General features: G+C 43.9%; 3 protein-coding genes across 5 annotated transcripts; 2 read left to right on the plus strand and 1 right to left on the minus strand.

Annotated features, from left to right (window-relative positions):
- Positions 1-106735: 106735 nt before the first annotated feature.
- Positions 106736-142284, plus strand: LOC120908951 (prosaposin). 2 transcript variants are annotated; one of them, XM_040320482.1, is made up of 15 exons: positions 106736-106868; positions 117569-117702; positions 120704-120778; positions 121109-121234; positions 122995-123195; positions 124920-125060; positions 125951-126007; positions 129155-129160; positions 132289-132402; positions 134002-134100; positions 134204-134384; positions 135681-135826; positions 138701-138781; positions 139206-139313; positions 141208-142284. In XM_040320482.1, exons 1-15 carry the CDS (start codon positions 106829-106831, stop codon positions 141241-141243), a joined length of 1545 nt encoding a protein of 514 aa, XP_040176416.1. In that variant the 5' UTR covers positions 106736-106828; the 3' UTR covers positions 141244-142284. The 2 variants fall into 2 exon arrangements, with proteins under 2 accessions (XP_040176416.1, XP_040176417.1); XM_040320483.1 differs by lacking the exon at positions 129155-129160.
- Positions 142285-176152: 33868 nt separating this feature from the next.
- On the minus strand, positions 176153-345427 carry LOC120908952 (cadherin-23-like). 2 transcript variants are annotated; one of them, XM_040320485.1, is made up of 32 exons: positions 345212-345427; positions 334164-334283; positions 332203-332383; positions 323700-323833; positions 304022-304231; positions 298579-298686; positions 297845-297947; positions 287856-287981; positions 285700-285903; positions 270673-271131; positions 269819-269935; positions 265316-265540; positions 265022-265191; positions 257606-257743; positions 249101-249220; positions 240580-240757; positions 228761-228972; positions 212543-212737; positions 210063-210176; positions 207696-207825; positions 205688-205951; positions 205422-205583; positions 203307-203563; positions 200065-200162; positions 199826-199946; positions 197790-197869; positions 194623-194663; positions 192617-192677; positions 191038-191167; positions 189144-189266; positions 188224-188337; positions 176153-177633 (listed from the first exon to the last, which is right to left on the minus strand). In XM_040320485.1, the coding sequence occupies exons 1-32, from the start codon at positions 345380-345382 to the stop codon at positions 177310-177312; spliced, it is 5190 nt and encodes a 1729-aa protein (XP_040176419.1). In that variant the 5' UTR covers positions 345383-345427; the 3' UTR covers positions 176153-177309. The 2 variants fall into 2 exon arrangements, with proteins under 2 accessions (XP_040176419.1, XP_040176418.1); XM_040320484.1 differs by lacking the exon at positions 188224-188337.
- A 9009-nt stretch (positions 345428-354436) lies between these two features.
- On the plus strand, positions 354437-449769 carry VSIR (V-set immunoregulatory receptor). Its single transcript, XM_040320486.1, has 7 exons — positions 354437-354612; positions 424816-425184; positions 433193-433246; positions 434340-434447; positions 436937-436964; positions 439836-440017; positions 448856-449769. Exons 1-7 carry the CDS (start codon positions 354525-354527, stop codon positions 448885-448887), a joined length of 861 nt encoding a protein of 286 aa, XP_040176420.1. The 5' UTR covers positions 354437-354524; the 3' UTR covers positions 448888-449769.
- The last annotated feature ends 19131 nt before the right edge of the window (positions 449770-468900 follow it).

A 468900-nucleotide genomic window follows, 5' to 3' on the forward strand; every position in this document is an offset into this window, starting at 1 on the left:
CGATGGTTTTCTTCCATGCTGATGTTTGTGGGTAGAGCGTTCCATAGCCGTGGTCCTTGGACTGTGAATCTTCGTTCTCCTTTAGATTTGTAGCGGGACTTGGGGATGTGGAGCAGGTTTTGGTTAGTTGATCTGAGGGCGCGATTAGTGGTGTAGTGTTTTATTTTCTTGCATAAGTATTGAGGCGCGTTTCCTTGTGTGCATTTGTGGGTGAGGCAGAGGGTCTTGAGTTTAACCCGATCCTTTACGGCTAGCCAATGGAGGTGATTGATTCCCAGTTTTTTTTCCCGTTACCAGTCTGGCTGCTGTGTTCTGGATGACTTGTAGACGAGAAATCTGGTATTTAAGTAGTCCTAGGTAGAGGGAGTTTGCGTAGTCGAGTCGGGAATTGATGATTGTTCCAACTACTACTGCTGTGTCCTCTTCCGGGAAGAAGGGGATGAGTCTAAGCAGCAAGCGGATAAGGTAGTGAGATCCGCTAACTACTGATCCGATTTGTGCCTCCATAGTCATGTCTGAGTCAAAGATGACTTCCGAGGCTTTTGACTTTGGTGCTTGGGGTTATGGTTTGTCCAAGGATGGTGGGTGGTGTCCATGTTGTCCTAGAGTTTGTCTTCCGGTTTGCGTGGAGCTGAACTCCCAGAGTGATGTGCCAGATCTCTGTATAGAGATGAGGAGCCAGGACAGCCAGAGCACCACCTCACTGTACCAACTAACCGACAGGGGTGGTGTGGGTGACCTGACCAACCTGTTAGCTGTGGGTGCACTGTTTGCAGTACTTCTCAAGCAGGTTAATGGCATTCCCAAGCAGGTGTTTTAGGAATTCGGCATTTTTAAAGTTTCCCTTTAGGCACTGATATAAGGGCTGCTCCCCTCTAAACAGTAAATGGCCCCCTAGGGCAGTGCTCAGTCCCCATGCTCTTTGTTTGACTATCCATTGCCTAAATGGCCTTTTCTGATTTCCAAGATTCAGCACCATTCATTTCAATGGGGTTCAGATTCAGTACCCAAACTTCTGTAAAGTTTGCTGAATATATCCTGAACCAACATTGGGTACATTCAGCTCATCACTATTTCAGAGACACTTTAAAAATATATTTTCAAAGATTGGCATCCAGAGTACATTGTCTGCTAGAAATTTGCCTGGGAAGCTACAATATACATGACGTGGTGGCACAGCTGCAGCTTGTTTACAGCAGAGAAAAATGATTCTTATCTGTCATTTGCAGATGAATCGACCCAAAGTGGATGAACATCTGTGAATTTCAATTTCATGTAAATGTCAATGAGCTGAGTGGTTTGTGTCTCAGTTTACAGGCAGCGTGAAATGTTTTACTTTGGACGAATTACCATCAGTAAAATAGGCAGAGTGGTTTCTAAGATAACTCATTTCAGAATATAGTAACAGTACAGTATTTCATGAAAAGGCAAACTGTTCTCAAACGTCATCATGTCCCAGCTACAGATATGTTCTAACTAACTAATCACTGCACCAATTAAACATAATAATACTCTACTAATTGCTGCTGCAATTAAAGCAGAACTAAACCCATTCATTTAACAGTTACATTCCTGGCATGTTGGGTATGCTGACATGTTTGTGCTCTCCACCAAACTGTCAAACCATCAAATGGCTGGAGACATAACTGTGCACCCCCATTGCAGTTGGAGATCAAACAGAAGCCTCAATGGCAACTTCCTTGGCTGAAAAAGATAGGTTTAGTTCTGCTTTAAAAAAAAATCTTATGGCTGGATTCAGATAGCTTTACGCCGACGTAACTCTGAATCTACGCCGTCCTAAATTTAAGCGTATTCTGGAAACCAGATACGCTTAAATTAGGCTAAGATACGAGCGGCGGAAGTCTCCTACGCCGTCGTATCTTAGGGTGCAATATTTACGCTGGCCGCTAGGTGGTGCTTCCGTTGAGTTTGGCGTAGAATATGCAAATGACTAGATACGCCGATTCAGAAACGTACGTGCGCCCGGCGCATTTTTTTTACGTCGTTTACATACGGCTTTTTCAGGCGTAAAGTTAGTCGAACAAATAGCTGGCCTAGTCAATGTTAAGTATGGCCGTCGTTCCCGCGTCGAAATTTGAAATTTTTACGTTGTTTGCGTAAGTCGTCAGTGAATGGGGCTGGACGTAATTTACGTTCACGTCGAAACCAATATGTCCTTCCGGCGTACTTTGAAGCAATGCACACTGGGATATGTACACGGACGGCGCATGCGCCGTTCGTAAAAACGTCAATCACGTCGGGTCACCAATCATTTACATAAAACACGCCCCCCTCATCCTCATTTGAATTAGGCGCGCTTACGCCGGCCCCATTTACGCTACGCCGCCGTAACTTAGGAGGCAAGTGCTTTGTGAATACAGCACTTGCCTCTCTGACTTACGGCGGCGTAGCGTAAATACGATACTCCGCCTGAAAGATGTGCCGCCCAAACTAAGTACAGCTATTAAAGTCCATTTTACTTACTTAAAGAGGAGGTCCAGCCAAAAAAAAAAAAAAGTAAAAGTCAGCAGCTACAAATACCCTAGCTGCTGACTTTTAATATTAGGGCACTTACCTGTCCAGGGATCTGTGATGTTTGCACCCCAGCCAATCTTCAGATCGACTCCTGGGTGCTGACGCTGCCATTCCTGGTAAGGGAACCAGGCAGTGAAGTCTATCGGCTTCACTGCTGGTTCCCTACTGCACATGCGCAAATCGCTTTCTAATTGGCCCAGCGGCAGGGGGAAGAAGGAGGAGCGCCCCATCTCCTGGAAGTGGGGAAGGGGACCTGTCATAAATGGGTCTCTGTTCCCCCCGTGAAAGGTGCAAAATGTGACATCGGAGGGGGAGGGGAGCATATAAGCAGAAACTCCACTTTTGGGTGGAGCTCCGCTTAAAAATCCATAGTCACAGACTTGTGGGGTCCCGAGTCTCTCACTGCAGAGTTGGAGGGGACTTTTACCATCGCTTTTGTCACTGTATGGGTGGACACATCCTATTGATTATACAGGGATAGGGTCCTATCATGTCTTGAGGACTGCAGTGGTGGTATGACATCATGATGAGGAAATCAGTTGGCAGCGAGTAAAAAACTGGTTTAGAAGCATTGTTTTTTTTTACATTGCTTATGAAGGGGCAAGGGAGATGGGTTGGGGTATTTTCCTGATTAATCTAACTTCAGTCCTACTAGTCCTGCATGCATTAGTCTTTTACACAATTATAAAAAAGCAATGCAAACCTTGTGCCAGTTTTGTTACAACTGTACAAATGCCATGGGGGCTGAGTATGGTTCTCATCTAGCTATTGTATGAAGGGGCTAGACTAGCAACAACAGAAGAAAAGAAAATAGCATGACAAATCTCACTTTACAGTTGGACTGTGCTTTATAAATCCCCCTTCCATGGCAGCTGTACCTTCCATTTGTTCCCCACCACCAGTAGCGAGAAGAAACTCCAAGTTGATCCTAGTTAGAGCTAACACAGTGCTAAGGGTCTTCACCCTGCCCCTTATTGGCAAGCAATTCCTTTGAGAATCTATAATTATTTAATTATTTTAAGAAAAGCTCAATGTTGTATACTGCAGGGCTCAACATTTCAAGGCCTGAGCTACTAGCCAGACCTTAGGGGTTACTCGCCGCCAGTTGCTCCACCCATCCCCTACATTGCCCCGCCCCTAAACACCTCCTCAAATATCTCATGAATATTAACAACAACTTTATCAGGGCTCATCAGTGCACAGGTATGCAGTCTATCAGTGCCCATCAGTGTGACCTCACCAGTGCTCATCAGAGTCTATCAGCTCGGCCTCATCAGCCAGGAAAATTTGGTTGTTTAGCCACTTGCCGACCGCGCACCGTCGATATACGTCCACAAGGTGGCTCTGCTGGGCGAGAGCACGTAATATGACGTCCTCTCTCCCAGCCGCCACTAGGGGCACGCGCGCGCGCGCTCGCCCCCGACTCCCGTGCGTGTGCCTGGGGGGCGCGATTGCCGCCGGGCACACGCGATCGCTCGGTACAGAGCAGGGAACGGGAGCTGTGTGTGTAAACACACAGCTCCCGGTCCTGTCAGCAGGGGAAATGCTGATCTTCGGTTCATACAATGTATGAACCGAGGATCAGTGTTTCCCCTAGTGAGGCCACCCCCCCCCCCACAGTAAGAACACACCCAGGCATACTTAACCCCTTCCCCGCCCCCTAGTGTTAACCCCTTCACTGCCAGTGGCATTTTTATAGTAATCCAATGCATTTTTATAGCACTGATCGCTATAAAAATGCCAATGGTCCCAAAAATGTGTTAAAAGTGTCCGAAGTGTCCGCCATAATGTCGCAGTACCGAAAAAAAAAATCGCTGATCGCCGCCATTACTAGTAAAAAAAATATAATAAAAATGACATAAAACTACCCCCTATTTTGTAAACGCTATAACTTTTGCGCAAACCAATCAATAAACGCTTATTGCGATTTTTTTTACGAAAAATATGTAGAAGAAAACGTATCGGCCTAAACTGAGGAAAAAAAAATGTTTTTTTAGACATTTTTGGGGGATATTTATTATAGCAAAATGTAAAAAATATTATTTTTTTTCAAAATTGTCGCTCTATTTTTGTTTATAGCGCAAAAACTAAAAACCGCAGAGGTGATCAAATACCACCAAAAGAAAGCTCTATTTGTGGGAAAAAAAGGACGCCAATTTTGTTTGGGAGCCACGTCGCACGACCGCGCAATTGTTTGTTAAAGCGACAGAGTCCCGAATCGCAAAAAGTACTCTGGTCTTTAGGCAGCAATATGGTCCGGGGGGTAAGTGGTTAGCAGGCTGGTTAGTAAGTTGAGAAAGTAATTTCTGTGGTTTTGTTTCTCCTCCCCCAGTACACATCTATCTCCAATACCTCCCCCAATACATCTCTACCTCCTATGCATCATCCCTCCCCTACCACACATCTACCTCTAATTCCTCCTCCAGCATATCTCTGCCTTCTTACACCCCCTCCCAGCACACCTGTGCTTTTAACGACCCCCCAGCACACATTGTATTTCAAACTTTCCTTCTCCAGCACACCTAGGCCTTCAATCCAGTGCATCTATGCTTTCAATTTCCCCCCCAATCCATCATACCTGTGCATTACATTCCACCCCCCTCCCCCCAATCCATCATACCTATGCATTAAATTCCACCCCCCTTCCCTCAATCCATCATACCTATGCAATAAATTCCATCCCTCCCCCCAATCCATCATACCTATGCCTCCATATTCACCCCCTTCCCCCAATCTATTTTACTGTATGATAGATTGGGGGGGAGGGGGGTGGAATTGGAGGCACATGTATGAACTGTACGGAACTGCGTCTGGTGTGAACTGGCCCTAAAGGAACAGGATCTTTTTTTTTTACTTTTGTTTAGGTTAACAAACACTTTTTAATCTAATCAGTGTGAATTATTCAACTTGTAGTTGACCCTTTGCTAATCTAATAATGTACCGTATTTATCGCGGTATAACGTGCTCCCGCGTATACCGCGCACCCCCAAAGTGACCCCCAATCCTGTGGAAAAAAAGTTATTTTTGTACTTACAGTTTTGGTGTCTTGCGCGGCGTCCATCGGCGGCCTCGTCGGGGCCGGCGTCCTTCTGCAGCTTCGGGTGTCCTCTTCGGCGGGTCCGGTGTCCTTCTGCGGCTTCGGGAGTCCTTCTGCGGCGGGTCCGGTGTCCTCTTCGGCGGGTCCGGCGTCTTCTTTGGCGGGTCCGGCGTCCTCGCGGCATCCTCACGTCCTCTCATTTCCCGCGCCGAGTTTTGAATACTGCGCCAGCATATACCGAGCGCAGTACACTCGGGCAGGCTCGGGCAGGCTCGGCAACTGTCGCGCTCACGTCCTGTACGTCCAGGACGTGACCGCGGAAGAAGCCGAGACTGGCCGACTATACCCGAGCGTACTGCGCTCGGTATATGTCGGCGCAGTATTCAAAACTCGGCGCGGGAATCGGCGTATATCGCGCACCCACGATTTTGCCCTGATTTTCAGGGCAAAAAAGTGCGTGATATACGCCGATAAATACGGTATGTACTTAGGATGTCCTCCATTGTGACAAGGAGTGGTTACTAGAACAATAGGCCTCTGATATTTGAATGTTTAAAAAACTGGCACATGGTCCAAGTCAGAAAAAGCAATAATGACATTCGACCACCCCCCAGCCTAGATCACTATTACATAGTGGGGCCAATGTTAGTTCCTACTGAGGAAAAAAAATCCAACTGTTTGGGATTATAACTGTAATATCTACAAAACAACTAAATAAACAAATTGCTTTCCAGCAAAACATAAAAAGTGCTAAACATGAATTCATTCTTGTATTTATGCAATTTAAATATGCATTGCTAGAGGACAGTAAAATATGTTGTAATTACAAATAAAATCCAAGCTGCAAATTAAGGCAGTTGAAAAACCATACTTTTTTTTTTTACCATGCCAAGCAGCACATTTAATAGATGCAATTTCTATCCAGTAAAGCTTGCGGTAACGGCGCCATCTGTAAATCATCCGGCATCTCTTTTCCCTTGTCTTCAGTATCACAAAAATAAACAAGGGATAATTTCCTTCTATCTGCTCCCCAACACAGAAAACATTTCAAATACAAATACGTTTCCTGTCCAACTTAACCAAAAGCCACGCTGTGACTGTTTAATTGTGTTTAGCTAATGACTGCGTACCCAATAAAGGAAAAGTCATAATTTTGACAATGATAATAGAAAACAGATTTTATTCTTGGAATTATAAATGGAAGTACGGTACGAAAAGGGGAAAATCAGAGCATTGTTGACCATAATAAGTATCCTGCAGTTTTAGAGTATACACATCTGTAGGCAGAAGAATGTTATAGCTATATGTGATATGTTGTCATTTTCTTCCCAAATGTATAGGATGAAAAAAAGTAACAACGAAAAGAGTCAGCATTCAGTTACAGATCCTTCAACAGTAATTTATTGTTGATGAAAAAACAGCCGAGCTACTATCTCACTGTAAAAAAACATTTCAAAAGTACTTGTGGGTTGCAGCTAGCCACTGATGTGTGGTCCCACACCCAAGTAAATTATAATAAATGCTATGGTATGGTAAATGGTGTATATCAGGGACCCTCAAACTTTTTAAACAGGGGGCCAGTTTACGGTCCCTCAGACTGTTGGGGGGCTGGACTATAGTATGAACCTATGCACACATCTTATTTAAAGTGCAAAAAAAACAGGAAAAACCAATACAATATTTAAAATAAAGAACCATTTTAATCAACATAAACTTCTTAGTATTTCACAGACTCCACTCATCACAAAACCCCTCCCCAACACAGACCCCCCTCATCACGGAACCCCCTCCATCACAGATTCCTCTCCATCACAGATCCCCCTATCAAAGTTTCCCACCATATTAAGCCCCCATCACAAAGCCCCCCTAACACAAACTTCTCTCCATCACAAAGCCCCCAATAACTGACCCCCATCACAAAGCCCCCCAATACAAACTCCTCTATATCACAAAGCGCCCAATAACAGACCCCCCACCACAAACTCCTCTCCATCAAAAAGCCCCTATAACAGATCCTCCCCATCATAAAGCCCCCCAACACAAACTTCTCTCCATCACAAAGCACAGAATAACAGACCCCCCCCCCCCATCACAGACCCCCATAACAGATCGCCCATCACAGACTCCTCTCCATCACAAATTCCCCCCCATCAAAAAGCCCCCATATCAGGTCCCCCCCATAGCAGATCCCCCATCACAGACTCCCCCATCACAAAGCCCACCCAACACAAACTCCTCTCCTCACATAGCCCCCCATAACAGACCCACCATCACACACTCCCCTTCACAGATCGCCCCCATCACAGATCCCCCCATCGATATTACACTGCCGCCCCTTCTATAACATCCCAGCACTCTGCCTCTCTGCTACCTCAATCACACAAGACGCAAAGCATGGCAGGTCCGGACAAAGCTCAGGACTTTGCTAGTGAAAGGCAGGTGTTTGATTGCTGAAACCGCCTCGCTGCTTAACTCAAAAGACTTTGTCCGGACCTGTCGTGTTTCTCTTCTTGTGTGATAAAAAGGTAGCAGAGTGGAGGGGGATTGCTGCGATATTAAAGGGGCAGTCCGCGGCAGGCCGTATCCGGGTTTCAGGACCCCTGGTGTATATGGTAAAGTGTAGTGGTACCCTCCCATCTTCACACCAATAAATAACAACTTGTGAATAATGGTGGAAACCTCCCCATCCTGTTATCGGTATTTTACATACAAAACAAAACAAAAAATACTGAAATATGCAAATCAACTACTTATCAATGAGGTTGGAAACACCCAAAATTAGATAACCAACTTCTTACATCAACATATGTTGCTAAATCATATCTCAAACATGTATACGCAAAAATATAATTGTATTACAATAAAACCATATAACTCCAAAAATTGGGATCCACTGAAATGAATGGTATATAACCATACAATCAAACAATGCAAAGTAAAAAGTATTTGTATAAATACATTTCTTCGCAGTGTCTTTGTGATCGTTTGACAATAATTGATAAATTACCACACGATAACCAGCCAAACAATTCATTCAGCTAAACATTTTAAACTAAATACAGATTGGGAAATCCTTTTGGGAAGAAAGATGGTCAAAAAGTTGGAGGGGCTTTTATACTAGGTATTGGGGGGTCAGAGGAAGCAACGGCTGTCAGTGAGCAAAGAACAGAGGGTAATAGTGGAGTCAGTAGTGGTAATACAGATGTAACTTCTAAACCTGGGGTAAATGCAAGGACAATTTGAAAACAAAGGACAAGGAAAACTAAGGGGAAGTTAATATGCACCCATACAATGCTGAGGGGAGTATACACAAATGCTAGGAGCCTAGCTAACAAAATTGAGGAACTGGAGTTGCTATTATATGAGGAGTACTTAGACTTTGTGGGAATAACCGAAACTTTGTTTGACAACTCACACGATTGGATGGCAAAAATCCAGAAGAGGGGGAGGGGTGTATCTTTATGTAAAAAATGATGTAAGGGTGGTAGAGAGGACTGACATTGCAAATGGGATGAGGGGGCAATCAGTATGGGTAGAACTTCAAAGAGAAGATGTAAGTGAGGAATTAATAGTTGGTGTATGTTATAGGCCACCCAACCTGAAGGAGGAGGAGGAGCAGGACCCTACTATTAGGCCCCGTACACACGACCGAGTTTCTCGGCAGAATTCAGCCAGAAACTCGATCGGAGCCGTATTCTGCCGAGAAACCCGGCCGTGTGTACACTTTCCGCCGAGGAAACCGACGAGGATCTCGTCGGGCCAAGTAGAGAACATGTTCTCTATTTCCTCGTTAGTCAACGGGGAAACTTGGCTCGCCGAGATCCTCGGGGGCTTCACAAGGAACTCGACGAGCAAAACGATGTGTTTCGCCCATCGAGTTTCTCGGACGTGTGTACGGGGCCTTACAGTTAGAAATGGCAGCAAGACAGGGAAATGTCATCATAATGGGGGGCTTCAATTATCCCGATATTTGGCTGAGTGCAGGGGACAGCTCACTCATCAAAGGCCCGTCATTTCATGAATGTCTTACAGGACAACTTCACGTCCCAATTGGTGGATTCCCTAACTAGGAAGAATGCCCTGCTAGATTTATTAATTTCGAACGATCCAAGTCTGATCTCAGATGTGGAAATATGGGATAACTTGGGATCTAGCTATCATAGGGTGATCACATTTAACGTAAAACATAGAAAAAGGAGTCACGAGGGAAGCACAAGAACACTAAACTTCAAACAAGCTAATTTTTCTGAACTGTGGTCATTACTACATGACATCAATTTGGACCAAATCCTAAATGCATTGAACACGGAAAAAAAATTGGAATGCTTTTGGAGCATATTAAACCAACGCATCACAAAGTGCATTCCAATGGGCAATAAATATAGATGGGGGAAGGTGAAACCTGGGTGGCTAAACCATAATGTAAAAAGCCTCATTAACCACTTCCCGCCTGCCATATGCAAAATGACGGCCGGGAAGTGTTTCTGTTATCCTGACTGGGTGTCATATGATGTCCAGCAGGATAACATGCCGGCGCGCCCCCGTGGGGGTGCGCAGTGCGGCAAACGCGAGTGCAGCATGTCAGTCTGACACGCCGCATCGCAGATCGTGATAAGAAGCCTCTGTTAGAGGCTTCTTACCACTTGATCAGCTGTGACCAATCACAGCTGATCATCGCGTGAACCAGGAAGTGCTAGTAAATGGCATTCCTCGGTTCACACTGACAGGGAGAGACGATCGGCAGCTCTCCCTGTCAGAGGGGGGTCTGTGCTGATAATCAGCACATTGACTATCAGTACAGCCTCCTCAGTTGTGCTAATCACCTGCCAATCAGAGCCCCAACAATAAAGTCTGCCAGTGCCCCCCACAGTGCCAATCAGAGCTCACCACAGTGCCAGAGCCGAGCAGTAACATCTGTTAGTAATCTATCAGTACCTCATCAGTGCCACCTGTCAGTGCCAATCAGTACTGCCCATCAGTGCCCATCGCAGCCACCTGTCAGTGCCACCTATCAGTGCCGCCTATTTGTGCCCATCAATTCTACATATCAGTGCCTCCTCATCAGTGCCAACTCATTAGTGCCCATCAGTGCCGCCTCATCAGTGCCTGTCAGTGAAGGGGAAAACAAAATTTTATGACAGAAACTAAGAAAAACAATTTTTTTCCCATTTTTTTGTTTTTTTAGCAAAAAATAAAAACCCCAGAGGTGATCAAATACCACCAAAAGAAAGCTCTATTAGTGGGAAGAAAATGATAAAAATGTTGTTTGGGTACAGTGTTGTATGACTGCACAAATGCCATGCAAAGTGTGACAGCACTGAAAGCTGAGAATTGTCCTGGGCAGGAGTGGCCGAAAGTGCCTGGTATTGGAGTGAAACATTATAAAAGGGGATGTGTCACTGTCAGCATTCCAACACTACAAGGATTGCAATAATAAGTGTAAGAACGCAATCAGGATGGGTGTAAGAATTTAACCACCTCAACCTAGGGATCATTTCTGAAAAAATAAGAACCGTCCCTGGGAATGAAAAATTAAACTTTAGCAGGTCATCCCTGATTGTGAATATTAAATAAAGGGTCTTCTGTTTCGTAACTCCCCTCAATGGATCCCCAAGTCGTTTTTTTTCTCACCTAAATCAACTTTTCTCCTCCTTTTTATGGGGCCCACGCCCTCCCCGCTTCAAGTTAACTACTCTCATGCGACCTTGTTCGCAGAGGGGACTAGCATTCCCGGGCTGCCACAAATATTTTCTTGTGACTCAATTAGTCACTGCATTCTGGTGACTTGTCCCAGATAAATCCAACCCGGCCTGGGCCACTGAGGCGGCGGTGTTGGGGTCTACGGAGGCCTTATCAAACCTCCTATTGTGGGGTCCGAAGGCTCCGTACAACCTGACTCTATGTGCACCACCCTTAGGGCCTGGAGGGAGGGCCTGGCCTGTGAGGCGTATCCCTCGACGGCAGTATCCCCGAACGCCCCACCATTTTCTTAACATCCCAGACCCGGTGGTGTGGACCAAGTACCATATTAAAATTCTCTCAGATATCACCTCTGACCTTTCGATTTTCTCTTTTGATCATATAATGGCTAAAAACAATGCTCCGCCCTCACATGCATTCAGATATCTTCAGTTGTCCCATGCTTTCAAGGCCCAGTTTCCACCAGGCGAGAAGCAGTTGGTGCAGTCTGACTTGGAGCGGATTTTACGCTTCGACTGTGCTAACAAACCTGCCTCTGTGTTGTATGCTCATCTCCTCCGGGTCTCTTCCCCTGAGTTGTCCAGGCTCTGTCAGCAGTGGGGCCGGGATGTCCCAGAGTTAGACTCTGAGGACTGGGTGGATATATGGGACTTCCCATTTAAAATACTGGTCTCCCTGAGAGATCGCCTCATTCAATACAAGATCGTCCATAGAGCATACCTCACTCCCGCCCGGGTGCACTGGATGAGGTCTTCCCTCTCCCCGGAGTGCTGGCGTTGTGACCATGCTCAAGAGGACTACATCCATATTTTCTGGTCCTGCCCGGTCATAACAGTCTTTTGGTCACAAATCGTTCTGGAGGTGAATGAATTGTTAAGCATCTCTATTGTTCCATCCCAACAAATATGACTGCTGGGGCTGGTGGAGGACCTGGTGCCCAGGGTGGCTGAGAGAACCCTATTGGGTCTCTTGCTGGTCTATGCCAGGAAGTCCATCGTCCTGTGCCGGAAGCGTAGGGCCCCTCCCTCATTGGATCTATGGAAAACACTGGTTAATAATGTGATTCCTTTATACAGAGATACCTATGCACACAGAGGTTGTCTGAAAAAATATGACAGAGTCTGGTCTAAATGGTTGGCTGAGCCCTCCACTGCGGCGGCAGATTAGGTGGCTCCTATGATTTCTGGTAGCGATGCTTGAGGCCTTGCTAAGCTGTCCCCTGTTGGCATAACGACTGAGGTGAACCTATCCACTAGCATCCTGCCGCTGGAGCATGAGCTGGACCGCCTTATTGATGTTGGTTTATTGTGGTGGTCACTAATTCGCTAATATGTCTTGGATCTATACTGCTACCTTTTGACCCCTGCGCTGGTCTTTGCTGGGTTTTATGCCTGATGTTGGCTGTGCTGTTGTACATTTTGTATGTCTATGTGTTGTTGCAAATAAAATAAAAAAGATTTAAAAAAAATAAAAAAATAAAGGGTCTTCACTTTCCCCAAGTCATTGCCTCCTAAATGCAAGATTAAAATATCGGGAGCGGGCCACTTTAAATATAAAATACCTAACTCACTAAATAAATCTGACCAAACCATTCCACACTTTCCATGCCATATTACTTTTTTTAATCTTTTTGGTCTAAACCCAAGTCTAAACCCAAGTTTTTATGCCCGCATACACACGATCATTTTTCGGCATGAAAAAAACGACGTTTTAAAAAAATGTAATTTAAAATGGTGGTGTGTGGGCTTCACATCATTTTTCGGGTTCTGAAAAACAACAAATTTTTTTTTGAACATGCTGCATTTTTTAACGACCTTTTCAATTATGTCGTTTTTCGGGTTGCAAAAAATGATCGTGTGTGGGCTAAAATGACAGTAAAAACCCGCGCATGCTCAGAAGCAAGTTATGAGACGGGAGCGCTCGTTCTGGTAAAACTACCATTCGTAATGGAGTAAGCACATTCATCACGCTGTAACAGACAGAAAAGCGCAAATCGTCTTTTACTAACACGGAATCAGCTAAAGCAGCCCCAAGGGTGCCATCATCCGCATGGACCTTCCCCTTTATAGTGCCGTCGTACGTGTTGTACGTCACCGCGCTTTGCTAGAGCATTTTTTTTAAACGATGGTGTGTGGGCAACGTCGTTTTAATGATGAAGTTGGAAAAAACTTCGTTTTTTTCATGCCGAAAAATGATCGTGTGTACGCGGCATTAGAGTATACTCTCTTATCCACTCTCTTGCTGGCCCAATGTATGAATGAATGTCCTATAATCTAGACTATTTTCTGGGGACCTGAAAGTATTTAAACTAAAGAGTTAGGATGCACATATAACAAGAAACTATCCGATTTCCATCTACCTAAACTCAACCCTTCACTGAGACCTAGTCTAGATGATTCTATGGCTGCTCCTATTCTAAAGGAATGGGATGTCAGATGGCCATTGTCCAGACCTAAAATATTGAAATTTGCTCAAAGGAGAGCCGTCATTGTGTAAACTGCCCTTTAACTGCTGGCCTATGTCTAACGTAATCCTATAACAATGCCACTGGGCAAAGCAGTGAATTGCTACAAACATGCAAAACTAACCAAGCTCCCTTACCTGTTTGATCTGTTTTTTATTGCCTAATACAGATTTTAACTGAAGCCCCACTTACCAAAACATCTTCCCATTGTAGTCCTCCTTTTTTATGCTTAGGTGTAGGGACCAACTCTGATATTCTCAGAGTAGCAACAAATGCTATAGAAAATACAGTTTTAAATAATGATACTTCAAACTCTGACCAGCAAACAATTTCTGCAGACTTACAAAGCCTACCCAGCACCTCCAAAAACCTGAACCAAACTAATTAGGGCTGTTACGGATTAAAATTTTCGTGTTCGATTAATCGTTTTTTTTTTTAATCGATTAATCGACTAATTTCGATTAATTATAACGCACATACAGATCCAACTACTTTTAGCTGATCTCCTTGCATTGCAACTCTGCATTAGTCAGTGGTAAATGTGGTATACACTATATACAATCACCCGACACTAGTTAGTTTCCACAATCCATGACTTAACTTCACAGTTCACACAAATATGTTTTAAATTCAAAATGTAGCACTGACGTAAGTATTTGTTTCTTATTAAACTTTAACAAAAATTTAGAAAGTTAGTGTAACTTTAATTATAAAACGTATCTAGTATATTGACTGTCAGTCACTTTATAGTAGGCAAGTAGGCATCACTTTAGCCAGTCACGCAGACATACCAGAGTATTCACATTTTATGGAAGCAGACGTGATCGCATTTTATTGACAATATACCCTGAAGAACTGAACAGTCTTTCGCACGGAACAGATGTTGCCGATACACAAAGAATTGTCTGCACAAAACTGCTTAGGACAGGAAAACAATGGTTATTTTTGCCCCCTTCCCCTGATGGAGCCTGATGCATCCTCCTGCTCAACAGATGCAAAGGTACCTCAATCCAATGGGTGCAGTTTGCTCGCATACAGCAGGGTAAGTCTCACTGTCCAGGCTGTCCGGTGACGTCAAGAATTTTGATCGATCAAAAGAATTTTGATCGATCAAAAAAATTAAAGATTAATCGAGGAATTAATCTTTAATTTCCCCAGCCCTAAAACTAATAAATCCTCCCATATGTCCTGTGATAATATTACATGAGCTGATGAGGACTTGAGACCGGCTATCACCATATAAAGCCTCTGGGAAAAAATCCTCTCCACAGGCATTATACGGGTGGCAAATGCCAATTGACCCAAGGGTGACTAAACCTCCTTAAAGCGGGAGTTCAACCATTTCTTTTTTTTTTTTCTTCCTTAGCTTCCTGCTCGTTCGGTCTAGGGGAATCGGCTATTTGTATTAAAATATGATCCGTACTTACCGGTTTTCGAGATGCATCTTCTTCCGTCGCTTCCGGGTATGGGTCTTCGGGAGCGGGCGTTCCTTCTTGATTGACAGTCTTCCGAGAGGCTTCCGACGGTCGCATCCATCGCGTCACTCGTAGCCGAAAGAAGCCGAATGTCGGTGCGGCTCTATACTGCGCCTGCGCACCGACGTTCGGCTTCTTTCGGAAAATCATGACGCGATGGATGCGGCCGTCGGAAGCCTCTCGGAAGACTGTCATAAACAAACCAAGCCGTACCTCTAAGATTATGTCCAAAAGCTGGAAAAGACCTGGGCTTTTTCTCCGAATGCCTTTCGCATAGCACGCTGGCGAATATTAAAAAAAAGCTTGTAACCAATTATTAAAAGTTTTGTTAATCAGGCGTCTTCTATCCTCTTCAGAGTTATCAACTTTTCCACCTGACCTCTGAAGAAACTCTTTTGACGAAGGGAGTAAATATAATAAATCCCTTCGCCAAATTTTCTCTTTGATACAAGTGGATGAATGAAAACCTAGAGGAGACAATATACAAGGCAATACTTCCTTCCTGCAAGTTTCAGGAACACTAGCTTGTTGTAAAGAAATAGTCTCAGCTGTAGAAGAAAGCTGAGAATTTGTTAATGAAAAAAACCTGAGAGTTAGCATTAATTCCACTAGATGGCGCCCAAACTAAGGCCACATTTCCTTCACTAGCAGAGGATATTGTAGCCAGAGGAGCAGTGTTATTCAACACAGTAGCAGGTAAAGATATCTCTAACAGCATTCAATTCTCTTATCCAGGCTTTTTTTTAGGAAAATCCGGCTGTGTGTAGCCTCCATCAGACCTTTTTTTTTGGAAGTCCGACGGACCTTAGATAGAGAACCTGTTCTCTTTCTTTCCGTCGGACTTCCGACAGACTGACAGCGGACTTTTGCGCGGTCAAAAGTCCAACCGTGTGTACAAGGCATAACAGTCCTAACTAAAACAGAGGAAATAAATCAAGTAATTGTGGAGCAAACTCACCAGTGCCAGGTACAGCAGCAGTGCCTGTCTGTTGCTCCAGTGTTGCCAACCTACCAACCTACCAGATTATAATTTACCGACACAACACCCAAAATGCACTGGCACCGCCAAGTTTTTACTGACAAATTACAGTTTTAAGTGCAATTTTCAGTATTTAGGCTACAAACAAGTTACAATATGCAATTAGCAAAGTGATTTACCACTTGCCGCCCGCCAATGACAAATTGACGTCGGCAAAGTGGTTGTAGAATCCTGACCGGATGTCATATGACGTCCTCAGGATTCTGAGCCGCTGCGCGCCCCCGGGGGCGGGCATCGCGGCGATCGTTGTTGCAGGGTGTCAGTCTGACACCCCGCAACACCGATCTCGGTAAAGAGTCTCTCACGGAGGCTCTTTACCACGTGATCAGCCGTGTCCAACCACGGCTGATCACGATGTAAACAGGAAGAGCCATTGACGGCTCTTCCTCACTCGCGTCTGACAGACGCGAGTAGAGGAGAGCCGATCGGCGGCTCTCCTGTCAGGGGGGGTTCGCGCTGATTGTTTATCATTTATGTCTAAAAAAAACCAAAACACAACCATTAAAAAATAAAAAAGGATGCCAATCAGTGCACACAAATGGGCACTGACTGGCAACATAGGAAAAATAAGTGCCGCCCCACAGTGTCCATCAGTGCCACCCCACAGTTTCCATCAGTGCCACCCCACAATGCCCATCCATGCCCAGTGCCCACCTATCAGTGCCCATCTGTGCCACCCATAAGTATCCATCAGTGCCACCCATAAGTGCCACCCATGAGTGCCCATCTGTGCCGCCTATGAGTGCCCATCAGTGCCGCCCATGTGTGCCCATCAGTGCCGCCTATGTGTGCCCATCAGTGCCGCCTATGTGTGCCCATCAGTGCTGCATACCAGCGCCGCCAATCAGTGCCACCTTATCTGTGCCCGTCAGTACTACCTCATCGATGTCCATCAGTGCCATCTCATCAGTGCCGCCATATCAGTGCCCGTAAGTGAAAGAGAAAACGTACTTATTTACAAAAAAATTAACAGAAAAAAATAAAAACGTTTTTTTTTCAACATTTTCAGTCTTTTTTTAGTTGTTGCGCAAAAAAAAAATCGCAGAGGTGATCAAATGTGAAAAATATAAACATATGCGCTAAAAACAACTAATTTATGTGATACCTTACTAAGATCAATCCAATTGTGATAATAATTCAAAACCCTGAATAGGGGATTAGTCGTGTTGCCACAGTGGGGTGAAGCACACAAAATATATATAGATGAGGAAAAAAATTAGTGTATCAAAATTAATAAATTAATACAAAGCTAATTAATTCAGAGCATCAAATAGTACTCAATCTCAGAATACCGTCCCTATAGAGTAGATGGTAAAATATAGGGTTAGACAATGGTGATTAGCAGCAGCGTGAGAGTGTCACTGGATACAACAGCTCTGTGAAACAGGTGCCTTATACTCAGCTTCAAATCACTTCAGTAGCTCCAACGACACAGCCTTGGTCATTAGTGATGGTGCAAAAAACAGGCTTCAGCCCCCCTCCTCAAAACACCACAGCAGGTGTGGAACATGTAAGAAAAGGGGAAACACAATAGTGTAATACAGCCAGACACGACAATACCGCTGCCAATGCTATGTGCCGATCCACTCACGCTCTCCCCGTCTTTGAAAACAAGCCACTCAGTACCGAAAAGTGTAGAGGTCCTCACTCGGGAACTTCCGACAGATCTCGTACAGCAGACTCCTCCCCCATGCGTTGCGTTACTTGCCACGTGACTTACTCATGGGTAATGTCCATAGAGCATTGCCGGCCAAACTTATAGTGCTCAGGACGGACATGTGACAGGGAGCAAGCGAATCGGGGAGAGCACACTAACATGTTACATCATTGCGGCATCGAAAACCAAAGAGGTGATCAAATACCACCAAAAGAAAGCTCTATTTGTGGGGAAAAAAGAACGCCAATTTTGTTTGGGTACAGTGTAGCATGACCGCACAATTGCCATTCAAAGTGCGACAGTGGTGAAAGCTGAAAATTGGCTTGGGCGGGAAGGTGCGTAAGTGCCCTGTATGGAAGTGGTTAAGGTAGATATTAAGGTAAAAATATATTTCTTTTTTTATTTTCAATATAGTAAATAGCCCAAGGACAGGAATCGAGAGGGCAAGACATTAGAATGCACACACACACGTGAAATTGACTCTCGCAGTGACACTGACAGTAGTGTGCAGCAGAACAGATGATGATGGCACCTCACCAACATGACCCCTCCTGGGTCACAGTGACCCTCTCTCTCTATGGCAGGTGGTCCCTTTAGTCCGTTATCGGCTTGCATTCCTCCTGTCCTGCAGACCTGCACATGAGGCTCCGGCTGCTCCATTCCCTTGCACCATGATTTTACGTGACACACTGCCGGCACAGTCCCAACACACTGTAGCAGGCACTCGGATGGTCTCGGGCCAAGCGTCACAGCCATATTTTTTACTGGCAACCTTTTCCTTTTACTGGCATTTACAGGCAGGAGAAAAGTGACCATTTTTTACTGGTTGCCAGTAAAAATACTGGCGTTTGGCAACACTGTGTTGCTCCCTTGGGAATGCTGACCGATCTCCAGAGGTGCTTCACACGCCGGCTGGGATCTGCTGTCTTCCAGCGCCCCTTGCGACACAGGCAGCGCTATCCTCACCGGGCTACTACTTTCTGCGTTGCACTCCCCAACCCTGCTTTCAGTCATGTTACCCTTACGCCAAGGGGGACCCCCGGTGCTGCGGGAAGAGACAGTGCGGGGTGGTGAGGGGCAGTAACACTGGCTCCTGTAGTGCCGTTACTTTGCCAGCCTCCTTACGGGAAGGGAAGTGCCGAGAGCAGCAGCCACGGAGTTGACCGTGTCGGCGGCAGTGATGGTGTCTGAGATTGCTTGCTTCTTCTCCGGCTCTTTCGATGAGGTGCCTCAGGAGGGACATTTTCTTCCACCTTAGTAGCGCTGTTTGCTCCGAGGAGAAACTTCCTGAACACCACAGCTGATCCTACTGAGGCGACAGAGCCTCTGAACCCCTCTTTTTTTAAAAAATTCTCTACAGAAAACCCTCTAAATTTCCCAGATGCAGTGGTGACCTGACCAGTTCAGAGCAGAAAGGGACCAATGGGAAGGCTTCCTGCACTTTTTCAAACTTGAGGAGGTTATACAATAATACACTAGCAACCCCTAATACTGCCCAGATACAGCCTGACCTTTTCCAGAGGCCAAGGGCCAATGAGAACTCTTCCTGCATATTTAACTCTGAGGGGAGACTAGAAACCCTGCTGCCGCAATCCCATGAGGCAAGGGAGGATTTAAAATGGTTTTCACCCTTGTTCCTTGCATTCCTTTGGCATCTTTTAACATTATAACTTTTTATAAAATAACACAAGCGATGTGCAAAGGACTGGAACATATACCATGATCCTCAGTAGTGTCCTGCCACCTGATAATGTATAACTACCATAAATCCTAAGTGACTGATACCAAACACAAATGGCTTGTGTTATCACACAGTACAAAGTACCAAATGAAAATGCACAACAACTCACCTATCTAACCCCCTCCTTCTTGCCAACAGTTTCCTGCTAACACACAAAAATGAAAGGGATACTACATATTTTATATATACTGTATAAAAGAAGAATCTAGAAAGTAATATGGAGTTTTAGCCTGAGATTGCAAGCTCAAAATAATGATGTACAAGGTTTAATTGGCAAGATGGGTTAATTATTGATGAAGCATGGTAATTAAAAAAAAGTTACCTGTAAAGTAAAAGAAATTGAGATTATATATTATAAAAAGTACTTCTTCTAGAAGCAGGTTTCCCTAATCTAAAACCTATAGGAATGGTGGCCTATTAGCTCCTAAATGGCAACATTCTGTGCCAATTCCTCTGCTGCTCGATCCCCCCTCATCCAGTCTCCAGTGTCACTTCTATGTGCAATGTTGGCAAAATCCTTCCCATGCACAGTGCTCCAGCCTGTGATGCCATTACCGTACATTTGCTTTAGAGGCATTACAAGTACTGCTGCATAGCTGAGCTCAGTGGTTCATTGCCGGCCTCCAGCTGCTGCTGTAGTAAATAGCAGAGGGGGAGGTAGTGGTGTGCTGGGTGAATTGTGAGTGATGAGGAGTTCACTTCCACATCTATTAGCAGCCTGTCCTCTATCACCCCCTACCCCATGCCAGCACTCACCCATACCTCCCAACTTTCTGAGAGGGGAACGAGGGACACCTATCAGCAATAGTATGCAGGTATAGGACACACTCCCTGCCATGCCCCCTTAAAGGAGAATTGTACAACAAAAAAAATTATTGGTTCAACCCTTAAAGTGGAGTTCCACCCAAAAGTGGAACTTCCGCTTAAACCACTCCTTGCCCCCTTACATGCCACATTTGGTACTGACTGGTAGAATTTCCCCTTATTGCCTGTGGGTGGCGTTACCACTTCAGGTCCATGTTGGAACGCAGGTGTACCATGGTGTATTGGGTGTCCCTCCTCGGCAGCGTTGACCCCACTGTGCATGCTGGGAGGGAATACTTAAGGGTCAGACGCCCCCTTTTTCGGTGCCCTCCTGGCATGAGGTGGGTGTGTGCGATTTCAGTCTCAGGACCAAGTTGGTCTGAGGCTGTGTTCCTGTCAAGTAGGCCCGGCTATCCTGGCTGGGGCCTACACTTTGAAGGTGATCCTGTGCTGTCTGTCCTGCGGGAAGAAGCCACTGATGAAGGAAGCTAGGGGAGGACCTGTCCCGGAAAGGACCGAGCGGAAAGCTGGTACTTTGGGAGAGGCCTGGTAACTTATTGAAGGATGCACCGTAACCTACAATACCTTACAGTCCGCCATATTGGCTTAAAGGCTCTTTGGCTGTAAGGCAGGACATTGGGGACTTTAAATTATGTGGCAGGGAATTCCTGAATATCCATTCTGTGTTCTCAGATGGTCTGTGGCAGAGACTCTAAACAGACACTTACCTGCTCCACGGTCCAGCGACGCGGCCGTCCGGAGCTCCGTTTCTATCCCCCCTCTTTGCCAAAGCCTCCATTCACTCTGTGGGCACCCGGCTGTGACAGCCTTCGGCTTCGCCAAGGCGGTCCCTGGGCGGAAGTAGGAAGTGGGACAGGAAGTCCCACTCCCTCCGAAGCCCCCACTCACCCCCCCCCAAAAAAAAAAATGACATGCCAAAGGAGTGCTTAAAGTGTAAGTTCCATTTTTGGGTGGAACTCTGTTTTAAGGTGAAAAAACATCTGACAGTTACCGGACCCCCAGCCCCCCATTTTACTTACCTGAGCCCTAGAAAGTCCTGCGTCGAAAACGCGCTTGATGTCTCCCCAGGGTTCTCGGCTCTTCATTGGATAGATTGATAGCAGTGCAGCCATTGGCTCTCGCTGCTGTCAATCAAATCCAATGACGCGAGCGCCGGGGGCGGGGCCGAGTCCTGCACTCGGCAACTATGGATGCTGAATGCAGGACTCAGGAACGCGGCCGCAAGGTAACCCCCTTGGGAGAGCGCTTCCCATAAGGGGTTATCTGAAGCAGGGAGGAGCCGAGAGAGCCGCTGGGGGGACCCCAGAATATGGCATTCGGGGCCACACTGTGCAAAACGAGCTGCACAGTGGAGATAAGTATGACATGTTTGTTATTTAAAAAAAACTAACCTATAGTATCACTTTAAGCCTTATGTCAGCTGTCACGTACACAGTTTTGTAAAGCTTTGCCAACTTGCTGTAGGCCTTGTTACTTATTTCTGTCTGCATATTCTTTGAATTTGACTTCCCAAAAGCAATGAAGATCTCTGTACTTGTCTATGTCAAAAACAAAGGGTTAAATCATAAACAAGGGTACATTTTTTTTCTTCGCACAACAGAAAAAAAAAAACATGCAAATACACATGTGGAGCGAACAGCGCTCAATCCTGAACAGAATACATAGGTCTGGTATACAGTACATTCAATATAAACAGAGAAACACAGAAGTCATTATTCCATTCCTCATAAGTGATATCAATCAGAGTTTAGGGGCATATTCCTGTACAATCTGTATTAGGGAATCCAGTTCCAGTCAAGGAGCAGGTGGCATGGTACGGTCAGAACTGACCCAAGAATACCAAATCTTAGAGAATGTCAACTTGTATAAGTGTATAACATGATTAATAAGGGTGAGCCAAAATGCAATAGTCGGTGTGGATTGAGATTTCCAGTGCATTGTTATTGCTTTTTTGCATAGAACAGCACAATACGTATAAAGGATTGTACATTTTTGGATATTCCTTCATCATCGATATGCCCCAACAAGCACTCTCAGGGATTGAAAATATTAGGTATCTGAGCTATAGAGCTGATAAAGGCCGTGATCTCCAACCAGAACTTTCTAACCGGAGTACACTCCCACATTAGATGAAAGAAGGTACCATCAGCCATGCTGCATCGAGTGCACACTGCAGAAGGCAATTTACCTAATCTGTATAGCAAGCATGGGGTGAAGAAGGATCTACCGTATTTGCCGGCATATAAGACGACTTTTTGGATGCAAAAAAATGCATCCAAAGTCGGGGGTCGTCTTAAACGCCGGATCTGTCTCCGTCAGGCTGCGGACATCCATGTTTCAGGCTGCGGGCATCCATGATTTAAAAGCCGCGCCTCCTCCTCAGACTGTTCCGTGATAGGCGGAACACTCATTTTCCCAGCAGGGCCTCTGTTTAGTGTTCCACCTATCAAGGATGCCTTCTCATCCTCGGACGAGAGGACGTCCGTAATAGGCGGAACACTGAACAGAGGCCCCACTGGGAAAATTAGTGTTCCGCCTATCACGGAAGAGTGTGAGGAGGAGGCGCGGCTTTTGAATCATGGATGACCACAGCCTGAAACATGGATGTCCGCAGCAAAAAAATAAGGTAGGGAGATCGTCTTGGCCGGCATAGTGGAGGCATGTGATGGACAGTGGAGGCATGTGATGGACAGTGGAGGCATGGAATGGCACAGTGGGGGCATGGAATGGCACAGTGGAGGCATGGAATGGCACAGTGGGGGCATGGAATGGCACAGTGGGTGCATGGAATGGTACAGTGGAGGCATGGAATGGCACAGTGGGGGCATGGAATGGCACAGTGGGGCATGTAATGGCACGGCACAGTGGGGCATGTAATGGCACGGCACAGTGGGGCATGTAATGGCACGGCACAGTGGGGCATGTAATGGAATGGCACAGTGGGGCATGTAATGGAATGGCACAGTGGGGCATGTAATGGAATGGCACAGTGAGGCATGTAATATGTAATGGCACAGTGAGATTTGAAAAATGCCTGTTTCTGTCAGTGGTGGTTCCTGTCAGCGGTTGTTCTGGCTACCCCTCAGCTTCCAGACAGACTAGTAGGAAGGGGGTAGTCTTATACGGCGAGTATATCCCAAAACCAACCTTTTTCCTGGAAAAATAGGGGGTCATCTTATACGCCCAGTTGTCTTATACGCCGGCAAATACGGTATATACCAATAGTATAAACAAAAACATATGAAATAGAGGATTTCCAAAATACATTCTTCAATGTGGAACAGCTGGTGGAACTATATAATTTATTAAACGTCCGCAAGTAAACAATTACAAAAATACAAATTGTATGAAAAACAACACCCACCTTCACCACATTAGTTAAAATTAGACATTAATCTAAATAAGGACACAGATGGCCAAATAACTATTCTGTCCCGTGACAATCAAGGAAGTCTTATAATATATGTGTGTTAGGCCTGAATCACACTATTGTGTTGCGTTTTGGAGCTCCGTTGTCTTTGCGAATTTCTCTATAAGGTGTTCTGCAGATCAACTGCGTTTTAGCTGCAGATCAGGTGCGAATTTGGAGACCTGGGAGAGGGCAGGGGGAGGGGGGAAGTGTATTGAACTGAATGAGACAAATACTGAAGAGAAATGAACACATCTGCAAATTCAGCTGCGTACCCATAGAAGATAATGGGACTGAATTCGCACCTGAGCCGCACCGCAAGACATAAAAACCGCACACGGTTTGGAGGCAATGCGCAGTGCGGATGCATCGCACATATGTGAACCAGCCTCATTTAAAACAATGTATTTTGAAATGTCCTGCGAATTAGATGCGGTTTAAGCCGCACTCAATTCGCATAGGTGTGAACCTGGCCTAAAGGTTTTCCTCCTTATTGGAACAGATAGGACTGGTCATGACAATGGGAGTTCATAGTTGGCTCCAAAATTACACCGTTCAGTTGTGGAAGTATATTCACATACAGCGGAGGGGCTCATAAGAGTACATGCTGGGCCAGATTCACGAATAATTACGGCGGCGTAACGTATCCCCTTTACGTTACGCCGCAGCAAGTTTTCGGCGTAAGTGCTTGATTCACAAAGCACTTGCCTGTAAACTTGCGGCGGCGTAGCGTAAAGCCGTCCGGCGCAAGCCCGCCTAATTCAAATGGGGCGTGTACGTGGGCCGAACGTTCTGCGCATGCTCCATTAGGCGCCCCGGCGTGTTTTTTGAACGGCGACGTGCGTAACGTACTTTCGTATTCCCGGACGTCTTACTCAAAAAAAAAAATATTGAAATTCGACGCGGGAACGACGGCCATACTTTAACATGGCTGGTCTAAATCTAAGCCATGAAATAGCAGGCTTAAGATTGCGACGGGAAAAACCGACTAGCGACGATGTAAGAGAATGCGACGAACGCGCGTACCTTCGTGGATCGCCGTAAACAGCTAATTTGCATACCCGACGCTGGAAAACGACGCAAACTCCACCCAGCAGCCGCCGGAGAATTACACCTACGATCCGAAGGCGTACGAAGCCGTACGCCTGTCGGATCTTAGCCAAAAGCCGTCGTATCTTTGTTTGTGAATTACAAATAAAGATACGACGCGGCAAATTTGAAAGTACGCCGGAGTATCAGCAGATACTCCGGCATACTTTTTATGTGAATCTGGCCCGCTGTTCACAAACACTACACCACTCGTTACTCAGTCTTTGGGGTTCTTGTCCCTGGTCCGTTTGGATACAGTTGGAAACAATGGGCCAGATTCAAGAAGCAATTGCGCCTGTGTAACCATAGGTTACACAGCGCAATTGCTTACTTGCTCCGGCGTAGCGAATGCTCCTGATTCAGGAACATCGCTACGCCGACTGCAGCCTAAAATCTGCGTGGCATAAGGCTCTTATGCCACGCAGATTTTAGGCTGCATTCTTGCGTTGGTCGCTAGGGGGCGCTCCCATTGTGATCTGTGTATAGTATGCAAATTGCATACTAACACCGATTCACAACGTTGCGCGAGCCCTGCGTACGCAAATTACGTAGTTTGCGTACGTCGGGTTTCGCGTAAGGTTACACATCCTAATAGCAGGCGCAGCCAATGCTATAGGATACCCACGTTCCCGCGTCGCGATATTTAAAATCTACGTTGTTTGCGTAAGTGAATCGTGAATGGCGCTGGACGCCATTCACGTTCACTTTGAAGCAAATGACGTCCTTGCGACGTCATTTGCCGCAATGCACGTCGGGAAAGTTTCCCGACGGAGCATGCGCTCTACGCTCGGCGCAGGAGCGCGCCTAATTTAAATGATTCCCGCCCCCGGCGGGATCATTTACATTGCGCGCGCTTACGCCGGGCAATTTTGCCGGCGCGCCCTCGCAATTTACGGAGCTACTGCTCCGTGAATCGAGGGCAGCGCAAAATATTTGCGGGGGCGCAGGGCAAAATCGTTGCCCTGTGCCTCCGCAAATAAAGCGCAAATGTACCTGAATCTGGGCCAATGTGGCTACTGAAAGAAACAGGCGGCTAGATGCAGGTATACATCCCCTCAATGCTTGTGGGGGTAAATACAGTTTACCGCTTGACGTCTTCTCTGCTCACAGCCCATTGTTTAAGTATCCAGTCCGTTTAGTCATTCAGATGAAAGGGCAGTTCCAAACCGGTCAATATATTTGCAGTGCTAGAGATATGCTGGTTTGTAGCTAGATCAGGAAGGTAATGTCCTTGCAGATCCGTATGGATGTTGCAGCTGTGTAGACCAACATGGTCTGCGGCGTCTTCCCAGCGCTGTGTGGAGGTGGAGCCGATAGGAGTGGAAGTAAGAGGATGGTTAGCTATATGGGTGTAACAACCATATCCTCACCACAGTAAGCGTGATGGACTGATGCTTACGCATTTCGCTTATTCCCAAGCTTCCTCAGAGCATGACATAACAATAGTAGTCTGGCTTACCTTGTCACGTGAGGAGATGACAGTGGGGACCTGGAGAGGAAGAACTTCCTGCCAAATATCCTCTGTAAGTTCAGGTATGTCAGCTCGCCATCTGTTGGCCGTGTTGCTAAGCCTATTTGTTGTGGAGTGTAGGAGAGTCCTGTAGTAAGTATAGACAAGCTTGGAATGAGAAGAATCAGTCAAGAGTCAATCTAGCGGACACAGCTGAACCACTAAGTTACAGAGACCGAACTGCCTTGCAGCGGTGTGTCGAATCTGCAAGTATAAGAAATAGGCCATCTGTGGGAGGTTATAAACTCTACGGAATCTACGAAAGGGCAGAACATATTTTCCGAAAATAGATGCATAATCATTTTTACTCCCCTATTAGATCAGAATCCCCCATCAGTTCTACTGGTTCCCCCATAGTGGAGTATTCGGTGAATATGTATTAAGCGTGGTGGACAGTAGCATCCTAGAGAGCCTGAAAATCTGTAGGGTCATCGCTAGGACGCTAGTACCCTCCCCCGTAGACATTCTGTGTATCAGGTTCTGGAGGGGCTCATAGGAGGTAAGGATTGCTGCCTCCAGAGCAGTGGTCGCATTGTTGGCTTCAGGGTAAAACCACCAATGCGCATGTGCTAATTGTGAAGCAATGTAATAGGTCTGTAGGCATGGTAAAGCAAGACCTCCCTCCACAACCGGTAGCTGCAGGGTATTCCTAGCAATCCAAACTGCCCCTCCCCTCCAAATAAAAGTGGTGAGGATAGATTGAGTCTATCTCCCAAAATTTGGCCTTAGTAACATAACATGGTGAATAAACAAACATATTTAGAGTAATTAAAAGTTTAGGGGCCAGATTCTTGTAGAATCTGCGGCGGCATCGGGTAAGCCATTTACACTACGCCGCCGCAACTTACTGGAGAAAGTGCCGTATTCTCCAAGCACTTGCTCCGTAATTTGCGTTGGCGTAGTGTAATTGGCCCGGCGTAAGGCCGCGTAATTCAAAGGGGGCGGCTTGTATTTAAATTAAGCGCGCCCCCGCGCCGATCGAACTGCGCAATGCGCCGGGCTTAAAATAGCCCAGTGCGCATGCTCCAGTTCTCGACGGAAAACGTCAATGACGCCGACATGGGCGTCATTGACGTAAAGTCGTATTCGCGGACGACTTAGGAAAACGACGTAACCGACGGAACAAGCCGACGCTGACCCGACGCCATACTTAACATGGCATACGACGGACCTACGTAAACTTTCCCCTCATATTAGCAGGGGCAAATTTACGCTTACGTAAACGTCGTAAATTCTCTGCGTCGTTCGCGCGTACGTTCGGGAATCGTCGTAAATTGCTTATTTACATAAGCGACGGGGAAAACGACGTCGGCGACACCTAGCGGCGGGAAAAAAAATGCATTTAAGATCTGACAGCGTAAGAGCCTTACGCTTGTCAGATCTAAGGGATATCTATGCGTAACTGATTCTAAGGCCCCGTACACACGACCAAACATGTATGCTGAAACTGGTCCGCGGACCAGTTTCAGCATACATGTTCGGTCGTGTGTAGGCGCGAGCGGGCCGAATTCCAGCAAACATTTGCCCGCCGGGCCTTTTCCCAGCAGACAAATATTCCTGGACGTGTTTTAAAACCGTCCGCTGGAATCCTGCCCGCTCGGACATGTACGGTCGTCAGTACAGACCTACCGTACATGTCCGAGCGCCCGCCGTCCCTCGCATGCGTCGAATGACTTTGACGCATGCGTGGAATCCTTTAAATGGCATGCCCGCCCACGTCGACGTGTCATCGCCGCGTCATCGTCGCGGCGACGACGCGGACACGCCCCGCGTATTGTTTACGCGCGGACTTCTGTACGATGGTTAGTACAGAAGCCCTCTGGCAGGCATGTACGGTGAAAACGGTCCGACGGACCGGTTTCATCGTACATGTTTGCCCGTGTGTACCGGGCCTAAGAATCAGTTGCATAGATAGGCCGGGCCAGATTAGGACTTACGACGGCGCAAATGGCTTTGCGCCGTCGTAACGCCTTTGAGAATCTGGCTCTAGGTTTATATGTATCTGTTTAAAACTACAGTTTTTTGTAGCTGAGATTCATTGTGGCAACAGTTACAATGTTTTTCTCTTGTTTACAATGTTCATTGTTACATGTATGCACTGTCACAGGAGCAAAATAAAAGCCTCTGCCCTGTGGTGTCATTGCAATTCTAGATTAGCAGACTATGGGACAGATCCACATAGAAATGGATCGGCGCAGCGTATCAGAGATACGCTACGCCGCCGTATCTTACCTGGCTTTAAGTCGAATCCAGGAAGATTTTGCGCCATAAGTTACGGCGGCGTAGTGTATTTCTGGCGGCGGAATTCAAATCGCCGATTAGGGGGCGTGATTCATTTAAATGAAGCGCGTCCCCGCGCCGATTGAACTGCGCATGCTCCGTTTCGAAATTTCCCGCCGTGCTTTGCGCGAAATGACGTTGCAACGACGTCATTTTTTTTAACTTAGACGTGACTTACGTCCATCCCTATTCACGGACGACTTACGCAAAAAAAAAAATTAAAATTTCGACACGGGAACGACGGCCATACTTTAACATGGCAAGTCTATCTATACGCCGCAAAATAGCAGCTTTAACTATACGCCGGAAAAAGCCGACTAGAGACGATGTAAGAGAATGCGACGGCCGCGCGTACGTTCGTGGATCGTCGGAAAAAGCTCATTTGCATACCCGACGCGGAAAACGACGCGAACTCCACCCAGCGGACGCCGAAGTATTGCATCTACGATCCGAAGGCGTACGAAGCCGTACGCCTGTCGGATCGAACCCAGATGCCGTCGTATCTTGGTTTGAGGATTCAAACTAAAGATACGACTCGGGTAATTTGAAAGTACGCCAGCGTATCAGTAGATAAGGTGGTGCACAGGCTGAATCAATGGTATAGTGTAGAAAAGTCCAAGGACCAGCTGTGCAAGAGGTGGGCTAATCTCAAACACCGAGCAGAGATCAGCTGTGTTAAATGTGTAAAATACTTCAAAAAAAGCGTGTGAGTCGCCCATTATGCCGTCAGGGCTGCCATCAGGGGGGTAGAGGGCAGTACACTTTTTTTAACCACTTCCCGCCCGGTCAATGGACAATTGACGTCCGGGAAGTGGTTGTGAAATCCTGACTGGACATCTATTGACGTCCTGCAGGATTTCATGCCGGCGCGTGTCCGTGGGGGTGTGCAGCGCGGCGATCGGTGATGCGGGGTGTCAGTCTGACACCCTGCATCTCCGAACTCGGTAAAGAGCCTCCAGCGGAGGCTCTTTACCACGTGATCAGCCATGTCCAATCACGGCTGATCACGATGTAAACAGGAAGAGCCGTTGATGGCTCTTCCTCACTCGCGTCTGACAGACACAAGTAGAGGAGAGCCGATCGGCAGCTCTCCTGACAGTGGGGGTTCGTGCTGATTGTTTATCAGCGCAGCCCCCCCTCGGATGCCCACACTGGACTACCAGGGAAGCCCACACTGGACCACCAGGGAAGGGCAGGAAAAAAAAGGGCAGGAAAAAAAAAAGAATAGATGCCAATCAGTGCCCACAAATGGGCACTGACTGACAACATGGATCCCTCAGTGTCCATCAGTGCCACCCCACAGTGTCCATCAGTGCCACCCCTCAGTGCCCATCCATGCCCAGTGCCCACCTATTTGTACCACCCATAAGTACCCATCAGTGCCACCCATAAGTGCCGCCCATGAGTGCCCATCTGTGCCGCCTATGAATGCCCAGTGCTGCCTATGAGTGCCCATCAGTGCTGCCTATGAGTGCCCATCAGTGCCGCCTATGAGTGCTCATCAGTGCCGCATACCAGCGCTGCCTATCAGTGCCCATCAGTGCCGCCTATTAGTGTCCAACAGTGCCGCCTCACCTGTGCCCATTCGTTTTGCCTCACCGGTGCCCATCAGTGCCACCTCATTGGTGCCCATCAGTGCCACCTCATCGGTGCCCGTAATCGAAGTAGAAAATGTACTTATTTACCAAAAAAATTAACATAAAAATAATTTTAAAAAGTCAATTTTGTCCAAAAAAAGTGCGCTTGTAAGACGGCTGCGCACATACGGTGTGACAAAAAGTATTGCAATGACCGCCATTTTATTCTCTAGGGTGTTAGAAAATATATATATATATATATATATATATATATATATATATATATAATGTTTGGGGGTTTTAAGTAATTTTCTAGCAAAAAAATACAGTTTTAGTCTTGTAAACGCCAAATCTGAAAAACAGCCAAGGTCCTTAAGTGGTTAAACTGGGCGCTCTGTATGTAGCTTCAGACAGGCTGTGCAAGAAGCTCCAAATTTCCAGTGATGGGGTATGACTCAGGCTACATACCCCCCATATTTGGGGTCTCTGTGACCCCAGGTCGCCGAGCTACGACCCTCAAAGCTTGTTGTTTTTTTTTTTTTTTTTTTTAATGTTCATGGCAGGTGAGGCATTGACTGTAGTAACACTTTTAACATTTTAAACCTTATCTAGAGTTTAATATTAAAGGGGTTGTAAAGGTAAAAAAAAAAAATCCCTAAATAGCTTCCTTTACCTTAGTGCAGTCCTTCTTCACTTACCTCATCCTTCCATTTTGCTTTTAAATGTCCTTATTTCTTCTGAGAAATCCTCACTTCCTGTTCTTCTGTCTGTAACTACACACAGTAATGCAAGGCTTTCTCCCTGGTGTGGAGAAAGGCTCTTGAGGTGGGAGGGGGCGAGCAGGAGTGTCAGGACTAGGGTTGCCACCCTTTCTTCAAGTCAAACCCGAACACCTTAGTGACGCACAGCAATTTTTTATTTATTTTATTACAGTATAAACTATACATATATTTTGCAATTAAATAACATTTCAAATCATATGAAGTTAATCACAAGAGTCCCTCTTTACATCAGAGTCCACAGAGTTCCCCTTTTACATCTGAATATGCAAAGTTCCCTTTCACTTTAAGGGGGGACTCTGCAGACTCTGATGTAAGGGAGAACTCTGGTAACCCTGATTTAAGGGGGGAACATTGAGAACGGAGAGGGCTCTGATATAAGGGGAACACTGTGGCCTCTGATGTAAAAGGGAACTGTAAAGTGAGGGGTGCTCTGAGAACCCTGATTTACCCATGTGTACTCTCTCAGAGACAGGAGAGAGAATGATTAATGATGAATGGTGAGCTCACTCGCCCCTTGGCAGTCAGCACCTCTCATTCAGATGTATGAGCCTGCTGACCTTCACATTTCTGGCCCTCACTTCCTTTTCTGAGGAGTGTGGGCAGACACAGAGGGGTAGGGGTGGAAGGAAGAGGAGCAGATCAAGCCCTCTCTCCTCTCCCATCTGTGTTGCCGGGGGGGGGGGGGGGCGTGGTTTGTTAGTGCTGGCTTTGGGAAGCGTGAAAGAGAGTGCAACACTCTCAGTTTAGACAACTGCAGCTAGCAACCCTACTGGTAAGTCGTAGTCCTTTACAGGGTCGGACTGACCATTTGGGCACTCGGGCACTGCCTGAGGGCCCCATGCCACTAGGGGGGCCCATCAGGGGTGCCAGCTTCAGTAAAACCAGGTACAGTATGTAAAAATCTTTTTTAATTCCCAAGACTATAGCTGCTCTGCCTCTCCAGTACCTGTGTGTATGTATACTGTGTGTGTAAATTTGTGTGTGTGTGTGTATGTATACTGTGTGGCCCCATAATCTATTGCCTGGGGGCCCCATAATCTCTTATTGCCTGGGGGCCCCATAATCTCTTATTGCCTGGGGGCCCCATGAGCTGCCCCTGGTCCTGTCTGAATAATGTGTCCGGGTTTCAGGTAGTCTGAAACCCAGGCGCATGATTCCAAACCCGAACTGTCCGGGTGAATCCTGGACAGGTGGCAACCCTAGTCAGGACGCCCACTAACACACAGCTCCTTTCTCTATCTGCAAAGTAGAGAGTGTCCTGACACTCCTGCTCGCCCCCTCCCCCTCAAGAGGCTTTCTCCACACCAGGGAGAACGCCTCGCATTACTGCGTGTAGTTACAGACAGAAGAACAGGAAGTGAGGATTTCTCAGAAGAAATAAGGACATTTAAAAGCAAAATGGAAGGATGAGGTAAGTGAAGGAGGACTGCACTAAGGTAAAGGAAGCTATTTAGGGGGGGAAATGACCTTTGCAACCCCTTTAAGTACAAGATAGGCATACATTTCCTGCTGGTGGTGAAAATCCTCTATAAACTAACAAATGAGATTGACCTCTATCTTCATTTTATTGCAACTAACATTAAACTGCTTTATACATGTTCTATGTAAACCTTAGCCCGCAAAGTCTCAGTTCCTCTTTCACTTCTCCGTTTGCACAATTTACTTCAACAATCACATGATCTTCACTTTCAACATTCATTTTGAGGAACTAGCTTTACTTCCTTTATTACAAGTTATTCATTTACTAATCGCCGTTATAGTGGATGGACAGGCTACAGTTATATTACAGCTTCTGTCACAATAAAGGAAAATGATTTGTGATAGCCAAATGGTAGAGGGATTCAAAGTTGGTGCTCTCTGAACTCTTTTGTTCCTTCAAAGCAGTGAACACAGGCCAGCCATGTCTGACCTGTGAAAAGTTTTGTGTATTTTTAGTGAGCACATATCTTGGTTCCAACTCGATTAGCTTGATATTTCTGTAGCATTGACCCCCAAAGTAGCGGCTGGATTTTTTGGGCTGGATATTCCTAGCCTTTCCACTACTCATCAGACTTTTAGCTGCAAACAAACACTCTCCGACCTAACAATGGCAACCAAAATGACAAACACCCTCCTACTCAATAGTACTGTAGTCAGTGGCGGCTGGTGCTCAACATTTTTGGGGGGGCGCAAACAAATTGAAAAAAAAAAAAACATCAATTGCAGCCTCATTGTGCCCATCAAACGCAGCCACTGTGCCCATCAATTGCCGCCAGTTTGCCCCATCAAATACAGCCAGTTTTCCCCCTCAAATACAGCCAGTTTGCCCCCTCAAATGCCGCCAGTTTTCCCCCTAAAATGCTGCTAGTTTGCCCCCTCAAATGCTGCCAGTTTGCCCCCTCAAATGCTGCCAGTTTGCCCCATCAAATGCCGCCAGTTTGCCCCATCAAATACAGCCAGTTTGCCCCCTCAAATGCCGCCAGTTTGCCCCCTCAAATACAGCCAGTTTGCCCCCTCAAATACAGCCAGTTTTCCCCCTCAAATACAGCCAGTTTGCCCCCTCAAATGCCGCCAGTTTTCCCCCTAAAATGCTGCTAGTTTGCCCCCTCAAATGCTGCCAGTTTGCCCCCTCAAATGCTGCCAGTTTGCCCCATCAAATGCCGCCAGTTTGCCCCATCAAATACAGCCAGTTTGCCCCCTCAAATGCCGCCAGTTTGCCCCCTCAAATACAGCCAGTTTGCCCCCTCAAATACAGCCAGTTTGCCCCCTCAAATACAGTCAGTTTGCCCCCTCAAATACAGCCAGTTTGCCCCATCAAATACAGCCAGTTTGCCCCCTTAAATACAGCCAGTTTGCCCCCTTAAATACAGCCAGTTTGCCCCCTTAAATACAGACAGTTTGCCCCCTCAAATACAGTCAGTTTGCCCCCTCAAATACCACCAGTTTTCCCCCTAAAATGCTGCCAGTTTGCCCCCTCAAATGCTGCCAGTTTGCCCCCTCAAATGCCGCCAGTTTGCCCCCTCAAATGCCGCCAGTTTGCCCCCTCAAATGCCGCTAGTTTGCACACTCAAATACCGCCAGTTTGCCCCATCAAATACAGACAATTTGCCCCCCAGCACTTACCTTTCTCGGGTCAGCCGTCCTCTTCCACTCTCCCTCGATGTCATCTCTGCTCGCCTGTCGCTTCAGCCAATCAGGTGACCGGTAACCAGACCCGGTGCACCTGATTGTTAAGGGTGTGTGGGTGACCAGATTACAGTGCAAGAGCACACAACTTCATCTAGCCCCAGTCATTGTGGTGGGTACTGTGCTATCTGGCCCTGGAATACTGCCTTTCTAGTAGGGTAGCTGTACTTAGCTTCCTGAATACATCACAGGACTAAGCCGAAGTACCCTTCTCAGGAGCCCTCAGCCCTGATGCAAGTAGTGGACTGCCTCTTGGGAGTAGGGTGCCCACATGTCTCGGATTGCCCAAGACTGTCAATTGGCATGTCTGTCCTGGATCCTGGGCACCTTCATTTAGGGACAATACAGTGTCCAAAAATGAAAGAGAGGACATAGCCACCCAACCAGCTACATTGCCAATCTGACCAGCCCCCATCTGGTGTCTAGAAACCAGTGTTGTCACACAGATGAAGAGTGAGGCTAAGCAAGGCCCAGGTCTAGTGCTGCTTGGCTCCAGGGTCCACTTACCTCCTCCTTCTCCAGTCAGAGTCCAGCGCCTGGCAGCATGCAGAGGGACGGAGTGACTTGCAGCAGGGACTGGCTGGTGTGATCGTCTTCACTGCTGCTGTACTGCTCAGATTGGCTGCCCATCTTCTCTCCTCCTTCAACCCGTCTGAGGGACCTCACCCACTGGTATAGCAATGAAGCAGGTGACACTCACCACCAAAGGGGAAAGTAATGAAGCAGGTGACACAGGGAACTGAGGGAATAGTAGTGAAGGTGACACAGGAAACAGGGGGGACAGTAATGAAGGTGACACAGGTGCTATCGTTAAATTTAGTGGGATGAGAGACTTACTTGCTCTTATCCATGTTGATTTATTCAAATTTGGCTGTCGCCAACCCTGAACCATTCTGTGGGTCATTCTGTGTTCAGAGAGGCCGTTTCATCTCTGGATGACAGGTGGCGCCAGAGGGGTCCAGGCGGAGCCTCCTCTTCCCAGCAGCCAATTAGAGGAGTTTTCCCTCGCAGAGCATGCTGGGGAGGGGTATTTCTGTGGCGGAGGCCATTACTCTGGGTTTTTCGCAGGTTCCTGGTTCCAGGTGCGGCACCCACCTTTAGGGTAGGGTTGTCCCGATACCACTTTTTTAGGACCGAGTACAAGTACAGATACTTTTTTTCAAGTACTCGCCGATACCGAATACCGATACATTTTTTTAATCTCATGTGACAGCAGCACATGTGTCAGTGTTTTTTTTTTTATCTTTAACAATTTGTTTTTAATTTTTTACAATATTTTTTATTTATAATGCTTTCTTTTTTTTAGGGGGGGGGGGGGTGGACCGTGTCATTGTGTTTTTTCTTTTTTATTATTATTATTTTCTACAATCATTTTTTGATTCTTTTTTTTTATTATTATTATTATTATTCTTTATTTCTTTTTCTTTTTTTGTAGCCCTGTTGGGGGGCTTTGGTGAGATATCAGGGGTCTTAACAGACCTTTGACATTAACCCTTTGAGACAGAGAAAGGGACTAGGGACACATGTTCCCCTGTCCCTTTCTCAGCAGCATCAGCTGCGCTGAAAATGAATGGAGTGAAGACAGCGTCTTCTTTTCATTCATAAACTGAAACATTGTAATCAGTTTACGATGTTTCAGTTATGTGAGCGGAGCAGTAAGGAGCTGGATTTACCGGCTCCTACCCTGCTCTCCATCCTGACAGTTCCAGGGGGTGGAGGAGGAGCACGGAAGGTGAGAGAAACACGGCGGGATACACGGAGGAATACACGGACGATTACACGGCGGGAATACACGGAGGAATACACGGAGGAATACACGGAGGAATACACGGCGGGAATACACAAAGGAATACACGTTGGAATACACTATATAGCGGTGATTGGTGCCTGTAGCTTCCCCATGCACTGATCACCCTTGACAGTACAAGTATTGGGTGAAGCATCGGGAGCACAAGTACAAGTACTCGGGCAAATGCTTGGTATCGGTCCCCGATACCGATACTTTAGGGTGTGCGCACATCACGGGCCCCGGCGATATGGCCTACCAGGCCGGGGTGCACGTGCTACACGGAGTTCCTGACTCTGGGCTCTCATGGCCCAGAGCAACTGATGCTCCAAGAAGATCTCAAGCGAGTTGTGCTGTTCGATGGGGAGTCGGTCTGAGGTGAACCCGGAGGCAGGTGATCCAACAGGGCGCAGACTAACCATTGGGGATCTGGGTGGCCGGCGACTGTCTACCTCAAGTTGACTGTTGGTCCTGTTGGACCAGAAATAAAGCATTGAAAACGTCAACCAACAGTCTGGACATTCTGTTACTGCTCTAATCACTATCCTACCCCTGGACACATCACGAAGCTAACTTAAATACGCCGATCCCAAATCTAATCAGCGGCTCCTTCAGGGGTAGCGCTACACAGGGAACTAAGGGAATAGTAATGAAACCTTCATTACTATTCCCTCAGTTCCCTTTGTCCCCTTCATTACTGTCCCCTCAGTTTCCTGTGTCACCTTTATTAATGTCCCCTTCATTATGAAGGTGACACAGGTAACTAGGGGACATTAATGAAGGTGACACGGGGAACTGAAGGGCAATTAATAAAGATGAGAGAACTGAGGGGGCACTAACAAAGGAGACACACAGAGAACTGAGGGGGACACTAAAGCATACTGATAATCAATTGCCCAGCCCCCTCCTCCTCTATCTGGCCTCTGGCAGCTTCATATTGCAGGGATGCCCCCCAGGGAGCTGTGCCCTCAGCCACATGTGTGCAGGGCTGCTGTTAGAAATTACAGGGCTCCCGTACAGCCTACCTGATGGGGGCCCCCCCTCCAAAAATATAAAATTATATTTTTCCTAAAATGCCATGGATGCGATACTATACTTTGTAGCCATAGCAGAAATCATATCATCATAGAACAAGACCCATTCAGGTGATTAGTGCTGCTCTGTGGTGCGCTAATGCAGGGCTAGCTCTTTGAAGAGCAATTTAATTTTTGACTGCTCTTCAGAAAGCACAGCACATTTAAATAAATCTTGATTTTTTTAAGTTGACTATGCGTCAGTGATAAATGGACATAGGAGCGATCACTCACTGTGTTTTTTCAGATAAGGAAGGGGTAAATAGAACATATTTACGCCCCCCACTCTTCATCCCGAAAAATCCCCTTGTGTGCTCGCAGCAGCTGCCAGTGGGAGAGGAGAGGAAGGAAGCTGGCAACACTCTCCCTGCTCCCTATCCCGAAACATCCCCTTGTGTGCCCTCAACAGCTGCCAGCGGGAGAGGAGAGAAGAGGAGGGAAGCTGGCAGCGCTCTCCCTGCTCTCCATCCCGAAACATTCCCTTGTGTGCCCGCAGCAGCTGCCAGCAGGAGAGAAGAGGAGGGAAGCTGACAGCTCTCTCCCTGCTCTTCATCCCAAAACAACCCCTTGTGTGCTGGCAGCTGCTGCGGGCACACAACCCCTTGTGTGCCCACAGCAGCTTCCAGTGGGAAAGGAGAGAAGGGAAGCTGGCAGCTTTCTCAATGCTCTCCATCCCAAAACAACCCCTTGTGTGCCCACAGCAGCTGCCAGCGGGAGAGGATAGAAGGGAAGCTGGCAGCGCTTTCCCCGCTCTCCATCCCAAAACAACCCCTTGTGTGGCCGCAGAAGATGCCAGCGGGAGAGGAGAGGAGGGAAGCTGGCAGTGCTCTCCCTACTCCCTGCTCTCCATCCCGAAATATCTCCTTGTGTGCCCGCAGCAGCTGCCAGCGGGGGGAGGAGGGGAGGGAAGCTGGCAACGCTCTCCCCGCTCCCTGCTCTCCATCTCAAAACATCCCCTTTTATGCCCGCAGCATCTGCCAGCAGGAGAGGAGGGAAGCTGATAGCGCTCTCCTCGCTCCCTGCTCTCCATCCCAAAACATCCCCTTTGTGTGCCTGCAGCAGCTGCCAGCGGAAAAGGAGATTAGGGGAGCTGGCAGCAGTGCAGGGGAGGGGGACACACAAACTAATACTGACCCCCCTGAAATGCAGCATGGTGGAGAAAAAAAGAGGAGAAGCCAGCAGCACTGCAAGGGGGAGGCACAAGAGTCTGCAATAAGGCAGTAAAGCTGGCCCTTCTGCTCGGCAGGTACCTGGGCCCACCTTTTGAACTGATGGGGCCCCAGTACAGGAGGGCTGGCTGTACTGCCTTATCAGCAGCCCTGCATGTGTGTGTGTGGGAACTCTGTGGCTGGAACGTTTGTCTAAAAATAAATGTGTGTCAGAGAGAGAGGTGAAAGCAGAACGTCCGCAGAGACCATCATCTGCATGCTACGCCCTGCATCACATGACTCCCAGGTGCTGCACATCATGATCCGGGGGTGTTGGCAGGGATGTGTCTCTGAATGGCACATATAGCAAATATTAAAATGTCTTGATGGGTAAATGTCAGTCGGGAGAAGGTGGTGGTCCCTATCAGAATGTATTTGCAAGCAGACTACCCTAGATAAAACTTACATGTGAGGCTAAAGCCTAGTACACACGGGCCGAATGTCAGGCAGCATCAGGCGTTCAATAAAAACTGGCCAACATTCGGCCCGTGTGTATGGCAGCCAGTCCGACAGAAGCCGGCATCTGTCGGACGAACATGCTGGAAAACCAGCAGCCGACCTGCTCCCGATCAGCACCCTCAGCCAATGTCTGAGAGCACTGACCGGAGTGTTTTGGTGCGGATGGGAAGGAGTGTCACCCTGTTAGAACACAGGGGAGATCGCTATACTGACATTGGGTTGTTAGTACAGCAGCTCCGACCAGAGCTGTCAGTATTTTTCGGGTTGAACAAAGAAAAAAATATACGTGGTGTGTACTAGGCTTTAGAACTGAAATCAAATTAATAAAGGGACATGCAAGGTATAGTAAGACTGGGGGGGGGGGGGGAGAGCAGTGAAGCAGACCTGAAATACAAAGGAGTAAAACTGCAAGCAAGTTCCAGTCTAAAACAGTAAACTGTCACATGTAAACTGAAACAAACACAGATTTGTCATACAGATCAACCAGGCCTATCCATATCTCTGTCTTGCAAAATTGCAACATCAGCCAACAGTTTTTTTATGGTTTGGGGTGGAGTGGAGAGGGGGAGAGGAGAGGGATTAGGACACCAGACAGGTTTTATTGCTGTCTGTGTCCCTGTTACGGGGATAACCCTCTCTAGGAGTTACCATCTCTATTTGTCCTGGTAGAGAAAGTAAAATAAAACCATACATTTTGAGTTGTCAGCAGAAAAGGAATATTAGGGAAATCTTCCAATGAAGGCAACAGTTCTGGTGACAACCAGGGATTTCCCCCACTTTGAAGGGATTTCCCCTCACATCCTGTTGTGTTTATGGAACAGGAAGTGAAGGAAAAACTCTGCAATGGGACGGTTGGCAAAAAAAATTACAAAAAAATTAACCCTCCCTTACTCCATCTTAAATAAAAGAAACATGTGTAGCAAGGTCCCAGGTCTCCTTTAGTCTAATGAGAATCTCCAGAGTTAGGGATAGATGACATCCTTCGGTGTAGAGTGGGTCACAGGGCATGGTGGGTGTAATGCAAAGTGGATTCATGGGAGCCAGACGCTTCTTGAACAGAACTGTAGGAGAGAGGGTTTAGGGCCAGGACACCCTTTAGTAGATGCAATGCTAATTAGCAGACTCCAAAACTTTAATAGTTAGACAGCCATGCAGGGAAAGGCACCAAGCCAGGCACCACACCTGCACATGTAGGCTCACTGTGTCCTATGGCAACATATATAACATATTATAACTAGGGTTGTCCCGATACCGATACTAGTATCGGTATCGGGACCGATACCAAGCATTTCCCTGAGTACTTGTACTTGGGGAAAATGCTCCGATACTTTACCGATACCTGACTCTCCCTCCATGCTCCTGTGTCCCCCCTCCGTGCCGCTGCCGTTCTGCTCTCCCCCTCCGTGCCGCTGCCGTCCTCTGTTCTCCCCCTCAGTGCCACTGCCATCCTCTGTTCTGCTCTCCCCCTCCGTGCCGCTGCCGTCCTCTGTTCTCCGCCTCAGTGCCACTGCCGTCCTCTGTTCTGCTCTCCCCCTCCGTGCCGCTGCTTCCCCCCTCCGTGATCTGTGTCCCCCCTCCGTGCCTCTGCTTCCCCCCTCCGTGTCCCCCTCCACCACCTCTGTCAGGATGGAGAGCGGCGGTAGGAGCCGCTAAACCCGGCTCTTACCCTTTTCTGAATGAACAGAGTGAGTGATCACTGACTCTGTCCATTCATTTGACTGAGCATTGTAAACTGTGTTTACGATGCTTCAGTTTATGAATGATAGGAGCCTCTGTCTCCTGTCCATTCATTTCCAGTGCAGCTGAGAAAGGGACTGGGGAATCTGTGTCCTTAGTCCCTTTCTCTGTCTCAAAGGTGAGATCAGGGGTCTGTTATGACCGCTGATATCTCACCAAAGCCCCCCAACAGGGCGAAGAAAAAAAAATGGCAATAAATAATAAAAATTAATTAATTGTAAAAAATAATACATATTAAATTAAAAAACACACAGACACATCCACCCCCCCCCCCCCCCAAGAAAGCATTGTAAAAAAACAACAAAAAAATTGTGAAATATTTAAATTGTAAAATAAAAAAAAATACTGACACATGACATAAAAAAAAAAGTATCGGTAATCGGTGTTGGCGAGTACTTGAAAAAAAGTATCGGTACTTGTACTCGGTCTTAAAAAAGTGGTATCGGGACAACCCTAATTATAAAATTTTCTAACACAAATTGTAATGAACTTATTTACTTCCTTTACATTCACTCCTTGTAGCTCTTCACTCCACTGAGCTCCCAGTCTCTCTCACTAGACTAACTGCTGATCCACTGCCACTGGATCTCCAGAGCTCTTCCAATCTTCACTCTCAGTATCTTCCTCAAGTGTCACCCACGCTTCCTTGCTGGGTCCCTAGCTTGGCACTCCAGATACTTCTTAAGCGTCACCCCACTGGTCTGCTTGGTCCTTGGCTTTGCACACAAAGCTGTTCTGCAAGAATTACCTCCGCTGGCTGGGTCCCTGGCTTGACAACTGCTGAAGTTTCCGAACTCTTCACCATCCCCGGTTGGTGAGAATACTGCTCCGGTACTTGCTTCAGCTACTCACTGTGGTCCCTGGTAATGAGGTGGATGTTCCCTTAGTGTCGACAGCTTCCCCTCCACCTCCGACCATGACGGGTTCTCCTGCCGGCAGAACCGTCACTTCTGCTTGGCCTGCAAGCTGCAATCCCAACCCTATGCTGCTCTCTTGCTTCTGGATAGGCCCTCAGACAGCCAAGTAGCCAGATGTCCCCGGGATTGGCTCAAACTCGCAGCCCGGTACAGTACAACACACGTCCACCCAGACAGCCGTCCAGGTGGAACACACACTAGATCACCTGACTCCACCCAAATATATACCGTATATACTCATGTATAAGCCAACTTTTTCTGCACATTTTTTATGCTGAAAAAGCCCCACTCGGCTTATACTCGAGTGAGGGTCTCCCGCTGTGTCATGCAATCGTAACTGTTCAGCGGCCTTCCACTGTAACAAAGCCCTGCCTTCTCCTCATCGGAACACTGACTGAACACTGAACACTGATACAATGCTGGGAAACCGAATCAGTGTTCCGTCTATCATGGACGAGGAGGAGGTGGGGCTTTGTTACAGTGGATGGCAGCCGAAAAGTTAAGACTGCAGTTGCATGACACAGCGGGAGACACCCGCTGTTTGTAATAAAAGGTACATGAGGCTGCAGATGGGCACAGGGAGGCTGAAAATGGGCACATTGAGGCTGCAGATGGGCACAGTGAGGCTGCAGATGGGCACAGTGAGGCTGCAGATGGGCATTGTTGACCCTCTTTTCCACTTACAGAGCTAGTTTACTGTTTTTCTTTGAAATAAATATTCAAAAACATTTAACCTACCGATGCCTCAATTAATGTAATTTTATTGGTGCCCATTTTTATTTTTGAAATTTACCAGTAGCTGCTGCATTTACCACCCTATGCTTATAATCTAGTCAATAAGCTTTCTCATTTTTTTGTGGTAAAATTAGGTGCCTCGGCTTATATTCGGGTAGGCTTATACTAGAGTATATACAGTAGGTTCTCCCAGCAGGCCAAGGCATTTAAGAGATTTAAGAAAACCCCTGCTCATTGGCAATCTGTCCTTGCTTTGCCCTTGTCTTATCTAGTTTCGCTACCCGGCCACCCAGTGGCAGAAGAGAGAAGTGCAGCAATTTCAAACTTAGGGCGAAATCAATTGATTCCTAGCAATTGGCCAAGGCAACTATACCTGGCAGGTAAATTTAGGAGCAACCCTGCCTAAACATCAGGGTGCAAACACATGTTTTGCCTTTAGTTTTACTTTAAGGAAAACACCACCTGTGTTATTTTCACTGCATCACTGTGCTTTTGGGGTGTATAAAAATAAATATATAACTCAGTACACTATATGACAGGAGTCTCCAAACTTGTCATATGTGCCAAGGAGAGTCCCTCTTACATCAATGTGTGCCCAGGAGAATCCCCCTTGATTCCATATGTGCCCAACAAAATTCCCCCTTACATCCATGTATGCCCAACAGAATCTCCCATAACCTCATTGACTGCACTAGAGACTAGGAGAGGGTCCCCTCTGGCTGGCAGTGGAAGCACCAGTCTCTGAATTATGATACACAGACTGGTGCATCAACTGCAAGTCAACCAGGGTATTTTCATGGATAAAATCTTGTAGCGGGTGGAGTTTGGGGCTACTGCTATAATACTAGATTAACTTTTTTCAGGCACTGACATGCAAAATCCATGTATAAAAAGGTAGTAAAACTTAAGGCCCGTACACACGGTCAGGCTTTCGTCCAACAAACTTCAAAATCTGCAAGTTTTCACATTTGTCCGACCAACTTTTTCGGGTTTCGTCAGACAAAAAGTTTGGTCTGCAAACGGACAAACTTTACGACAACAAAAGTCCGATGGTGCCTAGTCCGACCGTGTGTACAACAAATCCATCGGACCTTTGTCCGAAGTACAAACACGCATGCCCAGAACCAATGTTAAAATGAACCAACAATAGCAGAAGTTAACCAAAGGGTGGCGGTAAAGAGCAGAAAAGAGCAGAAAAACCACGTGATGTTGAGAAATTTTTAGAAAAGTTTGCAGAAAAGTCCGAGCGTGTGTATGCTATGGGTGTGACCGGACAAATCACTTTGGACAAAAATCCAAGGGAAAGTTTGTCGGATGTCCGACCGTGTGTACGAGGCTTTAGACAAAATAGGCACAAAAATGCATGCCATAATACAAAATGTGAATTTGGTCTTCAAAGGGCCGTACGTTCTGAACTTTGAAGAGATTCTTTGTAATTTAGCACTCACTTGGTCTGTTGCTCACAGTGGTTAGAAATACAATTCTTTGCCTTCTTGGGAATATAATGTGCTGCTGTGTATACCAGTCTGTAGAATACTTATGACCTGTGACTAGACCATGTTGCTAAATAAAACACATTGTATACATGCCAGGAAATCTATTTGCAAAAGCTGACAAATGCCTCTGTGATTCACCAGAGTTCATACTGTGCCCTCTATTATAGTGGTCAAAGCTTATCTGAATACTTAAAACAAGTGGAAGTTGTATCTATCACTGTTTTCTTTTTAAGGTTGAAAAGATTTTTTTAGTTCTCATGTGTTATAGCGTTTGTAATGATGGCATACTATATATTATTCAGCTTACGTCCTTGTTGTCAGGTGCTTGGCTAGAGGATAGGACACTGTGCTGTAGTTGCTCTCTGTCCTCCTGGGATCATCAGCCTGAATTGGTAACATTGCACCTCCACTAAGCAGGGGGAGCTGGTGAGTAAAGGAGCCTAAGAAACAGAGTCTAAATGCATTCTTAAGTTCAGGAGAGGGGTCGTATTCTGGGAGTCTATGGACCAGTGGTTACGTATATTATTATTTTATGCACGTAAAACCATTTTACTACACTGGAAGGACGTGACTCCTTTTTGGCCCACGCTTTTTTCCGCATTGTACCCCATGTACAATGCGGAAAAAAGCGTGGGCCAAAAGGGAGTCACGTCCTTCCAGTGTAGTAAAATGGTTTTACGTGCATAAAATATCCTATATCCTACCCAAATTCAAATTGATATATAAGAGCAGGACATGTCTAAGAAGTTCACCAAAATATGGCAACCATGGCTAGATGTCTCGGAAGATTTCTGGGGGGGGGGGGGGTGGTGTCCTCTCTTCACTGCTTGATAAATGTCAATATCAATGTTCCAAACCTCCCAACTTTTTGAGAAGAGAATGAGTGACACTAATCAGCAAAAGTATGCAGGCATAGGACCCCCAGCCATGCCCCCTTAAAGGAGAATTGTACAAAAAAACAAGATTGGTTAAACCCACAAGTGCTTTTTTACTGCTACTATTCCTTTATATTGGCTTTTGGACTTAATAAATGCAGCAATTTAGAAATCAGATGAAAGGTTTAGCAGTGGAAAACACTTTTTGATAGATAAAAGGTGCATTTTTTATACATCTATATAGATCAGAGCAAAATGAGGGACAAATGAGGAGAAATGAGGGACAGAGGGACATTGCTCCAAATCAGGGACAGTTGGGAGCTATGATGTTTAGAGATTGCCTTGTTTGAAACATCCAGTGTCTTTGGGGTTCCTGGATTTATACTGCTGATGTGAGGTCGTATGCTCTGTGAGTTTGAATGTGTGTGTAAATGGTGACATGTTTGTTGTTGGGGTACTTATATTTTTGGCAAGAATGCTCAATTGTTCCATTTTATATACCATCTGAATTGTGCTTCGATGTACACTTTACACACATGTAATGGTTGTTTGTCATGTTTTGTTTCTTCTCTGTTGTTAAAATAAATTAAAAATAAACACCTTTAAAAAAAATTATCTTTACCCTGGATGCCTGCATACTTAGATGTGCCTGTTTTGATCATTAACTATGTAAGTTTCTAAATGTTGTACCTTCAATAAATGTAACTGTATTGCTACACTTAGAGGAGCCAAACTTCTCTTTTATACTCTTTTATACTTTTATATAGTTGTGACATGACGCTACTTGAAGACATGACGTACATGAAGACACCACTCAGGGCTGATCCTAGGGTCACAGGTGCCTGGGTGCATAAATATTTCTGGCGCCCCCCACATGGGCGTGGTCATTTTACTAACTCCTCCCCTTTACAAATGTTTATATGGCAATGGCTCAACCGCAGAGATGCTCCACCACAAAATATTCATTACCTTGACATCCTTACATGATCTCTTAACAATAAACAAAATACAGGAAGAGAAGCAGAGTACTTTATTGGGACCTGGAGGGGGGCCTCTCTGATGGACACAGAGAGGGCTTCTGTTAGAGAGTCTGTTAGAAAGAGCCCCCATACATACTACAGACATGATACAGGAGATGGTCAGAGACGGCAGACATGATACAGGAGATGGTCAGAGACGGCAGACATGATACAGGAGATGGTCAGAGACCACAGACATAGTACAGGAGACAGTCAGAGACTGCAGACATGGTACAGGAGATGGTCAGAGACTGCAGACTTAGTACAGGAGATGGACAGAGACTGCCGACACAGTACAGTAGATGATCAGAGACTGCAGACATAGTACAGGAGATGGTCAGAGACTGCAGACATAGTACAGGAGATGGTCAGAGACTGCAGACATAGTACAGGAGATGGTCAGAAACTACAGACATAGTACAGGAGATGGTCAGAGACACATCAGTTCTGGACGGACACACACCTATGCTCAGAACACTAGTTCTGGACAGACACAAACAAGGAGAGAAGAAGGGAGGGGAGAACTCTGAGACTTCGGCGCCCCCACCTCTGCAAAGCACCCTGCCTAGGATCGGCCCTGACACCACTTGTATAGCAAGTGAAAATGTATTAAAAAATTTAGCTTGTCTTGCAAAACGCTCTCAAACCAAGTTACTCTCAAACCAAGGTTTTACTGTAGTAACTTCTATGTCTATACAATCATGTTTGACTAACACTGGCAAGGTTTGTATGTGCCAGAAAACCTGCTAGAATTTGCAGAGATATTTTGATCTTACCAAAAGAAAAAGGTGGGGTAAGGCTCCCGGACCCAGAGGGGTATTATGAGGCAATACACCTAGCAAGAGTATTGGATGGGTACACATGGAGCAAGCAATAGTGAAGGTAACCCTGGAAGGGGCAATCTGGCTAAAAAACACGACTATACCGCAAGCAGTGAAGCAACACCCGACAGTAGGAGCGACACTCAGTGTAGTCAAAAGGATACTAAGAAAAGTTGAGATATCAAATTTACTGAACCCAATGAAGGTGTCAATAGCAACTAGGTATCAAGAAGGAAGCTATAAGATTCTGAGCAGGTGGTATAGAACCCCAGAAGTATTAAATCGGATTTACCCACTGTGACGAGACCCTTTACTCGCTCGGTTCTGCTCTCCCGACACTCCTCTGCTTCTATTGAATCAGATTGCCGATTGCAACGTCTGATGGTCCAGTCATCCAAGGTTCCGGGATCCGAAGTACAGCTATGTGCCGTTCGGACCCATTAAGAACACACACCAGGCAGGCTGTATATATGTTCAAACAGGACTCTTTATTTTCAAGTACACAGCACACTTTTATACAGAATTTGGAACATCCCACCCCCAACAACCGCTTTCCTATTGGTCAATTGTAAAGTATATGCAGTCCTCACTCAGGTCCTCCTTAACCATGCAAATGATGACTTGGAATAGTCAACAGGGATTGGTCCAATAGCTTGGATAGAAAGACTGTTATGTGTATTGAGACAGAAGCCCCAGGGGGTAATCAATGTACACAATAGCCCGGTCTATTTAACAGGACTTAATTGCTACCTCTGAGAGGTCACATTCCTTTAGATAATAACATGCTAATTCAATACTCCTGACAGGAGACTTCTGACCTTTAGAACAATACAAAGTCTTTTAGCGTAAACACATACATCTTCAAACACACATAATAGATTCAATTAACCTTCAATCCACAATTTTAGACAGACGGACTGTCTCTGACAGAAGATATTTACACCTGATAATCAAAAGGCTTTAAAACACGGTTATCACATAATGGACAATGAAATGTCTCAGTATATCCTGTAATACATGAATTAGGATTTGAAGTCGAAACACTCCAGTACTCCAAGGTCCATGACACCCACAGACCTCGAATCTCTGCTGGCGGTGTCAAGAGACTGTGGGTACTATGATACACATTTTCTAGGAATGTGCAAAAATAAGACATTTCTGGCAAATGGTCTCAGAGACAATAGAAGAAATGATTGATGTGTCACTTGGAGATAATCCAGCAGCCTTCCTGCTCTTTGATTTTCCTTTGTCAGCAGAAAAATATAAAAATTCTTTACTGAGACATTTACTGTCAACGGCAAAAGCATGTATCCCAACTCTCTGGAAAAGCAATGTCTCTCCAAGTAAAGCACAATGGATGGCAAAAAATAACAGAAGTCCAAGTAATGGAAAACCTTACCATGAGTATGAAAGAGCAGGGAGACAAGTACCGGCAGATCTGGGCTCCCTACGTTTCATACAGGGAGCGGATGGGGTAGGAGAGAGAAGAGAGCGGAGGGAGGAGAGAGAGGGGAGGAGGAGGAAAGGAAATGGGAGTGGAGGTGGAGAGACTGTTTTTTTTTGTTTTAACTATTCTAAGATTAAACCGATACTCTCGGTTTATTTATTTCTTGGGGGGGAGGGAACGATGTAATGGAAGGGTTGGAAGGATAGCTAAATCATACGGATAGAATTAAGGATAGAATAACAAAAATATATATATATATATATATATATATATATATATATATATATATATATATATAAGTTTAAAGATAAAGTAGAAATAAGAGTTAGGAGAAACTAAATGTGCTGTAAGAGTAAAATAATGCAGAATGTATGCATAAGGCCTCATTCACACTATGGGCCGTTCGGGTCTGTCTGTCACGGACCTGAACGGCCGCTCCATGCATTGCTATGGAGCGTCGGATGTCAGTGGAGACATGTCCACTGACATCCGACCCGATCCAATCCGCTAAAAACAGACGTATGGGGGCCACGTCCCCATCCGTCCATGCGGATCGGATCGGGTAAGATCTGATGAAAACGGACATGCTGTCCGTTTTCATCAGATCGCTCCATAGGACACAGCGGTGCCCGACAAGCCCCTCCCCGCTCAGTGAGCAGAGAGAAGCTTGTCATCCATCGGCTCAGCGGAGATCTGTGGACTGATCTCCCGCTGAGCCGACGGGAGCAGGCGGACTCCGTAGCGAGATGTATTATGACTATCCTTGTGAAAAAACATTAAAAGAATTAGAAAAATCCAAAATATGAAAGGGGAAGTAAGTTGTCTACCGGAGAGTCAGGACGCCCAATAACACACAGCTCCTTTCTCTATCTCCTCTCTACTCATCTACTTTCTCTAGCTCCTTTCTCTACTAATTTTTAACCCACGGGTGCTGTTTTTTAGGAAGGGGAAACCTTTCAGATTCACCAGCTCAGAGGCAGAGAAAGAAGCCTTCTTCCTCTTATCACACCAGCTTCTCTCCCAGATTCTCCACCTCTGAGCTGGTGAATCTGGAAGGGAGATATTTTAGTGCAACGGCTGTGAGATCTTCAGATCTCAGTTTTTTAAACTGGCCGTTTGTGACAGAACGGTCATGTACTGTGATGAGTAGTGGAGAACATGTTCTCTGCTCCTTATCTCAGCTGCATAAAGAGGTACACCCCAGAGATCAACCGTGATCCTGAGGATCACAGCTGATCTCTGTTTCATAAATGGACACCTAGGTCAGGTGGGATAGTCACTGAGAGGATTTTTGACTTAGTGAAGTCGATTCAGAAATTGGTGAGACTACCGAATCGCTGTAATTCAGACATCAATATCAGCAGGGTAGTATTTGGTTGAGATATAAAAAAGTAGCCTGCTATAATGTTGAACCAAAAGAAAATTTAAGGAGGGGGTTGGGCAGCGATAGACACTGCATTTTAAAGACCAATGAAACATTTACAAAGATTTTATTTCAGAACACTAATTCTCTGTAAATTCCCATCTAACTGAGTTGTATAGGGGGCGGGGGGGGGGGTTTTAATCACTTTGCAAAAATTTCTTGAAATGTATACTTTGTCCGATATAGTACGTTAAAGATATTTTAAATAAATATTTTACCCAAAGGCAGGTGAAACCAGGAAATATTGTCTTCTGAAGCATGTACATTAGCAAGCTTCATGTGGGAAAGTCCCACATATTAGAGTTATCTGAGCTTACAAACCAAGTTATCTGGGTATCTGATGTTTTTACTGAAAAGTAACAATAGCAGTTTATTGATACTGTAACGGTCACCACCGTTTACGATATCCGAATCCATCAACCACGACAGCTTATCTGACACTCCAACCAACAGGACCCGATCCATCCCATTTCCCAGAATAACCGAGACACACAGCTCTGGGTTCTGGTTTCAAATGAAAGACATCTTTAATGGTACACTCTCAGGGTTTTATACAGTTCAAGCATGAAAGGAACAAAGAGACTCTCCACCCCCCTCATCACACACTGGGGCTTCATACAGATTTTAGAGAGACACTTTGGCACCGGTCTATAATTAACATGACCTAATTACTACACCTGAGAAGTCACATTCCTTTATCAATAGAATTCAAACAAAACACCATCACACAATGAGTTCCCCTCAATCCACATCTTTAGACAGACGGTCTGTCTCCGACAGAAAGGTATTCACACCTGATCATCAATAGGCTTTAAACAGTGTTATCACACAATGAAAGGTCTTTCAGGAGCCAGACTCATTTAACAACTCAATAGCCTGGGCTAAGCATTGAAAGAGTCATTCTATTGACCGGTACGGTCAGAATAAACCAACACTTGCAATATCTCAAGATCCTGCAATATGAACTATCAGTAATGTCCCATCTCATGTAATTTCTAATTAATATTTCTCAGTCACCCTATGCCCAAAAGGGACACAGGGTGACCCTAGACACAAGACTTATTAGTGATGCTGGCACAGGAGCACCCCTCATCCTTCCAAAGTCTCTGTTTGTCACGGGTCATTCCGTTACAGTATACTTTGTCCGATATAGTACGTTAAAGATATTTTAAATAAATATTTTACCCAAAGGCAGGTGAAACCAGGAAGTATTGTCTTCTGAAGCACGTACATTAGCAAGCTTAATGTGGGAAAGTCCCACATATTAGAGTTATCTGAGCTTACAAACCAAGTTATCTGGGTATCTGATGTTTTTACTGAAAAGTAACAATAGCAGTTTATTGATTTGTGTCTTGCTGGACACCATAATATGATGAATTACAGATAAAGCACATCTTGCTGCAGGGAGATGCAAGACAGAGCTTTAACAACTTTGTCCAAGCCTCTCTACTCAAAGAAAGTGACGTGATGTCACTACACCGCTAACATAAGCACAAAGCATTGTGTTTTGAGAGTTGTTCTACAAGAGCGTCTATGGAATGCAGTTTAGCAGGATCAGAACCTCCAGAAGTTGATCATTATAGGTTGTGGGCTCTGTGTTGGATTCCAGTTGTCACTGAAAGTCAGTGGTTCCAGTCTGCACCAGGACATAGATCTGAGTGACTGATTTTTAGCACCATTTAAAAAAAAATCTTGAAATAATTAGCTGCTATCTCGGTGCCAATTTTAAGCAACAACTGGGACTAAGGCTCCATTCACACCTAGGCGTTTTTACGCCTGTAGCGCGACGCGCACAAACGCCAGAGGGACGAAAAGTAATGAAAGGCAATGGGGATGGTTCACATCTGAACGCCTAAACGCCTGTAGCCTGTAGCCTGTAGCTCAAAAAAGTTCCGGACCCTTTTTTGTCGCTCCTAGCGCGCGATATGCGCGTTTTTTTTTACATTGAAGTCAATGTAAAACGCCTGATACGCGCGTATTGCGCGTAAACACGCGCTTGTACAAGCGTTTTGACGCCTGTGTTGCTGAAATCCCAGGAAGAGGAATAAAAAATTCCTAGGAGAGCAACAAGTGATGTCAGGGATGATCATTTTTCTTATTGGCTAATATGGAAAAAGACAAAGTACAAAAACGTCGAACGCCACTGTGCGAAAACGCGCGCATACGCGCATATACGCGCGACAAAAACGTCGGTAAAAATCGCCTGTAAAAACGCCTGTACGCCCTACGCCTAGGTGTGAATGGAGCCTAAAGTGGTTTAAAAATCAGAATTGAGTCAGTGGTGCACATTTACATTTAAACACATAGTGGTGGCTAGAGTTACATGCTCAGTTAACCTGCACCAGTCTGTTGGTGCTTATATTGTTGTCTTGCAGCAGGAAAATGTCTGCACAGACTGAGGCTAAGTATGTCACAATCTGGTCGCAGCAGTGGGAACTGAGAGTGTAAAAGTGACAAGGTATTTCTTGGACAGAGGTGATCATGTTAGAATTTAGGGTCTGGTATGAATATTAAGCGGAACCCCACGCCAAAATCTTAAAAAAATGGCTTTGGGGTCCCCCAAAATTAATTCCAGGCCCTTATTCAAACATGCAACCTGGCAGGCTGCAGGAAAAATGGGTGCCCTCCTGGACCGATGGAGACAAGGGCCTCTTCCCCACAACCCTTGCCCAGTGGTTGTGGGGGTCTGCGGATGGGGGGCTTATCAGAATCTGGAAGCCCCCATGTGAATGCGTATCGGGTACATTGTACCCCTACACATTCACCAAAAAATTTGTAAGAAAAAAGTAAAAATGAGACAGTTTTTGACAAGTCCTTTATTATAAAAAAAAAAAAAAAAAGTGTCCTTACATCTTCAATCACAGTGCCGATGGACTGAAAAAAAAAACGGAAAAACTCTGCCTCTATGGGAGGCAGACTACAGTCTTTTCACGATGACAGCCATTATATGGCTTAAGGCGGATGTGACGTCAGAGGGGGTGGTATCAGAGGAGCGGTATCAACCGTTTCTGTCACCCAGTGGCCCCGCCCTCAGCTATACAACAGCTGCCATCGCGAAAAGGCTGCAGTAATGGGAGGCAGAGTTTTTCCTTTTTTTTTCTGAATCGACAGATGCCTTGATTGAAGATGGATGGACAACGGAGGACACTTTTTTTTAATAAAGGAATTGTCCAATACTGTCTCCTGACCTAAAAGGCATGGTACAGATTTTAGGGGCAGGGTCCCCCTTAATATCTATACCAGACCTGAAGGGCCTGGTAATGGACTGGGGGGGACTCACAGCGTTTTTTTCAATGATTCTTATGTATATTGCATAAATATTTTAAATTCAATTTTTTCCTTTAGAAATTTCATTTTGCTGCTCTCATTCCTTACACTAAATATGGCCACTATGTAGGCAGCCTTACACAGTGTGGTGCGTGGACTTAGACCCCTGACTTAACGTTTGACTCGAACATCGGGCTCATCCCTATTAGCAATGTATGTTTATATGTAAGCGGTAAAGGCCAGACAGAAGTGGAAAAACCAAGCAGAGAAGCAGGTACAGAGAGTCCTGATGGTATTACTTCTTTATTTATTTTTTTCTGGTCTGCCAAAAAGATGCATCTAATTATGTTCCTTTATTCGTTTGTAAGTTCTGCTAATGAAAGCAGAACCAAACGTTCTCAATCAACATTAACTATTGTTAATTCCTTATGCTGCTAGCATTAGTAAATAGATATGAAGGTTTATTATATTTAATAGTTTTTTTAACTTTCTTTTTTTTTATTTCTTCAGTTTCTTCCTGGTTTCTTGCTTAGACCAAAATTATGTCATTGGCCTGGCTGGCTGTTACATGTGAGTGGACGTGTACTCGTGAGCTCCTGCATGAAATTCTGCTAAATTCTGTCACAGCGCACACTGCTGGTGTCAGACAAGGAGCCTTTGATTCCTGCACTCTCACAGAGCATTCCCCTGCCTGAATTACTAGGCTCCTTCCTGCCTTTTAACATGACCAAAGAGGGAGCGGGTATTGCTGAGCGCAGGGATAGAGCTGGGGAGGCAGACGCAGCGCACCGGGAGCCCTTTGCCCAAGCCTCTTAAGACCCCCAGAGTGCTCAGACTACACTTACTATGTACACAACATATCTGTGACCAAACTTGCAGCATTGTCAGGTGGAGGAGTAGAATGCCCGACCACTAGGATTGGTGAAACTGTTTTATACCATTATTTATACCATGTACCCCCAATGTCTAAGTTGGCAGTGTGTTCTTCAAGGGCAGACATTTCTTGTTTGCTTCTCTCAAGGACTTTTGCTGAATTGCTTTACATCCATGGTAGGTTGTGCTGAGATTGGAATACCTTTTATTTCTCTCTTGGCTAATCCATCTCCACTTAAACACTCCAGTAGATGAATCTACGTCTTCTCAAGGGGTTATGAGCTAACACTGACTGCCTGAAACTCATTCCCTACTGTTTTATCCTGCGAGGAGCCTGTTTTTCATTTGTCCTGGGCTCTTTTGGGCCATTGGAGGTTTCATGTGCATTCGGCCCATATGTGGTTTGTTCTTTTGTGCCTAAACAGTTTTATGGTTCTCTTTTTCTCTGGTTTCTTTTCTTTTGTTTGCCCAAACAGCTCCACAAGAGTCATCTTTCCATACACACCCCAACCTGGCCTCACATCACTACTCAACAGCATTTCTACATCTCCTGTCAACAAGATATCAGACTATTTCTCATGACCACCCAAATGGCTAGATGGTCTTGTTGAATATTAAGGGACTGAATGACTCCCTTAAATGTCAGTGCGTTTTGACCATGTATTGTCTCTTCATCCAGTTTTGATCTGTTTGCAGAAGACTTACAACACTTGAGAGGAGATTTATTCAAGCAGTGTATTACTCTCACTACTCATCATATGCTTGTGGCACCTCAGTGTTAGTTAATTGTGGTGCTGTATTCTCCTGTTTGCAGACCAAAACAGACATCAAGGGTAGATTTGTTTTCTTGCATTGTAGATTGTTTGACTTAGAGTGTGTAATAGCCAGCATTTACTTTCCCCCTCCTTATTCCGTAGAGGTCCTTCGTCTCCTGGCCTGTTTTATGTCTAATCTCCCTCTGCTCCCTGTGTTAGTAGTGGGGGATTTTACCATTACTTATGTAGCACTGTCCCTGTAGGGCTTTCTGAGTGTTGACTTCATAGGCACCTCTCTGGTTACCTGCAGCTGGTTGTCAATGGTTCCTACTTATTTGCTGAGGGTTTCCGCTTGGTTACTGAGGATTTACCATTTCCGATGCTAGGGGCTTCCACTGTCTCACCCTTACTCCTGCTTGCTCTTACTCAATGAGCAGTCCAGGGTATTTGGGTTTTTGTATTTTATTTAGAACTTGGATGGTAGAAGAAAATGTGTGGGATACTCCAACTGGAACTATTCACAATGGATGCGGACAACCCTCACTTGACCTCACCAGATTATCTGCGATAGCAGACACACTGCTTTAACCATACAGCCACATGATGGAGGAATTAAGTCTTCTTGATCTTACTAGCAGCAGACTGGATAAACTACTTTATCTTCAGTACACTCTCTAGTATCCCCTTTACTCACACCCATTCACTGACTCTTCTAGCTGAAGGGGGCAGCCCTCATTCGACAGGCCCAAAGACACAACTCTACACTCACAGTAGGCAGAATTGAAACCTTCCTGGCATCTCCCTTCCAGTCAGCTATGCAGGACCTCTGGGTTCAGCTTCTCTATCTCTCTAGGCCCATAGGTCGACCACCCAGGGCCACACGGCCTTCTCCGCGGAAGAGACGACAGCCACTTCACTCCCTCGAGGGCTCTGTTCCCTCGCTCAACCAGCTCTAAACATATGTACTCTGGCTTTTTATACAGTATCCCACCATGCAATGCAGCAATTTTCCTTGGCCAATTGCGAGGGCTGTAACAAAGCCTGTGCACTCATTTGTCAGGTCCCCTCCCACTGTGCAATTTCCCTCCTTATTGGACCAGTGGGGGATAGTCAGAACAGGCTGAGCTGCACCTAACCAGCAGACCTAACCAACAAACCCTGCTCCCTGACAGGCAGAGCACTCTAAATTTTACATGACCATCTTCCTGGTAAGCAGAAACATCAAAAACAATATTCTTTTTTTTAGCACCTACCTAGGAGGGTGCTACAACTACTTTGGTAAATTTTGCCTAGAAATGGGCTTGTATGATCTCTGGTGGCACATGCACCCTGCTGATACCCTGTGAATTCATATGCCACTCCAAAGCCCACAACTCCTTGTCTCACATAGATTGGTATATGTAAACTTCTCCCATATGTCCACTCTGTCACTATACAACCAAGGGAAATATCAGACCATTCTGCCCTAGTTGTTACGCTGGCCACTGTTAGGTCAGGGACCTGTTCTGTGTGGCAGTTTTGCATTTTATGGTTATCATTCTTCCAGTTCCACTCTCATATTAAATTAAATTTTGTCTACCTTTCCTGAAATGAATGCCATCGCTGCCCCCTGGAGTGTAGTATGGGACACAATGAAATCTTTCCTACGAGGCCTCCATATACAAAAAAAAAAAAGAGTTGGCTGGTAAGTTGGTGCTAGTATAGGAAACTAGGTACATTTGTGCTCCTATCCGCACAAATTTGTCAAGCTGGGTGGAGACACAATTTGCTCTGCAACAGTTACTCACTAAAAGAGCGACCAAAAAATAATTCTTTCAAAAACATCTCTCCTGGGTAGAGGGTGGGGGGCATGTTGACCACTAACTCTTATCAGTAGATCTCTGCCAACCTACTGCCCATAATAGTGCCATCCAAGATGGTACTAGGCAAATCCATATTCAATTTACTGAAATTAATACCAAATGTCATGCTTTTTATCGTGAATTATACAGAATGCTTCCAAAACCCAATATGGTTCTTCTGCTCTAGAGGCATTCCTAGGGCATATCTGTGCTCCAAATCCCAACAAATGCAGATAGATCCCTCCTAAACACTCCTCTTACCCTCCAGAAGTTGGAAATAGCAGTAGAAAGCTTTCCTACCTGTAAAGCTCCAGGAAAAGACAATCTCCCGATTGAAAATGACAAACAATATAAAGAAACTCTTCTCCCTGCACTCCTCAAACTTACGAAGTTGAGAGGTGATTGAAGGGCTCAAAGTGCATCTAGTTTTGTCCACAGCACCTGGTAAGAGGTCAAGGAATCCAGACATCTGTCTAAAGCATGGAGGTGCAGGTCACTAACAGCGAGAATGTCCTAGTCCGCCAAGGCAGACAGAAGACTGGCGTGGACCGCAGAGAAGTGATCCAAGGATCAAGAGAAGGCCTGGGGCTTCAAGAAGAACCTTAACTGATTCTGCAAGAGAACAATGGAGGACACCTGCAGTCTATGCCGTTTCAGTGAGGAATGCCTATCAGCCTCTAAAACATCACCAGACACAGCATTCGACAAAGGAAGCACAAGTCCAGTCACGCAAACCTCCTATTCCAGAGGTTTCCACCAAGCCTCCTGCCCAGTTGGTAGAGATTAGACCTAGGGGAGAGGTGCTGACTCCCAGGTCCATCCACCTCGTGATTTCAGGCATCCCCAGCCATTTGGGACATCAAGCCTGAAAGGTCCCAGGTGCATATCCAGACGCACCTGTACCGACGGTGTGAAGCATTCCAGTGTGAGGTGACCAGTCGGGTCACTAGAAGAGCCTGCCTGTTCCAAGACATTTGTTTGGGCATTGACCAGGATTGGGTCAGAGGGGTTTGCCCATTTGCAGGAAACAAGGACACTGCACACAGACAGAGTTAAAGCGGGGGTTCACCCTAAAAAAAAATCTAACATTACATTGAGCCGAGTTGTGAGAATGACATTATGCTGACCTTTTTTAGTTTCTTGCCGTACATACCGTTTTTATCTATATTTTTACCACGGCTTCCGGGTATGTAATCCTGTGGGACTGGGCGTTCCTATTCACATGCTAATTGATTGACATGCCTCCCACCGGCGCATACAGCGCCTCACGATTTCCCAAAAAAAGCCGAACGGCGGTGCGCAGGCGCCGTATAGCGCCGACTCGCCGTTCGGCTTCTTTCGGCAACTCGTGACGCTCCTTATGCGACGGGGGGAGGTAGTTTTTGTCATCACGTCAATCACCTGCTGGATAGGAACGCCCACTCCCGCGGGATTCACTACCCAGAAGCCAGGGAAGAAAATAGCTGTGCGAGGTATGTACAGCAAAAAAAAAAAAAAAAAAACGGCATACTGTCATTGTGGAGAGTCATGTCAATGTAATGTTAGAAAATAGTTTTTAGGGTGAACCCCCGCTTTAAATAGACACTGTATACAGACATCATTGCTGTTAGTCATCTTGCTGACACTTGTAGTGCCACAGGGCTAAAGAATAAGGCCATCCAGTCACAGAGACACTGTATACAGACATCATTGTCTTTTCACTTTGCTGAGGAAGATCCTGCATTCTTTACTCGATATTCTAGGCCAGTTGTGTTGTTTGGCCCTGCTATTCAGGAGTTTAGGTACACCGAGAGTGGCTAGCTGAAGAGACAAAGCCTCATCTTTCTTCTAAAGAGACTGAAGTTCTAGTGCCATACAGGCCCACACACATACTCTGGGCTCTGTATATGCAGTGGGTGTGTGGGACAGTTTATCTGGGAGGCCAAGCCATTAAATATTGATTTTAATACAGTATTTGTAGTTGGGCCTGTGGTGACAGAAGAGACAGAAGAGAGGTCTGTCATAAAGAGGGTCAAGTCTTCTGCTCTCATAGAGCCAGATTTGAGTAAAGGTAACCAATCTGCCATATTGTGATTTATTGTTATTGAAGCGTTTGCCTTTGCTATTGGGGTTATTTTTAGGTTTTGAATACCCTGAAAGCTGCCTAAATATAATTTTGAGCTATATTGTTCTTAATCTCAGTCATTGATCTCCAGGTGATTACTTTTATATATATATATATACGGTTACTGTTACTTTCCCACAGAAATATTGCAGTAAAGACAATTTCTGTGTTTTATCATAACGTATGTGTTTCTCATTGGTCCTTGCACCTTCAATATTGCCAGGTGTGCCAGAGGGGGCTGAGAGGCAGAGAACGAAACCAAACATACTTAAAGGAAATTACTGTTTATAGAGACATAATAGTTAACTGATTACTTTTAAAAATGATTAAAAATAGATAAAAATCAATCATATAATGTACCTGTAGTTTCAGTTTTGTTTATGCATCTAGTTTCATGCTTCTGTGAAGTACAGAGACACAGAGCCAATAGAGGGCAGTGATGGTTTGTAAAACGAAAGTGATTGGTTCTGAGGGGTTTAAGACACACAGTAATCACACCTTCTTGATTAGTGCCACAGAGAGAAAGCTCCCATGACTTTTTTCATCAGGAAACAGACTGTTCAGAACAGAGAAGGATTACAGCAACATCATAGCAAAAACGAACAAAGAGGACATGAAAACATGACTGCAGTAAGGTAAAGGAAGCTATTTAGCTAAAAAAAATTCCTTTAGTGACCCTTTAAGTGGCTCTGGGGGTAGCGCTACATAAAAAAAATGTACTACTCTTCTAGCACACTAGAGGGTGCTACACATTTATGTGTTCAAAAACAGGTGAGACACTAGTGCATAGCTTCTCAAAAGATGCCCTCACCACGTGAAGAATATTAGTAATTTCGCCATGCTAATGTGACCACTACCACATAGAAAGCCTCTCAATGGATCAATATTATCCCCAATATGTATTTTTGAACACATATATGTCACAATTGTCGGTGACACACAGATTAATAATTGTTTATTGATTTGTCTTATCTTCCTGATATTCTCTTCCTTCTCTCTGATGACAATCTGTGAATTTCAGCACTGTAAAAGCTTCTGTCAGCCTCCCTCTCTAGCTAAGCCAAGACATCTAATCAAGGCTGGAAATGTACATATTTTAATTGAAGAACGTGACAGTTTTTGAGACCAAGGAGAGGAGTCGTTTCCAATAAAGTAGTGACTGCTCTGGGCTTCAACAAAGTGGCAACCTCCATCAAAAAAACAAACAAAAAAAAAACAGAGCTATTTACAGCACACACAAATTTTGGTAGCATAATTACAGATGTGAAATGTATGTTCCTTTGTTAAAAAAAACATTAAATGTTATCAAACTGTTATGGATGACGTTCTAAGATTATGTAAATCACTTATTGTTCATAGTCTGGGTACAGGTGCACTTAATGTTGCAGATAAAACAATCTTTTATAGCAGATTCAGCAAGAACATTAAATTACTGTATTTATTGGCGTATAACACTCACTTTTTCACCCTGCAAATTGGTTGCAAATAGTGTGTGCATGTTGTACGCCGATACTGCCATTTAGCTTGCCTCGGAGAGAACGAGGAGGGGGGTGGGACGGGCACCGTCAGATTACATACAGCGAGAATCTCCTGTTTACTCAGCGGCCTCTGTAATAGGAAGTCCCATCTCCTGGGCCAGCATTGGACCAATGTTATGTCTATCATAGAAGCCGGTCCAGGAGGCGGGACTTTGTATTAAAGAGGCCGCCGAGTAAACAGGAGAATCTCGCTGTATGTAGTCTGACAGCGCTCATCCCGCCCCCCCTCCCTGAGATGTGCATTGATCAGGCTGCATTTATGGCAATGGGGAGGCTGTAGATGGGCGTTGATCAAGCTGCATTGATGGACAATTGTGAGGCTACAGATTTGCATTGATGGGCAATGGCGAGGTTGTGGATTGGCATTGATTAAGCTGCATTGATGGGCAATGGTGAAGCTGCAGATGAGCATTGATCAGGCTGCATTGATGTGCACTGACCCTTATTTTGCTTCAAAGTTCTTTATTTAAAATTTAAGGTTTTTCCTGAAACTTCCCTCTTAAAATGAAGATGCATGTTATACGACCGTGCGTGTTATAGGCCGATAAATACAGTGTTTATTTGTTTTTAGGATTAATTACCTAATATATATAAATATAGCAGTGTACAACAGCAGGCTATTTCTGTGAACGCCTCTGCCAGAAAAAAACAGGTTTGTTATGCTCTGTGCTATGACCCGTAGTATGCATGACTCTGTAATACCCATACTTGATTGTTTACTGTTACATTGCGACTCTGGAACTGGTTTTCCCAGTTTGTACACCACTGCTGGGAACTGTTCATAGTTCTTAAACTTGTCTGTATACCTGATACAGCTTTTACCTTGTTGCATCAAACTTTCAAAGTTTATAGCAGGGCACAACCAGTCCCAGGAGCCAGGTTGTCAAGGTGACAAGAAATTGCATACTGGTGCCTGGGCTGCGGCACAAATGCTTCCACACACCCTGTGCGAATCCCCCCGCTATGTATCCTGGGCTCTACTTGCCCATCTGTGGGCCCAGGACGGCATAGCATGTGCCACTGAGAAGAGGAGAGGGAGGAGAGTGGACACACATCTGCTCTCCTCTGTGTCAAGCCCTGGTTTAAAGAATGATCTTTTGTAGTCTTGATAGTTAAAGTGGATGTAAACTCATGCTCATCATTTCTAAATTACTTCCATAGTGCTGATCTATAAGGATATACATGCCTCCTACATGTATCTTTACCTGTCAAATATCTCCCCTTTAGCTGTTTTGAGCCCTGCAATACTCCAGATTCTGTGGGCAGGTCTGATGTCCAGGGCTCGGTGGGTGGAGTCGTGATTTCATTAGACTTCCCACCCACCTCTACACTCCCCTTAGCCAGGCATAAATATTTCTTACACTGAACTTCTGCTGGTCTCGTGGATTATGCCCCATGATCACTAACAACCAGTCAAAACCCAGGAAAGTCACCACAAGACTTCAGCATGCCCAATCATGCTGAGGTGTGGAGCAGCCAATCGTGGTAGAACTGGAAAAGAAAGGAGGAGGGAATGTGAAGTACAAGCAATGCCTCTCTCGTGCTGGTGCATGAGATAAGGAAATCACCTGTCAATCACAGCAAGGGGGAAAAACTGACACCTATTTCTCTGTGTGTTTGTTTTTATCATACTGAAGAAAGATTAGAGGATTGCTCAGAGCTATATTAACTCTTCGTGTCAATACTGGGCACAGATAAAATGACATCCTCTGCTGTAACAGATATAAATCTTAATAAAAATAAATAAATTGGATTTACATCCACTTTAAGAGAATTTTCCCCATCCTTTGTGAAATAACACCATTGTAGAATTTTGTAATTGGTGTGCTTTTACCATTATGTGTGCATCTTCCCCACTGAACAAAAAAAACATATACTTTACACTTGTTTCCAGAGATCTCATTCTCTTTTTAAAGTGTTAGTAAACCCAGAACCCTGCATTCACTATACCTGATCTCCCACAGTAAGAAAAAGAGACCGCCGCTCCAGGCAAATGCAATAAGCAATCAATGTCCTCCTCAAAGACCGTGGGTGCTGGCAATGCACATAGCAAAAATCAATGAAAATAATTCATGGACAGCCGCACACCAAAATAAACCTAAAAAGGTAGCCTATATTGGTGTAAAAAGGATAAAAAGCACTACAAAGCACAGCACAGCAAGCAGTGGGGTAAAAAAGTTGACACGTTTTGCACAAACAATCAGTGCTTAGTCATAGCTGGCTCCCACAGTACACAGAACACGGAAATGCAATTATTTTAGTACTGTAGATATCAACTGCTAAATAGCTTTTCTTATCAGCAGTATATAGCAGTCTTGTGATTCTTATCAGTTTCTAGTGAAGCTTGTAGGAGGAGTTTTCATACTGCACTGAGCTGTCCTATGAGACTGCAGCGCTCCTGACCCTCTGTCTGGACAGTGCTGATTGGCCCTGTGCTGATCACATGCACTCGCCTAAGAGAAGAAAAAAAAACAACTAGCAATACACACCAAACTGAGCATGTAACCCAGTAATTCTGTCTTATCCGGGCATGTTAGGGGTGACAGTGCAAGAAGAGGAGGATCTGTGCATACAAGATCAAACAGTCTTTTTACACAATATTAACCCCTTAGGTTCCACCGGGAGTTAATAAGCATGCTTTACTGCTTATACAGACCGATTTTACTGTTGTGGGTTTAGTAAGACTTTCAATCAAGCCATTTTTAAAGTCTAAACATCTGGTTGTATTTTCCAAATAGCGATACATGCATTAAAGCAAGGAATTACAATAACACCATTGTACAGTAGTGTGACGGTATCGGTATGATATCCCCGTCAAAGATTCCCTTCTTCCATAAGAACATCACCCCAATATTCCACTAGGAGGAATATTCCTGAGATCGCCCATTAAGCCACACATTAGTCCAGGCTTACTGCTAGAACAAGACAGAGTTTAATGTTATATCACACAGCTTATATGTCATTTCCAAAACTGTTACAATGACAAATCTCCGCCCCCCTCACACTGGGGCTTCCATACAGATGATTAGGCAGACACGACGGAGCAGATGCTGAAAACACATTTTCTTTAGACAATGACATCAAGGACGCTGATTACTAGTTGTACTGAATACATTAACTAGACCGCTCGACCCCGCATATAGAGAGATAATTACCACACTGGAGCAATCAGAATAATTAACACAAGCCACTTAAACACAGATCTCCTTCACACAACACAATAGATCAATTAACCTTTAGAAATAGTGAGGGGACATTAGCACGTCAATAACCTGTTAGCCGAGGACAGAATTACACAGGGCAAGCAGGGAGAATTAGACTGAGACATATAGGCAAATGTATCACAATGGCCCCCCTTTTTCTCCCTGCTCCGGCAAACCCGGTTGGACCTTCCCTGGTCCAGTAGGGTTGACGGGTTCAGAGCTTTTAGTCCGAGGTTAACTCCGTTTGGCGTGACTGACCTCCCTTGGCAACTGCTTCAGACTCAGGTATGCCACCGGGTCGTCAGATCACACGCCGGTCAGTCCCCAAGTCTTTGTGCGATCTGCAAAGTCACCAGAAGTCAGTGTGAAGACGGCGAATGGGTCTGTGCGCCGCCATCTAGGTGTCCCGCTATGGGAGGGGCAGGTTATGGCTCTGAAGTGACAGTCACAGGAGATTCATAAAAAGAAAAAGTTATATTTGTTGAAATGCTGTAGCACCGGTGCTCAGAGTTCGGGGGGGGGGGGGAATCAGGGCCCCATAAGGTCAGCCACCCCCTGCTCCCTCCGCAGCCGCCAGTTCTCCTCTTTGAGCTTCTCCAGCTCCATCTCCAGTTCATGGAGCCTGGGGGGGTCAGCCTGCTGTGACCTCAGGCGGTTGTTCTCCTCCTCCATGCGGCTTATGCACTCCTCCAGCTCTATGTACTCACGGATCAGATCCTGCTTGCTCATGTCCTGCAGGCTCTCCACGTGGTCCTTCATCATCAGGAACTGGGTGGTGGTGTAAGGGGCCACCGGTGGGCCCTTGGCGAACATCTCGGCCCGCATCTGGGACGCCCGCTGCGACTCCCTCTCCTCCAGTCGCTTCTTATCCTCCCAGGTCAGCTTGTTATACGGTTCCAGGACCTCTTCTTCTTGGGGGGTAGCCGGCGGTGCCTCTTTCTGCCCAGCTCCCTCCAGGGCCCCTCCGGCTCATGGCTGTCGCCCATGACCAGCTGACAATGGTGTTCCCTGTTGTCCGTAATAACAGATTGTACCATGAGGGCTTCGTAAGGGGTGCCCAATGGTTCTTCCTGACCCAGCTCCTGGAGATCCCAAGCCGAGTCTACACAATGGGCTGCTGCTGGAGGGCGGTACCCAGGTTGAGACCAATTTGACCTGGTGTTGTCATTCATGGGGCAATTCTGCTTGAAGTGACCCAGCTGTTTGCACCGGAAGCAGCGTTGTTCGTTGTCCTCCTGGCGTGGATAGCGAGGGCTAGATGTCATCGGTCTGTTAGGAGGTTGGTATCTAGCGGCTGGTGGGTGTGAGAGCACCGTTGGTCGTGGAGGTTGTACCCGTGGTGTGATCTGGTTCGTCTTGCGAGTATCCGCATATTCATCCGCCAACTTCGCGGCCTCTGGTAGAGTCATGGGCCTGCGATCTCTCACCCAATCTTTGACATCCGTCTGGATGTGATTGTAAAATTGCTCCAGAAGCATTAGTTGCAAAATGTCCTCAGCGGTGGTGGCCTGGCTGCTGTTAACCCAGTTAGAGGCCGACAGGGACAACTGGCATGCCCATTCCGCGTAAGAGTCTTTCGTGGTTTTGCGTGAGTCCCTGAACTTCTGTCGGTGGGACTCTGGGGTTACTGCATAACGAGCTAGGAGCACTTCTTTAACCCGGGCGTAGCTATGGATATCCTGATCTGGCACGGTCCGGAAAGCATCAGAAGCTTTGCCTGACAGTTTGCCTGACAATATTGCAACCCAGTCTCCTCTAGCTATTCGGTGCAGGTTACATTGTCGCTCAAAGTCTGCCAGGTAGTTATCAATCTCACAGTCCTTTTCATCAAAAGCTTTAAAAGCGCTAAACGGAATCTTCCTTGTGTCCGCTGTGCTGTACTCACTGTTTGGAGAATGTGCGGCTGCTTGTTGGACTGCTGCCAGTTTTAACTGTAGCTCTGCGTCTCTTATGTGTTTAGCCTCCTGTAGTTCTGCGTCTCTTATTTCTTTAGCCTTCTGTAGCTCTGCGTTTACTAACAGGTCCATCACTTTCAGCACCACATCCGGCGTTGGGTTCGGGCCGAACCATGCTAGCTTCTCTCTCATTAGCTTGTTGGCTGGCGATTCCTCCTCCTGAATCACTGGTGTCTCCATCTCTTGTACTGCTGGCGTTGCTGCAATCCCGTCCTCCTGGTCTATCTCCATTGATTCTGCTATGATGACCCGCTTGGTTTTGTTGCTAGCAATCCTTCCACGAACTTCCAGTAGTTCTTCCAGTGTCTGCTTGGAATCCGGGTGTGAAGGGGAATAGAAGGGAAAATCCCACTGCTACCAACCAATTGTGACGGTATCGGTATGATATCCCCGTCAAAGATTCCCTTCTTCCATAAGAACATCACCCCAATATTCCACTAGGAGGAATATTCCTGAGATCGCCCATTAAGCCACACATTAGTCCTGGCTTACTGCTAGAACAAGACAGAGTTTAATGTTATATCACACAGCTTATATGTCATTTCCAAAACTGTTACAATGACAAATCTCCGCCCCCCTCACACTGGGGCTTCCATACAGATGATTAGGCAGACACAACGGAGCCGATGCTGAAAACACATTTTCTTTAGACAATGACATCAAGGACGCTGATTACTAGTTGTACTGAATACATTAACTAGACCGCTCGACCCCGCATATAGAGAGATAATTACCACACTGGAGCAATCAGAATAATTAACACAAGCCACTTAAACACAGATCTCCTTCACACAACACAATAAATCAATTAACCTTTAGAAATAGTGAGGGGACATTAGCACGTCAATAACCTGTTAGCCGAGGACAGAATTACACAGGGCAAGCAGGGAGAATTAGACTGAGACATATAGGCAAATGTATCACAATTAGTAAATAACATGTTAATATCCGGTGTCAAATGCAACACATAGGAGCAAAAAAAAGATAGTAAAGATTATACAAAACTATGTGAAGCACTCCAGATTGATAATTATGTGCAATACAGAGGAGATTAGCCCAAAGGAGAGGAGGCATGGAGCAGGGGAACCATGACATTTAGCATCTGGCCAGGAATCTGTCATTTTTGATGGGAGAAGATCATCAAGGCACATTTTGTTGTCTTGTTTGGGCATCTTTCATCATGACAGTGTTGATTCTACCTCACTGAATGATATGATAGATGTTGGATTTATATCTGAAGGCCCCCTTATTCTAAAGAGTATATTCCCAATGTTGAGGGTATGTGGCCTGGTATAGTTCACTAGTGGGTGTGCTTGCTCGCTGCCCCTTCTCCTGGCCAACCAAGTGGATTTGGGTTGGGAACAAGCCTTTTTTTTCATTCGTGATGAACAAAGCACTGACGACATGATGACCTGCTGCTACCCCTGCCTCTTCTCTCACTGCTACTCATATTTACATAGTTAGTCTGGTTGAGAAAATACAAGTTCAACCAATAAAAGAGGGGGGGGGTCATACAATCCTATATACACAATCCTATACCCACAGTTGATCCAGAGGAAGGCAAAAAAAACAGCAAAGCATTATTCAGTTTGAACAAATTCCTTCCTGATCCCCTAAGAGGCAATTGGATTTTCCCTGGATCAACTTTTCCTATAAAATGTTAGTATCCAGTTATAGCACCCTCTAGTTAGGTAGGTGCTAGAGTGAGGATTTTTTTTATAGGTAGGAACATTTAGGCAGGCCTAGCTAGTGGCTAGGCCTGTTTGTTTTCATTCTGGGCTGGGAGTGGATCAGGGCAGGGCTGGGTGACTCACAGGTAGCATCACTGTCACCTCCATCTTCTTTCTAGAAGGTGCTAGAAAGAGAGGAGGAGAGGAGAAGTGGAGTTGCCTATGGTATTCTGAGGAGCCTTGACCAACCCCCAACTTGGATTGGCAGGTGGCAGGCCTCCTTAAATACCCAGGGTCAGCCCAGCTGAGGAGGAGTTGTCAGGTGGAAAAGCTGGAGTGAGAGTGTGTGGAGGCTGTCAGGGCCCACAGGAAGCTCCAGAGTCTGGGGGGGGGGGGTGACCTTGGGCTGGGGCTCGGGTGCATCCAGAAGAGAACAGATCTTGGGAAGAAGGCACATGAGGGAGCAAAGGAGGGGACAGTGGGAGAGAACACTACTAAGAGACTCCAGGAAGGACAACTGGTTGCAGCCTGGAGGGCTGCTGAGTGAAGCACAATCGGGAGGACTAGGGAGGAACGACTGAGAGAACTGGGAGTTTGTTTAAGATGGGTGCAGAACCGGAGGAGTGGAATGTGGGAAGGGTAGTGGAGAGAGGTCATTGCAGCCAGGCTGGCTGGTAAGGCCTGAAGAAAGCTATCTGGGATGAGTAGCTGGGAAGAGGACAGTTAGCACCAAGAACTTTCCATTTGCTACACCAGGGGTAGGCAACCTTAAAGAGGTGGAGATCTACCTGAACAACATGGGAGACGTGAAAGATCACCGGGCATAGTGTCGCCTCCCCATACCAGTTTTAAACCTGTAATTGCTCTACTACCATGTCACAATTGTGTGCAGGAAAGGGCAATCATGGGTTTAAATCAAGTGGTGAGGTGGCAACACACTCAGATCACTTTTTAGAGGAGCAGCAGTGTTTGCTGCACTTGCAAATGAGGCCTTATTTTCGATGAAAAAAGTCTGTCGGTGCTTAGAAATAGAACATGTTTTATTTTTTTCCGATGGAAAAAAACGGTAGGAAATTCCTGTTGTCTGTGTGCAACTCCAACGGAGAAAAAACCCATGCATGCTCAGAATCAAGTCGACGCATGCTCGGAAGCATTGAACTTAATTTTTCTCGGCTCGTCGTAGTTTTTTACGTCACCGCGTTTTGGACGGTCGGAATTTGGTCTGACAGTGTGTATGCAAGCCAGCTTGAACGGAATTCAGACAAAAAATTCCATCGGATTTTAGGCCATCGAAAATTCCGATCGTGTGTACAGGGCATTAGTTGCATTTGACAGCAGCACTCTTAGGGCTCGTTTACATGTAAAACCCTGCGGTTAAGTTGCGGTTTTACCACCCCAATCCCTACCCCCTTTAGCTGCTGAAGAAGCAGCCAAAGGGGTACACATGCCTCAGCAGGAATTAAGCCCCCTGTTGCGTTTTGGTGCATGCTACTGCCTGCCAATCACGACCCATTCAATTAAATGGGACCAGTCTGCATGGGACAGGAGCCAGCACAACAGAGGAGCCATTGGCTTATGCAACTCTTGCTCTCTACTACAGCTCCAACTTTACAAGTAGCTTACTGCATTGCACTTTGTTTAATGCTATGGAATAGCAGGTCATTAAGCCCAGACAGCAATCTACCAGTCCCCTAGATTGCGATCCAGAGGTTGCTGAACATTGTGCTACATTATAGGTGCCTGTGGTCCCTGTCTGCGAAGGGCTATTCACTGAGGCATAGCTGAGTTAGTGTCAGGCCTAACTATGTGGTGCTAGCTAGTCTGGAGGAGTAACAGTCTGCAGCAAGTGAAGTGCTGGAGGAGTAACGGTCTGCAGCAAGTAAAGTGCTGGAGGAGTGAAAGGAAAGAGGTCTTAAGCCCTGTACACACGACCGGGATTCCCGGCGGTATAAAGTCCAGACGGGAAAACAGAGAACCTGCTTGGTAACTTTCACTGTGTACATACGGCCGGGTTTCCTGTTGGGAAAACTGCGAGGAGAACTTTGGCCGGGAATCCGTTTTGGCCGTGTGTATTTTCCCTCGTTGTGTTTCACCATAGGAAAACTGCCAGGAATCTCGGCGGGAAAATAGAGAGCAGAGTCTCTATTTTCATGTCGGGAAAACTGCAAGGAAGCATACGCACGCCCGGTTTTCCCGGCCAAAAGCTCTCTTGGCAGTTTTCCTGGCAGGAAAACCGGTCGTGTGTACGAGGCTTTAAGCAAGAGTTGTGCTGGAGAGAAGACTGAAGTGTATATACAGGGATGCATATAGTAGTCCCATGCAAGTTTGCGCTGAATCTTTCTGGGCATCCTATAATTTCCCATCCAAGTTCAATCAACTCAATAAAATACAAAACAAAGCTTATGGACTGGTCTGTGTCTCTCAGTGGCTGAGAGATGAATTCAGGGATGGGTAGGGTGACAGGGTAACCACAATACTCAGCATCCCCTACGGGGGCATGGCTACACAGTTATATTATGTACAGTCATTAAAATGACAATATTCGATCAATGACGTCACCCAGGATCACTGACAGGTTTGTTGACAGTCAGCAGTCAACCAGGGAGCTGTTATTTGCAATGGGGTAGTGGTAGGAGAAGATTATCCTGGTGCGTGTCGGCAGGTTGTTCTGCTGAGTTGTTGGGAAGTCAGGGGACATTGTTTATCTATTTCTTTTTAACAAAGAACTTTTTCAAAAAGTATTTTATTGACTATCTTTTTTTGGGGGGCATGAGTAATAAGAGTCCTATGTACCCCTTATTAATAAACATAGATGGGAGGCCCGGATATCTGACGGCACCCTGTTTTAAAGGTGTCTTACAGATTCTGATAAGCCCTCCTGCAGACCCCCCACATCCACCGTCCAAGGAATGTGGGGACGAGGTCCCTGTCCCCAACAACACAATGTCTTTTAGGGGGGGTATTATAAAAAAAGAAGAGAGAGATGCGCCAATCTAAGTGCAGTAAATAGAAAATTTAATAGGGATGTATTTCACATACAGCCAAATGGCTACTCACAAAACATTAGAGGTACAGGGCATATAGGTGGTAGTGCCGGCCCGGTGTCACTACGGATGGTCAGAGATCCCTGGTCCCGATCCACAATCCTCGGCAGACAGGATAGCTGGATGAGATGGAAGTCCAGTGTTACTGGGAGCCACGGGGGAGCAGGATACCAGATGCGCCGATCGAGACGGCGTGCGTGTCAGTGCGGAGCGCAGCGTGCCGTCGTCGAACCGGAAGTGAAGTGGAACACGGAGCCAGGCAATTTAGGGGGGGGGGGTACTCTTCCAGTGTTGAAGGTTTGTGGCCTGGTATGGTTCTGGAAGGAGGGGAGGGGAAGCACCTCATCCTTATTTGCAGTCTCAGGTCATTTGCATAGGCAGGGGATTTCATCTAAAGAAATATTACAAGTACAGATATTATAGTTTAACCATTTGGTTGGCCCCAATGTTCCTCCATATGCAGCATAGTTCATCTATGTCCATTTTCCTGCAGCAAAGTGCCTGCATTTGGTTGCATGGAAATGCATTTTAAATAAACATCCCTTTACTAAGTTCTGCAGCTTAAAGCAACACCAGGGACATAACTTACCTCTAATGGGGTGTGGGCAAATTAATGACAGGTTCCGCCTCCTCCAATCACAGAACACTTTGCATTCCGGGAAATAATTTTACAAGTTATATGAATGGAAGAGGCAGGCGAGCTTGGCAATTCTTTCACACTCACAGTGGCTGATGTTAACCCGAGCAGAATTGGAACATACCGGTAAGCAGCAGTGGAGAGATTTCTATCCTATGTAGCAGCCAGCCAGACACACTTTATTAGGAGGTAGGTTATGTCTCGGGGTCATTTTTGACACCTTCATGACAATGGACGCACAAATAGGATCAGTAGTCAGCAAAGCGCACCATCTGTTGCGCCTACTACGCAGACTTATTCCATTTATCCCCAAAGAAGACGTAGCAGTCGTGGTGGGAACAATCGTGAATTCCAGACTGGACTATGCTAACGCCCTGTACCTCGGACTCCCAAAGTACCAAATCTCCCGTCTGCAAGTCGTTCAGAATACGGCCGCCAGACTGGTGACTGGGAAAAAAAAATGGGAATCAATCTCACCTTCGTTGAGAACCCTTCACTGGCTGCCAGTAAAAGACAGAATTGCATTTAAAGCACTCTGCCTGACACATAAGTGCATCCATGGGAAGGCTCCGCAATATCTTTGCAACAAGATAGAACCCCACAATTCGAATCGCGTTCTGCGATCCACCGACCAAAATCTGGTCAGAGTACCTAAAACTAAGTACAAATCCAAAGGAGAAAGAAGGTTTGCTTTCCAGGGTCCTAGACTATGGAACGCTTTACCAACCAGCATTCGGTTGGAGGAAGACCACCTGACTTTCAGAAGACGAATCAAAACTCTGCTCTTTTGAGGTCATGAGTCATAAACAACTAGCGCCCAGAAGCGATTCAGTTCGCATGTGCTGCGCTCTATAAATTTTTCATTCATTCATTCATTCATTCATGTCTGGTGCTGCATAGCAAAAAAATAATATGATGTTCAGTTTTAATGCCTTTTCAACAAAGGACACACTTGAGGTAATTGTAGCTAGGACCTTGAAGAAGGGGACATACCCCGAAAAGCTTGTCCTCAAAAATTGTATGTTAGTGCATAGAAAAATGTAACAAAGGACACAATAATGCATTAAGCTATGGGACACGCATTGCTTCATATGCATCAGTATGAAACAGCACATATCCTTTACTTTAATGAGTTGGTGCACATATATTTTGAACATGTAGCATCTGAAAGCAACCAATAAGGCCCCCGTACACACGGTCGGTTTGGTCCGATGAGAATGAACCAAAGTTAATTTTCATCGGACCAAACCGACCGTGTGTATAGGCTATCGGTCTGTTTCCCTTTGGTCCAAAATTTCTAAACATGCTTCAAAACGGAACCGATGGACCGCTGCCCCATCGGACCAAACCGATGGTTAGTACAGAAAAGCATCGGTTCAAAACCCACGCATGCTCAGAATCAAGTCGACACATGATTGGAAGCATTGAACTTTGTTTTATTCAGCACGTCGTGTGTTTTACGTCACGGCGTTCTGACCCGATCAGATTTTGAACTGATGGTGTGTACACACATCAGGCCGTCATGCCACTTCAGAGGTGAAGCGATGAAAACGTTCTGTCGGACCATTCTCATCGGTTTTGTCCGACCGTGTGTACGGGGCCTTAGATTATGGTTTGGAGCAGTCACCACAATGAAAGATGCTGACAGACTGGCTGCTATGAATCTCTGTTGTTTGGTCTTGAAAACTCACTTGCATTCAATTTTTTTGTTTTATTTATAAATGAGGGACTTCCCTGTACTTCAGTTTTATATTTACTTACATCCGTTTTCAATATAAATCATCTTTAAAGGGAAACTACAGAATATTGTTGTGTGTGCACACTTCAACTAGAATTGTGACATTTAGGTGTACACAGCCTATTGCATTAGGGTGTGCACCCCAAAGCTCAGACACATATGTGTGGGTTCATGTGTATGTCAGTAGAGCAGAGGACGGTGTCATTAGGGCAGAGATTGGTGTCGGTAGGGCAGTGGACGCTGTCAGTAGTTTTTATTTGTATTATTGTTTATTTATTTATTTACTCTTAATACTCTTTATTCTTAACAATTTTTATAGGAGCCCCATTAGGGGGTTTTGGTGAAATATCAGGGGTAATAAACGGGTAAACTGTGCCACACAGGGTGATTAGGGTGTGCCCAGGCCCACCTGGCACACTCTGTGGGCACACCTACAGTATGTTTACCTGAATGTATTGGACATGGCTCTCGCAGTTTTAAATGCTTTTTTAGACACATTTTCCTAGCCATATTTTATATGTAGATTTCTAGATTTGGCTTTTAGTGGCCATGTATCTGATAGTACAACCAGTTAACTATAAATGTGTTGATATCTCCCCAAGAAGGCTGGACTGGAAGGTATCTGTCTGTCACCTGTCTGACCAACAGGTTGTTAAATCTTCCTGTACAGACTTCAACTGTCTGAGGAGCTTGAAGGGAAGGAGGGAAGCCTGACAATCTACCCCTGGTTTACTAAAGTGCAGAGGAAGGCAGCAATCCAAGGCATATGGTTCACAGGGCAGGGATCACAGGGAGTCAGACACACATTGGTGGCTTTCGATAATCGCGGAGCGATCCATAGCAGGTGAAGGGTCAGAATGCACCGAAGTATCCTCAATAGGGTGACCACGTGTCCCGGATTGCCTGGGACAGTCCTGCATTTTGCAGGTCTGTCCCGGGTACCTGACACAACCAACCCCCGGCCGATCTGATGCCCCCAAAATAGGCTGCCACATCACCACTTTACTCACCGACAGTACTTGTCCTGGCCGGGAATGTCTGGAGGAGCACAATCCCCTCGCCCTGCTTGTGATTGGAGAAATCATAAATCCTGTCTCTTGTGTCCAATCACTGTGCTGTGATTCGTTACAACACAAGCTGATTTTTGGGAAGGAGGGTGTCCCTGAATGGTAGTTTGGAAATGTGGTCACCCTAATCCTCAATTCAGAGAAGCAGAGAGGGCAGGTCCTGTGCACCCAGCCACAGCTTGACAAACACAACAGACAGCGGGGCAGCATGAGGGGCAGAGGACAAAGAGCAGCAAAGGGCAAGAGTCTTGCCAGGGGAGGTTTCTGGGTCCAGGCAAAGGTTAAGGTCTGGGGTGACCTTGTCACAACATCAGGTTCACCAAGTAGCAGGGTAAAACAAAGCAGGGCAAAGAATGAGGAAAGCCACATGGTAACGGGAAAGATGCTCCTTGGTCAAGGCAGGCAGAGGGGAGGATTCTGGAGGACCAGCTGAAGAAAGTGTCTCCCACAGAAAAGGGTCTACAAAGTAAAGTCTACAAAGTAGGGGAAAGGGTTCCAATATCCAGAAAGCAACACAGACAATATGAAACTACAAGTCCTAGCAGTCCAGTGTCTAGAAAGCAAAGCACAGGTCATACAAAACTTTCTGTCTCAGCAGTTCTAATCATTTTCTAAGTAGACCTCCAGCTTTGAGCTCTTCTGTATCCATCACAGACGTAAACTCTGAATACTCTGACACTTTTCTCTGTTACATGTTGTCACATAGTAGTTTGAATTCAACCATGACCTCCCCCAAATTGTCTGTGCCAAGGTGTCTGGCTTTTTCCTGGTATAGGATACAATGAATTCTGTACTCCGCGCTGAGAAAGACTCCCTACTTCCAGACCCTGTGGGCACAGGAACTCACTAATTTATTATGCAGATCAGTTAAAGGTATTTTAAACCTTTGTGTTTTTTCACCTTAATGCATCCTTTACATTTTTGGGACCATTGACATTTATACAGCAATTAGTGCTAAAAAAAAATGCACTGATTACTGTAAAAATGTCACTGGCAAGGTAGGGGTTAACACTAGGGGGCGATCAAGGGGTTAAATGTGTTCCCTCAGTGTGTGTTCTAACTGTGGGGGGATGGGACTGACTGTGTGAGGATGCCGAACACTGTTCCTATACTAGGAACATAAAATCTGTCTCCTCTACCCTGACAGAATGTGGATTTGTGTGTTTACACACGCAAATCCCCGTTTTCGCTCTGTCAGGAGCAATCACGGGTGCTCAGCAGACATCTCGGCCGCCGGGCACGCGAATTGGCTCCTTAGTGACGCAGTGACCCCTATACTCCTTAAAGCGCCCACCGTACAGCTATGCCGATTTGCGCAGGAGTGCCATTTTATATATACATATATATACAGTATATACTGTACAGACCAAAAGTTTGGACACACCTTCTCATTCAAAGAGTTTTCTTTGTTTTCATGACTATGAAAATTGTAGATTCACACTGAAGGCATCAAAACTAAATATAAAAATAAATAAAATATATTTCATATTCTAGGTTCTTCAAAGTAGCCACCTTTTGCTTTGATTACTGCTTGGCACACTCTTGGCATTCTCTTGATGAGCTTCAAGAGGTAGTCACCTGGCGCAGCACCCCATCACTCTCCTTCTTGGTCAAATAGCCCTTACACAGCCTGGAGGTGTGTTTGGGGTCATTGTCCTGTTGAAAAATAAATGATGGTCCAACTAAACGCAAACCGGATGGAATAGCATGCCGCTGCAAGATGCTGTGGTAGCCATGCTGGTTCAGTATGCCTTCAATTTTTAATAAATCCCCAACAGTGTCACCAGCAAAGCACCCCCACACCATCACACCTCCTCCTCCATGCTTCACGGTGGGAACCAGGCATGTAGAGTCCATCTGTTCACCTTTTCTGCGTCGCACAAAGACACGGGGGTTGGAACCAAAGATCTCAAGTTTGGACTCATCAGACCAAAGCACAGATTTCCACTGGTCTAATGTCCATTCCTTGTGTTCTCTAGCCCAAACAAGTCTCTTCTGCTTGTTGCCTTTCTTTAGCAGTGGTTTCCTAGCAGATATTCTACCATGAAGGCCTGATTAACACAGTCTCCTCTTAACAGTTCTAGAGATGTGTCTGCTGCAAAAGGTGGCTACTTTGAAGAACCTAGAATATGAAATATATTTTTAGTTGTTTCACACTTTTTGTTATGTATAATTCCACATGTGTTAATTCATAAGCCCCATACACACCATCAGATTATCTGCAGATTTTTGTCTTCAGATTTACCAAAACCATGTAGTACAAGGGCCTGCCTGATTGCATACAAATTGAAACTCTTAAGGTTTGACCTCCTATTAGATGGTTTTGGTAAATCTGCAGAAAAAAATCTGCAGATAATCTGATGGTGTGTATGGGGCTATAGTTTTGATGCCTTCAGTGTGAATCTACAATTTTTATAGTCATGAAAATAAAGAAAACTCTTTGATTGAGAAGGTGTGTCCAAACTTTTGGTCTGTACTGTATATATATATACACATACATACATACACACAAACACACACACACAGTATTTACAATATATCTCTCTATATACATACATACATACACACACACACTCGCATGCACGTGTGTTTGAGCTTTGGGGTGCACATCCTAATGCAACAGGCTGCTCACACCTATGGCAAACATATATTTTAATTTCTGTTATCCACAAAATAGAATTATAGGAATCAAGTTAATTTCTTGCACAAGAAGTATGTGACTTTGTTGACTATTGTACATAGCTTCTGTTTTACAAGCTGTAAGAATGTAGTAGGCTAAAGGGTTAAACACTCTGGCCTGAATGTGACTGTGCAGTCACATGCTAACTGATACCATCAAATGAATGTAAATGAGTTCATCTTTAGGGACTCTTTTTTTTCCACAGATCAGTTGTAAGTATGCCTCATTCATAATGGTGCCTGGAGTATTTAAATGGCAATTAGCCTTTTAGTACCTCATTTATACATTAACTTTTATTCTGTTCTAATTGCAAAAGGTTAGTTCCAGCAAAACAAAAAAAAAAGACAAAGCTTATACAGTAAAACCTTGGTTTGAGAGCGTTTTGCAAGACAAGCAAAATGTTTGAATACATTTTGCCTTAATATAAATGCAATGTCTTGATATAAGAGTAGCGTCATGTCACAATCGAGTATAAAAAAAGTAGAGAGGAGCCTCTGTAGTAGCAATATGGTTACATTTAATGAAGGTACAACATTTAGCAACTTATTGCTACACTTAGAGGTACCTCTCTTCTCTTTTATACCCTGTAAAAAAAATGCTTTGATATACAAGTGCTTTGGATTACAAGCATGTGTTTGGAACGAATTATGCTCGCAAACCAAAGTTTTACTGTATAGGTTGGCTCTTGCTCTGTTTTATCAAGATTTACATTTCATATGCCACTTTGTGAGGGTTTTTAACATTTTATCTAAAACCCAGGACTTAAAGCAGTAGTAAACTCTCCTTCAATAGCTTTCCACATGTTAAGCAGTCCCAATTAACTTAAGTATTAGTGTCTTTCATAGCATCTCAACCTGCTCCCTCGAGCACCATCGATCGCTTGTGACAGAGCAGGAACCTGGATCTGTGTGTGTAAACACACAGATCCACATCCTGTCAGGGGAGAGGAGACAGATCGTGTGTTCCTAATATATAGTAACAACGATCAGTCTCCTCCCCTAGTCAGTCCCATCCCCCACAGTTAAAATCACTCTCTAGGTAACACTTTGATTGTCCCCTAGTGTTAAATCTTTCCCTGCCAGTGACATTTATACAGCGAACAGTGCATATTTATAGCACTGATCGCTGTATAAATGTCACTGGTCCCAAAATAGTGTCAAAAGTGTCCGATCTGTTCGCAATGTCACAGTCACGATAAGAATCGCAGATCGCCGCCATTACTATCAATAACCTATTTTGTAGGCGCTATAACTTTTGCGCAAACCAAACCAATCAATATACGTTAATTGCGGTTTTTTTACCAAAAATATGTAGAACAATTCATATCAGAAGAGGTACGGCGCAAAAACCTGTAAACAAATGTGAGACCCTGATGTTTGAACACAAGGTATAAAATAAATAAATGAATACACAAAATACATAAAAAGTGGCCTGAAGGGACAGGCAACAAAACCCGTATTGAAATGTGGATGGGTCTGAATGGATATTAGTGATAACAAAGTCCAAACATAATGGGTGAGAGAACAGTGAATATATTATAAGTCCAAAGGATAGATTCTCCAGTGTAAATCGGTGAATCACTAATGGTTAAACTCAAAATGTGACATCAAAGGAAATCCATATGATCTGTCCACCAAATAAAACACCCGAGTGACATAGTGTTGTAGTCTTCTTACCAGAACAAATGACCACAACAGTGGTCAATATGGACACAGGGTTTGTTTATAGTCTCCCAGCAAGACTTGGGGGGAATCCGGTTCCTGATTCCTGGATATGGCTTTCACATACGTCTCAGAAGGGAGAGAAAATAAAAGATCCCCATAGTGTAAAATTGCTAAAAAAAGGAATTTATTTAAAAGTAATGCACTTACAGAAGTGTCAGCATTGCATGCGTTGAAATGAACATCCGCCTGTATGTGCGAGTAATCTTGGTGTCTTCTCGTGTCCTCCCGCTGTCTCTGCTTGCCGTGTAGGAGACGTGATAGCATCGGGACGCAGGCCACACCTACGTGTTTCGTCACAAGATGGCGTCGTCTGGGATTGGCTGCTGCGTCACCGTCATCACGTCTGCCCTAAATACCGCTGTTTCTCCATTTTGGAAGTGGGAAAACGAGCGGAAGGGCTGCCCTTAAATGCCGCTGTTCTTCCATTTTGGAAGTGGGAAAACGAGCGGAAGGGCTATACAATGCTTGGTAAACTTTGCCCAAAGTAAACGAATACTGAGCAATAAGACAAGGGGACAAAACACTGCCATCAAGTGGCAGAGTTGGAGAAGACAAGAAAATAAAAAAGTTATTAAGCTCATGGTCAAACTGGCTGCGTAGGGAGAAGAGGAAAAACGCCAAGATGTACAATAATGACTATATTAAGTGCACATATACTAAGGGGCATTGTACCCATTATGAATATGAAACAGATGCTTCTTTAAAAAAGGAAAAGATGTTTGATATAACATTTGAATGGATCAAAAAACCTTAAAACTTAAAAAAGAAAATTACAAATAGAGTGAAATGAAGAGAAAAGAAAAGGTTGATTATAAATCAAACCTATGTTCTTAGGAGTTGTTTATAAAACTATTTACATCCCAGTCGACGTTGAGGCCGTGTGGTATGTAACATTTCATGTTAAAAATCCACTGGGTCTCAATTCTAGAGATGGAACGAACTTTGTTAATGCTTTGCCAGTGTGGTTGTAATTTAACGATTGGGATGAACAGGGTCCCCTCCAAGTTTTTATTATGATATTGGGCATAGTGCTTGGATAAGTTATGTTTGGGAAAACCCCGCCTAATGTTACCAACGTGCTCTTCAAGTCGCACGTGTACTTCTCTCTTGGTTCGTCCAATGTACTGTTTTGAACAGGGGCACTGGATAAGATAAATGACATGATCACTAGAGCATGTAATAAAGGAATCAATGGGATAGGATTTCAATGTTTGTGTGGATTGAAAGGACTCTATTTTACGTCCTTGAAACTAGTTTACCTTGCAGATGTTGCACTTCCTGCAGGGGAAGAAACCTTTCATGGTTTGGAAAAAAGACACGGTACAAGGGGCATTAATAACATTAGGTGCCAACTTATGGCGTAAAGACGGTGCTCCCCTAAACATGACCACAGGTTTATAGGGAATGGCAGGGCCAAGTACTCTATCATTCTTTAGGATGTTCCAATACTTATTGAAGATTTTCTTAACAGAAAAATATTGGTTAGAGAAACCCGTAATCATGGAACAGCCGAAACGGTTGTCAAGAGTACGATTGGTTCGTCCTTGATTGGTCAACATAGCCTTTCTGTCCATATTTCCAACCTTTTGGATGGTATCATCTATTTCAGATTCTCCATACCCCTTTTCCAGAAACCTAGACTTAAGGACCAGGGTCTGTTGGTGGTACTCAACAACATTAGTGCAGTTACGCCCAATCCTTTGAAATTGGCTTTTCGGAACAGCACTAAGCCAGGTCGGATGGTGACAACTGGTAAGGGGAATGAAACCATTTCTGTCGGTCTCCTTAAAGTGAGTGTTAGTAGAAAGAACTCCATCTTTTACACAGATGTTAAGGTCAAGAAAGGGAATTTCAGTATGACTAGCCTCGGATTTGAGATATATACCTCTGTTATTGGTGTTAAGCAGAGAGATGAAAGATTCTAACGATGGGAGGTCTCCCTCCCACAAAATCAAGACATCGTCTATATATCTCTTCCATAGGCGTAGTTCCTTTGGGGGGTTATAATCGATGACCTCCCTTTCCCAATAAGCCATAAATAAATTTGCCAGGCTTGGGGCAAATTTAACCCCCATGGCCACACCGCACTTTTGTAGGTAGAAGTTGCCGTCAAACCAAAAGTAGTTATGTGTGGTGGCAAAAATCATAAGATTGATAATAAAGTCCTTTTGTAGAATACCTAGGGAAGAATCACGTTGAAGATAAAAGCGTACAGCTTTAAGGCCTTGTTCATGTGAGATAATTGTGTAGAGTGAGTTAACATCGGCTGTAGCCATGATGTAACCCTCCCTCCAATTAGTATCAGCCAGGAGATTGAGTACCTGTGTGGTGTCCCTAAGGTAGGAGGGGGTATGAGTTACCAAAGTTTGAAGAAATTCATCAATGTATTTCCCAATTCTTGCTGTAATGGAGTCTATGCCGCTAATGATTGGGTGGCCAGGAGGATTTTGTATGCTTCCCCAGCATGCCCAGCGGGGAGACCACTCCCACTGGGCTGTTCCAGAGGAAAGACACACAATACACCATGACTTGCCTTAGTTCCAACATTGGCTTGTCGCAGGACCACCACCTACAGGCAAACAAAGGGAAATCCCTCCAGGCACAGCCATAGCCGGAACAGAGGTTTATTTAGCCCCAAGTCTGAGCTAAACTACCAGCTCAGACACTCTTTAAATTTGACATAGCACCTGGTCATTGGAAGCAGGGCGCTACAAAAGCAAGAAACATAGGCAGATGCCACCTGTCAGCGCCTCATGGATATCATTCTTAATGGGTGGCCTGGTTCCTTTCAGAAAATCCCACATGATATCCAACCATTCTACTCTATGAGAGATGAATTGACAGTGGATGATGGATTAATCCTGCGTGGTCAGAGATATGTAATCCCTCACTCTCTTCAAAAATACTACTTGACACACACAGCTCTATCAAGGTCATCCTGGCATGCATTCCACTAAGCGAAGGGCACGTGAAACCATGTTTTGGCTAGTGTTGAGCAGAATATGCCATATTCGATTTCGCGATATATCTCGAATATATATTCGAATATTCGAGATATATTCGCTAAATTCGAATATTCGTGATATTTTATCGAAATTAAATGATTGCGATTTTTCGCTATTGCGAATGCGAAAATAATTGCAAATTTTTAATAACTGCGGTAGGAGCACTCTGATTGGCTCATAATATTCTTGATATTTTGTCGAAATTTCGCAAAATGCAAATGCTATATTTATTGCGCAATTTCGAGAAATGCTGGAGGAGCGCTCTGATTGGCTCAGAATATTCGTGATATTTTGTCGAAATTTCGCAAAATGCGAATGCGATATTTATTGCGCAATTTCGAGAAATGCTGGAGGAGCGCTCTGATTGGCTCAGAATATTCGTGATATTTTATCGAAATTTCGCAAAATGCGAATGCGATATTTATTGCGCAATTTCGACAAATGCTGTAGGAGCACTCTGATTGGCTTAGAATATTCGTTATATTTTATCGAAATTTCGCAATATTGCGATTGCGATGATTATTGCGGAATTTCCCCAAATGCTGTAGGAGCGCTCTGATTGGCTCATTCTGAAATCGAATATTCGAGATATTTTAGCGCAATTTCACTAAATGCGAATGCGAAATTGTTTGCAGATATTTCGAAAACTGCTGTAGGAGCACTCTGAAATAGAATATTTGTGATATTTTAGCCAAAAAATATTGCGATTTTTCGATCGCGCATGCGCAATCGCGCGAACAACACGCGCCCAACACGCGACCATTTTCTGGACCCTTGCCAGTTTCCAACTTTATGATCGCATCGCAATCGAAGAGCAAGATGGTTGGAAGTAATTTCACACTCTCTGAGGAAAAGATGATGATTTGTGTAAGTATTTTGACCACTGTTATTTCATTATCTTCAACTGCATTTTAGTCTAGTTTAAAAGTTAGTATATATGAATATAATATGATCAGATATTAGTATTTCACAAACAATGTGTCTCCTGCTTTTACAAAACTACAAGTCCCAGCATGCCTGGACAGCTGCAGACACCCTGGTTGGTAAATGTGTATTTAGGCACTTTTCCTTGTTATTTAGCATAATGAATTTAACATTTTTTGGACATAGGACGTATGCGAACGTCCTGACTTCAGGGTCCTCAAGGCCCAAGGACGTTCGAATACATATTGCCCTTTAGATGTTGCAGAACTACAACTTCCAGCATGCCTGGGAATGCTGGCACTTCTAGTATTGTAAGTTCTGCAGGCCTACATTTTTCAGGCCTTTATGCACGGGTCTCTAAACTGTGGCACCCTAGATGCAGCAAAAGTAAAATTCTTAGCATGCACTGACAGACCGTGGCTGATGGGAGTAGTAGTTTTGCAACAGCTGGAGGTGGACTGGTCTTGAAACCCTGAGTTAGGTAACAAACCCGTAGTGTTTTGCAACCATTCTGCCTCCAGCTGTTTTTTTTCTGTTGAAAAGCCTGTGGCGTGCAAAACACAACCCAAAAACTCCACCCGGTGCAGGGAAAAATGTGCACACACCTAAAGAGTGACATCACAAAAAACTGCGACGGGTGCATACGTCAGTGGTCCTCCGAAAAGGTCCCGTCTCTGACCCACCGGGGCGTTAGGCTCCTGACAGGGAAACGAGTTACTGTGGTCCATACAGCCGAAGCCATATGGACCCATCTCGGTCCAAGCAGCCGAAGCCACAAGGACCCAACATCCTCGGAGGGACTGCCGAAACAGAACCCTCCTCGGTGAGGCTCCCCCTAAGGGAGACCCCATGAGAGCCGGTGAACCTAACCAGAAGGCTGAGTCTACCAACTCCCAAGACTTTCAGAGACCGGCCCGAGGACCAGCACCCTACTCGCCACACATAAAGTGCAAGCACCAAAACAAAAAGAGTGACAAACAAAACAGAACACGGGGAAAAATAATAAAAGAAAGTGGGGAAAAGGAAGATGGGAGAGTGAGGAAAGTGACCAATGTGAAATAATTCTGCCTCCAGCTGTTGCAAAACTACAACTCCCTGCATGCAACTGGCTGCAATTACCCCCCCCCCTCTCCCCCAATGTGAATTTACAGGGTACATTCACATGGGCTGTGGCTTACAGTGTGCTTCTAGCTGAAGCAAATTCGGCGCTGCAGCTCAAACCCTCAGCGGGAAACTACTGTGAACCCCATGCCTCCCCGTTATTACCGGACAGCCATTAACTGTCCAGGCATGCTGGGAGTTAAAGTATAATTGTTGTACAGCTGGTGACGGATGAGCTACATGGTGTATCAGAGCATGCTGGTAGTTGTAGTTGTTAAATAACATCAACTCCATTATTTATTCTAAATGAATTAATCAAAAAGTCAAAAGAAACAAACATATTCTTGTTCCTATATAAAGATAGGGATGAAAAAAAATAATCTATTGTACAGGCCCATTATCAGTGTCCCAAAAAAATTATAGCGGTCAGATGAATAGCAACGCATATCTCCCCTATACGTGTATCCTGTGTTGTTAATCATATATACATAATTATGCAAATCATAATGGCTGCTATATTTATGCAAAAAAGGTGGCGACCGAAATGGCAGGATATAAAATCTGTCATGTTACCCCTGTCATTGATTAATAAGGCGAGAATGCTTCCAATTGTTGAATACCATACATTTACGTCATATATCCATAAGGCTGTCAACAAAAGTATTACAATATACTTTGTTCTTCATCTTGCAGAAGTTCCTGGAAACAGGATAAGATGAGCTGCGGAGGCAGCAAGAAAAACAGGCAGTTGTAAGCTCCCTAATTGAGGAACTACGCGCCCAAAACGGCGAAGCACCCAGTCGCATGACGATCCTCAAAAAGTGGTCCGACCTGAAGAGGCGCCAGATGAACCGGGTCAGGCGTATCCGGAATAAATATCATCCTGGTAAGTTATTGGTCACAGTTATGTTTTTTTTTCCTAAAGTGTATTTTGTGCGTGTACTCGAGAGAGGAGCCGGACTGCAGGAGTTGGGAGTAGGCAGGCCTCCCCCAGAGGTAATCTGCCACCTTTCTCCATGCCCCGGGTGACAATGGCGGGTGTGAGGGGGTCCTCCCACACAGACCGTCCTACCTGCTCCGCTTCGAAGCCCAACGGGGCAGAGGGACTCCCTATAAGGGAGTGAGAGGATTTGCCCGCTCAACCAGCCCCGTTAGTCCTTCGCCTCTCTTTTTAGAGACCGCGTGGTCAGAGTGCGTGCATGTTAACCCAATTGCGAGTGCGTGTGTAAGTGTGGTGGTTTTTGTGGGAGGGAGGTGGGCGTACTAAGCGCAGGCTTACCTCGCATAGCACACCCACCGGGGGCCGGGCTGAGACCACCAAACTCAATTCACATGTAGCCGAGAGCGGGATCCGAACCCCTAGCTGCAGAGGTGAATGGCTTGTCAGCGCAGTGGCAATCGCGTTGAGCCAGCCTGGGTCCCTTGGGGACAGTTATGTAAGGTCATATGTAATTAATGTAAGGTCAGATGTTGTTAACCAAGACGCCATGTTGTTGTAACATATATCACCACCAGCCAAGGTATTCATAGTACTGTTGGAAAAAAACATGGGACAGCAGACAGGAACACAGAAGTTATGTGGGAACATACTTTTCCCATTGCTTTGCATGGGACTTTAAACAAAAAGCCCGACCCTCACCAATGGGGGTAGTTAAGGGATAAATTAACGATCCTATACTTTAAGTGGACGTATAGATAACATGTGACCAAGTGTTATCGAAATATCTACAGCTGTTATGAAGTAACATGTATTTCCCATAGAGTTGAATGGGACTTTAAAGAAAAACCCTGACCAAGGCAAATGGGGGTGGGTAAGGGTTAAACCACCTATCCTATGTTTGTGGCTGACATATAAGTAACCTGTGTGCCAAGTTTCATGTAAATATCTTTAGCCGTTTGGACGTGATGGTGGAACATACATACATACATGCACACACACGTTGAGTTTTATATATATAGATTCCCACTAAATTCCGGTGTTAGGCGTGGGGTTGTTATAGTAATCCCGTGTACTCCATCAAGCCCTTTTTTTAACATGAGATCGTCTGAACAAAACAAAGGAGACAAAAACAGCTCATTTTACCATGGTGGCAGCCCAGCTCACGCTCAGTCCCCTGTAGTGCCCACAAGACCCTTTAATATAACATTGTCCCATTGGTTAACTGTCATTGGTTAATTTGTATTCATATACAATACAGCAGAGTACACAGAATTTGCATACGTCATTAGAAAACATTTTTATAATATATGAACATTGTGTTATTATAGGAGCTCCGCTACCAACTGTGCGCCCCAAGCGCACAAGGCGACAGGCCGCAGAGGAGGAGCAGGAGGAGGATGTGGAAGAGGAGGAGAGGGATGAGGAGGAGCAGCCAGGGCCATCCACATCACCACCCCCAGCTCCTGTGGAGGAGCAAGAGGAGGAGCTGCACCCCCCCCCCGAAACTTCTGGTGGAGTAGTGGGTGACGAGGAAGAGGAGCAGGATGAGACGGTTAATTTTACCATCAATCAGGAGGGTAAATATGTGCACAGAGATTAATAAAATTTCAACAATAAAATGTAGCTCTAAAAATGGACAGCATTTAAAGCAGGGCTGTGGAGTCGGTAGATAAATTTTCCGACTCCGACTCCTCAGTTTTATGTACTTCAGACTCCGACTCCCCGACTCCCCGACTCCGACTCCTCTGTATTAATATGCGAATGTATTTTTATAGATTCCTTGAGGGAAAGAAACGCAACCTACCACAGGACTACTGGCTGGGAAGCCAACAGTCTACTGTATTGCACAGTTTAAGCAAAAGACAAACACAATGAAAACAATCAAGTGACTGGATAGTAGCAGCAGGCTTAAACATCAGGAACATGATCTTTACCAGTTCAAAAATACAGACCACATTATTTGGCTGTTTTAGAACAAAAACAAAGCTTATCTATAATGAACCAAAAAAAAATCTGAAAAACCTAGAAATGGTTTATATTAATCTTGAAATGTAGTTCTAGGCTTAGCAAATGCAAATAAATGCAATGTAGAGTTCTAAGGAAGAGAATTGCCTCTGCCAGATCCTCTTTCATAGAGTCTCTTAAGTCCGACTTTATTATTTTTAGGGCTGAAAATAATCTTTCGTAACGGTCTTTGAAATCCAAATGTTTTTTTCTTATATCCTAACAGTTATAAAAAAGATCAAGGGGAAACAAGCTGCCCTGAAAAATATGACGCAGAGAGTACTGGCAAATGAGCAGCAGATTCTTTTTTTTACGCGCCAAAATCAGCAGCTGGTGCAACAAATGGCGAAAACCATAGATGAGGTGGCAGAGCTTCAGAAGTTCATGTCTTAATTTTTTTTTTTTTTTATAAAAAATGTTATATTTTGCAAAGGTTTCATTTCTTATTGAAATTGTTAGTTTTTTAAACACATCTAACTTCACATCTAACACATCAACATCAACATCAACATCAACACATCTAGCTTAATAATAACCGAAAACATTTTATACTATTACTAGCTGAATGCCCGGTCTTCCTATCTTAACCTTTTGGGGAGGAAAATCATAGTAATATAAATATACCCATCTTTTATATAAGGGTGTTGGTAAGGGTTAATTTAACTGTTATATATTTTTATTTGGCATATAAGTAATATGTATAGCAGGTATTATTGAAATATCTCTAGGCGTACAGAAGTTATGTGGGAACATACATTTCCCATTGATTTGCATGGGACTTTAAAGAAAAACCCCGACCCTCACAAATGGGGGTAGTTAAGGGATAAATTAACTATCAGTGGTATCAGTGAGCAGCAGTGGTAATAGGAGTATATAGAGTGGGAATTAACTTTTTACATAGGTGTCTTGACTGAGCAGCAGCAGCAGCAGTAGTAGTAGTAGTAGATACAGAGTCATATCACTTGGGCAGGAGGTGCCATGATGAACAGCAGTGGTAATAGGAGTATATAGAGTGTGAAATAACTGCTGACATAGGTGTCTTGACTGAGCAGCAGCAGTAGTAGTATTAGCAGTAGTAGTTGATACAGAGTCATATCACTTGGGCAGGAGGTGCCATGATGAACAGCAGTGGTAATAGGAGTATATAGAGTGGGAAATTACTTTTGACATAGTTGTCTTGACTGAGCAGCAGCGGTAGTTGTATTAGCAGTAGTAGTTGATACAGAGTCATATCACTTGGGCAGGAGGTGCCATGATGAACAGCAGTGGTAATAGGAGTATATAGAGTGGGAAATAACTGCTGACATAGGTGTCTTGACTGAGCAGCAGCAGTAGTAGTATTAGCAGTAGTAGTTGATACAGAGTCATATCACTTGGGCAGGAGGTGCCATGATGAACAGCAGTGGTAATAGGAGTATATAGAGTGGGAAATTACTTTTGACATAGTTGTCTTGACTGAGCAGCAGCGGTAGTAGTATTAGCAGTAGTAGTTGATACAGAGTCATATCACTTGGGCAGGAGGTGCCATGATGAACAGCAGTGGTAATAGGAGTATATAGAGTGGGAAATAACTGCTGACATAGGTGTCTTGACTGAGCAGCAGCAGCAGCAGCAGTAGTAGTATTAGCAGTAGTAGTTGATACAGAGTCATATCACTTGGGCAGGAGGTGCCATGATGAACAGCAGTGGTAATAGGAGTATATAGAGTGTGAAATAACTGCTGACATAGGTGTCTTGACTGAGCAGCAGCAGTAGTAGTATTAGCAGTAGTAGTTGATACAGAGTCATATCACTTGGGCAGTAGGTGCCATGATGAACAGCAGTGGTAATAGGAGTATATAGAGTGGGAAATAACTGCTGACATAGGTGTCTTGACTGAGCAGCAGCAGCAGCAGCAGTAGTAGTATTAGCAGTAGTAGTTGATACAGAGTCATATCACTTGTGCAGGAGGTGCCATGATGAACAGCAGTGGTAATAGGAGTATATAGAGTGGGAAATTACTTTTGACATAGTAGTCTTGACTGATCCAGAGGAGTCATGGGAGAAAGTCATGTGGTCAGATGAGACCATAATATAACTTTTTGGTCATAATTTCACTAACCGTGTTCGGAGGAAGAATAATGATGATTATCATGCCAAGAACGCCATCCCTACTGTGAAGCATGGGGGTGGTAGCATCATGCTTTGGGGGTGTTTTTCTGCACATGGGACAGGGTGACTGCACTGTATTAAGGAGAGGATGACCGGGGCCATGTATTGCGAGATTTTGGGCAACAACCTCCTTCCCTGAGTTAGAGCTTTGAAGATGGGTCAAGGCTGGTTCTTCCAACATGACAATGACCCAAAGCACACAGCCAGGATAACCAAGGGGTGGCTCTGTAAGGAGCATATCAAGGTTCTGGCGTGGCCTAGCCAGTCTCCAGACCTAAACCCAATAGAGAATCTTTGGAGGGAGCTCAAACTCCATGTTTCTCAGCGAGAGCCCAGAAACCTGACTGATGTAGAGAAGATCTGTGTGGAGGAGTGGGCCAAAATCCCTCCTCCAGTGTGTGCAAAGCTGGTGTAAAACTACAAGAAAGGTTTGACCGCTGTAATTGCAAAGAAAGCCTACTGTACCAAATATTAACATTGATTTTCTCAGGTGTTAAAATAGTTATATTCAGCACTGTAAATACATCAGGTCCGGGGCTCCATCAGGGAATGCATGACAAGGGACCCTTCAGCGCCCTGAACCGACGACGGGTGCCAGAAAGTCACCGCCGATCCAGGACTCATTCATCTTTATGAATGTGAGTCTGTCCACGGAGTCTGTGGACAGACGGGTCCTCTTGTCCGTGACCACCCCACCTGCCGCGCTGAATGTCCGCTCAGATAGTACGCTGGAGGGGGGGCAAGACAATAACTCCAGCGCATACTGAGCGAGCTCGCGGCAGGTGTCCAATCTGGCAACCCAGTACTCCATGGGGTCGTCGGTGCTCATACTGTCAGAAGCACCGACGGACGCCATGTAGTCTGCCACCATGTGGGCCAGCCGCTGGTGGTGACTGCTGCTGCTGGTGCTGGTACTGGGTCGCTCGGTTTGGAAGAACATCCTCATCTTATCCATTAGGTCCCCTGCTCGGCTGCTGCTGGGTGCAGCCACCTGCTGGGTGAGATGAGGGGGGACAACTGGAGGCCGGGGAGTTGCCTGCTCCAACCGGCTGACAATGCCTGCCTGCAGTTCCTCCATCCGGTGCTGCCTCCGGCTGGCTGGGATGAACTGCTCCAGTTTCCCCTTGCACCTGGGATCCAAAAGGGTGGCCATCCAGAAATCATCCCTCGCCTTGATGGTCTTAACCCGGGGGTCCCTCCTGAGGCATCTCAGCATGTGGGCAGCCATGGGGAAGAGCACAGCCCGCTGTGACTCCTCACTGCTGCCCAGGTCAATGAGGTCCGACTCTTCATCCCTGAGGCGCTGCTGGTCACGCTCAGAGATGCCCAACCCCCGGACTATCGGTGCCCCCAACACCGGCTCTCCCTCCTGACCAGGCCCTGACTCCGGGATGACACCAGCAACCACCTCCTCCTCATCATCATCATCCTCCTCCTCCTCCTCGTCCTGGCCCTGGTCTCGGTGGAGCATTGCTGACTCCTCCTGCTCCACCAAGGCACTCTCCCCAGCTTCGAGCAGGCGATCTAGTGTCCTCTCCAGCATGAACACTATTGGCAGCACGTTATTGAGGCCGACATGCTCACTGCTGACCATCTTGGTCGCCTGCTCGAAGGAGGACAACACTTGGCAGACCTGGTGTATCTGCCCCCACTCCGCACAGGCTATGAAAGGGAGTTGTGGTGCAGCCCTCTCAGTGCGTAGGTCCATCAGGTACTCCCTCACCGCCCTTCGCTGCTCCCACAACCTCTTCAGCATGTGGAGGGTGGAGTTCCACCGCGTCACACTGTCCACAATCAGCCTGTGAAGGGGCAGCCTGTAGTTCCGCTGCAACTCGGACAGGGACGCGGTAGCGGTTGGGGAGCGCCTGAAGTGGCTGGCAATCCTACGCGCCTTTGGCACAATGTCACTCAACCCGGGATAAGTGCGCAGGAACTTCTGCACCACCAGGTTGAGGACATGTGCCAGACAGGGCACGTGGGTCAGACTGCCAGCACTGAGGGCGGCGAGTAGGTTGCTGCCGTTATCGCAGACAACCATACCTGCCTGGAGCCTTCGGGGTGTCAGCCACTTCTGGACCTGAGCCTGAAGTGCTTTCAGCACTTCTTCTCCAGTGTGTCTCCGGTCCCCTAAACTAACAAGCTGGAGCACGGCCTGACAGCGCACGTGCCCCACACTTGAGTAGCTACGGGGGCGCTTGCTGGGAGGCTCAGCAGCTGCGGAGACAGTGGCTTGAGGGAGACCAGCAGTTCTCCCCTGGACACCCCGGGGCGGCACCACAAGATCGGTTGCCGCCGATCCCTCACCGACGCCTCGGAGGGAAACCCAATGGGCCGTGAAGCTGATGTAGCGCCCCTGCCCATGCCTGCTGGTCCAGCCATCCATTGTCAGATGAACCCTGTCGCTGACAGCGTGATCCAGCGACAGGGTTACATTCTGCACAATGTGCTGGTGTAGGGCAGGGACACCAGTCCTGGCAAAGAAATGGCGGCTGGGGACACGCCATTGGGGTTGGGCCTGCTCCAAAATCTGCCTGAAGGGGTTGCTGTCAACTATGTTGAAGGGCAGCAGATGTTGGGCAATAACCCTTGCCAGGAGCCCATTGAGGGAACGCACACGTCGGTCTCCAGGGGGGAAGGGAGTGGTGCGGTCAAAGGCGTCTGAAATCGACGCCTGGCGCCGGACGGCAGTGCGGGACACAGACGCGGAGGGTGCTGTGGAAGTAGAGGTCTGGCTGCCGGTACCAGTACCTCTACTAGAGGGAGCGGGGGGGCATGACCTGCTGGAAAGAGATGAAGATGTGGCAGGGGCTGCTGTACCCTGCTCACTTGTGGTGGTGGTGCTGCTACCACCACCACGCTTCATCTCGTCAAACACCCCCCAGTGGTTTATCCTCAGGTGCTGGTTCAGGGCTGTGGTACCCACCCGAGCCAAACACTTCCCTCTCTTCACCCTCACTTTACAGATCCGGCAGATGGCCACGGTAGGGTTGTCTGCCACCAGGGTAAAGTAGTTCCAGACAGGTGACTTCAGCACCGCCCTCCTGTCAGATGGGGTGACGCTTACTTGCACCTGCTGGGACTCGGTGCGCACAGGTGGAGCTGCCTGCTGCTGCTGCTCCTCCTGACACCTCCTGCTGCCATCACCAGTGGAGACCCTGACGATGGTCTCCCTGGTGGTGACCTGGCGCACCGTTTCACCAGGGTGCCTACCTTCCCCGTCGTCACTGACGTAGTCAGCCGACGCGTCAGATGGCAACCATGATGGGTCACCCTCTTCGCCCCCAGAGATGTCAGACCAAGGGCTGAGATGTGTTGGTCTGAGGGAACCAACTGACATGGAGCCTCTAGCCTGGCTCCGCTGTCCCCTCACCCACGCCTGGGTCTGACTAGGTGCTGCTGTTTCCTGCACCAAAACAGCAGCACCAGTTTGAAGGGATGTCTCTGGGATACTGCCAGCAGGTATCCCATCCTCCTCATCCATCCCTTCAAAAAGGTCCTGACCATCAGGACAGAGCTGGAGGTCTGCTTGATGCATGGCCTCCCCCAAGATATCCCTCTCACTGTCGCTGTCGAACAGTAAGATGCTGGACTCTTGGGGGCTGGGGGGGGTACTACAGGCACCGGTGTAATGGTGGTACTACTGTGAGTCGGGACCGACGACTCAGTGGCACTGCTGTGCCCCATGTAGTCCACCACTACTTCAGCCTGAGATGGCAATATCGGGCGGCTGCCCGATGGGAAGAACTCCCGGATCAGGCGGACTCCCCTTGCACCCGATCCTCTACCACTAGTAGGGGCACGAGAGGTACCCCGTGCTGGCAGCGACCCAGCACTGGGAGTAACTCCCCTACCCCTGCTGCCACGGCCACGGATGCCGCTCATGATTGCTGATGTGTGTGGGGGGGGGGGTAAACTTTATTGGGGGGGGGAAATGTGAGGAAAATGTGTTTTTATGTGTTTTTTTTACAAGACAGGCACGCAGACAAAGACGTACACAGACAGCTACTAAACTATAATAAAAGTAGTACACCAAAGACAAGGACTACAAAATTTAAAAAAAAAAAATGCACTGAACAAACACTAACTAAAGTTTTTTTTTTTTTTTTTTTTTAACACAAAACACAGACACTAAACACACACTAAGCTAAGCTAGATGAAATAAATGTACACTAACAGTGTGTACACTTACTACACAGAAATCTAACTAAACTGAACAACACAAAACTTAGCTTTTAGAAAAGCTCTTTAAGAAAAACTAAGCAAAATGTGCACTGAAATCACTAGCAAATATCACTGAACAGCGAAGCTGCAAGATCAAACAGTAACACAAGATGAACAAAACTTAGCTTTGAAAAAAGCTCTTTTAGAAAGCTCAGCAAAATGTGCACTGAAATCTCTAGCAAATATCACTGAACAGCGAAGCTGCAAGATCAAACAGTAACACAAGATGAACAAAACAGCACAAAACAGCACAAAACGTAGCTTTGAAAAAAGCTCTTGGGTCTATTGCTTTGAAAAAAGCAGTTGATAAACTGGAAAAGATGCACTGGAATCACTAAATAGCAATGCAGCACTATGCTGATGATGATATCAATCAATCAGGAACAAAGACACAGGAACACAGAAACAGCCTCCACACTCTCTAGCCAGCTTCTGAATCTGCAATGAAATGGTGCTGGGAGTGACCTTATATAATGTCCGTGCAGGCAGGTTCCTATTGGTTGCTAACCTCTGACGAGTGTGGAAGGAGAACTCTGATTGGCTCTGATGCAAAAGGGCGGAGAAAATAATCGCGCAATATTCCTATTGCCGAATATTCGCATTGCGAATATTCGGCAATATAAAATGATCGCTTCAGCTATTCGGCCCAAGGTCTCTAATCATACCAGCAATGCTTTTAGACGTCTATTGAGATCACTAGGATGTGATCTGTTTTAAAAATTAAACTGTAAAAATCGCTCTGATGCGGAAGATAGGGGCGAAGAAAATAATCGCGCGATATTGCGATTGCCGAATAATCGCATTGCGATTTTTCGGCAAAATTCAATGAACGCTTCAGCTACTCGGCCCAGGGTCTCTAATCATACCAGCAATGCTTTTAGACGTCGATGGAGATATCTAGGATGTGATCTGTTCTAAAAAAAAAATTGTAAAAAATCGAATATTCGGAATTGCGAATATTCACCACGAAATTCGAAATATAGCGCGATTTCTCGAATATGCTATATTCGAGTCGAATATTCGCAATGCGAATATTCGTGAGCAACACTAGTTTTGGCCTACTATATACACTGACATTGAAATTGAAGTTTGCAGATCTGCCCCATGCAATGCTCTATGACAGCACCAGATGAGAGAACCTTTAACTCTTCACCAAATATCTGACAGACCATGGTCTATCACAGCAGCTGACAAATTTGTGTTCTCAAACAAGGATTACCTGGTCTTGGTAGACTTCTACTCTGGCTAGTGGGAATTTGATGTCCTCCCAAACGTTTCTAGTAACACAGTGATCAAGACCTTAAAGTGGATATTCGCCACACATGGAATTCCTTATAGATTGATGACTGACATTGCAACATCATTTTCAAGTAGAGAATTCAAGAACTTTGCTCACCATGAAGATAAGATACAGAAAAAAACTGAGTGCAGAGTTCAGGAGTGCGTTACATAAAAAATGAAGGGCTCAGGAGTGTGCTACATAAAGAATGAAGGGCTCAGGAGTGCACTACATAAAGAATGAATTGCTCAGGAGTGCGCTACATAAAGATGCTGCCATCAAACGCACCCGATAGGCTTTTTATTTTTTACACAGTGAATAAAGATGTATTCACCCAAGTCCCGCATCGAGACGCCTCACCTTCCCCATTTCTAGATGTGGGGATTGCTAATCTAGTGCTTAAAAACTGCGTGAGACTGACAATCCCCTACAGTCCCTGAGCGGACATCAGTCCTCTTCAGCATCCTGAGAGTTCCCTGATACTAGACAGCCTATAGGAAGTGTTCATGTCATGGAGGCAATGACAAGGACACCTGAAGAAAGACCTCCTGGAAGTAAACAGAAGAAGAGACGAAGAGTGTCTTGTCACGTGACCGCAGCTTTCGGTAAGACCCCTTTCACACTGGGGCGTGAGACCGCCAATCCCTTACAGTCCCTGAGCTGACATCAGTCCTCTTCAGCATCCTGAGAGTTCCCTGACACTAGACAGCCTATAGGAAGTGTTCATGTCATGGAGGCAATGACAAGGACACCTGAAGAAAGACCTCCTGGAAGTAAACAGAAGAAAAAAGGAAGAGTGTCTTGTCACGTGACCGCAGCTTTCAGTAAGACCCCTTTCACACTGGGGTGTTTTTCAGGCGCTTTTGGGCTAAAAATTGTGCCTGTAAAGTGCCTGAAAAATGGCCTCCCTGCAATTTCAGTGTGAAAGCCTGAGTGCTTTTACACTGAGGCGATGCGCTAGCAGGACGTTAAAAAAACTCCTGCAAGCAGCATCTTTGGAGCGGTGAAGGAGCTGTGTATACATCGCTCCTCCACCGATCCTGCCCATTGAAATGAATGGGCAGCACGGCTAAACCACCGGCAAAGCGCCGCTTCATCCGCGCTTTGCCGGTGGTTTTACCCCTTTTTCGGCTGCTAGCAGGGGTTAAAAGCTAGCGGGCGAAAACCTCTGCAAAAACAACGGTAAAGCGCCGCTATTTTTATCTGCGCTTTACTGCCACCCCAGTGTGAAAAGGGTCTAAGTAAAACTGACTTTTAGTTTTTTTTCCCCATGCAGTGGTCAGTTTGGGGGGGGGGGGGGGTTACTGTTATTCTGGAGAAGGCCTTCAAAGTATATTTGAACCCAAGCTGTATACACAACAGGAAGTGAAAGGTAACTTTGCTTCATAGTGAGGGAAATCTTCTTTTAGTTGTCCCCATTGGATCGCTTTTCCCTCACATTCAGCATTGAAGACAGTGGGCCAGATTCATGAAGCACTTACACCGTTTTTTTGGTAGATGCACGGCGTAAGTGCAGATTTGCGCCGGCGGATCGCTGCGCCTTACCCAGAGAACCAGATTACGCCTCCAAATAGACTTCATCGCCTCGTTGTAACCTTTCCACGCCGGCGCGGCGTTGGCGCAGATTTACGCTGGTCGGATCTGGCGCGGCCATGGTTTTTGTGTTTTAAATATGCAAATGAGGTTTTTGGGCCGATTCATCAACTTAAGCTTGACCGGCGCAGGCTACTCCCGGTGAGCGGAGCTGAAATTTCCGGTGCAAAGTTACACCTCATAAAAGCAGGGGTAACTTTGCACCAAACTTGCAGAGGTCAGCTGGAGAGCAGCTAAAGCAGCAGCGTTACAAACGAACTGAGCAACAACACTTGCTGGACAACACATAGAGGCGGTCCCCATGTTGGGAGAGGCCCTCAATAATTACAGCCCTCTCCTCTGGGCTGAAATTGGTCATCCGCCCACCTGAGGATTCCTCATCAGCCATAACTGCCCCACCACAATGCAAACGACCTAGCTTAGAAAAAAAAAAGCTTCAGTACATTTGCACCTGCAGGGCGGAAGTCTGGGCTGATTCATGGACTGGGCTTTGGTAGTGGGTCGGCGTAGCTCAGGGATCACGCCGGGGCGCAGTTCTGAGCATGTGCAGATTGGGGCATTTACCCCTGGATGTCACTGAGCATGTGCGGTCTAAGATGCGCCCCGGCGTGACCCCTGCACCACGGTCGGCACTTCATTAGCATAGGGTGACTCCCAGTTGGCCTTACCCCGCCTTACGCCGTCTAAAATCCGCCCCGCTGGGGCATCGTAGACAAAAAAAGTTTCTTGAATCACCTAACTGCCTCTCCGCGCTGGACCGGTGTAGTCTAAAAATGATGCACCACGCCGGTGCAAATCTGCACCATTGTTCATGAATCTGGCCCAGTGGGCGCTATTCAAAAAACAAAACAAAAAAAAGTGGTTTTAGATGCCCTTTATAGTGAAACTAAAGGAAGTCAAAAGATACATTTCCTCAAACGGTCCTGTCCCTTGCCAATGCCAACAACTTCTTTTTTTTTTCTAATAATAAATTGTGTTTATTAAAGGGTTATGAAAAAAAAAAAAAATCAAAACAGAGCTTCTGGGCATTCCCCAGCTCAACATAAACAAATGACAAAAATCCCCTTAACAGTAACGCAGGTATACCTCACAGTCAAGAGACATAGCTCCCAACTGTCCCCCATTTTATTAGGTAGACCTGTTCAATTGCTTGGTAACACAAATTAGTAATCGGCCAATCACATGGCAGTAACTCAATGCATTTAGGCATCTAGACAGGGTGAAGATAACTTGCTGAATTTCAAGCCGAGCATCAAAATGGGGAAGAAAGGGGATTTAAGTGACTTTGGCTGTGCCATGGTTGTTGGTGCCAGGCGGGCTGGTCTGAGCATTTCAAAAACTGCTGATCTACTGGGATTTTCACACACAACCATCTCTGGGGTTTACAGAGAATGACCCGAAAAAGAGAAAATATCCAGGGAGTGGCAGATGTGTGGATGAAAATTCCTTGTTGATGTCAGAGGTGAATGGGTAGACTGGTTTGAGATGATATAAAGACAACAGTAACTCAAATAACCACTTGTTACAACCAAGGTATGCAGAATACCATCTCTGAATGCACCAACACATCAAACCTTGAAGCAGATGGGCTACTGCAGCAGAAGATCACACCGGATGGCACTCCTGTCAGCTACCAACATGAAACTGAGGCTACAATTCAGACAGGCTCACAAAAATTGGACAATAGAATATTGGAAAAAGGTTCCCTGGTCTGATGAGTCTCAATTTTAGCTGCGACATTCAGATGGTGGGGTTAGAATTTGACGTAAACAACATGAAAGCATGGATCCATCCTGCCTTGTATCACGGGTTCAGGCTGGTGGTGGTGGTGTAATGGTGTGGAGGGATATTTTCTTGGCACACTTTGGGCCCCTTAGTACCAATTGAGCATTGAATAAATGCCACATCCTACCTAGTATAGTATAGTTACTGACCATGTCTATCCCTTTATGACTACAGTGTACCCATCTTCTGAAGGCGAAGTAGCCTTCAGAAGATGGGTACACTGTAGTCAATGCACCGTGTCACAAAGCTCAAATCATCTCACCACTGGACAATGAGGTCCCTGTACTCCAGTGCTTCTCAATTATTTTCTGTCATGCCCCCCTAGGAAGAAGAAAACATTTCGGCCCCCCCCCGCGTGACTGTAAATAGTATCTTTTGTCTATAAAATTGTTATAAGTACACCTCTGCATAACACCGTATCCTTATTAACGTATAACATCAACCCTCTGCCACCACCATCAACATCAACCCCCTGCCACCACCACCAACCCCCTGCCACCACCATCAACCCCCTTCCACCACCATCAACCCCCTACCACTACCACCATCAACCCCCTGCCATCACCACCATCAACCATCTGCTGCTGCCACCACCATCAACCCTCTGCTGCTGCCACCACCATCAACCCTCTGCTGCTGCCACCACCATCAACCCTCTGCTGCTGCCACCACCATCAACCTCAACCCCCTGCCACCATCAGACATATCGGGCTGCCTGTGCACTCACCACACCACCAGGCTCAGTCAGCCTCAGCAAGGCAGGGGTCCGTTAACTTGCAGCGGGGGGGGGGGGGGTGCGGTGCGGTCTGGTCCAAGCCCGTGCAGTGACTCCCACACATGCCAGCGTCTGCTGCTCTGTCCACTCCACGGTCTACTCTCCACCACGATGCTCCTCAAATCCGCCTGCTCAAACACATCATTGGTTGCGCGGCAGGTGGGCTGGGCTTAGCAGAGGTAGCAGGAAGGCTCGGCTTAGGAGGAGCCTGAGGATCGTACGTTCTCGCCGAATTCCGGAGCCAACACATGCTGGCGGCGGCGGCGATGCTCTTAATTGCCAGGTCACACGAGCCCCCCTTTACGGAGCCTGGGGGGCCGCGCCCCACTATTTGAGAAGCACTGCTGTACTCCAATGGCCTCCACACTCACCAGATCTCAATGCAATAGAGCACCTTTGGGATGTGGTGGAGATTCGCATTGGAGATGTGGGGCCCAACCTGGTACTAGCAAGGGGCAGGGATGGACTGGCCATTGGGACTACAGGAAGTTTCCCGGTGGGCCGATGGCTCAGTGGGCCGGCTTCAGTGACAGCAGACCGTCACCCCCCTCCGCTCCTCTGTCTCTCCCTTCCTGCAGCGCTCACCTCCTCTCCCTCCCCACAGTGCTCACCTGGGGGGAACAGAGAAGCAGGGGGAGGACCAGAGGAGCAGAGACGACGACAGAGGAGTATGGGGAAGGGGACAGACAGCTGACTCAACAGCTATGGCCTGGGATTTTCTCACTTCTGCCTAATCTTGTCCCATAAGGGGGGGCACCGAACTGATTATTTTCCCCGGGTGAAATATTGTCTAGCTTCCCCACTGGTACTGCCTATAAAAGTTCCAGTACCAGCCGCTCTACTCTAATAAAGCTAGTGAAGGGGGAGAGGGGGCTTGGGTGGCCAGGGGGGGGGGGGGTAGTTGTCCAGCCGCCATGGGAGAGACCTGTCAAAGTGGGCCAGTCTGGATGAACTCCAGGGCCAAATTTTTGTCCCAGTCCAGCCCTGGCAAGGGGTACCTAATAAAGTGGCCGGTGAGTGTAAATAGTTGTAGGTAAATATGCAATGTATGTGTAGCGCCTGGTTACTTTAAGTACCGGTGCTATTTAAATTCAGAGGGAGATCAGAGTGTAGTTAAACTCTGATCCAAATTGTTATGTTTAAAACAGGATCTCTGTCTCAGCTTGGCTGTGCTGTGGGCTCGTTCTGTTGTGCTGGGGCATCCTTCTCACCCCTGTGCAGTAGATGGCAGCAGTGAAGTCAAGGTTTGGGTGCTCTTCCCCAGCAGCCAATCAGGAGGGTTGAGCCTCACTGTGCATGCTGGGGAGGGTATTTATAGGGCAGACGCCATTGGTTCTGGGTTCTCCTTCGTCCAGTGTGGCACCCACCTTTAGGGTGGCCACATCACGGCGCCCGGGCGTTATGGCCTACCTGGCCAGGGCGTGCGTGCCACGTGGTGTTCCTGGTTCCGGGGCCATGTTGGCCTGGAACATTTGAGCAGCAACGGGGACCCAGTGAGCGACTGGGTTCACACCTTTGAGGATCCGAAGCGGTATTGCTGTTCGGTGGGGAGTCCGTCTGAGGAGCGCCAATGAGAGGCTGGCGATCCAAAAGGGCCTTGACAAACCACCAGGGATCAAGGTAACTGGACACTGAAGGATTGATCACCTGTCAGTCGGTACCTGGGCGACATAAAGAAGGAGATCCAGGCGTAATTCACCTAAGGAGGATTTCCTCGGTAACTACAATCAGAGAGGGCCTGTGGCAGAGGTGTCTCCCTGACTTCACCAAGGAGGGTCTGTGGCCGAGACTTTTCCTCAAGTTCAAGTTCACCAAAGAGGGTCTGTGCCAGGGACTTTTCCTCAAGTTCAAGTTCACTAAGGAGAGTCTGTGGCAGGGACTTTATCCTACAAATGTTCAAATGATACTCCGGCTGCCAGGTCAGTGAGAGAGGCCTGTCCGGGTACGCTAATTCCACTCAAGCAGGAGTGGCGCAGAGAAGCAGGGCTGTGGAGTCGGTAGATAAATGTTCCGACTCCGACTCCTCAGTTTTATGTACTTCCGACTCTGACTCCCCGACTCCTCTGTATTAATATGCGAATGTATTTTATACATTCCTTGAGGGAAAGAAACGCAACCTACCACAGGACTACTGGCTGGGAAGCCAACAGTCTACTGTATTGCACAGTTTAAGCAAAAGACAAACACAATGAAAACAATCAAGTGACTGGATAGTAGCAGCAGGCATAAACATCAGGAACAGGATCTTTACCAGTTCAAAAATACAAACCACATTATTTGGTTGTTTTAGAACAAAAACAAAGCTTATCTATAATGAACCAAAAACAAAATCTGCAAAACCTAGAAATGGTTTATATTAATCTTGAAAAGTAGTTCTAGGCTTAGCAAATGCAAATCAATTCAATGTAGAGTTCTAAGGAAGAGAATTGCCTCTGCCAGATCCTCTTTCATAGAGGCTCTTAAGTCAGACTTTATTATTTTTAGGGCTGAAAATAATCTTTCGACACTGACTTGGGTGGGTGGCATTGCAGTAACTATTCTGGCCACATCACTAACGATCTCTGGATAAACAAGGATGGCTTCTTCAACAGTAAGTTTTGATGAGCGATCATACTTTTCAACTTCTTTTAGTGCTTTATAAAACTCCTGTTGGAATTTTTTTATTTGGACACTTACTGGTTCTCTAACATGCGTTCCCTGTAAAAGCAGAACACAACACTATGGAAAGTATAAGTATTGCAGCTCCTAATTGTGCGTTGCGTGCCATATAGTGAAGCACATGAAAAGCATGCTTCTTCACGGTCACTTAACGTGTTCGTTTTGCGGTTACGTGAGGCACTGCATGCATTGGTCTTTATTCTTACAGTAGAGAAGTCATTAATTATAACTTTTTGTGAATTGGGACATTTAAACTTGCTTTTTTTTTTTTTAATTCCAATCTAGATTTATTAGGAGTCGGAGTCGGGGTTGGTGCATTGTTTGCCGACTCCGACTCCAGGTACCCAAAATTTCCCCCGACTCCGACTCCTCGACTCCGACTCCACAGCCCTGCAGAGAAGTGTTACATTTGGGAGCAGGACTGTTTCCCTATCATTACGCTTGAATTTGCTATTCTCCTTCCTTCCTTCAACTTTACTTTAAACACCACAAGTTTTATTGTTTTTAGCCGGCTGGGTAATAAAGAGCACAGCAAAGAGCACCTGTTGCGGACATTCCTTTACTTCTACTAAATGCATCATGCACCCCTAGGAATTCGGAAGAGCCACAAGGTAAATGTGCCACCCAAAACAACCAGCAGCTCCTCCGGGGGTAGTGCTACATATGTGTAGCGTTGAACTTGCGCACAAATTCAAAAGATCCTCATCGCCCTACTGTCTGACCATCCATTTATCCACTCTTGACAAAATGAAAAGTCACTTGCTTTACCTTGTGGTATTTTTATTGAAGGGTTAACTTGGGTAGAGTATAAAGGAATAGGAATGACATGGGATTAGGGTGACCACATTTCCAAACTGCCATTCAGGGACACACCCCCTCTCTCACCTTCCCCAAAAAAAGATCAGGGGGGGGTGTGCGGGGGCAAATGTAGTTTCGGGGGTTGATGGGGAATTTGGCGGCGGGTTATTTGTCAGGTGAATGTTCCACTTGCCACCAGATGCAGTGCCGCTTGCCACCCATAGCCTGCGACCGGATGCAGTGCTGCTGTCACTCCCTCTGCAGGAGCCACGTGTGTAGAAGGAAAGGAGTGGCGTCACTATCTGGAAAGTGAAGATCACACCAGTCCCTGCTGCTTGCCGCTGGGTGCCGGAGAAGGAGGAAGTGCCGAGATGGGTGGGGACAGCAGTGCTGCACTAGGCGCAGGCCTCGCTTCCGGTCTCACTGTCTAAGAGTAAATTGTCACTGGTTGCAAGATGCCAGGCCCTAGCAACCAGTTCCGGAAATGTAGTTATTAGTTAGTAGGGGTGGCTGTGTCCTCTATTTCATTCCGGGACATTGTATTGTCCCAGAATGAAGGTTCCCGGGACCCAGGACAGACATGTCAATTGCGTGACAGTCCCGGGAAATCCGGGACACCCTACATGGGATGCCCATAACACTTGACGTTTTAGGAGATTTCTATTTGAAGAATAAGGCACAGCAATGGTTACAGCTATTTGAACTGCATCACTGCAGACTATTGCTCCTTTAATGCTGCATTGACTCCTGCAGAATATCACCTCAAGATCCCTGAGTAAAGTCTTTGCTGCAAATTGTTCCTGAATTGATAGCTTTTATAGGCTTCATTTCCACTGACGTTTTTACAGCCACTTTTCTGAGCGTTTTTTACAGCTTAAAAACGCCTGTCCATGTTATTCTATGGCATCATGCCCACATAGGCGTTTTTGAGCTGCAAATGGCATAGGCGTTTTTGAGCTGTAAAAAAAACGCAGGACCAGGGCGTTCTGAAGCTCCAGAGTAGAGCTGTAAAAACGCCAGACGTTAAAAAACGCTCAAAAACGCTCGAAAACGCTCAAAAACGCTACCGCGGCATTTTTAAAGCTCCAGCTCACACAAAATTTTTTTTTTTTTTTTTTTTTACACAATAAACATCGACAGCCGTTTTTAAGCTGTAAAAAAGGCTAACACAAGTGGCTGTAAAAACGCCAGTGGAAATGAAGCCTTAGGCTTCATTCACACCTCCGTGACAGGATACGCCGCGTACGCGACGTATTTTGCCGCGAGTGTGTAACTTTTTTTTTTTTTTTTACAAAGCCTTGCCATTGCTTTGTATGGCCGAACGCCAATGCCGCCTGAAAAAAAGGGTCCGGGACTTTTTTTCAGGCGGCAGGCGTACGGCGTCTATGAGATGTGAACCATCTCCATAGACAGCAATGGGAATTCTCCCCTCTAGCGGCACAAGCGTCCGGCGTCGGGCGTTTTGTCGCCTAGATGTGAATGGGCTCTAACTGTGAAGAGTCACTCTGAATAACTCTACCACATGCTAACAGTTACTCCAGTGCTGGCACTGAGCCAGAGGTGTCGCCACACATCTGCCCCGCCGTCCCAGTACACATAATAGCATGAGGCAACTGGTGGACTACTAGGCCCAGATAGTCCAGTAATACAGAGGCTGAGTTCCCCAGCCACAGCCATCTGCGTTAAATTTAAAGTCTCTCCTTGCAATATCCTGCTGTGTAGGACTGACTGTAACTTCCTGCTTTTAATCTTGATTTCCTCCTATGTGGTGTTTGAAGAAAAGTGGTCCTCATCCAGGACTTTCTCCTTAGCACCAGGTAGGCCCCAGGCCCCAAGCCTAGGGCCTTCACACAGAAAACACTACTGCTCCATCTTCCTTCCTCTCACGGCTCCCCCCCAGTGGCATGTTACCTCAGCTTATATAGCAGGCCCGCCCCCTGCCAATCCTATAGAAGAAGATCCTGGACTGCCGCACTCCTTAAAAGGCGTCTCAAACTGGCGGCCCTCAAGCTGTTGCAAAACTACAAGTCCAATGAGGCATTGCAAGAATGACAGTTACCAGCATGACTCCCACAGGCAGAGGCATGATGGGACTTGTAGTTTTACAACAGCTGGAGGGCCACCAGTTTGAGACCCTTGCCTTAAAACGATGTCTTTATTGTACAAATAAAATCCAAAAAACAACCAAAGCGATGCAGTCAAAATGAAGTGAACAACAGAAAAAAGATGGCTGACATGTTTCACATCATGTGATGCTTACTCGTAGCTAGTGAACAATGACAAAAACTGTGTTTAAAAAGAGGAGGGGATAAAGGGGAACGGGGTGTTTCACCAAATAGCCCACAGGTGATCGTTAGTCAATAGAACACTTTGATGAACCCTGATGTGTCACACATGGAATACTATTGTGTATGGGATTAAATAAAAATCTCATACTGGTGATAAAAGATGATAAAAAATAAATAAAAAATCCCCATGTGTGAAACAAATATATATCATAACAAATATGGTGAAAATGTGATGTGTGTATACCATAAATTAACCTCTTTACCACCAAGGACGTCCCTGGGACGTCCTCCACTTTGAGCGGTGATATCTCAATGATGCCTGCAGCTACAGGCATCATTCAGATATCCCCGTCTTCAGCCACTGATTCTCTGCACCATAAGAACGATCAAAGCGGCGGTTCCGCCGCTTGATCGTTCTTATAGGCAGCGGGAGGGGACACGCCCCCCTCCCGCCGCCATCTGGTGCTTCTCCGGGCGGGCCCGGAGAGCGAATCGGTCGGCGTCCGCTGCAGAACCATAGAGATGACTGGTGACCAGACGGTCACAGTCATCTCTATTACCGTCGAAGGACCAGGCGCAACGTTATGACGTCACGTCCGGTACCCGGAAGTAAACAAAGCCGCAATCGCGGCTGTCGGCATGTGATCGGTGATTCTTTTTTCACCGATTTCATGCTTGTAAGCCTGGAGGAGAGATGTGGGGTCTTATTGACCCCATATCTCTCCATAAAGAGGACCTGTCACACTGATTCCTATTACAAGGGATGTTTACATTCCTTGTAATAGGAATAAAAAGGATCCAATTTTTTATTCTTTTTTTAAAGTGTAAAAATAAAAAGAATTAAGTAAAAAAAAAAAAAAAAAAAAAAAAAAATTTAAAAACGCCCCTGTCCTCGATATCTCGCGCGCAGAAGCGAACACGCATGCAGGTCCCGCCCACATATGTAAACACCGTTCAAACCCCACATGTGAGGTATCCTTGCGTGCGTTAGAGCGCGTGCAACAATTCTAGCACTAGACCTACTCTGAAACTCGAAAATAGTAACCTGTAAAAAATGTTAAAATGTCACCTATGGAGATTTTTATGTACCGAAGTTTGGCGCCATTCCATGAATGTGCGCAATTTTAAAGCATGACATGTTAGGTATCTATTTACTCGGCGTAACATAATCTTTCACATTATAAAAAAAAATTGGGCTAATTTTACTGTTTTGTTATTTTTTAATTCATGAAACCGTTTTTTCCCCAAAAAAAGGCGTTTGAAAAATGATTGTGCAAATACCGTGCGAGAAAAAAAGTTGCAATGACCGTCATTTTATTCCGTAGGGTGTCTGCTTAAAAAAAATATATAATGTTTGGGGGTTCTGATTAATTTTCTAGCAAAAAAATTGTGATGTTTACATGAAGGAGAGAAGTGCCAGAATTAACCCGGTGGGCAAGTGGTTAATAAAGTATTTGACAATACAATAATAAATAAATAAATGATTGAATGTGAATGTGAAGAAAGGAAAAAATTGTGTATCGGTATGTGTATAAACACACATGGACATATAAGATGTCACAAAATTCACACACAATATTTGTGTACTGTGATATAAAATGATGTGAAATGAACATATTTGGCTTAAGGTTGATGTAATAGGCTCATATAATGGTCTAAATGATCATTGGTGAATGATATCAAGTGTAGAGCTCATTAAAAAATCCTAGTTGGGGATTGGTTAGAGCTGCCATACAAGCTGCCTGTCACTTAGAGCTTCCAGAACATTCTTCCTGAAAGCAGGGGAGGAGTTCCAGAGCCTGAGCACAGGTGGCCACACCCATTGCTACTCTGACACTCCCAGTCCCAGATCAAACAACCAGGCCTAGCTTAATGCACAGGCCTGACTAGATTTGCCTGCACTGACAGTTAAAAAGTTTAAAAAACAATAAACCCCTATTTTTGCACATACCAAAAGGTAGTGGGTGCTACATATGTAAAGTGTTTCCCAGTGCTAGTCCTTTCATCCAAATTCTAAATTGCTGCATTTGTAAATTTTAAAGCCAATAATAAAAGAATTGTAGTGGTAAAAAAAAAGCACTTGTGGGTTTAAACTAATAATTAGTTTTTGTATAATTTTCCTTTAAGAGGGCGTGGCGAGGGTGTCCCTGGTTTCTAAGGTAAGGTGACCAGATTTTTTTAAAGAAATCTGGGGACATATTTTTTTTTTTTTTACTAGTAATGGTGGCAATCAGCGACTCTCTGCCCCTCGCCGCCACCCGCCTCACAGCCTGTCAAGTCTTACTCTCTGGGCCCCGGCTACTACTGGATGGGGTGCAGAGGAAGATCCCTCCACCAGGGAAGGCAAGGAGATAAACTATCAGGCGGCTGGTCGGGACTTGAGCCAAGGCAGAAGAACATGAGCGAAGCTGAATGGGCATGTGCCCGAAACTGAAGAAATATTCCCCCCACTCCGACCAGCACATGATCATCACAAAGGGCACAGATAATGGGGAAAAAAATACACCCCCCCCCCCCTAAGCTAGTAGGAGCGGCGGAGTAGAGGTGTGTAATTCAATTTTTTTTTTTAATTCTGCATTGAATGTCTTTGAAATTGCCCCAGCCCCTGTTCAAATCCAATCCGGGGACAAAACCAGGGACAGACTTGGTCCAGGCACAGTGTCCTCAATCCGGGACTGTCCCCTGAAACCGAAGATGTCTGGTCACCCTATCCTAAGGCCCCATTCACACGGACGGACCGTTCAGGTCACCTGTCAGTTTTGACGGCGGACCTGAACGGCCGCTCAATGCAGTTCTATGGAGCGTCGGATGTCAGCGGAGACATGTCCGCTGACATCCGACCCAATCCGATCCGCCAAAATCAGACGTATGGCGATATGTCCATATCCATCCATGATAGATCGGATCGGGTGAGATCTGATGAAAACGGACATGCTGTCCGTTTTCATCAGATCGCTCCATAGGAGACAGTGGTGCCCGACAAGCCCTTCCCCACTCAGTGAGCAGAGAGGAGCTTGCCATCCGTCGGCTCAGCGGAGATCTGCGGACAGATCTGCCGCTGAGCTGGCGGGAGCAGGAGGACTCCGTAGCGACGGAATCCGCCTTGTGTGAATGGGGCCTATCTCCAAAAATTGGTATATATGAGAGCGATATCACATGTAAGACAATATACATGGAGTAAGTATATCAGCTAAAACAATTGTCACAGTGAAACTGATCAAGCTATTATAGAGGCGCCAGCATGTTCTTCTGTGTACTGGTCTTCGGCTGTCTTCATTGGCTAATCCGGGATGATGTCACTCCTGTGTAGGAGGCTGTCATTCCAGGAAACAGAGCCTGGGCATGCGCTGTAAGCTGAGCCACGCATGCGCAGCTCAGTTTACATTGCTGGGGAAGGCAGCGAGATAGGGGCATTTTATTGCCGACATTGCATTCTCTTCTGCTATAAAAGCCTGCCCGCTCACTTTTTCTTACAGCGGAACTTCAGGTTTGCTTTATTAATAATAAAAAAAGTATTACTAAGCCTTCTAGGTCAGAGCCTGCATACATCGGTCATACACTCCCCAAGTAATAGAACACCTAAAGTCACATGCTTGGAAGCCATCCAAAGTCTACAACTTTCCCATGACGTCTATATATAATTTGCCCTTACTAAACATGGTTTTTCCCTCCCTCATCCAACAAGCTGCCCTAAAATAACATGGCCTCTCCTCCACTTCCTGTTTACCACCACCCCCTTTCCGCTTTCCTGTAGAAGCTGTTGAGTAATAATCAGCTGACTGGAGGCGTTCCTGGGCGTGGCGGCGCCTGCGAGGGGATCTCCGAGGTCAGCTGACTGTGGGCGTATCTGGGCGTGTCCGGAGTGCTGTTATCAGGACGTTGTGAGGTCGGTTGATTATTCTGGTGTTTGGCGTCTAGCAGGATTCACCATGAAGACGATATTAGTGTTGGTGTGTGCGCTCGCAGCTGGTAAGATTTATTGGGTCACATATTATAACGTAGCCGGAGACATGCGGGAGGTCTGATACACCTGTGTGCTGGATAGGAAGAAGTTTCTACCTGGGATAGTGAGGGGCGCCGCGCGCATGTCTATTGGCTCCGTCTTATCCCCACCTTTGTCCTGGCAGTGCCCGGTGTGGGCGCTCTTCCTGGGTGCCTCATTTTTCTGGGCACTTCCTGGTGTCCGGTCATTGCTGTGTGCATTGTTCTGGAGGGAAGTAAACAGGTGTGGGGGTGGGGTGACTTCCTCCTATGAGAGCTTATTGTTGTCAGGGCCCCTCTGACCCCCCATAGAGGGATTTGGGGGGCTTCCTGTGATCTCCTTCTCATGGTGTCACCCATGAGTCATCACATTCCCTTTAGTGTGCTCATACATGACCTCTGATGTGTAAACCTCTCTATGAAGGGCCAGCTACACTTTCCCTAGTCATCCTCTCCGTTCAGTGCTGGGGGGGTGTTCTGTGGGATAAGACTGGTCACCATGTCTGGAGTCAGTCTGGACTTTGGTCCAGCACGTCTGTGTCAGACAATGGACGCACCCGGTGGAAGGTTCAGGATCATCTCCCTGTTTAGGGCCTTGTTTACACTTGCAGCATTCATCGCTGCTCCCCGGAACAGCGATCTGTGGTTGCAATGCTATATAGAGGCACTTGGCAGGCAGCCTGGACTGTGGCTACGGAAATTTGGAATCAAAGGAACGTGCAATCGCTCATCAAATGTGAAAATGGACGTGGCTGTAGTCTCAGTCCCTTATCTGGGGGCCCTGGGCTAGGCCTTGATGTGTAGGGGGGGCTGTCACAGTGGCTGAGCAGTCCCAGGCAGAGCCTTCGCGGGGGCAGATCTTGGCGGTCTCATATAGCTGAAGGAGAACATTCTAGATCTGAAGTGGGGAAGGGCTCCATGTGATCAGCAGTTAAACATGGGTCTGCAGGTCGGCGAGCGCCATTTGGAAGAGACGGACGATGACCATGATGGTAGTTTGCTGCCTCTGGGATACCCTTCTAACCCTTGAAAGGCTGTAGTGCTGCAACCGCATGCATTGCACACCTTTGTTGGGCAGCTGGACCCTCATCCCCATTCACTTTGTAAAAAGAAAAGCACTATTACTTGTTTACAGGGCTTTTTTTCAGGGGAACCTGCTCACCACAATCACTTGTAAACAAGCTCATCCTTATTGCTGACCAGGCCTTTTCTGGCACTTTGTAAACAAGTTTAAATGCAGTATTTTTTGCTAAAAAAAAAACAAAAAAAAAAAACAATATATCGGACCCTAGAGCAGGGGTCTCAAACTGGTGGCCCTTCAGCTGTTGCGAAACTACAAGTCCCATGAGGCATTGCAAGGCTGACAGCTACAAACATGACTCCCACAGGTTGAGGTTTGATGTGACTTGTAGTTTTGCAACAGCTGGAGGGGCTGTCAGTTTGAGACCCCTGCCCTAAAGAATATCATTTTTGTCACACAGTATTTTCGCAGAGGTTTTTCAACTGCTTTGCTTTATCTTTTTAAATAACATTTTAATTTTTTTTGCATTTTTGATGCAAAAAATAGTACATAACCCAATAATTTTTGTAAAATCTAAGATGATATGCCGAGTAAATGGATACCAAACGTGTCACACTTTAAAACTGCGCACACTCGTGGAATAGCGACAGACTACTGTACCAAAAAAAATTAAAAATCTCCGTAGGTGACACTTTCAAAATGTTTACAGGTTACCAGTTTAGAGATACAAAGGAGATGTAGCACTAGCATTATTGCTCTCGCTCTAATGTTCGCAGCGATGCCTCACATGTGGTGCAAACACCATTTACATGTGTGCCTGACTTCCGCATGCGTTCGCTTCTTGTGCACGGAGGGATGGGGGCACTGTAAAAATATTATTTCATTTTTTACAATGTCCCTTTTTTATTTGATCACTTTTATTCTTCTTACAAAGAATGTAAACCTTCCTTGTTACAATAGAAATATGGATGACCGGTCCTCATGGAGATCTGAAGTCAAGACCCCAAATCTCTCCTCTAGCTTTTTAAGAGCAAAAAAAAAAACTTGTTTACTTCTGGCCTAGACCAAAAGTGATGTCATGATGTCCTCCCAGACCATAGAGGTAATCAGGGGCAACCTAGTCTCTGGTAACCTCTATGGCCAGCCGTGTGACCTGCTAAATCGTTTCTCGTGTGGTAAAATGGGTAAACTCTGAGAAACACTGGTGAAAGGGAGCAGAGGTGCGTCCCCTCCCGCTGCTTCTGAAAGAGATTGTGTGTGTGTGTGTGTATGTATAATATACAAACAATCTATCTCTCCCCTCTCCTCACTGTCAACTTCTGTGTGAGGAGAGCTGATTGCCTAGCAACCAGCTCTCTATTTATGTCACATGACGGCTGTGATTGGACATGGCCGTCATGTGATCAGGAGGGCCAATCGCAAAGCCCTCCTGCCAATTGGCAATGTGCAGTGTCCAGGTGACACGTGCGCATCAGGGCTCAACGTCCACTCAGGAGGGAGCACTCGGCCGTGTATATATGCAGTGGCCGGGTGGGATGTGGTTAAAGGTTCAGGTTTTAAAAATAAGTGTTAATCACCTGTTCTGTGTAATGGCTTTGCACAGAGCAGCCCTGATCCTCTTCTCGGGTCCCCGGTTGGCACCAGTGTCCTCAATGGCAAGCGGCTGCTTTGGGGGCACTGGTGCGTACTCTCTTGCCCTGCGCTTATCTAAGATACATAGAGCTGCGGCTTGGCCCTGCCAAATGGGCTTCAGATGCCCACAATTATGATGGAAACGGCCACAACAGGAGGGACAAAATTTCATGGCCAAGCCCTATGCACCCCCCCATATACTATCCACTATAGACGGAGCACAGAGGAGGGTTTCCTAGCTAATGAAGGTAATGACGGACTTTTCAGTGTTTGTTTTCTGATCTCAGACAGGACTACATTTGAAGAAAAGGAAACTTGCAGCACTTAACCAACATGCCATGGAGGGGTGTGGAGGGGCAGGGACACAAATGAGAAAATCCATTCTGGTCGATTGAATCTCCCCTAATGCGATGTGCGCTTAGATTTCAGCATTGTGCGCATCTTTGGCTGCTGAATCTAATCCCGGTCTGTGTGGGATCATAAATGTGTTTACGTTGCTTAAGGCTGCATTCACACCTGAGCGTTTTGTCGCCTGAAGCTCCAAAACGCTAGAGGGGAAAAAATACATTATTCTCAATGGAGATGGTTCACATCTCCACTCAAACGCCTGACGCCTAAAGCTCAAACAAGTTCTGGACCCTTTTTGTCACTCATATTGAGCGTATTTGGGCGTTTTTTCTGTTTTTAAGAGACCTAGACCTGTCCAAAATCGCGGTAAAAAACGCCACGACAAATCGTGGTAAAAAAACGTAGCATTTTGCGGCAAAACGCTACGCTCAGGTGTGAATGCAGCCTTAAGAATTCCAGGAACAGGTGTGTAAAAAATAAAATACGGGGGTACAAATCGTGTCAGGAAGTGTAGGTGATCGCTGCCCCTTACTTTCACTTCCAGCTTTCATTACATTTCCTGACAGAACGCCTGCTGGGTTTGTACTTCTATCAGGAGATGTTCCCCAACTTCCTTTCCTCTGCAAAAATGTTGCCAGACAGGAAGTGAGGCTCTACAAATACATCTGTCAGTGTTTACATTATTGCCTTTTTCTACTAAAAGAAAATTATTTTTATTCTGTGGCTGTTGGCGAGTTCCCCTCCCTTCTGTATGATGTCAACAGGACAGGAATGGAGGTTATATTTCTAATGAAGCATTAGATAACTATAAGGGCCTGAGGGGTTCCAACCCTTCTGCATTTTTCCAATGATAGAAAGTTTTTTGGCTTGACATCTACTTTTCTTTCCAGTCTGGGTAAATTCTGACATTCCTCTCCTACATCTAACAATTTTTTTTATTTTTTTTGCATGGTATTTGCGCAGCTGTTTTTCAAATCTAAAATTTTGGGGGGGAAAAAAATACACTTTTTAATGAATTTTAATGCACAAACAGAATACCCAGTTTGTTTTGCAAAAAAAAAATGTTGTGCTTAGTAAAAGGATACAGGGAACTTCTCAGGTTGCCGTTACAAAAGCCGGCGGCGGAAGTACCCGCCCCGGTTGTGATGACCAAATACCGCGCTTCTAGCCCTCTGCGCTGCCAGCTGACTCCTGGGAAATTATGTTGGGTGCCACAGAGACCAAGTGGTAGACTACAACTAGCAACAGCCCTGAACAGACAAGTAAAAACTATTTTTTTTTTCCCCCCCCAAATGTTGCTGATGGTTATTGCTCTTTAATACTGTAAAGTTCATTTTTATGGGTGGAACTCCAGATTTAAGCCTTTGCAGGTTACCAGTTTAGTTTTTCAGGAGGTCTGAAGCTAGAATTATTGCTCACTTTATATGTGCGAGGGACCGGCGCATATGAGGATTATTTTTACACTTTGGATAAACATTTTTGCTCACTTATTGCTATCACAAGAAATGTAAACCTCTTGTGATAAGTGACTCCTCCTCTTTACTGAGACATCTGGTGTGTAATAATATAAAATATTGGTCCCTGGATGTCTCCTCTTCCCTTGACGGCTTCAAATCAAACTCAAATGGCTTTTATTTGAAGCTTTCCTAAGCTGGCAATGGCCGGTACATGGACTGAAGCTAGAAGTGACTAAATCCTCGTCACACCCAGTTTCTGACATCTCAGTGGGGGGCATGACATCCATTCCACTGTCTCAGGAAGAGATGCCACCAGACACTTTCTTACCAGGATCTCCGATCGTATGGGAGACATAAGGTGGCCCTTTAGCTGCTCTGATTACCTTCACAAGACCCAATCACTGGTAAAGAAAATGTATGTCTTGGTCATCGCTGCAGCCATAACTGAGATATCACCCCTTCTATCCAGAAACATTCCAGTAAGTTGCTGGATGGGAAGCAGGTAAATGGCTCCCGCCAAAACCGTTTTACTTTTGTGACTTCAATGCGACTGAGTCCCACAGACTCTAATGTCTCATGAATCTCGCAAGCAATTCGCACTGGAAATTGCACAAAAATGGAAGTTCCCGCAGTGTGAACCGAGGTTTAAGCTGATTTAGACCGAAAAACGCAATTTTTTTATATATGCAGCTTAAAAGGTTTTAGATGCGGTGCCTGCACTAGTTTTCACCAGTGTGAAAGGATAAAATCTTGGTCTGGTTTAGGCTTCATGCACACTAGGCTCTTAATGCCTACTTTTCTCCTGTTGAGAAAAGCATTAATGTGCCTAAAATCAAGTTTTTTCCAATGTGTTTAGGTGCGTGACGGTTTTGGGTGTTTATGCATTTCATTGGCCAGAATTATTGAAATGAACGCTCAAATGCTAAACATGTGATTAGATGCATCAGGCATCTTTCCTGTCCAAAAGCTCCCCTCCTGTACGCAACTTTAGTGCATTCAGATTTCTGCCTGGGATTCTCCATTTATTAGGAGTTCGTTTTTCAAAAAAAAATCCAACATGCCCAATCACTCAAATTCAATGGCTGCAGGAAAATCCACCATTCTGGCCCACAAATGGTGTGAAATTCAAACAAAGGTTGTTGATTACAATTTTTTAAAGAATTTGCTTGGCATTTGACCTGTGTATGGCCATCCTTGCATAGTGGGGTATTTAGGGGCAGAACATCCCACCTGTCTGACAGCTGCAGTGTGAATGAGGCCTTTTGTTGACTGAACTATACCTTTACCTCCGTTTGGGGTGGCACACTGGTTTTGTTTGTATCATAACCTGCCATGGTGCTCTATGCTGGCATGTGCTATAATACAAGATGCTTGTACATCATTTTACTTTATTTGAGTACAGGTGTAGAGGAACAAGTACTCTTGTTGTTTGACACTTGGTACATTTGAAGAGAGGCTAGAGAAAGTTGATGGTACTTGGCAGTGGAGCCGTGGTAATGATTCAGAATTCACATGATGCAGAAAGTGCTTGTGGATTTATTTAATTTTTGTATCTAGTGTCCTGATAGGACAGGAGTCCAGCATTCTCCACACATGAAGTAAAGGTCTATAACGGAGGCAGAAGAATAAGACAATTCCCCTATACCGTACATAAGGCCATGATGTGCACAATTGGAGGACTGAATCCTTTTATAAATTGAGGTGCTGATTGTTTCGTGGCTTTTCCAGATGTAGTCTGTTGCCGTCATCGTCACACCTCACAGGCTCACTTTAAAGGAGTTGTAAAGGAAAAATGTTTCTTTTTTGCTAAAATGACTGTTTACGGGGTATAGTTAACTGATTCCTTTTAAAAATGTATATCAATCATATAATGTACCTGCAGTTTCTAGTTTCGTTTTTGCATGTTTCCTGCTTCTGTGATGTACAGAGCCAATACAGGGCAGTGATAGTTTGGAAAACGAAACTGATTGGTGTTGAGGGTATTTAGACACACAGTAATCACACCTCCTTGATTAGTGACCACAGAGAGAAAGCTCCCAGTACTGTGGAGATCAGAGAAGAATTACAGCAACTTGAGAGCAAAACCGAACAGTGAGTACATGAAAACGGCACTGCATTAAAGCGGGAGTTCACCCAAAAAACATTTTTTAACATTAGATTGAGGCTCATTTTGTCAAGGGGAATCGGGGTTTTTTTTTTATTTTTTTAATCAAAGCAGTACTTACCGTTTTTAGAGATCTTCTCCGCCGCTTCCGAGTATGGGCTGCGGGACTGGGCGTTCCTATTTGATTGACAGGCTTCCGACGGTCGTATACATCGCGTCGCGAGTAGCCGAAAGAAGCCAAACGTCGGTGCGGCTCTATACGGTGCCTGCGCACCGACGTTCGGCTACTTTCGGAAAATCGTGACGCGATGTATGCAACCGTCGGAAGCCTGTCAATCAAATAGGAACGCCCAGTCTCGCAGCCCATACCCGGAAGCGGCGGAGAAGATCTATCTCTAAAATGGTAAGTACTGCTTCGATTTAAAAAAAAAACACCCGATTCCCCTTGACAAAATGAGCCTCAATCTAATGTTAAAAATTAAGTTTTTGGGTGAACCTCCACTTTAAGGTAAAAGAAGCCAATAAGATATAAAAAATATTTCCTTTACAAACCCTTTAAGGTGCTGGCATGCCGAATTTAATGGAGCATGAGAAGTTGAGGTGGCAGCCCTTGTTAAACTCGTCCAAGTCAATAGGGTTGTGCCATGACTCGTGGGTGCAATACAATAGTCGCATTGAAAATTGCTGTTTGGCAAAATAATTTTAGGAGGTAGCAGGATCGCCTTTCTGAACAGTCTGGCAGTGGCTGCCTGGCCATACAATAAGTGACCCCCCTCAGATTGCTTTGCAGAGAATGGGCAAGTGTGAACTTAAAGGATAACCATTTGTAACATGTTACCCATATTCGGGTATAACATATTGCAAACTGCCATGCTCCACACCTCCCCTATCTGATGGCTAGCTGCAATCTTTCCCCTGCTGCCTACCACAATTTAAGAGTGGCTGAGCGGGGCACTGCTCACCCTGCCGCATCACTCGTTCAGTGTCCTGTGAATGGGAAAACTACAAGGTCCTGGTGTCTTTGCAGATGTCTGCTTGGAGTTTTCAATGAACTACTGCTGTGCTGTGGAGCGCCATGGTAGTTCATTCTCTCTTCCTGTCAGATTGTATCTGCTTGCCCGGGCACACTGACTGACAGATCTACAGGAGACCTACATGGCACCAGAGATCTGCTGCTTGCCTTACAGAAGCCCCAAAAAAAACACTTTTTTTTTTATTTATTTTTTAGTGAACTTGGGTTAAAAGGATAAGTGACAAAACAAGCCTCTGGCTGTGTCTTGTAGGACTTTGCTCATCCTTTAGGTAAATGCCAAGTGATTTGGGCTTGTGTTCTGATCTGTATGCAGGCGTTGCAATGTTCTCATGTATTGAGCTTACTGAAATAATGCCTTGTATACATTTCACTTTACCCTGAAGAGATTTCAGTAAAATTGAATTGTTGGTTTATTTCCTTGTTTGCCGTCTGCAGCATTTTCCCCTTTCTCATCACATGTCACTGTACAAAGGGCTGGCTTTATAGGAAGACAAATATTTGCCATGAAGAATGTTCACATGTAGAGAAGCTGCTTGCGTATTGCAGATTTTCTCTAACGCTGCGTTAAGACCTCAAAGTATAACAAAGGGCAAAACTTTTGTGACTGAATCCCATAGGCTCTAATGTCTCATGAATCTCGCAAGCAATTCACGCTGGAAATTGCACAAAAATGGAGGTCCCCGCAGTGTGAACCGAGGTTTAGCCCAGGTTCACACTGGGTACGATTTGGTACAATTTGAGATGCGATTTCACATGTCAAATCGCATCTCAAATCTCCGGCATTTGCTGGCAATTGTCGGCAATGGCACCGTCCTAATCGGTGCGATGCCGCTGCACCGATTTCAAAAAGTAGTTCCTGTACTACTGTTTGCGATTTCGGGCCGCGATTTACATTGAACCCTGCACAGATGTCTCTTAAATCGCGGTAAAATCACGACTTTGAATTCGCAGTAGTGTGAACCTAGCCTTAAAGGGTCACTAAAGGAATTTTTTTTTTTTTTTTTTTTTTTTTTTTTTTTTTTTTAGCTAAATAGCTTCCTTTACCTTACTGCAGTACTGGTTTCATGTCCTTATTGTTCGTTTTTGCTTTGAAGTAGCTGTAATTCTGCTGTAATCTCCACACTTCCTGGTTGCCTGTTTCCTTATAACCATCATACTGGGAGATTTTCACGGTGGTCTAAGCTGTCATTACTGTGTGTCTAAAACTCCTCCGAACCAATCAGATTCATTTTAAAAACAAAACACTGCCCTGGATTTGTTTGTTTTTGTTCTGTGAGTCTTCCCGACTCACCTCTCACCTGGAACTTCATGTATGTACCTTTAAAACAAAGTGAAACTAGAGGCACATTATATGATAGATTAAATTCAAATTTTAATCTTTTAAAAGGAATCGGTTAACTTTTATGTCTCTTATACCCAATAAACAGTCATTTCAGCAAAAAATTTGTTTTCCTTTAGTGACCCTTTAAGCTTATTTAAACCTAAAAACGCAATTTTTATATATGCAGCTTAATAGATTTTAGATGCGGTGCCTGCACTAGTTTTCTTTTAGGGGCTCAATCTTGTGGGGGCGGGAAAAGCAGGTGGTTGAGGAGCAGTTTTACCGCTTGAACATGGAGAAGCAGCTGCTCAGTGCTGTAAACGCGTTGCAATGCTTAGATTTGTGGCTGCAGGAAACATCTTATTCAGTAAGTGAGAATGCTTCAAAGCTGCAAGATTACATTTGGTTCTTGGAGCATTTGCAATTTTTGGATGGACTCCTCTGAAGCCAGGACATGGCACATGCCAGGATAGAACTGCTAGTTTTAGCTCAAAATCCAAACATGTATTTATAGCAAATGTAGCAATCATATACTTTGTTACCTTCTTATACTGGTCTCCTCACCAATCTGATGCCCAATGTACAAATCTTAGTTTACAAGGTTTATCTGTACAAAGCCCACCCACAACAAATTGCTGGGTGCCTTAATAGCCAAGCAAGGTGAGTGGTGTGCATGCTCAGCCCTATGTAGATAGACTGGCATTACTTGCATGGGATTTTGGGGAGTCCTAGCAATTATGCGGCTTAATCTCCTTTCTGTGCCTCTTAAAGTGTACAGCCAAGAGGCATTCTAATTGGTCAGCACTGTCACATGGACAGCGCTGACTAATCGGAATCTGTCTAGCCTGTCCGATCAATGCTGCAAGGAGAGAAGCCACCAGGAGGATTTAAAAATCCCTGGACCGGTGAAGTGATGTTCCTCCCTGACCACTGGACGACAGTACAGCAGGAGGGGGTCTGGTGTCAGGTCACCTTACAGGCTTTCCAAGATGAACATTATAAGATAACATGGCTGTGTGCATCCACATCTGTACAGAGATCAGCATTGATTGAACTTGGCTCTGCAGCTATTGCCTTGTCAGCAGATGTGTAATGTGTAGGTCCCCAGGTATATCTATAAGGTTTGGTTGCCATTTTGAGTTGACTTTAAATACTTCACGCTTGATTAAACCTAAAACGTTATATATTGCAGCTTACCAATTCTTGGCTGTAGTGGCTGCATTTGTTTTCTTAGACTTCTTCACTCTGTTTTCCTTTTTAATCTGTACAATACAAGTGGTGTGTTTCTGTTCAGACACCACTCTGGATGAAGGAGCACAGGGATTTGGACTGCCCCATTGTCAGGGTGATGGGGAATGTTAAGTACTAGCAGTTTTAAATACAGTAACAAACTGACAGCTAATACTATGAAATCTCATTAAATTTTTTTTTTTTTCCTTTTGGGATGAAGTTTTACATAAAAGCTGATCACTTTAAGCACACCTGTCAGTGTTGAATGGTCAATCTCATCCCTGTAACTGCCAGAAAGCTTTTCTGTTAAAACCCTTCCTGGCAGGGTCACCGGGTAATGATAGGAAAGCCTAAAAAAGGAAACGTAACCATCGTATCGAAGAACTGGTAGGCTGGATTTGGGTTTTATTACTGCTTTAAGATTCTAATGTGAAAGAACGCTATAGTAGTAGAACAATCTTTTGTAAATTGCTGCCTGACTTTGACAGCCTTACTTTAGAGCGATGCTTAATATATAACAATTTTTTTTTTATCTCTTACAGTAACGGCAACCCCCTTGTTCGGCACTGAGCAGTGTGCCAATGGCCCAGGCGTGTGGTGTGTGAATATCCGAACCGCTAAACAGTGCAGTGCAGTCACTCATTGCCAGCAAACTGTATGGAACAAACCAGTAATGGTAAGTTATTCAGGTTTGAACACTTTTATAAGAAATTCTTTGTTCTCATTCTGAAAATGCTAGTTGCCTGGTTATCCTGGACTTGGTTACTGGTTTAGAAAATCCATAGTAAGAGCCTGTGTCAATGGGCTTTAGTCTTGTGTGGATTCCATTAGTTTAAGACGCTTCTGAAATCATCCATTGACTGGTATACCTGACCTGCAGTTGACCACCTGACCTGAGTCTGTGCTGCTTTGAACAGATTTTGCATACCTGTAGCTTTGTATTGGATTTCAAAAACCATCTGAAGTGAATAAAAGCTCACCCACAAGATTTATTTTAACCCCTTAGAGCCAACTGCTGGCCCTTTAAGGGGTTAATGCCTGGGGGTGGGGCTTAAGGTCATGTCATTGAAAGCTTCAGTTCGCTGCTTGCAGCCAGTTAGCTGCCGGGAGGGTGCAGGGTGCGTGCTCTCAGCACAGCTATTGCCACTGTTGCACACATGCGGCCGCTTGGCACCAAAGCCCGGTCACTTATTTGCATGCGCTCGGTGCCTAGGGGCGAAGCTATTTGGCTAGCGATTGCAAGTACAATCTGTGCCTAATGCTTGGTGCATGTGCAGAGTTTTTAAAGTTAAAATCTTTATTGATCACATAGTTTAGACTACACCATGTTTTAAAAGTAGTTTTTAAGATTGGAGGAACTGCAGGCTGCGCACAATTTGGAATGGAAAAATCAATGCCATTCTGACACTTCCATCCAATCACTTCATACATACAGAAATCTCCCCCCACTCATTCTGCCATCCAATCACTTCATACATACAGAAATCTCCCCCCACTCAGTCTGTCTGCAGCCATTTTAACTGTGGGCAGCTAAAGCTGCTGTCTGGATTTAGAGGCACACCTCCAGCTCTGCAGCTTTTATTGGCCATCTGACTCCTCCCACCTCCCTTCCTGGCAAACTCTCACAAGAGAGCTGTGGATGTCATAAGCCTAGTCTTTTTACCAGACAAAACAGGAAGTGGACTGTAGAAGGTATTTACTGGCAGAAAAAGTTTTACTATCCAAAGTTAAAACAAGGGCAGAAGATTTAATAGATGAGAACATTACTGAAGGTCTGCTTTAATGCCTAGATGCAGCATAGATTCAATGCGGGGCGATAGCTCAGGCTCTTAGTGGTTCACTTAGAGGCTGAGCCGTGTGTTGGTCCAGGCACCTGGTGGATTCAGACTCCATTGTCGTGACTATGCGGTGCCTGGACAGACTTCTGTGCCTTCAGCAGAGGGAGGACTTCAGCCTGCTCTGCGCTGAAAACCGGTCACAGGCGTGCAAAACTAATTGCACTCCTGTGATCCATAGAAGTACAGCCAAACAAGCTTTGGCTATACTTGAGGTATTTCAATATACAGAAGACTGTTGGAATGATCTGCTCTGTGTGGGTTTGGCCTTTGATTACTGGTAGGGTTGCACTGATACTGATAGTATTCGGTGCCAAGCATTTGCATGAGTACTTGTACTCATTACCTGGACAGTCAGGGGTGATTGGTAAAACAGTGGGGGGGAAGCGGCTGTCGGATGCTTTTATTGAAGGCCACGCAGGAAGATTGGTGCTTGTAACTGCCGCACTGATCATTCCCGACTGTCTATTGTGTGGTCTTCCACCTGTGTCCTCGTTCACTCCCCCTCTGTCCCGAATCTGTCAGGGTGGAAGGAGCTCGTAAAATAATTTACCGGCTTCTTCCTTCTCTGAATGTGCAGTCGGTGATCACTGACTCTGTCCATTCATAACTGAGCATTGTAAACTTTATGATCCTCCAGTTTATGACTGATCAGGAGCCGCTGTCTCCTGTCCATTCATCTTCAGTGCAGCTGAGAGGGACTAGGGAATCTGTTTCCTCAGTCCCTTTCTCTGTCTCGGAGGAGATGGGGGCTGGGTTCGCACTACTGCAAATTCTTTTGCGAATTTGAGCTGTTGCGATCGCTCAAATTCACAAGTCATTAAAATTGTTTTCCATTAGTGCCATTCACATCGGTGCGGTGCGAATCTAAGCTGCAGGGGGGGGGGGGGGGGGGGGGGGGAGGGTCCTGTGCGAGTTTGATCCGTGTGCGATGTGAATTCAGTTCTATAGACTGGCATTCCCTGAAATTGCGGCTGTAAAATCACACAATTTTGAATTTGCAGCAGTGTGAACCTAGCCTAAACCTAAAAACGATTGCAGTCTGGAAGCCAATTAAACATTTTCTATTTTCCTAAACCACAAGGATCTATAACCGGGGTGTCCAAACATTTTTCAAAGAGGGTCAGATTTGATAAAGTGTGTGTGTGTGTGTGTGTGTGTGCCGACCATTTTGCCTGACATTCTTTGAACCATTAAAATGAAATGCAAATTAACAAATACACTGCCCAATAATTCTCTTGCTGCTGTGTGTGTGTGTGTGGTAAAATAAACTGTGGAGCAAAGTAAGGGTCACTGACCGAGTGCAGCCTCACCATTGCCGCCAGCGCAATCCGATTTTATACAGGAGGATCTCCTCTTCACCGCCTCCTTAATACAAAGTCACACCTCCTATGATAGACAGAACAGTCGTCCAATGGCAGCCCAGGAGACAGGACTTCCTATTACAAATACCGCCGAGTAAACAGGAGCTTCTCCTGTATGTAATCTGACTCGTCCAGCCCCCTCTGGGGCTGCCAGAACGATAAATATGGTATATCCCCAGCGGCGCTCGGATTAAATTTGGGGCCACAAAAGATATATATCCAAATTACCAGTGGGGCCGCATTAAACTGAAACGAGGGCCGCAATTTGCCCGTGGGCCAGAATTTGGACATGCCTGATCTATAACAACTCAAGATGCTCACTTTTGTCACAAACCTGGAGACTTCTGGGTGCTGTAAGATATTTTGTATAGCCTGGCCTTTTGGGTACACAGGAATCAACAGATTGTTCAATCGCTGTGTTCATACTAGGATTGAAAATTATTTATGCTTGCAAACCTATTTTGTATTTTTTTTCTAGAATTCTACCCCGTGTGAAATATGCAAGGAAGTTGTTACAGTAGTGGGAAACTTCTTAAAAGACAATATCACTCAGGTATGTATTCTGTGGATGGAAATCATCTTTGTCAAGAATAGAATGTTGTGCATCAAAATCTGACAGATGAAGTAAACACTTTTGTCAGATGTGATAAGTTTACTTCATAATGACAAGAATTGTCATTGGAATTACCCTGTCTAGGTAACTAAGAAAACCTTTTTGGTGGTTTCCACCATTAAAAAGGAATTTGGAGAAGCCAGGGAGGAGTGAGACTACGTAACCTCCAAAGCATGTTTGTAATGATCCAAGATGCTGCTCTTATTGTGGAATAAATCTGAAATGCACCTTGTAATAACTTAATAGACATGTATTTGATTCTCTTCACAGACTGAAACCCTGACACTCTTGAATAAAGCCTGTGAGATTCTTAGGGATCCTGCATTGGTTTCAGAATGCAAGCAGCTGATCGCAGAATACTACCCATTGGTTCTAAACATAATTGAGCAAGAATTTGTAAGTTGTGTGATTTTGTTTGTAACAAAGATTAAAAGCTTATTGGGAGTTTTTGTACACAATGCTGATTAGTATTCTAAAGAGAAGGGTTAAAACTATTGGTTTTTTTTTGGGGGGGGGGGGGGGGGGGTGGCCCCAAACTTCAGTACTATAAAATCTCCATAGGCGACGCTTGAATTTTTTTTACAGGTTACCATTTTTGAGTTGGAGGAGGTCTAGTGCTAGAATTGTTGCACACGCTCCAACGCACGCGACAATGCCTCACATGTGGGGGTTTGAACAGCGTTTAAATATGTGGGTGGGACTTGCAAGCATGTTCGCTTCTGAGCGCGAGCTGATGGGGGGGGGGGGGGGGGGGGGGGGGGGGGAATGGGCGTTTTTTTATATCTTTTTTTTGTCACTTTTATTCCTATTACAAGGAATGTAAACATCCCTTGTAATGGGAATCAGTGTGACAGGTCCTCTTTATAGAGAGATGTGGGCTCAATAAGACCTCACATCTCTCCTCCAGGCTGGAAAGCATGAGATCATGAAAAAAAAAATTAACCCCAAAAAAGTGGTTCCCCCGCACAGCTTATGCAAGTTTTGTAGTAAGAAAAATTGACAAATGGGGAGGTATCCTAGGGAAAATGCTACTTAATCGTACATCGCAAGACATGGAGCATCCTATAGTCATGCCCATTGGATGTACTAAACTGGATAGGTGAGCAGCAATAGCAAGCCAAAAACAGGGTAAAACTGTACTATAGAGCCACCTGAAAGACCTTCTGCCCAAAACTGGCGTTTAGAGGCATTTGGATTTCTTCCTACCTTGTAAAACTTGGTATACGTAAGCAAATGGCGGCCTTACAAGCTTGAACAATGGAAGCTTGAGGCTGAATTGCCCAGAACTGACACCCCTGGTGGAATAGGCCCTGACCAGAAAAGAAGTAACCTTTCCCTTAAAGAGGAAGTAAACCCTGATGGGTTTTACTTCCTCTTTTTGTTCCCTGCAAAGTAAAAGCATAACTGGCTAGTATGCATTGAATACTAGCCCATTATGTGGCACTTGCCTGCAAAACGAAGCCTGTGCTGTCCTTGCTGGAGGCCGCATCCATCTTCGCCCCTCTTCCTCCTGGGGCAGTGGACTCTGGCTCTGACTGGCGAGAGTCGCATGACGCTCTTCGCGGCGCACACACTGAGGACAGCGTAAATATTCTAAATTGCGCACGTTTAGGAGATATATACTTACCCAATAGGTACAGTAAATAAGGCTTGCCTATAGGTACGAATTGAAAATGGAGGTTTATGGCCAAAGGAGGTAAGGCCAGCTTCTGAGGCCAGAAGTGTACTTTTTTTTTTTTTTTTTCACAGTACATTACATCTATTTGAATAAAAGATTAGAAGGGCACATTTTTGTTTAAATATCCGGAAGCAACTGTTTGACTGACAAACCAATGTTTGCTGGCTGTTTAAGCATGTTTAAAAAAAAAATCTATTACTATGAAGTGTACTTAACATTTTTTAACAATGACTTTGCGTGAACTTGTTTCGGTTCAGGCATGTATAAAAACTGTTTACTCCATTGGATCATAAGTCAGAAAAAGTATGTTGGGGGCTGAGGTCAGAAATGGGACGCGTGTGTTTTGGGTTCTTAATGTTTTGTGCTTCATGCATGATTGACTTATACTATGTACCACCCCCCCCCCCCCTCTTCTTTGTTTCTGTGGCAGTTCATGCTTTCATCTAGACCCAGTTACATGCGCAATTTCTTTTTACAGAGCAACCCAAGTGTGCCTTGCTGTGCTCTTGGTCTGTGCAAATCTTTGCAGCAATACTTGGCAAGCCTGAAATCTGTTCAGATTACAACAAATGAGATTCCAGATGTGGATTTGTCTAAGATGGTGCCTCCATTTATGGCCAACCTCCCCAAGCTGCCCATTCTTTTTAAACACCAAGAGAAGATTGACCTAACACCTAAGGTAAAATATAAATATTAACAAAGCAGAACTCCTTTGTGCCATTTAACATACAAATATTTCTGGTTGTACGAAGGTGTGTGGTTAGTGCTGGTCCTGTTGGCACAAATGCCAGGAGCAATGTTGGATCCTAGACTCACAGCGATGGAGCCATTTAAGAGCTGTATATGTATGTATGTGTGTGTGTGTGTGTGTGTGTGTGTGTGTATATGTGTGTGTATATATATATATATATATATATATATATATATATATATATATATATATATATATATATATATATATATATATATATATATATATATATATATATATATATATATATATATATATATATATATATATATATATATATATATATATACCAAAAGTTTGGACACAGCTTCTCATTCAAAAAGTTTTCTTTATTTTCATGACTATGAAAGGCATCAAAACTATGAATTAACACATGTGGAAATTATACATAACAAAGTGTGAAACAACTGAAAATATATTTCATATTCTAGGTTCTTCAAAGTAGCCACCTTTTGCTTTGCTTACTGCTTGGCACACTCTTGGCATTCTCTTGATGAGCTTCAAGAGGTAGTCACCTGGCGCAGCACCCCATCACTCTCCTTCTTGGTCAAATAGCCCTTACACAGCCTGGAGGTGTGTTTGGGGTCATTGTCCTGTTAAAAAATAAATGATGGTCCAACTAAACGCAAACCGGATGGAATGGCATGCCGCTGCAAGATGCTGTGGTAGCCATGCTGGTTCAGTATGCTTTAAATTTTGAATAAATCCCCAACAGTGTCACCAGCAAAGCACCCCCCCACCATCACACCTCCTCCTCCATGCTTCACGGTGGGAACCAGGCATGTAGATTCCATCCGTTCACCTTTTCTGCGTCGCACAAAGACACGGGGGTTGGAACCAAAGATCTCAAGTTTGGACTCATCAGACCAAAGCACAGATTTCCACTGGTCTAATGTCCATTCCTTGTGTTCTTTAGCCCAAACAAGTCTCTTCTGCTTGTTGCCTTTCTTTAGCAGTGGTTTCCTAGCAGATATTCTACCATGAAGGCCTGATTCACACAGTCTCCTCCTAACAGTTGTAGAGATGTGTCTGCTGCAAAAGGTGGCTACTTTGAAGAACCTAGAATATCAAATATATTTTCAGTTGTTTCACACTTTTTTGTTATGTATAATTCCACATGTGTTATTTCATAGTTTTGATGCCTTCAGTGTGAATCTACAATTTTCATAGTCATGAAAATAAAGAAAACTCTTTGAATGAGAAGGTGTGTCCAAACTTTTGTGTGTGTGTGTGTGTATATATATATATATATATATATATATATATATATATATATATATTTTATATATACAAATTTTGTGTATGCATCAGTCTCATTCCCTGTTCTTGTTGCAGTAAACCTATGGCCCCAGTTATTTTTTTGAATATTCAGCTTTCTTGCATGTGTTATGAAATTTTTGTATCTAAACTGCAGTAAAATGTTTAAGTAAATGTTTAAGTAATTCTATTTCTAGTGTAGGGGGTAGACAATTAGAACAAGGGGTATTGTGGGAATCGCAGGAGACCGGGGATTATGAAGGAAGGGTATATGGTGAAGCCATGGTTTTCATGTGGGTTACCTTAACTTTGCCTTAGACTGCTATTGCATTGGGGGCTTTTGGTGTGTTTTCTGAATGTATGTTGTAAAGTAACGTGACTAAATTTCTTTTAAGAACAAGGATGTCTGCCAGGACTGTCTACAGCTTGTTGGTGATATTCAAGACCAACTGAAAAGCAACTCTTCTTTCTCTCAAATGTTGATTGAGAATTTACTGAAAGAATGTGACCAGCTTGGTGGTGGACTTTCTGAAATGGTAAAAAACTTTTTGTATCTAAAATACTGTTGGCATTCCTAAGTGTTGCATTCAACATTCCCTGAACTACTTCAGTTTGTAAGTGATGTAGGTTCCTCTGCTGTGGCACTTGGAAAATGTCAAAATGCAGCTCCCCATTCTATGGCCGTACAAGCCTTGGTCATAACTTTTCAAACCCGGTGGTCTGGCCATGGCAGTCTATAAAGTACACTGCTTCGATTTTAAAATGTGCGTGAGGCAACTAATTACAACTATTTTTATAATTAAATATTTTTTTTATATAAAAAAAATTATAAAATAACTCTTAAACTTGCAAAGTTCTTTGTGTATATATAATCTCCACTCTGCACCCCCACCCCCCCCCCCCCTCCCTTTTCACCTGTGGACTTTGGTATACCAGGGCGCCACTTACTATGTATGGCGCTAAACAAGTTTACAGCTTGTAAACTCCAAATGTATACCAAAATAATTGGGAGTACATTTTAGAATATTTTTTTTTCCTCCAATTTGGCCGACTCACACCAGAATGTGATGAGGATAATTTCCCACACTGCAGGCGCTGTCTTTGTGATCTGCATGTGGGTGCCAATGTATTATGGCACTCCAAAGACAGATCGCAAAAAGTGTTTGCAGACACCAAATTGCATGTTGCTGCATTACTATGTGGCTTGGTGTAGTGCGATCACTACTTTTCCTGAGGTACGGTGCATTTTGCAGCCCATTAAAATAAAGGAGCTGTTGCAAAGCACCAGACGGGCACACATTCCGCATTTCCAGTGTGAACTGAGCCTCAGTAGTTTACATTTCCAAAATACAATAGTCGGGTTATACATTTGTTTTCAAATGTACTATGTAGAAACTGTACTAATATATATGTGCTTTGTTTCTAGTGCAAGACCTACGTTAATCAATATGCAGAACTGGCTTTGCAAATGGCGATACAACTGGTAAGCCAAATTGTGTATGTTAATATGCATATTGCCATGAAATTCTCACTACAGGTGGTCTAAATTAAAATTTTTTTTTTTTTCTCTTCTCCTTGAATTTTTTTTTTTTTTTTTTAAATCCTAATAACCTTGTGTCCATATCTGTACTAATTAAAGATAAACTCTGGAAAAACTAAAATCTTCCCTTGCAGTCGGGCTACCCTTAAGCCTCAAGGTTAACTGCATCTGTTCCCTTAGTGGGACTGCTTTCAGTGTACTCATGTCTATTGCAGGACTATGGTCCCCATATTGGAGGATCTTCCTCCTCTCGAGTGCAGGGGCTGGTCTAGAAGCAGAGGATTGTGTAAACTATAATTTTAGGCATAAGCCAGTATTTAATTTCTGCAGTGCAGGCCCAGCCCCACTACAAGTGGAGACTGTATTCCCAGAGTCATGCTTTAACCACTCCACACTTGCAGTCTTTAATTTCCAAGCACAATACACTTCTAGTGACTGGTCGAGGGCCACCAAAATACACTTTGCTTCTGGCTTTCAGTCTAGCTGTCACTCTGTCCCCAAGAATATTGAAAAAAATCCCTGTTTCCGATCATGTAATTGCTGTTGCCAGTGACCTGCAGGATCACCTGCATCCTGGAGTCTTGGACCACAAACACTGAATCTCTTGTGTCGTGATCAGTGGCAGCTCTGCCTGTATAACTGACACTGAAGAGCCATGCTTCTCTGGTGCCTATGTTAAAGTGGAATGCAAGGCAGAAAATGTAAGTCCTGCTAGCCCATTTTGCAGGTAGAGCTATGTAAAAAAAAAATTGTGTCTATATAGTTTAAAATCCAGTAATACGCTCTTGCCTTGCTCTGCACATGCTCAGGTGCTCTGAGGACACAAAAAATGAGCTGGCAATCCTGATGTTTCAGGAATGTAACTATTAAATATACTGGTTTAGTCCTGCATTTTTTGATTTACTCATGGGCTCAGGGACTCTGGGCTTCAGCAAAATGTCAGCCTCCAGCAGGAAAAAACAGGAGCAATGCTGGAGGCAATTTACAGCACACTTATTTTGGTAAAATAATTATTGAATGTATGTTCCTTGCTAAAAAAAAAACATAATTGGTGTAGTTCTGTTTGAAGGACCAATGTTCTGGACGAATGTGTCCAGTCCTCTGCCCACTACATGCACATAACCTTTGTATGCCCAGATTTTTACTTTGTTTGCATGTATATCTTTTCCTGTTTGCTGTATATGACTTGAGGGTTGTCTGAGCCAGTGGCTGGCACAGGGCCATCCTAATGGCATCATGGGCCCCTGTGCAAAGTGATGCTCTGGGGCCCCTACAATGATGACAGCCCTGGGCACATGTGTCCACTGTTCTGTAATAGAACATTGTAAAACATGTCCACAACATAGGGTGGTGCTGTGGATTAGATGGGCAGGATGGGGTCAACTGCAAATTTTAGCCATCCAATGACCTTCAGTCACAAGAGTTGCTATGTAGCAACTTGGGTTTTTCAGTTGTCCGTGACAGTGTTGCAGCAAAATACAATATTTCTACCCAGTTGTACTAAACTAGAGATTGAAACATTTGGCAGGTGATCAGTGTGTGCCCCTTAAGGCTCAGCAGCTCCATCCTCTGAGATCATAACACAGTTCAGCAAGGAATTTTATTTCCTAACCTGAATTTAATGCCAGAGCTATAGTGCAGATACTAAAATGTGCAGTGTTATTCACCAATAATGTGATTGTGAAATATGAGGTAAATATTGCAGATTACAAAGGCTGACACTGCATTATAAAATGGCCTATACACTAAAGCGCGCCACCATGCATTCACTTCTGGAGCATTAGAGCGGTACTGCGTTTAAGTCTACATTACCTGGCGCGATGTGTTGCAAAATTGGCTATACAGTAAGGCTTGGCACTAAGACTTTTGGTTGGCTTGGTGGTTTCTTATGTTTCCGCTTCTATCTTTTTCTCCTAGTATGAGATACATATGCACTTGGTCTTTAAAGTGGATCTTGGCTGCATTTGAACACCACAAACCAAGGGCTCTAATTATTCAAAGCAAACGCCCTCATCTATCTATGTCTCCATGCTTCATTTTATTTAGAAATCGCTTTGAAAAACACCCCTAGTATTTCTGGCCTTGGACATCTTGGTTAAGGGCAAATGATTTATGAAGCATTTACTTCCTGGAATCATTTGCTCTTAACTCAAGCATGCAGGAGTGTGCTTATCCGAGAGTCCCTCCCTGAAGACTCCTGGGATGTACATTTGTTTAGGCATAGAAAGTAGCTGAAGAAATAATCAAAAGAAACAGGATTTACTAATGCTAGCAGCATGAGGATTAAAAATAATCTGATGGGGAGAGAAGTTCCACTTAGGCCCCGTTCATATTGGGTCGATGTGATGTCAAATTGCATGCCAAATTGGGTCGATGTGACATGCCAAATCGGAGCAGATTAGTGGCGCCATCCAAATCTGTGCAACGCCGACTTTACGGCACTGCACAGGATCTCAAATGGCTCCTGCACTACTTTTGGCAACTTTGTTAGCGATTTCCATATACATCTGTGCATGAACCCGCACAGATGCCTCTCAAATCGCCCCCACAGTAGGACTGAAATGTCACTTTGAAACCGTTTGCGTTCAGCTGATTTCATACCCGCATTCAGTGTGAACCTAGGCTTAAATACAGTATTTCTCAGCTCCATTGTGTAGTAACAAAATTCTTTACCAATGGACTTGGTCAGCCAGGGGCAGATTTTATATACATTGATAGATGTCCTTCAAATCTGACTTTAGATGTTGGAAAGAGGGATATGAATCTGTGAAATGTGTAGAATCGCACTCCAAATTCACCTCGGACACATTTGCAAAATGTGGCAAAAACTCACTGCATCCAGCTCATTCAGATTATCTGTAGCCAAATAAAGCAATCCCAATAGGCTGACACTGACAAATGCCTACAGCCCCAAAATGCAACAGAACTAACGCACTCATTCTGATTATGCTTTTGGCGAACGCACAGGACACTGTTTGCTTGGTGGCATTTTTGGTGATCTTAGATTTTGTAAAATGATCAATAATAATTCCTTGCCTTCTGAAATCCACCTCTTTCTCTTTGGTGCTACACCCCTTTGTCTCTGCTCAGCATCAGGTATGTGGCGTGATATATTTATTTTTTATTGCCGTGCAAATAATTTTTGCTTAAACTACTAATATCTGACTTGGAACTGTGCAGCCAAAAACTAGTATTCTCAGCCTGTGTAGGACTCGTGACTTCTGCATTGCAAATCTCAAGGCTACAATGATCAAGCATCTAGAGCCTTGCATATCCTAAGAATTTTATATATTGCCTATACCAGCTAAATGAAAATTCCTCCAGCCTTGCACTAAATTTCATTTACTTTTCAAATAAGGCAAAGTGGTTGTCCATTAAAGTAATTTTGCAAATGTATGATGGTATAGAGCTAGGTATACATTCTCCTGTTCCCACTCATGAGCTGAGATTAAGACATTCTTTAGTGCCAATTTGTTATAATTTGCCATTGATCATAACCGGTTTGCATGGTGTTTAACCCTTAGGCTAGGTTCACATCTGCAGGTGGTGCCGCTGCAGGACCTGCACACATAGTCACAACCCCCCACACAAATGTGGCACCATTAAACTTAACAGAACACCGCCCACCCTGGAAATGGTCCTCGTGCTAGGAACCTCTGTTCCTGTGCAGGCCGTGATTTCTAAAATGGTACAGGGACTTCTTTCATTCGGGGCATGGCAGCCCATTCAAATGGACTCTGTCTATGTAAAACGCACAGGCATGAACCTAGTCCAGTGTTTTTCAACTCAAGGCACACCAACAGGTCATGTTTTCAGGCTTTCCATTATTTTGCACAGGTGATTTGTTCAGTTTCACTGCCTTAGTAATCACCACAGCCGTTTCATCTAAAGGAAATCCTGAAAACATGACCTGTTGGTGTGCCTTGAGTACTGGAGTTGAAAAACACTGACCTAGTCAATGAGATGTGTCAGTGGGTACATGTCTGTGCGTGGGAAGAACTGTTTCCGAGCCTGGCAAAATCATAAGGCCGCCTAAATGGATATATGGAGTGTGTGTGTGTGTGTGTGTGTGTGTGTGTGTGTGTGTGTGTGTGTGTGTGTGTGTGTGTGTGTGTGTGTGTGTGTGTGTTATGGCTGCAGCACAGTGTATCAAACCAAAAATAGTAAAAAAAAGGGAGTAATGCTGCGCTGTATAGAGTGGAAAAGGACTAAGTGAATATAACTAGTATTAAGAAATAGTGATCAGTCAATCAAATGTAAAACCTGTTTTAACATAAGGCCATGTAGCTGTCCATCCTTCCTGCAGCCATCTTTATGGGCCAGAATTTGCTGCATGTATCCTAGAGCCCTTTCCATGGTGGGTCTCAAACTGGCCATACGTGGCTCAGATGTCAAATGATTCCTGCTGAATTGGCCAAAATTTCATGAGTGAACCTGCAAGAGCCACCTACAAATGTAGCTTTCCAAGCATCTGTGGGCAGCTGGTTGGGTATATTGGCAGTCAATGGATATTCCTTCATTCATGTTTGGCATGGATGGGGGAATCCTTTTTTTTTTATATTTTTTTTTTTTTTTGGCTAGCATTACGGCTTCTAAATGAGAATGTCAGAACATTGAGCAGGGATCATCTTAGATGGGTGTTTCAGCCTTTGTGCTTGTAGCGACAGATGTAGAAATTATGGGATGGGAGATTTACCTGCAAAGAATGAAATGCTGATCTCTCACACTCTGCCAAGCATCACTTCTTGGCCTCTCTGATCTGCAGTTACCATGGTGCTGCACATTGGGTTGGTTATGATACCAGCCAATGCGATGGTGTTGTGAGCAAAAGCAGTTTGGTTATCATTCATGACATGCCTTGTGGAAGATTAGTTTAAGGAAACAAAAAGCTGAATCTATGGGCTTGGTTCTGCTTTACATCATCACGGCCTAAGTACTCTCGTTCCTCAACCTTTCCTGCAAGTTTGGTCCCTTGATGCTATCCATGGGTACTACTTTAAAGTGAATGCATAAATACTATAAATTCTCTAACTTTATCTGCAAAACTCGTACACACCAAGAAAAATCGGGCAAACTTTTTCATCCAAAGAATTTTTGTAGTGTGTACACAACTTTTTTGGCAGCCGATTCAGGAATTTTTGCATGGCAAACTCCAAAACTTCTCATACGGGAACAGAAACTTTTTTTTTTTTTTTTAATACAAGAAAAACCAGAGAATGCGCATGATCAGAAACGATAAACAAAGCCTGTCGTACGGGAATATTTGTAAGACTTTTTATCTGTTCCCATTTACTGTAATTCTAAAAAATCAGACGAACGTTTGCAGACTGTCTTGGTGTGTACCCCACGTTTAGTAACAGTTGTGTTCTGTTGTGCCAGGATTTCAGAATATGCGCTCTCCCTAGTGGTTATGCGTGTGATTGTCAGTGGAAGCATTTTTTAAATGGCAAAAAAAATCCAACAAAGTAAATCTGTAAGGTTAAAAATATGGGAGCTGCTAATGTTTTGGCTTTTTAAAGGGGTAACCTGGAGCAGGTATGCAGCCAGTCAAGTCTGTAATCCTACCGCCACATCAGTCAATGACCTTAAAGGATAACTGACTACCCAATGGTGTGTGTGTTTGTATTGCCTTAATTGAATAGGTTTTGCCTAACGCCAGTGATTTTTAATTTAAAGGGATACAGAGCTCTATCATACAGCAGCAGTTCCTATACAGGATAATGCTCTAAAACATCTGGGGGTTCTGTTTTAAAAAGCGCTTTTTTTTTTCTTTTTTTTTTTCCTTGGGAGCTGCAGAGCATTGCACCCTCAATCAGCAGTTTTCTAGATGCAATGTCAAGCTGCAAACTTGTAGTACAGCTGTCTGCCTGTACCAGCAGACGGTTACTAAAGAGCAGGAAGAATGAACCAATAATGCTCACCAGTGCCTTCACAGTTTGAGAACTACAGGCAGTCTGCTGCAGTAGAAAATGGGACTTGTAGTTCATTCATATAGCTGTGAATTAATGACATGGCTGCACTGTTTTTAAATAGTGCTACCATGAGGGATCAGGGGTTGAACAGGGCTTCTGCTTTAGTAACTCAACACATGCTGACAAATGTATTAATATGCCCCTGTTTGAATGGAAATCCAGCTTCATGATTGCTTTCTAAAATAAAACCATTTTTATTTTTTATATATATATATATATTATTTTTTTACGTGGACTCTGTGCTTTTTTCAGACAGCAAATGAAATATGCAGTGGTGCTGGTCTGTGCACAAAGGCTTCCCCTCATCAGGATCTGATCCCCGCCAAAGTAATTGTTCCAGCAATGAAACTGCAGCCAGCAATAAAAGTAAGTTACCCTTTTGTGTGCTATAGCAGATTAAAGCGGAGGTTCACCCAAATAACATCTATATCAGACCAACTTCTTTATACTTCTAACATGTACAGTCTGCTTTTTTTTTTTTATTTTATTTTTTTTTTTTTTTACGCTGTACATACCGCATAATCTATTTGCAATCTGGCTTCTGGGTACTTCTCCCCGCGGGAGTAGGCGTTTCTATGCTGAGGAGGAATGTCCTCTGGGAGGTTGCCCAGATTGACGTCCTTTCAGAAAAAGTTCCCCCCCCGGCGGATTAGGCCCTGTATTGCGTAGGCGAGTCACAGCGTTTCCGAAAGAAGCCGAACATGCAGAGCTGTGAGTCTGCTCTATACGACACCTGCGCACCTACTAGAAGCCGCATAGAGCTTCTTCATGTTTGGCTTCTTTCGAAAACGATGTGACTTGTGATGCGCCTATGCAACATGGGGGGGCGGGGCCTTATCCGTCGGGGGGAACTTTTTCTGAAAGGACGTCAATCATCTGGGCGACCTCCCAGAGGACATTCTTCCTTGGCATAGAAACGCCTACTCCCGCGGGGAGAAGTACCCGGAAGCCAGACTGCAAATATAGATTATAAGGCATGTACAGCAAAAAAAAAAGTGCGCACTGTACATGTTAAAAGTATAAAGAAGTTGGTCTGATATAGATGTTTGGGTGAACCTCCGCTTTAAATAACCTATTCAGTCTTATTACTGTGTAGCCAAAATGGTTGTAGTCTTGGGATAGAGTAAGTGTTAAAACCCTGTCGGGGGGGGGGGGGGGTTGCGTACCTTTTTTTTTTTTTTTTTTTTTTTTTTTTTTTTTGGGATACTTTACATGTCTAGTGCTGTAGATGCAAAAGAGTTAAAATCCACTTTTCTGGGTGACAGCGGTCACCAGGACAAAGAATGGAATCCTCCCAAATTGTAATAAAATTAGAGAGGTTATAACTTTGTTGCTGTCATCTAAAACACATTTTGGCTGTACAGTGTTGCGTCGGACACTTTGACACATTTTTGGGACCATTTACAGAGCCATGAGTGCAATAAATATGCATGGATTACTATGTAAATGTCACTGTCAGGGAGGGGGTTAACACTAGGGGGCGATCAAGGGGTTGACTGTGTTCCCAATGGTGTGTTCTAACTGGGGGGGGGGGGGTCTCTCGCTATAGGAAATGAGACCCAATCTGACCTCTCAGACAGCACAGAGATGTGTTTACACACAAACGCCTGCTGGCCACATGCATCAGGTTCCCCGCTGTGCAGGTGGTGCGCCCTCTGGTGGCTCTCCTGGGTGAAGCCATATATGTATGGGATTTTGCCCAAGAGACATTCTGCCGCAGTATATCTGCATGAGCTGGTCGGGAACCAGTTAAGTGTTTTTTGCAGCTGCTCTTCTCCTGGCAGGAGAGGAGCATTTAGAAGAGCCCCAAAGTTTTGGATAGAGTAGAAAGTTGGTATAACGTTCCCAGTTTTTTGCTAGGTTTAAATTGCCTCAGACTGTAATAGGAATGTCGACACTGTAATATGGGATGATGACAAACATGGCCAGTCTTTTTGCGGGGGCACTAACTGATTTGTCTTTTAGGTTGCAGAGCGTGAAGACTCAGAAAATCTTCCTCTCTGTGAAATCTGTCAACTGGTTGTACAAAAAGTGGAAAAGTTTTTGGACAGTAACCGGTCACGGGTGTGTATAAAATGTATACGGGTATGAAAGGGTTTGTAAAACCTTGGGTCTTGTGTAGATCTGCTTAGTCTTGTATGTATTTATTTATTTTTTTTCCCAATAGGAACACATTAAAGAAGCTCTGGATAAAGTGTGTGATCTTTTGCCTCCCAAATATGCCAAAAAATGTGAAGATTTTGTTAATGTGTATGCTGATTTGATCATTTCAATAATGGAAGCAGAAGGTGATCCCAAAATAATTTGCATGGCCATGGGATGTTGCAGTTCAAAAAAACTACAAATTGGTAAGTGTTAAAAAACAAAACAAAAAACAACCGTTTTACAAACTAATGCACTTTATTCAATATGTCCTTTTGGTGGCTGATCTAGTCCATCATGATACTTGATTTTTCCTGCAATTCACTATCTGCCTATATGGGGTGGCGGCTATACTGAGATTCTGCAGGAACTTGACATTGCACCTTTGCACCTGCCATCAATGGATGACAGTGTGGAGCTTAACAGGCTGCAGTGCTGCAAAATATATGCCCCCCCCCCTGCAAAAAAATGTTTTATTCTTTTATTATGGACTCAAGATTACCTACCATATTAAGATGGATTTTGCTTTGAAGTGACACATGGACATGGCTGATTGTTTATGCATGAAGACAAGTTCCATATTTGAGGAATAGGTTGTTTGCTGTTTAGAAAGATTGAGGGGTGCCTAGTAAAGTTAGTCACCCAGTCTGGCCAAAAAAAGCAACTTGCGTTGTCTCTCTAGGCACTTTTTGGATGCTAAGATGCCCTTTTGGTCACATTTGACATTGCATGGGTTTGCCACTTTAAGATGTTGCAGCAATATTTATTTTGACGGGTTAATTCACCCTCACCTACACATTTAGATAAACCTTGTGTAGTTTTGACCAAAGTTAAACAGGGGCCTTTGCTACAGATGTAGGCTGTTTACTGAAAAATCCCAGAGATGTGGCATCCTGACGTGTTGCTAAGACACTCCCAGCTAAATCAAACCCTCGCATGCCTGTTCTAAACACCCCCCCCCCATGAACCTGTTTTTTAAATGTGAAAGGACCCTTTAAATGTTGACTACAAGTAATTTTACAAGCTTTTTTGTAACTATCGCAAAAAGTAGTGTTGGCATCTGGTAGGGTGGACAGGGGCAGTTAAAGTGGTGTTGGCAGAGAGTGCCAACTTTGGCTTTCACCCCCCCCCCCCCCCTTAAATTTCAAGCTGTTGGCCCCTTAATTGATCCAATCTTTTCTACTTGTTTTAAATAGTGTAAAAAATGATTTTGCTGTTCTATATAGATATGAGAGGAAATTCCCCGGTGACAATGCAAAATTTGGGATTTTTACGGGGCTTTAGAGACTAATGTCCATCTTAAATTAACAAATGCCAGCAGAAAACGGCTCCTGTCTATGGGTCAGGAGTCTCAGGGGAGCTCTGTATACAGTTAACTTTGTTCAAATGTTCACAAATTTTGAAAAATGATTGTAGGATCTTTACGTGAAACCTCCTAAAATCACTTTTATTTTGGTTTACAATGTCGGAGTTTCCTCACTGTAGTTGTGCTTTTTCAACAGTAAAACTCAATTCTGAAAGCTGTGAAGTCTGCAAGATGCTTATGACCTATTTGGATAGTATACTAGGACAAAATGCCACCAAGGAGAAAATTGAGGATGGGTTACAGAAGATCTGCAATTTCCTTCCATCAGCCATGCAAGATCAGGTATAACTTTTTGTACATTTTTATTTTTTTATAGATGAGCATTGTATATACAGCTGCGACCAAACCTTTTGAAAATTTACAAATTTTAAAATCTGCTGCCTCAGTTTTTATGATGGCAATTTGCATCGTCCCTTGCAATGTCCCTCTTTGCCATGAAAAAAAAACATACTCCCATAAAAAAAGAATTCCACTGCAGAAGCTTGTTAAAGGGGTGGTTCCCCTAAAAACTTTTGACATTGCATTTGCTACTTTAATTACAATTAGAATCGGCTGGTTGGATAGGCTCAGTGCATCCGACGCATCCATCGCGTCACGAGACGTTCGGCATCTCGTGACGCGATGGGTGCGTCGGTCGGATGCCTGTCCATCAATTAGGAACGCCCACCGCCAGAATCGTACCCGGAAGTGGCGGCGGGAACGAATATAGCAAACGCTACGTACGGAGGTATTTTTTAAATAAAACCAGCCGATTCTAATTGTAATTAATGTAGCAAATGCAATGTCAATAGTTTATTTTTAGGGGAACCACCCCTTTAAGTAGTAGCTGTGATTGCTGCCTCTCTGCCAATTCTTTCACTGGCTTCCACACGCCCAATGTATACAATTCTAAATCCTAACCACAACATAGAAAACATGCTCTTGGCACCTCCCACCGGCCTCCAGGACTTCTCCAGAGCCTCTCCCTTTCACTGGAACGCCTTAGTATGTCTGGTCAGCTTCTAGCCTGTCCGTGTTTAGGCAAACTCAAACTAATTTATTCACTGAAGCCTATCCCACCTCCAATTAAGAACTGTACTTGAGTCTTGGCCTGAAGGAACAGTACAGGTATGACGTTCAGAGCGCATGCCCCAGTGATGTTACCACCGGCTGCTGCTTGCTAGAATATGTCGTAAATGGTGCACGTTTAGGAGATATTATTTTTACCTACAGGTTAGATTATAATAAAGCTACCACTAAGGAGTATTTGAAGTTTGAAGAGCTAGGCCAACACAGATTTTGCTGCAGTGTCCTTATGCACTGAGCCTAAGAAAGTTTAGAATATAGGAAGCTGCATTCATTTACTGCCAGTGATTTATAAATACGGTAAAACCTTGGTCTGAGTTTTGCAAGACGAGCACATATTTTTAATTTGGCCTTTTTTATGCAAGCAATGCCTTGATATAAGGGTAGCGTCAAGTCGCAACTGAGTATAGAAAAAATGAGAGGTGCCTCTAAGTGTAGCAATATGGTTACATTTGATGAAGGTACAACATTTAATAACTCGCATGGTTAAAATATGCACATCTAAGTTTGCAGGCCTCTGGGGTAAAGCTGTCCACATAGACCGTCCTCCGTATGGCCATCTAGGTCATCCCTTTCACGCTGTGCTCCACAAGCCCTTCAAGTCTAGTTTTTCAGATCGCTCTACTGCAGGGTAGTCTTCCCAGTCACAAATGCAGACCAACAGTGGTAAGAGCCGGCGGTGCGGAGAATGGTCTATGTGGACAAATTTACCCTGGACACTTGGATGTGCCTCTTTTTAATCATCAACCATGCGAATTGCTTAAAGTGGAGGTTCACCCAAACCTTTTTTGAACATTAGATTGAGGCTATTTAAGGGGAGCAGAAACTGGTATGTTTTTTTTTTTTTAAATCTATGCCGTACTTACCGTTTTCGAGAGGTTCTCTCGCCACTTCCGGGTATGGGCTGCGGGACTGGGCGTTCCTATTTGATTGCCTTCCGACCGTCGCATACAGCGCGTCACGAGTTTCCAAAAGTAGCCGAACGTCGGTGCGCAGGCGCCGTATAGAGCCGCACCGACTTTCGGCAACTGGTGACGCGCTGTATGCGACCGTCGGAAGGCTGTCAATCAAATGGGAACGCCCAGTCCCGAAGATCATACCCGGAAGCGGCGGGAGAACATCCATCTCAAACGGTAAGTACGGCATTGATTTAAAAAAAAAATACCAGTTTCTGCTCCCCTTAATTGGCCTCAAACTAATGTTAAAAAAATAAATAAATAAATTTGGATGAACTCCCGCTTTAATGCAGCACCTTCATTAAATGTAACCAGATTAATACACTTGGAGGCGCCTTTCTTCTTTTTATACTATGTAGCTACTGATGGATTTGGCTTCTAACCCTCTTGTGGAGGCAGCCATTTGTGGATGGACATGTTATGGTTACACAACTTATCGCATTGCAATAATCATTTTATATGGACTATAAACTGAAGGACCTATGAATAAATGGTTGTGGAACGAATCATCTGAGTTTCCATTATTTCTTATGGGAAAATATGCTTTGATACGAGTGCTTTGGATTACAAGCATGTTTCCGGAACGGATTATGCTCACAATCCAAGGTTTTACTGTAAAAACTTCTACCTCACTCTTTTGGAAGCGTCCCTTCCCTTTTACACTTGTTTTCGCAGGCCGTTTGGAAAATTAATTGTGTGTGGGGGGGGGGGGGGGGGGGGGGGAGCTGCATCCCGGACTTAATCTGAACCTTTTTAATATTTAGTCCATAGAGATCAGTATTGCAGCAGCATCCCCCTCCATATTTCTATCCTCACAGGTTACCCTTTCAATATAAGCTTTAAAAATGAAAGGCTTGCCTCAGAATAATGGGACAGTGTAATAGTTGTGTGCCATAATGCTTCACAAACGTGTCATAGCTGCAGGTGTTTGTGTAGGACTACTTGGAGGCGAGGGATTCTATAATTTAGCAGTATCTACATACCATATGGACCAGAAATGGTTATTAATTATGGTGGTACCAAGTGAAAGTTTTTATTTTTATTTTTTTATTTTAAAGGGGAATTTATAGAAATCTAATTAAAGTGTGTTTTGTTTTTTTTTTTTGCTGAAATTGTTCATGTCTTCTATTTGCAGTGCCACACTATTATAACCATGTATGGGCCTATGATATTGGAATTGCTGCTTCAAAAAATGGATCCAGGCACAGTTTGTGTGGTAAGGCAAAATATTAATATTTTTAACTCATTTTGAGCACATGAACAGCTCTGTATACACATACAGCACGTCTTGTGCGACTCTTGTGTACATGTGAAAGTATAATGGCATCATGGGCTGATTAGTCAAGTGGCTGAAGAGTCCAAACCCAGAATGAAGACCTGGGAAAAGATGGCTGCACCTGTGACAGCTGAGAGCTCTGACACTGTAGGGCAATTTATTTTTTTATGGAAGTTTAATGCCGCTTTAAGCAACCTGTGGGGGGATGTAGATGACTTTGTGGGGAAATGCCACCTGGTCTGTAGTGGTCAATTGATGCAGGTAAACCTCATGTGTAGTAATATACATGCTGTTAAAATATGGTGGTTTTACTTTTAAGGTTCTCTGTGCAAGTGTAACTTTTGATACTTTTACCCCTACACAGGACCTAAATGTGTGCCCAGGTGTCCAGAAACATCTTTTAGGAACCGAGAAATGTATGTGGGGCCCAAGCTACTGGTGCAAAGACTTGGAAACTGCAGGAAGTTGTAATGTAAGTGGATGTCTGTAAAGTTACAATTGTATTGGGGGGAGACAATAGATTTAACACTTTTCTCTAGCGATGATTCGCTGATTGGTTCCCATTTTTAGAGATATACTTTGTTGCTCTGGAGAAAAATGTGAAATCTCCACATAAAAGCGGATTTTTTTTTTTTTTTTTTTTGGGTGGAACTCTGCTTTAAAGTTCAGGTGACCCCCTGAAATGCCACATTTGGCATTTCTTTTTTGGGGTGGGTGAGCGCGTACCCTGTTTTTAGAGGCTCCCTCTTCTCCACCTCTCACGAGACACGTCACAGGTCCCAGAAGAGTACCCGGCCATTCGACTCACTCATTTGAAGTGCGCACCTGGCTGTGATAGTTATAATGCCGCCGGAGAGGAGTGGGGGTTTCGTACGCCCGTATAGCTGGACCCTGGGACAGGTGAGTGGTTAAAAGTCAGCAGCTAAAATTTTTGTAGCTGCTGACTTTTAAATGGGTGGAACGCCGCTTTAAGTTGAACAGTAATTAACTGCTGAGGTCTGTGCAGTGCGGCTTCAGTCATCTTAAAAGATTTTTGGTTTAAAATTTTTATAATAGAAGTGAACCCAGCTGAAAAGGCATTTTGATTTGCTTTTTTTTATTTATTTTTTTTTTTAACCACCTTTTTGATTGTACCTCCATTGCTGTTGGGGTTCCTGCAGCCAATTCCTGTGTAAATACATGCATGCCACAAATGGCTGCATTGCACATCCCAATGGCCACAGTAGGAGGGGGCCCAATTGCACACCTAGTCAGTTGAGTGGGGATGTAGTGAACACTGAATTGTGTTTGTCATGTCTCAATCGATCATATAAATGCCAAATTGGGGTGGTGACGGCAATCTTCCATTGCAGGCCATCCATGATAAATGATTGGGACTATAGCAGTTTCAGGGACACCCACGATTTGATGGGTCATATCATATTGGTGATCAAAGCAATCATCTGTGCTGTCATGGGCCTGTCAGTGAGAAGTGGAAGAGGGATAATTACCTCAAGATGAGATCAAACAAGATGTCCTTAAGCAGTAAAATGGGTGAGTATTTTTGGATCTGGTGCGTACAGACCACCCATAGCTAATCTGACTAAGGAGGAACGTATAGCCCTCACTGAATTACAAAATGCTCCTAATATTCCAATTAAGAAAAAACAAAGTGGGGAATGTGGTTCTCATGGAATATTATACAGCAGAAGCTGAGCAACAACTTGGGTTGTCACATCCCCATCTTAAACAAACCAACAACCCCTTCCTTGACCCAATAGCCAAACTCTGCTATAAATTGGTACTCTCAGAAGAAGCTGGGCTTATCTCCAAGAAAGAACGTGACTATCTAAAGGTTAAATCATTTAACACCCCTGTGTTCTACATCCTTCCCAAAATCCATAAAAAGACCTAAAGTGTAGCCAGTGGGAGGCCCTTTGGGGAGAGTGGGGAAATGCCTTCATCTGATTAAGGAAATGGTTACCCAACTTCCGTTTCAGCAGACAACTCTCCAGTAATTGCATGTGGGAAAACTCCTGTGGGTGTCACCAACCCGATTGGGTATTTAAATCTTGCACATTTGATATCCGTTATGTTCGATTGAGATGACATGCTTGCTTTTATAATGACTGTCATTTTGGTGATGGGTATATTTTTGTATTGGTCCAATAAAATTAGTTTACTTTTGCATACAGTCTGGGATCTGTGATACAAACTTCTTCAAACAAGATGTCAACTGTTTGACGGGCAGATAAAAGCTGTACTACTGCCTCCCCCCCCCCCCCCCCATCCACTGGGTCGCTAAAATGTCTGAAAATACAACCTGCTGTTTTATCAGTAGTAAGACTTTTCTTACTGAATGACTAAAGAGGTATTTTTGTTTTTAGGCGATTGAGCATTGCAAGCGTCATGTTTGGAACTAGAAAATACTGATTCTTGGACGTACGATGGACTACACAGAATGAATGGCTCCCCCTTAAAATTGTACCGTTCTAACCTGGAGAGAGTATTTTCTGTATGAATAGGTTGTACATATTTTTGTTCTGTAGAGAAATGTTCTGCACAAAGTTGCACGATTTTTTTTTTTTTCTAGCCTTTCTTAAGCTTTATTTTGAAAAATGTGCTTAATCCAGGAGGGATATATTATGTACAATGACTTAAAATCAGTTTCTGAAACTTTTTTTCTAAACTAGTTTCTGGTTCTCCTGCCAGTTGCCAAGCCATGTCTAATTCTTTAACTGAATCCTGTGTCTTCAGGACTCTTTACTTTTGGACTGAATACATTTTCATTTTAATGTGCAAGTATATGCTTGTGTGAAATGGTTAACTGAAGGAGGAAAATTTAACCCTTAACATTTGAGCATTCTGGGTACAGGACTGCTGTCAGTGGTCACATGATTGGGAGCTTACCGAATCCCTGCTGGCCACCATGCAGGGTATGCACTCAAAATGTTAAGTTTACACGAGCTGCATTTATGTGGCCTTTCTTTTTTTTTTTTTTTTAAAGGCCCTTCCCCATTGAGGCCACAAATATGCATACTTTTGGTGCCAAGGAGTTAAACCGTAACCCCTGAACTGATATTTGGCCACTTTTGGAATATTTCATTTCAAGGGAATTTTTGCCCTGGTTTACAGCAGCCAGAGATCATTAACAAACTATTTCACCGTGAGAAGGCATATAAAGCAATACACTAACAGATGTTTTCTTAGACAAGGGGAATGGAGGGTTTGTTCTCTCTTTATAATTGGGCCTCTTGTACAAGTTGCACGAATGAAGAACAGTTAAGGACTGTCACAACACTGTTCACTTGCCTTATTTAGTTTAAATGTATTAAACTTGTTGCTAGTTTGTTTTTCTTTTTATGATCAAAGAACCTAATGTACTAAACTCTAGACTTTAAAATTTCTGACAGTGAAATTTGACCCTGAAAAAGCCACCAATAAAGACCATGTCCAAAAATGTATTTTCTTTAGTGTCTTTACTAGAATGATGTATTGTATGCACTGTAGTACACTTTGAAATTAAGACAAATTTATCATGTTTAAGTATGTGTTCTACTACCCCCCCCCCCCCCCCCCCCTGTGCCACATGCAGAGGGGTAGTATGGTGCATGTTCACCCATACCCAGAAGTACTATGTATTTTACTTTGCTCCCAAAGTGAATGGTGGTGAGGGAAAAGGTGAGTAGATGCTGGGTGGAAGGAGTTAAGCCAACATGTGGGAAAAGGTGCTCTGCTCAGATGAGACCAAAATGGCCATTTGCTTTTAGAACAAAAAAATCAATGTGTGGCTGAAAACCAACACTGCACATCACCCTGAACACTCTCCACTGTGATGGTGGCAGAATCATGTTGTGGGGATGCTTTTCTTCAGGTTCAGGAAAGCTGGTCAGAGCCAAATACAGGGCAATCTTAGAAGAAAACCTGTTAGTCTGCAAGAGACTGGGGGGGGGGGTTCACCTTTCCAGATGTGAAAACCTGGTAAGAACAACCAAAAAGACTTGCAGCTATAATTGCTGTGAAAGGTGGTTCTACAAAGAATTGACGAGGGGGGCTGAATACAAATACATGCCACACTTAAGATTTTTGGAAACTCCTTTTGAAAATCCTTTTCCTTTCACTTCAATTAAATGCCACTTTGGTCTATCACAAAATCCCCAAACAATACATTTATGTGTTTTTGACTGTAACAATGTGGATAATTTATGGGGTATATATACTTTTCAAGGCACTGTATATGTAGTAAAAAAAGGGGGGGGTAGGGTTGGTACTTTAGATGAGGCATATGATGGACACTACCACAGGCCTCCATCCCTGTAAATGTATAAAAAGGGGGGGGGGGAGTTGGACTTTGAATGAGATGCATTTTTAGCAGTATGCGATAAATAAAACTATATATATATATATATATATATATATATATATATATATATATATATATATATATATATATATATATATATATATATACAAAAAAATTCCATAATAGCCAAGCTCAAAACTACCAACCAAAAGAGCACTAAACCAAATCTGTCTAACTGTATGTAATTAAAAACAGAGGTTTAGTTGCATGTACTTGCAAATACCTGTTTAAGCTGTAGGCCAACGTCAAGGCACTCCGTGTACTGCAGTCCTAACTGAATTTTAAAGTCTCCTAAAAAGGAGCACAGGCGTGCTAATCAATAGATAGGGGGCAGGTGATCACCTTAACCCGCCCCTACCTGCAGTTGGTCTGACAAAAAAAGAGCACTGGAAAACAAGACTGTATATGTACCCATTAACATACCATAACTTAAATATTTGGTATCTACATGACTAAGTAAGGGCAGCACCGTTGTGGGGTAAGTACCCATACATCTAATGCATGCTCTCTAGACCATGCAGTGGCGGGCTCTGAACAACTGATCACCAATCGCTATACTTTTTACAGTCTTAATGATTTTTGCTCATTACAGTGATGATCACGGTAAATTGCCATGGGGGGTGGGGGAATAATTCCTGATTGTCCCCCATGGTAACATTGGATTGCTTAAGTGACCATTGGGGAAAAGTTGTAAAAGACACCAAGACTTGCTGTGCCTTTTGGAAAATACCTTGAATGTTTGCCTTCTAAATTGGGGTCATTTTGTGGGTGTTCTACAGTCCTTGGTGCTCCAGGACCTCTAAAAAAAAAAAAAAGTGATGGGTAGTCCAAAAATTGGATGTTCAATTCATGGTATAGTTCATAAAGGCCCTGGCTAGGAATGATGCTCTGCTGGACCTGGTAATCTCAAATCATGCAGAGCGCATTAATGTTCATATAAAAAAACTGGGTAGCAGTGCCCATAACATGATTTTAAAGTTGGCTGTCAGCAAAACGCTTGTATTAAAAAGAACTTTAAGTCTGGAGAGTAGCCCTCATCCTTGGAAAATGTGCTTTCTTAGAGGGAATATTGGTGTTGATTTACACAACAAATGGGAATTTCTCTTCGGTTCATGGACGGACACAGCAACAATTGACCTTAGGGTATTTATCCTCCCTTTTAGGAGATGAACACTTAACATGCTGTTTTTCTGCCTAGTCAAACACTCCACACAGCACAGTACCTCCCAGGGGCTGGTTCCCCTGGGTACACCCCCCCCCAAATCTGTTCTGCAGCCTGTTTTTTTTTGTTTGTTTTTTTTTTCTGCCTAGCGAGGAGATGACGTGCTCTGAGGTATTTTTTTTTTGTAATTTTCTTGCTTTTCTTTTCCTGCATTTGGGGGGGGGGGGATACTGGAGAGTTTAATCTCTCAATCGCCCTCACTGTAATAGGGTGCAGTGCCTATAGTAGACTAGTTTTATTTATCACAGATCGATGAATATACATGCATTTTACATAATTGGGAATGTACAACTGGGGGAATTAGTGGTGATGTGGATATTCTGGTAGATCAGAAGCTGCAGTTTGTAAAGTGAGCAAAATCCTCTTTTGTAGTGAGTTATGGACTCCAGAAAGATTTTTTTTTTCTTTCTCCCTGTACAAATCATTAGTAAGATCTCATCTGGAATATGCAGTTCCGTTTTGTGCACAATTCACAAAGCATATCAGGAAACTGATGAAAGTGGCAGAACAACCATGCTGATTGGAAGCGCTCAGCTATGAGGAAAGATTAGAGCAGGACTCAAATGTCTACTAGCAAGGCCTTACGAGTTGCTTGCCACTGTAAATCATGAAAAAACATTGGTAAATGTTTTATGCAGAATTGAGTTATAAATATTAGAATTTTTTTTCATTGATCTGTGATAAATAAAACTAGTCTACTATAGGCACTGCACCCTAGTACAGTGAGGGCGATTGAGAGAAGCATCTGGAAATGCATCAAAGAAACATGGATCTGGAGGATGCGTTTGTAGTGTGGACAGGGACTTAAATCCAGCCTCCTCCCAATAAAAATGAGTCAAATGCACAATGTCACACCACAAAAGAAAAAAAATTCACAATGGAGTACATACATTCACATTTTACAGAATGAATGAGAAGACACAGTAGTGCAAGCGCTTTGTCAAATTGTGCTTGCATGCTACTGTGGTTACCATGCAGCCTTGGTGGCTGCGACTGCTGCATTTTGGATGTCATTACAAATAGATGGGCCTCTTGGGCAGTGCATTTACATGTGGTGCAGGTAACCTGCATATGTGATTTTGCTGCAAGCATTCTAGTGTGAACTAGCCGATTATTAGCAAGCTGTGCAGCGTCACATAGAGGGCAAGGTTTACCAACAAACACAGAACCCAGTTGCCCTTTCTGCTCCAGCTATTGTCAGACTGGATGTAAAATATGCCATTGATATGAGAGGTTGTGTAGTGCAGAGGAAGAAATTCCTGACCTGGAACCAGCCTACAAAACATCAGTTTTTTGAACAAGAACATAACTGAACTCTTAGAACTCCATCACTCTTGTTGATGGCTTCCTATGTAACATTGCCATGGGGTGTTTATTTTTTGTTTAATATTCATAGCCCTAGACACAGAGGTATTTCCAGTGTATTCTGTCAAATGCCTAACAAACACTAACCAAATTTGGACTGAGGGGCTTTGTCCATTCAGCAATACAGGTGAAACTGAAATTTTGAAAATTGTGCAAAAGTTCATTTATTTCACTTATGCAACTTAACCACTTAAGACCGGACCTTTATGCAGGTAAAGGGCCTGGCCAGTTTTTGCGATTTGGCACTGCGTCGCTTTAACTGACAATTGCGCGATGTGGCTCCCAAACAAAATTGGCGTCCTTTTTTTCCCCACAAATAGCTTTCTTTTGGTGGTATTTGATCACCTCTGCGGTTTATTTTTTGCGCTATAAACAAAAATAGAGCGACAATTTTGAAAATAATGCAATATTTTAACTTTGCTATAATAAATATCCCCAAAAAGATACAAAAAAACGTTTTTTTCTCTTCCGTTCATGGACGGACACAGCAGCAATTAACCTTAGGGTATTATATCCTTCCAGGAGAGACTAGGCAGAAAAAACCGCACTACAAGGTGGTAAAACACTTTTCAGTACAGCTCCTCCCAGGGGGCGTGGTCCCCCGGGAATAACCCACTCTCTGACTTGGCAGCTCCAGTTTTTTTATTTTTTGCCTAGCGTCAGGAGTAGACATGGCCTTCTGGAGTCCATGTACTCAAATTTATTTGCGATTATTTATATATATATATATATATATATATATATATATATATATATATATAAAAAATTTGTTTTGTTCCTGCATTTTTTGCATCCTGAGATTCTACTATCAACTGCTGACTGGATCTCGATCCTTGTAGATACCCCCCCATGCTCGGCCATCGAGCGCGTGCAGGCCCTTGGCTCAGCTCTGGGTCGTCAACGGCATGCCCCGTTGCTCCAGGGGTGGCCGGGGAACTACATGTTTCAGGGCACACATGACCGGTCTCTATGGCTTTGTCACAGTGTGTGTGGCCGACAGCCATGCCGTTTAGCGGACATTGGTTCTGTCCAGTATGCCTCCAGCCGGTGGTCGCAGGACGGGTAAGTAGTGGCCCCCTAGTGGACATTGATTGCACAGATGTGCTCACCTGGAGCAGCAGCTTCTCCCTTCTTAATTTGTTGTACTGGAGTTGCTGTGTGTGCTGGGCTGTGTTTTCTGCTGTGTCACTGTTGCTTTAAACAGTGTATGGCCGCCATTTTGCAGCCAGCGAATTGCTTCCTGAGGGACGGCGCAGAGCGGACAGCGCTTCAGCAGCACTACAGCCTGGCCGGGAGGTGAGTTACCTAGGGGTCCCCTGCTCTGTTTTGCGGCCGGGAGGGTGACCTGTGGGTCTCTGCCTTGCAGTACTAGGGCAGCATAGCAGTGGGTCAACATGGAGTCTGAACAGAGGCTTCTACCCCAACCATGCTCGAGTTAACCTTTAGTGCCCCTGCGGTCTCTGTAGAGCCCATACGGCAGTCGCTTAGGCGTTTATCGCCAGGATTGAAGTGACAAGCGGCCAGAAGGGGGGTAAAAAAAAAAAAAAAAAAAAAACCCTCCCTGCGCCTGCTTCTGGGGACGGCTCTGACACGGAACCAGACCCTGCTGCTGGCTCTGTCATGTCAGATGTTACAGGCTTAGCCCACACGGTCAGTGAGGATGACTCTGCTTCAGGGTCAGCGCTTGATGATGCGTTTTGTTGGAGCTTGCTTTTTTTTTATATATTCTATTGAACTCCACAAAAAGGGGGGAGGCCCCATACAGTACAAGAATAATGTGAACAGAAATATAAGAGCATACTAAGGGCACACAGTCCCTGCACCGCAACTCCTGCCAGAACAAACCGTAGCATGTCAGTAACCATGTTGGCAAGAGACTGTGGACCAATTGATGCCAAGAGGTCCACACGCACACAGATTAGGCTCCGTGGACACATTCAAAGGGCTAGGGCGCACTCACCTTTCACCAACATGCAAATAATAGAAAAAGAGAGAAAAAAGGACAAACAAGGGGGGGGGGGGGGACAAAAAATTCACCATGAGGGGTGGGGGGACAACACATACAGGGGGGGGAAGGCATAGCGGTGACTATAGGACGCGAGTCCAGGGCTTGAGAAGCAAAAATCTAAGGGCCAGATTCTCAGAATCGGCGGCGTAGTGTAAGCCATTTACACCATGCCACCGCAACTTACTGGAGCAAGTGCCATATTCTCCAAGCACTTGCTACGTAATTTGCGGCGGCGTAGTGTGTATGACTGCGTAATTCAAAGGGGGCGGCTTGTATTCAAATTAAGCGCGCCGATCGAACTGCGCATGCGCCGGGCGGAAAAATAGCCCAGTGCGTATGCTCCAGCTCACGATGGAAAACGTCAATGACGCCGACGTGAGCGTCATTAACGTAAAGTCGTATTCGCGAACGGAAAAAGACGAGGCTGTCCCGAGGCCATACTCAACATGCATACGACGACGGACCTTCGTGAACTTACCCCTCATATAGCAGGGGTAAGTTTACGCTTACGGAAACGTCGTAAATTCACTGCGTCGATTGCACGTACGTTCGGGAATCTCGCGTAAATATCTAATTTGCATAGACGACGGGGAAAAGGACGAGGCGACACCTAGCGGCCGAAAAAAAAAATGCATTTAAGATCTGACAGCGTATGAGCCTTATGCCTGTCAGATCTAATGGATATCTATGCGCAACTGATTCTAAGAATCAGTCGCATAGATACGACGGCCCAGATTAGGACTTACGATGGCGCAAAAAGCGTTGCGCCGTCGTAAGCCCTTTGAGAATCTGGGCCTAAGTTCCCAAGAGGCGTTGCCCTTCATCAGAGAAGACAAAGATGGTCCATATATCCCAATTTTTTTTTTATACAACTCCCCTCTGTGTTATGCGGTGAGGATCAAGTCCTCCTTTGTTGGAGCTTTTATCACTGCGGTGCGGGATACTCAAAAACTTGAGGATGGCGGAGAGATCAGAGATGTTGGTCCCTTTTGGGTTCCCGCACGCCGCCCCGCAAAAGTGTTTCCTTGTGTTCCTTACCTGGACAAAATATTATACAAGGAATGGGATTAGCTGCAGAAAGTTTTTGATGTACCAAAATACTTTGCGGTCCAATAGTCTCTTGAGGAAGACTTTATTTTTTTTATTTTTATTTTTTTAAAGTCCTTCGTCAGCGGACCCCCCTGTGTCCAGACTGAACAAGTCTACCACGTTACCTGTGGAAGGGGCTCCTGCCTTTATGGACCCCGCAGATAGGAGAGCTGAGGCTGTGGCCTGCTCCATGTTCACAGTAGTGGGGTCGGCAGTGAGACCGGTTTTGGCCGGAGCTCTAGTGTCAGACAATTACCGAGCAGGCAAAGTCCCTGCTGCTGGAGGCGCATAATGCTCCTGAGCTCCGTGTGGGCCTGGCTGACCAGTTGGTGCAGGGCCTGCAGTTTGTCTGTGAATTGGCCCTGGATACGCTCCTCTTGCTCTCCAGGGAATCCATGGTGGTACTATGCCACCTTGTGTGGCTAAAGTGTTGGTCTGCGGACCAAACCTCTAAAAGGTCCTTAGGAGGACTTACCCTTGAAGGGTGTACGGCCTTTTGGGGCATACCTGGATGACATTATAGATGCTACAGGTGGTAAGAGCACTCTGCTCCAGCAATCTGGGAAGGGTAAGGAGCCTCGTCATAAGCAGGGTCCCTCCTTTACCTCCCCCAAGCGATTTTTTGCCCCCAGGTGCGGCAGGAAAATGTTTTCCAGGGTGCTAAGGCGCCCGCTGTAGATCAAAAAGCGCACCTGGTACCGCAAGCCCAACAAGCCTGCTTCTGCATGTAGGTCTGCCCCCGCCAGACACTCGGGTGGGGGGTCGACTTTGCGGATGCGCGGCTCGGTGGAGCTCCCTCTTTCCGACCACTGGGTTTGTGAGGTAATTTCCTCGGGGTACAATATAGTTTCTCTCTTGTCCACCAAACCGATTTTTCCTTCCAGCCTCCCAGCTTCCTCCGGTATGCCAGTTGGCTCTGTCAGGGGCTGGTCAGGATCTGCTGGTCAGGGAAGTGATTATACTAGTTCCTTCAAGGGAACGGTTTCAGGGTTTTTTACTCCAATCTGTTTGTAGTCCCCAAAAAAGGAGGGGGTCCATCCAATCCTGGACCTCAAGGCCCTTAACTCTTTTTTGTCAAAGTGCAAAGATTCAGGATGGAATTGTTCGCTCGGTAGTGGCGGCTCTCCATCAGGGGGACTTTATGGCGTCCTTGGGTACTCAGGACGCGTACCTGCATATTCCCATACACGCGAAACACCAGAGGTTTCTGCGGTCGAAGAGGACCATTTTCAGTTTGTGGCCCTCCCCTTCGGCACCACAAGTTTTCATAATGGTGCTCGCTCCGATTCTGGCCCTGCTAAGGCAACGCGGAATCACTATTGTGGGATACCTGGACGACTTTCTCCTGAGAGCTTCTTTAAGCTCAGACTTAGGAGAGGATGGGTTCATCACCTGCCAGCCCCTCCAAAAGATTCAGGTGGCTACTGAATGCCCAGGAGTCAATGTTGGTTCCGTCCTAGCGACTGGAATACCTGGGGTTGGTCCTGGATTCCTCAGAAGCAAGTTTTTTCTCCCGACGGAAGAACTCCAGACACTGCAATCTGCGGTACAGCGGTTTGTGACCCAGCAGTGGTAGTCGCTTCGCAAGAGGATTCTGGGTCCCATGGTAGCCTCTTTCGAAGCGGTTCCGTATGCCCAATTCCACACCCGAGTGTTACAGAAAGAGATTGTCATGTTGGGACAAGCTCCCTTCGTTTCTGGATTACCAGATTTGGGTGAAGTCGCCTGGTCAGGTCCTCCCTAGTGTGGTGGTTGACATCTCCGGTACTTCGGACCGGGAAATTATTTTTGATGTGCTATCGGACTGTGGTCACGATGGATGCCAGCCTCTCCGGCTGGGGGCGTTCTGGAGTGTCCAGTCAGCCCAGGGCGCTGGACTCAGGTGGAGTCCGATCTGCCAGTCAATTGGAAGAAAAAAGTATTTTGTAATGGAAGACCCTTTTGCGTTACCAACACCCCTGATTAAGCTAGGAAAGAGGAGAAGTTCCCCCAGGGTGGGGCTTTAACGGTAACAATGATAGAGAAATATGAAATATAATAAAATTTATTGAGAAAGAATACAAAGCAAAAATTATGATAAACAACACATTATTGTAAAAACAAGGTACATCACTAAGTGGTGCGTGTGTCCGCAGGGATAAGTTCAGGCCCTACGCGTTTCAGGATTTCAATCCCTTCTTCAGGGGCCGGTGTCCATGCGACAGTTATACTGTATGCAGTAAGAGATTGTGATAAAACAAATTAACATTTATATCGTAAAGCAGATTAACATGTATTCATATGTCAGAGGGGAAGGCAAAAATTAAAAATCTACACATTACATTAAACACGTACCCATCACCACTTGTGTAGACCAAAAAAGGACCGAAGAGCACCGATGTACCAATTCCCTAAGGTGGATAGGGAGCCAACCAAACAGGATCGTGTACCAGAACTCCTGAAGACAAACCCTGGGCAAGCAGGAGGGGATGTGGGGCAGAGCCACACGGCTCCTGCGGAGTAGAAAAAAAGGGAGGATATAGTGTCATAAACTGATGTCAATGTATGAAAATGTCAATTGTATAAAGATTGATCGAAAAAAAGGGGGTTATATACCTGTAGTGGAACTTAAATGCTTGAAGTAGAGCAGGAAAGCAGCCAAAGAGCAACAGGTGTCATCCCAGTATTTGAAGCATAAACACTCACTCAAGGAAGGAAAAGTCCAAACTGGAGTGTGGTGGTATTAGTAAGGCTCCTAAGGGCATCAAGAGGGAAAGAAATGAAAGTCATGGGTTGATTATCGTGCGGAATAAATAATGCTGCACGTGAATGTGTTTAACAATAAAGACCCATGCTATTAGCATACCTGCAGGGAAACACGGGCTACCCCAAAGGGGATTAGTGGTATCTTTGGGGGTCCTGGGAAAGTCAAGGGAAAAACATGTATAAGTATAGATGGAAAATAAATGGTTAATTTGGCTTATAAAAGAAGCCACTGAAGGTGGCTAACACTGTAGGCACAGAGGTTACTGCATACCTGCAAATAGAGCAGGGGGTAAGCCACGGACGGTCACAGAGGTTCAGGAGGTCAGTGGTGTAACAGTGCAGACTATCCAAATCTGAGCAAACCATATAAAGATAAAATAATTAGGGCAAAGCCATGAAAATAGGAGCCCAACAAGAAATAATAATAGGAACTAGTAAGGAACAGTAAAACGAAATAAATGCAGTCTTACCATGACAAGGAGAATAGAGGTAGTTTGTGGTCTGCAGTCAGCGCTGTACTAGTGCAGCCGCTTGTCTGTATAAATAGCTGTCCAGTAATAGGGGAGGGAAGGAGAGTTACCGCCCCCTGCATCAGATTGGTGGCAGGTACAAAGTGCGCCGTATAGGCACGCAGGTGGGCGGGCTCAGAACACGGTGGTTCCCGGCGTGTGACGTCACCGCGGGGTTTCCCGGCGTGTGACGCTGCTAAGGGATCCCCGCGTGAGACGCGTCCTTCCGAGCAGCTGATAGCCCCGCAGGTTCCCAGCGTGTGACGTCACCATGAGGGTTGTCGGCGTGTGACGCATCCCTCCGAGCAGCTGATCGCCCAAAGAGGGCGTGGAGACTGCACGGCGGCCGAGGGGAGGGGGGGGACGGACGTGCCTACCATCCCAAAGGAAAGCCCTACCTAAACAGAGAATAGGGGAATACACGCTGTGTGGGAAAGTTACACACACAGGTGGCGTTGCTGACAGGGAGCACTGTCATAGCAACCATGAAAGGTAAAATGACACAGGCTACTCTAAGAGGTTAAGAGGACAGGTAAAGGCATATAATAAAGAGAAAGAAAGCTAATTGATGCCAGATTAGGAGGAGATATTAAATTATTATGGAAGGTGGTAAGGTACATTGTCAGTGTAATAGATATATGTAAATATGTAAAATATGTAAAAACCATTGGTGTGTTGTATATAGAAAAGATGCCCAAAAAAAAGGGTCCAGGGAAAAAAAGGGGGGTCTGAAGTGGTGATAGCTCCACCCCGGGGGAAAGAAAGAGTCTTCCCCACGGGATGGGAAGGACCACCACGAGGAACCCACCTCCCTGCTGGCGCTAAAGATGACCTAAAAGGTCACAGACCACGAGTGGTAAGGACCAAGGTCTCACGTATGCCGACCCACAGGGGGCTCCTGGGGGCAGGCCTACGTGCGCCAGGTCAACGGAGAACAGATCACCTTGCCCCCCAAAAAAGGAAATTGGGAGGGGAAAAACAAGGTGGGTGGCGTCGGCACCAAAGGTGCAAGTGCGATCCAAATGGCCCACAACAAGGGGAGGAGGGGGGGGTGGGAAAAGGGGAGAACAGAAGCAAAAATTATTATTTAAAGGACAAGGATAATCCAAAATTAAATGTAAGTGTAAGGAGACAGTTCACATGAAATACACAGCACCGAAAGAGAGGGATACTAGGCGGCAACAGCAGGATTCGGGTCCCAGAATGACAACACATACATAGTGAACACTGGTGAGCATCCCAAAACATGATTAAACATGTGAAATCACAACAACTAAAAAAGCCCGAGAACAAATGCCCATAAATATGGAAAAAATGAAATAAAATAAAATAAAAAAGATGCCTAGGTACTATCAGGGAGCATAAGATCTTAATCTTTTTCATTTTTTTCTTTTTCACAGCCACCGGAGGCGAAGCCCTCCAGGAACGGTCTGAAACTAATCAGATCATTAAGCCCTGGTGGGATATTCGCACCAAGGTTAGCGATCCAACGGGTCTCATGTTGAAGTAAAATTTTATTCCAGTCACCCCCCCTGGCATTAGGGTGGATTCTGTCCAGAATAAGGAAATTGGCTCCCGAGAACTTGCCTCCATGGTGCAGCAGAATGTGCCTGCCTAGAGGCAGATCAGGGTTAGCTGTTTTCATTGAGTGAATGTGTCTTAAAGCACGTATGTGATGTTACCAATGTAAAATCTATCACAGCTGCAGGTGAGTAGGTAGACCACCCCTGCAGTTTTGCAATTAGCAAAGTGTCGAGGCCGGTATGGTCGACCATTAGGTAGGGAGACGTTGGCTTTAGTGTTCATGTATCGACAGATAGAACATCCCCCGCAGGTGAAGGTTCCACAGCATCTGCAAGGGTCCTTTCTGAAAGTACCCCTGAATTCGCTGGAGACCAACTGGTCCCTGAGGGAGGATGATCGGCGATACGTGATCGCAGGTTCTAATGGTACAAAAGGACTCAGGTTGGGATCAATAGATAGGAGGTGCCAGTATTTTTTAATGATAGACCTGACTAGTTGGTGCTGGCCATGGTATTTAGTGATAATCCTAAGAGTATCACTAGTGGTCTTTTGTTGTTGGTGGGGCTTAAATAGCAGATTATTTCTGGGTTGTCCATCTGCGCGTTTAAAGGATTTTTTCAACGATTTCATGGAATATCCTCTCAGTAGGAGTCTGTCTCTCAATGCAGCAGCTTCAGATAGAAAAACATCATGGTTTGAGCAGTTGCGTTTAAGGCGCAGGTACTGGCTATAGGGAATTGATTTAATGAGTGCTGCCGGGTGTGCACTGGTGGCGTGTAGCACTGTGTTACCCGCTGTGGGTTTTCTGTATAGACCGGTAGAAAGGCCACCTTCAGAGTTTTTGGATAGGAGTACGTCCAGGAATGCAATTTCAGAGTCGCTACTAGATACTGTGAACTTCAAGTTGAAGTCGTTCGAGTTCATAGTAGACATAAATTAATCCAGCTCAGCCGCCGAACCCTCCCACAGCATAAGGATATCATCAATGTATCTGAACCAAGCCGATAAATGATGAATCCACGGCCTGGCACCAGTGCTGGAAAGAAAGGAGTGCTCCCACTCCCCCAGGTACAGGTTGGCATACGATGGGGCACAGGAAGTCCCCATCGCAACCCCCTGCACCTGGAGGAAGTAGGATCCATCGAATGAGAAGACACCATGTTCGAGGACAAATTCAAGTGCCATCACTAGAAATTCGCCTAATTTACGATCCCTTTGAAAAATAGAGGAGATAACATGCCTGATGGCCGCCCACCCCAAGAGTATGGGGGATGGAGCTGTATAGAGCTTCGACATCTATGGCTACCAATAATGTATCACTTGATGTGTGCAGGGAATCAACTTTTTGAAGTAGATGGATAGTATCCTTGATATAGGACGGGAGTTTAATTACAAAGGGCCGTAGATGCGTGTCGATGAAAATACTAAGATTTTCGGTGAGGGCACCATTGCCCGACACTATAGGCCTCCCTGGGGGATCGGTAAGGTTGATCTGCCAGTCAATGTCCTGGAGCTCCGGGCTATCGGGCTGCGTCTCCCCAAGTGGTTTCTGGGTCTGCAGGACTGTTCGATTAGGATCCAGTTCGACAACACCACGGCCGTGGCATATGTCTACCATCAAGGGGGCACGCGGAGCTCGGCCGCGGTGGTGGAGGTTGCACACATTCTCCGGTGAGCCACAAGGTACGTCCCGCCTCTGTCGGCCGTGTACATTCCGGGGGTGCAGAGTTGGACCAGGGAGAATGGTCGTTGCACCAGGAAGTGTTTTCAGAGTTGTGCCAAAAATGGGGCACGCCAGGCGTAGACCTCCGGGCGTCTCGTCTCAATCGGAAGGTGTCATGTTTCGTGGCCAGGTCAAGAGACCCTTGGGCAGACACGTTTGTGGCACCGTGAGGTCACTATCGCCTAAATCTACGCTTTCCCTCCTCTGAAGCGTCTCCCTCACCTGTTGCGAGTGAAAGCAGAGGGGATGCCAACAATCCTGATCGCTCCGGATTGGCCGCGCCTTTTTCTGGTACGTGGACCTGGTGCGTCTGGTGGCAGACGTCCCTTGGATTCTACCCCTGAGAGTAGATCTTCTGTCGCAGGGTCCGATTTTTTTCCTCACCCTGCTTTACAGTCGCTGGCTTTAACGGCATGGCTGTTGGGAGCCGGGAGCTGGAGGTCCGTTGGACTCGGTGATCTCTACCATGCTACTTGCATGGAAGTCTACTTCACGTAGGATTTGCCATCGTACGTGGAAGGCCTACATCTCTTTGTGTGCAGAGATGAAAGGACACCCCCGCACACACGTGCTGTCCCAGATGCTGCTGTTCCTACAGCGGGGAGTGGGTCAAGCTCTCGCCTTAAGTACGGTTATGGGTCAGATTTCGGCCTTGGCTGTTTATTTTCAGCGACCGTTGGCAATGCACTCCCTGGTGCCTACGTTTGTACAGGGGGTCAGGCTTGTGACCTTCCTGTGTGTCCTCCATTGCCTCCGTGGGACTTGAATTCGGTCCTCTCGGTGCTTCAAAAGGGCTCCGTTTGAGGACATTCGGGAGATTCCTCTCTCTCTGTCCCAGAGGGTGGTCTTTCTTAGTAGCCATTCCTTCGGTCAGACGGGTTTTTGATCTAGTGGCCTTGTCTTGCAGGGCTCATTTATAATGAGGACACCTCCCTTTCTGGTTATGGCGCATTCGACTAGGGCGGTTGATCCCTCTTGGGTTTTCCGCCATCAGGCGTCTGTTTTACAGGTGTGCAAGACAGCGATCTGGTCTTCAATCCACACCTTTTCAAGTTTTACAAGGTGGATGTGAGTGCATCTGCGGATGCCTCTTTTGGCCGCAAAGTTTTGCAGGTGGCTGTTTCAGGTTGAAGTTCCTCCGTTGAGGAACTCTGGTTTGTTTGGGGTGAAGCTTAATTGCTGTGTTTTTTCCCCCACCCCTCGAATTTTTTGACACTGCTTGGGGACGTCCCAAAGGTCAATTACTGCTGTGTCCGTCCATGAACGGAAGAGAAAATAGGATTTTTTAGACTCGCCGTAAAATCCATTTCTCTGGGTTCATGAACGGACACAGCACCCACCCCTCCTTTTTGTTTGTACTGCTTGTTACGAACTGGAGCTGCTGAGTCAGAGAGTGGGTTATACCCGGGGGACCACACCCCCTGGGAGGAGCTGTACTGAAAAGTGTTTTAACACTTGAAGTGCTGTTTGTCTGCCTAGTCTCTCCTGGAAGGAAGGATATAATACCCTAAGGTCAATTGCTGCTGTGTTCGTCCATGAACTCAGAAAAATGGATTTTACGGTGAGTACAAAAATCCTATTTTTTTTTCTCAGTTTAGGCCCATACGTATTCTTCTACCGATTTTTGGTAAAATATCGCAGTAAGCGTTTATCGATTGGTTTGTGCAAAATGTATAGCGTTTACAAAATAGGAGATGGTTTTATTGCATTTTTATTTTTATTTTATTTTTTACTACTAATGGCGGCGATCAGCGATTTTTTTCGTGACTGCGACATTATGGCGGACACATCTGACAATTTTGACACATTTGTGGGACCATTGTCATTTTCACAGCAAAAAAAAAAATGCTATAAAAATGCATTGTTTACTGTAAAAATGTCAATTGCAGTTTGGGAGTTATGTGTGACCGCATATGTTTTTCTAACTGTAGGGGGGCGGGGCTGGACGTGTGATGTCATTGATCGTGTTTCCCTATATCAGGGAACACACGATCAATGAAGCTGCCACTGTATATCAGTGGTTAATGTGAAACTAATATGAGAACTAATATTTTTTTTACCAAAAATAGGTCGAAGAATACGTATCGGCCTAAACTGAGGAAAAAAAAATTTTTTTTTTATATCTTTTTGGGGGATATTTATTATAGCAAAAAGTAAAAAATATTGAATTTTTTTCAAAATTGTCGCTCTATTTTTGTTTATAGTGCAAAAAATAAAAACCGCAGAGGTGATCAAATACCACCAAAAGAAAGCTCTATTTGTGGGAAAAAAAAGGACGCCAATTTTGTTTGGGAGCCACGTCGCACGACCGCAATTGTCAGTTAAAGCGACGCAGTGCCGAATCGCAAAAACTGGCCAGGTCCTTTAGCTGCCTAAAGGTCCGGGTCTTAAGTGGTTAATCGTACATCGCAAGACATGGAGCATCCTATAGTCATGCCCATTGGATGTACTAAAGTGGATAGGTGAGCAGCAATAGCAAGCCAAAAACAGGGTAAAACTGTACTATAGAGCCACCTGCAAGACCTTCTGCCCAAAACTGGCGTTTAGAGGCATTTGGATTTCTTCCTACCTTGTAAAACTTGGTATACGTAAGCAGATGGCAGCCTTACAAACAAACAATGGAAGCTTGAGGCTGAATTGCCCAGATGTACTGACACCCCTGGTGGAATAGGCCCTGACCAGAAAAGAAGTAACCTTTCCCTTAAAGAGGAAGTAAACCCTGATGGGTTTACTTCCTTTTTTTGTTCCCTGCAAAGTAAAAGCATAACGGGCTAGTATGCATTGAATATTAGCCCATTATGTGGCACTTGTCTGAAAAACGAAGCCTGTGCTGTCCCTGCTAAAGGCCGCATCCATCTTCGCCCCTCTTCCTCCTGGGCCCGTGGACTCCGGCTCTGTGACTGGCTGGAGTTGCATGACGCTCTTTGCGGCGCACGCACGAATGGGGACAGCGTAATAATTCTAAATTGCGCACGTTTAGGAGATATTTACTGTACCTATTACCTATTGGGAAAAAAAGGACGCCAATTTTGTTTGGGAGCCACGTCGCACGACCGCAATTGTCAGTTAAAGCGACGCAGTGCAGAATTCGCAAAAACTGGCCAGGTCCTTTACCTGCATAAAGGTCCGGGTCTTAAGTGGTTAAAATAACACACAGGAGCTACTATACACCATATAAAGTTATACAAGATTTCCCCATCAAACCCAGAAAACTGTTGGAGATGTGCAGGCATTCCAGGAAACGTTATCCATATATTCTGGACTTGTCCGAAGATAGTGGTATTCTGGAGAGAGGTCTTGAGAATAATCACTATAGTAACATCAGTATCCTTGGAACAAGAGGCAGAGAGCTGACTATTAGGATTAGTACAGCTACAGGAAAGAGAACACAGGTGGGCCTATTACTTTTCTATGCAAGAAAGACAATAGTGATGAGTTGGAAGAAGGTGGAAGCTCCCTCGTTGGCACATTTGCAAATTGTTATTCACCAAATGTTTCCATTGTATAGGGAGACATATTGTTATAGAGGACAGGGGGAGAAATATAAAAAAGAGTGGGCAAGTTGGATAGAGAACCCCATGACAACTTCAGGATAAAGAGGACAGGAAGAAAAACCACACAGGAAGGTAACACACCATAGAATGAAAGGGGAGAAATGAATGTATGGCCCAGTTCACACGGCCGGGAATCCTGTCAGGAAAAAAATGTTTCCTGACGGGATTCCTGGCAAGCTTTTCTTGCAAAGCCGTGTATACAGACGGCCCTTCAAAAGAACCGCCGGCACTCGTCACATTCGATGCCGTCGCCGCCATCTTGCTACACCCCACACTAACCTTGACTTTGACGCATGCGCAGTTCCGTTACAAGGCAGGTAAGCATACAGACGACCAGTTGTCTCGGTAGCAAACACTCTCCGACGAGAAAATAGAGAGCAGGGTTCTCTATTTTTCCGTCTGGATTCCCGGCTGTTTTGCCGACGGAAAAATTGCTAGGGAGCATACACACGACTGGGATTCCCGGCCAAATGCTCTCCTGGTCGTGTGTATGAGGCTTATAAAATGTTTTTATTTGTGACAATGAAATTAACGTCAGTGGAATTTTATAAATGCAAGTTGTGAAATGTATGTTTTATTTTTTTATTTTTTGTATGGCAAAAAAATAAATAAAAAAATAATAAAAATTTTTTAGCAAGTACTTCTCCAGACTGATCTAAGCTATTAGGGGACAGCTGTCTGCTGTAGCAGCGTGGGCTGTTTCACCCTTCACACGCTCAGAACTGCTTGTTTGTAAACTCCCTATTGGGGGTTGTCTGTAAACTACCTATTGGGGGTTGTCTGTAAACTCCCTATTGAAAGAGCCTGATCCAATCACCAGACAGCAGCAAAGGACTGTGGGGGAGGAGATAAAAAGCCAGAGGAACTAGGTCAGAGCCTCTTTTTGCCTGCACCCCATCAGGAGAGCATCTGCTGCACTCTGTGTGTGTGTGGAATCGCGGCCTACCAAGGGGCACACAACCTGCAACTCCAGCCCAGAGGAACAGACTGACCATGCTAAAGAAGGACACCCTGCATCAGCTCAAGGACTGAATGCCACTGTGACACATCTGCATCTAAAAAAAAAAAAAAACACATCACTCAGGGGAGGACCTCTGACTGGATTAGTTGAGGGGCTTTGCACAGGAACCTTTAATGCTTTTCATAGAATACCACATCCAAATATTGTCCACAGCTCCTACATGCTGGTGAAGATAATAAAAACGCGAATCTTTGCCTCCAGGACATTACCGCGGTTGCTCTTAAAGTTAACACACCACGGGTATTGATATAATTTCACTGGGTGTGTACTAGTGCTATCGTAGGCCAGCCTGGGATTTCCCTTTAGCCAAAGAATCCCCCCCCCCCCCCACACACACACACACCAAAAGTTATTGGGGAGTCTATTTAATCTGTACATATTGTTACATTTTACTTTTGTTGTTGTTGTTTGCATAGTGTTCCTGACTGTTTTCTTTAAACGGTTTCAACCGAGGCCTGGGCACTTATACAGGTCCTGGCTGACTATGTTAACCTGAGTTTTACTTTTCTTCAAGTAAACTACAAAAAGAACTGTGTATTCCTGCTGAGTTATTCCAATAATCACACTGCTAGGTGTGCCAGAGGGACTGGGACAGTTGGGGTCGATTGGGGTTGAAAGGCAGAGTAACGGACTGAACAAAAGCATCTCCCTCAGGGGTTTGCTACAAATAAAAAACCAAGTGTATTCAGTTATGATTATTGTGCATATTATAAAATGTATTGACATGAATGTACAACTGCTATATTTGTATACTTTGATACTTAATAAAATCCTTAAAGTAAAAAATAAAAAGTCCAAAGTACAAACATGCATGCTCAGAATCAATGCTCACCAAACACTACATTAGCAGAAGGTCCCCAAAAGGGTGATGCTCAAGAGCTGAAATTCCACGTAGTACGCCACTATGTTCATGTTTGTTGGCTAACAACCCTCAGTGAAATACAGTAATTAACCACTTGACCACCAGGCACGTAAACCCACTGGACGTCCTCCCAGAGTTAAGGAACCGCCTTGTAGACGTATATCGGGCGGTGAGTAAGCCGTTAAATAACAATTATATATAAACCTGCAGTGTCTGCGATGACACCCCTAATGGCATACACCTCAGTCTGTTCCACAGATATGTGCAAGCAAAAATGCTAAGTGAATGTGCTGCAAATAATATAGCATGATGTGAATGTATCTGTGCCAATATGTATGGGCAGCAGGAATGGACAAATCACAATCCATACATCTGAACTAATCAGTAACCATGTGAGTGGTAATGGTATCCAATGGTACGATCATTCCTCCACAACACTTCACACCACAGGCTAATAGTGACACTTGCTGGTCCAGAGTAGTGTCTCATAAGAACAAAGACAAAAACAAAGGAGTGCTCATAGCGCAATAAGTATAGCCAGAGAGAAAAACATAACTACAGCGATGTGATCGCACTCACAAAACCCTCGACAGAAATATGCAGCCTCTGATACAGCTCAGTGTAGCGATCTTTTCATACGGTTTCCATCACCGTTGATCGCGTCACTCGGCTCCTCCCCCGCATTACGTCACATGTTACATCACGTGATTAAGTCACGTAACGTGTAGGGGGAGGAGCCGAGTGACACGACCAACAGTGACGGAAACCGATTTTCAGTTAATTAGTGCAGTTTTTGTAAAAAAAATAAAAAACAAGAACAAAGACTACGCTTGCCTGGAAACGAAATAATACATACGAAACAATTCCACACATTACATCACTTCTGAAGTTGTATTCTGTCTTAAGAGAATTTTCGTATGTTGAGTGACCCCTTTACTTTTTGATATGAGACTACCATGCCACAAAAAAAAATACTGTATTTATTGGCGTATAACACTCACTTTTTTACCCTGAAAATAGAGGGTAAACTGTGCCTGCGTGGGGGGGCTATGGAAAGTTTGTGTTAACGAAACTTCCTCCTTAAAGTTAGGGTGCGTGTCATACACCGATAAATACGGTACCTCAAATTTGTCAGAAAATATAATTGTGTGTTAGAGGCTTTAGTCTAATTCTATTTAAAAGCACATTTAAATAGAACCTGTGGGTTACCCAGGTAGCACAAACCAACAAGTTCCCTTTCCAAGCAGCACATACTGAACATGGCTGTTTAAAGTCTGCAAAAAATGGGGACCAGACAGAAAAATAAGTGTCAAATTCTAACACACAGCTGACATGAACATGTTATTTGTGTATGGCTTTTGTTTTACAGCAAGTCTAATTCATAAAATGAGTTCATATGCCAAAATGTAAAAGGTGCTAGTGCTTACTATAAATGACCAATCCCCAAACACATATATACCCACAAAAAAAAAAAAACATACATCAAAAAACGTAACAGCTAATAATGTTGCAATCCCTAAGGTCAAGTAGCTAATACAAAAGTGCAAATAAAATTGTCGTCCCTAAGGCCCCTTTCACATTGAGGAGTTTTTCAGGCGGTAAAGCGCTAAAAATAGCGCTGCTATCCCGCCTGAAAAACTCCTGCACTGCAGACTCAATGTGAAAGCCCGAGGGCTTTCACACTGAGGCGATGCGCTGGCGGGAGACAAAAAAATCTCCTGTCAGCAGCATCTTTGGAGCGGTGAGAGGAGCGGCGTGTATACCGCTCCTTCACCGCTCCTTCCCATTGAAAACAATGGGAACCGCGGCAATACCGCCCGCAATGCGCCTCTATAGAGGCGCATTGCGGGCGGTATTAACTCTTTATCGGCCGCTAGCGGGGGTTAATACCGCACCGCTAGTGGCTGATACCCGCGGCAATTCCGGCGGTATAGCGCCGCTATTTTTAGCGGCGTTATACCGCCACCGCAGCTCCCGCCCCAGTCTGAAAGGGGCCTAAGGCTCCATGCACACTGAAGCTGATAAACTGCAGTTTATTGGCGTTTTGGCTTTTTTTTTTTTAAAGCCCATAAACTGAACTCTATGTTAGCCTATGTGCCCATGCACACCTGGGCGTTTTTTACTGTTAATGAGCTTTGGAGTTTATTGGCTGTTTTTTGAAAGCCCGAAATTTGCGTTCAAAGTGCTGTTTTTTGCGGGAAAAAACGCTGAAAAACGCTCAAAAACGCTGGTGCCAGCATTTTTTTGGATTTTTTAATCCATTGAAAAAAAAAAAGTGAAAAAAAAAGCTATACTGAAAAACCCTGATTAAAGCTTTTGCAAAAACGCTAAACGAATTTTGAAAGGCTCCCTGCAAAGCTTTTATCAGCTTCAGTGTGCATGGAGCCTAAATCATGAAATAAAGTTTTATATAAAGAAATTAGGGTTGTCCAGATACCGATACTAGTATCGGTATCGGGACCGATACCGAGTATTTGCGGGAGTACTCGTACTCGCGCAAATGCTCCCGATACCTAAATAGAATACTTTTTTTGTATCTATCAACATGTTCTATGAAAATTCTTTGAGTTTTTTACTACTGCGTGACAAGCAAATAAAACATTTTTATTCATTTTTACTCATTTTTATTCTTTTATAATGTCTTGAGTTAGAGTTCTTCATAATTCTAAAGAAAATATCCTTAGTCTGTATTGTGGTTTGAAAACGGTCACATGACATTTAAAAAAAGTATCGGTATTCGGTATCGGCGACTACATGAAAAAAAGTATCGGTACTTGTACTCGGTCCTAAAAAAGTGGTATCGGGACAACCCTAAAAGAAATGACTGTATTCATAAACACTGCCTTATCCCAGGATATTATTATTAATAATATCAGACCCTTATTTGCATATGATTAACTCACATAAAATTTATCAATAGGTATATTCATCTAGGATTGTGTTAAACGGAAATAAATATTTCAAGAAATAAACACCACTAATCCATTGCTAACCACATGATCTGACTTATAAGTCAGGATACACACGATACAATTTTCTTTAGATTTACTAAAACCATATAATAGGGGGTCACATCTTAACAGTTGCAATTTGTATGCATTAAGGCAGACCCTTGTACTACATGTTTTTTTTTAAATCTAAAGGAAATCAGATAACAAAAGTTGTATAGTGAGTGTATCCAGCTCTCATTGCACCATATTATAGACACAACAAGGAGAAGATGGTAAATAAAAAGCCTTATATACATAGAATATATGCACCAATTTAAAAACAAAACGAACAATAAATCACTCTGAACAGCGATTGTGTCAACCACCAGCTTTACATCAGGGGAAAAGATCATCAATAAGCAGACAAAAAAACCAAAAAAGCACAATAGGCTGCATTCACACTGAAAGCGCCGGCCTTTATCGCTAAAGCACTGCTCGTTTTAGCAGCGCTTTACCGCTGTTTAAGCTGCACTTTTGTGCAGCTTTTCGCCGATAGCAGGGTGCTTTTAACTCAAAAGAAGTGTTTAAAAACTCCTGTGTTGCAGCGATTCCGAACGATGCCCAGTCATTCTGCCCCAAAGATGCTGCCAGGACTTTTTCTAATGTCCGGCAAGTGCACCGCGTGTGAAAGCACCCATTTCAATGAATGGGAGGCAGTTTTCAGGCACTATTTCTAGCGCAAAAACGGCCTCAGTGTGAAAGGGGTCTTAGCGGTTTTCTCCCCAAGCTTGATCCACTGCAATTGATGTGTAGCGGTGGTATAATGGTCATAAGTATACAATTTCTTTCCAATTCATCTGCAACCAGCCAACAATCATCTCACATTTATAGTCACCATTGAGGATGAGCTCAGGCGTGTACGGAACCCGCACGTGCAGAGCCCGCCCGGAAGTCGGCGCTGTGCTAATCACAGGCAGTGAGACTTTCCAATCTCTGCAGACACGGATCGGGAAAATGTCTCATTGCTTGTGATTAGCGCAGCGCCAACTTCCTGGCTGACTCTGCACGTGCGGGTTTCCCAACATGCCCGAGCTCATCCTTAGTCACTGTTAGCAGGGAGTGTATCTGGTAACTGGCCTAAAGTATATACATCATATGATAAGGATATAAATCTTGTAGCCACCATTACTGATATATATGATCCATAATTGTCTTTCTGCTTAAAGAATCAGTAACTCAGTGGCTGTACAAGGGTCCCAGGCCAGGTAAGCCAAAATGCAAACGAAGGATCCACAAGATAACATTCGAACACCCTTCCTGCTTAGTCTGGACAGTAATCTGGTGGATGTAAACAGCACAGGAGTGAGGCAGCAAACATCCTCATAACTGATATACCGTATTTATCGGCGTATACCGCGCACTATTTTGCCCTGAAAATCAGGGCAAAATCGTGGGTGCGCGATATACGCCGATACCCGCTTTCCCGCCACAAGTTTGAATACTGCGCCGGCATATACCGAGCGCAGTACACTCGTGTATCTTCGGGCAGTCTCGGCGCCTCTCACACTGACGTCCTGAGCGTACAGGACGTCAGCGCGACAGTTGCCGAGCCTGCCCGACGATACACGAGTGTACTGCGCTCGGTACATGTCGGCGCAGTATTCAAACTCGAGCGGGGAGGACGCCGCAGGACGCCGGACCCGACGAAGAGGACACCCGAAGCCGCAGACGGACCCGACAAGGCTGCCGATGGACGCCGCGCAAGACACCAAAACTAAGTACAAAACATATTTTTTCCACAGGAATTCGGGCAACTTAGGGGTGCGCGCTATACGCGGGAGCGCGCTATACCCCGATAAATACGGTATATAAAAAAAACACGTCTTAATCGGTGCAACGCTGCATCTGCGCTTCTTTTTGCGATTTTGGCCAGCGATTAACATTGACATCTGTGTAGAAACCTGTACAAATGTCTCTGTAATCGCGGCCGAAATTGGGACTGACAAGCGGGAGTGAAATCGTTCATCTGAACTCGCACGGCTTCACTCCCGCAGCCCACTGTGAACCTGGGGTTAAAATTCATCTCCAACATTACTTAACAGCAAAACAAAAATGAAACCCAAAATTTGAAGTCCATAAAGAAAATCCTTTACATCACCTATAACAATAGCCACAATTACAATGAAGTGATTCAAACAATCTAAATGCAACACATGTGCTGTTATAAAAGTAGAACTATAAGCCCTGAGCTGCTGCCAGGTGTCACTTACCTATAGATGACCGATGCCCATCACTTCAATGTTGCCTCTGCTGCAGGTTCCATGAAATTGGAGTTATGGTATGTCACCGTCACTGACAGAGGGGGGGCTACAATGTGTCAACTACATCTTATGGCTTCTTACTCTAGCACTGTGCTTGGAAAGACAGACATGCATGATAATGTTTTTGTTGTGACATCACACATGCACAGGTGGAGTCATCTGATTCCCTGCAATGGGGGTTTTACAGACTGATTAACAAAACATATACTGCTGTGTGTGCCTCTATAGTATGGGTGTGAGGACTTCCTATAATCAATTAGGCCCCTTTCACATCAAGGAGTTTTTCAGGCATTTTAGCGCTAAAAATAGCGCCTTAATAACGCTGGAAAAAATCCTGCTCTGCAGTCTTCAGTGTGAAAGCCCGAAGGCTTTCACACTGAAGTGGTGCGCTAGCAGGACCGCATCTTTGGAGCAGTGTGTTTATTGAAATCAATGGGACAGTGCGGCTATACCGCCCGCAAACCGCTTGCGGGCGGTTTTAACCCTTTCTCGGCTGCTAGCGGGGGGTTAAAACCGCACCGCTAGCGGACGAATATCGCGGCAAAAACGACGGTATAGGGGCGCTAAAAAGCTATAGCGCCACTATACCGCCAGCACACCTCCAGCACCCAGTGTGAAAGGGGCCTTAGAGGAAAGACATTGTATATCATATTCATAAACACATAACGCCCCCAATTGTCCCTGATTTTCGAGGGACTGTCCCTGATTTGGAGCAATGTCCCTCTGTCCCTCATTCTTCTTCATTTGTCCCTCATTTTGGTCTGATCCATATAGATGTATATAAAATGCACTTTTTATCTATCAAAAAGTGTTTTGCAGCGCTAAACCTTTCATCGAATTTCTAAATAGCTGCATTTTTTAAATTCCAAGAGCCAATATAAAGTATTAAAAAAGCAGTTGTTTTCTTTTGTACAATTCTCCTTTAAGGCAAGGGGTGTGTTTTATGCCGGTGACTTGTCCTCAATGTTCCCCTAATGGGGAAGTTCCTTCACTGACTGCGCAGGCGCAAACTTCCCGACGGAAATCCCCGAACCTCGCCCGGCATCCAGGCTCATTCTTTAACATCCCCGTGGATTGGAGGATGTTAAAAAAAAGAGCCAGGAGGCCGACTGGCCACTTACCTCGAAATTCACTTCGCCCTGGATGCCGGCCGCGGTTCGGGGATTTCCATCAGCAAGTTTGCGCCTGCGCAGTCCTTGAAGGAACTTTCCCGATAGCTGGAACCGTCTCAGCACATCAGTTTGCGCATGCGCTGGAACTTCCACGATCGCTGGAACCAGCACGGCAGATCACCGGCATACAGACATACCCTACTTTTAAGTACACAATGGTGTTTATCAGGGGTCAAGTCCTGGGGAAAAAAGTGTGGGAACTCCCACCCAAGTTCCACTCCCCCACCAAAAAAAAAAATGATACTCTCATATGCATAATTACTAAACCACATGTTGTTTTTCTTTTTCGATCCACTGTACCTTAGTAAACCTTTATGTTACTGGCCGCTTCCTGTATATGGATTCATCGGGTAGTGTGCTCCTGGGAACAATGACAAAAGCTCCCAGGAGACATTGCGGCATCGAAAGAAGTGACGGAATACCCGCACGCTACCCGATGAATCCATATACAGGAAGCAGCCAGTAACATAAAGGATTACTAAGGTTCGCCTGCCCCTGACAGTGACTGGAGCTGGGCATCGCCGCTTAGTGAAGGATTGGCTCTGCTGCTCTAGTCCTGCAAAGGGAACTGCGTTCCTGCTGTGAAAAAAGTGCAGGAACTCCGTTCCCGCAGGACTTGAGCCCTGGTGTTTATTTACTAAAGCTGGAAAGCTTGAAATCAGGCTCACTTCTGCACAGAAACCAATGAGCTTCTAACCCCAGCTTGTTTAATTAAGCTTTGGTAATAAAACCTGGAAGCTCATTGGTTTTTATGCAGAAGTCAGCCTGATTTGGAGCTTTCCAGGTTTAGTAAGGCCCCTTTCACACGGGGCAGTGGAGGTGCGGTGACGGTATAGTGTCGCTATTTTTAGCGCCGCTATACCATTGTATTTACCGCGATATTCAGCCGATATCGATGCGGTTTTAACCCCCGAAAAAGGGTTAATACCACGGTTTCCCATTGATTTAATGGGAAGGAGCGGTAAACACCCCGCTCCTATACCGCTCCAGAGATGCGGCTAGCAGGACTTTTGGAGTGGTCCTGCTAGCGCACCGCTTCAGTGTGAAAGCCTTCGGGCTTTCACATTGAAGCCTGCAGGACACAATTTTTTCAGGCGGTATAGCAGCACTATTTTTAGCACTGAACCGCCTGAAAAACGTGTCAGTGTGAAAGGGCCCTAAAAAAACCTCATTGTGTACTTAAAAGTGGGGTATGCCTGTACTTTTGCTGATAGGCGTCCATCATTCCCATCTCAAAAAGCTGTGAGGTATGTAAACATGACACACACGATCTAAAATGTAGGCTGTGTTCACATTCACACTGGTGCGCTGTCAGACATTGCATGTGTTTTACACCGCACTGCTGTGCAGATCACTTGCAAATGCTGTGCGATGCAAATTCAGCCATACAGGTTGCTGAATGTGCATTGCATTCGCACCAAATTGGACGTTTTCACACTTATGCAATGCGATTCCTGCACCATTTGGCAGTTTGCACTGCGAACCGATCTGGGGGTGTCATTAACTTTACATTGACACCCGCAGCAGTTTGCAGATGTCAGTGTGAACTGCTGGCAGGTGCCATGCAATGCAGGAACCCGCACTGGAATTGCGCTAGTTTCCACATCGCTCTATTTGTTCTGTTTACTATTATTATTGAAGGTGGAAGTAAAAGAAAATCACACATTTTGGGTTGTCCCCAGAAAAGTAATAGAGGGGAATTTTATTAATGGGGTAATAGTTCTAATGACCTGGGGGTCCCCAAGGGATTCCCTCTCATTGCTATGTGACAGGAAGTGAAAGGATATCTCCGCAAAGGGAGACAGATGGTGAAATAAAGAGAATCTAAATGGTTATAACGCTTACTTTTTGTATCAAAAAAAAAAAAATAGCCTATAGTTAAACTGCCAGTAATCATCTGATAATTATCACTTGAACATTGTCAATATTAGGTGAGCATAGTGAAAAGGCAGAGGTGATAAGGAGTGAAGACATGCTGTTTTTTATATATATATATATATATATATATATATATATATATATATATATATATATATATCAGTGCCGACCCAAGACATTGTGCTGCCTGGGACCAAGAATGAAATGCTGCCCCCCCCCCCCCCCCCCGAATAAAAATCACGCCAACCAAAAGGCCCCCACATTCATTATTTTATATCATGATAACTAAAGGGGACCCGTCATGGCTCTATACATGTATAAAGGAGTATAAAGAGGACATGTCATGGCTCTATACATGTATAAAGGAGTATAAAGAGGACCTGTCATTGCTCTATACATGTATAGGAGTATAAAGAGGACCTGTCATGGCTCTATGCATGTATATAGAGGACCTGTCATTACTCTTTACATGTAAAGGAATATAAAGAGGACCTGCCATGGCTCTATAAATGTATATAGGAGTATAAAGAGGACCTGTCATGGCTCTATACATGTATAAAGGAGTATAACGAGGGCCTGTCATGGCTCTATAGATGTATAAAGAGAACCTGTCATGGCTCTGTACATGTATAAAGAGGACCTGTCATGGCTCTATACATGTATATATAGGACCTGTCGAGACTCTTTACATGTAAAGGAATATAAAGAGGACCTGTCATGGCTCTATGCATGTATATAGAGGACCTGTCATTACTCTTTACATGTAAAGGGATATCAAGAGGACCTGTCATGGCTCTATAAATGTATATAGGAGTATAAAGAGGACCTGTCATGGCTCTATACATGTATAAAGGAGTATAACGAGGGCCTGTCATGGCTCTATAGATGTATAAAGAGGGCCTGTCATGGCTCTATACATGCATATAGGCGTATAAAAGGACCTGCCATGGCTCTATACAAGTATCCAGGAGTATAAAGGGACCTGTGAATTGCCGGCGGCCACAATGTCTTTTGCGCAAACTAATGAATGTACGCTAATTGTTTTGTTTTTTTTTGGTACCAAAAATATGTAGAAGAATACATATTGGCCTAAACTGAAGAAAATAGTTTCTTTTTCAAAATTTTGGGGATATTTATTATAGCAAAAAGTTAAAAAAATATATATATTTATAGCACAAAAAATAAAAACCGCAGAGGTGATCAAATATCACCAAAAGAAAGCTCTATTTGTGGGAAAAAAAGGACATCAATTTTATTTGGGTAGCGGAGCTTGCGGAACGGGTTGGCGGGCTTCAGTATGCTGCCCCCCTAAAAGTGCTGCCTGGTACCCATGGTACCACCCGGTCCCATCATAGGGCCGGCCCTGATATATCTATCTATCTATCTATCTATCTATCTATCTATCTATCAATCTATCGACTATAAGTCCCTGTAATACTATTCAGTGGCCAGCAGTACAGTGTGAACCAAGGTCTGTAATTTCCGTCTCACACACACATACTGCATATTGACATATTGGAGACCCCTTTCTCACTTTGTAGGAAAATGCAGTACATATCACCCTTGGAGCTGAACTTGTAAAACCCTCAGATACATTGCAACTAGCAGAGGTGAAACAATTATTCTTCCTGCACTGATGAGCACAATCATTTTATTACACAATCTATGTATTGTGCAATCCCACATGGGGTAATCAGACTGATTACAGTGCGTTTTCTTCTGTGAACTCCTTATGTTAGCAATCAGTCACAAGGTGCTTGTGATGCTGGATAACCACAAGGATTACGCCACCTGCAATCACATGTCATGCTAATGAATGTGACCCTCCTGGAATCCATCTTGTACTTGTGTGAATCACCACAGAAGGGATCCTCTGCAGAAAGTGCTGGAATGCTGTGTAATGTAATATTCCCCAAATTGAAGTACATTATAAATTCCTTATGATGTACTTCAAGTTGGGGAATAAGTTGGGGAGTACTGTTTTTACCTAGAACTCAAAATTAGACACATCCCTGTGATGTTTTTTATTTTTTTTATTTCATGCTGCTTTCATTTACTCACAAAAATTGCAGCAGTCACTAAGGATGAGCCGGCGTGTTCACACAATCCATGTGCCAGGAAGTCGGCACTGCGCTGCGCTAATCACAGGCAGGGAGACATTTCCTGATGCTAGGCTGCATAGATCGGGAAATGTCTCCCTGCCTGTGATTAGCGCAGCGCGGTGCCGACTTCCTGGTGGGCTCTGCACATGGACTGTGCCAACACGCCGGAGCTCATCCTTAGCAGTCACCAAGAGAAAGAAGTCAGGTTTGTAGTCTGACATACCCAAGTACTCCAAACAAAGTGCTCCTTTGTCTGGAGCACTAAGATTAGGGATTGTCCCGATGTTCGAGCCGAACAAAAGTTTGCCTCGAACATATGGGGGGCTCGAAGGAAGTTTGCCTGCTGCAGAGCGCCCCATAATGCACTGTGAGATTGCAGTGCATTGACAGCTGCTGATTGGCCAAGGAATGCGCCTGACCTGTATGCTTTGGCCAATCACAGTGCAATGTGCTGCGAGAGCCATGATTGGCCAAAGGCAGGTTGCCTTTGGCCAATCATGGCTCAGGGGCTCAGTCCACGCCCCACACTATATAATGCTGCTGCTTACATGGCTGCAGTATATAATGAATGAATAGAGATTAGGCAGGTAGTTAGTGTATAGTGCAGTAAGTTGGTGTAGAATATATAATAAAGTTAAGAGTATATAGTGCAGTCCGTGTAATATATATATATACAGTTCAGAGTATATAGTGCCATCATTAAAGTATATATAATACAGTGGAGAATATATAGTGCAGTCAGTGTAGTATATATAATACAGTGCAGGGTATACAGTGCAATGCAGAGTATGTAATACAGTGTATTGAAGCCGTTAAGGGGAACCCTATGACAAAATAAAATAAAACGGCGTGGGGTCCCCCCCAAAATCCATACCAGGCCCTTTGGGTCTGGCATAGATTTTAAGGGGAACTGCATGCCAAAATGAAAAAAAGGCGTTCCCCCCCAAAATTCATACCAGACCCTTATCCGAGCATGCAGCCTGGCAGGCCAGGAAAGGGAGAGGACGAGCAAATGCCCCTCAAAGCATATAAATTTGATATCACCACAACCTCTGTTCCTCTTGTGGAAGATGTATGTAAAATATGAAAAGTCGTACAAAATGAACTGAATGTGAAAATATCAGAACCAGAAATTTACGGTAATGCCGCGTACACACGGTCGTTTCATCATTAAAAAAACGAAGTTTTTTCCAACTTCATCATTAAAAACGACGTTGCCCACACACCATCGTTTTGGAAAAATGATGAACAAAGCGCGGTGACGTACAACACGTACGACGGAACTCTAAAGGGGAAGTTCTATTCGCCTTTGGCCTGCTTTTAGCGGATTCCTTGTTAGCAAAAGACGATTCGCGCTTTTTTGTCTGTTACAGCGTGATGAGTGTGCTTACTCTATTATGAATGGTAGTTTTACCTGAACGAGCGCTCCCGTCTCATAACTTGCTTCTGGGCATGCGCGGGTTTAAAACGTTGTTTTTGCCCACACACGATCATTTTTTACATCACGAAAAACGACATTAAAAAATGCAGCATGTTCGAATTTTTTTTTTCGTTTTTCAGGAGCCCACACACGATGTGAAGCCCACACACGATCATTTTAAATGACATTTTAAAAAATGTCGGGTTTTTTTCATGCTGAAAAACGACCGTGTGTACGCGGCATTAGTATTTTAAAAATATTTACAGTATCAACTTTCACGATGATTTTCCACTGATATGCAGACCTGCTCTGTCACTGCTGTTGTGACCTGAGGATCCCTTGGCTATTGCAGACATAAATGCAGACTACACAACGGATTAAAGGCACCCTTGGACACACTGCTGCATACAGTATATACCTATATTTCTAGTCCCGATACTTTATACTGTACAGCATAAATGCAGCAACAAGGCTTGGTTCCCACTGCTGCGACCCAAAGTTGTGTGACCTTCAGCGTGACTTTGATGCTGGCCCAAAAGCTCTCCTCATGGTAGTCTTGCTACCTCTACCCATGCTCGATCTTACTCTCCTTGATCTTTATAGGTCGGGCCCCTTGTATCCAAAAATGCAGGTTGCTCATGACTGTACAAGTTCGATGAGTTAATGGTCGAGAGCGGCCTCTTGGATGCCATCTTTCCTGTACAATGTGCTTGCTAGGTGGACAATGTGCTTTTGGAGGTGACAATGCTTGTGAGGAGATTATAAACAGGGACGAGCTGTGCCACTGGTATACAGCAGAAAATGGGAGTGGAGTATAGGGTTAAAAAAAAAAAAAACTCTGAAGTCGCAGCCAAAGTCGCAAAGAAAAGACAAAAAAAATTACTTCCTTGTGACTTTTGTGATTTTAACATTGTAGACTATGGCACTCATATTGCAAGGAAGATGCAGAAAAGTTGTACAGGAACAATTTTTTTTGTCAGTGCGACTTCAGCTGCAGTGCTTAAAACGCAGCCCATTGAAATGAATGTGTTTTGAATTATCATATGGCTTTATGTTGCAGCAAGTCGCATGAGAAGTTGCAGCATTGTGAACCAGGGCTAAAGCACAATTGCAGCCAATACATACAGTATATTCTATGTGAGGTTTTAGAGATGTTTTGCAGTTGTCCCCATACATCCTGGGGTCGCTGAGAGAGAAAGTAAGTAAAATGAGACAGAGATAAAACATTGTTTAATGTGCAATAAAAGCCTTTGTCAGTTTTTTTTCCCGCTTACTCCCTGCTAGGGTGATCCCATTCCTTCTAAAGTTTTTTTTGCCAGAAGTGTGGTAAAATCTCCTTAATGGGGTCATAGATGACAATATGGAATCTGATAGACCTTCTAAGGCTGGGTTCACACTACGGTTTTCCCGTCCGTCAGCCGCATACGATTTATATGAAAAAACGTATGCGGCTGAAACGGACGGGAACGTATGGCACCGCACATATGTGCGTTTTCCATTAACATTAATGTTAAAGGAAAACGTATGCGGTTGCCATACTGTTTTAAAAACGACCGCAAAACCGTGGTTGAACACGGTTTTGCGTACGTTTAAAAAACGTTTTGCCAGCAAATCGTACGCACCCGGATGCATCCGAGTGCATACGATTTGCAATGCATTGTCTATCTCTACGTTTTCCCGTCCGGGCCCGTACGTTTTCAATACTGAAATCGTATGCGGCTGACAGACGGGAAAACCGTAGTGTGAACCCAGCCTAACTCATCCTCACTCAAAAGCAAACATAAACAAATACACATTTTGGCTGAAGTGAGCTTTAGGACCATTCATATCTTACTTATTGATGTGAGGCAAAGATTAAAAAAGAACTCCAGCTTTTCCTCCCCAAAGCAACAGATTGTGCATGTAAATGAATCACAACCCCACTGGCAGTTTATGTGTAACTGTGTCTGTGTGGCAGTGTGGTACCCAACCAGGGTGATGACACAGGATTCTCAACTAGGCAGGTTGAGGGGCTCCAGGGGGTTTTGCTTATTTGGGAGGAAACTGGCTTTTCAGTTATCTCATTGCTTAGAAAAGTTCACTTTGGGACCTGGAGCCGGGTGATTTCTTAGCAATCTGGGTGGCATGAAATCCCCCAGTCCTGGGTCCTGATTTTGTGACTGGTCAGGTGTGTGCTAGGCTAATAATAGGCACATGACCATGGTTCTGGGCTCCATCCTCCTGAGGAGTCCAGGCTTGCAAGGAAGAAGCCAGAGTGCATGTGTGCACTGTGAAAATCAGAGACCCAAGCCTGAAGGTCAGAGCAGCGAGTGGGCTGCAATCTTTATGGATGGTGTTGGCAAGGAAATATTCTGTGGGAGACAGACGAGAGCCTGAAGTAAAAGGCCCGGGCAGCACTGCTATATGTATAAGCCAGGAGGCTGAAATTGCCACTATTTGGTATTGATGGTACAAACCCCCCTGCAAGGGAAACCCCTTTGATTTTGTTGAATGGCGCTTTTTTAGAACTTTCTTTAATAAAAGGGGGCCAAGAGGCCCTGAAGTGGAAATGTTTGGTGTGGGCTATTTGCTAGCAGGTGCTACACTTGAGCTGAACAACCCCAAAGTTCACAGATGTCACTCCTGGCTGAATTTCAAAGTTCTCTGACTTCCTGTTTCCTTCCTTTTCCAGTCCTGATACTACATGTCCTATGAGCCTGAGCTTCTGTAGTTTCAATACAGGCTATGGGAGTACCTGGGAGTTGGGTCCTAGGGTTAATCTGGGTGTCTCTGGGCCTTCATGTAGGTGATGAAATGTGTAAATGTGTCATACTTCCTCCTGAGTAATTCTCATCTTGCAACATGCCAAAGAATAATGGCTTACTGCAAGACTAGAGTGGAAGGGCTATGGGAGGTCATTATGAAGGTATTTCCTTCATATATAAATCAATCACTTCACAGAAAGCAGGGCTCAGAGAGGGCAGGATCTGAGGGGTAAGGCTTTCCATGTTCACACTGGTAGGCATATTTAACTGGGCAAGATTAAATTTTAATTGTGATCTATTCAATCCTGCCCAGCAGCAGCACAGCTAGCTTTTAGAACAGGCTATGTACGAATGGGATTTCCTTCTTTAAAGTGGAGTTCCACCCAGGAAAACAACATTTGCACAAAAATCTTAAAAAAATCTTAAAAAAAATTGAAAAAAAAATTTGAAAAAAAAAATAAAAATTATACTCACCCGAAATACCTGTTGCTATGCGGAAGTTCGTAATCTGCCTCATCCGTAGCCACGGTCCGTCTTCTTCTTCATCTTCTCCTAGCGAATGGGGCGCGCTGCTTTCTGGGAACTGTGTGTGTTCTCAGAAAGCAGCCGCCCATTCACAAGTCGGCGCGAGACTCGCGCATGCGCAGCAGGAAATGGGCAGTGAAGCCGTAAGGCTTTACTGCATGTTTCCCCTAGTGTGAATGGCGGCGCGGGACCTGCATCGATCGTGGCATTGGGGGGAATCATCAGCGCGGGCAAGTAGGACAGGTAAGTGTCTTAATAAAAAGTCAGCAGCTACACTGTTAGTAGCTGCTAACTTTTAAAAAAAAAAAATTGCGGGTGGAATCCTGCTTGAAGAATGCTGTGATCTGTGAGGTGGGACTGTAAGTGTGACTGGGTGGGATTGAATGCCAATTAGGATGTATTCAATCCCACACACAATCAGAGCTGTGAGGGAAGTTACATCATTCGCAGAATCTGAAAGACTACAAAGGGGATTGTTATGGACTCTAGCTGCTGCAGGAAGTTGCTGTGGAAGGGACAGAGTCTTTTAGCAGGATATACATTGTGTCACATGATACATAGCCACGACTAAACCCAGAATATCAGGGGGATCTGCAGACAATAGAGCAACATGATACAGAGGTATGATCTATGCTGGGATTGATCATTCCATTCAGTTATATGTAAAGAAAGTTGGAGTTCAGCTTTAAACTTTGTGGATCCACATAGCCACATTCACCTTGAGGCTTACTAGCACCTTTAGCTGAAATAACCAAGACTTTGTTCATTCATCATTTTGATTTCTTCATCATACCAAACATTAAAAAAAAGGGAAAAAATAAAACACAAAATCCACATACATTTAAAAATAAATTAAAATGACACACTACAACTCTTTCAGAAGTCCTGGAAGTGGTGATCGGAAACTTGTATCGTTTTGGTAAGTCAGCACAACTGAAAGACATTTACCTAAAGTTCTGAGCGTGTTATGACCTCATGGGCCTAGTGGCAGTGTTTCTGTCCAGTGTTAGGGTCTTTTAGGTATGTTTTTTAAACACTAGGGAAGTTTTACAACACTGCCAGCAGAAAAGAATTCTTTGTACCAAGCCATTCTTAGCATTATTTTCAACTCTGTTGACACAATTGGTGTCCGTTCACGTTCGACAGCCACCAGAAACACTGCGATATGGTGTAAGTACACTCCCTCCAGTCACAGTGGAAGATAATCTCTGGATTTTTTGGAAGGGAAATTTTCTTTTCATATAACCTTCTCATCTGCCCTGGATGGTGGGGCGCTGGTCATTTTGCATACAGACTCTTGGCAGCCTAAACTGCGCTCACATCAGCCGCCCATATTCCTTTTTTTGCCACAATGCTGAAGCAGTGGCTCAGTACGCTCTTCTTAACTGCTAGACCAATGAGGCCACCTCTAGTCATAATTCTGTTATCTCCAGAGGGCTCTCCTCGATGGTATCCCTCAACTTGTGCATCGGAGTGGACTTGGCAGATTCTGTGCGGGCATTTCTGTCATTAAAAACACAATTGTCTGTGCTAAGAGTTTCCAGAGAACGCCCTAGGACTCTCTGATCTTCCTCTGGTAAACTGTTGATGTCAGAATTCAAGAGAGTCCCTGTGCTACCATGAACAATGTGGATTCCATCTTGTCCTTTTAATTCAATTGGCTGCTTGTGTTTGAAGCGTAGCGATCCGTGTCTTGGGCTTTGATCCTCGTCTTCATCCAAGTCATTCTGAATCAACTAAAACACAAAAAAAGATGGTATTACCTTGTGAATGATTGATATTGTTTGTCTGATTAGCTATCCTCGACTATGTCATTTGTACAAGTCAAACCACCTAATTCCTTCTGATAACTATTTTCTGCTAAAAGCTACACAAACCGAGGGTACTTAGGGAACTCAGTCAAATTTTTGCCAGACCATTGTTCCAAATTTTTACTGACTGGAATGGTACCAGCTGATTGGAGAAAAGCCAATTTAGCATCAATATTTAAAAAGTGTCCAAAATACATCCTTGGGAATTACAGACCAGTTAGCCTAACATCAATAGTATGTAAGCTCTTGAGGATGCTAAGGGACTATAAACAAGATTTTAGTAATGAGAACAATATTAGCAGTAATCAGCATGGATTCATAAAGAATCGTTCTTGCCAAACCAATCTATTAACCTTCTATGAGGAGGTGAGTTGCCATCTAGATAAATGAAGGCCAGTAGATGTGGTGTATCTGGATTTTGCAAAAGCATTTGACACAGTTTCCCATAAACGTTTACTGTACAAAATAAGGTCCGTTGGCATGGACCATAGGGTGAGTACATGGATTGAAAACTGGCTACAAGGGCGAGTTCAGAGGGTGGTGATACATGGGCAGAATTTAGAATGGTCAGGGGTGGGTAGTGGGGTCTCCCAGGGTTCTGTGCTGGGACCAATCCTAATTAATTTGTTCATAAACGACCTGGAGGATGGGATAAGCAGTTCAATCTCTGTATTTGCAGACAATACTAAGCTAAGCAGGGCAATAACTTCTTTTTTTTTTTACCTTTACTACCCCTTTAAACTATGTAGACAGTTCTTTACTGTTAGGCCCCATACACACGAGAGGATTTATCCGCGAATACGGGGATTTGTGCGGATTTCCATGCGATGGAGTGTACACACCATCGCATTGAAATCCGCGCCGAAATCCTCTGGCAATGACGTGTCGCGCCGTCGCCACGATTATGACGCGGCGACGTGTGCGACGCTGTCATATAAGGAATTCCACGCATGCGTCGAATCATTACAACGCATGCGGGGGATCCCTTCGGACGGATGGATCCGGTGAGTCTATACAGACCAGCGGATCCATTCGTTGGGATGGATTCCAGCGGATAGATTTGTTTAGCATGTCAGCAAATATTCGATCTGCTGGAATCCATCCCAGGGGATAAATATCCGCGGAAAAAGATCCGCTGGAGTGTACACACCATAGGATCTATCCGCTGAAACCCATTCGCTGGGATTTTTCAGCGGATGGATTCTATCGTGTGTATGGGGCCTAAGAGTGCCATGGATGGGGAATTCCCTTCCACAGGCGGTGGTATCATTGGGGAGTATTGATAGTTTAAAAAAAACTATTAGATAAGCACCTGAACGACATACATACAGGGATATACAACATACAGGGATATACAATGTAATCACACATAGGTTGGACTTGATGGATTTGTGTCTTTTTTCAACCTCACCTACTATGTAACACACACACAAAGGCAGTCAAGCTCAGTGATGCTGAGCTTTTTAAAGTGGTTGTAAACCCTGTTACACCACTTTTACATACAGGTAAGTCTATATCAAGGCTTACCTGTAGGTACCTTGAATATCTCCAAAACTTGCAAAGTTTAGGAGATATTCAGTATATGTGTTGCTGCCAATATCATCGGCAAATGCGCACTGAAGAAACAGGCCGCTGGTGCCGTTTCTTCAGGAGTCGTGCCATGACCGGCAGCTCCCGCGTGCCAATTACAGCGCCAAAGCCACAAACCTGGAATTAACTCTGGTGCATTGTTCTAAGGTAAGTCTTTCATAATGAGCTGGTATGCGATGCCTTTGTCTTTCAGGGTTTACAATCTCTTTAAAAAAAAAAAAAGTACAGCAACGTTGAGCCTGCACATATAATTGTCTCTGCATCACTTAAGAGGTTTGGCTGCTGCATCTGCCTGTGTGAAAGGTGCAGCGGGCAGGTAGAGAGCTCAGTAATACTAAGCTTGTATTCTCTAAGGATTAGAGTAACTGAGCTGCACTCAGAGAGGCCCGGAGCAAAACAACAAGACATCAGCGCAGGGCCGGCCATGACGGGGTTAAAGAAAAAGCCCTGCCATGGTCGGAGGGAGGGGTCAGTGAGGAAGGAGAGCGATGGGAGGGAGGTTATATATTTCCCCTCCCACGCTTCCCGGTTAACACGTGGGGAGAAGTTTCTGTGCCTGCTGGGGACTTGCTGCTCTGCCAGAAACGAAAAGGGGTGAGGTAGGCCGCGATCGGGTGCCTTTTTTACCGTTTTTTCGGCGTTTTAGGTCAGCGCTGCTGGGGGAAGCTAGGCCCTGATAAAAAAAAAAAAAAAAAAAAAAAAAAAAAAAAACAAGCGCCGCTAGGCCGCAGCCGGGGACTCAATTTTAAGCTCATCCAGCGGCCTGTACCATGGCTGGGGTCGAGGCCATGATTGCCCAGCTCAGGCAGGAGGCGGATCGCCGCGGTGAGGGGTGGCTGCAGTCCATGCTGGGGCCGCTCCTCCCGCACGGGGACACGGGGAACGATTCATCCGGCCGGGGGGGCGGGGGGGGCACCCCGCGAACGGGGGGGGCTCATACTGCCACCCAGGATGTAGCCAGCAGCCCACCTGTCCGGGGGGGGGGGGATTACACCCCGCGATCCAGGGTGTCCCGGCCTCCGGCACGCTATTCCCCGGGACCGTCCACCCGGTCCCACAGGAGAGGGGGCAGCCCCATCCGGGCCGCCTCGGGCCCACCCGCAAAACGGACAGCGGCGGCGGTGGGGGGGCGCCAGGAGGACACCGATCGGCAGCGGGGAACGGGGAGGGGGCGGCCAGGGGGCTCCAAGGCGGCGGCCAGGTCCGCTCGGCGAGAAGATCGGAGGGATGCGGGCTCCAACCCCGGTTGTGCACCGGTGGGCCGAGAGCCTCGGCGAAGCACATCTGTCCCTGCGGTGGCTAGCTCTTCAGCATCCGCGGCTAGCCACCTCCAATCCAGCCCCGTGGTGAGGGAGCGAGGGGGAGGGGAAGACGGCAGAGTGTCCGAGGCGCCGAGAAAAGCTATGCGGAAGTCGGTGCACGGGTCCAGGGCGCGCAGCGAGAGTGAGTCCAGCTCTGGGCCCGCGGCTCCCAGGCCCGAGTCGCCTGGAGGGCTTTCATCTGGTGAGGAGGGTCGGCATGGAGATCGATCGGAAGGGGAGCTGTCGGAGGAGGAAGTGGTGCCCAGGACGGAGGTCGCAGCGCGGGAGCCAAGCCGGACGGCTGGTGGGATTGCTTCCAGACAGCCCGGTGAGTCGTTTTTGGCTTTGCCTTCTATTTTACAAAATGTGGGGGTGTTAGCGGGGGGACAGGGGGGGGGTCCCCGTAGTCGTGGGGGGGTGCCCGCAGGGGTGAGTAGTGGTGATTCGGGTACACTGGGGGAACGGTCGAGAGAGGATGCCGGTTTGCACCGGTTCCTGGCGGGTTTGGAGACGTTGGTTAGCCAGCTGAAGGGTGGGGTCAGCCCCGCCGTTAGCCCGGCGGCAGCATGGGGAACGGCGGGGGGATCCGGGGTTACGGCACCTGCATTAGCGGTCGCCGTGCCGGGGGCTGTGGTGCCTGTGGACAAGGGACAAGAGGTAGGGGCTGTGGCGGCAGGTGCCGTGGTGCCGCCTACGGAAAAGGGGGATGCGGGGGTCGATTCCGCGAAGAAGAGAGAGTTGGTCCGGTTGGCGGACGCGGCAAAAGGGGAGGTTTACACGTGCTGGGAGGCACCGCTGGGTTCGCATTTGAAGCCGGAGGTGCGGGAAAAGATTTGGAAGAGTGAATATGTAGAGATATTTGCGTTGTTACCGCTGGAAAAGTTTAACCTTGATAGGGTTAAGCCGGAAGAGTCCAAGAAAGAGGACGAGGAGAAGAGGAGGTATAGGCTTATACCTAGGACTTTTGCGAATTGGTCGCAGGCCTATTCGATCATGGCGAGCGTGATCGGTGAGAAAAACCCCGAACATTGTTCGGCGCTTTTCAGTTACCAGGAGGCGATTAGCGAGGCCTACCGGTGTTACGGGGGCACGGGGTGGCTCCGGTATGATGAGCAGTTCCGGCAACGCCGGGCTATCAGGCCGGATATTAGGTGGGGCACTAAGGACATTGGCCTTTGGATGCGGCTTATGTCGGCCCCACGGACGTCCACGCCGTTTTTTCAGGGGGGGGGCCGGTGGAACCTCTTCCCCAGGACAGTCGGCCGGAAAGAAGAAGGGGGTCTGCTGGCAGTTTAACGAAGGAAACTGCAGGTTCGGAGGGTCTTGCCGGTTCAAGCACGAGTGCTCCGGCTGTGGTGGCAATCACCCCTCTTCCCGGTGTTTTAAGCAAGGCAAGGGACGTCCCGGAGATTCTTCAAGTAAGAGGGAGGACTCCGGTGATGGTGGAAAGGATGCGACCGTTTCTCGGTAGATATCCTGATAGGGCGGCCGCCCTGTCGTTGGAAAGGGGTTTCTCGGTGGGTTTTAACATTCCGTGCTCTTTGTCCGTGGTCCCCCCGGTGGCTAAGAATTTACGTTCAGCGTTACAACACCCGGATGTGGTTTCAGAGAAACTGCAGAAGGAAGTGGCATTGGGCCGTATGGGGGGCCCATTCGTCTTGCCTCCCTTGGACGACTTGGTGGTTTCCCCGTTGGGGGTGGTGCCTAAGAAGGAGCCGAACAAATTTCGGCTTATTCATCATTTGTCGTTTCCGAAGGGGGGGTCGGTGAACGACGCCATCAGCATGGAGGAGTGTACGGTGAGTTACACCTCTTTTGATGCTGCGGTGGGCTGGGTCAGGCGGTATGGCCGGGGGGCCTTGATGGCCAAGTCGGACATTGAGGCTGCGTTTCGGCTCCTGCCTGTCCACCCAGATAGTTTCAGGCTCTTGGGCTGCCAGTGGGGTGGGGAGTTCTACGTAGACAAGTGTCTGCCGATGGGCTGTTCCATTTCCTGCGCGCTGTTTGAACGGTTTAGTTCGTTCCTGGAGTGGGTGGTTCGGGATGTGTCCGGCGTAAGCTCCGTGATCCACTATCTGGACGACTTTCTCTGTATTGGGCCGGCGGGGTCGCAGATTTGCGCAGTGCTGTTGGCCACTTTGGAGCACATTGCGGAGCGATTTGGTGTGCCGCTGGCGCCCGAGAAAACGGAAGGACCGAGATCGGTCATCCAATTCTTGGGCATCGTGATCGATTCAGAGAGGATGGAATGTAGGTTACCGCTGGACAAGTTGGTGGGCCTCAAGGCCGAGATTCAGGAGATGGTGGGCTTGCGGAAGGTGCAACTCCGAGCGCTTCAGTCGCTCCTGGGGAAGCTAAATTTTGCTTGCCGCATTCTCCCCATGGGGAGGGTCTTTTGCAGGCGCCTTTCGGCGGCTACAGCGGGTGTCAGGTCGCCCAGGCACTATGTGCGCCTGGGGAAGGAACATAGGGAGGATTTGTTGGTATGGCACTCCTTTTTGGACTCCTTCAACGGCAGGGCCTTGTGGATGTCCGGTCCGGTTAGCAACTTTGACATGGAGTTGTTCACAGATGCGGCTGGAGGCGCAGGTTTCGGGGCATATTTTCAAGGGCAATGGAGTGCGGGCTCATGGCCTCAGGCCTGGTTGGAGGCGGGGTTCACAAAGAACTTGGTGCTGTTGGAATTGTTTCCGGTGGTGCTGGCAGTAGAATTGTGGGGTGCGGCCTTCCGGGATCGGAAGGTGCGGTTCCATGGTGACAATATGGGGGTGGTCCAGGTGATCAACAGAGTTACGGCGTCTTCTCCTCCAGTTATTCGGCTGTTACGGCACCTGGTGCTGCGCTGTTTGCAGTTGAACATATTTGTATATGCGGTGCATCTACCGGGGGTGGAGAATGTAGTAGCTGATGCTCTGTCTCGCTTTCAGTGGGACAGGTTCCGGGAGCTGGTGCCGGAGGCAGAGGAGCAAGGTGTCCCCTGTCCAGAGTGGCTTTGGAGGATTCCGTTGGAATCGTCTCCGATTGGATCAGAAGGTCGGTAAGTGTGAACACCTGGAGGGCGTATGAGAAGGTGTGGGCGGAATGGCAGGCTCTGGTTAGGGAGGCCGAGGTGGACCCGGCCGGTCCCGAGGTCAGGGGTTTGGTGCTGTATTTCTTGGGCAGGAACATGGAGGCCGGGGTTTCTCCGTCCATGATGGACAAAAAATTGGCTGGATTGGCTTTCCTGTTTAAGTGGCAAGGGCGCCCGGACTTTACTAAGGAATTTTGTGTCCGGCAGGCTCTAAGGGGTTACAGGAAGCAGGGGCGTCAGGCGGATTCCCGTCGCCCTGTGTCGTTTGCAATATTGAGGGGTATTATGGAAAAGTTGGGGACATTGTGTTCATCCCGGTTTGAAGTGTTATTGTTTCGCGCGGCGTTCGCTTTGGCGTTCTTTGGAGCTTTTAGGGTGGGGGAGTTGGTTAGCCCCTCGAAGAAGGTGCAGGGTGGCATGTTGGCTGATGATGTGGTGTGGAATCAAGACGGGGTCGCTTTGTTGCTACGCCGGTCCAAGACGGACCAGAAAGGGAGGGGTAAAGTGGTGCGAGTCTTCCCTATTGAAGGGTCGGAATTATGCCCGGTTAGGGTAGTGCGGGAATTTTTGGATGTACGGCCAGAGTTAAGTGGCTCATTCTTGCTGCACGAGGATGGGACGGCGTTGTCACGGTATCAGTTCGTGACAGTGTTCAGACGGTGTTTGGGGGCATTGGGCCTGGTGGCTCAGGAGTTCTCGGCGCATTCCTTTCGGATTGGTGCCGCGACAGAAGCAGTACGTTGTGGCTTGGACGATGAATTGGTGAAAAGGATTGGTAGATGGGAGTCAAGGAGATTTCGATTATATGTCAGACCTCAGCTCATGGTAGAACTAGGGGGGAGCGGGGGTGCAAAACAATAGATGTCCAGGTAAAGTTCATGTCAGGCCACCTCCAAGGGGGATGGGGAGTGTATCGGGGTTTTTGTTTTTGTTTGGTTAAGGGAACATGTTGGGAGTCGGGAGGGGAGCGTCTCCCGATGGGCTTGTGGTGATGGATTTCTTACTTGCTGTCTTTCAGGTGCGGGACAGGGACTGGTATGGATAATAGGCCACTCCTTCGTTCGTAGGGGGGCTGCGAGAGCGGATATGCGGCCGAACGGTCGCCAGCTGGGGGTCCCCAGACAGGAAGCGATGGTGCGGTGGTTGGGGTTCCTGGGGATGTTGTGGAGCAGGGTGGTGCCGGAAGTGCACAAGTTTGCACGCTTGGACCGACCGCCGGACGTTTTGTTGATCCATGCGGGGGGAAACGACTTGGGGGTGCGTTCTATGTTGGATGTCGCACGAGACATCAAGTTTGATTTCTTGAGGATTCGCATGTCCTACCCGGATACGGTAGTGATATGGTCTGACATTGTGGGCAGGTCTTCATGGCGGATGGCTAGATCGTGGGAAGGTGTGAACAGGGCCAGGAAAAAAATTAATCGGGACGTTGCTAAATTTGTGATCCGGAACGGCGGGTTGGTGGTTAAACACCCTGAGTTGGAGGTGGATACGTGGAGGTATCAGCTGAAAGATGGAGTTCATTTGACCGACGTGGGGATTGACATGTGGGTGTTGGGCCTACAGGACGGGATACAGCGAGCATTGAGGGTGTGGAGGTGCGCCCAAAGGTAAGGAGTTACCTTTGGGTGCTGGTGGCGGGTGTTTTGGACTTTGCAGGAGAAGAAATTACCCTGAAGTGGATGCCATTACCCAGAGGTGGTATGGGTTCTGAAGGGGCTGTTAGTCCAGTCTACCAAGGTGTAGCTGGCAAGTGGTTAATGGGGGTACTGCGGTCAGTTGGTCGTCTTTGAGTCAGTTTCGGCTTGAGGCCTAAGACCAGAGTTAGGTACTGCAGTGCTCATAAAACTTTTTAGAATGGTTACAAGTGTGTTAATGTGCCTGCAAAGTCCAGCACCAGCAGGGTTAAAATGTGGTATCTCAGGTCTAATAAAGGTTTATGTGTGAAAATGTTATTTAATGTTATTTAATATTTAAAAGGTTATTTAAAAATAAATGGAGGCTGCTACGGCCAGTTTTTACTCCAAAGATTACAGTAGTGGTGTCAGTTATTTATTAAGGTAAAGGTTGAGTAAAAATGTGGGGGGCTTAGCAGATAAGGGGTTAATGTATTTATACCATAGTCAAGAGAGGCCCGGAGCAAAACAACAAGACATCAGCGCAGGGCCGGCCATGACGGGGTTAAAGAAAAAGCCCTGCCATGGTCGGAGGGAGGGGTCAGTGAGGAAGGAGAGCGATGGGAGGGAGGTTATATATTTCCCCTCCCACGCTTCCCGGTTAACACGTGGGGAGAAGTTTCCCACCCACCCTCCCTTTGTTGGGCATTTTAAAGGGGGTCATTGGTGTAGTGGGAGGTCATGGTATGTGATACGGTGTTGGCGGTTTTGGGTGCTTTTCTGGTTTTTGTTTTTTCCACACAGGTACGAACTTAGGATGTCGTGGCGGCGGCGGGTGTTTTGGACTTTGCAGGAGAAGAAATTACCCTGAAGTGGATGCCATTACCCAGAGGTGGTATGGGTTCTGAAGGGGCTGTTAGTCCAGTCTACCAAGGTGTAGCTGGCAAGTGGTTAATGGGGGTACTGCGGTCAGTTGGTCGTCTTTGAGTCAGTTTCGGCTTGAGGCCTAAGACCAGAGTTAGGTACTGCAGTGCTCATAAAACTTTTTAGAATGGTTACAAGTGTGTTAATGTGCCTGCAAAGTCCAGCACCAGCAGGGTTAAAATGTGGTATCTCAGGTCTAATAAAGGTTTATGTGTGAAAATGTTATTTAATGTTATTTAATATTTAAAAGGTTATTTAAAAATAAATGGAGGCTGCTACGGCCAGTTTTTACTCCAAAGATTACAGTAGTGGTGTCAGTTATTTATTAAGGTAAAGGTTGAGTAAAAATGTGGGGGGCTTAGCAGATAAGGGGTTAATGTATTTATACCATAGTCATGGATGGAGTGTACAGTATAGACACTCTAACTTCAGCACCTCCACCACCGCGCCTCCATGATTGCAAAGTAAGATCACTGTCACAACTGGCCTAATTTTCGGCTTCCATATGTTTAGTGTAACTAACATAATACATCTTCAGATTTCTTGTACTAACTAGCTACAGTAAATCTGAAATTATCAATCAATAACATTTCTTCTATAGAAACAATAAAGGGTTCTTCTATAGAAAATCTTGCACCATGCAGCTATAAAAGGGAAGTAGTAAAGAAATAATATAAAATCAACTATGTAAGGAAGTACAGGCAAAATGCATCTAAATTAAAATAAGAAACACCTGGCGCATTATTTGTTATTTTCTTCCACTAATTAGCTTTAGAAATTTGGTTACAACCAACAATGAGCCTCACTGTGATAAGATCAGGCCAGATTTATGCATATGCCACGGCCTGGTGTGGCCATCCTGCCCAGTTTCTGCATTGTGGTTGGTGGAGTAGCATGCTAATATATGTACTTTCAGCTTTGTACACTAAGCACCAAACTGCTGACAGAGTAGGGTGACAGTTTGCCCACTATTTCAGTGAATCCACAGTGGAACTTAAAAAACGCAGCTTATACAGGCATTCAGCTTTATTTTTTGCAACCTGTAAAGGTACCTCTATAGTACTAACCTATGTGGCCATGCATGCATAGGCGTTTACAGGAGTATTTAAAGTGGAGGTTCACCCGGAAATTAAAATTTTTAAGATTAGATTCATGCTCATTTTGTCAAGGGGAATCGGGTAGTTTTTTTTTAAATCGAAGCCGTACTTACCGTTTTAGAGATACATCTTCTCCGCCGCTTCCGGGTATGGGCTGCGGGACTGGGCGTTCCTTCTTGATTGACAGTCTTCCGACAGGCTTCCCACGGTAGCATCTATCGCGTCACGATTTTCCGAAAGTAGCTGAACGTCGGTGCGCAGGCGCCGTATAGAGCTGCACCGACGTTCGGCTACTCGTGACGCGATAGATGTGACTGTTGGAAGCCTGTCTGAAGACTGTCAATCAAGAAGGAATGCCCAGTCCCGAAGACCATACCCGGAAGCGGCGGAGAAGATCGCTTTCTAAAACGGTAAGTACTGCTTCGTTTTTAAAAAAACTACCCGATTCCCCTAGACAAAATGAGCATCAATCTAATCTTCAAATTTTTTTTAGGGTGAACTCCCGCTTTAAAGACGAGTGTTTAGAAGCATGAAAAAAAAAAGCCAAAGGCATGTTCTAAGAGGAGCTTTTGGGCTGAAAAAATTAGTGTACACATGCATAAAATTCTGGCCAGTAGAATGCATTAAAGCTCAAACACCCTACATGCGTAAACACGCATATTGTCATAAGCCTGTGTGTACAAGGTCTTAAAGATCTAGCATGCTTACCTTTATGATTCTACCTTATGTAGCAACAAAAGAAACATACTTGTACCTATCTACGGTACCTACCAAAAATACCAGTGAAGATTAATGTTAATCAATAGAGAAAGATATAGTGAGATAGGGAGAGAGATAAATAACACACCATGCAGACCCACTGCACCCTTAGAGACACACCAGGCTTTTTAGCCTGCACACAATGTAAGACGATATACCTCTGTGACTGAGGAATGGTCACCAGTGCTGGTGGTGGCCTTATTAACCATTCTTTGTGCTAATAACTTTTTCAATCTCATATAATCATCCAGTACGACTTTCAGCAGTGACCCCTGTGTGTGGATGATGGTAATAGCGATTTAAAGGAATTTTATCAAAATACAAAAAAATGTAAATATACAGACATGCATACAAGCAATTTTCTAATATGCTGGAATGTTCGGTTTACCATTGCCATCTCAAACACACGCTCTGTTTTCTTAAAACGTTGTTTTATTGTAGGTAGGACACAAATGTGTGATGGCTAAGTCGAATTGGCTTACTTTCAGTAACAATGAAGATTTAAAATTATAATTAGCCCCGAACCAGATATTGAGATTCCAATATACACAGTGCATTATTTGTATCTGAGATAGCACTGAACCTGTCCTTTTTAAATCAATAATATACAGTTTTTACACTGTAAAGTCAATAGTAGTTCATAGGATATCACAGTTTTGTCAAATATACATCAAGCCCTCTAACTTTCTCTATCAAGTTTGTTTGGGAAGGTCTTGAAACTAGGGGTCTTAGGCTACCACTCAGATTGCTGTCATAAGAAATAATGTGATAATGAAGAACAGATAAAAAGTTCTGTGCCAGAGAGTCAGCCACCATATCCTGAATGGCCATTGAGACACACAAGATGGCGGCCATACTGTCTGGCAGGGGTGTCTGTGTCACATGACTAGCTAAACCCCATTAAAAATAATTTGGCAGATAAAAAAAAAAAGTTGACATACATGTACAGCTGTGTGTTAAACTATTGGCTAGTTGTATGTTAGGTTCTATTATAGTTTAATGTTGACCATTTGAGCTAGAATACAATGTAATAAGAGAGTATACATAAATTACATTTACCAACAATTCTTAGCCTCACCTTAATGGGCCCTTCACGCATAATCTGCCCCAGCTTTGCAATGTTGTCATACTCTTGAATTGCAGCACGAAGGTAGCGATCATCCTCCGGTTTGGTGGCAGTTGGTTCTCGTCCAAAAGTACCCTATAAGATAAAAAGCTTTAAGACAGTGGTCTCCAAACTGCGGCCCGAGGGCCAGGTGCGGCCCTTTGCTTGCCTTTATCTGGCCCTTGGGGCACTATCTCTCCCACTGATACGAGACACTATTCTGCCATCTGACACCGACAGTGGAGCACCATTTCTACCACTAACACTACTAATGGGGCACTATTAGCACTATTCCTCCCTATGATACCAATGATGGTGCACTATTCCTCCCCCTAATACCACATGTTTAGTCCCACTGATGCCAGGAAAATTTCCACCCCCGCTGGCCAAAGTCCGGCCCTCCAAGAGTCTGGAGGACAATAAACCGGCCCTTTGTTTAGAATGTTTGGAGACCCTTGCTTTAAGGGTTTCTTGGCCAGGCCTTAGACTATGATACCATAGGATACTGTAAACATAATTATATTCAAATACACACAAGGTAACAACTGCTGTTCTTATCCAAGTAAAAGAGCACATGGTGTAGAAGAATTAAAAAAAAAACAAATTACTCTGCAGGCCTTTGAGAGAATAACTGTAGTCTGTTCTTTTTTAAAGGGTATCTAAAAACCAAGAACAAAACTGTAATATATTGCAGTTTACCAGCCTTTAGATGCCAAAATGCAGTGTCTTCAAAACTTTAATTACTTTGAATGAACATATCAAAAATTGTATTTTCCTTCTAAGCATTTCTTTGTAAACTACTAATCCCCCCACACCAGTGGGGGTGCATCCATAGTGGGCACAGGAGCGCCGCCCCCTTCTCTCCTGCACCCGTCACTCAACAATAGATAGATTCACTCAACAATAGATAGATTACAGTGGTGGGTGTGTTTTGGAAGTGTCTGATTAGAGTGAGAGGCTCTAATAAACTTCCAAATGGTTAAACAGCGGGCGCACAGCTGTGCGTTCCCTGTTTAAACCATGATGTGTTAGGGAATCGCTTCCCTAACACTCACCCGCCTCTCAGCCAATCAGGTTCACCGGGTCTGGTAACCGGTCACCTGATTGGCTGAAGCGGCAGGCTTGGAAGGACAAGAGGATGAGCTGGTGGGAGAAGAGTCTTCCTCATCGAGGAAGAAATGGAGGACACCGCTCGCCGCTCAACGCCATCAACCGCTGCTGACCCGAGACGAGGTAAGAGCCAGGCAGATGGCGGGCATGCGCAGGGCAACGTTTGGGGCACTGTGGCAACACTTGAGGCACACTGGCAACATTGGGCACACTGGCAGCATAGGGCACACTGGCAGCATTTGATGGCACAGTGGCAGCATTTACATTTCAAACTCTTTTTAGTTTATTTGCGCGCCCCCCCCCCCCCCAAATTTTAAAGCCCCACTGCCCCACACCCATGTAATTGAGAACACAGCGAGAAAACAAGAGTATGCATTGTCCCCCTAGAACATGAAGTGTATTATCTGCAGGACAATTAGAATAAAATAAAATAAAACCCCTAAAAAATAAAAATAAAACTATTGCAGCCAGCACATCTAAAGACAAGTAAGTTGCAATATATAAAAATGTATTTTTAGGTTTAGATACACTTTACTCTACAATTACCTATCTGCTGTGTTTTGGCCCTTTGCTGGATAGGTATTACTAAGAACTAGAGTGTAACAACTGTTAATATACCTTTCCTTTTATAGGTTCAGGGTTTGTGTAAACCTAATGGGGGTAAGATTACATTTTGTGTATAGGAGAGTGACAGACCAAATGCTGAAAATGATCATTCCTACTTTTATCCATACTAGAATAATAAAATAATAGTTACATGGGTTCTTGCTGGGCTGTTCCACAGATCAGTGATGTCACTCAAGTTCTCAGGCAAGTCATCTTCATGTTCTGCTTGTGCCGCCAGTTCCAAATTTCTGCAAAAAGGATCCAGCCATACAGGATTTGCCCTACAAACACAAAAAGAAACACTGGACCTTAAGATATGGAGACCACAGGGTAACAACCATAACAACATCTGTAACTGAACATAAGCCAATACCAAATCAAAGAGTTTGGTAAACTGGGCAATCGCATAATTTAAAAATCCAGTAAAACGAGTTTAGCTACTTATAGGCTTTAGGGTACAGGATCACTACAGGATACAGTGCAGGGGGCAACCTGAACTCCCAGGCCATTTATCCTGGCATCAGACCTACCGCTGGTATTGCCACACAATAAACTACTCACACTACCCCCATTATTGTATGCTACGGGACAGGCTTCTGCTAGTAGATTGCAGCATGGAACCTGCGACCCTGTAACTGCAATTATTTTCACTTATTTACATAAAATAAACTTTTTATTATCTTAACATACCAGTGAAGTCTACTATTTGTTTAAGGCTGATGAGAGCACAATTGAACCTTGAAGATATCCATCAAGGTACATTTACCATAATATCCCCTAAAACATTCCATTAATAGGCACAAAGGCCCGGATTCACGTAGAAGTGTGCATCTTTGTGCAGGCGTAACGTATCCTATTTACGTTACGCCTCCGCAACTTTGACAGGCAAGTGCCGTATTCTCAAACCAAAGTTGCGGGGGTGTAGCGTAAATAGGCTGGTGTAAGCCCGCCTAATTCAAATGTGGAAGATGTGGGCGTGTGTTACCCCACGTAAATGTGACCCCACGTAAATGACGCTTTTTACAAACGGCGCATGCGCCGCCCGTGAAAGTATCCCAGTGCGCATGCTCCAAATTAACCCGCAAGAAGCCAATGCTTTCGGCGTGAACGTAAATGACGCACAGCCCTATTAGCCAATGACTTACGCAAACAACGTAAAACGTGAAAAATTTGACGCTGTTCCGACGTCCATACTTAACATTGGTACGCCTCATCTACGCCTCATATAGCAGGGGTAACTTTACGCCGGTAAAAGCCTAACGTAAACAGAGTATCTGTACTGCGTCGGCCGGGCGTACGTTCGTGAATTGGCGTATCTAGCTGATTTACATATTTCTAGGCGTAAATCAGCGTACACGCCCCTAGCGGCCAGCGTAAATATGCAGTTACGATACGACGGCGTAGGAGACTTACGCTGGTCGTATATTATACAAATTCTGGCGTATCTGATTCTTTGAATCAGGCGCCAAGATACGACGGCTCAGACTCAGAGATACGATGGCGTATCTGGAGATACGCCGTCGTATCTCCTACGTGAATCTGGGCCAATGTGTATAATATACATCTAATATTCAATAAATATTTAAATAATTAGAAAATTGGTTTCAATAGCTATACTCCTGAGATTGAAAGTACGTAAATCTAAGCATCCATGCATATGATGCTAATGGCAACTTGTCCAATCATATATCACTTTTTATGAGGCACATAATAAGCTCTATTAAACGTACCCTTCAAATGAGTATTTATTAGTGTTCGGCATATCAAGAATATCCATAAATCCTCTGTTTCCTGAAAAAATTGCAGAAGTTAGGATTCATTTCATTATCTTGTTTATAAGCAATAAACACAAAACAACAAAGCTTTTTAAAAAAAAAAAAAAAAAAAAAGTATCACAAATATAACAAAAGTCAAGGAAACAGCTAGGAAAATCAACCCATCATTAAAGGTTGCAGGCATGCAAGCTAGCAAGTCAGATAGTGGTGGTCTCTTACAGGAGGTAAGTGGGATCTGCCAGCTTGTTAAAATAAGTATAATAAAAACAGTTTTTATGACTGTAGCAATTTCCTGTTTGTGTATGTGGGATCACTTTGTACTTTGTGTGACCTGTGTACATGGGTGTAGGAACCCTTACAAATCTGGGGGGGACAGCATTTTTACTCGCCACCTACACTGACCCCCGACACCTACCTGACACATACACTGACCCCCAACACCTACCTGACACATACACCTACACTGGAATATGTAAAATAAAGTACAGCGCTAAATGAATAAATAAATGAATGTCAATAGGTGTAATTATTAATCCTCAGGAACCGGATTAATAATTTACTGATTTTCATGATGTTATCCCTCAGGGCTTTCAGCATGTAAGCCTGTGAGGGAGGCAGAGCAACTGCCGGTCAGCAGCTGTAAGGCCTCTTTCACACTGAGGAGTTTTTCAGGCGGTACAGCGCTGAAAATAGCGCTGCTATACCGCCTGAAAAACTCCTGCCCAGCCTTCTCAATGTGAAAGCCCGAGGGCTTTCACACTGAGGCGAAGCGCTGGCAGGAGAGAAAAAAATCTCCTGCAAGCAGCATCTTTGGAGCGGTATTTATACCGCTCCTTCCCATTTAAAACAATGGGAAACCGCAGTAATACCACCCGCAATGCGCCTCTGCAGAGGCGCATTGCGGGTGGTATTAACCCTTTTTCAGCCGCTAGCGGGGGTTATCAGCCGCTAGGAGAGTCACGCCACGTGTTAATGCACAGATAGTACTGACAGAGAACGTTACATGCCAAAAGCCCCCCCTTAGGAATCGAATTAATGGATTTACTGAGCTTCATGATGTTATCCCTCAGGGCTTTCAGCATCATGTAAGGGGTTAAATTATTAATCCTGCTAGGTATTTGGCATGTCGAATTCCCTGAGGGATGCATTATATAGCAGGATTAACCCCAAGGGGTTAAATAATCCTGCTATATAATGCATCCCTCAGGGAATTCGACATGCCAAATACCTAGCAGGATTCATAATTTAACCCCTTACATGATGCTGAAAGCCCTGAGGGATAACATCATGAAGCTCAGTAAATCATTAATCTGATTCCTGAGGGGCGGGGACTTTTGGCATGCAACGGTCTCGCTGTCTATACTCTCCTCTCCCTAACTAACTGCTGCTGCTGACCGGCGGTTGCTCTGCCTCCCTCACAGGCTCACTCGTGACTCACTTTTTGTTGTCCATCGAGTTGTTCCACTTCCCGGTCCCAGATGAAGGCTCTGAGCATTTCCAGGTCCGGTCAGAGAGGAAGGGTGGAGGAGAAGACGGCGGCGGCTTACAGATGCGCGGGCGGGCCTTCGCGCATGCGCCGCCTGCTTTCAAGGACTGGCCAGCCCCGCTGGAGCACCTGATCACATTCGCCCAATCCCAGGGCGCCATCTGCCGCAAAATGGCGGTGACAATAACGGTAACGGAGCTTAGAAAAATGACACAAGTCCTCCTAACCTGGGGGGGGATTTTACAATACCTGTCCCCCCGCATTATTTCGTGGGGGGGATTCGTCCCCCCCGGTTCCTACGCCCATGCCTGTGTAGGTATGGACATTTTTATTTTTATTTTTTACCAGTACACCTTTAATGTGTGAGACTATCTAGCAAAATCACCTAGCATGTAGCCTCAATTTAAAAGTGAAATATCCATTATGGGAAACTTGACATTTTAAATCACTTTCCAAAAAGATATCCAGGACTTACCTGTAGAGCCAGCCACTATAGCTTTTAATTTTCTCTTGTGTCTGAAAATATTATTAAAAAACAAAAAACAAATCTTATTTGCGAATACATTTTATAACTTATTGTCAGCTAGAACAAATACAAATTTTACAATAGTTTTCTTATTCGTACACAAAAAAAGGATTAAAAAATTAAAAAGGCTAAAAATTATCATAATAAAAAAAAACAAAAAAAACAAAGTGACTCAAGACATCTAAAACATAAATGCATTCATAATACATATTGTATATATATATATATATATATATATATATATATATATATATATAAAATAAGTCCACTGAATGTGAAAAATATATCAAAAAGTTTGTGCAAATAAATGACTGAAGAGAATGCAATCATACATCAATTCACCAAATGGGCAGACAATAATATGTGCTCTCTACCACCATTTTCACAAGCTGCTCACCTCATACAAGAGTAAAATCAGCAGTGGATAATGAAGACACCTGGCGTAATATGGATGCAAACACCTCCTTTGAAAAAAGGCAAATTTTTTAGGTTCCCGTGGAACCCCGATCATCTTGCCCGTTGGATATTATATGCAAGAAAAAGGCAACATCTAGAGCTCTCCGTTTGGGATAATTTAATCGTATAAAAAAAGTAGTAAATAAAATCACAAATAAGGCACAATGAGCTTGCGCTAGCTGCAAGGCATTCAAAACATCCCAGTATCAAGGTGGCCGCGGTGTCACGTCAGTACGCAGGCTCCGCCCCTCAAAGGAGATCTTTGCATCCATATTATGCCAGGTGTCTTCATTATCCCCAGAGAAGGAATTTTACTTTATTTTATTCTGATTTTACTCTTGTATGAAGTGAGCAGCTTGTGGAACCGGTGGTAGAGAGCACATATCATGGTATGCACTTTGGTGAATTGATGTATGGTTGGATTCTCTTTAATCAGTCATTATTTATTTGCACAAACGTTTTGAGATATTTTTTCACATTCAGTGGACTTATATACAGTATCTCACAAAAGTGAGTACACCGCTCACATTTTTGTAAAACAATTATTATATCTTTTCATGTGACAACGCTGAAGAAATGACACTTTGCTACAATATAAAGTAGTGAGTGTACAGCTTGTATAACAGTGTAAATTTCCTGTCCCCTCAAAATAACTCAACACACAGCCATTAATGTCTAAACCGCTGGCAACAAAAGTGAGTACACCCCCTAAGTCCAAATTGGGCCCAAAGTGTCAATATTTTTTGTGGCCACCTTCATGACGACATCACGGAGCTGGTGGATGTTAGAGACCTTGCGCTCCTCCACTTTCCATTTGAGGATGCCCCACAAATGCTCAATAGGGTTTAAGTATGGAGACATGCTTGGCCAGTCTATCCCCTTTACCCTCAGCTTCTTTAGTAAGGCAGTGATCATCGTGGAGGTGTTTTTTGGGTCGTTATGTTGGAATACTGCCCTGAGGCCCAGTCTCAGAAGGGAGGGAATCATGCTCTGCTTCAATATGTCTCCGTACATGTTGGCCTTCATGGTTCCCTCAATGAGCCCCAGACCATGACACTCCCACCACCATGCTTGACTGTAGGCAAGACACACTTGTCTTTGTACTCCCCACCTGGTTGCCGCCACACATGTTTGACACCATCAGAACCAAAGTTTATCTTGGTCTCATCAGACCACAGGACATGGTTCCAGTAATCCATGTCCTTAGTCTGCTTGTCTTCAGCAAACTGTTTGTGCTTTCTTGTGCATCATCTTTAGAAGAGGCTTCCTTCTGGGATGACAGCCATGCAGACCAATTTGATGCAGTGTAAGGCATATGGTCTGAGCACTGACAGGCTAACCCCCCACCCCTTCAACCTCTGCAGCAATGCTGGCTGCACTCATACATCTATTTCCCGAAGACAACCTCTGCATATGACGCTGAGCAACTTTTTTGGTCAACCGTGGCAAGGCCTGTTCTGAGTGGAACCTGTATGGTCTTGGCCACCATGCTGCAGCTCAGTTTCAGGGTCTTGGCAATCTTCTTATAGCCTATGCCATCTTTATGTAGAGCAACAATTATTTTTCTCAGATCCTCAGCGCATTCTTTGCCATGAGCTGCCATGTTGAACTTCCAGTGACCAGTATGAGAGAGTTAGAGCGATAACACCAAATTTAACATGCCTGTTCCCCATTCACACCTGTAACACTAACGAGTCACATGACACCGGGGAGGGAAAATGGCTAATTGGGCCCAATTTGGACATTTTCACTTAGGGGTGTACTCACTTTTGTTGCCAGCGGTTTGGATATTAATGGCTGTGTGTTGAGTTATTTTAAGGGGAAAGTAAATTTACACAAAGTTATACAAGCTGTACACTCACTACTTTACATTGTAGCAAAGTGAAATTTATTCAGTGTTGTCACATGAAAACATATATTAAAATATTTACAAAAAAAATGTGAGGGGTGTACTCACTTTTGTGAGATACTGTGTGTGTGTGTGTATATATATATATATATATATATATATATATATATATATATATATATATATATATATATATATATATATATACACACACACTGTATTATGAATGCATTTATGTTTTAGATGTCTTGAGTCACTTAGTAGCTCAGCACTGTAACATGATTGTCATTTAAAGAAAATAAAAATCATAGCTTTACAATCACTGTAATCTGGGCTGATTATGGTTAACTAAAGGTTTAATAAGGGGTGAAATACGGACAATTAAACACTGATCAAAATGTCAATTTTCAACAGCAGTGGCTAGAGCTGGCAGCTGTTTTTACACTGACAGTCCCAGATGTAATTTTGACAGCCAGGAATTGCCAGAAACCAGCAGCAGGGGGCCAGCAGCAGGAGGCATGGGGGAAACAGGGCATGCTACAGTACATACACTATGTGTACTTCGGTATTGTTATTTTGGCCATGCATAGCACACCAAGGGTACAAGACTGGCTAAGTAATATGGAATTGTGGTTGTAAGCGAAATTTTCTTACAAATTACCAGATACTGGTGATATTACCAAGCTTGTGAACAAACGTTGTGTTTATAATGGTATAATGTAGCACATACTGTGCAGAGATGTTTGCTATAGATAAGCTAACAATATTATTCTATACAAGTGTCAGTAGTACATACTTATGTTGAACTTACACAGTTCGGTAGTACCAATTCATGAAGATGAATAACATTGCAGCCAAGAACAGCAGGATAGCCAATATAATAATTGCCATCTATAAATACAATAAACAACAAACATAGTTCAGAAATTTAACAGGAAAACATGTAAAAAAAATTAAATCATTCCGAGCTTGCCCCCCAGACTGAATATACCATATACACTTTGCATCAAGATAAAATTGAGCATCCCCCATTTTAAATCTGAGCAAAAGTGGTATTGAACTGTAACCTATCAGGTAGAAAAATCCCAATAACACCTCAAATGTGCCTTCTATTTGCCCCCATACAAGACATACCAAATGCGAGTTCCAGATTAATCCACACTCTTCTTAGCGCCATCCACTGGGCCATAGCTTTCAACTGGCGTTGTGATAATGTGCCATGGCCTCAAATTCTTAACCGCATGGAAAATATCAAATTATCAGAAAAAATACACCACACACTATATGACACTATGCACTTATACCAAAAAAAATGGTCTCTGTGGGATACTTCGCTGAGGATATAATATCCATTACAGGTATTCTACCTTAGCACACCCACTAATTCATCATTTGTTTATTGTCCCCACGGAGATCGTATGGATTTGTAAATAAACTGTATACATTCTCTCACGTGATATATTTTTATTTGCATATAATGTATAATGTAAATGACTCTCTCACTTGTTCATTTTTTTTGCACTGGCAAATGTTTATACTATGACCTCATACTTCAATAAAAGCGTTTGTAAACAAAAAAAGAACTGTAACCCAAGCACAGCCCAGGTGATTTATGATGATCTGGCCAAGATCCACTTCATAAGTAGGGTAATTTGTAAATATCTAACATACTGTAGAACCCTAATGCAAGTATTAGAATGCAGTTAACCGCTTGCCAACCAGCTCACGCAGATATACCGGGGCAGTTTGACAGCGCTGTGCTATTCACCGTATCTGTATGGTGGCTCATGCAGGCGCAGTTGCGAGCGCGCACTTGCCTTCGGCGGTTCACTCTTGCTCCCACTGCACAGTGTAGGAGCGTGTTCACGGGTTGGGTGGACTCAATGTCCGCTGGCGACCCGCAATTGCCTAGTAGAGAAGGCAGAATGTGTTGTGTAAACAATCGGGATCCCTGTTCTGACAGAAGACATGACAGAGAGCTTCTGTTCCCAGTGATCAGGAACAGTAATCTCTGTCATGTCCCAGTGAGCCCATCCCAGCCCTGGCCAGTAGAAGGAGCAGTCCGTCTGAGCGGATAGCCTGTTGTTGCCTGCCTATTCCCTCCTGTCACTGACGTCATCTTCGCCTCTGTGTGAGCCTCACGCTGGTCTGAGACACTTTTGGAATCCCTTTCAGGGTCCCTGGCTCTGTGGTGCACCGCTGTCAGCTGTTCCATTGTCGCGAGAATCTAACTGTTAACTGGAGAACAGTTACAGTACAAGTGTACATGGTGTACGCTCAGCTCTAGAAGCAGAGGCCCGTCTTAAGGTTGAGTATTTTCCCACGGTAGTCTCAGCCTTATCACAGGGCATTGATGAATACAGCATAACAGTAAAGGTACCCCACATGTAGTCAAGTGACCCTGTAAGGATATTTCTCCAGATATTTTTCCACTGGAGTCCTCAATGGACAGGCCAGAGTGTGATTCAATATTCCAGATACCATGTGAACATCAAATATGAGGTGTTTTTATGATTTATTCTGCTAAAACCACATGCATTCCACAATTGGGGTCTAATGTCTTAGATTAATATTCCTTTTTTGATAACTGAAATAAATATGCATCAAGACACTTTAATGTATTTTTATTTCTTGAGAGCCTGTGACAGCCCATTAGCTGTATTAACCCCAGCCAAACAGGAAGATTATGATGGTAAGATTTAAGGGTTGGGGCGCAGGACAAAGAAAACATTTTACTAACAGAACAGAAATCAGTGCAAGGGACACATCCTACTGACTGTGAGTTATGTTCTTTGTGTTCATTTTTCTGTTTGTGATTTTTGCCCGCACTTTAAAAAAAAGCTTTACCTGTAGCGCAGACAGGTCCTCCGGAGCACTGGGTGTAGTGGCTGGCTGAACATCCAAGACATTGTAATTGCGAAAGAGATTCCGTAATTGTTCTTTATTCTCATCAATCATCTGTATAACCCTTGAAGGCAAAATAAAACCCTTTTTAATTACCCATATAAAAAACTGACTATAAAGCACTATAAGGAGCCAATATTATATTTACATAACTCCACAAATTTCACATGTACAAAACTTACCGATCCACATCAAGAATTCTGTTGGTATCGCGATTTACAACATGAATCAGCATATCAGTCTGGGCAAAGTTCACTCTACCTTTTTTGTCTACATGAAACTATAGGAAGAAAGAAAAAATGCACTTATAACATTATTCATTATTCATACTATAAGACAGAGAGAACAATATAAATTAAATAAATTAACTGACCAATCTTACTAGGGATACATCTTGTGCAGCGCCACATCCCAAAACAGTTATCCGAAACATAAAAAGGAACAAAATAGTTCTGCCAATGGGGGACTTTTAGGGCTTTGTACCGGAGGCACCAAAAACATGGTCTGAGTTTTGTGCATGTGGTTTGTGTATGTAGTAAATGTTGGGGTTGTATTGTTGTAGGTTGGAAGATGAGCCTAGTATCATAGGTACTGTATTTTGCTCAGCGGTTTATCCATTATTATGTATACACTTGGTTATATATTTTATTATTTATTTCATAGTTTGGCTGTGGCTTCTATCTCCTCTTTGGGTGGTACAGTGCTTTGATGCCACCTCCCCTTCCGTGGCTGGAAGGTTTGGGTCATTCTAAATCACTTGCCGACCAGCCACCAAAGTTATACTGCGGCAGGGTGGCTCTATTACATTAATCCACCTACCGGTATGGCACTTTGTTTAATAAATACAGCGGGTGCACACATGTGGGAGCAGATGCGCCCTGGCCAGCGACTGTGATGTCCTCCGGCCACCCACAATTGCTCCAGAGAGGATGAACGTGGATCTGCCAATGTAAAAAAGCAGATCTCCGTTCTGTCAGGGAAGTACAGAGTGAACTTATGTTCCTAGTGATTAGGAACAGCGATCTCTCTGTACTCCCAGTCAGTCTATTCCCCCCACAGTTAGAAAGCACCTCTGTAAGACACACTTAACCCCTTGAGCACCCCTAGTGTTAACCCCTTCCCTGCCAGTGTATCATTTATACAGTAATCAGTGCATCTTATAGCACTGATCGCTGTATAAGTGTTACTGGTCCCAAAAAAGTCTCAAAAGTGTCTGATCTGTCCGTCGCAATCCTACTAAAAATTGCTGATTATGGCCATTATTAGTGAAAAAAAATATTAATAATAATAAAAATTCCATAAATGTATCCCCTATATGTAGACGCTATAACTTTTGCGCAAACCAATCAATATACGCTTATTGCGATTGTTTTAACTAAAAATATGTAGAAGAATACATATTGGCCTAAAGTGATGAAGACATTTTTTTTAGGGATATTTATTATAGCAAAAAATGTAATTTTTATTTTCAAAATTGTCTGTCTTTTTTGGTTTATAGCACAAAAAATAAAAACCGCAGATGTGATCAAATACCACCTAAAGAAAGCTCTATTTGTGGTGAAAAAAAAGGACATCAATTTTGTTTGGGTATAACGTCGTACAACTGCGTAATTGTCAGTTAAAGCGATGCAGTGCCGTATCCCAAAAAACAGATCATTAAGGAGGTAAATATTTTTGGGGGGTCCAGTGGTGTTAAAGTTGATTGCCCTCTAATACTATGGAGTACTAATTATACCATATATGTTTATTGTTAAACGTTGTGGTAAGCTATTCTGATATACATCTTCTAATAGTGTTATCTGATGTATTTTGACTATGGATTTGTATTATTGTTCTATTAATATTTCAGATATTTTCGCATATGGTCCCTGACGAAGCAGCATCTTAGGCTGCGAAACACGTCTGACTTAAAGTTTGAAGAATGCGTCAATAAAATCATCACGGACTATGTATTAGTATTTTATCATGGAACTGTGAACTACTTTTATGATAATTGATGAAGTTGTCTAAGTGTATTAAGACAATTGGTTAGAATTGTATTCACAAAATGTGATTAATAAAATTTGCCTTATTGGTGCCCCAGGTACAGAGCCCTAAAAGTCCCCCATTGGCAGACCTATTTAGTTCCTTTTTATTTTTTTTAGAGAGAACAATACATCTGGTCTGCACAATCTACTAAATTTAGATGGAACTATGCTGATTTTATAAAACCCTGTCCAATGGTAGAATTTGTATAAGATTGTATGAATCCAGACCACAGGTTGAACTGGATGGACTAGTGCCTTTATTCAACCTTACCAACTATGAAACTACGAATTAGTGATGAGATGTGCTGAAAATTGTTTCTTTAGCTCTCAGCAGACGCCAATGTGTTTTTTTGGATTGGATAATATCATTTTAACCACTTAAGGTCCACCCTATGGCAGTTTTACTGCTACAGGGAAGCACCTCCATCTCTTCCCCTAGTAAAAGCACCTCCCACAGTACACATAAGCACTGGTTAGGCACACAGTTAATCCTTTGATCGCCCCTGATGTTAACCCCTTCCAAGCTAGTGTCAATAGTACAGTGACAGTGCATATTTTTAGCACTGATCACTGTATTAGTGTCACTGGTCCCCACAAAGTGTCAAAGGTGTCAGTTAGTGTCAGAACGGCTGCTGCTGATCACTACTATTACTAGTAAAAAATAAACATATCTCATCGTTTGTAGACGCTAGAACTTTTGTGCAAACCAATCAATGTATGTTTATTGAGATTTTTGCTGCATTGCAAAAAATGGCCTGGTCATAAAGGGGAGTCAATCCTTCAGAGGTCAAGTGGTTAAGGAAAGCAATGTAATTGTACCATTTTTGTGTGTGAAGGGGTAATTTTGAAACATGTTTCTTACAATCACTACCTGGGGTGTGTATAAAATGCGTATAAAGTGTATAAAATGTGTATAAAATCTACTTTGTAGAAACACACGATCTGTCTCCTCTCCTCTGACAGCACAGGGATTTGATTGTTTACACACACAATTCCCCGTGCTGGCTCTCATGCACGCTCGCATGCCCTCTGGTGGCTCTCCTGGGCAAAGCCGTATATGTACGGGATTTTGCCCAGGAGAGCCATTCCGCCACAGTATATCTGTGTGAGCCGGTTGAGAACCAGTTAACTACAGTTTTATCGTTTAGATTTAGCAGGAATTCTGTGAGCTATTTTGTGTCCACTAATAATGATTTTGTTGCATTTTTTGGGGGGGAAAAAACTAAACGTTGACACAGAAAATACTCAGATAACTCACAGAAAAAAAAAATAACTAAAGGCAATATGAGTTTAATAAACGTGCAAAAAAATTCTAGTGAATGCAGGTGCTTCCATATGAGTTTTTACCAACATTTTTTATTCCCATAAGTGTGAACCAGCCCTCACTTAGTTTTTACCTGAACGTCATCTGTATTGACAATGGCTCCTGTGATGTTGGATAAAAGTCGTATAAATTCCTCCTCGAATTCACGCACCCGATCAGGAATCTCATTAATAACTATCTTTAAGCGCTGGTCATCACGTAAAATATATATTCCAACAACAGCAGTATCATTGTGTCCGGCCAGATCGCTGGCCATGATGTCAACCACAAAGTAACCAGGGTTGTAGGCAGTAAAGAGATCAAATGTCCGAATAATACCATCAACATTACCTACAAACAAAACACACATAGAAAGGAAAAATTATAATTGGTCAAAAAAATATTTACATTGTAAGATCAGGTGCTAGGGTAGAACTAAAGGCAAAACTTGGGTAAGGGAAGGATATAGAACACCTTTAAGTTTTTTTGCTAATTGTGTCTCATTGGGGAGATTTCTCTTCACTTCTTGTCCCATTGTCAAAACAGGAAGTTAAAGTAAATCTCTGCAAAGTGGAGAAATCCCTGGTTGTCGGCAGAACTAGTGTTCCTATTGGAAGTTTTTCCCTCTATTCCTGTTCTGGTAACAATTGTATGATTTTATCCCCATTGTAGATGCTGTGTTTCTAGCATTAATGGATCAGTGGGAAGAAAGGTTACTGGCTTCCAGTCACAACAAACAGGGGAAAAAGTTATAATATTTATACTTTTATCACTTGCACAACTAAGAATGTAGTCTACATGATTGAGTGCACTTGCCATATGCAATATGTGGGAGGCACAGTACGTATGTTGCATGTGCGCATTCAGGAACATTTTGCAAATATCAAGTTTTAAGGGTCACCATCTGTGAAAACATTATCATGGACGTCACAATAAAGATACAAAAGATACCAATTTTTTTGCTATAGACAAACTTACACCCCACTGGAGGGGGTGTCATAATGAGAGGGATATCTAGAAGAGAGACCAGATAGATCAACCAGTTAAAAACGTATGACCCTATGGTCTGAATGTAGCTTGGGACATTAACTGTTTTTTGAATAAAAGTTGATTCCCATTCTGCCAATTGGGTTTTGTTTGTTTTTTTCTCTCATATTTTTTAAATAAATAAATCTTTATAGTCCTTCTGTGTTAGGAAGTCTCTCTATTGGTAGTGATTTTGCAAATTAGCTGATTCTCAGATATGTGATGTGTGTCATTCAGTCTAAGGTTTATAAAGCAATTTTTACATTATACTTTGGTATTTTTATATGCTTACTTTTTTTTATATATAATTATCTTTTAAATAAGTATTTTAAAATACTATTTATTTTTATTTTTGGCATCAAGTTCTTTTTTCAGGGAGTTCAGTAAGAATTTTAGATTATTTTTTCTCTGGCGAAATACTACAGGGAGCCCCTATAATTGACTTGCTTTGGTATCAAGTGTTTGCTTTATAACCTTCCCTATATAAGCTTATTTCACGATTCGAGACGTCTGGCCAGTTACCTTGCTGTCTCCAGCAATAACGGTCAGGCAGAGCCATAGGACATATCGCACATACGATTGGTGATCAGACCGAACTGTGATTTACATTCAGGAGCACCTGGGTCTCTTAAACGTGGTCTTATATATACGTGGAGTTTATTTGTGAGTTGGCATTTTGGTTTTTAATACATTTGCGATAGAGTGTTTTTACAGTATGGAGCTTGCTTGCTTTTTTCATGCTACTTGATTATGGTGTGAGATCCTGTCTGCTGGTATTGATGTGGAGTTGGGTGGCATTCCTGCTGATTTATCTTGCTGGTGGAGCCTGTGCAACATGCTTGTATGACCATTATAATCTTTGGTCAAACATATCTGGTAAGCGGCTTAATCTCAGTGGTGTGGGGAGCATGTCTTGAAGCACCTTGGAACATTTAAAAATAATATTTGCACTTAATTTATTGGACACATTTTAAATTTTTATTTGGACTCATTGTCACTTTATTTTAATTTGTTTACTTTATGAATTTTAGTATGTATTTATATTATGTGACTGTTTTTCTGATTAGTGTGGCACAAAACATATACATTTCCTGTGAATCACACAAAAGGGAATGGCCACTTCTAGGTAGTCTTTAAGCTTAGTGAAAGCAAAACATAATATGGATAAAATGAATACTCTTACCAATAACAAAAATATTTTTCACCTCCTGTGAGTCATTTGAGTTCTGTTTAATGTAGTGAATGCTTAAGATGCTGTAGAACACCAGGCTGTTGTTGCCCACATCAGCATCAAGTGCTAGAACCTTGATGAGGTCAGAGCCTACTTTTGCATCAGTTGCAACACCTGGAGAAGAAAGTATAACATAATAATATGAGAATACAATGGAAAATTGGCAAAATTGTTAATAATTTTTTGTTTTTTATCTGTATTTCTAAAAAATCTGTTACCTGCTGTATACTCTGTTTTTGTAAATCTGGGTGGCTGATCATTAATGTCTTCAAGGTAGATCCTCACTTCCTGCAAGGTCGAGTCTGTGCTGGGATCAAAACTCTGTATCCTCGAGGCCCTCATCGCTTTGCGGGGTGACCAATTTCTATTGCTGGATGCTTTCACTATAAGAGAGTAGTATGGTTCCTTCTCTCGGTCCAGGTTCTTCAGAACTGTCAGCTTTCCTTCAGGAGCCAGCTGAAAGTTGTTTCCTTCATTTCCAACTACAAAAGAAATATATATATTTTGTACCAATAAAAATAATATAGCGAACACAGTGTATAGAAAGGTACCAAAATAACCCTGAATCTATTGCATCCTCAAACTCTCTTAAGAGGTCTATCTGAATCATGAATATGACTTTAAATAGAGGCTGAACAGATTGGTGAAAATTGTTATCTTCATAGCCACCACCAGTCTAAGCTGCAGGCTATGAAAATTGGAAATCATACCTGCTCTTTAAGAAGTGCAGGAGAAAAAAGAAACAACATACAGTACATACTGACATCTATGGCTGCAGTATCTCTGTAATGCAGCATCTGTCCCTAGAACTGAGTGATCTCATGACCACTCAGTTCTTGGGTCCGCTCCTAACACAGAGTGGTGACGGTCAGTCACTGCTCTGTGCTCTTCTCCTCCAGTGCCTAATGGAGTGCCAGGTAGAAGAGGGGTGGGAGTAGCTGGCTCAAGTTCTCAGCAACGCACTGAAAGGCTAAGTCAGCTGCCGATCAGGTATCTGGGAGGACCCTGACATTATTGTTGGGCTATATCCAGAGACTGGAGCAGCTCAGTAATGGCACAAGTAAGTGCACTACTGTGACCCATAAGAGAAATATGACCAAAAGAGCTTTGGCAATACTCCTCTTTTAAAGCCCATCTACCCCCCCCCCCCAAACAAAATGTAGCTTACCAGACTTTATAAGTCGTTAATGCATTTGTTTTCTCTTTTGAAGTTAAACCACGGGTGACTGGTTGCTAGGACACAAGGCGGTCCTAAGCAACCATCCACCAGCTTGCAAATATGAAAAGTCCCGCTCCTGCCGTCTGTCCAGAACTGTGCTGCCTCTCCCTCTCCGCTGTGTACAGATGTAGGTCACTGCTATGGGAGTGGGAGGGGGGCCAGAGGTCACTGCTGTGTGTGGAGGTGGGGGTGATGTGAAGGGGGCAGAGGACACAGTTATGGGCAGGGCCACCCCCATAGCAGTGTGCTCTACCACCCTTCACATCACCCCCCCCCCCCCCGAAGCATTCTGAGTGCAACGCACTCCTGAAACCTGCATTCTAAGTGCAAGGCACTCCTGAACCCTGCATTCTAAACTTATGAGCATAAGGCACTCCTCAACCCTACATTCTAAACATTACGCACACCTTAACCCTACATTCTGAGCATAACGCACTCCTTAACCCTACATTCTGAGTGTATCGCACTCCTTAACCCTACATTCTGAGCGTAACACTTTTCACCTTGTAACCCTGTGAATACCTCTTGTTCCTGAGTGGCTACCTTGCACTCCTCCAGTATATCTAAAGGAAAGGAATGATTGTAGCCACCCAGGCTGGACTGCAAACATATCTGTCTCTGTTGATCTTGAAAGATTCATAGGGGCTGATGGAACTAGTAAAAAGTAAGCTTAAGTACAGGAAGTGACAAGGACACTCCATTTTTAGTAAGATCAACAAGTATTTCCTGTATTTGCTGAAAATGTTATTGGCCTGAAAAAGGATATTAATGCAGCCACCGTGTCTAAAGAATGATTTGCGGCAATATATTATATTTTTGAAAATAAGTAACCTAAAGAAAATGGATATCAATATTTTATTGAAAACAGACAAAATCAAGAGAAAGAAAAGAAGAATACAGTACATGTAATTAAAACTCAAATACAACTTTCATTTCAAACAGATGTGATTTTCATGATAAAATCTTTATAATTGAGATGAAATCAATAAATGGCTTTTTTTTTTTACCTGCAATAAAATAGTAGACAATGGCATTTGGACCTTCATCAGAATCCACAGCACCACTGACATTCCCCACTGCAGTTCCAGGTTTGGAATGCTCACGGACAGAAAGGCTTTGGTACTGCACAGCACCTCTCTGTGAAAAATGGCAAAGAATAGGTGACAACATACATAAAATAAAAGAGGTCACACTACTTAAATATACAGGGTGGGCCATTTATATGGATACACCTTAATAAAATGGGAATGGCTAGTCATATTAACTTCCTGTTTGTGGCACATCAGTATATGTGAGGGGGGAAACTTTTTAAGATGGGTGGTGACCATGGTGGCCATTTTGAAGATGGCCATTTTGAATCCAACTTTTGTTTTTTCAATAGGAAGAGGGTCATGTGACACATCAAACATATTGGGAATTTCACAAGAAAAACAATGGTGTGCTTGGTTTTAACATAACTTTATTCTTTCATGAGTTATTTACAAGTTTCTGACCACTTATAAAATGTGCTCTCCAGTGACATGCGGCGAGTGCTACGCTGTGGGCTCTTGCTGAATGAAGCTAGGACAGTCACTGATGTTTCTTCATTAGACCCCGTTCACACTGGATACGCCTATAGCGGAGCGTTAAAATCGCCGTAAAACACTATTTACTGCGATTTTAACGCTCCGCTATAGAGGTATCCAGTGTGAAAGGGGTCTAATGAAGAAACATCAGTGGCTGTCCTAGCTTCATTCAGCAAGAGCCCACAGCGTAGCACTCGCCGCATGTCACTGGAGAGCACATTGAACACATTTTATAAGTGGTCAGAAACTTGTAAATAACTCATGAAAGAATAAAGTTATGTTAAAACCAAGCACACCATTGTTTTCTTGTGAAATTCCCAATAAGTTTGATGTGTCACATGACCCTCTTCCTGACCCTCTTCCTATTCAAAAAACTAAAGTTGGATTCAAAATGGCCAACTTTAAAATGGCTGCCATGGTCACCACCCATCTTGAAAAGTTTCCCCCCTTACATATACTAATGTGCCACAAACAGGAAGTTAATATCACCAACCATTCCCATTTTATTAAGGTGTATCCATATAAATGGGCCACCCTGTAGATCAATTCACCTAAAAATAACATTTCCGTTTTAGACTTTTGGATTTGCCTGCCCTGGTTTCTACTTTCTCCCCTCATCAACATGCTAATAAAACTTTTAAACAAAACTTGTTTTCATTACTTACCTTTTGTTCGACCCATCCATAGGTCCCTGTGCTTCTCTATGTACTAATTGTAGACCATGGCTATGGGGTGAGCCAGCACAGTCCCAGCCTCTTGTAAACATCTCAGTACTCCTCTTAGGAGCCCTCAGACCTAATGCAGCAGTGAACTGGGTCTTGGGAGGAGTTTTGCAAATATCAAAATGTCCTGATAGATATGTAGTAATACCCCTGAAGGGGCCGCTGGTTTGAATTTGGGCCCGCCGTTACCTCACCACGTTCGTCTTAGGGGTCCTCATTGAAGAGTTATTCACAAAGGACGGCACCAATACTTAGTCTCTTTTTCTTCCAAGGTTTTATTAACCAAACTCAGACAGAGGGATGGAGGGTTAGGGGGGAATTCAGGTACCTTGCTTTGTGGATCACAGGCACGTTCTTGAATCCAGAGGACAGACTGTTCCACACTGGATTCAGCAACCACCAGATAGGCCTCTCTCACTGACCTAGCAGCCGGTACGAAGACTACATGTGTGCCGTTGAGTCGTTGCACAGTCCTCTGCCACAGGACCATGTAACCACACACACACTTTGCAAAAGTTCCAAGGACACAGCTACACAGTACCAGGATCTTTCAGCCAGCAGGCAGCACTGCGTGGTAGATTGGTCAGGATGAATCCTCTAATTGAATCCCCAATTGTTCGGCTTCTTCCCGCAGGCAAGACAGCACAGGACCACCCTTGGACCAGTAGGTCCCAGAAAAGAATAGCTACGGTTGGCTACTACTGCAGTGCAGAGACACTGGTATATGTAAAGTATTTTAAAGCAATTTAGGTGTCATTGGGCATTCTGTGTCACTGTAAGTGTGGGTAAAGAATCACAAAGGTTCATATATGTTCTCTGGATTGTGCCATGACAGCAAATGAGTTTTGAAAAATAAGTATTTTGTAGTAACTACATAGGGAAAAGACTATGAGCAAGTGCACCTTCTATGTGCTGGTCATAACTGGGCTTGAAAGCATAATACGGTATATAGTGTTCATTAAAGTTTTTTGGGGGGAAAAAAACAACATATTGAGCACATCTGAAATATTCATATTTCTCCATGTTTTATCTTTAAAAATGCTACAAGTACAGAAAAATACCTTTGGTCCTAACTTGTTTTACTTACCGGTGGTCGGACAAAGATTGGCTCATTGTCATCAACATCATCTAGAGCAACCTGAAGAGGTAGCATGGCTTCATAAGGCACTGGCTGACCAAGGTCATAGGCAACAATTATAAGCTGAAAAAAGATGAACACCAGTGTCAATTTTGGCAGCAAATTTCGATCTAGTTTTAGTCTTATGCCGCGTACACACGATCATTTTTCAGCTTGTAAAAAACAAAGTTTTTTAAAAATGTCATTTAAAAAGATCGTGTGTGGGCTCCACATTATTTTTCGGGTTCTGAAAAACGACAAAAAAAAAAATTCAAACATGCTGCATTTTTTAACGACGTTTTAAACTATGTCGTTTTTCGGGTTGTAAAAAATGATAGTGTGTGGGCTAAAACAACGTGAAAAACCCGCGCATGCTCAGAAGCAAGTTATGAGACAGGAGCGCTCGTTCTGGTAAAACTACCGTTCATAATGGAGTAAGCACATTCATTACGCAGTAACAGACAGAAAAGCGCGAATCGTCTTTTACTAACACGGAATCAGCTAAAGCAGCCCCCAAGGGTGGCGTCATCCACATGGAACTTCCCCTTTATAGTGCCGTCATACGTGTACGTCACCACGCTTTGCTAGAGCATTTTTTTTTTTAACGATCGTGTTTAGACAAGGCTGCTTTAATGATGTAGTTGAAAAAAACGTCGTTTTTTCTAGAGCCTGAAAAACTTTGTTTTTTACAACCTGAAAAATTATCGTGTTTACGCGGCATTAGTCTTTTGACTAAAATGGCATTTTAGTTTTAGTCGTATTTTAGTAATCTAAATTGTTTTCGTTTTAGTCGACTAAAATAGTATTCATTTAGTCGACTAAAATGTTTTAGCCATTTTAGTCGACTAAATTAACACTGATGAACACCAAAGCATGACCAGGTTTTTCATATTACATTTTCACAGCAAATAACATATTAAAATATTACATTTATTTTTAAAGTCAGCGCAAGGGACAATACTTTAATGGGAAGTGTCCCTTGTGCTGTTGGCTTGTCTCTTAGTCGAAATGCAAAGTCCCCTGCCCCCCCCCCCCCCCCCATACCCCTGCAGATGTAATCTTCTGTTGTGGCGGAGATTATTTATTAATATTTATTAAAATGTTATTACACTTCATATTATATAAAATACTTTGTTCAAAATTCTCATTCATAAACATATCATTTTCCCCCCTCCCCCTCTCCCCTCGCTTTCCCCATATCACATTCCTTAAAGTCTTATTATAGTCTTCTTTCATTTATTCCCTCCACCTCTCTTTTTTTCAGATTCCCATTATCTCAGGCCCCGTACACACGTCCGAGAAACTCGACGAGCAAAACACATAGTTTTGCTCGTCGAGTTCCTTGTGAAGCCGCCGAGGATCTCGGCGAGCCAAGTTTCCCCATTGACTAACGAGGAAATAGAGAACATGTTCTCTATTTGGCTCGACCAGTTCCTCGTCGGTTTCCTCGGCCAAAAGTGTACACACGACCGGGTTTCTCGGCAGAATACGGCTCCGATCGAGTTTCTGGCTGAATTCTGCCGAGAAACTTGGTCGTGTGTACGGGGCCTCAGAGTTTTTCTTTGTATTCTTACACTCTTTCCATTCTTTCCAAGTATTTGAAAAAAATTATATTCTATCTTCTCCATAGTGACACAATTCTTCCATGTTATATATACATTCTACCCTTTGAACCCATTCTCTAAGACCCCAGTCACACCTGAGCGTAGCGTTTTTAGGCAGAAAGTCGCACAATTTTATGCCATTTGCCGCGATTTTTTACAGGTCAATAGGTCACCAATGTAAAAAGCAGGAAAACGCCTGTAATCTGCCTAACAAAAAGTTCCAGAACTTGTTTGAGCTTCAGGCGTTTTGTAGTGGAGATGTGAACCATCTCCATAGAGAATAATAGATTTTTTCCCTTCCAGCGTTCTGTAGCTTCAGGCTTTAAGCTACAAAATACTCAGGTGTGAATGCAGCCTTACGCCGCGTACACACGTATAGTCAATAAAAGCCTGTTACCTACATGTGTGTAAAGCCTAGTACACACGGGCTGAATGTCGGGTGGCATCGACCGGTTCAATAGAAACCGCCCGACATTTGGCCTGTGTGTATGGAAGCCAGAAGGGGCACGATTGTAAAAGGTCTGCCGACCGGCTCCCGATCAGCGCTCTCAGCCAATGCCTGAGGGTGCTGACCGGAGTGTTCTAGCGGCGGAGCTATTCTCCTATCAGAATTGCACAGCAGGGGGAGATTGAGGTATTAACATTGCATTGTTAGTACAGCGGCTCTTTCTGAGCAGTCAGTTTTTTCATACAGCTTGATGGGTTAAACAAAAAAATAAAAAATTGTAGTGTGTACTAGGCTTTAGTGTGAAAGGCCCTTCATTCTATTTATGGTATGAAACCATTGCACTTAGTTACAGATGTAACATTGCACACAGTTACAATGTGCTGGGCTTGTCTACTTACACTATAAATGGCTTGCTTCTCCCGATCTAATCTCTGTGCAGTTTGAATAAGTCCACTCATGGAATCAATATTAAAATACTCCCAGTCTTTATTTCCAGCTCCGGTTTTTAGCAAACTGTAGCGCACTGCTCCATTCAAACCTTCATCGTTATCTGTGGCGTATACTTCATATACTGTAGACTTTAAGGGGATTTCCTATAGAAAACAAAACAGTTTCATACATAACCACAAGAGGTCAATGCAACACAGTTTTTTATCAAACTATATAAAAACAACTCAGGCTATACAATATTAATAAATTCAATTTTAAAGCCTTGTGCACACAGGACATTTTCCCCCTCCCCTGGAAGACACCTGCATGGTCCAGGGGAGGAGAAAACAGTGTCAAAATGCACCTAAAGTTGTATTTTGTAAACGCTTTTAGGCACATCAAGCATCTGGAAGTTGATTTTATTGGCCAGAATATTATTTATTCTGGCCATTGAAATGAATGAGTAAAAAAAGTGTTAAATGTAATAGTGTCGGTCGTTTTTTACGGCAAAACGCTCCTCTTCTGAATGTGCAAGAGATATTTTCTGCCCAGTAAACACTTATATGTGCAAGGACACATACACTAACATAGAAGGGCATTCAGAGGCATTAAAAAAAAAAAAAACGCCCTTAAAAGTGGCATGTTTGATGCCCAGTGTGCATGAAGCCAAAATGTCAATGTTGGGATTTCAAGTTCATGGGTGCAAAATGTGCATTGTTTGTTTCCTAAGAGTTGAATTCAACATACACTAGCAATACAAAGTTATTGAACCCTTTGTAACCACTTGCCATCCCGGCCATTGTAGAATGACGGCCACAAGGTGGCTCTACAATGCCGGGAGGCCGTCTATTGACGTCCTCGGTTCCGCATGTCCGCCACGTCACTCAGATGCCGATGCGTGTGCCTGGCGGCCGCAATGTCCTCCAAGTACACGCGATCGGCAGTTACAGAGACAGGGAGGTGGATCTCTGTGTGTAAACACACAGATCCACATCCTGCCAGGGAGAGGAGACCGATGGTGTGTCCCTTGTACATAGGGACAACCATCGGTCACCTCCCCCAGTCAGTCCCCTCCCCCCACAATAAAAATCACTCCCAGGGAACACATTAACCCCTTGATCGCCACCCTAGTGTTTAACCCCTTTCCCTGCCAGTCACATTTATACAGTAATCAGTGCATATTTATAGCACTGTTCGCTGTATAAATGTGAATGGTCCCAAAAATGTGTCAAAAGTGTCCGATGTGTCCGCCGTAATGTCGCAGTCCTGACAAAGATAACCGCCATTACTAGTAAAAAAATAAAAAATAATAAAAATGTCATAATTCTATCCCCTATTTTGTAGGCGCTATAACTTTTGTGCAAACCAATTAATATTGCGATTTTTTTACCAAAAATATGTAGAAGAAAATGTATCGACCTAAACTGAGAAAAAAAAATATTTTTTTTTAAAAAAAAAATTGGAATATTTCTTATAGCAAAAAGTAAAAAATATTGGGGTAGATCCACAAAGAAATTACGCCGGCGTATCTACTGATACGCTGGCGTAATTTCAAAATTCCCGCGTCGTATCATGAATCCTCAAAACGAGATACGACGGCATCTCGTCTAAATCCGACAGGCGTATGTCTTCGTATGCCGTCGGATCTAAGATACAATTTTTCGGCGTCCGCTTGGTGGCGTTCCCGTCGTAATCCGCGTTGAGTATGCAAATTAGCTATTTCCGACGATCCACAAACGTACGAGCGGCCGTTGCATTTTTTTTACGTCGTTTCCGTTCGGCTTTTTCCAGCGTATAGTTAAAGGTGCTATATGGTGGCGTACTCAATGTTAAGTATGGCCGTCGTTCCCGCATATAATTTTAAAAATTTTACGTTTGCGCAAGTCGTCCGTGAATGGGGCTGGACGCCATTTACGCTCACGTCGAAACCAATGATGTCCTTGCGATGTCATTTGGAGCAATGCACCCTGGGAGTTTTTACGGACGGCGCATGCGCAGTTCGTTCGGCGCGGGGACGCGCTTCATTTAAATGAAACACGCCCCCTACCCGCCGAATTTGAATTCCACGCCCTTACGCCGTGAGAGATACACTACACCGCCTTAACTTATGGCGCGGATTCGTTGAGGATTCAAACCAACTCAAAGTAAGTTACAGCGGCGTAGCGTATCTTTTTTTTAACAGAGATGTTTTATTGAGAGAACAAAGCAGGTTACATTGTCACAGATAAATATAGGTACAGTCAAATACAAGAGAAAAGTTACAGGACCGCCTCAGGAACTTAGAGCATGATAAAATACTAAGTGTAATACCATATGAGGGGGAGATACATCATATCCCAAACCCAACCAACCCCCCCCCCGAATCCCAAGGGACAAGACAAGAATTCATACCAGGATTCATACCCAGCCCCCGCCCCCCCCAGGGCCGCCTGAGGGAAAAGAAGTGGGAATAGGATAAAACAGGCTCCCCCCGGAGGGGGGGGGAAGGGGCGGGGGGGGGAGAGTGCAGAGCAGAGCGAGTGATAATCACACGTCACCGATCACGTGAAACATCAATTAGTGTTCAGGTACAGCATGGTATACGGACCACAACCCAACCTCAACCCCTGGCATCAATCCATGCAGACCACACCTTGTCAAACTTTGCTGGGCACTGTCTACTTTCATAAGTGATCCTGTAAAGTGGTAGAACGTTGTTGATTGACTGGGTCCAAGACTCCACCGTAGGCGGGTCAGCTGCCTTCCATTTAAGAAGGATTTCCCTCCTGGCATAGAAGAGGGAGAAGGTAAGAAACAACTTAGAGTACCTGTCACCCTGCGTCACCTCCAGGTGGCTCAAAAGGAGAACCAAGGGGTCCATCGGGACCTGCAGCTGAGACACCGAACCCAGGATCCCAGCCACCCTGCCCCAGTAAATCTGAATCTCGGGGCATGCCCACACCATGTGCCAAAATGAGCCTTCCTGAACCCCACATCGCGGACAAAGAGGGTCCCTCTGAGGGTAGATGCGGGCCAACCTCTGGGGGGTATAGTAAGCCTGATGAAGGAACTTGATTTGTATGAACCTGTCCCTAGCTGCTATAAGTGACGGGATAAACGTGGAAACACATTCCTCCCACTTTTCATCATCCAGGTCAGGTATATCAGCCTTCCACCTTTCGAGAGAGCGGGTCGACCCGGAGTCATATGCAACTGTCAGGTAGAGGTAAAGGGTGGAGAGGGGTCGCCCCATGGTCCGCGAGGTCAAGAGTCTCTCGATCGAGTCAGATTGGAGCGTCAGCGTGTCCGGAAATTGGGCAGCGTACGCATGTCTAAGTTGACAGTATCGGAATGTCCAGTGTGCAGGGATGGAATATTTGTCCCTCAACTCCCTAAAGGTCATAAGAGCGCCGTTGGATACAATATGTTTGAGAGTAGTGATCCCCCTGCTGGCCCAAACCGAAGGGTCAGGAAGGGAGTACAGGTGGGGCAGCAGGGGGTTGCCCCAGAGAGGCAGATGCGGGGAGACATGCGAGGGCCTCGCGTAGATCACCCTAGCCTCCCTCCAGGCCCTAAGCGTTGTTTTCATCGGGACCGTTACCGAGGGGGCCGCACGACAACCCCTGAATGCAAGGTTGCTCAGGGCGGCATATGAGCCCAGAATGGCGGCCTCCAACGTAACCGCCGGATTCTGTTTGGGTTGGGCAAACCACCACCGAACGGTGACCAGGACAGCTGCCCAATAGTACAGTTGAAAGTTCGGGAGCGATAAGCCACCACCTGAGAGGGGCAGATACAAAGTTTTTTTAGCTATCCTAGGAGCCCTACCCGCCCAGACAAATGTTCCCACCTGACTCTCAAGTTTTTTGAAGAAGGCTCTGCAAAGATGGACCGGGGTGTTCCTAAAGTAATACAAAAATTTGGGCAGAAGCACCATCTTAAGGAGGTTAATTCTGCCCACCGGTGTTAGAGGAAGCGAGCGCCACGCCGCAAAGTTGGCAGTGACCTGCTTCATCAGAGGCTGAAGGTTACACTTCACAAAGTCCCCCAACTCCACCGTAATCTTTATCCCCAGGTACTTGATTTCCTGAACCCACTTAAGCTGCGACCGGGCATTAGAGTCGATAGGGGAGGGGTGGAGGGAGAAAAGCTCCGACTTGTCCCAGTTTATACGGACTCCGGAGAAGCCGGCAAAGCGGTCAAACTGGGCCAAGGCCCTACCCAGGGAGTCAGCCGAGTCAGCCAAGTATAACAGGGCGTCATCCGCATAGAGGGAGATTTTTTCATGGAGAGGACCAACCCGTATTCCCCGTATGCCCTCATCTGCCCTAATGAGGGCCGCCAAGGGCTCTATGGCCAGCGCAAATAGCCCCGGAGAGAGGGGGCAGCCCTGCCTCGTGCCCCGCTGCAACGGGAAGGGGTCCGAAAGGCAAGCGTTGGTACAGACTCTGGCCCGGGGAGCTTTATAAAGGAGCTGAACCCAGGAGATGAATCTAGGACCAAAGCCAAATTTGGCGAGAACTGCCCACAGGTACCTCCACTCGACCGAGTCGAAAGCCTTCTCGGCGTCGAGGGAGGCCACCAGTGTCTGACCCCTGTCATCCGCCCTAGCTATGTGGGAAAAGAGTCTCCTCAAATTGATGTCGGTACCCCTGCCCGGCATGAAACCCGTTTGATCGGGGTGGACCAGGGCCGTGATAACCGTGTTCAACCGGATAGCAAGGACCTTAGCCAACAGCTTGGCATCGACATTCAATAATGAAATGGGCCTGTAGGAGGGGCACAGAGAGGGATCCTTACCCGGTTTCGGGATAACGACAATCACCGCATCGCCCATGGAGTCGGGGAGGGATCCCAAGAGTTCAGCCGCCACCAGCATCTCCCGCAGCCTAGTAGCTAGTACATCAGGGTATTGTTTATAAAGTTCAACAGGGAGACCGTCAGGGCCAGGAGTCTTACCCGGCTGCATAGTTTTGAGCGCCGTAAGGATTTCGTCCAGGGAGATAGGTCTGTCCAGGGAGTCCCTGTATTTGTCGGTCAGGACAGGGACATCAACCTCGTCAAGGTAGAGGGCCAGCTCGTCATCCGCAAAGGTCACCTGCGATTTGTAGAGGCGACGATAGTACGTAGCAAAGGTGTGGTTAATTTCCTCCGAGGTGTATAGGAGACCCCCATTCGAATCAGCGATCTGGGGGACAGACATGCCCCCCGAACGCTCCCTAGAGAGCCAAGCCAGGAGCCTACCCGATCTCTCACCCTGTTCAAATATACGTTGGGATTGGGCTAACAGTTTTTTTTGAGTCAGGGAGGTACGAAGGGACATAACTTCATTTGTCAGGGATTGGAGCCGAACGTAGTGTTGGGGTTCCCGGGAGCGGACGTAAAGCGCCTCCTGCGCCACAGCAGCATCTTCAGCCGCAACCAGCGCAGAGCGCCTCTCCCTCCTAACCCGCGCTATGATGGTCTGGTACTGACCCCTGGTAAAAGCCTTAAAGGCGTCCCACACCACATTCAGGGAGGCCGAGGCCGGGTTAGTGGCCCAGAAACCGTCAAGGACCCCTGTAAATTGAGATTCCACATCCTGGTCCGAGATCCAATATCTCGAGAGTCTCCATAGTCTGGTGGGGTTCCCCACATCACCCAAGCACAGCAACAGGGGGGCATGGTCCGAGATCCCCCGGGGAAGTATCCTGACCTCCTTGACCCTAGACAGGACCGACTGACCGGCAAAGGCCAAATCTATGCGGGAGAAGGAAGCGTGCGAGGCAGAGTGACAGGTGTAGGCCCGCTCCTGAGGGTGTTTCCACCTCCAGACGTCAGTCAAGCCATAGGCCTCGGCCCAGGAGAGTAGTCCCGGGGATGAGGGACCCACACCAGCCATCCTGTCCACGCCCGGTTCAGGGGCCATATTGAAATCTCCCAGCAAAATCATGTGGTCTGAGGCAAAGTCAGCAAGGATGGCAGTTATCTTGTTCAACAGTACGAGGGAAGCTGGGGGGGGCAGGTAGAGACCGACAATGGACCAGGTCTGGGAATGGACTCTAGCATTGATGACCACAAACCTGCCGTCAGGGTCCAGCGCCAGATCGAGGAGCTTGAAGGGTAGGGATTTATTAACCAGGATACTCACTCCCCTAGCAAAGGTGGAGTATGTGGAGTGATAGTGGCTGGCCACCCACGGCTTCTTAAGAGCCAAGGTTCTACTACCCACAAGGTGGGTCTCCTGGAGAATGCAAATGTGAGGGGCATGAGATCTAATGAATTGGAACACCAGTGACCTCTTAACCGGAGAATTAAGGCCCCTGGTGTTCCATGACATAATGTTAAGCGCCGTCATTGTGATCAGCGGGAGGGAAATTTGGCGGACCAAGTAAGGGAGGCTCCATGGAATCTGCCGCCAGGACCCGAGACGAGTCAAACAGTCTAAATTTAAACTGTAAGCTGTACCATATATAGTCAATAAAACATCTGAACAGTAAATAAAACAAAAAACAAAAACAAAATGTTGAAATAAAAGGGGCGAATACCCATAATAACATCAGCCCGTGAAGGGCAACAGTCCCCCCCCCCACCCCGCTCATTCCCCCAAAACCAGGAAGAGCTTCCACTCCCCAAACCCAAATCAGCACGCTGGCTGCAAAAAGGGGGGCAAATGTGCAAGCGGCGAGGCTAAGCCCACCAGTCAGTCCAGGGGGTGTCCGCTTGAGCACGACGCCCCTCCACTCCCGGCCTCTCGAAGAAGGGATATCAGGCAGAAGGGGCAGGAGAGCATGAGGCATCCTCCATGCCCCAGCGCCAGGATGGTGATTTCCAGCCTTTGCAGCCCTCCCCCCAAATAAAAGGAGCGGGAGAGAAAAAAAACAAAAATAACCATTTACAATAAAAAGGGAAAAAAGAAAAGGAACCCCCTCCCCCCTTCTTGAGGTGAAGGGCACAGTCACGCTGCAAATGAGAAGGCTTTTCCAGAGCAGTCTCCTGAGGTAATCAGGGGCACAAATCTTTACGTTGCAAACAAAAAAAAAACGGAACATCGGTCTCTCGGAGGGGTAACCACCCAGCAATCCCCCAAGGATGAACATCCCCACCCCCCCAATGAGCGCACAGGTACAGGGGTCCCCCTCAGGGAATCCAGGACAGTGTCAAAAGAGGGTGAAGCTGGGGAACGGAAGTCACTCACCCCGAGGAACACGGGGAGGGAAAGTCAGGGGCAGAGGGGCACCAGACTGGGGACCTCCAAGGAGGGGGCAAAAGGAACCAAGGGGGGGAAGGCAGGGCACCGGGAGCCGGGGATCCCATCCGAGAGGAACAAAGTGTAAATTCAGGGAGAAGGCAACTACTCACGGGGGCCTCATCAGCCGTGCGGAGGTAGGGTGTCAAGCCAGGCAGAGGCCTCCCTCGGGGTGTTGAAGAAACGGAGGGATTCACCATCCTGCACTCGGAGTCTGGCCGGGAAGAGGACACTGTACTTGATGTTCCCGGCCCTCATCGCCCCCTTGACCTGGTCGAAGGATTTGCGCTGCCTCTGTGTTTCGACGGAGTAGTCGGGGAATATCATCAGCCTGGTGTTCTCGAAACGGATCTCCCCCTGCTGCCTGGCCGCGCGGAGGACTTCATCCCTGTCCCTAAAGTTAAGCAGCCGGAGTATTAATGTCCTCGGTGGGGCTCCCGGGGGTCCCTGCTTAGGGGGGACCCGGTGCGCTCTCTCTGCGGTGTAATGGGGGGAGAAGCGCGCGTCCGGGAGGACGGAGCGCAGCAGGTCTTCCACGTAGGCCGTCGGATCCTTGCCCTCGACCCCCTCCGGGAGGCCGATAATGCGGAGATTATTTCTCCGGTTCCTATTCTCGGCGTCCTCCGCCCTGGATTCCAAGGCCTTAACTTTAGTATGGAGGGTGCGGAGGGACGCTGACTGCTCCATAGAGTCATCCTCCAGCAGCCCGATGCGCTGCTCCGTCTCCGTGACCCTGGAGCGGAGCTTGTCCATATCCTGCCGGATAAGGCCTACGTCCATCTGTACCTCCTCTATTTTCGTTGTCAGGGTGGACTGGCATGTGGCTATAGCCGCCATCACCTCCGGGAGCCAGGATGGCCGAGGGTCTGAGGCGGCCATAGGCGGCTGGGCCGCCATGCGGGAAGAGCGCGTGGCGCGCGGCTCCACGTGGAAGGCCGGAGAATCGGGCGGTGATACCTCCGGCTGCGGAGGGAATTTGAGCCTCTTGCCTTTTCCGGACTGCGCCCGGGGGGTCCCCCGCCTCATCCAGCTGGTAGCGAACGGGTGATCAGGCGGCTGCAGGGCTTGGAAGCGGGTAAGTCGGGAGAAGCCGGCGGAGCTCACGGAGGATGCGACCGCTCACGTCGCCATCTTGGACACGCCCCTCCGGCGTAGCGTATCTTAGATACGCTGCGCCCAGCGCAGATGTATGTGGATCTGCCCCATTGTGTTTTTTTTAAGATTGTCGCTCTTTTTTTGTTTATAGAGCAAAAAATAAAAACGCAGAGATGATCAAATACCACCAAAAGAAATCTCTATTTGTGGGAAAAAAGGACGCCAATTTTGTTTGGGAGCCACGTCGCACGACCACACAATTTGTCATTCAAAGCATGACTGTGCTGAAAAGGGGCAGGAGGGAAGGAAAAAACTGTGCCTTATGTTCCACTTTTTCTCCTGTCCCGGGGCCTTTTCTTTTTCTTCTTTTCTACTTAAAAGCCACAAGCAGCACTGATACCTCTAAAAGAAGCTGTTAATATTTGGCCATTTATATCCCACTAGACAAGCCAATCAAATGTAATATACAATAGTGACTAGGCAAAGCACATTCAACTTCTTCTGCCCAGGTTCACATTGATGCGACTTGGCATGCGATTTGACATGTCAATTTGACAATAGCACCTCCCAAATCAGTGCAACGCCAATTTTGTGGCGCTGCACCGATTCTGTACTACTTTTGGTGACCTCGGGTATGATTTCAATAGACATCTGTGCAGGAACCCACACAGATGTTTCTGAAATCCCCCCTGAAGTCGGACTGACATGCAGGTATGAAATTGTGCGAGCTTAGCTGAACTCGCACAATTTCAATCCTGCTGTCAATGTGAACCTAGGCTTACTGAAACTGCAAAATGGAAAATCTGGTGCAGATGTGCATGGTAACCAATCAGCGTCCAACTTCAGCTTGTTCTATTAAAGTGGAGGTCCGCCCAAAAATAAATAAATTAATTAAAAGCCAGCAACTACACATACTGCAGCTGCTGGCTTTTAATAATAGGACCCTTACCTGTCCTGGAGTCCAGCAATGTCGGCACCGCAGCTTAACGTTTCTATCAGCTGTCGGGTGCTGCCGCGGCCATTGCGGGTAAGGTAACCCGGCAGTGCAGCCTTACGGCTTCATGACAGGAACCCTACTGTGCATGCGCGAGGCCCCGCTCCTCTCTCCTACTGGCCCGGCGCGAGGGAGAGAAGGAGGGAGCCCCAGGCGTCACGTCACAGGCCGCGGCCAGACTCCCAGAAGTGGGAACAGGATACCTGTCAAAGGTATCCTGTCCCCCCCCCCCCCCCCCCCCCCGGAAAGGTGCCAGAGCGGGAGAGGAGACAAATGAGCGGAAGTTCCACTTTTGGGTGGAGCTCCGCTTTGACAAAAAAAAACTGGACGCTGATTGGTTTCTATGCAGAGCTGCACCAGATTTTGCTCTCTTTAGTAAATCAACACCTATACTAATTTTTTGATGTAGTTACAACTCTGATGTAAATGTAGCTGTTGTAGCTTAAATAATTCCTATATGTAAGCACACAACTTAATTGTAATACCAATGTAGCTGTTGTTTAAAGCATGTTCTGTAACAGAGTTATATCCAGTACATTTTCAAGGCGATTCTAAGCATAGTAGCCTATTCAGTGCCACTTTTATATATTTTCATATATTCTTTTTTTTTTAAAGTTTATCATTTTATGTAATAATTTATTCCAGTTTTATGCAATATAAGCTTAGTATTTGAATACTTTTATTACACAGTATATATATATATATATATATATATATATATATATATATATATATATATATATATATATACACATACATATATATATATATATATACATATATACACAGTATATATATATACACAGTATATATATATATACACAGTATATATATATATATATATATATATATATATATATATATTATATATATATATATATATATATATATATATATATATATATATATATATATATACACACACACATACAAACAGTGCATCCAGAAGATATTCACATTGCTTCACTTTTTCCAAATTTTGTTATGTTACAGTCTTATTTCCAGGGCTTTTTTCCCTCAGAAATAAGGTGCAGGAACCCCCCCTTCTGAGTTACCCCTTGACTCCGCCCTCTACGTCCCAGTGCTGCCCTTTTTAGAGAATACACAACCAAGTACTTTGTATGGAATCTGTTAATGATATCAAGAAAGGCAGTAAAATAGATCTCGCAACAATAGACACCACCAGCGACAATAGATCCCCTTCAGCAACAATTCATACCCAACAGCCAGCATCAATAGACCCTTCAGCAGCAAGCAATATTAGACCCCTCCCTCAACAGTAGATCTCTCCCAGCAACGATTGACCCCCTGCAACATAAGGCCCACCCCCAGCAATAGACTACCATTAGCAACAATAGACCCCCTGCAAAAAAAAAAATCCAGCAACAATAGATTCCCCAGCATCAATGTACCCTCCAGCAGCCAGCTACAAAGACCCTTCCCTCAACAGTATTGGCTTGTGGCTAAATTGGAGCACCCTGCCTTTTGAGATGTGCTATAGAATAGAGTTTGGGGGTAAAATAAGTGTGGTTAATGGAATCGGTAAAAACTAGCAAAGCATAAAAATACAAAAAGAGCATCTAACCAAAAAATGGAATAGCCCAAGTTACTTTTAATTATCCATAATATGATGGCAGGACCTCTCAAGCTCCATCAGGTTGGTCCTGCAAAGAAGAATGGGAGAAACTGCCCAAAAGTAGGTGTGCCAAGCTTGTACCATCATACTCAAAAAGACTTGAGGCTGTAATTGGTGCCAAAGGAGCTTCAACAAAGTATTGAGCAAAAGTTGTGAATACTTATGTACATGTGATTTTTTTTATATGATTTTTTTAATAAATTTGCAAAGATTTTAAACAAACTTCTTTCACATTGTCATTATGGGGTATTGTTTGTAGAGTTTTGAAGAAAATAATGCATATATATATATATATATATATATATATATATATATATATATATATATATATATATATATATATATATATATATATATATATATATATATATATCCTTCTATATTTTTATTGTTTGAAGTTTTTATATATTGTAGCCTTCGTGAAAAGTCTATTGGCCCCAAAAATGCATTGATTGTTTTATGCCATCATATTATAGATACCGTATTTTCCGGAGTATAAGACGACTTTTTGGATGCAAAAAATGCATCCAAAGTCAGGGGGCTGTCTTATACGCCGGTGACAGTCTCTGTCTGCTGCGGGCGTCCATGATTTGAAAGCCGCGCCTTCTTCTCAGACTGTCCTGTGATAGGCGGAACACAAATGTTCCCAGCAGCGCCTCTGTTCTGTGTTCCTCCTATCACGGATGCCTTCTCATCCTCGGACGAGAGGACGTCCGTGATAGGCGGAACACAGAACAGAGGCGCTGCTGGGAAAATTTGTGTTCCGCTTATCACAGGACAGTCTGAGAAGAAGGCGCTGCTTTCAAATCATGGACGCTCGCAGCAGACGGAGACTGTCACCGGCCTGGAAGCCAGAAGCTGCAAAACGTGAGTGATGGCACAGTGGGGGGGAAAGTGATGGCACAGTGGGGGCACAGTGGGGGCAAGTGATGGCACAGTGGGGGCAAGTGATGGCACAGTGGGGGCAAGTGATGGCACAGTGGGGGCAAGTGATGGCACAGTGGGGGCAAGTGGGGGCAAGTGATGGCACAGTGGGGGCAAGTGATGGCACAGTGGGGGCTAGTGATGGCACAGTGGGGGCAAGTGATGGCACAGTGGGGGCATGTAATGGCACAGTGGGGCATGTAATGTAATGGCACAGTGGGGCATGTAATATAATGGCACAGTGAGGCATGTAATGTAATGGCACAGTGAGATTTGAAAAAAGCCTGTTTCTGTCAGCGTTTGTTTCTGTCAGCGGTTGTTCTGGCTACACCTCAGCTTCCAGAAAGACTAGAAGGAAGGGGGTAGTCTTATACGGCGAGTATATCCCTAAACCAAAATCTTTCCTGGAACATTAGGGGGTCGTCTTATACGCCCAGTCGTCTTATACGCCGGCAAATACGGTAATTAAAAGTAACTTGGGCTATTCCATTTTTTGGTTAGATGCTCTTTTTGTATTTTTATGCTTTGCTAGTTTCTTTCGATTCCATTAACCACACTTATTTTACCCCCAAACTCCATTCTATAGCACACCTCAAAAGGCAGGGTGCTCCAATTTAGCCACAAGCCAGTCTCTGAAGGAGGTCTTCATGGACTCTGGGATAAGAAAAGTAAACTTTCTGATACGGTTACACGGATACCTGGATAGGATCAGAACGCACAGATTGAGTCTTTCACATAAAACATAAGACTTCAGCACAACCGGGTGACAATCTTACAATTCAAACAATCCTAGGAGATCAGGCCGGAAATGTCTACCTTTTAAATTTGTATAGGATTTTTACTCTAAAAATACAAATAAAGATTGGAAAATACCTGAGCTAGGTTTGGGAAACAGAGACATACATCATGATTCATGAACAGTTTCTACGCTTTCCCAGCAGTGCATGCCTTCATCAGTATTAGCACTGTCCAATTGAATATGTCTGTTTTTGCACTGATGATATGATCCATACAAACCTACAGGCTTTTCTTTAGTAAGTATTCGACATTTGCACACTGAAATATTTTGTTTCGGAATATCGGTTTCGTCCGAAAAATAATTTAATTTGGTTACTCCGGAAATTCGTTTTTATTTATTTTGTTTTGTTATAAAATGCATTCGTCCGAAAATCCAAATGAATTAAGGTCGAATCTGTCAATTGAAGGCTTATGGTGTCTGTCGAATGTTCTAAGAAGATTCGACGGAGCAGCTAAACTGTACGATGCCGCAATCATACATTTCCGGTCAAATGTTCCACCTACAAGCTATAGAAGAATTCTAATGTTGTATGACTAGTAATAATTATATTTATGAATTATCATTACCGTATTTTCCGGCGTATAAGACGACCTTTTGGGCTTAAAAATTCGCGTCTTATACGCCAGTACCAGACCTCGGGCATCCATTATTCAAAACCCGCGCCTCCTCTTTGTGGTGTTCCGTGATAGACGGAACACTTGGTTTCCCAGCAGAGCCTCTGATCGGTGTTCCGCCTATCACGGATGTCTTCTCATCCTCGGCTTCAGATGAGAGGACCTTCGTGATAGGCGGAACACAGGCGCCTATCACGGAAAAGCATGAGGAGGAGGTGCGGTTTTTGAATAATGGACGCCCGCAGTACTGGACTAAAGGTATGGCACAGTGAGGCATTTTGACGGCACAATGAGGCATGGGGTGGCACAGTGAGGCATGTTGATGGCACAATGAGGCATGTTGATGGCACAGTGAGGCATGTTAATGGCACAGTGAGGCATGTTGATGGCACAATGAGGCATGGGGTGGCACAGTGAGGCACGTTGATGGCAGAGTGAGGCATTTTGATGGCACAGTGAGGCATGTTGATGGCACAGTGAGGCATGTAATGGCACAGTGAGGCATGTAATGGGCACAGTGAGATTTGAAAAAGCTGAATAAAGCATGTTCCTGTCAGCGGTTGTTCTGGCTACCCCTCAGCTTCCAGACAGACTAGTAGGAAGTGGGTCGTCTTATACAGCGAGTATATCCCAAAACCAAAATTTTAGCTGGAAAATGAGGGGGTCGTCTTATACGCCGGAAAATATGGTACTAGTCAACTAACATTCAAATTCTTCTATAGCCTATGGGCAGAGCATTTGACCGGAAATGTACGATTGCGGCGTGGTACAGTTTAGCTGCTTGTCGAATCTTCTTAGAACTTTCGACAGACACCATAAGCCTTCAATGACAGATTCAATGTTTTTCTCTGCTTCATTGAATCTTCATCGCTCATGTCGAATGGTCTACCCCAACACTGTCTCTATAATGTCGAATCTTTCCTCTCTATGTAGAATAATCTTGGACTAATAGAGTTAAGGTTAGGCACATTCGACCACAGGTTTGATAGACACAGATTGCTATTGTCAGCGTCATGTCGAATATCATATCTATATCGAACTGTTGTAGCATCGAAAATAAAGCATTTTTTTTATGTTGCATCTTTCGAATTTCGGATTCTGTGCATTCGTTTGTTAAAATGATAACGAAAATACCCCAAATTCCGATGAAAATGCATTCGGACGAAGACGAATGCACATGTCTAGTAAGTATTTTATAACAAGCTGTATGACTTGTGATTCCTATATAGCAGGCCTCTTTATCTCACATGCACGTTACATTATTTTGATTAATTTGAGTGGATCAAAAAATTAATCAAATATTTCCTGAATGGATAACTTTTATTAAACTAATATATATACACACTATAATATATATGGTATGTCATTTTTTAAACTGACATGGGAAACACCATCAGTAATGATGCCATTGTATCACTGCATCTTTACATTGGCAACAAGAACACTTTTTTCTCTGAATCTTTCAGTGTCACAGGAAATTCACAGAATTCTATTAAATCTAAAATCTGCATAAGGCTGCAAACCAGCTCCCATAAGCTGCATTTCTATGACTAGAGAGCTTCCAAGATGACTCACCCCAACAAGTACAAAAAACTCTACTCCTAAACTTACTCTTTCTAAATACAATCTCCTGAGCTCAGTCAGTGAATTATTGTGAAGAGTTTGCTAAAAATCCACACCAGTTTAAAATAATAAAATAATCCAACTTTTAGCAGAAAATAAAATAAGAGCTTTGGCTGCAGTAATCTCCTTCCCAGGACTGTCCCTAGTCCAGTGATATAACTGATGCCCTGTACACACAAGCGGAATTTCCGCCAGCAAAAGTCTGATGTGAGCTTTTCATCGGAAATTCCAACCGTGTGTATGCCCCATCAGACTTTTACTGTCGGAATTTCCTCCGGCAAAAGTTTGAGAGCGCGTCCTCAAATCCGGAACGGAACGGAACCGAAAATCCGTTCGTTTATATGAAATTCCGACAGGAAAAAAAACATGCATGCTCAGAAACAATTTGACGAATGCTCGGAAGCATTGAACTTCTTTTTCTCGCCTCGTCATAGTGTTGTACGTCACCGCGTTCCTAACGCTTGAAAGTTCAGAGAACTTTTGTGTGACCGTGTGTATGCAAGCCAAGCTTGAGCGGAATTCCGTCGGAAAAAACATCCAACTTTTTTCCGACAGAAATTCCGCTCATGTGTAGTGTACACAGGGCATTAGTCTTACTGAAGATCCATGAAAATGAAATGTATATTAATAAAGACAGTGATCGAGGACCAAGGGAGAGGATTCGGCTTAGAAACCCATATCTTGGCAGCAGCTAAAATAAATGCCACCCCCTTTTTTTTCTCACCCATGTCCCTCACTCCATTGCTGTGTTGTCCACAAGGACTTAAATGATCAGTCAGCTGTTTGAGCCATGAAAAGTTATCCACAGACATAGAGGTGGCCAAGGAATTTGCTGGGCAAGGACAGCATGTATGCACTGCACCAGCTCCCACTTGTGGTTTTTGCGTGATGTCAGCAATCACTTGCTAAAACCGCTGAGGGGGAGGTAGACTAATCACCTTGCTCATAGAAAGTAGGCAGTTGTGACTTGTCTCTATCATAGAAAATGGGAACTTTATCAGACCGAAAAACTTTATTTTTTTCAGGGCATTGGAGCATGTGACCAGCTTAGAATGTGTTCATGGACGGATTTTTGCCAAGATATGCTGTAATGTAAATAATTACCCCTAATTAGTTTTGCCCAGAGGTCATCTTAAAATGTTAGGAAAGTACAGAAGAGGTGACGAGCAAACCCATGGCTGTACTACTATTACTACTGTATGATTTTTGTTTCCATCTGCTATTTGAACTAATGTTATTAAGATTAATTAAAGCAAAATAAAAGTTAATTCTTCCAAGATGAGTTTACTACTTACCTCTTTTATATGTAGAATGGTACCATTAGGTGGTCGAACAAACACAGGCCGGTTGTCATTGACATCGATTACATCCACTCTTAGCATCGTTGTCCCCCACAGAGGTGGTCTGCCTTTGTCAGTGGCTACAACTGTCAAATTAAATCTTTCAAAGGACTGTAGAAGTCTTCGGGAAGTTATTAGTCCAGAGTTTATATCAATGAGGAATGCATCTAAGGAAACATTACAAATATAGTTTTTATTATGTACCAAAAATGGGCAAATCAGGCTACAGTATTGAAAAACAAAAAATTTTGAATACTGTATATAGAAGTGTTTACAAGTTTAGACATCCATTCAATAATGTAAGTGATATAGTTCCGAAACATAAAGAGGAAAGGAGGGCGTACCCACCTTATGCATTACCAATGGTAAATTTTATTTAAACACTGTAACAGCAGTAATCATACTCACAAACAAGCATAGTGGAGGGGTCTAATGGCATCAGACCCCTCCACTATCCAGTCTGGGTTGCAGGTGTCCAGAGACGCAGGTTCATTTGCTGGCGGACTTTTTTTATATATGCTTGTTTGTGAGTATAATTACTGCCGTTACAGTTTTTTAATACAATTTACCATTGGTAATGCACAAGGTTGGTACACCTTCCTTTCCTCTTTTTACGTTTCAGTTTTAAAGAGGAAGTAAACCCTTTTCAAAAAATTCTTAAAAAAAACCCCCTGCATACTAGCTCATTATGTATTACTTACCTGAGATCTGGAGGAGAGTTCCTCTCCTCCATCGCCGCCATCTTTCCCAGAGTGTCTTCCTTGTATCGCGGCTCCGGCGCTGTGACTGGCCGGACCCGAGATGACATCACTCCTGCACATGTGCACGGGTGCCGCCACTAGCAGCATGATCTCTGTCTCAGTGCGCCTGCGCGCCGTTGTCTACTGCGCATGCGCCCTAGACATCAGTGCATGTCTTTTGGAAATATCTTCTAAACCGTGTAGGTTTAGGAGATATTTCTTGCACCTACACGTAAGCCTTCATCTAGGCTTACCTGTAAGTCTAAGTAGTCTGTAAGGGTTTACAACCACTTTAAGGATACCCATTGTTCTGAGGAGGGCAGCAAGACCGCAAGCATTGTTTTATCCAGAGGGTTGGCTCCACCACTTACCTATAGACTAAGCCCCCAAGTGCAGGAAATTGCTTTTAGTGATATAGTTCCATCAATGACCTTTACTGACTCCAGCATAACTGTACATTAATCGTGACATTAGTCAAAAGAAGTCACAACTGGATTTGGATTGAATGCCATCATCAATTACTTTAACATCTGCTTGCACTCGCAGTACATAAGGACTTGTTATACTCTCTAGAAAAATACTTTTGTAAATTAAATCTTGAGTTGTCTTGCCTTGACATTAAAATGTTGATAGAATTCTAATTTATTCCTGGCTCCAGAAGGTTAGTGGTGGATAAATCTTGCTAAGTTCTGGATGAGTATAAGTATTGGCTTTAAACACATGACTGGAAAGATTTTACTCACTCAACTTTCAGCCAGTCTGTGATAGGAAACATGGGTTGTAGAAGGTCAGCCACAATTCATATAGGCCCGGATTCAGAGACAACTTACGCTGACATATCTGTTGATACGCCGCGTAAGTTCTAGTATGCGCCGTCGTATCTATGCGCCGTATTCTTAAAACCAGATACGCCTAAATTCTGGCTCCATCTGACCGACGTAAGTCTCCTACGCCGTCGTATCTTGGGTGCATATTTACGCTGGCCGCTAGGGGCGCTTCCGTTGATTTACGTGTCGAATATGTAAATGACCTAGATACGCCGATTCACGAACGTACTTGCGCCCGTCGCAGTAAGCTACGCTGTTTACGTAAGGCATACAACCAGCGTAAGTTTACCCCCCATAAAGCAGGGGTAAGTCATGTTAACCTCCCTGGCGGTATGATTCTTTCAGAAAAAACATGCTGAAAGCGGTACCATTATTTGCAAGGAAATTTGGCGTTTTATATTGTAGGCCTGTAATTTTTAGAAATAACTCACTTGGGAAGTGGGTGGATGCGACCGGAATGGCGCGCGCGTACACGTGAGGACGCGCGCGCGCTCGTAGGTGGGGGGGAGTGAAGAGCCCGGAGCCTGAGGGGGGATGAGGACGGACCGCGCTCAGAGAGGGAGAGGAGCCGACAGCCTTCGTCTGCCCGCCGCATGTTGATCGCGGCTCCCCTGAATCGGCTGAGCTGTCCGAGCACCGCTGTAGCGGGGGGTGGGAGGAGCCACCCCCGCACGGACCGGAACAAGCATTGCCGACAACACGCCATGTGGACTGACAGTGCGGAGGGCTCCAGCTGATGAGAGGAGGAGACGGACGGGGAAGGAGGAGAGGTGAATGCTGCTGGAGGCTCGTATCCCCAGGGAAACGGTAGAAATACCCGAGCACACACACCACCACCAGGACTAAGGTTGGATCTCTTATTATAATGATGTATATGTGTCTAGCTCTGCCTCACTAAGCACTCTGAGGAGGAAGTAGAGGTAAAGTAAAAAACTTTTAAGGGGATGAGATTAAGTGTCAGTATGGTCAAAGAGGTAAAGCACAAACAAAAACTGTGATGGAACATAGTGGCTGCTAAAGTTTTAGAAAAAGTTATATCAGTGCAAAATGTTCTATGTCCTAATGATAAGTACCTATTAATAATTTATCCAAGAGAGACTGTCCTACCTAAGTAATGTACTAGAAAGAAGCAATATCTGTGCAATAAGTTCTATGTACCAAGGATAAGTGCCCATTAATAACCCTTCCAAGAGAGACTGTCTAACCTAAGGGGGGCCGTAAAAAACGGTTTTAGGGGACCGCACTACTCTTCAATAAGGGACACCCCCCCCATCTGCATACAGAAGCATTTTATATGGTGCAGATGAGGGGATCTAAAGGATTGGGATAAACACAGGAACGCCACAGACACCCCCCCCCATCCCTGGGTGCACTACACTGCACTTGGCGGGGTTGGAATTCACAACATTTAAAGAGCTGGAAACGGCTAATTTCTGTACTTGTATAAACCCACCATTACTGAGGAAAAGGTTGGACCTCCCCTCATAGCCCATTATCTCTCCAGAAGTACCCCCAGAAATACCCCCTGAAAGGGTGGCCCCGAGGAGGTCGGGTAGAGGAAGCTCTAAGAGGGCTCAGGTAAACCGTAGCCGAAGGAAGTGCCGGGGCCTGTGCCGGGGCCTGTCTGTTGCAGGATATAAAGGGGAGAGCGATAAGGCGGCTAAAGACTTTCATGCCCCCCTTCTCTTTTCTGGGTTCTCCCTTTTCTCTTTTACCATAAATTAGTTAACCCCATGATTTTGAAGGGGTAAATCCATCTTTGATCCAACGACCTTCCATCACCAAGCACACAGAGTAACTTCTAGAACTTTGAAAAACGAACACTGAACAAGATGCCAAATTTTTAAGAAGACCCCCCCAAATCCCCTAGGCTTAGGCAGATAATCACACATACAAAGACGTCTGGGATTTCGGGCCGAGGTGAACTACAAAATCGCGGGACACTTACTAAACCGGTCTCTGGAGTAGCTTGTCCATAGTTAGTAACAAAGGGGCAGTTGGAAAAAAAAAAAAAAAAATTTTTTTTTGAAAAATAGGGAGGAAAAAAAAAAAAAAATAAGGAAAAAGGGAACAGGAATTCCACCCAGTATTTCTCTCCTCGCCATTTGGAAGGAAGGGGGGAACCGGGTGGAGAGCTGTAAGGAGACCGGGGAGATAGGGGAGAGAGGGGAAGAGGCAGCAGAAGGTCAAACTGGGGAAACGAATCAGAAAAAGGGAGAATAATATGAGCAGAATGACGAGCAGGTCTACAAAGGGGGGACCTCCAACAACCCTTAGCAATATAGCAACAACAAGCTCTATCAGACCTTTTATGACCAAAGGAGTAAGTCCACAAACACAAGGAACCCAGGGAGGAACAAAGCAACAACAACCTAACAGAGAGCAAAAATCGGTCAATAAGAAACCCCAGGGGGGAAACACCAGTGAAACATCAATAGAGTCAAGAGAGGAAAGCAACATAGAGCACGGGCCCGAAGGAAGGGGGAACAAGGAACACCGACCAGACATACAGCCCCCGTTAAACGGGGAAATCGCAGAGATGCTGCGAAGGATGGAAACGGCGATCAAGGAGGAAATCAAAGGGGAAATTCAGAACTTACGCACAGACCTTGGACACTTTATGACTAGAATAGTTACAATAGAAGAACGAACAGAGACGGTAGAACAAGAAGTTAAAGGAATAAAAGACCAAATAGACCAGACACAAAGACAGCAGAGACTTATCCTCTACAAAATAGAAGATCAAGAGAACAGAAACCGTAGACAAAATCTGAGGATAAGGTCAATCCCAGAGGAAAGGGGAGAAGACCTCAGGAAAATAATGAGGAAGATTTTCAACCCCCTCCTGGAAAAACCAATCGATGATCCCATCAGGATCGAAAGGGTCCATAGAGTGGGGAACCCACAAAGAGCCAACGCAGAGCGTACAAGAGATGTCATAGTCAGGTTCCGACTATATGAGGACAAAGAAAAAGTGTGGAAGAAACTGAGGGGTCAACCCCCGATAGTCTTTGAGGGGATAGAGTTACAGATATTCTCGGACCTATCGGCTGAGACTCTAGCAAGACGACGAGCACTGAAACCACTGTTAAAACAGATGATAGATCTAAACATAAAATATACTTGGGGACATCCGGCATGTCTGATCGGCACAAAAGACGGAAGATCAACGATACTTAGATTCCCGGAGGACCTAGAAGAATTCTGTAAAAAATTGGATATCCAGATCCCTGATTTACCAGGGTGGGAATAGAGGAGAGGGGGAGGGAGAGGGAGAAAGATTAGTGAATCCACAATGATCTATTTATAGAGAACTTGGTTCTCGGTTATTTGTTTATTGTCTTTTTCTTTTTCCTTCCCTTTACCTTATTTGTTCTCGGTTCTTTTTCCTGGGGTGAAACCCGGTGGTCGGGGATCCACCCATCCCCCCTCTCCCCCGCTCCAGAATTGGAGCGGAGGGGAGGCTACCCTAGGACCCCACCTAGAGAAAACTGGACCAGACATGGAAGATGGTTCAGTGGCCAATAAATGGCCGAAAGGGGAGAGAGGAGGGAGGGGGGAGGGAGTAGGGGGGAGGGGATGGGGGGAGGGGGGGAGAGGGAGGGGAGGGAGGGGAAGGGAGGGGGGAAGATATCCTATCTCACCAAAACAATCGGAAGAAACTGTAACCCACAACCAAGATGCCGGTAATTAAATGCCTATCTTATAACGTAAAAGGCCTCAATAGTCCATCAAAGAGACATAAGGTACTAAAGGAACTAAAGAGGTATAGGTCAGATGTTGTCCTCCTACAAGAAACCCATCTTACATTAGGATCAAACATAAAGCTATATTCCCCTGACTTCCCCATATGGTACTATGGTGACACCATTTCTAAAAGGGCCAGAGGGGTAGCAATCGGGATAACTAAGGGGATTAGGTTTGTGTTAACAGACCGATTGACAGACCCAGAAGGGAGATTCCTCTTTTTAAGGGGAAAACTAGAGGAGGAGGAATATACTCTTGTAAACATATATGCACCGAATACCTCCCCGATGAAATATCTCCAGGGAATCCTGGGGAAATTAAAAGATTTCAGGAGGGGAAAGATAATACTGGGAGGAGATTTAAATTTCTGTATGGACACAAAGGCCGATAAAACACACCAAACATTAGAGACTCAAGAAAGGCAATTAAGAAAGGTAAAAGGCAGTCTACATAGAAGCCAATAAATAGACACATGGAGGATCTTTAACCCAAGCAAACGAGATTATACATTTTATTCTCACGTACATGAGAGTTACTCCCGGATCGATCACATTTTCATTGAGCATAGAATGTTAGATGCGGTGGTCGAGACAAAAATAGAGACCATGACGATTTCCGATCATGCTCCAATCAGTATATCCATAAATATCATAGGCAATCAAAGGACCTATCCAAATTGGAGACTAAATGAGAAACTACTAATAGAAGAGAAAAGTTTAATGAGGGTTAAAAAAGAATTAGAGGAATATTTTAAGATAAACAAGACAGATGAAATTTCGGCAGCAACATTATGGGATGCCCATAAGGCGGTGATTAGAGGGGTGTTAATCTCCGAAGGGGCAAGGAGGAAAAAAGAAATGAATAGTAAGAAGGAAAAATTAGTAGATGAGATCTTCAATTTGGAACTAATACATAAGAAAAATGGTAAACAACGAGATATTTATCTGGACCTAGTTAATAAGCGGAACGAACTTAAAGAACTTATTGATCGGGAAACAAGAAGGGAATTTAACTTGGTGGCAAGGGAGAGATATAGGTGGGGAAATAAAACAAGCAAACATCTGGCTCGGATGGTACAAAAAAAGAAATCAAGGAATTATATAGATAAAATTAAAAACGAAAAAGGAGAGGTCCTGCACACAACAAAAGATATTGCTGAAACATTTAGATTATATTATGAAAAATTATACTCAGTAGAACAAAAAAGCTGGCAAAAAGGGGAGAAAGACAAAAAAATCTTAGCATTCTTAGAAGAAGCAAGGTTATCAAAAGTCAGTCAAATAGACGCAGAGGGGATGGACAGGCAAATAACGGAAAACGAAATTAAAGTAGCATTATCAAGCTCTGCCTCAGGTAAAAGTCCGGGGCCAGACGGCTTTACAGTAATGTATTACAAAAAATTTAAGGAGATACTTCTGCCAAGGCTATGCCAGTATTATAATGGGCTTGGAAAGGAGTACGAACTAAGTAAAGAGGCATCAGAGGCAACTATCACCGTTATCCCTAAGGAAGGGAAGGACATCGAAAACTGTTCAGGATACCGGCCGATATCTCTGCTCAATACAGATTTAAAACTGTTTGCAAAGGTATTGGCCGGGAGAGTTAAACAGGAAATGGCGAGATTGGTGTACCCGGATCAGACGGGTTTTGTCCAGGGAAGAGAGGGGAGAGACAATGGGGTTAGAACACTGTTAATCCTCCGGAAAATGAAGGCGGCGGGGTCCCCAGGTCTACTTCTGTCGATAGACGCAGAAAAAGCGTTTGACAGGGTAGACTGGGGACTCATGTTGCTCACCCTGAAGGAAATGGGGTTTGGACAGAGGATGATGGAGTGGATTGGCACTCTCTACAGGTTCCCCACGGCCAAAATAAAAATAAACGGAAGTCTCTCTCAAACCTTCTTAATGAGAAACGGTACAAGGCAAGGGTGCCCTCTATCGCCATTACTGTTCGTGCTCGCATTGGAACCCCTGCTGGCTAGGATCAGAAACTCTCAAAAAATAAAAGGGGTTAAAATAGGAGAGGAAGAACATAAACTTGCAGCTTTTGCAGACGACGTCCTCTTCTATTTAATGGAACCCAAAACATCAATCCCAAACCTTCTAAACCTTTGTAGCGAATACGGAGAAATCTCAAACTTTAAATTAAACATCACAAAAACGGAGATTATGAGTATAAACATAAGCAAGATAGAAGAACAACTCCTGAAAATGAAGTACAAATTTGCTTGGGTTAAAGAACTCAAATACCTAGGAATACTGCTAGCAAAATCTACTAGGGAGATGTATACGATAAATTTTATCCCTTTATTAAATGAAATTAAGACAGAAACAAAAAGGGTAGAAAACAGGGCAATATCATGGATAGGACGAATTAATTACTGCAAAATGGTCATTCTGCCAAAAATTTTATATAAGTTCCAGATGATCCCCATTGCCCTCCCTGGGACATTGTTCTCGGCCCTTAGAAAATTAATAATGAATTATATATGGAGAAATAAGAAGCACAGGATAGCACTTCAGACCCTAAAACAACCAAAAAAAAAGGGTGGATTAGCGGTCCCCGATGTCAAGAGATACTATGAGGCGGTGATATTAACAAGAGTGGTGGAGTGGGCCAGAGCTAGCAAAGAAAAAAGGTGGGTTAGTGTAGAAAATGAATTGTCACAGGCAAGGTTAGATAAGATAATTTGGAACCCTCCACAATTTAGGACAATAGATAAAAACGCACACGAGATAACTAAAAATGCACTTAAAGTTTGGGACACGGTCTATAAAAAAATTGTGAAAGAGTACAATTCACCCCTTATATCACTAAAGAATAATGATTATTTTGCACCAGGTAAAACACAAGTGGGGGGAAATTGGATTAAAATGGACACTATACAATTAAGGGATATAATGAAGGAAGGGCACATTTTAACACTACAGGAGTTGAAATTAAAAAACTCTTTCCTGGAAATTAATGAATGGAGATATCGGCAACTAAACCATTTTACCCAAGACCTTCCACACCCACTGAGGTCGGGAGATCAGTTATTGGAATTGGAAAAAATATGCTCTACAAAAAATGCCAGAGGATCTATCTCGGTACTATATAAGATGTTACTGAAGATGGAAGAGCAGAACATACCCCCATTCATTAAAAAATGGGAAAGGGAACTAGGGACACATCAGGATAGGACCACAATAGAGAAAATGCTGACCCTGACACACTCCTCCGCGGTGGATAGTCGCACAGCAGAGATGTGTTTTAAATGCATAGCCGGATGGTATATGACACCAGACAAATTAAAAAAGTTTAAAGAGGGACAGACTGGAGAGTGCTGGAGGGGATGCGGTTTACCAGGAAATATGGCGCACCTGTGGTGGGGATGCCCTAAGATAAGGAGGTACTGGGAAAAAATATTGGCCTGCGTCGAAGAGATTACAAAGAAAAAGATAAAGATGGACCCATGGGTTGTCCTGTTCCACGGGGGGGAAGAAGGCATTAAAAGTTATAAAAAATCGCTAGTACCACACCTATTGAATGCTGCCAAAAGATTAATTCCAAGGGGCTGGCAAGAGGTGGAATGCCCATCGATCTGGGAATGGATCGATGCGGTTGAAGAAACGTATAAAATGGAGGAACTGCAGGAGGACATGGAGGGTAATAACATATTACAAAATATGAAATGGGAAAATTGGAGAACTTTTAAGAAATCGTGGAGTTACGCGGAAAAATTAAGAGAAGACACTTAAGGCCATTATAGAAAAATCAGAGAGAAGTAGAGGTATAAGGAGATTGTTTTGGTGAGATAGGAGGGGGGGGGGGAGGGACGGGTAAGGGGAGGTGAAGTATTAAGGGAAAACTTTTGTATATGTCCAGCAAAAGAAGTCAAAAATGTATTCAAGAAAATAATATAATATATATATAATAAAAAAAAAAAAAAAAAACACAAAAGTGGAAAACAAAACAAAAACAACTAGCATAAAAAACAGAGACACTAATGATGCAAAACCGAAATAGAGATGCAATGGGCTGGTACGCAGAACATGAGCATGTAAATGCACACTCTATGAGGTGGAGTCTGAAGTATTTAAAAAAAAAAAAAAAAAAAAAAAAAAGAAATAACTCACTTAAATCTGACCAAACAAGATTCTAATAGGCATCCCGGGTATGACATTTTTTTTAAAACAAAATTATAAATTATAATATAATAAATAATTATAAATAATTATAACAAATAATAATATAATTATAATAAAAATTATTCAATGTCATCAAATCAAAATCACTGAAATTTGCTCAGTTGCAGAATTGTCGCTGTCATTATTTTTTTTTTTTTATGACGAATTTCCCCACAAATCGCTATTGCACAATTCTGCAAGTGATTATAATTTATTATCGCTGTTTTTTAGCTGATCTAAAACTATTTTTGACATAAAGGGACACTTTTGGTTGCTATGGACAATCTACAGTTTGCAGGGAGAAAGAAAAGTTTTTATTATATAAAATGACATGCATGACACAGGACAGACCACTAGGGACAAGGGGGGTGTGTATTTTTTACATACAGTACTGTAATCTATAAGATTACAGTATACTGTATGTAATGTGTTTGTTTACTTTTTTGAATTTGGCGCCGTTCTCCGTCCCCGTGCGTCGTAACGTCGCAGGGAACGGAGATCGGCGGCACAGGAGGACGCTGTGTGAATCGAGCGAGGTCCCGCTCGCTCACACAGCGCGGTGGCATCGCTGGATCCAGGGACAAGGTAAGTAAACAGTGCCTGTGGATCTAGCGAGGCAAGCCCGAGTCTGACTCGGGGTTACCGCTCGCAGCAAGAAAATCTAACCCCGAGTCAGACTCGGGAATACCGCCAGGCAGGTTAAGGTATGGACGTCGGAAACGTCGGAACAGCAGTCGTATTTTACGTCGTTTACGTAAGTCATACGTGAATGGGGCTGGGCGTAAGTTACGTTCATGCATGTGCGCGCATGCGCCGTTCGTACGGCCATGCATTTACATGGGGTCAAGATTCATTTTAATACAACACGCCCACTACCTGCCTACTTTGAATTAGGTGGGCTTACGCCGGCCTATTTACGTTATGCTGGCGTAAATATGGGAGCAAGTGTTTTGTGAATACTCAGCTTGCCTCTCAATGTTACGTTGGCGTAGCGCATATTAGATGCGCTACGCCGGCACAAAGATACACAAATGTACCTGAATCTGGCCCTTTGTATTTAACCAAAGTATTAGGGCCCATTCCCATTCATGTGTGTTACGTTAAAGCATCTATTTTTTTTATGTGCTGCCAGTGCACAGAAAGGAATACAAAAATGGGCATGACACATTTTTTTCCAACACAATAGTGTACCCTTTGCACGATAGGGTGTTACCGTGTATTATGGTGTGTTGCAATACATGTAAGTCAGTGTTGCATTTCCTTAGAGTTCTTTCACACAGGCGGGGGCAGAGGTACATCAAAACAGGTGGGTAAGCTGCAGTTTTACTTTCCCCCTAACTACCCAACTAAATTCTAATATTGCAGCCAGACGAGGCAATACACATGCTATCTCGGCCTGCATAGATTGACAATTGTCCAATATTTCCATTAAGGAAAATGGAAGCACACCGAAACCACAAGCCAAACGCTTGGTTTTCACTTTTAATCACAAAATCCCCCTTGGAATTAAAAAAAACAAACATCCAGACAATCAGGGGGCAGCAAGATCACCTTCTGAAGGCTTGACAGTCGCTACTCTACTGCCCTCTGAATAGATATGCACCACTAGTGTGAAAGATCAATTAGGGAGTTAGAATGCCATGCAAAATGAATGACACCACATAGCGCTAACACATATAACATGCATTGTGGTAACGTGTGAGTTCACATAGGCGTTACTACAATGCACAGAATTGCAAAAATGAGTTTCAGCCCTTAAGATGGTTAGTGAGTTTTTTTTTAATTTCTTCATAGATTCTCTACAAAGTTTCAGCAGGAGATTGGGAAAGTATTTCACATAGAGTTATGACAAAGTGTGGTGGTTTTCCAACTTCATCCAGTGCTGACCAGCATTTTTAGCAATACTGGTGATCTAAAGTACCCAGAGACGCACTAAAAACACAAGGGTAAATGATCATTTGCTAAATACATCACAATCTCAGAGTAGCTTTGCACCACATTAAACCTCAAATCTCCAAGTGATGGAATTCTTGTTTTGGAAGACATCGGATATAGGGAGTAGGAGAGGAGTAGTTGCTACTATTGCACTTGGAAGGGTTAAAGTTACAAAGATCTGTTTACTGTATATTTTGCCTACCACACGAGTAGGAAAAGCAGAAGTAGTGCTTTCTTTTACATCGACACAAGAGGAAGTTTCCAAACATGGGAATTACAACATCTCCAAAAATGTATACAGAAACATTGCCTCTACGCATTCAGGCGACATAGAATAAAATAAAAGTATAACATACCAGCACCAGGGCCCTCCAAATTATACGTCACAATGCCATTGTCACCCTCATCAAGGTCTGTGGCTGACATAGTGATGACGGATGTGCCCTCTGGTTCATTCTCATACACGCTGGTACTGAACTGGCTTTTAGAGAACTGAGGTCTGCAGTCATTAACATCCAGGACTGTAATAAGTACCTTTTAATTGACACCATGAGAAATTAAAGAGTCCGTATCAGTAAGGCAGGTAACACACACAAAGAATGTAAAGAATGCAATATGTAATCGAAAGAAAAAAAAAAAAAAGAATGGGTTAGAACATTGTTCATTGGACCTGATCCAATTGTCCTGTTTGTAATTCTCTGAGATTTTCTCTATGCAAGTCAGTGCTATGTAAGGTCAGATACTAGTTGTGTTTAGTGATAATCTTCAACTCTTTTAGTTCCTTTTTTAAATTACAATAGTATAAAATATTTAGCATGCCAATGATATTTCATAAAACCTATATCACACCATCAGGACAGATATAAACTGTAATGAAACAATTGTTAGTTATGTGTGGCCTTAAACCCTATTTAACTGATAAAAGGTTCATTCACAAGCCATCTCCAAATTTTCCAAACCCCATCATGAAACCTGAACCCCCAACTCAAATAAGACTGCGGTTTAGTTCATTAAAACCATTGCACTACATTTTAGCATTGAAAATAAATAAAAATGTTCACAATAAGAAATATTCCCCTCCTCACCCCCGCAACAATCCCCGAACACCTATCCTGACCCTCAAACACATGTCCCTCTCCCTACCCTGACCCTCAACACTTAAGTTCCCCATACCGCTAATACATAACCTACTGTAACTCTGAAAGTTAACCCTCAGCACTTAATATACCTTATCCATTAAAATGAACCCCAACCCATAAATAACACTTTTTATTTACCCTCAACTCTTAACTCCCCAGCCTTAAATAGGCCCCTTTCACAGGGTTTGCCAATCAGGTCTTCCTCCAATCCCTGCTATGGGGCAGCGGATGTCAGCGGTGGCATATCTGCTGACACCCGCTGCTATCCAATCTGATCCTGTCCATGAAATCCAGATGGATGGAAACCCTATTTTCCATCCATCTGGAGGATCAGATGGATTGGGATCGGATGAAAACAGGCAGGCGGTCATCCGATCTCCCCATAGAGGAGAGCAGTACTCTGACAGGTCCATCTCTGCACAGTGAGCGGAGACAAACCTGTCATCTGCCTGCTCAGAGGGGATCAGTGGATTAATCCGCTGAGGAAAGCGCAGTCCATCGGGCAGACCACCCGCGTGAAAGAGCCCTTAGGGATCATTAACACTTGCTTAGACTTTAACACACATTAAACAACTACCGCTTTAACATGCTTTTTTGTTTCGTTTATGTTTTTTGGCGCTTTAATGAAGCGTATCAAATACCCTGGGCCAGATTCAGGTAGATCCACGCAATATTTGCGTGGGCAAAGGGCAACGATTTTTGCTCTGCGCCCACGCAAATATTTTGATATGCCCGCGATTCACGGAGCAGTAGCTCCGTAAATTGCGCGGGCGCTATGCTAAATAGCCGGGCGTAAGGGCGCCTAATGTAAATGATCCCGCCGGGGGCGGGAATCATTTAAATTAGGCGCGCTCCCGCGCCGAGCGAACAGCGCATGCTCCGTCGGGAAACTTTCCCGACGTGCATTGCGGCAAATGACGTCGCAAGGACGTCATTTGCTTCTAAGTGAACGTGAATGGCGTCCAGCGCCATTCACGAATCACTTACGTAAACGACGTGAAATTTAAATTTCACGAGCGGGAAGGGCGGCTATACTTTAGCATTGGCTGCCCCTGCTACAGCAGGAGCAACCTTGCGCTAAAGTCGCCGTACGGAAACTCCGTACCTTGCGTGCGCAGGGCCCGCGCAACTTTTGTGAATCGGTGGTAGTATGCAATTTGCATACTATACGCCGATCACAATGGCCGCGCCCCCTAGCGGACAACGCAAGAATGCAGCCTGAGATATGAAGGCATAAGGAGGCTTATGCCTGTCATATCCTAGGCTGCAGTCCGCGTAGCGATGTTCGTGAATCAGGGGCATTCGCTACGCGGGAGCAAAACAGCTATTGCGCCGCGCAACCTATGGTTGCGCGGGCGCAATAGCTTCTTGAATCTGGCCCCCTGTGTGTGTGTGTTGATTTTCAAATTTGTTTTAAAGGGGCCCAGTAGAAACCCAGCTCAGTAGTACCCTCTTTCAGCAGATCCCCAGCTTATTAGTACCCTCGTTCAGCAGATCCTCTGATGCCATCACCGGCATCTTTGATATTTCTCTCATGACATATTGGTATGGTATATTTTAAACTTAACCCCCCAACTCCTGCTCCTAAGCAGAGCCTCAGGCTACAACTTCCAGTCTAGTTAACTAAAAACTAAACTATCACTTAAAGCTTTAGCTTAAAATGTCATCTCATTGCCTTGATACCCCCCCTGCTGATTTGTACCAGTCCCATGCCAAACTGCACTAGCTCTCTTAAACAATATTCTTAAAATTAACAATCTGCAAATGGCATTGCCCTAATAAATAAATATTTTGTTTCGCACAGTAACCTTACAAATACATTTAGGAGTCATTTGTGTATTTTCTATATAAGTGTCCATGAAATTAATCAAGAATACTAAACAATAAAATAATACAGATTTGGCATTTATAAGAGGGATTCGTGTGAAGGCTACTTTTTTATACTATTTTTGCTAGGTATATAACTAACCTAACTTAGGTATTCATTAAAAAGTTATATCACCCCAGCAAATATATCACATTTACACTATCATCTACTATATCCACAACAAAGTGCTGTATAGCAATAATTTCAGACATACATTGTATATAAAACGTCTACATAACCCTGTCAAAATTTCAGATTTCTGTGATGTAAAAAAATAAATGAGATAAAGATAAATAATTTCAGAACTTTTTCCACCTTGAATGTGACATATAAACTGTACAACTCAGTTGACAAACAAGTTGAAATCTTTTTTTTTTTTTTTTTTGGGGGGGGGGGGGGGGTAAAAAAATAATAATTAAAGAATGTTAAATAGGAGTCAGTACACATCTCCCATCATTTAAAGTGCCTCTGATTAACCCCAAATAAAGTTCAGCTGTTCTAGTAGGTCTTTATTGACATTTTCTTAGTTGCATCCTACAGCAAAAGCCATGATCCGCAGAGAGCTTTCAAAGCATCAGGGTGATCTCAGGGTGATCTCACTGTTAAAAGGTATCATTCAGGTGAAGGGTACACAATAATTTCCAAGGCATAAGTTATACCATGGAACACAGTGAAGACGGTCATCGTCAAGTGGAGAAAATATGGCACAACAGTGACATTACCAAGAACTGGATGTCCCTCCAAAATTGATGAAAAGACAAAAAGAAAACTGGTCAGGAAGACTGCCAAGAGGCCTACAGCAACATTAAAGGAGCTGCAGGAATATTTGACAAGTACTGGCTGTGTGGTACATGTGACAACAATCTCCCGTATTCTTTATATTTCTGGGCTATAGGGTAGAGTGTCAAGATGGAAGCCTTTTCTTATGAAGAAAAACATCCAAGTCCGGCTAAATTTTGCAAAAACACATCGGAAGTCTCCCAAAAGAATGTGGGAAAATGTGTTCTGGTCTGATCAAACCAAGGTTGAACTTTTTGGCCATAATTTCAAAAGATATGTTTGGCGCAAAACCAACACTGCACATCACCATATGAACACCATACCCAAAGTGAAGCATGGAGGTGGGCTATTTTTCATCAGCTGCAACAGCCTTAGGGTAGATTCACACCTATGCATTTTTAGTGCTTTTTGCATTTTGCAGATTTGCACTACAGTCCATTTAACATGGTTTCCTATGGAACACGTTCTGCAGTGCAAATCTACAAAATTCAAAAAGCACTAAAAATGCATAGGTGTGAATCCAGCCTTAGTCAAGGCCTTAGTCAATTATGAACAGTTCCAATACCAGTCAACATTGGCACAGAACCTTCAGGCTCCTGCTAGAAAGCAGAACATTAAAGTGGATGTAAACCCCCAAAACATTTTTTTTTTATGTCACAATGTAGAGAATAAGAATATATCATCTGTGCCCAGTCTTGCCACACAGAGTTAATCCAGCTCTGAGCAATCCTCTTGTATTGTTCAGTGAAAATCAACAGACTTCCAGATACAAACCTGTCTAAATAAAAAGTCCTTTCCGTCCCCTTGCTTCGAGTGACATACATTACCTCTCACAATGAACTGTGGATCACCCCCATATTATGATAAACATCCAGGAATGTGCATGTGTCCAAGCTAGTGCACGAGACATGTAAAAACCCTGTTACTCGAAGCAAGGGGACGGAAAGAACTTTTTATCTAGACAGGTTTTTATCTGGAAGTCTGTTAATTTTCACTGAACAATAAAAGTGGATTGCTCAGAGCTGGATTAACGACTGTATGTGTGGCAAGACTGGGCACAGATGATAGGAAATCTTATTGTGACATAAAAAAAAAAAAAAAAAACATTTTTTGGGTTTACATCCACTTTAAGAGAAAATGAATCTTTCAGCATGACAACGACCCAAAGCATACATACAAATCAACAAAGGAATGGCTTCACCAAAAGAAGATTAACGTTTTGGAATGGCCCAGCCAGAGCCCAGACCTGAATCCGATATTAAATCCTTGGGGTGATCTGAAGAGGGCTGTGCACAGAAGATGCCCCTGCAATCTGACAGATTTGGAGTGTTTTTGCAAAGAAGAGTGGGCAAATATTGCCAAGTCAAGATGTGCCATGCTGATAGACTCATAACCAAAAAGACAGTGCTGTAATAAAATCAAAAGGCGCTCCTTTGGGCAGTGTTAGAATCTGTGTATTGTGATCCATTATCTCTGACTAACCATTTATGGCTGCATCCATCAGATCGCAAAAAAACTTACAACACAATTGCTAAACATCTTCTTGTCCTTTGGGACAAATTTAAACTAACGTATGGCTTACAATACCCACTTGTCCCAATTCAATTATTTTTTTAAAAACCCTTTTTTTTTACCATGCCTGGATCTCCCCTGCATCCTTTCTAGCATGGTCTGCATCCAACTTAAATAGACTCAATGAACTGACGTCTCCCACCAGTGTCATCTTAAGAGCATTATAGGCCCCCGGGCAATACAGTGCACTGGGGCCCTGTCTACACAATCACGCACGAGAATTTACTGACAAAAATTATAAAATTTACTGGCAGAACCACATTTTTTACTGCCACTGCAAAAAAAGTACCTAAAATTACAGTTTTCAGTGCCGAACAATGCAAATGTCAGTATTTAAACTATAAACATATAGCTAGTGCTATTAGCAATGTGTTTAAGTTAAACAAAAGTAAAAAAAAAAAAAAATCTTCATTGACATGGTCAGGTTACTATAACCCAGCCAGCACAGAGTTCCCTCCTACATCAGAGTCTGCAGTATTCCCCCTTACAGTGCAAGGGAACTCTTATGTAAAGGGGAACGCTGCAGATCATGACCTAAGTGGGGAACTCTGATGTGGAGGGGGGCTCTGGTGACCAGAGACCACCTTATATCAGAGTCCACTGCTTTCTCTTTCCCACTTACATCAGGGTCCGCAGACTGAGTTCCCCCTTGCATTGTAAGGGGGAATCCTGCAGACTCTGATGTAAAGGGGAACTCTGATGTGGGGGGCACTCTGGTGACCAGAGACCACCTTCCGTAGAGTAAATACACTAAGGTAAGGGGGGTCACCAATATAGGAGGGGGAACCTTTATATCAGTGCCCCCTTACATTTTTGCATTCACTCCCCCCTTACATCAGCAACCCCCCGCATTCGTGGAGGACCGGATCTTCTCTGTGATTTCCGCAAACTGGGCATGGGCAGTTCTAACCCGTCACTTTCCACAATTTTTTCCTGGGGTTGCTGGGCAGCCGGTGGGGCCCCCCAGGCAAGCGGGGCCCCCGGGCAACTGCCCAGCGTGCCCAATGGAAAAGATGGCCCTGTCTCCCACCTCAATCAAATCATTCCCCCACTTTATGTGAAAACCATGGACTTCTGAAATACATTTTTTTTCCACCATATATCCAAGGTGGAGTTAGACTTGATAATTTATCTTGATTTGAAGACATATGTAAACATGATCCTCATGTAAAATGATTGATTTTGACTCTACTCCAGTCCTCAAGTGTTTCTCAACTGAAGTCTTCAAGGTGCCTCAACAGGTCATGTTTTCAGGCTTTCCATTATTTTGCACAGGTGATTTGAACAGTTTCGCTGCCTTAGTAATTATCACAGCCATTTCATCTGAGGAAAATCCTAAAAACATGTCCTGTTGGAGTGCCTTGAGGACTGGAGTGGAAAAGCACTGCTCTATGCCCAACGCATTGCTAAACTTGTAACTGAACCACCTACCTATACAGCTAAATGGGAGGCTGACCTTGGGCTTAAGTTAGAAACAAGAGATTGGAACAAAATATAGGATGCAACAAAATCATCCTTGCAAAACAGTCGCATTAGAAACAAATTATAAAGTGCTCACACGTTGGTACTTGGTCCCTGCCAGGATTGTGAAATGTACTCCCAACTGCCCCGCGCCCTGTTTTTCGAGGCTGCACAGCTATTGGATCACATTTTCATATTTGGTGGGATTGCCCGGTAGCTAAAACATTTTGGAAGGAAATATTCCATATACTATTTATCCTGTTTGAGGAATCCATCCTGATTCCTCTGTGGCACTTCTAAATTTAAAACCTAACCTAACTTAAAACTCTTTCTACAAATTACAACAGCCGCGAAAAGACCATCGCCAAAGCCTGGAAATCCCAGACACTAATACTAGCTGAAACCAAACACAGAGTTAACCAAGCTACGATCCATGCCAAAATAGAAGCCATCACTATCACAACAAAATCTGTAAATTCAAGAAAACCTTGTGTCCTTGGGTTAAACATTATTTACCCCCCCAATTTTGATAAAACCTTATTGATGGCTTCCTAACATATTTATACTCACCTTTCTTATATGTGTGTCTGGCGCTTGAAGTTGCATTCTACCCCGGGGACTATTCCTATTTTCGTTTTTATTTTTATTCTTACTTTATTCTTATTCATGTTCTTATTCTTATTACTCCTCATTCTTCCCCCTTTCCACCCCCTTTCTTATTTTTTTATCCTCTTGTTTCTCTCGATGCTTTTCTCTCCCATTTGCCAATTTTTTCTCCCTTTATTTTTTCCTCCTGGTCCAGGTAGCAACAATTGTACCTATACTTTCTATATTTGTAACATTCTAATTTTGAGCTCTAATATGCTTCATATACTAGATAGATCTCCCAATACATGTTTATGCTATGTGTGATTTTTGAAGATCGATAACCTCTTGTTTTATACTATATTGTTTTCCTTATTATATTGGATTTCAATCCTTCCCAAACACTTTTAAGAACTATGGGCCAGATTCACAGAGCAGATACGACGGCGTATCTCCCGATACGCCGTCGTATCTGTTGTTCTATCTATGCGACTGATTCATAGAACCAGTTACACATAGATAGCCAGAAAATCCGACAGGTGTAATTGTTTTACACTGTCGGATCTTAGGATGCAATACCGCGGCCGCCGCTGGGGGGAGCTTGCGTCGTAATACAACGTCGGGTATGCAAATTAGGAGTTACAGCGATCCACGAAGATTTTTCCCGTCGTTACGTCGTCGCGAGTGTTAGATTTCCGTCGCAAAGATAGGGCACCTTTAACATTGTGTAAAAGTACTCCACCATGTTAAAGTATGCCCGTCTTTCCCGCTTCGTAATTTCGCGCAAAGCACGTTGGGAAATTTGCGACGGGAGCATGCGCAGTACGTCCGGCGCGGGAGCGCGCCTAATTTAAATGGTACCGCCCCATTTGAATTGGACCGCCTTGCGCCGGACGTGTTTACGATACACCGCCGCAAATTTCCAGGTAAGTGCTTTGTAGATCAGGCACTAAATCTGAAAAATTGCGGCGGTGTAACGTAAACGGGTTACGTTACGCTGCGCCGCGGCTACGTAAATCTGGCCCAAATTCTCTTAACTACTGTGCCTATTTTTGTTCTTATATTGTGTCTTGGAGCTATCGTCACAATTGTACTATGATGTTATTTCTTTATTGTTGCATCTGAACCTGATTGTATAATTTGTTAAAACCTAATCAAACAAATTTGACAAGAAAAAATCAAAAGGTGCTTCAACAAAGTATTAGTTTATGGGTATGCACACTTATGCAACCATATTATTAAATTTTTTTATTTTTACTTTCCTCCACCTAAAAGATTTCACTTTGTTGTTCATTTGTGTTGTACCGTTTATAGGTTCCATGAAAGGTGGAAAAAGTTCTGAAATTATTTAACTTTGTCTCATTTTTTTACATCACAGAAACCTGACATTTTAACAGGGGTGTGTAGACTTTTTATATCCACTGTGTGTGCATAATGTTTGTTATATGCAGTAGCAATCATTTGTAATATTACCTGCACAGAGTTCTCTCGTCGGTTGCTAGTGATATCTTCAGGATTGTCTCTGGCAATGGCTGTAAGAGTATAGTAATCTTTCTTCTCTCTGTCCAGTGGGGAAAGGATGTATATGGCTCCCTGTTGTTACACACAATACATATAGAGTTAGAATTTCTACCCTTCTGATTTGTACATGAGAAGGGTATTTGCCTTGTACCTGTGGGGCCTATACTTAGCACAGAGTGGGATAGTTTATTGAATCGTTCCGGTCTAAGAGAATAGTAGGATGAGGTTGTTCTACACTCATTTGAACTAATTAAATACTGAATACCCATTTGACACTTTTACTACCTTACTTGCTGGTCTAGTTTAGTACATGACAGCCTTAAAGGGTAATTTACCTTTTGTGGAAAAAAAATGCAAATAAAAAAACTATATAGCATATACAATTGCTACACAAGCCATAATGTAATTGAATGTTTTTAAAAATTACCTTTCCTTTTTTGTAAAAATCAATGCAATATGGCAACCTGGAGGAACATTCCCAGAAATTGAATTTGCTGTTTGTGTAATTGGTTCACTGACTGTCACAAAAATCTGCACTGATATACAAGTCAGATTTTAAGCACCCTCTGCAACAAAATTTTCATTTTTGGTGAGATACTCACAAAGAGTTAATCACATCTAAAGGGATGCAGAGCCAGCATTTTTTTTCATTGGAACACTGCAAGAGCTTTAACTGATTACTAATGAAAAAGTCACCCCCATTCAAATTTACGCTGCAGAAAAAAAAGCGCTTTTTCTTCAGAGCAGAAACTGGTAGGATTCTACAACAATGTTTGTTAAAACCCTTGCAATGTACATTGATCATCCAGAAGGGATTGTTTTTTTCTCAACAAAAGTAGAGTTAACTCTTTAACAATCTTGTATCTCTAGCTATAATTTCAATCATCATGTTGGCCGACAATATACAAATCGGAATTGAAAAAGCCCCAACTGTATTATGGGGTTAGCTTTTTTTTGTCTTGGTTTAGCTCTGTTTAAGGGGAAATGCAGCTATATATATATATATATACTTGCTCAGAAGGCGGTAAACACATTGGGCCAGATCCTCAAAAGGGATACGCCGGCGTATCTACTGATACGCCGTCATATCCCTGTTTCTATCTTTGGAACTGATCCACAGAATCAGTTTCCAAGAGATAGACAGAAGATCCGGCATGTGTAAGGGACTTACACTGCCGGATCTTAGGATGCAGTACCGCATCCGCCGCTGGGGGAATTTCGCGTCGAAATGCCGCCTCGGGTATACAAATTAGCACTTACGGAGATCCACAAAGCTTTTCAGCTTCGTTTTTTCTCCGTAAGTTTTAGTTTGCAATCGTAAAATTAGGGCTGCTTTTTTTTTCGCCGTATCATTTTTTTTTTCCGACGCAACTTTATTGACCCGGCGCGATCCACAAAGCTTGGCGTAACGTAATTTCCGGCAGAATTTAAGTTACACAGCCGAAAATTTCTAGGTAAGTGCTTTGTGGATCGGGCACTTAGGTAGAAATTTTAAGGCAGTGTAACTTAAATGGGAATTTTTACGTTACGCCGGCTCTTTGTGGATCTGGCCCATTTCTCCTAAATTACAACTGGATTATGTTATATGCGTCCTAAATAAATTCATCAAAGTTTCTAGGACGCAGCTCTAACATTCCCTCCCTGCTACCTTTACCACTATCCCTATAAGCAGCAATTACTGGCTGTCAAAATGACAGCTAGGAAATGCTTTTTATTACAACAGGAGCAGCTTTTAATAATACTGCTGCTCCTAAAAAATTACAAATAGTATGCAAGTGTCATGTGAGTAAATACAGTGTTACAGAGTGTCATTTCTTTGTAATTACTATTTCATTCATACTTCGATCAAAGGTTTGATCTTTGATTTGCATATGGCAACACTTAAAGAATCCTTTTTTTTTTTATAAAATGTTTTCCTATTTAACCCCTTCTTAGTCTTTAGTTAAACCTAATTAGTACACATTAACTTCTACCTTCCTTTCTCCCCTTGACCAGTGGCGGCCCGTCCATTAGGGGCGCATGGGTGCCGCCCCCCTAATCCCTGCGTCTGGTCCCTAATCTACATGCAGGTCATCGGACACATGTGATTAGTGCCGGAGACTCTAATTGGCTTAAAAAGGGATGGGCTTGGGGAGCAGAGCAATGTGCCCCGAGCCCACCCACTTGTGTGACATTAGCAAAGTCATAGTCACTCATTTCTTCCTGCTTCTCAACCCAGCCAATCTAGAAGAGGGTCCCTGAGACCCAATTGGCCAGGGAGTCTCAGGACCCACTTCCTGTTAAGCCGGGAGGAGAAGCTTGCCTGTTCGGCTGGGAGGAGAAGCTGGAGCGAGGAGCAGCAGCCCTACTCTCCTCCTTAATTCCTAAGGTAAGACCACCTTCCTGTCCGTTACCCGCGGGGGTGTCGCGGCAGCGGGTGGCAGTGCGAGTGAGGGGGAGTGGTGGTGGCAGCGGGTGGCAGCGGTAAGAGTGAGGGGGTAGGTTTGTTTTCTGCCCCACCCAAAAAATATTGAGCACCAGCCGCCACTGGCTAGGACAACTATATTTCTGATGATTGTTACGGTAATTTAATTCTTTATTTTCCGATTAATGTTTTATTTATTCCTTTAATTTTTATAACATTACATAAAAAGAAAATATGAAAAGTTGGCAAAACACCTTGACATGCATTGTGCTAGAAACATCATTTTAGTGTCATTTTAAAAGGGAAAAATTATAGAAAAAGTATAAATTTGTATTTACAATAAAAAGTACTTTTTTGCAAGACAATATTGCCAAAAGAAAGCCTAGTTTTTACCCACAAAAAAAAGATATATATATTACTTTGTAATCTTAAGTAATGCCAGTGTTATCGCTGAATAAACAGGCCCATAATGGAAAAGTAAGACAGGAGTTACATGAAGTGTGGCATGTCTTTCAAGATTATTATTTTCTAAAACAAAAGATCACATTGTAAAGTTGTTAGAGTTTGTGCACACACACACCCTTGCGCTGAACAATATCCTTTAGGTCTAAAGTGATATTAACCACCTAACCTCTGGAAGATTTACTACCCTTGATGACTAGGCCATTTTTTGCAATAGGGCACTGCGTTACTTTAACTGACAATTGCTAGGTCATGCAACGCTGTACCCAAATAAAATGTGTGAATTTTTTTTCCCACAAATAGAGCTTTCTTTTGTTTTTTTTTGTTTTTTGCGCTGTAAGCAAAAAAAAAAACTATTTTGAAAAAAAAATATATATTTTTTTTCTTTCTACTATTAAAACATATCTAATAAAAAATGCAAAAAATCTAATTTCTGTCTAAATTTGGGCCAATATGTATTCTGCTACATGTTTCTTGTAAACAAAAACCCAATGAGCATATATACTGATTGGTTTGTGCAAAGGTTTTAACGTCTACACACTACAGTGCATCCGGGAAAGTATTTACCGTGCTTCACTTTTTCCACATTTTGTTATGTTACAGCCTTTTTCCAAAATTAATTAATTTAAATTATTTTCCTCAAAGTTCTACAAACCATACCTCATAATGACAAAGTGAAAGAAGTTTGTTTAAAAGCTATGCAAATATATTAAAAATAAATATTAAAAAGAATCAATACAGTAAATATTCACAGCCTTTGCCACGACACTCATAAATAAGCTTGGGTACATCCTGTTTCCACTGATCATCTGTGAGATGCTACTGCAACTTGATTGGAGTCCACCTGCAGAGGCGGCTCTAGGTTTTGTGAGGCCTTAGGCAAAACTTGACATGGGGCCCCACTCACGCCCATGATGGGAAAAATAATTCAGGAACAAAAGCGTCTTCCCCACTACCCTGGCCGGTGGTTGTGGGGGTCTACGGGTGGGCGGCTTATCGGAATCTGGAAGCCCCCTTTAACAAGGTGGCCCCCAGATCCTGCTTTTTAATAACTAAGGGGTGGGGTGATGTCACCTGGTGAACCCGCCCCCTTGTGACATCATTGACTGAGGGCATGCTGGGTCACTGACATCACAAAGGGTGGTGTCACCGATATTCACTAGTTGTTAGGGACGCTAGCGGCCCCTCTCCTGAGTCAGGGCTCTTAACACTGCCTGAGCACAGCAGCGGAAGCGTTAGGTCCCCTGTCCCTCAAAACTGGGGTAAGTTAGGCGTCCGTGAGGCCCCTGTGAGTGCGAGGCCTTAGGCGACCGCCTAATTTGCCTAATTAAAGAGCCGCCTCTGTCCACCTGTGCTAAGTTTAGTTGATTGGACATGATTTGGAAAGGCACACATCTGTCTATATAAGATCTCACAGTTAACAGAGCATGTCAGAGCCCAAATCAAGCCATGAAGACCAAGGAATTGTCTGTAGACCGCTTAGACAGGATTGTATCGATGGACAGATCTGCCGGCTCCCCTCTGTGCATGCATGAGCTTGCACAGCACTTTTTGAATGGTCCTGCATCCTCTTGGGACATGTGACATTCCCAGGAGTCTACAGGAGAGGAGAAGTAGGGCAAGGGATGTCATCCTCTCCTAGGAAAGGAATGAAGAGGTAGGAGCCTTTAAAAATGATCTCCAGGGGAAAGCAAACCTCCACACTACATGAGGTAAATGCTCATTTAGATCTGGGGTACTTGGAAGAAGCAGGGTGATGAGTTAACCGTCTGCCGCACTGCTCTCTTTATAATGCTCCTTGCCCAGTAGATTTTCTTGTTGCCATGCTTCTTCCTCCCCCAATCTGAACTTTAATGTTAAGGGGATTTTAAAGGGCCAAGGTTAAAATTTAGTACTTCATAGGTTGGACTTGATGGACTTGTGTCTTTTTTCAACCTCACCTACTATGTAACTATGTAACTTCCAGACCAGTGTATTTCTATATGTCGTCAGGTGGAAGCTGCAGCCATGATCCCAGTATCAAAATTTACACCCAGCGATGAGCTTTCCTGTAGAAGTGATTTGAGTTCCTCTACAGCTGCTTGATCAGGGAGCAGAAGGAGGCACTTCTTCCGCTTCTACCCACTGCTGTCCCTCTCTGGTATGTTTGGGGAGCCCAGGACCGCTGCATTCTGCCGGGCCAGCTGAACACAGAGGAGACGGCGGCAAATCCGTATTTTTACCTCCTCTATGATGTCAGAAAGCAGAAGAAACAAGGATTTCATCACTTCAGATCTCAGTTTATATTTTACAAGCCGTTACTGGCAATGAAAGCATTTGATCAAAGAGATTTCTGTTTAATCAGATGCTTTTGAGGGCAGAGGAGAGATTTGGGGTCTAATAGATGGCAGATCTCTCAGTAAAGGGTTCCTGTTACTGCCCAGCTATCATAAAGGATGCTGTTCATCCCTTTTAATAGCAATAATGTTGAGTAAAAAATAATAATTGAGACAATACAAAAATTTTTAGTTATCTACCGTATTTATCGGCGTATAACACGCACAGGCGTATAACACGCACCCTAACTTTAAGAGGGAAGTTTCAGGAAAAAAACATTCCACAGCCCCCTGCGTATATCACGCAGGCACAGTTTACCCTCTATTTTCAGGGTAAAAAAGTGAGCGTTATACGCCAATAAATACAGTATTTATGCAATGTGACATCATCTATTATATTTTACCAAAAACAAATGGGTATTATATTGTATTTGTGTGTACTAATATTCATTAACCACTTGCCGACCGCCCACCGCCGTTATACGTCGACAAGTTGGCTCGGCTGGGCGAGAGCACGTAGTATAACGTCCTCTCTCCCAGCCGCCACTAGGGGCGCGCGCGCGCCCCCCGCTCGCCCCCGACTCCCGGGCGTGTGCCCGGCGGGCGCGATCGCCTCCGGGCACACGCGATCGCTCGGTACAGAGCGGGGAACGGGAGAGTGTGTAAACACACAGCTCCCGGTCCTGTCAGCAGGGGAAATGCTGATCTTCGGTTCATACAATGTATGAACCGAGGATCAGTGTTTCCCCTAGTGAGGCCACCCCCCCCCCCACAGTAAGAACACACCCAGGCATACTTAACCCCTTCCCCGCCCCCTAGTGTTAACCCCTTCACTGCCAGTGGCATTTTTATAGTAATCCAATGCATTTTTATAGCACTGATCGCTATAAAAATGCCAATGGTCCCAAAAATGTGTCAAAAGTGTCCGAAGTGTCCACCATAATGTCGCAGTACCGAAAAAAAAAATCGCTGATCGCCGCCATTACTAGTAAAAAAAATATAATAAAAATGACATAAAAATACCCCCTATTTTGTAAACGCTATAACTTTTGCGCAAACCAATCAATAAACGCTTATTGCGATTTTTTTTTACGAAAAATATGTAGAAGAAAACGTATCGGCCTAAACTGAGGAAAAAAAATGTTTTTTTATATATTTTTGGGGGATATTTATTATAGCAAAATGTAAAAAATATAAATTTTTTTCAAAATTGTCACTCTATTTTTGTTTATAGCGCAAAAACTAAAAACCGCAGAGGTGATCAAATACCACCAAAAGAAAGCTCTATTTGTGGCAAAAAAAGGACGCCAATTTTGTTTGGAAACCACGTCGCACAACCGCGCAATTGTCTGTTAAAGCGACGCAGTCCCGAATCGCAAAAAGTACTCTGGTCTTTGGGCAGCAATATGGTCCGGGGGGTAAGTGGTTAATGTGTATTTTTTCCTGAAAAATTACATTTTAAAAAGGTGTGCTCAAATATCATGCAGCATAAAAAATTGCAACAACCACCATTTTATTCTCCAGGACATTTGCTTTCAGAAAAATATATAATGTTTTGGATTTCTAAATACATTTCTAGCAAACAATTGCTGATCTTAACATGAATGTAAGACTTGGCCTGGTAGACAAGTGTTTAAAAATATTTTTAAGGACATATTATTAAATACAGGGCTGCATTAATTTGTTTCTTTGTTTCTGTTTCTATCTGCCTGTCATATGTTTTATAAAGCAGCCAAATGGTAATAAAATAGAGTTCTAATGATGAGATCATAATGTCTGCAGCACATTTACAGTATTTGCGTTTATATTCTCACCAATAAAACATTATTCTTCATGTTTAAAGCCATTTAAACGAGACACCAATAGATCAGGAAATTGATCAGGTCATACAACCCTATCATCACTAATAAATGCTGCTGTCTTGGTTGGATTATTCTGAAGGACACAGGAGGCAATACTATTAAATTGTGAGAATCATTGAACATGTGTGTAAAATGTAAGCGCCACATAAGATTCTGCCTGTTCACCATAAAGCCCAACAACAACCTAGACATTTTCATTTAGTAGGTCAGGGGTTTGAACTTCTGTCAGTGTTTATTACGGTCTGTGACTCTAATGTGGAAATTTCTCCTCAGTTTTTACCGTGTGATACCAGATCAACAGTGGGGGTAATAAGGGTCACCAGGACATGAAGGCCCAGACTGCAATAAAATTCGGACAGAAATTCGAACTTTTCCCCAAGAGTTGTTGCTGTCTCCATTGAAGGGGTTTCATATCACTTTCTGTCTTATTAAACACCTCTTACCAGTAAAGGGAAATCCATTCTATGTAAAAATCAGATTCTACCCCTTCTCCACTGTATCCAAAACTAAAAAAAAAAACAAGCTTTGGCTGGTGCTGGGCTTTTAGTCTCAGTTCACACTAGCATGAATTTCAGTGCAACTTTGGAATCCAACTTTGATACGGCTTTGATGTGACTTTTTACACTCTGTGGCATTGAAGTCATATCAAAGTCAGGCCAAAGTAGTGCAGGAACCTTTTCTAAAGTCAGAGCGACTTGTGTAGTATCAGTTAGACAGCTCTCATAGGGAAACATTGAATTTCACATGTCATCCGACTTGGGGTCTCACAAGTCGGACCCTATGTCGCATCAGTGTGAACCGAGCCTAAGGCCTCGTACACACGACCGGATCTGTCCGTTGGGATTTATCCGCTGATCAGTTCCAGCAGACAAATCCGGTCGTGTGTACGGCCTAGCGGATATTTTTCGGCGGAGATTTCTCCAGCCGACAGTTTTCAAGCGGATAAAAATTTCTTAGCATGCTAAGAAATCTATCCGATGGAAACCTGTCCATTGGACTGATCCGGTCGTCTGTACAGACTCACCGGATAAGTCCAAGCGATCCCCATTCCTCGCATGCGTGGAAGTGATTCGACGCATGCGTGGAAGTATTTACCTTCCAGGGTCGCGCACGTCGCGGCGACGGCGCGGCCACGTCACCGCGTATGTTTTCCGCTGGGATTTTGATCTGATGGTGTGTACAGCCATCAGATCAAAATCGGGAGCAAAAATGTCCGCTGGAAACGGTCCGGCGGACCGTTTCCAACGGATATCCTCTCGTGTGTACAGGGCCTAAAAGTGAGTTAACATTTTGAAACATTTGATTCCTTATATAGCCCCAAAATCCAATCTGTCTTCATGAAGAGGGAAAAGTCATAATCAAAGAACAGTTTGTGGAGACTGAGCTTTCCTCCTATTGGAGTTACAACACTTACCGTGGTAGGGTTTATCCCAAACTTGCCCTCTCCATCCACAAGGCTGTACTGAATAAGAGCAAACCGCCCAGAGTCTGCATCAGTGGCTTTAATCTGCAAAACTGTAGATCCATGTTGAATGTCCTCAAATACAGGTTTCTGGAAGACAAGAAAAATATGTTATTAGATGCAAAAGATGAGGCCAGCATGTACAGAAATTGCCAAGTAAGTTAGGAAACCTGTGATTATAAAGCAGGCCAAACTGTATCAGAGCAGGGGAAGCCACAACCCCACCAATCCCCTTCTGCTCTGAGCTAATTAAGGACCAAAGTGATCTAAAATTATCCAGAGAACATTTAAAGTTATCTATGTACTTAGCTTCTATTGACTGAGTCTTATCTTACAAGGGTAGCATTTTGAAAATAATAGGATGTGCAAATGCAAGAATGAAGTTCGAAAATACAGAAACAAGGAAAAGGGAGCTCCCTAAACCCCCGATAGCTTGGCCCATCTGTGCCATTACAATTTTAAATAGCTGGTGAGGCCGTTACATACTAAACTACATACAGTGCCTTGCGAAAGTATTCGGCCCCGTTGAACTTTGCAATCTTTTGCCACATTTCAGGCTTCAAACATAAAGATATAAAACTGTAATTTTTTTTTGAAGAATCAACAACAAGTGGGACACAATCATGAAGTGGAACAAAATTTATTGGATATTTCAAACTTTAACAAATAAAAAACTGAAAAATTGGGCGTGCAAAATTATTCAGCCCCCTTAAGTTAATACTTTGTAGTGCCACCTTTTGCTGCGATTACAGCTGTAAGTCGCTTGGGGTATGTCTCTATGGCCTCGTACAGACGAGGGGTTATCCGCTGGAAACGATCCGATGGCTTGTACACACCATCGGATCAAAATCCGCGCGGAAAACATCCGCGGTCATGTGTCACGCCGTCGCCGCGACAATGACGCGGCAACATGCGCGACGCTGGAAGGTAAACACTTCCACGCATGCGTCGAATCATTACGACGCATGCGAGGGATGGGAGCGGACGGACTGAACCGGTGAGTCTGTACAGACGACCGGATCAGTCCTCTGGACTGGATCCCAGCGGATAGATTTTGTAGCATGCTACAAAAAATTTTCCGCTGGGAATCCGTCGGCTGGATTTTTATCCGCCGAAAATTGTCCGCTCGGGCCTACACACGACCAGATCTATCCGCTGGAACTGATCAGCGGATCAATCCCAGCGGATAGATCCTCTCGTCTGTACGGGGCCTATCAGTTTTGCACGAGAGAGACTGAAATTTTTGCCCATTCCTCCTTGCAAAACCACTCGAGCTCAGTGAGGTTTGATTCAGGTCTGGACTTTGACTTGGCCATTCTAACACCTGGATATGTTTATTTGTGAACCATTCCATTGTAGATTTTGCTTTATGTTTTGGATCATTGTCTTGTTGGAAGACAAAGCTCCGTCCCAGTCTCAGGTCTTTTGCAGACTCCATCAGGTTTTCTTCCAGAATGGTCCTGTATTTGGCTCCATCCATCTTCCCATCAATTTTAACCATCTTCCCTGTCCCTGCTGAAGAAAAGCAGGCCCAAACCATGATGCTGCCACCACCATGTTTGACAGTGGGGATGGTGTGTTCAGGGTGATGAGCTGTGTTGCTTTTACGCCAAACATAACGTTTTGCATTGTTGCCAAAAAGTTGGATTTTGGTTTTATCTGACCAGAGCACCTTCTTCCACATGTTTGGTGTGTCTTCCAGGTGGCTTGTGGCAAACTTTAAACGACACTTTTTATGGATATCTTTAAGAAATGGCTTTCTTCTTTCCACTCTTCCATAAAGGCCAGATTTGTGCAGTATACGACTGATTGTTGTCCTATGGACAGAGTCTCCCACCTCAGCTGTAGATCTCTGCAGTTCATCCAGAGTGATCATGGGCCTCTTGGCTGCATCTCTGATCAGTCTTCTCCTTGTATGAGCTGAAAGTTTAGAGGGACGGCCAGGTCTTCGTAGATTTGCAGTGGTCTGATACTCCTTCCATTTCAATTCCATTACACACAGGTGGATTCTATTTATCATCATTAGTCATTTAGGTCAACATTGGATCATTCAGAGATCCTCACTGAACTTCTGGAGAGAGTTTGCTGCACTGAAAGTAAAGGGGCTGAATAATTTTGCACGCCCAATTTTTCAGTTTTTTATTTGTTAACCACTTCCCGACCGCCCACTGTAAATGTACGTCCTGTTTTTAAAGATGGATATCTCGGTAACGGCAGCAGCTGCTGCCACAACCGAGGTATCCATCTTTTCAGTGGGCGGTCCGGTAAACGATAACGACGGTGTCTGCGGTGGATTCACCGTGAGATCGCCATTATCGGTGGTGGGAGAGGGGCCCCCCCTCCCGCCGCTCTCCCGCGCCCTCCGCCGCTTACCGGAGCCGTCGGTAGCGGCGGAGGCGATCGGATGCTGCTGCCCAGTGTGTGAGGACTCGAGTGAGGGCAAGATGGTCCCCACCCGTCCTCATAGCTCTGCTGGGCGGAAGTGACGTCAAAACGTCAGTCCCACCCAGCGTCTTAAAGAGACATTTTTTTGTTGTCATTTTTTTAAATGACAAATTTTCCATTTTTTTTTCTCGCATTTTACATTCCTTGTAATAGGAATAAAAGTGATACTTTTTTTTTTATTATTTCAGTGTAAAAAATTATAAAATCAATAATAAATAAGAAAAAAAAATATATATATATTTTAAAGCGCCCCTTCCCGACGAGCTCGCGCGCAGAAGCGAACGCATACGCGAGTAGCGCCCGCATATGAAAACGGTGTTCAAACCACACAAGTGAGGTATCGCCGCGATCGTTAGAGCGAGAGCAATAATTCTAGCCCTAGACCTACTCTGTAGCTCAAAAAATGCAACCTATAGAATTTTTTAAACATTGCCTATAGAGATTTTTATGGGTAAAAGTTTGACGCCATGCCACGAGCGGGTGCAATTTTTAAGCGTGACATGTTGGGTATCATTTTACTCGGCGTAACATTATCTTTCACAATATATAAAAACATTGGGCCAAATTTATTGTCTTATTTTTTTATTCAAAAAAGTGAATTTTTTTCCAAAAAAAGTGCGCTTGTAAGACCGCTGCGCAAATACGGTGTGACAAAAAGTATTGCAATGACCGCCATTTTATTCTCTAGGGTGTTAGAAAAAAATATATATAATTTTTGGGGGTTTTAAGTAATTTTCTAGCGAAAAAAAAATGTTTTAGTCTTGTAGACGCCGAATCTGAAAAACAGGCTCGGGGGTTAAGTGGTTAAAAAAGTTTGAAATATCCAATAAATTTTGTTCCACTTCATGATTGTGTCCCACTTGTTGATTCTTCAAAAAAAATTACAGTTTTATATCTTTATGTTTGAAGCCTGAAATGTGGCAAAAGGTCGCAAAGTTCAAGGGGGCCGAATACTTTCGCAAGGCACTGTAAGCATGACTGGGGATAAACTGTTAGGGTACAGTGGGATTGCAGGCTCTCATATGCATGTGAACGATTACTCACATCTGTGATGTACCTATCCAGCTATTTGTTTAATGCCATGAGCTTCAAAAATCTAAAAACTGTTACCTTTATGCCTCTTATTTTGTTTACATGCAGCTTGGAATCTAGACAGCAAAAGTTTTCAAAAAAATGTGACTGGCTAAGAAAACATATGTGCAGGCCCCAAGCTTAGATGTAAACCTGTGCCCAGATCATGGACACTAAAGTATTTACAGATTCTGAACAAGCAGTAAAATTACTTTAAAACAAGCCCTTACTCACCACTGTGGCTATAGACATTGTGGAAAAAAGTTTACAACCGAAGCACTGAAATTGCTTTTTTTTTCATGAAAGTAGGGCCAGGTCTCGAATGTAAATGAAGCCCACAGGTTTAGAGTATTTATTGTGCTCTTTGAGGATGTTTGAGAATGAATAACTTCACATTACAATAAGCTAGAAGATTTGTTATGCTATGCTATGGAGATGGGTGGGGGCCATCTTGCCCTCACTCGTATCCATGGCAAGCAGTGTGAAGGACCCGATCGCCTCCGGTGCTGACGACGGCTCCGGTAAGCAGCGGGAGGGGGGCCTCTCCCGCCGCCGATAACGGTGATCTTGCGGTGAATCCGCCGTGCAGACCACCATTATCGTTTACAGGATCGGCCACGTTAGAGATGGATATCTCGGTTGTGGCAGCAGCTGCTGCCGTTACCGAGATATTCATGTTTAAAGTGATGACATATATGTACGTGAGCCGATCCTTAAGAGTCGGTTCACATAGGGGCAACACGACTTCCAGCACGACTTTGGGAGGCAACTTGGACACGACTTGAGTATAAATCATCAGGCAACTTACAAGGCAACTTCAAGTTGCCTCCTGGACAGTACAAGGCAACTTCAAGTCGCCTCCAGGACAGGAGGCTTTCCAGTGGCCAATCAAACAACAATCAGCTCTGTGGGAGGGAGGGGTTTGCCTGAGAAATGTATGTTATCTTCCTGGAAAGTTGCTTCAGTTAAGACAGTGATCAGACTTCTGAGGCAACTTCCATTGAAATCAATGGGTACAAGTTGCCTACAAGTCGGATTGAAGTAGTGCAGGAACCTTTTCTGAAGTCGGAGCGACTTCAGTAGTGTACATTAAGACGGTTCCATTCACTTCCATTGATTTTCTGAACTGCGCGACTTGGGGAGAATTCAAGTCGGATCCCAGGTCGCCCCTGTGTGAACCGGCTCTAAGTGGTTAAAGTTGTATGTTCTTTCCCATATAGTCTTTACATGATTAATTATAATATGATCAGCCACAGCTAGAGGTTTCAGCAGTGTTTCCTGAAAAGCCCTTACTATATATTTAAAGGAGTTCTCTGAGCTAAAACTTTTAACCCCCGCTGTGCCCGGGCTGTAAAACTATACAAAATAAACTTTCACTTACCTGCCTACAATCCCCCGTTGTTCCGATATCACCGTCCCGTTCTCCGGTCCCGGTCTCTTCCACTTCCTGCGGGTCGGTGACTCACAGTGCGCTCAGCCTATCAGCGGCCGCAGCAATGTCCCGTCGCGGCCGCTGATAGGCTGAGCGCACTGTGAGTCACCGACCCGCAGGAAGTGGAAGAGACCGGGACCGGAGAACGGGACGGCGATATCGGAACAACGGGGGATCGTAGGCAGGTAAGTGAAAGTTTATTTTGTATAGTTTTACAGCCCGGGCACAGCGGGGGTTAAAAGTTTTAGCTCAGAGAACTCCTTTAAGTACTGATCCTTTGTAATAGCAAGCCTTCTGTATGCAAGTGACAATAAGGAGACAACTATTGCTTTCTTGTGGTTCTCAGACCCCAGATTACTGACAATAGAAAGGTCCCCACTACAGATGTAAGATAAATGCATCCTGCAGCTTTATTGTCAGTTCTTGCCTGCAGTGTGTATAACCCACAGTAGATTATAGGCTCTGCTCATATTACATTTATTTTATTAAGAATTTACATATTTTAAACAGTTTGGCTTTGTGTGATAAAAGCAAAAATGTGTGGTTAATCAACATACCATCTAGCATGTCTTTGATACATTTTATTCTATTTCTTTTTGAAAATTGCTTGAATGTTTAAACATTTGTAAAATCTAGTGACCTACTGACATTATTATTTACTTCCTGCCCCACATCTGAAAATATATAAGTACTACATCCTGTTATCACCGCTACACTTCCTGTAACAGATTCACCTCCTTTAGATGCTGTTTTATTTTTATCAGTCTTCATGGTAATCTTTGCAGGCTATTTCAGTTATTGTCTTGAGCTGACAACTTTTGAAACAATGAATAGAATTTTAAAAAATATCTTAATTTGTGAATAATAAGTAGATTATTATCAATAATAATCAAAAATATGCTCTCCTGGCAGTCTGCACAAAATACTCTGATAGTTTATTCTACTACAGTTCTAACACATCAGACGGACAATATTTTTCCAATGTATTTTTTGCACTTTATTTTTGTTCAGTTTTTTTAAATTGCCTAATGGAAACTATACTAGTCTTTGGTCAATGTCATTTTAATTGCTTTTTAATATTTTTTAACTGTTTTATATCAAATTTTTTACTATCTATATCCAATATTTGTGATACAAATAAATAATGCATGTCAAAGGATTATCGGAGCATTATGGGTTAGCTAATGTGACATCACATCAGACATTCCCTGCTTTGATGGTGTGGTTTGAAAGCTCAGACTGAAACCATCTGTTAAGAGATAAGTTACTGGGATTGGACTACAAGATATTGATCTAACAAACCTATTTAATAACAGAAATTAAAAAGCAAAGCAAAATGAGGGTTTTTGAAATGTGGTTACATTGTGCAAACAATTTATTATGCAATATATTTTTTTCATTGTACATTTAAAACATTTTTTTTAGCACTGTCCACAATGTTTGCATAGAAATATATACACTATCTATACATTCCCTTTAGAAAAAAAAATGTCCTTCTTCCTAAAAAAAAAAATAACAACCAGGCCTGTGTCCCCATAGAAAGATGGCTGTGAGTATACAGTTTTTCTCCCGATATCAGCCCATATATCTTTTAGTAGCTGATAGGTAATAAGGACATACACAAGTGCTGCAGCCCTATTGTTTGTTTTTAACCAGTGAATGCCTACAGATAAAAATACTGCCAAAAGAAAGCCCCTCTTTTTCATCAACAAAAAGTATATGTACTATCATGGCATTAAATGTAATAATGCCAAGAAGCCAAAATAGGCTCATAGCTGAATTGTAAAAAATGCTCTATTCCATAAGGAGTATAGAGGAGTTAAAAAGGGGGGAAATCTAATTGTACTTCTTAACAGATCAGGACTATAGACAGATATCCACAACAGTAAATATACCTATTTTACAGCAAAACTGAGATCCATCATATACGTTTATCTAGTTGCATGCTTTTATTTAGTAGCCATAGAGATGTAAAACATGTATATGGAGTTGCCTTTCCTATACATGGCACAAGCCACTACCATGGCTTAGGCCATTACTCACCCATAACTAGTTCTTCATATATTGTGCATACTGTAAAGTCTGAGCCAGAACAATGGCTGTACTGGGGTCTGTGTAGGGTATGTATAGGGTATGGAGACAGTAAAGCCTTTGTTGATGTGTGGATTATTATACCCTTAGATATCAATAAGATAACTGGTGTAGCAAGTGTAAATTATACAGCTTACTAAACAATCTAAGCACAGAATAATCCCCAGAATGGAAATTCCTTGTCTATACATACATTCACGGAATAATTGAAAATTCCAGGCCTGTCGACTAAATGCAAAGTATACAGGCCTTTTGGAGGTACCAGTGCCACAACAACATAGCTAAAACACATTTACTAGACTGTACATTGGTTATTGTCACTATTTTACCTGGTATAAAATTTGGCTAAATATTGGATTATTGTCATTGATATCCACAATCTCAAGACGAACAGGAACATCAGAAGATCTCTGCGGAGAGCCATTATCTGATGCTCTGACAGTGAAGTTTACCCACTGCACCAGCTCATAATCCACAGTCCGGTTTGCTATAATTTTTCCTGTACAAGAAAAAGTAGTATGCTTTATTTTCAACAAATACAGCAACAGTGTACAGAAATCAATAGTTTACATAGGAAATACAAGCTAGGGAAAAACGTTTGCAACCTTTCAGTGTGCTCTTACCTGCTGTGTTGTCCTCAAGTTGTACGTATCCTGCTGGCACAAGGTTATGGAGAGAGTAGGTGATCTGACCATTAGGTCCCTTATCCGGGTCAACAGCAGATACTGACAACAGTGTGGTCCCTGGGGTGGCACCTTCAATTATCCTTTGAGAGAAAACAGTAACCCCAAATGGTCGAAATCGGGGAGTGTTGTCATTGACATCCAGAATATTCACTGTTAACTTTGCTGTAAGCAATGAATAAATAAAAACATTAACAGTTATATATTTTTATAAATAAAAAAGTTACCTAAATGACAATTTACAACAATATAAAAATAAATATGGAAAACAATAAAGCTTGTCTTAAAAATTTCTATCCCAGTAGAACAAATGTTCAAGAGTTATCAGTGCTTCTGAAATTATAACTTGGCAGTGCAATAGCATTCACCTTCTTCCCTCTACCATATAAAGGTACAATTACTTTCATTAGTAAGCTGTGCATGAGAAGGTGAATGGAGTATTGGTGGCTTGTGGTTGGCACAGTTTTATTGTAGTACTTGGGTATCCATAGTGCTTTATTCATACAATGGATACTTTATTCATAGGGCTCCCTGCCCCCTGCAATCACCTCCCGTTTCTTTCTGGTCTTTTGGTTTCCTTTTACAAGCCAGAAAAAAAATACATAGTAATAGGTAACCATCCAAATCATCCACCCAAATCATTCCTAATATGTATAAATGTATGTGTGTTACAGAATTTAGATTGTAAAATAAGCTCTTCACGGGTCAGGATTGATGTGAATGGGTCAACACACCCATGTGAAGTGTTGCAGAAATATGTTAGCACTATAAAAGTGGTTAGAATAAATTCCTGGTAGTACATATTATTGCAGTTTTATAAAGAATATATAAAATAATTTATAAAGTAGAATATGTATTCTACTTCCTCCTCTCCTCTTCCCTTCTCCGTCGGGGGTCCCATAAGGGTCTGTTTATGGACCTCTCTAAGGCCCCTTTCACAATGGAGCGGGAGCCGCGGTGGCGGTATAGCGCCGCTAAAAATAGCGGCGATATACCGCCAGGATTGCCACGGGAATCTGCCGATAGCGGTGCGGTATTAACCCCATGCTAGCGGCCGATAAATGGTTAATACCGCCCGCAATGCGCCTCTGCAGAGGTGCATTGCGGGCGTTATTGCTGCAGTTTCCCATTGTTTTAAATGGGAAGGAGCGGTGAAGGAGCAGTATACATGCCGCTCCTCACACCGCTCCAAAGATGCTGCTGACAGGAGATTTTTTTCTCTCCTGCCAGCGCATCGCCTCCGTGTCAAAAAGCACTCTGGCTTTCACATTGAGTAGGCAGTGAAGGAGTTTTTCAGGCGGTATAGCAGCGCTATTTTTAGCGCTGTACCGCCTGAAAAACTCCTCAGTATGAAGGGGGTCTTATTTTCAATCTACACCTCTTCCCTGGATCAGCTGATTGCCTCACACAGCTTTAATATAATTTCTACGATGACGACACCCAAATCTATCTCTCCACTCCTCAGCTCACTCCATCAGTCTCCTCACGCGTCACTAACTTACTAACAGACATATCTGTCTGTATGTCACACCACTTACTCAAACTCAACTTGTCTAAAACCGAGCTCAAATTATTTCCTCCCCCACGTGCCTCTTCCCCTGACTTCTCTGTCAAGAGTAATGTCACAACCATCCACCCATCCCCACATGCCAGGGTGCTAGGTGTTATCCTGGACTCTGAACTCTCCTTTTGGCCCCACATCCTATCCCTTTCCAACGCTTGCTACCTCAACCCCCAGCAACATCTCCAAACTACGTCCCTTCCTAACTAATGAAACCACAAAGCTCCTGATTCACTCCCTGGTTATCTCTCGCCTCGACTACTGCAACTCCCTCCTTATTGGCTTACCTTTAAATAGACTATCCCCCCTCCAGTCCATCATGAATGCTGCTGCCAGACTCATCCACCTTACAAACCGCTGCAAGCTGGTCGGTAAGTAGGCTTGGTTTTTCCCTGGGCATTCCCCAGGTTTTGTTGTTATTTACAACCCTCTCAGCGTCTGCTATCCTTCTCTGCCAATCCCTCCATTGGCTGCCACTCACCCAACAAATTAATTTCAAAATACTAATAAGTCACAAAGCCATCCACAACTCTGGCCCCAGCTACATCACTAGCCTAGTCACAAAATACCAACCTAATTGTCCTCTTCGTTCCACCCAAGACCACCTCCTCTCTAGCTCCCTCATCACCTCCTCCTATATTTGCCTCCTGGACTTCTCCCAAGCCTCTACCATCCTCTGGAATACCCTACCCCAATCTGTCAGACCATCATCGAATCTACTTTTAGGCAATCCCTGAAAACTTTATTCTTCAGAGAAGCCTACCCTGCCCAAGTAAAACGCTCATCTCAAAAGTTCAAAAACACCCAACAAGCAAATTCCCATCCATTTAAATGGCCCATGTTCACATTTGAGCATTCTGTCGCCTAAAGTAAAACACCTGAAGCTCAAAAAAGTACATGAGCTTCTTTTGGGGCAGATTACAGGCATTTTTCTGCTTTTTACATTGATGACCTTTTCACCTGTACAAAATCATGGCAAAAACGTGCTAAAAAACTATACACTCAGGTGTGAATGCAGCCTAAATATTCTCCTCTTGCTTTCTGATATCTGCCTAGTTTACAAGTAGGCAGGTCATAGATGATGCAGCAGGCTGATGATGCAGCGGGGTAAAATGAAAAAAAAATTGAATCCCCCATTTACACCAAGTGTGCTAATGGGGGAATCCCTCTCGCTGAGCTATTGTATTCTGACAGCGGGGAGAGTTCCTCACCATCAGAATACAATGATCAGTGTTGCCAACAACAGCCAGCGGCATCGACCGAGCTAGAAAAAAACGACAGGCTGATTGTAAAGAAGCCGATCGAAAGATCAACTTCTGTACAACCAGTCTGCCCATATATGGATCAAAATTTGTCCGGTACCTGCTAAAATGGCTGTATTTTGATCCATTTATGGCCAGCTTTAGTTTTTCACTCCTGTTTTCTATCTGCAGCATAGATTGCTCCCAGTTTCATTCCACCATTTTTTCTGCCATGGTGCTTTTTTTTCTTCATCAGTGTTGATTTACTAAAGGCAACTAGGCTGTTTTGCACTTTGCAAGAAGATTTCCTCTTAGTATTGCAAATGTGGTAACACTTCACCCAATCACCTACAGGTAAATGTTTACTTGATTGGATGATAGAAGTCAGCAAAGTGCAGACAACAAAAAAACAAAAATGGCCATGGGACTTTTAAAGAGCACACCTTAAAACATACCAAATAAATTCTATAAATTATTTATTCAGCGCACATTTAAAAACGTGATACAGAAAGAAAAAAAATATATATTTTTATATATATTTTCTTTCTGAATCACATGTTTTTAAATGTGTGTTGAATAAATCAGTTATGAATTTTACTTGGTATGTTTTGAAGTGTGCTCTTTAAAAGTTCCATGGGCATTTTTGTTTTTTGTTGTGTGCATAGTAATGGGGACTCATTAGCACCTCTACCCATTCCACACCAGCTCTTTTCTCTTTATAGAAGTCAGCAAAGTGTCACCCAAGAGAAAATTACTTCGCAAAGTGCAAAGGGAACAGTATGTTTGCCCTTAATAAGTCAACCCCATTGTCTGTCTTCCTGTTTCTGATTGGTTAGCATGGTGCTGCTTGCTCTTAATTCTGGCGTGGTTGTGTGGATCTTCTGGTTTATTCGTCTAGTCTCTGTTTTTTCTTATATCCTATGTTTTGTCTATTGTCCTATGTAGAGTTTGCACCTTCATCTCTTTCTCCCTTCAATCGGTATAGTTACCAGGGCTCCTGTATCCCACTTCCTTTCACTTACTCCTTGTGTATTCAGTATAAGATCTTTTGTATATTACATATGCCCCCTCTCTCCTGTTGTCTTTGGCAACTATCTGCTGTCAGAATTTCCAGTTCCAAGCAATCTGTTTTCCATGGTTATATCTCAGCCTGGTTTCCTGTTGTATTTTGTTGTCATCAAGGAAGTCTCTGGAAGTGCTCACTGCAAAACTCCAATCATATTTCCAAGAGACTCCAGGAAAAAGCAATCCACCATCTTTGGGCAATGCAGATTTACAGTAATTCTCTTCTACCCTGACTGCCCTTTATCACGGATTTGTGTTACATGTGGTAGTGCTTTAATCTGTAGGTAGAATGACAGCACATGTTCATACCATATGCTTAATAATTGCATACAATGAATGTGAATATATAACCCATTCGCTTCAAGTGATTTCAATCTAACAATGGCACTACGTCATAATTTTGTATGCTAGTTGATTTGATGTTTCAATTATCACAATATTTGCGTGGCTTGTTTACTTTACAGTGAATATATAACACCTTAGAGAAATAGTAGATCCCTTGATAATTTTACTGTATTGCAATGATCTAAAATTGCAGAAAAGTTAAATCATTTCATGGAACTAATCAAAACTTACCATTAGGGACACTGACCGATCGGTCAACCACCTCGCTGGCATTATCGTATACAGAGACAGTAATGTCATAAGTTGCTACAAGCTCTCTGTTCAAGTGAGATTTTACCATAACTGCTCCTGGAAATGGATAAACAAGGGCAAATGTCATCAATAATTCACTTTTTTTCAATACCTACACAAAATTTACCTGAATGTTGTGAAATATTTAAAATTGTGTATTCGGAGTTCAGTATCATGTGAAGTGGAACCAGTAAAGTTCTATCAAAACAGCCGATATAAATATTAATGTATGTGTAGCATTGTCATGTATACAATTAAGAAGACATTACATCACACTATTTGAATTCAGTTCCAGCTCTATGTCAAGCTCCAGTGATCCTGTGTTCAGTCTGCATAGGCTTAACAACAACCAATAAAGGACATGCCTTGCCCTTTATGATGAGCATGTTGACATCCGTGCCAGCAATGACTATGAGAGTGTAGCAGCGACAGCAGCAAACAGTTATTATGATGACGATGATGATGTAGGAAGACAATGCATGAGGCAGACAGGAAAGGCTTTTACAGAGATAACACTCATCAAACCTTCAGAGGTGTGAGCCATAAAAGAAAGAGAAGAGTCAGTTGGTTAGTAGCATGACACTCATTCACCAGAAATTCAGAAAGTAAAAGATAAATAACAAAAAAGAGGAAAAATAAAAAACAAAAATATCAGAAGAGCACCAGAGAAGATTAGGGTTTTTATAGATTCATGCAGGTAAAGAGTGCAATGGTGGGAAATTCTATCTAGTATCTAAGGAAGGTCGATAATAAGGAGAGAACGTCATTCTTTTCACTGGATTCAAATAAAGTACCTGTTTTGAAGTCTACACTGAATGTTCCCTGCTGATTAGGAACAATAACATTGGTATCATCTGTGGCCACAATTTCAATGATGTAATACTCCAGACGAGGATTGAGGTCTCGATCAATTGCAGTGACCTCAGCTACAACAGTTCCCACCTCAGCTGATTCCAAGACACTGACAGTCTGGATGGGAATGACAAATTCTGGTGAGCAGTCATTAACATCATCAATGAGTATGTTGACTGTGGTGCTTCCAGATAAAGGCGTGGTGCCATGGTCTGTAGCAACTACTATTAGTCTGTAGGCATCCTTCTCTTCCCTGTCCACGGTCACGTTGGCCACCCTAATGACACCCGTAGAGGAATCAATAAGGAACCTGTCTTGGGCTCCACTTTCTATTCGGTAGGTTAGTTGTTGGTTTGGGCCGCTGTCTGCATCTGTTGCTGTAACCTGCACAACAGAAAACCCTGCAAGAATAAAGTATTCATGTAAATCCTTGTTAATTTGCCATTTCAGGTTTTTTCCATATATGTGATATTATTTGCATGACATGGATATAGACATGAGCATTAATGTGTGTCAAGTGACTGAAGCGCTTAGCACAATGGGTATACAATGGCTGGAGCTCCCTTACAAAAAAGCACAAATGACATGTCTGCTTCCAATAATATTTCATTTGAAATATAACTTTTGATAAATCTGCAATGTATTTTACCAAATTTTAAAAAGAGAAAAAAAAAATCTATTTTGTGAATAGATTCCACCAAGTTTTTCATCAAGAATGTAGGCCTAAATAACCATGCTTGCCATAATCTATTATTTGAGAGACGCTGGAAAATAAGCTATCCTAAGTAAACCTATAACAATTTTGGATTTATTTTATTTTGACTTGTTTGTCTATACAGGGGGTTTCCAAATTATGGCCATCCAGTTGTTCAGGAATTACAATTCCCATCATGCCTAGTCATGTCTCTGAATGTCAGTTTTACAATGTCTCATGGATTGTGTGGTTCCGCAACAGCTGGAGGGCTGTAGTTTAGAGATCCCTGGTCTATACATTTTAAAACAGATGATTTACATCAAATTTTAACAATGGGCTATGAGATGTTTTATTAACTACTTCCCAAGCACCCCATAGCAGATATACTATGAAGAAATTCAATTTTTAAATTTTTTTTTATTGAATATGCTTTATAGCAGAAAGTAAAAAATATTGTTTGTTTTTCAAGTTTAAATTGATGTTTATTTTTTGTTCATATCACAAAAAATAAAAAAAATGCAGTGGTGATCTAATACCACCAAAAGAAAGCTCTATTTGTGGGGAAAAAAGTACATACATTTTATTTGGGTACAGCATTGCATGACCACGCGATTGTCAGTTAACGTAATAGAGTGTCGTATCATAAAAAAATGGCCTGGTCAGGGAGGGAGGTAAATTTCCTAGAGTTCAAGTGGTTAAGAACATTTTCACATGGGCTTCAGCTTGTTTGGAAGCAGTGTTAACAGAAAACTTTTGCAAAGCTTTGAGCAATTTTATTAGATCTTTAAAAGAACTCCAGTAGGGAGATGTTAAACAAGGGTCTTAATAAGAGTGCGGACTGTACAAGCTGCTAGCAAGCTTCCGTAAACTATCAACAAGACTTAAGGTGGAAGTCTAGGCAAAAACGAATTAACTCTAATCCTACTCTATCCCACATTCTAAGACTAATCTATCTAGACCTGTAAAGCAAAAGTACCGTATTTGCCAGTGTATAAGGCGACCGGGCGTATAAGACGACCCCCTAATTTTACTTTTTTTTTAAAGATTTTTTGCATGTACTCACCGTATAAGACGACCCCCCTTTCCGAAGCTTCCGACGCCTCATATTTCTTCCTTCTGAAGCCATATTCTTCTTCCTTCTTGCTGGAGCCAATCACGGCAAGTGATGTATTCTATTAATGAATACAAAACCTGCTTGGATTGGCAGAGGCTGTAACATTATCAGCCTGCGCCTCTCTGACTCTCAAAGCCAATCCGTGCAGGCTACTGTATGATCGGCAGAGGTTGTTACTCCAATCCAAGCAGGCTCTGTATTCATTTGAATACATCGCTCACCGGGATTGGCTAAGCGGTATATACTGTATGTAGCTGAAGCTACATACAGTATTACCGCACATTCAGCAGGCATCCGAGCAGCTGACCCGGCGTATAAGACGACCCCTGCTTTTTGACCAGTTTTTTTAAGTGTAAAAGGTAGTCTTATACGCCAGCAAATACAGTACTTATTGGCTCTACAGACAATCCAGTGTGGTCTCCAGTGGCTGATGCTGTGTTGCGGGAGAGAACAGACAACGGCTGGGAAATGCCTGGGATGTGACTTCACCCATAGACTTACAATGGGGCTTCTGTTGTCGGCTGCCTCTCCTGCACATGTCTACAATGAAGGCCTCTTGAGCCCCTTAGGGAAAGAGAGCCTTGACTGATGGGGACATGGCCAGGTACAGGACAAGGTGGTGGTCATCCAAGGATTGGTTGTTAGGGGGGATGGGATGGGCCAGAGCTCGGGTATAAGTGTTGCCCCAGGGAAGTCTGGGTCTTTCAAGAAACGTGTTTGAGAGAGCTGGCCACCCTTCCACCCCTTTTTTCGATGGTATGTCACAGCTTGCTGCAGTTTCTTGACCTTGCCAGCATAAAATGGCTGTAATGGGGCATTCCCTTGATGGAAATCGGAAGTAGGCGGCCTGTCCAGCACTTATGGTAAGGTAAGCCCCCCCCCTTTTTTTTGTGTGCTCACAGTACAACTGTGACTGGCACTGGTTGAAAAGTGTTCACATGTTATGTTTGGTTTTTAATAAAGCTGTGGCCTTGCCCTTTCCAACTTAATGGTTGTAAGTGTGTTTATTTAATAGGGTGAGGGGGCAAGGGGGAAGGTTTTTCTATACATCTAGGTTACAGTTAATTGTACAGGGGCTCATTGCGCCTGAGCAGTCAAGTGAAGCTGCCCCTGGAAGCTCAGCCAGTACAACAATTTTAGCTTTACAGGGCTAGATAGATTAATCTTTGAATGTGGCATATAGTAGGGTTAGAGCTAAATTGTTTTACATTTTGTTACTTTATCTTTGATTAGGTGATTTTATTTTGTTTTTTTGACTGGAGTTCTGCTATAGGAGACTTTTTAAAGTCTGTTAACAGCTTGTTTAAAGTGGCAGTCAGCACTCTCATAAAAAGGTATGCGGTTAACAATCCCATTGTGGATCTGCATAGTACTTTAAAAGCTTTAACAAAGCTTGCTGAAAACCATGCAAAGGCTTTGTAAATGTTTTATTTTTTTACAGGTACTTATATAATGCTGTTAATTTACGCAGTGCTTTGAAAAAGTATTCATACCCCTTGACATGTTCCACATTTTGTCATATTACAACCAAAAACGTAAATGTATTTTATTGAGATTTTATGTGCAAGACCAAAACAAAGTGGCACATAATTGTGAAGCAGAAGAAAAATAAATGATTTTCATTTTTTTTTTTTTTACAAATAAGTATCTGAAAAGTGTGGCATGCATTTTTATTCAGCCCTCCTGAGTGAATACTTTGCAGAACCACCTTTCGCTGCAATTATAGCAAGTCCTTTTGGGGATGTCATCTAGAGAGTGACATTTTTGCCCACTCCTTATTGCAAAATAGCTCAAGCTCTGTCAGATTGGAAGGAGAGCGTCCGTGAACAGCAATTTTCAAGTATTGCCACACATTCTCAATTGGATTTAGGTCTGGATTTTGACTGGGCCATTCTAACACATGTATATGCTTTGATCTAAACCATTCATTGTAGCTCTGACTGTATGTTTTGGGTTGTTGTCCTGTTCTAAGGTGAACCTCCAGCACAGTCTCAAGCCTTTCGCAGACTCTAAGGCCGGGTACACACGGACAAACATGTATGGTGAAAGCGGTCCCTGTCGGACCGTTTTCACCATACATGTCTGCCAGAGGGCTTCTGTACGATGGTTGTACACACCATCGTACAGAAGTCCGCGCGTAAACAATACGCGGGGCGTGTCCGCGGTGTCGCCGCGTCGATGACGCGGTGTCGCCGCGACAATGACGCAGCGACGTGGGCGGCCCGCCTTTAAAATGCTTCCACGCATGCGTCGAAGTCATTCGACGCATGCGAGGGACGGCGGGCGCCTGGACATGTACGGTAGGTCTGTACTGACGACCATACATGTCCGAGCGGGCAGGATTCCAGCGGACTGTTTTAAAACAAGTCCAGGAATATTTGTCCGCTGGGAAAAGGCCCGGCGGGCAAATGTTTGCTGGAATTCGGCCCGCTCGCGCCCACACACGACCAAACATGTCTGCTGAAACTGGCCTGCGGACCAGTTTCAGCAGACATGTTTGGTCGTGAGTACGGGGCCTAACAGGTGTTTTTCTAAGATTGCCCTGTATTTGGCTCCATCCATCTTCCCATCAACTTTGACCAGCTTCCCTGTCCCTGCTGAAGAAAAGACTCCCCACAACATGATGCTGCAACCAGTATGTTTCACGGTGGGAATGGTGCGTTCAGGGTGATTTGCAGTGTTCGTTTTTCGCCACGCATATCGTTTTGCTTTTAGGCCAGAAAGTTACATTTTGGTCTTATCTGAGCAGAGCACCTTCTTCCACATGTTTGCTGTGTCATGGCTTCTCACAAACTGCAAACAAGATTGCTTTTGGCTTTCTTTAAACAATGGCTTTCTTCTTGCCAGTCACAGATTTGTGGAGAGCACGACTAATAGTTGTCCTGTGGACAGATTATCCCGCCTGAGCTGTGGATCTCAGCATCTCCTGCAGAGTTACCATGGGCCTCCTGGCTGCTTGTCTGATTAATGCTCTCCTTGCCCGGTCTGTCGGTTTAGGTGGATGGCCATGTGTTGGTAGGTTTTCAGTTGTGTGTACCCTTTCCATTTTTGGATGATGGATTGAACAGTGCTCCATGAGATGTTCAAAGTGTGGGATAATTTGTTATAACCTAACCATGCCTTAAACTTCTCCACAACGTTATCCCTGCCCTGTCTGGTGTGTTCATTGCATTCATGATGCTGTTTGTTTACTAAGGTTCTCTAAAAAAAACTCTAAAGGCTTCACAGAGCAGCTGAATTTATACTGAGATTCAATTACACACAGGTGGACTCCATTTACTAATTAGGTGACTTCTGAAGGCAATTGGATCCTATAGATTTCAGTTAGGGGTATCAGGGTAAAGGGGGCTGATTACAAATGCACCCCACACTTTTCACATATTTATTTGTAAAAAAATGTGAAAATCATTTATCATTTTTCTTTCACTTTACAATTATGTGCCACTTTGTGTTGGTCTATCACGTAAGATACATTTACATTTTTTGGTTGTAACATGACAAAATGTGGAAAATTTCAAGGGGTATGAATACTTTTTTAAGGCACTGTATATATTGTACTTTAACATCAGTCCCTGCCCTCAAGGAGCTTACACTCTAATGTCCCTAACTCACATTCATACACATATACTAGTGCCAATTTAAACAGGAGCCAATTAGCCTCCAAGAAAGACTTTGGAGTAGTGGGAGGAAACTCACGCAGGCAAGGGGAGAACATGCAGACTCCAGGCAGGTAGTGCTGTGATTGGGATGGGAACCGCCGACCCTGGTGCTGCTAGGCATTAGTGCTAACCACTTAGCAACTGTGCCGCCCATACACTCATGTACAAGCTAAAGCGTATGTAAGCAAGGCCTAAAGAGACTGCACAACAGGGTCTTTTTGGCTGATAAAAATCTTCAACTTGGCCATCTAACATGTTATCAATGTGAAAAGGAAAACAGATCACATAATATTAATATCCAATAATTCAATAAAGAAAAAAAACTATTTGTTAACATCTTGGACATAATAGAATGTATATGCAAAACCATTGTGCATTAGCTTTAATTTTTCTAAACCTGCAGATCATTGTCCCCCTTTATTTTCTATATATGTAGAGATGAATACATTTTTAAAAATCCACCTAATTGTAATCGTGAAATCTAGGTGATTGCACGTGAGAGGAAACCTGTGTCGAGACAAACAATGAGCTGTCATTGCTAACTTTGCTTTCTGTAAATGACAGCTTCTGTTCTGTTTCCCAGCCATAATAAAGATAAACTAGATTGTCATACTTTCTGAGTTACCGAACATAAGGAAGTCAACAGCAGCACCCTACATAATCCTCGCACACAAGTTTCTTGAATTCTGATCCTGCTTGATTGCCTTGTTTTTTTCGAATGTATAACAGTAGGCAGAGCTATAACTGTCATGTGTGACTATGCAGTCTTCAAGAACTCCAGGTTTTCACACACTTTACAAGCTGGCCCAACCGAACTATGACCCTCACTAACCTGTGAGGCTTCTGGATATGCTGTATATACTGTATGTAGTTAAGGCTACATACAGCATACTGCACTGTGTTTCGGGTGTGGCCGAGACTTCCTGTCTCCTACCTGGAACAAACACAGCAGTGGCGCTCAGCCATTCAGAGTAAGCAACGTATTCTATCAATGAATACAAAGCTGAATCCAAAGCATTGGCCAAGTCAGAGAGGTGGGCTGATGATGACTCAGAGGAAGCTTTGTATTTATTGATAGATTACATCACTTCCTTTGAATGGCTGAGCGCCGCTGTTGTAGACTCTCCTGTGTTCTGGGTATGAGACAGGAAGTCTCCACTCGCAACACAGTGTGGTATGCTGTATGAAGCCTCAGCTATATATAGTTTATACCGCACATCCTCACACAGATAGTGATGGACAGTTTGTTTGGGCCAGCTTGTGTGAAAACCTGGAGTTATTCTTCAAGTGTATGTATACTCAATTTTCTATTTTTTTCATTTTGTTTTCTTTAGCATAGTGTAGGAAAGGATTAGGAACCTTGATAAGTTTTTATTACAGCCTGTCCTCCCATGGCAGATTCCACCTCTCTATATGTCTTGGCCACCATTTGTACCCAGACAGAAAGTGATTAGAAGTCTGAAATGTTACAGTTGTCACTGTGGGATTCCCATAACTTTGTAAAGATTTCCTCTAACTTCCTGTAGTGTCTCTGGTATAAGAAGTATGGGAAGACTGGGCAAAGGTAAGAGGGGGGGGAGTACCAATAAGCAGGGCCATCTTTAATATTGATTGGACCCTGGGCAAACATTTTCTAGGGCTCACCCCCATCCATCATTACACAGTACCCATCCCCCATACTTTCCTCATCATTACACAAGACCCCCTCTCCCATACTACCCCCATCATTACACAAGACTTCCTCCCCCATACTATCCCTGTCATTTCACAAGACTCCTTCCTCCCATACTACCCCCATTATTATACAGGACCCCTTTCCCATACTACCCCCATCATAACACCCCCTCCTCTCCTTCCATGGACCTCTGAAATGCCTCGACCCCCCAGCGTCCTCACATTGTTAGTGTGCAAAGGATGTTAGGCAAATCCCAGGCACACCCCGTCAAACCCTCAGGAGAATATGTTTTTTAGTGGGCTGATGGTCTGCAGCTTGTCAGAAATGGTGAAGGAGAGGGGTCAGTGTAACTGTGCCCCGAGACTGACAGGTGCTCTCCCTAGAGAAGGGTTACCTTACCAAGCCGGCCAATTGCAGGCTGCAGACATATCATCAGACATATCATCTTCTTAGTGATAGCCAAATCCCCTTGTCAACTATTTGCAGGTAACACAGGCTCAAAGGGCAGCTGTTTTGGGCCCCACAACAATGACTGGGCCTGGTTCAGATGCCTATTCTGGGATAGCAGCCCTGGTTGAAGATACTTTATCATTCATGCATCAAAAAAAGCTGAATCCACAGTATGTGACACATGCTGGGCATTATGATCTAGCTACTCCCTTTTCAGCCCTGTTTTTAAAACGATTGACAGAGGGAAGTCTTCAAGCACTCACATCTTTGCTGCTCCAAGATGTTATATGACCAATGTTGAGAGCCACAAAGGAAGCTGATGCTGGAAGACACGAAAAGGTGTCATAAACCATCCTATCACCATGCCTACCAATCACTAAGAAACCATGGCACACTTTACCTAGATCACAGGAAACCATCCCTACCATGAAAAGACGAAGTTTTGAATAAACATAAAAGCTTTTAACATAACATACAATCTTCTACAGAGATTCAACTTCAGTGTATTTAGGTTTGCATCCTTGCAATTTTAAATGAAAACTGCACTTTAAGTAAATGTGTTATTATAATAGAAAAGTCCCTTTTCAAATAAAACATGGGTTAAGTACTTTAGCCCCAATTCTATGTAGAAGTGAAAATTATTTATGGAGTAATTTCAAAGTGCTCTCAATGGCTCTAGCACATCACCCACACAATATAATACAAAACACATAACTGAAAGAGAGAGTTCATGAAAATACATTCATGTAAGTTGTATTTATCGGATAAATCTCATGTATGTAAGAAAGTCATGTAATTGTGCAAAGTTTTTCTTTATTTCGAACATGACTTTAGAAAAATATAAGTGACCTTCGTAGATAAAGGATCTAGTGATTTTAGAAGATTATTTTGAAGTTTTATTTCTGGTGAACAGATAGATGCTTGCACAAGCTGATCATTATGACAGCCATCAATTCAGTATAAAAAAGCAACAGCGGGAATCTCAACCTGAGCTTTTTTGCTGCAGTGGAAGTTAAATGCTGTACATAATGTTCTCTTCTGTGAATAATTTGCGTTGGCAGAATGAATCTAAGGACCCCACCAAGATTACCCAGGAAAAAAAACACAAAAATAGATCAATCCAGATCTACAAATAAATGTTCTAGAAACAATCATATCACATTGGTTTCTCTTATTTGCAATTATTGCTTGCAAAGTTTCAAAGTACCTTAGAGCAGATGGCTATAGAATGTTTTTTGTGAAATGAGTCTATGTTCATACAATGAAACCACCAATATTACAACAGTCCCCATAAGAGAATAAGAGAACATCTATATTTCCATCAAAAAGGCCTTGGGTCTGTTTGGTTTTAGAAAAGTCACAGCTTTGTTTTCGAACAATTCTGCTCATTTTTCTTTTATAGGTTGATATACCTTCAATTGTGCTGTAACTTGAAAAAGAATGCTGTCTACTTTATCACCACAATCAGCACGAGATTAATATGTGCACTTAAGTGTACGCAGCTTGCATTTTAGATTGAGACAAATTTGAGTTCCTTCACATCTCCTTCTAAGCCAAGTCAAGCTGCTTTTTTATTTCCCATTAATTTGTATGGAGAACAAAAACAGTTATGTACACTTACCCTTACAACACCTGTGAAAAGTATGGACTCGCCACTCTTTAAAAATGTTCATTGAATTGTTTAATTGTGTAGAAAAAAAACTACCGTAATCACAGACATGCCTCAAAACTATTTTATTCAACATTCCAACCTTCTGGCTTTAAGAAACGCTTAACAAAATAAAAAAAGAAAACTGGAGTTAGTTGCAGTTTTTACATATCAAGCAGAGGAAAAAAATCTGGAATCACTCAATTCTGAGGAAAATATTATGGAATCGCCATGTATTTTGCAGTTCTTAAACCATTCATTGCATCAGATTACAACCTGAAAAATGATGTCATCATCATCATCAAACATCCTTTCAATTGATGGAATAAGAAAAGTGTCCAAAATCTCAATATAAACTTGTGCATTTATTGAAGATTTAATGACTGTCAACTCCCCTGTACCTGACAAATTAAATGGGAAGGTTGTTAAAGGGAAGCATACTGGTAAACCAAGGAAGACATCAAAGTGTCAAGTTAGAAAACTTAAAGCAATATGCCTTAAAAACAGAAAATGCACAATAAAACAAATGAGGAACAAATGGTCAGAAACTGGAGTCAATGTATTTGACCGGACTGTACCGCGTACACACGACCGTTTTTAATGTCATGGAAAAAACCTATGTTTTTCTCGACATGATTCTTGTCAAGCCTGCCTTGCATACACACGATCGTGGAAAAAAAAATGCTTGAGCATAGCGTGGTGACGTACAACACGTACGGCGGCACTATAAAGGGGAAGTCCCATTCGGATGGCGCCACCCTTGGGGCTGCTTTTGCCAATTTCGTGTTACTAAAAGTTTGGTGAAAAATGATTTGTGCTTTTCAGTCTGTTACAGCAAGACGAATGTGCTATCTTCATTACAAACACTAGTTTTACCAGAACGAGCACTCCCGTCTCATAACTTGCTTCTAAGCATGCACATTTTTTCCCCGTCGTTAAAGCCTACACACGACCATTTTTCACGACGTGAAAAACGACGAGAAAAATTAGAGCATGTTCTAAATTTTTAATGCCCATTTTTCACGACGAGAAAAATGCTCTGGAGCCTACACACGGTCGTTTTTAATGACCAATTTAAAAAATGGCATTTTCTCTTCATGAAAAATGGTCGTGTGTGCGCGACATAAGACATTGCCTAAAGGAAATGGGATTTACATACAGAAAAGCAAGGTTACAGTGGGCTGAAGAAAAGCAATTATGGACTGTGGATGACTGGATGAAAGTAATATTTAGCAATGAATTACTAGTCCGAATTGGGCAGGGTGTTGATGCTGGAACTTTTGTTTGGTGCCGTTCCAATGAAATGTATGAAGATGACTGCCTGAAGAAAACATGCAAATTTCCACAATCATTGATGATATGGGGTTGTATGTCAGGTAAAGGTTCTGGGGAGATGACAGTCATTAAATCTTCAATAAATGAACAAGTTTATATTGAGATTTTGGACACTTTTTCTATTCCATCAATTGAAAGGATGTTTAGTGATGACATCATTTTTCAGGATGTAATCTGATGCAGATGTTTTTTTTTTTTAGAACTGCAAAGTACATGATGATGTACATGGTGATTCCATAATATTTTCCACTGAATTGATTGATTCCATATTTTTTTCTTCTGCTTGATCTGAATGAACAGTTGCGACTGACTATATATTTTTTTTTTTTAGTTTTTCTTAAAGCCAGAAAGTTGGATTGTTAAACTAAAATAGTTTTGAGGCCTGTCTGTAATTAGTTTAAATTTTTTTACATAATTGAATTAACATTTTCAAGAGTGGTGATTCCATACTTTTCGCCAGGGGTTGTATATACAGGAAAACCTTGGTTTGAGAGTAACTTGGTTTGAGAGCGTTTTACAAGACAAGCAAAATGTTTTAATACATTTTGCCTTGATATACAAGCTATGTCTTGATATAAGAGTAGAGTCGTGTCACAACTGAGTATAAAAAAAGAAGAGAGGAGCCTCTAAGTGTAGCAATCTGGTTACATTTAATGAATGTACAACATTTAGAAACTTATTGCTACACTTAGAGGTGCCTCTCTTCTCTTTTATACCCTGTAAAAAAAATGCTTTGATATACAAGTGCTCTGGATTACAAGCATGTTTCTGGAACGAATTATGCTTGCTTGCAAACCAAGGTTTTACGGTAGCAGTATTCAGTTGAATGCTCTGCTCACTGTACAGCAGGCACGTCAAGTTCAAATAAGAAGGTAGGCCATATGGAGTGAAATTTATTTTTAAGGGGCCACACCTTAATAAGTCCTAAAATAATGACCTGCAAATTGACATGAGCAAAACAGTTTTATTGCCAGAAGAACCTTCAGGGCCTTATTCAATTTAAATGATTAATCCACGGAGGGGTGCAAAGAAGGCAAGTGAGGGTTGCACAGACTCCAAAAAACACCAGCTTTACATGCTGTACTGCGATTTACAGCTGGAATCCAGCGTTACCTAATCATATGAAAGTTCATTCACTGAACAGATGGAAAATATGAAGGACCCTTCACCGCCTCCAGTGTGGAAGGAGAAAAAAGGCAAGCGGATGCAAGCACGCTGAGAACCGCGGAATTATCCACATCATGATGACTGTTTTTTACTACTTACTTGTAAGTGAACTACAATAAATTTACATTTTTTTTTTTACCATACGGCTTCAGTATCTTGCTGTCTTGCTTTTCTTTCCATTGTTTTGGGCAATGCTAAATTGGTGAGGGTAATAACCTAACTGACCTAACCCTGACTTTGGAAAAAGATTGGATCCCTTGAGGCCCCGTACACACGACCAAACATGTATGCTGAAACTGGTCCGCGGGCCTGTTTCAGCATACATGTTTGGACGTGTGTAGGCGCGAGCGGGCCGAATTCCAGCAAACATTTGCCCGCCGGGCCTTTTCCCAGCGGGCAAATATTCCTGGACGTGTTTTAAAACCGTCCGCTGGAATCCTGCCCGCTCGGACATGTACGGTCGTCAGTACAGACCTACCGTACATGTCCGAGCGCCCGCCGTCCCTCGCATGCGTCGAATGACTTTGACGCATGCGTGGAAGCCTTTAAATGGCAGGCCCGCCCACGTCGCCGCGTCATCGTCGCGGCGACGACGCGGACACGCCCCGCGTAGTGTTTACGCGCGGACTTCTGTACGATGGTTAGTACAACCATCGTACAGAAGCCCTCTGGCAGGCATGTACGGTGAAAACAGTCCGACGGACCGGTTTCACCGTACATGTTTGCTCGTGAGTACCCGGCCTTAGGCTTCTTTATATTGTCTGGAGAGTGACAGCACATTTCCAATGATTTAATGCTCATTTTAAATCAATTTCTGGTAAGCAGATTGGACACACCTGGGTGTTGAGTGCTTTTTTTCTCCTTGCACACTGGAGGCGGTGAAGGGTCCTTCATATTTTCCATCTCTTCAGTGAATTAACTTTCATATGTGATTAAGCTCTGCATTTTGGACTATATTTTTACTTTGTTTGGTGATCAACGGACTGTGCTGGCTGCTTTTATATATTACATTTTTATTTATTTTGATTTAGCGCCGATACCCACCTACTCTCATTTTTTGTGTTACCTAATCACAGCCTATCCACTGTGTTTATAGCAGACAGTCCAGTTATGTTCATCTACAGCTTTAGGTGCAACTTTTAATCTTGGGAGACCAAAAAAAATGTCCTGCTACAAATCACTAATGTAGCTAGTGATTAAGGGAATTGTTTTATGTGTTTAAACTAGTGCTGTCAGTTAAACGTGTTATTAACGGCGTTAACACAAACCCATGTTAACGCCGTCAATTTTTTTATCGTGCGATTAACGTTCGGGGGTTATACCGGGATGATGCCTGCAGCCGCAGGCATCATCCCGGTACCGTTGTTTAGAGCGGGCGATCGGCTATCCAAACATAACAACTGATGCGGCTAAAAGCCGCTCGGTTGTTATGCCGGAGGAGCGGGAGGGGACATCCCCCCCTCCCGCCGCCTTTCGCCGCTCTGACCGGGCCTCCCGTCCCACCGGGAGACCCGATCCTCCATCCGCCACGTTCTGTGTTCAGGCGGAGACTGACACTAAGCCGTAAACGGCTTTGATTCAGTCTCCGCATTGAAACCACGGAAGCGGCGTCATGACGTCACTTCCGGGTTTCTCGGCTGCCAATGGCGCCGGATTTAAAAAAGTACACAGTATTCAGAATCGTCGTTTTCGGCGATCTGAATACTTTGAAGTGCAAAGGAGGGCTCGGAGGTCTTTTAGACCCCGATCCCTCCATAAAGAGTACCTGTCACCACCTATTGCTGTCACAAGGGATGTTTACATTCCTTGTGACAGCAATAAAAGTGATCAAAATGTAAAAAAATAAAAAAACACAATTTAATATTATAAAAAAAACAAAAAAAATAAGAAAACAGAAAAAAAATGTTTTAAAGGGTGAACCTCCTTAATCGCGCGATTAATCGTGAGTTAACTATGACATTAATGCGATTAATCGCGATTAGAAATTTTAATCGCTTGACTGCACTAGTTCAAACACATTGTGGTATACTTTAAGGAGAAAAAGTATACAATCATTTAAGTGAGTGATTTTTGAGATATGATCTCCTACTATAGTAGGAGTATGGGGTACATTGTACCCCTACCCATTCACCCTGCAAAAAAGGCAATGTGGTGCAAATAAAAACAAAAAACAGTTTTGACAAGTCCTTTATTAATCTTGCTCCGGTCTTCTTCCTTAGGGTTTCTCTGCCGATTACCTAAACCTCCTCTGATGCTGTTTTCCGTCTTTGTGCCAGCTCCGCTCGCTGACGGTTCTTCAACAGCAATAGGGCATGGCCATCCAGTGATGTCACGATGAGACCATGCCTTATGTGATTTTACAAGGGGCGGGGTCTTTAGGTGATTTTAATCAGATGGCCACACCCCATTGCTATATAAGATTCAGCAAAGAGCGGAGCTGGCACAAAGACAGGAGACAGCATCGGAGGAGGACCAGGTCAGCGGCAAAGTAGACAGCAGCGGCAGAGTAGACAAGATAAATATCACAGAAGAAAGAAAACCGGAGGAAGAACACTGGAAGGGTGAATGGGTACAATGTACCCCATACTCATTTGCATGGGGGGGGTGGGATCTGGATGTGATGAACCTGGATATTTCATGCATTTGCCCTGTGGTTTATATAGAAGCAGCTATGAGCTTAATTGCTTATTGACATCACTAAACTAGTCTCAAAATACCAACCAAGTCATTCTCTTTGTTCATCTCAAGACCTCTTGCTCTCTAGCTCCCTTTTCACCTCCTCCCATGCTCACCTCCAGGACTTCTCCAGAGCCTCTCCCATCCTCTGGAACTCCCTACCCCAATTTGTCTGACTCTCCTACTCTATTCAACTTTCATACGATCCCTGAAAACTCATCTCTTCAGAGAGGCCTATCTGGTCCCCACCTAACAACTGTACATTTGTTTTCTCCATCAGCCAATCCCCCACAGTTATTACCTTTTGAATCTCTTGACCCTCCCTCTTAGATTGTAAGCTTTGATGAGCAGGGTCCTCTGATTCCTGCTGTATTAAACTGTATTGTAATTGTACTGTTTTCCCTTATGTTGTAAAGCGCTGTGTAAACTGTCGGCACTATATAAATCCTGCATAATATGTAAAAAATTACAAAAATATACCATCTGTTCCCATCATTACAAGTTAAGTGTCTAATATGTATTAATAATTCAAAGATTACAGAATAGCATACCTGGAGGACTATTTTCCCTAAGTCGTATACTAACACTCTGTGGGCTAAAGATGGGTCTGTTGTCATTGGCATCCAATATTGTTAAGACTAGTGAAGCTGTGTTATTTAACTTTCCAATATCTTCTGCCACAAGTGTTAAATTCAGCACAGGAACAGAGAAAGCTTCTCTGTCTAAATTCCTCCCTGCTTTCACAGCCACAACACCTAAAAGACAATAAAATTATCAATGACACTTGCAAAATCAAAAAATCAAATATGCAAAACAATTACACATTTAGGGCCAGATTCACAAAGAGATACGACGGTGTATCTCCTGATACGCCGTCGTATCTCTGACTTAGGCCCGTCGTATCTATGCGACTGATTCATAGAATCAGTTACGCATAGATATGCCTAAGATCCGACAGGTGTAACTGTGTTACACCGTCGGATCTTAACTGCAATTTAAAAAAAGGCAGCGGGGGGCATTCTCGCTGATTTACGTTGAGAAATATGTAAATCAGCGAGATACGCCAATTCACGAACGTACGTGGGCCCGACGCAGTGTTGTTACGACGTTTACGTAGCGGTTTTCCCGGCGTATACTTACCCCTGCTTCTATGAGGCGCAGCCAATGTTAAGTATAGCCGTCGTTCCCGCGTCGACTTTTTTTTTTTTACGTCGTTTGCGTACGCCGATTCTCTAACCCGCTCGTCGCAAGTTAGGCTCACGCCGAAACCACTGACGTCCTAGCGACGTCAGTGGGAGCAATGCACGCCGGTAAAAAACGCGGACGCGGACGACGCATGCGCATTTAAATTGGCGCGGGGTCGAGCCTGATTTAAATAGTACACTCCCCCTAGCCGCGGAATTTGAATTCCGCCGGGGGATTTACGATCCGCCGCCGCAAGTTTGGAGGTAAGTGTTTTGTGAATTACCCACTTGCCTCTCAAACTTGCGCTGGCGGATCTTAAATCACATAGATCATGCGGATCTAAAGATCCGCTGATCTATGTGAATCTAGCCCTTAATATTATTATACACATATCTAATATAATGAATAAATAGTAAAGCCCAACACTACTCATAAAAAACATTTATTTAGTAAAACAGACTGATAACCTTCCGTCGTATTTAAAAACATCCCCTAAGACCCAGTAAAATATCGTATTAGGTGGTCTTATTGGCCTGCATAAAACCTTTTCTCCTATTTACTATGAAGATGTTAGTGATTTAGCAATGAGAGCTTATATTTATCAAAAACTCCATTACTTTGCATACCTCAGGAACTATCTCCTAGACCTCTGCTACGGTAAGATATTCCTCAAAATAAGGTATCCTGGGGTATAAGCTTGCAATTACCTCATTCATGGGTACAATGGCATTTTTGTCGGCATGGCCTAAATAGGTTCATAAAATGTAGCAAATATAAAGAAGAATGAGGAAACATGAAACCATCATGTCACCGTAATGAAACTGTGTATGTATTGCCAAAACGTATTACTTTTTCTGGTGACAACTGTAAAATCTTGAATTTCCCATCACCTTCTATCCCAGTGAAAATGGCCACAAAAACAAATGGAGTAAGTGAATTTTCCAAATGGGGGAAAAAAAAAAAGAAAACCTGACAAGGGTCCTGAAGTTTCTATATTCCATCCAAAACTAGAAAAAATATGTTTTGGTTATATTACCAATTTAGCTTTACAGGGTATTAAAAAGCTACAGTATATTCAGTTTAACAAAAAAATACTATTTCAAGGAAAGCACTACACGTTTTATCCGTATGTACCACATCCTTCCATTTAAATAGCGTGATGAAATTTCCTCCAAACAGAAAAAAACGAATAGGACTTTTATAATACCACACTTTTTTTTTTATATATAAAAAAAAAATTCTAATTTAACCAAACAAAATCAAACATTTAATAGAGGACAGTGTGTACAGTATTTGTACATGTTACTGAGTGCTGATATTACTATTTCTCATGAGCGTATCACCCATGATATATATCATGGGTGATACTTTCTTATGAGAAATATTCCTATTAATGGGGGGAATTTCATCATGCAATCTTTGGTTTACATTTTTCTGCATCAGACACATTTAGGGAAAGAGCATATTAACGGTATGGTGCCTTTAAGTGCCACCAAAAAATATAAATTAAAGTGAGTCATACCTGTGCTGGTGTTTATGGTAAACAAATCCATCTGGTTACCAAGATGTCGATATGAAACCACAGCATTTACTCCTAAGTCATTGTCTATAGCTAGAATAGGACCATTGAGGACAATGATGGATGTTCCTAGATTAAACATGAGAGTCAGAAATCTTAAAATGTATTTGTTAATGCCTTTCTAATGATAACCTTCTCCCAGATCCCTACCCCTTTCCCAACATATTGCACAACTTTTTATGACAAACATGAGCAAATGAATGAGACAAGATGAGGCCAAGTGACACATGTTTAGCGATGGCTCAGGCTGTTGCAGCCCTAGCAGACTGAATAGACCCTCATAGTCCTAAAATCCTGAAGGAAAGAAAAGGCACAGTGGTTAGCTTGTCTATACACGAGGCATCTGTAAGACAATATCATAGTTAAATACTAATGACAATTATAGCCACAGTCATTTGGGCCTTCATAGTACAAGTCTGAATATTGAAACAACAACATTAGAATGCTTCCTAAAACCTTAGTTAGGCCCCTTACTCACTGATCTCCTGCGGTTTCCGCTCTTGGAAAAAATGCTCTAAAGGAAACTGGTGTGAAAAAGGGCCAAGGAGTTGACTACAAAACTACATATACTGTCTCAAATTTTTTTTTTTTAATTCATGTGTTGTGTACGAATTCTTTTTAATAAAACTGATAATATAAAAAGTATTGTACTCACATTATTAAAATAAGATTAGTGTTCCCATGACACTGAACAATGTCTAGCTTAAGTATCACCTCCCAAGCCTGGTCACATACTAAAGGGTAAGGGTTGTCATGGAACCACTCCTGAGCCCGCCTAAATAACTCATATTCCACCTCAGATAGCGTAGAGGATCTCCACAGCTTTTGCTAGAATGCTATACCTGATGACAACATGTTTCAATAATTGACTACCTTTCTAAGACTACAGGGTGGCAGTTAACATAGAAAACCTGTATACTCTTAAAATCCAAACAAAACATACCAGCAAAGTAATAAATTGTGATAACACAAAAGTAGAAGAATGTTTGTGGTAAAAATGGCCTGTGTCCCCTACCTCCTCTTAGTTCTGATGCTGCTCTTTAATAAATTGACAATTCTGGGAGTGTCAAGAGGCCTGCACCCCCCTCCATGTGTCGTGGTTCTTTTCTACAACCCCTACATCACTGTTGAATGCTGTTGTGATGCAGGGGTTGGAGGAAGGAAGCATGGTAAGTTGTGTGGGAACCAGAAAGTTGGCATGGGGAACACCAGGAAGAGCCAGCAGGAGCAGCAGACTAAAGCCTTGTACACACGATCGGATTTTCCGATGGGAATTGTGTGATGACAGGCTGTTGGCGCAAAATCCGACCATTTGTATGCTGCATTGGACAATTGTTGTCGGATTTTCAGCGGACAAATGTTGGATTGCATGCTTTAAAATTTTCTGCTAACAATGGTCTGTTGTCGGATTTTCCGAGCGTGTGTACACAAGTCTGTCGTACAAACACACATGCTCGGAAGCAATGCTCACCAAACACAACATTAGCAGAAGGTGCCCAAAGGGTGGCGCTAAAGAGCTGAAAAAACATATTGTTTCGTGTTTGTTGGTCGGCAATTGTGTGTCGTTTGTATGCAAGACAAGTTCATGGCCAACGCCCTTCGGACAAAAGTCATACGCTTTGTCCGTGGAAAATCCGATTGTGTGTACGAGGCTTTAGTGTGTATACTGTATCACATGGATAAGAACTACTGTGGACAGCAGGGAAGTGTGGCAGGCCCACAAAATGGCCGTGATGATGTCATGTGTGATAAAGATGGGCGTGGTTATGCTGTTTGTTGGGGTTTGACAAAGGTGGCTACACCCTGAAATGCATAACCACACATGACATCCTCACGGCCATTTTGTGGGCTCGCCACACTTCCCTGTGCTTCATAGTGGTTCCTATCCATATGATATGCACACTCAGGGGGTTATTTACGAAAGGCAAATCCACTTTGCACTACAAGTGCAAACTACAAACTTGAAATTGAAATTGCACTGAAAGTGAACTACAAACTTGAAATTGAAATTGCACTGAAAGTGAACTTGGAAATGCAGTCACTGTAGATCCGAGGGGGGCATGCAAGGAAAATAAAAAACAGCATTTTAGCTTGCACATGATTGTATTATAAAATAAGCAGAGCTTCCCCTCATTTCAGATCTACCCCTCAGATTTACAGCGAATGCAATTTCAAATGCACTTGCACTTGTAGTGTAAAGTGGATTTGCCTTTCGTAAATAACCCCCATAGTCTGCTGCTCCCGCTGGCTCTTCCTGGTGTTTCCCTGGTCAACTTTCTGGTTCCAAGCACCTTACATTACATCCACACGGAGGGGCTTTCTCACCATTGACTACCTGTAAAGTTTACCACATGCTATAGACCTATTAATATCCTTTTTAACCACTTTTACCCCCTTCCTGCCCAGGCCAATTTTCAGATTTCAGCACTCTCGCACTTTGAATGACAATTGGGTGATCATACAACACTGTACCAAAAACTAAATTTTTATCATTTTGTTTACACAAATAGAGATTTCATTTGGTGGTATATAATCACCACTGGGTTTTATATTTTTTGCCAAAAAGGATAAAAAAATACTATTTTTTGGGGGGGGAAAAAAAAGTTTTTCTTTGTTTCCGTTATAAAATGTTGCAAATAAATAATCTTTCTTCTTGATTTTAGGCCAAAATGTAATGCGCTAAATTTTTGGGGTGAAAATAATCAAAATCAGTGTATATTTTTTAGTCTGTAGGAAAGGTACACAGTCTACAAACTATGGCATATACCGTATCTGAAAATTGATTAACCATGATGTACTGACTGCCTATCTAATTTCTTGAGGCCCAAAAAATGTCAGGACAGTACAGCTATCCCCCAAATTACCCCTTTTCAGGTATTTAGTAAAAGATATTTAGTAAGAGACATGGTTGTCATTTTTGGTCATTTTTTTGGGTGATCAGTATATATATATTTTTATACATTATGTTTGCATATACCAATGAATTTCACTGAATGAAATTGATTCATTCAGTTTGTTTTGTTGTAATTAGCTGTGATTGGCCACAGCTGATCACATGGCATAGATGGGCTGTGATTGGCCCAGTCTGTACCACATTATCACGCTGACAAATCACAGCTAGCAACACAATTGTATACAATAGATGGTTTGAAAGGAAGCCATCCATTGTTTACAACTGTTATGTGACCTGCTGTGTTGGTTACAGTGGTCACATGGTACCGACAGCAGGCCGGTACAGTGATCAGTCATTGGCTGTGTCCGATGGATGCAGCCGGTCACAGATTGTGCCACTTACGGGGCACGATGCAGGAGGACATTATATGACGTCCACCTGGATCGACAAGTGGTCGGCCCCGGTGCTATTACACCCATAGGCCGGACAGGAATGGGTTAATGTCTTTTAAATGTGAGTGCATATTTATTACCAATATGTTTTAATAAATGCTAAAATTACAATGGATATAAAAAGTCTACAAACTCCTGTTAAAATGTCAGGTTTCTCTGATATAAAAACATGAGACAAAGATAAACAATTTCAGAACTTTTTCCATCTTTAAATGTGACCTATAAACTGTACAACTCAATTGAAAAACAAACTGAACCGCGTTCTGCGGACAACTCCGCTCCCCCTTGTCTGCCTTAGCATCTGGGTCTCACGGCTCGGGCATTACGCACTGACCCCCGGCTGGTGGGTCGGTGTCAGTTTATAATCTATACCCTCATAATATACAGTATGTTTTATCATGTACCTTTATGTGAACTCTTTTCTTACTGTATGTTTCATGTCCATATCCCCTGCGTGGGAATTTGTTACCTGGTTTCCCCTTTTTTATATCTCAATAAAAAATATTGTAGCGAAAAACAAACTGAAATATTTTAAGTAAAAATAAAATAAAGTGGTTAGATAAGTGTGCACACCCTCTTATAACTGAGGATGTAGCTGTGTTCAGAATTAAGCAATCACATTCAAACTCATGTTAAATAGGAGTCAGTACACATCGGCCATCATTTAACGTGCCTCTGATTAATCCCAAATAAATTTCAACTGTTTTAGTAGGTCTTTCTTGACATTTTCTTAGTTGCATCCTAAAGCAAAAGCCATGGTCCTCAGAGAGCTTCCAAAGCATCAGAGGGATCTCTTTGGCAAAAGGTATCAGTCAGGAGAAGGGTACGAAAGAATTTCTAAGGCATTAGATATACCATGGAAAACAGTGAAGATAGTGAAATATGGCAACAGTGACATTACAAAGAACTAGAGGTCCCTCCAAAATTTATGAAAAGACGAGAACAAAACTGGTCAGGGAGGCTGTCAAGAGGCCTACAACAACAATAACGTAGCTGAAGAAATATCTGGCAAGTACTGGCTGTGTGGTATATGTGCCAACAATCTCCCGTATTTTTCATATGTCTGGGCTATGGGGTAGAGTGGCAAATGGAAGCCTTTTCTTACGAAGAAAAACATCCAAGCCCGGATAAATTTACAAAAAACACATCTGAAGTCTCCCAAGAGCATGTTGGAAAATATGTTATGGTCTGATGAAACCAAGGTTGAACATTTTGGCCAAAATTTCATAAGATATGTTTGGCGCAACACTGCACATCACCAAGAGAACACCATACCCACAGTGAAACATGGTGGTGGCAACATTATACTTCGGGGCTGTTTTTCTTAAGCTGGAAAGTGGGCCTTAGTCAAGGTAGAGGGAATTCTGAACAGTTCCAAATACAAGTCAATATTGGCACAAAACCGGCTTCTGCTAGAAAGTTGAACATGAAAAGGAACTTCATCTTTCAGCTTGACAACGACCCAAAACATACATCCAAATCAACAAAGCAATGGCTTCACCAGAAGAAGATTACAGTTTTGGAATGGCCCAGCCAGAGCCCAGTCCTGAATCTGATTGAAAATCTGTGGGGTGATCTGAAGAGGGCTGTGCACTGGAGATGCCCTTGCAATATGACAGATTTGGAGTCTTTTTGCAAAGAAGAGTGGGCAAACATTGCCAAGCCAATATGTGCCATGCTGATAGACTCATACCCAAAAGAATGAGTGCTGTAATAAAATCAAAAGGTGATTCAACAAAGTATTAGTTTAAGGGTGTGCACACTTATGCAACCATATTTTATTTCTTTATTTTTTACTTCCCTCCACCTAAATGATTTCAGTTTGTTGTTCAACTTATAGGTTAAGTTAAAGGTGGGAAAAGTTCTGAAATGATTTATCTTTATCTCTTTTTTTACATCACAAAAACCTGTCATTTTAACATTTGTAGACTTTTTAGATCCACTGTAGGTAGTGGCTCTTTTCTCTCCTCCTTTTTTCTGTTTCTAGATAATAGGAGGGCACTTATATTTTCATTGCATTTTTAAGCCATTGGGTCGCTTTAACAATACATTTGGCTTTTACATTGTTTTGAGAAATACAATATTTCACATTGAAGAAATTACCCTTTGCTACAATGTAAAGTAGTGAGTGTACAGCTTGTTTAACAGTGTACATTTGCTGCCCCCTCAAAATAACTCAACACACAGCCATTAACCACTTAAGCCCCAGACCATATTGCTGGTCAATGACCGGGCCACTTTTTGCGATTCGGCACTGCGCCACTTTAACTGACAATTGCGCGGTCGTGCGACGTGGCTCCCAAACAAAATTGTAGCGTAGTGTAATTTCTTCAGTGTTGTCACATCAAAAGATATAATAAATTATTTCCAAAAATGTGAGGGGTGTACTTACTTTTGTGAGATACTGTATATACTCGTCTCTACTACTATTCTAATATTATAGTATAATAACATACCATAATATATTTTATAGCCCATTTTAAACACATAAAAAGAAAAAGAAAACAAATCTAATAAAAAAAAAGTAAGAACTGAAAACAAAAGAAGAATAAAAATAACCAGCTGGGATTGAAACTCAAAACAAAATGTGTATTTCTAAATCCTCATTTAAACCATATAGCTGTAAAATAGTATTGAGAAAGACAAACCAAGCTGATTATACTCTGCATGACCCCCTGGAGTCTTGGTGTCTTAACCAACCTAAGTATGGTAGAATATAAGACCTCATGCACATGTGTGTATTAAAATACTCCTTTGTACACTGGATCTTTCTTCTAGGAGCTTGTTAGGATGCTTGGTAATGTTTTGGTGCATAAGTATGTGCATTTTCAAGTGTATTGCGATTACATAGTAGGTTAGGATGAACAAAGGCAATTGTCCATTCAGTTCAACCTGTGTAGGTGTACTGTATGTGCATCAGTGTCTATAATGATTTCCCATATCCCTGTATGTTGTGTTCTTTAAGATGTACATCTAAGGCCCCGTACACACGACCGAACATGTCTGCTGAAACTGGTCCGCGGACCAGTTTCAACAGACATGTTCGGTCGTGTGTACGGCCGAGCGGACAGGTTTCCAGCGGACATTTGTCCAGCCGACCGTTTTCCAGCGGACAAATGTTTCTTAGCATGCTAAGAAACATGTCCGCTGAAAGCCTGTCCGTCGGACATGTTCGGTCGTCTGTAGAGACTCACCGTACATGTCCGATCGGCCGCCATCCCTCGCACGCGTCGAAGTGATTCGACGCATGCGTGGAAACATTGAACTTCCAGGGCCGCGCACGTCGCCGCGTCATCGTTGCGGCGACGGCGCGGCCACGTCACCGCGTATCGTGCACGCTCGGATTTCTGTCTGATGGTGTGTACAACCATCAGACAGAAATCTCCGGGCGGACATGTCCGCTGAGAACGGTCCGGCGGACCGTTTTCAGCGGACAGTCCCTCCGTGTGTACGAGGCCTAAGAGTCTTTTAAAAATATCCATACTCCTATACTGGGATCCCCATTGAGATTTTTGTAGATCGCCATCATGTCCCCTCTTAAACTTCTCATCTCCAGCGAGAAAACATTTAGTGTTTGCCTTGTAATGAGGTCCTCCAGTCCCCTATTAGTTTCGTTGCCCTTCTTTTTGACTCTCTCCAGCTCCAGAACTTCCCTTTGAAGGACTGGTGACCAGAACTGGATGGAAAAATCCAGATGAGGCCTAACCAGAGTTTTATAAAGTGGCAGGATTATAGTTTTGTCCCTGGAGTATATGCCTTTTTTTAAGCATGCTAATATTCTGCCTGCTTTCTTAGCTGTAGCTTGGCACTGCATGCTGTTGCTCAATCTGTCATCTATTAGAACCCCCAGATCCTTCTCTATCCTTGATTCTCCCAGCTGTTCTCCACCTAGTAAATATTTTTAATTTATGTTTTTTTTACCCAAAGTGCATTACTTTACATTTCTCCACATTAAACCTTATTTGCCATTTGTCTGCCCACTCCTTTATTTTATTTTATTCAACTCATTCTGCAAAAATTCTATGTCCTGATGAGAGTTTATTACGCTTAGTCTTTGCTTAGTCCACAAAAACTGAGAATGAACTAGTTATTCCATACTCCATATCATTTATAAATATGTTTAATAGAATTGGTCTCAAGACAGAGCCTTGGGATACACCACTTACCACTCCAGACCAGTCTGAGTACATGTTATTTATCACTACCTTTTGGACCCATCCCTGTAACCAATTTCTTACCCAAGCACACACCCTATGGTCCAAGCCTGCATTTATGGGGGACGTTTTGGTAGATAGTTGAGGGCGCTACTTATTATTTAACGTGCTAAAAGGCGCAAGGCGGTGGACGTGGTCACGTGGTAGTCAATGCAACTTCCGGACATCTGGTTGCTGTTCCGCTGGGTGGAACGCACGCCGCCACGGAGGTGGAGTACAAGCCCACAATACAGACGAGCGAGCAGCCTTGGTGCCGGGACAGACACCTTTTAATGTAAGAGGCCAATCGGCCGTTTTTTATACCCTATTTTAATAAACCAAGCAGTATCATGCGATGGATTTCTATATTCCTTTTTTTACATATCTCACTATACACGAACCTAATCGCGGGATTTAGAATAAAATTGCTTAATGTTCCCGCGGCAGACCTCCGCAATGACAATGACAAAAGCTCCCAGGAGACATTGCGGCATCGAGGAAGTGACGGAATACTCGCACACTACCCAATGAATCCATATACATCCATATACATGAAGCGGCCAGTAACAAAGGATTACTAAGGTAAAGTAATTATGCATATGAGCGTATCATTTTTTTTTTTTGGTGGGGGAGTGGATCTTGGGTGGGAGTTCCCACACTTTTTTCCCCAGGACTTGACCCCTGCTCATAAACCCATGCTGATTACCACCAATGATAGTCTTCTCCTCAGTAAGACTTTGGCTATAGTTCAATGAGGACACGAGACAGCGGCTGGAGCTGCTGGGCTTGTTCTTGTCCCTTGAAATAATGTTAATAATAATAATAATAATCAGGTTGGAAGCCCACGACGTGGTCTGGGCGCCTTGGCGTCTTTGGGAGGACCCACCGTGATCAGGTAACTGAGCTAACTCGATGATCTTTCCCTCTTCTTACCTCTCTACCCCCCTCCTATTTCTTTTCTCTCCTTTCTTTTCTCCTTCCTCTCTTCTGGGGGTACCCCTGAGGCCCCCTCCATGTTCGACGTTTTGCAGTACACGTATGCATATTGATGTGCTATGGTATTTTCACCTTCAGTTTTGTGTTAGCTATTGCCAAGACACATGTAAAAGGCCTGTGTTACTTATTACTTAAATACATGCCACACAGGCAGACGCGTGCCTTATTATCTTGTCTACCCTTATGCTGTGTCATATGTTCTTGTATACTGTATGCAACCTAATTTTTTTTCTATTCAATAAAAAGTTATTTGAGTAATAATAATAATAATATCAGATTCAGGTAAGTAAAAGGGGGGCTCTGGGCCGCTGCTGCACTACAGGAAGTTTTTAACCTTAATGCATAGAATGCATTAAGGCGAAAAAAAATTCAACCCCTTTGAGGAGAGAAAGTCCAAGTTCCATAGAGGGGCATACAACACTAGTTAGTTTCCACAATTCATGACCTAACTTCACAGTTCACACAAATTCATTTTAAATTCAAACTGTAGCACTGACGCAAGTCATTTTTTCTTATTAAACTTTAAGAAAAACATACAAAGTTAGTTTAACTTTAATTATAAAACGTATCTAGTATATTGAGTGTCAGTCACTTTATAGTAGGCTAATAGGCATCACTTTAGCTAGACATGATCGCATTTTATTGACAATATACCCTGAAGAACTGAACAGTCTTTCGCATGGAACAGATGTTGTCGATACACAAAGAATTGTCTGCACAAAACTGCTTAGGACAGGAAAACGATGGTTATTTTTGCCCCCTTCCCCTGATGGAGCCTGATGCATCCTCCTGCTCCACAGATGCAAAGGTACCTCAATCCAATGGGTGCAGTTTGCTCGCATACAGCAGGGTAAGTCTCACTGTCCAGGCTGTCCGATGACGTCAAGAATTTTGATCGATCAAAAGAATTTTGATCAATCAAAAAAATTAAAGATTAATCAAGGAATTAATCTTTAATTTCCCAAGCCCTACAAAAAGGGAAAACAAAAGCAGCCACCACATCTGAAGACTGGTAAGCTGCAATATATTATATTATGGTTTTGAGTTTATTTACACTTTAAACCAGTAAATCTGCCTTCCAGAAGTATTCATGTATATTCTTATAAAGCAATGCATTGTTTGCTTTGCATTGCTTGTATGATAAACAAGAAATGGTCTGCTACATTTGTTTTTCTCTGTTTGATACAATGGGAAAAAGTCAGTGTGTAAAAGGCTAATCGGTTATATAGAACATTATCATATTAGCCATTCGGTCAGTACTTTATAAAGATTCTTCAAATCGTGTAAAATCATTTTCAATATGTGATTATTGAGCAATTAAATACAAGTAATGCCATATAAAATCATAATAATGTTATATTCTTTTCACCAATATATTGCAGTGATGTTCTAGAGTACCTGCTGGAGAGTTTTCCATGATCTCAGCTTGATATGATCCTTGGGAGAACACTGGCCTATTGTCATTCTCATCTGATATGGTCACAACCAACAGGTCAAAATCCTGGACAGAGAAACAACATTAGTTTGTATGTTTTAACAGAAAGAGTGGGATTAGGCTTTCTTAAAGGAGAAAGGAAGAAAGATGGAGACTGCTATTGCTTTCTTTCTTCTGAAAATTCTAGTAACCTACTCTAACATCAATACTTCAGTCACCTGGCCCAAACTAGCTTTTTAAAGGGACCATAAATGTGGAGTCAGGATTTAAGCTAAACACAGGACTAAGCAGGACATTGTTTGATTTCTCACCATTAGTGGGGTCAAATTTTTGACCACGGTGATGTCAAAGAAGCAAAATCAAAATTTTCTTTTAGAACAAACTAATTTCTAACAGTGTACATGGTTTTTGTTCAGGAAAGTAAATTTTGGTAAAAGCAAAAAAAAATTTGAAGTACTTTTAACTTTGCCTAGTCATAAAATGCACTGAGAATGTTTGTACGAACATTTGTTGAAAGCATGTCATGGGGCAAATGCATCTGATAATCTATATCATTAGGGTGTGTGCCGGCTTAGAGATCCAGGTTGCCTTCTTTTTCTCGTTTCCTACTTACATGTGGCTGCACAGATAACATAATTGAATACATAAATGTATGTATGTTCAAAATTGAGCACTGCTTAATTATGTTCAAAATTACCTTTCTAGAATTGCGGGCATTTTCTGGATTATCCTTCACAGATACCGTTAACTTATACTCTGCAATTTTCTCCCTGTCCAGGGGACGGTTCACATAAACTATTCCAGTCTGAGGGTCAAAGAAAGAAAAAACAGACAAGAAAATATAAGGGAATAAACTTACTGTATGACTGCCACTGCTTAAGTTCATAAACTGATACATGTCCATTGTTTTTATGCATTTGACGTGTGCTTGGAATGCATCTCAATCAAAGGTCAGCAGAATCACATTGACTTTAATTAAGCAGTACACATGGCAGTTCGAAGGCTGCATTTGACCTGCATGTGTAGTACTGAGTTTCTTTAGCTACAGTATTTGAACTGCAGGCAAAGCAAATCAAATGCAGCCTTTTCTTGTCAAATGCTTCCACAGTTTCATGCCCATCGACATGAACCCTAAAGGACTAATGAAGAGTAACTTTCTGTAAAGGTTTACTATTATTATTATTATACAGGATTTATACAGTGCCAACCGTTTGCACAGCACCAGGGCCGCTGTTAGAAATCACGAGGCCCCGTACAGCCTACTTGATAGGGGCCCCCAAAAGCCTGCCCTTGACCCCACCCACCTGCCTTAAAAAGCAGCTGGGTCTTCCAGGGATATTTATCTTCTATATGATGTCTGAAGCTGCTGGCCGGGCCCCCTGATAAATAACATAGCCCAGCCCCCTAAATGATTGTACGCCCTTATCAGTGGCCCTCCATTCACCTCTATGGAGCAGGGGATGTAAATGGACTTGTGAATGTTTACACCCGCCTACCTACCTACAATCTGGTGTGATAAAAAATCAGATCAGAGGGCAGTCTGCCCCCCTCAGTCCAGCAAAGAAAATTAATACCTGGGACTGGCGGGGAACAGCATATTACTGTATGTACACTGATGTATGTACACAGTGATATCCTACAGGATGTCTGAAGCTGACGGCCAGGCCTCCCTGACAAGTGACTCGGCCCGGGCCCCTACAGAAGGACCAGTGGTCCTCCCTATCAACGGCCCTGCACAGCTCTAAAACATTAGGGCAAACAGTACAGTTACAATACAATTCAATACATGTTCCATCTGTATTTTAGGTGGAAAATGTAACATGTTGCAACTCCTGGCCCCTCTCACCCTGATCCCCCCTCCCTGTGACAGCAGCAGGGAAGGATTCTTCTCTCTGCCCACACAGCCACGTTTCATTTACAGATTCCTTCCCCAAAATTTAATGTTGGGGGGGGGGGGCTATGGATATCCTGATGTAAGCAGGGGGACACTAATGTAATAAAGGTAAACTTATGTAAGGGGGGAACCCTGATGTAAGGTGGGACACCGATGTGGGTGGGACACTGATATAAGGGGGAACACTGATATAAGGAGGATGGATGCTTATGTAAGAAGGAGGACACTGATGTTAAGGGGGGCCCTAAGCAAGGGACACACACCCTACACTGTATGTTACACAAATACAACTCCTGCACTCTTTTTGTTTTGTACTCCTGACCCCTACTATGCATTACACACTCCTGACCCTACTCTTTATCTACTTCTAAACCAGACACTGACTGCAACACTCTGTGTGTCATGTACCCCTGATTCCTAAACTTGAACCCCTGTATTCTGCCTTACAGGCTCCTGCTCTATAAATACTAGGATTGCACCGATACCGTTACCAGCAAGTACAAAGTACCTATACTTTTTGTTAAGTACTTGCGATACCTCTGTGGTGCGATATGAGCCTATAAAAAATTCCCTGTCTGAATCGCATGCGGTTTCCCCCACCGCTTCTGTGTGAACCTAGTATAGAAGCACAAGAAAGTGCCATCTTAGTGGGCAAACAGTTTAATAAAAATTGTTATAACAACTTATATTTACAGTATGTGAAAAGTACAAATCTGTAAAATGTCAAATCCAAATCATCACGGTCATAGTGTTCCGTCCCATGGGGCCCACTGATGATGGAAAACCACATCCGTTTGCAGTGCTCACAGGGCTGGAGATGTATAGGCAGTTCGCCCCCAAGCTGACATCACTTCCACCCTATACCCATGTGTGTCATTTTTATTTTTACTGTGTCAGTTTTACTGTATACTGTATTGTTTCGGAATGAAGGTGCCCGGGACAGACCTGCAAAAATTTCTATGACCAGAAATGCTAGGGGTTGTTTTTCAAAGTGATGGCCGGTGCGGGAGACAGATGGCGGCGATTACTCCCCCTTACCTTGGGAGAGGTAGCTATACACCCCACTGACTGCTGTGACTTGTAGTGCTGTTTTCTTTTTACCATTAAAGACGACCTTTTTAAGGATTTTGCGGAAGTGCGGCTGTCCAATCTTTTTTTCTCAAAGTTTTGCTTCATGCATTGCCTGCACCCACGCTTCTGAGAGGACACTGATTGCATAGTGCACTCACCTGGAGCGGCAGTTCCCTTCTTCTTCATTGGATATATTGATAGCAGGGGCAGCCATTGGCTCCCGCTGCTGTCATTCAAATCCAATGACGCAGGCGCCGGGTGGGCGGGGCCGAGTTATACACTCAGTGGCTATGAACACCGAGTGTATGACACAGAAGCGCTCCAGTAAGGTAACCCCCTCGGTAAAGAGCTTCCCAAAAGGGGGTTATCTATTGCAGGGAGGAGCTGCAAGAGCCACCATGGGACCCCAGAACAGGAGAATTGGGGCCACTCTGTGTAAAACAAACTGCACAGTGGAGGTAAGTATAATATGTTTTTTTTTTTCAAACTGTACCTATAGTGTCACTTTGATAACCCCTGATGTTAACCCCTTCCCAGACAGTATCATTAGTACAGTGACAGTGCATATTTTTAGCACTGATCACTTTAATAATGTGACTGGTTCCCAAACAAGAGGAAATTAGATTTTTTTTTTTTTTACATTTTTTATTGTATGTGTTTTATAGGTAAAAATAAAAACTATTGTTTTTTTTGTTTTTTTCAAAATTGTTGGCAGTTTTTTGTTTATAGCACAAAAAAGAAAAAACACAGAGGTGATCAAATACCACCAAAAGAAAGCTCTATTTGTGAGGGGAAAAGGGACATACATTTGATTTGGGTACAGTGTTGCATTACTGCTAGGGTTGAGCGAACCCGAACTGTAAAGTTCGGGTTCGGTACAGACTTTGGGTTTTTCCCGAACCCGAATAATTGAAAAAAGTTTGGGTCCGGGATCGGAGTTCGGGAAAAAAAAATGCGCGGAGGTCCCCGCAAATTCAATAACCAGACATAACTTTAGGTCTGGAATGGATATTCAGGGGAACCCCGCCGTCAATTTAAAACAAAAATGACGTGCGGTTCCCCCTAAATATCCATAACCAGACCCGTTATCCGAGCACGTTGACCTGGCCGGCCGCAGAAAAGAGGGGGGGGACAGAGTGCGCCCCCCCCTCTCCTGAACCGCACCAGGCCACATGCCCTCAACATGGGGAGGATATGGGTATGCGGGCGGGAGGTTTATCAGAATCTGGAAGACCCCTAACAAAGGGGACCCCCAGATCCTGACCCCCCCCCCCCCCCCCGTGTGAAATGGTAATGGGGTACACTGTACGCTCCGGCGATGAGAAGATCCATCCATCCGGAGCGCAGCAGCATCCCGGACCTCCTCTCACCGCTGGGCACAGCCCAGCGAATGAGCGGCTGAAGCTGTGACATTTCTTACATAGAGGAGGCAGAGCCACCCGTCACGTGACCCCTCCCCCTCTGACGTACCCTCTGCTACATTACTGGGGAAGCCCAAGAAGAGGAAAGACCTTGGGCTTACCCATAGACGTAGCAGAGGGTACGTCAGAGGGTGCGGGGTCATGTGACGGGTGGCTCTGCCTCCTCTATATAAGAAATGTCACAGCTGCAGCGCGTCATTCGCTGGGCTGTGCCCAGTGGTGAGAGGAGGTCCGGGATGCTGCTGCGCCGGATGGATGGATCTTCTCATTGCCAGAGCGGAGATCACCCGACGCAGGATCTTCTCATCGCTGGAGATCACCCGCAGCCGTCGCAGGATCAGGACAACGCAGGAAGCCGGGAACGAGTGGATTTCTCACCGCTGGAGGTTTTTTTTTTTTAATAAAGGACTTTATTCTTTGGTGTCAGTGTGTTTTTTTTACAAGACTTTACACTTCCTTCTTGAAATGGTAGGGGTACAGTGGGGTACCCCATTACCATTTCACACAGGGGGGGGGGGCAGGATCTGGGGGTCCCCTTTGTTAAAGGGGTCTTCCAGATTCTGATAAACCTCCCGCCCGCATACCCCCACAACCACCGGGCAAGGGTTGTGGGGATGAGATCCTTGTCCCCATCAACATGGGGACATCCTCCTCATGTTGAGGGCATGTGGCCTGGTGCGGTTCAGGAGAGGGGGGGGCACACTCTGTCCCCCCCTCTTTTCTGCGGCCGGCCAGGTCAACGTGCTCGGATAACGGGTCTGGTTATGGATATTTAGGGGGAACCGCACGTCATTTTTGTTTTAAATTGATGGCGGGATTCCCCTGAATATCCATACCAGACCTAAAGGGTCTGGTTATTGAATTTGCAGGGACCTCCGCGCATTTTATTTTCTAAAAGTCTGTGTCCCATTGACTACTTTTTTTTTTAAAGTTCGGACCCGAACCCGAACATCCAGGTGTCCGCTCAACTCTAATTACTGCGTAGTTGTCAGGTAAAGTAATACATTGCCGTATCTCTCTTTCGGAGGTGAAGTGATTAAAGTATGAAGGGAAGAATGTCAACATATTAGGCCAGCAAGCATTTTTTAAGAAGAAAACTTATTTTTTTCTCTGGTGAAATTTTTTTTGCAATGGTACATGATCCTGTAGGCACTGTGTATCCTACAGATACAATCTAATCTGAGAGGTTCCTTTATATTAAACTATAAGAATTCTTTAACATGATGCTTTTACTAAGTGCAAAGACAACCTGCTCAGATATGTTGCCACAGTTAATATCATAGAAAAGAAAAAGTCACCAGTAGTCCCACAACAATGACATTGGAACAGGGGTAACTTTAACCATGTCAAAGGGTCCTCACTGACCGTTAATTTGGCATCTTATTCCCATTCTCAGGTTCTATTTTGTAATTTGGGTACTAAATTGAAAAGAAGTACCTATGCCTTAATGCCCTGAAAATAATATCTGTGTGGAAAAGAATGATGAGGGGCTAGGTGGGAAGCTTTTGTTACTGGAGGGAAAAAGGATTATATTGTACTTGGCTTGCAAGACACTGCTTGGAGACCACCGTCTTACATTGTAATTTTGCTATAACAAAAAGGATCACCCACATTAGTCATGTATGATAAATATTATCTGTATAGCTTATACCTTATGGTAACCTTAAATTCTGCAGTATATACTTTTTAATCTTTCAAAAAAGCTACTATATATACTGTATAATCCCTTTTTTATAAGAGCAATGTAGACTTACATTTTCATTGATGGAAAAGGAGTTTTCGGTGTTCCCTCCTGTTATATTAAAGGTCAAAATGGCATTACGGCCAGCATCAGCATCACTGGCAAGGATCCGAGTGATAGGCGTTAATACTGGGGTGTTCTCACTGATGGTTATGTTCAGTGGAAGATTGAGAAGAACAGGATCATTGTCATTAATGTCCAACACTCGCACTTCAACAATTACCTAAAATGGTATAAAGACAAACCAGACAAATTAGTGATACAAACAAAAATACCATAAATGAATGCACTTTCAAGAACTTATATTTCCTACACTAAAGCCACCCGTACACACAATCGGAATTTCAGATAGAAAAAGTCTGACTGACTTATTCCATAGGAAATTCCGACCGCGTGTATGCCCCATCGGAGAAATTCCATCGGAAATTCCGATGAATTCCATCTGAGTTTAAATATAGAATTCCAATGTGCTTTTGGCTGGGCAAAAGCCTGATCGTGTGTACGCAGCACTATCACTATGTTGCTACTTATAAACAAAACTCCTCTTTAGGGCTCTTTCACACGGAGCGGACCGTTTCTGGGTCCGCTCCGTGTGTCCGCCGAAGCTCAGCGGGGATCCCCGCTGAGCTGTCGGCGGATAGGGCGGTCCCCGCACACAGTGCAGGGACCGCCCTGTCTCTGCTCCGCTCTCCCTTATGGGGGATCGGATGCAGACGGACCATCTGTCCGTCTGCATCCGATCCGTTCCGCCGAACGGAAGAAAAATAGGGTTTCTTCCGTTCGGAAAAGCGGATCCCGACGGACACGGACGCTAGCGGATGCTCCATCCGCTAACGGACGCGATCCCATAGGGATTCATTACAAGTCCGTTAACGGACTTGTTATGAGTGGACGAACGGTCCGCTAGTGTGAAAGGACCCTTACTCTCTTGCTACCAGCTGTGATTTTGAAACAAATACAGCTGAATGTGACAGTAGTTGCCTGCGATACTATTAAATGTTTTATTTTATTTTTTTATGTTTTTTACTTTAGTACATTGTACAATTACAATACAGATGCCAACATCAATACTCCAGACATAGATTTTTGGTGTCACAATACAATAATTATGTAAGACCAGACATTCCAAGCAGAGACCATGCAAGCTTGTACAGGCCCAATAGTAAGAAGCAGGAACAACAACCTGAATCAAAGTATTACATTGATGGACGTTGTTGTAACCCCTAGGACCTTACAATAAACATGGACTAAATCACACAATTAATTATTTTCCCAAGTTAAACTTGCATAACCTAACAAAAACAAAAGGGGACCTCTCTTGCCCCCTATACGAGGGGGTGAAGAAAGAAGAGGACCAAAAAGGGTAGAAAAAAAGAACCTAAAAAAATAAAGGGGGAGGTGAGGGGCATTAGAATCAAAAGGGAAATAAAGAGGTTGGAGGGACGGGAAGACTCTGCTCCATCTGCACCCATTCCCTCCCCTCCAGGGGAGACAACCGAATGACACAGCACATCATCATGAGTTGGGCTCTACTGATCTTATAAAAGAAAACATTCATATACTGAGACGTGCAAGTAAAGGCTGGCAACCAGTTATCTCTAAAATTATCCTCTCTTCCATGTAGAGATGTTGTCAAGCTTTCCATAACTCTGAATTCCTCTAGTCTGGAAAACCAATGTTTTAAAGTCAAAGTAGTAGTGAGCTTCCATAAGTCAGAGATTCATGCCTGACGAAGGGGCCCTTTCTTATGTTGTGATCGTGCAATAAACTACCCGTTTGGACGCCACTTTGTGCCGATCCTAGGTGTGCTGGCAAATATCTACTTTTTGTTTGACTACATTTCTCACCCCCGTTCAGAACTGAGTAAGCAGATGGCACTGCCAAAAAATATGTAGGAGAGTGCAAGGCTCCTTGTTACAGTGCCAGCAAAGCTTGGAGACTTGAGGGTATAATTTGTTAAGTAGCAGCGGGACCTAATGCCACCTAGATACAAGCTTAGCCCTGGGTCTGAAAATGGTTGGCAATGGAGGATTTATGAGCAAGAGTGATGCTCCTATTTATTTGCTGTTTCGAGAAGATTTGTAAATCGCCTCCCACAGGTGAATGTATGGAAGGATATAATTTTTCAAAGACACATTAAGCTGTTTATATAAGACTGACAACAAATGTGGCACGTAGTTGCCATCTGTGCAGAGACGCTCAAAGGTGGTCAGTCGTCCAACGTAAAGTCCTGCATCTCGTATGGACTGCAGAAATTAAGACAATTGGTAGGCTGACCAGGCGCTCATAGGGGGCTGCGTAACAGCGGAAATATCTTGACTGGAGAGCCATCCTTGAGGGGTGGCAAAATGCATGCATCTGGTTTTGCCTAACCCTGTCAGACTCCGTAGCTGTTTATTGTAAGACCCGGGAGGGAAATCAGGGTTCTTCATCACTGATTTCAGTGGAGATGGGTAAGGAGAGAGGCCTTTTGGAGAAAATGTGTATACTAGAGCTGTTCGGGCCAAGCATTGGTTTGGCTCTGAACAGTGTCAAATCAGATGTTCGCTCGAGCGCTCCACAATGCACTGCGTGCTGCACAGTGCATTCTAGGGCCCTGATTGGCTGAAGCAATGCACCTGACAGGGCACTGTCAGAGTCTTGATTGGACAAAGCCATGATGACTTTTCCCAATCATGGCTTAGCACTTATAGTCCCAGACCACACTATAAAAGGCTTCTTCCCACAGGAACCTTTTGCAGTGTGTCGTTGGGGATAGATTGAGCAGGGCTCGGTGATAGCTAGTTAGTGTTATTGTGACTGAGTGTAGAGTGTCAGTGTAGTGCGAGTATATTGTACAATGACCATAGAGTAGTGTCAGTGTTTTGCGTGTATATTGTAGTGTCAGTGTAGTGCAGTGTTTAACAGCATTATATTTAGTGCTGTATACACACCTTTTTTTTATTTTTATTTTTGTTGTTCCCCTTTTTTTAAATTATCAGCCGCAGTTTGTCATACCTCGATGCTGGCGTTTCCGTTTTTAAATAATACATTTTTTTTTTCAATTTGTGTCAGCGGCAGTGCTCAATTGTACACAGTTTATAGTGCATCAAACACCACAATTCAATAAATAAAGTGCATCCAATCACCCATTTCCTATTATCTAATACATTTGGGTAATAAGCCCCCTTTCATCATGTCTGGGAGACCAACAAGGAGAGGCAGACGTTCCCTTGCCACTATGAGGGGGCCAGCAACATCTGAATGCATTAAAATGTGGCCTCATCATACAGACTGGATCCCCAAGCCGTTATTACAAAATAAAGCTTGCAGGTGAAATCAATATAAATGTAATTTTTTTTATATACTGTATGTCAGTTTTGCTGCAGCAGGTTCTATACACCAGTGTTCCCCAACCCCCGGTCCACTACCGGGCCGTGGCGTTTCTGAAGCCGGGCCGCGGGTGCGGGCAGTCGGCAAGGGAGATGCTGGGCTGCCGGTGTCCTCCCGAGAACTTTCCCCCGGCGCATAATGCCCGCAGAACACCGGCATGAGAGCGATGTGTGGATGGGGAAAAAGCGAGCGGGCAAGCAGAGATGATATCTCTCTCCGCCCCCCCGCATCACCGCTCTTCTGCCCTCAGTGCCAGTGCTCTGTCTGTCGGAGATGCGGCGGGGAGCAGAGAGATTACATCATCTCATACCGCTCTCCTGCAGCTCCTTAGGCATCCAGGTTAGTACCATCATATCCCTTCCTTTTTGTGGACTCAGATATCTTTAGCCTCTCTTCCTTTGAACAAGAAATCTCTCTGCCACATAGATTCATTGTTCAGCCGGCGCAGATTGTGGTGACAGGCAATGTGGTGACATCTGGTGACAGGCAATGTCGTGACAGGCAATGTGGTGACATCTGGTGACAGGCAATGTGGCAGGTGGCAATCCACATCTGGTGACAGGCAATGTGGCAGGTGGCAAACCACATCTTGTGGCAGGCAGTGTGGCATGTGACATTCCACATCTGGTGACAGGCAGTGTGGCAAGTGACTATCCACATCTGGTAGCAGGCGACAGTGGCAAGTGACACGCCAGGGCTCCGACTGATTCTACATTATGGTGAGTTGAATAATTTAATTCATTACTACAATGTAATAATAGAAAAAATGCGCTTCAATCACCCTGACACCATAACAAGCATGGTGCCGGGATGATTGAAGCGCTAAAAACCAGCCATTTTCCAGCCATTTTCTTCCACGCAGCCAGTCCCCGGTGCCAAAAAGGTTGGGGACCACTGTTATACACGGTACAAATGGGCCACTATACAGGTAGACTAAGGGGGATGTAAAAAAATATATATAATAGTGCGCTATATTACAATGTGTTGGTAAAAAAATATAGTGTGTAAGGCTGCCGACACAACATGGAAAAACTGTAAGACAAAATATAAAGAAAAATGTGGCGCCAATAAAAACACAAATGCCCTGTAAGGCAGTATCAGACTCAACAAAATCAATGAGACTTGGACAGTGAGTACATATGAAGAGATCAAGGAGACTCCCCCACAATCAGGTGAGTACCCGGATCAATAAATCGTGAATAATGAGTGTATCGACTCAAACCACATTTCCAATCAACAGGGAAGTGAAATCCACAATGTAAAAAACTGTGCACATGAATGAAAACAAGTAACTGTGATATTCATAAAGTGTCAAAGTAGAAAAGAACAATGGTTGTCATGAACCATGAAGTCCCATTTAGTGCATATAAATAATTTGTATGCATAAAGTTTATACAGTCCCAGGGAACATCAATCTTTATGGTAAACGGTGTATTATCTCCAGACAAAATCAGCAGTAGAAATAAATAAGTTGTACCCTTACCGGATGGAGTAGACCCACATCTCACCATACGGTGGGGGGTCTTCAAGGCTTGCGTAGGCCGATTGCCTTACAGGGGTAACTCTCCAGACACTCCTAAAGCGCTTTTCCGGTAGGACCTTTCCACTCTGATTGAACCAGGGATCTGGAACTGGTGACAGTGATGATGTACTGGAGGTAGTTGGAGTTCTCAGGGGATCCAGTGTACCAGTATAAATTAAAAAGAAAAGAAAAAACACCTCCTCATCGCATAAAAAATTTATTAAAAATTTTCAAAAATAAGGATAAGCTCCCAAAAGTCTCAAATAAGGGATTCTCAATAAACCATTATCACACCAAAAAAGAAAGCAGCACTGCAAAAGCAATCTTAGCATCAAGGCACACACACTTCAGAGAAGGATAAAAGTAGCTGTGCGCAGTGTGGGATGGATATGATCAGATGCCCGACCGGTTTCGTATCAAAATACTTCTACTGGGGTGCATATCTGAATCATCTTCTCCCCCTGCGCTTTAAATACCATCTCTACTTACCCCCATAGGACCAGCACTCATCGTTAATGGCGTGCGTTCCAATTGCTGGCATTTCCGGTAGGCGTGCGCTCCAGGCGCCCGGAAATGACATCTATTCAATCCAATGGTTAAAAAACCCCTGTCTTTCCTGTGTATGTTACAAGCGCTCCAGGCGCCCGGAAGTGACATCTCCTGTGTATCAGCCCATCAACATGATCTCCCCTCAGCTCCCCTCCCTTCCAGGAGGATGAGCCAATCAGCACCAGTCCCAGCATGTGTGAGTCTAGAGAGGCGGAGCGCATCATAGGCCGACGTTAGCCCCGCCCCCTCATGACACAGCTCCATAGTAAGGAGATATGCAGACGTTGTGCCCGTGTATAAACACAACAGCACCTGCAAATTAGTGCGTGGAGGAGGTTCATTGATCTATAATGGATCACAGGGCGATCAGTGGAGATGTAACAGGGAAAATATCAGAGGAAAGGGAACATAAAGGATGGCTAGAACATAGAGACATGTATGGAGGGCCTCCTGGTGGTGGGAATTGGTAAATGAAATTACCATACCACCTATATTCATGGGCTGCTACATAACACAACTCTCATATGTAGGCGCCATCTAGTGGTCAAAAACGAAAATGATGAAAATAATGACCATTTAAATCGTCCCATATTATTAAGCTATTAATAATCTATGAAAATTAAAATTAAAAATTACTTTTTGGATTGTAGATGGTGTCCTGGGAGTAAGTAGAAAAATGGAAAGATTATTCAAAAAACAGAAAAAATATATAGAAAAAATATACAGTGACTTATAAAATTCCAATATGTTAATACTGGTCATATAAATCAGGACTGGTTGATGAAGGAGTTGACGTCCCACTCCACATTAAGGCCGTGGGGGACGTAACTCTTCAATTGGTAGATCCAGAAGACCTCAAGCTTTGATACACCCCGAACACTGGGCTCACCTCTCCAGTGAGGAACGAAGTGGTCAATAACCTGAAAGGTCGTCCCCTCAATTCTTTTATTATGCTGTTCAAGAAAGTGCCTGGGTACAGTATGTTTTGTGCACCCCTTCTTGATTTTGGCTATGTGTTCCCCTACCCTTATGGTGAAACTTCTAATAGTGCGGCCCACATATTGTTTCCCACAATGACAGGTAATGAGATACACCACGTGTTTGGTAGCACACGTGGAAAATATTTTCATGGGGAATACAAAACCGGTTACTGATGATGTAAAGCTAACTGTTTTTCTCTTATTAGAATTATGTAAGCATACCTTACACTTTCTACAAGGGTGATAGCCTTTGGATAAAGGGAAAAAGGAAATTTTTCCTGGAGGGTCTGGTATATTTGGCGCAAGTTGATTTCTTAGAGGGACAGCCCCTCTATAAATCACACCTGCTTGTGCAGGAAGAACCGGTCCCAACAAGGGATCATTTTTCAAAACTGCCCAGTGTTTTTGAATGATACTTTTAATTTGTCTGTATTGGGTGGAAAAAGTGGTGAAGAACGAGTGTTTAAATTTGTTATCTTGTGCTATTTTAACCCTTTCCACAGTTAATGTGGACCTAGGACGACCTTTCAGGTTATTGACCACTTCGTTCCTCACTGGAGAGGTGAGCCCAGTGTTCGGGGTGTATCAAAGCTTGAGGTCTTCTGGATCTACCAATTGAAGAGTTACGTCCCCCACGGCCTTAATGTGGAGTGGGACGTCAACTCCTTCATCAACCAGTCCTGATTTATATGACCAGTATTAACATATTGGAATTTTATAAGTCACTGTATATTTTTTCTATATATTTTTTCTGTTTTTTGAATAATCTTTCCATTTTTCTACTTACTCCCAGGACACCATCTACAATCCAAAAAGTAATTTTTAATTTTAATTTTCATAGATTATTAATAGCTTAATAATATGGGACGATTTAAATGGTCATTATTTTCATCATTTTCGTTTTTGACCACTAGATGGCGCCTACATATGAGAGTTGTGTTATGTAGCAGCCCATGAATATAGGTGGTATGGTAATTTCATTTACCAATTCCCACCACCAGGAGGCCCTCCATACATGTCTCTATGTTCTAGCCATCCTTTATGTTCCCTTTCCTCTGATATTTTCCCTGTTACATCTCCACTGATCGCCCTGTGATCCATTATAGATCAATGAACCTCCTCCACGCACTAATTTGCAGGTGCTGTTGTGTTTATACACGGGCACAACGTCTGCATATCTCCTTACTATGGAGCTGTGTCATGAGGGGGCGGGGCTAACGTCGGCCTATGATGCGCTCCGCCTCTCTAGACTCACACATGCTGGGACTGGTGCTGATTGGCTCATCCTCCTGGAAGGGAGGGGAGCTGAGGGGAGATCATGTTGATGGGCTGATACACAGGAGATGTCACTTCCGGGCGCCTGGAGCGCTTGTAACATACACAGGAAAGACAGGGGTTTTTTAACCATTGGATTGAATAGATGTCATTTCCGGGCGCCTGGAGCGCACGCCTACCGGAAATGCCAGCAATTGGAACGCACGCCATTAACGATGAGTGCTGGTCCTATGGGGGTAAGTAGAGATGGTATTTAAAGCGCAGGGGGAGAAGATGATTCAGATATGCACCCCAGTAGAAGTATTTTGATACGAAACCGGTCGGGCATCTGATCATATCCATCCCACACTGCGCACAGCTACTTTTATCCTTCTCTGAAGTGTGTGTGCCTTGATGCTAAGATTGCTTTTGCAGTGCTGCTTTCTTTTTTGGTGTGATAATGGTTTATTGAGAATCCCTTATTTGAGACTTTTGGGAGCTTATCCTTATTTTTGAAAATTTTTAATAAATTTTTTATGCGATGAGGAGGTGTTTTTTCTTTTCTTTTTAATTTATACTGGTACACTGGATCCCCTGAGAACTCCAACTACCTCCAGGAATATCATCATCACTGTCACCAGTTCCAGATCCCTGGTTCAATCAGAGTGGAAAGGTCCTACCGGAAAAGCGCTTTAGGAGTGTCTGGAGAGTTACCCCTGTAAGGCAATCGGCCTACGCAAGCCTTGAAGACCCCCCACCGTATGGTGAGATGTGGGTCTACTCCATCCGGTAAGGGTACAACTTATTTATTTCTACTGCTGATTTTGTCTGGAGATAATACACCGTTTACCATAAAGATTGATGTTCCCTGGGACTGTATAAACTTTATGCATACAAATTATTTATATGCACTAAATGGGACTTCATGGTTCATGACAACCATTGTTCTTTTCTACTTTGACACTTTATGAATATCACAGTTACTTGTTTTCATTCATGTGCACAGTTTTTTACATTGTGGATTTCACTTCCCTGTTGATTGGAAATGTGGTTTGAGTCGATACACTCATTATTCACGATTTATTGATCCGGGTACTCACCTGATTGTGGGGGAGTCTCCTTGATCTCTTCATATGTACTCACTGTCCAAGTCTCATTGATTTTGTTGAGTCTGATACTGCCTTACAGGGCATTTGTGTTTTTATTGGCGCCACATTTTTCTTTATAAGGGGGATGTAAGCATCATTAAAATAAAACAATATTTTTTTTCAAGCTTTTTTTTTTGCATTGATACATGTCCCCCAGGGCAGTACCCAGACCCCATACCCTTTTTATGGCCAATAACTTGCATACAAGCCTTAAAAATTAGAACTTTTTATTTTTCGAATTCTGGTCTCATAGATTTTAATAGGGTTCACGGTTCTAGTCCGATTTTTTCCCTGTTCTGGAGTTCTGGTGTAGAACAGAACCTGGGGGTGTTCTAACCATAACTAGTGTGTACATTGACAGCAATCGTGGCACCAATGGTAGGATGAGACTTGAGCATTCGGTAAGGTTTTGGTGCGATATTGCAATTGGTGAGGCATGCTGTTCGATTTCAGCCCACAATTTGGACTCGGGGAATGCACACCACATTACCACCCTGCACAAATGTAGGGCTCTGTAATATAGTAACAGTTCAGGTAAGCCAATTCCTCCCTGCTGTTTAGGTATATAACAAGGAAAGTGTGTCAGGTTCTAGCCTTTGTCACTCCAAATGAATTTAGTCACATAGCACAGAGTGAAAGAAAAAAGGATTGGGGAAGTTTAATAGGGAGGGCCTGAATAAGATGCGAGATCTGGGGAAGCGTTATCATCTTAAAAGCACTTTTTTTGTGTCCTAATTTTTATATTTTGAATTACATTTTTTAGCTTTTGTGATATTATAATAGATGTCTCATTAGCTTATTTAGCGGTCCATCTATTTTTATTCCACAAGATGGCGACATACCGCATAACGTAACTCTCCATATAATTACGATATATTAATTTAACTTGAGAGCTTTACTATGTTTATAATTCCTGTCCTCTATATTTACCATTTGCTGCCTGTAATGTAATGTTGCTATTCAATTATCAATATTACATTAATCTCGATGGTTTCTACGGGCTTAGTAATCCATCAGAGTCAATCAAGTCCTTTCGGGCATCTGTGTTTGGACTTCCGGTTTGACTCAGGTTGAGGCGGTTTCCTATTGATACGCGATGCGTCAGCGCATTGCCCGTGCCCCAGACGACGTCATTTGTGTGACGAAACGCACGTCGGGTGGAGTGGACGTGCTGACGTCATCGCATTCCGAACCAGGGCGAACGGGCGTTCACTATTGCCGGTCGGCTTTTTGACATGACATGCTGATTTTATACCTTCCTATGTAAGTGCGTTTTTTTTTAATAATAAATACCGCTCATTTATGCTGATTCACACTATGGTGAGCCTCTCTCATTCCCGAAACAACCCTTTATGAGACATCATTCACTAAGACATCTAGCCATCCAGTCATCCCATACCAAAGAGGTTGCTGAACGGGGAGTCCTTGGAAAAGGCCCTGGCTGGGTTTTACAGCCGCGAGCTCCATTTGCTTGCTGTTTGGTAAGCGCACATTCTTTATGGTGATTTCACGCTTGATGGTGGCGGAGTTCTTTTTGGATTTCACAAGATTTTCATGATCTATGAACTTTAAATAATTTTTTTTATGGTTTTTGCACTTGTTTGGTAATACCATTTGGACATTACTGGTATCTATTTTTGTCATGCTTCATTGGAGACAAGATCCTAATTCACTTTCTTAGTAAATTTCTATATATTTGTATTCATTATTTGTTTTTATTAACTTAATGTTTGTTTTTCATTATTCTATACTCACATAAAGGTATGCATAGTCAATATTGTCACTTATATTGGTCTCTATGAATGTTGTAGCATGCTGATTCACATAGTGGGTCAGCGCGGCTACATTTGCTATTTATCTTAAAAGCATTAAATCTGCTGAACCATGTAAGAGTCAGGTCCACCAAAGTTGGAAATGGGAACATATTTATGTCAACAGCAGGCCAATCATTGGCATCATATAATGGAGCATAAAATGCTTTAACTAGTAAGAACTTTTTCTTCACTGCACAGGTCACATTCATAGATATAGCCAAACCATATAGATTGTTATATAATGTTATCAACAAAATAATATCCAAAATAACACATATGGAAACAAGCTCATCTGAGAAAAAATATTGAATTTCTAATGACCAAACTATGTAAGCTATTTGGCATAATGCTTTTTGAAATGTATATAAAACACTCCAAAAAACGCACCATATAACATTGTCCTCTGCAGAGAGCTGCTTTAATGCAGGGCCATAAAGGATATTTATTCCACTCTTGTAAGGACATAGGACTCATCAAGCAAACAAGAAATAAAAAAAAATATGTCATGGGACCAATAAACAGGTCTAATGCCTAATGCCGCGTTCACACGATTGGGCTTTTGCCCGGTCAAATCAAATCGGATTTCCAACGGAATTCCATCGTAGAAAAATGGAACATGTTCTATATCTAAACTCCGATGGAATTCATCAGAATTTCCGATGGCAGAACTCAGATGGGGCTACAAACGATCGGAATATCCGATGGAAAATGTCCGTCTGACTTTTTCCATCGGAAATTCCGATCGTGTGTACAAGGCATTACTCTGACCATAGTTAGAAACATTCATTGCCTTCATTGGTGGGCAAGAATCATAGCCAATCTTGATTCTCCAAAGATTTTCTGGGGCAGATATTTCCTCAGCTACCTTTCTTGCAGAAAGATCTGCCCTTCTAAAGTCACCCTAAAGAAGCCTCTCGACACATGCTGCTTTTAAGTTTGAAGTGCCACAATTCATTTTTTAAATTAAAATGATCTGAAACATCTTTGGACAAAAATAAAAATGTATCCAATACATTAGTTTAATCCTAAAACTGAACTCCAGGGGGAAAAACACAAATGCTTACCCTTCCATCTGCTCCCAAACAATCTATCTTTGTTGCTCTACCATTCCCTATACAGTAGCTTCCCTAGCCTAAGTTTAGTGCTGCTGGTCTGTAGTCAGCCTGAACATAGATTGATAGTACTGCTTTTCTCAGGTTCTCCCTAATTTCAGTGTTATTGGTTGCTTATGCCTGCTGTTGGGGAGTTTTCCTGGCAATAGAGTGACAAGATAGAATATGCAATTATAAAAATGCAATTATTTTAGTAAATATAAACTGCTAAATACCTTTTCCCATCAGCAGAATATAGCAGTCCTGTGACTTCTATCAGCATCTGGTTAAAGTTTGTAGGAGGAATTTTCATTCTCCTCTGACTGTCCTATGAGGCTGCATGGCCCCTTACTTTCTGTCTGGACAGTGAGTGTAACCGAGCATGCATATAAATACTGATTTTACTGTTGTGGGTTTAGTAACACTTTAATAATATTTATGTCTAACTGGCCACTCACTAGGAGGTTTTTCAGCCAGTGATTTATGCTGGGGAGGGTATAAATGTAAGGAAATGTGATATTGGAAATCACATTAAAAACAAAGGGCCAGATTCAGAGAGAGATACGACGGTGTATCTCCTGATACACCGTTGTATCTCAGAGTTAGGCCGGTCGTATCTATGCGACTGATTCATAGAATCAGTTACGCATAGATATGCCTAAGATCCGACAGGTGTAACTGTGTTACACCGTCGGATCTTAACTGCAATTTAAAAATGGCCGCTGAGGGCGTTCTCGCTGATTTACGGCAAGGATATGTAAATCAGCGAGATACGCCAATTCACAAACGTACGCGGGCCCGACGCAGTCACTTTACGTCGTTTACGTAAGTGTTTTCCTGGCGTATACTTACCCCTGCTTCTATGAGGCGCAGCCAATGTTAAGTATGGCCGTCGTTCCAGCGTCAATTTATTTTTTTTTTTACGTCGTTTGCGTACGTCGATTCACAAAAGCGCTGGACGCAAGTTACGCTCACGCCGAAACCAATGACGTCCTAGCGACGTCATTGGGAGCAATGCACGCCGGGAAAATTTGCGGACGGCGCATGCGCATTTAAATTGGCGCGGGGACGCGCCCGATTTAAATACTACACCCCCCCTAGCCGCGGAATTTGAATTCCGCCGGGGGATTTACGATCCGTCGCGGCAAGTTTTGAGGTAAGTGTTTTGTGAATTACCCACTTGCCTCTAAAACATGCGGCGGCGGATCTTAAATCAGATAGATTACACGGATCTAAAGATCCGCTGCTCTATCTGAATCTGGCCCAAAGGCTCCTGCCTGAGCACTGGATAATAGATTTCTCGCTTCTCAGCTCCAACACCCGGTATCTGGCGTATTCATCATACAGCACACCACGGGCAATAGACTGCTAGCAATCCGATTCCCTTAATGGAAGCAGAGCGTTCCAGATAATCGTGGCACTACGTGAGTCTGCTGACACGCCCACTCACATCACGTCACATCTGTATCACAGCCACATCCCCCTGTGCACAGTTTAGGAGATATTCAGAGTTCATGCAGCCGATGACATTACTGGCGCATGCACTCGAAAGGTCTGGCTTACAGTGCTGGACCTCCAGAGCCTGTGCCATAAACAGTGGCTCACGCGCTCATGCACGGGAGGGACGTCATCGTGCACCCAGACCATTTAGCCTGAGGCCATGAACCCGGAAGGAAGGCCATGGGAAGAAATAAGCCCTCTCAGCAGTAACATCATGGCATTGGAGGGCTTTGTTTTCAAGTAAATTACTCATAATGTGCTAGTATGAGATGCATACTAGCACATTAGGACATTGCCTTGCAGGGTTTCTTTTTTTTAACATGTAGTTTACCGCCAGTTTAATCCTAGCTCCAATCTTTAGCACTACATTGCGGGAGGGTACTAACAGCACCCACATCCCATCCTAATGAGATGAACATGAATTAGCAGGAATTCAAACAAATGGTTCCGCAATGATTACAGTAAAGGTATGGTGATGTCAGTATGAGCGAGAAGAGACAGGACTGGTTGGCTGTGTAGCCTTCACCAGAACCAGCACAGCAGCAGATAATGGGACTGTGGATTAAATTAAGTATAAGTGGGTGACAGAAATTTTCATAAAATAATCATAGATTACGTGGAAGTAGGTTAAGGGGTAAAAATAGCCAGATCTCTTCCATCCAGTTATATTAACCTAACACTACACTAACTACAATGCTAACTTTTAATGAAAAAATAATAATAATAGAAGTTCAATGCAAGAAGCCATGCAGTATCATGATAATACATCACAATAAGGTACCTATCATTGTCATTTAAGAGAAAGCAGTATCAGGGCACACTATAGATACCTAAACATTACGGACAATAAGCACAAGAGACAATAAAGTGGGATTGAGAAACCACTAAGGTTTAGCTTCAAAAATTAGCTCTTGAAAACACCCTAACCAAAGGCAGGGGACAAAGAGACAGGGAGAGGGAGAAAGGGAACACATCTCCATCAGGTTCTACCACAGGCGAGCCCAGAGGCCACCAGACCAGGCCACAGTATCACCCACCGTCCGGGAACAGAGCGTGAGATGTCGCGCCGCCACCCACGCGGCCCAAATATTGTGGAACTTCCCAGGACAGTTACGTCACATGTACGTCAATTTATATACAGGCAAAGCTGCGTTAACCAGGTTTCTCCAGACAGCAACCCGGGGAGGCTCCGTAGCCTTCTATTGGAGCAATATGGCCTTTCTGGCATAAAATGCCATAAAAAATAGACAGTTTCTTGTGTGTGGTCGTAGGCAAATTATTCGTGATACCCAGTAATAGGACCAGAGGGTCAAGCCCGACAGATATTCCACTAATCGAGTCTATGTCAGCAGCCACTGCCCTCCAGTACTCCTGCACCCGCGAACACATCCAGACCATGTGAATATAATTACCAATCTCTAGCCTGCACCTAGAGCATCTGTCGTCAGCAGTATGATACATCACTGCAAGTCTCTGAGGCGTATAATATACCCTATGAAGGAATTTAAGCTGTATAAATTTATCGCGTGCAGAGATCATTAGGGGAATAAACTGTTGTAGTTCCTCAGACCAGTCCTCCTCATCCAGCGCCGGAAAGTCCCAATGCCAAGCCGAGAAGGCCCTGGAGGCTCCAGTGCCACCCGCACAAGTAAGGCGGAGGTAAATGGAGGACAGCGACCCGCCCGCAAAGCGAGACGTGAGCAATCTCTCCACCGTGTGAGTCTCGACCTTAATAGACCTGGGAATTTGCGCTCTAAGGGCATGTCTCAATTGCAAGAACCTAAAGTACATCCATGGAGGCAGCCTGAACTTACCCTTCAGCGTGCCGAAGGGGAGCAAGCGTCCCCCAGGCATGACATCTCTCAACGTTCACACTCCGTATCTGGCCCACAACTGCGGATCAGGCACAGTCCTCAGTTGGGGCATGAAAGGGTTGCCCCATAGAGGAATGTGGGGGGGGAGAATGTTTGCGGCTCACCCAGAAGCCTCCATACCTGCCACCACACCTGCAGTGTAGTCTTTATGGGGGTAGTAACCTGTGCGTTGGATCTAGGCCCCCTGTAAACCAAGTTGCTCAGCTCGACCCCAGGATAGCCGCCTCCAAATCGCACAGTGACCAAGACAGCAGTCCAATAATATTTCCTCAAATTGGGGAGAGCCAGACCACCCCCCGAAAGAGAGAGCTGGAGCGTGGACCTGGCCACCCTAGGGACCGATCCCCGCCACACGAATGAGGTGACAATTTGGTCTAGTTTGGCAAAGAAAGAGGCAGGAATAGCGACAGGAGTGTTTCTAAAGACATACAAAAATTTCGGGAGAAAGGACATTTTTAACAGAGACTTCCAGACTACAGTTCTTTGCACAAGCTTCTGGAGGACCGGAAGCACATTCGCTTCCATGTATTGCGGCAGGCGTCTATGAATCTGAATACCTAAATATTTAAAGCTATCGACCCACTGGAGAGGACCCGGTAGCTCCCGGGGGGGGGGGGACACACCGTCCAGGGGAAATATGACCGACTTATCCCAATTTATTAGAATCCCAGAGAATCTGCCAAACACATCAATCAGTTCAAGGGCCGCCGTCAGAGACTGCTGGGGATCCTGTTAGTAGAGGAGGGTATCATCTGCGTACAAGGACACTTTCTCAATGATAGGGTGAATCGGAATTCCAGCAACTACCGAGGAGGACCGAAGCAGAATTGCCAAAGGCTCGATGGCAAGAGCAAATAAGGCCAGGGAGAGAGGGCAGCCCTGCCGAGTGCCTCGGTGAAGTGGGAATGGAGCAGAGAGAAGGCCACCCGCCCGAACCTGCGCTGTCAGGGCAGAGTATAACATCCGAAGCGAGGATAGAAAGATGGGGCCTAGGCCAAATGTCTGGAAAACAGTCCACAAATAATCCCACTCCACCGAGTCAAAGGCCTTTTCAGCATCCAATGACACTATTACCTCCCCGCCCCACCCCCACCAACCTGATCAAGTACCGTAAAAAGTCTCCTCTAATTAATATCGGTACCCTTACCTGGCATGAATCCCGTATGATCCCCGTGTACCAAGGAAAGTATTACTGCATTAAGACGATTGGCCAGAATCTTAGTTAGAATTTTAGCATCCACATTTAATATGGAGATTGGTCTGTAGGATGGGCAGAGCTCAGGGTCCTTCCCTGGCTTGGGAATGACCACAATCACTGCACGCATCATAGAAGGTGGGAGAGAACCCTCTCTTAGAGACGACACCAGGACCCCCCTAAGTCTAGCAGCCAGCGAGGCACTATGCGTTTTGAAGAACTCAGCTGGGAGGCCACCCTCCCCAGGGGTCTTACCAGCCTGCATAGACGCCACCGCAACCTGCACCTCCTTCAGAGTAATAGGGGCCTCCAGGGACATGCGGGCCCCCACCGACAGAGTGGGAAACTGAATACCATCTAGGAAGGAGTGGAGCTCCACCGAGGTATAATCAATTTTAGAGGAGTACAGGTCACTATAATAGGTCGCGAAGCACGCATTTATGTCGGCCGGGTCTGAGAGCAGCCCCCCCAGATCATCTCTAACATGCTGACATCCACAGGTTCCCTGGAGAGCAAGGCAAGCATACGCCCCGATCGTTCACCCTGTTCGAAGATCCTCTGAGATTGATGCTTCTTCGCTGCTGAGATCCTAAGGAGCTGGACCTCCCTCACAGCTACTAGTAGATCCATTCTCTTACTCTCTTCCCCAGTTTCAACAAACCTAGCATCCATCTCCTGGGCGGCAGCCTCAGCCTGAGCAAGCGAGGCCCGAGAGGACGAGCGTGCTGCCCCAATGGCAGATCGATACTGCTGTTTCATATGGCTTTTTAATGACTCCCAGCGGGCAGGTGTCTCCGTCCCAGCCAGGTCAGGAGCCCAGTAGTCAGCAATGGCTGAATCGATCTCAGGTTCAACCCGCTCATCCGTCACCCAGTACCTGGGCAAACGCCAAAAGGAACCCCCGGAGCCACCCCAGTCCGAAGCCTCAAGAGAATGGGCGCATGGTCTGAGATCCCCCTAAGGAGGGCAGAGACCTCTTGGACCCTAGACAGAACAGGGCTGCTGACATAGAAAAGGTCGATCCGTGACATAGCCGTGTACGTAGCAGAGCTACAGGTAAAACTTCTCACCCCAGGGTACTTCCACCTCCACACGTCCGTGAGGCCCATTGTCTGTGCCCAACGGGAGAGCGGAGAATCAATAGCTGGGTCTGGGGTCGATTTATCTACTTGTGGGGATGGCACCATATTAAAGTCCCCAGCCAGGACCACCTCACTAACCGAGTGTGATGTCACTATCTGCATTATTTTATTGAGGAATCCAAGGGAGGCTGGGGGAGGATTATATAGTCCCGCCAGCAGCAAAAGCATACCATCAACATTTGCATGGATTACCACATATTTACCCTCAGGATCCAGATGCAGGTCCAAAAGTGTGAAAGAAAGGGATTTACGGACTAGGACACTAACCCCCCCTAGCGTGAGTGGAGTAGGTAGCGTGGTAGTAGTGGCCTACCCACGGATTTTTAAGGCTAAGGACCCAGCCACCCACAAGATGGGTTTCTTGTAAAATGCATATGTCAGGTGAGTATTGTTTAAGAAATTTAAAAACCAAGGCACGTTTGATGTTAGAGTTCATCCCCCGGACGTTTCAAGAGATCACCGTCAAGGGGGCCATAGGGGACAGCATCTAAGCATATCTAGGGACCCTGGTCCCGCATCTGAATCATTCATAACAGCCCCCCCAGAGGAGCCCCAACATTGACAGCCCCCTGGCAGCCGCCGGGATGACCGGTAAGCCTGTGTCATATAGATAAGCGACATTCCTTCAAACTGTATCTAAGAACAACAAAAATAAAAAGAGGACAAAAGAAAAACATAAAAAACAAAAAACAGAACAAAAGTCCCAAATCTCCCCCACCCTGTGCAACCATTCTAACTTGGGAGCACTTGTATCCCCCCAACAAAAAACATGGTTAATAACCACATAGGGTCGTGTACTTGAGTCAAGCAGGCGATGTACACCCGGGTATTAGGTACGCAGAGTCATAACGGAGACGCCCCAAACAGAGCTGGAAGAACAAAAAGAAAAAAACAAAAACAAAAAACAAAAAAAGAAAAGAGAAGGGGGAGAAGTATCCCCCGGCTGAGTCAGGAGGACAGTCTTGTGAGGCCCCGTAGAGGAACAAAACAGGACATAAACTCTAGTCCATCAGTTAATCAACCTCCCCCAGTTCTCGCAGTTCAGCCGAGCAGGGGAATTCCAAGGCTGGACCGACCATTGGTGTAAGGGGCGATTGAAACCCCCAGAGCATCGGTACGGAGAGAATACAAGAAAAATTAAAATAAAATAAAAATAGGAATAAAACGGTGGGACGTACTCACAGGATACCAGGGAGGGTTGCCAATCCATCCCGCACAAAGTCAATGTTCTGTAAGGGCAACCAGTCAGTCCCAGTTTAGGCGTAAAGGTCTCCCCCAAAGCAAGGCCCATAGAAACCAACGGGTCGGTCACAGCCAGCCAGAAAGAGGGAAAAACAAAACTGAAGGGAAGGATCCCAATCTCCAGCACAGACTTGGAACAGGACAAGAACGATAATCCCCAAATGGGCTAAACAATAAGTGAGGCTTCACATCATCTCGTTCCGACTGAGAAATCCCAGGACTCCGGATCATCCACGAGGGAGGGTATTCACCCACTGTGCCGCATCTTCAGGCGAAGTGAGAACCGCACCGCCAGATAGCAGGATGATTTCCCCTCCATTGTGCAGAGCTCCACTCCTAGACATCTAACCCGGTCGCCATCTTGGACACGCCCCCCATGCGTGGAGTTTTAACCGATGGTCGTGCCTACTAACGATCGGTTTTGACCTATCGGTTAGGAATCTATCGGTTAAATTTAAAGCAAGTTGGCTTTTTTTTAACCGATGATTAAATAACCTATGGGGCCCACACACGATCGGTTTTGACCGATGAAAACGGTCCATCAGACCGTTGTCCTCTGGTTAACCTATCGTGTGTACGAGGCCTTACATCTTGCGTTACAAAGAAACTAGAGACACAACAGTAATATTTATTCTGGATAAAAGTGACCATGACAACCTTAATCTCCGCTGCTGGGAGAAAAATCACTTAGCTCATGGATACCTGATGTTATGGCTGCATGAATAAAATAATTTTTCTTTTCCATTGGAGCATTTCCTGAAGATACTTAACAAATGCAATGCAGAGAAAAATACCATTTGAAAAAGCAACAATAGATGTTCTTTTTATGTCAACTGGAATTTCAGAGCAATTCAGAGCATTATAAAGCTTTTAAAAAAACACGAAAGGTGACAATACCTGCTCTCAATATAAGACACGAAATGCAGCTTCTACTGGGAACAAACACTGTGAATACTGCAATTCAACTTTAGTTAGCAGTATAAATCAACAATGTAGAAACCACTTTACCGTAGAACTGAATGGAGGATTGCCCCTGTCCTTTGCCATGATCGTAATATTGTAGGAGGCAATATTTTCCCGATCAAGTTCATAGTCCTTTCGAACCCTCAAGTCTCCTTCTACCGATGATATTATAAACTCCCCTTTAATGGACAGCAGAAAAAAAGAAAGTGATTAAACTAATTTATAATCATTAAACAATAATCACATACTTAAACCAGAACTCAATGCAAACAGCAAAATACACAACTGAAATACATGCATATAAATGGCGTTACCTGCCAAAGGTTTAAAGTTTTCATTTTTCCACCACAGTTAAATCTTTTGTTTGTCCTAGAACACCCATCCAGCCTTCTGAATGGACAATAAAGTAGCATCCCTGTGCTCTCCCCTCCTGTAAGATGCTCATGCAGAACTCTGCAAAGCCATAGTCTCCTAAGTGCTGCCCTTCCCTCCTAAGCCCGATACACACTATCAGCTTTTCTTCCGTTCAACCCAGCGGGCTTTTGTGTGGACCGAATCGGATGCCAGCACTGGGTGTCAGTGGACACATTGAATAATGTAAATGTCACTGGCGCAAGAGAGGATTGATATTAGCGATCTGCTGCAGTACTATAAACACCACCAAAAGGGGGTAAAAGAAAATATGCAAGAAAGTGTTATTACGCCAATCCAATCAGAAAAATTTTATTAAATTAGATTAGAACTGGTGAAAAATCTGTGCAAAATATACAAATAAATCCCTAGTAAATACTAGGTTATGTGCAAAATATACAAATAAACATGCTGGGCCAGATTCACAAAGGTTAGCGGATCTTTAGATCCGTGTAACCTATGTGTTTTAAGATCCGCCCTCGCAAGTTTGTGAGGAAAGTGTCAAATTCACAAAACACTTACCTCCAAACTTGCGACGGCGGATCCTAACTCCCCCAGCGGAATTCAAATTCCGCGGCTAGGGGAGTGTCATATTTAAATCAGGCGCGCTCCCGCGCCGATTTAAATACGCATGCGTCGTCCGGGGAATTTCCCGGCGTGCATTGCTCCCACTGACGTCAATAGGACGTCAGTGGTTGCGACGTGAGCGGGACTTGCGACGCGCGTGTTCGTGAATCGGCGTACGCAAACGACGTAGGAAATTTCAAAATCGACGCGGGAACGACGGCCATACTTAACAATACTTACCCCTGCTTTTAGCATGGGTAAGTATACGACGGGTACCGCGCTACGGAAACGACGTAAGAACACTGCGTCGGGTCCGCGTACGTTCGTGAATTTCGCGTATCTCGCTGATTTACATATTATTCAGTGTAAATCAGCGGGAACGCCCCCGGCGCCATTTTTAAATCAAAAAAAAGATCCGACAGTGTAACACAGTGTGACACTGTCGGATCTCAGCCCTATCTATGCGTATCTGATTCTATGAATCAGGTGCATAGATAGGACTAGTAAAAATCCGAGATACGATGGTGTATCTGAGATACTCCATCGTATCTCTTTTGTGAATCTGGCCCGCTATGTGTAAAAAAACATGTGCAAAAAAAATAGAAAATGTGTGAGAAAACCGTATATATATAAATATGAATATCCCTTCAGATACTACATAATATATCCAAACAGCATAGAAGTATTAACATGCAATGTGCAAAACCCCTAGAAATTTCAATATCAAACAGCAAAAAAAAATTCAATATGAAACAGCAGAGAAAAGTTCAATTCACAATGCGTCCCAATAATAAAATATCCACTGCTTATAGTGCTCCTTGTGGTAAACAGATGTTAAAAGTGCAACTTATTCTTCCACCCAATGAAAACGTGAAAACGTGCCACCGTCACCAACCGCTTGATTGAACACTCACCAGACCACTGACATCCGTCACTCCACAGAGAGCTATGGATGGTCCGATTGGGTCTGCCTGAAAAACTGACAGCCGGGCCCGATCGGTCCGTCGGTGTGAAAGGGGTCTAAGTGATCACAAGAAAGTGGAAAAGATGCATAGTGATGAAGATTTGGAGTATTTTTAGGAACTTTAGAAGTTTCCCTTGGACACTGGATTTTATGTAAAAATGTTTGTATCATTTTTTTGCAAGATCTTTTTTTTTTTTTATTCACTTGGAACATATTTTTTTAGTTATTTGGAATTATGTGCACTATTATCATGTTTTCACAGATTATATTAATTTTGTGGTAGTATTAGGATCAGCAACTTAATTTGAATAAGTGCTTCATTATATTGAATTACTGAGGTCACATTAACTGGGTGAGGGGGAGAAACTGAGGGAAATTAGAATTTCTGTAATACTACTCAGTATCAGTGGACAAAGGTGTATTTGCTTTCTTAGAATAAATCACCTGTAATGTTGGGTGCCTTACATATATGGATGTTGCTGCATTTTATAAAACTATTAGTTTCATTTTTACATTTTGGAATGATGTGTTTTAAGACTGTGCACAATTTTAAAGGGTGCAGCAACTGAATAAAGGTTGAGAAATACTGGGTTAGCACATGAAAAAGACTTTGGTCATCCATTTTACTTAGATTTTCCTCTGTGCCTAGTAAGTGATCATTACACTGGTTTGCCATATACTGTTGGGACTCTGGAACATACTAATATTTAATATGGACAAATAATTTTTCCACCATACAAAACAGGTCATTATTCTCAGGCACAACAGCTCAGAAAGTGATAAACAAACAATAAACAAACAATATCTACTCACAAACTGAGATGGTAAAAATGCTCATCAGACCACACCATGAGGCTAAACACTCCCAGACCACCTGAAACCTCTAGCATGGGGGGGGGGGGGGGAACTGACCTTGGTGGCTCATTTTGAAGTAAAGTCCTCTGGCTCTAAAGAAGGACTTTCCTTTGAAATGCACCGCGTTCTGGCCATTCAAAAGAATGGCGGTTCTTTTGAATGTGCGTCTGTACACAGGGCTTGGCAAGAAAATCTTGCCAGGAATCCCGTCGAGAAAACCAACGTTTTTTTCCGACGGGATTCTCGCCCGTGTGTACAGGGCTTTAGACTGGGTTATTGGCTAATTGTGCAGCCAAGAAGGTCCTCTGGTGTCTGAGAATATATTGTATATCTGTGTATAAGTGAATTTGTAATGATGTTGTAACTTCCAATAAAACCTATGGGGCTTGAAATGGAGGTCTCCATCCCCCAGGAATAGCAGGGCATTATAAACTTATCATAAAAAAAAAAACCTTTACAACCTAATTACACTGGTACCCAAAATACTTGTATGTACTCCAGGGACTGCCTGAACTAACATGCATAATGAACCCCACTTTGTTTCTTTTAAACACCCTATCACTACGACAATATAAAAGTAACATTTTTAGTTGCATGGGAAGGTCTAATTGTTTTGAAATGGACGTTATGAAATGCACATTAAGAGAACTGTGTTTTTCCAAAGTTTTTTGTGTGATTTTAATGCTGACTTTACACAATCTGGTTGCACAAACACAACTTAAAGAAAAGAGAAAAACTGTTATGCATCATTCTCCTTTTTTCTTGTAGCAAAACAAAACTTATAGTTCCCATTTACTATGTTTAGAAACAACACTGCTGTGCAACTGCACGTCATCTGATATCTGCTTATAGCATCAGTTTGTTAAAACCTCTGTTTAGTTATTCTCCAGTAACATAAAGCAGTAAGTTCTAATACTTAAAATGTAGGTTCTTTTGTAATATTTGTGAGGAGAAAGTGGATTCATTGACCTTCTTACTTTCTTCTTGTAGATGGGTCCTAGTGTGAGGTTCACCTTATACTGTCTGTAAAACTCTAGATGGCAAGCATTGCCAATGAGAGCAGTATTAAACTCAAAAGCAAACATTTATTATATTGCAACTTACCACTTCTTAGATGTGATGGCTGCACTAGCTTTCTTGTCTAGGCTTTATTTCTTATATTTTTATCAACCAGTGAGTCTGTTTTTCAAAAGAACAAGCTCTCTTCCAGAGGTATCAGTTACAGGGATGAGACAAACCATTTAACACTGACAAGGGTGCTTACAATGATAAAATGTTTATCCCAAAAGTGTTAACTGGAGTTTGGCTTCAATTTGTAGGTATTTTTATATTTGCTAGTACATCCAACACTCCCCTACCCCCAGACTGATAATCATAGGTGTGTGCACTAATCACTCTCTGCAGTGCAGATTCCCCCTGCAGCCCGGTGTCCCTTCCCACAGCATGGCTGGCTTCCCTCCTCTCCCATTGGCTTCAGTAGTGGGCACACATAGATGATATTTTAGGATGAGTGGAGGAAGGGATAATGTCATTTACCGGCCCCTACCTTTTCTGAATGAACACAGTGAAAGATCGATACCGTATTTTTGAGCTTTCAGGTGCACACCCTAATGCAACAGGCTGCGCACACCTATGCTAATAATGCTGCTGTCTGATGTGCCCCCTGTGCTCCCTCATCCAGAGAGAGGGCACTCTAATAGGAGGTGTGTTACTGACCAGATCACCAGGTGAAAACAGAGGGAAAAGCCTAAAAAAGAAAATTAATGCAGCCACCCCATCTAATGATTGGTAAGCTGCAATATATTACATTTTTGTTTTTGGGTTTCGTATACCGCTTGGAGGATCTAATTTACTTCCTATATTAGCACCATAAAACACCAAGATTGTTATTTAAAATGTAGTCCAATGTCAAAACAAAACTATAAATTAAAGGGTTTTGGTATCAAACCTCCCATCTTTATGTCTTTCCACAAATACCTTTAACAAAGGATGTACAAGATATTATCCGACTTCCTCTATTAGGCTGGGTTCACACTGGTACGACATATGCTCTGACCTTGGGAGCACAGGTCGCATGACGTGTGTAAATTAGTGGTTCCCTATGAGAGCCTTCTTAAAAGAGAAGTTTGTTTTTATTTTTTTCTTGCAAGCCATACTTACCTCAGTGGATGCAGCATCAGACCGCCCCCCGGCGTCTCTGCACTGAGAACCGAGCCTCCGAATACCGCGGAGGGGCGGGAAGTGGCTGTCTCAGTGGCTCACTGAAACGCTGAGATTGCCATCAATCAAGGCAGCTGGCGGATCCAGACTTGAAAGTCGAGATGACGCGGTGCCTCGACTGATGGCAGCGACGGCAGCTAAGAGCGGACTTCAGACTTCAAAACAAATTGCACTCCTGTGACCCAGAGGAGAGGCCCAGCCTAAAAAGCTCAGGTTGGACTTCTGCTCTAACTGGTCCGACACAAGTCTGTCCGAAAAAGGTTCCTGTACTACTTTGGTCCGACTTTGGTCCAACTTCAGTCGGATCCTTGTCCTAACCATCTGAATTGTGACATCCAACATGGTGATTACAGGAGCAGTAAAAGGAATTTTTGTCACACTGGGATGGTTTTGACTATGTCAAAGTCGGAGCAAAATCTTATCCTGTTCATTCAAGTCAGATGGAAGTAGGACTGAATCAGGACCGATGTCGCAGGGCAAAGTAGGATGACAGTCGTGTCGTACCAGTGTGAACCCAGCTTTGGGACGTGTTCACACTGGTATGACATACGCTCTGACTTTGGGAGCACATGTCGCATGGTGTGTGTAAAACAATAAATTTCACATGAGAGTTCCTGCACTACTTTGATCCGACTTTGGTCCTACTTCAGCCCATTGGATATCATTGAAGTCGGATCAAAGTCAGATCCTTGTCCTAACCATCCAACTTGTAACATCCAACATGGTGATTACAGCAGCAGTAAAAGAAATTGATCTAACACTGGGATTGTTTTAAATGGTCAAAGGACAAGTCGTACTATCTCAAAGTCAGAGAAAAATCTTATCTTGTTCATTCAAGTTGGGTGGAAGTAGGACCAAAGTAGGATCGATGTAGGACCATGTCACAGGGCAAAGTAGGATGACAGTCTCATCCAGCAGGATAATGCACCATGTCATAAAGCTAAAATAATCTCACCACTGGTTTCTTGAACATGACGATGAGGTCAGTGTACTCCAATGGCCTCCACAGTCACCAAATCTCAATCCAACAGATCACCTTTAGGATGTGGTGGGGATTCGCACCATTGATGTGCAGCTGACAAATCTGCAGAAACTGTGTGATGCTATCATGTCAATATGGACCAAAATCTCGGGAGGAAGGTTTCTAACACCTTGTCGAATCTACAGTATGCCATAAAGAATTAAAGCAGTTCTGAAGGCAAAAGGAGGTCCAACCCAGTACTAGCAAGGTTTAGTGGCTGGGGAGTGTATGTTGACAATGGAATATAGTGACATTTTGGATGAGAGCTGCCATTGTGCTGTAATATTCTATCAATAAATACATATTACCATGGAATAGAGTTATACCTAAACTATACAGATATTTGGACCTCTGTGGTGAGTGATGAGACATAATTTAATATGCACTCATTTTGTAGAAAAATGGGTAGACAACTACTAGTACATATTAGCATCAATGCCATCTCTACATCACAGGCTTTTCTTGGTGGTGCACTAAACATGGTTTGTATTTGGTTTAAATGTGGTTTGTATTTGGTTTTGGCACACACAGCTGTCATGCCATTTCTCTGCAAAATTGTTTATGCAATCTTGGGAGCAGGTTTCCGGTCGATAAAAATTACATGCAATGCCTCTCCCTGTGAATACAGTAAATTATAGCAGGGTATTCAGTAAAACAGTGAAAGGAACAATGCTACAAAGGAAAAAAGAGTGTTACCTGTTGTAGTCATTCAGAATCCATCTTGAAGTACTCAAGCTGTGTAACTCAATATGGTCTCCATTGCTTAAAACATATCAGGGTGTGCCATCACCCCTACTATACATGAAATATAATTAAAGGATATCCTGAAATAGACTGATTTAAGGAAAGTGAATTCTGATTGGCTGCTACTGGTTACTCCAATCTGCACTTGACGCTTTGTTCCTTGCACTGATAATTGAATAGGCTTGTTTTTAAAACCCAGTCATTGAACTGTTGATTGCATGATCTGCTCTCACACCCAATCATTGCATTATAGTTAAAAACAAACTCCAGGCATGATCTTTATTGTGTACTTACATTCGTCAAGCTTGGATCAATGTAAAGCTGGTCATAGGTGTTTCTTTTTCATTTTTATTCTGTCAGGGGCTGAACAAAAAAAAAAAAAAAACTGTTTCCCTGAGTGACTCAGGGAGGCTGGATGACTCAGCAAGCAGCATCTCTGGTGCCTCCACCTGTTCTTCTACTAGTAATGTTGGCAATATGTGATTTTTAGCGGGACTGTGACATTGTGGCAGACAGATTGGACACCGTTGACACTTTTTTGGGACCACTGATATTTATACAGTGATCAGTGCTATAAAAATGCACGGATTACTGTGTAATTGTCACTGGCAGGGAAGGGGTAACACCAGGGGGCGATCAAGGGGTTAAATGGGTTCCCTCATGTGTGTTTCTAACTGTGGGGGGATGGGACTGACTGGAGGAGGAGACAGATAGCTGTTCCTAATTAGTAGGAATAGCAGATCTGTCTCTCCTCCCCTGTCAGAATGAGAATTGGTGTGTTTACATACACAAATCCCCATTCTGACTCTCGTGCTGCTATTGCAGGTGGCTGACGGACACCATGGCATCGTGCATCTATGTGCATCGGATCCCCCGCCCTGCAGCGGGGGCACCCGCTATGGCTCTTAAAGAAGCCGTTGTACCAGTACGGAGATTCGCAGGAACGAGCCGATAGCCAGGATCTTCTAGATCCTATTCTAAGCAGCTTCTACTCTGTGTACTGACCACATGAGGTTATTCACATAGCACACTGCTGCAAATCGCAGATAGCCTTGTTTTTTATTTCACCAATGAATTCAAGGTGTTTTTTAATTGCATGAGGTGGCCATTGTGACATCACTGTCCTTCCTCGCCACCTCATCCATTTAGAGAATGCTTTGTATTAACTGAAAAAATAGAAGCCTTTCTGCTAACCCCCTCCTTGGAAGCGCTCTCCAAAGGGGGTTAGCTTGCGGGTGCGCTCCTGTGATACAGTCGGCGGCCATAGTGTCATTGATTTGATTGACAGCAGCGGAAGCGAATGGTTGCGCTGATATCAATCATCCAATGAAGAAGCGAGAAGAGCAGAGAAGCCAGTGTGTTCATGACGTGGGACTTTCGAGGGCTCAGGTAAGTAAATGGGGGGCTGGGGATGCCTGTAAGCATCGGATGTTTTTTCAGTTAATGCATAGGATGCTTTAAGGTGAAAAAACGCGAAGATTTACAACCCCTTTAACATTCAAATACTCCTAAACCGGTCACTGCATTTTGTCTTTGTACCTGCACTACTTTATGTGTTAATAAAAGCTACACTTGTCCTCAACACTTCTCAAAGGCATGCCTTGGAGAAGAAGTAGACATACTAATCACTCTTTTTTTAAGTCCTCCACATGTATATAACTTGTGTTACACAAGACAATTTATAATAAGATGAATTCAAAAAATATAAAATACCTATGCAATACTGAAATGATCATAGTGAATGAATGTTAGTAACGTACACTTACCAAGAATATCACCCCCTACAATGCTGTATTCTACTTGGCCATTGAGACCAGAATCTTTATCTTCAGCTTTAAAGGTTGATACTCTAGGACCAGGCTGCCCTTCCGTGATCTCAAAAGGACCCTCATATGAATTTGGAAACTTTGGCCAGTTGTCATTGATGTCATTAACATTGACCAAGACCTGTAAAAACACATGATATATATTTAAAAGAGTAACAGCCATTCTTGACATGACTAAATTTGTGGTATTAATGGCTAATGGTACCACTCCTGGATCCTCAGGAATGTTGAAGCTTAAGTTTTGCAATTTTTATATAAGTACATAACCATTCAGGGAACACTTAGAATTTTCTCAATGAATGTACAATGTTCTCTGATTGGACACTTCATTGCGAAAAAGGTAGAGAGTTCTCTGCATAGCTTCCATGCCTAGTGGGCTCTCCCTTCGGGAGATTGTGTGGCAGAAAAGCCATTGGGAGACAAGGATTTTCATGGCAGGATCTTTAAAGTAATACAAAAAAAAGGTATTATTTTAATGAAAGCTGTACTTTTAAAAATTTTGAAAATTACTTTTGAATAGGTTTACAGCTCTTTTAAGTTTACTGTCTACTAATTTAAATTTAAATGTATTTAAGGTCCTAATTAAAAGTTGAACTCCAGGATCCTGCCCACTTTGGATTCCTAGATCCACACACTCAATAAAAATCTGTATAATTCTTAAAATGATGGTCTTAATTTTCAATTCATGCTTGATTTTGATCCCTGTGATGTATCCAGGGAAAATGTGCTGTTTCAGAAGGAATGCGGAAGGGGGATCTATGCAGACTCCGCATATCACATCCATTGGCAAAAATAGGCTCTACGTTTCCCATGATTAAATGGGAATGCACAACATAGTGAGCATATATGAAGGCAGAGCTTAGGGCCATGGTAGTGGATGGGTCGTGGCTTGGTGCTGTGGAAATCATAATCAGCCACAGTAGAAGGCTACATGTAAGCACATTACACTTCTCCTTCAGTAAACTGCAACAAGGAAGGAAAAAGACTGGGAGCAATTTTGCCATAGGGAGAAAACAGCAGTGACTTGTTCCACAACCTAGCTGCATTCGGAAAAGAAATACTTAAAAATAATGGAGAGTGTTTGTACACAAGGAAAGAAAGTACCTTGATAATTATATTCTTTTCCTCCTAGCTAGAGTTGAACTTTAAATAAGTATTGATTATGAACAATGACCAGGAGCGTCACTAAAATCAGAAATACAACACACACTATTTTCTCCTGTGTGTAATCTCTTAGAATTTAAGCCTCTGGCTCTAGTAAACACAAAGGATAGAAGTACTATGAACAGAATAGTAAATGTATAGTTAGACTTAAATAAAAACATACATACAACTTATTTAAGATATATACCATTAATTGTACTCTTCTGAAGCACCATGACTAAAGAGAGAGCTAAACACGGAATGAACATGTGTCATGCAGCTGAATGCTTAAAACAAGGGTGCATACATGAAAATAATTCTAGAAAGAAAGCTATCACATAAAAGAAGTAATTTTCAGATAACATTGGTCCTAATGCAATTTACGGAAACCGAACCAATGAATCACTGCTAGAAAAGTGGCTGTTTACTGCTGCCATTCTTAGGCATAGTTCTGTTTCACCCAAGATTTCCTCCAGAGGATGCCCATAGTTCCTTTGCTGCGGCTGACTGAACTGCTGTTTGATGTTGCCGACTAGGGATGAGCCAAACACCCCCAGTTCGGTTCGCATCAGAACATGTGAACAGGCAATAAATTTGTTCGAACATCCGAACACTGTTAAAGTCTATGGGACTCGAACATAAAAAAATCGAACGTGCCCCCTGGGTCTACTTAATAGCTGCACATGGTGCACATTTGATGAAACTATTTTGCAATTGGTTAACCCTTATAATTTGTGTATTTTTTTCCTAATACATACCGTGGTAGTGGAGGTCTGCCGACGTAGTACAATGGGACACCTGTCTGTTGCAGTTACAATTAGAGTATATCTACCCAGACAGACTTCATAATCTAGTTCCTTCACAGCACGTATCAGACCCTAAAAACAAAATCAAACATGCAAGATGATTACCGTTAATATCCTATACCAAAAAAAGAAATTGGCTAATACTTTAAGACAGTGAAAGACAGAGGCTCAAAGAGTTTGCATATCATTTAAAATGAAAACTTTGTATATTATAGTTAAATAGTTGGAGAGAGATCCCTGGATGGCTGCTTAAACATCGCTAGTCCTACAAACATTGACATATGTTTCACAGACACAGGAGTCAATGGATTTTCTTCATTGCTTTAATACCACACACACTGCCCAAGGTTGTCGGTGTGGATAATCCTTATGATTTAAGATAATGTTGGGTGTCCTTCCGACTCCCTTGGATCACTCCCTAGTCTAACCAAAGGGGTGACTTCTTGCAAGTGACGTGAAGGCGGGGGCTCATCCTTGGAGGGCGGGAGAGCAGCATGTGGATATTTTGGAACCATCGGACATGGCTCTCATTGGAAGATGAAAAAATACCCTGAAGAAGACCAGTAAAGGTCGAAACGCGTAGGGATAATGTGTAAAGTTCTATAACAGTACAAGAGTTCAGATAACATGATTATGTGTAGTTTTCCAATCTGTTAATGAGTATGTTGTTAAAGCGGATGTGCCACGGGAAAAATATATTAAAAGCCAGCAGCTACAAATACTGCAGCTGCTGACTTTTAATATAAGGACACTTACCTGTCCTGGAGTCCAGCGCCGATCGCAGCAGATGACGAGCCGATCGCTCGTCACCCTGCTGCTCCCCCCTCCATCCTCGGTGAGGGAACCAGGAAGTGAAGCGCTCCGGCTTCACTGCCCGGTTCCCTACGGCGCATGCGCGAGTCGCGCTGCGCCCGCCGATTGGCTCCCGCTGTGTGCTGGGAGCCGAGTGTTCCCAGCATACAACGGGGGACGGACGGGAAGGAAGGAAAAAACCCGTCCTTTGCCCGTATCGTAGGGCCGGAAGTGGGTGCAGATACCTGTCTGTAGACAGGTATCTGCACCCCCCTCCCCCCTGAAAGGTGTCAAATGTGACACCGGAGGGGGGGAGGGTTCCGATCAGCGGGACTCCACTTTAGAGTGGAGATCCGCTTTAATGTTGAGGCCAGAACATTTTTTTACAACTTTGACCTTGATACTTTATACCTTGATACCATCAAACCAATAAATAAACCTTTTTATGTAATATCTTTGCTTTTCAAAACAAATTTTGCTGCTAAAAAAAACCCCTTGAGAGATCTTCCATTCAAATAGTTGATAAGGTTGAATAAAGACTTCAGTCCAATCAAGTTCAACCTTTATTGGTGTGGAGGTATGAGTGTGTGTGTATTTATGTCTCTACCATTTCCCATATTCCTGTATATTACGTTTGCCAAGATGCCTATCTAAGTTTTTTTTTTAATTATCAACACTCCTGGCTGACACCATAAAATGTTGAAGGTAGTCCCACATCTCCTTATGTAGTTTAGAGTTAAACCACTTCTCGTCCAACTCCATTGACTGGCCAACTTTCCTAAGCAGATTGAGATTAATCAGTCCCCCCCCCCCAAATTATATGAGGTTTTTATGACAAGAGAACGTGAGTTCTAGGTGTTTTTCTATGTTACACAATTACTTGTGTTCTCTCAATTCCCCCCATTGTCCTTCTGTCATCAACCGCCAACGAAGCGGTGGTTCAAATTGTAAAGTTTCCATAGTGATGATGTATATTCTACATAGATTTGTCAATACTCAACATTACAATGTATCATTGAATTTTCAATAAAAAAATAAAATAAAAGTTCAACAACATCATAGGCGTGCGCAGGGGGTGTGCCGGGTATGCCTGGGCACACCCTAATGACCCTGTTCAGCACAGATTCCCCCTGCTGATATTTCACCAAAGCTTCTAAAAAAAATAATAATAATACAAAATAAATAAAATTTAAAAAAATAATACAAAAATTAAATAATAAAAATAAAAAAACTTCTAATTCTGTCCACTACCCTACTAAATTGTAAAATTATTAAATTTATTTAGAGTGTGTGTGTGTGTGTATATATATATATATATATATATATATATATATATATATATATACACACACGCATGAGTGTTTGCGTTTTGGGGTGCACACCCTAATGCATTAGGCTGCGCACACCTATGAACAACATTATATATTTTTTTCATTTTCTACACCGTAAAGCTTCAATGTTTTTTATAAAAAAAATAAACAAATTATATTTACTTGCTCTTTGCAATAGTTTTGCACAGAGCAGCCCCAAACCCCCTCTTCTGGGGTCCTCCAAAGTCGAGGTTTGCTCTTCCACTTCTCCAAGTGCCCATAGCAAGCTGGTTGCTGGGGGAACACTCATGTGGGTGTGCTCCTGAGATGGGCTGTGTGTGTCCCTAGACATACAGTGCAGTGTGGCCCCATCCCCTGCTCCCTCCTCACAGAATTTGACTGACTGCTGCAGACAGGCACAGAGCTGGATTGAGATGAAACTCATGTAAGTGTTTAAGGCTCGGTTCACACCTATGCAAATTGGTTGCGGCTTACATTGCATCTAATTCGCATAACATTTTAAAATACATTTATTTTAATGAGGCTGGTTCACATATGTGCAATGCATTCACACTGCGCATTGCCCAAAAAAGTGGGCGTTTTTTAGGCATTGTGGTGCGAATTTACCGCACATTATCTTCTATGGGAACGCATTTGATTCACAGATGTGTGCCGTTCTGAACAGGAATTCTCTCCCTGCTCACTACACTTCCCCCCTCCCCTCTCCCAGGCCAGCGAATCCACAGCTACAACGCAGACAAATCACTAACCAGCTCTGTTTTCTCTTTGCAGAGAAAACAGAGCTGGAATTCGCACCGCACAGGTGTGAACCCAGCCTAAGGGGGCAGTATGGAGGCTGGCACGGATACTGAAAAGTTTTGTACCTTAATGCCGACAATGCATTAAAGTATACAAAACTTTTGCCTTTATAATAACCACTGACTATGTCCCTAGTATTTGTATAGCCTATTGTTTTTATCAATAGATACCTGTAAGCTCCCATATAATGAAATAATTCTGAAAGCTAAAAAATATTGACTCTCAAAAAATTTATAAAAAAAACTGTCATTGTCATTTTGTTAAAACAAATACCCATTTTGAACCAAACAGCATCTCTGGGAAGAATTGAAAACAATATAGCTACCCTATTATGTCAGCTCGGAAAAACAAAACAATTGCTTATTATGGCATGTAAAATACAGGAACAACGGTTTGATAATGATCTAGTAAAAAAAGAAAACAGAATTACACCAAGTAACACTGTTAACAGCAATGGTATACATTAGACTATTAGGGTACTTTCACACTAAGGCGCTTGGTGCGCTGGCGGTAAAGCACCCATATTTTAAGCGGCATTTTACCGTCGTGTTTACCGCAATTTTCGGGCGTGAGCAGGGAGACTTTAACCCCTGCAAAAATGCAGTTTTGCAGCGTTTTGGAGGCGCTACCCCATTGATTTCAATGGGCAGGGGCGCTATAGGAGCAGTATTTTTACCGCTCCTACCGAGTCTCAAAGATGCGGCTGGCAGGACTTTTTTTTTGCGTCCCGCCAGCGCAACGCTCCAGTGTGAAAGCCCTCAGGCTTTCACACTGAATAGAAAGGAGCAGCTCTTTCAGGGTGCATTGCAGGCGCTATTTTTAAAGGAATAGCGCCTGCAAAGCGCCTCAGTGTGAAAGCAGCCTTAGACTGCAATCAATGTGAGGATAACAGTGACTAGTCAGTGAAAATACAGGAATATAGGGCCAGATCCACAAAAGAGATACGCCGACTTAACTCGATTTTTCTAAATTTACACGGCGTGTATCTTTGCGCCCGATCCTCAAAACGAGAAGCGCCTGAAATTCGGGCTTTTCCGTCCTACCTAAAAATATTACGCCGGCGCATTCTCGTGCGCAAATTACGCTAGGCACGCCGCTTTATTTGATAGGCAAAGATGCAAATGAGGGAGATAGGGCGATCCACAGAATTAAGTGTGTGCGCCGTAGATTACGCCCTGTGCGCACCTGTTAGTTTTTTGGTGGGATTTTACACATTATAAAAGCAGCCCTAATTTTACACATGCCGTCTGAATGTCTGCTGAAGCAACACCATTCAGGAAGAGCTCAGCACACACACGTTCAGGACTGAAATCTCTCTGCCAAAATGCCAGGACCAGCAATGATACTAGCTGCATTAGTTGATATAGAGACACAAAGAAGGAGGAGGGCACAGAGGAGGAGGATGAGGGCACAGGAGAGGGTCTACCGCCCACGGCAAGATTTGTTTGGCATGCCTGCTTGTGAAGTTTACCGCACCTACAGATTTACCCGTGAGGCCATCCTGGAATTAACAACAATACTTCAGGATGATCTTACCAGCCCAACCCAACGCTCCCATGCCCTGCAGCCACTCACCAAAGTACTGGCCACTTTGCATTTTCTGGCCACTGGCTCATTCCAACGCACAAGTGGAGGCGTGGCTGGGATGGCACAATCCTCCATCAGCAGGTGTGTGCACCAAGTGGTCCCTGCAATCCTGCTGCGCATGGGAAATCAGTTTCAGAAACCCACCCAGGAGGATCAGCGTTTAAAGTCAATGACCGACTTTTACAACATTGCCAGATTTCCACGCACCATCGGGGCCATTGATTGTACCCATGTGGCACTACAACCACCCCATGATACTGAGCACATGTTCCGGAATCGTAAAGGCTGGCATTCCATTAATGTGCAAGTCATCGTCGATGCCCATGGCCTCATCTGGCACGTCTGTGCTAAATTTCCTGGATCCTGCCATGATAGTTACATTTACCGGCAGACACAGATCTCAAGAGATTTTGACCAGAACATGTATGGAGACAGCTGGCTGATTGGTGAGTGACATGTGTGTCAGGTATGTCCCCCCCATGATGCTGACATCACAAGGGGCACATGCATGACTAATATCCTCCTGTCTTTTCCCTTACAGGTGACTCAGGATATGCCTTGGGACCTCATCTAATGACCCCATTCAGGAACTCCCAAACCCCAGGAGAGCAACGCTACAACCAGGCGCACATACGAACCCGGGGAGTGGTTGAACGGACCTTTGGGCTTCTGAAGTCCCGCTTCAGATGCCTGGATAAGTCTGGGGGTACCCTGCTGTATTCCCCTGACTTTGTGTGTCAAATAATTGGGGCATGTTGCATACTCCATAACTTTGCCCTCAGAAGGGGACTGCATATTGACTTATGTAATGACCTGACCCCTGACCCAGGCAATACTATCCCAACCAACTCTACCCGGTCTGCTGAGGGCACAACAGCTAGGAGACGCCTTGCAGAAGGCATTTTTTCCCAGTAAATGTACATGATTAATGTCACAATAAGTATGTATTTTTTCACTGTAAATGCACATCAATAAAGTCACAATGATAATGCATGAATGCACACCACTGTGGTTCCTTGCACAGACACATCACATGCACATCGAATTGGATTAGATCCAAGTCCCCCCCCCCCCTTGGGACTTGGGAGCAGTAACGCCACGCCACGGCTCCAATTATGTCACTGTGCATTCATACACCATTCAGGAACCTGGGATTGCACTTCTCCCTGGTCCTGGGGATCCCTTCTCCACCAAAACTGAGAGTGACAACCTTAATTTCTTAGGAATGCCACCCCCCCACATTCACACATCATTCACACACATAAACCAAATCATAAGTACAGAAGACCAAATTTAAAAAAAAAAAAAATGCATAAAAAAAAAAAAACAAGTATCCCAGCAAATTTATTAGCGGCGGCGATTGCTACGCCTTGGCTGGGCAGGGGCACGGGCAGGGGCACGGGCAGGGGCACGGGCACGGGCAGGGGCACGGCCACGGCCACGCCGTCGCGGAGGATGTCCATTGGGGGGGTGTTGAGCTGGGGAAGGAGGAGCCTCCTGGGGGGGTTGAGCTGGGGAAGGAGGAGCCTCCTGGGGGGGTTGAGCTGGGGAAGGAGGAGCCTCCTGGGGGGGTTGAGCTGGGGAAGGAGGAGCCGCCCCTGCTGGCCTGCCCTCCATGGCCCCTGCAATGCGAGTGAGACAGGCAGTGAGGGCAGCCGCATTGGCCTGGCCAGACCTTGTATTGTCCTGCACAGCCTGGGTCAGGGCACTCAGCTCATGGGCCACGCGCGTTGTGGCGGTCTGTATGTCATTCAAACATGTTATGACCGCCGTTGAGTTGGTGGCCACATCACCGAGTGCCTCCATCATTTCACCCTGGCTGTGCTCCATCTGCGTCAGTTTTTCCAGAATTTTTCCAAGAATGCGGGTCTGCCGGGCATTGTCCTTCACCACACTGGCCGACAGACGCTCGCCCACAGCCACGGTCTCCTGGGTTGTCCCCCTGGCTGCCGCTGAGTCTTGCGGGCCTGGAGGAGGGGAGAGAGTGACCCTGGTGACTGGAGGCCTGTTGGGGGAGAAGTGGGAGGGGCTACCCCTGATGGTGGCCTGACTGGTGCCAGCCTCAGGGGTAGTCTCAGGGGAAGACTCAAAGGTCATCATATCAGTGGCCAGGAGGACTTCCCGGCCAATCTGCATATTTTCCTCCTCCTCCCCCTCATCATCCTCCTCCCACTCAACCTCAACCTCCTCCCCCTCAACCTCCTCATGAGTGGAGGTTTGGCCAATCCCCTCCCCTGGGGAATCCTGCCCTTCTTGGGACTCATCATCTGCCTGTCTTGGGGGTGGTGCTGCAGCCTGGCCCGATGGGCCTGCAACCTCCTGGCCTCCAACCTCCTGGCCTCCAACCTCCTGGCCTCCAACCTCCTGGCGTGGAACCTCCTGGCCTCCAACCTCCTGGCGTGTAACCTCCTGGCCATCTGTGGAGGACACAAAACAATCACATGTTTGAGGAACCACACACTTGGCACATCTTCCCTTCCCCCACCCACACATGCTAATCAACAGAGAATAAACCAAAAAACCTACCTGTCCTCCTAGGAACATCTGACGTATAGCCAGGCAGGCCCACCACCTGCTGTGGGTGGAAACACTGGGCCACTGCCCATTCCTCCTCCGTCAGTCTGACTGGGCAGGGTCCCCCTCCTCCAGTGCCCCTGGTATGGGCGTCGATCCTTGCCATCTTAGTCCGGACGACGCTTCTCAGATCGTTTATTTTTTTCTGTATGCCAGCGGGGGTCCTAGTCTCCCCCCCCCCGCCGCATTGATCTGGTCCGTGATCTTTTTAAGAAGCTGCCTCCTCCTGGCCGGGGTGGTGTTCTGGCTCTCAGGGCCATGCAGAAATCGCCCATATTTCACAATGCCCCGAGCAAGAATTTGCTTCTCTCCCAGGGTGAAATTAAGCTTCCTGCGTTTAGGGGGCATCTCATACACCACCCAGCAACAACAAACACACCCGACAAACAATCGACAATACACACCCAAAAACCTGACAAAAATCTATACCACAAAAAAATAAAGAAAATCTAAACACACAAGGACACAGCTAATAGTAATTCAAAAAGAAACACGCACCAACAAACAAACAAAAAACAAACACCAAAAAACAAACACCAAAAAACAAACACCAAAAAACAAACACCAAAAAACAATCAGCAAAAACAATAACAAACAAATTAAATAAATACACTTCTCAAACACAAACAACAACTAGACTCTCCAACTCCTCAAACACTTTTCTCACAAACACAACTTACCAACACACAAACAAACAGAGCAGAAGCAAATTGCTCATGGAAGGGGAACAATGGGATATACTTTAGCAAGGGAAGTGTGTGTGTGTGGTGCTTTTTAGACACAGGGCGATCCTCAAACTAAGTACACTTGGCCTTTTACCTATCTCACTGATTGCGCCGAGATCAGTTCTGCACATGCCCAGTGAGGTCCCGATTCGTGCGCGCATGCGCAGTACGGCCGGCGCCTCATTTGCATGGGGTCACGGCTCATTACAATGAAGCACGCCCACTTCCTTCCCACTTGCAAAAACCCCGCCTTACGCCTCTGAATTTAAGTTACGCTGGCGCACATTTAGACGCAAATGCGCTGTGGATACGGCACTTACGACACCAACTTAGGGCAACGTAACTTAAATCACATAAGTTAGGACAAACTAAATTTGCACCGCTGGCTGAGGATCTGGCCCATAAAGCATAAAACTGTTATTCATGCGATATACACATTAAAAAACATAAGTTTTATGCATGCCACATTTAGCTGTCATATACCCAGAATAAGAAGAAATAAGTCCATACAGAGTCGCAAATTAGTAAATCAAAGTGTATGACGTAGCTACAATCTTTCATTCTATTAGTATGTACTACCACCAGCAGCTTTCTTTAGGGAAGTATATATAAGTGTGCAGAAGTTGGCAATGCCTGCATGACTTTTAGGTTCTCTCTTACGAGAACACTAAACTTTGGTTTAAAAAGAAAAACGTATTTTTAAAGACGTATTCTTAATTTTAAAAAGTCCCTTCTATTGCTCTCGGGCCTCCTCCAAATCCCCATATGTTTTTGCTGCTGTGATCTGACTTCCTGTAAGAGGGTGGCTACATTCCTTCTCCTTGGTCCCAACCAGGGGCAATCCGCCCTATAGGCTCACTATGCTAGCCACTTAGGGCCCCGCAAAGCTGCGGAGGGCCCCTCAAATTACTAGAGGCCCCGCCTGGTGAGAAGTCATTTTGAACATCCCCTCCCCCTACTTCTCAACTTTAATGTGACATGTTATTTTCGGCAGCCCCCCCCCCCCCCCACTTCTCAACTTTAATGTGACATGTCATTTTGCTTAGGGCCCCAGGGAGGTCAGGATCGGCACTGGTTCCAACTGTATGTAGGAATGTAGCTACCCTCCCTTGCTAACTCCAGACAGGAACTATAGATTATGGGATGCGTAGTGAGCATAGAGCAATGACCACCAAAACGAACATACATTGCTTGTTTCAAATAAATAGAAGTGGGGGGGGGGGGGGGAGAGGTTCTTCATGGAGGACAATACAGTACAAGGAGACAGAAAAATCTAATATGAAACAATTTTATGAAAAATGTATTACAGGACTATTAGGTAGTGGATGTGTATGGATTGTTTTTGGAAAATAAGGATGTTGTTTGGTGTCTAAGACAGTACCAGCTTGCATCTAGTGCAGTGAATGATTTTCTGAGCCAATCAACTTAAAGTGTTTCTAAACCCACAACAGTAAAATCTGTATGGCTGAACTCGCATTGCACAGACATCGAATGCGATCGGCACCGCAGTGCAGGTGCGAATCACATGCAATGTCTGTGTTCGCACAAGTGTGAACCTGGGCTCAAGGTACAAGATGCTCACGTATGAATGGGGCCATAGAAGATCCATCGGAAATTCCGACTGTGTGTATCCCCAATCGGAGTAATTCCATCGACGGTTACGACGGTTCACTCCAATGGAATTCCGTCAGAATTCCGATGTGAATTTGGTCGGACAAAGGTCCGTTGGTGTGTACAGGGCATAAGGAATCACTTCCTCTATAGCTAAGGCAGCCAGATGTTGCTCCCATTGCTAGTGATTGAGATTCGGTAACTTTTGGGACAGTGAGAGACCGACATCTTGCTGTAACTAGTAACAGTGGGCTAGGGATATGCCACAGACGTCCGCTTTGGCAAACCTGCCAAGGGCAATTTGCCCCACTGAAATTACCCTAAAGGCTGATAATGCCTTGTTGATATAAAGAACTAATTATCCAAATTCAATATAACATTAAAAAGTTAGTCTTTGTAGTGGGAGAGGAAACAAGCTCAGGAAACAGCTCACAAGAAAAACCACAGAAAATGTCATGCATGTCTTATTTGGCTCGCTAATGTGCAAATTTGACACATTTCAAGAATGTTGTTTATGAATGTTGTTGTGTGCTAGAATTCCACACAGCTTCATCTCAAAAACAAGGGGTTATTGTACCTCAAAAGTCGCTCCTTTACAACTTACCACGTTGTAAGCCCCTCACTCATCACACTTGGTCTACACACCGTTTACATCACCTGACCATTATCTGTCCATACTATTATATTTTCAACTGGTTGCTTGAGAGAAAATACTTCCATGTTTGAAGCGGAATTTCACTCTATCAATCTATTTTTAATCCTTACCCTGCTATCAATAGTAAATAGATAGGAAAATATATCATGTTTACTTGTTTTAACCTTTTTCTTTAACACTTTTACAGTTACTTCCTGGTTTCCAGGCGCAGGCAAATGATGCCAGGAGTCTTCCGGAGGGGAGGAGGGGTTTTCTCAGCACCCTCCTGCATGCCTGAGCTTAGTAAACATGGCATCCAGGAAGTAAATGCTACAAAAATCAGATGGTCATGGCTAGAAATGCTAGTGGGTGTTTTTTAAAGTGATTTCTCAGCAAAATAAAGCATGAAGACATGGATGGATGGAGAAGTTTGCTTTGAATACTAAAATTGAATTAAATAGCGTTTTTGGTGCTCAGGTGCAGTGTAGTTCTGCTTTAATACTACTAGTTTTTGACTATATATTGTCATATCCCTGTCTTGTACCACTTAACCACTTAAGTGCCCCTATTGGCTGCTCGGCGAGATGACGTATAGCTACGTGATCTCGCCCAGCAGAGCGGACCTGCCACTGTATAACTGTGGCGGCTGGTCGGCAAGCAGTTAAAGCAGGGGTCTCAAACTGGTGGCCCTCCAACTGCAAGTCCCATCATGCGTCTCCCTGTGGGAGTCCTGCTTGTAACTCTCAGCCTCCCTCATGGGACTTGTCGTTTCGCAACAGCTGGAGGGCCGCCAGTTTGAGACCCCTGTTTTAAAGCCCAATAAAAGCTTTAAAATAGAAATAAACTGACCTCCATTACATCATAAACATCAACAAAATGCATAGCAGAATATTCTGGATTTGTCAAAGAGATACTGTGCGTATTGAGCAAGTTTTATCGTATCCATACCATGCCACTGGTGATCGTAAAGGTGTTATTGAGGTTGCCATTTATTATATTATAGATCACGGTTCCATTAAGTCCTTCATCAAGATCAACAGCCGTAGTTGTGATAATGACAGAGTTCAGTGTCAGAGGACCCTCATCTAGCCTGACTTCATAAAGTAGACTGTCAAACATGGGCGCATTGTCATTTTCATCCAAGATCGTCACGTAGACTGTTGTTGTTGCCTGAAAATAATAAACAAACACCTAAATATTGCATTCCATAAATATATTAAATATGTAATTGTAGTAAAAGAGACTGTTATCCATCAAATTCAACCCTTATGTGTTTTAACATATCCATATATATAGTGCCTTGAAAAAGTATTCATACCCCTTGAAATTTTCCACATTTTGTCATGTTACAACCAAAAACGTAAATGTATTTTATTGAGATTTTATGTGATAGACCAACACAAAGTGGCACATGGGAAAATGATAAATGGTTTTCAATTTTTTTTACAAATAAATATGTGAAAGGTGTGGCGTGCATTTGTATTCAGCCCCTCTGAGTCAATACTTTGTAGAACCACATTTTGCTGCAATTACAATTTTTGGGGATGTCTCTACCAACTTTTCACATCTAGAGAGTGACATGTTTGCCCATTCTTCTTTGCAAATAGCTCAAGCTCTGTCAGATTGGATGGAGAGTGTCTGTGAAACAGCAATATTCAAGTATTGCCACAGATTCTCTATTGGATTTAGGTCTAGACTTTGACTGGGCCATTCTAACACATGAATATGCTTTGATCTATAGCATTCTATTCCATTGTAGCTCTGGCTGTATGTTTATAGTTGTTGTCCTGTTGGAAGGTGACCTCTGCCCCAGTCTCACGTCTTTTGCAGACTCTAAGGCCGCGTACACACGGTCGGTCAAAACCGATGGAAACGGACTAAAGACTAAAAAAACGATGGTGTGTGGGCCCCATCGGTCAGTTATCCTTCGGTCAAAAATTTTAGAACTTGCTTTAAAATTGAACCGATGGACGCCTAACCGATAGGTCAAAACCGACGGTTAGTATGCCAAAGCATCGGTTAAAAACCCACACATGCTCAGAATCAAGTCGACGCATGCTTGGAAGCATTGAACTTAATTTTTCTCAGCACGTCGTTGTGTTTTAACGTCACCGCGTTGGACTCAATCTTTTTTTTAACTGATGGTGTGTAGGCACATCAGACAGCTTCATCGGTTAACCGATGAGAACGGTCCTTCGGACCGTTCTCATCGGATGGACTGATCGTGTGTACGTGGCCTAACAGGTTTTCTTCTAAGATTGCACTGTATTTGGTTCCATCCATCTTCCCATCAACTCTGACCAGCTTCCCTGTCCCTGCTGAAGAACATCAACCCTACAACCTGCTGCCACCACCATGTTTCACGTGGTGTGTTCAGGGTGATGTGCAGTTTTAGTTTTCCACCACACATAGCGTTTTGCTTTTAAGCCAAAAAGCTTAATTTTGGTCTCATCTGACCAGAACACCTTTTCCCACATGTTTGCTGCATCCCCCACATGACTTCTCCTGAACTTTCTTTCAACAATGGCTTTCTTCTTCCATAAATGGCCACTCTTCCATAAAGGCCAGATTTGTGGAGTGCACGACTAATAGTTGTCCTCTGGACAGATTCTCCCACCTGTGCTGTGGATCTTTGCAGTTCCTCCAGAGTTACCATGGGCCTCTTAGCTGCTTCTCTGATTAATTCTTTCATTGCCCAGCCTGTCAGTTTAGGTATACGGCAATGTCTTGGTAGGTTTGCAGTTGTGCCATACTCTGTCCATTTTCAGATGATAGATTAAACAGTGCTCTGTGAGATGTTCAAAGGTTGGGATATTTTTTTATAACCTATCCCTGCTTTAAACTTCTCCACAACTTGAACCCTTTCTAGCTGTACTTGTGCTAAAGCTACGCCATGGTCCTCAGCCGTGAAACTATGGACTGTCCCAGTCTGGCTATACTTGTTCTATAAAACTATCTCATGGTTCCCAGCTGTGCGTAAACAAGTGTGTTGCTGCTGTTTAGACCCCTTTATCACTGATGCAGTTTTCAGGCATTTTAGCTCTAAAAATAACCCCCTTCTTGGGGGTTAAAAGCACCCCGCTACCACCCGCAAAGCACCGATATAACAGCAGTATAACAGCGCTAAAACGAGCGGCGCTTTACCACCCCAGTGTGAAAGTAGCCTTACAGAGAGATAGAGAAAGAGCGTTTTGGAATATTTCACACCACCCCAAATTAAGGTGACCAGCTTTTTAAAATTGAATCCGGGGACATTTTTTTTTTTTTACTAGTAATAGCGGCAATCAGCGACTCAATGCCCGTCGCCACCGCCCCCCGCCTCACAGCCTGTCAAGTCTTACTCTCCGGGCCTCGGCTACTACTGGGTGGAGGAAGATCACTCCGCCAGGCAAGGCAAGGAGATAAGAAGGCAGGCGGCTGACCGGGACTTGAGCCAAGGCAGAAAAACATGCGAGCGAAGCTGAATGGGCATGCACCCAAAACGTAAGAAATATTTTCTCCACTCCAACCAGCACATGATCATCAGAAAGGGGCACAGATAAAAAAATACACCCTCCTAAGCTCGTAGGAGCGGCAAAACGGAGGTGTGTAATTCAGATTATTATTTTTTTTATTCTGCACTGAGCGTCTTTGAAATTACCCCAGCCCCTGTTCAAATCCAATCCGGGGACAGACTTGGTCCGGGGACAGTGTCCTCAACCCGGGGACTGTCCCCGGAAACCAGGGATGTCTGGTCACCCTACCCCAAATTCCTCTCCAATTCGGGGTGTTTGAAAAAGAAAAAAAAAAAAAAGCTAGAACTCCACTTTAAGCTTCATGAATTGAGCCTTGTTTGTGCTTTGTTTACTAAAAACATTCATTTTTGTTCATGCAGCATCTGAGAAGTGTTCAGCAAACGGGTTATATTAATATAGCACTGCCAGCTGCCAGGGAAGATATTGGTGATGTTTTACATTGCCTCAAAGCTGACTATTGTTCGCAAGTGAATCCGGCAGGCTGGTTGTACCCAAGTTGATTGACCAATCAACTTGGTACATTAAAGTTTGCTTATATTATAATTCGGGTATTCGGATATATCCGAAAAATGAAAAATTTGTCCGACTATTAATTCGGAACTAAATGAACCGCACATGTTTAGTTATAGCTGCTAGCAATAATCACTGTGTTCTCCCGGCAGGGAAGGCTTGCCCTGCTCCTCCGCCGGGAGAACACAATGGCTCAGCGGGAGAGATGCCCCAATCAACACTGGCCCAGATTCACGTAGGAGATACGACGGCGTATCTCCAGATACGCCGTCGTATCTCTGAGTGTGAGCCGTCGTATCTTGGCGCCTGATTCAAAGAATCAGATACGCCAGAATTTGTATTAGATATGACCAGCGTAAGTCTCCTACGCCGTCGTATCTTAACAGCATATTTACGCTGGCCGCTAGGGGCGTGTACGCTGATTTACGCCTAGAAATATGTAAATCAGCTAGATACGCCGATTGACGAACGTACGCCCGGCCGTCGCAGTACAGATACGCCGTTTACGTAAGGCTTTTTCCGGCGTAAAGTTACCCCTGCTCTATGAAGCGTAGATGAGGCGTACCAATGTTAGGTATGGATGTCGGAACAGCGTCAAGTTTCACGTTTTACGTCGTTTGCGTAAGTTATTCGCGAATAGGGCTGGGCATCATTTACGTCGAAAGCATTGACTATTGCGGCGTAATTTGGAGCATTCGCACTGGGATACTTTCACGGACGGCGCATGCGCCGTTCGTAAAAAGCGTCATTTACATGGGGTCACATTAAATTTACATAACACACGCCCACATCTTCCACATTTGAATTAGGCGGGCTTACGCCGGCCTATTTACGCTACGCCGCCGCAACTTTGCTTTGAGAATACAGCACTTGCCTGTCAAAGTTGTGGAGGCGTAACGTAAATAGGATACGTTACGCCCGCACAAAGGTGCGCCCTCCTACGTGAATCTGGGCCACTGTCTACAGCAGGGATATGCAATTAGCGGACCTCCAGCTGTTGCCAAACTACAAGTCCCATGAGGCATAGCGAGACTCTGACAGCATCTAGCATGACACCCAGAGGCAGAGGCATGATGGGACTTGTAGTTTGGCAACAGCTGGAGGTCCGCTAATTGCATGTCTCTGGTCTACAGGAAAGAAATTTGCTCTGTCTAAGGCAGCTACATAATGAAATAAAGAAAACCGTATGTAAACAAGCAGAAGCTCATAGTCTCATAAATGTAATATTTGCGCTGCTGTCTAGAGAAACATTCACATTTTTATTAAACTGTCAACAACCCTGTTTAGGATTCGTTCCCTCCTGTCACGCATTCTGCTGAATTTCCAAGGCAAATATACCCTTCTGTGAAAAACCCATTGTTTCTTACAGTGGTCTATGCATGATATATTTTTTGGGGACGTTGACTCACATTTACAGTATTTAAGCCAATTTGATGGAATCGTCACAAGAAATGTAGCATACAAATAGCATTTAAAAATACATGGATGAATATATAGTAAAATGCATACAGAGAGTTATTTATGAAAGGCAAAATCCACTTTGCACTACAAGTGCACTTGAAATTGCACTGAAAGTACACTTAGAAGTGCAGTCGCTGTAAATCTGAGGGGGACATGCAAGTAAAATAAAAAAAGCATTTTAGCTTGCACACGATTGGATGATAAAATCAGCAGAGCTTCCCCTCATTTCAGATCTACCCCTCAGATTTACAGTGACTGCACTTCCAAGTGTACTTTCAGTGCAATTTCAAATGCACTTTGCACTTGTAGTGCAAAGTGGATTTTGCCTTCGTAAATAACCCCCATTGTGTCTAGTGGAATGGGCAAAAAGTACACTGTTCATAGACTCAGGATCGTAACACTTTTATGATGCAGCACAATAAAAACGCATGCGATGTGTGCTTGCAGTGCTGTTCATTATCAATGGTACCTTAACACCTTAAGGCAATGCAGCTCTGATGAACATGCAGTGCAGAGCACCCATTAAAAATGTAACCCATGACACAAATTGACAAAGTTTGAGCAGGCCTATAAAGTGTATGTCAATCCAATCACAAACATTAACATGTTAATGTAATCCATGTATTTTTCAATATTTTAACCGCTTACCGACCAGCCGTCGTGATTATGCTGCAGCAAGGTGGCTCGTTCCCTATGCAGGAAGACGGATCTGCGTGTTTCCACAGTCACACAGTCCCCCACACAGTTAGAAAATACAGTGAGGGAACACATTTAACCCTTTGATCGCCCCTGATGATAACCCCTTCCCTGCCAGTGCCATTAGAACAATAATGCATATTTTTAGCACTGATTACTGTAATAATATCACTGATTCCCAAAAAAGTGTCAAAAATTTCAGTTAGGCCCCTTTCACATGTGCGGACCGTATGTCCGCATTTTCATCCATCCGTTTGCGGATGAAAACGGGACATACATTGGTCCCTATGTGATTGCGGGTGTCAGCGGATAAACATCCGCTGACACCTGTAATCACCCGCCTCCACAAAGATTTTGCGGACAGAAGAAAATCCTATTTTTTCTTCCGTCTGCGGATCGGATCGGATGAACACGGACACACGGTCCGTGTTCATCCGATCCCCCATAGGGGAGAGCGGAGAAAAGACAGGGCGGTCCCTGCACAGTGTGCAGGGACCGCCTTGTCAGCCGACGGCTCAGCGGGGATATACGGAGCGATCCCCGCTGAGCTTACGGACACACGGAGGCGGATCATTACTGGGGGGGGTGTTTAATGGCAGAAAGTTTTTTTTTTGTTTGTTTGTAGCACAAAAAATAAAAAACACAGAGGTGATCAAATACCACCAAAAGAAAGCTCAATTTGCGGGGGAAAAAAAGGACATCAATTTTGTTGGAGTACAGCCCTAAGGCTGGGTTCACACTACTACACTACTTTCATCCTACTTTGCTCTGTGTTCAATGTTTCCCTATGAGAGCGTCTTGTAGCGTCCTACACAAGTCGGTCCGACTTTGAAAATGCTCCCTGTACTACTTTTGGTCCTACATTGATCCTACTTCAGGCCCATTGAATATCATTGAAGTCGGACCAAAGTAGTATCCTGTTCATGAAAGTAGGATGGATGTAGGACCAATGTAGGATAAATGTAGGACCGATGTAGCAGAGCAAAGTAGGATGAAAGTAGTGTAGTAGTGTGAACCCAGCCTAACTCTACCTGAATCTAGCTAATTGTCTACAGTTCTGTGGTTCCCAGCTGAATGGTCCTCTTTTAGGACATGAGGTGGATCTCAAGCATGGCTCTGATATTTTCTCCACCTTACAATTTACTGTTGCTTGGATATTTTCTTTGACATTATATCGTTGCTTAACGCTCAGCGTTTGCGGAGGGAAAGTCCCTTTGAATCTGTACCTGCCATCGTACATTTCCCTTGCACCATGTCAGTGTCTATGTTTCTAATAAAATTCAAGTAAAAGAAAGGAGAGGTTATTTTGTTGGCTTGCACTTTTTAGTGACACACTTCCCATCTTCATCCTGGCTTAATTAGTAAATCTCTGTGTACACTTTCTTATGAGTGCGGAAAAAAATGGGCTTCTTTGTCATGTTACCTTTGCTGAAAGGTTCCTTTCACATGTAGCTAAATTGACTTAATTAACACAATGCAATTAGGTAAAGGGGTTTAAGTGTCCCAGGTGGCGCATTAACACCTGCCATTAGGACCTACACAAATCAAAGAGTGTCTGGAGGCCGCGGCAGATGTTTGTGTTTTCTTATTTGAGCATATTCAAAACCAAAAGATAAAAAAAACACAGCAACTAGGACATTTCAGAAATGAATTGGCAGACTTAGGCGGGGAAGGAATGATGAAGCTGAAGACAATGTGGGACTATGTGCATTACAAGGAGATGACTATGATGTCCACGGATTTACTGATTGAAATTCAAGGCAGTTGTAGCTCTTGTAAGTCGCCAGTGGAAATTATGTTAATGGAGGCTGGATGAAGAGATTTCCTTTGAAAAGAGCATCTTGTCTGATAGAGCGTGCCCACTAGCAGAAGGATGGCTTCATTCAGAATCTGGGCCTCTGCCAGGACACAAGCAGCTTCTTCATGAATTCCTCTCTCGTGTTAGCCACCCACAGTACAAGCTCTTCTTCAATATGGCCTTACACGTGCCGATCATCACTCCAGAGGCTTAAAGTGCTAGTGAACTCTCTCTTATTATTTTGAAGGAACGGCATACCCGGCAGGCGCTCTGAGGGAACGGCATGCGCTCGGAAGGAACATCATACAGTACCCGGCATGCGCTCTGAAGGAACGGCATACCCGGCATGCGCTCTGAAGGAACATCATACCCGGCATGCGCTCTGAAGGAACATCATACCCGGCATGCGCTCTGAAGGAACATCATACCCGGCATGCGCTCTGAAGGAACATCATACCCGGCATGCGCTCTGAAGGAACGGCATACCCGGCATGCGCTCTGAAGGAACGACATCCCCGGCATGCGCTCTGAAGGAACATCATATCCGGCATGCGCTCTGAAGGAACATCATACCCGGCATGCGCTCTGAAGGAACAGCATACCCGGCATGCGCTCTAAAGGAACGGCATACCCGGCATGCGCTCTGAAGGAACGGCATACCCGGCATGCGCTCTGAAGGAACGGCATACCCGGCATGCGCTCTGAAGGAACGGCATACCCGGCATGCGCACTGAAGAAACGGCATACCTGACATGCGCTCTGAAGGAATGGCATACGCGGCAAGCGCTCTGAAGGAACGGCATACCCGGCATGCGCTCTGAAGGAACGGCATACCCGGCATGCGCTCTGAAGGAACGGCATACCCGGCATGCGCTCTGAAGGAACGGCATACCCGGCATGCGCTCTGAAGGAACAGCATACCTTCCTTCAGAGCTGTGTGCTGAGACTCCTGTGTATATACAAAGGAGTAACATCATGCCAGCTTGGCCATTCAAGCCATGGCAGCCCATGAACCCGGGTGAAGATGGAAGCCATTGACGTGTATTTTAACGCGTGTTGACATTCATTTTTACGCACGTCAAATTGCTAAGGGTCCTTGTAAGGGACAAAATAATAAAAAGCGTTTTTTTGTCAGTAGATTTGAATTGTGTTGATGTGCAGTGTGTTAAAATGCATACACGTAACAATTGAACACAACGCACACCAAGCTGCACGTGACACCAGCGTTGTGTTATGAACAAAACAATTGTTTTCTGCATTATGTGTGAACAGGACCTTAAAGTCTAGTACACACGGGCCAAATGCTGAGTGGTGTTCAATAGAAACGAAGGGGCATGACTGAAAAATGTCTGCTGATTGGCTCCCGATCAGTGTTGTCAGCCAATGTCAGAACACAATGGAGCAGCAGTGGAGATCAATGTACTAACATCAGATAGTTAGTACAGCAGCTCCGACCTGAGCTGTCAAATTGTATTCGTTCATCCCAGCAGGGCTTGTAGTGTGTACTAGGCTTGATGCTTGCCGGCCCTTTAAGGGGTTTAGAATGCCGGGTGGCAGGGCTTCATCATTAACTGCCTGTAAATGTGCCAGGAGCATGCAGGGCACGCATTCTTGGTACAACTCTTTTGCATGCAAATATGCGGCTGCTCAGTGCCAAGGCCTGGCCGCCAAAAGGCCGCATATTTGCATGCGCTTGTTGTAAAGAGGTTATACGGGCCATACATTATACAATTATCTTTAGATTCATCCTCAGCTATGTAGTAAAAGGCCTGCCTGATTGCATACAAACTGAAAGTGTTTAGGTGTGACCTGAGAAATGTAAATGTATAATGTATGGGCAGCCTAAGCCTGATTGGTGGAGGGAAATGCCTCATAATCTAGTGACTGAACCAATGTAACCCCATCACAGGCAGCTGTGTACAATAACAATGTATGACACGGAAATATCACCAGCACCATGGAAATAAACACAAAGAACTAACACTAATGTTGCTAGAAATAACCCGCACAATGTGTGTAAATGACAGTTTTGCTTCTGATAAAATAATACAAGTGGATGAAGTTCAGTAAATAAAGAAATCTCCTGTTGCTATTTGTTTGGAAACAATCAGTGAGAATGTAATCCCTGGGTGAGGTGTGATGTGTGTCCTGTGGGGGGCGCTGTCCCCTATGTCCTGTGCGGTGACATTTCCTGTGTTGTACAAGTCGTGTGTCTCGTCATTAGAAGTGCTGGAAGAGGCATGAAAAGCCCCGCAGTCTGCAGCGCGCAGTGTTGGCAAAGATGGATTTGTCCCGGAGGTCTCCGGCTCCCACCTGTGATAGATGGCAGTGCTGGATCGTGCTGTGCCTCTGCCTGGCACTCCACCAAGGTAGGACAATCCCTGCTCTGTTCTCATCACTCCACACCAATGTCATCCGTTCCCTGCCTACTGCTTCCCAGGACCAGGGAGGGGGAGGGGAGGGCACCTGGACAGGGCTGAGATCTATACAGACAGGGGGCTTCTCCTGTACTACCTACCCCTACACCCCCTGCACTACCCACCCCTACACCCCCTGCACTACCTACCCCTGCACTACCCATCCCTACACCCCCTGCACTACCTATCCCTGCACTTTCCATCCCTACACCCCCTGCACTACCCACCCCTACACCCCCTGCACTACCCATCCCTGCACTATCCATCCCTACACCCCCTGCACTACCTATCCCTACACTATCCATCCCTACACCCCCTGCACTACCTATCCCTACACTATCCATCCCTACACCCCCTACACTATCCACCCCTACACTATCCACCCCTACACCCCCTGCACTACTACCTATCCCTACATCCCCTGCACTACCTATCTTCTCCTCCCCTGCACTACCTATCCCTACACCCCCTGCACTACCTATCCCTACATCCCCTGCACTACCTATCTTCTCCTCCCCTGCACCGCCTATCCTCTCCTCCCCTGCACTACCTATCCCTACACCCCCTGCACTACCTATCCCTCCATCCCCTGCACTACCTATCCCTCCATCCCCTGGACTACCTATCCCTCCATCCCCTGCACTACCTATCCCTCCATCCCCTGCACTACCTATCCCTACACCTCCTGCACTACCTATCCCTACACCCCCTGCACTACCTATCCCTACATCCCCTGGACTACCTATCTTCTCCTCCCCTGCACTACCTATCCCTACACCTCCTGCACTATCCATCCCTACACCCCCTGCACTACCTATCCCTACATCCCCTGCACTACCTATCCCTACATCCCCTGCACTACCTATCCCTACATCCCCTGCACTACCTATCCCTCCATCCCCTGCACTACCTATCCCTCCATCCCCTGCACTACCTATCCCTCCATCCCCTGCACTACCTATCCCTACATCCCCTGCACTACCTATCCCTACACCCCCTGCACTACCTATCCCTACATCCCCTGCACTACCTATCCCCACATCCCCTGCACTACCTATCCCTACATCCCCTGCACCACCTATCTTCTCCTCCCCTGCACCGCCTATCCTCTCCTCCCCTGCACTACCTATCCCTACATCCCCTGCACTACCTATCCCTCCATCCCCTGCACTACCTATCCCTACATCCCCTGCACTACCTATCCCTACATCCCCTGCACTACCTATCCCTACATCCCCTGCACTACCTATCCCTACATCCCCTGCACTACCTATCTTCTCCTCCCCTGCACTACCTATCCCTACACCCCCTGCACTACCTATCCCTACATCCCCTGCACTACCTATCTTCTCCTCCCCTGCACCGCCTATCCTCTCCTCCCCTGCACTACCTATCCCTACACCCCCTGCACTACCTATCCCTCCATCCCCTGCACTACCTATCCCTCCATCCCCTGGACTACCTATCCCTCCATCCCCTGCACTACCTATCCCTCCATCCCCTGCACTACCTATCCCTACACCTCCTGCACTACCTATCCCTACACCCCCTGCACTACCTATCCCTACATCCCCTGGACTACCTATCTTCTCCTCCCCTGCACTACCTATCCCTACACCTCCTGCACTATCCATCCCTACACCCCCTGCACTACCTATCCCTACATCCCCTGCACTACCTATCCCTACATCCCCTGCACTACCTATCCCTCCATCCCCTGCACTACCTATCCCTCCATCCCCTGCACTACCTATCCCTCCATCCCCTGCACTACCTATCCCTACATCCCCTGCACTACCTATCCCTACACCCCCTGCACTACCTATCCCTACATCCCCTGCACTACCTATCCCCACATCCCCTGCACTACCTATCCCTACATCCCCTGCACTACCTATCTTCTCCTCCCCTGCACCGCCTATCCTCTCCTCCCCTGCACTACCTATCCCTACATCCCCTGCACTACCTATCCCTCCATCCCCTGCACTACCTATCCCTACATCCCCTGCACTACCTATCCCTACACCCCCTGCACTACCTATCCCTACATCCCCTGCACTACCTATCCCCACATCCCCTGCACTACCTATCCCCACATCCCCTGCACTACCTATCCCTCCATCCCCTGCACTACCTATCCCTCCATCCCCTGCACTACCTATCCCTACATCCCCTGCACTACCTATCCCTACACCCCCTGCACTACCTATCCCTACATCCCCTGCACTACCTATCCCTACACCCCCTGCACTACCTATCCCTACATCCCCTGCACTACCTATCCCTCCATCCCCTGCACTTCCTATCCCTCCATCCCCTGCACTACCTATCCCTACATCCCCTGCACTACCTATCCCTACACCCCCTGCACTACCTATCCCTACATCCCCTGCACTACCTATCCCTCCATCCCCTGCACTACCTATCCCTACATCCCCTGCACTACCTATCCCTACACCCCCTGCACTACCTATCCCTACATCCCCTGCACTTCCTATCCCTCCATCCCCTGCACTACCTATCCCTACATCCCCTGCACTACCTATCCCCACATCCCCTGCACTACCTATCCCTACACCCCCTGCACTACCTATCCCTACATCCCCTGCACTACCTATCCCTCCATCCCCTGCACTTCCTATCCCTCCATCCCCTGCACTACCTATCCCTACATCCCCTGCACTACCTATCCCTACACCCCCTGCACTACCTATCCCTACATCCCCTGCACTACCTATCCCTCCATCCCCTGCACTTCCTATCCCTCCATCCCCTGCACTTCCTATCCCTCCATCCCCTGCACTACCTATCCCTACATCCCCTGCACTACCTATCCCCACATCCCCTGCACTACCTATCCCCACATCCCCTGCACTACCTATCCCCACATCCCCTGCACTACCTATCCCTCCATCCCCTGCACTACCTATCCCCACATCCCCTGCACTACCTATCCCTACATCCCCTGCACTACCTATCCCCACATCCCCTGCACTACCTATCCCCACATCCCCTGCACTACCTATCCCTACACCCCCTGCACTACCTATCCCTCCATCCCCTGCACTACCTATCCCCACATCCCCTGCACTACCTATCCCTACATCCCCTGCACTACCTATCCCCACATCCCCTGCACTACCTATCCCCACATCCCCTGCACTACCTATCCCTACATCCCCTGCACTACCTATCTTCTTCTAGCACATTATGGCTTTACCTTGCAGATCAAAAAAACACAAAGCGCTTTACTACCGCTTTAATTGCAATGTTAAAGGGGTGTTCCAGCCTTTTTTTAAGTTTATTAAAAGTCAACAGCTACAAAAAGTGTAGCTGCTGGCTTTTAATAAACAGACACTTACCTGCTCCACGTTCCAGCAACACGCTGGCCGGGGCTCCGCTCCTCGCCCCCCCCTCTCCGGCCCGCGTCTTCATTCCTAGTGTGGGCACCCGGCCGTGACAGTTTTCGGCTTCACGGCCGGGCACCCACTGCGCATGCGCGAGCCCCGAGCGGCGCCGTCCGATTGGACATTCGCTCGCCTACAGGGAGGGGCTGCAATAAGGCGATTAGACTATTCGCCTTACCAGTCCCTCGGCGGAAGGAGGAAGTGGGACAGGACAGGACAGGACCACTTCTCCTGAAGCCCCCACTCCCCCCCCCCCCCCCCCAAAAAAAATGACATGCCAAATGTGGCATGTAAGGGGACGAGGAGTGGGTTAAGCGGAAGTTCCATTTTTAGGTGGAACTCCTCTTTAAGCTGGCCATACACTGGTGAACTTTCAAACATTCCAACAATTCTCATCCATACATTCCATGACTGTAAAATGTTGTTTGGCTTTTTACATTCGATTTTGGAATGACTGTCATTTCCCAAAAGAAAAACACAATGGCTCGGATTCAGATAGAATTGTCTATCTATGGGCGGGCGTAACGTATCGCAGATACGGTACGCCGCTGTAACTTAGGGCGCAAGTTCCGTATGCAGAAACAACTTACGCCCTTAGTTACGGCGGCATAACATATGTGTGTCGGCGTAAGCCCGCCTAATTCAAATGGGGATGATGTGGGCGTGTTTTATGTAAAATCACTGTGACCCCACATATTTGACGTATTTTACGAACGGCGCATGCGGCGTTCGTGAAAAAATCCCAGTACGCATGCTCGAAATTACGCCGCAAGTCGTCATTGCTTTAGACGTGAGCGTAACTTACGTACAGCCCTATTCGCGAACGACTTACGCAAACGATGTAAAATTTTTAAAACTCGACGTGGGAACGACGTCCATACTTAAAGCGGTGGTTCCCCTAAAATAAAACTTTTAACATTGGTTTTCCCACATTAATTACGATTAGAATCGGCTGGTTTTATTAAAAAGAAAACGTCCGTACATACCGTTAGCTATATTCGTTCTCACCGCCACTTCCGGGTACGATGCTGGCGGTGGGCGTTCCTAATTGATGGACAGGCATCCGACCGACGCATACATCGCGTCACGAGATGCCGAAAGAAGCCGAACGTCGGTGCGGCTCTATGCGTCACGAGATGCCGAAAGAAGCCGAACGTCGGTGCGGCTCTATACGCGCATGCGCACCGACGTTCGGCTTCTTTCGGCATCTCGTGACGCGATGTATGCGTCGGTCGGATGCCTGTCCATCAATTAGGAACGCCCACCGCCAGCATCGTACCCGGAAGTGGCGGTGAGAACGAATATAGCTAACGGTATGTACGGATGTTTTTTTTTTAATAAAACCAGCCGATTCTAATCGTAATTAATGTGGGAAAACCAATGTTAAAAGTTTTATTTTAGGGGAACCACCGCTTTAACATTAGCTACGCCTCATATAGCAGGGGTAACTTTACGCCGGAAAAAGCCTAATGTAAACGACGTAAAAAAAATACGCCGGCCGGACGTACGTTTCTGAATCGGCGTAAATACCTAATTAGCATATTCCTTGCGTAACTATACGGAAGCGCCACCTAGCGGCCAGCGTAAATATGCAGCCTAAGATACGACGGCGTAAGACACTTACGCCGGTCGGATCTTAGGGAAATCTATGCGTAACTGATTCTATGAATCAGTCGCATAGATACGACCGACCCCACTCAGAGATACGACGGCGTATCCGGAGATACACCGTCGTATCTCCTACCTGAATCTGGGCCATTGACTGTTCAAATATCATTCGATCGGGAACATTTTTCCATCCTGCTGCTTTTCATTTTCTTGTCACTGCAGTCCAAAACCAACGATTCAGGCGCCATTCACACTTGACATGTGACTTTGGACATAACAAGTCGCAGCCCATGTATTTCAATGGAAGTCGTTCAAATCCATGCCACTTTAAAAAGGCTCCTGCACTACGTTGATGCGACTTGACTGCAATGTAAACTCTCAAAAGTCCCATCTTCATTTCATCAATGCGACAGATGGGCAACAGTCAAAGCCAAAGTTGCTTCCAAGTTGCAATGTGAGGTCGCAATGGAAATCACAACAAGTGTGAACGGAGCCTTAACAACTGCACAGACATCCCTGAAATATAATATTCTTTGAGTGTATGGCCAGCTTAAAGTGGCATTAAACCAAAAATGTCATATATTGAAGCTTACCAATCATTAGATGGGGTGGCTGCATTAGTTTTCCTTTTTTTTTCCTCTCTGTTTTCACCTGGTGATCTGCGAGTAACACACTTCCTGTATTAGCGTGCCCCAACTCAGGACACCTTTGGACAGCAGCATTGCTAATCTAAGGGGAGGGGCATGTTCAATATATTAGCAGATTTAGATACACTAACAAACTGAAGCCAAACTCTAGCTCACAGATGTCAAACACACAAGGCCCGCAAGCCGAATCCGGCCCTCCAGGCCATTTCATGTGGCCCTCGCACCTCTCCTGCAGCTCCAGCCCTCCTCTGGTCCTCCTCCAGACCCTTACTTTCTGCTTTCAAGGAATGCATCCAGCTTCTTCCCAGCAGCAGTATAGGGAAAGGTGGTGCACTGTGATGTAAGGGAGAGTGGGGGACTCTTCTGATGGTGGGGTGGCTCTTGACATCTAATGTAAGGGGAGGGGATGCGCTGAACATCTAATCTTACAGATACAACCGACCCTTATGAGGGCAATCATAATGCTGATGCGGCCCACAATAACATTGCGTTTGACACCCCTGTTCTAGCTAATATTGCCCTTTTGGAATAAAGGTTCTACATAAATAAATCATTGTGAGCACCCCTGTCAGTGGTAAATCATTTGTTTCAGCCCTCTAACTGCTACATCTGCAGGACAGCTTTTTCTGTTGCAAAAATGTATTTACTGTCAGGATCACCAGATAAAAAAAAAAAAAAAAAGAAAGCGTAAAAAAAAAAGTAAACGAATGCATCAACTCTAATGCCCTGTACACATAATCGGATTTTCCATTTGAAAATCCTTGGATGGTTTTTCTGAAGGAATTCCGCTCAAGCTTGGTTTACATTCACACGGTCACACAAAACTTCTCTGAACTTTCGTCCGTCAGGAGCGCGGTGACGTACAACGCTACGACGAGCCGTGAAAATGAAGTTCAATGTTTCTGAGCATGCGTTGAATTGTTTCCGAGCATGCGTCGGAATTTTGCATGTGAAATTGCTACAGACGATCGGATTTTCCGATAGGAATTTTTTCCGACTGAAAATTTGAGAACCAGCTCTCAATCTTTTGTTGGCGGAAATTCCGACAGCAAAAGTCTGATGGAGCATACACACGGCCGGAATTTCCGTTCAAAAGCTCACATTGGACTGGAAATACCGATCGTGTGTACGCGGCATAAGGATTAGTAAGCAGAAATATAATGCCGCTCATTTCACACAGATTAGTATTTTAGCCGACTTGTCATTTTTAAATCTTTGATTGAAAAGAACTGTCACTTTTCTGGAAATAAAGATCCCTATCTTGGGGTGTTTAGCTTTGAGAATTGAGCACTTTATCATACAATATGTTCTATTGATATGAAATGCCATCTTGTAGTGTTCAGTGGTCGATTGGTTGTACGGTGGGTCCTGATCTGCTAGGAATTCACGCCTCCGCCCTCACGTGTAAGGGATGGTGTACACATTTGTGGCATGCTTGCGACAGAGGTTTGTGAAACATTTCCGAGGAATTTAATGTGGAACTTCACCATAAAGAGGAAGTTCTGCGTTATGCTTCTCCTTTTCTTTATGTTGGCACTTTTTTGGGGGGGTAACTGGTTTGGACAGATACAGTACCTGCTCCCACTTCTGGTCATATCTCAGCGATTTTTTCCACCACCTGCAACCTTCTGAAACACATCACAGGTCCCAGAAGGCGCGGGCCCTTTCACAAAGTGCAGCGCGCCGCGCGCCTCACGCATGCACAATGGGCAACCGACTGTGGTGGCACAGCCAGCTGCCCGCAGTAAACATGCCAGCACAGGGGACACCAGCAAAGAAGCAGTTCGGGTGAGAACGGAAGTGAAGTTCCGTCAGCTGACGTACCAAAAATACTCACTGCGCATGCGTTCCACCGCTAGCAGGTTTGCTGACAGAACACCTGCAGTCAGAAGGCGGCAGCGGACATCTTGTTAGACCCAGTCTTGAATTTCACACTCATTATAGCAATAAAGTGAGCATATATGCAGATATACAATATTTTGAAACCCGTGAGACTGTTTTGACGTTTAATTTTGAAAGCCTGCAGTCAAAAGGTGACGATGACCATCTTGGTACACCCCGCACTCTCTAGCACCAAACTTATAATCCTAAAGCGACTATGTACATTTTTGGACACCATCACTTGGTCGCAAACTTGTATGCTCACTTTATTGCTATAATGTGTGCGAAATTCAAGACTTGACTGGGTGTAACAAGATGTCCGCTGCCGCGTTCTGACTGCAGGTGTTCTGTCAGATTGGCAAACCTGCTAGCGGTGGAACACGTGGGCAGTGAGTATTTTTGGTAAGTCAGCTGATGAAAAGTCACTTCCGACAGGTTTGCTAATCTGATAGAACAATGACAATAGATCCCTGGACAGGTAAGTGTCCTTTTATTAAAAGTCACCATCTACAGTATTCGTAGTATAGTTACATATTGGTTAGGATGGAAAAAGACACTAGTCCATCAAGTCCAACCTATGTGTGTGATTATATGTCAGTATTACATTGTATATCCCTGTATGTTGCGGTCGTTCAGGTGCTTACCTAATCGTTTATTTAAACTATCAAAGCTCCTCGCTGAGAGCTAGCATGGTGTTGAGTTCCTGCGGGCACGCTCCCGTGATACAGTCGGCGGTTATTGCCGCTCACTGTATCACTCCACCCCCAATGCGCCGCATCATTGGATGTGATTGACAGCAGCGCGAGCCTAATGGCTGCGCTGCTTTCAATCCATCCAGTGTAGCCAATCAACGGCCAGGCACAGAAACGGGGACGACGACGGGGGCGAGCGCAGGACTTTCGAAGGGTCAGGTAAGTAAAACGGTATTGTCGGATGTTTTTTCACCGTAATGCATAGGATGCATTACGGTGAAAAAACATTTACCTTTACAACCCCTTTAAGGTTAACCCTCTTTTCTTCCAATTTTAATGAGAGGCCACGTGTGTCTTATTAAACTCCCTCCCTCCCTATTGTGGGATCTCCAGTACGGCATTTGTAAATTGAAATCATATCCCCTCCCAAGCGTCTCTTCTCCAGAGAGAATAAGTTCAGTGCTCGCAACCTTTCCTCATAACCAAGGTCCTCCCGTCCCTTTATTAGCTTTGTTGCCCTTCTTTGTACATCCTTCCTGAGGACTGGTGCCCAGAAATGGACAGCATACTCCTAGGTGCAGCCGGACCAGAGTCTTGTAGAGTGGGAAAATTATTGCTTTATCCCTGGAGTTAATACCCTTTTTAATGCCAATATTCTGTTTACTTTGTTAGCAGCATCTTGGCATTGCATGCCATTGCTGAGCCTATCATCTACTAGGACTCCCAGGTCCTTTTCCATCCTAGATTCCCCCAGAGGTTCACCCCCTAGTGAGTAGATTGCATTCATATTTTTGCCACCCAAATGCATTATTTTACATTTTTCTAAATTAAACCTCATTTGCCATGTAGTTGCCCACCCCATTAATTTGTTCAGATCATCTTGCAAGGTTTCCAAATCCTGTGGATCTATTAACATTTTGGATTAGCAGCAAGGATGGGAAGTGTTATCATAATGGGGATTTTAATTATCCAGACATAGACTGGGCAGAGGAAACCACACATTTGTCTTAAGCCTCGTACACACGACCGAGGAACTCGACGGGCGAAACACATCGTTTTCCTCCTCGAGTTCCTTGTTAGGCTGTCGAGGAACTCGACAAGGCAAGTTTCTCCATTCCCGTCAAGGAAATAGAGAACTTGCTCTCTTTTTGGCTCAGAGTTTCTCGACAGTTTCCTCGACGAAAATGTACACACGACCGGTTTCCTCGGCAAAAAAATATCTCCCAGCAAGTTTCTTGCTGGTTTTTGCAGAGAAACTCGGTCGTGTGTACAAGGCTTAAGGCTCGCCAGTTCCTAAATGTCTTGCAGGACAATTTCATGGGTCAGATGGTAGCACCAACTAGAAATAAAGAGTTACTAGATCTACTGATTACCAACAATACAGACCTGATCACGGATGTGGAAATACGGGGCAATTTAGGAAATAGCGATCACAGGTCAGTTGGCTTCAGTATAAATCACACAAATAGGAAACATAAGGGAAATACAAAGACACTACATTTCAAAAGAGCCAACTTCCCTAAACTAAAAACCTTGCTAGAAGATATGCATTGGGATAAAATCTTAGGAACAAAGAGCACAGGGGACATATGGGTTTTCTTTAAGAGCATATTAACCACTTCCAGCCCAAGGACGTCATATGACGTCCTGAACTTTCAGTGGGGATATCTGAAAGATGCCTGCAGCCACAGGCATCATTCAGATATCCATCTCTTCAGCCGGCGAATCCCTGCACCATAAGAACGATCATAGCGGCGGTTCCGCCGATTGATCGTTCTTATAGGCGGCGGGAGGGGACGCCCCCCCCTCCCGCCGCCATCCAGTGCTTCTCCGGGCTCTCCTTTGCCATCGGAGACCCGAAGAAACGATCCGCCGGCGTCCGATGGAAACCATAGAGTAGACTGGTGACCAGATGGTCATCTCTATGATCGTCGGAGGCCCGGGCGCAATGTTATGATGTCACGTCCGGGTCCTGGAATGTAAACACAGCCGCAATCGCGGCTGAAAGCATTAGATCGGTGAATTTTTTTTTTACAATCTAATGCTTTCCAGCCTGGAGGAGAGATGTGGGGTCTTATTGACCCTGCATCTCTCCATAAAGAGTACCTGTCACGAACCATTCCTATTACAAGGGATGTTTACATTACTTGTAATAGGAATAAAATTAAAAAAAAAACAATTTTTTTTAAACGCCCCTATCCCCGGTAGCTCGCGCTCAGAAGCGAACACACACGTAAGTCCCGCCCACATATGTAAACGCAATTCAAACCACACATGTGAGGTATCGCCGCGTGCGTTAGAGCGCCAGCAACAATTCTAGCACTAGACCTCCTCTGTAACTCTAAATTTGTAACTTGTAAAAAAAAAATAAGCGACGCCTATGGAGATTTTTAAGTACTGACGTTTGGCGCCATTCCATGAGTGTGCGCAATTTTAAAGCGTGACATGTTAGGTATCTATTTACTCGGCGTAACTTCATCTTTCACATTATACAAAAAAATTGGGCTAACTTTACTGTTTTGTTATTTTTTAATTCACAAAACCGTTTTTTTCCCCAAAAAAAGGTGTTTGAAAAATTATTGCGCAAATACTGTGCGAGATAAAAAGTTGCAATGGCCGGCATTTTATTCCCTAGGGTGTCTGCTAAAAAAAACATATATAGTGTTTGGGGGTTCTGAGTAATTTTCTAACAAAAAAATAATGATTTATGCATGTAGGAGAGAAGTGCCAAAATAGGCCTGGTATGGAAGTGGTTAAATAAGGGCATTAGCCAGTGCATCCCATTGGGTAATAAATTTAAAAGAGCGAACAAAAGTCCTGGGTGGCTTAACGCCAATGTAAAAATGCATATAAAAGCAAAGGAGAAGGCCTTCAAAAAATACAAGGTTGAGGGATCATCATTCAAACTTTATAAAGAATGCAACAAGAAATGTAAGAGTGCAATTAGGGCGGCTAAGATAGAACACGAAAGATACATAGCAGGGGAGAGCAAAAAAAATCCCAAGAAATTTTTTAAGTATGTAAACAGTAAAAAAGGGGGGACAGACCATATTGGCCCCAAAAAAAGAATGAGGAAGTACATCTGGTTACAAAGGATGGGGAGATGGCAAAGGTATTGGATTTATTTTTCTCCTCAGTCTTCACGAGGCAATCGGGGGGGGGGACTTCAGTAACCAAAACTGCAGTGTTTATCCTTGTGACACATCACAGGAAGCCCCCTCATGGCCAACAGAGGACAGAATAAGAATTAGACTTGGGAAACTTAACATTAATAAATCACCGGGACCAGATGGCTTGTACCCGAGTGTACTTGGGGGAACACAGTGAAGTAATTGCCAGACCATTGTTCAAAATTTTTACTGACAGTCTACTGACTAGACTAGTACCAGCGGATTGGAGAAAAGCCAATGTAGCACCAATATTTAAAAAGGGCCCAAAATACATCCCTGGGAATTACAGACCAGTTAGCCTAACATCAATAGTATGCAAGCTCTTGGAGTGGATGATAAGGGACTATATACAAGATTTTAGTAATGAAAACGGTATCATTAGCAGTATTCAGCATGGTTTCATAAAGAATCGTTCTTGCTAAACCAATCTATTAACCTTCTATGAGGAGATGAGCTGCCATCTAGATAAAGTAAGGCCCGTAGACGTGGTGTACCTGGATTTTGCAAAAGCATTTGACACAGTTCACCATAAAACATTTACTGTACAAAATAAGGTCAGTTGGCATGGACCGTAGGGTGAGTACATGGATTGAAAACTGGCTACAAGGGCGAGTTCAGAGGGTGGTGATAAATGGGGAGTACTCGGAATGGTTAGGGGTGGGTAGTGGGGTCCCACAGGGTTCTGTGCTGGGACCAATTCTATTTAACCACTTAAAAACCGAGGACGTCATATGATGTCCTCAACTTTGTGCGGTGATATCTGAATGATGCCTGTACCTACAGGCATTATTCAGATATCACCGTCTTCAGCCGCTGATTCTCTGCATGATAAGAATGATCAAAGCGGTAGTTCCGCTGCTTAAACGTTCTTATAGGCAGCGGAAGGGGGCGTCCCCCCTCACGCCGCCGTCCGATGCTTCTCCGTGCTCTCCCGTGCCATCGTGGGCCCGGAGAGCGAATCAGCCGGTGCTGGCTAGGAAGCATAGAGATGACTGGTGACCAGATGGTCACCAGTCATTTCTATAACCGTCGGAGGCCCGGGCGTGACGATATAACGTCATGACCGGTACCCGGAAGTAAACAAAGCTGCAATCGCGGCTGTCGCCATGAGATTGGTGAATTTTTTTCATGATCTCGTGCTTGTAAGCCTGGAGGAGGGATGTGGGGTCTTATTGACCCCACATCTCTCCATAAAGAGGACCTGTCACACTATTTCCTATTACAATGGATGTTTACATTCCTTGTAATAGGAATAAAAACGCCTCTGTCCCCAGTAGCTTGCGCGCAGAAGCGAACACGCATGCAAGTCCCGCCCACATATGTAAACGCCATTCAAACCCCACATGTGAGGTATCGTCACGTGCATTTTCTAAAAGCAGAGGCCTTGTGGAATACAACAATGTTGCAATTTTCGTTATCTGCATATCATTCTTAGTTAGCTACACCACTGGCTGATATACAGCGGGTAAAATAAGTATTGAACACTTTGCCTTTTTTCTAGGTAAATATATATATTTTTTTTTTCTCAAACAAAGGTTTTTATTGAGCATATGTAAAAAAGAAAACAGTTTACAATTTCCAGAGCATGGTCACATTTAAATTCCCATGGGGGAGTACATTTATAGCAAAACAGTGCACTTCAATCACATCCCCGCAACATAGTAGGTTTCCCTGCAATCACCCCCCTCCCTCCCCCCTCCAGAGCATGCACCAGTGTTCCCAATCCGGCTGGGCGCCAACCTAGAATATCCTGTCATACACTAGGTCTATCGGGGCAAGCCCCGGAACATCAAGCCACTGGGCCCATAACTTCTCGTATTTGCCGCTTGTCCCCCTTCTCTGATACACCACCTTTTCCAACCTCAAAGTGACTCCCATTTGTTTGATCCATTCCTGCACTGTAGGTGGTTCAGTGTCCTTCCAGTGTCTCAGTATCACCAGGCGAGCCTGAAACAGGGCCCTGCCTATAGCCTGTCTGGGAACTTCATCCATCAGGTGACCCTCAGTGATCCCCAGGAGACACACCTTGGGCTCCAGGGGAATTTGGGTCTGAAAGGCCCTGTTAATCGTGTCTACCACCCCCGTCCAATATAGATGGAGCTTCGGGCACCGCCACAGAAGGTGGATGAGATCTCCGTGGTCCCTGCAGCACCTGGTGCAGCAGGGGTCTACCCCCAGTCCCATCCGTGCCAGCCTGGCCGGCGTGTAATGAACCCGTAAGAGGATGTAAAGTTGCGAGAGTCTTTGTGCCACATTCAGGGAGCATGCGGGAATCGCCTGCAAGGCCTCTTCCCACTGCTCATCCTCGAACGCTCCTACATCCTGTTCCCACCGCGCCACCGCCCTGAGAGGGGCACCCGGCAGGAAGAGGTTTAACAGCATAGCATAACAACTGGATATGAACCCTTTGTAGGTGGACACTTCGGACAAGTAGTTAAAGAGCGGCGCCGCGTCCATGGACCATATATCATCCTCCCTCTGAGCATCAAATGCATGTTTGAGTTGAAGATAGTAAAAGTGCATGGACGCTGGAAGTTGAAAGTCAGCCCTGAGCTCAGCAAAGGATCTCAACCGGCCTGCTTTAACTATGTGCGATAAGAGGGACACCCCATATTGTTTCCACTTCAGACCATACGGTAGTTTCGCTATTTCTCGGTAGTATAAGTTGTCCCATATGGGGCTGTATTTAGTGAATCCTGTCACCCCCTGCATCATCCTGACCTTGTTCCAAATCTTTTGCATAAGTGCATATGTGGGGAACCGTTTGTTGGATTTTGCGTACTGCAAGGCCTCTAGTCCCTCCATCACTTCCCCCCCGGTCGTGAATCTAAGCAGCCGAGCCGAGGAATCTCTCAGGTTCAGTTGGAGGTCCTGTTGGGGGCATACCACCCTCGCAATGTGTTGCGCCTGGGAGGCCAAATAATAGAGCCAGGGGTTGGGCAATGCCAATCCGCCGGCTTCCTTAGGGCACTGCAATTGCTCAAGTTTAATCCTGGGGGGTTTCGTTAGCCAAATTAGAGAGCGGAAAATAGAGTTAATAATTCTAAATTTTTTCAGAGGGATAACCATCGGGGAGTTATGTAATATGTACAATAGTTGAGGCATGAGAATCATCTTTATCAAGTTTAGCCTCCCTACTGGTGACAATTTAAGCTTGCTCCACACCTTGACCCGGTCCCTGCTGCGATTAATCAAGGGGGTAAGGTTTATTCTGACATAATCTAACGGGCATGCGGTAACCTGAATACCAAGGTATCGAAAAGATTCAGATACTGGGATGTCCTGTATAGTGCTTAAGGGCGGAAGTGGCCGTCGATCGAGCAGAAGCAGAGAGGACTTAGTCCAATTGATGGTCAGACCCGAGTATACGCCGAACTGCCGGACCACGTTCATGACCTCTGTCAGCGACGCAGCCGTGTCCCCGAGAAGCAACATGGTGTCGTCCGCGTACAACATAATTTTCTCGTGCCGGTCTCCAAAGTGGAATCCCTGGATCAGAGGATCCGTCCGAATCAGGGCCGCGAGGGGCTCAATGGCCAGGGCGAAGAGGAGGGGCGACAATGGGCACCCCTGCCTCGTGCCCCTGTGTAGATTAAACATGCGCGACACCCTGCCACCCTCCCTGATCGCCGCCACTGGTGACGAGTATAGGAGCTGGACCCAAGAAATAAATCCCTCTCCAAACCCAAATTTCCGCATCACTGCCCAGAGATACTCCCACTCGACGCTGTCAAACGCCTTGTGTGCGTCAAGCGACAACAGAGCTCTGTCCCCCATGTTGTCCGCCTGCGATTGCATGTTGAGAAAGAGTCTCCTCAAGTTAATAGCCGTCGATTTCTGCGGCATAAACCCTGATTGGTCAGAATGAATGATGGTAGAAATGGCCCCATTCAGCCTGACCGCCAGGACCGTGGCGAGAATCTTTACATCATTCTGCAAAAGGGAAATTGGTCTGTAGGATCCCGGGTCAAGCGGGTCTTTGTCTGGTTTCAAGATCAGGACAATATTCGCCCTGGTCATAGATGTAGGAAGAGTACCCACCTCCCTTGCGGCATTAAACACCTTCAAGAGATGTGGTAGTATCAGTTCCCCATACTGTTTGTATATTTCCGCAGGGAGACCGTCGTCTCCAGGGGCCTTCGAATTAGGAAACAGGCCAGTCGCTGTTTGCAATTCGCCCAGTGTCAGGGGGGCCTCTAACATCTCCCTATTGGCGGCCGACAGTTGTGGCAGTTGAACTGGGTCCAGATATTCCCCCAGTGAGTCCAGAGAGTATGTACCCCTGGAGTCATACAGGGAAGAGTAAAACCCGACCAACTCGGCCAGGACCTGATCAGGGGAGTTCGTCACTCCTCCGCCAGAGGCGCGCAGCGCCCCTATGGAGGGAGACAACTGCTGGGCATGGGCAATGGTGGCCAGCATGCGGCCCGTATGTTCACCCTCCTCATAGAAAGCTGCCCGCTGAAAAAATCGTTTCCTCTCTGCCCCCGAAGTCGTGACCCGGTACAGAGCATCCTGCGCCGACAGCCACGCCTCCCTATTTGTGTCTGAAGGGTCAGCAATGAACGTGGCCTCAAGGTTCTCCGCCATCCTCTCTACCCCCTCTCTTTGTGCATTTGTCCTCCCCTTAATGGCCTGGATCTCCGTAATAAACAAGCCCCTCAGGACGGCCTTGAAGGCCTCCCAAGTGACCGCTATATTGTCGGTGTCATTGTGTATACGCCAGTATTCCTCGATGCGGGCCTCAATGTGCTCATGTGTCGGAAAAAGGCTCAACCAGAAGGCGTTCATCTTCCACGGGGCCTTGCCCACCGTAGAAGGGGGGCGCACCTCCAAGGATACTATGAGCGGGGAATGATCCGAGACACTTCTCAGACCATACACCACCTCTGAGACATACCTCTCGGCAGCATGTGAACATAAACATAGGTCTATCCTAGACAGGGATGAATGGCTTTTGGAAAAACATGAAAATTGTTTGTCCCCGGGGTGTCTAGCCCTCCAAGGGTCCCTCCACCCCACCTCCTCCGCCAGCTTTCTGAGGGCCGTTCGTCTTGTCCCCCTCCCAACCCCACCCGGCGGATGTTTATCCACCAGAGGGTCCATGTAGCAGTTGAAGTCCCCGAAGGCAAAAAGTGGCACCTCCGGGAACCGCACCTGAAACTGAACCAACGCCCTTAGTACCTGGTTGTTGTAAGGGGGGGGCACATAAACAAAAGCAAGGATACATTTAAAGGCAGACAGCTTGCATAAAAGAAAAACATATCTCCCATCAACATCTATATCAGTATGTATTTCTTCATAATCCAGTGAACTATGCACCATCACACTCACACCCCTCGAGTACGAGGTGTGAGTGGAGTGATACGCCTTACCCACCCACCGATACCCCAGACAAGAAACAGAGTCAGGGGTCAAATGAGTTTCCTGGAGGGCACATATAGCAGGCAACTGTTTTCTCATCAAGGACGATACCATAGTTCTCTTCAGCGGGTCCTGCAGTCCTCTAACATTCCATGATAACACAGTGACCGCCGCCATCAGGGAGGTTGTTGCACATCACTGGACCGGGAAGAAACTCCTCCACCCCAACCACCCGCCACCCCCTCAATAGAAGAAGTTGGGACAAACATCTGGGCTCGTACTAGGTATAGGTTGATCTTCCAAGTGCCAAGGCAAAAACTTGATCTCCCATGAGAAAAAAAAGAAAAGGGCAAAGAAAAGTCAAAAAAAGCTCTGGAGTAAATTGAAATTAGGTAATGAACTGAGATACACAGCCGTGCATCAATACAACCCGCACCTCTCTTTCGGTGCAGGTCAACCGCCTGTAGGGGGTGTGCACCCATCTGCCCGCAGGCCCTTTGTAAGCTCAAACTGTGGGGCGCCAACTGGCAACCCCAGAAACCGTGGGACAACAGGTCCCTGCATTCTTCCAGGTGATCAGCACCTATGGCTTCAGCCACAGCACTCCTCATTGCTGGGTGTGGCAATAACAGCATTTCCGAACTCGCATTGTAGAGCAAAAAGAAGAAGGATGTTGTGTGTTTCCGGCTGGTCCCTCATCCGAGGGGTAACATAGGCAGGGTATACACTGTTGATCCAGAATGTCAGTCCTCCTCCACCCGGGGTCTCCTAACCTGGCGTAGTGCCCCTTCATTAGCATCCAACCAGTCAGAGGCGTCCGCAGGGTGTTCAAAAAAGTGAGCCTGGCCATTTAAGATAACTCGAAGTCTTGCAGGATACAGCATGGCATATGGGGCCTGCATCTTCTGCAGGCGTTTCTTAATCTCTGTGAATCGAGCTCTGCTCTTCTGTACAGCGGCGGAGAAATCCGGATAAAATGAGACCCGGGTGCCATTAAACTGGACATTTTTCTTTTCCCTGGCCAGCCTCAGTATTATTTCTCTGTCTCTGTAGTTTAAAAGACGGGCCAGTATCGGGCGAGAGGGGTTCCCCGGCGGGAGAGGCCTAGTAGGCACTCTGTGGGCCCTCTCGACCGCATACAAATGTGTGAAGGCGTCCTTACCGAACACCTCGGTCATCCACTGTTCCACAAACTGCGTTGGGTCACGGCCTTCCACTTTTTCTGGGAGTCCTACTATGCGGACATTATTGCGTCTGAGACGGTTCTCAAAGTCCTCTGCGCGCATATCGACTGCCCTGGCAAGCCTCGAGGTGTTCTGGGCTTCTCTAATCAAAGGGGGTAGCTTGTCTTCCAGATCACTAATCCTCCCCTCCGCAGCCGTGGTCCTCTCCCTCATTTTCTGTATGTCATGTCTGATCAGGCTCACCTCCTCCTCCAAACTTCCAAATCTAAGTTGCAGGCCATTGACAGAGGCTGTGCATTTATTCACTGCCTTCAGTATGGCAGCAAGCGTGGGCTGGTCTCCCCCCTCCTCCTCAGGATCATTCGTGTCCCACTGCAGGCTGGAGCTGCTCCCAGCGTGTTCCAAGATGGCCCCCGCTCCCTGTACATTCTCCCCCTCCTCCATCTCAGCGTCACTGAGGGGGGCACAGTCATCCATGGGCTGCACGCCAGCTCCCGGGGCTTTCCCTGCCAATTTTTGGGCATAGTACCTCATGTCCTTGGGGGGATCCCCGGAGCCCTCCTTGACCTTTTTCAGGGATTTACTCACCCCCTCCTTCACTCTGTCCCCTCCGCGCGCCTTCTGAGCTGATGGTGGGGCGGGGCCATCTTGGATTTCCATCCTCGGGCCGTCTTGCCTCTGTCCCCGGGTCATCATACCCTCCCGAAGCGGTCCGAGTAGAGCCGGGTGATGGGAGAACGTTCCCCTACCCTCTGAGGAGGAAAAAAACGGGTGTTTTCGGTGCCGGAAACCGGATAATAGCAGGATCAGTGCGGAGCTCTGTGAACCTGCGTCCGTTCACATGCCGTGCTGGCCACGCCCCTCTAAATATATTTCTAAAGGTGCTACTGACATGAATTGTTCACCACATGTCGATAACAAGCCATGCAATCCATATATACAAAGAAACCAAAACAAAAACGTTCAGAAATGAAGTTATGTGTAATAAAATAGAGTTCAATGTTGGTCTCATTTGACCAGACTACCAGTATTTCACAGGCTTATCTAAATGTTGTGCAGAAAACTTTAAATGAGCTTTAACTTGCCCTTTCTTTAGCAATAGACTCTTGCGTGGTGAGCGTGCATACAGGCCATGGCAGTTGAGTGCATTACTTATTGTTTTCTTTAAAACAATTGTACCTACTAATTCCAGGTCTTTCTGAAGCTCTCCACAAGTGGTCCTTGGCTCTTGGACAACTTTTCTGATACATTTTTTCACTCCTCTGTCAGAAATCTTGCAAGGAGCACCTGGTCGGTTTATGGGGAAATTATGTTCTTTCCATTTCTGGATTATGGCCCCAACAGTGCTCACTGGAACGTTCAGAAGTTTAGCAATCCTTCTGTAACCAATGCCATCAGTATGTTTTGCAACAATAAAGTTGCAAAGGTCTTGAGATAGCTCTTTGCTTTTACCCATCATGAGTTGTTGCTTGTGTGACACCTTTTTATAGGCATCAGTTGAGACTGAACCAGCTGATATTAATTTGCACTGACAAGGGGCAGAATTGCTCTCTAATTACTGATAGATTTCAGCTGGTGTCTTGGCTTTTCATGTCTTTATTTGCACCTCCCTGTGTCATTCCATTTTATTACACATAACTTAATTTCTGAACGTGATCAAACAATCGGATTGCTTGTGTGATCACGCTCTAATGAAAGAGAACCGTTCTTTCATTACGTATGTGCCAATCATGATTGCTGTGCAGTAGTGTGTCATTTACAGGGTTAAATCAGACAGCGAGGAAGCAACATATCAGGGGTTATTTACTAAAGGCAAATCCACATGTGCACAAGTGCACTTGGAGGCGCAGTCACTGTAGATCTGAGGGGGACATGCAAGCACAATAAAAAACAGCATTTTGCTTGCACATGATTGAATCATAGAAATCAGAAGAGCTTCCCCTCATTTCAGATCTTCCCCTCAGATCTAAAGCGATTGTATCAGCAGAGCTTCCCCTCATTTCAGATCTACAGCGACTGCACTTCCAAGTGCACTTGTAGTACACAGTGGATTTACCGTCAGTAAATCAACCCCTATGTGAGCATGGACACATAGGCTAACATGGGGGGGTGTTTAGAGGCAGGGAAAAAAAAAACGCCTGACGCCCCTAGAAGCAGCTGTAAAATTGTCCTGTGTGCACAAGGTCTTATTTTCAGGATGAGCAGATGTTGCAGTTGTCTCACAGAATCGCCACCTCTGTCTGACCTTAGTAGGGGGCAATTTTCCAAGAACGCTTAAAGCGGTTGTAAACCCGCATATGCATTTTTTTTTTACACCTGCAAGGCAAAAGACATGAAATACTTACTTCGGAACGAGGAGAAGAGAACTTACCTGGTCCACGCCGAGCGAGATGTCATCTTGACTCGGCGTGTCTTCCGGGTATCGCCGCTCCAGCGCTGTGATTGGCTGGAGCGGCGATGTTGTCACTCCCGCGCATGCGCGCGGGAGACTTCAATTCGGCAAGGTCCGGCGGCTGCCAGTCCTTTAGCCGGGGATCCCCCCTGCGCATGTGCCGCTGCAATCAGCGGCGCATTGCGAGGGGATTATCTCCTAAACCGTAGAGGTTTAGGAGATATTCTCTATACCTTCAGGTAAGCCTTATTATAGGTTTACCTGTAGGTGAAAGTAAAAAAAAAGGCTTTACAACCACTTTAATGGGCAGGCAAACGTGATGTATTTGGTGGTTAAAAACCTTTAGAGGAGCTCCACCCAAAAGGGGAAGCTCCGCTTGTTAGCACACACCCCTTCCCCCTCCACTGCCACATTTGGCACTTTTTGGGGGAGAGCAGGTACCTGGTTTTGACAGGTACCTGCTCCCACTTCCTGGTTAGATCGCTGCACGGTGATCTCTGTCATTTCCGGCTCCTCCTCTTTATTCCCGCTGCCTTCTGGGACACACAGAGGTCCCAGAAGATGGCAGGAGCATTCAGAAAGCGCATGCACGGTAGGAAACAAGCTGTACTTCCTGTTTCCCTTACTACAGATGCAGGCGCCTGTGCCGACATTGCTTGATACCTGGACAGGTAAGTATCCTTATATTAAAAGTTATCAGCTACAGTATTTGTTGCTGACTTTAATTTTTTTTTTTGTACAGACTGGAACTCCTCTCTAAGCAATGCATGTACATAGCTAATGTTCTCTGGACAGGAATGTAACGAGCAGCCTTTATGTGTGCCTCAGGCATTGTCCTAGAACAAGTGCAAAGCTCTGGGGGAACATACTGGGGCTATAAGAGAGGAAAAATACAGCTACTGTCCATAGCAACTCTTCAGACTTTATCTTCTATTTACTAACTTGCCTTAGAAAACTGACAGCTGGAATCTGGTTGCCGCAGCAACAGCTCAACATATCTTTATTACTGTTTTTAAAGCTCGGCACCTTTGTTTCCTGTGAAAATTATTCTGTACATTCATATAAAATAGTTTAGAAGTAATGTAAGCTGTATATGGCTCAGTATTTTGCTGAATTTATGTTGAAGAATCACTAACTCCAACGCAGTTAAAGTGGACTTTATGTAGAAGACATAGGCATGTGCACTGGGTGTGCCAGGTGTGCCTGGGCACACCCTAATCATGTTGTAATGTACAGATTTCCCCTGCTGCTTGGATGAAGAGAGAGAATCTCTGTCCTCAGTCCCTGTCTCTGTCTCAAAAGTGGGACATCAAGGGACTAATATTTCACCAAAGCCCCCCAATAGGGCTCCTAAAAAATTGTAAACAATAAAATAATAAATTATTGTAAAAGAAAAAAAAAACAAGGTTGTAAAAAATAATAAAATTGTAAAAAAGTTATGATAAAAAAATAAAACTACTGACACCAATATCTGCCCTACTGACACTGTCCACTTATCTACTGACACCAACCTCTGTCCTACGGACACTACTGACACTGTCCACTGCTCTACTGACACTGTCCACTGCACTACTGACACTGTCCACTGCACTACTGACACTGTCCACTGCTCTACTGACACTGTCCACTGCTCTACTGACACTGTCCACTGCTCTACTGACACTGTCCACTGCTCTACTGACACTGTCCACTGCTCTACTGACACTGTCCACTGCTCTACTGACACCATCCACTGCTCTACTGACACCCTCCACTGCTCTACTGACACCCTCCACTGCTCAACTGACACCCTCCACTGCTCTACTGACATCATCCACTGCTCTCTTAACACTGCCCACTGCCATACTGCCCATATTTACACACACACACGCATATGTCTTTGAACTTTGGGGTGCACACCCTAATGCAGTAGGCTGCACACACCTATGGTAGAAGACATATGTTTGTCACCTGCAAGCAATTGTATAATAAGGATTATATTGCATTGCTCCAGTCTGGACCAGTGTAAGTATGCATGTTCCATGTTGCCCCGTGTTGAGCGACTGCTCTGCTGCATAGTAACTACAGATGGTTGTCCATTCAGCACAAACGCCATTCACAGAATACGTTGCAAGTTATGCAATTGCAAGGCATTCTCCGATTGGGGAAGGTGGGAGGGCGATGCAGTGACGCTGTAATCTCCAGCTCATCCAATCAGAGATGTCTAGTCACCCATGATGGGACTAGTCACTAGCGTTGGCACCGCTTCCCCTCCCAGCGCACACTAGTGGCCACTGGTAGAAACGAGCCCTGAGGTCTAAGGATATGCAAACAATAAACTTTTCTTATTTTCTTCTTTTTGGTCTGTTGTATACAACGGTGAAAGCATTTTGTCATATTGATAAGCTTAAAAAAATACCCGCTAATCTTGCCAGAGATTCATTGATGCCTTTCCTACGCATTTGCACCCTTTGCCCTGATTGTTGTCCAAACCTTAGACAATCACAGTCTGCTTAAACTAATAACACACAAATAATTAAATGTTACCATGTTTTTATTGAACACACCATGTAAACATTCACAGTGCAGGTGGAAAAAGTATGTGAACCCTTGGATTTAATAACTGGTTGAACCTCCTTTGGCAGCAATAACTTCAACCAAACGTTTCCTGCAGTTGCAGATCAGACGTGCACAACGGTCAGGAGTAATTCTTGACCATTCCTCTTTACAGAACTGTTTCAGTTCAGCAATATTCTTGGGATGTCTGGTGTGAATCGCTTTCTTGAGGTCATGCCACAGCATCTCAATCAGGTTGAGGTCAGGACTCTGACTGGGCCACTCCAGAAGGCATATTTTCTTCTGTTTAAGCCATTCTGTTGTTGATTTACTTCTATGCTTTGGGTCGTTGTCCTGTTGCAACACCCATCTTCTGTTGAGCTTCAGCTGGTGGACAGATGGCCTTAAGTTCTCCTGCAAAATGTCTTGATAAACTTGGAAATTAATTTTTCCTTCGATAATAGCAATACGTCCAGGCCCTGACGCAGCAAAGCAGCCCCAAACCATGATGCTTCCACCACCATACTTCACAGTTGGGATGAGGTTTTGATGTTGGTGTGCTGTGCCTCTTTTTCTCCACACATTGTGTGTTTCTTCCAAACAACTCAACTTTGGTTTCATCTGTCCACAGAATATTTTGATAGTACTGCTGTGGAACATCCAGGTGCTCTTGTGCAAACTGTAAACGTGCAGCAATCTTTTTTTTGGACAGCAGTGGCTTCCTCTGTGGTATCCTCCCATGAAATCCATTTGTGTTTAGTGTTTTACGTATCGTAGATTCGCTAACAGGGATGTTAGCATATGCCAGAGACTTTTGTAAGTCTTTAGCTGACACTCTAGGATTCTTCTTCACCTGATTGAGCAGTCTGCGCTGTTCTCTGGCAGCAGTGCTGAACTTTCTCCATTTATAGACAATTTGTTATACCGTGGACTGATGAACAGCAAGGCTTTTGGAGATACTTTTATAACCCTTTCCAGCTTTATGCAAGTCAACAATTCTTAATCGTAGGTCTTCTGAAAGCTCTTTTGTGCGAGGCTTCATTCACATCAGGCAATGCTTCTTGTAAAAAGCAAACCCAGAACTGGTGTGTGTGTTTTTTATAGGGCAGGGCAGCTGTAACCAACACCTCCAATCTCATCTCATTGATTCCAGTTGGCTGACACCTCACTCCAATTAGCTTTTGGAGATGTCATTAGTCTAGGGGTTCACATACTTTTTCCACATGCACTGTGAATGTTTACATGGTGTGTTCAATAAAAACATGGTAACATTTAATTATTTGTGTGTTATTAGTTTAAGCAGACTGTGATTGTCTATTGTTGTGACTTAGATGAAGATCAGATCACATTGTATAAACAATTTGTGCAGAAATCCATATCATTCCAAAAGGGTTCACATACTTTTCATTGCAACTGTAGCCTTGGGCATTATGAAGCCCAGTTCATGTTTCTTCCTGGATTTTCCAAGAGAGGTGCATGCTGGGATTTTTATGCACAGTAATGCCCAGAGACTCCTGGGAAAAGAGTGTTATCTTTTCCCAGGAGGCAATGGCGTCTTAGGACAGAAAGTTCTACCACCTTGGACTAGGAACTAGGCAGATTACGAAATCTGCCTAGTAACAGCCATATAGAGTAAAACATTTTTTTTAAGATTTTTTTTTTTTTTTTTACATTAAAGGCAAGGTGTTCATAAAAAGTTTTTTTAGGGTGGAACTTCCCTTTAAGGGAATCTGTTACAAAGTGAAACACCAACGACATACGGATCTGATAGGTGACATTGTTTATACTAGTACTACATTTTAGCCTATGCAAATATGAACCTGTTTACTTCCTAATACAAAGGTCCATAAGTCAGAGAATGGTGTCCGCTCTTAATACCTTCTCACACAGGTGCTTTTCTTTGTGATGAAGTACCTGTAAAGGAATTGTGTCACAACAGTAAAACTCTGTGGTAGTAGACTGACACAAGGAGCCTTCTCTGGTTCACATGCTGGTTCTTAGAAGTGAAGCTTAGCCCAGTATTCTCTTTAAAAAAAATCTCTTTAGTTTTTCTTTAAAAACAATTTGAAGCAATACCTTATGAGAGCAGAGGATACCTAAAATCACTCCATAATGCATTGCTCCCCCTGTCTGCCAGTAAAAGGCAGGATTTCCATTGGGATGACCTGCTTATTTAGGGTTGACCAAGGAGCAATAAGCCTATGCTTCATTTGGTTCTTTTGGACCCCATTATTAGTTCACTAATTACCAGAAAGATTGGAAATATCCTTCCAGCAAAGGAATTCTGAGCCTCATCTCCGCTACTGATTTACTGATATCACCAACAGCATCTATTTGAGGTTTTCAAGCAAAACTCTGGGGGTTCTAATCTGCCATAATCTGCAAAGTAGGAACCATGAAATGCCTTCTATCGTCATTACTGCACCTCTGGATCTCCAATTATCAAGAAGAAGAAAACAAAGCCCCCCAGACTAGTGTATTACCGTTAAAAGATTTATTAGAATTTTAAAATATATACAGGGCCTACTCACAAGTGTAGCAGAAAGCAATGCAGTAAAGCTTAATCGACATAAGATGCAAAGAGATGACCTCGAATGATACTCAGATCAGTCGTGGAGAAAGTGAAGGGGGTCACCACCGGTTGACGCGTTTCGAAGCCAAGCTAAGCTTCAAAACGCGTAGGCCCTGTATATATTTTAAAATTCTATTAAATCTTTTAACGGTAATACACTAGGCTGGTGCGCCTTTGTTTTCTTCTTTTTGCCACTAGGCTATCCCCATCCTTGAAGGGCAGCAAGGCCTGTGGCACCGTTGTTGGTATCATCCTTATGGGCAATTGATTCTTGGATTATCCTCTCGTGCGCAGGAGAATTTGTTCTCTGTGTTTTAAAGTTCTCCAATTATCAAGCTCAGCTACCATCCCTGCAGTGTGGACCATGTCATCCAGTGCTATAAGTGACTTTACTGGCCAAGTGAAAGTATGAGAAGGCATGAGAAGGTTCGTTTATCGGTTGGTTTGCGCAAAATTTATAACGTTTACAAAATAGGGGATAGTTTTTTTGCATTTTTATTTTTTTTATTTTTTTTTACGAGTAATGGCGGCGATCAGCGATTTTTTTCGTGACTGCGACATTATGGCGGACACTTCGGACAATTTTGACACATTTTTGGGACCATTGTCATTTTCACAGCAAAAAATGCATTTAAATTGCATTGTTTATTGTGAAAATGGCAGTTGCGGTTTAGGAGTTAAACACAGGGGGCGCTGTAACATTTAGGGATCACTGTGTATGTGTTTACTAGTGTAGGGGGGTGTGGCTGTAGGACTGACACCATCGATCGAGTCTCCCTAATAAAAGGGATCACTCGATCGATGCGCCGCCACAGTGAAGCACGGGGAAGCCGTGTTTACACACGGCTCTCCCCGTTCTTCAGCTCCGGGGAGCGATCGCGACGGATCGGCCATAAACAAATAGCCGCGCCGTCGTCCCGGATCGCTCCCCGAGCGGACCCGACCTCCGCATGTACCGGGGGGGGGGGTCCCGATCGGACCCCCCACCCACGTCTAGGCAGTCACGTACAGGTACGTTGATGTGCCTGTCCGTGCCATTCTGCCGACGTAAATGTACACGAGGAGGTCGGGAAGTGGTTAAGAACTACATTCCCTACCACTACATACCTATGTGTATATCTTTTTAAATACACATCAGTATGAAAAATCTAAGTGGTGACCAGGTGAAAGTAGAATCCATTAAAGATAAGAATTTCAGTTTGTTTATACAAATTTTCCGCTCAACTTGATTTTGGCAGTTTTACAAGAAAGATAAGAAAACCCACTCAAACCGTTCTGTTGAAAATATTACCTCTTGGAAAGCATGTAGTTAGCATAGGAAATAATTGACTCTTATGTGTTCCAGCATTCAATTAAATAAATCTGAGTGGGAAATAAACGGGCATTTCTCCTCTGTCATAAAAGTAATTCAATGAGCTGGTACAACTAAGAACACAAGGTAATTAATGTTTCATTTCTCCTATTCTTCCTGTTTTTATTTCTTATAAAAGAAAAGAAAAAAGAAAATCGAAAAACTGTTAAAACAATAGGATTTGTCTATCCAAATGCTAACCTTCTCCAAAACAAAAGTGTCAGTGAGAGAGCTATAATTTCTGCTGTTACAGTAAATGTATACATTTGGTCTTTTATATTCCACTTTAAAACTTTGGTCATCCTCTTTAAAATTACATGTTACATACTTCCATTTTCATCTTGTTCTAAAGTACAACCTGTGGACTCGATGCGGAGACCACTCACGTGTGTAGAGTACAGAAGAAAATCCAGGAAACAAGCTGAGTGGAGGGCGGGCTGCAGGCAAGCACAAACAGGTCTAAAGCGGGGTCGGTACACAGGAAGGAAGTCAGACATTAAATACAAGTAATACTAAGCAAACAGGAGTTCAGAGAACTAGGAAGTTGCTCAGGCAACGCACACTGAGTCTTATATAGGGAAGCAAACTAGGAGGCGGGCCAGGAAGTGATAAAAGGGAAAGGAAATATAAAACACAAAATAGCAGGCAACACCCATAGGTGAGCACAGAAGCTTAACAACACCTGTGAATGGAATCAAAGGTCTAGTAGAACCACTGCAGCAAGGAGGTGAGAATTACACAGGCAGGAAAACTGCAGGCTAAATAAAGGCACAAACTACGCACCATTAGGTGACCATCAGTAAAATATTCCATTGTTGTGGGTTGTCAGTATCGCAGACTGCCCACAGGGCATTCACCTCTCAAGCCTATTAAAGTGTTACTAATCCCACAACAGTAAAATCAGTCTGTATATGCAGTAAAGTATGCTTGTTATACTTACTGTGGAACCCAAGGGGTTAATCCGCTGTATTGTGTAAAAAGTCTGTTTGATCCTGTTTTCTATGATCCTTCCCTTCTTTTACTGTCCCCAATCCATCTCCTGATAAGACAGAGCCCTAGGAGGCACTCTGCACATACTTAGTTTGGTGTACAGAGGAACCTCGGTTTACGGGTAACGAGGTTAACGAGCGTTTTGAAAGACTAGCAACTTTTTAAAAGAAATTCTGACTCGGTTTGCGAATGTTGTCTCGCAAAACGAGCAGAATTCAAGCTAATGTGGCCTGCAGTACCGCATTTGGCCTGAGGTGGGGGGAGGGGGGCGCCGGAGCCAATCAGCATCGTTCAGAAATGCACAGAAAGACCTCGGAAAGGCTTGTGAACGGGGTCTTTCCGAGGTTTGCCAAGGTCAGCCGAAGTGTCCTCGGGCCTTTTCGGACGTTTCCGAGGCTCTCCGGCACCCCCCGCCTCTGGCCGCATGCGGCATTGCATGCCATTGAAGTCGATGCGGAACTAATTATTTTTGTTTCCATTTACTTCAATGGGGTAACACGCTTTGATATGCGAGTACTTTGAATTACGACCATTCTCCTGGAACGGATTATGCTTGTGTATCGCTCACCCCCGAAGGAGCCGCTGTTTAGTTTGGGATCGGCCTATTTAGGTTACCTTCTTGACTTGGTCTAGGGGTAATAGCTGTGAGTGTGAATTAAGAGCAAGTGTCCAGACGTCAATTGAGTTTTCAATGCTTTATTCCAAGGCCTAACATGGCCAACATCAACATGACACACAGGAGAGAAAAGTTGATGAGCGTAGAGAAACTTTAGTATCAGGCCTTGGATATGAAAGAAAGCAAGCCTGCTCTCAGCAATAATGTAACACAATTAGTGTGGGTAAAGTGCCCCCGGACAGGCGTCTATCACAGGCCTGGCAGCCGGAGCGCCACTTAAGAATCACTGGGAGGAACAGGCCTCTGCCACAGGCTCGACAATTTGAGATTTGTGAACTTAGATTTAGTGAGTCCTCCCAGTCAGTTCAGAATATGTCTCCCACTGACAGCTTAAGCATACCTGTCATGCAGTGTGGTGACGGGATCCCCGATGGTTTGTCTAGGCCTCCTGGACAACCTCTGATTTTAGGTTCTCCCAAGCCAATCCCCCATCGCACAGCTCCCGGCTTAGGATCCTCTCAGCAGAAGGTTGGAACCCAGCCAGTCGCTGGGGCCCCTCTCTTGGTTGGGATGAGGCTCTGCATTGTGAGTGACCCCAGTAAAGCACGCCACGGTGGCGGGGCCCATGGATGCGCGCACCCTGAAGGTGGGTATCGCACCTGGAACTCGGGCCCCGCACAGAACAGAGCGGCCACACGGAGATTGCCCAGATATATCCCCCCTCCCAGCATGAGCAACAAGGGAAGAACTGATCCTCGTTGAAAGAATCCTCTGATTGGCTGCTGAGAGAAGGTGGGTCTGTCAGAACCCCTCTAGCGCCAGCTGCCGTCCGGGGGTGATAACGCACCCCGGAGCGCAGACTGACCCACAGGACAAATTCAGAAAATTGGCAACAGCCTAAATTTCTATAAACCATGAATGGGAGTAAGCTAATCCTCCCATTCCAACTTACTCTAGCGCAACGCCCATACTGAAAAGTAAGTGGGCGCTACACTTGTAATCCGAGGTTCCACTGTATATTGCTAGAGAGTTTTCTTTTCTTGAGAGGGTTCATGTGATCAGCACTGTCCATAAAAGTCATCCTGAAAGCTTTAACCAATGCTCGACCAGACATCGATAGATGTCACAAGACTGCGATATACTGCTGAGAAAAGGTGCTGTTGCATTGTGGGAAACATTGAGGGCCTTGATGACATGTAACTTACGCACAAAACCAGTTAGGCAGTTATGCCCACTGTTGTTTGTTTCTTATAATTAAATGATTTGCTATGGAATGATCACATGGCTAAATTAGATTATCTGTTCTTCTGTTGTGTCAGTGGTAAACATTGGTTTCTTATTTCTTCTTTCTTGTGGTTCGAAATTTGCTAAGAATGGGTTTTCACATTGTTCCTTTGCAATACAGTGCTCCACTGCTCCAGATCATGCAGGCAAACTAGCTGACTAACCCTGAAGACTACAGTAATAGTAGACTCAAGACATAGACCACCACAAGAACAACACTTCTACTCAATCAGTCCAGGGCTAGTAGTAACCCATTGATGTATATTTTTGTCAGTTATTGAAACATCCCATTTATAAGTATGTAGTACTACCAAAAAGGAATGTTTTTTTGCCTAAGGCCCCATACACACGATAGAATCATCCGCAGATAAATCCCAGCAAATGGGTTTCTGCGGATAGATCCTATGGTGTGTACACGCCAGCGGATCCGTTTCCGCGGAGAAATCTGTTCTGGGATGGATTCCAGCAGATCGGATATTTGCTGACATGCACAACAAATCCATCTGCTGGAATCCATTCCAACGGATGGATCCGCTCGTCTGTACAGACTTACCGGATCCATCCGTCCAAAGGGATTCCCCGCACGCGTCGTAATGATTTGACGCATGCGTGGAATTCCTTATATGACAGCGTCGCGCCGTCGCCGCGTCATAATAGCGGCGACGGCGCGACACGTCATCGCCAGAGGATTTCATCGCGGATTTCAATGCGATGGTGTGTACACGCCATCGCATAGAAATCTTCTGAAATCCTCCAGAGGATTTATCCGCGGATACGGTCCGCTGGACCGTATCTGCGGATAAATCCTCTCGTGTGTATGGGGCCTAAGGCTTTGTTCACACTAGTATGGTGCCAGACATCGCATGTGATTTGCACCGCATTGCTGTGCACATCACATGCGATGTCTGTGCAATGCAAATTCAGCCATACAAACTGTATAGTGAGGGGAAAAAGTTATTTGATCCCCTGCTGATTTTTAAAGATTGCCCACTGACAAAGAAAAGATCAGTCTATAAATTTAATGGTACGTTTATTTTAACAGTGAGAGACAAAACAACAAAAGAATCCACAAAAACACATTTCAAACAAGTTATAAATTGATTTGCATGTTAATTAGTGAAATAAGTATTTGACCCCTTCGCAAAACATGACTTAGTAGTTGGTGGCAAAACCCTTGTTGGCAATCACAGAGGTCAGACGTTTCTTGTAGTTGGCCACCAGGGGCCAGATTCACAGACATTTGCGTTACGCAGCGGCGGCGTAACGTATCCCATTTTCGTTACACCGCCGCAAGTTTATAGCGTAAGTGCCTGATTCACAAAGCTCTTACCTGTAAACTTGCGGCGGTGTAACGTAAATGCCTAATTCAAATGGGGCGGGCACCATTTAAATTAGGCGCGTTCCCGCGCCAAACGTACTGCGCATGCTCCGTTGGGAAAATTTCCTGACGTGCATTGCGCTAAATGACGTTGCAAGGACGTCATTGGTTTGGACGTTAACGTAAATGGCGTCCAGCGCCATTCACGAACGACTTACGCAAACGACGTGATTTTTCAAATTTCGACGCGGGAACGACGGCCATACTTAAAGCGGTGGTTCCCCCTTAAAAACGACTTTTTCTTATTCCACTGACCCCCATAATCCATCACGATTAAGGCTCTTATTATTTTTTTCATGCAGTACATACCTTAGTACAGCATATTCACCCGTGAATCCGGGTTGCGAGTCCCGCGGGAGTGGGCGTTCCTCACATGCTGTTGATTGACGTTTTGCCCAAAAACGAGCTCACCCCCCGTCGCGTAAGCCGCGTCATGCGCATGCGCATCGCCGTTCGGCTCCTTTCGCCAATCGTGACGCGGCTTACGCGACGGGGGGTGAGCTCGTTTTTGGGAAAAAACGTCAATCAACAGCATGTGAGGAACGCCCACTCCCGCGGGACTCGCAACCCGGATGCACGGGTGAATATGCTGTACTAAGGTATGTACAGCATGAAAAAAATAATAAGAGCCTTAATCGTGATGGAATGTGGGGGGGCAGTGGAATAAGAAAAAGTTGTTTTTAAGGGGGAACCACCGCTTTAACATTGGGTAGTCCACCTAGAGGGCAGCCTTAGTTTTACGCGGCGTATCTCGACGGAAACAACGTAAAGTTAGAGCGACGGCTAACGCGGACGTTCGTGAATCGCCGTAACTAGTCATTTGTATATTCTGCGCCGACCGCAATGGAATCGCCACCTAGCGGCCGGCCTAGAATTGCATCCTAAGATCCGACGGTGTAAGTCAATTACACCTGTCGGATCTTAGGGCTATCTATGTGGAACTGATTCTATGAATCAGCCGCATAGATACGACAAGCGTATCTCAGAGATACGACGGCGTATCAGGAGATACGCCGTCGTATCTCTTCTGTGAATCTGGCCCCAGGTTTTCACACATCTCAGGAGGCATTTTGTCCCACTCCTCTTTGCAGATCCTCTCCATGTTTGGTAACTTGAACCTTCAGCTTCCTCCACATATTTTCTACAGAATTAAGGTCTGGAGACTGGCTGGGCCACTCCAGGACCTTATTGTGCTTCTTCTTGAACCACTCCTTTTTTTCATTGGCCATGTATTTTGGGTCATTGTCATGCTGAAATACCCATCTACGACCCATTTTCAATGCCCAGGTGGAGGGAAGGAGGTTCTCACCCAAAATTTGATGGTACATGGCCCCGTCCATCATCCCTTTAATGCTGTGAAGTTGTCCTGTCCCCTTAGCAGAAAAACACCCCCAAAGTATGTTTCCACCTTCATGTTTGACGGTGGGGGTGGTGTTCTTGGGGTCATAGGCAGTGTAACGGAATGGCCCGTAGGACCCAGAGGCTCTTGAAGGGTGTGGGTACTCCTGTTTCAGCTTCACCAATGACTCTTGTGTCTAGGGCCATCCTATGTCCACTAGGGGCATAGGATGACTGAGAAATTATATCTCGGATTACATGAGATGGGACAGTAATGATAATTCACAATGTATTGCAGGATATCTTGAAATATTACAGGTTGTTGATTCTAAACCCAACCGGTCAATAGAGTGATTCATTCATGTGGGAACACAGACTGTTAAGGTAGTAATTAAGTCTGCTACTGTCATGTAAACTAACCTTAGTCTGGCTTCTAACGACCTTTTCCTGGTGTGATGCTAATTGACACTGTATTGTGTGAAGTTCTATTGATGATAATGTGTGTTGTGAGTTAGCACAGTCTAAAGGTCAGATGTCTGACTTATGTTTACTAAAGGAATGTGTATTGTATAGCAGATGAGAGAAGCCAGAGTCTTGATGTCTGACTTGTCAGCTGTAGCTAATTAGCTCATGTAGATTATCTCGGTGCCAGAAAGTCTGACTAAAGATGTGTATTGGGCTCCTTGTGTCATGTTGTGGGTGGAGTTCAGTCATTGTTCATTGGGGTTTCTAAACTGTATATAAGAAGCCTGAGTTTACCATTAAAGTATCTATCCGTTTGGAACCAGAGAACAGAGCTGTGTGTCTCGTTTCTGGGGAATCCTATGGGTTGTGTTCGTCTGCTGGATTGTCGATAAGCTGTCTTGGGTTCGGAATGGAATATCGTAAACGGCGTTAACCCCTGACCGTTACAGGCAGCATTCCTTTCCTCCTCCAAACACGACAAGTTGAGTTGATGCACCAAGCTCCATTTTGGTCTCATCTGAAGACAACACTTTCACCTAGTCAGTGGCGGCTGGTGCTTGAAATTTTTGAGGGGGTGTAAACAAGCTAAAAAATACTGAAAAACCCACCAGTTGCAACCTCACTATGTCCATCAAATGCAGCCACTGTGTCATTCAAATTCAGCCAATTGTGCAATCAATTGCAGCAAGTTGTGCCATTAATTGGAAACGCTGTGCCCATCAAATGCAGCCACTTGTGCCCCATCATATGCAGCCACTTGTGCCCATCATATGCAGCCACTGTGCCCCTCATATGCGTTATGACACTCCTGTGCATGCTTGTGGGAGCAGTCAGTCACGGCACTTGCGAGTGAAGAAACGGCACTAAACACAACACTTTCACCCAGTCAGTGAATGTCAGTGGTGGCTGGTGCTCAAATTTTTTTGGGGGGCGTAAAGAAGTTGAAAAATACTGAAAACCCCATCAATTACAACCTCATTGTGTCCATCAAATGCAGCCACTGTGCCATCAAATGCAGCCACTTGTTACATCAATTGCAGCCACTTGTGCCATCAACTGGAAACACTGTGCCCATCAAATGCAGCCACTTGTGCCCCATCAAATGCAGCCACTTGTGCCCCATCATAGGCATCCACTTGTGCCCAATCATAGGCAACCACCTGTGCCCCATCATATGCAGCAACTTGTGCCCCATCATATGCAGCAACTTGTGCCCCATCATATGCAGCAACTTGTGCCCATCCTATGCAGCCACTAACTGGTTTGACTTCCTCTTTTGCTACCTGCAAACCCTACAAATTAAAAGCATAATGGACTAGTATGCATCGCGTGACACTTACCTGCAAACGAAGCCCGCACTGTCCCCTGTGCAGGCCATGTCCATCTTCGCCCCTCTTCCTTGCGGGGCCGCGGACTCCGGCTCTGTGACTGGCCAATGCATGCGCGTGGGAACAGTCAGTAACGGCACTTGCAAGTGAAGAAATGGAATGAAGGTCCGTTTCTTCACAGCCTATGCTCTGATGACATCATTGGCGCACTACAGGGGAAATATCTCCTAAATGGCGCACGTTTAGGAGATATTTCCACCACCTATAGGTAAGGATGAGCCGAACACTCCCTGGTTTGGTTCACACAAGAACTTGCGAACAAGCAAAAAAATGTGTTTAAAAACGCAAACACAGTTAACACAAACATGAAAATCAAAAGTGCTAATTTTAAAGGCTTGTATGCATGGTATTGTCATAAAAAGTGTTTGGGGACCTGGGTCCTGCCCCAGGGGACATGTATCAATGCAAAAAAAGTTTTAAAAACGTCAGTTTTTCGGGAGCAGTGATTTTAATAATGAGAAACATAAAAGTGAAATATTCCTTTAAATTTGGTACCTGGGGGGTGTCTATAGTATGCCTGTAAAGTGCCGCATTTCTAAAGGAAAAAAGTCATTTAAAACCAATGAATTGTCGGGTCCCGGCAATACAAATAAAAGTCATTGAAAAAAACGGCATAGGTCCCCCCCAGTCCATTACCAGGCCCTTTGGGTCTGGTATGAATATTAAGTGGAACCCTGAACGAAAATTAAAAGCAAAAAATTGTGTGGGGGTCCCCCCAAAATTCCATACCAGGCCCTTCAGGTCTGGTATGAATATTAAGGGAAACCCTGTGCCAAATTAAAAAAGAAAATGGTGTAGGGGTCCCCCTCAAAATCCATACCAGGCCTTTCAGGTCTGGTATGGATTTTAAGGGGAACCCCGCACCAAAATTAAAAAAAATCAATACCAGAACTTATCCGAGCACGCAACCTGGCAGGCCGCAGGAAAAGAGGGGGGACGAGAAAGCGCCCCCCCTCCTGAACCAGGACGGAGCGGTGCGCTGTCGTCACCTCTAGCTACAATACGATCCCCCAGCAGGACGGGTGTCTGGAATTTGTGTACTGGCCAGCACACCAGATTAAGGCATTATTTTTCTGCTATGTTGTAAGTGCAATACAACTTTTATTAATACATTTTTTATACTTTTAATGTGGAGCTGTCATTATCTTCTACATGTTGGGTACTTATACTGGTGATTTGCAACTTCACGCTGGATGAGATCCACTGATTTAAGATTGATTTTTCCTGATCCGCATTGTGGGAGTGAGACTTCTAATTATACGCGCTTAACGATCCCCTGTCATAAGGGATCAAGGCAAGTCGGTAAGGAGCCATTATTATTCACTGGTGGAGGATTCATCACTTTTTGTTTGGACACGCTGTTTTCATCAGATTTTGGATCTTTGCACAGAACATGGGTATACAGCATATTGACATAGCATTTATGGACTATAATATTGTATATTTTTTAATATAGTATTCATATATACTGATTTCTATGCCAATTTTTTTTCTGCAACATCACTATTGACACATGTTTATTGTTTGGTATGTGATTTTTATGGCAATTGATGTTTTTCACTACTTATTCATTTAATAGTGACACATTTGACATGTTATCATAAGTCATTGGTCACACATCTACATATCACTGTTTTGTTCCTTTGACACTCTTAATTTGGTGATTTTAGATTTTAGTTTTCACTTGGTTAAGGGGTAGCACGATTTTTCCTTTTCTATTATTTTTGCTCTTGTACCGATTGTTTACATGCTAATCGCAGCTCCCAAATTTTTTTTCCCATTTTTTCCTCCTGAACCATACCAGGCCACACGTTCTCATCGTGGGGAGGATGCTTTGGGGTCCAAGGCACCATATCCCCATGTTAATAAGGACAAGGGCCTCAACCCTTGTCCGGTGGTTGTGGTGGTCTGCAGGCGGGGTGCTTATCGGAATTTGGAAGCCCCCTTTAACAAAGGGGACCCCCAGATCATGGCCCCCCCATGTGAATTTTTTCACAAAAAAAGTGTTAAAAATGGTAAAAAACAGGAGACAGCTTGGGACAAGTCCTTTATTAACCACTTCCCGACCGGTGCACTTAAATAGCTGAGGGCGAGGCCACTTGTAACATACGTCGGTGACCTCGCCCCCCTCTGACGCCACTGGGGTTTCCTGCAGTTTCCAGTGGCGTCAGAGGGGGGCGGGGTCACCCAAGCTGCCATGGGGAAACCGCAGGAAACCCCTGTGGCGTCAGAGGGGGGAGAGGTCACCAGCGTATGTCACAGGTGGCCCCACCCTCAGCTATTTAAGAGCTGTTGCAGTGGGTGTAGTGTCATTCGACGAGAACCTCCCATGGAGGCAGATCGCGGCAGCGTTTTATTTTTTCCGGTATGGGGTCGAGAATGGATGTACATCGCTGGAATTTTTTTTCTTTTTTAATAAAGGACTTTACCCAAGCTGTGTCTTTAAATTTTTGACACTATTTTTGTGAAATGGTTGGGGGTACAATGTACCCCGTTAACAATTCACATAGGGGGTGGCAGGATCTAGGGGTCCCCTATGTTAAAGATGGCTTCCAGATTCCGATAAGCCCCCTGCCCACAGACCCCCAAAACAACCGGGCAAGGGTTGCGGGGATGAGGCCCTTGTCCCTATCAACATGGGGACATGGTGCTTTGGACGCCAAAGCATCCTCCCCATGTTGAGGGCATGTGGCCTGGTACGGTTCAGGAGGGGGGGTGCTCTCTTGTCCCCCCTCTTTTCCGACGCCCTTCCAAGTTGCGTGGTCGGATAAGGGTCTGGTATGGATTTTTGGGGGGAACCCCACACCATTTTTTTTTTTTGGCGCTGGGTTCCCCTTAAAATCCATACCAGACCTGAAGGGTCTGGTATGGATTTTAAAGGGGGATCCCTACGCTATTTAAAAAACAAATTGGCACAGGGTTCCCCTTAATATCTATACCAGACCTGAAGGGCCTGGTATGGAATTTGGGGGACCCCCACACATTTTTTTTTATTTTGGTTTGGGGTTCCCCTTAATATTCATACCAGACCCAAAGGGCCTGGTAATGGACTGGGGGGGGGGTGTTATTTTTTATCTGTATTGCGGGAAAAGACAATTCATTATATCCGCGAGTAGTTTTAAAACGGAGGTCCGCCAATTTTTATTTTTATTTTTTAAAGTCAGCAGCTACAAATACTGCAGCTGCTACTGCTACTTTTAAAATAAGGACACTTACCTGTCCAGCGCGCCCTTGGTCCTCGGATGCTGCCGCCACCATCTTCGGTAAGGGAATCAGGAAGTGAAGCCTTGCGGCTGACAAATGATGTTGCAGGAGAAGATTGGTTGGCTTTTATTGTATGTGCATAGTTAAGTATTGCTCTAATGTTGAACATTTTCTGACTTGCGCATACAATTGTAGACAGTCTTTTACATATTACTGCAGCTTAATAAAGAAGGGGATAGAGAGTTTGGCATTCACTGCGTCTGCTGTGTAAACCTGTTATAAGCAGCTGCTTCCAAGTATTTATTGAAGTACAAGCACACAATGTATGTGTGGACAAGAACAATTTTACAATAAATATTTTTTTATCAAAATAGCAATGTGCCTGATTGAATGAAAAAATAAAATAAAAGTCACTCTTCGCTAGAAACTCAGTTGAATTTACAGAGGTGACAATACTGCTAACCTTCTTCCAAAGCATATGTGGTATTGCTCTGTGTTTTTTTTTTACTCAATTGAGAAAAAAGTACAGAAACGGGGAGAATTCAAAAATCCTTCAGTATCCATATTTTCTCTTAAATATAAACATGTAAAAAGTCTAGTCATGTATTTCTATACGCGCCTATGTATCTTTACATCATATTAATTTAGAGGCTAGGTTCCCACTATAAATCGCCCAGGAATGCACACCGCAATGTTCTTAAATCGCACCGCACTGACCAAAGTAGTACATGCATTATATTTGTAAATGCACAGCAACCAGATCGCATGGTATTTATGTACCATGTGATCTGGTGCATGCAATTGGACTGCATTTTTTTTTTTATTACAAACATGTCAAACTTGCCTCCTCTGTGCAAGGGTTTTGCACAGAGCAGCCCTGAGTGCCCCCTCGGAGAGACGATTTCCAAGAGGGTACTCTTCCCAAGTCCTACTGCTGCGTCTATTGACACAGACAGCAGGACTTGGCCCGGCCCCTGGCTCCCGCGTCACTAGATTTGATTGTCAGCAGTAGGAGCCAATAGCTGCTATCCATCTATCCAATGAGGATAGCAGCTGGAGCTGCTGTGCTGTAACGATCGGGTTCAAGTAAGTAAAAGGGGGCTTTGGGAGGCAGCTGCACTACAGTAGGGTTTTAACCTTGAAGCATAGAATGCATTAAGGTGAACAACCTTGAGGCTTTACAACCCCTTTAAGTAATGGGCTATTTTTGTTTGTTTTATGTAGGGTATAGTTATACTCTAATTTACCCTTTACTACTCCCAGCTGTGTCTATCTATCCCCACTGTTACCCTACAAGGCATAATGAAATGGTGGGTACTTTCTCAAGAATAGGCACATCCCCACCCTTCTTGTGACAGTGCTTGGGCCTGCTTATTGGGCACACAGCCTTCATTGTGGGAGGGCAGAAGGAGTTACACCTGTCGTCCTTTACCTGGAGGTTACAGCTAAACTGCAGGCACATATAAGAAAGCGCCATTTATCTCAGGTATGTATAAAGCAAAAAAAAAAAAATACAATAAATCAAATGTACTTTTAAATAAAAGTAGTGTAAGTGCCTTCTATAATTCCTTGTTCACTCAGACTGGGAGAGGAAAAGCCATTATTAATAGCCAGAGTATTTGCATACTGACAGGAGGAAAGTGCAGAGGAATCAGTATTCTGCTGCACTGTCCAATGAAAAAGTTAAGGGTGTGTCCTGACCTAGTGTTCTTGCCCATTTACATTGGTATACATCCATTTAGGTCCGGTTACGTTTTGTTTTAAACAGAACAAAAATAGCGACTCATTGTTTTAAAAAGTGGACCAGAACAGACGTAGATGTAAAGAGATGTGGATGATCATTCGTTTAGTTTACATCCATTTACTATAGGAATGAACTGCTTTCCGTTTTTCATCCTTCAACAAGTTATTGAAAAACAGACAGATTAGGCCCCATGTGAAAGGGGCCTAAATCATGCTATCAGAACACAGGCTTAAAGTGGTTGTAAAGTCTTAATTTTTCTTACCTTAAGGCCCCTTTCACACTGGGGCGGGAGGTGCGATGGCGGTAAAGCACCGCTATTTTTAGCGCCGCTTTACAGACGGATTTGCGTTGGTATTTGGCCGCTAGCGGTGTGGGTTTACCCCCCCCCCCGCGCGCTAGCGCCCGAAAAAGGCTCAATACCGCCCGCAATGCGCCTCCGCAGAGCCGCATTACCGGCGGTATAGCCGCGCTGTCCCATTGATTCCAATGGGCGGGAGTGGTGATGGAGCGGTATACACACCGCTCCAAAGATGCGGCTAGCAGGACTTTTTTCACGCCCTTGGGGGTTTCACACTGGAGAAACAGCAGCCGCTGTTTCAGGTCGTTTTGCAGGCGCTATTTTTAGCGCAATAGCGTCTGCAAACCGCCCCAGTGTGAAAGGGGTCTAGTGCATTCCTTACATTAAGGTCAAAACTGTTTAGAAGTCAGCATCCCCCCTTTTACTTACCCGAGTCCTTCTTTGATCCAGCGACGTGCAGGTCTGCAGCTATTCTCTCCCTCATTTCTGGGTCTCGCTGTCTTTGCTGGGGCATGAGGAGCCATTGGCTCCCAGTGCTGTCAATTGAAGCCAGTGATGAGGGAGCAGTCAATGGACGCAGCAGCGGGACTCGGGTACGAGCACTCGCCAGTGCCCCCATGGGAAGCAGCTTCCCAGAAAAGCACTGGACAGAGGGGAATGGCCAGAACACCGGCGGGGACCCGAAAAGACGAGGTTCGCGGCCGCTCTGTGCGATTCCAGTGCATTGTAAGTATGTTTATTATTTAAAAAAAAAAATAATAATAATAATTTACCTTTAAAACCACTTTAAGTCATTTAAACAGAGTTCAATTGGGCTTTAATAGGTAAATCGCATATCATTCACGTGTTTTGTCATTTTATAGGACATATACACTGGAATGGCACTTTGTCCTCATTTGGAAAAGCATGTTTACAGAACTCTGCTTCCAAAATCAGTATTCATATATTACAGACCACAGAGGTCAGGTATTGATTGCAAAGTCATACTACTTAATTATGTACATATTAAGCAAAACCTAGGAGGGATCCTTAAAAAGCTTTGTGTCAGTTGATTGTCTAATAAAAATGTCAAGGTCAGTCCAAAAATTTTGAAGGGATACAGTTAGGGCAAATGCTTTTTAGAACTTCTAAGTATATGAAATGCAATACGAAATATCCTGGTTAAAATTATACATTTCTGAGAGAAGTCCCCTAGTTACAAACATCCGACTTACAAACATCTCCTACTCACAAACGGAGGGAGACAAGAGGAAATCTACCGATAGGAAGGGAAATTCTCTCCTGTAAGGCCTCGTACACACAATAGGTTAAACAGAGGACAGCGGTCTGATGGACCGTTTTCATCGGTCCAAACCGATCGTGTGTGGGCCCCATAGGTTATTTAACCATAGGTTAAAAAAAAGCCAACTCGTTTTAAAATTTAACTGATAGATTCCTAACTGATAGGACAAAACCGATCGTTAGTAGGTAGACCATCGGTTAAAATCCACGCATGCTCAGAATCAAGTCGACGCATGCTTGGAAGCATTGAACTTGTTTTTTTTCAGCACGACGTTGTGTTTTACGTCACCGCGTTCTGACACTATCGGTTTTTTAACCGATGGTGTGTAGGCACGACGGATTATCAGTCAGCTTCATCGGTTAACCGATGAAAACGGTCCATTCTCATCGGATGGACCGGTCGTGTGTACGCAGCATAAGAGTTATTTTGGAAAAAAGGTGCCTCTACTGATGCTTTATCACCAAGGGTGAAAGGTCAGAATTTTCAAAATCCAATTGTCACCAGGACAGAAAGTGAGGTGAAATCTTCTGAACAGATGCACACAGACAGCAAAACAAATGTTACAGGGGTGTTAACCCTTCTCTATACTATCCAAAAAGCTTACAAATTGTTTTGTAGGCTGGAGCTACACTTAAAAAATGTACCTGTTCTGACTTACAAACAGATTCAACTTAAAGTGGGGGTTCACCCTAAAAAAAAAAAAAAATTCTACCATGCCATCCAGCATACTAGCGCGAGCTACAGTATGCCTTTATTTTATTTTTTTGCGCCGTACTCACAGATTAATCCCGTAGTTAAGTTTCAGACTCCCCGCGGGGAATGGGCGTTCCTATGCAGAGGGGAACATGATTGACGGCCGGCTATGGCGCGTCACGCTTCCCGAAAATAGCCGAAATAGGACTTTGCTCTTCACGGCGCCTGCGCAGTCAGCTCCTAGTCTGTGCGCAGGCGCCGTATAGCGCCGTGAAGAGCAAAGTCCTATTTCGGCTATTTTCGGGAAGCGTGACGTGCCATAGCCGGCCGTCAATCATGTTCCCCTCTGCATAGGAACGCCCATTCCCCGCGGGGAGTCTGAAACTTAACTACGGGATTAAACTGTGAGTACAGGGCAAAAAATAAAAAAATAAAGGCATACTGTAGCTCACGCTAGTATGCTGGATTTCATGGTAGAAACTTGTTTTTTAGGGTGAACCACCGCTTTAAGAACAAACCTACAGAACCTATCTTGTTTGTAACCCGGGGACCCCCTGTACTTTCTTTCTGGGATACAATGCACACTTCAAGACCGTCTGTGTCTGCTTTTAAGAGACTAATAAGATGATTGTAGCTATGTTGACTGGGTTGCAAATCCCTTATTTTAATGGCTGCTGTAATTCAGAAAACATAGAAAAACTGTTGCTTGCAAAACTTGTTTATTTTTTTTTTGGCATATTGTATCACCCATACTTTAGCCAAAGGGAAGCCAAGGAACCTGCATTATTATAGTGCTCATGGGAGGTCTTGGAGCTTAGAGGTCATAGACCTCCTCCTCCTCCTGAGCTTGGGTGCAGCTGAGGTTGCTACAGCCCTTGTACCCACACCACTAATCAATTGCTTTGGACAATAAATATATTTTTTTAAACATTATTTTCAAGGTTCTGTGATCTTTCCGGTGAAAAACAAATCACATGTGCACTAATTCTCTGAAAGAGGCTTTCTTGTGTCCCACTTCCTAAATTGTTCTTGTGAAATGTTAGTAAAGTGTTTGTGTCAGCAGGAAGATTTACTTCCATTTTATTATGTATCTTTTACTCAGTAAGAATTTTATACAAATCAGATTGTCGGGATGTATGAAATTACGAGAAATCCCAAAATGCTAACAGTGCTTTTAGATGATGAAAATTACCCACATATACAGTATAATAGTTGTAAATGAGCTTTGATTAGAATGACCCCAAAAAAGCACGACTATTGAATTACAGGCTAAATGCTTATTTAAACTAGCTAAAATTTATCAAATTAAATCTGCATAAAAGGAAGTCTAAAGTAGCGGATGTACCTCTCCAGAGCAATGCACTGACACTCAGAAGAGGTTCAAGCAGTACTATTATTAAATGCCTCCTACGTATTAAGGAAAAAGCACTTTTCTCCCACATTGAGGCCACTACAAAAAAAAAAGAAAATTCTTCAACAATTCTGAATTGACCATTTATAATCTGTTTCTTTTAAAGTAAATGCATTTTGTCATTATGTAGCACAGGGTTACATAGATCCTCAAATATTTTCAGCGTTTTCTCCTTTAATGCTGGACTTCCAGTCCAGGCCGATTCCAACATTCCTCTGACATTCCTGAATTTTTTTTTTGCTAGAAAATGACTTCAAACTTCCAAACAGTATATATATGTTTTTAAGCAGAGACCCTAGAGAAAATGGTGGGTGTCGCATGTTTTTATGTCACATGATATTTACACAGTATTTTTTTTTAACGCAATTGTTTTTCTTTTTAATACACTTTAATGAATATTAAGGTGCAAAAACATATAATACCCAATATTTTTGTAAAATAGAAGAGGTGATGATATGCAGAGTAAATAGATACCAAACATGTCATGCTTTAAAATTGCGTACATCCGTGGAATGGCGCCTAACGATGGTACCTAAAAATCTACATAGACGACACTTTAAAAGCCTATACCAGTTTAAAAATTACACAGGTGGTGTAATTTTTGTTCTTGCTCTGATGTTCACAGAGATACCTCACATGTGTGGTGTGACCTCCGTGTACATATGCGTGCGACACTAATGTGGATGTTCGCCTTTGCATATGAGGACGGGGGCTTCTAAAACAACAGATCAAACTGAGTTCTGTTTGACCTGATGTTTTTACAAGCTGGCAATAGCTTGTTTACGCCAGACTGAAACAGGAAGTGATGAAATCCTTGTCTCTTTCAGTTTCTGACATCACACAGTGGGAGGAACAACCTCAGTTCCTCTTACTGTGTACCCGGAACCAGATGCCACCAGTCACATCCTCACTGGGCATCCTGATGTCACAGGAGAGGGGGTGGCCGCCTGTAAAAGTAATCCAGTAGCTGTACAGTCGCTCGGATTATTTTTATTGGATAGTGAAGTGTTGGGGCTAAAAAATGATATCGGGATCATGACTGTAGCTGAAGTACCACTTCAACCTTAAGCTGTTTATAAATGGACTAAGGATGGGAAGTGGTTAATACAGTTAAATACTTTAATCATAAATGAATGAAAGTGTACTATGACAGAACCCACTGTCACTGTGTGTTTTTTTTGGGGGGGGGGGGGCTGTGGGCTGGCCTCCTACCCACAGACTATGGGCCAGCAGAGAACGAGAGACTTGGGGACAAAATGGCGTTGGGATAATTTAATGATGTCCTTATATAAGTTGCATCCCTTCTCCCCAGCCTCCCCTTCTTGTTATTGTGTTCAAGTATGTTATGTCATGGCACGTAGGCAAAAGGCATTACATCGGGGATGTATAAGGAGGGGCTGCCTGCTTGCCTTAATCCCTTTATGTGTTTCAACTGTAGCTTCTGTTTGAATGTACAAGTGTCAAGTTTCCATTGGTTCTTCCTTGTCCCCTACCCCCGCTATGACAAGGCTAAGTGGAGTGTCCCTAACTGTGTTTAAAAGTGTATGTTTTGTACTTAATAAACAGTTTATGCTCTACATGGTTAACCCTCAACATCTGTGGTTTGCCTCGTGATTGGGGGGGTTAAGGGATGGTTATGCATAGTGAGTCAGTCGGCTGAGGGTGCAGTTGAAGAACAGGAGACACAGTTCTGGCGGAGGTGCCCAGTCGGGGCATCCGGGATCCATCACATTTTGTACGTAAAGCCAAAATGTTTTACATTTCGGATTGCGAAAGAACAGTGGTTTAAAACTTTTTTTATCTGCTTTTTATTACTGCTGTCTACACTGGGGAGATTCATCCTCACTACCAATCCTGGTTACCATTGCCTTTGTACTTGTGATCACTCAAAAATGTTGGATTTTCCACCACTTTCTGTACCAAAGGGTGTGGAAAAATCGTTCAATGAGTAAACCTGCTACGGTGACAACTGTTTAAAAAGGGATATTGGTTAGAAGAGGGTTCTTCTTACTTCCGTTTTAGAAAAATGACATACAATCACCCTCAAAGGACACATACAGAAAAAAATCTGACAGCAGCCTTTACTATTTCCTACTCCATCTCAAACTAAACATAAAAAGAGCTTTGGCTTTAAAAGTGCAATTTACTATTATTATTTTTATTTATATTATTATTTAAGTGCATAGGATGCATTAAGGTGAAAAAACGCAAAGCTTTACAACCCCTTTAAGGAACCACCCATCATTTTATCACAAGCCTTGACATAAATTCAGGAAAGAGGAAGACCGGGATCTTCAGTGTCAAGTTCCTAAAGTATATTTAAACCACGCCATGGGAAATCTGTGGCATTTTTGTATCGTTAACCTAGAGATCACGGCACGGCACAAGCATATAATATATGACTAGGGAGGAATTTAGAGAACACCATCTACAAAAATAAACATTCCAAATCACTTATACTCAGGCATCACTTATCAACTTCTGTAATGTTTTCATTATTTGCATTACCTATATAAACAAGAGCAAAATTTCCCAAGTGTGACCAAATTTGGCATTTATGTCATATATTTGACTTTTGCTAAGCAGCAGAGTGTATCTCAATGAGATACAATGCCATTGTATCAGCATTCACATTATATAGCAAGTTGTGCAAAGTGTATGTCAATGCAAAAATAAAAAAACATGCAATGTATCTCTACAAAATGTGCCTGCTGCTCCATGTGTAATCTCTTATGCAGGTACAGAAAAATACCTGTTGATCTACCAGAAGTACACTCTGTTACTAGGAGCTGACAACTTTTGTTTTTTGATTGTTTTGTTGTTTAGAGTCATTCCTGCCCAAGTGTCTTTTGCAAAATGACTGACCCCACTCCCCCCCATCTGTACAACATAGACACTTGTTATTCTGCAATCCAAGCTAAGAACTAGGAGGATTAATTTGACACCCTATAAAAAAAAAAATTCTAGCATTAAATTAAGCATAGTAGCGCGAGCTACAGTATGCCTTTATTTTTATTTTTTGCCCCGTACTCGCTGTGTAATCCTATAGTGAAGATTCCGACTCCCCGCAGGGAATGGGCGTTCCTATCCAGAGGGAAGATGATTGACGGCCGGCTCTGGCGCGTCACGCTTCTCTGGAAATAGCCGAAATATGACTTGGCTCTTCACGGCGCCTGCGCATAGTCTGTGCGCAGGCGCCGTATAGCGCCGTATAGCGCCAGTTCAGAAGGGACTGCTGAATTTGGATCATTTTATAGCCATTCCTGTTCATGAGAAGTTGATTCAATGATTGACTGCTCACAAATGTGGCTTGTTGAAAAATTGTGTTTTGATCTGCACTGCAGCGCTGATCAGTATGTTGTGGTAGTGGAGGATTCCCCATAGCAGTAGCATAGGATTCCACTATCCAATAACCATAAGAGCAGCTCACTGATGAGGTCATCTCTGGCTCTCTCCTTCAATCAGAAAAAAAAAAATTTGTATTTTTTTTTCTTTACTGCATTGTAACTAGGTTTGATTGGGGAACTTTAAATTCAACTGAACTTGCACATTATTGTATGCAGACCACCTACTGAGTGCCTATAATATTAATGCTGATATTCATTTTGTACAGCTATCTGCACTCAAAGGAAAAATGATTTGGTATAATCTCCAAATTAAAAGAGGGACTTTACCCATAACAACAGGATTAATGTTCTTTACCAGAAGAAGATACATTCCACATTAATCATTTTGCTATCAAAATGAATGTATGCTGTAAATTGTCTCCAGAATTGCTCCTGGTTCTTCCTGCCACCATTTTGTTTAGAGCCCAGAGAAGTCACTTCTTTACTGGAATCTCTTCTATTTCCTTGGTCTCAAAAATTATGTTACTTTCTTTAATAAAAATATGTTTATAATTGTATGCTTTGGCTTAGTTAGAGCTGAAGGCTGACAGAAGCTTTACAGTGCTGATGTGCACTAGCTGCAGATGAGGAATAAGATAAGACACTGTTCTTTTCAGTTTAACTCTTTTGTGCCTCCTTGGTAGCAGAGTTTGTCCTGTTAACCTCTCCTGCTTTTTTTCTCCCTCCCTCAGCACAGTCTATGTCATTCCTGTTGTTTTCTTCCCCCTTCAGCAACAATAAATTTTAAAGCTGTCAGCTGATCAGCCTCTAGTGCAGTGGTTCTCAACCTGGGGGTCGGGACTCCCTCGGGGGTCAAATGATGATTTGCCAGGGGGTCACCGAATCCTGGGCTGTTCCTGAAGCCTGCATCACTCTCCCAGCCTTTTTGCAGCTACTCAACAGGGCTGTCCCTGGAGCCTGTGACCGTCCAGCTGGGCTGTTCCTGGATTCCGTGGCCGCCCAGCTGGGCTGTTCCTGGATCCCATGGCCACTCAGCTGGGCTGTTCTTGGATCCCATGGCCACTCAGCTGGGCTGTTCCTGGATCCCATGGCCGCTCAGCTTGGCAGTTTCTGGATCCCGTGGCCGCTCAGCTGGGCTGTTCCTGGATCCCGTGGCCGCTCAGCTGGGCTGTTCCTGAATCCCGTGGCCGCTCAGCTGGGCTGTTCCTAGATCCCGTGGCCGCTCAGCTGGGCTGCTCCTGGATCCCGTGGCCGCTCAGCTGGGCTGCTCCTGGATCCCGTGGCCGCTCAGCTGGGCTGCTCCTGGATCCCGTGGCCGCTCAGCTGGGCTGCTCCTGGATCCCGTGGCCGCTCAGCTGGGCTGCTCCTGGATCCCGTGGCCGCTCAGCTGGGCTGCTCCTGGATCCCGTGGCCGCTCAGCCGGGCTGCTCCTGGATCCCGTGGCCGCTCAGCTGGGCTGTTCCTGGATCCCGTGGACGCTCAGCTGGGCTGTTCCTGGATCCCATGGCCGCCCAGCTGGGCTGTTCCTGGATCCCGTGGCCGCTCAGCTGGGCTGTTCCTGGAACCCGTGGCCACCCAGTCAGCCTCTTTGCAGCCACCTATTCAGTTTCAACCCACGCTACGAAACTAATTTTACTGTTAGGGGTCCCCAAAACGTGGGAAATTTTATCAAGGGGGTCACAGCATTAGAAAGGTTGAGAACCACTGCTCTAGTGCCTCTAATTTTAGACACAGTGCCGAGACTAGAGAGCAGCTAGTTGAGACAGTGCATTACTGTTTTTTAAACAGTATCTCAGGCCGGGTTCACATATGTGCGAATTGGATGCGAGTGTGACAATGGAGTCAGTTCACACAGGTCCAGGATGGCCCACGGTCTGCATTCCAAAAGGGTCCTGTTCGTGTTTGGGTTCAGTTCAAGTGCGATTTCAGCCAAAAATTCAGACCTGATTTTTACCTGAACCGGTAAACAGGAATTCACCGGACCCCATGCTGGGAACCGCAGCCGCACATATGTGAACCTTATTTTATATAGCTATACCTGCAAAAGAGGCTAACCTGAAGTGATTTATCAGGACTTAATTTTCTGGCTTAAGTTTCACTTTAGCCAGCTCTCTACCATATGGAGCAACCAAATAAAGTGTTAAGGAAGAGGGTGAGTAGTCCAGTATAGATTTCTTACTGTAAACTAAGGGTCAGGTAAAGCTAACTCTTCAAGGGCTCACACATGGGGGTTCAGTGTTGGTCTCTGAGATATATACTTACCTTTTCATTGGTTGTTGTGTTCTTTTATCATCCAACAAGTTTTTATGCAATAGATTTTAGAACTGATCTTGTTTTTAAATACCGGTATGTTGTTTTTTAACCCTGATAAAGGGGACATGTAAGCCCCTGAAGCATGTTGGTTTTACCTACTCTTTTATCATAGATCAATAAATCTATACAAGACTATTTATAGACTTGTGGCACACTCATCCTTTACACTTTCTCTGAATACATGACTAAGAAAGCAGTTTGTTTATCCCACTACATGTATCACCTACTGTATACGCATGGGTGAATGAGTAGGAAGTTATCAAAGCAAACTAATGTAACAAGAGGCAGTACTCCTACCTAGAAATCCTGTCAGAAGCCTGCTGCTGCATTGGATGTTTTAAAATGCAGATTATAATAAAATTAACAGTCCTAATTAAGAATAGATGTATTGTTTCCTGGTAGCTTTAGAGATTCACTGATTGATTTACTTTTTGCCTGTAGTTGCTCTTTATAATATGCACTGTTAAGGAATAGTTAGGACACACAAAACATTGTCCTTGAAATTAGTAGGATGCCAAGTATGTGCTGACTAGCCATACTAGCCAGCTAAAGCGAAGTACAGCACCTTTGTATTTCACTGTAAAAGAATTTGCCTATAGGCAAATTAAATTTCTCTGTAGTTTTTATAACAGACACCTTCGGGGAATTTCAGGTGCCAGAGGAGTGTCACTGCTGCTGGTAAAATTGTAGAACCACTTTTTGTATCCTCCCCTCATATTGTGAAAATTAAACGGCTCTGTTTACATTTCAATGATTTTGACATTCAGCCATAATCGGCATGATTCCCCCAAATGCCGGAATTGTGGCAAAACACGCTTGGCTCAGGGCCAAAATTTGGTTTCTGAACTTCTGCAACAAATGTACACAGGACGGCCTATTCATAGGCTCATCCTTTCATCTCACCATTGTCTACATAAGCATTAGGGACTAAAAGCTGTCTATAATTTAGGTCTAAATGTCTAAGTTTGATGTTTAGTGCGTGTAAAACCTTCTCCAAATCCCTAAATCGCGCTACAAATCTAAGGGTGAACTTAGATTTGCAGTTCAAGGACCCTGGCTTTGGAATGCTCTACCCACGACCATCCGCTTGGAAGAAAACCATCGGGCTTTTAGGAAAAAACTAAAGACCCACCTCTTCTAATGGATCAGGACAACACTGGATGCAAAGCGCCTTGAGGCGATTAAGTTCGCATTTGTTGCGCTATACAAGTTTCTCACTCACTCACTTGGTGATGCTAACCCTCAACTATTTTAATCCAAAGATACTAATGGGACGGAAAATATAGATGATGGTAATGAAAGCATTTGCTTGAGCCAGGGGTTAGATGTACTCTTTTGGGCCCAGATAGAACATTAAAAGATTATATTGCCAGTCAGACCACTCCATCCTGATAACCACCCTTCCACATCCCCTTTCCTATACTGATTGTCACACATTCTTCAGTTTTTATCCATCGAGATAGTTATTAAACTGAAAACCATCTGCCTGTACATCCCTCGGAGATCTACACAGACCAGCAGGCCACACTGACTTAATGAAAAAATGGTAGGTGAACAGAGAGGTCCACTCTACACCCACAGAGGGTATCTACGGAAACTGAATGGCATAGACCAGTTCATTTTTCGTAGGTAACCTCCGTAGGTCTAGAGTGGACCTCTCTGTTCACCTACAATTTTTTCAGGCTGTATTCTTGGTTACAAGAAAACGCACACACTGTGTGTATACAGACACCAGGTAACTAACTGTTCCTATTGACTTGTATGCACATTATCCACATTGACTGAAGCCTATCCTAACTACCACAGACTGATAATCAACTAAAGTCACTGAATATCTCTGCATTCAATTAGAATTACTGTAATAACTGGGTATATGTTTATGATTCATAGCAAAGATCTTACAATTCCAAAAATTACAAACAAGAGGTTAAAGGCAAGGATGATGAGAACAGTTGACACAAAGTTCATACCTGTTATAGTTTTATTATTTATTCAAACCAGTATTGAAATTTCTACCCAATAATGTCTCAAACAACAGAACAAATATGTATCCCACTATACCAACTAATGCCCTGTACACACAATAGAATTGTTGGATCTGAGCTTTTGGTTTGAATATTCCAACCCTGTGTATGGTCCATGTAACATTTTCTGCCAGAATTTCCGCCAGCAAAAGATTGAGAGCAGGTTCTCTATTTTTCAGACGAAAAAAAGTTCTTGTCGGAAATTCCACTTGTCTGTATGCAATTCCGAAACGCAAAAGACCACGAATGCTCAGAATCAAGCAGAAGAGACAAACTGCCTATTCAACTTAATTGATCTCAGCTCGTTGTACATCTTGTACATCACCACGTTCTTGGTGGTCAGAATTTCAGACAAGATTTGTATGACCATGTGTATGCAACACAAGTTTGAGCCGACATCCACGGTTTTCTTGTCGGAATTTCCGATCGTCTGTACAGGGAATAAGATTAGACATGAATAGGATGGGGATATTATTACCTGGGAATACCAGGTGCTCTGGATAATATTAATTTGGGTTGCTTTTTTTGTTGATCCTCCCTTTTTTATGTCGTTTGGGAGACTATTGTGCAATATTTTGAACACCGATATTAGTAAAGTGCCCGGTTATTTCTTTCAAAAAATAATTGTATGATGATAATCAAATCACATATGAATACCCAAGGAATTTCCACTGATAGTATGATCCCCGCACTGCCCAATAGATTATCAACTGCATTATGCACTCCATATGATCACAGTGGCCAACAAGCTCCACTGGCATGCTTTCTGCCTACTTTATATTACCAGCAAAAGGTCACATTTCTATCAGAGTCAGGTAAATGTGTATTTAGCAGAATGTCTTTTTTGTAAATGCTATTATAGGGGAGTTTGCAAATAAAAAGCAATGAGCCTTAGCTATCTGTATTTATACAAAAGGCATATTATCTATATAATATACTTAGTGGTACTAATTATACTATTATAATTATGATGCTGTGAAAATATTAAATCTTTTGAATAAATAACATATGCCTCATGTTCCAGATTTTAATTTTACAAAACATTAAATCAAATACTATTTACAAGAACCATAGCATATTCTTCAGAGCCACATATATTTTATACACAAAGAAACAAGTAAATGTTTTACTACAGTATTGTGCAAGGCAGTTTGCTCATCGTCAAGATGAAATGTGTATCCCCAATCTACTAAAATTCCTTGGTAACGTGGGGTTTCTTGTGCAAGCATACAGTAATTTTCTTCTGTTAACATGTTAAGAATATTTTAAGTATGGATCTTGATACGGATGATATCATTTACCATTATTACTATAATTAGAGAAAAATTAACCTGTAGAAAGTAGGGCTGTTACTGATCAAAATGTTTCTGTTCGATTAATCGATTTTTTTTTAATCGATTAATCGTCTAATTTCGATTAATTATAACGCACATACAGATCCAACTACTTTTAGCTGATCTCCTTGCAGGCTGATTCCCAGTGCAGCTACCAACCACTGGAAAAATGGATAGCAGGATACAAAAAACACACAAAGGCCGCGCTCGATGGGAATAGCATTAAAACTTTTATAGTCTTCAAGTAGGTAACCAAATAAATATAGCACTGGAGATAAAATATATGTAGCTACATAAACTGTAAAAATGGTGCAAGTAATACCAAACGGGAGCAAAAGCAGTCATAAAAACATGTAGACAAGTATGATACTGATATAAAAATGTGTACAACGATACCACTGCTGAATCCCAGATGAGGAGAGGTTAACATCAGTCCGTCGGCATGTAGATGTCCCATGAAGGGAACTATCACAACTCCCAGTGGATGGCTGTAGAATCCCAGGTTGATAGAGGGAAGTTATGGAGGGAAGTGTAACAGACTGTCTAGTATTTATCTATTGCTACTCCACTTAGCTGTGTACAGTAAGAATGAGTGAGTGAGTGAAGAACTTATATAGCGCAGCACATGCAAACTAAATCGCCTCTGGGCGCTCGTTGTTCCTTTCTCCTTTGACATCAAAAGAGATGAGTTTTGATCTTTCTTCTGAAGGCCAAGTGGTTCTCCTCCAACCGAAAGCTGGTTGGTAAAGCGTTCCATAGTCTGGGACCCTGGAATGCAAACGTTCTTTCTCCTTTGGACTTGTATCTGGCTTTGGGTATCTGTAGCAGATTTTGGTTGGTGGATCGCAGAACGCGATTGGGGTTGTGAGCTTTTATTTTTTCGCATAGATATTGGGGTGCCTTCCCATGGATGCACTTATGCGTCAGACAGAGAGCTTTAAAAGCAATTCTGTCTTTTACTGGCAACCAATGAAGGGTTCTCAGAGAAGGTGAGATTGATTCCCAGGGTTTTTTCCCCGTCACAAGTCTGGCGGCCGTGTTTTGAACGACTTGCAGACGAGAGATTTGGTACTTTGGGAGTCCGAGATAGTGACAAACATTAAGTGCTCAACAATCAATTACTGAACAGCCCACAGTAAGGGCTCTTTCACACGGAGCGGATCCGTAATTGATCCGCTCCGTTAGCCCGTTTGGCTCAGCGGGGATTCCTCCGTAAATCTCCGCTGAGCTGTCGGCGGCCCCCGCACACTGTGCAGAGACCGCCCTGTCTCTCCTCCGCTCTCCCCTATGGGGAATTGGATGAATACGGACCGTGTGTCCGTATTCATCCGATCCGTTCCGCCGGACGGAAGAAAAATAGGGTTTTCTTCCGTCCACAAAAGCGGATCTTTGCGGACGCGGATAGTTGCGGACGTTAGCGGATGCATCATCCGCTAACATCTGCAATCCCATAGGGATACATTACAAGTCCGTAAACGGACTTGTAATAAACGGACCATTTGTCCGTACGTCTGAAAGGGGCCTAAAGAACATAACTTATTTCAGTACATCAGCATACCTAGTCACTGAAATGCATACATTTTTAAACAGTCTAAAATTGTTTTAAGGATAATAGATATGTTTTTTTTTTTTTTTAAATCGTTTTTTCAAAAAAAAAATATTCAAAGAAAGATCTTAAGTGAAATATAAAGATACAAGATGGTTAGAAACATTACTGACAGTGTAATAGATAAGGGGACATAAACAATAATCATGTAAATAGCCAAAGGGCATAACACTAATTTGAGGTTGTAATTGCCAATCTTCATAAGAGAAATGCCACTGATATAAAACATTGGGGTAACAGAGGAATGGTAGGGGAAACTGGGAAAGAAGAGGGGAGTGAGAAACAATGGTTCCCAGGGGTTCTGGAGAAGAAATAGGAGTGGTCCTAAGTTTAATCACAAGTGTAGGTAGGTTCGTTAAGGCTTTAGTAGAGTAGAGTTGGAACCTGGGGGGGAGACATTTATCATACCAGAGATTGACAAATTTTAGAAAACTTGAGAACTCTATTTTGCAAGATGACTTCAATTTACTGTGGATCATGGCCTAGAAGGTCTGTTATTTGTTTTGGTGGGACTGAGTTTAGAGGTTTTCTGAGTTTTCACCACGATTTGCTTTTATGCAGGAATAACTTTTACATTTTTAAATAAAGTTTGTGACGTCTGTAGGTCACTTATTGAGAACTCCTGTTGGGGAATCCGGGGTGAGGGGTTTCTCTAGTAAGGTAAAGATGGCTTTTAATAGCTTTAGGTCTAAAACCTACTAATTATGGGACACCCAAATATGCAGATACTTGCCTCTTCCTGTACAGCTCCTAAAGCATGAGGGGCGGATAGTTAGGAACCGGGGGCCAGATTCACAGCGGAGATACAACGGAGTATCTCAGATACTCCGTCGTATATCTCAGAGTATCTATGCGATAATCAGTTACGCATAGATATCCCTTAGATCCGACAGGTATAATTGTTTTACACTGTCGGATCTTAGGATGCAATACCGCAGCCGCCGCTTGGTGGAGTTTGCGTCGTATTCCAGCGTCGTGTATGCAAATTAGCAGTTACGGCGATCCACGATGGATTTTCGCTTTCGGTACGTCGTTGCTAGTATAGTTTCCCGTCACAATTTTAGTCGTCGTTTGACCCGCCCTAACTTTAGTCAGCACACGTATGTGCTGTTTAAAGTATGGCCGTGGTTCCCGCGTCGAAATGTAAAAAAAAAATTGTCTTGCGTAAAACGTCCGGGAATACGAAAGTACGCTACGCACGTCGTCGCCGTTCGAAAAATTGACGTCACTTCGCGCAAAGCATGGCGGGAATTTCAAAACGGAGCATGCGCAGTAGGTCCGGCGCGGGAGCGCGCCTAATTTAAATGGCACACGCCCCTTTGAATTACGCAGGCTTACGCCGGAGGCTGCCAGCGTAAGTTTTCACGCAAGTGCTTGGTGAATCAGGCACTTGCGATGAAAACTTGCGGCGGTGTAACGTATCTACGATACGTTACACCGCCGCTAGTCTCCGTGACTCTGGCCCCTAATTAGTTATCCTTGCAGAGACCAGGTACCAGTGGGGTAACACTAGGTATGAAGTTTGCAAGGCAGCCGTGTTCTAACAGCAAGATTAAGGCTGGCCATAAATTGAGTGATTTCCTTTCCTGCAACTACAAGTCAGCAGGATAGTCCTAGATATTGTAGATGTCAGAAGAACAGTGACTTGGTGAAAAACTGTCTTGATTTGAAATAAGATGTCGGGAGGAGTGAGTGAACTGTAATGTCAAACAGACTTTATAGGAAAATAATGCCAAGCATTAAACTACTGAAGCATTTTACAAAGATACATCATAATTTAATTTTTATTTGCAATATTGTATTTAAGCTTGTCTGTTTTTTTTGTATGGAATAGTTACAATTCATATAGGTAGTGCAGGTCTAATGTGGACTGAAAACAACTTTAGTTGGTATTGAGAGTAGAGTGACGTCTTTGCCCTAAATAATAACAAAAGCATTGTTCACATTCATTCAAATTGCCTTAGTTTCCTGGCTAGCTCCATCTTCTAAATGAATATAAGCCCTTCCTTACAATTCCCTGGTGGCCAGAGTTTTCAATAAAGTACTTCCTATTAATGTAGGTATTGTTGGTATATTGTGTTAACATTATTCATACATTAAATCTATTAGCAATTGGCAGAGTAGGAATAAGGAGGCACTGAACCAGGAGCAGAGTGCCAGGCAACCCATATATTTTATTAAAATCACACTGTTCCTTTTCCCATGTACTAAAAAGCTGTACTACTATAATGAAACTTAATGTATCTGTTTTTTTTTTTATTGAACATCAACTCTTTTATGTTGAAGACAGAATGCTGCCAAACTTACCCTAGCAACACCTATTGGCCTTTAGATGCTCATTTCTGATTCTTTTTAACATTAAAAAGAGTTGTTCTGCAAAACCTGATAACCATTTATAAACACAGAATTTACCCAGAACATAATAACACCTGGAATTTTTTTTATAAAATTACAGGAGAGTGCTATTATTGTGGTGAATGTATGGTTTATTGTTAAAAAAAAGTACTAAGAACAGGTTGAAGAAGACAGAAATCACATGTTAAGTGCAGGGCCGTCTTAATAGCATCATGGGCCCCTGGGCAAAGTAATGCTCTGGGGCCCCTACAATGGAGACAGTGCAGGTAAACAGACATCAAGTAGGTAGGAGACAGACAAGCGGAGCTTTCCCTTTTGGGTGGAGCTCCGCATTAACTACATGAACAATCATTCTGTACAGCAAAGAAACAGTGGGGAAAATACTACATACATAAAGTATCAAAGCTGTCCTGTGCGTATAATATATCTGCTAGATATCTCCCCAGCACTAATGGCCCCTCTATGCCCCAGGTATGCCCTCAGCACTCTGACCACTCTACACACAAGATATCCCCCAGCTCCACGACTCCCAATTTCGGGGCAGCATGGGCTCAAGGACCTTTGGGTTAAGTGCAGGGCCCCCCCCCATGCAGCTGGGGCCCCTGGGCAGTGCCCAGGTGTGCCCTCTAATTAAGATAGCCCTGGTTAAGTGCAATGTAAAGCAGTGGTTCTCAACCCTGTCCTCAAGTACCCCCAACAGGCCATGTTTTTTTAATTTCTCTTAGATAAAATAGCTATCCAAGATACAAGCCATTGATTTAAAGTACCTGTGCAAGTTAAAAGGAAAACCTGTAAACGTGGCCTGTTGGGGGTGCTTGAGGACAGGGTTGAGAACCACTGATGTAAAGCACAACTCTATATAAAATGTGTCCTCCGTAAAACTGGCCCTGACTGGTCCTTCACTCTATACCAAACAATAGTGTAACTCCGCCAACACAGGGCCAATCTGAGGAATTCAATAAAGCATTTATGTTCTATTTCTGCTGCTAGTTACCTGCGCCAATTCCTGTGCCTTCTTTTAATTTAAGCAAACATTTGCACCAGTTTCAGGTACAAGTACTGACACATGCAACATATTTAGGTAATTTTTACTATCACAACTTTAAGAACCTATCGCTGGTCGCCTCTTCACAACAATCTCATTCTATTTCCCTTTTTGCAGACAATGTTATCCTCTCCCTCTCAAATCCGAGTATGTCCCTACCAGCAGTATATGACAAACTAGCAAATTTCAACAAGATCCCATACTATAAAATCAATGCCTCTAAATCCAACATATTGGCAATAGCAGTAGAAGAACAAACCAAATGACATTTAAGCTCAAAATTTCCATACCCATAGACTGCCAACCCCATCCAATACTTAGGAATCCAATTAGTCTCCCCAAGCTGTAATCTATATAAAGTAAATTATGCCGTGTACACATGTTCGATGTGAGCTTTTGGTTGGATATTCTGACCGTGTGTAAACTCCATTGGACATTTGCTGTCGGAATTTCTGACAACAAATGTTTGACAGCTGGTTCTTAATTTTTCCGAAAAGATCGTCTATATGCAATTCCAATGCAAAAAAATCCTACGGATGCTCGGAATCAATTTGACGCATGCTCAGAATCATTAAACTTAATTTTTCCGACAACATTTGTGTGACCGTGTGTATGCAAGACAAGTTTGAGCCAACATTCCGTCGGAAAAAAAATCCACGGTTTTGTTGTCGGAATGTCCGATCATGTGTACATCATGCGGCATTACTCTCTCTTAATCTCCTCAATTCAAAAGGAATTAGACAGACTTAAACATTTTTCCTTATTTGGTCAGGATAACTAGCAGCCTACAAAATGCTCATATTACCCAAAATCCTTTATTACTTCAGAACATTAGCAATTCATATACCAAAATCTTTCTTTAAAACTATGCAAACACAACTCAATACATTTATTTGGGTAGACAAGAAACCAAGATGCTCCCAAACTATCTAACTAAAACACAAACAATCTGGAGGTATGGGCCTTCCTATACTTCATGACTATTATAGAGCAAGTATCTTGGACCAAATCAAGTACTGGTACCAAACATCCCCACTAAAACATTGGGCCTCATTAGAAAAGGATTGATTCTCCCCTAACTCACTAGATTCCACACTCTTAGCCCTTTCACTATCCGACACATAAAACAAATATTCCAATCCTACTATACAAATAGTAGAGTAATCAACACTTGGAAACAGGTCTGCACCACTACAACCCAAACTTCGAATGTAACTGAAATCCCTATACCCCTAAGGTCCTTGAAAGTACATATATATTACCAGATCTTGCTACATCGATCTGGAAACGTAAAGGTGTCAAATTAGTGTCCAACCTAACAAACAAGGGTAAAATGATTCCATTCCCTAGTCTCTCTCAAAAATATTCACTGCCATCCACAGAAGAATATACTAGAGGTCGACCCATATGGGTTTTTCTCTGGCCGATACTGATATTTAGAAGTCGGGGCGGCCGATGACCGATATATGATGCCGATTTTTGTGGCCAATATTTTAGTACGATTTTTCTTTTTTTGGCAGGTGGCACTGGTTGCCACTGGCAGTTGGCACTGGCATTTGGCACTAGTTAGCAGGTGGCACTGGCAGGTGGCACTGATATGCACTGGCAGGTGGCACTGGTTGGCACTGGCAGGTGGGTGGCACTGGCAGGCACTGGCAGGTGGCACTGATTGACACTGGCATGTGGCACTAGTTAGCAGGTGGCACTGGCAGGTGGCACTGATATGCACTGACAGATGGCACTGACATGTGGCACTGGTTGGCACTGGCAGGTGGGTGGCACTAATTGGCACTGGCAGTTTTTTTCACACTGAGCTGATTTGTCAGTTTCACAGTAGCACTATATGTAACAATGCAGAGAGAGACCAGCTGTCAAAATTCAGCAGTGATGTTGGGGGTGGGCGGGACCCAGGGCTGCTTAAGAAGGAGGCAGGGCCACATTTACATAGAAGCCCACCCAGATCTCATCCCATTGGCTGGTGTTTGATTGCTGCTGTGTCCTGCCCACCCCTGACATCACCACTGAATTCTGACAGCTCCTCTCTTTCTCTGCATTCAGTTACAAATGTCAGTTTCACACACTGAGCGAAAGAGCCGCTCAGTGTGTAAAACTGCCATTGGAGTGTTGGGAAGGTAATTGTAATATTCCTTTACAATATTATGCAACGAAAAAGCACATTCACCAAAACTCTCCCCCTGCGGAAGTGGGAAACAGACCTCTCCTCCTCCATTACAGAGGGTCAGTGGGAAAAAAGCCATATTTATAACCAATGCTACACAAGATCAGCAACGTATTCTATATCGTATCTTACACCATATACAACAGACAAATTTAGTTCACATGGTTTTAATGAATGTTGGAGGGGTTGTGGCAAAGTAGGAACCTTAATCCATATGCTTTGGGCTTGCACAAATCTTAAAAGTTGTGTTTCGCTTAATATCTTTAATCACAGGAATCTTAAACCAAGATTAATATTGAACATTTAGATCAATAGTAATGCAAATACCCATGGCTGCCAGGATATTAATCACGTGCAATTGGAAGTCAGACTTCACACCAAATGTCAGCACAGTAGTCTGGCAAGTAGATGAAGCCTTTCGCTTTGAGGAACTCATGGCCCACAGAGATGGCAAAACCTCACACTTGTACAAAGAGTGGGAACCCTGGGTTTCCTTTTAAAAATGCTATTAACCAAACTCAGAATATACAAACAAACAGACTCTTTAACCACTTAACCCCCGGACCATATTGCTGGTCAAAGACCAGAGCACTTTTTGCGATTCGGCACTGCGTCGCTTTAACTGACAATTGCGTGGTCGTGCGACGTGGCTCCCAAACAAAATTGGCATCCTTTTTTCCCCACAAATAGAGCTTTCTTTTGGTGGTATTTGATCACCTCTGCGGTTTTTAGTTTTTGCGCTATAAACAAAAATAGAGCGACAATTTTGAAAAAAATTATATTTTTTACTTTTTGCTATAATAAATATCCCCCAAAAATCTATAAAAAAACTTTTTTCCTCAGTTTAGGCCGATACGTATTCTTCTACATATTTTGTCATTAAAAAAAAATCGCAATGAACATTTATTGTCGGTACTGTGACATTATGGCGGACACTTTGGACACTTTTGACACATTTTTGGGACCATTGGCATTTTTATAGCGATCACTGCTATAAAAATGCATTGGATTACTATAAAAATGCCACTGGCAGGGAAGGGGTTGACACTAGGGGGCGGGGAAGGGGTTAAGTATGTTCCCTGGGTGTGTTCTAACTGTAGGGGGGTGGCCTCACTAGGGGAAATGACTGATCGCTGTTCATACATTGTATGAACAGGCGGTCAGGCATTTCTCCCCTGACAGGAATGGGAGCTGTGTGTTTACACACACAGCTCCCGGTCCTCGCTCTGTAACGAGCAATCGCGGGTGCTCGGCGGCAATCGCGCCCACCGTGGCACGTGCACGGGAGTCAGGGACGAGCGCACGCGCCCCTAGTGGCCGCTTATAGAGCGGACGTTCAAGTACGGGTTCTCGTGCAGGGGAGCCGACCTGCCGCCGTAGAACTGCGGCGGCTGGTCGGCAAGTAGTTAAAATACTGTATAATTTGAAGCTCTCATCCTGGAACAACATTATTTTACCCTTTTCCTTTTCTGTTTTGTTGCTTTTTTCTCCAATACCTATGACGTTCTTATTACGGTAAGTTAATCGAACATTAAATTGTTTAAATATGGACAAAAATGTGTTTAAAGCAACAGATCTGAATACCCATGTTCTAGTATTAGTTTCCTTTTTATGGTTGCACAATGTTCAAGTTACTTTTTTCTAAGAAATTTGTTTAAACATCTGCTCTAAACCACAAGGTGGTAGAAATATTGGACCTAATGTTGTAGTGCAATATGACACGGTCTGCCATTACTCATAAACCTGATATGTTTTATATTTCATACTACTGTAGTATGTATATTGTAAAAGCTTCAATGAAAATAGAAAAAAAAAAATTGCTGGGGTAGCGATAGGTTCTAAAATAATTATTGCCAGTTTACAGGTTAGGAACCTGACAGTAATTAAGATCAGCTCAAAGCTGGTGTACAAAGGTTCGCCAGTGCTCAGAATTGGATATGTATGTGCTGGGAAGCTGTCTCGAATGGTCATCTTCCCGCACAAGCTCTATCCCCAGCCCCATTCAGAAGTTGCCCCAGGACATTCCCTTGCAAAAAGCTAAATGTAAACAAAGGGGTGGGAATACTTTTGATGTTATTAAGCAAACATGGCAAAAAGCGAAGTTCCACCCATTTAAAAGTCTGCAGCCACAAAAAGTGTAGCTGCTGACTTTTAATAGTCAGACACTCGCCTGTCCCACGGTCCAGCGATGTGGGCGCATGAAGCCCTGTTCCTTTCCCCCTCCTCTTCACGGCGCCGGCATTCTAACTGTGGATGCCGGGCTGTGGCTTTACAGCCGGGCGTGCACTGTGCATACGCGAGCCGCGCTGTGAATGGCCGGACAATCTTCTGGGACTTGTGACGTGTCTCAGAAGATTGCAGGGAGGGAAGGGTAGAGGTAAACTTCCTTCCAGCGCCACGGAGCCAGAGGAGGAAGTGGGAGCTGGGTGCCCGTAAAAAATGGTTACCAGCCCCCCCCCAAAAAAATTACATGCCAAATGGCATGTCAGGGGGGGTCACCATCACTTAAAGCGGAAGTTCAATTTTTGGGTGCAACTCTGCTTTAAGTCACAGGGAAACTAGTCTTCATCAGGCCTAACAGCAGATGGCAGCAGAAAGATTCAAAAGCTGCACTTGGACTCCGTAGTGGCTATGGCTCTCACTGCCATGCGCTGTCAATCACATACAAGGCACACCTGATGGGGAACTAGTCTCGCAATGGTATGATATTGTTTTAAAAAATATTTATTACAACTTAAACTCCACAAGAATTACACTCACATTTCATGATAAAAAACACGTCTTGGTAAAATCATGTGTGATGGGGCGATAGTGTCACCTGAAACTGGATCTGCAGCTCCGGTCAGCGGCACTCACCCCATCCTAAGCCTGTGCTCTAGAGCACTTCCTGTGTCCTTTTACGTCAGTCAATCAAAACTACTATCCTGTCAGTGCCTGGATGTGAACTCTGATTTGTTTGCCAATGCCTCTTCTTGTTGAGCCACCGTGAAAGGAATCAGAAAGTGTTCTGGAGCACAGGCTTAAGACGGGGTGAACGCCACTGACCGGGGCTGCAGACGGTAACCGTCTATGCTCATGGGCCTCGTTAAATATTTTCAACATCTTAGGTAAAAGTTGGAATACCTCCATTGGCAGTCCATTATCCCCAGGTGCTTTGGAATTGGGAAAAGAGCTGGTCGCCTCCCGGGTCTCCTCTAACGTAAGAGGAGCATCCAGACGTTATTTACAGTCTATCAATATACCCACCCTAATAGGGCCTCTGGGGTATAGGAGACCTTAGAGGCACAGAGATCTGAGTAGAATTTTACTAGTTTTGTCAAGGCTTTTTATCTTAATGCATAGAATCTAACTTTACAACCCCTTTAAGCTTTGACAAAAAACCTGAAAGCCGATTGCACCAGATTTTGCACTCTCCAGTAAATCAACCCCATTGTGTGACATCCACTACTCGTGCTCTCTTATAGTTACATCTTTATAACTAGCATGCAGGTTTACCACATAGATATTTCTTTACATATGAACAATTTTGATAATGATGTGGGTCAGAAACCACAAGCAGTTTTCAGACAGTGGTTTGTAACTTGTAAGCTTCCTTTTACAGGTATGCTGCAACTATAGCCGTATACCTTCAGCTTAGTATATAAATTATTTAACAAATTAGACCCTGCTTTTAATATCTTTAGGAAGTATATACATTTGTTTTAATGTGTTAATCTTCTGACACATGCTGGAATATTTACATGAGCGTTACCTGGAACATATTTACATATGACTAGGTTTATTCTCCATTATAGCGAACATTTTACGTAGCACATTACAAAGAAGCATACAAACACTAATCTACCATACTATCTACCAATCTGAGTTCATCTTTGACTAATATGATTTCTGTAAAGGCTTGTCGTGTGTAACTGTAATTTATACATGACTATCCTTCCTCTATTGGTTCCCTTATTGGTTGCCCCATGGCTTCCTTCCTTACTGTAGGACTTAATTTTCCAAGATTTTAGGGATTATTGCAAAAGCACAATATTTACGGTATATTTTTTACATTTTCTAGTTGAATTTTAACTTAAACCGTAACCATGCTACTTTGCTATTGTCTAGGTTACATTTTGCAGTTTGACACAGTTTCATGGGCCCCATTGTATGTGTTAATACATATGGGCTGCACTACTAATAAAGCAAACTTGATCTTTGCCCATGCAGAGCAAATCAACAGGTGCGCTTTAATAGTGGCTCCTGCCACAGCAAAGACAAGGTGCAAGTTTATTTCATTGGTTGCTGGAAAGAAATTTGCATGATTGCCTCATCAACACAGGCAGTGCTGACAGGGGAATTAGCAGTATTGCAGTCCTTCTCCTGGCAGGGAGGCACGGAGGCGGAGGAGCAATCCCCGGTGTGAGGAGACAGTGATTATTACTAGCGTCTATAGCAGCCACTAGCGCTAATGACAATAAAATCTGTCAGGCTGGTTGTACCTAAGTTGATCGATCGATTAACTTGGTACATTCAGCCTGCCCATTAACAGTTCGAATCTCGGCTAGTTCCTGCTGAACTGGCCGAGATTCGAACATTATATGGCTGGCTTTTGATTTACCTTCTTTTCTCTCTCACACTGATCTATTCACTGCCAGGAGTGAAGAAAAATTACACATTACTTCTGGTTAGGGCTCATTTACACAGACAGACACAATGCTGTGTTTACCTGTGCTTAGATGTGTATTTTCTGCATGAAAAAGAGTTTTACTGGCAGATCGAGAGCTCCGTCATACAGGCAGAAAAAAACTCTGCGTTTAGATGTGTATTTTCTGCATGAAAGAAAGAACCTGTGTAAAATACATGCTTAAGTACATGCATTTATGCACATATGCGAGTAAACTCTGCAAATCTATGCGTATAAAATTTGCAGCGGTGTTCTACTTTTTTTGTGTGTGACTAAACACAGTACACATTTACGTATGTAGACACAGGGATCATTGATTATTATAATCCTGTGTTTAGATGTATACAAAACTATCTGCTGTATGCATCCAAACACAGCTTTTTTTTGTTGCCCATGTGAATGAGCCCTGTGTGTATAGGCTCATTGATCACTATAGTGCTGTGTTTACATGCATCCCAAACTACAGTATCTGCCGTATGCATCTAAATGCAGCGTTTTTTCTGCCCGTGTGAATGAGCCCTTAAAGGGGAACATGTGACAGTGCTGATTTTTGGAAGTTGGATACTTAGCACAAGTGCCATCACATGGGTGTAGAGAGGAAGTCCTCAGCCTAGTAAAAGCTCCAACTAGGTTCATCTTTAAACATCCACAAGGCTTCTTCTACTCACATGAATGAGGGAGCAGAGGGAAGTATACATTGATATGGAACAGTGACAAAACTACCAGGTGGCAAAGGTCACACTTGCGAATGGGCCCTGATGTTTCACCACTGTCGGGAGGGCCTCAGCTGGGTTGCTGGCCGCAGGGCCCTGAGCTGAGAGTGTCTCTCTCATACAGCCCAGAGCCTGCAGTGACAGTTCCCCCTCCCTCACACAGATGGGAGAGGAGAGATCCAATATGATCCTTCTATTCCTGTCCCTTTCCTCCTGTGTGTGCACTGCAGGAAGTGTTAAGCTAAGCAGCTGAATTTGATCATTAAGCTGCTGAGCTTCACACTTCCCGCTGTGCACACAAGTGAAGAGAGGTGGGAGGAGAAGGAGCAGATGGACTCTCTCCTCTCCCATCCATGCAAGGGGGGGCAGACTGTCAGTACATGCTCTGGGCCGTATGAGAGAGACACTCTCAGCTCAGAGTCCTGCTGAGGAGGCACTGATAGGTGGCACTGATAGGGCTGTGCTGATAATCAGGGCACTGACGATCAGTGCCCTTATTTATCATTGTAAACAATGTTGCCAGCTAATGGCTCTCCTTTTCTCTCACAGACACCTCATGGGAGGAAACTACTGCCGATAATCGGCATGTCTGTTAACATGTGATCAGCTGTTCACATGGTAAAGGGCCGCCGTGATTGGCCCTTTATCGTGATCAGCTGTGTCAAAAGGACACAGCCGTCACAGAGCGAGCTTAATGTGTGCCCCAGGGGGCATGCGGGAGGCAGAGTTCTGGGATGATGTCATCCATGGACACCCTCCCAGACCTGGAAGCCTGGGACTCGGATGAAAGAGATGTGCCCTTAAGAGTTTTTGCTATCGTGGCCCTGAAGGTTCTAGTTACGCCTCTGATACGAAAGTTGGGTTTAAAGTAAAGCTGTTGCTTTGCCATGCACAGGCAAAAAAATATGTTCACTTCAAAATGCATTGCCTTTAAACATGCCCATTTATATTGCAGTGTTAGTGATGCATATAAAGTGGAACCCTGCTATTTTTCAGTCATGTTATGAATAGACCACTTGCTGTAGATCATTTGCTTTGCAAAACTGCAATACGTCTAAAATGTAAGTTTCGAGGTAATCTGAATATGTAAGAATATGATTGTATAGTCTGAACTCGGAATCTAGATCGTACAGTTGTCCTCCTTTCTTTACCTTTTTTGGATTTATTATTATTATTCTTATCAAGTTTTTAGGCTTTCTCAAGAGCACACTAATATTTAGTGATTTGCCTTTTTGATAAGATTATGGATATATATAGCAATACATTAATAAAAGTCGCAATAATGCAGTGTCATTTTTAAACTGATACTGACTTCACATGACTTTAAAAGCCCCAATACCTGCTGGTTACTAGTTCATCTCTCGTAGCTTGTGGTTTTCCTGAAACCTTCGGCGTGTGCCAAACCTCAGAATCAAAACATTGTGACATCTGCTTCTGGTAAACAGGATGTACAACCTGCTCTAAGGTAGTCCGCTTCTAGTTTCAAATCATGCTAATCTGATAGAACATCTACATAATTCACAGTCTGCTGATCAAAGAGCAGGAAGTATTCAAATAGTTATAAAAATCTGCAAGGTTTTAAATTTTTCCATAATTTCTCAAGGAGCCACTGGAGGCCCTGTTTGGGAGACTGAAATAAAACAAGTCTTTGGCTCATATATAGTTTGTGACTGTGTAAGGCTTTCAATCTAGTTTTGTTAAAAATACCTGCTTGGTAAACCATATACCTTTTTCAAGAATTTTAGCTAGCATTGTTACAGATTCATACCCTTGTCTCTTCTGAAACAGTAGCTCTCCTTTCTCAGATTGATTTCTGAATGGGAGGGTCAACCATCATTCTAAACACCTGAACAAATCTCAGCTTTTAGAAGAAGGCAGACAAAGCCTAGGTTCACACTTGTGTGAACACAGATATTGCATGTGATTCGCACCCGCACTGCGGTGCCAAGCCTATGCAATGTCTGTGCAATGCGAGATCAGCCATACAGTTGTATGGCTGAAGTCGCATTGGATTCGGAAGGAAAAATAGTGCAGGGATTTTTTTTCCCCTGCACTAGAATCGGATGGCATGGGTGTTCTGAGCCACTTACTGACATGTGTGAACAGTATACTGAGCTGTATGTGTGTTGCACTGTATATAATGACATGTAAACGAATGATGCATTCTGTATGCAGACCAACTACCGTATTTGCTGGCGTATAAGACGACTGGGCGTATAAGACGACCCCCTAATTTTCCAGCTAAAATGTTGGTTTTGGGATATACTCACTGTATAAAACAACCCCTCACTGTGCCATTATACATGCCTCACTGTGCCATCTATACATGCCTCACTGTGCCATCTATACATGCCTCCCTGTGCCATCTATACATGCCTCGCTGTGCCATCTATACATGCCTCACTGTGCCATCTATACATGCCTCACTGTGCCATTCCATTCCCTGCCTCGATGATCTCCCTACCTTTTCCTGTTTGCAGAGTCAGTCAGTCAGACGGCGGCCATCCATTATTCAAAAGCCGCGCCTCCTCCTGAGGCTGTTCCGTGATAGGCGGAACACTAATTTTCCCAGCAGAGCCTCTGTTCAGTGTTCCGCCTATCACGGATGTCCTCTCGTCCGAGGCTGAGGATGAGAAGGCATCCGTGATAGGCGGAACACTGAACAGAGGCTCTGCTGGGAAAATTTGTGTTTCGCCTATCACTGAACAGTCAGAAGAGGAGGCGCGGCTTTTGAATAATGGATGGCCGTCGTCTGACTGACTGACTGACAGGTACCCGACGTATAAGACAACCCCCAACTTTTGGGGCATGATTTTAGATGCAAAAAGTCGTCTTATATGCCGGAAAATACGGTAATTGATAAAGAAAATTGTTGACAACTATTTTTATTATCAATTTACAATTGTGTTGATTAGTTGTTTCAGCCTTAAACTAATTTACGAAGCTCTGGAGCAACTGCACTTGCAAAGTGCATGGTCTATTTGCCTTTAGTAAATGAACCTGTATGTATATTAACCTGCCTGGCGGTGTTCCCGAGTCTGACTCGGGGTTAGATTTTCCTGCTGCGAGCGGTAACCCCGAGTCAGACTCGGGCTTGCCTCGCTAGATCCACAGGCAAAGTTACTTACCTTGTCCCTGGATCCAGCGATGCCACCGCGCTGTGTGAGCGAGCGGGACCTCGCTCGATTCACACAGTGCCTCCGTGTGACGCCGATCTCCGTTCCCTGCGACGTTACGACGCACGGGGACGGAGAACGGCGCCAAATTCAAAAAAGTAAACAAACACATTACATACAGTATACTGTAATCTTATAGATTACAGTACTGTATGTAAAAAAAACACACCCCCCTTGTCCCTAGTGGTCTGTCCTGTGTCATGCATGTCATTTTATATACCGTATTTATCGGCGTATAACGCGCACCGGCGTATAACGCGCACCCTAATTTTAGGAGGGAAGTTTTAGGAAAAAAACTTTCAACAGCCCCTTTTATATTCCAAAGCCCCCCTGCACATTACATACAGATCCCAGCACATTACACATAGATCACATGACAGCACATTACACATAGATCACATCCCAGCACATTACACATAGATCACATCCCAGCACATTACACATAGATCACATCCCAGCACATTACATATAGATCACATCCCAGCACATTACATATAGATCACATCCCAGCACTTAGATCACATCCCAGCACATTACACATTTTCAAACTGCCTGTGAGTGCTGTATGGGTGGGGGGGGGGGGATACTCTGCCCTCCTACCTGCTTCTCCTGTCACAGCATGAGCCGCTCCACTCACCCAGCTTCAGCTTTGGCGTCAGCGTCTGTAGTCCCGACGGATCAGGTCTCCGGGTGTTGATACCCGTTCCGTTCCGTGTTGATCTCCGGGTGTTGGTACAACGCCGCATTGGGTCCCCACGGATGCCCGCAAAGCCGATCAGGTCGGCATCTAAAAACCAGTGTCTCCCGCTCAAACCACACAGTCTCCTCCTCCTCCTCTCCTCCTCCAATCTGAAGCTATACTCGGAGGGGGAGGAGGAGCAAGAAGAGGAGAGAAGAGACTTTTTTTAATCTTCTTAGTACGCCGCCGGCTGTCCCATGCGAGGTGGGACGGCCGGCACGACACTCCCGCCCAATCCCCGCCCCCCCCCATTGTAAACGATAATGACATCGGCGTATAACGCGCACCTACGATTTCCCCCTGATTTTAAGGGGGAAAAAGTGCGCGTTATACGCCGATAAATACGGTAATAAATACGTTTCTTTCTCCCTGCAAACTGTAGATTGTCCATAGCAACCAAAAGTGTCCCTTTATGTCAAAAATAGTTTTAGATCAGCTAAAAAACTGCGATAATAAATTATAATCACTTGCAGAATTGTGCGATAGCGATTTGTGGGGAAATTCGTCATAAAAAAAAAAAAATAATGACAGCAACAATTCTGCAACTGAGCAAATTTCAGTGATTTTGATTTGATTACATTATTGAATAATTTTTATTATAATTATATTATTATTTGTTATATTTATTTATAATTATTTATTATATTATAATTTATAATTTTGTTTTTAAAAAAATGTCATACCCGGGATGCCTATTAGAAGCTTGTTTGGTCAGATTTAAGTGAGTTATTTCTAAAAATTACAGACCTACAATATAAAACGCCAAATTTCCTTGCAAATAATGGTACCGCTTTCAGCACCTTTTTTCTGAAAGAATCATACCGCCAGGGAGGTTAAAGTAATTATTTTAGCAGGTAGAGTTTTAGGTATAAGTACCTAAAGGTACTTTGTGCAGTATTACTAATAGTACTAATAGTACTAATAATTACAGATACATTTCACAGTGGTTGAAAGTGCTAGTGTACGGGTGTGTATTTGGGTTATTCTGTGCTCCTTTGAGCAATTCCGATATAAACACCCCTGAAGATACATTCCAAAGATACAAAATCACAATTTTTTTATTAACATATCAAAAGATTACTGGGACAGTCCTCTCTAACAGATATACGGATTACCTGTCATACATACAACTAAAATATATTTTCCTTTGGATCTATCCTCATACTTAATTAGGTCAAAATATCCATCAAGTTCAACTTCTCACAGACCTGAATGGCATAGTAATGACAAGAGAATTACCTTTTAGTGGTGTGCATAAATCAAGTGAGACTCTTAAGTTTAGTACTATACAATACCTAAACTTACACTTTTACAGTAACTTACAATTTTAATCAGCTTTAACATAATGGGGTTGATTTACTAAAGGCAAATCCACTCTGCACTGAAAGTGCACTTGGAAGTGTAGTCGCTGTAGATCTGAGGGGTAGATCTGAAATGAGGGGAAGCTCTGCTGATTTTATCATCCAATCATGTACAAGCTAAAATGCTGTTTTTTCTTTTCCTTGCATGTCCCCCTCGGATCTACAGCGACTGCACTTCCAAGTGCACTAGTAGTGCAAAGTGGATTTGCCTTTAGTAAATAACCCCCAATGTGTGCAATCATTCACTTGACATTTTGATGTCACAGAAATAATAATTAAAAAAACAAAACAAAAAAAAATCTATTCACATATATGAGAAAAAGAAACACGTCAATTGAATAAAAAAAAGAATAACTCCAATATTTATACTGATAAAGACCTTTGTTCTCTTTCTTTCCTACAGATGGGACAGATGCATTCTCCGTTCTTGCACCACACTCAAAGTACATTTGCCCAGAAGGACATGATGTGAACCTCACGTGCTCTATCAGAGGACACCGTAGCCATCCACATGATCTATTAACTGTACATTGGGTTTTCACCAAAGACAGAAACCAAGACTGCACCGAGGAAAAACATGCAACGAATACAACAGACAACCACCATCAAAAAACACACAAAGGATCCCATTTCTCCAATGGAGTGTTCTATAGAACTCTTTTTAACGTCACACAATCAGACAATGGTGGATATTGTTGTTTCCTTCATGAAACAAATAAGAAGCATATGATACATCAGGCACACAGCTATATGGAACTTCAGGTCAAAACAGGTAATGGTTTTGCATTCTTAGAGGTTTAAATTGTGCATAGAAACATCATTTTAAAATTAGAAATTTATGAGTAAAATAGATAAAACTTTACAAATAAAGTAAAGGTACCCACAATGAACAGATAGCACATTTAGAAAAGCTTATTAGACCAAACCACAGACCGGTGCTCTGTAAATCATATTTGAACCTTTCCAGTGTATTGTTGTTATTGTCCTTTACCTTCCAAAAGGCTCTTTTTGAGGAGAGTGCTAAAGCTGAGCCCAATGTGGACAATTTTTAAGAGGATAGTAGGATATATGATATACGGGGGTTTCCTTGGACAGGAAAAATGTAGGGACTATTATTAAAGCATGAACAGTAGTAAAGTATGGAGATATGTGGGCCTGGTCAAACCTCAATCCTCGTCCTGCATGTAGCGGTTCTACTAGTTTCGCCCGAAAGGGCTTCGTCAGGAACCAATAGGGGGCAGTAGTCTGAGTAGCTCCTTTTTCTTATGTCTCTATATAAAGAAACTTTTTTATAAAATACATTTTTTGATATTTATACTTGTTGTTGTGGCTCTCATGATTGAGGTTTGACCAGGCCCACATATCTCCATACTTTACTACTGTTCATGCTTTAATAATAGTCCCTACATTTTTCCTGTCCAAGGAAACCCCCGTAAATCTTCTTTTTTAGAGGGACTTGAAAGCTGACAGTAATTTTTATATAATTAATGTTATGCTCTGCCAATCCACTTATAGGATATATGATAGTTGCTCTAGGTGTAAAGAGCATATAGTAAATATCATCACAAAGTAAAGGGCACAGAGGTGAGGGTAGGTTTTATATATATATATATATATATATATATATATATATATATATATGTGTGTATATGTATGTGGGTGTATATGTATATTTGTGTTGTTGTTTTTTTTCCCTGTAGCTATAGTGCTGTCCACCCCCACACGTTGCCCCCCGCCCCCCTCTCTCTAGACATGAATAAGTGGTTATAAGAGCTGAGAAGGGAGAGAGATGAGAATGTACTTAAGGAATGTTATGTCTTAAATAAGTAGGGAAGAGCCGTAAATTTATAAGATGATATCTGGGATTATTTGTACTGTAGGATTTACGTAGGAAAATATGTGATATTTACTAATGTCTAAAGTATGTGATATGGGATGGTATATGTTTGGATGTGTGAATTGAATGCAAATACATATGTTTGGTTTTTTTTTTTCTCCTTTTTTATATGCCCTTTTTCTAAAAATCAATACAATATATTTAAACAGATAGTAGCTGGCAATTGTGGATACATAGCCTTAGAAATTGCCATACTTCCAAAGATCTTTCTTCTGAGAAATGTACTCAAGATACATACAGTTAGCTGGATTTAGGTAGACCTGCCTAACGTTAGGCAGGCGTAGCGTATCTCATATACGCTATGCCGCCGTAAGTTAGAGAGGCAAGTGCTGTATTCACAAAGCACTTGTGTCCTAAGTTACGGCGGCGTAGCGTAAATGTGCCGGCCTAAGTGCGCCTAATTCAAATTGTGAAGAGGTGGGCGTGTTGTGCTAATGAATCGTGACTCGACGTGATTGACGTTTTAAACGAACGGCGCATGCGCCATCCGTGGACATATCCCAGTGCGCATGCTCCAAATTACGCCGCAAAGACTTATTCGTTTCGACGTAAACGTAAATTACGCCCAGCCCCATTTACGGACGACTTATGCAAACGACGTAAAAATTTTAAAATTCGACGCGGTTCCGACGTCCATACTTAACATTGGCTGCGCCATCTTTTTGGTGGAATATCTTTAGGCCTGAAAACGCCTTACGACAACGGCGTATCTTTACTGCGACGGGCAAGCGTACGTTCGTGAATAGGCGTATCTCGCTGATTTACGCATTCTAGGCGTAAATCAGCCTACACACCCCTAGCGGCCGGCGTAAATAGACAGCTAAGATACGACGGCGCAGGCGGTCGTATCTTAGCTAGATTTAAGTGTATCTCAATTTGAGAATACACTTAAATTTACAACGGCGCAGATTCAGAGTTACGACAGCGTATCTACTGCAGCAGTATCTGCTTCTTCTGTAGAAGCTTGCATGCCTTTGTGCAAAAACACATGAAATCTAAGATCCATTGGCAAAGGGTATCTGCTAACATTCAAGGCTATCCACAATCTTCTTGATCTTCAGATTATCAGGAGTCTGCGGGGATCCTAAGGGCCCATTCAGACCATGGCATTCTGATGTACTGCATTGACGTGTGCAATTTATCACACATTAACATATGTTGCATTAAGGCAGCCAATGCAATTGAATGGCAACACACTAAAACACCAATAGAGATTATGTACGGTAGTGAGTTCCTATGAACTGTGGTGTGCTGCAACAAATTTAACTTGGGACTGTGTTGCCTTGGTGTGTTGGAGGGCCATTTAATACGAATGACACTGCAATGCACTAATGCATGTAATGTGTACTATAGTGCTTTGCATTACCACAGAGCACTGCAAAGGTGTGAATGGCCAGCATGAAAGTAAGAGCGAGTATAACTGAACTTACACCTGTGTAATTACAATTCAGTTGAAATTACATTTTGGTTCTCAGTTCAGCTGTGTTCTGATCCCACACCCCTGACATCCTGAGAAAATGGCTCTGAACCAAAACTTGATTAAATCACCAATAGATGTTTGACATTGTTTATAAATTGTCTTTGCAGCTGAGTGCTAGCTATTGTTCATTGACTATAAATGGCTTCCTGTAGTGTCCCGTATGTAGACAGGAAGTCTGCTATGGTAGTTATCTTAAGCACCTGTAGAAAGCTACTGAAATGTTTAATCCTATATGTGTGAATTAATATTTGCTGCACTATTGTATTAGGGATTTCATATGCAAGCATGGGTAAATGACTACAACAAAATATTATGGTGTACCTAACCTTGCTATTACATGAGAAGGACTTAGGCCGCGTACACACGGTCGGTCAAAACCGATGAAAACAGACTGAAGGACCGTTTCATCGGTCCAAACCGATCGTGTGTGGGCCCCATCGGTCAGTTATCCTTCGGTCAAAAAAAAGAGAACTTGCTTTAAAATTTAACCGATGGACTGATAACCGATAGGTCAAAACCGTGGGTTAGTATGCAAAAGCATCGAGTAAAAACCCGCGCATGCTCAGAATCAAGTCGACGCATGCTTGGAAGCATTGAACTTAGTTTTTTTCTGCATGTCGTTGTGTTTTATGTCACCGCGTTCTGACATGATCGGTTTTTTAACTGATGGTAGGCACATCAGACCATCAGTCAGCTTCATCGGTTAACCGATGACAACGGTCCTTCGGACCGTTCTCATCAGATGGACCGACCGTGTGTACGCTGGCAAATATCTAGGGGTATTCCTTGTATCGGAAAGACAGGGAAGGTAGAAGAGGGGGGTGTGTCTATATGTAAAAAATTATGTAAGGGTGGCAGAGAGGACCGACATTGTGAATGGGATGAGGGGGAGGTGGAATCAGTATGGGTAGAACTTAAAGCAGAGGTTTACCCTAAAAAACATCTATGTACCATCCCATCCAGCATACTAGCGTCAGCTACAGTATGCCTTTTTTTTGCGCTGTATTTATCGTTTAATCCTTCAGTTTCTTTTCAGACTCCCACGGGGAGTAGGCGTTCCTATGAAGAGGGGAACATGATTGACGTCCGGCTATGGCGCGTCCCGCGTTCCGAAAATAGCCGGACTAGGTCTCGGCTCTTCACAGGGCTATACGGCCCCTGCGCAAGGACTAGGAGCTGACTGCGCAGGCGCCGTATGCAGCCGAGTCCTATTTCGGAACGCGTGACGCGCCATAGCCGGAAGTCAATCATGTTCCCCTCTTCATAGGAACGCCTACTCCCCGCGGGAGTCTGAAAAGAAACTGAAGGATTAAACGGTAAATACAGCGCAAAGAAAAAGACATACTGTAGCTGACGCTAGTATGCTGGACGGGATGGTATATAATTATTTTAGGGTGAACCTCCGCTTTAACAAAAAAATACGTAAGTAGGAAATTAATAGTGGGGGTAAGTCAGGTAAATCTGGGGGTGTTGTCACAGACGGGAGATACATTTCTGCCTTGTTTAGAAAATTCACCAATTACTATCAGGTGTCGGCTGCAGAGGTAGCCAGAAAGGTTTAAGGACGTTGGATAGCTTCAGCTGTTCAGAATGAGAAAATTAAGGCCTCTATAAATTGTCCAGAGGATTACTACTCAATGCTGCATCCTGAGGCTTGTTGAGTTAAGGAGAGCAGTGAGCTGAGGAAGACTTCTGAAGGTGAAGTGGTTGTTGATATTTTTGCTGTGTGATAAGAAAAAAAAAAGACTATTGTTTTCTGCTGGAAGACCAGCAGTGTCTGCCCAGCAGTAGGCTGTGCCAGACTCCATAGGTAGGTTCCTGTGTTGTGAAGGTAGATGGCCCAAGTGGCCAGGGTTTATTTTATGTTTTGTTTTGTTTATGCATTTTGGATGCTTGTACTTGTTTCCAGCAATATGGAAGAATAAACCATAACCCTTGTTTTTCAACCACCCACGGCTGCCTCTCTGTATAATTCAGTGTGTAGTGAACCCACTCAGGAGGTCACACACCCCCGCTACCGAGCTAACCCCTTACAGCCCCCCAACCTAAAGGAGGAGGAAGAGCTGGGCCTACTATCACAGATGGCAATAGCAGCAAAACAGGGAAACGTCATCATAATGGGGGACTTCAACTATCCCGATATTCACTGGGCAGAGGGGACAGCTCACTCATTAAAGGCCCATCATTTTATAAATGTCTTACAGGACAACTTCATGTCCTAATTGGTAGATTCCCTAACTAGGAAAAATGCCCTGCTAGATTTATTAATTACAAACGATCCAAGTCTGATCTCAGATGTGGAAATATGGGATAACTTGGGATCTAGCGATCATAGGATGATCACATTTAACGTAAAACATAGAAAAAAAAGGCATGAGGGTAGCACAAAAACACTACATTTCAAACTAGCCAATTTTTCTGAACTGCGATCATTACTACATGACATCGATTGGGACCAAATCCTTAAAACAACACTGAACACGGAAGAAAAATGGGAATGCTGTAGGAGTATATTAAACAAAGGTATCACACAGTGCATTCCAATGGGCAATAAATATAGAAGAGCGAAGGTTAAACCTGGGTGGCTAAACCTTAATGTAAAAAGCCTCATTAAAGAGAAAAAAAAACAGCCTTTAAACAATATAAAGGGGATGGGTCGCAGTCAGCATTTAAACACTACAAGGCAGTGGGGGTGCGTCCATAAGGGCGCCGCCCCCTCTCTCCTGCCACCTCTCTATAACCAATAGATAGATTCATCTATGGCTGCCACTGACACCCCCTAGTCAGGCACCCTTCGGCTCCAGGCACCTGAATTACAGCGGCAAGGTATTTTTTTTGTCTCTAATGGGCGTCAAAAAAGGTGAACAGCGAGCCCCATGCTGGATGCGCGCAGTACACTCCGCTATGGTATCCCAATTGGTGGTGACTGCAGGGAGAAGAGACTCTTGGGCTTGTAGGTTTTACCTTCAGATGGGGGCATAAGGACCCCCAGATATTTAAGCAAATTGTATTTCCACTGATATAAAAAGGAGGCTGCCAGGGATTCCTTTTCACTCTGGAGTAAAGTGATGTTGCGATTTTGTAGCATTTATTTTTGAATTTTTGCAAAGGCCGAATTGGTCTAATTCGTGGAGAATGCTAGGGAGTGCAATTCTAGGATTATATACACATAGGAAGAGATCATCTGCAAAAAGGCTTAGTTTATGGAAGAGTTTTCCCACCCTCCCTTGTATGGCGGCTTTGGCGCGCAGTGCAACAGCCAGATGTTTCATTGCTAATATATTGAAATTGGGTGAAAGTGGGCACCCTTGACACATACCATCGAAAAGACCAAACCCAGAAGAAAGACTGGGTGAAGATGGAAGCGTCTGGGCACTGACAGCTTAGCGCTGGAGGGTTTTCGTTTGACAGGAAAGTTTTTCATATTGTGTTAATATGCTGTGCATACTAGTACATTATGGCATAAATCTCCTTGGGGCCTATTAATTTTTTTTTTTATTATAGCTGAGTTTAAATCCGTCTTAATACCCAGCCTGAAAACATGAGAAACACTGCCTTAGAGGGGTTGTAAAGGTAAAAAATAAAATTCCCTAAATAGGTTCCTTTACCTTAGTGCAGTCCTCCTTTACTTACCTCATCCTTCGATTTTGCTTTAAATGTCCTTATTTCTTCTGAGAAATCCTCACTTCCTGTTCTTCTGTCTGTAACTACACACCGTAATGCAAGGCTTTCTTCCTGGTGTGGAGAAAGCCTCTTGAGGGGGAAGGGGGCGATCAGGAGTGTCAGGACACTCTCTACTTTGCAGATAGAGAAAGGAGCTGTGTGTTAGTGGGTGTCCTGACACTCCTGCTCACCCCCTCCCCCCTCAAGAGGCTTTCTCCACACCAGGGAGAAAGCCTCACATTACGGTGGTGAGTTACAGACAGAAGAACAGAAAGTGAGGATTTCTCAGAAGAAATAAGGAGATTTAAAAGCAAAATCGAAGGGTGAGGTAAGTAAGAGGACTGCACTAAGGTAAAGGAAGCTATTTAGGGGGTAAAAAATTACCTTTACAACCCCTTTAAGCCTTGTACACACGGTCTGACTTTTTGCCAACAAACTTAAAAAAATCCAACCGTGGACAAACTTTTTCGTTTTTCATCGGACAAAAGTTCGCTCTGCAAACGGACAAACTTTTCGGCAACAAAAGTCAGATGGTGCAAAGTCCGACCGTGTGTACAGAAATCCATCGGACTGTTGTCCGAAGTACAAATACGCATGCCCAGAACCAATGTTAAAATCAACCAACAAGAGCAGAAGTTGACCAAAGGGTGGTGGTAAAGAGCAGAAAAACCATGTGATTTTGGGAAAGTTTGCAGAAAAGTCCTGCCGTGTGTATGCTATGGGTGTGCCCGGCCAACTCCCTTCGGACAAAAATCCACTAAAAAGTTTGTTTGAAGTCCGACCGTGTGTACGAGGCTTTAGAAAGACAATAGTCCACAAGCTTCAATGCCTGTCATCAAGTGCATAGTTGATACTCATGTTCTATTTTGTAAGTTTGTACTTATTTTAACTAGAAGTCTATAGCAGGTCTATGCACGTTGTAGTTTTTGGCAGTTTCTCCAAGACCATCAATTGTCAATGCAGTACCACAGCTCCATGCGGCTTCTCTTTTGGAACTAAATTCCTCTGTCCATTTTTTATTTCTCATATGTACCTCTGTACTGATGTATAGATCTCTTTAAAACAAGTGTACAATTTATCTACCAAAAGTGTTATATTGCACTAAACATATCCAACCTCTATAATACTGCTTTCGGAAAGCCAATAATTACTCGTTGGTCTAGCCAATAATTTGTCCTTTCTGGTCTTACATAGGTACAAGGTGGTGTTGGGGCCAAAAGTTTCTTTCTTACCCAAGGTGTTTTTGGCCTGGCATGTCAATCAGGGCATTATTCATCCATCCATGTGCAGCTCGGTTTACATGCCTCAGAATGCTGCGAGCAAGCAGGTAGGTATATTTTATTGCAGAAAAGACATTGCATGTTTCTTCTGTGATAAGCCTGCTCACAGGTGTTAGGAAAATACCTTAAGTTTGGCTTTAAATGCTGGAGGCCACAGAGAAGGAGCGAGAGGACAGCATGCACACATAAAACACCAGCTTGTCATGCTTACGGTACTTTAAACTGTATCTATTTCATAAATCTTGTGGTTCTACATACAAGTTTAGCCACATGGGCAACAGAGGAAAGGCTTGCATGGTGTTTCCAACACCCCAAAATGGATATTTAATTGTCCTCGATATATAAAGGTGATGTTCCGCTGTGCTGTGCTGAACTGATAAAAGCCAAAAACCGTAACACACAATTGTTTTGTTATGTGTGCTGTACAATTAAATATATCCCATTTTATTTTACATTTTAGATAATCCGGATCTTAAGACCTGTTCACTTCTCTCATCTGAAAAGGACAGTGATGGTATGTACATCTTTTGTTCACCAGTGACACCTTTCAGATTGTCATTGAATTAGTTTACTCATATTGTCTGGGAAAGGACTAAAAGTGTCATAGTTTACTCTGTTGTGTTATCTCGTTTTAAGGTAAGTATTTCATAATTAGCTAATATGCGGTGCATACTAGCTCATTATGGCTTTTGCCTTACAGGTGTAAAAAAAAAAAAATGGGGGTATACAACCGCTTTAAGCAACACTACAAGCAAAGTCATAGTTTTAAAGTCACTTAGGTAAATGTTGTATAAAATAATATCTTGGTGTGCCTGATTAGCACTTAAAGTGGTTCTGTGCATTAGGATAAAACACCTTCTGTGTGTAGCAGCTCCCCCTAATACTTACCTGAGCCCCATCTCGATCCAGTAATGTCCACAAGAACCTCGGCTGCCCAGGACTCTCCCTCCTGTATGGCTGAAACACAGCAGCAGGAGCCATTGTCGGTCAAAGTCATTGAGACAATGAGGAGAGAGAGGGGGCATGGCCAAGCAGCAGCTCAGCTCGGGTGCCCCCATAGCCAGCTATTTGCTGTGGAGGCACTCGGCAGGAGGAAGGGGCCAAGAGCACCGGCAAGGGACCCGAGAATAGGAGGCTGCTTTGTGCAAAACCTTTACACAGTGCAGGTAAGTATAACGTGTTTATTATTTTTCAACTTAAAAAAAAAACCAAGGGTTTAATATCACTTTAAAGCATGCCATAATTATGACTGAGAGCCCCCTTTAGAATGCCTTCATTTCTGTTTAGGGCATCTTACTCTTACAGCTTGATCAATCGGGGCAAATATGTCAGCATTACAATTTCTGGGCCCAGATATGTGATATTGCAGCTAATTTATTTTAGAGCCATAACCTTGTCTGTCTTCAACTGGCTTTGAAGCGAAAATATTTTTTGAAAAGACTGTAGCATACCTTCAGAGCCACGGATACTGGCTATACATGCATGAGTAAAACATTGTTCTCTAGTAAGTAAGCATTCATCTAGGTACAGTCGGCTTTGGGAATGTGGACATTTTTCTAACAGTTTATTTGTATTTATTCAATGCTTTTTTTATTCCCTTCCTATAGGTACAACAGCAGCTGCAGTGGCCATTGTGGCTTGTATTGTTGGAATCCTGTGCATGCCTCTCATACTAATATTAATCTATAAACAAAGAAAAGCAGTGACTGCCAGAAGTAAGTATCACCCCCTGAGTGATATGAAATTTCAATACAGACTATAAAAATAATTAAAATCTAGCGTACTGATTTTTGACTATACAAAAAATTATATTTTTTTAAGTACCGGTAAGTTAAAGTTTTCTGGTTACTAAATAGAGCTGCCTCACAGAAGACACATTCTGCTAGGGAAAGCAAATAAGGCCCCTTTCACATTGAGGCGTTATTCATGCGGTACAGCGTTAAAAATAGCGATGCTATACCGCATGAATAAATCTTGCCCTGCAGGCTTCAATGTGAAAGCCCGAAGGCTTTCACACTGAAGCGGTGCGGTAGCAGGACCGCTCTACAAGTCCTGCTAGCCGCATCTTTGGAGCGGTATAGGAGCGGGGTGTTTACCGCTCCTATACCGCGCCTTCCCATTGAAATCAATGGGAAACCGCGGTAGAGGCGCATTGTGGGCGGTATTAACCCTTTTTTTGCCGCTAGCGGGGGTTAAAACCTCACTGCTAGCGCCCGAATATCGCGGTAAATTCGACGGTATAGCGGCGCTAAAAATAGCACGGCTATACCGTCACCGCACCTCCGCTGCCCAATGTGAAAGTTAAAATTTCAAGAGAAATCTACTGATGCACTTTAAAATATAACCAAAGGATTTTTTTTTTCCGATTTGGACATAGTGGAGATAGATTAGAACACCTGCCAGTTTTTATTGCCATTTGTGCCCCCATTAGGGAGATTCACCCCCCATTAGGGAGATTCTGCCGTCTGTATGCATACCAAATTCACGTCAAACGTCCCTTTAGATAAAAATCCACGGAAAAGTCCGATGGAAGTCCGATCCTGTGTATGAGGCTAATGGTTAGTGGGGTAAAATTGACATTTTTTTTCGACCGTAGTGACAAGATGATTAGAAGGAGCTCAAGCAAACAAATTTCTGTAAATGTAGTTTTTGTTCGGAAAAAAACTTACATGCTGCAATTAGACCTGTTTAACCACTTCCAGCCCAAGGACGTCATATGACATCTTTAAATTTCAGTGGGAATATCTGAATGATGCCTGCAGCTATCATTCAGATATCCTTGTTTTCAGCCGGCGATTCTGTGCACCATAAGAATGATCATAGCGGCAGTTCCGCCACTTAAACGTTCTTACAGGCGACGGAAGGGGACACCCCCCTCCCGCTGACATACGGTGCTTCTCCGGGCTCTCCCGTGCCATCAGGGACCTATGGAAAGAATAGGCCACCGCCAGATGACGTCCATCGAGATTTCCGGCGACCAGATGCTCACTCGTCATCTCTATGACCATCGGAGGCCCCGGGCGCGACGTTATGATGTCACATCCGGGTCGCGGTTGTAAAATCCGCAATCACGGCTGGTAAGCATGAGATTGTGGATTTTTTTTCCCGATCTCATGCTTTCCAGCCTGGAGGAGAGATGTGGGGCCTTATTGACCCCGCATCTCTCCATAAAGAGGACCTTTTACAAACGATTCCTATTACAAGGGATGTTTACTTTCCTTGCAATAGGAATAAAAAAAAGTGATCAAAAAAATGTAAAAGAAAGTGTAAAAATAAAAAGGTAAAAAAAATTAATAAAAGGAAAAATATAAAAATAAAAAATATATGTAAAACGCTGTTCAACCCACACATGTGAGGTATAGCCACGTGCGTTAGAACAATAATTCTAGCACTAGACCTCCTTTAACTCTAAACTGGTAACCTGTAAAAAAAACGTAAGCATCACCTATGGAGATTTGCAAGTATCTAAGTTTGGCGCAATTCCATGAGTGTGCGCAATTTTAAAGCGTGACATGTTAGGTAACTATTTACTCGGCATAACATCACCTTTCACATTATACAAAAAAATTGGGCTAACTTTACTATTTTGTTATTTTTTAAATCATGAAACTGTTTTTTTTCTAGCAAAAAAAAAAAAATATTTTTACATGTAGGAGAGGAGTGCCAGAATAGACCCGGTATGGAAGTGGTTAATATGTCTGGGATTCCAATCAAACAGCAGCTCTGGACGAAATTTTAAGGGCTTGACTCTATCATTGCGAGAGAGGATGGATGTTCAGACTAATGGATTTTGTACAAACGTTTGAACAAAAAGCTAACTGTGGCTGAACAGCTCCGTACATAATACACAAACATATGTTATTATAGTGGGCAGAGCAATAAAAGGGTCCAAGGGGGGGACATTATTAAAATCTGACAGCAACCAAAGAAGGAACAGTACTATGCAATGTACTTACACAGGTGAAATCTGTAATTAAGCATGTATTTTACAGTCAGAATTCAAGTCCATGTAAAAAAAAAAATGAATACTAAAACTGTTATTTTAATGTACAATTTGTGGAGTGCAAATAAGATATAAACACAAGTAATGAATAGCAGTGCCCTAGGTGTTAGGCTGTTGAAATGTGTACTTAGTGTTTTTCATCATTCGTAATTTTTCATGCAAAATGAAAAACATCTTAACTTTCATTTCTTATTATTTTAGGAGCACAGGAGTTGGTGAGAATGGACAGGTATGCATTCTTTGTGTTGTAAATGCTCTAAGTTCTTTCTAAGTCGCTCTAGGTCTGTCTGCTAAAAGAGAAATTCCACAAAAGAAACAAAAAGAACATTTTAGAGATTTTATGAGCCTTAAAAAAAGAGAACTCCTTCCTTTCCTGAGCTCTATTGTCATATTTTGATTTTCCAGAGCTGGCACAGTTTTTACTGCTATGATGGCAAAAAATGGTGACACACTCAATCTAGTTAAAATCTACAACAAAAACATGCATAAATAAATTGTAATATCACAATATACAAATAAATAATGTGAAAAATCTATGTGCACCAACTACCCAGACAATAGGAGGGCAGATATTATAGTGCAAACACTGAAATCTAAAAAGTGATTTTGTAGATGGCATTTTATGAAATAAAAGAAGAAAGTTTGACTTCAACCAGGAAATGGCTATAGCCATTTAAAGCACCCACATTATATTATAAATAAAGGAGCACTCTGTATACCAAAAAATAATCCTGCTCTATACAATCATTAGTACAATCATGCATCCTGAGCTCCTCCCTAAATGTTCCTTCAAACGTGACATCGTCAAGGGCAACAAAAAATAAAAAATGCCCAGAGCTATCACAACCTATACCGCTATGGCAGTGCTTTTTCTACACAGTCCTAAGCATGCAGTGATAGACGATGGGGAACAACCAAGAGAATATTCTGCAAATCGACTATCATCATTCTCTATGGCCATTCCTTATGTGCAGCTTGTTACATTTATTTATTTATTTAAAATGCTTATTGAGAGCGCAGTCATTACCAGCAGGCCTCGATGCGCTCAAGAACATGAGCCAGAACAGTTATGCAACACCTGCAAAATAAAAGGTACCTATAGACATCAATGGAATACAGCTTTAGATTGGCTAGACACAGAGGATGTGGCCAAGCCAGATACTCAGAACAGCCAATTATCATGTTATGTCTATGTGAACTTTTTTTTATTTAAGAAATCATTGCAGAAAGCAAAATTATAGCATTCAAAGCCCAGTTCAGATAAAGTGGTCTTAAAATCCTCAAGAGAGAATTTTTTTTTTTGCAGGTTCGCACCCTTCAATGTCATGGCTAAAAATAGGTTCCCCTTTATTTTGACCTGGTGATCTGACCAGTACCACTCTTAGACCCCTTTCACACTGAGGGCGTATTGCAGGTGCTATAGTGTTAAAAATAGCGCCTGCAATCCGCCCTTAAAGTGCTGCGCTATTGTCCCCGGTGTAAAAACGCGAGGCCTTTCACACTGTAGCATTGCACTAGCAGGACGGTAAAAAAAAGTCCTGCTAGCCGCATCTTTGGAGCGGTGTTCATACACTACGTTAAATGCACCCCGCTAGCGGCCGAAATGCGCCGGAAATCCGCCCATAGCGTAAAAGGGGTCTTACTGTCTTATGGCAGCTTCACTCAATGGACTAACACCCTTAGACTGCAGAAGTGTCAATCTGGGTGTAGGGTAGTGTTAGATGCACCAGCAGATTTAGATGGACTTGGCTAAAAACAAAACTGAACTCCAGCTAACACTTTTTATAAGCAGCTACTCTAACATTTTTTTTTGGGGGATAAATGTTTTACATAAATGAATAAAAGCCAACCATTGTAAGCATCCCTATCAGTGTTAAATGCCGTGTTTCAAAACCCTGAGGCCTCGTACAAGGAAACCGGTCGTGTGTACATTTTTCGACGAGGAAACTGTCGAGGATCCCGTCAAGCCAAAAAGAGAGCATGTCTTCTTTTTCCTCGACGGGAATGGAGAAACTTGCCTTGTCGAGTTCCTCGACAGCCTAACAAGGAACTCGACGAGGAAAACGATGTGTTTCGCCCGTCGAGTTCCTCGGTCGTGTGTACGAGGCTTAACTGCCACTTTGTTGGAAAGCCAGGGCTGGTGGGGCTTGTTGTGACCTGTGTTTTTCTAAAGCGGCTAAAAGAAGGTCACTACTAGGGCACATAAGTAAGTGTAATTGTAAGTACCGTATTTATCGCGGTATAGCTCGCTCCCGCGTATACCGCTCACCCCTAAAGTTGCCCCGAATCCTGTGGAAAAAAAGCTTTTTTTGTACTTACAGTTTTGGTGTCTTGCGCGGCGTCCATCGGCGGCCTCGTCGGGTCCGGCGTCCGTCTGCGGCTTCGGGTGTCATTTTCGTCGGGTCCGGCGTCCTTCTGCGGCTTCGGGTGTCCTCTTCGTCGGGTCCGGCGTCCGTCTGCGGCTTCGGGTGTCCTCTTCGTTGGGTCCGGCGTCCTTCTGCGGCGTCCTCGCGTCCTCCCCGCTCGTTTCCCGCATCGAGTTTGAATACTGCGCCGACATATACAGAGCGCAGTACACTTGTGTATTGTCGGCAATGCTCGGCAACTCTCGCGCTGACGTAATGTACGTCCAGGACATGAGCGCGGAAGGAGCCGAGACTGCCTGACTATACCCGAGTGTACTGCGCTCGGTATATGTCGGCACAGTATTCAAACTTGGTGCGGGAAATCGGGTATCGGCGTATACCGCGCACCCACAATTTTGCCCTGGGCAAAAAAGTGCGTGGTATACGCCGATAAATACGGTAATAGCAGCGATACTTATGTATTTTTTGGTACAGCAAATTGTTGCCAAAAAAAAAAAAAGTTATTTTGTGTTTCAAAGTTTTTATGAGCAATACTACATACAGTAATACTAAACTGCAATGATTTTTTTTATCCACAAGATGGGCTTCATATGCAAGCCTTTAGACACAGCCCATTCATACATTTAAATACATTAAATTTACATCTAAGCAGAATGAGCACCATTTCAGGTCAAATAAATTGATCTTGTTGCTATAGATGAAAGAGATACCACATTCATTATGTATTCTTTCAGTGAAGCACAAGGTATTGAAAATCCTGTCTTTGAAGATCCCCCTGCTGCAAACCCAGAACAGAGGCCCCGGCTTATTTTCATGTCTAGCCGCCAGCAATCAGACTCAGGTCGCCATCTGCTTTCTGAACCCAACACTCCCCTCTCTCCCCCTGGACCCAATGATGTCTTCTTCCCATGTCTTGGTAAGTTTGCCAGAGCAAAACTTTATTTCTCTTTCTGGTCAAATATTTCTACTCTTGTGTGCAACCATCATGAAAACTTCTTAAGCCTTTATTGTACTTATCACCTATACATTTCTATGGAGAATTGTTTACAAGATTCCAGTCTGTGTTGAAGGAGTGCCTACAGTGGCCAATGTGTGAACAAGCTACTCAAATACAATGCAACACTATTCTTACAGTGTGTTTTGTCGTGGCACTAATGTGCAGATCAAAAACTTTCCTTCAAATTTCCTTCAGCTTATTCCCAATCGACCCCTTATTGACCTTTGAGTTAATTCCTATTGGGCCTAATGAACTACCTTTCCTCCTCCCTTTCTTGTTTTTTGATGATTTTTATTTTACCATTCACAGTAAAAAAAAAAAAAAAATTTCATGTAAACTAAAATATATAAAACATTTTAAAGGACACCTTTAATAATTTGTAAATATCTATTCCATTCTCAAATGCTCCCCCGATACTTTTTTTTGTGTCCGGAGAGGAGTCAGTGTCTGGGGAAGGCAGGAGAGGGCGGGGGGAGTGCAGGCGGAGTTCGGCTGTAGAGGGGGTGTGCAGCACACGCTGGGGGGGTGTCGGGCCGGTGCTCCCCTTCGGCGACTGAAGAGGACAGTGTGGAGACAGCGGGCAGCATGGCAGTGACAGGGAGGCAGGGACACACAGGCTGACGCCTGGCTTTGAGGGGGGCGTGGGTCCGTCGTCACACCCGGGACCCAGCCGCGGCTCTGACAAATCTCGGCTGTGACTGTCTCACAGTCACACAGCCGAGCAGACCGCATCTGCGGCTGGGTCCCGGGTGTGACAATAGACCCCCCCCCCGCAAAGCCAATATTCAGCCTGTGTGTCACTGTCTCCCTGTCACCGCCATGCCGCCCGCTGGTCATCTGAGCTGCCGAGTTGCACAGCATTACCGGTCTGAAGTAGGGGGGGGGATCTGTATTGTAGGAGGGGGGGTGTCTTTATTGTAGGGGGGACTGTATTGTAGGGGGGGTCTATATTGTAAGGGGGAGGTCTGTATTGTAGGGGGAGAGGGGTCTGCACTGTAGGGGGAGGGGTCTGTGTAACATGTCAGCGGCTGAACGTCCCTACACTCATCTTGGTACACCCTGCACTCCGCTGCAGTAAGCAGCAGCAGACATCTTGTTACACCCAGCCTGAGCTATATGGGCTGGGTGTAACAAGATGTCTGCTGCTCCTTCTGCTGCACTGACAGGTGGTTGGCACTGAAATGCTGTGGAAAATTACACTGAATTTATAAAAAAAAAAATGCTGCAACGCCCATCTTGGTACACCCTGAAATGTTAAATATCGCTCAGGTTCATAGGGACTATGGGAGCCAAATTGGACAGCCAGCTTTCTTTCTTGTTTTTCTGCTCAAAAGCTCCTCTCCTGAAAAACTTGTCCTGATGGTTCTTGTTTTCTGCCTTTAAGCGCTCCTCTTCTAAAAAACTTGTAAACGCATAAGTGTGCATGAACACTTAAGGCTAGCATGGAGCTACATTTACAGGCAGGAAAACAGGCAAATATCTGTAAAAGCAGCATTTTTGCGTTGTTTTATTGAAAAAGCAGCATTTTTTAAGCCGTGTGTGCATGATACCTAAAAGCCATATCCTGCGTAGTTAAATTGGCCAGTGGCACAACAGTTTGATGGTATAGTTTGTGGGCTCCTTGTTTTCTTTTTTTGCAGCACCACATTGCATCATCTTAGAAGGTTAAATAAAAAAATAAACTTTAATTTTAGACATGCCAGTTACAGTATTGTAGTATTTGTTTTAAAGGTGTATGGAATGCCAATCACGTATTCATATTATGGCAACAGTGGGGCAAATTTGTGGTGCTTTGGTGAACAATAGTTACTGCACTTTATTGGAACAACATGCCAATAGCAAAGAGTAGGTCCAAGAACAGATGGTAAGCAACAAGTTAATGATGATCATTAAGCCATTTGAACCTAAAAAAAAAAAAAATGCCCTTGCAATATAAAATAAATACCAATGTACTCCCAAAAGAAATGAAAACCCCAAAACACAACCCATCAAACAAAAACTCAGTCTTTATTTTTAAAGAATAAACTGGCAACTTACCAAAAAAAGCAGTTTGGTATGGACGGGACAGCAGATAAACTCAACCAAAAAACAAAACAAAAAAAAATAAAAAATTCAAGCTCCTGAGAATAGCAAAAAAAAAAAAATAGTAAGGCAGCAAAGGGAGCAATAACCCAGTGTGTTGGCAATCAGATGTACAGTATAAAAAAAGGGTTTCCCAACTCATTCTAATGTCTCCCTTTGCAGTTTCTCATCTCCCCCTCTTTCTCTCCCTACAGCAACTTACAATACATTGACATGTGGCTGCTCTGAGCAGCCATCGTGCATTATGGTTTAAAAAAAAAAAATTAAAATCATCTGGGCAAATCCATAATCTAAATTCACCCAAGTCAAAATCTCAAGTATTAGTTTTGAGTGAATTGACCATTTTAATAGGTGTTTAAGGGGTACTTGAGCTCAAAAAAGTAAATCCATGCCTAGTGGACATTGATAATTTAGAGCAGATACAGTATATATTACACAATGTTAGTCCATACAACAACCTGCGTTTTACAGCCCATTCATAAAATGCATGCTGCAGTTATGTTCTTGCAGTATCTTTTTGAGTTCTTGTTGTTTACTGCAGCAGAGAGAACTCAGTGATTGGAGGAGAGGATGATTACATGACTTTCACAAGTTAAGTGACCATGCCACTCTTCTGGCCTTATTTTTATTGCTATTCCTCAATTCAGAAGAATAGTGTTTTGCATGCCCAAAGACAGCGGAGCGCTAAGCACATTTGTAAAGCACATCACTGTACTTTATAAATATGCAGCATATATATGTTATTTGAAGCAGCTGTATGGATGGGGTAAAGCTGATGCTTTATAGATGTTTCCTTTAGTGCATGGGTCTTCAAACTACGGCCCTCCAGTTGTTCAGGAACTACAATTCCCATCATGCCTACTCATGTCTGTGAATGTCAGTGTGTTACAATGCCTCATGGGATGTGTAGTTCTACAACAGCTTGAGGGCCGTAGTTTGAGGATCCCTGCTTTAGTGCCACAGAAAAATGGATTTCCTTCACCTTTTGTAAAGCCTCGTACACACGATCAGACTTCCATCCAACTTTTCCATGGATTTTGGTCCGAAGGTTGATGGCTGTGAACTTGTTCTGCATATACACGGCACAACATTTTCAGCCAACATTCACCAAACCACTTGTTTTTTCAGCTCTTTACCGACACCCTTTGGGCAACTTCTGCTATTGTTGTCTGATGTTTAGCATTGGAGCATGCGTGTTTGTACTTTGGATTTTAGTTGGACGGACTTGCGTACACACGATTAGATAAACCAGCGTAACAGATTTATTGCCCAACAATTGGTGAGCATGAACAGCCAACTTTTGTTGTTGTTAATTCAGCCAACAATTTTCTGATGGAGCATACACACGGTCGACACAACACGTCCGTCATGCGTACACACCATCGTTTTTCCGGACGTTCAAAAACCTGTCGCTTTTCACAACGTGATTCCTCTCCAGTCTGACATGCATACACACGTTCAGGCAAAAAAAAACGTCTGACCAAAGCGCGGTGACGTACAACACATACGACAGGACTAAAAAGGGGAAGTTCCTTTCAAATGGTGCCACTCTTCGGGCTGAATACTTACTTCTGAGCATGCATGTTTTTTTTTCCCATTCGAAAAAGCATACACACGTCCGTTTTTCGCAAAGAGAAAAAGACTGACGTGAAACATGACAAGAAAAAAGAGAGCTAGTTTAAAAAAAAAATTGCGGGCAGTTTTTCCGTCAAGAATCCTGCTAGGGTGCATACACGCGACCGGTTTTCTTGACCAATATAAAAAATGGCCGTTTTCTCGTTTTCTCGTCGTGAAAACCAGTCGTGAAAACCTTAATTAAAGATCCAGAATATGAAGAGCTGATAGGGCAGGAAATAGACACATTTTTTGAAAGGAACAGTGCGGATGAGACTTCCCCACTCTGCAGGTGGGAAGCGCACAAGTGCTATCTGAGGGGAATATTAATATCTATGGGGGCCCACAGGAAGAGAAAATTAGGGGCTAAGGTGGACACTTTATTGAGAGAGATTAAAATAACAGAAAACGAACACAAGAGAATGCAAAACTCAAGCAATGAGGAGAAATTGGTAGCGTTGCGAGAAAAATTAAATTTACTATTGATGGATAAGGCTAAAGCACAATTGAACAGATGCAGAAGAACTTTCTACGAATTCGGCAACAAACCCAGCAAGATGCTTGCTAATGCACTTAGGGAATCAAGATCAAGGAAACACATAGAGAAAATAAAAATACAAGGAGATAAGTTAGTAAGCCCCTCACATTTAATAGCAAAGGCTTTCAAAGAATATTATAATGGTCTATATCAAATAGATAATCAACTCGATGTAGAGAAAAGACAGATTAGAGAAGAGAGAATAAAAGATTATCTAATAAAGTCAGAAATGCCTAAAATACCAAAGGAAATAATAGAAAGTATGGAGTGTCTGATCACAGGGAAGGAATGTCAAGAGGTAATAAGTGAGATGAAACCAGGCAAATCACCAGGGCCAGATGGCTACACGTTAACATATTATAAAACTTTTCAAGACAAATTAATACCAAAATTTCTAGAGGCCTTTAACTCACTGAAAGAAGGTCATCAGATGAGAAGAGAAACATTAGGAGCCCATATTGCCGTTATCCCCAAGGAAGGGAAAGATCCCACAGTCTGCGCGAGCTATCGACCTATATCGTTGCTAAATATAGACTTAAAAATATTTTCAAAGATAATTGCAAACAAACTGGTTCCTAATATCCCTCCACTTATACACCCAGACCAAGTAGGTTTTGTACCGGGAAGAGAAGGTAGGGAAAACACACAAAGGGTGTTAAATACCATTTATCTGGCCCAAACCCACCATAAACCACTAGCACTTATTTCTACTGACGCAGAAAAAGCCTTCGATAGGGTGGATTGGGGCTTTTTGAAAGCTACATTAGAACATATAGGATTGGGTGCGGACATGCAGAAGTGGATTGCTAGCCTTTACTCATGTCCGTCGGCAAGGGTGAAGGTGAATGAGGTACTATCGGACCCATTTCCAATTGGGAATGGGACAAGGCAAGGATGCCCACTCTCCCCGATTATTTTTGTTTTGACATTGGAGCCGCTACTGAGGACAATTAGATCGAACGCAGATATAAGAGGATTTCAGATTAAAGGAACGGAACATAAAGTAGCTACTTTTGCGGACGATCTGTTGTTCTCAATGGCGGCTCCCGAACTATCACTTCCCCCCTTGATGAGAGAGATAAGGGCATATGGTGACCTATCTAACTTTAAGGTAAATTATAACAAGTCAGAGGCAATGGGGCTAGAAATAAACAAACAAATTAAGGACCTCTTGACAGCAAATTTTTCCTTTAATTGGTCGGATTCTCACATACTCTACTTAGGGACAAAAATCCCCAAAAATTTAAATAGAATCCTCGAATTGAACTTTATTCCGTTGATAAGGCGAATGAAATCTGACTTTATTAGATGGGAAAAAGAGACGTACTCATGGTTTGGGAGAATCAGCATCTTAAAAATGAACGTGTTACCAAGATTGCTCTATTTATTTCAAACCTTACCGGTAAAGATCCCGCCGAGTTATCTAAGGGATATAAGATCCAAGTTTGCGAAGTTCATCTGGTCGGGGAAAGCGGCGAGAATTCGGAGGAAAATACTAACTTTACCCAAGGAGAAAGGGGGAGTGGGGTTCCCAGACCCAGTAGGTTACTATACAGCAACACATATGTCAAGAGTGGCGGAATGGTGCACGCAGGAGAACCATAAGCCTTGGTTACTTATAGAGCAGAAAAGTACGGATATCCCCTTGGAGGGATTGGCATGGACACAAGAAGTGGATATACCAGGGGTAGTTAAGAAACATCCAACCATAGGGGCAACCCTGAGCGTCGTGAAAAAACTATTCAGGAAAACAAAACTTTTGATCGCCCCAAGTCCACTCACTCCGGTTATAGGTAATCCGAAATTCCAAATTGGGATATCAGACCCACATTTTAAGAGGGTAAAAAGAGCAGGATGGAGCAGGGTAATACATTTTGAGGGAGAAAATCCAAGGATCAGAAGCGAGGAAAGAGATGAGGTAATAAGAGAGGAACTTGACCAAATGAGACAAAATCAATTAAAAATGGCCACTAGAGCTTTGAACCCAAAAGGGAGACCAATAAGAGACCTCTCAGGATATGAGGAACTGTGCCTTAAGGGAGAGGAGTTGAGACACGGTCTCTCGCTGATGTATAGCCTCTGGGTGGAAGAAACAACACCGCGTGAACTGACGTTTATACGAGCATGGGAAAAGGAGTTAGAGGTGGTTTTTTCGGAAAAGCAGATAACAAAAATATTTAATTTTACACATAAAGCCTCCCTAGCTACCAGATACCAGGAGGGGGGTTACAAAATTTTAACTAGGTGGTATAAAACCCCTGTAGTCCTAAACCGGATATTTCCGGAAGTCTCAGACAGATGTTGGCGCTGCGGTAAGGAAAAAGGTACCATGTTACATCTTTTCTGGTCCTGTGAGAAGATAGTGGACTTTTGGAAAATGGTCATGGACACTGTGAAAGATATCGTGGAGGTGGATCTGGGTAGTAGCCCGGCCACTTATTTACTGTTGGACATACCAGTTTCCATGGCCAGGTTCAAAAGTTCCCTGATAAGACATCTACTGGTTGCAGCAAGGGCCTGCATTCCAATCTTGTGGAAAAGTACCACCACCCCAAATAAACAGCAATGGTTAAATAGAATCTCGGAAATTCAACAAATGGAAAAGCTTACCATGGGCATTAGAGAACAAGAGGAAAAATATAGACGGATATGGAGTCCATATGTAAATTACAGAGAAGGGGAATTATGAGAAGTATGGGGGGAGGGGGACGTGGACGCGGGAGTGGCCCAGGGAGGGGGGAAGGGAGGGATTATATTTTTTTTTGTATAGGAAATGGTTAAGTGTACAGTACAACTTAGAAATTCCGAAGCAGTGAAGAGGTTGGTTATATTATGTATACCAATGTATGGAATTCAGAAATGGATTATCTGTTTATTTGTTTGGAAATGTATCAATATAGTATTTACTATTTAATTTGGTAAAAAAAAGGAAAATTAAGATAAAATAAAGAATTTATAAAAAAAAAACAGTTGTGTGTACGAGGCATCAGACAATTATGGCCATAAAGTTGGATCGTGTGTACAAGGCTTTACATCTGTACTTCTGTATATTGTACACCTTGAAACAGGTTGTGCCTGAAAGTATGATTCCAGGAAGCAAGCTACAGGTTATTACATTTAAATTAGAATTTTACCGTATTTATCGGGGTATTGCGCGCTCCGGCGTATAGCGCGCACCCCTAATGTGGACCCGCATTCCTGTAAAAAAAACATTTTAGTACTTACAGTTTTGGTGTCTTGCGCGGCGTCCATCGGCGGCCTCGTCGGGTCCGGCGTCCGTCTGCAGCTTCGGTGGCGTCCTCCTCGTCGGGTCCGGCGTCCTTCTGCGGCCATCGTGGTGTCCTCCCCGCTCGATCCCCGCTGAGTTTGAACCACTGCGCCGGCATATACCGAGCGCAGTACACTCGGGTATAGTAGGGCAGGCTCGGCTCCTCTCGCGGTCACGTCCTGTGCGTCCTGTACGTCCAGGACGTGACCGCGAGAGGAGCCGAGCCTGCCCGACTATACCTGAGTGTACTGCGCTCGGTATATGCCGACACAGTGGTTCAAACTCGGCGCGGGTATCGGGGTATATCGCGCACCCACGATTTTGCCCTGATTTTCAGGGCAAAAAAGTGCGCGGTATATGCCGATAAATACGGTCATTGAAAACCAACATTTCCTTTAATTCACCCTCTTTGAATTAGTAAGAAAAAAACGTTCAGGAGAAATACCAACTAGACTGATGATAATACCAGAAAAAGTCGTTTACATGAACAATGGACTCTACTACATAGTACATGAAAGACAAGAAACTTAAAGTGTTCTGAATGACTCCAGAAAGCCTCCAAGGGCAGCTATAAATTCAACAAAAATTTTCACCATTGTGTTTTTTTTCAGCCAGGTACATTTGATGATGTTCTCAAAGGGGAGTTCCATGGTTTAGGCCGCATTCACAACTGAGCGTAGCGTTTTCGGTCGTTTTTTCCGGCATTTTGTCGCGCGTATTCACACGTATTCGCGTGTTTGCATACAGCGTTGTCCGACGTTTTTGAACTTCGTCGTTTTTTATTTTAGCCAATAGAAAAATGATCATCTCTTTCATCACTTGTTGCTATGTTTGTAGATTTTTTTTATCTTCCTGGGTGAATGTTCTATTTCACAGAACAGATTAAAGCGACGAAACGCTCGTAGAAACGCTCTTTGTCGTGCTAGACGCTTGAATCGAGCGTTTCCATTAGTTTCTATGGGAATACAAACGTTCAAAAACGCCCAAATCAGCCAGATTCGCGCAACAAAAAAAAGTCCAGAACTTGTTTGAGCTTCAGGCGTTCGGCTTCAGGTGTTTTGGAGTGGAGATGTGAACCATCTCCATAGAGAATAATGTATTTTTTCCCCTCTAGCGTTTTATAGCTTCAGGCTTCAGGCTACAAAACGCTCAGGTGTGAATGCAGCCTAAGGACAGTATCCACATTGTTTTTAAATGTCTTTAGTTTACGGCCATCATGAAAGAACTAAATCAAGCTTTGTTTTTATGTGTGCAGAGCCAGTGCCAGATTCTCCAGATCCTGTGTAAACGAAGATTTTGGAGCATGACTGAAGGTTTGAAGAGAAAAGCAATATCTGAAAGACTTATCTAAAGCCTAAAAACGGTGCCGTCTGTGGCACTGGCAGAACACCATCCATGCAGGAAAAAAGAAAACGTTGTGAAAGGATTACCAAAACTGGACTGACAATCCTGAATACAATTCCTGTGCCAATAGAGACTTGGATGAAGTCATAAACTGGATTTCTGCACTGTTTAATAATGTCATATATTGACTGGTGGCAACTAATGTAACTCAGAATGTATCATCAGGCTCTCTCGATCACAAGTACGTTTTGAGTACAACGGTATAGAGTACGTCTCTGGGCTGTAGAATGTATATAGCATCAAGTACTACGACATTTAGTCTGCTCGAGAAAATCTCTCATTTCTGTTTTTTAAAGCTGAACTGCAGGCAGCTATAATAGATGCACATGAATGCAGCTCTGAAGTCATTTAATGTGTTTTTAAATGCAAGCAATGAAAGTACCCGGGCTTGACTTGGTAGCCATTTCTTGCATTCTACTGTACAGTCTGTACAGCACATCTCTAGTAGGGGGGTGGGGAAGCAGCACAAGAGAAAGTCTGTGTACTGCAGAAAAAAAAGAAGGCTGATAGAGGGAGAAAGCAGAGTGATGAGCTCATCAACCTGCTCCTTCTCCTTCCATTGACCAGTTACAGAGTGGAAATAGGGAAGAAAATTGTATGGTATAGTGAAAAACCAGCAGACATCAGATTCCCTCACCTGCTAAACAGAACTGTGCTGGAAGGACAGACATACAAATCTCTAGTTAGGTAAAATTATTCTCGTTTCATCTGTGTATTTATCTGTTTGCCTTAAGTTCAGGTTTAATTAAAGTGTTACTAAACCCACAACAGTAAAATCAGTCTGTATATGCAGTAAACTATGCTCGTTATACTCAATGTGGAACCTAAGGGCTTAATCCTCCGCATTGTGTAAAAAGGATGTCTGATCCTGTCTTCTCTGATCCTCCTTTTCTTCCACTGTCCCCAATCCATCTCCTGATAGAACAGAGCCTTGGGGGCAAGCTGCATATGCTCAGTTTGGTGTGTATTGCTAGAGAGTTTTTTTCTCTTGGGAGAGTACATGTGATCAGCACAGGGCCAATCAGCACTGTCCAGACAGCCGGTCAGGGGTCCTGCAGTCTCATAGGACAATCGGTGGAGAATGAAAACTCCTACAAGCTTTAACTAGACACTGATAGAAGTCACATGACTGCTCTAACTGCTGATGAGAAAAGGTATTTAGCCGCATATATTTACTAAAACCATTGCATGTCCATGTTCTGTGTACTGTGGGAGACCGGATATAATGAATGCCAGGTCCTGGGTTTAGTAATACTTTAAGGTTAAGGAGCATACACAAAGCTAAAGTCTTGACTTGCCTATACACAGGATATGACATATGCATCCTGTAGGTCTGGATGCGCCAGTGCTTTTTGATTTTCCCCATTACAGTTTCAATAACTTTGCACCTGAATTTGTCCCATAACTGGGGCATCGCTGTGCCTAGATTTGATCATCTATGTTATTTATACAGAACCATTTTCACTAGGAAAAGTAATTAAACTAAAACTACTAATTTTAGGAAAAGAGCTGTCATACATTTTATAACAGGTGCCTTGAGTCCATTATATTTGTAAAGATGGTAGCATATTTATTGGAAGAACTTAAAATGCCAAAACAAATCTAGAGCTTGCCACTCAAAAGGTGTATTTTATAATATTTATTTTGAAATATGTCCAACCTTTAATGTACATGAGCATAATTACAAGTATAAAAAAAGTCCCTTAAAGTTGTGTTGTGTATCGCAACATTGCCAAAGTTCCGTTTTTTTTTTTCTATAAGATAACCCTAATTAACAGCTTAAGCCCCGGACCATTTTGGTGGTTAAAGACTGGGCCACTTTTTGCGATTCGGCACGGCGCTGCTTTAACTGACAATTAACGGCCATGTGACGTGGCTCCCAAACAAAATTAACTTCCTTTCTTCCCCACAAATAGAGATTTCTTTTGGTGTTATTTGATCACCTCTGCGATTTTTTTTTTGCGCTATAAACAAAAAAAGAGCGACAATTTTGAAAAAAAAATCTATATTTTTTACTTTTTGCTATAATAAATATCCCCCAAAAATATCTGAAAAGTTTTTTTTCCACAGTTTAGGCCGATATGTATTCTTCTACATATTTTTGGTAAAAAAAAAAAAAAAAATCGCAATAAGCATTTGATTGGTTCGCGCAAAAATGGTAGCTTCTACAAAATAGGGGACGGTTTTATGGCATTTTTATTAATATATATTTTTTTACTAGTAATGGCGATAATCAGTGATTTTTATTGTGAATGCGACATTATGGCGGAGACTTTTGACACAATTTTGGGACCATTGTCATTTTTACAGCGATCAGTGCTATAAAAATGCACTGATTACTGTAAAAATGACACTGGCAGTGAAGGGGTTAACCACTAGGTGGCGCTGCAGGGCTTAAGTGTTCCCTAGGTAGTGATTTTTACTGTTAGGGGGCGTAGCTACACGTGACATGTCACTGATGACTGTTCCCGATCACAGTGTCACTAGGCAGAATAGGGGAATGCCTTGTTTACAAAGGCATTCCCCCGTTCTGCTCTTGCCGACCTCAATCACGGGACTCCCGGGAACATTGAGTTCCCGGGGCCCACGGCTGCACTCGAGAGGCACGCGGCGGCTGCACGGGCCCACTGGGCGGCAGATTCAAATGGACGTACCTGTACGCCAATCTGCCTGCCCGTGCCATTCTGTCTACGTAAATAGGTGTGCGGTGGTCGGCACATGGTTAAATCTATCTACTAAGTGCTATGGATAATCTATTTACAATTATATTTGCTCCTGATCAGTCCAAACCCTAAACTCATCCTCTGTATGATAGGAAACTTCGTTTTTTTTTAACCGACAGGAGTTGAACAGGACTTTCCATATTTAGTACCGGCCGGGAACGCGACATAGAAAATGTTATTGTTGCATTATAGCAGTAACATCATCCAAAATGTTGACGCGTTTCGGCCGAAGACTTTCCATATTCTCCTTAGGATACTGCACTAGAAGCGGTACCTCCAACTATATATTCTTTGCTTCTGTCAACCTTAGTGTTTGCTATCCCCCTTCTCCCTCCCTCTCAGTCTTTACCTGCATCAAAGATTTTAGTTTTACATTATGTAGCCAAAATGCTAGCCTTATTTTCAGCAATAAAAAATGAATAATATAAATACGTAATAGACGACCATGTGCATTTGTACTAGCCTATATACTTTTTGGGGGAAAAGAAGGATTACCATTGTGGGACCGCTTGGAGATATGCTAAAGCATGCCAAATTCCCTACAATGACATGGAACATTTAAAAAAAACATTTAATCTACTTTGAAATGTATTGATTACAGCATTCAGCCGTTTCTACTGATCGTGTCCACTCAGATAGATGCACAGTACGTTTCTTTGTGAAAGCAATAATTTGTTGTCATTTCTCTGCAATCTCAATGGATTACAACATAAGGAACTTCGTTTTGCACTTGCACATTAAGAAGATGAAGTAGGTAAAGAAGAAGTGATTCTTTCATCTCTTTATTCCTGTCAGTTACGACATTATTAACCCATTATACATATAATGGTGTCCACTAAAAGACTAGAGTTCACTTCGAAAAGCGAAAGTACTAATAATAATAAAAAATTGTATAGCACTTCTCTGCATTGGGACTTAAAGCACTTATCAAGTTGGTGTCCCTTTGAAGAGAAGGAATTGTTCGGTGTTGCTATAAGTCAGGAGTAGGCAAACTCGGCCCTCCAGCTGTGGTGAAACTACATATCCCATCATGCCTCTGCCTCTAGGAGTCATGCCTGTGATTGTCAGGGTCTTGCAATGTCTCATGGGACTTGTAGTTTCACCAGAGCTGGAGGGCTGAGGTTGCCTACCCCTGCTATAAGCTTTGGGTGAATAGATGTGTCTAGTTTCTGCTTTTAAAAAACACCCAGAGGGTACTTCCTGGACAATGAAGGCAGAGAGTTCCATATTGAGGGTGTTGCATTATAGAATGTACTAGACATGTGTATTCGTTTTCGTCTGAATGCATTTTCGTAAGAATTTCAGGTATTTTCGTTATCGTTTTAACAAACGATAACGAAAGCACAGAAAGCTAAAACCGAAAGATCCGACAAACAAATGCTTTATTTTCGTTTTCGTTGCGGTCGAATGTGCCTAACCTTAACTCTATTAGTCCAATATTATTCTACATAAAGAGAAAAGATTCGACATAGAGAGAAAAGATTCGACAGAGAGAAAAGATTCGACATAGAGAGACATGAAGATTCGATAAAGTAGCTAAAAACATATAGAACCCTGTTAAAGTCTATGGAACTCGAACTTTTGAAATCTAAAGTGCTAATTTTAAAGGCTAATATGCAAGTTCTTGTCCTAAAAAGTGTTTGGGGACCTGGGTCCTGCCCCAGGGGACACGTATCAATGCAAAAAAAAAGTTTTAAAAACGGACATTTTTTCGGGAGCAGTGAATTTAATGATGCTTAAAGTGAAACAATAAAAGTGAAATATTCCTTTACATTTCGTACATAGGGGGTATGTAAAGTATGCCTGTGAAATAGCGCATGTTTCCCGTACATAGAACTGTCCCTGCACAAAGTGTCATTTGTGAAGGAAAAAAAGTCATTCAAAAATCACTCGCGGCTTTAATGAATTGTCGGCTCCCGGCGAGAGAATTCATTCATAAAAAAAAAAGCGTGGGGGTCCCCCCAAATACAATTACCAGGCCCTGGTAATGGATATTAGGAACAAGATACATAAATGATAAGCGCTCCAGGTATGTGATAGATCACAACCAAGAGGTATAAGTAAATATATAAATAAAACGTAAGTGAACCGAATTAGCCACAAACAAGGAAAAAGATGAGTGACCAAACTCAAAATGTGCAATATGTATCCAAAAAATATATATAAATATATATTAGGATACTGTGAAAACCTCTAGGTGTTGGGGATATCTAGCCCCCTATGTGTCTAAAAAGACACTGTGATGTGCACACATGAAAAATTATATAAATATGTAACAATGAAACAATAATAAAACAGTCTATTAGTAGGGATGGTAAGATGTTCCAAAATTCAGATTTCTATGTTCAGACAGTTGCTGTGTGCCTCACAGTATCCTAATATATATTTATATATATTTTTTGGATACATATTGCACATTTTGAGTTTGGTCACTCATCTTTTTCCTTGTTTGTGGCTAATTCGGTTCACTTACGTTTTATTTATATATTTACTTATACCCCTTGGTTGTGATCTATCACATACCTGGAGCGCTTATCATTTATTTATCTTGTTTCTATTTTTATGTGTTATGTGAACACTTTTAGATATAGCTGCCCCAGGTATAATTTGTACACCATCTTTTCATATTTTGTTTACTCACAGTAGCGCATCGGAACATATTATATATTATTCACTGGTATGGAAATTAAGGGGAACCCCACCGCCAATTAAAAAAAATGACGTGGGGTTCCCCCCAAATATCCATTCCAAACCCTTCAGGTCTGGTGTGGATTTTAAGGGGGAATTCCACCCCAAATTAAAAAATGGCGTGGAGCTCCCCCAAAAATCCACACCAGACCTTTTATCCGAGCACGCAACCTGGCCGGCCGCAGAATAACCACGCCACATGCCCTTAACATGGGGAGGATGTCCCCATGTTGATGGGGACAAGGGCCTCATCCCCACAACCCTTGCCCGGTGGTTGTGGGGGTCTGGGGGCGGGGGGCTTATCAGAATCTGGAAGACCCCTTTAACAAAGGGGATCCCCAGATCCTGCCCCCCCCCCAGTGACGTAGCAGAGGGTGCGTCAGAGGGGGATGGGGTCACTTTTATTGTTTCACTTTAAGCATCATTAAAGTCACAGGTCCCGAAAAAACGTGAGTTTTTAAAACTTTTTTTTGCATTGATATATGTCCCCTGGGGCAGGACCCAGATCCCCAAACACTTTTTAGGACAATAACTTGCATACCGTATTAGCCTTTAAAATGAGCACTTTAGATTTCTCCCATAGACTTTAACAGGGTGTTCCGTGGCTTTTCGAATTTGCAGCGAACACCCCTAATAATTTGTTGTTCTTTTTTTTTTTTAAGATTCTGTTGAATCTTCTTAGAACATTCGACAGCCTTCCTTTCACTGTAAAGTGGAGGAAATATGCGTAACCACAAGTTTAGTTAGCGATGCTAAGACTTTATAAGTAGATAGGCCAATTTTAAATAATCCTTTCCAAATAAATGGAGGGTATTATTTAATATTGGCCTACCTACTTATAAAGGGAGCAAATGATTGGGTGATGTGTCAGTGACAGGATTGGTGGGTGGGTAGCCTGGCTGCTACATTCTGCATCTACTGAAAACAATGTAGTTCTTTCTCAGGGAGACCATCATAGATTTGCAGTAACCCAATCTGGATGATACATTGGGGACGATTTACTAAAACTGGATAGTGCAAAATCAGGTGCTGCTCTGCTTAGAAACCAATCAACTTCCAGGTTTTATTGTCAAAGCTTTAATTGAACAAGCTAAAGTTAGAAGCTGATTGGCTACCATGAACAGCTGCACCAGATTCTGAGTGCTCCAGCTTTAGTAAATTATTATACCCTCTGCTGGAATTGGGTGTTTGACTCTTGTAATATTCCTAAAATAGTGAAACGAGGACCCGACAGCAATTAATTGTTGCTTAAATCAACAGGTCAATGTCCAGGATCACATGCAAGCAGTGTGTGTGGTTTGAAAACATAAGCATTGTATTCCCAAGGTTTAAACTAACTGTGTGTGTTTGCTGCTTCTTTGAGATTAGCCTCTGCCTTCCATTTACAAGCACTCCTGTCTTACCTGGATTCATTTTCAGCCAGTTACCACAGTTACCCACTCCTGCACATCAGAAAGACATCCTTTGATCTTGGTTACAGGGTCACAAGTGTCTGGTTTGAAAGACAGGTAGAGTTTTGCGTCATCTGCATGGTAGTCAAGACCATTGTGTTGGATGATGTTTCCTAGTGGGATCATGTATATGGAAAATAACATTGGTGTCAGAATGGAGCCCTGTGGAACCCTGTAATGTAGTGGAAGTGAAGAGTATGTGCGTGTTCCTGCCATGATGCCTGTGATCACCCTGAAGAAGAGGTTTTGACCCAGCTGTGCACTGTACCCTGTGTAGACCACAGAGTAAGATGTTATGGTCCAGAGTGTTAAATAGAGGGGAGAGATCAAGGAGGATAAGAATGGAGCATTATCTCTAGCCATCAATAGGTGGACTAGAACTGTTTCTTTACTTTTTTTTTTCATCTGAAACCGGTTTAAAATATGCCAAAGATTTTGATATTTGACAGCTACCCTCTTAGTGACTTTTCAATCACTTTTCCTAAAAGGATCGGTTTGACACTGGCCAAAATCTCTGGATCCAAGAAAGCCTTTTTTTTTAATAGCAAAATCCTGGTAATGGGTTTTCTAAGGCCTCGTACATACAATAGGAATTTTCGTAGGAAAATGTCAGACTGACTTTTTCCATCGGAAATTCTGACCGTGTGTATACCCCATCGGAGAAATTCCATCGGAAATTCCAATGAATTCCATCGGAGATTACATAGAGAACATGTTCTCTTTTCCTCTGATGGAATTCCGTCGGAATTCCAATGTGAGTTTGGTTGGGCTAAAGCCTGATTGTGTGTACAGGGCATAAGTTGGTGTGGGAAAACCCTTGTATCAAGGGAGGACTATGCTAATTTTTTTCGACTGCTAGACTAATGTGGATAATTTGTGCCAATAGTGCACCTATGGAACTTGGATCAAGGGTACATGCAGGTGGGCGAAGCATTTTTATGATTACTATTCTATCAAATGTTGTCCAAAGACTTGTTGACTATACTACTGGGCCCTGGGAGGTCAACTGACATTTTAGTCTTAAAAACATTTATACTTTCAAATGTTTTCATTGTTTTAACTAGGTTTTAGTGTAGTTGTATTCCCTGGGCTGTTTGTTTGCCTTACCTTGTAATGATGGGCTCACATGTTATGGCTGCAGTTTGTAGTTGCATGGCAAATGAATCCCCTATGTCCATGTATCTACAGCTAGCTTGTCTATATTCATTAAAGGGACAAGATAACTTCCTGTTCCATTTAAAACAGCAATCTCGGGTAGACTGCATTCAGCAGAGTCATAATGCTGGTCTCTGTGGTCAGTAGATAAGTAACTTTTAAAGCTTATTTCCCAGATAGTTGCACACCTACATATTAAACAAGTGCGTTACATCACAGAGGAATGATCTAGGGTTTAGTTTGGATACAAAGCACATTGCAACTCCTTTAATTCATAAGGGGTGACGGCAGTGGAACATAATTGGGAGACAGTTGTCAACACAACATAACTTGTTAAAGCTTATGTGATATTTTAGGGGTTGGATTTTAACTTGCACTTGACTGGCCTGCACAGAGTCCCGACCTCAACCCGATACAACACCTTTGGGACGAATTAGAGCGGAGACTGCGAGCCAGGCCTTCTCATCCAATGTCAGGGCCTAACTTTACAAATACACTCCTGGAAGAATGATCAAACATTCCCATAGCCACACTCCTAAACCTTGTGGACAGCCTTCCCAGAAGAGTTGAAGCTGTTATAGCTGCAAAGGGAGGGCCAACTTAATATTAAACGTTACAGACTAAGGCTGGGGTGTGTGTGTATATATATATTATACACACACACAGTATCTCACAAGTGTGAGTACACCCCTCACATTTTTTAAAATATTTTATTATATATTCATGTGATTACACTGAAGAAATTACACTTTTCTACATAGTAAAGTAGTGAGTTTATAGCTTGTAGAACAGTGTACATTTGTGGTACTAGCCAAATAACTCAACACAAAGACATTAACCACTTCCTGCCCGGCACATTGTCAAATGACGGCCGCAGGAACCTTTCGTCCCTTCGGGCGGCCGTTATATGACTTCCTGGGATTCCCTGCAGTGTTGAGAGCGCGCACACGGTGTCCGCCGGGCACCCACGATTGCTCGTCACAGAGAAGGGACGTGAATCTCTGTGTCAGGGAGAGGAGACCGATGGCGTGTCCCTTGTACATAGGGACACCGATCAGTCACCACCCCCAGTCAGTCTCCTCCCCCCACAGTAAGAATCACTCCCTAGGGAACACATTTAACCCCTTGATCACCCCCTAGTTTTAAACCCCTTCCCTGCCAGTCACATTTATACAGTAATCAGTGCATATTTATAGCACTGTTCACTGTATAAATGTGAATGGTCCCAAAATAGTGTCAAAGGTGTCCGATCTGTCTGCCGCAATATCGCAATCCTGACAAAAATTGCAGATAGCCTCCATTACTAGTAAAAAAATAATAATAATAAAAATGCCATAATTCTATCCCTTATTTTGTAGACGCAATAACTTTTGCGCAATCTAATCAATATACGCTTTTTGCGATTTTTTTCCCCCTCCAAAAATATGTAGAAGAATACATATTGGCTTAAACTGAGGGAAACATTTTTTTTTTTTGATTTATTATAGCAAAAAGTAATAAATAGCGTGTTTTTTTTTTTCAAAATTTACGCTCTTTTTTTGTTTATAGCGCAAAAAAAAAAAACCAGCAGAGGTGATCAAACACCACTAAAAGAAAGCTCTATTTGTGGGGAAAAAAATTATCAAAATTAATTTGGGTACAACGTCGCATGACCGCGCAATTGTCATTCAAAGTGTGACAGCGCTGAAAGCTGAAAATTGGTTTGGGCAGGAAGGGGGTGAAAATGCTCGGTATGGAAGTGGTTAATGTCTTAACCACTGCCAACAAAAGTGAGTACACCATGTGAGTACACCATGTACACCTAAGTGAAAATTTCCAACTTGGGCCCAAAGTGTCAATATTTTGTGTGGCCACCATTATTTTCCAGCACAGCCTTAACCCTCTTGGGCATGGAGTTCACCAGAGCTTCACAGGTTGCCACTGGAGTCCTTTTCCACTCCTCCATGACAACATCACATAGCGGGTGGATGTTAGAGACCTTGGGCTCCTCCAACTTCTGTTTGAGGATGCCCCACAGATGCCCAATAGGGTTTAGGTCTGGAGACATGCTTGGCCAGTCCATCACCTTTACCCTCAGCTTCTTTAGCAAGGCAGTGGTCGACTTGGAGGTGTGTTTTGGGAGTTATGTTGGAATACTGCTCTGTGGCCCAGTCTCTGAAGTGAGGGGATTGTGGTCTGCTTCAGTATGTCACAGTACATGTTGGCATTCATGGTTCCCTCAATGAACTGTAGCTCCCCAGTGTCGGCAGCACTCATTCAACCCCAGACCATGATACTCCCACCACCATGCTTGACTGTAGGCGAGACACACTTGTTTTTGTACTCCTCACCTGGTTGCCGCCACACATGCTTGACACCATCTGAACCAAATATCTTGGTCTCATCAGACCACAGGACATGGTTCCAGTAATACATGTCCTTAGTCTTCTTGTCTTCAGCAAACTGTTTGCAGACTTTCTTGTGCATCATCTTTAGAAGAGGCTTCCTAATGGAATGACAGCCATGCAGACCAATTTGATGCAGTGTGCGCTGTTTCTGAGCACTGACAGGCCTGGACCACCCACCCCACCCCTTAAACCTCTGCAGCAATGCTGGCAGTACTCAGATGTCTATTTCCCAAAGACAACTTTCGGATATGACGCTGAGCACGTGCACTCAACTTTTTTGGTCGACCATGGCGGGGCCTGTTCTGAGTGGAACCTGTCCTGTATGATCTTGGCCACTGTGCTACAGCTCAGTTTCAGGGTCTTGGCAATCTTCTTATAGCCTAGGCCATCTTTATGTAGAGCAACAGAGAGTTCCATGTTGAACTTCCAGTAACCAGTATGAGCGAGTTAGAGCGATAACACCAAATTTAACACACCTGCTCCCCATTCACACCTGGGACCTTGTAATGAATCACATGACACCGGGGAGGGGAAATGGCTAGTTGGGCCCAATTTGGAAATCTGCACTTAGGGGTGTACTCACTTTTGTTGCAAGCGGTTTAGTCATTAATGGCTGTGTGTTGATTTTGAGGGGAAAGCGAATTTACACTGTTATACAAGCTGTACACTCACTACTTTACATTGTAGCAAAGTGTAATTTCTTCAGTGTTGTCACATGAAAAGATATAATACAATATTTACAAAAATGTGAGGGGTGTACTCACTTTTGTGAGGTGTGTGTGTATGTGTGTATATATATGTGTGTATATATATATATATATATATATATATATATATATATATACACACATACACAAACACACAATGTTAAGCCACCTCAAGCCAAATAAACAAAAGGGAATAAGGGCCTAACACATTTCCATAACTTTGGTTTTTCAAAGCATACTACTCTAATGCACAAAGAAAAGTTTAGATCCATGGAAGAGTGTCCTTTCACTAGGGACACTTCAGCAAAAGCCATAGTACCAGGGTGGCCCCTTTTCAATACATGTCATTCAATTTCCTTCTGCTGTAAATTTTGGATAGCAATATGTCACTCACTACTACTGATAGTGTTAATTTTTGTGCAAAGAGTTCTTTTATTTCTCTACCAGTTATAACTCAAGAACAGTCCTTTCTTCTCAAATGGAGGTACCAAGATAAAACGGCTTGGATTTGATCCATTTTAATAGCACACTTTAACAAATTCTGCAGTAATAATCTGTAAGATTTTTGTTCCCTTTAATAAACTGACTTTATAAAAATATACGTACAGTGGAAACTCGGATTGCCAGAAACGCGGTAAACAAGCGTTTCGCAATACGACCACTGTATTTTTAAAAAATTCTAACTCGGTTTGCAAGTGTTGTCTCACAAAACAAGCAGGATTCAGGCCAAAGCTGTGTGGAGTACCACATTGGGCCTGAGGTGGGGGGGGGCGCCGGAGCCGAGCCCAGCCGCTTGGCGCCGTTCGGAAATGCTCGGAAAGACACAGAAATACTCAGTTCCTGAGCGAGCCTTTCCGAGGTTTGAAGAGGTGTAGTCGAGCTGTCCTCGGGCCTTTCCGGCTGTTTCCGGCACCCCCCCCCACACCTCTGACCTAATGCCATTGAAGTCAACGCGAAACAAATTATTTTCACTTCCATTGAATTCAATGGGGAAACTCGCTTTGATATGCGAGTACTTTGGATTATGAGCATTCTCCTGGAATGGCTTATGCTCGTAATCTGAGGTTCCGCTGTATGACTAAAGGATCTAAACATTTATCCTTTTTTTTTACGCTGATAGCTTTTAAAAATACACCACATTTATAATATCTTTTCTACCTCATTATGTAAATAATTGTTGATAGTTATGAAACAGTAGGTCAATGATCTTTGACCTAAATCAAAATATGCATTCTAATAGCTAGATTCACATAGAGTTAGGCCGGCGTATCAGTAGATACGCCGACCTAACTCGGAATCTGCGCCAACCTAAGTTTAAGTGTATTCTCAAACAGAGATGCACTTAAACCTATCTAAGATACGACGGCTTGCGCTGTCCTATCTTAGGGTGCAATATTTAGGCTGGCCGCTAGGTGGCGCTTCCATTGCGGTCGGCGTAGAATATGTAAATCACTACATACGCCTATTCACGAACGTACGCCCGGCCGACGCAGTACAGATACGCCGTTTACGTAACGCATTATCAGGCCTAAAGATATTCCATCAAATAGTTGGAATAGTAATGTTAAAGTATGGCCGCCGTTCCCGCGTCGAAATTCGAAAATTTTACGTCGTTTGCGTAAGTCGTCTGTGAATAGGGATTTACGTCCACGTCAAAACCAATAGGCCCGTGCGGCGCATGTTGCCGCAATGCACACTGGGATATGTAGGCGGACGGCGCATGCGCCGCTCCAAAAAAACGTCAATCACGTCAGGTCAAGCCCCATTAATATTACACACGCCCCCTCAGCTAAATTTGAATTAGGCGCCATTACGCCCGCCCGATTTACGCTATGCCGCCATAACTTAGCAGGCAAGTACTTTGTGAATCATGTACTTGCCTCGCTAACTTACGGCGGCGTAGTGTAAACACGATACGCTACGCCGCCGCAAAGTTAGGACGCCCTCTCTGAATCTAGCTATAAATGTCTGTTCTCTTTGCCACCTATACAATGTGTAAAATTGTATTTCTTTATATAATAGTAAAAATATTAAGTAAAGACATTGAATGTTGAGTACTGTATATTTTAAAATGATTCGTAAAAATATTTTTCAAGGGGTAACAAAGCCAGGTTTCCACATTTCCTTAAAAACACCAACACACAGTGGTTAGCCACATTTTGTACTTCCTTTACTGCACTACAGGAAGTGTGTTTCACATAGAAAAGGGGAAATATGTATAAATTGTGTAAAGCCAAAATGCGTGCAAGAATCCCAGTATTATTCAGGTCCTACACAATTTGGAACTGTCCAAATGTAAAAATATTCAGTTTCCCAAAATATATTTTATACATATTGTAAAGCAATGCACAAACTGTTGGCACCATATAACAATACTAATATACAATACACATGTATGTGTGTGTATTCTAAAGGGTACCTGTACAACATCAAGGCAGCACAATTCACTTTAAAAATGAACACTCGTTACCATTCCTGTGCAAAAATCTAAATGGCCCTAATAATAGTCAGTATCCACATGAATATCAAATTGCTAGATATGGTTTTATGATCACCACCACATTGTCTGTGGATGCTATTGTCTAATGACCAATGATATTGTGTTTAAATGATCCAGAAATTGTGTTTGTGTGCTATGCCTTTAAATGATAACACTGGACACAATGGCCCTGTGCACTCAGCTTTTGGTTAGTAGTCTGTGCTATCCTCCCCTTTTGCTTAAAATCAAGGAAAGAAAAAAATAACAAAATGTAAGTAACACAATTATAAAATGTGTCACTTGTTTAATAAATGCCACTGTTTGTCTTTAAGCGGTGGTTCACCCTAAAAAACAAGTTTCTACCATGAAATCCAGCATACTAGCGCGAGCTACAGGATGCCTTTATTTTATTTTTTGCGCCGTACTCACAGTTTAATCCCGTAGTTAAGTTTCAGACTCCCCGCAAGGAGTAGGCGTTCCTATGCAGAGGGGAACATGATTGACGGCCGGCTATGGCGCGTCACGCTTCCCGAAAATAGCCGGAGTAGGACTCGGCTCTTCACGGCGCTATACGGCACCTGCGCACAGACTAGGAGCTGACTGCGCAGGCGCCGTGAAGAGCCAAGTCCTATTTCGGCTATTTTCGGGAAGCGTGACGCGCCATAGCCGGCCGTCAATCATGTTCCCCTCTGCATAGGAACGCCTACTCCTTGCGGGGAGTCTGAAACTTAACTACGGGATTAAACTGCGAGTACGGTGCAAAAAAATAAAATAAAGGCAGAATTCAGACAGAAATTTTGACTGAAACAGAAAATGGGGACATACCCTGCTGTGAGCCGCTCCCAGCCTAAAAGATAAGTGTGAATGTGTATTCACCTGGATGGCTGCAGCATTGATTTAAAGCTTCAACTGCCCCCTGCTGGTTCTACACTGAGAACCGAGCAATCAAAGACCGCAGATCACTCAGTTCTCGGGTTCGCTCTAACTGGAGCACTGGGATAGGAAGGGCCGGGAGCCGCTGGTTCAATCTACCAATGGCGCACATAGAGGCTGAGCCAGCTGCTGGTCATTCATCTGGGTGGATCCTAAATTTTAGTCAGGATCCTTGCAGAGCCTGGCCCGGCTCTGCCATGTCACCCAACAGTGAACTTTAGTCCTGTGAATATGGTCTAGTCTAGTTTCCCGTCGCAAAGTTAGTCGTCGTTTTTGGTGCCTTAACTTTACACAGCAAACGTATTGCTGTATAAAGTATGGCCGTCGTTCCCACGTCGAAATTTAAAAATCAACGTCGTTTGCGTAAGACGTCCGGGAATACGAAAGTACGCTACGCGCGTCGCCGTAGCCGCAAGTGCTTGGTGAATCAGGCACTTGCGATGAAAAATTGCGGCGGTGTAACGTATCTACGATACGTTACACCGCCGCAATTCTACCTGAATCTGGCCCTAAGTGCCCTTCTGTGACTTACAGGAGAAGTATGGCCAAAGGAGCTTTGGCCATACTGTTCCTTTAAGAAATTCAAAATAAATGTAATATGTGATTGCTAAATATATATATAAAAAAGGCATTAAAAACGTATAAAATATTGCATCTCATTATAACGCGCTTTTACAAAGAAGGATTTCAGATTTTCAGAAGGAGAACAGAAAAAGACCTACAACTTTAACAGCCATGATGCAGATAATGGCAATGGGTGAGGTCAAATTAAGAAGCAATTATTTACAGGAAAAGTAACGTAATAGCTTCACAGTAAATGTTGAATTGCCTAACTTGGCAAGGTGAGGGAATAAGCGAAGTGAAATAAGTCCGAGGATATCCTGTACATAACAAAAGCTAACTTGTGCATAGGAATAGGATTGCGAAGTTCTACAACACAAAAACTGTATAGAAAGGGTCATATCCCTGATAACCTGAACTCAGATTACTGCATCCAAGATCTTCCTACTTTTTATCCTAACTACAACAAGAAAAATCATATCCATGGGTGTGCCATTTTTTGGAAGGAAGGAGGTGGGTGCAAGGAATTTAAATGTGAGAACAGCAGGTACGGTACACACAGCTATTTTAGAAAGTCTCACATAACAATGTATTATTTGAAAATATGCATAGAAACTGAACTGCGCAGTGAGGAAAAAAATCTAAAAATATTCTCTATGGCCCGGATTCACAAAGCACTTGCGCCGACGTATCTCCAAAAGTGCAAATTTGCGCCGTCGTATCTATGCGCCGGACCCACATAGTAAGATACGCTTAAAAACAGGCTTCACCCCACCGACGTAACTTGCCTACGCCGGCGTAGAGTGGGCGCATATTTACGCTGGACGCATTTGGCGCTCCCATTGATTTTCTATTCAAATATGCAAATGAGAGAGATACAGTGATTCACGAACGTACGTGCGCCCAACGCAGTGCGTGTAAAGTTCTACATCCGGCGCAAAGTTATGCCCCATTAGGGAGGTGTAAATCAGCAGCATCCATGCAAAGGGCTGCACCAGGGAACACAAGCCGGCGTATTTTAAGTAGTTTACATTGTACGTGAGTGAAAAACGTATAAAGCGCAACACTTGCGAACTGAATCGCCTCTGGGCGCTGTTTAAATTCCTTCTGTAAGGAAACCCTTTACCTCAGAAGAGATGAGTTTTAATCATTCTCCTGAAGGCCAAGTGGTCCGACTCCAGTCGGATGGTGGTTGGTAGTGCATTCCACAGTCGAGGTCCTTGGACAGCAAATCTCCGATCTCCTTTGGATTTGTATCTTGCCTTGGGTATTTCCAGTAGATTTTGATTTTTTGATCGCAGAATGCGATTTGGGTTATGGGTTTTTATTTTTTCGCATAGATATTGGGGAGCGTTTCCTTGAATACACTTGTGTGTTAGACAGAGTGCCTTAAAAGTGATTCTGTCTTTCACTGGTAGCCAGTGAAGAGATCTAAGCGAAAAGGAGATTGACTCCCATGGTTTTTTTCCAGTCACTAGTCGAGCGGCCGTATTTTGAACGACTTGGCTGGGCGTAGGTTACGTTCACGCCGTAGGCAGTGATCCGGTGTATTTGTGAGCATGCGCACTGGGATGCGTCCACAGGATACGTATCTGTCTGGCGCTCGGCCCATCATTTCCATGGGGTCACGCCTCATTAGCATGGCTCACGCCCACTTCCACCGAATTATGCCTTGGAAACCCAGCGCAGTTTTGGGAGCATTGGCTTTGTGAATTCAATGCTTGCCTCTCTGTGCTGCGTTGGCTTAGCGTACAGGAGATACGCTACGGCGGCATAAATGTGCGCCAGTGTCTGTGAATCCGGGCCTATGTACTCAGCTAATAAAAACAGTGTTGTTATGCTTTACACCAAAGGGGCGGGGCTTCATCACTAATTCATCATTTGTTATTTTTAACTGAGGAGGAAAGGAGGAGGATCATTTTCAGTTAAAAAACTGAAAATTATGATTCAATGATGAAGCCCCACCCCGTGGGCGTAACATGTAAGGTGAAGTTTGGTGTCTGACATCATCACACTGTTTTTCCTGGAAGTTACCAGCCGAGTCCGTAAGTAGACAATCTGAGCTGATGCTGAGCCGCTGCTAATTTACTCTTTAAAGCTGTATGCTACAACTTTTTTGGGAGTACGAGTACCTTTTCGCCATCTGTTTTTAATAAATAACCATATGGAGAGCACGAGAAGTGTCTGTATTCTGTTTTTAACTGAGGGAGAGAAGGAAGATTTTATATTAAGGATCCAAAAAGAGGAACTATCCTGTTATCCTTAGTTGTATGTGGTGGGGAACCCCTGAAGAGAGGAGCCATTATACATCAGGTGCAAATGGACCAATAGTTTAGAGGTCTCTACAAGGATGTCAAGACATGTGGTGGTTTATTTAGAAGTATTTTCTAATTGGTGATCATGGGCAGTGAGCAATGTTTTTGTAGATTGGTGGAAGAATCTGGGAAGATTATAGGACTGTTTTATGTCTCATGGATATATTTTAATATCGCAATATAGTTGAAACCTTTTGATATCATCAGCAGTCTCAATTTTAATGCAGCAGTACTTAAATTATAAATCTAGTCACTGTTTTTACATATTACAATATTATTAAAAAAGTTTATTGTAATGTATTATTTGTGCAGTAGAAAAGTAGAAAATCATGAAGCCAAAACAAAGTATATTCCAGGTTAAAAGTGTATAACGGTATTATAGAGAGGAACTTGGGTTGTGTTTGGGCTTCCTAGACAGGATAGGGCCCAAACTATCTTCTGGTGATATGATACAGTATAACATCCAGGCCTGCACTTTAAAATGTTAAAGTGCAGCTAAAGGCAAACTTTTTTTTGAGTTTTGGATAGATTGGAACACCTGTCAGATTGTTACCGCTGTCTGTGCTCCCATTAGAGAGATTCATCCTCTTCTTTTTGTCTTGTTAACTGTTATCACCGAGAGTGAAAACAAAAGAAATTCCAAAATATTGGGTTGTCCCCAGAATAGTAATAGAGGGGAAATATTCCAATGAGGACACTAGTTCTGGTGATTCTGGTGACACACAGGGATTCACTCACTTTGGAGGGTATTTATTCTCACTTGCTGTTTTGGCTATGAAACAGGAAGTTATAGATGAAAGAAAATTATGAGGTTTAACCCTCCCCAACCAAAATGAAGAAAAAAAAAAAGTTTTTCCTTTAGTTGCTAGAATATTTGGCAGATTTCCCGACAGATGGGTTGTTTTAGTTAAAAAATTGTAAAGGTAGAAGGTTTTTTATCTTAATATATTCTAAGCATTAGGAAAAAAAGCCTTCTGTGTGTAGCAGCCCCCCTAATACTTACCTAAGCCCCATCCTCTGTCCAGCGATGTCCATAAGTCCCTGCGCCGTCCAGGACTCTCCCTCCTGATTGGCTAAGGCCGCGTACACACGATCGGTTAAACCGATGAGAACGGTCTGATGGACCGTTTTCATCGGTCCAAATCGATCGTGTGTGGGCGCCATCGGTTATTTATCCAAAAAAGCCAACTTGTTTTAAATTTAACTGATGGATTCCTAACCGATAGAAAAAAAACAATCGTTAGTAGGCACGACCATCGGTTAAAAATCCACGCATGCTCAGAATCAAGTCGACGCATGCTTGGAAGCATTGAACTTTTTTCAGCACGTCGTTGTGTTTTACGTCACCGCGTTCTGACACAATCGTTTTTTAAACCGATGGTGTGTAGGCGCGACGGACCATCAGTCAGCTTCATCGGTTAACCGATAAAAAAAAACGGTCCATCAGACCGTTTTCATCGGATGGACCGATTGTTTGTACAGGGCTTAAGACACAGCAGTGACACCATTGGCTCCCACTGCTGTCATAGTCATTTAGCCAATCAGAATTCAGAAGGGGCAATGCCGAATGGCAGCTCCATGTCTGAATGAACACACAGAGCAGCTTGGCTCGAGTGCCCTCATGGCAAGCTGCGTGCTGTAGGAGCACTCAACAGGAGGGAGGGGCCAGGAGCAGTGAAGAGGGACCTGAGAAGAAGAGGATCCAAGCTGCCCTGTGCAAAATCAGAGGAGGTAAGTAAAACATGTTTGTTATTTTTATAGAAAAAAAAGAGACTTTACAATCACTTTAAGTTATAATGAATAGTGCATGGATCTCGAGCACCTACGCATTTTGGATGCAAAATCATGTCCAGCATATCAAAAGATATATTGTAGTTCCAACTAAAAAGAAAAAAGGGAGAGTATGCAAAATACCAGTTTTGGCTGCCACAAGTGGGTAACTTTATCTATAGTGGAAAAAGTAAGGAAAATGTGAAATGATCACAAAGAGCAATGCAGTCCTATCAGACAATTGTTAGCACAAGGGCTTTTTTTGATACGCATTTGCCGATTATTTAATCAAAACAAAATCCTTCTGAACATGTCTTTGGCCATTTGTGTCTAAACTGACTTTTGAACCTTAGCACATTATAGGTTCACATTAACGCAAAGTTGCATCTCATGTGTGCATACTGCTATTTATAAAATAAAATAAAAAAGTCACAAAAACTACAGGGGACACTTATAGTGTATAAATGGTATCTGATTGTTTTCCATGTGGTTTTTTTTCGAACTGTAAAAACACAAACAATATATTTGACTCCAAGGCAGGAAAGACTAGAATGACTCACACTAAATGGATCTCATAGTATGGTTTGAAGAAGACCACATACATAGAAGGAAACACCCATTGATCTCGCCATAACCTCAAACATCTGCAAGGTGGAGACCAATAACATTTTACAAATATTTACTACAGAAAAAATGTTTAGTAAAGTAAATGAGTAGAATAGTCTAA

The sequence above is a fragment of the Rana temporaria genome, chromosome 8 (genome assembly GCF_905171775.1).
Source record: "Rana temporaria chromosome 8, aRanTem1.1, whole genome shotgun sequence".
Classification (NCBI taxonomy): Eukaryota; Metazoa; Chordata; class Amphibia; order Anura; family Ranidae; genus Rana; species Rana temporaria.

What these genes read in the sequence shown, in the direction of transcription:
- LOC120908951 (XM_040320482.1), top strand. Translation starts at nt 106,829, where the DNA reads ATGAAGACGATATTAGTGTTGGTGTGTGCGCTCGCAGCTG. An exon ending in TATGGAACAAACCAGTAATG is followed by an intron (nt 117,703 to 120,703) that starts GTAAGTTATTCA and finishes TTTTTTTTCTAG; the next exon opens with AATTCTACCCCGTGTGAAAT. An exon ending in TGGACAGTAACCGGTCACGG is followed by an intron (nt 134,101 to 134,203) that starts GTGTGTATAAAA and finishes TTTTCCCAATAG; the next exon opens with GAACACATTAAAGAAGCTCT.
- LOC120908952 (XM_040320485.1), bottom strand. Translation starts at nt 345,382, where the DNA reads ATGTTTGACAGTCTACTTTATGAAGTCAGGCTAGATGAGGGTCCTCTG. An exon ending in ACAGCCCAGCAAGAACCCAT is followed by an intron (nt 189,267 to 191,037) that starts GTAACTATTATT and finishes TTTATCTTATAG; the next exon opens with GGTACTTTTGGACGAGAACC. An exon ending in ACCATTCCTCAGTCACAGAG is followed by an intron (nt 177,634 to 188,223) that starts GTATATCGTCTT and finishes TTTGTGTTTTAG; the next exon opens with TTGATTCAGAATGACTTGGA.
- VSIR (XM_040320486.1), top strand. Translation starts at nt 354,525, where the DNA reads ATGGATTTGTCCCGGAGGTCTCCGGCTCCCACCTGTGATAGATGGCAG. An exon ending in GGAACTTCAGGTCAAAACAG is followed by an intron (nt 425,185 to 433,192) that starts GTAATGGTTTTG and finishes TTTACATTTTAG; the next exon opens with ATAATCCGGATCTTAAGACC. An exon ending in ATCTGAAAAGGACAGTGATG is followed by an intron (nt 433,247 to 434,339) that starts GTATGTACATCT and finishes CCCTTCCTATAG; the next exon opens with GTACAACAGCAGCTGCAGTG.